We start from the raw sequence: 576,716 nt of genomic DNA on the forward strand, positions 1-576,716 counted from the left end.
GCCTGCACGTTGCATCAGGCAACCATGAGCGAGAGCGTTAGTTTCTTTGTCGCCTCAAGGTCAAGCGTGGCCCCTTCTAAGAGGCGCTGGCGGGTGTGGTCAGACCCTATGCCCATAACGAACGCATCTCTCATCAGCAGGTTCGAATATTCAGTGGCCGAAACGGCCTGGCAGTCACAGTCTCTCACCAGGGCGTGCAGGGCACACCAGAAATCTTCCACAGACTCACCGGGAAGTTGGTGCCGTGTGGGCAGGAGGTGCCTGGCATAGATCTTGTTGGTCTGCTGAGCGTAGATCTCCTTCAGTAGCGCCGTGGACTCTGCATAAATCGGCGCATCCTGGATGAGGGCAAAAGCATTGGAGCTCAGCCGCGTGTACAGAATCTGGAGCTTCTGTGCTTCTGGGATTGGGTCTGGCGCAGACCCGATGTAAGCTTCAAAGCAAGCTAGCTAATGTTCAAAGTCCTTTTTGGCGTTGTCTGCTTGAGGATGCAGCTGCAGGCGATCCGGCTTGATGCAGAGGTCCATCTCTGAAAAATCTCTGTGTAATAAGTTGATGCACTATCAATTATGACGAGACGAGGGTAGAATGTAATCGAGGCTTTCTTAGATACAGATGTGTGGCCGCCTACAGCAGCTGATGAAATGGCTGCAGCTCAGAGAGCACACATATTTATACTCCGCCTACTGGGCGGAGCCAGCAGGCAGGGATCTACCCCCGTACCTGTAGTACAGGGGCCTTACCGTAAAACCCATATATACAATATAATACAACAGTGGTGACTACCACAGGAACGGTGAGTGAACGGAGGGTCAGTAAATCCACTGCAGTAAAGGCAAGTGCTGGCCTCGGTTCGGACTCCAGGAACTGACTTGAGTGAATTCTGGCCGTTGATTCCATCTTGATTAATCATGTCATGTTTGGCTGCCGTTTGTTAATTTTCTGTTCTGTGGGAGTCTGCCAGTTCTTTTCTCAGGAAGCAGAGTGGCATCAAACCTCACTTACCCATCAAGTTGTACATGGCTGGAATAATCGGGCCTGTGATGGACTGTTGCACTGGCACGCAGCTTACAGGCATAAACTACATGTGACCGGTCCTGAACCCTCTCTGACAACAGGCTTGCATGTTAAAGGTTAATGGGAAGCTGAAGTTGTCACCGGGACAATAAATAATGGTATCTAGGTATTAACCTCTGCAGAATGAAGTGTTGGAGGAAGACTGGGGTGCGGAGGAGTAAACAGCAGTAGTCAGATGCTTTTATCTCCTGCTGATTGCCACCCACCGTCCATCCCCCCCTCCTCCCCCCACCTCTGCTGATGAGTCAGTAATCCTCTACATTGAACACCAATTGGATGAAACGCGGAGGGGTGGCAAGGGCACAGAATGTTCTCCGGGTGTGAAACTTTAATACCCACCAGCAAGAGTGGTTCAGTAGCACCAGGACTGACTGAGCTGCAATAGATTATCTATCACAGTAAAAGTCTTGCAGCTTGCAATCTTGTTGTATTGATTTCTTCCAGTCAACCACGGGAAATTTGAATATCTTTAAAAGTCATCGGTTTTTTACAGTGATCGTAACAACATGGACATGGAGAGCCTCAGTATCTGAGGACTATCTGTGAATGGTACGGAACATTGTGCAATTATCTGCCAACATCTCCACTTAACAGTGTTATCGACACCTTCCATCACTTTGCTGATGATCAAGAGGAGACTGATGGGGGTGGCAATTGGCCGGGTTGGGTTTGTCCTGCTTTCGATGGACAGGACCTACCCGGAAAATTTTGGAGTAGATGCCAGTGCTGTAGCTGTAATAAAACAGCTTGGCTAGAGATGTGGCTAGTTCGGAAGCATAAGTCATCAGTATTACTGCTGGAATGTTGTCAGGACCCAAAACCTCTGCAGTATCCAGTACTTTCAGCTGCTTCTTGATGTCAAGTGGATTGAATAGAATTGGCTGAATACTGATGTGTGTGATACTGGAGATCTCAGGAGGAGAGCGAGATGGATCATCTACTTGGCACTTCTGACTGAAGATTGGCGCAAATGCTTCAACCTGATCTTTTGCACTGATGTTCTGGGCTCCCCCCTCACTGAGGAGGGGGATATTTGTGGAGCCGCCTCCTCCTGTTAGCTTAATTGTCCACCATCATTCATGACCAGATTAGGCACGACTGCAGACCTTAGATCTGATCCCTTGCATGTCCGCCCACCCACCGCATTTCATTGATTTCCTACAGCAGACAGACACTCTAGCAAAAGCCACTGGATTTTTACAACTGTCTTTCCCAGAGAAAAGGGTTTTACCAGCCAGGAAAAAAACTACAGCCTCCAGGTGCAATCCCTGAATCTTTAGTGGCCTTCATATTTTGAAAATCTGTACTTTAACTTGGCCATTGATACTTTTCTGTAAGCTTGGGATTTGAGTGTGTCTATGTGTGTCAGTGGATAATAAGACACATTTGTTCATTTTTACCTGGATGGGTTTTAGTAAAATATGTGTTTAAGTCAAGAATGTCATGGACATATTGTTAGAAAAAAAATCTAGACATGGCCAATGATATATGGGATTTCCTCGCATCATTAATGTACAGACCTGGGTTCAAATTCTCTGATGGAAGGTAAATAAAATGTCATCTTTTTGCGGGGAATTAAAACAAAGAACAATACGGCACAGGAACAGGCCCTTCGGCCCTCCAAGCCTCTACCGGTCAAGATACCAACCTTTGCCAGAACCCTCAGCACTTCCTTGTGCTGTATCCCTCTATACCCATCCTATCCATGTGTTTGTCAAGATGCTTTTTGAACGCCGTTAATATATTTGCTTCCACAACCTCACCTGGCAACGTGTTCCTGGCATTCACCACCCTCTGCGTAAGAAACCTGCCTCACACATCTCCTCTAAACGATGCCCCACAAACCTTAAACCAATGCCCCCTGGTGACTGACCCCTCCGCCCTGGGAAAGAGTGCCTGCCCATCTACTCTATCCATGCCCCTCATGATCTTGTAGACCTCTATCAGGTCACCCCTCAACCTCCACCTTTCTCACAAAAACAGTCCGAGTCTATTCAGCCTCTCCACATAGCTAACACCCTCCAGACCAGGCAAAATCCTAGTAAACCTCCTCTGCACTCTCTCCAAAGCCTCCACATCCTTCTGGTAGTGTGGCGACCAGAATTGTGCGCAATATTCCAAGTACAACCTTACTAAGGTTCTATACAACTGTAACATGACTTGCCAATTTTTATACTCTATGTCCTGTCCAATGAAGGAAAGCATCCCGTTTGATTTCTTGACTACCTTGTCCACAGGTGTTTCCACCTTTAAAGATCTGTGGACCCGCATGCCCAGATCTCTCTGACTTTCTATATTTCTAAGAGTTTTGCCATTTATGGTATATTTCCCCTCTATGTTAAACCTACCAAACAAAATGCATTAACTCACATCTGTCTGGATTAAACTCCATTTGCCATTTCTCTGCCCAAGTCTCCAACCTATCTATGTCCTGCTTTATCCTTTGAGAATCCACAACACTGTCCTTCTGTGACCGAGCCAGTTCTGTATCCATCTTACCCAGTCACCTCTAATCCTGTGTGACTTCACCATTTGTACCAGTAATTCTATGTGAGCCCTTGGTGCCAGTTTTCCTTTGGTGTTGGGGGAGAATCAGATTCTGTCAGAAAAAATTCCTGAATTTTGCACAAATATAGAATATCTTTACTGTTATGCAGGTGCATCACGGGTGGCACGGTGGCACAGTGGTTAGCACTGCTACATCACAGCACCAGAGACCTGGGTTCAATTCCCGCCTTGAGTGACTGCGTGCAGTTTGCACATTCTCCCCGTGTCTGCGTGGGTTTCCTCCGGGTGCTCCAATTTCCTCCCACAGTTCAAGAATGTGCAGGTTAGGTGGACTGGCCATGCTAAGTTGCCCCTTAGTGTCCAGGGAAGGCAGGTTAGGTTACAGGGATGGAACGGGGGAATGGGCCTGGATAGGGTGCTCTTTCAGAGCGTGAGTGCAGACTCGATGGGCTGTATAACCATCTTCTGCCCTGTAAGAATTCTAAGTTTGAATTACAACAATACTAAACCTTTTTTCTAATCTTTTCTGTTATACAAAGCTGACACCCTTAGCAGATGGTTCACTGTGCGGAGTTTTAACTCATTGTATGAGATGAAGCAACAATAATGTCTAGAATGATGTGGAGATGCCAGCGTGAGCACAGTAAGAAGTCTCACAACACGAGGTTAAAGTCAAAGAACAAAGAACAAAGAAAATTACAGCACAGGAACAGGCCCTTCGGCCCTCCCAGCCTGCGCCGATCCAGATCCTTTATCTAAACCTGTTGCCTATTTTCCAAGGTCTACTTCTCTCTGTTCCCAGCCCGTTCATATATCTGTCTAGATGCATCTTAAATGATGCTATCGTGCCCGCCTCTACCACCTCCGCTGGCAAAGCATTCCAGGCACCCACCATCCTCTGCGTAAAAAACTTTCCACGCACATCTCCCTTAAACTTTCCCCCTCTCACCTTGAAATCGTGACCCCTTGTAATTGACACCCCCACTCTTGGAAAAAGCTTGTTGCTATCCACCCTGTCCATACCTCTCATAATTTTGTAGACCTCAATCAGGTCATCCCTCAATCTCCGTCTTTCCAATGAAAACAATCCTAATCTACTCAACCTTTCTTCATAGCTAGCACCCTCCATACCAGGCAACATCCTGGTGAACCTCCTCTGCACCCTCTCTAAAACATCCACATCCTTCTGGTAATGTGGCAACCAGAACTGCACGCAGTATTCCAAATGTGGCCTAACCAAAGTCCTATACAACTGTAACATGACCTGCTGACTCTTGTACTCAATACCCCATCCGATGAAGGCAAGCATGCTGTATGCCTTCTTGACCACTCTATCGACCTGCGTTGCCACCTTCAGGGTACAATGGACCTGAACTCCCAGATCTCTCTGGACATCAATCTTCCCCAGGACTCTTCCATTGACCATATAGTCCGCTCTTGAATTGGATCTTCCAAAATTCATCACCTCGCATTTGCCTGGATTGAACTCCATTTGCCATTTCTCTGCCCAACTCTCCAATCTATCTATATTTAGCTGTATTCTCTGACAATCCCCCTCGCTATCTGCAACTCCACCAATCTTAGTATCATCTGCAAACTTGCTAATCAGACCACCTATACCTTCGTCCAGATCATTTATGTATATCACAAACAACAGTGGTCCGATCCAGATCACGGATCCCTGTGGGACACCACTAGTCACCTTTCTCCATTTTGAGACACACCCTTCCACCACTACTCTCTGTCTCTTGTTGCCCAGCCAGTTCTTTATCCATCTAGCTAGTACACCCTGAACCCCATGCGACTTCACTTTTTCCATCAAACTGCCATGGGAAACGTTATCAAATGCCTTACTGAAGTCCATGTATATGACATCTACAGCCCTTCCCTCATCAATTAACTTTGTCGCTTCCTCAAAGAATTCTATTAGGTTTGTAAGACATGCCCTTCCCTGCACAAAACCACGCTGCCTATCACTGATAAGTCTATTTTCTTCCAAATGTGAATAGATCCTATCCCTCAGTATCTTCTCCAACAGTTTGCTTACCACTGACGTCAAGCTCACAGGTCTATAATTCTCTGGATTATCCCTGCTACCCTTCTTAAACAAAGGGACAACATTAGCAATTCTCCAGTCCTCCAGGATCTCACCCATGCTCAAGGATGCTGCAAAGATATCTGTTAAGGCCCCAGCTATTTCGTCCCTCGCTTCCCTCAGCAACCTGGGATAGATCCCATCCGGAGCTGGGGACTTGTCCACCTTAATGCCTTTTAGAATACCCAAAACTTCCCCCTTCCTTATTCCGATTTGACCTAGATTATTTAAACATCCATCCCTAACCTGAACATCCACCATGTCCCTCTCCATGGTGAATACAGATGCAAAGTACTCATTAAGAATCTCACCCATTTCCTTTGACTCCACGCATAAATTCCCTCTTTTGTCTTTGAGTGGGCCAATACTTTCTCTAGTTACCCTCTTGCTCCTTATATACGAATAAAAGGCTTTGGGATTTTGAAATGAAATGAAAATCGCTTAATGTCACAAATATGCTTCAAATGAAGTTACTGTGAAAAGCCCCTAGTCGCCACATTCCGGTGCCTGTTTGGGGAGGCTGGTACAGGAATTGAACCATACTGCTGGCCTGCTTTGGTCTGCTTTAAAAGCCAGCTCTTTAGCCCTGTGCTAATCCTTAACCCTGTTAGCTGAAGATATTTCATGACCCCTTTTGGCCCTCTTTATTGCGCGTTTGAGATTTGTCCTACTTTCCCGATATTCCTCCAAAGCTTCATCAGTTTTAAGTCGCCTAGATCTTAAGTATGCTTCCTTTTTCATCTTAGCTAGTCTCACAATTCCACCCGTCATTCATGGTTCCCTAACCTTGCCATTTCTATCCCTCATTTTCACAGGGACTTGTCTGTCCTGCACTCTAATCAACCTTTCCTTAAAAGACTCCCACATTTCAAATGTGGATTTACCCTTAAACAGCTGCTCCCAATCCACATTCCCTAGCTCCTGCCGAATTTTATTATACTTGGCCTTTCCCCAATTTAGCACTCTTCCTTTAGGACCACTCTCGTCTTTGTCCATGAGTATTCTAAAACTTACGGAATTGTGATCGCTATTCCCAAAGTAATCACCGACTGAAACTTCAACCACCTGGCCGGGATCATTCCCCAATACCAGGTCCAGTATGGCCCCTTCCCAAGTTGGACTATTTACATACTGCTCTAAAAAACTCTCCTGGATGCTCTTTACAAATTCTGCTCCATCTACGCCTCCAACACTACATGAGTCCCATTCAATGTTGGGGAAGTTAAAATCTCCCATCACGACCACCCTATTGCTCTTACATATTTGTACCTCTACTTCACGCTCGCTTTTGGGAAGCCTGTAGTAAAGTCCCAACAATGTTACTGCACCCTTCCTATTTCTTAGCTCTACCCATATTGCCTCAGTGCTCGAATCCTCCATAGTGCCCTCCTTAATCACAGCTGTGATATCATCTCTGACCAGTAATGCAACTTCTCCATCCCTTTTACCTCCCTCTCTATCCCTCCTGAAGCATTTATACCCTGGGATATTTAGTTGCCAATCTTGCCCTTCCCTCAACCAAGTCTCAGTAATACCAATAACATCATATTCCCAGGTACTAATCCAAGCCCTAAGTTCATCTGCCTTACCTGATACACTTCTCGCATTAAAACAAATGCACCTCAGACCACTAGTCCCTTTACGGTCATCATCTGTTCCCTGTCTACTCTTCCCCTTAGTCACAATGAGTTTATTATCTAGTACCTTACTGGCTTTAGTTGCTGCCTCTTTACTGACCTCTAACTTCCTAATATGGTTCCCATCCCCCTGCCACACTAGTTTAAAACCTCCCCAACAGTGTTAGCAAAAGCACCCCCTAGGACATTGGTTCCAGTCCTGCCCAGGTGTAGACCATGCAATTTGTAATGGCCGCACCGCCCCCAGAACCGGTTCCAATGTCCCAAAAATCTGAACCCCTCCCTCCTGTACCATCTCTCAAGCCATGTATTCATTCTGACTATTCTTGAATTTCTACTCTGACTGTCTCGTGGCATTGGTAGCAATCCTGAGATTACTACCTTTAAGGTCCTCCTTTTTAACTTATCTCCTAACTCCCTAAATTCTGATTGTAGGACCTCATCCCGTTTTTTACCTATATCGTTGGTCCCTATATGCACCACGACAACTGGCTGTTCACCCTCCCCCTTCAGTATGTCCTGCAGCAGATCTGAGACATCCCTGACCTGAGCACCCGGGAGGCAACATACCATTCGGGAGTCTCGTTTTTGACCACAGAAAAGCATGTCTACTCCCCTTAGCCCAACAGGTTTGTTTCAAATCACTAGGTTTTGGAGCACTGCTCCTTCCTCAGTTGAATGAAGAGGTAGGTTCCAGAAACGTATATATAGACAAAGTTAAAGATGCAAGACGATACTTTGAATGCGAGCATTTGCAGATAATTAAGTCTTTACAGATCCAGAGAGAGGGGTAACCCCAGGTTAAAGAGGTGTGGATTGCCTCAGGCGAGGACAGTTGGTAGGATTTCACAAGCCCAGGCCAGATGGTGGGGGGTGAATGTAATGCGACATGAATCCCAGGTCCCAGTTGAGGCCGTACTCATGTGTGCGGAACTTGGCTATAAGTTTCTGCTCATTGATTCTGTGTTGTCACACGTCCTGAAGGCTGTCTTGGAGAATGCTTGCCTGAAGATTAGAGGCTGAATGCCCTTGACTGCTGAAGTGTTCCCCAACTGGAAGGGAACATCCCTGCCTGCCGATTGTCGCACAATGTCCGTTCATCCGTTGTCGCAGTTTCTGCATGGTCTCGCCAATGTACCACGCTTCGGGACATCCTTTCCTGCAGCGTATGAGGTAGACAATGTTGGACGAGTCGCACAAGTATGTACCATGAACCCGGTGGGTGGTGTTCTCACGTGTAATGGTGGTACCCATGATGATGATCTGGCACATCTTGCAGAGATTGTCATGGCAGGGTTGTGTGGTGTCATGGTTGCTGTTCTGTAGAGAGGATTACCCCTGTCTCTGGATCTGTAAAGACTTAATTACCTGCAAATGGTCTCATTCAAAGTATCGTCTTGCATCTTTGACTTTGTCTATATATACGTTTCTGGAACCTACCCCTTCATTCACCTGAGGAAGGAGAGTGCTCCGAAAGCTAGTGATTTGAAACAAACCTTTTGGAATTTAACCTGGTGTTCGAAGACTTCTTACAATGTCTAGACTGATCTTTAATAATGCACTATAGTTATTGGCCTTGATCTGTTCATCAATACGGATAACAAGCGGAATCTTCCATTCTCATTTTGAGTTCAGTGAGGGAAGTTGGAATGTTTTCCGCTGGGGGTTGGGATGGCTGACCATGTGCAATCTTGCGCAGTTCAGCTCATCATTTAGTCACCCAGGTAGAATACAGTGAATCCCGTTGCGGGGATCATGCAGGAAGTCATCCTCCCTGTTGTTACCTCATGGGATCGTTTCCCTTCCCCATTTTGTCTGCCTCCTGTGTCCACCCTTGGCGCAACTTGTGCCACCATCACCCGATGTGAGTCAAGGTGTGAGCGCTACCCAAGAATAGTCCACTCACCTCAAAGTTGTGGAATAATTCAAGCTCACCAGGTGCACACCACTTGTGTGTAGTCATAAATGTGAACGTTCTAATTTCCCCCATGCTGGAAAATTCATTCTGGCAATGTGGCCTTTTAATGACATGTTAATGCATGCAAAGAGGTTGGTGTTCAGGAAGCTCGGTGCACCTTTAAATCTCCAAGAACAGAATTCCTACTGTTCATCCCATTGTCGGTAAACGGATTTTTGGCCTAACAAATTAATTTCATTGTTTTACACCATTGGCCGGACAGGAAGATTCCGCCCAACAATTCTTTCCATAATTGTAAAATATTTAGAAACATTTTACTCAGAGTTATGACGTGAAATTATTACCACAAGACGAATATTAAATCTATTTCTGTGTATGAAGTACTATCTCCAGATGTCTGACTTTGTTACAAATGCAAACAACTTTTAAAAAATAAAATGGAGAAAACAATCCCTTCGTTATCTCTGGTGTGATGATATGTGTAAAGCAAGTCTGTACATAATGTTATGCACGACCTCCGACCACTGGGTGGCAGTGTAAACCCACCACGTGACTCTGTTGCTGGGGAGTTGGGAGTAGGTCGTGCTAGGGGTTAGACATATTGTGCAGTAGCTCTACAATAGTTAATCAGTGTTAGTATTTTATTATTTTATTTGTTTTGGTTATCTTTATCATGCAGTTGTTTCATAATAAATCATTTAAACTAGATGTTCTGTAGTTCATCATTCACTTTGGCCAGTTTACAGAAGATGGCATCTGGAACCTGAAAGGTGCTGATGGCTGATTGGCCTGACCAGTTGAAATGGAATTTCATCATCTGGATTCTCGCAAGGAGTACATAAACGGTGGTTTAAACTGGAACCGGGCCAGTTAGCAGCCAAGCATCACATTGCTGTCCTAGACTCCAGATTGCCTGTGAGCCACATCGAACAACTTATCTTCCTTATTTTCCTTTCCTACTTCAGGTCCAGCTGTTACCATTTACTATTTGTCTGACTGGGCTCCCGAACCTCTGTCTCTGCTGCCGTGGAACACAACAAGAAGCGCAAGGCTGATGCAGACATTGATCCTCACCTTGCACTGAAGAAGCTTTTTACTCAGTGTTCCCATGGCAGCCTGGCTAAAGCAGAAACTCAGTGGTGGTGGGGGGGGGGGGGGGGGGGGGGGGGGGCGTAGTTTTGACTTTGGGCGATATCGGATTAGCTATCCATTATACACCTCCTCTAATTTTTATTTCCCGCTACTTCCATTATTCCAATCTGTTTGGAACCACGGGAAATGTATTACTTCCAAACGACAACAACGAAAATTTGATAGAAACACACCAATAACGTCCCCCCTGCTTCTCTCCTTTGCAGCTGCAATCAATTGTTGCCGCTGTCGTATTCTCAACAGCGGGGCGGCCAGATTTATTCATGCCAATATCTGCTAAAATAAGCAGCCACATGTGATCTGCACTTCTTTGTTAGAGGAAAGGCACCGACAGACCCAAATTGGGCTTTATATTCAGATATTTAAAGCCAGTTTTGAGGAGGTTTTATCCCTTTATTTTAATGCTGCATGGTTGAAAATGAGCTTGATTTTCTTTGCGGAAGCAGGTTAGGGCAGTGACAGCTGACAATAAGTCGGAGGAGGGCAAGAGTTTTAATTACAAAATGAAAATAATCAATTGATGAGATTAAAAGTTGCAAAACTGCAAGCGCTGCGAATTGGAAATGAAACAAAAAATGTTAAATACGCAATAAGGTCTGAAATGATACATAGATACATAGATGATAGGAGCAGGAGGAGGCCTTTTGGTCCTTCGAGACTGCTCCGCCATTCATCACGATCATGGCTGATCATCCAACTCAATAGGCTAATCCTGCTTTCCCCCATAGCCTTTGATCCCATTCTCCCCAAGTGCTATATCTAGCCGCCTCCTGGATATATTCAATGATTTAGCATCATTTACTTCCTTTGGTGATGAATTCCACAGGCCCACCACTCTTTGTGTGACAAAATGTCTCCTCATCTCTGTCCAAAATGGTTTACCCTGAATCCTCAGGCTGTAACCCCTGGTTCTGGACACACACATCATTGGTAACATCTTCCCTGCATCTACCCTGTTTAGTCCTGTTAGAATTTTATAAGTCTCTATGAGATTCTCCCCCTCATTCTTCTGAACTCCAGCGAGAACAATCCTAACCTAGTCAATCTCTCCTCATATGACAGTCCCGCCATCCCTGGAATCAGTCTGGTAAACCTTTGCTCCACTCCGTCGAGAGCAAGAACATCCTTCCTCGGAGAAGGAGACCAAAACTGCACACAATACTCCAAGTGTGGCCTCACCAAGGTACTGTACAATTGCAGCAACACATCCCTGCCTCTATTCTCAAAACCTCTTGCAATGAAGGCCAACATACCATTAGCCTTCTTTACCACCTGCTGCACCTGCATGCTTACCTTCAGCGAATGGTGCACAAGGACACCCAGGTCCCGCAGCACACTCCCCTCTCCCAATTTACAACCATTCAGGTAGTAATCAGCCTTCCTGTTTTTGCTTCCAAAATGAATAACCTCACACTTATCCAAATTATACTGCATCTGCCATTGGTTTGCCCACTCGCCCAACCTGTCCAGATCTTGCTGTAGGATCCCTGCATCCTCGTCACAATTCACCCTCCCACCTAATTTGGTATCATCTGCAAACTTTGAGATGTTACATTTTGTTCCCTCATCCAAATCATTAATATATATTGTGAATAGCTGGGGGTCCCAGCATCGATCCCTGTGGTACCCCACTGGTTACTGCCTGCCAATTTGAAAAGGGCCCATTAATCCCTACTCTTTGTTTCCTCTCTGCCAACCAGTTTTCTAGCCACCTCAATACATTTCCCTCAATCCCATGCGCTTTAATTTTGCACAATAATCTCTTATGTGGGACTTTGTCAAATGCCTTCTGAAAGTCCAAATATACCACATGGACTGGCTCCCCCTTGTCGACTGTACTGGTTACCTCTTCAAAGAATTCCAACAGATTTGTCAAGCATGATTTTCCCTTCATAAATCCATGATGTGGAGGTGCCGGCGTTGGACTGGGGTGAGCACAGTAAGAAGTCTTACAACACCAGGTTAAAGTCCAACAGGTTTGTTTCAAACACGAGCTTTCGGAGCGCAGCTCCTTCCTCAGGATTCACCTGAGTGAATCCTGAGGAAGGAGCTGCGCTCCGAAAGCTCGTGTTTGAAACAAACCTGTTGGACTTTAACCTGGTGTTGTAAGACCTCTTACTGTGTTCATAATTCCATGCTGACTCTGACTGATCCTGCCACTGCTTTCTAAATGTTCCGCTATAAAGTCCTTGATAATGGATTCAAGAATTTTTCCCACTACTGATGTTAGGCTTACTGGTCTATAATTCCCTGCTTTCTCTCTACCTCACGTCACTGTGAGGAGTGACGTGAGCTACTCTCCAATCTGCAGGGACTGTTCCAGAGTCTATAGAATCCCAGAAGATGACCACCGATGCATCCACTATTAAGGAGCCACCTCCTTAAGCACTCTGGGATGCAGATTCTCAGGCCCTGGGATATATCCGCCTTCAATCACATCAGTTTTTTCAGCACCATTTCTCTGCCTTCCTGTTTTTGCTTCAGGACTGAGCTAAAGGTACTAACAATGGATAGGTTTACCAGCATAGGTTTTGAAGACCAGTGGAGATTGATGTAGGATGATCGACATATGATCATTTACCAGGGGCGGGATTCTCCATCAGCCAAAGCCACAATCGGGAAACGTGATTGGACGGAGAATTGGTTCCGTCGCCGAAAGCGCAGCGGGTGCCAATTTCACGCCAAATCGTGGCATGGTAGCACAGTGGGTAGCACTGTTGCTTCACAGCTTCAGGTTCCAGGTTTGATTGTGGCTTGGGTTACTGTCTGTGCAGAGTCTGCACATTCTCCCCATGTCTGTGTTAATGCAAGCCTACTTGTGACAATAAAGATTATTATTATTATTCTCCATTGCTTCGACAGCGTCAATGCATTTTACTCTGCATGTTCAGTAAACACCGTTTGAAAATCATTAGCAAGCCTGACCCGATATTCTCCAAGGCCTCAGCGATTCTCCGCCTCCGATGGGCCGAATTCCCGACGCGCAGTTTACTTATAGATTTAAAATCTTGAAACCGGCGTCGCGGCTGATGAGGGAGAGGAGGCAGAAAATGGAGAGGCATGAATGTGGGCTGCTGGGCAGACACTGGCTGGTCTGGCTGGGGTGGGGTGGACCCTGCGAGGGGGGATGACAGGGGAATGGATCGTGTGGCCACGGTGATCCCTTACGGGACTGCTGGTATCCAGGCATAGACCGCCATTGGTGCAGCCTGCAAGGCATCCCACTGACCACCCACCTTGGCCCCTGGTTCTGCAGAGTGACACCGGCTGTATGGGTGCCCCCACCCCACTGCCATCTCGCACCCCATCCCCGCCCTCCACCCTACCCTCCACCATACCACCCGTCAGCCGCCACCCGCCGATAGGGCATCACGCAGCCCATTGTGGGAAATTCCCACAGTAAGCCCTGCAGGTTGCTGCGAAGGGACTGCAGAGCGTACCACTGACAGGCAGCACCAGCCAATAATACCCCTGGCAGCAGGGGCAGATGCAAGGCCAGAGTCCCCATGGTGCTGGGCACCGATGGCACCAGGGGTGCGGGGATGCGGGGAGAGACAGGTGGAGGCAAATCTTGCAGTGCCAACTGGGGGCACCATGCCGCCCGGAGCACTTGGTTGGGGACGGGGGTATGCACCATGCTAACATGTCGGCCTTTCACCCCCTGCAGACAATGGATATTGTAAATCAACCAGCAATGGTGGCCTTCCTGCTAATCACCGCAGCCCTGGGGAATGTCTTGCGGCTTTGTTGTGCCGAACTAGTTTGAAACTTAGATCAAACCAACCTACTCCCAATCATTCTAGTGCACTCCAAATGCCGATCCAATAACCGCTTGAAAGTTCCTAAAGTGTCCGACTCCACTACCATAGCTGGGAGTGCGTTCCACGCCCCAACCACTCTCTGAGTAAAGAACCTACCTCTGACATGCCTCCTATATCGTCCACCATGAACCTTACAGTTATGCCCCCTTGTAACAACTACATCCACCCAACAAAAAAGTTGCTGAACGTCCACTCTATCTATCCCTCTCATCAGCTTATACATCTCAATTAAGTCACCTCTCGTCCTCCTTCGCTCCAATGAGAAAAGCACTAGGTCCCTCAACCTTTCCTCATAAGACCTACCCTCCAATCCAGGCAGCATCCTGGTAAATCTCCTTTGCACCCTTTCCAATGCTTCCACATCCTTCCTATAATGAGGTGACCAGAACTGCACACAATACTCCAAATGCGGTCTAACCAAGGTCTTGTACAGTTGCAGCATAACCTCACAGCTCTTAAACGCAATCCCCCTGTTAATAAATGCTGACAAACTATAGGCTTTCTTCACGGCTCTATCCACTTGGGTAGCAATTTTCAGAGATCTATGGACATGAACTCCGAGATCTCTCTGCTCCTCCACATTCTTCAGAATTCTGCCGTTAACCCTGTAATCAGCATTCAAATTTGTCCCGTGCCAGCCTCTCCGAACAGGCGCCAGAATGTGGCGACTAGGGGCTTTTCACGGTAATTTCATTTGAATCCTACTTGTAACAATAAGCAATTTTCATTTAATTTCAAAATAAATCACCTCACACTTATCAGGGTTAAACTCCATCTGCCACTTTTCAGCCCAGCTCTGCATCCTATCAATGTCTCTTTGCAGCCGACAACGGCCCTCCACCTCATCCACTACTCTACCAATCTTGGTGTCATCAGCCAGTTTTGCTGTCATGGAACTCCACAAATCCTGCCTCGGCGTCAACACTTGCTCTCAGGAATGGAGAATCCAGCCACAATTTTTTTTTTTTTAATTTAGAGTTTTCTCCCCCAGTCCATAAATGAAGTGGATTGGCCATGGTAAATTGCCCCTTAGTGTCTAAAAGGTTAGGTTGGGGTTACGGAGATAGGGTGGGGGCATGGGCCTAGGCAGGTGCTCTTTCAGAAGGTCGGTGCAGACTTGATGGGCCAAATGGCTTCCTTCTGCACTGCAAGGAATTTAGGATTCTGAGATTGTGACCTCAGCTCCATGTTCCTGTCTGACCCCCATAACCCCTGTCAATCAAAAATCGATCTGCCTTTAATATACTCAATGACCTCGGGGCAAGAGAATTCCACAGACTAATGCCCCCTGAGCGGAGAGAAAACTGCCTTTATTTATCTTCCTCATCACTTGCTGCAACTGCATATCAATATTCTGTTGTGATTTATGTACCAGGATGCCTAGATTGCTCAGTCCCACAGAGTTCTGCAATCTCTCTCCATTCAAGTAGTAAAATGCTTTCCTATTCTTGCCAAACAAGTTCACATTTTCCTGCATTATACATCATCTGCAAATTTAATTTTTTTTAACTTCCTACTACTATCGGCAATAGTCAAGGGAACAGTTTTAGTCGTAAAAGCAGAAGATGATGGAAATACTCGGCATGTCACTGTGGAGAGAGAAATTTAGTTAACCTTTCGGATCAATTACCTTTCATCAGAACTGGGAAAAGTTAGAAATATCATGGGCGGGTTTCTCCGCTGCCTGACGCCGATATCGTAATCGGCAATCGGGCGGCGAATCCCTTCTGATGCCCAAATCGGGGGTGCCGCCAGTTCCACACCGGTTTTCAAGTTTCCACCCCCTCCGAAATGGCTTTGCACACCGCACGCCGTTGGAACGGCATTGGCACGTCATCGGAAGGCCCTCCCCTGATGCTTCGCCCCTGATTGGCTGAGTTCCAGACCATGCGGTTGATATGTGGTCTGAGCAGTCGGAAATCCAGCTTGGAGGCCACGGACTGTGTCCAGCGCTGCCACATTCGGGCGGGAGCTGTGCAGCTGGCCGGGAGGGCTTCCCCAAGGGCTGGTCAGGTCTGCAGGCGGCTGGTACCATGTTGTACGGCGCGACTGCTGCAGGTCGTCGCCATGAGCATGCGCGGCCACTGACCCTGCCATTCTCCGGCCATTTTTGGCATGGGAGCCGGGGGTTTTACCCGGCGCCGCTGCTCGTCCCTCACCGGTCCCGGGATCGGCTGCGGTTTGTGGTTTCGTAAAATGCCCAGGAATTCTCCGTTTCAGCCGGCACTTAGCTGCTGAAACAGAGAACCCAGCCCAATAAGTTTGGAGTAAGTGTAATGGGAAGCTGGGTGAACATCTGTGATAGAGTAAAAGGCAGGAGAGGTTAAATGACAAAATAATTGGTGGTGCAAGGTGGGAGGGAGTGATAATGGGGCAAGTAAAGGAAGAACAGTGTCTCAGGTGTGAATGACAGCTCCGTCTAAAAGCAAAAACAAAGGAAAACTGAGAGGGTCACAAAAGGTTACAGTCTGAAATTGCTGAATTCAGTACTGAGTCAGGAAGGCTGTAAAAGTGCCTGATCAAAAGCTGAGAAGATGTTCTTCAAACTTGTGATGAGCTTCTGCAGGAGGTAATAAACCAAGAGATCAGCATGAGAGCAAGGTGGCGAATTAAAATGACAGATGGCCGGAAGCTAAGGGTCCTGCTTGCAGACTGAATGGAAGTGTTCTGCATCATAGTCACCCAATCTGCACTTGGTCCCCCCAATGTCAAGTAGACTGCATTGTGGGCAGTGAAGACAGTATATTGAATTGAAAGAAGAACGCGTAAAATGCCCTTTCATTTGGAAGATGTTTGGGGCCTTGGATGGTGGGAAGAGACATGAGAGGAGGTAAAAGGGCAGCATCTCCTGTGTTTTAATGGAATGGTCCCAAGGGAAGGGGAGAAGGTGTTGGGGTGATTGAGAAATGGTCCCTTCAGAGCGCTGAAAGGCAAGAACATGGGGAGACATGCTTACTCGTGGAATTGTACTGCAGGTGTTAGAAATGGCGGAGGATGATCTGTTGAATTGGTTGGGTGAACAGTGAGGAAAAGGAGAACCCTACCATGGTTCTGGGAAGGAGGGGAAGGGGTGAGAGCAGAATTCAGTAAATAGGATGGAATGGTCAAGGTCCCTGTCAATCACGGCAGTGGTAATGCCAGAAGCGTTGGCGTGAACGGTTATATCATCAAAACAGATGCTATGGAGATGGTGAAACTTGGAGAGTAGAATGGAGTTTTTACAGTGAGCAGGATTAGGGAAATGTAGTTGAGAAAACTCTGAGAGTCGGTGGGCTTATAGTGAATATGCACATCCTCACAAATTAAGACAGCGAAGACATGGAAAGGAAGAGTTGGAGATGAACCATGTGAAGATTACAGTAGAATAGAAATTGGAAGCAAAGTTTTTAAGAAATATATTTTTATTGAACATTTTTTGATAAGTACAAGACAATAAAACAGGAAAACAAACCAAAAATGATAACATCTACAACCCCCCGAAACCTAACCCCCAACAGCTGACGGTGACAAGCTCTTTATTTATTGTTTTTCATAACTTTAGAGTACGCAATTCCTTTCTTTCCAATTTAGCGTGGCCAATCCACCTACCCTGTACATCTTTGGGCTGTGGGGGCGAGACCTACGCAGACACAGGGAGAATGTGCAAACTTCACACAGACAATGTCCCGGGGCTGGGATCGAACCCGGGTCCTCGGCGGCGTGAAGCTGCGGTGCTAACCATTGTGCCACCGTGCCGTGTCAAGCTCTTTAAAGCGTAAAAATAAACAGCTGTCATCTTTTGTAGAGCCGCTCAGTTGCACCCCTCATGGTGTACTTGATTTTCTCAAGATCGTTTCTTAGGCTCGAGAAAATTAAGTTCGCCCTTAGAGGATCAATGTTAGGGTTCGCCCGGAGGTGGCAATTGTTTATCGACATCGTTGGGGAAAACTACACTGTTAGCAGATACAATAGGAGGATGGGGGGGGGGGTTAGGGAACAGCAGTTGGGGGGAGGGGTGGGGGGACTGCGGGGGATGGGTAGGGTGAGTCGGTGTAATTTAGTTTAGGCAGGATCAGCGAGAGGAGGTGGTGGGACTGGAGAATTGTGTTTTTAAGCCATGTTGGCTGGGTTTGGTTGTTGCTTGGGAGGGTGTTATTTACTGAGTTATGTTTACATATGCAATTGTTGTTATAAAACTATAAATGCCTTAATAAAATCTTTTTTTAAAATTCTCAATGTGTAGAAATTCCATAAGATCCCCCAGCCATAGTGAGGTATTGGGTGGAGAAGCTGACCTCCACTCCAACAGAACCAGTTTGCGAGCGATCTGTGAGGCAAAGGCTAAGAGATCCGCCCCGCACCCATCTGCAGCTCCGGCAGGTCTGACACCCCAAATATGGCCCCTGAGGGATTGGGTTCCAATTCACTTTGTAAAATTGCTGACATCTCAAAAGCTCAGGACATGCCCAGAACATAAGGACATGGTTTGACAGACCCCTCCCACAATGCTTACACTTATCCTCCACTCCCTCAAACAAACGACCCATCCTAGACCTTGTTAGATGTGCCCGGTGTACCATCTTTAACTGCTCCGGTCTCGCGCATAAGTGAAGTGCCATTCACCCTTCGCAGGGTTTCACACTACACCCCCTCCTCCAATTCCACCCCAACTCCTCCTCCCACTTGGCCTTAATCGCCACCAGGGATGCAGTATCCTCCGCCAGGATCCTCCCATAAATCCCCAAAGTACTTCCCTCCTCCGTTTCCAACAGCGACAATGGCGGCACTACCGGCTAAGATGGGAAGACCTTCCTCGCAAAGTCGTGAACCTGCAGATACCTAGACTTACCTGACTATGAGAGCCCAAACTTCTCTGACAGCTCCTCTAAACTCACAAGCCGCCCCTCCAAAAACAGATCCCTCCTTCCTTCCACCCTCGTGTCCTCCCAGCCTCTAAACCTGGCAGCTAATCTTGCCAGCTCAAACATATGGGGCGAAATTCTCCCAAAGGGAGACAAACAGCCGACGCCAGAGTGAAACCCGGAGTTTCCATGGAGAAAACAGAAGCGAGGTGTCCCTAATACCCTCAGCCCCCATCCCCTACATGAACCTGCCTCCATCTTAACCCAAACTGTCTCCTGATCCCGGCACCTAAAATTAGAAGCAAAGTTAATGATATTTTTTCCTTTGGAGTGGAAATAGGAAATGGCACCATTGCAAACATCAATGCACCAGGATGAGAAATAAAGAGGTGATGGTGTGGCCCATGTACAATTTAAACAAATAATATTCTCATATCTCCCCCGCCCCTCCCGATAAAGCAGGCTTAGCTAAGACACATGGGAATTCTCTGAGTCGGTCAGTTCCTGGTTCATATTGATATTTTAGGAGTAACTTTTAATTTCAGCCACATTAATTGTATAAAGGTTAAGTAATTAAACTTAATGGACTTTAGAAATTGCCTGACTGTATAAGAACGGCTAAAGTGGCAGCAGTTCATAGGGTGCCATACGTAGTCCTAAAGTCAGAGTTGGGTGGATATAAACCATAAAAACGTCAAGTGGCCTTCATTTAGCTGGGAACCTCAGTCCATAAGTCTGAGGAGAATTGCCCTGACTTAATTAGAAATTTAACTTCTTCACGCAGACCTAGGGGTGGATTTTGAAGGTAACTATGTTGAATGTAAATATCTATTGGATATCTCAACTTACCTCTGTTGTCATACAGATGAGTGATTCAGAATTGAGCCTTAGTTGGAATGTTTTCCTCGAGGCCTTTGGGGTTGGAGCTGCAGAAACCCAGGCGATTGGGTGTAAGCCCTGAGTTGAGCAGGCAGAGAAAGAGAAAGCCTGCTAAGAGCTGAAAAATAACCATAGACTTGAACCAGATATAAAAGATATCTCTGAGGTGGAAGCACAGAGCAAGAGCTAAAGCCCAGCTTGAGCTGGGTTTTCCACAATTGTGAGGTGCTTAAGGAGCGGTGGGGATCGTTTGATGGAAAACTTCCAAAAGCGTTCATACATTGGAAGGTAACAGCAATACAGAGAATTCCTGAGAGCTGTGGCACCTTGGCTTGGTCCAAGGAAAATGGATAATTTTCAAGAATCCAAGAAGCAGTCAAAGACTTTCTACTAGGGGGCGGGGGGCTGGGGGGGGTGGGGTGGATTGTCATAAGAAAAAATGGGGAGATTCAATTGAGAAATTTAGTCTAACATATATGTGATTGTGTTTTATTATGCCTTTCGATGTAAAATATAAGTGTTGACCTTGAAACATTCTCCCCATGTCTGCGTGGGTTTCACCCCCACAACCCAAAGATGTGCTGGCTAGGTGGATTGGCCACGCTAAATTGCCCCTTAATTGGAAAAGAAAAATAATTGGCTACTCTAAACTTATTTTTAAAAAGTATTGACCTTAAGACAATGTTTCTTAATTTTTCTTTACTTGTTTTTTGCATAGTCAAATTCATTTGTTTTAAATCATGTATTCTTGTAGCATAATTTCTTTCACTTGACACTGGGTGTTCAAATTTCTCTTTAACTATTAACAGTCTCAACAGGGATCATAACAGGACCCATGGGAAATACTTCTCATTTGGAGCAAGTGAGAGGAGTTGCAGAAGAAGCTGTTCAATATGAGAACGTGTTCGTTCACATGGTGGAGGGAAATTGTGAATGTGATTAGGCCTCAGTTCACAGAAGAAGCAGAGAGCTTTCAGCCCACCCTGATGGGGGATGAAAGTGTAGAGATATTCGACATTCCTGGTGAAGAGGAAATGAAAGATAGAAAAAGAAAATGAAACAAAAATCAGTGATAGAAAAGATAGATTTAGAATCCTTTGATGACCGATCCTTAGTTACCAAGATTCATGGTGGCACAGTGGTTAGCACTTTGCTTCACAGGGCCAGGGTCCCAGGTTCGATTCCCGCTTGGATCACTGTCTGTGCGGAGTCTGCACATTCTCCCCCTCTGCACGTTCTCCTCCAGGTGCTCCGGTTTCCTCCCGCAAGTCCTGAAAGACATGCTTGTTAGGTGAATTGGACATTCTGAATTCTCCCTCTGTGTACCCGAACAGGCGCCGGAATGTGGTGACTAGGGGATTTTCAGAGTAACTTCACTGTAGTGTTAATGTAAGCCTACTTGTGACAATAATAAAGATTATTATTATTATTATTAAGCTGTCAAACACTGGGGCGATTAACTGATCTATGGCAGGAAATATTCGGACTGGGCAATAAAGTTTGGTTAAGGTTGCAAAACGCTCACTGCAATCCAGATATTTCACAAAGGAATTTTAGGAAGAAATCATTCAAGTGAGAAATGTGGTGTTATTTGTTTTACTGGTGACATTGTCCTATTAGTGACCTCATATTACCATTTCTGAACGCTTGCTAAAAAGGACAATGTAAGTCATGGACATAATGCACTGGAGCACTGTTGCTCCAAGGCATCATTGAAATAAAGCAAGCCAGACAATGTCAATTTATCATCTCCCCGGAGATATATATGCATTTTACGGCTGATTGCTTAGTAGCAGCTCTGCCCACCAGCAACACACATCAGCCAAACTATTGGCAGCACACTCACACTTTTCATTAAATGTGTGGTCAAACTCTCTGTTGGCAGAATTTTTAAAAATAAATTTAGAGTACCCAATTCTTTTTATCCAATTAAGGGACAATTTAGTGTGGCAAATCCACCTACACTGCACATCTCTGGATTGTTGGGGTGAAACCCTCGCAAACATGGGGAGAATATGCAAACTCCACATGGACAGTGACCCAGAACCGGGATCAAACCCGGATCCTCCGCACCGTAAGCAGCTGTGCTAACCACTGCCCCTCTGTGCCACCTGTCTGTTGGTAGAGCTAATTCATAAAAACTAACTGATGTTGACAACATTCACCTAATTGAGGAAAACTAATAACTTTTGAACCTAGAGGTAGTTATTTAAGGACCTAATAATTCAATAGAGGCTGAGGTACATATCCTCAATGTGACTTTTCTTATTCGTTCATGGGATGTGGGCGTCGCTGGCTGAGCCGGCATTTATTGCCCATCCCTGAGGGCATTTAAGAGTCAACCACATTGCTGTGGATCTGGAGTCACATGTAGGCCAGATGAGGCAAGGACGACAGATTTCTTTCCCTAAAGGACATTGCTGTGTTTTGCGTTGTAACCATTGTAATGATCGACACAGAACATCAAGTTGTTTAACTAGAAAGATGATTTATTATTGTGGAAAGATAACTAACGAGCTATAATGCAGACGATGGCTACTAAATCAATTCAGTGGATTCTCATGGAGCTATTCTAAGTGCAATTATCCTCTTATACAACTTACTACCAATTGGCGGATGTCTTGAGTCATGTGATAGATCTCTATTGCCACCTGCTGGTAAGCGGTCATACCGATTACTATGTGCATTGATAGACAACTATTACATTGATGTGTACATGCATATCACTACATCCCCCTTCCTTTGGAAGTATTAATTATTAATACTTACGAATGTGACTGTTCTTTACATAACATGATATGCATGATAACTTTAAGTATGTATTGTACACAGTTTATTACAAGTTCAGTCTGTCAGGTTTACGACATAACCTGGTTGATCTCCTGAGTGATGGCTGGCTCGGTGATCATGTTCCACTTTCATTTGTTGTTGGTGTTCCTGCTTGTTCCATATTCACTGCTATGGATGCTTCTCTGATCGCTGTCTTTGTTTGCTCAACTTTTGAACTTGAGGGATATCGCCTAATGAAGTGACTCGTTCTGCCACACTTGTAGCAGACCTTTCATGTGCGGGACATTGCCTGGGCAAATGTCGATTGCTGCAGTGCGGGCACAAAATGGCGGATCCGGTCAGCTGCGCAAAGTGACCGGACGCACTGTGACCAAGTTTCCTTTTTGACAGCGTCACAGTGCTTATGGAGCTGGCGGCTTCTTCTATATTGGTGCCAAAATATTGCAGGTTGAGCATATTAATCTGCTGTGAAGCTAGCTCACTTGCATGGCAGACATTGATGGCATTTTCTAGTTTCAAATCCTCTTCCCTCAATAACCTCTAACATTCGATATGCCGAACACTATCTGGTCACGGATCATCGACGAGTTTAGAGTACTAAAATTGCATGGCTGCGCCTTGAACCGCAAGTCGGTTACAAAAGAATCAACAGATTTGCCTGCTTTTTGGGTATGCGTACAAAATATGTAACGTTGAAATATTTCATTTTCTTCGGAGAGCAATGCCGATCAATATACTGTATTACTACATTGAAGCTTTTGCTTATGCCTTCGCTGTCGAAGGCGAAGGTATTGTATATTTCTATTGCTTGAGGACCTGCTACCATGAGCAACATTGCAATATACTTCTTGTCAGGCTGTGCCTGCAGGCCAAGGACTGCAAAATAGAGGCTAAATTGTTGCTTGAACACATGCCAATTTTCATCTACGTTACCCGAGACTTGAAGCTGGTGGGGTGCCTTCAAACGTTCCATCTTTAACTTCACTGTTTTTCTGTGCATGGGGTTCCAGATGGCCGTAGTTCACCAGGTCGGCGGAAGAATATTCTCTTTTTTTTTTCTTCAGCGAATATCATCCTGTCTTCTCCATTGTTATCTCCATTGTTCTGCACACCTGGTACCATGTTGTGTTCTGCGTTAAAACCATTGTAATAATTTACACAGAACATCTAGTTGTTTACTAGAAAGATGACTTATTAACAAAAATGTGGAAAGATAACTAATGAACTGTAATACAGACGATAGCCACTAAATTAATTCAGTGAATTGTCCTGGAGCTACTCTAAGTGTGACTATCCTCTTGTACTTCTTGTACAAACTGGCGGGTGTCTCAAGTCACGTGATAGATCTCTATCGCCACCCGCTGGTCGGAAGTCACACAAATAGCTATGTGCACTGACACACAGCTATATGCATTGATGTGCACATGCATCTCACCACAGACATTAGTGAACCAGGTGGGGTTTTACAACAATCGACAATGGTTTCATAGTCACCTTTAGACTTTTAATTGCAGGTTTATTTTTATTGAATTCAAATTTCACCATCTGCCATGGCGGGATTTAAACTCAGGTGCTCGGAGCATGGCTCTGGGTCTCTGGGTTATTAGTCAGTGACACTACCTCAATGCCGCAGCACGTACTAAAGCATGTTTACAATGTTACCAATTGTTGCAATCATAGAAAATCTTCCAAAAGCCATTTCCAATGTTGTTAAACAATTGCCAACTGCATCAATTCTTACTTACTCTATTGGCATGATATTCCTGATCAATAATCAGTGGGAGAGAAATCATTGATCCACTGGGAATTTTGTGCTAGCTCATGTATCATTTTCATCTGCCTCAGCTTTCAGAATATCATTTGTATTGTAACCACTTTTGTATTGTAGGTAGATCCTCGGGATCTGATGCACTGGCATAATTAAAAGTATACTTTATTTTAAATGTGAGGAAATCATTCAAACTATTGGAATTACTGAAATCACTCAGTTCTTTCCTTTTCAGTCAATCGTGTTTATTACAATTTAAGATGAATGGAACAGGTTTTATAATGCACTGTGCACACACAGAGACCCATTCAACAAGATTAGTATATTATCTCAAAGTTCGATGTCGAGCTGCATGCAATGGCCACGCAGGCAGAGTGGGCAGTAATGTGAGTACATGGTGAAGTAGCAGTAAGCCTCACTACCCAGCTTTGCACACATTTTCTTCAATGTAAGAAATTGTACTACTCCTGAGTTTATTTCTAAAAAGAATAAGTTGCATTCTCTTCCAAGATCCCGCCTGAAATCAGTTACAATAGCAGGGGAAAATGGGGGGGAAATTGGGTAATATTCCATGTGGTGTGTTAAAGTGGCTTCTGCCCAAAGCCTTTATTTTACCCCAGACAACATCAGAGGTTACAGGACTATGACAAGCCACAATACATAGGAGGCAGCAAAACACAAAGGCATTTCTCCAAACATGCCCCTTTCCATTAAAAGGAAATGAAATGCATTGCATGCACTATCATTCAGAGTTGCAAGTCACTCACACGCACTGTCTATAAGGAAAATAGTTGTGTATGAACAGAAAACGGTTAACTTCAGCCTGCCTCACTTCTGTCCGTCTCCACACATGCAGTGCACATATAATCTTTAACGTTTTCTGATTTCTTAATGGTACAGGACAGGTTGTTTTTGGTTGTTTGTCTGGTGTCTGCAGGTTCCTGGGATGATGTTGCCACTCTGGGGAATGTTGTTGCCGTGGCGAGTGATATTGCTGATTAGGTTTATTTATTGGGGAACGGTTGACATCTGGGACTAATGGTCAATCTGTTCTTTATTCAGTTGGCAAAATCAACATTTCCTCATCAGCTGTGTGCTGTGAAGGGGCAGGTTCTCCATTACACATATGTGTCTGGTTCTGGTCTTTCACTTTCACTGGTTATGATCGAGACGACAATTGCTTTACACAGATTACAAGTTGCCAAGTGGGCTAACCTTTGTTGAGTGCGTTGAATGTTTGCATACGGACTGGCCCCCAACACTCACCTCTGGCAATGATTTGGCGGCTTCATCAAAGTGAAATTTGGCTTTCTGTCATTTCACTTTGATTTTGTCTCACAATCTTGTTACTAATTCTGGCTTCAGTAGTTTTTTTTAGCTATTAGCAGAGTAGTTAGGATACGGCGTGACTTTATTCGCTGGACTGGACTAACTTCAAGAGGTCTATTCCAAGCTTCATCTAAGGTTTATTTGGGATGTCATGAGTCATAGGCAGACCTTTAGATGTTTAGCTTGATGTTCACTACAAGCACTGGACTGGTTGATACGTTCCTTAATTTCATTGTTCATGTTTGGCCAGTAAATGGGGGAACTTCTCTTGCCTTCCTCAGACTAAATACGATACCTGATGGCGTGCATGGATGTGCTTCAGCATCTTTTAAGGATGATGACTCTAGTTCCATTGTACAAGATGCCAGCTTGGGCAATCACATCATCTCTGGATGCCCAATGCTTTCTTATAGCAACATGTGTGCCCGTGATGTTTTCCGGCCATCCATTCACCATCACTTCCTGTAGCTCTTGGAGAGTGACATCCCGTTTGCATAATTCGCTTGACCTGAGCAAGAGACCTATCTGTCAGATTTATTGACCACTATGGCGGGACCCGCCACGGGATATTTGGCGGCCCAACCATAGGTCCTTTTCACTTTCGGTGGGACCAGATGATCCCAGTGGCGGGCAAGGCTGGAAAATCCTGTCCAATGTCTCCGTTGGGTTGATGACTTCCAGAGCACGTCGTGCTGGCATTCTCATTGAATCTGAAAGATTTCACACTCTTGTACTCGCATGAGCAGCTTCCTTCAAAGGAAGTGTGGCTCTTGACAGCATGTCAGTGATGTGCGTCTGATTGTCCTGCTTGTACTTCACTTCCAAATGATATCACAGCAAATGACAGAACATTCTTCGCAGGAGCTTTGGAGCAGATAGAAGCAATTTGAGAAAGTTGCTTTGAAATGGCCCGTGGTCAAACTCTACCGTCACTTTCTTCTCCAAACAGGTACTGAATAAAATGCTCACAAGCAAATACAATAACCAGACACTCTTTCTCAACCAGTGTGTAATGTCATTCAGTTTGAGGTAATGCTCTGAATGCAAACATCACTGGTTGCCCTTGCGCATAAGCGTTGCTTCAAGTTCTGTTTCACTGGCATGTCACTGCAGTGTGACTTCCTTATTGTAGTACCTCATAGTACCTCAGCACTGGCATTGTCATCACTAGATGTTTGATGTGAGTGAAAGCTGCTTGTTCCGTGATCCAGTACCATTGAACAACCTTTGCAGTGAGCTTGAGGCAGGGTCCACCCTCTGACGACAAATTGGACATGAACTTGGCTAGTTATTTGCAAATCCTAACAATTGTTTGAACAGCCTTCACATTTCGTTACACCACATACCTTATGACAATCAGGGCAAAGTCCTTCGCTGTCAGGCTGTGACCTAGATACTTGAATTCAGTCACCTTCAGTTGCTTTTTCTTGACCACCTTCAAATTCATCTGTCAAACTCGATCTAGCAGTATCACTAGATTCTGATCATGGTCTGCAGTGTCTCTTCCATTGGGAAGATCATGCACATTCGCTTTCACTCCTGGAAGATTACTGACTATCTCATGTTGTCTGTATTGATGATCTTCCAGAGCAGTGGGAATACCAAACGGCATGCACAGCTATCTGGACCTCACAAAAGGCATCCAGGCTGTTGTCAGAAATCTGCTGCTTTCACCCAGCTTCATTGCCAATATCCATCATTCACACCTCGGGTGGTAAAAGACATTTGCTTTGGCAAATTGCAGCACAATTCCTTCAATGATTGGCATGGGGTGGTGAGGTCTATTCAAAGCTGATTGAGGCCTTTTGGATCTATGCACAATCTCAGCTTCCCAGGTTTTTTCGCTCCCCCCATGTCGCTAATCCAGTCTGTAGGAATTGTCACTTTCTTGATTACTCCCTTCTTTTCAAACACCACTTTCTTGGGCGGGATTCTCCGACCCTCCTCCGGGTCGGAGAATCGCCTGGGCCTCGTCAATCCCGCCCCCGCCGTGTCCCGAATTCTCCGGCACCGGAGATTCGGCGGGGGCGGGAATTGCTCCGCACTAGTCGGCGCCCCCCCTCCTCCCCCCCCCCCCCCCCCCCCCCCCCGGAGATTCTCCGGCCTGCGATGGGCCGAAGTCCCGCTGCTGTCAAGCCTCTCCTGCCAGCGTGGATAAAACCACCTACCTTACTGGCGGGAGCAGGCGGTGAGGGTGGGCTCCGGGGTCCTGGGGGGCGCGGGGCGAACTGGCCCCGGGGGGTGCCCCCACGGTGGCCTGGCCCGCGATCGGGGCCCACCGATCGCCGGGCGGGCCTGTGCCGTGGGGGCACTCTTTCCCTTCCGCCTTCACCGTAGTCATTACCATGGCGGAGGCGGAAGTGACCCCCTCCCCTGCGCATGCGCGGGGATGATGTCAGCAACCGCTGACGCTCCGGCGCATGCGCGGACTTCCGCTGGCCGTCGAAGTCCCTTCGGCCCCGGCTGGCGTGGCACCAAAGGCCTTCCACGCTAGCCGGTGGAGCGGCAACCACTCCGGCGCAAGCCTAGCCCCTCAATATTAGGGCTTGGCCCCTAAAGGTGCGGAGACTTCCGCATCTTTGGGGCGGCCCGGCGCCGGAGTGGTTCATGCCACTCCATCCCGCCGGGATCCCCCACCCCGCCGGGTAGGGGAGAATCCCACCCCTTGTCTTTCAGGTTGGGTTGGAGGGCAGCTGGAACTCTCCCTGGAAGATGTTGAGTTGACCTCACACTCTCATCTACTTCAAGATGATGTTCACCAGGAAGACATCCAAGACTTCTGAAAACATCTCAGTAATTTGTCAGGATCTGTTCAGCGTGGTGCCATGTGAAACATTGTAAACCTCTTCTGGTACATGAAGGGTTACTAGTCCAAGCTTTTGACTTGTATTAGTTGAGATGAGAAGATTTTGCTTAGTATCTACTATCTGGAACTATAGATCTTTCTTCCCACTGCACTGGGCTCTCGGCTCAGTTTGACCTCTTGGGATGAGCATTTTCCCATCGCAGCCTCAATTTTACCTTCAGCTTCATTTTCAGGTCACCACCTGGAGCAACGTCAGACAGTCTGTGAAGCTCATGGTGTTGTACATAGCGCTGGTGTCTCCCTGACATTCCATATGAACCCGATGCTCTCCTTCTGCAGTATTTGGTCCAATAGTAACAAATCATTTTTTTACTTTGACATTTGATGGTGCCAAGCTGTTCTAGGGTGTAGAGTGATTTGTCACGACCATCATCTGATATCTCTCTAACAATCATCCTTGCTTTTCTTCTTTCCACTTGCGTGCAAAGTGATTCAGCTTCTCACAGTGAGAGCACTGCTCTCCCCTGACTGGATATTCTGCCTTTCCTTTTGTATGTTGTTCTGCACAATATTCACATCCAGTACTCTGGCCTTGATATTTCCTCTGACCTTTCTGTAAATAGTTTGCCCCATTGTCTTGCTCTTGGTGTGTTGGCATGGTGAACAGCCTCGTCAGTTCTCCTATCAACTCTGCAGCTGGTAATCACTTCAGAGCCTCTGTACACATAAATGTGCTCTCACGGTAGGATCTCTTTCTAGGACCATCCCAGCTCAGATCGGATCACCCTTCAGTTGTCAAAACACATAAGATTCAACTTGATAGGGCAGCACGGTGGTGCAGTGGTTAGCACTGCTGCCTCATGATGCTGAGGACTCGGGTTCGATCCCAGCCCTGGGTCACTGTCCGTGTGGAGTTTTCACATTCTCCCCATGTCTGCGTGGGTCTCACCCCCACAACCCAAAAAGATGTGCAGGGTAGGCGGATTGGCCACGCTAAATTGACCCTTAATTGGAAACAAAAAGAATTGGGCACTCTAAATTCATATTAAAAAAAGATTCAACTTGACATCTCAGAATAGTCACATACAGATCAATACCTCCCCTCTACCTGAACACTGTTGTTGAACCCATAGCATTCATGAATAAGATTTGCAGAATGTTCAAAGTGAGTCTTCAACGCTTCCAAAATTTCACACAAGACTGGCTTGTCTACTTCTCAATAAGGTATAGGATGCAGTATAGTTTGTAGCACTCTTTCTCCAACTTTCCCTGTTATTTGTTGAGTTTTCCTGTTTAAATCTGCAGCAATTTCATAATTCTGCCATTGTGACCGAAAGATTTTCCAATGAACTTTTAAGTCTCTCTTGGAGCAGGCACTGGGTTATTCAAAGCCTTGCTGACTCACCCAGCAGTCAATGTCCCGTACAAAGTTACGGTGTGAGTTTTAATTATTCTCTGCAATTCATTACAGTGGCTGACTCTCTTACAGCTATCAAATGACACTTAATTTCAACTACACACTCCTAATGCCATGTTCCAAGTGGTGTTTAAAAAGCCTTTGTTTTACTCCAGGTGACCGCAGTCAGAAGACAGCAATGTGCAAAGGCATTTCTCCAACAACGTAATGTGGCTGATTGCTTTACCAACTGAGTTTGCGGCTCCCTCCACTCTTCCCTACCAGGACCATTGCATTCTGCTTCTCATTTACCTGATGAATGTAAATTTCCGTGTGGGGTGAAATCAGATTCCAGTAGATTTCCCTTCTGATCACTAGCATTAACAACACTCCCTGGGGCCTGTTGCACGTTTTACTTGAGTGTAATTTGCGTTTATTGGAGTGTATTAACACGCCTCCGTTTAAAGGCCGTGTGCTTAACACTGCTAGGCTCTATGTATGTATTTTCAGCTCGGGAGTCGCCAGTTGCCGTATCTAGACAACTCACAAATATTCCAAGGTCAGGTTCAAAGTAATAAAACGATACACCGATTAGTAAGTTCCAAACGATCAATATTTATTATACAAATATAATAAATACGCATGCACACGCTAAGGGACTAAGCTATAACTAAACTAAGCGATCAGAATACTTAACTAAACAGGAACAGGCAAGGTCAGGGAGCGAGGCCTTCGTTCCGACCTTGGTCTGCAACCTTCAGAGAGCGTGCTGGTCGCTGGGGGTCTAGTGGGCCTGGTTCGCGTAGCGAGCGTCGTATGGTCACTTACGGTTCGGCGGCTGGTGCTCAACGGCTGGAGTCAGGATACAAGTTGAAGTTCTGGGTCGAGGTCAAAGCCAGAGCAACAGTAGAGCCGGAGCAAGTAAACAGAACGGACCATGTGTGGGGGTCTATCTTTTATAGGGGTCCCCAATGTCCGTGCCTTTTCGGGGCGGGCTTTACCTTCACGTATCGATTGGATCAACTCCCAATCGATATCTTTCAAATCCCCCAATGTGAGGGTCTCTCCTCGATGGAGGGGGCGGTCTCTATGGTCTTTTGAGATAGATACTTCTGGCGCCGCTCTGTCTGGACATCCACTTAAAGTATCTATTCAAACCTAAATGTTGCCATTGTGTGTGCCTAGATCTGGATTGCCTCATTAGTATGCAAAGCGTTTTGCCATTAACACCTTTGGTTTGAGATCTTCCACCTGGCCAGAAACTAGTTTTGCTGCTTGCAAAATGCTAATTAGTCTTTGCAGACTGCTGTCTTGGCTAAACTGCGTTTTCCCTGCAGTCTTAGCAATTCTCCATCTTGTTAGCCCAGTGTCCATTTTAGGTGGCTACAGGCCACCTTGACAGCTGCCATGAGGAGTGTGATGGACCCTATAAGGTGACAATAGTGGTAGAAATCCCATGGAGGATGGGTAGTGACCTCCTCTTTATCTATTCCAGCCTGAGTGCTTAACTGTTGAATATACAGTCTTAGCCTTCAGTAGGAGCTGTATTCGAATCTTTGGCTGGTCTCTATCCCTTTAACGTGACTCCTGGCTCATTTGGTGATGCACAATCAATGGACACGAAACGTAGATAAAGTCCGAACGATAGGCTTTAATACACAAGAAGTGGACCCGGCAGCAGACGTACAGAAGAATGGCAGACTGCCGGGGACCACGGGTTCTTATACCCCGCCTCATAGGCGGAGCTACCTACATCTCAGCCAATCGGCTGAGAGGCACATGACATACCTGGGCCAATGGGCAGCGAGTCCTCTGCACCAATCGCAGCTCACACTCCCAGGTACCATAAAACCCCTAGTCATACTACCACATTCACCCCCTATTGAGAAAGGAACCGGGGGAGGGTGTACGGGGAACGCAGACATAGAGATGGGGGGGGGGGTTGCGGGGGAGTGTGTGTCCCGTGAGTACGTGAGAGACTGGTAGTATGACTAGAGATGTTAGGTCGTACCATTGCATTGATGGCTGCCCACCGGCCCGCAACTATTTACAAAATACAGAACAGTAAATATGTACAGTTTGGGAAAAATGGGGGGGGAGGGGAAAAAATGGAGAACAATCAAAAATGGAGTCCATCAGCAGGTCACATGGATTCGATCAGCCGATCGGGTGCCTTGGGTGTCCTGTGCGACCTGCGTAGCTGTGCCAGTGACGTTGGAGCGGTGGTCATCCGTGACTCCGGGAGCGATGATCCTGTTCTTGCGTCCGTACCCTTAGTCGGAGCTAGCGGGGGCCAGGCCGGGGGAGGGTCATCCTGTCCACTGGGCAGCGTGTTTGTAGGTGTCGGTGGGGCCAGGGAGGGGGCGCCTGCCGGGGTTGGGGGGGGGGGTTGGGGGTTGGGGGTGCTGGCGGCGGGGGGGGGGGGGGGGTTGGCCGGGATCCAGCGGGTGCCAGGCCCCGAAGGGAGACCGTGTCCTGTCGGCCGTCGGGATACTCCACATATGCGTACTGCGGGTTCGCGTGGAGCAGCTGGACTCTCTCGACCAACGGGTCCAACTTGTGCACCCGCACCTGTTTCCGGAGCAGGATAGGCCTGGGGGTAGCCAGCCAGGTCGGGAGCGGGGTCCCTGAGGAAGACTTCCTGGGAACAACAAGAAGGCGTTCGTGAGGCATTTGGTTAGTTGAGGTACAGAGAAGTGACCGATAGAATGGAGGGCGTCTGGGAGGACCTCTTGCCAGTGGGAGACTGGGAGATTTCTGGATCACAGGGCCAGCAGGACAGTCTTCCAGACCGTACCGTTCTCCCTCTCGACCGGTCCGTTACCCCGGGGGTTGTAACTGGTTTTCCTGCTGGAGGCGATGCCCCTGCTGATCAGGAATTGACGCAGCTCGTCACTCATAACGAATGTAAGCGGGGGATCCGAACAAGGAGATAATGGTGTGTAGGGCTTTAATGATGGTGGTTGTGGTCATGTCAGGGCAGGGGATGGTGCAGGGGAAGCGGGAATACTCGTCAATCACATTGAGGAAGTATGTGTTGCGGTTGTTGGAGGGGAGGGGACCTTTGAAGTCCATGCTGAGACATTCAAAGGGGGGGAAGTCTTTATGAGATGCGCTTGTTCGGGGCGGTAGAAGTGCGGTTTGCACTCCGCGCAGATGTGGCATTCCCTGGTCACTGTCCTGACCTCCTCGATGGAGTAGGGCAGGTTGCGGGTCTTTATAAAGTGGAAAAAGCGGGTGACCCCCGGGTGGCAGAGGTCTGCGTGGAGGGTTCGGAGGCGGTCCACTTGTGCGTTGGCACAGGTGCCGCGGGACAGGGCATCGGGAGCTTCCCAGAATGATACAAGATGTCGTAGTTGTAGGTGGACAGTTCTATCCTCCACCGCAAGATGTTGTCGTTCTTTATCATGCCCCTCTGTGCGTTGTCGAACATGAAGGCCACTGACCGTTGGTCTGTGAGGAGGCTGAACCTCCTGCCGGCCAGATAGTGCGTCCAATGTCGCACAGCTTCAACTATGGCCTGTGCTTCCTTCTCGACCAAAGAGTGGCGGATTTCGGAAGCGTGGAGGGTACGGGAGAAGAAGGCCACGAGTCTGCCCGTTTGATTGAGGGTGGCTGCCAGAGCTACATCGGACGCGTCGCTCTCGACCTCGAAGGGGAGGGACTCGTCGATAGTGCGCATCGTGGCCTTTGCAATGTCTCCTTTGATGCGGCCAAAGGCCTGGCGGGCCTCCATCGACAGGGGGAACGTGGCTGATTGGATGAGTGGACGGGCTTTGTCAGCGCAATTGGGGACCAATTACCTGCGTAACTGGCCGTAATATGAAAAGAAGCCCAAACAGCGCTTGAGGGCTTTGAGGGAGTGGGGGAGGGGAAGCTCCATCAGGGGGCGTATGCGTTCGGGGTCAGGGCCTATCACTCCGTTACGCACTACGCAGCCGAGGATGGCTAGACGGTCGGTACTAAACACGCATTTGCCCTTGTTGTAGGTCAGATTAAGGAGTTTTGCGGTTCGGAGGAATTTTCGGAGGTTGGTGTCGTGGTCCTGCTGATCGTGGCCGCAGATGGTGACGTTATCGAGATACGGGAGAGGTTGCCCGTAAACCGTATTGGTCGACCATTCGGTCCATCTCCCGTTGGAAGACCGAGACCCCGTTTGTGACACCGAAGGGAATCCTTAAAAAGTGGTAGAGGCGCCCATCTGCCTCAAACGCAGTGTACTTTCGGTCACTCACGCGGATGGGTAGCTGGTGATAGGCGGACCTGAGGTCCACCGTGGAGAAGACCTTGTACTGCGCGATCCTGTTGACCAGGTCGGAGATACATGGGAGAGGATACGCGTCCAGCTGCGTAAACCTGTTGATGGTCTGACTGTAGTCTATGTCAATCCTATTTTTCTCCCCAGTCTTTACCACCAGCACTTGTGCTCGCCAGGGGCTGTTGCTAGCCTCGATGACCCCTTCCTTCAGAAGCCGTTGGACCTCGGACCTGATGAAGGTCCAGTCTTGGGCACTGTACCGTCTGCTCCTGGTGGCGACGGGTTTGCAATCCGGGGTGAGGTTTGCAAACAAGGACGGGGGATCGACCTTGAGGGTCGCGAGGCTGCAGACAGTAAGGGGGGGCATAGGGCCGCCGAATTTGAATGTTAAGCTCTGGAGGTTGCACTGGAAATCTAACCCCAGAAGTGCTGCCACGCAGAGGTTAGGAAGGCCGAAGAGCTTGTAATTTTTAAACTCCCTCCCCTGGACCGTGAGAACCGCTATGCACCACCCTGTGATCTGGACCGAGTGCGAACCGGAGGCCAGAGCGATTTTTTGTTTGACTGGGTAAACAGGAAGAGCGCAGCGTCTTACCGTGACGGGGTGGACAAAACTCTCTGTGCTCCCGGAGTCCAGCAGGCAGCTTGTCTCGTGGCCGTTGAGGAGGATCTTCGTGGTTGCTGTGGATAGAGTGCGAGGCCACGACTGGTCCAATGTGACTGAGGCGAGTCATGGCAGAAACTCCGAGTTTTCATTAGGCAGAGAATAGTCACCTGCGGGGTCCTCGGTGCCGATCCAAGATGGCGGCGCCCGTCAGCCGCACATGGTGGGGGGGTGGACAAAATGGCGGCGCCAGTTCCCCGCACGTGGAGTCGGGGGCCTAAAATGGCGGTGCCTGGGGATCGCACGTGGCGTCGGGGTCCCAAAATGGCAGCGCCCGGGGATCGTACGTGGTGGTGGGGGCAGCACAGGGCCCCTGAGGCGAGCGGGGGGGAGGACCCGCGGTCACTGCTTGGGAACACAGCGATCGGTTTAGATTGGCAGATGGCCACAAAGTGGCCCTTCTTGCCACAGCCCTTGCAGGTTGCGGAGCGGGCCGGGTAGCGCTGGCGGGGGTGCTTTGCCTGGCCTCAAAAATAGCAGCGGGGCTCCGTGGGTTTATCGGGGCTCCCTGCGGCGCAGGCCTGGGGGATCCGAGTCTGTGGGGGTGAGAGAGGTCGCGTTCCATGCTGCCCAGGGGGCCGTTGCGCGGTCGGGGGCGTACGTGCGAGCATTCTGATTAGCAACGTCTAGGGAGGAGGCGAGGGCCCGTGCCTCCATGAGGCTTAAAGTCTCTCTCTCTAAAAGTCTTTGGCGGATCTGCGAGGACTGCATACCTGCAATGAAAGTGTCTCTGATCAGAAGTTCGGTATGCTCGGCAGCAGAAACCTGTAGGCAGCCACAGTTCCTCCCCAGCATGAAGAGGGCACGGTAAAATTCGTCCAGAGACTCACCAGGTAGTTGCTACCTCGTGGCCAGTAAGTGCCGAGCGTAGACTTGGTTCACCGGCCGTATGAAATGTCCTTTAAGTAAGTCCATGGCTGCGTCGTAGTCTGTCGTGTCCTCAATGAGTGTGTACACGGCGGTGCCGACGCATGAGTGGAGGATGTGCAATTTCTGTTCCCTCGTCGGGACGTTTTCGGCTGTACTCAGGTAGCTATTGAAGCAAGCCAGCCAGTGTTTAAATGCTGCTGTTGTATTTGCTGCGTGCGGGCTGAGTCAAAGACACTCCAGCTTGATGCGAAGCTCCATCCTTTAAAATCTTGTGTATTAAATTGATGCACAATCAATGGACACGAAACGTAGATAAAGTCCGAACGATAGGCTTTAATACACAAGAAGTGGACCCGGCAGCAGACATACAGAAGAATGGCAGACTGCCGGGGACCACGGGTTCTTATACCCCGCCTCGTAGGCGGAGCGACCTACCTCTCAGCCAATCGGCTGAAAGGCACATGACATACCTGGGCCAATGGGCAGCGAGTCCTCTGCACCAATGGCAGCTCACACTCCCAGGTACCGTAATACCCCTAGTCATACTACCACATTTGGTATAGTACTGAGATTTGTGTTATAGCATCACCTGAGAATGTTTGCCCTTGCAGCACTGGGTTATGTCAGATTTATCAATATACATGAAAATATTAAAGGCGAGTTCAATGAGATACCATGAGCGGGAGCGCGGTCGGACAGCCTTGCTGCGCTGAAAAGCAGCTCGCCATGGTGCAATCTGGCCGCTAGAAGCCGGGAGACTTCTGCTCCCAGGATCTACCCGGCTCGCAATGCCTTGCGAGACATTGTGATATGAATCCTGCCTATTGTGGGCAGGATTACATTTTGGCAAATCTGCATATTAGAGCGGGACAGCTAGTCTCACTGTAATTTGCAATTCTCCAAGGCATCCGAGGCATTGGGATCTATCCCCTTCTCTCAGAGACCTCAGGCGAGTGCCGATCAGTACTGGTCTCCACAGTACGAGAAGGGTGTCAGTCAAATTTCTTGTTGCCACTCTTGCAGTTGCTGGACTATGTTCTGCAATTTCTGTAGTGGAAGTAATACAAATATTATTCTATTAATATTGTGTTTTTCCGGTGCTGTTCAAGCCTATTTAATTCCTAAAATATGGAGCAAGAAAAGGCCTTCGGCTTATCAAGCCAGTCACCTCCACATGTATCATTTTGTCCTATCAAGAACGCCAGCCAACACGCTCCATTTCCTGAAAGAGATACATAGTGAGAGAGGAAATTAACACATGTGCTCTTCCAAGACCATAAAGAACCGTGACATTTCTTCTTGCCCCAAGGTGTGACTCGGTGTAGGTGATGTGACCATCAATTCACAAGACACGTGGTTGGAAGTGAACAGTGGTTTTAATAGTCTTACAACAGAGCCTGCCTGCGCCGAGATGAACTGGCAGGCAGGCTCACGACTGCAAAGCTTTATCCTTCCGGTTAGTGGGAGGAGCCATGGGCGGAACAATGGGCGGAGTCAAGGGTGGAGCCCAGTACAAACTCCTCATCTCCCCCTATGGGCAGAACCGCGCAACTGCCCGTATACCGAGCTTACAATAACACAACACATACAATATAACACAGTGTGAATTACTAGATTGTGATTTACCACAGTAGGGTTTCAATGAAGGACCTTCCCAAAATTCAGCAAACAGTTCCTTATAAGCTGTATATAACTTCAGGAAGAAAGTTATTTCTAATACTTATTCTGTTCGTTATAGACAGTCTTTAATTGTTGATTTTCTGAACATATTCATCTCAATAATGTGGATAACAATTGTTTTGTTCAATTGAGTTTGTGAAAAAAAAAAATCTCTGGCACCTTGGATTCATTTTACTTTGTAAAATTGTGAAATGAATTGCTATACTTTGCAAAGTAATTGACCATGAAATGTTAGGTTGTGACTAAATTTAATGAGTTCATTTTGCAGCTCTTTTCTTCCCCCCTCCCCCCAAGTTCTATATGACCATTAATATTGCATTCGCAAGAAAAGGATCTGTTGTGTGCTGCCTTCTCACCTTTCTTGTTAATGCTTTTATAGCGTCGGGAATGCTCTGTCGGGTGATGCGGTTTTCGCCCTGCTTTGTACTTTGACCAGTGTCATCTGAAATAAAACTTTCTCTGTAAATAAAAACACAATCCAAAATATTTTCTCAGCATTTCTGCAGCACAATGGGATTCGATGATGTAATGCCCGTGAATTTGGGCGGCACGGTGGCACAGTGATTAGCACTGCTGCCTTACAGCTCCAGGGTCCCAGGTTCAATTCTGACCGTGGGTTAGTGTCTGTGTGGAGTTTGCATATTCTCCCCATCTCTGCGTGGGTTTCCTCTGGGTGCCCAGGTTTCCTCCCATAGTCCAAAAATGTACAGGCAATGTGCAGTGGGTTTATTGGGGAAGTGGGGAATTGGGCCTAGGTAGCGTGCTCTATCGGAGCAAGGGCCAGTGCAGACTCGATGGGCCAAATGGCCTCCTTCTGCACTGTAGGGATTCCATGATTCTATGACCACACATATGTTATTTGCATCTCATTATTAAAATTTGAAATTTAAATTGTGGTTTTTATCCCGTAAATTGTCAGAACCTTAATAGAATGCATACCTCTTCAAACCGTGGACATTCATGAACTTGGTTCGGGTGAAACTAAAGCGCTGGTACATAACTACTTTCAAACACTGGAACATACACAACTACAGTTAATGCTATTCAACCTCTAAATGATAGGTCTGATTGGCATGTTTATGTTCTGAACCATCATTTATCACTGCGTTAAACACCATCAAAAAAATATGGACTAGCAATAACACTTGAAATAACACAAGTGTTATCTTCTGAAAGGTGTTAAGTGAATCCTGCTAGTGTTCTGGATGAATTAGTTATAGCACATTGATCCTACCAACCCTTTTGCCTCTGTGTATTATACATAAACACAGCAAAATTAGTGTTTTTATGACCACTTTTCAGGATGAGGTTCTGATATGATTTACCTGCAATCAGAGTCTTCATTTTGTCACTCAATCATGGTTATGGATCATTTGTTTAAATGAAACAATGTGAATTTAGCTTAAGTGTAACCCAAAGCATCCATTACAAATCCATTACTGTAAATCTTAATAGATAAAAATAGAGCTGCTGACAAACTGCTTAATAATGCACAGTAGATCAAATAAAACCAATAAAGGTTTAAAACTAGATGCAGAATTGATCATCCCTGCTAAGCAATTTAAATATGCAAAATCCTGGCACGATGACCCGATTTGAATCACCTCTAGAAAACAAGATCAAATAGGTAAATACCAGACACTTCAGCCGTTAAAAGTATCACTGTGTAAATTTGAAAAACGGCAATAAAAACATTTTTTAAAAATAGCTAGGCAAACATCACACTACATTTGACCAGTGATAATGTGCAACGTGTGACTATTGAATAAAACGCTGGATTAAAATTTTGTGGAATGGCACTTCTGGGCAAAAATAACAACTTGCACTTTTTAAATGTAAACCTTTGCAGGATGTGGGCATTATTGACTACGGCAGCATTTGTTGCCCATCCCTAATTGCCCTTGCAAAGGAGGCAGTGAGTTGCCTTCATGAACTGCTGCAGCCCATGTGGTGTACATACGCCCACAATGTTCTGAAGAATGGAGTTTCAGTATTCTGTCCCATTGACAGTGAAGGAACGGTGATATAGTTCCAACCACGGTGGTGTGTAGTTTGGAAGGGAACTTGCAGTTGGTGATGTTCCCATGCCTCTGCTGCTGTTGTGTAGCCTCTTATATAGTGGGCTGGATTCTCCCAAATTGCGGCTATGTCCCCACGCCGGCATAAAAACATTGGTGTTGCACTCCCACGTTTCCTCAAAAAAAGATAAACCGATTCAATGCCCTGCAAGGGGCTAGCATGGACCTGGAGTGATTCACTTAGCTTTAGCTGCGGATACGGGCGGCCGCACTTCCGGTCTGGAGTCCGCGCATGCCACGCGTGTTTCCCGAATGGCAATGGGTGGTTAGAACCATGCTGTCGGGAACTCGGCCGGCTGGGAGCGGAGAATCCCTGGACGGGTCTCTGGCAATGGCCCCCCCAGCCGTGCGGAGTAATTCGCGGAAAGGCCAATTCTCGGTTCCTGGAGATTCACCGGAGCGGCGCCAGGCCCGATTTCAGCGCAAAAGTTGATTCTCCGACCCTGCACCGAAATCGCGTTTGGTGCGGAGGTGGAGAATCAGCTTTTGCACGGAAATTGGGCCCGGTGCCTTTCCGGCGAGTCTCCGGGACCTGAGAATCGGCCTTTCCGCGAATTACTCCACACGGCTGGGGGGCCATTGCCAGAGGCCCGCCCAGCGATTCTCCGCTCCCAGCCGGCCGAGTTCCCGACGGCGTGGTTCTAACAGCCTATTCCCTTTCGGGAACCACACGTGGCAGCTGCGGACTCAGTGGGCGGGGGAATCGAGCACCGGGGAGGGCCTTACAGGCAGCTGGGGGACATATTGGGCCAGTCCGATGCAAGGACGCACAGCCAATTAGGGGGTGGGGGGTACCTACATTTTGGAGCTGTTTCCGCGGTCCGAGTCCGTCATGGCGCTCGGCACGGCCACTGGAAGCCGCCGCCCTGTGCATGCGCGGACACCAGACCGGAGGTGCGGGGGCCATCCACAGCTAAAGCTGCGTGAATCACTCCAGGACCCTGCTAGCCCCCCCGCAGGGCATTGAATCGGTTTATCTTATTTTGAGGGAACTTGGGAGTGTAACGCCAGCGTTTTTACACCGACGTGGGGACATAGCCCCATTTTGGGAGAATCCAGCCCCCTATTCTAGGATACTTTACAGGATAATTTGACACTGGACATGTTAGGGTAGGTGACCAAAAATTTGATCCAAGCGTTGTTTTTTAATAAGTATCTGAAAGGAGGCGAGAGAAGTAGAGAGGTGAAGAGGTTTTGGGAGGGAATTCGAACGTTTAGGACCCAGTCAGCTAAAGGCATGGTGAAGCGATTAAACTCTGGAAGGAACAAGAGACCAGGATCGTATGAACATAGCGAGCTTGGATGGTTCTACGACCAGAGAAGCTCACAGGGTTAGGAAGAGGCAAGTTATGCAGAGTTTGAAAAGAAGGAAGAGAATTTTAACATTGAAGTATGGCTGGACTTGGGGCCAATGTAGGTCAGCGAGCACTGAAACAATGGAACTTTGTGCACACCATATCCTAAAGTTCACCGAGGGTGTCGGTAGGAGGTTAGCCAGGAGAACATTGCAATGGTTGTTGAGGGATAACAAAGGTGCTGACAAAGTTTTCAAAAATATACTTGATGTTATATTGAACAATCCTTCAGTAGTGAATTTGTGCTAAAACGTGCTGCAGAACTGCTTGGAATACACCTCAGTGACCATGGGGTGAGGTAAAAGTGGCACATCTGCATTGAAATTGAGGGTGCTGAATGTAGAATTGAATAAGTTAGTTAACACTTCCATTAAAAAGAAAAGGGCTAAACTATTTGTGCAGGTCTGACATTTTTTAAAAATCCCTACAGTTTCACCTGAGTAGATTATAAATGACGTTAGCCTTTTTCTTTTTTATATATTCGGGGAAGTGGGTGTGTGCATTCTGCGAAATCATGGCCACTCATTAATGTTGCAGATTCCTGTGCCATCAATTTTCGTTTCTTCCTTTCTCCCTTCCTTTCCTCTCTTCCTTTCTTCCCTCCCTCCCTCTTTGCCCCCTGCACGTTCTCTGGCACGCAACCCTCTTCCCCCCCCAACTTAAGGGGAGGCCTCCCTCCCTCAATGCAGAAGGGTTTTCCCCCTCACGCTGCCCCATGCCCCCTGACCTCTGCCAGGGGGCACGGGGGCACAGCCTTGGCACTCAAACCTGGGGGCTGTGGTGATATGCATCACTGTACATAGAACATAGAACACTACAGCGCAGTACGGGCCCTTCGGCCCTCGATGTTGCGCCGACCTGTGAAACCATCTGAAGCCTATCTGACCTACACTATTCCATATTCATCCATATGTCTATCCAGTGACCACTTAAATACCCTTAAAGTTGGCGAGTCTACTACTATTGCAGGCAGGGCGTTCCACACCCCTACTACTCTCTGAGTAAAGAAACTGCCTCTGACATCTGTCCTATATCTCTCACCCCTCAATTTAAAGCTATGTCCCCTCGTGTTGGTCATCACCATCCGAGGAAAAAGACTCTCACTGTCCACCCTATCTAACCCTCTGACTATCTTATATGTCTCTATTAAGTCACCTCTCAGCCTTCTCCTCTCTAACGAAAACAACCTCAATTCCCTGAGCCTTTCCTCGTAAGACCTTCCCTCCATACCAGGCAACATCCTAGTAAATCTCCTCTGAACCCTTTCCAAAGCTTCCACATCCTTCCTATAATGTGGTGACCAGAACTGCACGCAGTACTCCAGGTGTGGCCGCACCAGAGTTATGTACAGCTGCAGCATGACCTTGTGGTTCCGAAACTCAATCCCCCTGCTTATAAAGGCTAGCACACCATATGCCTTCTTAACAGCCCTATTAACCTGGGTGGCAACTTTCAGGGATTTATGTACCTGGATGCCGAGATCTCTCTGTTCATCTACACTACCAAGAATCTTGCCATTAGCCCAGTACTCTGCATTCCTGTTACTCCTTCCAAAGTGAACCACCTCACACTTTTCCGCATTAAACTCCATCTGCCACCTCTCAGCCCAGCTCTGCAGCTTATCTATGTCCCTCTGTATCCTATAACATCCTTCAGCACTATCCACAACTCCACCGACCTTCGTGTCATCTGCAAATTTACTAACCCATCCTTCTACACCCTCTTCCAGGTCATTTATAAAAATGACAAACAGCAGTGGCCCCAAAACAGATCCTTGCGGTACACCACTAGTAACTGAACTCCAGGATGAACATTTGCCATCAACCACCACCCTCTGTCTTCTTTCAGCTAGCCAATTACTGATCCAAACCGCTAAATCACCTTCAATTCCATACTTCCTTATTTTCTGCAATAGCCTACCGTGGGGAACCTTATCAAACGCCTTACTAAAATCCATATACACCACATCAACAGCTTTACCCTGATCCACCTGTTTGGTCACCTTCTCAAAAAACTCAATAAGGTTTGTGAGACATGACCTACCCCTCACAAAACCGTGTTGAGTATCGCTAATCAACTTGTTCTTTTCAAGATGATTATAAACCCTATCTCTTATAACCTTTTCCAACATTTTACCCACAACCGAAGTAAGGCTCACAGGTCTATAATTACCAGGGTTGTCTCTACTCCCCTTCTTGAACAAGGGGACAACATTTGCTATCCTCCAGTCTTCCGGCACTATTCCTGTCGACAAAGACGACATAAAGATCAAGGACAAAGGCTCAGCAATCTCCTCCCTGGCTTCCCAGAGAATCCTAGGATAAATCCCATCTGGCCCAGGGGACTTATCTATTTTGACATTTTCTAAAATTGCTAACACCTCCTCCTTTTGAACCTCAATTCCATCTAGCCTGGTCGACTGAACCTGAGTGTTCTCCTCGACAACATTGTCTTTCTCCAGTGTAAACACTGACGAAAAATATCCATTTAATGCTTCCCCTATCTCCTCTGATTCCACACACAACTTTCCACTACTATCCTTGATTGGCCCTAATCTTACTCGAGTCATTCTTTTGTTCCTGATATACCTATAGAAAGCCTTAGGGTTTTCCTTGATCCTATCCGCCAACGACTTTTCGTGTCCTCTCCTCGCTCTTCTTAACTCTCCCTTTAGGTCCTTCCTGGCTAACTTGTAACTCTCAAGTGCCCTAACTGAGCCTTCATGTCTCATCCTAACATAAGCCTTCTTCTTCCTCTTGACAAGTGCTTCAACTTCCTTAGTAAACCACGGCTCCCTTGCTCGACAACTTCCTCCCTGCCTGACTGGTACATACTTATCAAGGACACGCAGTAGCTGTTCCTTGAAAAAGCTCCACATTTCGATTGTACCCATCCCCTGCAGTTTCCTTCCCCATCCTATACCTCCTAAATCTTGCCGAATAGCATCATAATTGCCTTTCCCCCAGCTATAATTCTTGCCTTGCGGTATATACCTATCCCTGCCCATTGCTAAAGTAAACATAACCGAGTTGTGATCACTATCACCAAAGTGCTCACCTACATCTAAATCTAACACCTGGCCGGGTTCATTACCCAGTACCAAATCCAATGTGGCCTCGCCCCTTGTTGGCCTGTCTACATACTGTGTCAGAAAACCCTCCTGCACACACTGCACAAAAACTGACCCATCTATAGTACTCGAACTATAGTATTTCCAGTCAATATTTGGAAAGTTAAAGTCCCCCATAACAACTACCCTGTTACTCTCGCTCCTGTCAAGAATCATCTTTGCAATCCTTTCCTCTACATCTCTGGGACTATTCGGAGGTCTATAGACAACTCCCAACAGGGTGACCTCTCCTCTACTGTTCCTAACCTCGGCCCATACTGCCTCAGTAGACGAGTCCTCAAGCGTCCTTTCTACCGCCGTAATACTTTCCTTGATTAACAATGCCACACCCCCCCCTCTTTTACCATCTTCTCTGTTCTTACAGAAACATCTAAATCCTGGAACCTGCAACAACCATTCCTGTCCCTGCTCTACCCATGTCTCCGAAATCGCCACAACATCGAGATCCCAGGTACCAACCCATGCTGCAAGCTCACCCACCTTATTCCGGATGCTCCTGGCGTTGAAGTAGACACACTTCAAACCAGCGTCCTGCTTGCCGGTGCCCTCTTTCGAACTTTTAACCCTATCCCTGACCTCACTACTCTCAACATCCTGTACACTGGGACTACAATTTAGGTTCCCATCCCCCTGCTGAATTAGTTTAAACCCCCCCGAAGAGCACTAGCAAATCTCCCTCCCAGGATATTGGTACCCCTCTGGTTCAGGTGAAGACCATCCTGTTTGTAGAGGTCCCACCTACCCCAGAATGAGCCCCAATTATCCAGGAAACCAAAACCCTCCCTCCTGCACCATCCCTGTAGCCACGTGTTCAACTCCTCTCTCTCCTTATTTCTTACTTCGCTAGCACGTGGCACGGGTAACAACCCAGAGATAACAACTCTGTTTGTTCTAGCTCTCAGCTTCCACCCTAGCTCCCTGAATTTCTGTCTCAAATCCCCATCTCTCTTCCTACCTATGTCGTTGGTACCTATGTGGACCACGACTTGGGGCTGCTCCCCCTCCCCCTTAAGGATCCCAAAAACACGATCAGAGACATCACGAACCCTGGCACCTGGGAGGCAACACACCAACCGTGAGTCTCTTTCGTTCCCACAGAACCTCCTGTCTGTTCCTCTAACTATGGAGTCCCCAATGACAAGTGCTCTGTTCCTCTTCTCCCTTCCCTTCTGAGCAACAGGGACAGACTCTGTGCCAGAGACCTGCGCCCTATTGCTTACCCCTGGTAAGTCGTCCCCCTCAACAGTATCCAAAACGGTATACTTGTTATAGAGGGGAACGACCACAGGGGATCCCTGCACTGCCTGCCGGTTCCCTCTGCCTCCCCTGACGGTAACCCATCTACTTTCTTCTTTTACCTGAGGTGTGACTACCTCCCTATAACTCCTCTCAATAACCTCCTCCGCCTCCCGAATGATCCGAAGTTCATCCAGCTCCAGCTCCAGGTCCCTAATGCGGCTCTCGAGGAGCTGGAGTTGGGTGCACTTCCCGCAGATGTAGTCAGAAGGGACACGAGAGGTGACCCTTTCCTCCCACATTCTGCAGGAGGAACATTCAACTGCCCTAGCCTCCATTCCCACTGAACTAACTTCCCAACTACTGAAAAATAAAAAACTTATTAGTTTAGCAATCCAACGGACAGAGCTTTTTTTTTGGTTAGAGGAGGAGGATGGGTGGGAGACACTACATAAGTAGTGTTTCGGGTAAAGCTGTCACTCGAGAACAGCCCCTTCACAAACCACCTTCAACTTACGCTGACCGCACTGCACGTATGCAAATCTCCCCGGAACAGCCAATCAGAAGCTCTGCTCTGCTGCCCTCTGCTGGATGCTCACCTTCCGTCGAACTCCTCGGGTCACTGATGCAGGTGCACCTTCAACTTACGCTGACCGCACTGCACGTATGCAAATCTCCCCGGAACAGCCAATCAGAAGCTCTGCTCTGCTGCCCTCTGCTGGATGCTCACCTTCCGTCGAACTCCTCGGGTCACTGATGCAGGTGCACCTTCAACTTACGCTGACCGCACTGCACGTATGCAAATCTCCCCGGAACAGCCAATCAGAAGCTCTGCTCTGCTGCCCTCTGCTGGATGCTCACCTTCCGTCGAACTCCTCGGGTCACTGATGCAGGTGCACCTTCAACTTACGCTGACCGCACTGCACGTATGCACTGTAGATACACAAGGGGTTAATGTAAGTACACGTAGACTAGCTAGACACTAAAGGGAGCACCAGAGACATGACACACAGACACTCAACCAATAGGTCAGTAAGATAGGACACGACCAATGGGCATTCACGATACACACAGAGGTGACACTACCACAGGGGGGCATTACACCAACCCATATATATAAAGGACACAGCACACATGATCTGGTTCTTTCCAGTGGAGACACTCAGTGAGTACAGACACAGGGTTGATTCAACATCACACCCACCACGTGGATTGTAGCAGACTGGTTTGTCAGTCTGAGTAGCTATAGAAGGATTAACAGTAGAGGCGAGTCCGAGTAGGAGAATTGTAAATAGTTTAATAAACGTGTTGAAGTTATCTCCACGACTGAACCTTCCTTTGTCAGAGTGAACATCAAGGAAGCAGCTTATGCTACGCCAAGAGCATAACAAGACAGGGGCTTCAGGCACCTCCGCACCTCTTGCATGATCATCATGAATCAAATCAAATTAAATCAAATGTGGCATGGTCATGGTCCGCGGGGGAGGGGCGGGGGAGGAGTAAACACCACACGGGGATGGAAGGTGTGGCACAAAGCCGTTTAATTATATTTAAATTAATGGAAATCAGGCTCACTCCCTTTCTGGGCATGAACCAGATCACATCACCGGTGGGGGGGTGGAGAAGATCTTATTCTGAGATATCAAATCCTATTATGGCCCTTTTGCGAGCGTTAGCGAACATAACGGGATTTGTGAGCAGGTCGAATGGGCCTGAAAAATCACGTCATTTGTTCAGCTCAAGATTTTGAAAAATGAGTGGGTTAAAGGGCTGATATTGAAGGTCATTTATTAGCATGCAGAGAATAATTTTTCGCTATTTTCATAATTTTGTTAGAAAAAATGTAGTGCTGTTTTCTGGTATGATAAAATCAAAGGGAAGCCGGTGAGCACACAACTAGTATTGCTGATAATATCCAAACACAACTAAAAAAACGATTGCGGAGCGAGCTGTATTGGCTATAAGAGTCAGGAATTCTTGTAGCCACAGTTTCATTTTCAGGAAAAAAAAGGTCCCTGGTTATATTTGCAAGAATCGCTTTTGTTTTACAAAACATCTTGTGTACAAGTTTCTCTCATTTGCTAGTCCATTAGTTGCAACTCACTCTATCATTGATTTTTCACACATGCAATCATTTTAATTTCACTGCTGTGAAGTTTCAATCTCTGTCCTTATTTTCCTTGGCATATTTTGCGAATGTTGTAAAATTGGGCATGAGCGGAAATAGTCACAACTTGGGAAAAGGCAAATGAATTTGCCTTTACTTTGATAAACGAGTGATGGAACCCAATCAATAAACCTTTCAGAGTCTCCAAACAGCCACCTTTTGTGTCAGTCCTGTCTCAGTTGTTTATGTTCTCACTTCTCTTGTGGATTCAAATCCCACTCCAGGGCTCTAGCGCAAAAATCGCGATTGATACTTCAGTGCGTTACTGAGGGTGAGCTGTACTGTTGGGGGGGGGGGGGGGGGGGGCGGAGTGCTGTGATTCAGATCGAATGTCAAAACCAACGTCTCTCCTGCTCAGATGGGCATAAAAGATGCACAGCATTGTTTTGAAGATTAGCGAAGTCTCCTTGTTGCCCTGCCCAATATTTATCTAAATCGACATCCCAAAAACAGATTATCTGGTCAATATCACAATGCTGTGTGAGAGCTTGCTGTGCACATTGGCTATCCATGTTTGTTACATGACAACACTGACTACGCTTGAAAAGTACTTCCTTGGCTGTGAAGCACTGTGAGACATTCAGTGATCTTGAGAGGGGGCTATATAGCCGCAAGCCACTTTTTCCTTCTAGTTTCATAAACTCAAACTGCTTCGCTGTGGGCCATCAAGAATCAGACTGAATAAATAGAAAATTGTTTGACAGATGAAAAATTGCAGCTGTCGAATCAAAGGCCTGGATTATCATCCTCGAGGCGGGTAGGGAGAGTTGGTAAAATTCCAAGTCTGGTGTACCTGCCTCAGACAAAAGTGTCTGGAAGGGCAAAATCTTCATTGCTGGGGGCCAGGTGTGGGCTGGAGTTAGGTAAGTCAACCCAGGAAATTGATTAGTCAACCACAGGGGCTCCAGGTGCCGAGCGGGCTATTTAAAAGGGCCATCTTGGTGCCTTTCAACTTTGTGCCAGTGAAATAAAAACACAAAGGCCCTCAAGCCCTCACCCTGCACACCCCATTCACCCTCCAAACACTCTCTATGCCAGTTCATACCATGTACTATGTCCCCTCCTGGCCCCATGCAAAGTTCTGCCCTTCCACCCCTCCGCCCCCCCCCCCCCAGCCTCCTCATGCACCTTATGCCAAGATCCGGCACTTCCATGTCTATTGACATTTTCTAGAACCAATGAGTACAATAGTGTGTAGTGGCAAGTGTGAAAATTAGAGCTTTGAAAAAATGTATCTGTTGATTACTTTCTCCCATGCTTGAAAAAATATTTTGGATTGCAAGCGAATAAAAGTGTCAATTATCCAAGCCCGTTAAAGTTTCAAAAGCCACAAACCCTCGAAACCACTTAACTTGAGTCAACAAACATTGTGAAATTGACCGCAGAGATCAGAAAACCTGAACTTTCGATCAAACAGTGTTTCCTCTGGGGAGCAGTTGTTTGAGGATTATAATAACTGTCTGGATTTTAACCAGACATTCATAATTAGGCTTGGTTGTGAACTCAGACGGTTATGAGAATACAAGAATACCTGCGTCCATGAAAATTATGGAGGAATATCTCTGCAATGGAGCTGGCCAGGTTGGAAATGTCAGATGAGGGCTTTTGAAAGGAACCAGCTTGCAACCTTTAAAGGCACTCTTGAAAACTGGACAGCTCAGGAATGGAACCAAGGCTCCCAAATCAACCCAATGCAATGAAAATCCGGACCAAAATGCCCAAAGTTCTTCATGGGAATGATAATACAAATACATCTTTCATATGATCATTCAACACACTCGAACAATTATGAACACAGAAGAAAATGACTGTGCCGTGACCTAATTCCCCCAGTGGAGAATCATTAGGCAGGAGTAATGTCAACTGGAATTAGCTTGTCAACTATCTGAGATTTAGTTGTGAATCATTAGGGGTGGAATCTTGTTTAGGGAATGGGGACCTCAGTTGTTGGCTGGAAAGCTGATTAAAGGTCGTTGTCTCTTATTTTCAGGAAGGCCTGCTGCATCCTGTGTCACTCATGCACATAACGGGTCAGCAGCGGTCCTTTCCCTGGGATCAAGAAGCCCCCCCCCCCCCAGGGATGGAGGTCCTGTCAGCCAAAAACTGCTGAATAATCAGAATAATCTATAAGGGAATATATATTTTAAAATATAAGACTCTGAGTTGGCAAGAATGTATTACAGAGCTTATTTCACTCATAAGACCTCATCTATCACTTAATAACCCACTGAGGATGAGACAGATGAGACAGGTGCTGGCTTCACATCCCATAATTTATGCCTTCCTTGCTTCAAGAAAGACAGCTTTTAACCAATCGGGCCTTTGTTTGTATTTGCTGAGCTGAATACAAATTGTTGTCCCTGGAGAGGAAAATTAAAACTGAGAATGACGTCTTGGCCATCTGTGCTGTTCACTCTATTGCGGTTCGATGTTGAATATGTATAAAGATGAATCAGTGTGAATCCGCCCTTATCTGACTCTATAAATGTGGGAGATCTGAATAAATAATAAAACTGACCTTGTTATATTAATGTGTCAAACGTTGAATGACTGATGGGGTGATTTGTCTGCATAAATATGCATAATGGTCACCAACCAAGGCTAGATTGCTCTATTCTTCTTAGGCTGTCTCTCGGGATTGAGGATGACTTGCTTCCACTCTGTTTCGATGGATTCTGAGATGGCTACTAAGTCTATTGTGCAATCTGCAGACTCTGCCACTTGCAAGCTAGGTGGTTCTTGAAGAGCTGTATAGAAGTGTTGTTTGGAGGTTTGTATGCTCCCTTGGTGCCTCAATTTTGCCTCTGCTGGTTCCCAGTGCCTTCCCAATGAGCCTTCTCCATTTTTGGGGGAGTGTTCACAAGGCAGGGTCTTCCATGAGTTGACAGGAATGAACTCTTCAGGAATACTTTGAGGACCTCCCAAAAGTGTTTGCACCGTCCTCCTGGGATTCACCTGCCGCGACTGAGTTCTAAGTAGACCAGTTTCTTTGGGAATCTGGTGTCAGGCATCCGAACCACAAAATTGCAGGAGGAGGCTATTCAGCTCACTGTGGCTGTGTTGTCCCTCTGAATGAGCATTTCACTTTGTTCCATTCCCCCGCCTTCATCCTGTACCCTACACATTTTTGCTTTTTGAATAATTCAATACCCTCTTGAATGCCTCAGTGAAACCTGCTTCCACCAGACATCCATTGCAGATCCTAAACATGTCCTACATGACCTCCGGTGATGGGGATGTGCTGAGCAGTCACTCATCACATGGCTCTCCTCCAGAATACAATAAAATAGGGACCTTTGGACGAATTTAGCCCAAATAGTCGAATTCATTCTACCCCTATGGGGAAGAAGCTGGAAACTCAGGGGAAGATGATCCAGGAACTTCAAAATGTGGTGACGGACCAGAGCAACAGGATTGTTGGTCTGGAGGCCGAAATAAAAAGGTTGGTGGTGTCCCAGGGGAGCTTGAAGGGGAAAGGCGAGGATCAGGAGAACCGGTCTTGGTGCCAAAACATCCGAATCATGGACCTGCCAAAGGGGAACGAGGGCCTCATGGTGCGAACGATGACCATGGCCATTTTGGATGGCCCCCTAACAAAGGGAAACCCCGGAGTGCAGGGGCGCATCCACCAGGTAAGTATGGTTGATCCCGCAGGAAGGGGGAACAAAAACCCCCACCAGGATTATCACCTGGAATGTTAGGGTAAACATGTACGTGCCCAACTGGGACAACACGGATTTTATAAAGAAGACCATGGCGGAAATCCTCCACATAGACACACACCGACTGATCGTGGGAGAGAGGAAACTTTAACTGCGTGCAGGACCCATTGATGGACCAATCAAAAAGACAGGCATGGCTAGTGAACTGGGGACGTTTATGAAACAGATGAGAGCAATGGGCCCGGGTGAGAAGGAATTCTTGTTCTTCTCACCAGTACACAAGGTCTACACCCGTATTGACTTTTTTGTAGTGGGAAAATCGGTACTTCCAGAAATAGTCTGAGTGAAATACTCCTCTCTAATTATCTCCGTCCACGCTCCACATTACATGGTTGTGAGGTTGGAGACAGGCCGTGCCCAACGCCCCACATGGAGGCTGGACACGGACGTCTTGGCCGACAAGGTCTTCTGCCAGAAAACATCACAGGCCATAGGAGATTATGTTCCGAACAACTGGAAGGAGGATGTTTCACGTTCCGCGTTCTGGGAGGCACTGAAGGCTGTGATAGTGGGAGCAGTTATTGCCTACAAGGCCGCAGAGACAGGGAAGAGAGGGTGGCCAGGCAACAACTGATTGACTCCATCCTGGAGGTTGACAGAAAGTACTCCAAGGCCCCTACCGTAGAACATCTGGCGGAGAGGAAAAGCTACAAAACCTGCTACAGGACTTTAATCTGCTATCCACCAGGAAGGCAGTGCACCAACTCCACCAGAAACAGGGACCTTTTATGAACATGGAGAGAAGGCTGGCCACCTACTGGCTCACCAGGTGAGAAAACAGGCAGCCTCAAGGGTCATAGCTCAAGGAAAGGACAGCAGAGGCGGACTGGTAGACGAACCAAAATAGGTCAACAAAGCATTTGAGCCTTCTACTGGGGACTGTACACCTTCGAGCCCCCCAATGGGGAATCGGGGATGAAACGGTTCCTCAATGGACTGGACATGCCAGTCGTGGGGGACGATAGACACCAATAGGACTGGGAGAGGCCATGGAGGTTATCAACTTCATGTAGGTGGGGAAGGTGCTGGGACCCAGCGGATTCCCAGCGGACTTCTACAGAAAATTAGCACCGGCTCGCGCCCCTTATCTGCGGGAGATATCCGCAGACTCGTTATCAAGGGGCACCCTGCCTCCAACGCTAACTCAGGCCACTATATCGCTTATACCCAAAAATGACAAAGACTCAACAGAATACGGATCATACAGACCAATGTTGCTGCTCAACATAGACGTGAAAATATTTGTGAAAATTCTGGCCAAGAAACTGAAGAACTGCATACCGGAGGTGGTCACAGAGGACCACTGGCAAGAGAACACCAGAGGTGATCATCTCCCTGGACACAGAAAAGGCCTTCAACAGAGTTGAATGGAAATACCTCACTGAGGTACTGGGGCGGTGTGGGCTAGGAGCGGGATTCACCGCCTGGGTGAGACTCCTGTACAACGCCCCCAAGGTGAGAGTTCGGACCAAGGCCACCAGCTCCGAATATTTCCAGTTGCACAGAGGAACCAGGCAGGGTTGCCCACTGTCCCCAGTCCTGTTCGCCTTGGCAATTGGACCTCTGCCGATCGCCCTGCGAGAGACGGGAAGAGCATCCGGAGAGGAGGCAGAGAGCACAGAGTTTCACTCTATTCGGATTACCTGCTCCTCACGGTAGCACAGTAGTTAGCACTGTTACTTCACAGGTCTGGGGTCCCAAGTTTGATTCTCGCTTGGGTCACTGACTGTGCGGAGTCTGCACATTCTCCCCATGTCTGCGTGGGTTTCTGCCGGGTGCTCTGGTTTCCTCCCATAAGTCCCGAAAGACATGATTGTTAGGTGAATTCTCCCTCAGTGTATCTGAACAGGCGCCGGAATGTGGCGACCAGGGGCTTTTCACAGTAACTTCATTGCAGTCTTCATTTAAGCCTACGTGTGACAATTTTTTTTTTAAAATTTAGATTACCCAATTATTTTTTCCAATTAAGGGGCAATTTAGCGTGTCCAATCCACCTACTCTGCACATTTTTGGGTTGTGGGGGCGAAACCCACGCACACACGGGGAGAATGTGCAAACTCCACACGGACAGTGACCCAGAGCCGGGATCGAACCTGGGACCTCAGCGCCGTGAGGCAGTTGTGCTAACCACTAGGCCACCGTGCTGCCCTAGCCTACGTGTGACAATAATAAAGATCATTATTATCATTATTTCTCGGACCCGCAGAATGGCATGAGAGAAATGATGAAGCTCCTGGAAGAGTTTGGGTCCTTCTCAGGCTACAGACTCAACCTGGGCAAAAGTGACGTTTCCCAGGTGAACCCAAATGGGGGAGGGACAGAGCGGCAGGTCTCGCATTTAAAAGAGCCCAAAACAAATTCCGCTACTTGGGGTTCCAGATAGCCCACAATTGGACACAGATCCGCAAGTGGAATCTGCCTAGTCTGGCGGAATAGGGTAAAAAGGACCTACAGAGATGGGATCCACTGTCCCTGGTGGGGAAGGTGCAGATGTTCAAGATGAACGTGATGCCCAGGTTCCTATTCCTGTTTAGAGCCACACCAATCTACCTCCCCAAGGCCCTTTTCCAAAGAACAGATAAAATTATTATGGCGTTTGTATGGGGGGGAGGGGGGGGGGGGGGGGGGGGGGTGGGAGGGGGGGAAGAGTCCAAGAATCCCTAAGACAATACTGCAGAGGAGAAGCATGGGTGGCCTGGCCCTCATGAACGCGCAATACTATCACTGGACAGCCACAGTCAAGAGAATGAGGGGATGGGTAGGGAAACCGAACACAGAATGGGTGAGGATGGAGGAGTCCTCCTGCACGGATATGACCCTCCGAGACCTCATTATAACAAGCACTCCCATCCCCGCCGGACAAACACACATCCAGCCCAGTGGATGGATCCTTCTCGAGCTACAGACTCGCAACACGAAGTACCTGGAACCAGATGAGACAACACTCGGTTAAACCAAGGTGTCCACCATGGCCCCCATCTGCAACAACCGTAGGTTCCCACCAGCCATGCTGGATGCCACCTTTAAGAGGTGGAGACAGGACGGGTCAGGGACTTTTATATGGGGGACAGACTTGTGACCTTAGAAGAGCTGATGGAGAGACTGGGGGCAGGATTTTCCAATTCTGCGGTGTACTCCTTGAGTACGTCGTTTTTGAGCGGGGGGGAGCATCGGAAAAACGGCATTGCCCCTGATTTCGGCGTAAAAATGGATTCTCCGGCTGATCCCTGAACACGATATCGGCATCGCCGATTGGAGAACCCGCCCTGGAACTACCGAACGGACAGGAGCTCCGACAATTACAAGTCAAAAACTTTCTCCGCAAGGCGATGACGAGGTACCCTAGGGCCCAGAGCGACACAATGTTGAAGGAGCTACTGGACGTGGACAGTATGGAAAAAGAGAACTGCGGGGACATATCCGGACGAGTTTTAGAAAGGGCGAGATCACCATTGGATGGAGTAAGGCAGAAATGGAAGGAAGACGTAGGGATGGACATAGGGTGAGGACTCTGGAACGGGACAACTCCACCGCCCCCTGCGCAAGGCTCAGCCTAATGCAGCTCAAAGTGGTGCACAGAAAACACCTGACCAGAACCCGAATGAGCAGGGCAGCACGGTAGCATGGTGGTTAGCATAAATGCTTCACAGCTCCAGGGTCCCAGGTTCGATTCCCGGCTGGGTCACTGTCTGTGTGGAGTCTGCACGTCCTCCCCGTGTGTGCGTGGGTTTCCTCCGGGTGCTCCGGTTTCCTCCCACAGTCCAAAGATGTGCGGGCTAGGTGGATTGGCCATGCTAAATTGCCCGTAGTGTCCTAAAATGTAAGGTTAGGGGGGGGGGGGGTTGTTGGGTTACTGATATAGGGTGGATACGTGGGTTTGAGTAGGGTGATCATGGCTTGGCACAACATCGAGGGCCGAAGGGCCTGTTCTGTGCTGTACTGTTCTATGTTCTATGTTCTTCCCAGAGGTGGAGGATAAGTGTGACCAACCACACCCACATGTTCTATGCATGTCCCAAACTTGCTGGGTTCTGGTTGAGACAATGTCCAGGGTTGTGGGGGTGAGGGTGGAGATGTGCCTGAGGGTAGCAGTCTTCGGGGTATCGGACGAAGCAGAACTTCATATCGGGAAGAGGGCTAATGCCCTTGCCTTTGCTTCTCTAATCGCCTGCTGGAGAATCCTGCTCGGCTGGCCATCAGCAGCACCACCCACATCTGCAGACTGGCTGGCAGACCTATTGCAATTTCTCCACCATCCAAGGGTGGGACGAAGGCTTTCACAAAGCATGAGGACCATTTATCAGCCTGTGCCAGGACCAGTTAGAAGCCAATAGCGGATAGAAAGAGGGTGGGGGAACGCATGGGAACCACTAGGGCCACAGAAAGCAGACAGGAACAGGGGCAAGGGAAGGAGACAACGGAGTAGGTACCCAGGGAGAGAACGACACGGGAGTCAGAAGGCCCCCCACTCACAAAGCTGCAAGACCAAAATGAGCAACAAATAAACCATCTCTGGTGGAGGAAAAGGCCTAAGATAGGGCCCGAAAACAATAGAAAAAGGGAGGGGAGAGCCGGGGGGAGAACAAGGGGGGGGGGGGGGGGGGGGGGGGGGGGAGAGAGGGAGTGCCAAAAAGGAACATGTAAACTGTAAATAATAAGTTTTAGTCATCTCCGAGCAGTGTAAAAACGTAAAGTTCAATAAAAATATTTCTTAAAAAAATATTTCCGACATGAGAAAATTTCTCCTCACGTTTCCATTGTTTCTTTGCCGATTAGCTTCAATCTGCGCCTCTTGTTTTTGATTCTCTATCAGTGGGAACACATTTTCCCTATCAATTCTGTTCAGACCCGTCATAATCTTGAATACCTTGATCAAATCATCACTCAATCTTCTCTTCTCCAAGAAAATAGTCCCTACTTCTCCAATCTATCTGTCTTTTCAAAAATATTTTATTCAGGCATTTTCATAAAAAACAATCCGAAGCAGAAGCAAAATTATGCTACTTTATAAATAACCAAAACCCACTCCCCCCCCCCCACTCTCACTCTTGCCCCCTCTTCCCATCCTATCCCCATTTTAATCCCCCCGCCCCATTTGCTGCCCCCTCAATCCTCCTTAAAGAAGCCAATGAATGGCTTCCACCTCTGAGTGAACCCATCAACCGACCCCCTCAGGACGAACTTGACCTCCTCCAGCCTCAGGAAATCCACCAGGTCATTCACCCACACCCCCGCTTTCGGCGGCTCAGAGTCCCTCCATCCAAGTAAGATCTGCCTCCGGGCTATCTGGGAGGCAAAGGCCAAGACATCGGCCTCTCTCTCCCCATGGGTTCACAGGTCTTCAGACACCCCAAATATTGCTACCTCTGGACTCGGGGTCACATTTACACCCGGCACCTTGGACATTATGTCCGCAAACCCCTACCAGAACCCTTCAGCTTCGGACATGCCTAAAACATGTGGACGTGATTCGCGGACCTCCCCGTGCACCGCCCACACCTGTCATCTACCCCCACAAAAAGCCTACTCAGCCGCGCTGCCGTCACATGTGCCCTGTGATGTACTTTAAATAGGATTAGGCTTTGCCTCACACACAACGAGGATGCATTTACCCTCTGCAGGGCCTCAACACTCGTCCTGCCCTCCATCTCCCCTCCCAGCTCCTCCTTGCATTTCCCCCTCTTTATATCCCCCACCGGGACCCCCCTCCCAATCCATCAACTCCTTGTAGACCTCAGATATCTTCCCCTCCCCTATCTCCGCCTTCGACGGCACCTTGTCTTGCAACCCAAAGGACGGTAACCCAAGGAAGGACGATCCGTCTCTCTTCACACAATCCCAAACCTGCAGGTACCTGAAACTGTTCCCCCGGGGCAGCTCGTAATCTTCATCCAGGTCCTCCAATTGCATGAAATGGCCCCATACAAACAGATCCCTGAATCGCTCAATCCCTGCTTCCCGTCACCCCCCAAACCTCGCATCCAGCCCTCCTGGTGCAAACCTATGATTATCACAAATCGGCGCCCTCACCGAGGCGTTCTCCAGTTCCAAATGCTGCTTCCACTGCCCCCACACCCTCAAGGTGAATTTAAATACATGAAAATTCCTCACCCTCAGCCTCCCAAACCTCACACGTGACCAGCCTAGTCGGATACTCCCACCCCATTCCCCTGTGGATCCACCATAACCCTCTTTGGGCTAGCCTCCAGCCCGTGTCACACGGCCCTCCCCGCCCACCCTCGGGTGTCCACCGTCATCACTCCCTTTCCAGATGCACCACAGCAGCCACACCTTTGTCAGCACTCCCCCTCCCCCTCAACAAAATAACAATCCCATCCCTCTGCCCTACGCCTACCTCCTGACAATCCTCCACTGCACTCCCGTTAACTAGCCCGCCCAGCTAGCATGGTGGCTCATATCCAAGGCCCACAAACCCATTAAAACCCCCAATTCCCCTCCCCCCATCCACGCTCCCCCAAAAAAGAGAAAAGGTGCACTCACCTTTGATATTCCCCCCCATGATGGTATCTACCCTCCAAACACCCATCAAAACCAAACAAACATTTCAAGGGGAAATTTAAAGAATAAAGGGAATCTCCTCACAAACTCTTTCAAAGTTCAATGTCTTCCTTCTCCTGCCAGTCCAGTATTCCTCATAAACTCCATCGCCTTCTCTCGCGAGCCAAAATAGCACTCACGCTTCTGGAAGGGAGGTGGGCAGGGTACAGCAACCTGAATTTTACCCCCTTCTTGTTGAGGGCAGCCTTGGCCCAATTAAACCCAGCCTCCTCTTTGCCAGTTCTGCACTCAGGTCTTGGTACACCTGTAGCTCGCTCCCTTTCCAGGTGCACTTCCTCGTCTGCCTCGCCCACCAAAGAATCTTGGGCTAAATTCTCCAGTCGCCGATGCTGAAAACGTGTTCGGCGATTGACCGGAGAATCAAAGTTCATGCCCAAATCAGGGGTGGCGCTGTTGCAATGCTCCGCCCCCTCCAAAGTGGCGTACTTGCCACATATCGACAGCCTCAAGACATTGCCTGAGGCCCACCCACTGATGCTCCGCCCCCGACTGGCCGAGTTCCCGACAGCGTCGGTCACGTGTGGTCTCATCCGTCGGAAACTTAGCGTGGCGGCTGCGTACTCAGTCCAGCTCCGGCACAGTCGGTGGAGGGCCAATCCGCGGGCGGGGTGGGGGCTTTATTCAGGGCTGGGGCACTGTGGAGGGGTGGTCAGGGGCATGTAAGCCAGCATGTAAGCCCGCACTATTTTGCGGGCTGGGTCCGCGAGCAGCTTCCGCCATGTAGTGCGGCGCGGCTGCTCCAGGCTGCTGCCGTGAGCATGCGTGGCCATGGACCCGGCAATTCTCCGGGCCATATCGGCAGCTAGAGCAGCTGCCGGCATCCTAGCCCCCAGCAAAACAGGGAATCGGTGGCCGTTATACGTTATTTTCCATTCCCACGCCGGTGTGGGGACATAGACCCAGAATCGGAGAATCCAGCCCCTTCCTTCTCTTTGTCCAGAAAGCGGTGCAACCGACCATCATCGCCCTTGGTGGCTCGCCCGCTTACAACCTCTGCATCAGCTCCCTGTGCGCTCGGTCGACCTCCAGGGGCCGGTCAAAGGACCCGTCCCCCATCAACTGCTCCAACATTTTGGCCACATACGTACCGGCCTCCGCCTCTTCGATGCCTTTGGGCATCCCCACAATCCTCAAATTTTGCCTTCTGGAGCGGTTCTCCAGATCCTCCATCTTCTCCTTCAGCCTCTTCTGGGTCTCCCGCGTCACCCTCACCTCAGCCACCAACGAGGTGTGCTACGCCTCCTGCTCCCCTACCACCTCCTCCACTTTCTGGATCGCCCGGCTCTGGGACTCCAGCCTCTACTCCACTCTTTCGATACCTGCTCTAACCGGCTCCACCACTTTCGCCAGGATCTCCAGGGCCTCCTTCCTCTGCTGGCTGAACTTGGCATTCAGAAATTCCATCCACTGCTCCGTTGACCACTGTGCAGGCAGAACAGGCCCTTTGCCCTCCACCATCTTCACCTGCGGTGCACCACGAATACTCACCTATTCCAACAGCTCCTTTCTTCTCGACCCACTCCTAGTTCGTGGATCAATCCACCCGCCACACCAGAGGAATTCCGCCTTCTCCTGGCACTCCTACACCTCTTTCCACCCAAAATGTTGTCCTTCAGATGGGGGAAAGGACTGAAAAATGCCACCTTGAGCGGGAGCTACCAAATCTGTGACAGCGCACCCCATGAACGCCCCTGGAACTCCCAATTTATCTTTCTAACTGAAATTCCTCAACCATGGAACCACTTCTGTGAAATTTTTTGCATTCTCTCTGATATCTGCACACCTTTCCAAAAGTGTGGCCCCCAGAATGGGTCCCAATACTCCAGTTGAGGACATAACATTTTTTTATAAAATTTAGAATACCTCCTTGCTTTATTTATAAAACCTACAATAATGTATGCTTTATGAGACTCTCCCTCAACCTGTCCTGCCACATTCAATGACTTAAACACATATACAGCCAAGTCCCTTTGCACCTGCAACCACTTTGAAATTGCGTTCTTTATTTTATATTACCTCTCTGCATTCTTCCTATCAAAATGAATCGCTTCTCTGCATTGAATTCATCTGTCACTTTTCTGCCCATTCCACCAACCTGCCTATGTTCTTTTTGAAGTTTTACCCTACCCACTTCACAGCTCATAACACTGACCCCTGGGGAACTCCATTCCCAACCTGCTTCAAGCCCAAAAAACATCCATTAACCTCTCCCCTCTCTTTCCTGTCACTCAGCCAATTTCGTGTCCATGTTGCTCCTGTCCCTATTATTCCTTGAGCTACAATGTTTCTCATGAGGGTTGTAACATTTGCAACTCTCCAGTCCTCTGGCAGCATGTGCCAACAATACAGAGCAGTGTATGTAGCTCTGAAAACCAGAAAAATGTGGCCGCAATATCTGAATACATTTCAAAACTGCCCATACAAATGTGTTAAATATATAACCATCTCCATGATGTTTCAATAATCTATAAAACTTAAAACCCTCTGGATTTAGTACATTCCATGTACTTTCAGTCAGTGTTTTGTTTGTTTAGTCATAAAGCTAATTTGAAGCCATGTCTTGAAGCCAGCACTCAGTCAGTCACATGCCTTCCTTCACCCAGCAACCCGCCCAATGTGAGATTTTCACACCTCTGCCAACAAGTTAAGAAAAATCCTACCTCCGCTCCTGACTTCACGATAGATTAGAGGATAAGACTATTTTCTATTTGGATGCTGACAATTGTCATTGACTTTGGTGACCTTTGGTGTTTTGATAACCTGAAAATATTGTTTTCCTGTCTCTTAAGATTGCAAAAGATAGGGCAGCACGGTGGCCTAGTGATTAGCACAACCGCCTCACGGCACTGAGGTCCCAGGTTCGATCCCGGCTCTGGGTCACTGTCCGTGTGGAGTTTGCACATTCTCCCCGTGTCTGCGTGGGTTTTGCCCCCATAACCCAAAAATGTGCAGAGTAGGTGGATTGGCCACACTAAATTGCCCCTTAATTGGAAAAAATAATTGGGTAATCTAAATTTAGAAAAAAAAAGATTGCAAAAGATATTGGGCTGGGTTCTCCGCAGCCCCATGCCGAAATCGCTGCCAGTGCGGGGGCGGAGAATCCACTTTCACGCCGTAATCAGGCCCGGCGCTGGTCCAGTGATTCTCCGAGCCCTGAAAATCAGCGTGACCACGGAGTATGCCATGCGACTGGGGGCCCCATTGCCAGAGGCCCGCCTAGCAAACATCCGCTACTGACCCGCCGAGTTCCCGGCGTGGAACTGACCACCTATTGCTGGTCGGGATGCTGGCGGACTCAGTCCGCGGCCGCCCTGGTCGGGGGCGGGGGAATCAGAGGCCAAGGGGGGGCAGGGGATTAGATCTGCGCGGTTTCAGGCTCGGGCGCGCAGCCGATCGGGGGCGTTCTCCTTTCTCTGTGTAGCTCCGTGGTCCGAGTCTGCTATGGAGCTCGGTGTGGCCGCTGGAGGCCGCTGGCGTGCGCATGCGTGGACTCCGAACCGGAAGTGCGGGAATCTGTATCCGCAGCTAAAACTGTGAGATTTACTCCGGGTCCCTGCTAGCCCCCTGCAGGGCATTGAATTCATTCAACTTTTTTTATAGGAACTTCTTGAGTAACACTCCACCGTTTTTACACTGGCATGGGGACATAGTCTCATTTTGGGAGAATCCAGCCCATTGTTTCACTTGAAAAGATCACACAACATGAACATTTAAAAAAAAAATTTAGAGTATCCAGTTATTTTTTTTCTAATTAAGGGTCAATTTTAGCATGGCCAATCCACCGAGCCTGCACATCTTTTGGATGGTGGGGGTGAAACCCAAGCAAACACAGGGAGAACGTGCAAACTCCATACAGACAGTGATCCAGAGCCGGGATCAAACCTGGGTCCTCGGCGCCGTGAGGCAGCAGGGCTAACCACTGTGCCACCTTGCCATTCACAACATGCAAAATTGATCATGCTGCTCTTTCCATACAATGCAATCTAGCATGAAATTAAAGTGCCGCCTTTGAAAATAAACATGTGAAGTATTTAAACTCAGCCTCATCACCAAATGTTTTCTTTCCTCACAGTACCACAGGGTAGATTTTAATTAGTGGCCGCCCAGTGTCGTGATAGTGACCACCTGGTTCCTGATCTATTTTGAGGACTAGGCCTCGCTCCATACAGTTGGCAGGCTGCAGGCAACCTCACTGCTTCTGGCCAGCTCCAGGCTTGTGCAACATTGAGCAGCCAGGGACTAGCATATAGGTAAGTGGGTGGGGCTGGATATATGTTTGCCAACGTTGGGGAAAATGGGTGTGGCAGAGGTTCATTTTTTTGTGGAGCACAGAGCAGAGATACTGTTGCTCATGGGCCCATAGGAATAATAAGAAATGCTCATTTTTGACTCCCGTTTGGTTGAAATGTCAGGTGAAACTGTGCAGTGTGATCAAGAGAAAGAGAAATAGACCCTTCAGCACCTTGAGCCTGTGCAAACAGAACATTTTAGAAATCGAAAATTATTTTCATTTCTCTAAAAAATCTGAATGCTTCCTTAATTTTGATTGCCATTTTCCAATGCAGGATCTGTGTTAAATGTGAATTAGTTTCCTCTGCCCTCTGACCAACCTAGATTTTACAAGATGATGAGTGTGCAGTACTGTTGTTCAATCCCCTTTGCATGAAGTGGTTATAGCTGATAGCATTAGAAATTTCCCTTGTGGCCCCTTGATCTTGTTGCTGTGTACCCCCTCACTAATCCATCTGCATTGTCCATCTGTCAATGTTACCATCAGATAAGTCGAAAGCAACATCCTGAAGTATTGTCATATGGTGCAGAATAAAGAAGTAACAGTTGTATTATGGCCTACGATGATCAAGTCTGAGCATTTTATTTTCAAAATCCCCAACAGAAGCATAGTTGTTCCACTCTTGTACAAGGGTTTTGAGTACTGATGACCACTTTAGTTTATTTGTTCTATTACTAGAAAAAAAATTGTATTAACTGTGTACAGCTTCACCTTTCTCCACAGTGGAAAAAATTGTTGCAAAGGTTATTCTCGACACGATTGTCACTCAGCTAACACAATCACAGTGCAGCTTTCGTGCTGGATGAGGAATTTTCTTTTTTTTAAATTTTCCAATTAAGGGGCAATTTAGCGTGGCCAATCCACCTACCCTGCACATCTTTGGGTTATGGGGGTGAGACCCACGCAGACACGAGAAGAATGTGCAAACTCCACACAGACAGTGACCCGGGACCAGGGTCAAACCTGGGTCCTCGCCCCCGTGAGGCAACAGTGCTAACCACTGGCCAACATGCCGCCCTGGATGAGGAATTTTCAACAAGATCTTGTAGTGTGTCAAATTCAAGATTAGTCATGTGAACAGAAAGAAGATGCCTACATGGCATTCATTGACCTGGCCAAAACCTTTGATACAGTAAACCATGAAGACCTGAGGAAGACAGTGTACAAATATGGCTGCCCAGAAAAGGTGGTCAGCGTCATACATTCATTTTTTGATGGCATGATGGGCATTCTGTTGGAGAATGGTGCCTCATCAGATGCTTTTCCTGACATCCAATGGCACCAAGAAAGGTTGAGTGATGGCTCCAGTTCTGTTGCCATTTATTTTTCAGCTATTTTATTATATGCATTCAAAGACCTCAACATGGGAGTATACATTCAGATCAGGCAATGTCTTCAATCTGAATATGCTCAGGTTTTGCATAAAGATCACAGACCATTTTCTAAGTGAACTCTTGTTTGCTGTTACTGTTATCGTACATTACCTAATCCGGAGAATATCCAACTGTGCGTTGACTGTTTTGTCTGGCAACATTACGATGATTCTGAAAAAGTCAGAGATAGTGTACCAACCAGTCCCAGGCCTCCATCTCCAAGAGCTCATAATCACAATCAGCAATTCATCCCTCAACTCAATTGAGAATTTCTGCCAACTGGTGAGTATCCTTGTGGTATTTTTCAAAGGTAGGCTTGCAGGCCACAAAGGTACAAACAAACAAGAGCTTTATTGGAAAGGTGTTTGCTCAACAGGCTGCTAGGATAGACTGCCCGTTTGGTCGCGCAAACAGCCGATGACATAATCAATACATCACATGATCGGACTCTTAAAACGATATTGTTCCAACTAGGAACAAACATGAGTCCACAATAATGGTCTTCAACAATACCACATTGAATGATGAAATTGCCCATTGCCTGGCAATCGCAAGTTTAGCATTCAGAAGGCTCATGTATCAATTTTGGAGAAAGCACAGTTTATTTTAAAACAAAGATCAAAATCTCCCAGCTAGTGGTTCTCACATCACTTCTCTATGGGTGTGAGACATGGATAACCTACCAATGTCACACCAAACAACAAAAGGCACATCACCGTTGCTGGTTAGGATTTACGTGCAACATCAAGCGGCAGGACTAATTCCTTAAACAGAATTCCTGCAAGAAGCTGCATGCCTGAACAAAGAACAAAAAACAAAAAAAAGTACAGCACAGGAACAGGCCCTTCGGCCCTCAAAGCTTGTGCCGACCATGCTGCCCGTCTAAACTAAAATCTTCTGCACTTCCGGGGTCCATATCCCTCTATTCCCATCCTATTCATGTATTTGTCAAGATGCCCCTTAAACGACACTATCGTCCCTGCTTCTACCACCTCCTCCGGCAGCGAGTTGAAGGCACCCACTACCCTCTTGTAAAAAAACTTGCCTCGTACATCTCCTCTAAACCTTGCCCCTCGCACCTTAAACCTATGCCCTCTAGTAAATTACCCCTCTACCCTGGGAAAAAGTCTCTGACTATCCACTCTGTCCATGCCCCTCACAATTTTGTAGACTGCTATTAGGTCGCCCCTCAACCTCCGTTGTTCCAGTGAGAACAAACCAAGTTTATTCAACCTCTCCTCATATCTAATGCCCTCCATACCAGGCAACATCCTGGTAAATCTCTTCTGCACCCTCTCTAAAGCCTCCACATCCTTCTGGTAGTGTGGCGACCAGAATACTATACTCCAAGTGTGGCCTAACTAAGGTTCAATACAGCTGCAACATGACTTGCCAATTTTTATACTCAATGCCCCGGCCAATGAAGGCAAGCATGCCGTATGCCTTCTTGACTACCTTCTCCACCTCTGTTGCCCCTTTCAGTGACCTGTGGACCTATACACCGAGATCTCTCTGACTGTCAATACTCTTGAGGGTTCTGACATTCACTGTATATTCCCTACCTGCATTATACCTTCCAAAATGCATTATCTCACATTTGTCCGGATTAAACTCCATCTGCCATCTCTCCGCCCAAGTCTCCAAACGATCTAAATCCTGCTGTGTCCTCTGACAGTCCTCATCGCTATCCGCAATTCACCAATATTTGTTCGTCTGCAAACTTACTAATCAGACCAGTTACATTTTCCTCCAAATCATTTATATATACTATGAACAGCAAAGGTTCCAGCACTGATCCCTGCGCAACACCAGTAGTCACAGCCCTCCAATCAGAAAAGCACCCTTCCATTGCTACTCTCTGCCTTCTATGACCTAGCCAGTTCTGTATCCACCTTGCCAGCTTACTCCTGATCCCGTGTGACTTCACCTTGGTTTCGCGAGCCTGCTCATCAGAGATCAGCTTTGCTGGGATGGCCGTTTGATCACATGGAGGATTCCCACATACCAATGGTGGTATTCTACAATCAGCTGAGCATGGGAACCGACACCACAAGATGTTTCTAACATAATTATAAAGGCATTCGAAATGCCAATATCAGGATATCTAAGTTGGATCCCACTACTTGGGAGAAAGCAACCCTGAACAGATCCAAATGGAGCCATCAAGCAATTTGAATATTTTGAGGATGACAGAGTCAAATCCCTACATGACAAGCAAACACTGCAAGGCCAATGAATTCATCCACTCCTCTAACTTCACATGCAATATTTCCAATTGGATCGAAATATCATGAGTTGGTTTAACATTACAAATGAAATTACATCAACTGAGAAGGTGAACAACTAGGCCGCAATTTTTCCATCCCTTCCTGCAGGCTGAAACGTCCGGTCACGCCGATAGCAAACCATATGGCACGTTCCCTGGCAGCAGAGGGTGCGTGGCACACAAAACCATGTCAACATCGATAGGACCGGAAGATCTTGCTGCCGGACAATGGCAGACCGGCTCCACAATTGGAAAATATGCTGCAGGTGGGCAGGAAAATGCCCATCCTAGTCTCCGTGCCAACACTCACCTGGGAAGTGACAGGAAAATCCATCACCATTTACACCATGGAACACAAACATTTCTGCTTCCACAGTACCAGCAACAAACTTGTGAAGTAGAGTTAAATAATGCTGCCTTCCTGGCATCTGCCATATTATAACTGATCTGACACTTTGAGATCCTGAAATTCTGAGGTTATGATAAAGTGAAAACGTGTGATGTGCGCAACTCACTTCACCCTGCTGTATATTTGTTCAACAGAGTTACTGATATAAATCTTCTAACCCAAGGGAGGTGGGTTGGATTTTTGCCAGCAGCTGGATTAACCTGATTTTGTTCATTCATATTATGTCAAATCCAGGAGATCTTTTGGAGATAATAGCTGTGTGCGCAGTTAGACCCTGTTTTCTGAGTGTCTGATTGGAAACTTAACATAGGCACTGGTTCACTTGAAACCCCATAGCATTGACAGTGTGATATTGCAGTTAAGCCAATTGCTTTGCAAGTCCAGCTCCGAAGTGATAGAATAGCAACTGCAGCAAGAATTCTAATGGAAAAGGAGCAGTGTGAGAATTGTAGGTTGATCCTTTTGCCCATCGGCTATGCACCACTCAATTTTCTTTTAAAACTCCTGCCAAGCCTCATACTGGTAAGTATTAAAGAGCTGTGGGTATGGCAAAGGAAACTGACACATACTTCTGTAATAATATTTTTGTCATCACATACCACCTGCATGTTGCCAAATTTCAAGCTTTCCTTGATCTGGCAGATATATGGGGATTCTCCACAGATGTTAGCCGATGAAAGGAGGGGTGGCTATGCTGGTACAGCTCCTGGAGACAAAACATTGGAACAGCAGGGATATCACAATGACAAAGAATGTTTCCTTTATTTTCTATTGCTATCACGAGGCTATTAAGAATCTAATATTTTGAAAAGGAGAGAAAAGGTGCTTACTTAAAAAATGCAGTATTGGAAACTGGCCTGTCTGTGCTTGCTCCAGCAATGGTCCGAAATATACCTACAAGGTCGTGGGTGATCGTAAGTGTTACTGATTTAATTGGTGCAAACATGACCGACAGATCCTCTTTTAACTCACTGTACAGTGTTCACTGTTTGGTTGAAACCTCTAAGGATAATGAGTGAAGGACCAATCAATAAAACAAATGCAATGCTTTCAAATCCTGAGGGGAGTTTCTCTTTCTGTATGTTTGTCCTGCCAATAGCTATTAGCTGTGCTGATATTAGCATGAAAAAAGTTAACCACTGCATAATGGAATCAATACTGATCCAGGCATTAGGCATTTCTTTTGTCATCTGTCTTGTGCCAACATGCTTGATTTCTGTTTGGATCATTAGATTACATTTTCTGACAAATGACTTTGGACTGCCAAGCACTCTGCTAAATAAAAAGTGAGAGGGCATAATTATTTTGTTTTTACACTTTTTTTTAATATGATCATAGAACGTGGGCATCACTGAAGGCCAAGATTTATTGGCAATCGCTAATTGCCACTGAGAAGGTAGTGGTGAGCTGCCTTATTATTGCTGCAGTCCATGTGGTGTAGGTACTCCATTTGTGCTGTAAGGCAGTGTTCTTCAAACTTTTTTTCTGGGGACCCATTTTTACCAACCGGCCAACCTTCGGAACCCAACCCGGCCAACCTTCGCAACCCATGCCGGCCGACCTGAGCGACCCACGCCGGCCGACCTGCGCGACCCACCGTTTTCTCTTACCTTGTTTGCTGTTGACAAAAATGGAGGAAATGGCTTTGGGTCCCTTTGGCCCTCGTACACACTCCTCCAATGGAACCTGTTGGATGAAGGTGAAGCCTTCCAGTGTCGGAAAGTATGGAGTCTCCATCTGTCCAAAGTTCTGCATTTTTTTCCTGTAAAATTTTATCAAATAAAACCCCCTGAACCTGTAAAAAAAATAAAAATAAAATGAGTAAAATAAATGAAAAAATGAATAAAAACCACTACAGAACTTGTAAAACAAAAAGCTGCAACCGTTTAAAAAAATAGCGGCCGCACTGCGCAATGCGGCTAAATTTTTTTTAACATGCTCGCGGCCGCTTGCAGCCGGCGTTATGGAAAGCCAGCTGCTGCGCGGGGGTTTGCGCGATCGGGAGCGCCGCGGACAACGGCTCGGCGACCCTCCCGACATCCACCCGCGACCCACCCGCGGGTCGCGCCCCCGACTTTGAAGAACACTGCTGTAAGGGAGGGAGTTCCAGCAATAGTGAAGGAATGGTGATATATTTCCAGGTCAGGATGGTTTGTGACTTTCAGGCTAATGCAGAGTCAGTGGGGATGCCATGTGTCGACAGCCCTTGTCCTTCTCAGTGATAGCGGTCGTGGGTTTGGAAGCTGCTGTCGAAGGAGATTTGGTGAGCTGCTAGAAATGGTATACACTGCAGCTACAGTACACTAGTGGCGGGGGAAATAAATTGGAAATTGGGGACCAATCAAGCCAGCTGCTTTGTGCTGCATGGTATTGAGCATCTGGGATTCCTTTTAGAGCTGCACATACCCGGGAGAGTGGAGAGTATTTCATCACTGGCTTGTGGGAGTGCGTTATATGTTGCAGAACTTCCATCTCTGACCTGCTCTAGAAGTGGCAGTATTTATTTGGCTTGATCTGATAAGTTTTTGGTCAACTCGAAGAAGGTTGACTGTCTTTTAAAGTTTAATCACCAAAATTGGCATATGGGTGAGTAATGAAGTTCTGTGGGATGTCACTGTGTGTTCCTTGCTGTTTGAACTGTTACACAAATGGTGCGGCAGAGAATACTTCCAGCAATATTGCGAAATCTATTGACATCAAGTTCAGATAATAAATGTGAGGGAGGTGTTGCTAAGTTCCATGAAAGGGCACATTATATGTAGTCTGATGGGAATAGCAGGTGCGATAAACCAAATGAGCTGTCAATAAGACTTTAAGCTAACAAGTGGGATGAGTGCTCAGTAAAGGATAGTTGTAACATGGGTAACAAAAAAGATATAGAGCAGAGTTCACAGGTCACAAACAGGTAGATACCTCAGGCAAAGGGAATACAAAAGCAACTGAAGTAATTAAACCGAAGAATAGCAAAAAGAAACAAATTATAAGGTGCGAGAAAGGCAGCATCAGGGCAGAAGGACAGGTTGGGGTCCCTTGCAGAAATAATGTTTTATATACTATCACATAAAACAAAGAACAAAGAAAAGTGCAGCACAGGAACAGGCCCTTCGGCCCTCCAAGCCTGCGCCGACCATGCTGCCCGTCTAAACTAAAATCTTCTGCACTTCCAGGGTCCATATCCCTCTATTCCCATCCTATTCATGTATTTGTCAAGATGCCCCTTAAACGTCACTATCGTCCCTGCTTCCACCACCTCCTCCGGCAGCGAGTTCTAGGCACCCACTACCCTCTGTGTAAAAAACTTGCCTCGTACATCTCCTCTAAACCTTGCCCCTCACACCTTAAAACTATGCCCCGTAGTAAATGACCCCTCTACCCTGGGAAAAAGTCTTTGACTATCCACTCTGTCTCTGCCCCTCATAATGTTGTAGACCTCTATCAGGTTGCCCCTCAACCTCCGTCGTTCCAGTGAGAACAGTTTATTCAACCTCTCCTCATAGCTAATGCCCTCCATACCAAACAACATCCTGGTAAATCTCTTCTGCACCCTCTCTAAAGCCTCCACATCCTTCTGGTAGTGTAGCGACCAGAATTGAACACAATACTCTAAGTGTGGCCTAACTAAGGTTCTATACAGCTGCAACATGACTTGCCAATTTTTATACTCAATGCCCCGGCCAATGATGGCAAGCATGCCGTATGCCTTCTTGACTACCTTCTCCACTTGTGTTGTCCCTTTCAATGACATGTGGACCTGTACACCTAGATCTCTCTGACTGTCAATACTCTTGAGGGCTCTACCATTCACTGTATATTCCCTACCTGTATTAGACCTTCCAAAATGTATTACCTCACATTTGTCCGGATTAAACTCCATCTGCCATCTCTCTGCTCAAGTCTCCAAATGATCTAAATCCTGCTGTATCCTCCGACAGTCCTCATCGCTATCCGCAATTCCACCAACCTTTATGTCGTCTGCAAACTTACTGATCAGACATATAAGACATAGATTGAGTGATTTTAGAGGCTTGAGTACAACTTAAAGGATATGATGTGATGCTCATCCCTGAGACATGGCTGTAAGTTGCTTGTAATTGGGTGTTAGCTATTCCAGGTTTATAAGGTCTTTAGAAAGGATAATAGAAATGAGAAGATTTGTGGGCAGCATGGTAGCATGGTGGTTAGCATCAATGCTTCACAGCTCCAGGGTCCCCGGTTCGATTCCCGGCTGGGTCACTGTCTGTGTGGAGTCTGCACGTCCTCCCCGTGTGTGCGTGGGTTTCCTCCGGGTCCTCCGGTTTCCTCCCACAGTCCAAAGATGTGCAGGTTAGGTGGATTGGCCAGGTTAAATTGCCCTTAGTGTCCTAAAAAAAATAATGTTAATGGGGTTGTTGGGTTACTGGTATAGGGTGGATACGTGGGTTTGAGTAGGGTGATCATTGCTCGGCACAACATTGAGGGCTGAAGGGCCTGTTCTGTGCTGTACTGTTCTAATTCTAAAAAAAGATGATAGGTAGCCTTACTGATTAGAGAAATATTATAACATTGCCAAGAAGCTATTATAAATAATGGAAAGCAATCATTGAATACTCTATGGTGAAAATTGTGGAATAAGAGGGAACTTAGAACTACAATAGCTTTTTATAGATCTCCTCATGGCAGCAAAGAGGTGGCAGAATATATGAATTCAGAGCTTAAAGAGGCTTGTAGCAACAACAATGTTATTTTCATTGGAGACTTTTAGTGTTAAATACATGGGGAGCGCAGAGTTGCTCATGTCAGAAAGTAAGTGAATTCCTTGAGTGCATTCTTGACAATTTTCTGGAGTAATACGTTCTAGAACTAACAAGAGACCAGGCCATACTAGATCCATAGTTAGTTAATAATCTGACAGAAAGGGACATATTTATCTAATGGTGATTACAAAACGATCAAATTCAATGTTGGTGAGTGAGATTCTAGATTTAGGCATGGAGCAGACATTCAGCACAACAAACTGAGCAAAACTGTTATAAAATTTAATTTCAGATGGGCAGCGGGAGATGTTCATAAAAGCATTTAGCTTAATACAGAATCGTTATATACCCTGAAGGATAAAGAATGTGTCTCAATAAATTAAACAGGTTGACAAAATAGGTAAACAATAACTAAAGAAAAGAGGGTATAAAAGTGCAAAGAATAATGGCGATCAGGGAATTGGGAGAAATGTAAAGAACAGCAGAGGAAGACAAAAAGATAGTAAGAGCTACAAAGTAATATGAAAGAGACTTGAGAGGAATATCAAGATTGATACAACTTTTGCCATTATAATAGAAGAGAAAGTTGAATCAAAGGTACTGCAGGCTGGTTAAAAATAGGGGTCTAATATTGAAAATGTAAATACGGAAACGGCAGACCTGCTGAACAATTACTTTGTGTCAGTATTCACAGTAGAGGAGGAAGATAATGGGCAGAATCCAACGGCCACACTGCGTTGGAAAAGCAGCTCAGCCCGCGGCACAGCATGGCCTTTGAAAGCCAGGACACCCCGCTCCGGGGATCTATCTGACTCGCAATGCCTCTTGAGATTCAATGCAATCTCGCGAGATTTTGCTATGTGAATCCTGCTCACAATGGGCGGGATCACGTTTTAGCAAATCTGCATATTAGAGCGAGGCAGTAAACCTCACTCTAATGTGCAGATTCCCGAGGTAGCAGAGGTTTTGGGATTCGACCCCTTTGCCTCAGAGGCATTGGGCGAGTGCCGTTCAGCACTGATCCCCACAAACGTGGACCAGACGGAACGGCACTCGTGGGAGTCTCCCAGGGGATTGGAGACCCCCAGCTGCATGCCCTTTGGGCAGAGTGGTTCCCTGGCACTACTGGTGCCACTGGGTGTCATGGCTGTGACACTTGGGTGCCACCCTGGCACTGCCAAGGTGCCCAGTGGCACTACCAGCTGGCATGGGCAGTGCCAGGTTGGCAATGCCAAGGTGCCATGATGGCATTTTAGCATGCGCAATCGGGCCAGGGTTGCCAGGCGTGGGTGTTGAGGGTGTTGCGGGGTGGGTGGGTTGGGGAATCCTCTTGTTACGCTCGCCTAGAGGGGGGGGGGTGGGGCGGGGATTGTTTCGGGGGCCTCGGAGATCAGGACGTCATTTAACAATGGCACCCTGAACTCTTGCTACAACGGGGAGTTCCGGCGAGGGAGCTCCCCACTGTACAAAACAAAACAAATTCAGGCCCCTTAATCAACGCAGATCATGTTGAATAACCACGTGTTTCTTGGCACTGTGCGTGCTGCGAAACACACGGCTAAACGCGCTCCCTCGGGGACTTTGTTGCCTTTTGGGGGAATCGCGCCCAATGTACCTGACATTCCAGGGAAATTAACATTGAATCAAAGACTGGAACTCACTAAAGTTTAAGTTAGCAAGGAATAGAAAGAATAATAGGACTGAAGGCTCACACATCCCAGGACCTAATAATTCCACCCCTTAAAAGAAAAAGATGAGATCGGAGAGATGAAGGATATGTTTCTGGGAGGGTGGTTTGCGAGCTTGGAGGAGTTGAGTGAGAGATTTGGACTGGCACAGGAGGAAAGGTTCTCGCACATGCAGGTGCTGGACTTTGCGAGAAAGGTTATTCCATCCTTTCCGATAGAGCCTACCTCCTCGTTGTTGGAGGAGGTGCTGTCAGCGACATTCATATTCCATGAAATAATTTTTTAAAACGGGGTCGGTAGCATTACTGCTCCATTAACACCAACAATGCAACCAGCAACCGGCTTTGTGTGTAATGTCACAGGGGATAGATTCCGTCGATTCCTGTCATTTGCCATTTTGTATTGGAACGGTGCAGCATGCTGCGTATGACTATCAGTCCCCTATGTGATGGAGCAACAGAGGACTAGTAGTAACAAATTAAAAATAATTTTATGGACAGCACAGTAACATCTTCCTCCAGGCCCCACAGAAGTATGAGCTGTTGACGCTCTGGGCATTCCCTCTCTGCTTTTTGCAACTGTGACCACAATCCCACCCCAACTCCCAACAGCTTAGCTTATTGAAACTGAGGGAGCCTCAACACTGGCCTGCTCCAGCTCTGCAAACTACAATGTGGTACCCATTTGTCACTCCACAAGTCACTTACCCGAAGCAGATGAGGCTAGAGTCACAAAGCCTTGGCTTACTCTTCAATCAGCAGGCAACCAGAAAGTCTGCGACATCAGTTGGTTGCCCAAAAATCAAAATTGAACCCTGTGGTTTGGAATGAATTCAAACAGATAATTAATTAAATAGTACAGGGTTGATTTTTTATTTTACAGCCAAGCCACTTAGCTCCAGTAGCTACTCAACATTAATAATTCTTGGTGCGTATCTGTCTATCTGTCTGTATATCCAAATACAATGTGCAATGTAAACTCTTTTTGAAACACCAAGTATATTCTTGAGCCTGCAATGCGCGTTATCTCTTTAGAATAAATATTTGCAAATGCTCAGCTTGCAAGCCAAATCAAATATTTACTTGGCAAATGACTCTTCCTTTCCCCTCCCAGCCAATTGATAAATATTAAGTCACATTCTGTCTTATGCCTTTCTGCCCGTTCTCAGTGACCTTTCATTTTAGCCATTGTTTATCATTTTGCAACGCTTGTAAGATCAGGAATAAATAAAGCTTTGTATGGTGTAAGTTACAAAGAAGTTGTTGGTGAATACAGGACTGTGCTTTCAAGGTTAACATTTTCCATTTCTTTATCTGTAATCTCCGAGTAAACCATGAATCAATTTCTATGTAGTACTGTCATTGAACTGCACACTGATCGCAGACATTGAGTCTAATGTGCAGCCGAACTGGAATGTAGCTTGGAAAATCATCTCAGCCAAAGTAAAGAAGGCACTGAAAATACACTAATGCTACTGAGATCATACACATCTAAGATTGTATAAGGTATATTCCAGAAATTTAGTCAAGTAAAGAGGGAAATTGGAATATGACAGGTATTTTTCAGAAGAAAATGCAATAAACATGTTTAAAGAGAGTGAGAAAGAGAACCCTCCAAGATATAAAATTGGATCTTTAATGATAAATCAAATATTAATTAGGGCAGCACAGCAGCAGAGCGGTTAGCTCTGTTGCCTTGTAGCGCCAGAGATCCCGGTTCAATTCTGGCCTTGTGTGACTGTGTGAGGTTTGCAAATTCTCCCCGTGTCGGCGTGGGTTTCCTCCAGGTGCTTCGGTTTCCTCCCACAGGCCAAAGAAGTGCAGATTAGGTGGATTGGCCGTGCTAAATCGGCCCTTCATGTCCAAAGATGTGAGGAACAGGTGGGGTTGTGAGGTTACAGGGTTAGGGCAGGGCAGTGGGCCTAGATAGGATGCTCTTTCAGAGGGTTGGTGCAGACCTGATGGGCTGAATGGCCTCCTTCTGCAATAACTCTCAGTCACACCTCTAATTGACAGAAAGGTCTAAAAAGGACTAAGATGTGCCTGAAAAATATTCCTTGATTTATCCCCACTGTCATAACAACAAAAGTTTACTTGTAAATGTATCCAAAAAGTGGGGAAAATGAAAATGAGGGGATTGGAGGCCTACACCTCTGGTAAGGCTGGTAACGTGGAACATCAGGGACCTGAATGGGCCGGTTAAAATGTTGCGGGTGTTCACGCACCTCAAGGGGGCAGAGGGAGCATCGGGTTTTGCTCTATGCCGATCACCTCTTGCAGTATGTTTTGGATCCATTGGAGAGTATGGGAAGGATTATGGGCCTGCTGGGGAGGTTTGGAGAGTTCTTGGGATACAAACTGAATGTCGGGAAAAGTGAGGTTTTCCAGTGAGGGCTAATTTAGGGGGGATGCCATTTACGGTAGCGAGGGATAGGTTTAGGTATTTAGAGATTTAGGTAGCGAAGGAATGGACAGGCTCCATAAGTGGAACTTAACTGTTATGGGCCAGGGTTTAGAAAACTCCAAAGTATATCATGGAGTTCACCTGACCCAAGACTTTTAATAGATTTTGGTTACGGGGAGCACAAGGGTCCACTCCCCAGGTGTTATGCAACAGAGACCTTCAGTATTTTTAAAACAAAACAATGTTTATTCTATGAACACAGTTAAAATGTTATAAATACACAGTAAACATCTTATCAACTACCAACACACATAACTCCACAGATACAGTACTTTATAGGTAACCCTTAATACCTTTTCTTAGAATCATCCATAAGTTAAACCCTTTTTAACAAAGACAGCAGGTTTAAATTATCTACGGAAACAGGTATTACTTTGAAATCAAGTGAGCTGAAGATGTTCTTTAGCTTGTCGAGAGAAAAATCATTACACATAGATATTTTTCATAGAATTTACAGTGCAGAAGGAGGCCATTCGGCCCATCAAGTCTGCGCCGGCTCTTGAAAAGAACACCCTACCCAAGCCCACACCCCCCACCCCATCCCCATAACCCAGTAACCCCACCCAACACTAAGGGCAATTTTGCATGGCCAATCCACCTAACTTGCACGTCTTTGGACTGTGGGTGGAAACCGGAGCACCCGGAGGAAACCCACGCACACACAGGGAGAACGTGCAGACTCCGCACAGACAGTAACCCAATGCCGGAATCAAACCTGGGACCTGGAGCTGTGAAGCAATTGCGCTAACCACCGTGCTACCGTGCTGCCATCGACTTGCTTTGAATACAGCTCTTCAACTCTGAAAACTAAACCAAAAGCACAGTCACAACGCAGCTTTACAGCTCAAAATGAAAGTGAAAGACAGAAAGACAGCCCAGCTCCTCCGACACACTGACATCACTGCAGCTATTTGATAAACACCCATTTCTTAAAGGTACATCCACCTGACACCTCCCCCCCCCCAAGAAAAAAAAATAAACCATCAACTTCAATATGGTTTCATTTTTCACCTTTTCACTTTCCTTTAAGAAATACTGACAGTAAAATACTTTTTCGTTTCACAAAACAAAACACGCAATCAGGTATAACAACATAGTCCATTTTAGTTCTTCTTCCTCCAGCTGGAATCCCTCTTTACATAGAATTTACAGTGCAGAAGGAGGCCATTCAGCCCATCGAGTCTGCACCGGCTCTTGGAAAGAGCACCCTACCCAAGGTCAACACCTCCACCCTATCCCCATAACCCAGTAACCCCACCCAACACTAAGGGCAATTTTGGACACTAAGGGCAATTTATCATGGCCAATCCACTTAACCTGCACATCTTTGGACTGTGGGAGGAAACCGGAGCACCCGGAGGAAACCCACGCACACACGGGGAGGATGTGCACAGACAGTGACCCAAGCCGGAATCGAACCTGGGACCCTGGAGCTGTGAAGCGATTGTGCTATCCACAATGCTACCGTGCTGCCTTGACTGACAGTCTCTTTGGACAAGCAGGTTTCTGCAGAATCCATCTATTTCTCTACGCCTCGGCATTTCTCTTTAAGGTCAGATTAGTTCAACCGATCACAGAGCCCCTTGTAATTCTCCAACACAGGAGCATTGATTAAGACAACATTCAGGCCTAAAATTCCTGTTGATACTCCGCTGTCCACTTAAATTTGCTACACTTCCTTAGCAAGTCCGTCAGTTGCGCAACCACACTGCTAAAGTTCGGTACAAATTTCCGATAAAATACACTCATGCCAAGAAATCGCATTATTTCTCTTCATGTCAAGGGTATTGGAAACGCCCCAATAACTTTTGTTTTCACATCCCCTGGGACCATTCGACCCTGTCCGATTGTATGGCCAAGGAAAGTGACTTGGGCTTTTCCAAATTCACTTTTGGCTAGGTTTGGCCCAAGCCCGCCTCCTGAAGTCGATCGAATAACTCCATCAGATGCTTCAAATGTTCTTTCCATGTCTGGCTAAAAGTTACCAGATTGTCGATGTATACTGCACAATTGGGTAATCCTGAAACAACTTTGTTAGTTAACCATTGAAATGTGGCTGGGGCATTTTTTATGCCAAATGGCATAACTTTGAATTGGTATATGCCATCTAGAATCACAAAAGTGATAAAGGTACCTGCCATAACCTTCAAGTAAATCCAGTTTGGAAATATAAGCTAATTGTCCCACTTTCTCAATGCAATCCTCCAAGCGTGGGATACGATAAGAGTCCGTTCTTGTAACTGAATTAACCTTACTATAGTCCACACACAACCATTAGGTACCGTCTGGTTTTGGTACCATCACTATGGGTAAGCTCCATTGGCTGCAACCCACTTCAATTATACCATTTCTTTGTTAACCTGTGCCAATTTTAAATCGTTAAGTCTATAAGGATGTTGTTTAATTGGAACAGCATTACCCACATCTACATCATGTATAGCCATTTTAATACTTCCCAACTTATCTCCACAAACTTGCCCATGCGATATCAATAACTCTTTCAGGTCAGTTTGGTTTTCCTCTGGAAGGTAACTCAACAATTTATCCCAATTTTTAAGAACATCCTCGTTTTCCAATTTAATTTGAGGAATGTCAAATTCAAAGTCATCTGGATTCGGTTCTTCATTTTGAGTTAGAAACATTAAATCCTTCTCCAAAAGTATAATTTATCTGAGAGCTTCATACGTTTGGTCTATTTTCAAAGCCCTTATCCACAAATCAAAATTATTCTGTTTTATCCTTTCAATCTACATGTATGTTTGACCAGGTTCTTTCCTTAAAATTCTAAACCTTTGTCCGTAGGCTTCAGGCACTAGCTCATATTCACCGAAGATAGATTTTTCACCTCCTCATACGTCCCAGATACCTCCTCTGATAGTGATGCAAACACTTCACTAGCTCTCCCTACCAACTTTGTTTGAAGCAGTAATACCCACATGTCCTGTGGCCATTTCATTTGTTTAGCTACCTTCTCAAATGAAATGAAAAAAACTTCTACCTCCTTCTCATCAAACCTTGGCAATCCGTTGACATTTTAAAATAGATCCCCACCAAGCCTTCGACTACGACGCTCAAGCTCATTATCCTCATCACTATCCTCAAACTTACGTTTCCCTTTACATCTGCCAATTTTAACTGACTGTCATGTTTCATGGCCATTTTCCGACGTTCAAACTCTCTCTTTTTTTCCCTTTCCTCTCTAACTCTTCCCATTCCTCTCTCTTTCTCTCTCTTTTTATTTTTACTCTCTATCTCTTTCTTTCCCTTTTTCTTTGTCCCTCATTGCGTATTCAAGCTGCTTTAATTCTTTCTCATGTTTCAGTTGTTTAATCTGTAACTGAATTTTTGCCAATTCTAATGCGTCAGACTGTATCTCAGGCAATTTTATATGCTCAGCTACTGTCGTAAATACCTCGTCTTTTCGTATGCTGTCAGGTAACGTTAAGTGCAATGTCTTTGCCAAATCTAAAAGACTTTATTTAGTCTCAGTTCGTAAGGTACTGCGTGTGACCTTCTCCGTCCCAAAAACGTCTGAGCCTCTGAAAGAGCCATTGTCCACAACACACTCCCTACTTAAACTGGAATACCACAACTGAAAAGCAAACACAAATATGCTCACCCTTCACAGTCTTTAATTTCACTAAGACAACCCAATCACGAAAGATAGACTTATATCCCGGATGAGTCCCCTTATTATTATGGGCCAGGATTTAGAAAACTCCAAAGTATATCATGGAGTTCACCTGACCCACGACTTTTAATAAATTTTGGTTACGCGGAGCACAAGGGTCCACTCTTCAGGTATTATGCAACAGAGACCTTCAGTATTTTAAAAACAAAGCAATGTTTATTCTATGAATCCAGTTAACATTTTATAAACACACAGTAAACATCTTATCAACTACCAACACACGTAACCCCACAGATAAAATATTCTATAGGTAACCCTTTCCTAGCAACATCCATAAGTAAAACCCTTTTTTACAAAGACAGCAGGTTTAGATTATCTACAGGAACAGATATTACTTTGAAATCAAGTGAGCTGAAAACATTCTTTAGCTTGTAGAGAGAAAGATCATTACTCATCTGCTTGCTTTAAATACAACTCTCCAACTCTGAAAACACAACCAAAAACAGAGCCACAAAGCAGCTTTTCAGCTCAAAACAAAAGTGAAAGACAGAAAGACAGCCCAGCTCCATCCACACACTGACATCACTGCAGCTATTTGATAAACACCTGTTTCTTAAAGACACATCCACCTGACATAATGAAGCTGATGGAGGGGCCAGGGAGGATCCTAAGAGGTGGGATACACTGCACTTAATGTTGGCAGGGAGGGTCCAAGTGGTGAAAATGAATATTCTGCCGAGGCTATTGTTTATTTTTCAGGCTCTCCTGATCTTTATACTAAAGGCCTTTTGTTCGGAAAGTCGACACAATCATTTCGGACTTTGTATGGGCGGGGAAGGTGCCGAGGGTGGGGAAGACCCTGTTACAGAGGCAGAGGCAGCAAGGGGGGGGGGGGTTGACATTGCGAAACGTGCTTCATTATTATTGGGCGCGAATGTGGACAAGCTGCGGCGGTGTGGTGGGAAAGAAAAGGGATAGAGTGGGTTAGGTTGGAGGAGGAATCTTGTAAAGGGTCTAGTTTGAGAGCTATGGTAACAGCAGCATTGCCAATGACTCCGAGTAGGTGCTCAGGGAGCCCGGAGGTGCAGTCCATGGTGAACATATGGGGCGGGATTCTCCCCTACCCGGCGGGGCAGGGGGTCACGGCGTAGCGGAGTGGCGCCAACCACTCCGGCGTTGGGCCACTCCAAAGGTGGGGAATTCTCATTGAGGGGCTAGGGCCGCGCCGGAGCGGTTGGCACCATGCCGACTGGTGCCAAAACCGGCAACAACGGCCTTTGACACCCGCTGCCCGGCACCGGGGCTGGCCGAAAGGCCTTCGCCGGTTCGCGCATGCACCGGTGCGTCATCTGCCGCTGACGTCACCACTGGCGCATGCGCAGTAGGGGGGTTCTCTTCCGCCTCCGTCATGGTGGAGGCAGTGGCGGCGGCGGAAGAAAAAGAGTGCCCCCACGGCACTGGCCCGCCCGCCGATCGGTGGGCACCGATCGCGGGCCAGACCACCCTGGGGGCAGCCCCCGGGGTCCGATCGCCCCGCACCCCCCCCCCCCCCCAGGACCCCGGGGGCCCGCTCGCGCTACCGATCCCGCCGCCACCAGAGGTGATTCAAACCACGGCAGCGGGAGAGGCCTCCCAGCGGCTGGACTTCGGCCCATCGTGGGCTCGCCGATCGGTGGGGCGTGATTCCCGCCCCCGCCAATTCGCGGGTGGCGGAGAATTTCTGCCACGGCGGGGCGGGATTTTCGGCAGTCCCGGGAAATTCTCCGACCCTGCGGGGGGTTGGAGCATTTTGCCCCCGGAATCAGTTGCGGAGCATTTTAGGATGGAAGGGATTAAAGTTAACGTTGCTGTAAGAGAATTATGGGTTTGAGCCGGGGCGGATGGATAGTGTGCGCAGGAGTTAGAGGGAAGTGGAGCTGGTCAAGGTGAGGGATTTATATTTGGAGGAAGGGTTCTCCAGTCTGGAGGAGCTAAGGGGGAGGGTAGAGCTGCCGAGGGGAAGTGAGTTCAGGTATCTGCAGGTTAGGGACTTTGCATAAAGGTTGGAAGGGGGTTCCTTAGGTTGCCGGGAACACCTTGCTGGAGCAACTGCTACTTCCGGATGTGGAAGGGGAGGGAAGAATTGGGGATATATACAAGTGACTGGGGGAGCAGGTGGTGAAGATCAAGGAGAAATGGGAAGCAGAGTTGGGAGGGGAAATCAATTGGGGAGTATGGAGTGAGGCACTGCGTCGGGTAAACAGGACCTCCTCTGGTGCAAGGATGAGCCTGATACAGGTTAAGGTGGTGCACAGGGTGTACATGACTCAGGCGAGAAAGAGTGGGTTCTTTCAGGGTTGTAGCAGGTGAGTGTGAGAGGTGTGGCGGGAGCCAGCGAATCCTGCGCACATGTTTTGGGGTTGCGAAAAATTGGGGAGATTCTGGGCAGGAGTGTTCCAGTTCTTAGCCAGGATAATGCAGGAGGAGGTGGTCCCAGACCCTTTGGTGGTTATATTTGTGGTTTCAGAGAAGCCGGACCTCATGGAGAGGAAGAAGGCCGATGTTTTGGCCTTCGCCTCTCTGCACGGCGGCGAATTGTAATGGAGTGGTGGTCAGCATTGCCACCGGGGGTAGCAGCTTGGTTGGGTGACCTGTATGACTTCCTGCGATTAGAGAACATAAAATATTAGTTAAGGGGTTTGAGAAAAGGTGGGGGATGTTTGTGACCGTGTTTGAGGAGCTGTTCGTCGTGGGGTGGGGGGGGGGAAGGGAAAAAGTCTGTACAGACTGTATAGTTGATTGCTGGGAAGTATGTTTCCCGGGGTGTTTATTTGTATTTGCTGTAACCTGTTTTGATACATGTTTGTAATATCCAGCTATTGAATTACTATACAAATTCAAGACTTTGTTTTGCATTTTTGGATATGTTTACTTTTTCTAAAAATATATTTTTAGAAAAAGTAAACATATCCAAAAATGCAAAACAAAGTCTTGAATTTGTATAGTAATTCAATAGCTGGATATTTTAATAATTATAATTAGTATTCATGTGTCCCTATTGTAACTATTCTTATATTGTGGGATTTTGTAATTTAATTAATTCTTTTAGTAGGTGTATTGTAACACCAGAAACTTATCTCAATATATTTTATTCCCGATAGGTAATACAATGTTTGTTTAATGTAAGCAACCTCACAAGCCATCCTATTCAGGTGACTGTAGAGCTAACTGCAAATTTAATTTAGGTGGCTGCGATATATTTTAACTTGTTGTAGTGTGCATCGCAGGCTATATCATTGATTATATTGAGGTCCTGGATAATTATAGAATGTCTATTCCTTTCCACTATTGAAAACGATATCATAGCTCATGATCTTTCATGGGATCTTTCACATCCATCTCACAGAGGAGCGAGAGTTTTCTCATCTGAAATTTTTAATACTGCAGTAAAATGGCAGCCCAGAACCGTGCTGAAGTCTGCAGAGTGGGGTTTGAACCCATGACCTTCTAACTCAGATATGGGAATGTAGTCACTGAGACAAGGCTGACAGAAATAAAGTAAGATCTAAGTTAAGTTTAATACTTGAAATGTTATGTTTTATGAGCCTGGTACAGCAGTCAGTGCATTCAATAATTGGAGGCCAGAAATCTGGGTCAATTACTTCATTTGAAATGTGCTTTAAATTGTGGTACTGTAGTTGAGGACGTCATATTTTTATCTCCGACTGTGTAGCAATATGAGAAGAAGTTCGACAGTAGATTTAAAAAAATAAATTTAGAGTATCCAATTCTTTTTTTCCAATTGAGGGGCAATTTTGCGTGGCCAATCCACCTACCCTGCACATCTTTGGGTTGTGGGTGTGAGACCCACGCAGACACGGGGAGAATGTGCAAACTCCACATGGACAGTGACCCAGAGCCGGGATCAAACCTGGGTCCTCAGTGCCGTAAGGCAGCAGTGCTAACCACTGCGCCGCCGTGCCGCCTACAGTAGATTTTTTAATTTCCGAATCTGTTAATTTCCTGAGAAAATGACCATTTTTCGAGCAGCATATTTATTCAATACTTGTAATGCTATCTGACATTGATGGATGTCTTTTGAGGGAGTAAAACTGGTGGTCTTCGACTGTTGCCGACTCTCATGCCTGATTGAGATTGTGAGATAGAGCCATAATTTAACAAAGATTTGGCAACAGACCACCACAATAGCCCACAATGTTTGTCACAACCATCTGTATACAGCAGATGGAATGCTCGGTACACCTACAGCTTAAGTTATGACAAGCCTATGCCCCACTGCATTTTGAGTGTAATTGAACGTCTAAGACCCATATTTAGGGCTATTTTTGAACTGTCAGCTTTTTGAGGCTGTTAGTTTTTTTTCATAGCTATTGGTTAGCTTTTGTGAGCTCCAGATCTGTGCATTTTACATATAGAGACAGGCAAGTACTTCTCTCCTCCTTTAAGCTGCTTTTTGATGTTGCGAAGAATTTGTTGGCACAACAGAGCAATGTTAAACTTTTTGGGCTTGACCAGATAATTTTCTTGTGCTCAGATGAAAGGCCAATCCCAAGAGCACACCCTCCCTAAGTACAGACGTGTCACTTTATCTGCACAATATTACTATTGTAGCGTTGCTCAGGGTCAACCAGAAACTCCATTGCTGTAATTAGCTTATGGAATTGATATATTTTCTTAGACCTTGGACAACGGAAGAAGAGTCACACTATCAGACCATGCAGTTCAGGTTAGAATGTACCGAATAGGAAGTAACAGTTAAGCAATAGTAGAAAATCGTCCAGCAAGATTAATTTGATTGTAAAATTTGAAAGTCATTCCTGAAAAAGAGAACAATAAACCTTGCGGACTCTCATAAAATCAAATCTGATCGCTTCTCGGCCTTTTGGCTCAGATCAAGTGTAGTAGCCTTTTGGCTCAGATCTGGTATGTCTCTCTTGAGGGGACCATGAATTGGATTTAATTTGAATTTGAATTGGTTTTTGGAGCAGGCAAGGAGCTGGATTAGGGGTTCGCCCCTGACCACACTCTGAGCCCTGGCTTTGTAACTCAGAAAAAGTCATAAAAAAAAAAAAATGTGGAATAGCATCCATACAGCAGCCTAAATATGTGAGGAATAATCCACCTCCGCCTTGTCGCCAGGCAAGTCTCCGTCTTAATGTGCCTCAAAGAATGAAGTGGAGATGCCGGCATTGGACTGGGGTGAGCACAGTAAGATGTCTTACAACACCAGGTTAAAGTCCAACAGGTTTGTTTCAAACACGAGCTTTCGGTGCACTGCTCCTTCCTCAGGTGAATTTTAACCTTGTGTTGTAAGACTTCTTACTGTGCTCGAAGAATGAAGGAATTGAAAGGAGGTTGTCGCCTTGACCCTCAGAATTGAAAGCTCCTGGTTACCGGAGCTTTGAGTAGACTTCAAATGGTCAGAGGGCCCTCTTCCCTCAGTAACTTGCCTACAATCTTCCATCAACCTTTGCTACAAATAATTGACAGAGACAAAGGAAATTAAAAATGTGTTTTGCACAATCTAATATAGTTGTCACTCACATAGGTTCAAAGATAGAGGGCTGCTCTCCCAAGCTGACAGCCTGCCAGTTTCAATAGATTGCGGACGACACAAATATTTATTAATATGGGCTTCTGCTAAGATTGACACTAATGGCTTTGTAATTAAAAAGTACTAATATCATAAGATCATCTGCTACTATTACAATAATCTGTAATCACTTCGCCTTTGGAACCAGCATTCCCCACATTGCAAATTCTCGTCACGCATAAATGTTAATTCTACCTAACCCTAAAAACACATTTAAATTTGACAACTGTCTCATACATGAGTATTAAAATCTTATACAACAAAATCTTGCCTTGTATTGTTGCTATTAATGTAACAAAAGTGTTCCAAAGCTCTCTTTTTCTTATTCATGGGATGTGAGCATTGTTGGCTAGGCCTGCATTTGTTATCAATTGAATCACTTGCTAGGCCACTTCAGAGAGGCTAGTTAAGAATCTACCATATTGTTGTGGGTCTGGAGTCACATGTAGGCCAGACTGGGTAAGGATGGCAGATTTCCTTCTGTCGATGGATCATTACAATGGTTTCACAGTCACCGTTCGACTTTTATTATTGAATTCAAATTTCACTATATGCCGTGGTGGGATTTGTGTCAGATCATTACCCTGGCTCCCTGGATTACTAGTCCAGTGGCAATACCACTACCTCATCACCTACTGGACAAAGATGCAATCAGAGAAAAAAGCATTGTGAGGAGAAGGGTATATTGGGAGGGGTGACCAAAATCTTAGTTAAAGAGGTGATTTTTTTATGAAGGATCTTTTTGGAGGAGAGTGAGTTGGAGAGACAGAGGGTTTAGGAAGGGAATTCAGGAGCTTAGGGCGGCACGGCAGCACAGTGGATAGCACTGTGGCTTCACAGCGCCAGGGTCTCAGGATCAATGCCCTGTTGGGTCACTGTCTGTGCGGAGTCTGCACGTTCTCCTCGTGTCTGCGTGGGTGTCTTCCGGGTGCTCCGGATTCCTCCCACAGTCCAAAGATGTGCAGGTTAGGTGGATTGGCCATGATAAATTGTCCTGAGTGTCCAAAAAAGTTTAGGAGGAGTTATTGGGTTACGGGGACAGAGTGGAAGTGAGGAGTTAAGTGGGTCGGTGCAGATTCAATGGGCCAAATGTCCTCCTTGTGCACTGTATGTTCTATGATACTAAGTGACTGAAAGCATGGCTAGCAATGGGAGGCCAAAGGAAAAAGATTACAGTCAAAGAAACAAAGCTGGACCGGAAATTCCCAACCAAGGTCAATGGGCCTTTGACTGGTCGGGCAAATTCCAGTCCTGCTCACGATGTTTCCCGCTGTGGCTGATGTTGGAAAATCTCAGCCAAAGAGTTCAGAGGCGATTTAGAGTTACAGGAAGATTATAGAGATAGGGAGAGCAAAGCCACAAAATAATTTAAACACAAGGATGAGAATTGGGCGAATAGGAGCCAATGTAAGTCAGCAAGGAGAGTGGTGATGTGGTAGGAGGACATAGTGATGGATAGGTTAGAGGCACAGGTTTGGATGAGCTGGTGAATAGGAAGTCAGCAAAGTGAGCTTTGCAATGATAAAGCCTGGTTGTAATGAGGGTAGCAGATGGACTGATGCGGGGACAGATTTGGGTGATGGAGGTAGACCCATCTGGACGGCAGCTAGTCCCTAGGATTAGGCCACCTTCTGACAGTCTGTCTCCTCGGGGATTCCTACCTCCACTGATGTACCACTGCACCTGTGTGGTGCACACCAGATAGTGCCCCAGGAGCCTCTTCACTGACATGACCAACTGAGGTGAGGGGATGGTGTGGGGTGATGTAGGGGAGGTGAGGTGGGGGCCATGCCACGCATGCCATAGGGACACCACAACTCAGCGGGGGCTCACCTTTGCCCGATGCTGACCTCCGCCTCGGCGACTGCCCTCTCCCCAGGCCCACCGACCAGGTCTAGTGCCCACTGCTCCACGGCGGTGAGGGTCCGCAGGTCTGGCGGCCCCCCTCCGGTCTTCTCTCTCTCTCTGCGGTTATGCACCGCCTCCTCCTGGGGGGGGGGGTTAAGACAGAAAGCGCAGTGTTAGGCAGTCGGACGTGTGCAGCACAGGGGCTGAGCACCTGGTGGCCTTTGTAGCCAGGGCAACCGGCTATGGCAAGCGATATGGGTGCTGGTTTGTGGTTTAGGGTGGAGTGCGAGCAGACTGTTGGTGGGTGGGGTTCTGTTACCCTCTGGTTTGGGAAGGGGGCTATGGGTGTGCAGCTTGGGAGTTGCTGCCAGGGGCACTGTGCTATCTACTCTCCTAGGCCGCCCTGAGGCGGTCGTGCAATATCTTCTGGCATTACTGTCCGGTCCTGCTGGTGGGGCCCACGGCCCTCAAGGCCTCTACCACCTGCATCCTAGCCCGGTGCACAGCGGTGGGTGGCAGCCTCCTTCCCACCCCAGGGAACTGGGTAACCTGCCTCTCCTCCACAGCGCCCAGCAGGGTCTCAAGCTCCGCATCTACCTCTCAAGTGGCAATCCTGACTCCGGCAAATCGGACACCATTTTTCATTGGAATCAATCAGGTTCCACGTGGCTTTGGTGCTAGCCCATTAACGGACCCTGAATTGTTTCGGGGGCGGCGCCAATTTAGTTGTTGTGGAAGTCCACCGATTCAGTCCTGGTGTCAACACTTAGTTTCTGAAACGGAGAATCCTGCCCAAAGTGCTTTCAGCTTGTGGGTTTACCATCTGTGAGAATATTTGACATGATTGGCTGCGCATCCTGCTTGCTGAATTTTCTTCTCTTTTTGTCTAACCTGATCTAACTAGTTCTTTTAAAGCCAACAAGCCTGGTACCATCTTTTATTACGCTCCTGTATTATCTTTTATTACACTTCTCTGTATGTCTTGATATACCACGGTGTGTAATATGTGTTACTCAAACCTTGGTTACTGATGAGGTCTTCCGAATCTCGATGAAGAAGACTCAAACTCGTCCAGTAGTAACAAAAGGTTTATTGAGTAACTATAACAATAATTGCATGAGTTCTTTACTTTAACATTGATACTAGTGATAAGGTTGGCAAGATCTAACTACAGTAACTACACTAACCATCTGAGCTAATCTGATACTCCTGCCCTTGTCACAGTCCATCCAAAAGAGAGAGAGATGTGGTTGCCGTTATACCCCTGTTGGTCTGGCCCTCTCATGATCATGTGGTGATACTTATGTACATGCACATACAGAGATCACTACATCTGACACCATTGCTGCTGGTTTCCTGGTAATCCCCCCTGAATTGGCGCCAGATTTGAACTGCCATTGGGAAAGAGGACATTTACACCAGAAATTGCAGCTTTGTTTAAGGTAAGGGGCAAGTACCATTGCCACCAACTGCAAAATATAGCTCATTTTGTTCAGTGGACTAGTGCTGCACTCTTACCCCAAATGTGAGAGAATCTGGAGAAATAATTAATTCTGTTTGCACAGTAAACAGTTTAGAGAATTTCTCGGATGATCCTCAATGTTTGAAAAGAGGTGGTACATTCTTTAAGGTTTTAATAGCTTTTGCCTCAGATGGGGACAGATCGTAATTGTTGGGGACAATTGCGTCCTAAAATTCTCAGACAACGATCTCTTTATTTGTGCCATGGGTATCCTCAGTGCAGATCACAATGCATGGTCGGAAAACGTGGAAACAGCACAGCAGAATGAGGAGGGACCTTCCAGTGCTGAACACACGTCAACAACTTCAGCAAAGCCAGATTCTCTTCAAGGACATCAAATTAATTTGGAAGCACAGTAGGTTAGAATCTAGACACTCCTAACACTGGCTTTTCTAAGTAGGCCGGCAGGGAGAACTGGCTATTCTTCCGCCCGTGTTCTTCTTCAATGGTGAATTTAAAAATTGAAATATCACCATTTTTGCGAAGGTGGAGGAATATTTTCACATTTACCGTTTGCTGTGCCACTATACTCCTCAAAGACTCCATCCTGTGAGAAATCAGTGTCGCCAGTGCCACAATTGAATTTAGAATTTGTTGTTTAGTTTGCCAATGCAGTCCTACATTTTCTTTTAAAGTGTAGAATGGGGGAAGGGAGGGATATGAGAACACAGACACTTTCTCTTGTTTGCACAGAGACAGCCGGCTCCCTGGAGACTCAGCAGTAACCAAACAGCTGATTTTAAATTGATTTGTCTGTTGCAGGTGCCACACGGAAAAATAGCTCCAGCTTCTCTCATGTAAATTTTTGATTTAATATTTTGATTCTCTTCTGCTAACGCAGTGACCAGGGGCGAAATTCTCCGCGGACCGTCGTGACGCCGATTTCCGGCGAGCAAAAGTGGTGCAGATGACTCCGGTGTCGGGGCCTTCTTTTAGGCCGCTAATCTCCGTTCCCGGAGGGGCCAGCATCGGACCGACGCGATACGCGTCATTTTAATGCGCTGCAGAAGTGGCGCGTTGAGAGAGAGAGGACGGGTACCGGCGCGGGGAGAGGAGGAGGAAGGAAGGTGGGGGGAGGAGGAGGAAGGAAGGTGGGGGGGAGGAGGAGGAAGGAAGGTGGGGGGGGAGGAGGAGGAAGGAAGGTGGGGGGGAGGAGGAGGAGGAAGGAAGGTGGGGGGGGAGGAGGAGGAAGGAAGGTGGGGGGGAGGAGGAGGAGGAAGGAAGGTGGGGGGGGAGGAGGAGGAAGGAAGGTGGGGGGGGAGGAGGAGGAGTAAGGAAGGTGGGGGGGAGGAGGAGGAGGAAGGAAGGTGGGGGGAGGAGGAGGAGGAAGGAAGGTGGGGGGGAGGAGGAGGAAGGAAGGTGGGGGGGAGGAGGAGGAAGGAAGGTGGGGGGAGGAGGAGGAAGGAAGGTGGGGGGAGGAGGAGGAAGGAAGGTGGGGGGGAGGAAGGAAGGTGGGGGGAGGAAGGAAGGTGGGGGGGAGGAAGGAAGGGGGGGGGAGGAAGGAAGGTGGGGGGAGGAAGGAAGGTGGGGGGAGGAAGGAAGGTGGGGGAAGAAGGAAGGGGGGGGAGGAAGGAAGGGGGGGGAGGAGGAAGGAAGGTGGGGGGAGGAAGGAAGGTGGGGGGAAGGAAGGAAGTTGGGGGGGAGGAAGGAAGGTGGGGGAGGAAGGAAGGTGGGGGGGAGGAAGGAAGGTGGGGGGAGGAAGGAAGGTGGGGGGGAGGAAGGAAGGTGGGGGAGGAAGGAAGGGGGGGAGGAGGAAGGAAGGGGGAGGAGGAAGGAAGGGGGGAGGAGGAAGGAAGGGGGGAGGAGGAAGGAAGGGGGGAGGAGGAAGGAAGGGGGGAGGAGGAGAGAGGGGGGGGTGTGGGTACCGGCCTTCAGAGGGAGGGAGGGGGGGTGTGGGTACCGGCCTTCAGAGGGAGGGGGGTATGGGTACCGGCCTTCAGAGGGAGGGCGGGGGGGGGTGTGGGTACCGGCCCTTCAGAGGGAGGGGGGTGTGGGTACCGGCCTTCAGAGGAGGGGGGTGTGGGTACCGGCCTTCAGAGGGAGGGGGGTGTGGGTACCGGCCTTCAGAGGGAGGGAGGGGAGGGGTGTGGGTTACCGGCCTTCAGAGGGAGGGGGGTGTGGGTACCGGCCTTCAGAGGGAAGGGGGGTGTGTGGGTACCGGCCTTCAGAGGGAGGGGGAGGGGGGTGTGGGTGAGGGGGGTGTGGGTGGTGGTGAGGGGGGTAGGGGTGGTGAGGAGGGGGGGTAGGGGTGGTGAGGAGGAGGGGTAGGGGTGGTGGGGTGGGGGGCAGCGGCGTGCAGAGGGGGGCGACGGTGCGTTGACGCCGCCCCCACCACCCCTACCCCCCTCCAACGCCCCCCCCCCCCTCTCTCTCTCAACGCCGGTACCCCCCCCCCCCTCTCTCTCAACGCCGGTACCCCCCGCCCTCTCTCTCAACGCCGGTACCCCCCCCTCTCTCTCCCAACGCCGGTACCCCCCCCCACGCCGGGACCCCCCCCACGCCGGGACACCCCCCACGCCGGGACCCCCCCCCCAACGCCGGGACCCCCCCCCCCCAACGCCGGGACTCTCTCTCTCCTCCCTCCCCCCCCACCCCACCCCACCCCACAAACGCCGGTACTGTCCTCCTCCCCCCCCGCACTCGAAGGTACTTTGTTACGGGTCACGTCGGCGGGACTTCGGCCCATCCGGGCCGGAGATTTGGTGAAACTAAAATTATAATGAAATCCCGCCGGCGCCAGCTGTTTTCAGAGGCTGCCGGCGGGATTTGCACAACGCCGGTTTTTGGCCGGTCGGAGATTTAAAAACCCGGCGGGAGCGGGAATAACGCCGCCGCCGGCCGATTCTCCGACCCTGCGTGGAGTCGGAGAATTTCGCCCCATGTTTGTGTAAAATATTTTTTTCACTTTTGATAGCTTAGTCCCCCAATAAATGTTATGTTTTGATTCTTCCTGACCGATATTCTCACAATGAGGAATAACTTGGGCGGGATTCACCGTTCCCCAATACCGATTAAGTAATCGCCGATCGGGCAGAGAATCCCTTTTTATGCCGAAATTGGGGGCGGCGCCTGTTTGACGCAGGTTTTTGTATGCTCCGCCCCCTCCGAAATGGCATAATCGTGTCATGCGCCGCACGCCATTGGAATGGCCTCAGAGCTTCACCTGAAGGCCCTCCCCCGATGCTCCGCCCCGATGAGCCGAGTTCCCGACCATGCGGTTGACTTGTGTTCTCAGCGGTCGGGTGTCCAGCGTGGCGGCTGTAGACTATGTCCAGCGCCACCACAGTTGGGTGAGGGAGCCGTGTTGCTGGGCGGGTGCGGGGTTAGGGATTTCCGCGAGGGCTGGGGGAACTGGTGGGGGGTGGCCAGGGGTGACTATCTGACAGGTCGTGTCCGCGCACGGCCAGCGCCACGTTTTACGGCGCGACCGCTGCAGGTTGTCGCCGTGCCCATGTGCGGCTACGGACCCGGCCATTCTCCAGCTGTTTTTATCGTGGGAGTCAGGTGTCTTATGTGGTGCGGCGGCTAGCGCCTTGCCGGATCGGTGAGGGGGAACCGCAGATTTTTTGACATAATATGCCACAGATGCTGCGCACTTAGGCTCAAAAATGTTGAATCCAGCCCTTTGCATCAGTGCACTTTTTCTTTTACCTTTTTTTCCTTTTACTTTTCGAGCCTTTCCTCACACTGATGTTATTCTACTTGGGATTTTTAATGTATATGCTTCTGGATGTAGCATCACTGGCAAGTTGAACATTTTCTATCTCCGTTGTCCTTGACAAGTTAAGTAATGGTGGGCTACATTCTTGAACTGCTGAAGTTCATGTGGTGAAAATATATGTAATGCTGTTCGGAAGGAAATTCCAGAATGTCTGACTCAGGGACTGGGAAACAATGGTGATTTTACAAGGTAAGGTGTGCAGCCCTTATACACTATCAATAACTATTTTTGGATAAAACACCAAAACATGAATGAATAAGGCACACACAGCTAATCATTTTCTCTGCCAGTCAAACCAAATCTACTTCATATTCTAATGACATTATTTTATTTAAGATAAAAGCAAAATTAAAGTCCCAAAATGAAAATGATACTTCAATTTTTATTTTGAAGAGGTGGAGTATCAAGCATTTAAAAAATATTTGTATTTGAAAAGCTGTAACCTAAACTTTTAGGCATAGCAAGTTTAGCCTTATTTTACTACATTTAAGCGATAAGATGGGCTGATTGTCCAACTCTCACATGACGGCCTGCGACATGGCACAGGTACTCACAATCCCTACTCAGTGCATTCACGATCTCAGTTATACCAATTGTGTCCAGAGTTAATATTGAGCTTTAGATTTAATTAATAATCTTCATTACTGTCACAAGTAGGCTTACATTAACACTGAAATGAAGTTACTGTGAAAAGCCCCTCGTCGCCACATTCCGGCACATGTTCGTGTACACTGAGGGAGAATTCAGAATATCCAAATTACCTAACAACACGTCTTTCGGGACTTGTGGGAGGAAACCAGAGCACCCGGAGGCAACCCACACAGTCACAGGGGAGAACATGCAGACTCTGCACAGACAGTGACCCAAGCCGGGAATTGAACCTGGGACTCTGGCGCTGTGAAGCAACAGTGCTAACCATTGTGCTACCGTGTACATGCTGTCCAGATTTCTGTTCGGATCACAGTTTAAAGTACTTTTGATCATCTCACACAAAAGAGTTGCCTTCAATTCAAAAGATTTTTTGTAGCCCATTTTTGATTTATTTTCTGTTGGCTCCCTGGTTCCCTCGTCTATGGATGGAGGAGATAATTTTAACTTTTATCGCTTCCAATGAACTTTTCCCATCCCTGGAGTTTGGTATCCGTTTTTTACCTTTCCTGATGGCTATTTTTTAAATTGGAAACTTTGGAAAGGATTTGTTTTGGATTGGATTTGGATTTGTTTTATGCTCATGTATACTGAGGCAGTGAAAAGCATTGTTCTGGGTACAGTCCAGACAGATCATTCCATACATGAAAAAAAAATAGGACATACATAAATACACAATGTAAATACATAGACTCAGGCATCGGGTGAAGCATACGGAGTGCAGTACTACTCAATAGGGAAGATGTGTGAAGAGATCAGATCAGTCCATAAGAGCGTCATTCAGGAGTTTGGTAACATCGGGGAAGAAGCTGTTTTTGAATCTGTTACTGCGTGTTTTCAGACTTTTGTATGTCCTGCCCAATGAGAGAGGTTGGAAGAAAGAATAACCCAGGTGGGAGGGGTCTTTGATTACGCTGCCCGTTTCCCAAGGCAGCAGGAGGTGATTCAATGGATGAAAAATGAAAATCGCTTATTGGCACAAGTAGGCTTCAAATGAAGTTACTGTGAAAAGCCCCTAGTCGCCACATTCCGGCGCCTGTTCGGGGCGGCTGGTACAGGAATTGCGTGATGGACTGAGTTGTGTTCACAACTCTGTAGTTTCTTACGGTCTTGGGCCGAGCAGTTGCCATTCCAGGCTGTGATGCAGCCGGATAGGATGCTTTCTGTGGTGCATCTATAATAGTTGGTAAGAGCCAATGTGGACATGCCGAATTTCCTTAGTTTCCTGAGGAGGTACTTTTAGAATGATGCAATTGCTCAACCCTTCTAGAGTTTATCTTTGCACTTCCTTATATAAAGCACTTCATTTTAAGGATTTTTTAAAAATGTCTAAAATTTGCCTTGTGAAAAGCAAAGAAACATCAAAATCCATAATGTTTTTTTGTAGTTTACTTGATAATCAAATGACCAAACAATGAGTGTTTTTTAAAATGATACTAAACCAAATGTCAGCCTCAGGAGGGTCACTCTCTAAACGTTCATTTTAACAGTAGAAATTTGTTTGATGTGAGACAGCTATGTTGATGGAGGATTAAAAAGTCAGAAGACAATTTGTGTCAGTCTCAAACATTTCCTTGCAATAGTGACACAGGCAGGCACCTCTGACATACACAACTTACAATATTTGATTAATGGCTTAACTCGAGGTAGGGAAAGTCTGGGGATATGGCCCCTTGTGAACAATTAAAAGTTGTTTAAAATGCACTGAAGAAATCTTATTTGATCAGTGTTAGCGGGGAAGCATGAGCGACATCTGTGACAAATCCTTTGGGGCAGGGACTTCTCTTTTTAAATTGTCCTACTCAATACCATAACCATTGCATGTTTTGAGAATATGGAAGTGCCATGCATAATTGCTGCCACTTTTCCACGCATTGTCATTCTATACAAAGCACTGGCATAACTTTTCTTGATCACAACAGCAGGCAGATTTTTCTCACCTTCAAAAGTAGATTTTTTTTTGAGTTTTCGATAATGAAAGGCGGGCTCTATAGAGTCTGTTTTTTTCTTCATAATGGCACTCATGGTGAGCGAGGACACTTCAGGCACCAGCTGTGCTGTTAGCCATTTTGGTGAGGGCTTTAGCACAGGTGTATGTAGCATCCTCGGCACGTATGCAGACGAGGCAGAGCATGGCATCCATCGATGTGCAATGCTGATTTGAAGGCAGGGCAGCCATTTTGGAGCACTACACTCCAACTAATGCTCTCTTGAAACCTTGCACAATTGAACATGTGTTCAGCAGCAGGAAGGATAACCCCCTTCTCCAGTTCCATTTAAAGAGATCATCAACTACCTACAGGTTCCATGGGATTATATAGGATACAAAGATACGTAGCACAGAAAGAGGCCATTCAATTCAACCAATCCATGCTGGTGTTTATACTCCACTCAAGCCTCCTCCCATCTTTCCTCATCGAAATCTACATTCATAACTATGTATTCCTTTCTTTTTTTTAAAATAATTTTTATTCAAATTTTCACAAAAAAGAAAACAGTAACAGAAAATTCTAAGAACAAAAAGAACAAACCCCCCCCCCCCCCCCCCCCTCCCCTCCCCGTGTATACAAAAGAGAAAAAATAAATAAACGCCCGTCGTAGGCAAAGATTCAACCCAAAACAAAAAACAAAGGGACAACCCCCCCCCCGGGTTGCTGCTGCTGCTGGCCTTTTGATTTTACCGTTCTGCCAGGAGACCTAGGAATGGTTGCCATCTCCTGAAAAACCCCTGCACTGACTTAGGGCAAATTTTATCCTCTCCAATTTAATAAACCCCGCCATATCGTTGACCCAGGCCTCCACGCTTGGGGGCCTCGCATCCTTCCACTGAAGAAGAATCCTCCGCCGGGCTACTAGGGACGCAAAGGCCAGAACACCGGCCTCTTTCTCCTCCTGCACTCCCGGCTCCACTGCAACCCCAAATATTGCGAGTCCCCAGCCTGGATTGACCCGGATCCTACCACCCATGATACCATCCTTGCTACACCCTTCCAAAATTCCCCCAGCACTGGGCATGCCCAGAACATGTGGACATGGTTTGCTGGGCCCCCAGAGCACCTAATACACCTGTCCTCACTCCCAAAAAACCGGCTCATCCTTGTCCCGGTCATATGAGCCCAATGCAGCACCTTAAACTGTATGAGGCTAAGCCTTACACAAGAAGAGGAGGAGTTCACCCTTTCCAGGCCACCCGCCCGCGTCCCCTCCTCAATCTCCTCACCCAGCTCCTCCTCCTATTTACCTTTCAGTTCCTCCACCGAGGCCTCGTCTACCTCCTGCATCACCTAGTACGCTTCCGAGATCCTCCCTTCTCCAACCCACACCCCCGAGAACACCCTGTCCTGAACCCCACGTGGCGGCAGCAGGGGGAACCCCGCCACCTGCCCCCTGACAAACGCCCTTACTTGCATGTACCTAAAGGTGTTCCCCGGGGGTAGCCCAAACTTCCCTTCCAGCTCACCCAGGCTCGCGAACTTCCCGTCTATGAACAGGTCCCCCAGCCTCCTGACACCTGCCGTGTGCCAACTCAGGAACCCACCATCAATTCTCCCCGGAACAAACCATTGGTTCCCCCGTATCGGGGACCCCACCTCCCCCCTGTGCTGCCTCCATTGCCCCCAAATCTTGAAGGTAGCTGCCACCACCGGGCTCGTGGTACACCTCGTTGGAGGGAGCAGCAGCGGCGCCGTTACCAGCGCCTCCAGTCTCGTGCCCACACAGGATGCCATCTCCATCCTCTTCCATGCTGCCCCCTCCCCGTCCATTACCCACTTACGCACCATCGCTGCATTGGCAGCGCAATAATACCCACAGAGGTTGGGCAACGCAAGCGCCCCCCCCCCCCCCCCCCCCATCCCTGCCCCGTTCCAAGAACACCCGTCTCACCCTTGGAGTCCCGTGTGCCCACACAAACCCCGTAATGCTCCTGTTAACCCGCCTAAAAAAGGCCTACGGGATAAGGATGGGGAGGCACTGGAACAGGAACAGAAACCTCGGGAGCACTGTCATCTTGACTGACTGCACCCTACCCGCCAGAGACAGCGGCAGCATGTCCCACCTCTTAAACTCCTCCTCCATTTGCTCCACCAGCCTTGTGAGGTTAAGCTTTTGCAAGGCCCCCCAGCTCCTGGCCACCTGAACCTCCAAGTACCTGAAGCTCCTCTCCGCCCTTTTCAGCGGGAGCCTCCCAATCCCCTCCCTCCTGGTCGCCCCGGGTGTACCACAAACAGCTCGCTTTTCCCAAAGTTAAGCTTATACCCTGAGATACCCCCAAATTCCCAGAGAAGGGGCAGCAGGGTAGCATGGTGGTTAGCATAAATGCTTCACAGCTCCAGGGTCCCAGGTTCGATTCCCGGCTGGGTCACTGTCTGTGTGGAGTCTGCACGTCCTCCCCCTGTGTGCGTGGGTTTCCTCCGGGTGCTCCGGTTTCCTCCCACAGTCCAAAGATGTGCGGGTTAGGTGGATTGGCCATGCTAAATTGCCCGTAGTGTCCTAATAAAAGTAAGGTTAAGGGGGGGGGTTGTTGGGTTACGGGTATAGGGTGGATACGTGGGTTTGAGTAGGGTGACCATGGCTCGGCACAACATTGAGGGCCGAAGGGCCTGTTCTGTGCTGTACTGTTCTATGTTCTATGTTCTATCCCCATCACCACCGGCATTCCCTCCACCGGGTCCGCCACATACAACAAAAGGTCGTCCACGTAGAGCGACACTCGGTGCTCCTCCCCACCCCGGACCAGCAACCTCCAATCCCCCGACTCCCTCAGCGCCATAGCCAGGGGTTCAATTGCCTGCGCAAAAAGTAGGGGGGACAGGGGACACCCCGCCTCGTCCCTCGCTATAATCGGAAATTCTCCGACCTCCTCTTATTCATGGCCCTATTCGCCATCGGGGCCTCATACAACAGCCTCACCCAATTGACAACCCCCTCCCCAAACCCGAACCTTTCCAGCGCCTCCCACAAGTACCCCCACTCGACCCTATCAAAGGCCTTCTCCGCATCTAGTGCCACCACTATCTCCGCCTCCCCTTCTACCGCCGGCATCATTATAGCGTTCAAGAGCCTCCGTATATTAGTGTTCAGCTGCCTCCCCTTCACAAACCCCGTTTGATCCTCGTGGATAACCTGCGGCACACAGTCCTCTATCCTCGTGGCTAAGATCTTTGCCAACAACTTGGCGTCCACATTCAAGAGTGAGATCGGCCTGTATGACCCACACTGCAGGGGATCCTGTCTCACTTAAGAATCAAGGAGATCAGCGCCCGAGACATCGTCGGGGGCAAAGCCCCCCCCTCCCCCCCTTGCCTCGTTAAAGGTCCTAACCAACAGGGGGCCCAGTAGGTCTGCATACGTCTTGTAAAATTCAACCGGGAACCCATCCGGCCCCGGCGCCTTCCCCACTGCATGTTCCCTATCCCTTTGACCAGCTCCTCAAGCTCAACTGGCGCCCCCAGACCCTCCACCCGTCCCTCCTCCACCCTTGGAAATCTCAGCCGGTCCAAAAAGTGCCCCATTCCCCCCTCCTCCGCCGGAGGTTCGGACCGATATAGTCTCTCATGAAAGTCCCTGAAGACCCCATTAATGTCTACCCCGCTCCGCACCACATTTCATCTCCGATCCTTAACACCACCAATCTCCCTGGCCGCATCCCGCTTACGGAACTGGTGTGCCAGCATCCTGCTCGTCTTCTCCCCATACTCGTACACCGCACCCTGAACCTTTCTCTATTGATCCTCCGCCTTTCTGGTGGTCAACAAATCGAACTCAGCACGAAGGCTGCGCCGCTCCCTTAGCAACCCCTCCTCCGGGGCCTCCGCGTACCTCCTGTCCACCCTCACCATCTCCCCCACCAATCTCTCCCTTTTTCTCTGCTCCCCTCTCTCCCTGTGGGCCCGAATGGAGATCAACTCCCCCCGAACCACCGCCTTCAGCGCCTCCCAGACCGTCCCCACTCGGACCTCCCCATTATCGTTGGCCTCTAGATATCTCTCGATACATCCTCGAACCCGCCCCCTCACATCCTCGTTCGCCAGCAGCCCCACCTCCAAGCGCCACAACGGGTGCTGATCCCTCTCCTCCCCCAGCTCGAGGTCCACCCAATGCGGGGCCTGGTCAGAAATGGCTATCGCCGAGTACTCAGCGTCTACTACCCTCGCAATCAGCGCCCTACTCAAAACGAAAAAATCGATCCGGGAGTAGGCCTTATGCCCATGGGAGAAGTACGAAAATTCCCTGGCCCTCGGCCTCGCGACCTCCATGGATCCACCCCTTCCATCTGGTCCATAAACCCCCTCAACACCTTAGCCACCGCAGGCCTCCTACCCGTCCTGGAACTGGATCGATCCAGTGGCGGATCCAGCACCGTGTTGAAATCCCCCCCCCATTATCAGGCCCCCCGCCTCCAAATCTGGAATCCGGCCCAACATACGCCGCATGAAACCCGCATCATCCCAATTTGGGGCCGATACATTGACCAGCACCACCCGCTCCCCTTGTAGCTTGCCGCTCACCATCACGTACCTCCCGCCGCGGTCTGCCACCACACTTCACGCCTCAAATGACACCCTCTTCCCCACCAGGATCGCCACATCCCGTTTTTTTGCATCCAGCCCCGAATGAAACACATGGCCTACCCAGCCCTTCCTCAACCTAACCTGATCCGCCACCTTCAGGTGCGCCTCCTGAAGCATAGCCACGTCCGCCTTCAGACCCCTCAGGTGCGCGAACACCCGGGACCGTTTGACCGGCCCATTCAGTCCTCTCACATTCCAGGTGATCAGCCGGATCGGAGGGCCACCTGCCCCCCTCCCCGTCGACTAGCCATCACCCTTCCGTAATCTGCCACGTGCCCGCGCCCCCCGCTCAGCCCGTTCCCCACAGCGACAGACTCCCATCCCGACCCCATCTGCACGCTCCAGCTCCTTCTTGCCATTCCAGCAGCAACCCGGTATCCCCCCCCTCTCCCCCCCTCCCCCCCACCCAAACCTATCCACCCCCCTCCCCCCCAAGCTAGGGCCCCCCCAGCTGCGTAACTCCAGTCATTGTACTTCCGTAAATCAGCTGACTCCTGCTGACCCCGGCTGCTCCCGCCACCCCAATTACCCTCCCCAGTGTCACACACCCATTCCCCCAATGCCGACCCCCCCCCCCCTGCTTCTCCAGCGCGGGACAAAAGCCCGCGCCCCCATTCCAAGCCCCGCCCCCCCGACCCAAAACGCGGGAAGACAGGCACATGACCCAACAGGGCCGCGAACCCCACCCAACCCGGAACCAGTGAAATAATAAAAATCCCAACATGATATGATAAAACACCAAAGTAAACAGATAACAGTCCCGAAAAGCAGAAAAGAAAAAACAGAACAGCAAAAAAACATCGTCCAATAGAACCAAAAAAAGTGAAAGGATATCAAGGAGGACAAAGCCTCCGGGCTGCGTACAACGTTCCCCAGCCCCCAGTCTTCAGTTCAAGTCCAGCTTCTCTGCCTCACCACACCCTTCTGATGCAGCTCCCAAATACCAGCCCCACTCCATACCCCCAACCCGACATAGAATACAACAAACCCCCCCTCAACCCTCCCCGCAAGATACAAAACTCAAACAATGCCCCACAGCAAAAAAAACCAGAACAACACCCCCATAAATAACCATATCAAAATTGCAAAAGTGTAGAAAAAGAGAACACAGCAACAGCAGAAACCATCAATAAAGTATTACAACCGACCCCACAACACCCAACCCCTAGTTCAAGTCCAGTTTCTCCGTCCGCACGAAGGCCCACGCCTCCTCCGGGGAATCAAAATAATAATGCTGGTCCGAATAAGTTACCCACAGGCGCGCAGGCTGCAACATTCCGAACTTTATCTTCTTCTTGTAAAGCACCTCTTTCGTCCGATTAAACCCGGACCGCCGCTTAGCCACCTCCGCGCTCCAATCCTGGTAGATCCCTACTACCCCATTCTCCCAGTTGCTGCTCTTCACCTTCTTGGCCCAGCGCAGCACACACTCCCGATCACTGAACCGGTGGAACCACACCAGCACCGCACGCGGGGGTTCATTCTCCTTAGGCCTCCTGGCGAGTACCCTGTGGGCTCCCTCCAGCTCCAGGGGCAGATGGAAAGACCCGGCCCCCACTAGCGAGTTCAGCATCGTAGCCACGTAGGTTGTCAGATCCAACCCCTCCTGCCCCTCCGCAAGGCCCAAGATCCTCAGATTTTTCCGCCTCATGCGGTGATCAAGCTCCTCGAAGCGGTCCTGCCACTTCTTGTGGAATGCCTCGTGCCCCTCCACCTTACTCATGAGGACCACGGCCTCCTCCTCTCGTTCAGTGGCCTGCGTCTGCAACGCCTTGATGGCAGCACCCTGGGTCGTCTGAATCTCACAGAGCCTTTTGTTTGTTTCCTGCAGAGAGCTCAGTACCTCAGCTTTGAAATCTGCAAAACAGCGCATGAGAGCAGCTTGTTGCTCCTGGGCCCACTGCTTCCACTCCTCTGGAGCTCCGCCGGCCGCCATCTTGGATTCCTTCCCCCGTTTTTTCTGGGGAGCTGCTGCCGTTTTTTCCCCCTTTCCACTCCGAGTTCGAGTCATGAACTGCGGAGAAAGTCGATCAGCACACCTTCTCCCACCGGGAGACGTCGAAAAATTTCCGTTTTGGGCTCTAAAAAGAGCCGAAAAGTCCGTTTGAAACGGGAGCTCCCAAATGTGCGGCTTCCTACGTCATCACAGCCACCGGAAGTGCTTCTGAGTCATAAGTGATGTCACTATTATTCCTACCAAAATTTACCATCTCACATTTATCTGTGTTGAATTTCATTTGCCAATTATTTACCCATTCTACCAGTTTATTAATGTTGTGCTGGAATTTGTCAGTCGTCCTCAGTATTGAGTATCACCTCCGCCGGTTCCCCCAATTTGGCATCATCAGCAAGTTTAAAAATTGTGTCTGTTGATTTAGTTCTATTGGTCCTTGTGTCATTGATGGTTTCCAGGCTTGTTTAAAGTTTACAGGGAGTTGGGTGGCACATGCTGTAGGACTCCATCCTGACTTCAGGATTCTGCACAGCCACTTGCCCCCAGATGTGTTTGCAGTGGTATGCTAAAGCACAACAATGACAATTCTTTAAATATTGCTGCAATGGAAGCTGAGACATTGGCTTTCTGGGAAGCCATGCAATGCACCAAACATTTCATTGTGCCTACCTGTCAACTAGCTTTTGTGGGCTGATCCATCAAAGTCTTTACCTGAGTCCTCCCTCTGTGGCAGAAATGTGGATGACCCCTCCCTGTGGGAGTGAGGCTTGTATCAGTGCTAACTTTATGAGGGTGAAGTGAAGCTATAAATGTGAGGTTCAGACATGATTGACAGAGATTGTTTTGATTTGATTTGATTTATTATTGTCACATGTATTAGTACACAGTGAAAATTATTGTTTCTTGCATGCTGTACAAACAATGCACACCGTACATAGGGAAGGAAGGAGAGACTGCAGAATATAATGTTACAGTTATAGCACGGTGTAGAGAAAAGATCATATGAGGTAGGTCCATTCAAAAGTCTGATGGCAGTAGGGAAGAAGCTGTTCTTGAGTCGGTTGGTACGTGACCTCAAACTTTGGTATCTTTTTCCTGACGGAAGAAGGTGGAAGAGAGTATGTCCGGGGTGCGTGGGGTCCTTAATTATGCTGGCTGCCTTTCTGAGGCAGCGGGAATTATAGATAGAGTCAATGGATGGGAGGCTGGTTTGCGTGATGGACTGGGCTACATTCACGACCTTTTGTAGTTTCCTGCGGTCTTGGGCAGAGCAGGCTCCATACCAAGCTGTGATACAACCAGAAAGAATGCTTTCTATGGTGCATCTGTAGAAGTTGACGAGGGTCATAGCTGACATGCCAAATTTCCTTAGTCTTCTGAGAAAGTAGTCATTGGTGGCTTTCTTAACTATAGTGTCGGCATGGAGGGACCAGGACAGGCTGTTGGTGATCTGTACACCTAAAAACCTGAAGCTCTCGACCCTTTATACTTTGTTCCCATTGATGTAGACAGGGGCATGTTCTCCACTACGCTTCGTGAAGTCGATGACAATCTCCTTCATTTTGTTGACATTGAGGGAGAGATTATTGTCGTCGCACCAGTTCACCAGATTCTCTATCTCATTCCTGTATTCTGTCTCGTCATTGTTTGAAATCCAACCCACTACGGTGGTGTTATCAGCAAAACTTGAAAATCGAGTTGGAGGGGAATTTGGCCAAACACATAGGTGTATGAGGAGTATAGTAGGTGGCTGAGGACACAGCCTTGTGTGGCACCGGTGTTGAGGATGATCGTGGAGGAGGTGCTGTTGCCTATCCTTACTGATGGGTTAGAAAGTTCAGGATCCAGTCGCAGAGGGAGGCGCGGATGCCAAGGCCACAGAGTTTGGAGATGAGTTTCGTAGGAATGATGGTGTTGAAGGCTGAGCTGTAGTCGATAAATAGGAGTCTGACGTAGGTGTCTTTGTTATCTAGGTGTTCCAGAGTAGAGTGCAGGGCCATGGAGATAGCGTCTGCAGCGGTAGGCGAACTGTAGTGGATCAAGGCAATCTGGGTGGCTGGAGTTGATTTGTGCCATGACTAACCTTTCGAAGCACTTTATAATGATGGATGTCAGAGTCACTGGACGATGGAGTGATGGGATGTGGTGCATTTGGCAGTGGATAAAGTTGGTGACGCAGCTGGTAGGGTTTGGCAATTGAAGATCAATCCACTGACGGTGACGGCTTGTGCAAGATAATTGAACTTCTTTTGGCATCCACATTATGAAGACTCAAGTACTGTCATTTACAGCCACGGCCATCTGCACCCACTGCTCCTGCAAAGTTTGTCTGGAGGACCTCCTCCTCTCTGCCTCTTCCACCAAGGGTCCCAGTGCAGCATCAGAATATATTGGGAGCACTGCTGTGCCATTCTTATATCCTTTCTCGCTCAAAGTCAGTCATGGAAAGAGTTCCAGCAGCTGTAGCAGTCAGAATGCATCTCCCCTTTAAAAGGTGCAAATTGGCTTTAACTCATGTCAACTTCTGCTGATTTTATGCCTCCTCCATGCAGAAACTCAACGGTGCACTGAGGGGCGTTGACAGGGTGGGTGTGGAGAGGATGTTTCCTCTTGTTGGAAAATCTAGTACGGGGGGGTCAGTGTTTAAAAATAAAGGGTCTTATTTAAGACAGAGATATGGGGCGGGATTCTCCGACCCCCTTGCCGGGTCGAAGAATCGTCTGGGGCCGGCATCAATCCCGCCCCTGCCCCCGCCGTGTCCCGAATTCTGTGCCAGTAGAGATTTGGCGGGGGTGGGAATCGCACCGCGTCGGTCGGTGGGCCACCCCTGGCGATTCTCCGGCCTGCGATGGGCTGAAGTCCCGCTGCTGTCAACCCTCTCCCGCCGGCGTGGATTAAACCACCTACCTTACCGGCGGGATTGGCGGCGCGGGCAGGCTCCGGGGGAGGGCGCGGGGTGATCTGACCCCGGGGGGTGCCACCACTGTGGCCTGGCCCGCGATTAGTGCCTACCGATCGGCGGGCGGGCCTGTGCCGTGGGGGCACTCTTTTTCTTCCGCCTTCGCCATGGTCTTCACCATGGCGGAGGCGGAAGAGACCCCCTCCCCTGCACATGCCCGGGGATGACGTCAGCAGCCACTGACATTCCAGCGCATGCTCGGACTTACGCCGACCGGCGAAGTCCTTTCGGCACCGGCTGGCGTGGCGCCAAAGGCCGTTCACGCCAGCCGGCAGAGCGGGAACCACTCCGGCACGGGCCTAGCCCCTCAATGTGAGGGCTTGGCCCCTAAAGATGCGGAGACTTCCGCACCTTTGGGGTGGCCCGACGCCGGAGTGGTTCACGCCACTCCATCACGTCCGGACCCCCCACCCCGCCGGGTAGGGGAGAATCCCGGCAAAGATTTTTTTTCACTGAGGATCACCTTAGGAACTCTCTTCTTCAAAAGCCAGTGGAAGCAGAGTCTTTGAATATTTTTAAAGCAGGGCTAGATAGATTCTTGATAAGCAAGGGCGGGGGGGGGGGGGAAGGTTAATAATCTTTTTTATTGTCAAGTAGGCTTACATTAACAGTGCAATGAAGTTACTGTGAAAAGCTCCTAGTCACCACATTCCGGCACCTATTCGGGTACACAGAGAGAATTCAGAATGTCCAATTCACCTAACAGCATGTCTTTCGGGACTTGTGGTGGGAGGAAACCGGAGCACCCGGAGGAAACTCACACGGTCACAGGGAGAATGAATAGACTCCGTACAGACAGTGACCCAAGCCGGGAAACGAGCTGGGGCTCTGGCGCTGTGAAGCAATACTGCTAGGTTATGGGGGGTAAGGAGGAATGCGGGGGGTTGAGGTTACAATCTGATCAGCCATAATCTTGTTGAATGGAGGAGCAGGCTCGAGGGGCCAAGTGGCCTACTCCTGCCCCTAATTCGGATGTTCATATGTACTGCTGACAACATGTTATAATCACTTAATTTAGCAGGAAGGCCAAAATTTGCATTTTGTTTGCATCAGGGGCAATGTCTATGAGTTAATCAGGCCCTGTCAGATTTTGCATCCTCAGTTTTCAGGCTTTTAACGTTCAGTTATAGTTAATTCATGAAAGCAATTTCCTGTTAATTATAACCCAAGAAATATTGGAATGAAAATCTGAATCCCAGAGCTCCCATTCTTAGGTCGGTTTATACATTGGCACAAGTTAATCCTACTGGTAACAACAGCAATGATGAGCTATTAGTCCATTAGTGAAAAGTGTGGCACTCTAGCCCATGAGTGAAGACAGCGTTACCAAAACTGTATCTCAATGATTTCTTCAAATCAAAGGTGAAAAGTCGTCTGCCTCTATTCCTTTCACCTTCCTTCACCAGCCCACAAATCTGAGAATGGTCTATTTCTGTGCTGCAAACTGCTAAATGTTGCATTAAATAATATATCACCCCCAGGATGGGTCAGAGATACACAAAGGGTCTTTGTGAGGTTTGAGATTTTCAGCTTGAAAATATAGACAATTAAAAAGTATTGATCTTCGATGGAGCTGACCTATCAGAGTAAATAAAGGAAGTGAAACAGAGAGTTGATGCTAAAGCTGAATCTGGTTCACATCAACTTTCATCAATTCAAATCAGCCTTCGCGAAACAAGAAGGAGGCATTAGACTCATAGATACCTACAGTGCAGAAGGAGGCCATTCTGCCCATCGAGTCTGCACCAACCCTCTGAAAGAGCACTCCACCTAAGCCGCACCCTATCTCCATAACCCCATCTAACCTGTGGATACTAAAGGGCAATTGATCATGGCTAATCCACCTAACCTGCACATCTTTGGACTGCAGGAGGAAACTGGAGCACTCGGAGGAAACCCAGGCAGACACAGGGAGAATGTGAAAACTCCACATAGTAACCCAAGGCCAGAATTGAACCCAGGTCCCTGGTGCTGTGAGGCATCATTGCTAACCACTGTGCCACCCCAAATATTTATATTAGGAGCAGAAAGTAAGCGCAGACAACGGACCTTTCGGAGTATGGGAGAGAGGGCCGGACGCAGAGACGCCCTTGTGGCCTCTGTTGCAAAGCTCCCCAAACAAGGGCTTCTCTTGAGCAAACGATGCCCTCTCACTGGTTGGGAGTCGACGTTGCAGGTTACAGATTGAATGCAGCCTCACAATCTAGAAAAAAAAAGCTGAAAACCCGATCAAAAAGGAGTCACGACACCCCCCTTGGGCATGCCTAGATTTAGCCAGTGCCTGTTTCCAGCTGCGGTTAACACGATGCTGGCCCCTCAGGCCGCAGCCTTGTGTTTTATGAAGTGGGGGTGGCCACCGTGCACAATGCGGTCAGCAGACTGAAACTTTTTTTTTCTGTGCAGTTCCAGCCTCGGTGCCAGAGGCGACCTCTTAAAAAGGCGTCTTTGACCAATCAGTGCGGCAGATGCCGTTTTGACGCGCTTGTATTGAGTTGAGGGGCTCTGCCTGCCTGTCCCTCCCCGGCAGGATTTCCTGCTTTGTCAGTGACATGTCGATTTCAAGGCAACTCGCCCTGAGCTGCTCCCGCGCTCTCTGATCCTCGCTGCCCAGCACCTAGAAACTTTCACCACGCTGGCACCCAACCGGGCTCCTCCGGCCAAAAAGTTGCCCACGTCCTTTTCACAGCTGAACTCCAGTGCAGTACAACTTTTCTCTCTCGTCCCGCTCGCCCCAGCCTGACAGGCCTCCCGGTAAGTACACTTTTTAAATCAAGAACATTCAGAGAACACCTCGATCAGATGTTTATAAAGCGGGGGAGCCTCACTTCCATAACAATCGGCTCGACATGTTTTACTTCCGTCGTTTGTTCGATGTCGGATCCTCCATCGCAGTTTAAAGGAAGCAGCAATAATTTCTCTTGTTTGTGTGTGTGTGTGTGTGTGTGTGTGTATAAGATGGTCGAAGAATTGCAGACGTGTTTTGATCACTTGAGCTGGGCATTTGCTGTGACAATTCTGTGGCTTTGCAACTCCACCCAACTGTAGCACGGGAGTGATTATAAGAGACTGTTAAAGGGCCCCGGTGAATGTATCAGTTTATTCCTTACAAAACATTTGTTTCTTTGTTTTGTGAGATTGATTCATTCAAGGAAGAGAATGCAGCACAAGATTCCCAAAGGGTTTGACATGGATTCCTTATAAATCGTTAGATTTCAGTATTTCACAATATTGATGTGGGAAATCCCGGTTCGGGGAATGGGGTTAAGATATTGTGATGTTTCCCAATAAGTTACAATTGCCTGCACTATTGAGAGGAAGCTGGGCATTTCCTCGGCTACCACCTGGATAATCTTTTTGAGCACGCATTTCCTTTCTGCATTTCCTGAAGCTCCTGCTTCGTGTCCTGAGGCGGCGTTTTATGTGTGTCTGGAGGGAAAGTGTTCCCAAGCTATTCGGCCGTGCAGTGCATCACAGAATAGTTTCACTCAGCTTTCTCGCTCAGAATGCACACGTATCTACACTCTGCAGCAGGGCCAGTGGATAGAAATTAGTACTGGGATTGCTGAATGATTTTTCTGTTCCATATCTAAGGGGTGCTGAGGTCAATTTTAACACTCCCAACTGCTACTTTGCTCACCCCATACAAGAACACAACTATTCGGAGCAGCAGCAGGCCATTCGGCCCCTCGAGCCGAAGATTATGGCTGAGACCCAATTAAATAAACCTACCTTTGTCCCATATCCTTTGACAAATAATAGTCTATCTATCTCAGTTTTAAAATTAACCATTGATTTCGCATCAATTACCATTTGTAGAGAATTCCAAACTACTTCCACCCTTCGTATGTTTTATAATTTCACTGGTGAATAGTCTAATATTTAAATTGTGGTCGTAAGTTTTCTTGTTCCGAACTAGCAGAAATGGTTTCTCGCAATCAACATGATGACCCTTAATATTTTGAAAGCTTTGATGGGTGGCACGGTGGTTAGCACTGCTGTCTCACAGCGCCAGGGACCCGGGTTCAATTCCGGCCTCTGGTGAATGTGTAGTGTTTGCACTTTCTCCCCGTGTCTGCGTGGGTTTCCTCCGGGAGCCGGCGGTTTCCTCCCTGAGTCTAAAGATGTGCAGGTTAGATGGGTTGGCCATGCAAAATTGCCCTTAAAGTCTAAAGATGTGCAGGTTAGGTAGCGTTACAGGTAGGGTAGGGGAGTGAGCCTAGGTAGGATGCTCTTTTGGAGGGTCGGTGCAGACCCGTTGGGCCAAATGGCCTCCAACGGACTGTGTGGAATCAATGAATTCAAAGATGTATGACCAAATCACCCTTAACTGTTTGAATTGCGGGGAATAACATCTTGATTTAAAAAAAATACTCCTCTGGTAGCTTACCCTTGGAGTTCAGGAATTATTCAGATACACCAAGTCTGCACTCCCTCCAAGGCCAATATATGCATCCTAAAGTGTGGTGTCCAGACTTTCTCGCAGTACTCCAGGTGCGCTCTAACCAGGGCTTTGTATAATTGAAGCAAGATTTCTACCATTTGTACTCTGTTTCTCTAGATATAAAAGCCATAATTCCATTAGCCATGTTGACTATTTCCTGTACCTGATCAAGCCATTTTAATGATCTATATATCAAGACCCCCAAGTTTCTTAAGACCTCACTGATTCTAGCTTTTACATCATTTAGCAAACACTCTGTTCTATCTTTTTAGGTCCAGAATTGATAATCTTGCATTTGCCTACATTAAAATCCATTTGCCACAGTTCACTTAGTCTATCAATATCTGTATTGTTTTTGCTTCGAATGTCTTTGTTCAAATGCAAATTTGGATATGTGGTTTTCTACCCTGTCCTCTAAGTCGTCAATGGAATCAAGTTGTCTTCATGAGAACATAGTCCTCGTCGACAATTTATCAGATGACAGTCATCTTTTAAGACTCGTAACAGACAAAGTGACTCTTCAGATCCTTTTTCTAAGTTTGCAAACACTGGATATGTATGAGGATCCCATCCCATGGTCTCAACGTGATGTTGTGATGCATGGATTTGAAATGAATTGAATGGAAATCATTATTAGCACTTGAGTAGTTTGAACTGCTGCTCAACAATTTTTAATTTGTTGTTTTTTAATAAGAACACACAAGAACTCTGCCATTCAATCTGATTGTGGTCCCAACTCCAGTTTCCTGTCTGACTCCCATTACCCTTGATTCCCTTGTTAATCAAAAATCTATCTAACTCAGCCTGGAATATATTCACTGACCTCGGCTGCATAGACTTAACGACTCTCTGAGACAAAGAAGTTTGTCTCATCCCAGTCTTAAATGGGAGATCCCTCATTTTTAACCTGTGTCCCCTAGTTCTAGGCTCTCCCACAGGGGGAAACATCCCCTCAGCCTCCACCTTGTCAAGTCCCCTATGTTTCAATAAGATCCTTCTTATTCTTCTGAACCCCAATGGGTTTAGGTCCAACCTTTCCTCATAAGATAACCACTTAATCCAAGAAAACAGTCAAGCAAACCGTCTCTGATTGCAGTGATTCCTTGGGTAAGGAGACCGAAACAGTACACGGTACTCTAGACACAGTTTAACGAAGGCTTTGTACAGTTGTGGCAACACTTCCCTATTTTTATTTTTCACTTCCCTTTCAATAAACACCAACATTCCATTTGCCTCAATAAACACCAACATTCCATTTGCCTTCCTAATCACTTGCCGTATCTGCATACTAACTTTCTGCAGTAAAGGCGGAACGGTAGCACTGTGGTTAGCACTGCTGCCAAACAGCACCAGGGATCCGGGTTCAATTCCAACCTTGGGTGACTGTGTGGAGTTTGCACGTTTTCCCTGTGTTTTTTCTTTAAGGGGAAATTTATCATGGCCAATCCACCTAACCTCCACATCGTTGGCTTGTGAGGGTGAGACCCACGCAGGTATGGGGAGAATGTGTAAACTCCACTCAGACAGTGACCCGGGGCCAGGATCGAACCCGGATCCTCAGTGCCGTAGGCAGCAGTGCTAACCACTGTGCCACCCCAGTTCTCCCTGTGTCTGCGTGGGTTTATTCCGGCTGTTGCAATTTCCCTCCCACAGTCCAAAGATGTGCAGGTTAGGTGGATTGGCCATGCTAAATTGCCCTTAGTGTCCAAAAGGTTAGGTGGGATTACGGAGATAGGGTGGAGAATTGGGCCTGGGCGGGGTGCTGTTTCGGAGCGTCGGTGCAGACTCGATAGGTGGAATGGCCACCTTCTGCACTGTAAGGACTTTATGATGTACCAGGACACCCTCTGTACCATAGAATTCTACAGTATCTCTCATTTAAATAATATGCTGCTTTTCTCTTTGTTCTGTCAAAGTGGACAAGACCACATTTTTTCCACATTCTACTCCATCTGCCACTTTCCTGCCTGCTCAGGTAACCTCCTGCCCGCTCACGTAACCTATCTAAATTTCTTTGTGGACTCTTTGTGTCCCCAGTGTTTTCATACAGAATTTCTGCAGAATTGCGCTTTCAAACTGGTGTGGATTTTCTTCCAGCTAACGATTACTTTGGCGATCATCAGAATATTGAGCAATGGCATCACTGCTGATGTAACCTAAACTCCAGCTGCGCAGGAACATGATCGCTATCTTTGTGAAAAATGCAGCTGTTGACAATGTGTCATTGATCTATTTTCTGGAAGTTTATCACACATTTTTTTGTTTTCATTTCTCCTTTCCTGTGCCACTCACTATTGAAGAAAAGGTAGTCAGCACTTGGCAATGTCAATTTGCAACTTTCTCTCAAGAATTGTGCAAGGGCGCATGGTGGTTTGTTTTAAGACATTATTTAATTTTTGTCACCTGATAGAACAGGGTATATTGGAAATCATATGCATGGACCATTGTGAGAATGAATCTACATGGTGCAAACTGACACAGCTCGTTAGTTCAAATAAACTGTTCTCCAAATACAACATCCTCATGCTGAAATTCTTGATTCCGTGAACGATTACATACATGTTTTTGTAGGAACATTTCTTGTACCTCATTTGGGACAGGCTAAGAGAGCGACCAGCTTCTTACCCGCGCAAATAACCGATGACATCATGTGATGGTCTCTTAAAGTGCCCCTGTTTCACTGCAAGGCTAATTGTGACGAAACACTAGAAATACCATGAATACGCAACATTTCCTTCCCCCTTTAAATCAAAAGTCCCTGACACAATAAACAATATATTAAGAATCAATCAACAAGTCAATATATCAGACGCTCTGAAGACCGTTGTTCTCTGTAGTTGTTGGTGAACCTCAGTGTCTGCTTTTTAGTGTTTGCTGCAACTTCTGGTGTCTTTGGCTTGGTTTGGGTGTCGTCCATGGTCATCTTAACAGGAGTCCACTTAATGTTGTAATGGTGACTTGGTGTCTGGTGCTCATCTGAAGTACTGCTTTCCCCAATTGGTTTGATTAGTGTCAGTACTCTGGAAGGTCCAGGTCGTCTCTTGGCCAAGCTTGATTTGCACTCTCTGTCGGTTCTGCCTCTGGCAGATTAGTTCTTGTCGCCAATAGTGCACCTGCATGTCTCCTCCTCCATATTGTCTCACCTCAGGTTTGTATAGTAGGAGACCGGTCTGTCTGTTTTAAAATGGTTGCAGATATCCACTTTTCACTTGTGGTATATTTCCTTGTCAGAGCCTCATGACGCTGGCGAAAAACATGACATTTTGCTTTGCTTTCCTGCCATATGATCTGATGCTGCTGCTTTTTCTTGACAATTTGTTTTGCTTTGGTAGCAAAATTTAAGGGTTGGCACAGTGGCTAGCACCGCCGCCTCACAGCTCAAGGGACCTGGGTTCAATTCCAGCCTCAGGTGACTGTGTGGAGTTTGCAAATTCTCCCCATGTGGCGTGGGTTTCCTCTGGGTGCTCCGGTTTCCTCCCACAGTCCAAAGATGTGCAGGTTAGGTGGATTGGCCATGCTAAATTGCCTGTAGTTCCAAAAGGTGAGGTGGGGTTGTGGGGTCGCAGGGATAGGTTGGGGGAGTGGGCTTTAGTGGGGTTCTCGTTCCAAGGGTCGGTGTCGACTCAATGGGCCGAATGGCCTCTTTCTGCACTGTATGGATTCTATGAAATTGAATGCTGTGCAAAGCTGATGTCTAACCATTAGCCACGGTAGAGAAAATTGGATTGTTGATTGTGCAGTATTCCTGTGCGTGAGCAGGAATTGGCTCAAGCATTTAGCCAATGAAACGTATTCTCTAATTACCTTCAAAGAATGTTTCATTGTGTGTACAAAACGTTCTGCCAGCCCATTTCTGGCAGGATGATAAGGAGCGGATCGGATGTGTTGAATTCCGTTCTCCTTCAAGTAGTGTACAAACTCTTGAAATATGAACTGCGGCCCATTATCACTCACAAATTATTCAGAGTAACCGAATCTGCTGAAGATTTCACCCAATCTCTCTATTGTTTTCTCCGCTGATATTTATAATGGCAACTTCAGGCCACTTTGAGTGAGCATCGACTAGAATGAGAACCATGCATCTTTCAAACAGTCAGGCTTAATCAACATGTACCAGTGCCAGGCCTCCTCTGGCCATTCACACGAGTGTAATGGGGATAATAGCTGCAGATTACGCACTTTTGCGCAAGACGAACACATTCCCGCCTTCTCCTTGATTTTGGCCCTGGCCACCAAAAATAGCTCCTGGCTATCTCCTTCATCCTTTCAATACCATAGTGGCCTTTGTGTAATTTATTTAATACACATTTTCTTAGTAGTGGTGGGATGATGACTCTCATTCCCCAGAGGAGACAACCTGCCTATACGGATAATTCAAGTCTTCGAGTGGAATATGGCTTTAACTCCGGGTTTGTTCCTGAAGTCTTTCCTCAAAGCACCATGTCCATGAGCCCTGACAGTAGTGGATCATTTCTGGTATGCTTCTTAACTTGACCTGCGGTAACAGGAGTGTTATCTACTTATTGATGAGGGTTTCCTGAGCCTCGAGGAGCTGGAGGAGGAGTTTGAGTTGCCAGAGGGGAATGGGTTCCGGTATCTGCAGGTGAGGGATTTTGTGCAGAGGTAGGTTTCGACCTTCCCGCACCTGCTGCTCCGGGGCCTGCAGGATAAGGTGGTGTCGAGAACAGGAGTAGGAGGGGAAGGTCTCAGTGGAGCTGATGAAGTGGGAAGGTGCCCCGATAGGGGAGATGAAGTGAAAGTGGGAAGAGGAGCTAGATGGGGCGTTGGAGGCCGGGTTATGGGCGGAGGCCCTGAGGAGAGTTAATGCAATCTCGTTGTGGGCGAGGCTCAGCCTGATACAGTTTAAGGTGGCCCACAGGGCGGACATGGCTGTGGCCCAGATGAGAAAGTTCTTTGAGGAGGTGGAAGATAGGTGTGGGCGCTGTGCGGGGGTGGGGGGCGGGGGTCCTGCGAACCATGTCCATATGTTTTGGGATGTCCGAGGTTGAGGAGTTTCTTGCAGGGATTTGCTGATATCAGGTCAGAGGTCTTACAAGTGAGGGTGGTGCCGAGTCCAGAGGTGGCGATGTCTGGTGTGTCGGAAGACCCGGGAGCCCAGGGAGTGAGAGAGGCCGATGTCCTGGCCTTTGCCTCCCTGGTGGCCCGGAGACGGATCTTACGAGGTTGGAGGGACCTGGACCCCCCGAAGCCGGGGGTATGGGTTAGCGACATGGCGGGATTTCTCAGACTTGAGAAAATTAAATTCACCTTGAGGGGATCGCTGCAGGGTTTGCCCAGAGATGGCAGCCGTTCATCGACTTCTATGAAAAAAACTAAGCTGTCAGCAGGAGGGAAGGGAGGGGATGGGGAGGGGGGGGGGGAAGGGGGGAAGGGGAGGCATGGGAGGAACGAGTAAGGGCAGGAGAACCAATGGAGGGGTGGCTAGGGAAGGTGGCACCGTTTGTGTAAGCTATTTTGGCTGGGGTTTGTGCTGGGTGGTGTGGGGGGGGGGGGAATTTGTTGATTATATTGTTGTTGTGTTTTTGTTTTTGTTGAAAATTGTTAAAATTATAAATGCCTCAATAAAAATATTTTCTAAAAAAAAGGAGTGTCATCTACTTGCTCGAAGTAGAAATTTTTTCCACGCAAACTACTTATCAATAAACTATTTGGTAAAGGTAGCTGGTTAAAGCTAGCCGGGAGACTCCATCTGCTTTCCCATGAAGCATTAGCTGACGATACTTCGTTGTGTATGTGTGTGTCCACCTCTGCATTCTGCTCGCTGCCATTGATGGAATCTTGGTATGAGGCTCAATAATAGTTAGTGGACGATGGTCATCGAGAATTCATTAAGCTGGAGAAGGTCAAATTTGCCCTGAGGGGGTCGGTACAAGGGTTCTTTAGGCGGTGGCAGCCTTTCCTCGACTTTCTGGCTCAAAGATAGGGAACTAGGTCAGCAGCAGCAGCAACCCGGGGGGGTGGGGAGGTGGGGTTTCAGGGGGGGCATTGTTTATGTTAATTTAATTTATTGTTAATTTATCTTGTTGTTTATTGGGTTTGGGGGGTGGGGGGGTTTGCTATATGCGTTGTTATGGGTGCCGGGGGGTGTTTATTATTGTTATTATTATTGTTCTGTTGTTATACTTTTTTCAAAAATCTCAATAAAAATTATTTAAAAAAAAAAATAATAAAGTAAATTTCCTCCCATACAGGAATTGGCAAACATTATTCCGAGGACTCTTTTCTCTATCTGCGCATAATTACTTTGGGCCTTATTCAAGGTCCTGGACGCGAAGGCTATCAGCGTCCCTTCACCTCTGGGCATCATGTGGGAAACCACTGCCGTAACCCCATAGGGTGATGTGTCACAAACCAGTTGCAGGGGTAAATTTGGAGCATAATGTGACAGGACTTCTGAGTTGAGTAGTGCCTATTTGGCTTGCACAAATACTCTCTCACATTGATCCACCCAAATCCACTTTTTATTTTGACACCGTATATTGTGTAAGGGTTTTAGAATTAGATTAGGGACAAACCTTCTGTAGTAATTTAGTGAACCTAAGAAAGATTGAAGTTGGTTCACATTCTGAGGTGCAGGTGCTTCTGGCTTTGAACTTCGAAGATGACGTTTGGCAGTTCCTTGGCATTGATGATATGTCCCAGGTGTTCGATTGAAGATATGAAAATTTCACATTTGTCTTTTCGAACTCTTCATCCATAATCTTCTAATTGCTGGAGTTTGGCATCTAGGTTGAGGAAGCTGTTCTTCCTCATTCTTTCCAGCAACCAAGATGTCATCTAAGTATCACTGAACTTCACCTAATCCACTTCAGATTTGGTTCATAGCTCGTTGGAACAACACTGGTGCAGAAAGATGCCAAGTGATAGTCTTTTATATTGAAATAACCTTTTGTGTCTCACAATCGTCAAGAACTGTAGCAAATCTTGATCCACGTTCATTTGAAGATATGCTTAACTGAGGTCCACATTACTGAAGTGTTTGCCTCCAACCAGTCCAACAAATAGGTCAATTAATCAGGGGTAGGGCAAAGTGCTTGGCACTCAGTATAGGATTAACAGCGACTTTAAAATCGCCACAAAACGGGCAGCATGGTGGCGCAGTGGTTAGCACTTCTGCCTCACGGTGCCGAGGACCCGGGTTCGATCCCGGCCCCGGTTCGCTGTCCATGTGGAGTTTGCACATTCTCCCCATGTCTTCATGGGTCTCACCCCCACAACCCAAAGATGTGCAGGATGGGTGGATTGGCCATGCTAAATTACCCCTTCATTGGAAAAATCAAAACAAAATAAATAAATAAAATTGCCGCAAATGCATACTGATCCGTCTTTTTTAATCACGAGTATGATTGGCCGAGTCTATTCACTCACGTTAACAGGTTCAAGGACTCTAGTTTTGACCAGCCATTCTACCTCTACCTCTGATTGCGTACGGCACTAACCTAGCCTTTAAGCATCTCACCTGCGTTTCCTCCTTGATCTTCAGCTTTACTGAGAAATCTTTCATGCTTCCCAGTTCACCGCTGAAGAAAATGTCATGTTTCTTCAAGATTTTGGGTCGACCTGATACAGAATCTGTCATGAGATTTATCTCGGCCCATTTAATGTGGTCTTTTCCAGCCAAGTTCTTCAAGATAGTTCTGGATAAATTCCTCTGACTATGAACATAGAACATAGAACATACAGTGCAGAAGGAGGCCATTCGGCCCATCGAGTCTGCACCGACCCACTTAAGCCCTCACTTCCACCCTATCCCTGGGACCCTCGCGCTGTGAAGTCACAGTGCTAGCCACTTGTGCTACCCAAGAGCAATCTGCTGTCTGTCCATCTAATTGTACTGTTACATCAATACGGCCCCGCAGCAGAAGCATTTCACCAGTATACGGTTTTAATATTATCTTTGAGGGTTTCCGAGCAATATGTCAGAGCTTTTCCTGATAAACAGTTTCTGGGTACCAACGAGACGGCAGCCCCAGTGCCCTCCTCGATCTTCACCTGCAGACCAGTAATGGAGTGTCACAGTAACGGTTTGTTTCACCAGCTGTTAATGACGGTTCATCTTAAGACTGTGAATCGAGTTTCTTCTCACTTCCTTTTTGTACCATGTGGACGCTTGTTCCTTTATTCAGTTTCTCATTTGATTTATTTGGCTCCTACTTTTTCGCATATTTTGCCTGAAGCTTATTTCTTTTTCCAACAAGCTCGCTCAATGTGACCCTTTCTGCCACAATTCCTGCACATGATGCCTTTGCACCAACAATCTGCTGCTCAGTGCCCCTGTTCGGGTTTCGGCTGACATCTCGTGAATTCTTGCGCTCGAACTTAACTGTTGAGCTTCTTTGGCTGATAATTCCATGGATAAAGAACTTCCAAAGCTTTCTTTAATGTTAGCTTGCTTTCAGTTAACAGCCGCTTTCGAACAGCCTTGCTCCTTGAACAACAGACTAATCTATTTCTGATGGTATCTTTTAACATCTCCCTGAGTTTGCAGTGTTCAGCCAGTCTTTACAGGGTAGCTACGAACTGTGTCATTGATTCACCTTCTTGGTTGCACTTATGAAACCGAAACCTTTCTGCAATGACTTAACGGTTTTAGTGAATAGTGACTCTGCAAAATTCCCACTATTTCTACTTTCGATTTTGTGCTGGCTTTTCCGGTTGTCCCAAACTCCTCAGGAGGTTAAATGTTTTCCCCCCATTATGTCCAGGAAAGTTGGGACTTTTATATCTCCTGATATCTTGTTTACTTGAACAAAATAGTCAAATCTCCCCCAAGAACACTGAATGCCGCCAGGTCCCGCCGGTAAGGGACCTACTCTAATTTACGCAAATGACGGGCGGAGCTTTGGCCCATCGCGGGCCTGAGAATTCGGGGAGCCCCGGGGCCCATTAAGTCACGCCGTCCCCGCCATTCTCCGAGGCAGGCGGCACGACTCACGCCGGGCCGATTTTTGGGGTGGCGGGAGAATTTGGAGGACGGCGGGTTTGGGATTCACGGCGGGCGGGAGGGGGGAGGGGGGGGGGGGTGGGTCGGAGAATCCCGCCCAATGTCTTTGCATCCTGATTTTTGCATTGCCACGATTAACAAAGCTATACCTCAAGAAAGTGGGCGGGATTCTCTGCTGGCGGGATGCTCCGTTTTGCAGTGTGGGGCTGCCCCACAATGGGGCACCCCATTGACCGGCCGGCATAACGGAGAATCCCGCCGGCGGGTTGAGGCAGAAATGTGGTGCGGCGGGGCCGAGAAGCCTGCCGATCATCGTTATATTGCTTTGTTCCCAATTTTTTTCTTTTCTTTGACTGTTCACCAGAGGCCCTGGAGCTCTATGCAGAGCTAACACCAGCACTACTTTGTCCATTCGTGGACTCTCCTGTGAAGCTCTCTCCAGCAGATTCAGTGTGAGATCCTGGCCTGTTTGTGTCTCTGGATCTCTCTTCCTTAAAACAAAATGATCCATCTTCAGTTCTTCACAGCTTTGCTTTTAGCTAGAAATTGGAGGAATCACACCTCCATGATTTTGCTTCAAAAGCACGGACATACAGGGCGTGTGATGTCAGTGTAAGTGTCGGGCGTATGACCTGGCCTCTGCTGCCGGTTTTGGCTGGAAGACTGCATCGTTCCATTTAAAAGCCGGTTGCAGCCGACATTTTCAATTTAAAAGCCGGCCGCTGGCGTTGGGCGCTTCTCCTGCAATCGGGAATGCCGCGACTGATTGCCTCGTGGCCTTCCCAATACCTGCCTGCGACCCACCCGTGGGTTAAGACCCACCGTTTGAAAAACCCTGTCTTAAAGTGCCCCTGTTCCACTGCTAGGCTGCTGAAACATTAGAAATACCGTGAAATTACAACACATAACCACTGCTAGAACTCATTTTTCTACTGATCTTTACTGTTTTCAGTTCTTCACCTATAATTTAGGAACATTTTCCAGTATAGGCTCTCACTGATGCCATGTTATATGATAGAATCTTTTGACCTTAAGCTTAAGAAGTTGATCTGAATGCTTCACCATGCTGATGACAACTCCAAGTGATAAATCTCACTTCATGAAAGGAAAGCCTGGTGGCAGTATTTTCTGTTGCGAGCACTCCAGCTCTGAGAAATAAAATATTAATAGAACAATGGATGTGTTGTACTACATATCTCGTTATTACATGACATTCCTACCCGGCTTGAAGTCAACCTTTCATCTGTCCAGTTCTCCAGAGTTCCTGCAGTGATGTAGGTTACAGTGACTGCCTATTGAGCTTCAAAGTGGCTCCATTGACCTGAATAGAAGCTGGCATTTGGACGGGCACAATGGCTGATCTTCGGTTGCCTAACCCCAGGCACCCCTCCAGTGGTTGAGCGTAAACTCCTCCAGTGGCTAAATATGGCAAAATATTCACCATATACTCGCCCTCGTTTGGTATTTGCATTTTGTATTTACATTTTTACCCCGGAGAAGCCAGATGTCCCTAAAGGTAGTGGAGCTACTCTGTGGCGTGTGTGCAAAGCTCCGGTGAAGATATTTATTCGAGAGACACTGGTGGGGTGGGTAGCATAGAATGGGGGAAGCAGAGTTCCAGTTCTACCCTCCAGGAGCTATGACATATGATCATATGAAAACAATGGTCTGTTGGACATAAATGAATGCAGGCATTTGGTTTGAGAGGTTTTGATCAGAAAGTACCCTGTCCCAGCTTCTGCCACTGCAAGGCTTTCCTTCATCTTCAATTATGGTTGTTTATTTGATTACAGTTTATGTTTTAGAAATACAGACAAGTAATATTATTATCAATCTTTCTGCTTTATTTTTACAAGCTTGTTAACAACATGAGTTCATCTGATCTGAAAATACTGCATTTTTATTTGGTGATATGCATGTTGTTTGAATCTGTAAAACACAGAAAGCGGCAGAGAGCAACATTTCTAGACTTTTGACACCACAAAAAAGAGGTCATCCTGGAGAACTGCCACTGAGATTAAGGAGCGAATTTGACCGAAATGCCTTTTCATGACAGTGCTGGAATTCTTTGACACAGGAAGTCGAGATGGAGCCAGCTACATCTTTTAGGGGAAGAAGAGACAATCATTTAAAGGAGAGGCAGTGCATGACTGCGGAGGGAGAAAGGTGGTGACTTTACATACAGCACAGAAACAGGCCTTTTTGTCCAGGCAGTCAATGCTGGCGATTATGCTAGGCTCAGGCCTACTCCCATATTTTTTCAACTAACTATCAGCTTAACCCTCTTCCCTTCTCACTCATACACTTATCCAGCTTCCCCTTAAATGCATTTATGCTACTCGCTTCGACCGCTCCCTGTGATCATGAGTTCCAAATTCTCATCACTCTCTGGCAAAGAAGTTAAATTCCCTATTTGATTTCTTAGTGCCTATCTTACATTGGATGGCCTCTAATTTTGTGTGGTCCCCCCCCCCTCACACACACACACACACAAAGGGAAACATGGTGCATAACTGGGATTGGTAGCATCTGTTGTTTGGGTGCAACCTGTGCAATTTGGGGGTAAAAATGGCGACCGTGTCTGGCATATGCTTAGGGCAGGGGTTTTCAAACACCGGGTTGGGACCTGCGGATGGGTCACGGGCAGGTTTCAAGAGGGCAGCGACACTCCCGATCGCGAGAGGAACGCCCAACAGCTGCGGCCGGCTTTTCAAAATGCCGGCTGCAAAGGACTTTTGAGATTGCCGGCCTTTCCACGCATGCGTGCCGGATCAAGCCGTACGTAGGCCTGGAGCCCAGCGGGGTGGGCCCCCCTGACATCAGTGCGCTGTCTAGGGCCAGTTTGTTTCAGCAAACAATGGAGTCCTCCCACCGGAAAAAGCGACAGAGCAGGTCACGCTCCCCGTTCTCTGACGCCACGTGTTCTGGGCGCGAGAGAGATTCCTCCATTTTGTAGCTGCCAGCAGTGCTGGTGCGAACACCTGCCAATCCATGAAGGATAAGCTGCAAACAGGAACAAAGCAGCATAAAGAAAATTACTTAAGGTATGAGTTATTAATTGTGCCACTGTGAATCAGGGTTCAAAGTTCATGTGTGTTATATGCAGCAATTCACTGGCAAATTAAAGTTTAAAACCCTCAATACTTCAAAGACATTTGAAGACTAAGCATGGCGAGTTTGAGGACAAACCTCTTGATTTTTTTCAACGGATGCGATGACATCTTTAATCATCAGCGGAAGTCATTATCAGAAATGTAACGTTGAATGACAAAGCAAGTGAGATCGTGAGGTCCAAGCAGGCTTACCTGTCACATTAAAGGTAAGTGAAAATGGTGGGTCGCGAAGGACGTGTTGACTTCTATCTTTATTAATAACCACAGTGAGCGAGTGTGCTCCGTTTATTGGACAAATGACCACACAAATATTTAGTATATTCACAGTTTATTATTGAACATAGGATTCGTTCTATACTTAATAAAGCACACAATACTACACATTAGACTATAGCTATCAGTTTAAACGACCTTTACTTAACTTCCAAGTGACCGGCTCTGTGCAGAGGAGATAAGGCCTTTATCTGGTTCCTCACGTGGAGGTTGGCTGGTTCGTCTAGGCTGAGTGTCGTCTTCAGGTGGAGGTCGCGGGTCCTTGAACTTGGCTGGTCGACGTGCTGCAGTTGGTAGACGAAAGCCGGTCCCAAAAGAGGCAGAATGTTGATTGCGCAAGTCTGCTTATCCTCCGATCCTTCACGTTCTTTTGGGCGGTCCCAGGTAGGGAGTCAATGGATTGATAGGATTTCGATCACCCTAATCGCTCCTGGCCAATTAGGGGTGGGTACCTTGATGCCTGGGTGGGTCCTAGTCAGTCATGGCCATTATTGTCCAAGGCACGAAGGCACTCCCAAATAAGGCAAACAGATGGCCCCAGGTCTGCCACTTATGTTAAGTTTCAATCTGGAGCCCATTGTCCTGGGAAGGCCTGTGAGTGACCTGTGTCCACCTGTGTGTGGAGGTTGACTAAGGAAGGGAGGAAGTGTGGAGGAATGGCTGAGCAAAGGTGGAAGGAAAAGTGTAGGCTGTGCAGCTGCCTATGACATATCGGCAGGCTCAGCTACATCCAGCTTGCCCCTCCCACGAGAATTGGTGAAATTCTTGCAGGTGCATATATAATGAGCAAAGCAGTGCAACCTGAATACCACAGTGAAAATCACTCCCATTACCAGGTCCACCACTGAACCTTCAGTACTTCACCCTCCTCAGTGACCTGCACAGTCCTGGATTGGTCCTCAGGTGGGAGCTGGCTGTTGGTGTGCAGCAGTCGTCCATTACAGCAACCACAATGCCATGTGACCATTCTGTTAAGGGTACGCAGCTCCTCGTGTATTCTGTGGATGTCAGTGCTCATACTGGGGGAAGCTTGCACACTTTCCTGGCCAAGATGCTGCTCTTGAATCTACCCAGAGTGTTGTTGCCTGTGTCCCTCCACAAGATTGGCCAATCTCTCATGGACAGAGCTCATCTGGTTGATCATCCAGGACAATATGAAGCTCATGATGATGATGGACTTCTCCAACCACAGTCCCAAATCTCCTATTGCCTCAGGAAACTCTCCCAGATATCCTGATTGTCCAAATACCGTTCCCCAAAAGGTGACTTCTGAGGTACCATTCCTGCTCACTGCAGCATCATTGTGACTTTCTTCCCTCCTCTGAGGGGGACTGCGCACAGATATATCTGATACTGATACATCCTCCTGCATACCGGTAGGGTAATTTCACCCTGTGCCACCAACTCTACATGCACGCTACATCCCTCCAAAGTGCTTGTATCTGAATTTGGTGTGGGTGTGGGCAGGAATGGTGTAATGCTGCCTCCCTGGGACATCTCTTACTCCTCCTGATGCCCCAGGGATTATATGAACTTGTGGTGCACGAGTACTGCAGGGATCTGTGTGAGACATAGATTTAGATATTTTAGCATAGTCCTCCTGGTGAAAACATGCTCTGCTGCTCGCCACTGCCTTAAACATGCGCCTGCCTCCCACATGACACAACTCCATCGTTACACTCTCTCCCAAGCCACTGTTCCATTGTGCTTATCGAAGTGGCAGCATGACCTCCACCATGTGCCAAGACAATCTCAACACCTATTTTATCACCAACTGCTGGAGATTCGCCAGCACCAACACCCAGCAGCTCCAGCATCCACATACAGGCAGTCTCTAGGGCCATCTGCTCCATGGGCACAAGGGCCTCAGGTAGGCTCTCCTACGCCCAGTTTGGGGGTCACCTCTCTCACGTTCTCTCCCCATTTGCTCCGCAAAGACAAGGTGAAATCATGTCACCCTGATACTTAGCGCATGCAGACATATTACTCTTCAATGTATCTGTGCATCATACTGTGTAATCACATCTGCTTTGCGTGCAGCTAAACGAGGGGCTTACACAGTCCCCTGCTTCAACGTCGAGTATTGTATGTGTTGCACCTTATCTGCAACATGCAGATGTGACCCTTAGACCTTGGTGTCTATAAGCCAAGCTGTACACCTTACCAGAAGGCCAAAGGCCACTGAAACTTTTGCGGCACTGAATCCATAATCTTCTGCGGTCGCTAGTGGTGATCATTGCCACTGCAATCTGTACCCAAGCCTTCTTGCTTGTGGCAGATGGTTTTTGATGGACAGCTAGGCAATTGATGTCCCTTCGCCTTTGGACTTCCACTACCAGGATATCCAGGTCCCGGTCGGAAAGATGTAGGTCAGCTAGCTCCATCTCTTTAAATGCACTCGATCTGTGTGACTTACAATTAATCAATAAATTAATTAATAACAATGTACAATGAAAAAGGTCATGAGCCAAGTCAAAATACATTGCTATTAATCAAAGTGCGTTTACGTGCACTGACCATATACATCATCTAATTTACTGAATACTCTGAACAGTATGTGGTTGAGAGAGGGTTCAACACATATGCTTGGTGCTGTGTACGTTGTTGGCGCCACTCCAAGGTGCCATGCTGTGCTCAAGGAAAAGCACGGTAGCATTGTGGATAGCACAATTGCTTCACAGCTCCAGGGTCCCAGGTTCGATTCCCGGCTTGGGTCACTGTCTGTGTGGAGTCTGCACATCCTCCCCGTGTGTGCGTGGGTTTCCTCCGGGTGCTCTGGTTTCCTCCCACAGTCCAAAGATGTGCAGGTTAGGTGGATTGGCCATGATAAATTGCCCTTAGTGTCCAAAATTGCCCTTAGTATTGGGTGGGGTTACTGGGTTATGGGGATAGGTTGTTGACCTCGGGTAGGGTGCTCTTTCCAAGAGCCGGTGCAGACTCGATGGGCCGAGTGGCCTCCTTCTGCACTGTAAATTCTATGATAAAAGGGACTGCCCAACTGGTTTACTCCATCTTATTCACTGTTATGCCATGACACTATGAAAATGTGAGGGACCTGTTTAAGGGTCCAAAGTGTGAGTGCATCCAGAGAGAAGAGTGGCAATAGGACAAGTGAATGGTATAACGAGCATGGCACTTCATTCATCCACTGTGTTTAGCCAGCTTACTAAATAACTGCATATGATCTTCAAGTTGTGATGGCAAGTCAGTGCCATCTCCATGGCAGTGTCTTGGGAATCCACTCATGGTTTAGTTCAGCACACTTTTCATTCGGAAGCAGCAATGACCAGTTTTCCCATGGGGAAATGACAAGTTTTCCCATCGGGAAAGCCCATGATGGGCCATCTGTTCTCGAATTATCTAACAGTTGAACAACATTTACGGCTTTGACACTCGACGAACCCATTCCACAATGGCTCTGCCAGGGCTCCAGACATGTTATATTCACTAGTACTGACAACTCCGAGGAGGCTCTTCCTGTCTCCACTTCTGGGATTGCCCACCCAGACTCCTATTTCAGCCGCTTCCCAGCTGACCAAAAATCTGGCCAAACCTTTTCAAAATCGGGTTCTTTGAGCCAGGAAATCTCCTGTCTCTGTAACTGACCTGGGGACGGAAAGCTGGGCCAGAGTGTGCTACAGAGACAGATGTGTGGAGGTGTCGGTTCCAAAATCCAGGAAAATCTGAAATCTGGAATGGTCACCTCCCTAGGGTGTCAAATTGGGGACACTGGACCTGTGTTTGCTAAAAGGATGACAATAGAAAATAATTAAAACTTGGCATTTTGAATGCCCTTTTTGTTCATCAGACTTTAGACATTATGGGGGCGATTCTCTGAGCCCTGCGCCAGGCCGGAGAATCCGCGCCACGACGCCGATGCGCGATTCTCCGAGATGCGGAGAATCGGCGCCATTTGCACCGCCATGTTTGACGCGGCGCCACCACGGGTCGCTGGAATCGGTGGGGCCGCCGATTCTCCGGCCCGGATGGGCTGAGCGGTTGCGCGGATCTGACAGTCCCGTTGGCGCCGTTCACCCCTGGTTGCTGCCGGCGGGAACTCTGCATGAATGGTCAGGGGGCAGCCTGTGGGGGGGGGGGGGGGGGGGGAGAGATGGGGGGGGGGAGGGAGGGGGGGGGGAGATGGGGGGGGGATGAGGGGAAGGGGGGGGGGAGATGGGGGGGGGGCTCCTTCACCGGGGGGGGGGGGTGGCTCCGATAGGGTCTGGCCCGCGATCGGGGTCAACCAATCGGTGCCCCCCCCCCCTCCATCCGGGGCCTTCTTTCTGGCGCGGCCGGCCCCTGAACACCGACGCCATGTTGACTCGGGGCCGGCCCGCTAAAGACGTTCCCCGCGCATGTGCAGGTTGGTGCGGCGCCCATTTGGCGGCACCAGGAAAGGAGGCTGGAGCGGCGTGAACTGCTCCAGCGCCGTGCAATTGGTCGTACCTGGGCCCGGTTCGCGCCGTTGTGAAACGCGATGGCGTTCACGACGGCGCGAACATTTGGGCTCCATATTGGAGAATCGCCCCCCATGTCCTCTACTGTATTTCAGAAATGTACACTTAAACAGTCAATATGCAACTGATTGGCTCAAAGTTTGTATTCATAAATCAATAGCAAAGCAGAATTGAATAGGTCTGCAACAATCAAACAAAATAACATTTTATTGCCTCGGATAAAATTTTAAGGACTTTGAAAACTGTCAGGGGAAATCAATTAATCAATCAATCATTCAAGGGAAGAAGATTGCTCATACTGACTTTTGAAAATGTTTTCCTGCAGCCAACATATATGTCGGTAAAAATACAAGTTGTAAAATAGTATAAAACTTTCCTCTGAAATTGTCCAACTTCTGTCAGGAATGTGGTTTCTTCCATCTCCCAGGGCCTAATCTGTTCAGAGGTCAACACCTGTGCATCTTGTCTGGCTGAGTTCTTCCTGGCCAGACCCACCTCCTGGACTGCTTTCATGTCCCAGGTTACCCCTGGTGTACTCTTTCTTTCCTAGTCACATTGGCTCCCCAACCCCCATTTTAAACACACAGCAACTTGATTCTTATAATATATTAGAGTGAATGTTGCTGTCAACAGCAAAACACATAATGCTGGTTGGTTAATTACCTTGGAGAAAGCTACCCTTTAAGATCAGTGATCTTTGTGTCGTGGGACCTCCCCTTTCCTGATGTCAGTTTAAATCTGGCGCCAAGTCAAGAGAATCTACAGGCACTCAGCAAAAGGTTATGTGGCCAATTATATTGAAGTATTCTCACAGAAAGCAAACCAGGAAATAAAAAAAACACTAACTCTTCACCATGGAATTAAGGTAGAAGTTTAAAAGCATAAACAAAATCTTGATATTCAGAGTTAACGGTTCAAGTCCATATGACTCTGTCGGGACTCAAAACGTTGGGCACGATTTAACCAAAAATGTTCTATATCCGGTTTTGAACGGGTTTAGCGGGGTGTTTCTTGACGCCTGTAGCCCCAAGAAAAATCCCGCTATTCAACAGCACTTGGCTTTGTTTTTTGGCCTCGGCGAGGAACTCCCAGTTGAAGCCGCCAGTGCAGGAAGGCTACTCGCGGATCGGGGCACCATTTTTAAAGGCATCCCCGATCTTTCAACTCCCACCGTAGTCTTTGGACTCCTCCCATTTCACCTGACCTACCACTTACCCCTCACCCCACCTGTGAGGCACCCCTGGCCCGAACACTGGCACAAGCAACCTGGCACCCAGGCACCTTGGCACTGCTAGCCTGGCAGGCTGGCAGTGCTCTGCCAGGGTGCCCAGAGGGCAGTGTCAAGGTGCCAGACTGGCAAGTGCCAAAATGCCCAGGTGCCACCCTGGAACCTCCAATGGCCTGGGAGACCGCTTTAGGTGCTGTTACAACTGTTACAACATGTTTGTGTGGACCAATACTAAATGTGCCCTGGTGAGGTCTCCCAGGCGCAACTGGTGAATCCCAGGCCACAGGTGAATCCAGCGAACGCATAATTCACCCAGTGAGGGCAAGATCCAAATCACGACGTCTTGCTTTGCGAGATGTTTTGAGCGTTGCAAATCTCGCAAGAGGCCTCTCGTGAGATTCAGTGGCCTCATCCTGACACCAAGTTGGGTGAAACGAGGTCACTGAATCACGCCTGTTAACTCTGTTACTTCCTCCACAGATGCTGCCAGACCTTCTGAACTTTTCCAGCATTTTATGTTTTTATTTTTTTTACATTTTTATTCAAGGCATTTTCATATATATGCACAAAATATCAGATGACAACACGTCAACTCAATAAACAACCACAACCCTCCTGACACCAACACCTTGCCAAGTCCAGCCATACCTCATTTCACCCCTTTACCCCACCCCCCCGTTGCTGACCCCCCAATCCTCCTAAAAGAAATCGATGAACATTTTCCATTTCTGGGTGAACCCTCTACCGATCCCCGAAGGGCGAACATGACCTTCTCCAACCTTGGGAATTCTGCCAGGTCACTCACCCTAACTCCCGCTCTCGGCTCCGAGTCTTGCCACCCCAGCACACTCCGTCTGCGGGCTATCAAGGGGGTCAAGGCCAAGATGTCAGCCTCTCTCACCCCTGCACTCCTGGGTCTTCCAACACCCCGCATAGCGCCACCTCTGGACTTGGAATCACCCCCACACCCAACACCTCGGACATCACAGCCGAAAACCCTGCCAGAATCCCCTCAGTCAAGGACATGTGCAGAACATGTGGATGTGATTCGCGGGCCCCCCTGCTCACTGCCCACACCTTTCCGCTACCTCCGCAAAGAACCAACTCATCGTTGCCACTGTCATATGACCCCTATGCGTCACCTTAAACTGGATGAGGCTCAACCTCGCACACGACAAAATGGGTTCACCCTCCACCCACGTCGTAGGCCCCACCTCCTCTCCCTGCTCCTCCTCCCACGTCCGCTTAATATCCCCCAATGGGGCTCCCACCCACTCCATCAATTCCTTATAGATATCCGACACCTTCCCCTCCCTATTTCGTCCTTCGACTACTTGTCCTGCAACCCCGGGCGGCAGCCCCGGAAAGGACGGCACCTCTCTCCACATGAAATCCTGAACTTGCAGATACCTAAAGCCATTCCCCTGGACAACTCATACACTTCCTCCAAGTATGCCAGCCCCGCAAATGTATCCCCTATAAATAAGTCCCCGAAGGGTTCAATCACCACCTTCCATCACCACCTGATCCTCGCATCCAGCCTCGCTGGCGCAAAGCTATGGTTGTCACAGATTGGTGCCCACACCAACGCATTCTCTAACCCCAAATGCTGCCTACACTGCCCCCACACCCTTAAGGCCGTCACCCCCACTGGCCTCGCGGAGTACATGGCTGGTGAGAACGGTAAAGGTAGCAACAGCAATGCCCTCAAACCCGTTTCCCTACACGATGATGCCTCCAGCCCCCTCCCCACCACCACCAATCCGACATGTCCTCCACAGCTCACTTTTGCATCAGCGCAATATTCGCCGCCCAGTAATTTATCACGTTTGGCAACACCAGCCAACTCCCCACCCCCTCTTCCCCCTCCCCAGCCCCTGTTCCAGAAAAGCCTGCCACCGGTGGGGCCGTCCCACCCACATAAACCTGCAAATCAGCTTATTGACTTTCCTAAAGAACAAATTGGGGACAAAGATCGGGAGGTTTTTAAACATGTGAATAGATACCTAGGCAGCACTGTCATTTTCACTGTCCCAGTGCACCCAACCAGCCAACGACAGCTGCAACACGTTCCACCTCTTAAAATCTGCCTTCATTCCCGCCACCAATCGAGCCAAGTTCGCGTGTTCTCAGACTTTTGTATCTCCTGCCCGTTGGAAGAGTGAGTAAGCCGGGTGGGAGGGGTCTTATATTATGAAGTGGGTTGGCAGCAAGGACGGAAGGGGTGGCTTTCAACAGACCCACTTCCCAATGCCAGCACCCTCAATATGACACAGTGCCATTGAACAAAGGTTTGATGGTTGTGCTCCCCGAATGGGTTAATATCAGTGGCAGCAGGATGAGACCTTTTCGTGAGCATCAATTGTACAATCACGGGCCGCAATCAATGTTGGGGCAAGAGGGCCTTCCACAGGCATTCCACCAAGGATTTAATGGAGGTGGAGATGGGAATGTGGTGTGGTCCTCACCTGCCACCCTCTTGCTTGATTAAATACACCTCCACCAGCAAACCTGCCTTGGTGGAGGGCAGACATTTCCACTCTCTGTTTCTGTCTAGTTCCTCCGTTTCTGTCTGGTACCTCCTTGTGTCTGTATCTGTGCCTTCATCCTCTGTCTTCTCTGCTTGTAGCTTTCCTTTGTGTCTGGTAGGATGGCACCCATATATTAATGCCCCTTCTGTTGGTAATGCTTCTAGGTCAAGGTTGGCCAGGTCACATGCTCCAGTATTTCTGATTATCCAAGAAAATTGCAATTGATCCTTTCACAATTGATGCAAACTGTTGTCCTTTTCAAACATTCTGAAAAAAAGAAATGCAGATTCTACAGACATTTTAAAGAAATTGATAATGTTACTTACTGTACTGCTTCCGGGTCAAAGATCATCACGCTAGCTTCTCAGCGTTGGGTTTCATGTAGCTCTGTCACAATACCTCAGTAGCATTTTATGTTTTCTGTGAACCGGGTTGTGGATTAATTTCCTGCAAGAGATTGCATTTCTTTTACAAAGTATATCCCTAAATCGGGCAGTTCAGTTCTTTAACTGCTCAAAGTGTTACATAATCTAAATGTGAAACACGATTGTTACAATCTCCCTGGAAAACCCGTAAACCAAAAGATCCAAAATTCCCAAATGGCCTCCGAAGAAGGAATAAACAACAAGATTTCACTTTTTGCAACTTTTACTTCAGCATGAATCTGAATCAACGTTAAATTAAACATGAATTAAAAGACAAACAATACTTCAAATAAAAAAGTAAATTTCACTTGAAATACTGGATACAACAAAGATAGATCTTATGCGACCACAAGCGTTTGTGTCATTTCCCAGAAAAATATGGCACTATGTTCCTATACAATTCCACTATATACTGTTCTTTTATTCATACAGGATAGGTCAGGGTCCTATCTGACAACAGCTTTCGCCTTTGTGTTTCAAAAGTACGATTATCATCAGCGAGACACACTTCAATGAACCCTGGCTACCTCGGGTCATGACAGTCCTGATGGTGTAGCTTTCCAGAATTCTTATTGAACTGATCAACCCGTAACATCCTGCTTCATGGTTTGGGCACTTCTGGGAAATTACCCAGCAGCTATTCACACCGCTGTCCAGGCTTTAGACTTTTTAGCTAGTTTCCACAATACCTTCCAGATTGCCTGTCTCCTTTCTGCCAAACAGGAAAAACTGCCCTCTTCCTGAAGTTTGTTTCTTCCCTCACAGAAACTCTGTGTTCCTCTTTCTGGATAGAATCATGAGCCTCTCAGTCACTGGTGAGAGAGCCGGTGAGACCCCTGTGTCACCTCTTTTCAGGAGGACCCGCCACATCTTGTGCCATTCAGGCACTTGACGGGCCAGCAGAGAGCCTTTCTCCAGGATCAAGGACCCCCCCGGTGGTGAAACTCCCACTGGCTGAGATCAGCCAGCCTAACAGAAGCCAGCAGTTTTTTTGTATTCAGCAGTGAGGGGGTGGATATTGGTGGTACTACATCCACCTGAGGCCTCAGTTAGAGGAGGGACCCAGGCACGGGTGAGTAATGGTGGGGTCACAGGGTGGTAGTAGGGGGTAAGTGGGAGAGGTGGGTTGGCAGCAAGGACAGGGGAGTGGCTTTCAGCGGGCCCGCTTTCAATGCCAGCACCCTTGATCAGACACTGAGTGCCTTTGAGCAAGGGTTTGATGGTTGTGCTCCCCGAATGGGTCAGTACCAGCGGTAGCAGGATGAGACCTTTAAGTGGACATCAATTGCCCAATTACAGGCCTCAATTGATGTTCGGACAGAATCTCCTTCCATAGTATATCTGCCAAGGTCACAGTTTAGGAAAGATGTGAAGTTCATTAAGGGGGCGTAGAGGAGATTTACAAGAATGGTTCCAGGGTTGAGGAATTTTAGCTGCAAGGCTAGGTTGGTGAAGCTGGAACAGTTAGCATTGCTGCTTCACAGCGCAAGAGACCGGGATTCAATTCCGACCTCGGGTAGTGTCTCTGTGGATTTTGCGCATTCTCCCTGTGTCTGCATGGGTTTCCTCTGCGTGCTCTGGTTTCCTCGCACAGTCCAAATACCAGGTTATGTGGATTGGTAATGCTAAATTGCACCTAGGTGGGGTTACGGGGATAGGGCGGTGGATTGAGCCTAAGTAGGCTGCTCTTTCGGAGAGTCGGTGCATACTAGTTAGGCCGAATGGCCTCCTTCTGCACTTAGGGAATTTTGTGATTCTTGGAGCAAAGGACATTGAAGGACGATTTGATAGAGGGCGATTTGATAGAGGGCGATTTGATAGAGGTGTACAAGATTATGACAGGTTTAGATAAGATAGACAAAAGAGAAGCTGTTCCCATTAAGCTTATGGTTTAAGGTCCTCTAAATATTGTGCAGAGTCAGTATCTGAGATGGTGGCTGTGAGAGCGAGTAGTGTTCATCATTGTCTTCATGCCCTTTCATCTCTTACTTTCCCACCACTGTCTGACCAGGCTGCAGCTTTTTGTTGTCTAAATGAAAAGAAGCAGAAGGAGAGAGGGGTTAGCAAGAGTGCCTGTTTACAGCTTCTGCAGCATGCAAGTCACAAGAGATTGTGGGCTGAGGGTGAACTGGGATGTGAGACAGAGGATTAGGAACGAGCATACCATCATTTTTGATGCGCTCAGTCATGACGCTGACCACAGCCTAGACAATGGGATGTGGACATACAGCTGTGACTTTGGTTATTCATCATTTTGTCTTCCAAGAGGGAGGGAAGCATACCAATGAGTGTTCTGCAAACTGCTTGGGTGATTTAGATGTCCCAAAGCACTTTACAGCCAATGAAGTCCTGCTTTGAAATGCAGTCACTGTGTTAATGCAAGAAACTGGCAGTCAACCTGCTCACACCAAGCTCCCACAAACAGCAATGTGATCATCTGTGTTAGTGATGTTGATTGAGGATTAACTGTTGGCCGGGGCATTGGGGATAATTCCTGTGCGCTTCTTCAGAATTTTATTCTGTGGTTGTGAGCCAGTTTCTTGAACTGCTGCCCTCCACGTGGTGTAGGCACAGTTACTACACAGCTGTATGGAAGGGAGTTCCAGGGTTTTGACCCAGTGACAGCAAAATAGATGCAAGTGAGGATGGTGTGTGGCTTGGAGGGATGTTATGTATCTGGGAGTACATTCTTGCAGGTTCTGGGACACGTGGTGTGTAATGATGTCTCCACCTTGATTGTATGAGCAACACCCTTAATAAATTTCTCATCGTGGTTTACAAGAATACAGAGTGTGGACACCTTCACCCTTTTCTCTTTGCGGCAACAAAGAAATATAACAGAAGAGAAAACTGGCGCCAAGGTTCGAGGCAGAAAAATTGCTGGAAAGAACATTTTCGTTGACTAATTGTGGGACGGCATCGGGGGCAACGGAAGATTCTCGGGACCGGTCTCGCACACGCACAGACGTCGGGTGAAGTACGGCCGCCGATGTGAAAGCTTACCTCAACAGCAACTGTGAGTAAGAAGAGCGACAGTCTGGGAAGGCTTGCTTGCGTGGAAGTGAGAGGGGCTTGGGCTGCGGGGAACAGGGATTTTGAAGTCTGCTGACTCTGCACAGACCACTACTCGATAGAAAAGCCGTGCAAAAAGGGGAAATAAGTCCTAGTTGCTTGTTCAAGGGATTTTTGTGCCATTCTTAACAACACAGTCAGAAGGGAGAAAGTGTGGACCCGGGATCCAAACATGGCAGGAAACACTGGCACCATGGACACATTTAATGAATATTATGAAACATGGAATTCATATGAAGAAAGAATTAGAATTAGAACAGTACAGCACAGAACAGGCCCTTCGGCCCTCAATGTTGTGCCGAGCAATGATCACCCTACTCAAGCCCACGTACCAGTAACCCAACAACCCCCATTAACATTATTTTTTAGGACACTAAGGGCAATTTAGCCTGGCCAATCCAGGGAGGAAACCGGAGCACCCGGAGGAAACCCACGCACACACGGGGAGGATGTGCAGACTCCGCACAGACAGTGCCCCAGCCGGGAATCGAACCTGGGACCCTGGAGCTGTGAAGCATTGATGCTAACTACCGTGCTGCCCAAAGATTCCAATTGTTTTTAGTAGCTAATCAGAGGACCTAAAGATCCCAATATTTCTCAGCTCAGTTGGCCATAAAACATTTATACTGCTACAGAATCTTGTTTACCCAGCAAAACCCGTAGAAAAATCCTTCCGTGAATTAATGAAAATTTTAGAGTAACATTTCTCTCCTAAACCGTTATTGATTGCAGAAATGTTCTGATGCCACCGCTGTAGTTAGGAAGAAGGTGAAGCCATTTTACAGTTTATCGCGCCTTGAAGAAGACTAACTAGATATTGCGAATTTGGTACAACACTTGATACTCTTTGAGACAAGCTAGTTTGTGGGTTAAGCAGTGAAGCTATTCAGAGGAAGCTGCTTACTTTGATGATTTAACTCTGAAAGCAGCTGTGGAAGTTGCCACATTTATGGAGCTTGCAACAAGAGAAGCTTTGCAGATTGGAGCTAGAGTGAAGATCCACAAAATGGATACCCTAAGGAACAGGGTTACAAAGGTGCAACCATGTCACTGTTGTCCACAGGTTGGACACTTAGCGGGGAATGCTGGAGTAAACCTACAAGAACTGTGGCAAGGATGACCTATTTGCCAAGGCAGGTTTGGCTCAGAAATCCTCTCCTACATCAAGAAGGTGCAAGAAGAAGGAAATGCAAGTTTACAAGAAGTTTACCCATGTAAATAATCTAGTCATGTGTACAAATTAGTGGACTCAGACAGCAAAACGGAGCTACTGCTGGAGCTTAAGCTAGGTGTCTTGACAATGCAGGGCGATCAACAACATTCGTGGGCGTATCCAAAATTTAAAGGTCATGAAATTAAAATGGAAATGAATATGGGCGCAGCAGTATCGCTAATACCTGAGACAATTTATCATCAAAGGCTGAGGTGTGTACCTTTAAAACCATCAAATGTGATCCTCAGGACATACACTGAAGATGTTGTACCATTTAAAGGGGTGCAATATGGTGAAAGTCGAAGCAAATGGACAGATGGCGAAGTTACCTCTTCACATTGCCCATGGAAACTTCCCAGCTCTATTTGGCAGAGCATGTTTGGCTAAGATTAGACTTAAATGTGAAAGTCACTCAATTAGTGGATTCAAGGAACAATTTCCAACAACTTCTGAAGAAGTATGAGAAGGTGTTTAAAGATTCACTAGTCTCTATGGCTGGAGTTCAGCTACACCTAAAATCGAGCCAGACAGCACACCCAAATGTCTCAAAGCTAGAACCGTACCACACACCAGCAGGCCTAACGTTGAAGTACTAGAAAGATTAGTAAGGACAGGAGACATTGAACCTGTTGCTACACCAATCATCCCCGTATTAAAACGGGATGTTCAGTGAAATTTTGTGGAGTTTTTAAACTATTATTAACCCAATTTTGTGCATAGATCATTGTTCACTGCTGCTAGGGCAGCACGGTGGGTTAGCACTGCGGCCTCACGGCGCTGAGGTCCCAGGTTCGATCCTGGCTCTGGGTCATTGTCCGTGTGGAGTTTGCACATTCTCCCCGTGTTTGCGTGGGTTTCGCCCCCAAATCCCAAAGATGTGTAGGGTAGGTGGATTGAACACGCTAAATTGCCCCTTAATTGGAAAAAATGAATTGGGTACTCTAAATTTATTTTAAAAAATAAAATAAGTTATTCACTGCTGTTGATTGAAGTTGTTTGCTGGACTTTCTGGAGGACAGAAATTCAGTAAAATTGATGTTTCACAGGCATATCTGCAGAGGAATGTGGCTGCAGAATCACCACTACTCACCATTGTGACAAACAAAGGTCTGTTTCATTACAGAAGACTTGCTTCTAGAATTATACATGTGCCTGCTCTTTTTCAAAGATCCAGGGATCAAATTCTACGTGGGCTGAATGGAGTGCAATGTTATTTAGATGACATACTCATCACTAGTTCAAATTAATAGGAACACTTGATGAATTTAAATGCTACCCTAGGGTGGAGCAGTGGTTAGCACTGCTGCCTCACAGTGCCGAGGACCCGGGTTTGGTCCCGGCCCTGGGTCACTGCCCGTGTGGAGTTTGCACATTCTCCCCATGTCTGCGTGGGTCTCGCAGATATGTGCAGGGTAGGTGGACTGGTCACAGAAAATTGCCCCTTAATTGAGAAAAAAAAAAGAAGCTACCCTGAAGCAGTTCGAGTCACAATCTGAGAGTTAAAAAGGAAAAGTGTGACATTTTTAAGTAATCCATAAATTGTCTTGGTGATACATCATCGACACAGACAGTTTACACAGAGAAAATGTCAGCAATCTGAGAAGCACCATGTCCTCAAAATGTGACACAATTAAGGCCGTTTTTAGGATTGATCAATTATTATGGTAAATTTGTGCGCAATATTGCAACACAATTGCTATGCGTCAAACAGGCTGGTCATAAGAATGTGAGAATGCAGACAATGAAGTGAAAGAAGCTTTACTGAACTCAGAGCTGTTGATTCATTATAATCCAAAAATGAAGTTGCAATTAGCTTGCGATGTCTCACCATATGGGGTTGGTGCAGACGTCTCACACATTCTGCCTTCAGGAGAGATACAGCCGATAGCATTTGCTTCACACACTCTTACTAGTGCAGAAATTAATTAGGCTCAGCTAGAAAAAGACGCTTTGAGCATCATTTTTGGTGTAAGAAGGTTACCCCTATAGATGTCATTTTGCTAATTTGATGATTCATCGACCCTTGACTACAACCTTCGGTCTGCATAAAGGTATACCTTCTTTGGCAGCCATTAGATTTCAAAGATCGTCATTGATATTGTCGGCGCACACTTAACGATATTCAGCAACATGCAAATGCTTTATCACGATTGCTGTTCCAAGTCAAGCATGATCCAGATCATGTAATTCATATTTTGTATTTGTCGCTCGTGAATAGTTTACCTATGACTTCTTCTCAAGTTCAAAGATCTACAAGAACCGATCTGGGAAGGGGAAGGTGAGGGATGTGGTCCAAAAAGGAACGCTGTTAGATGTACATAAGAAAAATCCAAACCTCAAGCCCTACATCGCACAGAGAATTGAGTTGACAGTGCAAAATGGAACTCTATTGTGCGGAATCAGTGTGATTTTTTCCCTCCGTGCTTGCGTAGTAGACTCCTTAACCAACTGCATGAGGGACATCCCCGGATGGTAAGGATGAAGGAATTAGTACACAGTTATTTTTGGTGGCCAAGATTAGGCGCTCAAATTGAAGATAAAGTTGGCCAATGCCAATATTGTGCAAAACTAAGGAAAATTCTGGCATTACAACCATTACATTGAATCCTACAGTGCAGATGGACGGCCCATCGAGTCTGCACTGACCCTCCAAAGGAGCACTGCACCCAGGTCCATGCCCTGCCCTGTCCCTGTAACCCCACCTAACGTTTTTTTTAACTCTAAATGGCAATTTAGCTTGACCAATATAACTGACTTGCACATCTTTGGATTGCGGGCGGTAACCAGAGGAAACTCACGCAAACACGGGGAGAAAGTGCAAACTCCACACAGACGGTCACCCAAGGTCAGAATTGAATGCGGGTCCTTGGCGTGTGATGCAGCAGTGTTAACCACTGTGCCACCCCATTGCATTACAGCCATTACATTGCTGGGAGGGACTGACACAGCCACAGCAGGGAATACACAACAATTCTGCTGGTCCACTGGAGGGCCACATGTTCTTGGTGATTGTGGACGTGCACTTGGAATGGCCAGAAGTCAAGATAATGAAGTCAACGATGACTGAGCAGACCATTGAAACATGAGATGGAATAGTGGCAAGATTTGGAACACCAGACACCGGAGCTGATTGTCAATGATAATGGTACACAGTTTACTTCGAAGGAGTTTGAGGACTACTGAAAGGGAACGGTATACACTGTGTATCAAATTAGCTCCATATCATCTAGTAACAAATGGATTGGCTGAACGTTCAAAGCATTGAAGGACCAGGGATCATTATCTAGAAGAGTAAACATATTTCTAATATCTTATGTGACCACGCAAAGTTCACCGGAAATGCTGTTAAGACAAAACTACAAACACAATTTGATTTGTTACCTCCACCTGATATTTCCGAGATTGTCAAACGACAACAACAAACACAGATTGCCAGGAGGTAGAAAATCTCTAAAAGGCGAGTATTCAACCAGGGAGAGAGAGACTGCTAGCTATGAGCCACACCACTAATGAGAAATGGGTACCAGCTAAGATCCCAGCAAAGACAGGTCCAATATCATACACCGTTCAGACGGATGATGAAAAAGTTTGGAAACATCATGCTGATTAGTTACTTGTTGCACAAAGTAAGTTTGCAGAAACTTTTCAAGAGGTTCTATCTTTAGAAGATCAGAGAGCTATACTTTGGAATGGAAACCAGAGACAGTGACAAATTCAGATTCTGTTTCTGAGGATTTTTCAATGCCTATAGTGACAGATATTGAAATAAATACTCAAGAAATACCATCTACAGGAAAGAATGAGGACACTGAGCTTGTAAGTAGCTGCGTTCAAGAACTTAAATTCTACACCATTGACACTGCCTTATTGAATTATATATGTGTAGAAATAACATATCAGGAGATCTGTTGTATAAATGTTGTCATTGCACTAATGACGTAAACAGAGAAGGAAGTTATGTATCTGGGATTGCTGGTTCTGCATCACGTGATGTGTAGTGATGTCAGCAGTGTTTACGCGGGCTTTGGGCTGATCACAATCTTCATTGTATGAGCAACATCTCTTAAATCTCTGTGTTTTATAAGAATTCAGAGTGTGGGAATCTCCATCCCTTTTCTCTTTGCGGCAATAAAGAAATATAACAGGGGAATTTGCAGACAGTGGTGTTTCTATGCATCTGCTGCCCTTGACCTTCTAGGTGACAGAGGCCATGGACTTAGAAGGTGCTGTCAATGGAGGCATCTTGTATAAGGTACACACTGCTGCTGCTGTGCGCTAATGTTGGCTAGGATGCCAACCAAGCAGGTTGCTTTGCTTTGGTTGGTGTTGAGCTTCTTGAGTGTTGTTGGGGCTGCACTCTTCCAGGCAAGTGGAGAGCATTCCATCTCACTCCTAACTTGTGCCTTGTAGGTGGTGGACAGGCTTTGGGGATTCAGAAGGTGAGTTATTCACCGCATGATTCCTAGCCTTTGACCTGCTCTTGTCACCACACTATTTATATGGCTGGTCCAGTTCTATTTCTGGTCAATGGTAAACCACAGGATGTTGATCGTGGGGATTCAGCAATGGGTAATATCATTAAATGTAAAGGGGAGATGGCTAGATTCTCTCTTATTAGAGGTGGTTATTGCCTGGCATTGTGTGGCACGAGTGTTACTTGTTGCATATCTGTCCAAACTTGAATGTTGTCTAGGTCTTGCTACATATGGTCATGGACTGCATCAATATCTGAGGAGTTGTGGACGGTAGCAAACACTTTGCAATCATCAGCAAATACCTCCACTTCTGACCTGATCTTGCGGGGAAAGTAACTGATGAAACAGCTGAAGATAGTTGGACCGAGGACACTACATTGTCCTGGGAGGACACTACCTTGTCCTGGGACTGAGATAATTGGCCACCAAAACCTCAACCAACTTTCCATGTGCGAAAGATGACTTTAAGCAGTGGAGAATTTTCCCCTCAACTCCCATTCATTTCAATTTTTCAGAGCTTCTTGTTTGCCACATTTAATCAAATGCTGCCTTGATGTCACGGGCAGTCACACTCGCCTCACCTGCCATGGGAGCCTTTATATCCACCTGAGATGGCAGATGAGGCCTTAGTTTTACCTTTCATCTGAAAGACAGCACTTCCAGAAGCGCACCACTGCCTCAATACTGCGCTGAGGTTGAGGTGCAGGCTGCACTGAGTGTCAGCCTAGATTGTTGCACTTGAATCCTGGAGCAGGATTTGAAGCCACTATCTCAGATACGAGAGTGCAACCAATTGTGATATGACTGGCGGCATGCTGGCACAGTGGTTAGCACTGTTGCTTCACAGCTCCAGGGTCCCAGGTTTGATTCCCGGCTTAGGTTGCTGTCTGTGTAGAGTCCGAACATTCTCCCCGCATCTGCATGGGCTTCCTCCAGGTGCTCCGGTTTCCTCCCAGAGTCCAAAGATGTGCAGGTTAGGTGGATTGGCCATGCTAAATTGCCCTTAGTGTCCAAAAGCGTTAGGTGGGGTTACTGGGTTACAGGGATGTGGTGGAGATGTGGACTTAAGTAGAGCACCCTTTCCAAGGCCCAGTGCAGACTCGATGGGCCGAATGGCCTCCTTCTGCACTGTAATTTCTATGACATGTCTGTCAATGTTGAATAGCTGACGGTGTGAGATACGTGTGAAACCTGCAGCAGCGCTGAGTATGTGATGGTTAAATGAAGCTGTGAATGTGAGGATTGAGCCATCATTGATGACACAGGGGGTAGGTGAGTGATTGGGGATGTGGGGCTTTGAGTAGTTCAGGAGGTTAATTGTGCGGTTTGTGGCAAATGGCATTTGAAGATGAATTCACTGACCTTGGCCATTTGCTGCTTGATTGCGACCATTGAACTCCACTGCCGTCTACTTGCAGTACCTTCTCACGGTTTATCTGGGAACCTCTTGAACCCCTGTGGATCGACAATCTCTCTCTTCCTCTCTATTTCCCCACCGGAGCCTCCAGCGCAGCATCAGAGAACCTTGATGCACTGTCACCCAACTTCCACATCATCACTCTTCTTTCTGCTTCTCTTACAACAACGGCTCCAAGAGTTGCTGTGGCCAGACGGCATCCCCCTCTTTAGGAGGTGCAGGCTGGCTTTATGTGATACTAATTTCTCACAATCTTGGCATTGTGAGTATGCAATCTATGCACCCCGTTTTGCGGAGCTGTTGAATTAACACCCATTTTACTTCTCACTAATCTGTAGCCATTTGTATCTCAAAGTCACAAAGTCAAATTGCTGTTCAATAAACATTTGGGAATTAATCGCAAGGTCAGTTAAGAGGACGGACGGTATCATTATCTGTTTTATTTCAGACTTATTGCATTTGTCGATTTCCTTCTCCTTCGTAAGGAATATTTTGTTGTGTATGGTCATACCAACACTTCTTTATGCAGCAGAATTATTACAATCAAGGCCACTTCCACAGAACTCAATTCTCTGCAAACAATTCTTGCGAAATGTTTGATCTATGTGATCTTTGCTTTTCAGCCCCAGCCTCAATTCCCACTCTTCAACTTCGGCTGTACCTGACACTGCAATGGTGTCAGTACCGATGGTTCTTGTTGTAAGTTCCATATGGTAGTTCTCTGACTCTGCACTCTCGCCGAATTACTTTGATCACCCTCAAGCACGTATTAGGAACTTGGGCAGTGGTTTCCCACCCAGTACTTAAATTGATCTGGAGAAAAATGAACATGGTGCACGGGAATTTCTGACATGCTCCCAGGAAAAAGAGGGCAGGGGAAGAATAAAGGGATGTGATAGGGTGAGTGCCAGTATGAATAAAGAGCCAAAAGGATGATGGCGCAAGGCAAAAGTGGGGTAATAATAGGGCATGCAAAGGAGAAAAAAAGGATGGAAAGTGGATGGAATTGGTTATAGCAGAATAACCGAGTGGGAGGGAAGCATGAAAGGTCTGGCAAAGAGAAGGTTCCCATTGCTGGCGAATGTGGCAGAGAAAGGGGTTAATTCATCCTCTCAGACTATCCTATCAGCCGGGTACCAAAATGGGATCCCCGCCCACAGCACAAGCCCATAATACTCCTCCACTGCCAGTGGCTCTATACAAAAGTTTCGTTCGAATCCTTATATAGAGGCATATTGCCAACAACATATTGATTAGTCATCAACAAGGAGTGATGTTTATTTTCTCTCATCTTCACCCGATTTGCTGTCTTCTCTCTGAGTGAGCAGCAAAGCTTCCGTTAATCGTGCTGCATTATCCATTGTCACATTTTCATTTACATACGGAGTGAGTGGGGAAAGAGTGGGGGAATACCCCTGCTCACCAGCTGTTAGATACACTGCAACCAAAAAATCTACATTGGCTTCTGGCTGACTATATGACTGACTATAATGAAATTAATTTATCTTTCCTACATTCAAGGTTGCTCTATGTCATTGCAAATAACGTTTGGTTTGTTTATTATTGTTACTGATGGATATTGAGGACTAGGGCTTTTTTACCATTTTGAACATGTAGTGCATCTTTCAAACACCAATGTTTGATGAAGAGAAGGGCTTCTTTTCATCCAGAGCAGCAACATCGCTTGAGCCCAACCTCTGAAAAGATGCTCCTGCACCAGCATGAGGTTTCATTTCCTGCTCCAGCTAGCCTCGTGACCCAACAAATGAGAACTATTTAACACTGATGTGTGGTGGTTTGCAGCTGATCGTGCTTGAGAGCATTAGCCCTCTGGAATCAGTATAGAGTTCATGCAAGGCCGTTGCAGACAACAAGGAAACAAAACTGCAAGCATATCAGTCTGAGGTTGGTTCAAAACAAGTCCGAGAGATTAAAAGGTTGAACCATTAAGCCTGAGCCATTCCTATCCCAAGAGAATCTTAGTTAATAGCAAAATAAATGTTCACAGTAAAAATATTATAGTGGAATATCAGGTGTTATGAATATGTAATTTCATGCATTATTTTTTAGGAATGTAACTTCTAATTTTGGGGAAATTACATTTGTAAATCTAAGGTAATTGAAACTCTGGAATTCAGAAGTTGCCAGATTACCTAAGGTGAGAGCTAGAAAATAGAAGGGGGACACATATTTTGCTGGGGAACTGAAGATAGTACATTTGAGATGAATTGTCCTGTCTTCATTAGAAGAGATGTGAATTATTCATGTAATTCCCCAGATCAAACAAAGGTTGAAAAGCATCTGGTAAACCAGGAAAGTCCTTAAAGTATCCATATACTTTTCTTGTCAAAGGATAGGTTTGGAAATTGTGGATGATTGCCTTGAACCTCGATCTGTGGCTCCCAGGGTTGCCACGTTACATTGGGTGTAGGTTTCAGGGCCATTTGTATTTGGTTTACCTGGGTGTTTTTTTCACATGTGCAGGGAGAGTGAGAAAGTTGTCAGCAGTGAGTGCTTGGAAGCAGTTGAGACCAGTTGCAAAGTCTATCAGAAACCAAGGCATTTGTGATCTTGGAGTTGATGAGCAAGAAAGTAGTGAGGCCCATGCTTTAGCTGGTGTTCTACAACTGTGGTGTGCTTGGAGAGAGTTGGAGAGTCACCTAGCTAGTGGAAGGATCCCAAAAAGCTCTCACACCTCAAAGAGTAACGGGAACACTGAAGAGTGGTGAGGAGGATGCTCAGAGACTTCAAGATGGTTTAGACAAGTTGAGTGAGGCAAATACATGGCAGATGCAGTATATATCTTTAGAGTTAGAAATCTACCGATTTCCTTCTTAAATGCAGTGGACAAACGTTAAGTTATCTACTTCGAAAGGAAAAACAGAATGGCAGAGTATCATTTAAATGGTGATAGTTTGGGAAATGTTGACATACAAAGGGACATGAGTGTCCTTGTATACCTGTCACTGAAAGCAAGCATGCAAGAACAGCAAGCAGTTGAGAAGGCAAATGGTATGTTGGCCTTCACTGCAAGACAACGTGAGTACATGGGCAAGGATGTCTTATTGCAGTTTTACAGGGCCTGGTGAGACCACACCAGGAGTATTATGTGTAGTTTTGGTCTCCTTACCATGGAGGGAGTGCAGCAAAGGTTCACCAGACGGACACCTGGTTTGGCAGGATTGTCATATGAAGAGAGATTGGGTCGACGAGGCCTGTATTCACTGCAGTTTAGAAGAATGAAAGAATATCTTATTGAAACGTATCAAACGCTGACGGGGCTGGACAGACTGGATGTAGGAATGTTGTTTCTTCTGGCTCAGGGGTCTAGAACAAGGGGTCATAATCTCAGGATACAGGGTAGGCTCTTTAGGACTGAGATGAGGAGAAATTGCTTCACTCAAGAATGTGAACCTGTGGAATTATCCACCACAGAACATTGTAGAAGCTAGATCACTGAATACATTTAAGAAGGAAATCGGTAGATTTCTAACTCTAAAGATGTCAAGCATTATGGGGAGTGCGCGGGAGTATGACTGAAAGATAGAGGATCAGCCATAATCATATTGAACTGGAGTAGGATCAGAGAGCTGAAGGGCCTACTCCTGCTCCTATTATCTTTGGTCAGAATCTTATGCCCAAAATTTGGGATGTGCCTTACCTGGAAATGCGTGAATTGCACAATAAGACATCGGACTGGGTCCTGGCATCATTGCGCATTCACATGATATTTCAGTCACCTTGCACAAGAGTTGGAAGGGGGCCTACCAACATTCAAGAAGCCAATTTAAATGAATAAATCATCAATTGACCGGAATTTTATATTACCTATCTTTTTATGGTTGCGGGTGGGCCGATTGGCAAGACAGCTTTTACATTTTTTTTTTAAATATAATTTTTATTGGAATTTTTTACAGAAAATATAAAACATAACGACAAACAATGAAATGCAACAAAATAACCCATAATAACTGTAACACCCCCAGACCGTATCGACGCATGTATCACGTCCCCCACCCCCCCCAACCCCAATGAACAACAAAAGAACTTTAAAATAAATTTAAATTAAATAAACAAACATAGTCATCGTCTGCGCCGCCCCCCCCCCCCGGGTTGCTGCTGCTACTGTCCCCGTACCCTATCGTTGAGCCAGAAAGTCGAGAAAAGGTTGCCACCGCCTAAAGAACCCATGTACCGACCCTCTCAGGGCGAATTTGACCTTCTCTAGCTTAATGAAACCCGCCATGTCATTGATCCAGGTCTCCACGCTTGGGGGCCTCGCGTCCTTCCATTGTAGCAAGATCCTTCGCCGGGCTACTGGGGACGCAAAGGCCAGCACACCGGCCTCTTTCGCCTCCTGCACTCCTGGCTCTACCCCAACCCCAAAGATCGCGAGTCCCCATCCTGGCTTGACCCTGGATCCCACCACCCTCGACACCGTCCTCGCCACCCCCTTCCAGAACTCCTCCAGTGCCGGGCATGCCCAGAACATATGGGCATGGTTCGCTGGACTCTCCGAGCACCTGACACACCTATCTTCACCCCCAATGAACCTACTCATCCTCGTCCCAGTCATGTGGGCCCGGTGCAGCACCTTGAATTGGATGAGGCTAAGCCGCGCACACGAGGAGGAAGAATTAACCCTCTCCAGGGCATCAGCCCATGTCCCGTCTTCGATCTGTTCCCCCAGTTCCCCCTCCCACTTAGCTTTCAGCTCCTCTACTGATGCCTCCTCCGCCTCCTGCATAACCTTGTAGATATCAGATATCTTCCCCTCTCCGACCCAGACCCCCGAAAGCACCCTGTCGCTCACCCCCCTCGCGGGAAGCGAAGGGAATCCCTCCACCTGCTGCCTAGCAAATGCCTTTACCTGCAGATACCTGAACATGTTCCCCGGGGGAGCCCAAATTTCTCCTCCAACTCCCCCAGGCTCGCAAACCTCCCATCAATAAACAGGTCCCTCAGCTGTCTGATGCCCGCTCTGTGCCAACCCTGAAATCCTCCATCAATGTTCTCCGGGACGAACCTATGGTTCCCCCTTAACAGAGCCTCCATCGAGCCCCCCACTTCTCCCCTATGTCGCCTCCACTGCCCCCAAATCTTGAGGGTAGCCGCCACCACCGGACTCGTGGTATACCTCGTAGGAGGGAGCGGCCACGGCGCCGTGACCAGGGCCCCCAGGCTTGTATCTCCACAGGACGCCCTCTCCATCCGTTTCCATGCTGCCCCCTCCCCCTCCATTACCCACTTGCGCACCATCGACATATTGGCCGCCCAATAATATCCCGAGATATTGGGTAATGCCAGCCCCCCCCCCCCCCCCATCTCTACCCTGCTCCAAGAAGACCCTCTTCACCCTCGGGGTCCCATGCACCCAAACAAAGCTCATGATGCTGCTAGTCACCCTTCTAAAAAAGGCCCTAGTGATAAAGATGGGCAAACACTGAAAAAGGAACAAGAACCTCGGGAGAACTGTCATTTTGACGGACTGCACTCTACCCACCAACGATAGCGGCACCATGTCCCACCTTTTAAATTCCTCCTCCATCTGCTCCACCAGCCTGGTAAAATTAAGCTTATGGAGAGTCCCCCAACTCCTGGCCACCTGCACCCCTAGGTATCTGAAACTCTTCACTGCCCTCTTAAATGGGAGTCTCCCAATTACCTCCTCCTGATCACCCGGGTGTACTACAAATACCTCGCTCTTGCCTAAATTTAACTTATAGCCCGAGAAGCCCCCAAATTCCGCTAACAGCTCCATCACCCCCGGCATTCCCCCTTCTGGATCCACCACATACAACAGCAGGTCGTTCGCATACAGCGATACACGATGTTCCTCCCCACCCCGCACCAGACCCCTCCATCTCCCTGACTCCCTCAACGCCATAGCCAAAGGTTCAATCGCCAGTGCAAAGAGCAAGGGGGACAGGGGGCACCCCTGCCTCGTCCCATGGTAGAGCCTAAAGTACTCCGATCTCCTTCCATTGGTAACTACACTTGCCATCAGAGCCGCGTAGAGCAGCCTCACCCATTTGATGAATCCCTCCCCGAATCCGAACCGCTCCAGCACGTCCCACAGGTACCCCCACTCAACTCTATCAAACGCTTTCTCCGCATCCAGCACCACCACTATCTCCGCCTCCCCCTCCACTGCCGGCATCATAATAACATTTAGCAGTCTCCGCACATTCGTGTTGAGCTGCCGTCCCTTGACAAATCCTGTCTGATCCTCGTGTATCACCCCTGGCACACAGTCCTCTATCCTGGTGGCCAGGATCTTCACCAGCAACTTAGTGTCAACATTGAGGAGCGAGATAGGCCTGTATGATCCACACTGCAAGGGGTCCTTATCCCGCTTCAGGATCAGAGAGATCAGTGCCCACGACATCGTCGGGGGCAAAGCCCCCCCTCCCATGCCTCATTGAAGGCTCGCACCATCAGCTTTTACATTTAAGCTACAACCTCAATCCAGGGTGGGATGAAAGTGCCGTTAATTGGCCAGCCACTGTGAAATCATGCTCCAGGGCCATTTGCAAGTGCCTGGTGGGAAAGAAACTCAGGGCTATGTTTCTCTGGATTAAAGTGAATTCCTGATTGCTGTGGCACGCCTTGCTTTGGTCCCAGAAGAAGTGAAGGAACCCTCAATATCTTTCAACCTATAAGGGGACTCTAGGTGAAATGAAAAAACAAACAGGAGGTGCCCTGTTGAGATTTCAAGGTTTCTAATTTAAGCATTCATGAAAAGTTACGTTAGTAGTACTTCTTTGTTTAACTCTTGTGCAGTAAATGTTTTGGTTTAAAATGTTAAACGTTGTGGCTTGATTCTCTTAATTTATTAACTGGTTGTTTCAATTTCTTTTTTTAAATTTAAAAAAAAAATAAATTTAGAGTACCCAATTAATTTTTTCCAATTAAGGGGCAATTTAGCGTGTTCAATCCACCTACCTTGCACATCTTTGGGTTGTGGGGCGAAACCCACCCAAACACGGGGAAAATGTGCAAACTCCACACGGACAGTGACCCAGAGCCGGGATCGAACCCGAGACCTCGGCGCCGTGAGACTGCAGTGCTACCACTGCGCCACCGTGCTGCCTCAATTTCTTTTTAAATGTTAATGGTCTCTCTTGAGATCATAACACAGATTTCTGTTGGGGAAGCCTTGAACCTACTAATATATTCATAGAGAGGGAAGCTGAGATCCCCATGGGTGTGCCCACTAAAGCTAGAATTAAAATTAGATATTGAAATGCAATAAACATCAGTTCTTGGATAGTGGCATGCTACGTAAGATAACAGCATAATAGATGTTATTTCACACAGTTGTGATTTTTAGTCAGGTACTTTGTGTTGACAGGTCAATCAATTGATATCATGTTACACTTTACTGACCTTTGGTTGTGGCAGCTGGGGACAGCTGGGTAGTTGAAAGAACCACTTAAGTGGTAGGGATCTGTAAATGGAGAAAGCAAAGATTACCCTCTGTTCTCACTTTAGTCTGTGATTGATTCTGTATTTTACAAGGCAAAAGGGAATATCTCTAAATACAGCTTAGCCCAAAAAGGAGGCCCAGCCAAAAGGCAAAGAAGCAATCTTTTCATGGCTAATTCTACCTTTCTCTTGCTCTATGTCTCTCTCTCTCTCATTCACAAACCCCCTCTATTCTAGTCCTCAGGCTTATTGAAAATACACTAACTATGTCTGGATAGACAAACAAATAACAGCTAAGCTGTTATTTGCTGAGTTTGGTATGACTTGCTTCATCGCTTCCCAGGTTTCACAAATACCTTTTTTGCATCAATCCTGTACCCGAGTCTCTAAAATTTCAGAAATGTGTTTCTGGAGGATTCCCACCTTCCATTTGTAGAATCTTGGACTTTCTCTGTGGAGGGATGTGAACAGTTTATCAGATGGTGCAGCAATGGTAGTAAATCAATGGGAAGGCCTATTGTCTTCTGACCAGCTCTGTAATAACACCATTTAAGTACTTACATGGTCTAAGGATTTACATAATCAAAGAATGAAAGCATCCAGCACAAAGTCATTTTACCTAATGGTAAGTAAAATGTGCATTGTATTCCAACATGTTGAGATTGTCACAGAATTGCTCTTCTTTCTGCACATTAGGATCGGTGTGATTCATTGAACCTATTGTGGGGGCCTGAAGCTCTATTGTTCAGTCAGGTTCAGTGAAAGAACAAGTCATTCCTTCATTACCTGAGCACTGCAGATGCTCTTTGCAGCGTACAAGTAAAACATAGATTAAAGGAGCTAATAAGCAATAATTAAATCAGTATAGACACTCTGCCTGAATATCTTGTGTCTTCATTTAAAAAAAAGACTATATTACATATTTATGGTGCAGGAACAGGCCCTGACAGATCTAAGCTGGTGTTTACGTGCAAGTGGGTTGCCTGCCACCTTACTTATTCTTACCTTATCAACGTTGATGCTAATCGCTTCAACCAGCCCATGTGCTTGTGTGTTCCACATTCACTTCAGAAATTTCTCTTGAATTACTTATTGGATTTATTAATTACTATCGTGGGCTAGATTCTCTGTTTGGGAAACAATGTTCTCCCACTGGAGCTGAATCGCTTCTGGTTTGTGCTGGGGCTAGGAGTGTCACCCAGAAGAGTTTCACTCCGCCTAGCATTTATGCATGGCAAGGAGCGCAAGGGATTTCTTTCTGAATCCTGCTATCGGGCCGCCATTGAGCGGGAAACCCGATGGCATGATCTGGCGGCTGGCCCCCTTCCCCATCCCACAAAGCAAATCCTGTTCCCGGGCCCCCACTGACAAGAAGTGGAATCCTCCCCCACCCCCACCACGGGAATTGCTGAGTCGTCCTACAGCAGGGTACTTGGGATGCATTCACACGCAAAGGGAAATGAAAATGTCAGTTGCAGCCTACTAAATTATATTTCTCTTTTATGTGAATGGAAACCTTGAAAATCAAAGGATCTGAAGGGGTTTAAAGCCTTGTGATGTGTTTTGACTTTCAATGAAGTAACAGCTGCTGCTTTCTAGACATATGTCTGAGGCAGTAGGTGTTAAAAGCAGCAATCTTTCACTGTTTCAGCCTGGTCTGCTTTTCAGGCAGTGGTGACTGTTGGGGTTGGGGTTCTCTGATGGGGGGATGGGGTCTCTGTTGGGGGGGGGTCTGATATGGGGGGGGGGGGGGGTTCTCTGATGGAGGGTCGCTGATATGTGGTGGGTCCCTGATGAAGAGTTCTCTGGTGGGGGAGGCCGGGGACATTTGGGGGAGGGAGGAATAGGGGTCCTCCGACGGACTTTGAGGGCACCTACCTTAAATTCATACCCTCTTGGCTCACCGTGAGATCCACCGTGTCAGGGCCACAATGGCAAATACTTGTACCAACCCATGCCCGCGTGAAACCCGGGCCAGAGTCCGGAGCATCACGGACCTGTGGAGATTCCGGTGTCTAGCCTACTAATAAGATGCAAATGGGTTCAAGTGACTGGAATATCAGAATGGATCGGTTCCCGACATGAGATTCTACCTGCATTTGGACCTCTGCTACTGGTGGCATGTGGCGGAGAAATCCCCCCCCCCCCCCCCCCCCCCCTTACATTTATCCCCCTATTTTCAAACGGCCACAGGTAAAAACATCTCTGCGTACCCAATTGATTCCTATTAAATTTTAAAAACCTCTATCAGGTCACTTTGGCCGAGAGCAAAGAGCTGCAGCATGTTTAGTGTTTTCTGAGAGTTCTAGTAGCATCCTTGCAAATAAATTTCCTCAACGTTTCAATATGCTTTACAGCGCTTGAAACATAGTCTAACTATATTAGCACCAGATTACTAAGAGTCTTCACTCTGATAAAATGTACATCAGTTTAATCCTTAGCATGTGAAAGTGTTACTCTCGCACAATTCACACTATGTTCCACCGGCAAGGAGATATTTGTATGCACAAAAATGCTCAGTTTATCACACAATAACTTTCTGTTGTGATATTTATATCTTGCTATTCACTTCATTGTCAGGGACATTTTTAAGATCGAAGAAACAATCACAAATCTATTTTTTCCCCCCTATAACATTATTCGCAGGTTCTACCCGACCTTCTCTTTAACTGAAAGGGCATACGGGAGACCTGCTCTCATGCCTCTGTTAGTCCTCGGAATTGTTGACAAGATGGCAATGTGAAAAGCCCATTGATGACTTCTTTCAATTTATCTTTTCTTCTTTGTAACAAGGCATAATGTTTTTTAAAAATGTTTTTATTGAGGTTTTTTAGCATATATACTGTACAGGCAGTAAGGGTAACTGTGGCGATTACAATGTACGTATCAAGTTCCCTTGTGTCGGCCCCCCACCCCCCACCCCCTTCACTTGTTGTTTCAGGGTCCTTTCCTGGGCCCTTCACTCAACACTGGGTACCTATCCATTATTTACAAGTGGGCGGTGCTTTGTGGAAGCCATCCTCTGACCCTCGGATGGTGAACTTGATCTTCTCTAGGTGGAGAAATTTGGATAGGTCAGCCAGCCAGTCTGCAGCTGTAGGTGGTGCTGCTGATCGCCAGCCCAGCAGGATTCTCCGGCAGGCCATTAGAGAAGCAAAGGCAAGGGCGTCAACCCACTTCCCCAAGAATAGATCTGGCTGGTCCGCTATCCCGTAGACTGCCACTTTTGGGCACAGCTCCACCCTCACCCCCACAACCTTGGACATTGCCTCGAAGAAGGCTGTCCAGAACCCGACAAGTTTGGGGCATGCCCTGAACATGTGAGCGTGGTTGGCCGGGCCTCTCTGGCATTGGTCACATTTGTCCTGCACCTCCGGAAGAACCTGCTCATTCAGATTCATTTCAAGAATTTCAAGTACCTTCCAATTTTTTCCCCCAATAGTGTCCCCACCCTATTTTCGTCCCTAGCTCTTCCATTTTTTCTGGGTTTCGTCCAGTTCTTGAAGCCCGTTCTTTCTATAATCGTCCGTACAGGTCCCCACAGTTTCCCCTCCCCAGTCTGTCTGCGTCCAGTAACTCCTCTAACATTGTGCTTCTCGGGATTCATGGGTATGTAATGGTCTCTTTGCGGAGAAAGTTTTTGATATGTAGATGTCGGAGTTAATTCCCGTTTGGTAGGTCCAGTCTTTCCGTCAGCTCCTCTAAGGTCACTGGTCTGCCCGTGTAAAAGCCCCTCATTGCCAGTGCCCCCCACCCCCGGTCCTATCTTCACCGCTTGAAGGTGGCATCGAGCCCCTCCCCCTCTCAGGTTCACCGGGAAAGCTTTGCTTTTGCCCAGGTTGAGTTTGTAGCCCGAGAGGCTCTGAACTCTCCCAGGAGCTTTATGATTTCCTTAATGCCGCTTTGCGGGCCGAGATGCCGAAGAGCAGGTCATCTGTATAGAGTGGGACTCTGTGTTCTCTGCCTCCTCTTTGGATTCTCTCCCAACCTCTTGCAGCAATCAGGGCGATCGGCAGGGTTTCAATTGCCAGGGAGAACAGAAGCCCTGTCTTGTGCCTCTGTGCAGCTGGAAGTATTCAGAGCTGGTGGTGTTGGTCCGTCTGCTCACCTTGGGGGCATTGTATACGAGTTTCACCCATGAGGTGAACCCTGTCCCTAGTCAAACCGCTCTAGTACCTCAATGAGGGGTTTCCACTTGACTCCTTCGAAGGCCTTTTCTGCGTCCAGGGAGACTGTCGCCTCTGATGTTTTCTCCCTGGGTGGGGTCATTGTCACGTTCAGCAGGTGTCTGATCTTAGCAGTTATCTATCTACCCTTAACAAAGCCCGTCTGGCCTTCTGTGATCACCTCTGCTACGCAGTTCTCCAGCCGCTTGGTCAGGACTTTTGTGAGTATTTTCGCATCCACCTTGAGCAGCGAAATGGATCTCTATGATACACACTCCATTGAGTCTTTGTCCTTTTTGGGTATCAGCAAGATGGTGGCCTGTGTTATCGTTGGAGGCAGGATGCCCCTCGCTAGCGAGTTTGTGAACATTTCCTGCAGTGCTGGGTCAGTGCCGCAGTGAATTATTTGTAGAAATCCGCCGGGAACCATGGAGGCCTGGCACCTTCCCCGCCTGCGTGGAGTTGATGCTGTCCATGACTTCTGCCAGGCCTAGTGGTGCTCCCAGCTCCCTCTATCTATTGTCCCCCACTACTGGCGTGTCCAGTGCATCGAGGAACCATTTCATCGCCGAGTCCCCGTCGGGGGGCTCGGAGCTGTGCAGTCCCTGGTAGAAGGTCTCGAATGCTTTGTTGACCTTTTTTTGGTTCCACTACCAGTCTGCCTCTGATATCCTTTACCTGGGCTATTTCTCTCTGCCTGCTTTCTCAACTGGTGAGCCAGTAAGCGGCCAGCCTTGTCTCCATGCTTGTAAAAGGTACCCTGTGTCTGGCAGAGTTGGTGCACTGCTTTCCTGGTGGATAACAGTTCAAAGTCCAATTGTAGCTTTAACCTGTCCACCAGAAGCTTTACAGTCGGGACTTGGAGTACCATCTGTCGACCTCCAGGATGGAGTCGATCAGTTGTTACCTAGCTACCCTCTCTTCCCTGTCTCTGTGACCCTTATCGGCGATAATTTCTTCCCGAATCACAGCCTTCAGTGCCTGCCAGAATGTGGAAGGTGAGACTTCCCCGTTCCGGTTGTTAGTAACGTCCTTGCCTATGTATGGCCTGTGAGATTTTCTGGCATAAGACCTTGTCGGCCAAGAGGCATTGGGCATGGCCTGTCTCCAACCTCACTCCATGTAGTGTGGAGAATATCGGAGATTACAATCGTGGAGTATTCCATCTGGCTATCTCTGGAGGCACCAATTTCCCACCACAAAAAAGTTGATGCGGATACACACCCTGTGTACTGATGAGAAAATCAGGAATTCCTTCTCAGCTGTGCATGAACTGCCATGGGTCCACTCTCACCTGCTCCATGAACGTTCCCAGTTCCTTAGCCATGTCTGCTGTTTTCCCTGCTTTGGGGTTTGACCTGTCTGTCAGTGGGTCCTGTGCACAGTCGAAGTCAACCCCCATGATGAGTTGGTGCCTGTCTATGTCGGGGATTTCTGCCATGGTCATTTTCATAAACCTCATGTCGTCCCAGTTCGGTGCGTAGACGTTCGCCAGGACTACCGGTGCTCCGTCCAGGACAACACTGACCATGACGACCACCCCAGGGTCCGTAACAGTCCTCGTCGCAGTGAACACCATCCTCTTACTTATCAGTATGGCTTACCCCCCCCCACCCCCTTGCCTTCGCCCTGTAACAGAAATGGTAGGCCTGTCCCACCCATCCCTACCTTACCCGCAGTCGGTCCTTCTCCCTCGGGTTTGTCTCTTGGAGGAATATTATGTCAGCTTTCATGCCTTTGAGGTGGGCCATTAAGTCCCTTGACATGCAGGTGACTATTCTTGTGGGGGGGGGGGTTGCTTATCTTGTGGCTGCGCCCCGGCACTCCAAGGTTTCCTTTGTTAGAGGGCCGTCCAAGATGGCCGCGGCTGCCGTTCTCACCATGAGGTGGGACCCCTGTGCTCCGGGGTTTTCCTTTTGTCCGGGGGCCACCCAACATGGCCGCCAACTGTGTGTACGGCATGTGGGTGAGCCCCTGTACTCCGGGTTTTCCTGTTGTTTAGGGACTCTCCAAAGTGGCTCCTTGCGGCGCCATCTTATTCCTGTTTTGGATATCGACCTGCTGAAGCCAGTCTAAAGCCCCCCCCCCCCTATCATTTTGTCCCCTCTGTTCCTGCGTCTTACCCACCCCCCCCCCCCGCCAGATGCTCTCCCCCCAGTGGGAGATGCGCCGCTGCCCCCCCCCCCCAATACTTCTTGGCGCTAGCTTCCCCATTAGTGTGGTGGCACCCCCTCCCAGGGTCAATCTGGCCCCAGCTATGCCCGCTTTGCTAGTGTTCCTTCACTCTCCTGCTCGCCCCCTCCTGCCTTCTGCTGCCCTCGCCCCCTCCTTCCTATGAGCTGGTTTCCCTGCCCATAACAAGGTGATGCAAACCCGTGCAAAATTGTCCATTTCTTCCTTTCATTTTCCCTGTGTCGTCCTCACTGCTGCCTCGCAATGCTGCCTGTCCAGACCATTCTTACAGACGAACTCATCCGCCTCTGCCGGGGCTGTAAAATAATGTTCTTTGCCCTGGTAAGTTACCCAGAGCCTGGCTGGGAATAACATCCTGAATCTGACCTTGCTCTTGTACAGGGCCGCCTTTGCATGGTTAAATTCGCCCTGCGCTTTGCCAGGCCTACCCCAATGTCCTGGTACACTATTATTTTATGTCCCTCCCAGTTGCCTGCCTTTGTCTTTCGAGCCCAGCAAAGTATCCTTTCTCGGTCCTGATATTTGTGCAACTGGGTATTATCACCTTCAGCTGCTCTCTGGCCCTGGGCTTTGTTCGCTGCGACCTGTGGGCCCTGTCAATCCCTGGCGGTTTGGGAAAGCTGCCCCTCCTAACCAGTCTGCCCAGCATTGGGCCACATAATTGGTTGGGTTCCTGCCCTCGACCCCCTCTGGCAGGCCCACTATCCGAATGTTCTGCCTCCTCGACCGATTCTCCTGGTCCTCGACCTTCCCATCCAGGCTCCCCTGGATCGCCACCAACCTCTTGATCTCGGCCTCCAGGGCGATGATTCTGGCGTGAACTGGGCGCCGCAGGATCCGCGCATGCGCAGTGGCTTCCTTCAACGCGCCGGCCCTGATGCAACATGGCACAGGACTACAGGGGACGGCGCGTAGGAAAGGGAGGCCACCAGCCAGAGAGGCCGGCCCGCCGATTGGTGGGCCCCAATCGCGGGCAGGCCACATCGGAGGCCCCCCCCCCCAGGTCAGACCCCCCTCCACCCCCACTGGCCGCCCTCCCGCACCGAGCCTTGCCGGCTGAGAGCAGGTGTAGACGGCGCCGGTGCGTCTCGCCGTTTTGACGCCGGCCGATCGGCCCATCCTGGGCCCGAAATCGGCTGGGGGGGGGGGGGGGGGGGGGCGGCGTGGGGGGGGGGGGGCGGGGGGGGGCGGGGGGGGGGGCCGTAGAGCAGCCCCTGACCAGCGGTGTACCAACCATGCTGGCGGCAATGGCACCGATTCTCCGCTCTGCGGAGAATCACATGCCAACGGTGGGCGGCGTGGCGCGATTCGCGCCGGTTGCGAGGATTCTCTGGCCCGGCCCCGAGGTGAGCGAAACCCGCCCCATGTTCTTCCTCCAGCAACCAGAAATTAATGAGAGCAGAAAACAATGGCTATTCATGTTCTCTTTCCTCTTCCTTCCTGAATAGAACACAACTGACACACCTTACAGCCAGTTGATTGAGCAGACCACACCTTGTACCAGTCAGTCAGCCTTCTGTTTCCCCTGAATATAACTTGTGAATAAAAAACAGAATTTAAATTGACGGAGTAGGGTCACATGGTCAGATGTAACCAAAGTTACCAGTTGAGACACCGTTTGACCCAATAGATTGAGGCCATGCACCGGTGGGCAGACACTGATTTACATGTTCTGTTGAATTCCATACCTGAGCGCTGTGAAGCAACAGTGTTAACCACTGCAAAGGGTAAGTCACCAAGAACTGTTCTTTCAGCTTAGCAGTGATCACTTAAAGAACAATATCGGCAGGAAATTCTCCGGTATCCGGCGGGACGGGCCATTCCGGCGCCCAAGAGTGGCGTGAACCACTCCGCACCTTCAGGGGCTAGACCGGCGCTGGAGTGGATGTCGCAAAGTCAACCAGCGCCGAAGGGCCTTCGCCGGCCAGCGTGAGTTGGCGCATGTGCAGGAACGCCAGCGTGTTCCCAGAACCGCTGGCGTGAATCCTGCGCATTCGCAGGGGGTTTCTTCTTGCCGCCGGCCATGGCGGAGCTTTACACAGGCCGGTGCGGAAGGAATAGAGTGCCCCCACGGCACAGGCCCGCCCGTAGATCGGTGGGCCCTGATCGCGGGCCAGCCCACCATGGCCCCCGCCCCCCCCCCCCCCCCCCGCGGGGCCGGATCCCCCCCGCGCCGCCCCAAGGACTCTGCAGGCTTCCCTCAGAGTCAGGTCCCACCGGTACAGACCTTGTGTAATTCACGCCGGCGACACTGGCCGAAAACGGACGGCCGCTCGGCCCATCGGGGACTGAAGAATCACTGGGGGCGGAGAGGGGGACCACTGCCTAAGGCCCCCGACCGGCGCGGCGTGATCTCCGCCCCCGCCAAAAAAACTGGCACCGGAGAATTCAGCAGCCGGCGTCGGAGCGGCGGGGCGGGATTCAGGCCGCACCCCCGCGATTCTCCGACCCAGCGTGTGGGGGGTGGGTGGAGAATCCTGCCCAAGGTAGCCAAAGAATAGCACATACGCTGGGGACAGGGGAAGGAAATAAGATGGGTGACGAATGTGAAGACAGAAAAAGCTACATCTGTAATAAAACAATCTGTTCCAGAATCCATGAGAAGCTCAATATATATTTACCTCTTTGTACAACAGTTGTTGGCTGTTGGAGAGCTATTGGCAATGTAATAAATGTAATCACAATCAGAACAATAAGGACAGTGGACACACAGTCAACAGCCATTGTTAAACATACAAGGCTTGGTCAGCTAATGATTTCAAACACTCGAGCACTGAAGTAGTTATATAAAATATTATTTAAAATGTATTAACTACAATAGGCATCAATAGATGTTGATTTCTAAAATTTGAATGTAATTTTAAAAATACATTTGGTATGCATCATGTGATTCTTGTCTTTACATTTTCTATTTGATTCGTAGATCTTCTAAAGAGGTTGCTAAGAGTGCCCTAATTCCCAGAAATGTCAGAATAGTTGTTTTTATATGTGTAACACATTGACTAGGTTGTTCACACGGACAATCTGATGCTGTTCTTTGTAAAAGCAGAGAAACATAATAATAACGGGCTGGATTCTACACAACCCCACGCCAAAATCAAGGCCGGCGCAGGGATGTAGAATCCACTAGCACGCCGTAATCGGGCCTGGCGCCGGTCCGCCGATTCTCCGGGCCTCCAAAATCTGCGTGACCGCGGAGTATGCCGCGCGGCCATTGCCAGAGGCCCGCCCAGTAATCTTCCACTCCCGACCGGCCAAGTTCCCAACGGCGTGGAACCAACCACCTATTGCCGATCGGGATACTGGTGTGGCTACTGCGGACTCACTCCGTGGCCGCCCTGGTCTGGGCGGGGGATCGGAGGCCGGGGGGGGGGGGGGGGGGGGGGGGGGGGGCATAATGGCAGCTGAGGATTAGATCTGTGGGGTTAGGTGCTCGGACGCGTGGCCGGTCGGGGGTGGGGGTCTAATTTCTTGGCGCGGCTCGGGGTCCGAGTCCACCGTGGAGCTCAGCGCGGCCATTGGATGCCGCCGGCGTGCGCATGCGCGGATTCCGAACCGGAAATGCGGGGGCCCGTATCCGTAGCTAAAGCTGCGAGATTCACTCCGGGTCCTTGCTAACCCCGTTCAGAGTATTGAATTAGTCCAACTTTTTTATAGGAATTTCGAGAGTAAAACTTCAGTTTTTACACCGGCGTAGGTGTACAGTCTCATTTCTGGAGAATCCAGCCCAATATCTTTTGGTAAGTAGGCTTACATTAACACTGCAATCAAGTTACTGTGAAAATTCCCTAGTCGCCACATTCCGGCATCTGTTCAGGTACACAGAGGGAGAATTCAGAATGTCCAGTTCACCTAACAGCACGTCTTTCGGGACTTGTGGGAGGAAACCGGAGCACCCGGAGGAAACCCACGCCTACACAGGGAGAACGTGTAGACTCCGCATAGACAGTGACCCAAGCGAGAATCGAACCCGGGACCCTGGTGCTGTGAAGCAACAGTGCTAACCACTGTGCGGTCCCTATTTTGTAATGATTTCAGTCCAGTCCTAAAACTGCATTTTAATGTTCATGCAGTTGGTATGAAGTAGTTGGATCAGCATCATTCTGTAGATATTCTGCGTAAGCTTCAGGGTAATTTCAAATTAGTTTCAGCTGCTTTCGTACATCTGTAACTGCAGAACACATTGTAGTACATGTTAATACCTATACAATAAATGGTTCCTTTACTGGAAAGATTTATAAGACTAAATAAAACTTCAGCTCTATTATTTTTTTTAATGATCTTAGTATATGCCCACTCATTTGGTAGTGTTTTAAATTAGTTTTATTAATGTCTTTGTTATATTCGTAAACTTTGGTGATTAAAAAGGGTCTCCAGTTTTAAACTTCCGGGGGCAGAGGTCTCAAATTGCAACAATTTCACTGTAGGAGTTGGGGGTGGTAGGTTTGAGAATGCAGAGAATTTGACAGGAATCCTAATAAAAAAGACCCTTTGATTAGATCAGAAAAGGCTTTTGTTCTCCCCGCTCGAACTTTGGATCTGGCAAACAAAAAGTCTGGCATGGTGAAAGTTGCACAATTGACAGACCTCCATTTTATTGAACTGTAACCCACTTTCATGCAGACTATCGGCAGGGACTAATGGCTTTCACATGCAGATTAAAACATTGAACTGTACTACGTAACTAATGCTGACATTCCAAACTCAGCACACATTGGCCTCAAATTTTTTGTTTGGTTGCTGTGTGGAGAATTGGAAACGAGGGCCGGAATCTTCCGGCCTGGAGTCCCTTTTGGTGGTGGGAGTGGAAGTGAGAGCGGTGGGGAGGGCAGGCGGCTGACCAATCACCATATTTCACTGTTCAGCCAATTACATATGCATCTCCAAGGAGCATGGTGAATCTCACAGCAGGGGTGGGCAGGAAGTTGGTGTCCTCTTCATGGGGTCGCAGGCCCAGGCACCATTTCTAAAGGGCACATGGACAGCCATTCGTTCACTGCAGAGAAGACAAGGTCTGGCTCCACGGGTTAGTGAAGCCTCATTGCAGAGTCTCCTCCAGGCTGTCCAGGGAAGGCAGGATATGCTGTCTCCCAGGGATGGCAGCAGGAGGCTCTCTCCTCTGACCATGTCCTCCATGGAAAGGGTGGTGGCCGTCTTGAAGACTCAGGTCCAGCAGAAAGCACAGTCGCTGTTGGATATGCGCATGGATCTGCACACCATCTCTTGCCATGAATGCAGTGCAGCAGCGGCTAGGCGAGAGGGGGCGAGGCACCTCAACCTCCCCCAGGTGCCCCTTTTCCTCATAGGTTTAGGGATGTGCCATCAAGCACCCAAAGGGAGGAGGAACACCAGCAAAACCCTGGGGGGGGGGCTTCATTCCAGGACCCTCCGACGGTGCCCTGCAGCTCAACTTCCCCCCCCCCCTCTGCCAGTGACCCCATTGCCTCCAGAAGGCCAGACTGAGGAGGGTGCACCTGCACCCAAGCAGGAGATCTTGAGAAAGTTAAGGCCCTCGAGGCCTTGTGCCATCAGAGGATGCTGGCCAAAGTCATCACTGTCAGTGGGGCACAGCAACCATCCGGCTGACTTCCCCTCAGATGTGGATGCCGGGGATCCACGTAGACGTAGTAATAGGGAAAGAGAGACAAAGAAGGTTTGAAGGCACCCAAATGGCATGAGTGTACAACCATACATACTTTTTACATTTGTAAATATACAGTAAGGGGAAATAAAATATAGGAAGATGTTCAAAGATTTACAACTATGGGCAGCAACATTAGAAGGACCACAGAAATTAATATTAGTTCACATGATTGCCAAAGTCTGAGAAGACAAAGTCCAGAGGGTTTTTCTTTTGGGGCAAAGTCAAGTCCAGATGAGCTCCTGGTTGAAGACAGCAACCTGAAAATCCTTGAAACAAAAGATACTGCAGCACTATGGACGCCCTGGGTTTCCACCGTTTGGCAGGCGATGAACACAGACTTTTAAAATCCAACAGGCTTTGAGCATGGTGGCCGGCTGCTTGGTTTCCTCGGAGATCTGCTGGAGTTCTGACCAGTTGATGTTAAATCCGCTGATTGTGCTGTGAGGCTCGGAATGAAATATTAAAATGATCCGAAAGGCTACAAGCATGGGGGTCACGTGACTGTGGCCTATTACCAAGTTAATTGCATCCTCACAAGCAGTTTCTGTGTTCTAGGTTAAAATCCATTGTTTCCCTTGGGAACAAAATGGTGGCTGTTGACACTCCTTCGGGTACAATGAGTTTTGATGTCTCTGTCTTTGTTATTGCCTCAGCTGGGGGAGTCAGTTCATCTGTTAATCGTTTAGTTTTGTCGTTATAATGTGGCCTTACAGCGAGTTGCGAGATTCCACAAAGATGGAGTGGAACTTTATTGTTTTTGTAGTCTCTGTTAACCTTCCAGAACAGATGGCCAATCCTGTGAGCCATTTTGTGGCTCAGCAGAAGTTCACTTTAGAATAGCAAAAAAAGTAAAGTTTTGACTCGTAGTTTTGGAATTCTTTCCATATCTTATTTATAAAGTTCATCCCACCATCCGGGAAACTGAATTTTGGCCTCACACTAAATGACGTTCCCCTGCCCACTGAGCTTCCAATTGCTGGTGGGCCCGGAAGATTCTGGCCAAGGAGTCGAAAGAGGCAGTCAACTAAAGGAAAATATTTCAAACCAACATGCAACTGGATATAAGTTTCCTCTCAAACATGTGAGAATCAGTACACGGGTTCATACAAATATTGAGATGAGATTAAAAATAAACAAATCGGAGCAAAACGCGCTGGAGGAAAATTCTGAAGAGATGTCAAATCTTACTTTGAAGAATGTCAAAATCTGGTTTGGGCCCATTGTAAGTGGAATTGAAAGGAAATTAATAAAGTCAGTACCTGCACTGCATCAGGTTTCTCATTTTGTATTTTCGGCAACTTTTGCTGTGTTGATGAGATTAGTTGTGAGAATGGTTACCAGTGCTAACCACCAGCTACTTTGAAGAAATGTCTTTATTCTGACTGTTTTGTTTCTTACTATTCAATAAGAGTGTTACATTCTAGTTGCCTTGCTTGATGTTGATTGGAGCGGACAAATTTGAGTAATTTAAATCAGGGGAATGCCCTCAGAGTACACTTGCTTCTTAACACATGGTTATCATTACGATCAAAGGCTTCCTTCTGTGGTCTCTGGTGATTATTTCTTGCATTGTCAGTACTTAATGGTTACTGAAGAAACAATGCGCTGTGATAGTCTGAAAATAGATCAATCACACTGACCTCTGCAGTACTTTCCCCTGGAGATGTCTTCTCCTTTAAAGAGCTCTATTTGCTAAATCATGTGAACTTTTGTTCACCCTTTGGTTTCACTTTGGTAAATGGAATTAGATTTTGCTTTGGAGAAATGGGATATTCCTTTTGCAAATCCCTTAGGTTTTCAGATCCTTGGTTGAAAAAGCTGCGTTTTTATTGAATGCTCCCCTCATAGTAACCAGGCATTTTCAGAAACCAATAAACAAATCTCTGTGCTAGTTGAAATTAAATTATAAACCACAATGGGCGCGATTCTCCCAAACAATATCTAAGTTAATGGTTTTTCAGGGGGTTTCCCACTGCTATTCAATGGCACTTAGTGGGCAGGATTCTCCGAGTCTGCGACACCGAAATCGTGTTCGACGACCGGAATCCACGTTGGCGCCGAAATCGGGGACGGCACCGCTTTGCGATGCTCCGCCCCCTCCAAAGCGGCTGTAGGCCGCCGCCATGCGGATGCGCAGCCATGGACCCGGCAATTCTCCGGCTGTATTGGCAGCTAGAGCCGGGTGCTCTACACTGCGTACCTACTAGCCCCCTACCAGATGGAGAATTGGTTGCCGTTTTGCTCCTATTTCTTTGGTCATAAAACGCCACTGTTCCCACGCCGGCATCAGGACATCGTCTCCAAATCGGAGAATCCGGCCCAATCACATTTTTGGGCCCCGGGGAGTTTCTCACCGATTTAGTCCACACTTATTTTAGCACTGGGGAGTTAAACCCCGAGATCAGGCCGCCATTTTGAAAGGGTGCCCCGATCTCTGAGTGAGCTTGTGTGTCCCACTCACCCCCCACCCATGGGCAATGTCATCCTCCATATATAAGGACAATACCCCACACCCCTCAAGTGAGGACACCCTGCCATGGGGTCCCTGGGTGTCTCCCCTCTTCAAGGCCCCCAAGTCCCTTTACAGCACCCCCTCCCTTCTAGGATGCCCACCCATCACCCACCCAACCACTCAGAGGCCTCTACTTACTTGCCCGTTCAACAGTAACATTATTAGATCTAATGTATTGCCTATTTTAAACCTCATCATTTCCAAATTGGAGGATATTTTCCAATCTAATTTTAGTGCTTTATTGGCAAGGCAACCGGTCACTTGAAAAATTTCAATTGCCATAAACAAAAATCTGAAGTTACTGTTTCCGGTCCAAACTCCAATCCCTAGCCACCCACTCCATTCTTCTTACAAAAGCAAAATAGTAGGGATAATGAAAATCTGAAACAAAAACTGAAGGTGCTGGAAAGCTTCGACAGAATCTGTGGAGAGAGAAAAAGAGTTCATCTACAGTTTGAAGACCTTCTGCTGAAATGTAATTGTACCATAATTGGGACAGTAGCAGCATGTAAATAGTTTCTGTTCAAAGTCCTATTATTCTCCTCTTCAACCATTGCAACCTTAATTGGGCGGCACAATAACAGAATGGTTAGCACCGCTGCCTCATAGCATCAGGAACCTGGGTTCAATTCATGTCTCGGATGTCTGTGTGTGGAGTTTGTACTTTCTCCCCGTGTGTGCGTGGGTTTCCTGCGGGTGCTCCGGCTTCCTCCCACAGTCCAAAGATGTGCAGGTTAGGCGGACTGGCCATGATAAATTGCCCCTCAGTGGCCAAAAAAGATGTGTAAGTTCGGTTAAGGGGTTATTGGGATAGGGCCGGGAGTGAGCTTGGGTGGAGTGCTCTTTCAGAGAGTTAGTGCAGACTCGATGGGCTGAGTGGCCTCCTTCTGCACTGTAGGGGTTCTATGAATGTTACCTCCTTCAGACAGGAGACCATAGTTGATGTACAAAGTTGCATCCTATGACCTGCATATGACCTTGATTACATTTTTGAGGTACAGATGAGCAGCTTATCTTGACAACTAAGGGCTGCAAGAAACCTTTAATTACATTTTACTTTTGTGAGCCTGGAGAATTACTTTTGCCCTCAGTTGATTTCTGTTGTCTCACATTCCACACCCCCTTCGTCCAAGAGAGCTGACCATCATTGCATTGAAGCTGGCATTTTGAACAAAATTAACAAAAGTACACTAATAAAACTATATTAAAATGTTTAGCACGTTTTGACCATTTGACTTGAGTACATGGTAGCTCAATTAAAATTTTTAACTGTGAGTTTGATAGATTTTGCTAGCCAAGTATATTAATGGATACGGAGGCAAGGCAAGTAAATGAAGTTAGGATACATGCCTAACTTCATTGTATGGCAGTACAAGCTGGAGAGGCTGAATAGAATACTTCTGTCCCTATGTTCTATGTTCCTAATGAAGTACTGAACTTGTGACACAATCAGATTGATTGCAAAATGAAATTGAATATCTCTGAATTTTAAAATATAAATTCAGAGTAACAATTCTCTTTTTCCCCAATTAAGGGGCAATTTAGCGTGGCCAATCCATCTACCCTGCACATCTTTGGGTTGTGGGGGTGAGACCCCCACAGGGGCTGGTTTAGCACAGTGGGCTTAGCACAGTGGGCTAAACAGCTGACTTGTAATACAGAACAAGACCAGCGTGGGTTCAATTCCCATACCGGCCTCCCCGAACAGGCGCCGGAATGATGCGACTAGGGGCTTTTCACAGTAACTTTATTAAAGCCTACTTGTGACAATAAATTATTATTATTATTACCCACGCAGACACGGAAAGAATGTGAAAACTCCACACGGACAGTGACCCGGAGTCGGGATCGAACCCGGGTCCTCAGCGCCGTGAGGCAGCAATGCTAACCACTGTGCCACCCAAATATCTCTGAATTAATATGATTGAGATTCCATTCGGCATTCTGGAACAAGATGTTGACATAGAGTAATTTCCTTGTCAGGTATATTAATATAGAGAAACCATAGATCTGTACTGTTGCTTGAAGTTATATTTTAATGTCTGTAGTACAACAGAGATGGAAACCACCCATTATGTGCTTTGTCTTTGGTTTTTATCAAATCGTTTCTGTGGGATTAATCAGTGACCATATTAAACTTTAGCTTTTGTTCATAGAGATTAAGCTGTTTAGGTTACAAAGGTATATTACATTTCAGAGCCAATAATAAAACTAGCACTTTTAAAAATAAATTCATTTTACGGAATGTAGATGTCGCTGGCTAGACCATTATTTTTATTGCCCATCCTACTTGCCCTTGAGAAGGTCGGGAGGTGAGCTGCCTTCTTGAACCGCTGCAGTCCCTGAGGTGTAGGTATACCCACAGTGCTGTTCGGGAGGGAGTGCCAGGATTTTGACCCAGTGACAGTGAAGGAACGCAAATCAAGATGGTGAGTGGCTTGGAGGGGAACCTCCAGGTGCTGGTTGTTATTAACCTTACAGAGAGGGACCAATTAGCTTCCCAGTAAGCCTCATGAATTCTGAGTTCCCCGATGAGAGACGGGGGCCCATCAGTGGGGTAATTAACTACAGACATAAAAGCTGGCCCAGATAGGAGCCTAGGCAGAATGGTCCTCACTAGGACCTGGATTGAGATCTGTAAATAGTTTGCTTTCACTATTTTTTTCCAATTAAGGGTCAATTTAGCGTGATCAATTCACCCAACCTGCACATCTATGGGTTATGGGGATGAAACCCATGCAGACACGGGGGAATGAGCAAACACCACATGGACAGTGACCCGGGGCTGGGATTGAACCCGGATCCTCAGCACTGTAGACAGCAGTGCTAACCACTGTGCCTCCGTGCCTCAATAGTTTGCTTTCACAATAAATCGTTTTCGTTTTACTCTGGTACCTCACTCCTCTGTGACCATTAAAGTAATTCCCAGGTATCTACTGCTCTTGTCCTTCTAGATGTTAGAGGTCGTGGATTTGGAAATTGTTGGCTGAGGAACCTTGGTGAGTCCTGCAGTGCATTTTGTAGATGGTACACACGGCCCCCACTCATTGTCAGTGGTGAAAGGAGTGAATGTTTGTGGAAGGTGTAGAAATCAAGCAAGCAGCTTTGACCTGGATGGTGTTCAGCTTCTTGAATGTAGTTGGAGCTGGATTCATCTGGGCAAGTGGAGAGTATTCCATTACACTCCAGACTAGTGCCTTGTAGATGGTGGACAGGTTTTGGGGAGTCAGAAGGTAAGTTACTCTCCACAGGATTCCTAACCTTTACCCTGCTCATGTAGCCACAGTATTTATATGGCTAGTCCAGTTCAGTTTATGGTCAATGGTAACCTCAGGATGCTGATAGTGGAGGATTCAGCAACGGTAAAGCCATTGAATGTCAAGGGGTGATGGTTAAGTCCTCTCATGTATTATGGGCCAGGGTTGAGAAAACCCCAACGTATATCATGGAGTTCACCTGACCCATGACTTTTAATAGATTTTGGTTATGGGGAGCACAAGGGTCCACTCTCCAGGTGTTATGCAGCAGAGACTTTAAAAGTATTTTTCAAACAAAACAATGTTTATTCAATGAACCCAGTTAACATTTTATAAACACACAGTAAAAATCTTATCAACTACCAACACGTGTAACCCCACAGATACAATACTCTATAGGTAGCCCTTAATACCTTTCCTAGCAACATCCATAAGTTAAACTTTTTAACAAAGTTAAACAAAGACAGCAGGTTTAAATTCTCTATAGAAACAGGGGTTACTTTGAAATCATCAAGTGAGCTGAAGGCATTCTTTAGCTTGCAGAGAGAGAAATCAGAACATCTTCTTGCTTTGACTGCAGCTCTCCAACACCACAAACAAAACCAAAAACAGAGCCACAAAGCAGCTTTTCAGTTCCATAAGTGAAAGACAGACAGACAGCACCGCTCCACCCACACATGACATCACTGCAGCTATTTGATAAATACCCATTTCTTAAAGGTACATTCACATGACACTTGTTTGAGATGGTCATTGCCTGGCACTTGTATGGTGCAAATGTTACTTGTCAGCCTGAGCTGGATTGTCCAGACCTTGCTGCATTTCGACATGGACTGCTTCAGTATCTTAGGAGTCACGGATGGTACTGAATATTGTGCAGTCATCAGGGAACAGCCTCACTCTAACTTTATGCTGGGGTGAAGGCCATCGATGAAGCAGCTGAAGATAGTTGGGCGTAGGATGCTACTCTGAGGAGCTCTTTCAGTGATGTCCTGGAGCTGAGATGATTGACCAAACACCACAACCATCTGTCTTCCTTTGTGCCAGGTATAACTCCAACCAGCGGAGATTCCCCCCTTGGCTCCCATTGACTCCAGTTTTGTTAGACCTCCTTGATGCTATACTCGGTCAAATGCTTTTGGGCATGTTATATTCTTGAGTTAGAAGGAAACTGCCAAAAAGGAGTATTGAATCAAATCTTCAAGATTTTTCTGGAGGGGTTACTGCTCAGTGGGTGCAGGGGTGAAGCTTGACAGTTATATGTGTGGGGGATTGGAGTGCTGGAGGGGATTATAAGTGCAAATCACCCTGGGTTACTAGAACACTTCTAAAAGTGAAATTCTCCATGGGTCGTTGGGAGAAGGTCAGAAATGAAACGAAATCTGATGACTGTTTTCAGCCCAAGTGCATTTCATTGAAAACGGTTTTGGCAATCCTTGTTCTTCAGTAAAATTGAGCTGTAGATTAGATAAAGATTAGAAAATCTTTGTTTTTGTTCCTGAGCGATTTCTGCAGGGCCATTTCAAGTTACACCAGTAAAGCAAACAAATCCTTCTCAGATTGTGATCCCTGCTGCTTTCCCCCAGTATAGATTAGTTAACGCTTACAAGATGTGGATTTTTTCCTCTTGTGAAGTTTGATCGTGTTTGTGAAGTACTAAGATATCTGATTTCAACAGCTTTTCCACAGTTCGATCTGTCAGGCATGAAAGTTAAGCTTGATGTACAGGAACCTCTACAGCTATTCCAAAAAAAGGCATTCTCTAAACAAAGGAAAAATCTAGTTGATTTCATTACCCACAGGCTCAAATTCCTTCCCTAACCTCTTGGTGTCTCCAGTTGTTTTATGCTGGGCTTTCTGTTCATCAGGACTTGCACAGCAGTTTAACTGCTGGGCCAACTAAGTCCCACTCAGATTCCAAATCATCAGCAAAAGCGAGGCAGCAGGTAGGATTTTTATCACGGGCAGCTCAGGGAAGTGCTTCTTTTTACGTTCTAAAGGTTTTCTGTGGACCAGGCAGAGCATGGTGCTTTTCATCCCCCGTTTCTGGCTTGTTGGAGGCTGTCTCCATGCTGGCCAGCATCGAGTGGGTGATAGCATGTTAATGAGACCCTGGAATCAACATTTCTGAGGTATCACATCCTGGTGGTTGGTGGATGATGGGGGAATGGCCACCTCTCCCCACCTCTCGATTTCTGCTCTGAATTGAGATCGGCGTGGACGTGAGATTCAACAAAAGATGACTTGTTGTCCATTTCTATCTGTATTATTGTGTTTGTGATGATTGGACTCGACTTTACCAGATTTTCTATGTGACACGCTTCTTGTTCACAAATTATTTTCTGTGATTATTTAATGTTCAATGCTTTGAAGTCAAACTAAAGAAACTCTAACTTACAACTGAAAGTAAATTGTCGTTCCCAGTTGGATATTTTTCTTCTTTCCTGGTGCAAGAGGCCATTACTGCAGGCAAGTCATTCAAACTTGTAAACTGAAACATGGCCTCGTAGAAAAGGAAAGTACATTTGTGTAGCACCTTTCTCAATGTCAGGGCACCCCAAAATGTTTCACCGCCTTGTACTTTTACTGATGTAGTGTGGGGAAAATGCGGCTGCATATCTGCGCAGTGCAAGATCCCAGAAACAGCCACGTGATAAATGACCAGATGATCTGCTTTCGTGCTATCAGTTGAAGCATAAATGTGGGCAACAGTCAGACTTGGATGATCGAATTCTGGCCACCAGGCTCCTGCTCCAATAAGTAAAAACCCACTGGAAAATATTGCAGTGATCTCTCAGTACTGAAGTCTAAACATTAGCGATGTGCTCAAACCTTTTGGAGTGGAGCTTGAACCCATAACCTTGGAAGCAGAAGCAAGAGTGCTTCCGCTTAGTCAAGGCTGAAACTCTGTGCTAAATATCTCGTATAATGTCGCATTCCTGGGGTGAACAATGAGCCACTTATGCTGCTAAATTCATGGAAATGGTGCAAAATATTTCATACTTGCTTGACCTCCCCAGCTGGACAAACAACAATAATAGGCCCTATAACAAAGGCAATAACCTGTGATTCAAGAAGTAAAGAGAGGAGCAACCATTACAGGGTTTACCTTTTATCGGTTTTTTTCATTCTCTGGAACAGGTTAAACAACACTCCATAACCTCAGCATTCTCATTAAGCCTGAATTTGTTTGGCTCATATCCTCTCCATCACAAAAATTGCCTACTTCCACCACTGTAATATTGCCTGCCACTACATCTGCCTTACTCCATCTGATGTTGAAACCCACTTTTCTGCCTTTTGTCACCTCTAGATTTGGCTTATCCCATTGACTTCTTGTCTCCCACCTTCCAAGAACTTCAGCTTTTGCAAAAGTGTGCTCCATATATCCTAACTTCCATAAAGTCCCTCTCACCCATCATTCTGATGCTAACCCCAAAGGACTTGGCTTTAGAATTCTTATGCTAGTGTTTCAACCCTTTCATATCTCCGTATCCTGAAAACAAAGCTATAAACGTCACAAGATTTAGTGTCCTTGGTCTGGGAAAGCAGAGATTGGCGAGGATCCCTTTACTTAACTGCTTTCCTGTGGCTGCTACTGGATGTATATATGTATGAATGTGGGGTGAGGTCACATTCCAATTGAAATGTTATAGATTCAATAGTCAGTCTGCCAACTGTTAGGACAGCCTGGACTAGTTTGCGGTCGATTCCAGCCCCACAGATCCTGGAGTCTCAACAAAAGTGAATTAACCAATAATTTGTATAAAGTTTCTGAGATCTTTGGCCCTTGAATTTGCAAGTGAAACACAACCCCTTTTTTAGGGAAGCACAAGTGGATAGCACTGTGGCTTCACAGCTCCAGGGTCCCAGGTTCGATTCCTCGCTGGGTCATTGTCTGTGCGGAGTCTACACGTTCTCCTGGGTTTCCTCCGGGTGCTCCGGTTTCCTCCCACAGTCCAAAGACGTGCAGGTTAGGTGGATTGGCCATGGAAAAATTGCCCTTAGTGACCAAAACAAAAAAGGTTAGGAGGGGTTATTGGGTTACGGGGATAGGGTGGAAGTGAGGGCTTAAGTGGCTCAGTGCAGATTCGATGGGCCGAATGGCCTCCTTCTGCACTGTATGTTCGGAAAAAAAAATGTTTATTTATAACAGGATTAAAGATAAGATATGTTATACTTATAATAAAATAACGGCCAGTTAATCTACTACTCCCCACTTTTACTGTCCTACCCTCTACAAAAACACAAGGCAGACACAAACAGAGGGGAAACAAAGGGTAAAAATAATAAGAGGATTAATATGAAATGGAAGATGAAGGTCCTTTCTAGGGATGTTGAAGGTGTTGCAACGCAGGCTGTTTAGCACAGGGCTAAATCACTGGCTTTGAAAGCAGACCAAGCAGCCAGCAGCACAGTTCGATTCCCGTAACAGCCTCCCTGAACAGGTGCTGGAATGTGGCAACTAGGGGCTTTTCACAGTAACTTCATTTGAATCCTACTCGTGACAATAAGCGATTTTCATTTCATTTCATTAGGACGCAGAGCGATTGTAACCACCAATTGGATTGCCAACAAGGATCTTCTGGCAGGAGCATTCAGTCAGAACCCTCAGGTTGTAGGGTTTCCTCTGGGGGAGGCACTTTAACTTTTATTATCCTGGGCCTTCACTCAAAAGAACAGCCTCCGGTCTGTGTAATTTTTATTTGTTTCCAACTCCACCAGAATGATCAACAGCCTTTCTGAGATAAGAACAGAATTCCTAAAAAAGAGTTTTTACACAACTGACCCTGCTTTCAACTGGTGGCTTATCTGCATTTCTTAAGATTTTCATTATCTCCCTTCAAACCCCTGAGATCTGTCTCAGCCTGAGTGTTACTCTTACTTGGTTTCCAGTCTCACTAGAATGTCCTCCAGCTTTACTGAGGAGAAAACAGAGTCTCCAATCCGGTGTCTGCCATTGCAGAATATTCCAGACCAGTCTGCATCAACCAGCTAAGCCCCGGCAATCTGAAACAGCTCATTGATCACAAGCCAAGTCCATGAAGATGTGTCATCATTGATGTCGGACCAAAGAGCACATCCTGCTGGAGGTTTTTTTGTTATAAATTAAAGGTGAAGTCCATCTTAAAGGCATAGGTCCCATTAACTGTCCAGGTATAAACATTGAAATGGCAGAATAACAGAAATTAAAAGGGAAAACCAGGGACGGACAGGAATTAACAGAGGATCCTTGCACAACACTGCCCTTGCTTATGGAAAATGCATCAGAAAGGAAAAAGCTGTACACCAGTGATGAATGCCTCATTTGTGTCCCTCATGTTATTTTAATGTTTGATTTTTTAAAAAAAACTATTTTTGCATTTGGTTATTATTAACCATGGCAATAAATTTACTTCTATGTTGGAAGGAGAGAAAATCGCTCTCATCAGTTCCATTATATTGCTACACCAAGATTTCCTTCCATTTTTATTAAGCTTCTCTGAAAGTTGTTTTGCTTAATTTCGTTGAACTTTTGGATAAATCAATAATGGCAACTGCAGACAAAGCTTGTTATTTAATGGAATCAGTGTTAGTTGTTGAAATTAAAGGAGCACTTCCCATCTGGTAAAAGAGTCCCGTAAAAGTGTCACCTGGTATCTAATCACAACTGTGTGCTGCTGTCATTTTAGTACTGATTACATCTGGTGCTAACATTTTCAGCTTTAAATAAAATGGCAATAAGAATGGTTGACAAAATCTTTCCGCTGTAAGGTTATGGTGGTGAAATATGAGCCGATTTCTTCCCTAACGTTCAGGACTGATGGCACCTGCACCGATAGAAATAACAAGCAATTATATATACTTACTTAAAAGAGAGTCTGGGAAGGCCACACAAAGATGTAGCAATCTGTTTGTGTCTCGACTTTGCACATGGGCGTGTGCTTGGGTGTTTTCTCAAAACAAAAGCTTTGCCATTCTCTGATATTTCTCATTTCTTGAAGATGATGATCCCTTTCTGGGGAATATTGTGGTGAACTCTGGTACTTCAGCTAAATGATTGTGCTTTGTTTGTGAATGCAAATGAAAACCAGACATGTGTCTGTCGGATATTCAGCTATGGAGAACAGGCACAGTCAAGGCTAATTAGCGTTAAATCTCGACTTTGTGGAATAGTGTAACAATGGGTGGTAGTGAATTTTAATGGAAATTTAAAAAAGAACAGGCGTGTAAAATGTGCTGCCGACTTGCTGACACCCGTTTTAAACTATTGGACAAAATCAAAATCTATTCCATACTGCCTTTATCCAGAGGGGATACACATGTCCTTCCAGCAGGAATGGCTGAACAACATTTCAGGAACAGGACCATTGCTGATTCCACCCCCACTCCCGGGATCTAACCGGCATTAGCCATTCGTTACTTTAATTAGTTAGCCATTGGGGAGCGGAATCTTTAATAATGAATTAAAATGCTAATTCCAGTACTGTTTACTTCCAATAACATAATTGCCTATTAATTTTAGTATATTTTCATTGCATGCCTTTCCATGCAAGCTGTTCAGCATCATCCGACCTCAGTTAATCAGGATAACAATTAGGGTTGGGGACCCTGATGGATTTTCCTTACTCCAGGCACCTTGTCATGTATAATGACAGGAGAGTGGTGCTTAAATTGAGATTGGCAATTTATTTAATTTAAAAATAAAAGTTAAATTAACAAAGAAGTGAAAATATGTCTGTCCTTGTTTTTATAATATACAAATAATATTATAGTAATAATAACTGAGTAAATGTATAATTGTATTTTAGAGTTTGTTTTGCAAATTGTAAGGTAAGCCTTTTTTTAAAAAAGGCTGATTGCCCAGGGAGATTAGGCTTTCCCTGCATCTGCCAGTTAAAATTGAAAACTACCTTACCTCTTATTTTCTGACAATGAATTGGAAGGAAGGTTCCTTTCTTATTTTTGCAGTGGCTCAAATGAGTGCGATAAACCATGTTTTGGGCTCCTGTTCATCCTTTACCCCAAAATGAATATGCTGATAGCTACTGTGGCTGTGCCATATTAAAGGACATTTCTTAGCTTCTATTTCATTGTGGCATTGAGATCCTATGGGTGGAATCTTTTGGGGCCACCAGTAGCGGGAAGCAGTGGATAGGGGAAACTTGATTTGACACGAGGCCAAAGACCAATATGCTGAAGTCGGGATGGACTGTAGGAATTCTGTTCTTGGCATTTTAAAGGCGGGTCGAGCTTCCCGACCAGCAATATCAGGAATACCTTTTGCATGCATTAGCTTAGCATGCCATGCATTCTCATTAAAAGATTGCGTTGCCGGAATTAACGGTGAATTGTCTCTGTGTTGGCCTCTTTGCGAGCATCTGTAAATGTCAGTCTGTGCTGGAGACTGGGCGGTCACAGTGTTAGGATGGCCAAGGAAGGGTTAGCTGGGAAGGGTGGGGCATTGACCAGGCAAAGGTGGAAGGGATAGTGCAGAATGTCCTTTAAATATTGTGCCTGGACCTTCAACGCCATGAAATAATGGTGGGGATGCCCACTTCCTGTCTGCCCCGTCATGAGAACGGTGGATGCATATGTAATGAGCTACACAACACAAGATTGCGCATGGTCAGTTGGCCTATCCCACACAGCAGAAATCACTCTCACTTCCACGCCCACCACCAAAACCAGAATGGAATATTCCAGCTTGTATTACTGCTAATGATGAGATTGTAATATAGGGTTGATGACCACTGAGTTTGTGCTACTTGTAAAATTACTAATCCTATTTAGAGTGTCATTGAGTAAACACAATTCAGTTCGCTGTGCCTTTAAACACAAGAGAAGCACAATTACAAAACAAAAAACTATTGTGTGTTTCATCTTTTAAGTCAAATAATCCAAATGTTATTGATTATGAAAGTAACATTGTGATTTAAAAATAAACATATCTTGGGTGCGATCTACCATCTGCGTTGCTCCAAACGCGTGCAGCAGTAGATGATGGGAGAGGCCTCCCTCAGGCTTCCTGACGACCCTAAAAGAGGGTGCCCGATAGGGGGCATTTGAAGACTTGAAAAGGGTCATTGGAAGGCCTCATTTGCAGGGGTGTTGGGTAGTGCACATGTGTGTGTGTGTGTGGGTGTGTGGGGGGGGGGGGGGGGGGTGACACTGCCCATGTATAGGGGACCCTCAAGCTCACTTAGAGATCGAGGACACAATTTAATGGTCACGCTGCACTTAAGTGAGAGTGCGACGAGGCTGTTAAATCACAGTAGAGGCCAGAACTGCGTTGGGCGCCGATTAGTACACCTTTTTAAGGTGAAGCTGGTGTAAGGGTCGTGTGGGGACCCGAGGAGGTGAGTAGCCATTGACGCTCCCGGGCAATGAGCCTGGGGGCACTGGGAATGCTGACCCAGTGCTCAGAGGTGGGTGGGGGAGCCCCTGGGGAGGGGGGTGGTCAGCATCTGTCAGGGTGGTCCGCCATTGGGGAGGGAATTGGTCGCCCATGACCTTGGCTGGGGGTGTGATGGAGTCATGCGCCGACCTCTACGGTGGTCACTGATCTGTCCTTGGCCACCCCTGTGACCTCCAGTGCCCTTTCCTCATAGAGGTGAGGACTCTGATGTCTGGCTCCCGCCTCCTATCTGGGCCCTCTCGCTTCAGTTGTGGGCCAGGTACACCTGAGGGTGCATCGTTCGCCTCGTGCATGGCTCATCGCAGGGGTGGGGGATTGCTCTGGGGTTGCGCAGGAGGAAGCTTGGGGCAGAGGGGAGAATGGGAGGAGGGGAATGGGTCGGCGTGGACGGCACTGCTGGACATGGGTGGGCCGGGGCACGGAATGGTGCTCGGCAGGGCCGTGTGCCAGGCATAATCCCTTTGGTTTGGGGGGTTGGGGGTCCATTGCCAGTCACCAGAGTGGCCCCTGGTTGTTGACCTTGTGGCACTGTCAAGTGCAGTCCCGGCGAATCAGCTGCTGGGACCATTATTTGCAGCGTGAAGCCCATGGGGCCTCGTTAAGTGAACCTTTAAACGTTTTGTAATGGTGACGGCCTCGCTGGGTCGAGGGCCGGGAAACACTCAGTGGTTCTCGATCACTACCACACTTGGAAACCTTTCCATTAAATCGCGCTCCAGGGCACCCTTTCAAAATGGTGGCCCAATCTCTGAGGAGGTCTGGACAGTGAGTTCAGCTCCCCAGTGAGTGAAAAAATTCGAGGTGTGGGCTATTACATAGAATTTACAGTGCAGAAGGAGGCCATTTGGCCCATCGAGTCTGCACTGGCCCTTGGAAAGAGCACCCTACTTAATCCCACACCTCCACCCTATCCCCATAACCTAGTAACCCCACATAACCATTTTCGATGCGAAGGGCAATTTAGCATGGGCAGTCCACCTAACCTGCACATCTTTGGACTGTGGGAGGAAACCGGAGCACCCGGAGGAAACCCACGCAGACATGGGGAGAAAGTGCAGACTCCGCAAAGACAGTGACCCAAGCCGGGAATCGGACCATGGACCCTGGAGCTGTGAAGCAACTGTGCTAAGCACTGAAAAAGTGGCTAAGTGGGGTTAGGTAACAGTGGGGAACTCGCTGACAGACACGGGGAAAATTCCCTGCCAAACCTGCCTGAAATGAAACTTGGAAACTTTTCTGTTAAATTGTGCCCTTTATTTCTAATCTGAGATAATTAACAAATTGTAGAAAGTGGAGAGATGTGTAATGCAGGTTGGCTGCAGCCCAGCACCAGTTTACAATCTCTAAATACTCCTTCACAGAATGTACCTGACAAAGCGTTACTACCCTATTTACCTGGCAGGATCAGAAACCTGATTTGTATAATCAAATATGTTCAAGAGTGAACCAAAGGGGTTTTGCATAATTCTCAAGCCGGGTGGCTAGCTGTGCTTGACACCAGCTGTATTCATAATAACTGATAATAATTGTCCTGCGTGGAATGAATGGTACAACATTGAACAGAGTAACACAGAGGATCCAGAACTGGAATGTATTCCCTTAATGATGGCTTTTGAGAAACTATAATGTGCTTGATTTGAAATCAAAAGATTGTATTGTGAAAATGGAAATGACAGAAACCCACTCTGTTCAACTAGCACAGGGTGGTGAAAAGCACTGTTTCAGCGAAAGGCTTTCAATATGTAACTTTGTGCTTCGAGAGATAGTGGGCTCATCAACCCTGTGAGTGAGGAATCTCCTCTTTCTATTAGATTCAGGTATCTAATTGCATAGCTGGATATTTCTTTGCACTGGATGGAAAATCTAGACTGTTCAAACAGCTTCTTTGTCGAAATTGCGATCAGGGTTTGATAACATCATCGGACACCTATCAACATCTTTAAAGATGGACCTTGCTGGCTTCAGATGTGTGGGGACATCTGTTCAACAACAACTGGTATTTCTAAGGCACCTGTAATGTATAAAAAGTCCCAAGACATCACAGGAGCATTATAAACCGTATTTGACAGAGTCGCATAAGGAAATATTGGTCAGAATTCCCCTCCCCCCGGTGTGTTCTGGCAGATATAGGGGAGGCATAAAATTGGGTATCATGTTGCGAGGGAGCACCGTGCCTACCAGCCTCTTCCAGAATTCTACCACCAGTAGGGTAGATGTCGGGTGGTCTGCTCACTTGCCCTTTCCTCACTTCAAGCCCTCAAGGGGCTGTTTAGCTCACAGGGCTAATCGCTGGCTTTGAAAGCAGACCAAGGCAAGCCAGCAGCACGGTTCGATTCCCGTAACAGCCTCCCCGAACAGGCGCCGGAATGTGGCGACTAGGGGCTTTTCACAGTAACTTCATTTGAAGCCTACTCGTGACAATAAGCGATTTTCATTCAAGTGGCTAGTTAATGGCTACCTAAGGGTCTCCTCCAGCTGCCAGTGATATTTTACCAGCGGTAGGTGGTGCCCGCACCATCTGACAAGACTGCCAGGTAAAATCTTTGTTTCATCCCCCTCCCTGGCTTCCTAATCATGACCCCTCACCCTCCTCACTGGGGCCTGCTTGACTGGTTGCAGCGGAGCCACACTGACTTACCTTTCAATCTGGCCTCCTCCGTGGCTCCATGTGGGGGACCGCTGCAGCTCCAGCAAAGATCAAGGCTCCCGGTGATGCTGCTGGGCCTAGAGAGCTGCTGGTCACCTGATTGGCCCGCAACTCCTGGAGTGGGAACATCCTTTCAGATTGGGATGGAAGCCATGGCCTTAAAATCTGGTTGTGGTTTCCTGGCCTAGCAGAGGCGGGATCAGCTTTTCAGCCAGAGGGGCAGGGTCATACAAAAATAGTGAGAGCTGAGACCGTGGAGGGATTTGATTGATTAGGAGCCAATGTAGATGCAGGGAAGATATTACCAATGATGGGTGTGTCCAGAACCAGGGGTCATAGTCTGAGGCTTCGGGGTAAACCATTTCGGACAGAAAAGAGGAGACATTTCTTTGCACAAAGAGTGGTGAGCCTGTGAAATTCATTTACCACAGAAGCAGTTGATGCTAAAACATTGAATATATTCAACAGGAGGCTAGATATAGCACTTGGGGAGAATGGGATCAAGGCTATGGGGAGAAAGCAGGATTGTACCATTGAGTTGGATGATCAGCCATGATCGTGATGAATGACGGAGCAGACTCGAAGGGCCAAAAGGCCTCCTGCTCTTATCTTCTATGGATCTATGTATCTATGTAGTTCAGTGAGCACAGGGTTGGTGAATGAACAGTATTTTCTGCGAGCCACAATAAGGGCAGCAGAGTTTTGGATGTGTCAGATGTATGGAGGATGGTATATGGGAGACCAACCAAGAGTGGGTGGGAATTGACAAGTAAAGAGGCAACAAAGGCATATAAACAAGAGCTTCGGGTCTCAGTAATGGCACAAATATGTGTTCAGATGCTCTTCTCGGGATCAAATATGACACCAAGGTTGCCAACAAGACGAGTGCATAGCTGGAGACAAGAGTTTGGAGCCAGGGCCAAAGCAATGGCTTTAGTCTTCCCAGTATTTAAATGGGGCCTGGTTTAGCTCAGTTGGTTGGATAGCTGGTTTGTGATACAGAGCGAGGCCAACAGTGCAAGTTATTCATGAAGGCTTTGCCTTCTCAACCTTGCTCCTCACCTGAGGTGTGGTGATCCTCAGGTTAAATCACCACCAGTCAGCTCTCCCCCTCAAAGGGGAAAGTAACTTATGGTCATCTGGGACAATGGCAACTTTTCATTTACTTTATTTATATGGAAGAACGTTCTCCTCTTCCAGGACTGGAGGTCAGATAAACAGTCTGATAATTTAGCAATAGTGGAGGAGTCAAGAGCGTTGGTGATGAGGTAGAGCTGGGTTTAGCCAGCGTATATGTGAAAACAAATGCTGTGCTTTCGGAAGATGTCAACGGGGCTGGCATGTAGAAGAGAAGTAGGAAGGGCCATTGATGGATCTTCAGGGTAACCACAGGTAATCATGCGGGAGGTGGGATTTTTGTGGTTGTATTTTCCCTTTCTTGATGTCAATTTGAATCTGGTTCCAATTTAAAAGAGTCTCCAGACATTCAGCAACAATTACGTCATCGAGCAGAGTTGGTAGCCAATCATGTTGCAGTAATCTCACCAACAGCAAAGTGTTAAATCTTTGAAAGCCATTTTGTGAAGAAGGAGACCAGGTGCTGGATTTTCACTTCCAAAGTGAACGTGCAGAATTGGGAACTTTTCTGGCTTGCTGCAGCAGCCTCAGGAAAAAGAGCCCTGAATAACATCATCTTTGTGCTGGGGGAGGTGGAGCAAGTCCATGCTGGAGTCAGGTCCACCATCCCAGAAACCTTTTTGGAGGCAGTCAGAGACTCTGGGCTGCCAAGTGCTGAGCAGGCTGATTAAAAGTCCTGCCTTGGTTCTTTGTGACTTCATCCCTGTTGTGTGGTTGAATATTAGGTTCTCTAGGTCTCTCCCTTCACACTCCCGCCTAATCCCCATTCGTGCTGACTTATGCCCCTCTACCCAACCCCATGGCCATCATTGCCTCAATGCCAACCTGTGCTCCTTCTGATCCCCAAGGTCCCTTGTAGCCCTATACCAACTTGGTGCCAGCCATGCCCCCACACGTCAGCCTTTGCCTTTCCACCCTCCATTTCCACCATGGGCAGACCTCAGGATCCATTCTCAGATGAAATAAAATAAAGTTCTAGATATCTGTTACAAACTTTAAAATATAAAGTTGATAAAAGTCGATTTAATACATTTAAATACACATAAATACTTAATCCCTTATAAAAACAAACATTTATCTTCATGGCCACATATTAAAGAAAGCAAATCCCATAATAACCTCTGAAGCTGTCAATCAAACTGTGATCTCAAAGCCGCCACCACTTTGAAAATAGGTTTTGAAAGCAGTAATGATAATCCTTAGGATTATGTCAATGGACAGCTATTGAAATAGACAGTACTGATTATTTTCAACGCAGCAGGCTGTTTTTTCCCCTAAATTTTAAGGGCAGGGATTTAAATAACTTGACTGCTCTACCGATATCTGCCTTGTGCAAGTGATCACGTCTGTTCTTAAAAAGCCACACACTGCAGGATATGGACCGCATTCTTGTGAAAATGAAAATGAATTCTGTTTGAACTCAGCACTGAGTTCAAATGGCCCTGTTGGGTGCGGGTGTCCCCTATTGTCATGTCCTGCCTCCTTTCTCTGACTCTCAAAAATACAATTAGTTGGAAATGGGGCTAGACTTCTGAATCCGGGGTCCTGGCGCCATTTTCGATTATGCATGGCGTCTGCATGACTCTTCAGAAACCTAGGCCCGGAAGTGATATTTGACTCCGGTTTAAATTTATTCACAAAGTGAAACAATACAAATGTCTACTCATACATAGATCTACAATCTACCCCTCAGTGTCAATAAGTATCTCTTTATACTCTTCTGAATGCAGATAATCAAAGATCAACCCCTTATAATGGTACTTTCATGTCATTTTGAGAAAAATACAAAACAATGAAATGCATCTAATCAAATTACAATAACATTTCCAGTGTGGATGATGCGCACCAGGCCGCTGAAGCTCTCATTGGTCATGGAAAGCCACAGGCATGCTGGTGAACACCACGTGCTCCCTCTCCAGGGAAAAATGTGTCGCTTTATAGCTTTTTGAACCATCAAAATAACAAATGAACAAATAACCATTGTTCATCCCATTAAAGGGTCACTGTAACTAAAACATAATTACAAAGGAAACTTACCAAATTCAGCAAATGACGTTTTGGGAGCTAACTATGCACTCCAGCCCCTCTGATGCCCACCAGTCACAGAAGGCCTCAAGTTTATGGTTACTATTGCCTCTTTATTCTCTTTTGAGTACAACAATTAAACAAGTTAACAAATTAACAACACCTTAAAGGAGTGTTGTAACAAAAATAATAAGTAACTAACCTGCCAGTAGTTCTTGATTTCTTGAGGCAGACACTCCAGTGTAATACTTTTGGATGAGATATTAAGCTGAGGCCCCATCTGCTTTCTGGGGTTTCAGTCCACTGCAACTGGTATTCCCAGGTGATCTCCCATCAAAACACTAGCTAGGCCCGAGTCTGCTTAGCTTCCTAGATCAGGCATTTTCATACTCCTATGGTTGTAGATTGTGTTGCTTTGTACTCTGTTATTGGTGGGGCACTGCAACAAATATCTAAATTAAAAAAGCAAACATACAAAATCAAACTAAAATATCATTCCCGGAGTGATGGTGTCTCTTTATATGCGCAAGTAATTATCCAATGAGTGACCCCCCCCCCCCCGCATATATTTAAGATTAATTTATACACGCACAAGCCAGGGAGTAAAATGTAATGATTAACTTTCATAAAAATCTTTATTGTCCCAAGTAGGCTTACATTAACACTGCAATGAAGTTACTGTGAAAAGCCCCTAGTCGCCACATTCCGGCGCCTGTTCGGGTACTTTTACTTCTAATTTAAAATTTTCAGGGAGGGAAATATATGATTGGGACATTCACATGGGATCAAGGTAGAAACTGAAATATCAAACTTAAAGAATATACACATACTTCTTTAAAAAAAAATTTATCACAATGAAGAAATTTGACATTACAAAAGTATAAAATTAGTTTTTTTTATGGCTCCTGAGGCTGTTCAGCAGGAGTTATGAACTCAAAATGCCATTAGACCCCAGATACACCTTATAGCAATAATAATAATCTTTATTATTGCCACAAGTAGGCTTACATTTACACTGCAATGAAGTTACTGTGAAAAGCCCCTAGTCGCCACACTCCGGTAGAATTCAGAAAGTCCAATTCACCTAACAGGCACGTCTTTTGGGGCTTCCCGGAGGAAACCCAGGCAGAGAAGGGGAGAACGTGCAGACTCCGCACAGACAGTGACCCAAGCGGGAATCAAACCTGGGCAACCGGAGCTGTGAAGCAACAGTGCTACCCTCTGTGCTCCCATGCAGCCCACCTTGGACTGGATTCTCCATTTGGGAGTCTTAAGGGTTCGATTTAACCACTGGGTTGCGCCCGGCATGCATCTGGGCAAGCCTAGTAAATAGCGAGAAAGACCAAAATCGCGATTCGCGTCGGGTGCAAATCAGTTTGCCATCTAACTGGCCCACTCCCAATGGCGAGTTCCGGATCACGCCCAAATATGGTGTGCATATCATTGACCCCCAATTAGCGCCATTTTCCATATCATTAGCGAGACTAAAGTCAACTGTAGTGGCTTCCTGGGAATGAACCGGCTCCCCTGTGAGAAATACCGTGGGCGTTATTTAGAACTCCTTTTTTTAAAAAGTGAAGCTGGCGCAATGGCTGCTGAGAGGAACTGAGGAGGTGAGTAGCCATTTCCATTTTCTGATGAGCTATTGCCCCAGTGCTCAGCTCCGGGGGTGGGGGGGGGGGGCCTTCAGGTGGGTCGGGGGTCTCCCACGAAGAGAGGAGGGTGAGGGTGATGTCTAGTTGAGGGGATTTTAGTCTGTGAAGCCATCAGTACCATCTTTAAATATTGAGGATAGCCATGACAGGGGCAACTACAGCTGCCTGTCTGTCCTACCAAAAACTTCCAGGACAAAGCCCTATTCTTGGTTATATGCTGAATGTCACTACAACTCCCTTTGACTGTGAGAAGCATTTGCTGCACAGTTGAAGGCTATTGCTAATAATGAATGGGCCTAGTTGGTTGTCGTTGCTTGATGCTCCTGCTGGTGGCTGCAAATGCCTGGAGGCTGCTGTTGCTGTTTCTTTCCTTTTCTGTAGCCGGAAAGAAGGACATTTTTTTCTAATTCCGGAATCCAGAAGGCAATCCGGTTTGAAGCAAGAAGGTACGGTGGGACCTGGTGCGTGATATTGATCTAAATGGGTCACCTGATGCTGCCATTGAAGAATTGCCGATTGCTGATGCTTTTGTTGCTGGTGTGGTGAGTGCTGCCTGCCACTGGCACGTCACCGCGGGTTAAACACACTGTAATGCAAGATGATCAACTGCACCTTGAGCACCAGTGGAATATGTGGATGCCAGGATTTGGTTCAGGTGAGATTGGTCCGTGTAGGAGGGCCTGCACTGCCGCGGCTCCTGGACAGAGAATGGCACTGAATACGTGGAACAAGTAACACATTAATGGATCGGTCATTTCTGCGACAAAGTTCTGGACATGATGGCACAATTTCAGGCTTATCCTCCGTTTCTGGTGAGGAAACTGCGAGGGGTGATACCGTGTGTTTGTTTTTTTGTGTAAAAATGAGCTGATATAGTTTTGTATTGGTACAAATATGGAATGGTGACATTTCCTTGTTGTTTCATGCTTAGTGAGATATGTGGAGTATTACTTGGTTGATTTTCCAACCTTTGTTACTGTTGACCGTTTAATAAACAAAATATTTTCAAGTTGATTCTCATGAGTACACGTGCCATGCCTTAGGAAATGATTATTACATCACATTTCAATCAAACTTTGAAGCCTGAAGTTTGCCTGACCTCCAGAAGTGTCAGTACCATAGAGACAGCAGTCAACAATCAAACACTGAGCTGGGCTTCAGCACTAGGGATATTCCCGCAACCAAAGGGTGAGTATGTGGATCAGGGGAGGGCACCTGAGCACAGTCTCCCGAATGTTCCCGGTAGGCCGTTGCCTGGCACTTGTGTGGCGCAAGTATTCCTTGCCACTTGTCAGCCTAAGCCTAAATATTGTCCAGGTCTTGTTGCTTTGGACATGAACTGCTTCATGGACATGGGCTGAGCAGTTGTGAATGGTGCAGTCATCAGTGAACATCTGCACTTCTGACCTTATGATGGAAGCAAGGTCATTGATGAAGCAGCTGGAGATAACTGGGCTGAGAACACTACCCTGAGGAACTCCTGGAGTGATGCCCAAGAACTGAGATCATTGATCTCCAATGACCACAACCATCTTCCTTTGTGCCAGGTATGACTCCAACTAGCAGAGAGTTTCCCCCCCCTGACTCCTATTGACTCCAATTTAGCTAGGGCTCCTGTCTGCCATACTCAGTCAAATGCTGCCTTGATGTCAAGGGCAGTCACTCTCTCCTCACCGTTATTGCCATCTGGGGGGAACATCATCAGCACAACCTATGGGGAAGCGTAGAATTATTGACAGCAACTTTCGGATTTCTACGTTAAACTGCACATATGTAGACTCCATATATTATTGTCAGTTTCGGAGGAGTAATGCTATCAAAGTCTGACAGTTTTGCTGTCATTACTAGTCGGAATCTAGGTGATACGAAATTCCAGGATGGGGGAATTGGACAATTTTCCAGTCAGGGTAGGGGAGATAGAAAGACTTCAGACGAGAACCCATGTACGTTTCATTTCCATCTTATTTGCCCTTTGTCGGTAATCTCAAATAAGTATCTTCTAGATTATATTCCCTCACAACCCAGCAACATTCTCGGGTACAGCCATAGGGCGACCCTAGACTACACCGAGAATTATATGCACCGCATTCCCATCGGGCTTGGTGCAACGCGTGCCTGTTGAGCACTTAAAGCCCTAAAGTGCTGAAGGGGGTGGAGGTAATTGATCTGAAAGAGATGAGTTACCTTCTGGGCCAGCCCACTTTCAGCAAAGTAATTGTTTGCGTACACTTGCCTCTTTCGAGATGAAGACTTGGAGCTCACTCACTTTGGTGTGGATGGGTATTGCTCTGACTTTCTGGTGGCAAAACAGGATGGGTACAGGTGCAGGAATATTGGAACCCTGGAATATCAACATGACTTAGTGCTGAGTTTTGTGGCTCACCTCGACTGAGTTTGAGTGACACAGCAGGATCCCACTACCTATTACATACGCAACCATTGAATGCTTTGCATTGGAGTTCATTATGAAGAAATCAAAACAAAATTAAAATGACATACTCTAAAGTGGAACCTATCACTTTAACAACCGTCTCAGCTTCCTGCGGCTTCGGAACTGAGAATTAAGGATTAAATCAAGAAGAGCTATCAGATTTATTGTGGTGACAATTGAATCATGCTTGCTTCAGCAACAAAGGAATAAAAGTGAATTGACCAATTCATTTCATTCTTTTAATATGCTGTGAGTTTGCACTGAATTTATACTGATGGTATATATTTAGTGCACACTCGATGTACGTCACTGACATGCAGACTGGTAATTCTGGATAACTGCCAACCTGGAAACAGTGGATTGACCACATATTTAAATTATGCCAACTTCACTAAAACAGCTGTTGTTCCACCAATGAGGGTGGATTTCCACGTGAATGTCTCTTGGTTGGCTGCCAGCACTGTGATATTAGGCCCATGGAAACTCCGGAAAAATGATGTAAGAGGTTTTTATGTCATTTTTCTGGGTTTTCCACAGCTTTTTCCATTAAGTTGCAACAAACAAGAGGGATACCCCTGTGGAAATTCTCTCTCTCTCACACACACACACACATGGCTAGATTTTGCCAGCTCTCTGGGAGCTGCTTAACGCTGAGGAGAGGTGGAAGGTGGAGTGCCCGTCATTGTCCCACTGCCATGCCAACAGCGGGGGAGGTGAAGGATGGCCCATCCCACTATCCAGAGGTCAATTGAGCTACTTAAATGGCCAATTAAGGATCTTTCCCACCACCACTGCCATTTTACCACCATTGGGTGAGCTCCCCACTGCATGAGGGGACTAGCAAGTGAACTTTGGTGGCCTCTCTGTGAGCTCTGGGTGCGGCAGTCTGTGGTAAACAGAGGAGGCCCCTGGCAGCAATGGCGTCCTGCGTCAACGGTGCAACCTGCCCTGATCAACCTCCATCATACCTCTGCATGCTTGACAGGTTCTGTGCACCAAGACCCCACTTCTTGGTTTGGTGGGTGCTCTCCTCACACGGCATCATCCTTCAGGTGCTATCACACCTCCAATTGGGGTGGATAGTCATCCTTTAAAGGGATCACAACCATGACGGCAGCCAATTATTAGTTGGTTGACCCTTGCAGCCCTTGACCCTGCAACTGGCAGGAGTGTGGAGTAGTCATCTTTGGCTTTCTGGAACTTTTCCCGGACCCTGGGAAGAATAAATTCCACCCATTCTCTCACAGACACACTCTCTATTCACACTCTTTCTCTCCCCCCCCCCCCCACTCTCTCGCATACACACTCTCACACACACTACACCCACTCTCTCACATACACACTCTCACACACACTCCACCCACTCTCTCACATACACACTCTCACATACAATACCCCCACTCTCACATACACACTCTCTATTCACACTCTCTTTCTCCCCCCCACCCCCACTCTCTCACATACACACTCTCACATACACTCCACCCACTCTCTCACATACACACTCACACACTACACCCACTCTCTCACATACACACTCTCACACACACTACACCCACTCTCTCACATACACACTCTCACACACACTACACCCACTCTCTCACATACACACTCTCACACACACTCCACCTACTCTCTCACATACACACTCTCACATACAATACCCCCACTCTCACATACACACTCTCTATTCACACTCTCTTTCTCCCCCCCACCCCCACTCTCTCACATACACACTCTCACATACACTCCACCCACTCTCTCACATACACACTCACACACTACACCCACTCTCTCACATACACACTCTCACACACACTACACCCACTCTCTCACATACACACTCACACACTACACCCACTCTCTCACATACACACTCTCACACACACTACACCCACTCTCTCACATACACACTCTCACATACAATCCCCCCACTCTCACATACACACTCTCACACACACTACACCCACTCTCTCGCATACACACTCTCACACACACTACACCCACTCTCTCACATACACACTCTCACACACACTCCACCCACTCTCTCACATACACACTCTCACACACACTCCACCCACTCTCTCACATACACACACTCCACCCACTCTCTCACATACACACTCTCACACACACTCCACCCACTCTCTCACATACACACTCTCACACACACTACACCCACTCTCTCACATACACACTCTCACATACAATCCCCCCACTCTCACATACACACTCTTACACACACTACACCCACTCTCTCGCATACACACTCTCACACACACTACACCCACTCTCTCACATACACACTCTCACACACACTCCACCCACTCTCTCACATACACACTCTCACACACACTCCACCCACTCTCTCACATACACACACTGCACCCACTCTCTCACATACACACTCTCACACACACTCCACCCACTCTCTCACATACACACTCTCACACACACTCCACCCACTCTCTCACATACACACTCTCACATACAATCCCCCCACTCTCACATACACACTCTCACACACACTCCACCCACTCTCTCGCATACACACTCTCACACACACTCCACCCACTCTCTCACATACACACTCTCACATACAATCCCCCCACTCTCACATACACACTCTCACACACACTCCACCCACTCTCTCACATACACACTCTCACACACACTCCACCCACTCTCTCACATACACACTCTCACATACAATCCCCCCACTCTCACATACACACTCTCACACACACTCCACCCACTCTCTCGCATACACACTCTCACACACACTCCACCCACTCTCTCACATACACACTCTCACATACAATCCCCCCACTCTCACATACACACTCTCACACACACTACACCCACTCTCTCGCATACACACTCTCACACACACTACACCCACTCTCTCTCATACACACTCTCACACACACTCCACCCACTCTCTCACATACACACTCTCACACACACTCCACCCACTCTCTCACATACACACTCTCACACACACTCCACCCACTCTCACATACACACTCTCACATACAATCCCCCCACTCTCACATACACACTCTCACACACACTCCACCCACTCTCTCACATACACACTCTCACACACACTCCACCCACTCTCTCACATACACACTCTCACACACACTCCACCCACTCTCTCACATACGCACTCTCACACACAATCACATTCACTTGAGCTATTCACACATGCTGGGCGGGATTCTCTCAACGGGAGACTAAGTGCCGACGCCGGAGTGAAAACCGGAGTGTTTCTCTCCGGCGTCGGAGGCCGCTCCTCGCCCCCTATTCTCCCACCCCCGGGAGGCTAGGAGCGGCGCCGCGTCATTTACGCGCACCGGGCCTTGGCGCCGGGTAAATGACGTCACCCGCGCATGCGCAGGTTGGCCGGCGCCAACCCGCGCATGCGCGGTTGCCGTCCACCCTGCGGGCAAGAAATAGAGGAGTGATCTTGCGGGGCTGCGGAGGAAAAGAGTGCGTCCTTCAGAGACGCCGGCCCGCCGATCGGTGGGCACCGATCGCGGGCCAGACCCCTTTTGAGCGCCCGCCCCCGGTGCTCGATCCTCAACACATGCCGCCCCCGCAGCGTTTGCGCGCTGTTCACGCTGGCAGCGACCAGGTGTCGTTGGCGTGAACACGTCGTATTGGGCAGGCCGCTCAGCCCATCCGGGCCGGAGAATCGCCGCTCTCCCCTTACAAACAGCGAGCGGCGATTCTCCGAGCGGCCTGCCGTAAATCTCGGCGCGCTGTTTTGCGGGGGGTGGGGGGGGGGGGGATCGCTTGCAGGGGGATCGCTTGCGGGGGGGGGGAAGAATCTCTTGCGGGGGGGGGGAGAGAATTGCTTGCGGGTGCCGGGGCGGCGTGGCGGGACTCGCCCGGCGCCCCCGCTATTTTCCCACTAGAGTGGGGGGGGGGGGAGAATTGCGCCCACTATTTCTTACTTTTGCACTCACACATTCACAACATAAGCAGATATCCATACATGCGCTCTCCATTAACACTTGATCACATCCAGACTATCAATACAGACACTTACACGCACGCTATCAGATTCCCATATTTAGTTTCTCAATTTACATATATCTTCCTCCTTTTCGCAATAGTACTGGAGTGGGCTGGGACCACACACTCCTGTAAGCAGACACACACTCACTCATGTTTACCTATAGGCCCCATTTTTTGTGTTCTGGCTCATATCCAGCCTTACATTCTACTCTTGATTCTTGCAAGAGTATTATGGAGGTTTGTCAAATGCTTTATGAAAGTCCAAATAAACTGTATTGCAGGTAATCATGAATCTACTTTATCTTTGACGTCCCCAAAAAGATTATAGATGCTGTCAAATTGCAAGAGAATCCTAGTTGGGGTTGAGTTGACTTTGTGTGATAGTCAGTAGCCTGGTTTATTTCCCTCATAATTTTTATTTCTATTGAGGACAATTTTAGTTTTGTTGCTTTTGCAATTTATACTTGGTTGATTGAAGTAACCCATTAATGCATTAGACCATTCTTAACTCTTCATATGTTATGCTGACTCTGTGATCCTAGCTAGGAATGCAGGAGGAGCCCAAATGTATTGTCATTACCCTTCTATCATTTAGGAAACCTACAGCAGATGATATTCGCATTACAGAAATCCGGCTCACTCCAGAACCCGAGTATGTATTCAGTATGCATTGGAATACATCCTGGGCGGCACGGTAGCACAGTGGGTAGCTTCACAGCTTCAGGGTCTCATGTTCGATTCCCGACTTTGGTCACTGTCTGTGCAGAGTCTGCACGTTTTCCCCGTGTCTGTGTGGGTTTCCTCCGGGTGCTCCGGTTTCCTCCCACAAATCCCAAAAGACGCGCTGTTAGGTGAATTGCATATTCTAAATTCTCCCTCAGTGTACCCAAACAGGCTGTGGCGACTAAGGGCTCTTCACAGTAACTTCATTGCAGTGTTAATGTAAGCCTACTTGTGACAATAAAGATTATTATTATTACATCAGTCATGGTGGACAGACAATTCTGCGCTTAAAGAAACATGTGACTTAGGTAATAAATTGTTACTCACCTTCGCACCCACTTTTTCCCCATTTGGCATATAAATAGTGGAAAGGATTAGTAGGCTGATTATCAACCTGTGAACCAAAATGAACACACCTTCCATGACCAACACCTTCTGGAGTACCACGTGAACCTGGAGCTTGTGGATCAGAGGTAGGAGAGCTACTCACTGAACCACAATATTTCCTTTATAGGATGGTAAAAGTTGTGGAAAATATAAATCTGAGTGTAGGATTAGGAGATTCAAGTTCAAACTAAGTAACAAGATGCAAATTTAGGACTGGTGTTAATAGCACAGTGGTTAGCACTGTTTCTTCACAGCGCCAGGGTCCCGGATTCGATTCCTGGCTTGGGTCACTGTCTGTGCGGAGCCTGCACATTCTCCCTGTATCTGCGTGGGTTTCCTCCGAGTGCTCCAGTTTCCTCCCATAAGTCCCGAAAAACATGGGGCGAGATTCTCCGCAAATGCGGAGAATCGCAAAGGCTGCCGTGGGACAAGCTGTGACCCACGGCAGCCTTCACGGTCACTTCCGGGGCCGATTCCCCCCCCCCCCCCCCGGGCGGGGCTAGGAGCGCGGCCCCGTGCATCACGGCGGCGCGGCCTTGACGACCGTCGTCAAGGCCGCACGTCAAGCGTCACGGCGGCTGGCACGGCCAATGACGTCAGCCGCGCATGCGCAGGTTGGACAACGCCAACCTGCGCATGCGCAGTTGCCGTCTTTCTCCTCAGCCGCCCGGCAAGATGTTGCGGCTTGATCTTGCCGGGCGGCGGAGGGGAAAGAGTGCGTCTGTTTTGGACGCTGGCCCGACGATCAGTGGGCACCGATCGCTGGCCTGTCCCCTCCCGAGCACAGTCGTGGTGCTCCCGTAACAATCATACCTCTAGATGCCCCAAACGAGCATCTGGTGCCCGTTTCACGACGGCAGTGAGCAGGTGTGTTTGCTGCCGTGGTGAAACGGGTGTGAAGGGCAGGCCGCTCGGCCCATCGGCCTCGGAGAATCGCCACTTGCCGTAAAAAAAGGCGAGCGGCAATTCGTGGCGTGGGTCGGGCGTGGGGGGAGAATAGCGGGAGCCTACTTGTGGCAATAATAAAGGGTATATAACACTTCGAATGAGTAGCGGAAGTGATCACCTGGAATTAATTAAGAAGCAATTGAATGCCACAAAGAGTTTCTTCCTCAATGAACTAAGGTGAACCAAGGTTGACCTTTGTCACCATATTTATCTCAAGTCAGAAAATGTATGGCACTTGTTGTTAATCCTGCCTACCATCTGTTTATTAAATCAAATCACACAATTTAATTTGTGTATTCCTTGCACATCCATTCATGTTTCTGTATTTGCAAACAGTCATGATACCCTCCTTGTTTTACATTACCTCTATTCTTCCTAAGTAAACAGCTCTGGAAAGTTCTAGGCGAACGACCACACAGAAGCAATGACTGTAAGAAAACTCAATATTTACAATTCCTACATCCCAAAGAGTCCCCGACGCCCGGCCCACACTCATACCCGGGTACTTATGATCTTACTGGATTAAATCAAAATAATAAAGGAAAAAAACTCCGGAACAAGTTAAAAGAGGCCGCTCCTGGTAGAGGCACTGCCCAAAAAAGAACAAAGAGCAACCCGGGGTATTGATGTCCCATGGGGCCTTTGGCCTAAGGGTGGAGTTCCGCCCCCTCATCGGGGGAGTTCATATTCAGGTGAGGCCACAGGGACTCTGATGTTGCAGACCCTGTGTCCTCCGGTCATAGAAACATAGACTCATAGAATTTATAATGCAGAAAGAGCCCATTCGGCCCATCGGCCCTTGGAAAGTGCACCCTACCTAAGCCCACGATGCCACCCGATCCCTGTAACCCACCTTACCTTTTGGACACTAAGGGGCAATTTATCATGGCCAATCCACCTAACCTGCACATCTTTGGACTGTGGGAGGAAACTAGAGCACCCAGAGGAAACCCACACAGATACGGGGAGAACGTGCAGACTCCGCACAGTCACCCAAGCCGGGAACTGAACCTGGGACCCTGGGGTAGAAAGTTGATTGGAGAGAAATACCAAGCAAACAGGAGATATTCTTTGGGACCATGGGGCTGAGTGAGGAGGGAGAAACTGTAGAAACGGGGAATCACAAGTAAGGCAGCTGGGGGAACTTAATGCAAGGTTGGGAACAGGAGAAGATAGTGACAGAGTCAGCTACGTGGATGCTCTATATCTTAAGAGTGAAATAAATTCAAAAGCTGTTTGGACTTGGTTTTGAATATTAGGATGCTGAAGCAAAGGGATTTGATAGATGCCCTGTCACACAGAAAGTCTTTGACTGCAGTATTATCTTCGAGTAGAAGATGGGGTTGGAGAAGGAGGTGGAGGTGAATGGCTGGACCAGTTTTATTCCACGTGTTAGGATGACGGCTTTCAGACTTAAAGGAGTGAAGCTGTGGACTTTATGGGGAAACAGCAAGTTTGGGAGATAGGTAGTGGTAAGAGTAAGTGCATCTAAAGGACAAGTGAGGAAACGTTTAAATAGGTGGACAACTGTAGAGGTACTGCGATTTGAAGACAGAGCTAAGAATATGAGAGTGAGTTAGTGACGAATGGAAAAGTTTTTCTCAAAATTACTATCAAAAAATGGGAATAATAAATCAACCGTTGGTAGCTACACTCGAGTTTGTCACTCGTTTGTCGGCTGGGCATTGGAAAAAATTAATTAAAAAAAATACCTGGTGCGATTCTACCACTACGGGGTCCTTGAACCGCCTTTATCCTACCTCAAAAGGCCAGGCATCCCCAGGCCAGATCTTTGGCATGGGCAAGATGCCACCTGGGCACCTTGGCACTGCCAGCCTGGCACCCTGGCAATGCTACCCTAGCAGTGTCAGAGTGGCACCTGGGTGGCACTGCCAGGATGTCCAGCTGCCAGGCTGGCAGTGCCAAGCTGCCATCAGCTGTTCCAGGGTACCACCCAGCCCAGAGGCCGCCACCTGTGGGCCTCCGATCGCCTGGGAGCCACCCGCCCCAAGTGCCGTTCCGGCTGGTCCACATTTGTGGGGGCCAGTGCCAAACAGCGGCCATTAAATCTCGTGAGGCATAACAAGCTGGGTAAATCTCGGATATGTACCGGCCGCGTTCTATCCCTGGACAGGCACTACGTGACCGTTGGATCGCACTCACTATCTTCCTGATCGTTGGTCTGAGGAAATCTGGTAAATTTACTTTGGTTTGATTGACATGTGTATTGGATTTGTGTTTTGGGACCAATGACTAAAGCAGTCCTTTAAGGTTAAGATTAAAGCAATTGAAGAAGAACAGGGATTCTAGCAGGTCCCCTTCAGTTAATGAAAACATAGTAACTGGTGCTTAACCTTATTGCTGTTGCTAGGGCTTTCTGCGTACAAGATGCCTGCCTACATAACATTGTCCTTGAAGCAATTTGGAACATTCTGAGAAAAATGATAAGGCTATATGATGCAAATCTTTTTTTTACTTAAGTTAAAATTGTCATTCCTTGGTTCTATCCTGTATTCATTCACTTTTTTTTCCCAGCCTAGCAAATCAGAATATTAAAAAAATGATGAAACCTATAAATATTGATTTTCAAGCAGACTTGAGTATACTCACACAGCAAGTTAGAATGCAGGAACAGCAAGCAATTAGGGAGGCATCTGATAAGTTGACCTTTATTGCTAAGGAATTGGAGTACAAGGATAAGGAAGTCCTGTTTTAGTCGGACCACACCTGGAATACCGTGCACAGTCTTGACCTCCAAAGAACAAAATACTTGCCTTGGAGGTGGTAGGTGGTAGGGATTGGTTCCTGAGATAAGAGAGCTGCCCAATGCTGAGAGTTAGAGTTAATTGGAACTCTATGCGGTTCAGATGAATGAGGGGCGATTCCACTAAAACATAGAAGATTCTGAAAGGGCTTGACAGGGTAGACACTTGGGAGGTTGTTTCCTCTAGGTGGAATCGAGAACACTGGGGCACCTAGTGACAATCAAGGCTTAGTTTGTAGCACTCTTGGCCGAGATTCTCCCCTACCCGGCGGGGCGGGGGGTCCCGGCACCTTTAGGGGCCAAGCCCTAACCTTGAGGGGCTAGGCCCGCGCCGGAGTGGTTGGCGCCCCGCTGGCCGGCGGGAAAGGCCTTTGGTGCCACGCCAGCCAGGGCCGAAGGGACTCCGCCAACAGGCGCGGCGCAATTCCCATCCCCGTCGAATCTCTGGTGCCGGATTCGGGAGACGGCGGGGGCGGCATTCACGACGCCCCCCGCCGATTCTCCAACCTGGGGAGGGAGGGGGGGCGCGCACCAACAGGCGCGGCGCAATTCCCATCCCCGCTGAATCTCTGGTGCCGGATTCGGGAGACGGCGGGGGCGGCATTCACGACGCCCCCCGCCGATTCTCCAACCTGGCCGGGGGGGGGGGGGGGGGGGGGGGGTCAGAGAATCCAGCCCATTATCTCTGAATCACAATGTCCAGGGCTTGGGAATAAAAATCTAATCTGACCAGTGCAGCAACTGAGGGAACACCCTACCCGGAGGTGCTGTTTATGGGTGCAGAATCAAGGCCCCATCGGCCTCCTCAGCTGGATGTAAAAGATCCTTTGCCGTTATTTTGAAGAAGAGCATGAAAGTTATCCGCAGCGGCCAATATTTATCTCTCGGTTAACATAAGAAAAAACAGATTGTCTAGTCATTATCACATTGCTGTTTATGGGAGATTGCTGACTGCAGACTGCCTGCTGCCTTTCCTATATTACGACAGTGACTACACTTCAAAAAGTATCTAATTGGTTGTAAAGCATTTTGAGATGTCTGGTGGTTGTGAAAACTGCGATATAAATGCCAGTCATTTTTTCTTTCACAGCCTCAGGATAAGGGGATGATTACTTAGGACTGAAATGAGGAGAAATGTCTTCACTCAAGGGAATGTGATTCTTTGAAATTGTCTATCCCACAGGATAGTGGATGCTCCATCATTGAATATATTTAAAGCTAAAAAAGACAAAAATTTGGCCTTTCAAGGAATTAAAAGATACAGGGAGTGGGCTGGAAAGTGGGATGGAGGCAGAAGATTAGTCAAGATCGTATTGAATGGCAGAGCAAGCGCGATCGAGGTGCACTCCTGCTCTGATTTCTTATGTTCTTAATCCCATTTCCAAACTATTCCTACTCAAATGATTCCCTCCTCCTCCATTTTTGCCAGTGAATTGCCACCTTTATAAGACTCTGTTCAGTAACTCATAACCAAAGGCTGTGAGTTTTCATGTACTGTATTCACTTTTGTTTTTATGAAACCAGCTATACTTGTCTTTGCAGGGTGGACAAAAATGTCTTTGTATTCCTTTTATTGTCACATATATTTACAAAAAAGCCTTTGCACAGAAGCATCTGAATACTGCTGCTGATGTCGTAAGTAACATGGGGGAAGTGGAGAATTATTTGCACTAATAATTGCATAGCTGCTTAACTGCTCAGTGAAGATAAAGGCACAATGACAGTGGCTTATCGGTTGCTGAGGCTGAAGCAGAAGAAATTCTCCTAAGCAATGGAACATGCTTAAACCCACCTGTCAACATTAAAAACAGCAATAACACAGACAAAAAGATCAAATGGGTATCAACATTGCTGGTGCTGACAGTTGTGAAAGTAAAACAAAAAACTATTGTTGAATCTGCCTCTTGCCATTCCCACTCCTCAGGCCATCTATAAGCAAATTTGTAAGGCTCTCTCATTATTCATTTATATTATGCATGCTGAACTATACACACTGTACATTCAGTTTTATAACTCTGAACAATATATAAAAAAAAAAGTGAAATCAATAACTAACAGGCTTGGCCATAACTATTTACCAATTTGTTTTCGCGGTCTACATCTTTGTTGCTAGTTCTCTTGAACAGCAGTTTTTCTTTTCTTTAATATGCCTTCCCGAGACAGCACATACCCTCTATTCTCCCCACCCCCATTCCATTGTATGCTCCCTGTATTGAAGGCCTCTCGCCGCCAAGGGGACAGGTTGGCTAACCTGTTGACAGTTAACAGCCAGGAGCCAAGTGTATGAGAGATGCACCTTTTAATTTCCCTTCCTTCAGAAGAAATGCCAAAACAGTTCTTGGCATTTCTTGTGAAGACTTGCTAAGGAATGGTATGGCACCAGAAACAGACGATCCAAAGGGCTGTTGCTCAAAAGCTGCTTAATTATTTCCATTTGAAAATATACTGCTGGGGATGTTTTTTTACTCGGAACATAGGAACAGGAGTAGGCCTTTCAAGACTGTACTGCCGTTCATTTAGATTAAGGCTGATCAGTTGTTCATCGCCGTTGCCTCGCTATTGTTCCATATCCCTTGATGCACTTACTGAGAAAGGTTTAAGATGGTTCAGAGTCATCTTTCAGGCTCTTTAAAGTGCAATGAGTGGAAGCCATCCAGGACAGCTCCTGTCAGTAACGTCAGAACAACCTAGAGAATGGAAATACAACACGACAGGTCTTGGTTTGATGCCACCTTTATTCGTTTTGTTTTTTAACACACAAAGGAGTAATTGAACAATTTTTCGACACCACTTAAAAAATAGGGGGAGGAAAGAACTTTGAATTTTCTCTTGTTCTCCCGATATTTAATTTAGGAATAATATTAATTAATAATATAAAGGGCAGCACGGTAGCACAAGTGGATAGCACTGTGGCTTCACAGTGCCAGGGTCCCAGGTTCGATTCCCCGCTGGGTCACTGTCTGTGTAGAGTCTGCACGTTCTCCCCGTGTCTGCGTGGGTTTCCTCCGGGTGCTCCGGTTTCCTCCCACAGTCCAAAGACGTGCAGGTTAGGTGGATTGGCCATGCTAAATCGTCCTTAGTGTCCAAAAAAAAGGTTAGGAGGGGTTATTGGGTTACGGGGATAGGGTGGAAGTGAGGGCTTAATGGGTCGGTGCAGACTTGATGGGCCGAATGGCCTCCTTCTGCACTGTATGATCTATGTTCTATGTAATATCAATTAATATTTCATTTATTAATATCATAATACATTAATATTAATACTATATATTAATATACATTAAGCTAACTATTGAGGCTCATTTCGGAGTTCCAGCATTGCAATGGAAAAACAGAAATTTCTCTGGTGATTTGGATGATAATGAAGGGAAAGCCAAGATAAAGTTGGCACATTCTAAGTTAAGCAGAGATGGAAAAGGAGGAGCAAAGTAATAATGATTGTCAGGCATGAGGCCAGCTCAAAAGAAGGGTGTGTAAATGAACATCTGGTCACCCAAGGGAGATGGAAGTCAGTTTGTATTAGCAAATTAGGATAAACATATCTACGTTACTTGGCAGCACAAGTCCCATTTTTTGTAAAACTATTTGCTAATACTGTCATTTGTGTAAAGTGTACTTTGTAGGTTTATTTTACAGTGGATGGGGCCACTACAGTCTCTTGGAAGTCGATAAGTTTCCCATGGCAGGTTGATGGAAAAAGTGAAGTCGTATGGGGTTCAGGGTGTACTAGCTAGATGGATGAAGAACTGGCTGGGCAACAGGAGACCGAGAGTAGTGGTGGAAGGGAGTGTCTCAAAATGGAGAAAGGTGACTAGTGGTGTTCCACAGGGATCCGTGCTCGGACCACTGTTGTTTGTGATATACATAAATGATCTGGACGAAGGTATTGGTGGTCTGATTAGCAAGTTTGCAGATGATACTAAGATTGGTGGAGTTGCAGATAGCGAGGAGGACTGTCAGAGAATACAGCAAAATATAGATAGATTGGAGAGTTGGGCAGAGAAATGGCAGATGGAGTTCAATCCAGGCAAATGCGAGGTGATGCATTTTGGAAGATCTAATTCAAGAGCGGACTATACGGTCAATGGAAGAGTCCTGGGGAAAATTAATGTACAGAGCGATCTGGGTGTTCAGGTCCATTGTACCCTGAAGGTGGCAACGCAGGTCGATAGAGTGGTCAAGAAGGCATACAGCATGCTTGCCTTCATCGGACGGGGTATTGAGTACAAGAGTCGGCAGGTCATATTACAGTTGTATAGGACTATGGTTAGGCCACATTTGGAATACTGCGTGTAGTTCTGGTCGCCACATGACCAGAAGGATGTGAATGCTTTCGAGAGGGTGCAGAGGAGGTTCACCAGGATGTTGCCTGGTATGGAGGGTGCTAGCTATGAAGAAAGGTTGAGTAGATTAGGATTGTTTTCGTTGGAAAGACGGAGGTTGAGGGGGGACCTGATTGAGGTCTACAAAATTATGAGAGGTATGGACAGGGTGGATAGCAACAAGCTTTTTCCAAGAGTGGGGGTGTCAATTACAAGGGGTCACGATTTCAAGGTGAGAGGGGGGAAAGTTTAAGGGAGATGTGCGTGGAAAGTTTTTTAAGCAGACGGTGGTGGGTGCCTGGAACGCTTTGCCAGCGGAGCTGGTAGAGGCGGGCACGATAGCATCATTTAAGATGCATCTAGACAGATATATGAATGGGCAGGGAACAGCGGGAAGTAGATCCTTGGAAAATAGGCGACAGATTTAGATAAAGGATCTGGATCGGTGCAGGTTGGGAGGGCCGAAGGGCCTGTTCCTGTGCTGTAATTTTCTTTGTTTATTCTTTGTTTGATCACTGCTGCTTTGGATGTATGCCAGAGCTGGACAGGTTGACACCCTCAAATTATTTGCTTTCTTTTCTGTCTCTGAAGAAGCCTTTCAGCCTTGTTCATCATCTCACCCATGGTAAATGTAACACATGGGGAATCACCGGATTGAAATTTGGGTCGTCAGTACTGACTATTACAAGGCACTATGCTAATTGACTACACACCTAAATTCGAACAAAATGATCCACTGGCCTTCTTACGAAGTGTGGAATGAATAAAAATAGAACATTACAATAATAAAGAATGAATGAAACTGTAGGTTTCGGATCAAATTCATGGAGCACGAAACCAGGGCCCGACGCAGCCGGTAGATCCCGGGAGTGGCCTCCTCTGGTATTCCCAGTGGCTTTTACACCTTGGGAGATCTAACCGGATCTTGTGAGACGTCACAATCTGGGTGGGACCTGGTCTCGCATGGCTAAGTGAGTTTAAGAACCCACTTAGCCGTGCTTGCACTGGATCTAACGGTCACCTGGCATTTACTGGCCTAGCTGAGGAAACCCCAGCCGGGCGCCATTCAGTACTAGTCCACACAAAGGTGGACCAGGCAGAATGGTACCTGGAGGGATTCCCAGGCACTCAGAGAACCCCAGGTGGTTGGCCTCCAGGCAGGGTGGCACCCTGGCACTGCTGGTGCCACCTGGGCATCTTGGCACTGGCATACTGGAAGTATCACCATGGTGCCAGCCTGGCACTGCCAGAGTGCCCAGGTTACACTGCTAGGCTGGCAGGGGCACTATCAGGGTGCCAGGTTGGTATTTTGCCGATGCCGGGATCGGCCAGGGGGTGCTCTGCCCATGTGGGGTGAATTGCGGGGGGGGGGAGCCTTAATGATGAGTTAGGGAGTTGGAGGCAGGGGATCATGGGGTTACATTGGGGGGGGGGGGGAGGGGGTCGAGAATTTAGGGTGCCATTCAAAAATGGCATCCTGGTCTTTCCTGCAAAGAGGAGTTCCGCTCGCCAGAGGGCCTTAGTGCAGGAGGTGATGCTGAGTGCGGCCTCTGGCGGGGGGGGGGGGGGGGGGGTCCCAGCCGGAATACTTAAAAAACAGTGCTGTTAGATAGCGGGGTAGCCCCAGGAATGACCCCGCTAATTCTGCCCAGAAAGGATTCTTTTTTTTTACTTCGATCGCCCCCATGATCTGGAATTGCAAAGAGCAGTTGAAAAAGTGGTGCGAGTCAAAGTAATATCAAGCAAAAGGGTTTCACCCAGGTGAAGGCAGCATTACACTAATGTATTTTATTTTTACAATCTACCGTAAATACTTATGCAAATTTATTCAAGAAGGATGTACATTTATAAAATGCCTTTTATGACTTCAGACCATTCCAAAGTGCTTCAAAGCCATTTACGTGCTACTGAAGTGTCGATTTAGAACATAGAACATAGAACAGCACAGCACAGAACAGGCCCTTCGGCCCTCAATGTTGTGCCGAGCCATGATCACACTACTCAACCCACGTATCCACCCTATACCCGTAACCCAAACCCCCCCCCCCCCCCTTAACCTTACTTTTATTAGGACACTACGGGCAATTTAGCATGGCCAATCCACCTAACCCGCACATCTTTGGACTGTGGGAGGAATTTCTAATGTAAGAAATGTGGCAGCCAAAACCAAAATATGAAATTCCTAACATGTGCCATGCATCAATTTTAACACATGCATATGGTCAGCTCGTGGACAGAAAAGAAAAGTTCATATTGCATTGGACATTAAAAGTCTAGCCATTTATCAATGGCACAGTTATGGGGGGCATGACAGGATACAGCTATTTATGAAATATGATCTGGAGCACAACAGAAGGTCTCTGCTGACCTGTCTGGACCACAAAATTGTGCCTTTAAGATTCTATGGCCCCTTTGAAAACCAATCTAGCAATGTGTTCCTATATTGCTATTTAGGCCACTCTTAGTGGTACCATTGTCAATCGGAACAAAAGGGTAGAATGTGGGACTCAGTAGTCATCCACAACAGATGATCATAACATTTCAAACTCTTCTCAGCTACTTTCTTCGATGCTTTCACAATCTTTACTGATCCCCTGATGTGCTGGTTCCTGATTTTGCCATTTCTCGTTCCTCCACACATTCATCTCAGCATCAGCATCTTATCACTGTTCCTCTCTCCTTGATGCTGCCCAAGTTTCTGCACTATATAGGAAGGCCAGTCTCATAACTGCCTTGTAGATTATTTGTTTCAGTTTCAGCCATACTTTTCAATCACATAACTTTGCACTGCTCTTCTTCCAGTTATTCCAATCAGAGCCAATCCAGTATTTAATTTCCATTTCAATACCTTCATCTTCTGCCACCACTGACCTCAAGAACTTGAAAATACTCATTTTCTTCAAATCTTCACTCATAATCTTTACACCTTTACTCTGATTCTCTTTCCGAGGCTCAAATTGATTGTCTATCAACTGGATCTTTGGTCTACTGATCTTCATACCCGGCCTTCCAGCACTTTTCTCCAGTTACTCGGTCATAGTGATTGCTGCCTGAAATTATAATTTCCAATATGGTAGTGGTCTTGTGTAGCTGCTGGTCTTGTGGAGTAGGTGACAGACTGGTCCAATTGCCTCTTTGACACAGTGCGCTCCCCTTATACAGTCTGCCCAGTCAGGTCCTCGATGACCTGTGATCCCTCTATGTATTTGCGTAGGTGGAGGGGAAGTGTAATATATGATGGGATCCGCCCCGCCTAAATGGTGCTTGACTCCCTTTGCTCTAAATCTGCTCGTCCTCCATAATGATGATGAGCCTGGGTGCGTGTGCCCATAGAGAATGTGGTACTTCTTACAATAGGAGCTGACTGAATATCTGCCAGTCGCGTGAACTGCTAGTAGCAGAGAAAAATAAATGCCAGGCGGAATAGAAAAACAATTGCTAATGAAACTCTCCACATTCTTTCACGTCAGAAGCACTTTGCTTCAACCTGTCTTCGCTGGCCCTAAATTACCCTGGCGTATTGTAAGTGTAATAGGAAATCTTGAGCTACAGCATTATTGGTCTTCCACATCATAACCTTAAATCCGGGCATTTGGGATTTGGTGAGCATTTCACAAAAAGGGTCAAAAAGAATAAGGGAGTACACAGGAGTGATTTTAAGGTGGAAAAACAGCAGAAAATGATTCTGTCTGATTTCCTTGTCACAAAAATATACTTACATTGGTTAGGCACTAAGAATACACTGAAATTGACAAGGAAATATACTGCCAAATTACTGCAGATAACACGATACTGAAATCATCAAAATTGGCCTAAGTTGAATGTGAACAGAGAAATTAGCAATAAACGGCATAATTCTGTCCTTGTTCTCAAGTAGGAAGATTAATTTGGCTTCTGTGGTAGAACAGGTTTAGCTTTTCCTCCAAACTTTGATGCCTATTTGCATTTACAGTCAGATTACTGAAGCCATTTATTATTCTCCCCCTGAAACAGCAAGGATCTTCTCATTTCATTTTAAAAACGTCATTCTTCTTCTGTGTCTTCTTGATTCTTTTCCCACACCCAGAGATGTATGAGGCAGATAAAGAACATACTTAAATCGGCTTCCATAGCTAGCTTTTCCTGGAATGAGTCGCTAGTCTGTCGCAAGAGGCTATAGCTTGAGGGGGCGCCACTCCACATCAAGCATGTCTTTCTAGGAGACTTACTGCCTGCCATAGGTATATTGGAAATATTTACATCAGTATGTTTGGCCATTTAGTCCTGGAGTGGTTCTCAAACCCAGAGCTTCTAGTTTACATAAATACGTAGATACATAGAAGATAGGAACAGGAGGAGGTCTTTTGGCCTTCAAGCCTGCTCTGCCATTCATCACGATCATGGCTGATCATCCAACTCAATAGCCTATTCCTGCTTTCTCATCATAGTCTTTGATCCCATTCTCCCCAAGTGCTATATCCAGCCGCCTCTTGAATATATTCAAAGTTTTAACATCAACTACTTCCTGTGGTAATAAATTCCACAGGCTCACCACTCTTTGTGTGAAGAAATGTCTCCTTCTATCTGTCCAAAATGGTTTACCCTGAATCCTCAGACTATGACCCCTGGTAAATCTTCCCTGCATCTACCCTGTCTAGTTCAGTTACAATTTTATAAGTCTCTATCAGATCCGCCCTTATTCCTCTGAACTCCGGCGAAAACAATCCCAACCTAGTCAATCTCTCCTCGTATGACAATCCCACCATCCCTGGAATCAGGTAAACCTTCGCTGCTCTCCCTCGAGAGCAAGAACATCCTTCCTCAGAGAAGGAGACCAAAATTGCACACAACACTCCCAAGTGGAGCCTCACCAAGGCCCTGCACAGTTGCAGGAACACATCCCTGCTTCTGTACTCGAAACCTCTCGCAATGAAGGCCAACATACCATTAGCCTTCTTTACTGCCTGATGCACTTGCATGCTTACCTTCAGCGAATGGTGCATAAGGACACCCAGGTCCCGCTGCACACTCCCCTCTCCCAATTTACAACCATTCAGGTAGTAATCAGCCTTCCTGTTTTTGCTTCCAAAATGAATAACTTCACACTTATCCAAATTATACTGCATCTGTCATTCATTTGCTCACTCGCCCAATCTGAACAGATCTTGCTGTAGGATCCCTGCATCCTAGTCGCAATTCACCCTCCCACTAATTTGGTATCATCTGCAAACTTTGAGATGTTACATTTTGTTCCCTCGTCCAAATCATTAATATATATTGTGAATAGCTGGGGTCCCAGCACCGATCCCTGTGGTACCCCACTAGTTACTGCCTGCCAATTTGAAAAGGACCAATTAATCCCTACTCTTTGTTTCCTCTCTGCCAACCAGTTTTCTAGTCACCTCAATACATTTCCCCCAATCCCATGCACTTTAATTTTGCACAATAATCTCTTATGTGGGACTTTGTCAAATGCCTTCTGAAAGTTCAAATCTACCACATGGACTGGCTCCCCCTTGTCAACTGTACTGGTTACCTCTTCAAAGAATTCCAACAGATTTGTCAAGCATGACTTCCCCTTACCAAATCCATGCTGACTCTGGCTGATCCTGCCACTGCTTTCTAAATGGTCCACTATAAAGTCCTTGATAATGGATTCAAGCATTTTCCCACTACCGATGTTAGGCTTACTGGTCTATAATTCCCTGCTTTCTCTCTACCTCCCTTTTTGAATATCGGAGTGACGTGAGCTACTCTCCAATCTGCAGGGACAGTTCCAGAGTCTATAGAATCCTGGAAGATGACCACCAATGCATCCACTATTTCCAGAGCCACCTCCTTAAGCACTTTGGGATGCAGATTCTCAGGCCCTGGGGATTTATCCGCCTTCAATCCCATCAATTTTCCCAGCACCATGTCTCTACTAATGTTGATCTCCCTCAGTTCTTCTAACTCACTAAAACTTTCATTCTCCAACATTTCTGGGATCTGATTTATGTCCTCATTTGTTATGACAGAACCAAAGTATATATTCAATTGCTTAGCTATTTCTTTGTCCCTTATTATGCATTCCCCTGTTTCTGTCTGTAGGGGGCCTACATTTCTCTTTACCACTCTCTTTCTCTTCACATATCTGTAGAAACTCTTAGTGTCAGTCTTTATGTTCCCTGCAAGCTTCCTCGTACGGTACTTTCCCCTACTTAATCAATTCCTTCGTCCTTCTTTGCTGAATTCTAAACTCTTTGCTGAATTCTAGAGTCAGGGATGCTACCCATTGTGCCACATTACCTCCCTCCATCTTGTGTGTCATGGTACAAAATTTAAAATGGCTCCTCAGAAAAATAAGAGGATCTGTTGTAACCGTGAATGGAGACATTCTGTTTATCTTTGGTAAACTATGCACATACAAAATTGGCACTTATACCTTAAAGATACTGCAACCTTCAGGCTTGTTGCCGCACACTGGGTGGAGGGAACAATTGCTGTGCTGGAACAAATAGGCCCAAGTTCCACCTGAAATTGGGCTTCAGTCCTTATTTACATTGGGCTGCAGACATCTGCTGGATGTCCCCAAGCAGCTTGCTGATAACGAGGACTTGGATTTCTGGGAGCTGTGTCGCCGACGGACCTTTCAGGTAAGTCGAGGGAAATGATCAGGAGTGGCCATGAGAAGACGGGAGGTAGTGATGGGCAAGGGGATGAACGGTGCCTGGCAGTTTGCTGTGATTTAAATATGACACCAGGAAAAGCACTCCTGCACCTCCGTCTCTACATTTCTACATACAATCAAGTATTTTTTTTAACTACGTTTTTGGTGGCAGCCTTCAAAGGGGACTGCTGGTTAAGCTGCATATAGACCTTAATTTTCCTGACCAAGTGCTTTCTGTGATCAATGCAGCTTCATTTTACAAAGCAGCACTCAAACAGATGCTAGACACCTTATTTGCATATGTAAAGAGCCTAATGACTGTTACACACCGTGACGACTCTTTTGAAACTATATCAATATGGCAAGTGGTGCATTTCTGGCACGGAATGTTGGATATTTTGGAGCCTGGCCCAGCATCATTGATTTTCTGGGCTATGAACTTTTAAAATGTGACTTTCAAATCTTTCAGTGTTCACACACAAACGATGAGTAGATTGTGATTTTAGCTGGCTGGAAAATGATACAAAATGTGCACTATAGAACATAAAACATATACTGTAGTGCAGAAGGAGGCCATTCGGCCCTTCGAGTCTGCACCGACCCATTTAAGCTTCCACCCCATCCCCATAACTCAATAACTTCAAACCTTTTTTGGTCACTAAGGGCAATTTATCATGGCCAAACCACCTAAACTGCACGTCTTGGGCTGTGGGAGGAAACCGGAGCACCTGGAGGAAATCCACGCACACACGGGGAGAACGTGCAAACTCCGCACAGACAGTGACCCAGCGGGGAATCGAACCTGGGACCCTGGCGCTGTGAAGCCACAGTGCTATCCACTTATGTTACCGTGCTGAAGCTATAGCTTCAGTATGCTGTTCCAAGTTGCTCTAAGCAGGCTCCTGTAGTGGAAGAGTGCCCTTAGGAAGACAATACAGTAATTCTGCATTGTTGCTACATTGACCTATTGTGACCTAAGTGCATCATTACATTTGGCGATGAGAATAAAATTATCATGACGTTGCCTCTGGCCCAACACCTGTGTGATTATCCTGCTTTACTGGAAGTCTGAAAAAAAAATACTCACCAGAATGCTTCCCTTTGGGCTAATAGACCCACTTGAGACATTGCTAGACCCTGAGTAATGTAGAATCAGAGAAGATGGACAGTTACAAGATGTGTGGGCAATGGTGCGAACATGGCAAAACCTCTGGGTCAGAATTCACATGAAGAGTGAGTGAAATGCAGAAACATATCTCCACTTACATTGTAGACTAGGAGGTGGTCGGGAAGGCTCTGTACATTTGAGAGACAGACTGACAGATGCAGAACAAAGCTGAATTGGCTTGCAGAGTCAAAAGTTTAGAAAGAAACACAGAGAAAAAAAGAAGAGAAAATAACCCTGTGAAGGAAGAGCTGTGGCTTTTAAGTTTTAAAAAATAACTTAAGTAAAAAAAAATAGAGTTGCCACAATGTTTTGTTTGAAGGAACACACAGAAAGCAGTGTTTTATGTAAAACAAATGCCCCAAGTGAGCGACAGCGAAGTGTCCCGAAGCACAGGAAAATCAAGGAACTGAAACTGACGACCTCCCAATGTGCAGGATCAGAGCGGAGCCTGCGGGGATTCTGTGGCAGCAGTCGCTGCATTGATGGGTTCAAGCAAAAGAAGAAAAGTTCTCAACCTTTTAAAAAAAAATAAGTTAGCAAGTTTAAAAAAAAAACGATTCCCGATCAGACCACACCGGGTCGCGGAGTGAAATGGACAAAAAAAATGACACCATCAGAGAAAAAAAAAGAAAGAAAAAGCAGACTTTCCAAATGGACAGAAGAAGAAAAAAACTCCAGAGATCATTGAAAGAGTTTTCCTTCAGTAAAAGTGGAAGTATTAATTCAAAACGGAGCAGCCAGGTTTGTGCTAAAACTCCAAAAGCATGAGAAAAATAGAGAGAAAGCCGACAGCTGCTGACAGCTGAGTGAAAAAAATGACAGTCTTAAAGTGGTAGGGCGGAATTCTCCGCTCCCCACGTGGCATGGGAGAATCGTGGGAGGGCCTCCCGACATTTTTTACGCACCCCTGGCGCCCCCAGCGATTTCCCCCCCCCCCCCCCCCCCCCCCCCCCCCCCCCCCGGGCTCGGAAAAATCACCGCTCACCATTGCTCACGGAGAACGGCGATTCTCCGAGTCTGATGGGCTGAGCGGCCGGCCCTTCATGCCCGTTTCACCACGGCAGCAACCACACCTGGTCGCTGCATTCGTGAAACGGGCGGCAGATGCCCGTTTGGGGCATCTAGGGGCCCGATTGCGACGGGAGCACCGCGACTGTGCTCGGGAGGGGACAGGCCCGCAATCGGTGCCCACCGATCGTCGGGCCAGCGTCCAAAACGGACGCACTCTTTCCCCTCCGCCGCCCAGCAAGATCAAGCCGCCACGTCTTGCCGGGTGGCTGAGGAGAAAGATGGCCACCGCACATGCGTGGGTTCGTGCCGTCTGCGTGATGAAGTCATCCGCGCATGCGCGGGTTGGAACCGGCAGCCCGGACATGCGCGGATGACTTCACATTCTCGGCGTGACGAGGTCGCTGCCGGGAAAGACGGAGGCCCGCTCGTAGCCCCCCGGGTGGGGGTGAATTAGGTGCGGGGTGCGGGCTCCGAGGCCGTCGTGAACCTCGGCTGAGTTCACGACGGCCTTCACGAATTCGGCCCCCTGCGGAGAATTCCGCCCGTAATACCCTTACAGAGATAATATAATTACAGTGGCAATGCATTTAAAAGTGGCAACCACAAGGAAGAACAGGTTATGGACAGGAAGATTGGAGAAGATCCTAGCTAGAGGGCAACTCTCAAAAATGGTCCATAAGCCACGAAGGCCTCAAGGAAGAGGATGTGGAAGACCTCAGAGGAGGCAATGAAGACCTCCCAGAAGAGGCAACACAGACCCCAGAAAGGAGGCAATAGAAGACCCCAGAAAGAGGGCAAAAGACAGACCCCAGATGGAACGCAACTCTCAAAATGATCCATAGGCAACAAAGACCTGAAATAGAAGACAACAAAGACCTTAAAGAGACGGCAACAGAAATTTCAAAGAGGAGACAATAGAAGACCCCAGAAAGTGGGAAGGAGGGCAACGGAAGACCCCACAAGAAGGGCAACGAGAGAATTGCAGAATGGAAACCGGTCAACACTTTGTCAAAGACAGACCTGACCAACAGTGAGAAGGGGTTGGCTGAAGTTAAGACAAGTAGGAATGAAGGTTCCATTTGTGAAATGTATATGTGGGTAACAACATGGAGGATTTCCCTCTGAAGAAACGCAGAAATTAAAGACTTCAAAAGAAACTAGGAACTATTGAACAGAGTAATCAGCATAAATATGAATCAGCAAAAAGAATTAAAAGCTCTACAGAATGAGAAATAACTGACAGCAAACTTGGAGAATAAAGAAGTTGCAAAAAGATTACAAGTTAAGGAGAATGAGAAATTAGGGCAGCACGGTAGCACATGTGGATAGCACTGTAGCTTCACAGCGCCAAGGTCCCAGGTTCGATTCCCTGCTGGGTCACTGCCTGTGCGGCGTCTGCACGTTCTCCCCGTGTGTGCGTGGGTTTCCTCCGGGTGCTCCGGTTTCCTCCCACAGTCCAAAGACGTGCAGTGTAGGTGGATTGGCCATGATAAATTGCCCTTAGTGACCAAAAAGGTTAGGAGGGGTTATTGGGTTGTGGGGATAGGGTAGAAGTGAGGGCTTAAGTGGGTCGGTGCAGACTTGATGGGCCGAATGGCCTCCTTCTGCACTGTATGTTCTAAAACATTTTTTTACCGAAAAGGTAAAAAGATTAAAATTGACATCGCCAATTCAGACACAGAAAGAACAAATTATGTGCTGAAATGGTCACACTAATAGAAAAGCACAGGAGCCAATATGATAAAATGGTCGATGCAAAAGATACTGCATTGTAATGCTGGAAAGAGAAGAAACTTTATCACACAACCTAAGTACCAAAAACAGAGTACCATGACCATTCCTTCACACGTGACAGATCAAGATTGTGAAAGAACTGACAGGACATAAGACTTTATTTGTATTTGTATTTTATTGTATTGTGATGATATGTGCCTGAATGCATTATAATGTGAGCTGCTCAACAGAGCAAGGGTCAATGAGGGATTTGAGAGTGGCACCGTCCACAGAATGATGTATGTCGTCACATGGACAGAGGACACACGAGACCTGAACTCGAAAAGTAGCATGCCTGCATGAAACAGCTCCTTGCAAGACCATATTTGGAATTGTACATAGCTAAAGTGTACCAAAAATGTGTTTATGTTTAAACATACAAATCTCAAGATCTCATTAATGAGCCATCACTGTTGCAACATAAAAAAAATCAAATATTAAATACATAATATGAAATGGTGTCATAATACGAAACTTGGGTAGTGGATCAAGTTGGATCCCGGAAGTATTGTCTCTAACACCGGACCCCTGTCATACCAAGTGGATACGGAGGGCCGGATTGTTCATAAACATGTGGATCACTTGAGAAGTGGAGAGTCGCTCCAACAGTCAGTGTTGCCATCAAGAAATGTTTTTGAACCCGTAAGTTACAAAATACCCAGTCGACATGTTATAGACATAACTGATGTCTCCGTGGAAGCAAGTAGTGATGAACTGCCTGTGCCAGAAGAGGTACCTATTATTGCAGTTCCTGTTAATGTGGATCCCATGGAAGCAACACGGTGGTTAGCATAAATGCTTCACAGCTCCAGGGTCCCAGGTTCGATTCCGGCTTGGGTCACTGTCTGTGCGGAGTCTGCACATCCTCCCTGTGTGTGCGTGGGTTTCCTCCGGGTGCTCCGGTTTCCTCCCACAGTCCAAAGATGTGCAAGTTAGGTGGATTGGCCATGATAAATTGCCCATAGTGTCCAAAAATGCCCTTAGTGTTGGCTGGGGTTACTGGGTTATGGGGATAGAGGGTGGAGGTGTTGACCTTGGGTAGGGTGCTCTTTCCAGGAGCCGGTGCAGACTTGATGGGCCGAATGGCCTCCTTCTGCACTGTAAATTCTATGCATCTCAAACTACAGAATTATGTTGCTCTACAAGAAACAGACAAACCTCTCAAAGAGTCAGTTTAAAATTGACCACGCATGCATCTAATGTTGAGTTACAATTTAGGATTGAGTAAATTAGTGATTGAAGATTGTATAAAGGAGTTAAAGGGAGAGAGATGTGATGATTGTCCCTTTAAAAGCAACACAGCAGAAAAGGATCACCTGGCTTGGGGGACCAATTGGGACTCAGAGTGGGGAATCACCCCAGAAGGTGGAGCCCTCGTAGGCAGGAGACATGCAGGGAGCTAGGTGCAGCCATGAGGCTGCTGATTTCTTATTGATATATCCTTTTGGATTCAAAAATGAAATCTGTGGAAGTGCATCTTTACACCTATCATTTGGGATGTGTGTTACTTCAAATATTTGGTGAATTTGAAGGGTGTTAGTAAAGCTTTTCATCCCTTTAAAGTATTTGTCCTCTTCTTGATGAGGTGTGGTTTGTTATCAGCCCACCTTAGAGGCATGACCTTGCACATTGGTGTTTGCATTCCCCACATTTCAAGCCAGTTATTTCTGAGCTTTCTGTATTCATAGATCCTTTATAATCTATTTGAAGATGTGTTACATATTCTGGTCTTTTAGACTATGTTCTCAACAGTAGATTCCACAATGGAAGAAATATTAATGGCACCAAGAAATGTATAATGATAAAATGTCATTAATTCTATCCAGTACATTTCCACCTTTCAAGGAATACACTGTCAGATTTCCATTTGATTTTGACCTTTAAAACCTGCCAAAGAACTCCAAAATAAAATGTCTTTCCAGCAAAACCTTGCAAACATTGCTCTTCTTAATGTTTGCCTAGTAGCAAAGCATATTAAAGCTAATGGAGTGTGTTGAAAAACTATCACCCTTGAAATGCTGAACTAGCAGTTAAGGAGCATATTGTGTTTTTCTTTGGAAGAGAAGTGATTAATTTCGGAGTGTTATCTTTAGTGCAATTTGGATGCAACTTAGCGAGGTTTGGTTTTGTCAGTGCAGCTGATCGTAATTACCTGATTTTTCTTGGTAAGAAATGTATTAACTAAATTTCTGGTAACAGGCTATGATGGGAAATGTTTTGCTGTGTTGCTTGCATTTGTCTAATAGATACAGTGATGTTATGTTCTTGAGACTTATTGAAGTGTTTGGTTGTAGGTTTTAAGGCTTCTGTCCATCATCTATACATACGAAAATATGAATTAGGAGCAGGAGGCGGCCATTTGGTCCCCTCGAGCCAACTCCATCATTTGATAAGATCATGGCTTATTGGATTGTGGACAATCATACTCGTTAGTGAGTGGTCACCGAGGAAGAAGACTCTTTGACTCCTTTGTTGGCCAAGAATCTATCTAACTCAGCCTTAAAACTATTCAGTGACACTGCCACCACGGCTCTCTGGGGAAAAGAATTCCACTGACTGAGAGAATACTTTTTCTCCTCTCAGTCTTAATTGGGAACCATCTTAATTTCAAACTGTGTCCCCCTGGTTCTAGTCCTTCCACAAGAGGAAACCTCCTAAGAATAATCTTTATTGTTGTCACAAGTAGGCTTACATTAACACTGCAATGAAGTTACTGTGAAAAGCCCCTCAACATTCACCCTGTCACGTCTCCTCAGAATCTTAGATGTTTCAATGAGATCATTCCTCATTTTTCAAAAGTCCAAAAGATACAGGCCTAACCTTTCGTCATAAGACAACCTCTTCATCAGGCAACTGAACCTTCTCTGCACTGTTTCCATTGCAATTATATCCTTTCTTAAATTAGGAAACCAAAACTGTACACATTTCTTCAGATGTGCTCTCACTAACACCCTGTATAACTATAGCAAAACATCCCTATGGTTACACTCCATTCCCCTTGCAATAAACAACAACATCCTATTCGCCTCCCTAATCACTTGCTGTATATGTATATTGACTTCTTGTGATTTATGTACCAGGATATTCAAATCCCCCCGTACTGCAGAATTCTGTAATCTTTCTCTATTTAAATAATAAGCGGTTTTCCTATTCTTCCCACCATATTGGACATTTTCCCACATTATACTCCATCTGCCAAATTTTTGTCAATAACTAAACCTATCTATATCTGTTTGCAGATTTCTTACATCCTCTTCACAACTTATTCCCCTACATAACTATGCAGATGCTGCAACGTTTGGTGGTAGGGTGAGCTGTGAGGAGGATGCAGAGATGCTTCAGTGGGATTTGGACAGGCTGAGTGAATGGGCATATGCATGGCAGATGCAGTATAATGTGGCTAAATGTGAGGTTTTCCATTTCGGTAGCAAAAATAGGAAGGCAGATTATTATTTGAATAGGTATAAATTGAGAGAGGTGGATAGTCAGCGAGACTTTGGTGTCCTTGTGCATCAGTCGCTGAAAGTAAACACACAGGTACAGCAGGCAGTAAAGAAGGCAAATGGCCTTCATTCCAACAGGATTTGAGCATAGGAATAGGAATGTTTTACTGCAATTGAATAGAGCTTTGGTGAGGCCACACCTGGAGTATTCTGTGCAGTTTTGGTGGCCTTGTAAACATAGACCTCCTATAGTTCAGAAGGAGGTCATTCGACCCATCGAGTCTGCAGAGACCCTCTGAAAGAGGCCCAGTCCCCGTAACCACATCTAACCTGGGGCAATTTAGCATGGCCAATCCACCTAACCTGAACTGTGGGAAACCTGTGCAGATACGGGTAGAAATTACAAACTCCCCGCAGATGGTCACCCAAGATCGGATTTGAACCTGGATCTCTGACGCTGTGAGGCAGCAGTGCTACCTCTGTGCCATCATGCCACCCGCATCTGAGGAAGATGTTCTTGCTATGGAGGAATGCAGCAAAGGTTTACCAGGCTAATTCCTAGGATAGCAAGACTGTCATATGAAGAGAGACTAATTTGGTTAGGATTATATCAATTGGAGTTTACAGTGAGTGGGGATCTCTTCAAAACTTATAAAATTCTAACAGGATTAGACAGGGTAGATTCAGAAAGAATTATCTCGATGGTGGGGGAGTCCAGAACTAGGATTCGCAGTTTGAGGATAAGGGGTAAACCTTTTAAGACTGAGATGAGCAGAAATTTATTCACCCAGAGAGTGGTGAATCTGTGGAATTCATTACCACAGAAAATAGTTGAGGCCAAAATGTTTTGTGATTTCAAGAAGGAATTAGATGTAACACTGAGGGCTAAAGAGATCAAGGGATATGGGGGGGAAGGCAGGTTCAGGGTACTGAATTTGATGATCAGCCATGATCATAATGAATGGCAAAGCAGCCTTGAAGGGCCGAATGGCCTCCTCCTGCTTTTATTTTTCATGTCTGTTTTGATGTATGTTTCTATGTGTCATCATCAAATTTAGAAACCAACATATTTGGTCCTTTCATTCAAATATAGATATAGACCCCAGTGGCACTCCACTAGTTATATCTTTTCAACCCTGAAAATTACCCATTTATCCATACTATCTGTTTCTTGTTGGCTAACCAATCCCGCATCCGTGCTAACATGTTACCAGTTACACCATGAGCTCTTATTTTATGTAATATCCTTTGTTGTGGCACCTTGTCAAATGCCTTCTGGAAATCCAAGTAAACTACATCTATGGGTTCTATTTAATCCTCCTTGCTTGATACTTCCTCAAGGAATTCTAATAAATTAGCCAAACATGATTTCCCTTTCGCAAAACCATGTTTACTTTGCCTGATTGCTTTAAGATTTTCAAAGTGCCCTGTTATAACCCCCTTAATAATAGATTTGAGCATTTTCCCCATGATGGATGTGCCGCTAACTGGCCTGTAGTTGCCTGCTTTGCGTCTCTGTCCTTTCGTGAATGCAGTAGTTACATTTGCTATTTTCCAATTTGACGGGATCTTTCAAGAATCCATGGGATTTTGGAAAATTTAAAAGCAATGCATTTACCATTTCAGCAGCCACTTCCTTTAAGACCCTAGGATGAAGTCCAGCGGGACCTTGGAACTTATGGGCAGCACGGTAGCATAGGTGGGCAGCACGGTAAAATAATGGTTAACACAGTTGCTTCACAGCTCCAGGGTCCAGGTTCGACGGTCCAGGTTCGACTCCCGGCTTGGATCACTGTCTGTGTGGAGTCTGCACGGTCTCCCCGTGTCTGTGTGGGTTTCATCCGGGTGCTCCGGTTTCCTCCCACAGTCCAAAGATGTGCGGGTTAGGTGGATTAGCCATGATAAATTGCCCCTTAGTGTCCAAAAAGGTTAAGTGGGGTTACTGGGTTGCGGGAGTAAGGTGGAGGTGTAGGCTTGAGGAGGATGCTCTTTCCGAGAGCCGGTGCAGACTTGATGGGCCGAATGGCCTCCTTCTGCACTGTAAATTCTATGATTCTATACAGTTCTCCCTGGTGATTGTAATTGTTTTAAGTTCCTCTCTCCCTTTCAGCTCTTGATTTACACATGCTTCTGTGATGTTATTTGTGTCCTTTATGGTGAATACAAACACAAAATACCAGTTCAATGCATCCATTTCATTATTTCCCATTATTAACTCTCCAGACTGACTCTCCAGAGGACCAATGTTCACTTCAGTTATTTTTTTCTTTTCAAAGTACCTATAAAAACTTTTACTGACTTTTTATATTTCTAGCTTGATTTCTCTCGTACTCAAAAATCTCCCTCTTCATTAATTAACTGCGATAAGCAATTAGAGTTTACAGGGCAAAAGGAGGCCATTCGGCCCATCGAGTCTACACTGGCCCTTGAAAGACAACCCTACTTAAGGCCATGCCTCCACCCTATCCCAGTAACCCCATCCGACCTTTGACGCTGATGGGTAATTTAGTGTAGCCAATTCACCTAACTTTGGGCTGTGGGAGGAAACCGGAGCAAACCCACGCAGACACGAGGAGACAGTGCAAACTCCACAGACAGTCACCCAAGGCCAGAATTGAACCTAGGTCCCTGGAGCTGTGAGGCAGCAGTGCTAACCACTGCACCACCATGTGATGAATTGTTCGAATGCTTCTGAGCGCCTCAGTGCCAACATTAGGGAGCAAATTTGGTAAAGAAATGAGTAATAAAGAACTTTGTGAACTTTCCATTACTGCTAGAATAGATCCCATCATTTTGGATAACTATTTCAAAATGAGTGTAGCTAGTGTCTGTACACACCAGACTGCAGGAAATAGTTGCAAAACTAAAATTACCCCAGCTTCATATTAGATTGAACAATCAGTTAGTTCCGTGGTTGGAAAGAAAACCTAGTACATGTTTTTCTTTGGGGTGAGAGTTGACTAATTTTTCTCATCCAGCTGCCATCAATGCATGAATCCATGTTTCATTCTCCTAGAAAGAATACACGAGTTGGAAAGTGCAACAATTTTATTACTATAGGGAAGAGCATGTAGACTGGAGCATTTAGAGCTTATAAAGAGTAAAGGTGTACTGATTATAGTTATGTGTCTGTGTGGAGTTTGCACATTCTCCCCGTGTCTATGTAGGTTTCCTCTGGGTGCTCCGGTTCCCTCTCTCACACAGTCCAAAGATGTGCAGGGTTAGGTGGATTGGCCATGCTAAATTGCACCTTAGTGTCCAAAAGGTTAGGTGGGGTTACAGGGTAATGGAGGTGCTCTTTCAAAGGGTTGTGCAGACTCGATGGGCCGAATGGCCTCCTTCTGCACTGGAGGGATGCTATGTAGGGATTCTATATTGCTAAAATAGAGAATGGTTACACCAAAGACAGAGATTTCATAGAATGTTTATAGAATTTACAGTGCAGAAGGAGGCCATTCGGCCCATCGAGTCTGCACCGGCTCTTGGAAAGACCACCCTACCTCCACCCTATCCCCATAACCCAGTAACCCCACCTAACACTAAGGGCAATTTGGACCCTAAGGGCAATTTAGCATGGCCAATCTACCTAACCTGCACATTTTTGGACTGTGGGAGGAAACCGGAGCACCCGGAGGAAACCCACGCGCACACGGGGAGAACGTGCAGACTCCACACAGACAGTGACCCAAGCCGGGAATTGAACCTGGGACCCTGGAGCTGTGAAGCATTTGTGCTAACCACTATGCTACCGTGCTGCCCTCTAATTGATTGAAACTTATACTTGAGGAAGAGATAATTTATGAAGGGATAAACTTTGTTCATAGAACCATACAATCCCTACAGTGCAGAAGGAGGCCATTCAGCTCATTGAGTGTGGACCAACCTTCCGAAAGTGTATCCCACCTAAGCTCACGTTCCCACCCTATCCACATATCCCAACCTATCCAAGTCCATATCCAAACATCATATCTTCACCACAAGTTTATAAGACACCTCTTGCTTTAACAGAGTGTCACTTCAATGTTCTACTTTATCAGAGAAAGAAATTACTCCGAAGAACCTCAATTACAAGTTAATCCTTCAATGGCATTGGTAATAATAATAATAGCTTGTTGTCACAAGTAGGCTTCAATGAAGTTACCGTGAAAGCCCCTAGTCGCCACATTCCAGCGCCTGTTCGGGGAGGCCGATACAGGAATTGAACCCGTGCTGCTGGCCTTGTTCTGCTTTACAAGTCAGCTGTTTAGCCCACTGTGTTAAACCAGCCCCTTGATAAGAAGGCAAGGCAAGATGATCAAGAGCCCTTGTTTTCTGATTGATGGCATCTGCCAAAATGTCACCAGTCTTCAGACCCTGACATGTCTATCTGCCAAGACCATGGCAAACATAGATCAGGAAAGGGGTAAACTGAGAAGTGTGACATCTGCTGCAAATATAACTGCAGCTAGCATGCAGCATAGGATGGTCACATGCAGCTGCGCCTTCTTGCATCTCTAGTTATTGAACCATGAGGATGGTACTATGGAATGGCAGAGGTCCAACTTCACACCCACTTCATGCAACAGCATCACCTCCACTTCAACAACCATGAAGTGTGGATTGCTTTACATTTGCATGTAGATTTGCATCTGTACCTTGGATTTCCTTTCATTTTTGTATGTTTTCTCTTGATTTCCTGCCCCAAGCTAATCCAGGAGATTTTAGAGTAAGCGGTCTACTTGATTTGAGTCTATCTAAATCTCACCAAATAGCCATTTGGCCATAACCATGCCATGATTGTTGGGCTGGCGTTGGTCACCCTGTTTCTGCTACGTTTTGCACTTCAGTTCTTTTGTCATCCTGGGAGCTCAACGAGTTGTCCTACTTTTCCTTCTTGTACAAATAAACACAGTCGGTACCTGAAGTATTTCATTTCTAATTGGGACTGCAGTTCTCTGTAGCTCAAGAAAGGAAATAGGTATAACCTTTGGAATTATAGGCCGGTTAGTCTCACTTCGGTCATAGGTAAATTATTGGAAGGGTCCTGAGGGATGGAATTTATGATCATTTGGAAAGATACAGCTTAATCCAGGATAGTCAGCACAAATAGTGAGGGGTAAGTCTTGCCTCAAGTTTGATTTGAGGAGGTAACTAAGTACATAGATGAAGGTAGAGCAGCTGATGTTGTATACATGGATTTTAGTAAAGTGTTTGATAAGGTGCCCCATGGTCTCCAAAAGTAAAGAGGCATGGCATAGAGGGAAATTTGGTCGATTGGATCAGTAACTGGCTATCACATAGAAGACTGCACCGGCTCTTGGTGGTAGATGGTAAATTTTCATCCTGGAGCCCAGTTACCAGCGGCGTACTACAGGGATCAGTGCTGGGTCCTCTGCTATTTGTGATTTTTATCAATGACTTGGATGATGGAGTTGAAGGTTGGGTTAGTGAATTTGCTGATGACACCAAGATTGGTGGAGTAGTGGATAATGTGGAGGGCTGTTGTAGGCTGCAAAGAGACATTGATAGGATGCAGAGCTGGGCTGAAAAGTGACAGATGGAGTTTAACCCTGATAAGTGTGAGGTGATTCATTTTGGTAGGACAAATTTGAATGCGGATTACAGGGTTAACGGCAGGATTCTGAAGAATGTGGAGGAGCAGGGAGATCTCGGAGTTCATGTCCATAGATCTCTGAAAGTTGCCACCCAAGTGGATAGAGCCGTGAAGAAAGCCTAAAGTGTTTTCGCATTTATTAACAGGGATTGTGTTTAAGAGCCTTGAGGTTATGCTGCAACTGTACAAGATCTTGGTTAGACCACATTTGGAGTATTCTGTGCAGTTCTGGTCACCTCATTATAGGATGGATGTGGAAGCATTGGAAAGGGTACAAAGGAGATTTACTCAGGATGCTGCCTGGATTGGAGGGTAGGTCTTATGAGGAAAGGTTGAGGGAGCTGGGGCTTTTCTCATTGGAGCAAAGGATGAGAGGTGACTTAATTGAGGTATTTAAGATGCTGAGAGGGATAGATAGTGTGGACGTTCAGCGACTTTTTTGTCAGGTGGATGTAGCAAAGGGGCATAACTATAAGGTTCCTGGTGGAAGATATAGGAGGCATGTCAGAGGTAGGTTCTTTACTCAGAAAGTAGTTTGGGTGTGGAACACACTCCCAGCTATGATAGTGGAGTCGGACACTTCGGAACTTTCAAGCGGTTATTGGATAGGCATATGGAGTGCACTGGAATGATTGATTTGATCTTAGTTTCAGACTAGAATCATAGAATTTACAGTGCAGAAGGAGGCCATTCGGCCCATCGAGTCTGCACCGGCTCCTGGAAAGAGCACCCTACCCAAGGCTAACACCTCCACCCTATCCCCATAACCCAGTCACCCCACCCAACACTAAGGGCAATTTATCATGGCCAATCCACCTAACCTGCACATCTTTGGACTGTGGGAGGAAACCGGAGCACCCGAAGGAAACCCACGCACACACTGGGAGGATGTGCAGACTCTGCACAGACAGTGACCCAAGCCGGAATTGAACCTGGGACCCTGGAGCTGTGAAGCGATTGTGCTATCCACAATGCTACCGTGCTGCCCTTGTTCCGCACAACATCGTGGGCCACAGGGCCTGTACTGTGCTGTACTGTTCTATGTTCTGAAAGAGAATTTTAGGCTAGAAACTTTGGAACTTCTTACTTTACCTCAGTATGTCCTTCCTCCTGCAGCCTTTTAAAACCCGAAAGCTAGATGCCACAATCACTATTTCCTGTTTTTCTTTCCCTTTACATTTTTCAGTGTTGATTTCTCAAATTTTAAAAAGGAAATCGAGACTTGGTGGAATATATTAGATCAGATGTTTGACATTTTAGATGACATCGCGGTAGTTTGGTAAATGTCTCCGAAATTCGCCCACGAACTGGTTTACCTTTTTTTTAAAAAAAAATCAATTAATATACTTAACGGGTGGGAGAGGATTCACAGGCTCATATGACTGACGAACTGAGCGTAATTTTTGTGGTTTGGCAACAGTTGAAGTTCAAGCGTTCACTTCGAAAACGAAATATGTACATCATATAATACAATTTACTTAATCGCTGCCTTGATTTAAAACGTTTTTGCAATTCCTTTTGTAAAAATAATCCCATGACGATTTTGACTGTGGGCTATTCCTAGGGCATTTATAATCATAAGAAACCAATTAATCAGTGTTGGGTGTGGATAATGTGTTTAACAAGTACCAAATCACCCTAATGTAAAAGTTAAATAAGGATGAACAGAGTTTCACGTATCGCAGCTGTTACATTGTGCTCTCTGTGGCTTTATTGACAGGCCTTTTTTTGTGGGGGGAGGGAAGGGACACTTTGAAACAGCGAATTCATTGTTATCGCTGGATCTGGCAGTACCAGCATAGCCCGGGGACCGAGGTTCAATAGAGAGAGAGTGAGAGCGGGAGCTCAAGCTTTTCCGTTAACACATTTAAATCTATGCTTCCATTGACCAACAAGCAGCAGGCGACAGTCACTGGCAGGGTAAGGGGCAGAACACCGACATCTGCCACGCCGATCGGGCACAAATGAGTTTAACACGGGGGTGGGGGGGGCTTTATTTCTCAGCTCGGAACTGATGGAGTTGACAGCTGCAGCCGCGCCCCTCGGCAGGCGCTGCCGCTAATGAGCTGCTGCCCGCCCCCCCCCGCGCGGCGACCACATTAACGGCTCGCTCGCGCGGGCGCGCTGCTGATGCTCATTATTTGAATTGTCTCGTTCCGCAGCTCCCCCTCCCTTCCAGACGCTCGCGCTTCACGCGGCGGCTCCGTCTGTTCTGTTTACATAACACCTTCAGACCCAGCAAAAAAAACAATAGGTGGGGGGTTGGGGGGGACTGATACATTGGATGACCTTTCTTCCAAAATTTACATCTCTAACCCGTGCATTTCTGAAGTAAATTCTGAATAGGCTGTGTGGCTGGACATTACGTGCGTGTAATCGAGCTGAATGGTGATGTGAGAGCTCTTTGTTGTTGTGCTAGTGGCCGCGGGTTTACCTCCCGGCTGTGCAGTTGTTGGTAGACTCCTCCCCCGGCCAGCTGACTAATCTGATTGTTGACGGTTTTCTCTCTCTCTCTCTCTCCCCCCCCCCCCCCCCCCCGTTCTTTCTCGATGCAGGAAACGTCGGGGGCGACTGGCAGCCAGGAACCCGGTGGAGGAGGACGACGACGACGTCGACGTCGGAGGACAGGGGACAACAGGGAGCACTCCGTCCGCCAGCGAGGGAATACAAATAAAAACACGTAGGACGGCGAAACTCATGGTGTGCCCGGGGATCCGGTCGGTTAGCACTGCTGAGCGGTGAACATCGGACACCCGAGCGCCACTCATGTTTTCACCAAGTCAGGAAGATCACAGCGCGCCCACCAAGGATCCCGTGAAGTACGGAGAACTCATCGTCCTGGGGTGGGTAAGAGAGTCCGGCGGCAGGGTGGTTTTGGTTAAAAGTAATGTTTGCATCTCTGTCTGCCCGCGTCCCCCCCCCCCCGGTGTTGGATATTCTTGTTCCTCTTTGACACTGGCTCACCCCCTCTCCCCTTCTGTGCTTGCCCTCCCCACCTTCAATCTGCATCTGCCCTCCCCACCTTCAATCTGCATCTGCCCTCCCCACCTTCAATCTGCATCTGCGTGTCAGTCCCTCACCCATGAAAAGTGCTCGCCCTCAGTTGTGCCCGTGCCACTGTGTGTCCTCTGTCTGCCTCTGTCAATGCTCTTCCTCACCGTGCCTGCCCTAATTCTCCAGTATCCTTCCTCTTTACCCCCCTTCTAATTTTCTTTTTGCGATTTCTCTGTCTGTTTTCTAAAAGTACCCTTTTCCTGACAGATTCGTGTCCACTTCTCTCAACCCCCAAAACTCTGAATGGGCCCTTTTTATCTTTGTGTGAATTGCCTATTTCTGAATAACTCTGTGTCAATGCAAGTGCCCCCATTCTTTTTTTGCCTGCAGGTGGGCTATTTTTTTGATGTCGTCTATGTTTATCAGTTTCTCCCAACCTGCTCCTTTGCCTATCCTGTTCAACTCTACCCCAATCTCTCCCCCCAGCCCCACCATCATATTTCCTTTAATTTCCCTTCGCTGAGCATGGTTTGCTTGTCCCTTGCTCGGGATTACTGCATACTCTCGCAGTTTAAGAGGGAATGTTGTTTCCTACTCCCTCTGCTGCTGCCATCCTCCTCTTTCCCTGGCCTCACTCTTCGTTACAAATCCCCTTCTTTCTTCCCCCCCCCCCCCCTTTTAATTTTGCACTGACCTTAATGTCTCTCTGTTTTCATGCTCTCTAGTAAATCTCTCCCTTTTTTTTAGGGCCCTTTTTTGCAGCCGCCTCCGTTCATATGGCTTTTGGTGTGGAAGCTATTGTTACATCTTTAAAGTAAATTTCCCTAACCAATTTATGGCCTCTTGGAGTGCAACTTTAGGATGTCACCCTCCAAATTGAGTTGGGGCAACTTATTGTGTGCTCCATGGTTAGGTCATGTTTCCCCAATCGCAGCCAAATGAGGTTTTTGAGGTGCCATGCCAGGTCCATATTCTATGAGGTTTTTGAGGTGCCATGCCAGGTCCATATTCTATGAGGTTTGTCTATATGTTTTTTTGGCCCGGGGGGGTGGGGGGTGGGGGGGGGGGGGGGGTTGCAGGTGATTGGAAATTGAAGTCTGGTTGGGATGTTGGGCTGCAGACTTGTAAGTGTGTTTTTGCCCAAGCTTTCCTCCCGATTTTAATCAGTGATATGGAGTTCAGAGGTGTTTGATTTATTTCCTGGAGCCATGTGGTGAGTTTGGTGGGTGTGGGCTCTTGCTCTCTGGATAGGGAGGCCAAAGTTATAGTTGATATGGGTTTCACATCGTGTTGCTGTGTACCGTTGAATGCAGGGAGGGTAATATTTGAGAGAACTGTTAACTACTGAACTGGAGTTGGATCCAGAGATTATCCTCATTATGTATCAATTTAGTTTGGTGTGACAACTTGAGAAGACCAGAGCTATGGCACAAGAATGAAGGATACCCAGCTTGTGTCAGCGAGCTTGTGGATGATGATCATTCGTGTCTTGGTCTTTTGGGCAGCCTTTCGGAGGTGATAAGTTAGGGAGTGGGCAAGGGTCACTTGAAGAAACGTGGGAGTCAGGTCATTCCTTCCTCAGAAGGTGAAATTTGTAGTATTGAAGGTGGAATGCAGAGATGATGGACTTGGCTGGGTTTGGAGGTAGTCTCCATTTGTAGAAAGATTGGCCAGAATTTTCCAGCCATTCTTGCTGGTGGGACCATTTTGTTCCTGCGGTGGGGGCGCAGAGAATTTGAAGCTCCACCAGCCAATGGCAGGCCGCTTCTGTGGAACATGTTGCGAAGGGTGCAAAAATTCATGTCCATTGACTGGAATTTTCAGTGGGACCAGAAATTGCTGCACAGAGTCTGTGGACTTTTGGTTGCTCTTCAAATCGTCTGGTCCTGCCTACAGAATTTTTGACCGGTCAGAGCATGGCTCCCATATCCTGGAAAAATTTTGTCTGAGTTGTCAAGAAAATAACATCAGCATAAATATATTTTTACGAGCAGGCGTGTTGCTTCTGTGGATGTTACAAAGTATCGGTGCCAGGCCACTGCCCTATGGAAGATTATTGTTGTGTTGCTGATCTTGTAGGCAGACTTTCATTACTCTTTATTCAGAAATGTCCTCAGCAGCTGGAGTAATTTAGCACATGACAGCAGGGGCAGTTTGAACAAGAGTCCATGTTTTCATACAATATCATAGGCTGAAGTAAAATCTATGAACATCTAGTCTTGAGGTTGTGATCCAAGCCTCAATGTTTGTGGTGAGAGCAAGGACTTGGCCACATCAACTGTGTGGGGGCCTAAAGCCAGACTGCTTTTGGAGGAGGGATGAGTTGATAATGAGGCTAATTTTTAAAAGAATGAGCCACTCCAGGAGCTTGTAGCTTTTACAGAGCAGTGAAATGGGTATGTAGCTCCCAGGGTCACCTGTTGCTTTATTTGTTTAAGCAAGGCTGCTACTGTCACTTCACAGCAGCTTTGGGGAATGTGGTCATTCTCTCCGCCATAGTTGACAGCAGTGCCAGCAGCCATAGTTTTGCCAGTGGGCCAAGATGGTGTAGAAAGCCTGGTGGGTTACCATCTTTCCTAGCAGCGCATCTTTTTTTTGGTTACTAGACCAGCATCCATGAGGATGAAGTCCATTAACCATGCAGAAGACACTGGACAAATCGCCATTGCTTCTTGAGTTTTTTCTTGCTCTCGTTTGTATTGTTTATCGAGGAATCCCTTTGCGTTTCCAGTGGTTTGGCAGCAACAGCATTAGTGCTTGCTTGAGGACCAGCCTCTGATGGGATTGATACTCAGAAGTTTCCCTACCAGGTTTCATGCCCGACAGCTTGAGTGCGTAAGTCCATGGATTCCATTCAGTCCAGGCAGCTTTGTTGTGTGGTTGACCAAAGATTCAAGTCTTGTTGTGGTTGCTCCAGGATCTCCAGTTTGTTAAAAGAGGATAAAAGCAAATTATTACGGATGATGGAATCTGAAACTAAAGAGAAAATGCTGGAAAATATGGGTTTCACCCCCACAACCCAAAGATGTGCAGGTTAGGTGGATTGGCCATGCTAAAATTGCTCTTAATTGGGGGAGAAAAAAAATTGGGTACTCTAAATTTATTTAAAAAAGGAAGGCAAGAAAGAAATGGTAAAAGATAGTTAAAATGAAATGGGATGAAAACAAATAGGGTGAGGTGGGGTGGAGCTAATCACCTGAAGTTGTTGAATTCAATGTTGAGACAATAAGGCTGAAGCGTGTCTAACCGGAAGATGAGATGTTGTTCCTCCAGTTTGCGTTGAGCTTCACTGGAACATTGCAGCAGGCCAAGGACAGGCATGGGAGCAGGGTCTTTTGTTAAAGTGGCAAGCAACAGGAAGGCCAGGGTCCTGAATGCACACAGACCGAAGGTGCTCAGCAAAGTGATCACCCAGTCTGCATTTGGTTTCTCCGATATAGAGGAGACCACATTGGGAGCAGCGAATGCAATAGACCAAATTGGAAGAGATGCAAGTGAAACACTGCTTAACCTGGAATGAGTGTTCTGGGCCTGGGATGTTAAGCATGGAAGAGGGTAAAGGTCATTACACCTTCTGCGATTGCATGGGAAGGTGCCATGGGTGATGAGAGAGGTAAATTAATTATTGTTGAAAGAGGGCTTTGCACTTGAGGCTCCAGCAGAAACATTTTGTATCTTTCTCGGGTTACTTTTTTTTTCCATTCACTTTGTCCATGACTGTCTTTTCCGGTTTGAGGTCTATTATCTGCCTTTATCCTGATCTGTTTGGAAATAGCTTCTTCAAGAAAAGTAACTTGAAAATATTAGTTTGGACATAGTAAACAATTGCATTGAAACAAATTTTCTGCGTGACTTTCAGGAGATGTGAAAATTCTACTGATTTTAAAGGATGCCTTCTGATTGCTTAGAACAATACACTTTTTTGTGATTAATCGTGTTACAATATCATAACATTTATCAGTACAGTATTTTCAAAATTTTAGGAGGAATGGTAATGGCAACATTGCAATAGCCTGGATTTCCCATTTAGTGGCGAGGCGATGGCTCTCATTGCTGATCTTGAAGAAAGCTGCCCTCAAAAGTCCAGCAATCTCTCTGGCAATAATTTTCTCTTTCCTGAGGTCGCTTTGATTCTTCGGTCCAGCAACAGAGATGTCATCAAGCATGCTAAGCAACCAATCTCAGTGCAGCAAACCAGGAAGGAAAAAGCACTGATTATCTTTCACTTTTTATTAATTTTGCAGACTTGTTTAAATTAATTTTACAGACATTGAAATAAATATTTTCAAATTATGGGGAACTTTTTAGTATGCTGATGTAATTGCCATTGTTTTTACAGCATAATTAATAGTTTGAAGATCAATTGAAGTGATTTCTGAAATTTTCATCTGTGGGGACTTGCTATGAAGGAATATAGAATCACTGGGCGCGATCCAATGGCCATGCTGCACCGGAAAAGTAGCTCGCCGCCGTGCAGCGTGGGCGATAAAAGCTGGGAGACCCCGCTCCTGGGATATACCCGACTCTCAACACACCATGAGGTCCAATGCAGTCTCGTGAGATGTTGTGATGTAAATCACGCCCATTGTAGGCAGGATCACGTTTTGGCAAATCAGCACATTAGAGCGAGACAGATAGCCTCACTCTACGTGCAGATTCCCGAGATACCTGAGGCTTTGGTATTCATTCCCTTTGCCTCAGAGGCCTCGAGCAAACGTCGTTCAGCACTGGTCCCCATAACCAGGCGGAGTGGCAGTCGGGTTCTCCCAGGGGATCAGAGGTCCCTTTGGCAAGGTTGGTGCTCTGGCACTGCCAAGATTCCAAACTGACATTTTTTGCGTGTCTGCTATCGGGCTGGCTGTTGTCGGGGTGGTTGGGGGGGGCTTCTGAATCGCTTCCAGGGATTCTGCGATTGGGTCGCCATTTAAAAATAGCGTTCTGATCTCTCGCTACAGTGGGGAGTTCTGGTGAGCAGAGCTCCACACTGCACCAAATGGGGCTATATCTGGCCTTGGCCGCAAGTTCCCCATTCAGGCCCCTTACACAGCGCGAGTCGTGTTGAAAAGCCATGTGTTTCTTGGCACCACGAGTGCTGGGAAACATGGGGCTAAATGCGCTCATTATGGGACTTTGTTCCCATTGGGTGAATCACGCCTGCTGACCGCAGCTTCTGGACTGCCATGTTTGATTGCGCATGTGAGTTTCACTGTTGTAATGACGGTAAAACAACAAAAGGTGCCAGTTCTGCTGTCTTACTTCAATTATCCATAAATAGACGGGGGTAAAATGCTACAAAGGGAGGGGAAAGGGCTCATGAAATGTGGTTACAATGAGAGGGCAGGCACTGGACCTGGTTCTGGGGAATGAGTTGGCCCAAGTGGATCAAATATCAGTGTTTGGGGGACAGTGATCATTGTTTCATATGGGTTAGGATGGGCATGGACAAGGAGCAATCCAGAGCAGCGATTTATTAATTGGAGAAAGCCAACTTTGGGATGAGAATGCATCTGAGTTGAGTGGGTTTTAGTCAGATGTTGGCAGAAAATGCATTAGAAGAGAGTGCCCTGGATAACTAGAGTGTTAGAGGTGAAGATGAAAAGGAAGAAGTGTGCATATGAGAGATATCAGGTCAAAAATATAAAAGAGAATCGGGCTGATTATAAAAGGATGAGACGGGAAATGAAAAAAAACTTGTAAGAAGCAAGGAGAGGCTGATAGCTAACATAAAAGGGAAGTCTAATCCTTCCATAAGCATGTATAAAAGATGGTAAAAGAGAGAACTGAGCTTGGGGATTCTTAAATAAAAAGGGGAAATGCACATGGAGGCAGGGGGTATAGTGGAGGTATTAGAGGAGTACTTTGCAGCAAGAAAAAAGATGGAACTCAGGCCATGGGAGAGAGAAATAACTGGTGCACTCAATTTACAATTAAGGAGGAGGTGTTCGCCTATCTTTACTTAAAACCGGGACCAGATGAAATGAATCCAAGGCTACTGAGGGGAGTGAGTGGAAATTGCAAAGGCACTAACGATAATCTTCCAGTTTTCCTTGGACATGCGATAGTGTCAGAGTACTCGGGTTGTGAATGTTGCATACTTGTTCCAAAATGGGTGCAAGGATGAAGCCGGCAACTACAGATCAACCAGTTTGACTTCAGCGGTAGGGGAACTTCTGGAAACATAGTTCGGGACAAAATCAATAATCAATTGGACAAGTGCACAATAATTAAGGAACGCCAGCATGGATTCATTAAGGGAAAATCATGTTTAACTTGGTGTCTTTTAAGAAGGTAACATTGAAAGTTGATGAGGGCAAAACTGTTGATGCGATATATATGGATTTTCAAAGGCATTGATACAGTGTCACCAACAGACTTGTGAACAAAATTCTAGCTTGTGGAGTAAACGGAAAGTAGGCACTTGGATAATTGCCTGAATGACAGGAAACAAAGTCGTGATAAATGGTTATTCTTTAGATTGGAGGAAGGTCTGTAGTGGCGTTCCCCAGGGCTTGGTGTTGGGGCCCTTGCTCTTCTTGATGTATATTAATGACCTAGACTGGTGTTCAGGGCATAGAATTTGCAGATGATACGAAGATTGCAAACATTGTCAACTGTGAGGATAGTCTTGAACTTCAAAAGGGCATAGGCATGTTGGTGGTTGGACAGCTAAGTGGCAGATGAAGTTCAATGCAGAGAAGTGATCGTCTTTGGCAGGAAGAATATAGAGTGACCATATGAAATAAAGGGAGAAACTCTAAGAGGTGCAGGAACAGAGGGATCTTGGTGTATATGTACGTAAATCATTGAAGGTGGCGGAGCATGTTGAGAGAGGGGCATGTTTAGAGAGCAGTTCAGAATAAGTTGAAGCATATAGTACCTTGGGCTTCATTCACAGCCGCATGAATACAGGAGTAAGGAACTTGTGTAAGTGACACCAATTCGGCCTCATTTGGAGAATGGGTTCAGTGGTGCCATATATGAGGAAGGATGTGAAGTGATTGGAGAGAGTACTGGGAAGATTCACAAGAATAATTCCAGGCTTAAAGAACTGTTACTATGACGGTAGATTGGAGAGGTTGGTGCTGTTTTCCTTGGAGAGATGAAGGCTGAGAGAAGATTTGATAGAAGTCTTTAAAATCCTGAGGGGTATGGACAAGGTAAGTAGTGATAAACTGTTCCCACTCTAGCATGAAGGACTAGAGTGCACAGATTCAAAATAATTGGCAAAGAAGTACAAATGATGCAAGGATCTTTGTTTTCACCCAGAGAGTGGTTGGAGACTCGAACGAACCTCCTGAGGTGAGGCAGGTTCAATAGAAATATTCAAAAGGGAATCAAATTGCTATCTGAAAAGAGAGAATGTGCAGGGATTTAAGGAAAAGCCAGGGGAGTGGAACTAGGTAGAATGATCTTTCAGAGAGCCAGTGCGGACTCTATGGACTGCACTGTACAGATTCTGTGATTTCAAATCCAAAATCTGTGCCAATATGGTCTTAGCATTCTACATATTCCAGGTTGATTATTAGATAATATTTAAAGTGCAATGGAAGCTTAATGTATCATAATCAACATTAAAAACAATCAATGCATTTAGGCCGTGTTCTTTTTTGCTTGTATTGTATTTTATTGAACAATGGCAAAGTTTTAACTTACAATTTGAATACCATAAAAAATGTTAAATGTAGATTTTCGGTTGGTAAATTGGGAAAAATGATCAGCTGCAGTTGTAATCATTGAATTGAGGGAATAAGAATAAGAGTTTCCTGTAATGTGCATTTACAGAACCTTGGGATTTCTTTATTCTTCCTCAGAACTAAGCAACTGAGTTTATTCTTCATAATTTATGGGAATCCCTAGCCCTTTCTAATTAACAGAGCATCATATTTCTGCAGTGTCCTTTTATGCGCACCAGCATAGGATTAACTACTGACAGTTTAATGGAAGAAGGTTAGTTCTAAATAGATCAAGCAGTAATTGGCTTTGCTGGCCTTTAATTATTTTGAGCAAGGCTGCAGTTGCAAGGTAATATAACTAATCAGATTCTCTGAATGTGATTGTTTTGCTTTCCAGAAAGAAAACGTTCAGTTTCTACACCATCTTTGTGTGGGGCGGAGACATGTTATCTACAGCTATATTGCCACACACTCTACATATTTTGTGTGACAACTTTTAGAGGGCATCTTTTTATAGACTTCATGTTTTAAATATTAAAACTCCAGTATTAAAGCCTCCACGAATTGCAGAGATTATTTATCACTTTTGAAAAGTGCTGTGGGTTGCACAGATTACATTTGAACTTGTTTTAACCTTTTTGTCGTTGACAATAGTAGTGAATTATCACATTAGTGCAGCGCTCTATTTGATTATGTTGCATGCCCAAGGGTTTCTTCATTAACACTTTCAATTATATTGTGTTCAGGAACAATGACATTTGTTTCCTGATGCAAGTTTATAATTGCATTAAATATAGTGAAACAGTAGTTACTATAAATAATTGGTGCAGAATTGATAATGGGCTGAATTTTTATGTAAAGTTAATGGCGAGAACTGTTGGCTGTTTGTGTGCAAATCAGACAGCAACACTGATGACTGCATGTGAGCAGTTAAACATAGAAATCTGGAAATTGTTGTTAGAGATGTAGTGCTTCCCCAAAAACTTCCAGAAAATGGTATCTTGCTGCCAGACTCACCATTCAAATACTTGATCTTTGATTATCTTTATTCTTCTTTTGTCACAAGTAGGCTTGCATTAACACTGCAATGAAGGAAATGTGTATATCCCCTAATTGCCACATTCTGGCACCTGTTCGGGTACACTGAGGGAGAATTCAGAATGTTCAAATTACCTAATAGCACATCTTTCGGGACTTGTGGGAGGAAACCGGAGCACCCTGTGAAACCCACACAGATACTGGGAGAACGTGCAGACTCTGCACAAACAGTGACCCAAGCCGGGAATCGAACCAGGGACCCTGGAGTTGTGAAGCAACATTGCTAACCACTGTGCTACCGTGCTGCCCCTTGGACATTGCCCATCGGACAGGTTGAAGTTGCTGTAACTACCATCATGTATGTGAACTAAATTAGCCAAAAAAGTTTATGACTTATTCATTCCAGTTTTAATACCTTTTTGACTGTGGTAAGTCTTAAATATTGTTTCTCATATACAACCTCTCCAATGCTGAAAATCAAGTAGTCTCAGCCCTCCAAATTTAATTATTGTTGTTTACAAGAAATAGCTTGTTTTAACTTTTTTTTTCTCCTGCTTTATTTCTGTCAAGACTTTTTTTAAATTTCACTTTCTGTGCCTAATTTGCTAATGAATTAAATAGTATAACTGACAGTTCATGTTGTGCTGCTCACTAACGAATCATTAATTGAATAGGTTAAGGAAATACTTGTGCTTGTATCTTTTACAACAGTCTCAGCTGCTCTGTAGAGGGTGCTATTTTTGGATGGTACATTCGATGAAATGGAATGAAAATCGCTTATTGTCACGAGTAGGCTTCAATGAAGTTACTGTGAAAAGCCCCTAGTCGCCACATTCCGGCGCCTGTCTGGGGAGGCTACGATGTAATTGTGTATTGTAGTTAGTGGGGGAATTAATCATACAATTGTATATTCCCTCCCACTATCAATGCATCTCTAATGTCCTCCCTCTCGTAACCCTTTCTTTCTCCTCTTTCTCCACCCCCCCGGGTCAAATGCAACTTTTAGGAATATCTTAGCCCTCCACAAGCAAGAAGAACTCCCTCTGCAAGACTTGGCTAACCTCATCTCAAATAAGTATCCAGTTTTGGTCTTCTCGCATGTTTGGTCTTAAATTATTCTCGAAGATTAGAGGAGGACAACTACAGTTATACCTAAAGGTCTGAAGGCTACAGAGGAAGGACTTGCCATGCAACCCCTGATCTGAACCCTCACTGCCCCTGAAGGACTTCCTTGTCACCCAGCAGGCTGGGCAAATGGAAAACTGATTTTCGTTCAGTGCGAATCCCCTTTTGTGACACTCCTGCAATCTCCTGACATAGTGGGACTTGCACTGGGCACAATGCTATGCATCGGTGAATTGAGTGAATGTTGTGTGCGAAACATAAGCAGCGTGTAATAGAGAAACAATTTCACGATAAACTGTTTAGATCTAAGCTCTGCTATCCTGCCACATCCACTGCGAATGGTGGTGGGCAATTAAACAACTCCTTGGAGGAGGAGAAGGATCCACAAATATCTCCATTGCATTTGCAATAGTCTTCAGCTAGAACTGCTGAATGAATGATCCATCTCTGCCTCGTCCAGAGGTCCCTAGCGTCGCAGGTGTCCGTCTTCAGTCAATTTGATTCATTCCTCATGATATCGAGAAATGGCTGAAGGCACTGGATAATGCAAAGTCAATAGTTTTGAAGACTTGTGCTCCAGAATTTGTCGCGCCCCTAGTCAAGCTGTTCCAGTACAGCTACAGTACTGGCAAAAACCTGGCAATGTGGAAAATTGGAAAACTGAAGATAAGAAACGGGACAAATCCAACCCGGCCAATTACCGCCCCATCGGTCTACTCTCGCATCAAAGTGTTGGAAAGGGTCATTAGCAAGGCTATCAAGTGGCACTTATTCAGCAATTACTTACTCACGGATGCTGAATTTAGATTCTGCCAGGGTCACTCTGCTCCTGACCTCATTCCAGTCTTGGTTCAAACATGGACAAAAGAGCTGAATGCCAGAGGTGAGATGAGACTCAACTTGACCACAGGACTACTTGCGTGCCAAACATCGTAAGCAGCGAGTAATAGAGAAACAATTTCACGATAAACTGTTTAGATCTAAGCTCTGCTATGCTGCCACATCCACTGTGAATGGTAGTGGGCAATTAAACAACTCCTTGGAGGAGGATGAGGATCCTTCATTTGACTTCGTATGGCACCCAGGAACTCTAGCAAGACTGGAGTCACTGGGAATCGGGGGGTCGGGGTGTGGGGAAAGCCTCTGTTGGTTGGAGTCATACCTGGCATAAAGGAAGATGGTTGTGGTGTTTGGAAGTCGATCATTTCAGCTCCAGCACATCACTGCAGGAGTTCCTTCAGGTAGTGTCCTCGGCCTTATCATCTTCAACTGCTTCATCAATGACCTCCCTTCCATCATAGGGCCAGAAGTGGGGATATATGCAGATGGCTGTGTGTTCCGTACCATTCGAGACTACTATTAATTAAGCAGTTCATGTCAAAGTGCAGCAAGACCGGGACAGGCTTGGGCTCACAAGTGGCAAGTAACATTGCACCATGCAAGTGCCAGGCAATGACCATCTCCAACAACAGAGGATGAAACTATCATCCCTTGACATTCAATGGCATTATCATTGCTGAATCCACCACTTTCAACATTCTGAGGGTTACCATTGACCAGAAACTGAACTGGACCAGCCATATAAATACTGTGGCTATTAGAGCAGGTCAAAGGCTAAGAATCCTGTGGTGAGTAACTGTTCTCTTAACCCTCCAAAACCTGTCTACCATCTACATAGCACAAGTTAGGGGTGTAATGGAATACTCTCCACTCGCCTGGATGAGTGCAGCTCCAACAACACTCGAAGCTTGACTCCAGGACGATACAGCCCATTTGATTGGTACCCCTTCCACAAACCTTTAATCTCTCCACTGCCACCGATGAATAGTGGCAACCTACTGTTTATATGTGGCTTGTTGTTGCATGGTCACTTGAGGATAGTCAGTGATATTGGCAACTTGATGGGCTTTCTCTCCGTCTAGATCAAACCTTTGTATAGTTCACAGCCATCTAATAAACCTCTTGATTGCATTCAACCTAGGTGCTTTAGCATTTCCATATTCTTATCTTGCAAATACGATACAAACAGAATAAAAAGACACTGGCGACGAGAAATCAAAGCTTTTGATGGTTGATGTTGAGGCAGATCTACAGTAGTAAGCCAGCGATTGATCCCGCATCTGATATTGGGCTAGTAAGTTTGTTGGGCATGAATTAAAAAGGTAAGATTCATATCTTAAATTTAAACCAGCACCCTGAGGAGAGCAAGCTGCAGAGCTCATCATGTGCAATAGAGTAAGACATGGGAGTAGGTAGAGAGAAAATCAAATTCTGGCATCGCAAGCTGCTACAATTTGCTTATTCAATGTTATTAATTAGACCATTCATATGAGGAAATTGATGAGTAGATTCAAATATCATTGAAAAATGTGGGGAAAGTTGAGTGCCATGGGCTCATTTGAGGAGTCTGAAAATTGAAATCCTATGCAGAAAGATTTCACTACTATATCCTAGCCAATAAGAATTAAGAAGATATGATGATCCCTGCTTTCTTTAATGAAAAAAAAATGAAAATCGCTTATTGTCACGAGTAGGCTTCAAATGAAGTTACTGTGAAAAGCCCCTAGTCGCCACATCCCGGCGCCTGTTCGGGGAGGCTGTTACGGGAATCGAACCGTGCTGCTGGCCTGCTTGGTCTGCTTTCAAAGCCAGCGATTTAGCACTGTGCTAAACAGTCCCTTTTAACACCATTTGCAGTAAAAGTTGTAATTTACTCTGAAGTCTGGTCCAGCCTGAGAAACCCAGTGACAAGACTTCTGCAGAATTGGTTGGAATATTAGAGGATCATTATTTACCTCAACTATTAATAATCGTGGAGCGGTTTTGCTTTCACCAAAGGAATCGGCTAGAAGGGAAGAATATTGTAGTTTGTTGCGACCCTAAAGCACCCTCATGGAGTATTGTGAATTTGGTGACATTCTGGAAGATCCAATTCGAGACTGCTTGATTTGTGGGTGGAGATTGCTAACAGAACAAAATTTAAGTCTGAGAACACCCTTGGATATAGCTGCTTTGAGATGGAGTTTGCTGATAAAGAGGCTTCTCTGCTTGGGGCACGCATGAGGATCCATCAACTGGCTGCTGCCCAGAGAAACTCTACCCAGCAACAGGTGTGACATCGCTGTGCACAAAGCTCCCTTGGCCGTTCTTAGTTGTAAAAGATAAAATTGAATTGGAGTGCTGTGTACAGCTTAGTTGATTCTGATTTACAGACCATCTTCCAAAAAATGCAGCAGTGTATTGAGGACACAGTGGGGTCCATGAAAGGAGCAAAAGTGTCATTAAAGATCAAGTAAAACAGCAGTGTATTGAGGACACAGTGGGGTCCATGAAAGGAGCAAAAGTGTCATTAAAGATCAAGTAAAACAACTAGCCTAAGAGCACTACCATACACCATATGTCCAAAAGTAGAATCTGAACTAATTGAACTTGTGGATACAGGAGGCTTAGAATCTGCCACTAAATGACTGGCAGCTCGACTATCCCTGTAATAAAGTAGGATAGAACTATTTGCATCTACGGAGATTTCAAAGCAACCATCAATGGATCTGTGTGTGGATCAATACCCTATACCAATGATTGAGCATTTGTTTGCCTGAGTAGCAGGGGAACAGATGTTCAGCAAGATCAACCTATCGTAGGCCTACCAGCAAATGAATGGTTTAGCCAAAGATTTGTACAATCCTTGAAGTATGCACTGAAAACCTCCCAAGGACCAAGGTTCATTATACCATTGCTTAAGCAATTTCTTGGCAACTTATTGTAACACACATGCGACCACTGAGTTCCCCAGCTTTACCACTGAAGAAGCTGAGAACTACATTTGACTCTCTCTTGTTGCAGGAGACGTCTAAGACAGCAGAACACAATCAGCAGTCACTGAGAAAAGGTAATTTGAGAAAGCACTTGTTTTAAACGAGGAAAGCAGTGTTGGCGGATGCCACGAGCACGAACTTGGTTCCTGTAACTATTTGGCTCAAACTAACCAATAGCCCTATGGCACATGAGGCGAATGGGATCAAGGGTTATGGGGAGAAAACAGGATTAGGCGAATGAGTTGGACAATCAGCCATGATCGTGACAATGGAGGAGCAGGCGCAAAGGGCTGATGCGTCGAATGGCCTCCTGCTCCTTTCTTCTATGTTTCTATACAGTACAAACTGAAAATGAGCTAGCATGAAGACGACCTGCAGATCAGGTTATTGACATGCATCAATATGCTGGTACCAAGAATGCCAGAACCACGTCCAGAGGAAATGCGATCTATACAACCAGATCGTGTGACTGCAACTTCTGGTCAATCCGCAGAAGCAGAGAAGAATTCTCTGCTGGTAACACCTTCTCGGGTAGAGACGTCCACTAGTGGTAAAGAACAACCAAATCCCATCCGTGCGCAGGCAATCAGTACGGAGTAGATGCCCACCAGATCATCTTCTCAATTAACTGTGTGCTACTGTGCAATGATTTAATGCCTGTCCTTTTTGTATATGTTTTGATGACTATAAAAATACTATAGTTATTTGTTGTTTTGGACCTTCGTATTAATGGGGCAGGGATGCTGTGTATTTTTGCCTGGTCACTTTAAGAATCACGTGATAGTCCGTGACATCATCGGCTACTTCACAGGCTTTCTTTCAGTCTAGTTCAAGCTTTTGTACAGTTCACAGTCATCTAATAAACCTTGGTTAATTATTGCGTTCAATCCATGTGCTTCAGCATTTCCATTCTTTTATCTTGCAAGTACAATACACAAAATTGTACCATTCACAAGATGCACAGCAGGAACTCAGCAATATTCCTTTCAAACCCACAACCACTACCATCTAGAAGGATGAGCAGCAAACAACCTGGGAACACAACCAGCTGGAAGTTCCCCTCCAAGTCACTCACCATCCTGATTTGGAAAGTTATTCCCCATTCCTTCACTACTAATGGGTCAAAAATCAAAATCCTGGAATTCCCTCCCTAAAACCCCCACTTCTGACCTCTTGACCAAGATACAGAAGTCTGAAGACTCGCACATCCAGATATTGGAACAGCTTCTTCCCCACAGCTACTAGACTCCTCAACGACTCTCCCTTGCACTGATATGTTCTCTGTAAGAACACTTATTCACAACGCCCTATGCTGCTCTTGTTTGACCCTTGTTCCGCACTGTAGCCAATCACAAATTTGTTAATGTACCATTTGTCATTGTACTCTGTCGATTTATTCTTTTGTCTACTATGTATGTACTGTGTACATTCCCTTGGCTGCAGAAAAATACTTTTCACTGTACTTCGGTACATGTGCTAATAACAATCAATCAATGGGGGAAGGTCGTTGATGAAGCAGCTGAAGATAGTTTGGCCTAAAAACTAAATCAAAACTGAGATGATTGGCTTCAACAATCGCAACTAGTTGTTTTGGATAATAGAGCAAGAAACAATTAATTTGTGTTTTCTTTTGTAAAATGACCTGCATTTTTCAGTGCTGCTTCTCCAAGTGTTTTATGTGGTGAGGCAAAGACATAGGGTTGTGGTATGTTGCATTTGCTTTATGCCAGTATGGACCAGGCTTGATGGACCAGATGGTGTTCACCTGCCAAACAGGCTGAGACTAAAGCACTGTCTTTGCAACCGAGTCATATTTGACTCTCAACTTCCGACCATGTTTTTGAATGATTACTCGTACTGCCTATTTCACCTCCACCTATTTCACTTCCACTTCAATCCCACCTGCTGAAATTCTCAATCATGTCTTTGTTGCCTCTAGGCTTAACTATTCCACTACACTCCTGGCTGGACTCCCATAATTCTAACTCTGAGGTCATCCAAACTCTGCTGCCCGTGTCTTAGCCTGCACCAAATCCAGCTCACCTATTACCCCTGCGTTCGCTGATTTACATTGACTCCCAGTCAAACTATATCTTGATTTTAAAATTCTCATGTTTTCAGGTTCCTCCACAGCCTGGTGTCTCCACATCTGTATAATCTCCAACCCCATAACCCTCCGATTTCTGGGCTATTGGGCAACTCTGATTTTAATTGTTCTACTGTTCTTTAGTTGCCGAGCCTCTGAGCTCTGGAATTCTCTCTCTTCACCTCTCTACCTCACTTTCCTCCTTTGAGGCCCTTTAAAACTTATCTTTCTGATACAGCTTTTGGTCATTTGGCCTAATGGACTGAATTTTATGATCATGATGGTTACCCAAACACTCTAATTGCATAAATGTCAGGTAGTTAATTCGAGAATTGTGCTTTCTGTTCCTTAAGGGTGGAGACCGCACATTCAAGAGCTGTGGCCTATTGATGGGCTAACAGCTGTTCCAGCCCCAACAGTATCACTAGGTGTGGTGGCCACTGCTGGTATTGAGGCCAGTCCCAAACAGAGAAGTTGAAGACCCCAATGAGTGATGGGGTGAGTGGGCACCATTTTGAGGGTGCGTCTTGTTGCAGAGGCTTTGGAAGGGCATACCCTTGCTCCTGGGGGCACCCTCTGTGGGTCACAGAATTTCCCATCAGTAGGGCCTGAATTCACAAATGGGCTGCAAGCTTATACTGGATGGTCTCCGTGTGGCATCCTACTAGCAGTGGCCATTAATTTGGGCATTTCACGCTCGTGTTCCATCTCGGTTTTACGGCACATGCACCCTAAATTCTGTGATGTGTCTCCTTACGTGGATTGTGTCATCTTTTGTTTTATAATGCTCCTGTGAAACCTATTGGGATTCTTTAATGCATTAAAGTGATATCTGTTGTTGTTCAGTATGAATGTGCGCAGCAAAGTCTATGTAGCCTCTGAGGTTTGCTAGCCCTCCTCCCTTTAGCCCTGATCATGTTGTATCATTCAGCTTGAAATTTGTAGCTCTAGAGGCTTGTTACTGATGTGTAAAATCAGCTTAGCAACTGGTATATCCAAAGGCAGTTCCTGCAATTAATGGGAAGGCAGATGCCCTGGTTTACCAGTTAAGTTTAAAGGGGATTTTTTTTTGTACTGTGTTCTCATTGGTGGATAGGTTCTAGGTCAAAACACCAACATTTATATGTACCTTGTGAATTAATGTAAATGTTTCAGCACTTTCCTGGCCAACCTCCCACTACCTTCTTTCCTTAAAACCTGGTCAAAAACTCTGCTGCTCTTGGTTTCACTCAAATTGAGTATTGTTCACACACAATTCTGTGCTCCTGAGAATTTTTAGGTTCTTGCTCTGGTGTTCCAAGTCTCTCTGGCTTACGTCCTTATCTTTGTTAGCTTCTCCATCTCTACAATGTTTTAAGAAATCTGCTTTTCCCCAACTCTAAACCCCTTACTTGTCTCTCACTTCCTTCACTTGCCATTCTCAGCTGACTTAAACTGTCTATGTTCTAGTCTGAGGAATCATTTCCCTAAACCTCTCCTCTAAAGTCCTCTTGTAACTTGTTTCTCACAACCTACCTCTTAACTAAGCTTTTGGCCATCTAGACTAATGTCTCCTCCTTTGAATTAATGTTAATTTTTGTCTGATGATGCTCCTGTGAAGCACCCATTCATAAGTGATTACGCCAATGCAACTTGTGGTCCTCAAGATATATAATGTGCACCTAAGTAAGCTATAAAAGTTAAAATGTTTCAACAGTCCAGTCCTAAAGGAACATGTTGTATGAATATACCCTAAATCTTCAGGGTATTCAATTTTCCTTTACAATTCCAATATTTGCCATGCAAGCCTCCAAATACCTTACAATGTCCGAATGTCTATTTGACTGTGATTTTCAAATCTCAATTGCCTTCAGTTCCATTCACAATCGGCTATTTTTGCAGAAACACTTGGCGGTCAACGCCAACTGCTTTCATTGGGACAGAAATATGGGAAATCTGAAATTAAAATAAAAAAACTGCTGGAAACATTCGGCAGGTCGGACAACATCTGTGGAGAAAGAAAAATAGTTACTGTTTCAGATGTTTACCCTTTGCCATAAAAGTTCTGATTAAGGGTTATATACTTGATATATTTATCTTTTTTCCGCAGGAAGGGAAAGGTGGGAAAGGGAATTCTTTCAGATCTTCAATATTGCATGTGACATGTTTATTAGCGCCCTCTTATGCCTGCACTCACAATTCAATAGAGATAGCATTCTTTCATTTGTATCGGGGCAGCAGGGTAGCATGGTGGTTAGCATAAATGCTTCACAGCTCCAGGGTCCCAGGTTCGATTCCCGGCTGGGTCACTGTCTGTGTGGAGTCTGCACGTCCTCCCCCTGTGTGCGTGGGTTTCCTCCGGGTGCTCCGGTTTCCTCCCACAGTCCAAAGATGTGCGGGTTAGGTGGATTGGCCATGCTAAATTGCCCGTAGTGTCCTAATAAATGTAAGGTTAAGGGGGGGGGGGGGTTGTTGGGTTACGGGTATAGGGTGGATATGTGGGTTTGAGTAGGGTGATCATGGCTCGGCACAACATTGAGGGCCGAAGGGCCTGTTCTGTGCTGTACTGTTCTATGTTCTATGTTCTATCATTTGTCTTTTCAACATTTAGCTCATATCTGCCACCTGCACTATTAATCAAATTAAAACTCTCTTAAAATTCCACATCTTTTCCTGTAACTTAAGAGATCTGAATTCTGGACCCTTTTTGGTTTTGAGTCGTCTTCAACTAATCTATGCACTTCTGACAGTAGGGAACTCAAAATTACATACACTATTGCAGAAAGCAACCTCACCAGTGTACAGGATCATGCTATGGAATGTAGGAACAGGAGTAGGCCATTTAACTCCTTGAGCCTGTCCTGCCATTTGGAGATTGTGGCTGATCTGTGACCTAACTCCATATACCTGCCTTTGGTCCATATCCCTTACATTTTTTGTTAAACAAAAATATTAACTATCTGATTTAAAATTAACAACTGATCTAACTTCAATTGGTGTTTGTGGGAGGAAATTCCAAACCTCTACCACCCTTTGAGTGAAGAAGTCTCCCTAACATCTCTCTTGAATGGTTTAGCCCTAATTTTAGACTATGCCCCTTAGTTTTAGAATCTCCAATCAATGGAAATAGTTATTTTTTTCTACACTCTTTTTCCTTGTTAATATCATGAATACTTTGATCAGATCACCCCATAACTGTCTAAATCCTAGCAAAAACAGATCTTATTTGAGTAATCTTTCCTCATAACTCAATCCCTGTAATTCCGGTATCATTTTTGTAAACCTGCGTTGCACTCCCTTCAAGGCCAAAATATCCTTCCTAAGATGTGGTGCCCAGAACTGCTCTCAGTACTCGCAAGTGGGGTCTAACCAGGGTTTTGTACAGCTGCAGCATAACCCCTGTGTCTTTATATTCCAAACCTCAAGGTATGAAGGCTAGCATTCCATTAGCCTTTTTGATTATTTCCTGCATTTTAAAGACCTATGCACCTGAACCCCCCTCTTTGCCATCCACTGTACCTAATCTCTCCATTTAGAAAGTACTCTGCTCTGTCCTTTTTTTGGTCCAAAATGGATAACCTCAAACTTGCTTACGTTGAATTCCATCTGCCACAATTTTGCCCATTTATCTAGTCTGTCAATGTCTCCTTGCAATATTATGCGATCATCTAGGCTGTCTACAATGCCACCTAACTTTGTATCATCCGCAAATTTGGATATGTGACTTTCATGTTTTGGATTGTAGTTAAATGCCCCTGAGATGTATCTTAATATTTGGTGTGCATTATTTTTAACAATTTCTCAGAGCAATTAATAATTATATTTAAATTTTTTTCCCTTTGTTCATTGTTTCTATTCTTTATTTGTGTAACCCATATTAAAGCAGCTATCACTTTTCAATGTCTCATTAGCGCATTAGGACTTTGCTAATATTTTACAAGGGATCCACTCCCATAAACATTTTTTAATGATCATTTCATGTAAAATTAAATAAGACTGTGGCTCTTGGGCTACTCTACCTGTTTATGGTCACTTACAGTAATATGATCATTTAAAACTCTCCCAAACTGCTCAAGTTCAATCAATGTCTTGTGGCGCTCAGGCGCATAAATATTGAAATAATATGACCTGGTACTCCAGCAATAAAAACCTGTTGTAGCAATAAAAACCCTATGCTGTATAAATTGGACACTGATTTTACACATATAAATGCATGTGTTTCTCTGATCACCTGATTTGCAAGGATGAACACTCTGGTGAGATACAAAGGAGATATTCAAAATTATAAGGGAGTTTTGGTAGAGCAAGTAGGGATAAACTGTTTTCTCTGGGTTGGTAACAAGAGGTCATAGATTTAAAATAACTGGCCATAGGACTAGAAGGGAAATTAGACTTACTTTCTGTGTTTCTTAATTTGATCGTAAACGGTGGTGGAAGCATGTTCTTTGTAGACGCAAAGAAAAAGAATCAGAGTGGCACACGTGGAGTTCCTATATGAGAATGAATGAAAATAGCTTATTGTCACAAGTAGGCTTCAAATGAAGTTACTGTGAAAAGCCCCTAGTCGCCACATTCCGGCGCCTGTTCGGGGAGGCTGGTACGGGAATTGAACCGTGCTGCTGGCCTGCCTTGGTCTGCTTTCAAAGCCAGCGATTTAGCCCTATGCAAGGGGTTTATTTTGCAAGATGCTGCATAAACAGGGTATAATGGTGAACTCCACAAAAGCCGGCAAAACGCTCTTTGACATCATTGCACAACACGTGACATGTAGCATTACACCAGCCAATGGTGTTACTCTGGTACATAACACCCCTCCCTCTTTACTATTTTAGTTACCGGCATTTTACTTAATCAAACACTAACTTCAACAGAGATCCACCTCATTGTGCCATAACTAATGTATTGTTACGGATACATATGTACATTAGTAAGACACAGCCTCTTGGGTGGATGTCTCCATGTTTTGACAGAACACAATGTTCAGTAACTTGGTTTTTAAGGGTACCAGGAGTGTCTTCCTGTACACCGGTCTGTTACTTCTGGCAAATCCAACCCAGGAACTCTCTCTGTTGTGTGGATGATTCTTATAACAGGTTCCATAATCATAGTTGTAGTCATCACTGTCCATGCTCCTGTGGTGTAAACATCTGGTACTTGTTCTGTACACTTGCTATGTGCAGACAATAATTGGTCAATGTGCCGACGCCAAATTCGTTCATCAGTTTGCACAGGATATAAAATTGGACTAGTTTTGGCTAGTACATTTGCTGAAGTCTAATTTTTCGCTTGAGGTGTAGTTTTGTGCAATAACACATTCCCCACAGTCAAAGACACTGCTTTTGGAATGTTGTTCCCTTCTAGCCACTTGCGTTTGATGTTGTTGCCTGACTATTGAAGTCTAGTTGAAGGGAGAGACAAAAGGTTGAACTGTGGGACATTTGGTGGTGGCATGTAGAGGGGAAGTCGCATGCTGGGTGGCTCCTGCTTGAGGCGTGCTTTTAGGAGTTTTAAAGTCCTGTCCTGGGGGCAATTTGCGAATGATTGTTTGAAAGAATTTGCAAGGAAGGCAAAGGATGTCAAAGGAAAAATAGCCATGAAGAAGGGAGGGAGCGAGTGTTCATGTCGAGTGAAGGGCCAGCCAGGGAGCTAGCAAGGTGGTGGAGGCTGGGCTGCCAGGTGGTTCTGCACTGTTCACAGCAGAGAGGATGACTGGGTGATGTCTTTGGAGCTGGAGAAACAGTTTACAAAGCACATGGAGGTGTTGAGGAAGGAGATGGCGGTGGCTTTGAAGATGTTAGTGGAGGAGGCAGTCACCCCAGTGAGAGTAGCTGTGGCAAAGACATCGGTCGAGGTAAAGGAGCAGGGCAAGAAGATGAAGGGAATGGAGGAGGCCATGTCACATCACAGCGATCAGCTCACCTTGATGGGGATGAGCTGCGGAGGGTGGTTGAGGCCAATAAGGGGTTTCGAGCAAAGCTTGAGGTAGCAAAATTTGAGGATTGTGGGCTTTCCCGAACAGGTAGAGGGCTCAAGGCTGACTAAGTACTTTGCCAAGATATTGACGGAGTTGATGGGGGTGGGTGAGGAGCCCTCACGGTACGAACTGGACCGAGTTCATCAGTCACTGAGGCCAAAGTCAAATGAGCCGCCAAGGGCAGTGATCATCTACTTTCACAAGTACCACATGAAGGAGAAGGTGTTGAACTGGATGAAGCAGAAGTGGGAGGTGTAATGGGCTAGTGCTGGAGTTTGCCTATACCAAGACTGGACTGTGGAGCTGGAAAAGAGGTGAGCGGCTTTCAGCTGAGTTACGACGGCACTATACATCCGCGGGTGCGATTTGGTGTGGTGTATCCAGCGAAACTGAGGGTGACCTACAACGCCAGAGATTTCTACTTCTAGGTGGCAGAGGCGTTCGTGGGGGAAGAAGACCTGGGACAGAAGTGACGACGAACTGAATAAGGGTTGTGGACTGCGAATGGGGAGTTGGGAGAGTGTGTAAATGTGTTATTGTTTGAACTACATTTTTCTTTATTTACTTCACGTGGAGAGTTTAATTTTTTTTGATTGTCATTCTTTGTTGCAACGGTTTTGTTATTTTATTGAGATGTTTGGGTTTGATTGTTTTCCTGGGACTGGGTGGGAGGGGAGGGAAAGCCTTGGGTGGGGGCCCCCCACGCTAGCTAACTTAAGTCGGCTAGTGAATGGAGTGAGGTGTGGGGAAGGACTGCAGATATTGGAGCCTGGCGAGTAGGTTTCGATGGGCTTAAGAGGTGTGAAACGGGGTGGGGGGGCGGTGTATTGATACTGGTGAGGATTTTTTGAGAGGAAATGCAGAGGGGGATTCCGAGAGGGGAGGGTTTTCAATGTTAACAATGGGTAGGGGCGGGTCAGGCTCATGGGGCAGGGCCCGTTGTTACGATGGTGGTGGATAAGAAAGGAGGGGGGCGGTGAGAGACCCCCGGTTAGGATAGTTACATGGAACGTGAGGGGGTTGGGTGGCCCAGTCAAGAGATCAAGGGTGCTGGCACATTTGAAAGGTTTGAAGGCCGATGTGGCATTGCTGCAGGAGACTCAGTTGAGGGTGAAGAATCAGGTAAGGCTTAGGAAGGGCTGGGTTAGCCAGTTGTTTCATTTGGGATTTGATGATGGCGCTCGAGGGGTAGTGATCCTGGTTAGCAAAAGAGTACGGTTCCAGATGGAGAAAGTGATTGTAGACCAGGGAGGCAGGTATGTGATAGTGACAGGGACGTTGGAGGGGAGGCTGGTTGCGCTGGTAAACGTGTATGGTCCAAACTGGGATGATGTAGGATTTGTGAAGGTGCGTGGGGCCATCCCCAACTTGGATTCATACGAATTGTTAGTGGGTGGAGACTGCAACTTGGTACTCGTATAGCCGATGAGCTTTGTGTTGAGGAATGTGCAGTGTTTCTGACTGTCATTAGAAAGCTATTGACATGTTTAGGTAGAGAGTCTTTATCCCTGAGCGATTGCACGAAAAGTTCAGCTAAGCCGTTGGTAGCTGGATGGTAGGGGGCATATCTAATATAACAGATGCTGCACCCTTCAGGTGGTCCTTGAATTCAACAGATGTGAACTGGTACCATTATTGCTTATGAGTTGTTCAGGTCACCCAACCTTGCAAATACCTCATCAAGCCTTTCTATGGCCTGTACCCTGTTTGTCAATTTAATGATGGCAACCTCGAGCCACTTTGAATGCGCATCCACCATGACCAAAAGCATATGTCCTTTGACTGGTCTTGTATAATCTACATGGATCCTTTGCCATGGCCTGGTCGGCCATTCCCTTGGATGCAACGTTATAGTGGAGGTACATTTCTCAATGTAGCGCAAGATTGGCATAACCCACCTTCACTCTTTGGGCATCCAAAATAGGTCACTCTTTGGGCATCCAAAATAGGTCACCAGAAGTAGCTTCTCACAAACTCTTTTATTCTAACTACACTGGGATCACCCTTGTGCAGCTGATTCTGGATTCTACTCCCTAAACCTAGCGGAATGATTACTCTGATATCCCTTAACAATACACCTTTTGTACTGTCAACTCAAAATACCTAGTAAAATGGGTTTAAGGTCTGGATTCCTTCTGTGCTCTTGAGTAAGAGTGCCTTTGTGAATCATGTCCATCACCTTCCCTATCATTGGATCTGTTCAGGTAAATTTACCTGAGAAGATGTTACCAGAACATTTCCACATGAGACAAATAAAATATGTCGTTGGAAGTGTTCATCAGGGGCGGCACAGTGGTTAACACTGCTACCTACGGCGCTGAGGAGTCTGATTCGATCTTGGCCCCGGGTCACTGTCCATGTGGAGTTTGCACGTTCTCCCCGTGTGTGCGTGGGTTTCACCCCATAACCCAAAGATGTGCAGGGTAGGTGGATTGACTAAGTTAAATTGCCCCTTAATTGGGAAAAAAAATAATTGGGTACTCCAGTGTTCATCGAATTCATGCTTGTCTTTCTGGTGTTCTTGATTTTGCAGCGGCAGCCTGGACAAAGTGTTCACGTTTGTGTGCTCTTCAGACCCAATAGTGTGCTGACGATGTCCAACCCCTTGTAATTGATTAGCAGCAAGCGAAGGGATCCCCTTATGAGGCACAAAAGTTAAGGGATGATGGCCAGTCAATAGAGTAAATTGACAGCCAAATAAATAATGGCAAAACCTTTGAATACCAAAAAATGCTGAGAGCTTAAGTTGAGCATAGTTGGACTCAGGACTGGTCATGTCCTGGAAGCAAATGCTCTTGGTCGCTCTCTGTCTGAAGGCATTATATACGAGACAACAGCTCCAATCCCATAGTGATGCATTGCAAGAAAGCTACAGCTTCAGTTTTGGGTTATAATGGATTAATAAGTCCCGATTTCCTGTAAAATTTGTTTAACATTTTGGTAATCATCTTCTCAATCTTCCATCCAGAGACAAACTTGCTTGTTACAAAGCAATGTATGTTAAATGCAGTACAAACTTCCCGTAGTATTTAATAATCAGAGAAACTACCTTAAAGGAGTCATGTTCTGGGGTCATGCAGCATCCAGGATATCTGACATCCTCTTGGGTTCTTTATGAAGACCGCCTTGGTCGATGATGTATCTAAGATAGTGAATAGAAGGTTTAAAAAATTTGCACTTCTCTCTTGACCCTGAAATTATGTAGTTTTAGCCTTGCAAGAGAAGTTTCTAGGTTCTTTATTTTTAAAAATATTTTTATTGTTTTTCACATTTTATTTTTGGTTTGAAAATTGAGTTACAGGTGTCATACCCACAAATTTTACAAAGGCAATCGGGGTGTGGTTATACAAGAGACAAAATTAAGAAGTTAACCGGTTAGGCTTGCTACACATTTTACATTTGTCTGCATCATCTCCCTTTGGTGGCTTGGTGGCTGTAGGCCTTGGCTGGTCTACCACTGCTGGCCTGCCTGTTTGCTGGTGCTAGCTTGTGTTTCTCCACTTGTTTGTACTCCCTCTGGTCCTCTTTTTGCTCTTGGGTCTATTCCCCCTGCAGCTGTTCCTCTTGTGTTCACAATCTTGTGGGTTTTTATCCCCCCACTTACCTTCCTTTGCTATCTGTGGCCTGTAAGTGTCATTCAACCCCCCCCCCCCCCCCCCCCCCCCCCCCGGGCCTTGCTCTGTTGGCTGTTGCTTACAAACATGTCCTGGGACAAGTTGTGAATCATTTCCATGTGTTGAGGAAGCCCTCTGACCCCCGGATGGCGAATTTGATTTTCTTCAGTTGGAGAAATTCTGACAGCCAGCCTGTAGCTTTGGGTGATGCTGCTGATTGCCAGTTGAGCAGAATGCTTTGGCAGGTAATTAGAGAGGCAAAGTCAAGGTTGTCGGTACCCCTCCCCATGAAGTGTTCTAGCTGGTCTCATACCCCAAAGGCTGCCACATTCGGGCTAGGCTCCACCCTCACCCCCACAACCTTGGACATTGCCTCAAAGAAGGCTGACCAGAATACAACAAGTCTGGGGCATGCCCAGGACATGTAGATGTCGTTGGCCGGGCCTCCTTGGTACCGTTCACATTTGTCCTTCACCTCCCAGATGAACCTGTTCATTTGGGTTCTGGTTAGTTATGCTCAGTGCACCACTTAGCTGCATTAGGCTTAGCCATGTGCATGTGGAGGTGGAGTTTGCCCTGTTCAGTACTTTGCCCCAGAGTCCCCACCCTAATCCTTTCCCTAGTTCGTCCTCCCATTTTTCCCGTGTCTCGTCCAGCTAGGAATGTGCCTCTTCTAACTTTCACCAATACAGGTCAGGCAGTTTCCCACATCCAACAGCTCCTCTATCATTTGAGTGTCCTGGCATTTGTGGATATGTTGTCGTATCCTTATGGAGGAAGTTTTTGATTTTGTAAGTGCTGTAGTTTGTTCCCTTTGGACCGTTGCACCCTCTCCAGCTCTTAACGCCGCTAGTTTGGCGTCAGTATAGAAATCCCTTTCAGTAGTACGGTAGCATGGTGGTTAGCATAAATGCTTCACAGCTCCAGGGTCCCAGGTTCGATTCCCGGCTGGGTCACTGTCTGTGCGGAGTCTGCACGTCCTCCCCGTGTGTGCGTGGGTTTCCTCCGGGTCCTCCGGTTTCCTCCCACAGTCCAAAGATGTGCGGGTCAGGTGGCTAGGCCATGCTAAATTGCCCGTAGTGTCCTAAAAAGTAAGGTTAAGGGGGGGGTTGTTGGGTTACAGGTATAGGGTGGATACGTGGGTTTGAGTAGGGTGATCATTGCTCGGCACAACATCGAGGGCCGAAGGGCCTGTTCTGTGCTGTACTGTTCTATGTTCTAGTCTGCCGTTGTCCCTAATCTGTGCTATTTCCCTCGTAGCTGCCTGCTTTCTTAGGTGGTGAGCCAGCAGGCGGCTTGCTTTGTCTCTGTGTTCATAGAAGGTCACCCATGTCTAGTGGAGCTGGTGTACTGCCTTCCTAGTGGAGAGCAGGTCAAAGTCTATTTGTAGCTTTTCCTCTCTGAAGCTCTGCGGTTGGGGCCTCGGAGTATTGCTGGTCCAGTATGGAGATGGCCAGTTGTTGCCTAGCAACGCTCTCCTGCCTGTCTCTACGTGCTTTATAGGTGACAATTTCACCCCTGATCACTGCCTTCAGCGCCTCCCAGAACTGGGAGGGTGAAACCTCCCCGTTCTGGTTGTTGGTAATCTTTCCGTCTCTGGCCTGTGACATTTTCTTGCAAAATGCCTTATTGGCAAGGAGGACATGCTCAACCTCCGTGGGAGGTATTGGACACGGCCGTCTCCAGCCCTTCGCCATGTAGTGTGGAGTGTGGTCAGAGAATATGATCGCGGTGTATTCCGCTCCCACTATCCCTGGAAGCACTGCTTTCTCCACTACCAACGTCGATGTGCGAGTACACCCAGTGTGCGTGGGAGAAGGAAAACTCCTCCTCTGGTTGTATGAACCTCCATGGGTCCACTGTGCCCCCATCTGCTCCATAAATGCGTTCAGTTCTTATTTGAGGGCTTCCCAGATTTGGGGTTTGATCTGACCATCCGTGGGTGGTTTTGATTTCCGTCCCTGTTCTGCCCCCTTCCTGCCGGATCCACCATACTTACCTTGAGGATGCGCCTTTTGCTCAGGGGTTTCCCTTTTGTTAGGGGGACATCCAAGATGGCCACAATCACCGTTCGCACCACGAGGTCGGGCCCCTGCGCTCTGGGGTTTCTCTTTGTCCAGGGGCTACCGAATATGGCTGCCAAATATCTATGCCATGTAGGTGAGCCCCTGCACTCCGGGTTTCCCTTTGTTTGGAACCCTCAAAAGTGCTATCTGCGGTGCAATTTTGTTCTTGATGCCACAAATGGCATGTTGTAGGTAGCCTAGAGCCTTTCTCCCTGCTCCCCCCCCTCTCCCCCCCCCCCCCCCCTCCCCCCCCCAACCCATGTCCCTCTGTTCAGCCTATGATTTTCTCTCCCCCACCTCTTCCACACCCCCCTTCCTATTGTTGTCTCCCCCTAGCTATCCCTCCTGGGGATGTGTTACCCCCCCCCCCCCCCCCCATCCAAATTCAGACCTTAGTTTTCCTGCTAGTGTGGTGGCCCCCTCCTAGGGTTGGTTTTAAGCCTACCCTTTGCCTGCTACATAGCTCCAACCCTCTTCTTCCTCCTCACCCTCTCCTGCGCTCTGCTGCTCTCGCCCCTTCCTGCATTTTGGCTTCCAGGTCCAGAGCGAGGCAGTGCAGTTCCGCACATTTTAGTTCTTCTGGGTGATCTTTTTACCGCTGCCTTTGTTGCTGTTTTCCCAGCCCGTTCTTCTGGAGGAATTTGTCTTCATCCAAAGGGGCCGTAAAGTAATGCTCACTGCCGTGGAAGATGACCCATAGTTTGGCTGGGTACAGCCCTGCCCTGGAAGATGACCTGTAGTTTGGCTGGGTACAGCGTCTCAAACTCGCCTTGCTTTTGTACAGGGCCACCTTAGCTCTGTTAAATGCTGCCCGGTGCTTGGCCATCTCTGCCCCAATGTCTTACTAAATCCTGATCTGATGTTTTTCCCAGTTGCAGGTCTTTGTTTCCGGGCCCAGCACAGGATTCTTTCCCAGTCCTGGTACTGGTGCATTTTTGCGATCATCGCCCTCTGCTGTTTTCTGACTTGGGTTTTGGCCATAGCAACCTGTGGGCTCTGTCTATTTTTGGCGGGTTGGGGAAGCTGTACCCTCCTACCACGTTTCCCAGAATCTGGGCACATAATCCGTGGGGTCCCTGCCTTCGGTTCTCTCTGGCAGGCCCACTATCCTTAGCTTCTGGAGCCGTGGCTGGTCTCTTGGTCTTCTATTTTCTCCTTTAAACTTCTTTGCATTGTCACCAACCTCGCTATCTCCATCTCTAGGGCAACTATCTGGTAGCTCTGGTCTGTTTAGGCTCTTTCCAATTCCTTGATGGCGTTCCCTGGGCCTCCAGTTACTTCTCTGCCCTGTCCAGGGCCACCTGCATGGTGGCCAGGGCCTCTGCGACCGCCCTCTGACCGCTGCTTTAATGTCAGCCTTTATCTCTTCCTTGAGCTCCCTTAGCCCAATGGTGAGAACTTCCTCTATCCAACCTCCGATGAGGGGGAGCCCCCGTGTGAGGCTTGTTGGTCCTTCTTGTTCTGGTGTGGCCGGCGTTTCTTCGCCTCGTGCGTCCACAGTCTTGTCCGCTCGTTTTTCTTAGCTTCTGCCGCTTTTTACCTCTGGAACTGCTGTTGCTCGGCATCGTTCCTTGTGATGCTGTTGGACAGGGTGAGGGGATGCTTTTTCCTCCTGTACTTCGGGCTATTTTGGGTAAAAGAGCCTAATTGTGGGTTCTTGGGAGGAGAGCCACCTTTTGTGAGTCCACTCAGCATGTCCCCATCATTGGAAGTCTCCCCTCTAGGTTCTTTACATGCTCTACATGATCACAATGTCATCCAGGTAGCACTGCATACTGATAGTCCACTCGATCCACTGTTTTTCTCTCTGTTGCAGAGTCGCAGCCCTGTAGGTTTGCGTTCCCCTGACTTGTTTCAGTGCCTCATTCGTAGCCCCCACAGCGCTACCCACCACAACGGTAACTGTACTGAATAAGTTGATCTTCTGATTGAAGTAAGCCCCCAGTAATTCACAGTTGTCTGATAGCTATTTTGGGGAAAAAAACTTTTACTTATGCAGCTATCGCGATCAACCGGATGATTCGCCAACGCCCTGCTACAAAACTGTACAGTGTCCAAGAATTTACGTTGAGAGTTGTTTTTACTAGCCACAACAATGATTTTGTTTTGGAAGTTGATATTTCTTCCCACGTCTCTCCCAATGGTGTATGGGCGTGGATCTCTCCGATGATTCCTCCTTTTGGCTCTCAAAATCGTCAATCTCCCGTTTTTTTTTGTTTATGGCCCAGATCTTGTCGCCAGTTTTTGTTTTGTAATGTTCTTCTTTGTAGCTGCAAGGAAAGAATCAGAGGTGGCACACGTCAAGTTCGTATAACATAGTGCAAGTGATTTATTACAAGGTGCTGCTCAAACAGGGTACAATAGTGAACTCCACAAAAGCCCGCAAAATGTTTCGAGGTCATTGCATAACTGCTGACATTATACAATCCAATGGTGCCACTCTGATGCATAACAAAACAAATTCCATAGGAAATTTTAAAAGGTGTTGGAACATATGCTTGAAGCGGACTTGCAAGATTATAGGGAATGTGCTATCTCAGGCACAGCAGGCCAAGTGACCACTTCCTCTGCGATAAGACTCTGACCTAGATTTTGTGGTCGTAATGAGAGTGAAACTGTGTGTTTGTAGTCATTACTCCTTTGAAATTGAAAGCAGCCTCTGGGGCTTGCAGGTATGCAGAAATGCCTGGAAGTCCAGAACTTTCTCTCCATGATCTTGCACTTCACCATAGAGTGTTCTGTTGAAGCTTCCACAGATGACAGCTCCTGAGAAATCACTGAACTGGCAGGAACTTTCCAGTATACACTGTAGTATCACTGTTTGGAAACTTTTGTTTAAAAAGAATCTTGTCAATGAGGTGTAAAACATGATATTTACTGTAACTACACAAATACCTCTCTGGTATGAAAATCTGTTGCATTTGTGTAATATTTTATGCATACTTTGCAATTTTGAAATCCATCATTTTTATTTCTTAAAGTTTATTTCTTAAGTTGAAAGATCAGAAATGAACTTTTATGTGCAAAAGTGAAGAAAGATCAGGGGCTGGATTCTCCCAAAATGAGACTATGTCCCCACGCTGGTGTCAAAATGCTGGTGTTTCACTCTTGAGTTTCCTATTAAAAAGATAAGCCAATTTACTCACCTGCAGGGTGCTTGCAGGGACCCAGTGATTCATGCAGCTTTAGCTGCGGATACGGGCCCCCGCACTTACGGTTTTGAGTCCGTGCAAAGCGGCAGCCTCCAGCGGCCATGCCGAGTGCCATGGCGGACTCGGACTGCAGAGACAGATGAAGAATGTAAGGCCTCCCCGATCGGCCATGTGCCCGAAGAACTGACCACACCGATCGGCCCCCCCACCAGGGCGGCCGCGGACTGAGTCAGCAGCTGCTGTGCACTTCCTGAATGGTGATAGGTTGTTAGAACCACGGCGTCGGGAACTCGGCTGGTCGGGAGCAGAGGATCGCTGGGCGGGTCTCTAGCAATGGCCCACCAGCCGCGCAGAATCGCCGGGCCTGGCTTCGGTGTGAAATTGGATTCTCTACCCCCACGCCAAATGTGATTTTGGCGCGGGACTGCGGAGAATTCAGCCCCAGTGCTTTTTACTTTCTGGTTTGCTGTCGTCTTCAGTGTGATTGGCTGCTATTCTCTTGATGACATCACTGTTGCTGGATGTCTGGAGCTTCCCTTGGCTTGCTGCCTAATTCAAATTGATGCAGATAATGGTGAAATCTATGCCAGATAAATTGCTCGATTTTTGTGGACAGCTTTCTTTCAGGTCAGCAGTGAACAACATTGCTGCTGACCACAGAATCTGGACCATTGATTCCAAGTAGTGGTTGGAGAGGCAGTCAATGAGCTGATGAAAGTGGAGAAGCATGTTAGCACAAAAATCAAACTTAATGGAAAGAATTCAAATAGAATAAACTTTTAAATCTTTTATTACAATTTAAGTGTAATGAAAACATAGGGCAGAGTCTTACAATCCCATTGTGGCAGGGCCAGGGCCCTAAGCTTTGGTGAGCCATTTAGAAATCCATTGACTTTGGTGGGATCTGAAAATTCCGCTGGTGGGGGCTTTAAAATTCCACCCATATATTCTAACCATTTCCAAGAAGTGACCACTGTAGGAATGTCTGTTATGGGAATGGCACTGTTTCGAGTAGAGAACCTCATTCCAAGTGAGTGAAGTACTGCTGGTGATAAAGGTAAATGATTCCTAATGACAGTGTTTGAGTTAGGTCTGATTTCCAGCTGTGACTGTATTTTCACCATTGCAGAACTATTTGGATCTCCATGCTGACACTGGGACATTTGCCACATTAACAGTGATTTATAAATGAAAGTTGCTGTTGTAACTATGCTAATGTGCAGAATTGTTCTTTTTGCAAGCATTGGGATCGTGACATGTGGGAGGTGAAGATCTAAGTTCTGTTGGTAATGTTTATTATGAGGTGACACCTAGGTCCAATAATGTAAGACTGTCTTTCAGATTCATTTACAGTATTGTTACTGCATAAGAAAATTTGGGTTTGAGTATCATACCAGGAATGAGAGCTCAAAGCCCAACATAACATTCCAGTGCAGTAATGGAGTGTGAGATGCATAAAACCAATAGACTATTTCAAATTGCCGGAGCTTAGCTGATACTCGATGCTGATTGGTCAGGTTTTTCTCTGGAGTGTTGCTTCCTCTGAGATTGTGTACCGTTTTAGTTTTATGATCAGAAGCTAGAGGGTTACAGCCCTGATCACTCTTTTTTGTTTCTTTCTCTCTCTCTATCTCTTATCTCTCTCACCTAATGGCATGTAAATGACCTTTCTCTCTATAGTCAGATTGAAGGAAGTTCAGTCCAGCTGCAGGCAGGATTAGGAACCCTCTTTAAAATCTTGTGTGGGGAAAGCTATCACAAGCTGAAACTGAGGAGAAAGTGAGACCGTGAGTCTTAAGAATCAAACCAGCCTGAAGCTATTCTTTTGAGTGAAGGCCCAGAGGAAACACTGCAGCCTGGTTCTGTCTGAAGGTTCCTGCCAGAAGACTTCTCATTAGCAATCCAACCAATGGTTTAATCACTCCGTGTCCTGGGAGGACAGCCTGCTGCTGTAACGACTTCAACATCTGACGCAAGCACCCTCATCTTCCATTTCATATTATTCCACTTATTAGTTTTACCCCTCCTCCTCTCTCTGCGTGAGTCTGTCTTTTGTGTTTTAAAAAAAATAAATGTAGAGTATCCAATTTTTTTCCAATTAAGAGGCAATTTAGTGTGGCCAATCCACCTACCCTGCACATATTTTGGGTTTTGGGGGCGAACACGGGGAGAATGTGCAAACTCCACACAGACAGTGACCTAGAGCCGGGATCGAACCTGAGACCTCAGCACCATGAGGCAACATTGCTACCCACTGTGCCACCGTCCTGTCTGTCTTTTGTGTGTTTGGGTAGAAGGTGGGACAGTAAAAGGGGGAGTAGTATGTAGCGAGTAGGAGTAGCATATCTTACCTCTATTTTTGTCAGAAATAATTGTTGTTTCACTTGCAAATCTGGTGCCTGTAAGCCATTGGAACAGTCAAGGACCAAAGATCTCAGAAACTTGATACAAATTATTGGTTAATTCATTTGTGTTGGGACTCCGGGGTCTGTGGGGCTGGAATCGACCATGCACTAGCCCAGGGTGTCATAACAATTCCCCGTTGAAGGCAATGAGTACTATTGGATGGGATATAAAAAACAGTGTTCCACCTGATCTGGGGGGTTTCTCACATGGAAAACTAAATTAAGATTACCTCCATGGTGTATGAAGGGTTGTTTTGTTCAGTCATTTAATCAAATCGCTTTCCATATTCTACATGCATCTTAAAAGCCCCACAGCATAACTTGAAGAACAGCATAATTTCTCCTGATATTCTACATATACCAGACTAATGTTTTTTGCTGTTCATGGGATCTGGCTGTGCACATGATAGCTGCTACCCACTTACTTTCATAGCTGTTAGAAATGTTTTCTTTGACATGCTTTTGAAAGAGATGATGAAGTGCAATATAAACACAAGCCTGTCTTTAAAAACCATATATGAACAATTTTCCTAATTATGAAGAAAAGTGCTAACTCTGATCCAATTAAAGTTTGAAACTCTTCTGACTATGGTTATAAAAGGCTAGCGAAATTAACACTAATTCGATCAGAAGGAAACTACTCAATTCTCTCAATTAAGCCTATTACAATGGTTTATTGAGGGAAGCCTGTTTAGTGAGAGCTAGTAGCAGAGCATTGCAGATACCTTTTAATTAAAAGTAAGAATTTGTGAACAGGCATTGCACTGTCAATTCAATTCAGAAATATTTTTGTTTGCATTGTTAGTACCATGTATTCACAAACTATTGACATTTCAAGGGCTGCCCAGTTTTACCAAAAATACATGCTTCATTTAAACAGCTGGGGAATGCTGATGCTGAAAATGCTATCAAGTACTAGTTTTTTCAGAAAATATAACCCCATTATTTGTCTGGTATTTCTCAATGTATAATTTATTCTCCAAAAATGATTCTTGACGAATACCTCACTCTTGCAGAATGCACTGTTTTTTCACAACAATTGAAAACTTACTAAATACAAGTCAAAATATCTACAGCATGCAGTGCTGCAACTCGCCAAGGCTCCTTTCATAGCACTTCTGACACACTCAACCTCCACTACGAAGAAGAGCATAGGCAGTTTGTGCATGGGAGCATCACCAACTGTATTTTCCCCTCCCAAGTCACAGACTTTCCTGACGTGGAAGTATATGGCTGACTCATTGTCACTGCATCAAAACCCTGAAACTGTCTACCTGATGGCAGTGTGGGTGTATCAACATCATGTGATCTGCAATGATTCAAGAAGGGAGGTCATCACCACCTTCTGAAGTGCAATTGGGGATGGACAATAAATGTCAGTGTGGCCCACATCCAATTAAAGAGTAAAAAGAAATTCCTGGTTCTTTCATACCAGTGTTAACATTTGTTTTGCAAATTAATTCTAGCCTCTAGATATGCCTGCACTGTCGTCTTTTTGCAGTGTTCTGAATCTGCGACCCTTAATTTCTGCCTGCTTCCTATCCAAGGATCAAATGAAATAATCCTGATTGGGATGTATGAACCATACGTATTGTGCATGCTGGCAACAAAATAGTTGACATTTTATGCAGAAATTGTTGGCAACACTCAGCATGTCAGGCAGCATCAGTGGGGAGCAATACCCCGAACTCCAAGGCATGTTTGGTGTGGTGGTGTCGGATGGAGTTATGGATGAGATGCAATTATAGGTTTCCCGAAATGTTCGAGAGGTTTCTAATGTGAAAAGTCAGATTGATGGTACAATCATGTGGCATAAAACTGCAGCTGAACTGGGTCTATGGGGTGGTGATGATAAGGTTGTTTGTGGGGTGGTGGAGAGCAATATGATTGTGGTGAAGGCATCGGGAGGTGCGAGGAAGGGAAAAGGGTGGTATTAGGTGGTGATGGTGTGTCTGATCACATGTAGGGGTGGGTGTGAATAAACAAATCATTAGTTGTGGGAAAGATTGACATGGGGGGAAAACACCTCCTGACTCTCAAAGTGCAGTAAACACTGAAGTTCCGAATTTTACTCATCTCGTATACTTTTAATATGGTAGCAGGGTCATTTGGACTTCAAGAGGTGGTCAGCCCTGCCCGTTTGTGAGTCACTCCAGGCCCAGTTAGTTGGTCAGGGTGACAAATCACAGCCAAGGATGGAAAGAGTAAATATTTGGTGGTGATGGCAGAAGAGCTAGATCCTTTGGGGACAATGGCTTCTTACAGGCAGAGAATCTAGAGAAAGTAACTTCCCAGTTACTTAGAGTGATCATTGAAATTGAATATGGCAGGCTCTGAAGAGCAATTGAAGGGGAAAGGGCAAGCCCATGAAATGTGGTGAAATGAACAGAGGAGGACCTGCCATGGAGCAGATCACTATTGCCTACCTCCTTTTAAAATGAAGGCATGTAGCCTTCTTAAAGGATTTTAGTGCAGACCCACCTCCTGTGACTGGACTACTCAACCTCCCTTCATCCAGCTTCATAAAACCAGGTGCTGTCTGATTTGCAGTTCCTGTTTCAGGTTCTGTAGTTTTAAAAAAATTTAGAGTACCCAATTCATTTTGCCAATTAAGGGGCAATTTAGCGTGGCCAATCCACCTACTCTGCACATCTTTAGGTTGTGGGGGCGAAATCCATGCAAACACAGGGAGAATGTACAAACTCAACACAGACAGTGACTCAGGGCCAGGGTCGAACCTGGGACCTCGGCGCTGTGAAGCAGAAGTGCTAACCAGATGGGGTTGCGGCTATGACTAGCTAAGCCGCACATTTGGAAGCTCCTGCAACAAAGGTGTTTTTGGGCCAATTGGAGGGCCCCAACGGCGCTGAAAAAACGAATCCCGGTGGGGGAAGGTCCCCTGAGGAGAACTAGACCGATTTTATGGTCGGTACCCGGAGCGGAGCGGCAAGAAAAACGGCAGCAGCTCCCCAAAAAAAGCGGGGGAAGAAAATCAAAATGGCGGCCGGCGGTGCACCGGAGGAGTGGAAGAAATGGGCGGAGGAGCAGCAGGCCGCTCTCCTCCGTTTTTTCACGGAGATGAAAGTGGAACTCTTAGAGTCCATGAACGCGACGGCCACCAGGTTGGTGGGAGCCCAGGCGATCCAAGAGGCGTCGATTAAAGATCTGCAGCAGGAGATGGCCGCGAGGGAGGAGGAGGCCACAGTCATCGGGGCAAAGGTGGAGGCGCACGAGGCACTCCACACGAAGTGGCAGAGCCGCTTCGAGGAGCTGGACACTCGGATGAGGAGGAAAAATTTGAGGATCCTGGGCCTGGAAGAAGGCCTGGAGGGGTCGGATCTCTCGGGATATGTGGCGGAGATGTTGAGCTCCCTGATGGGGGAAGGGGCCGGTCCGGCGCCCCTGGAATTGGAAGAGGCATACCGGGTCATGGCCAGGAGGCCTAGGGCAAACGAGCCCCCGAGGGCGGTGCTGGTGCGGTTCCAGCGGCTAAGTGATCGAGAGAAAGTCCTGAGGTGGGCTAAAAGGGAGAAAAGCAGCAAGTGGCAGAACTCGACGGTAAGGGTGTACCAGGACTGGAGTGCGGAGGTGGCAAAGCGGCGGGCCCGGTACAACCGGACAAAGGCGGTGCTACACGCGAAAAAGATCAAATTTGGAATGTTGCAACCGGCGCGCTTGTGGGTCACCTACAAGGACCAACATCATTATTTCGAGTCCCCAGAGGAGGCCTGGACCTTTGTACAAGAGGAAAAGTTGGACACGAACTAAAACCTGGGAGCACCGGCGGTCGTAGCCGCCGGGGGACTCTTGATTGTGCAAGTGGCCCTTTTCTTTTTCAGGCCAGGTCGGAACTGGGTAACAGTTTCGTGGAGTGTTTGGGGTGTTTTTTCTCGAACGGTTGACTTTTCTGAATATTTTGAAGGTTTCGAGTTGTTGGGTGTTTCTGTATATTTGTACTGTTGAAATCTCTATTGTGGGTCGTTGGCTTCTTATGGGGTGTTTTTTCCCGTTTCCAATTTCCCTTAGTTATTTACCCCTCCTACCCTTTTTCTTTGGGTGCTTGGGGGGGTTTTTTGGTTCTTTTTTTTCTTTTCGGGTTATGGTTATCTGCGGTTATTTATACTGTTTGATGGAGGGTGATGGTTGGGCACGCGGTTAGTTGATAGTTAGTTAATTATTTTGTTATTTAAGTATGTAGTTAAGTATTTATGTATTTAGTTACCATTGGGTATTTGTATTTATAGCATTAAGTTGGGGAGACGGGACGGGGGGGAGCGGGTTGATTATGCGGGTCTTTCTCGGGGGTTTAAGGGGATCTTTCACGGGCGCAGATGGGTGAACCGGGAGGAGTCGGAATGTGGCAGGAGCAGCCGGGTCAGCGGAGACCAGCTGACTCTCGGGAGTACGATGTGGGGTACATCGCGGCTAGGAGGGTCCTAGCCAGGGGGGGGGGGGGGGGGGGGGGGAGGGGGGGGGTGGGAAGGGGAGGGGACTGGGGGGGGGACACCGGGTTGCTGCTAGAAAGACCAGGGACGAGAAGGGGAGAGCCGGGGGGGGTGGGGGGGGGGGGGTGGGGGGGGGGGGGGGGGGGGGGGGGGGGGGGGGGGGTGGGGGCCATCGCTATGGGAAGCGGGTCAGAAAAGAAGGGATGACCCGGGGCGAGCAAGGGACAAGACATGGCTAATCGACAGGGAGTAGGGACGGGTCGCTCTGCGACCCGATTGATCACGTGGAACGTAAGGGGGCTGAATGGGCCGGTCAAAAGATCAAGGGTCTTCTCACACCTGAAGGGACTGAAGGCTGATGTAGCAATGCTGCAGGAGACTCATTTGAGGGTAGCAGATCAGGTCCGCCTGAGAAGGGGTTGGTGGGACAGGTGTTCCACTCAGGCTTGGATATCAAGAACCGGGGGGTGGCGATTTTGGTGGGAAAGAGAGTGTCGTTTGTGGCGGCAGAGGTGGTGGCAGACAAGGAGGGCAGGTACGTGATGGTGAGGGGTAGGCTGCAGGGAGAGAGTGTGGTACTGGTAAATGTGTATGCCCCGAACTGGGACGACGCGGGTTTTATGAGGCGCCTGCTGGGCCTCATCCCGGGACTGGAGGCAGGGGGCCTGATCATGGGAGGGGACTTTAATACGGTGTTAGACCCTGGGCTGGATAGATCGAGTTCCAGGACGAATAGGAGGCCGGCAGCGGCAGAGGTGTTAAGGGGGTTCATGGAGCAGATGGGAGGGGTAGACCCATGGAGATTTGGTAGGCCTAGGGTGAGGGAGTATTCTTTTTTCTCCCACGTCCACAGAGTGTACTCTAGGATCGATTTTTTCGTATTGAACAGGGGGCTGATACCGAGAGTGCAGGACACGGAGTACTCGGCCATTGCGATATCGGACCATGCACCACATTGGGTGGACGTGGACATGGGGGAGGCGCGGGACCAACGCCCGTTGTGGCGCCTGGATGTAGGGCTGTTGGCGGACGAAGAGGTGTGCAGAAGGGTGAGAACGGGCATTGAGAACTATCTGGGTACGAATGACACAGGTGAGGTGCAGGTGGGGACGGTCTGGGAGGCCTTGAAAGCAGTGATTAGAGGAGAGCTGATCTCCATAAGGGCACACAGAGAGAGGAAGGAGAGGCAGGAAAGGGAGAGGCTGGTGGGGGAGCTCCTAGAAGTAGATAGGAAATATGCGGCGGCGCCAGAGGAGGGGCTATTAAGGGAGCGGCGTAGCTTGCAGGCCAGGTTCGACCTACTGACCACTAGGAAGGCGGAAATGCAGTGGAGAAGGGCGCAGGGTGCGGCGTATGAGTACGGGGAAAAGGCGAGCAGGATGCTGGCACACCAGCTTCGTAAGCGAGATGCAGCCAGAGAGATTGGGGGAGTGAGAGAGAGGGGTGGGGATGTAGTGCAGAAGGGGCAAGAGGTGAATAGGGTCTTTAGGGACTTCTATAGGGAATTGTATAGGTCTGAACCGCCGAAGAGGAGAGGGGGAATGAAGAACTTTCTCGACAAATTGGGGTTCCCAAAGGTACAGGAGGAGCTGGTGGAAGGGTTGGGGGCGCCGATAGAGCTGCAGGAGCTAATTAAAGGGATAGGCCAGATGCAGGCGGGGAAGGCGCCGGGGCCGGATGGGTTCCCGGTGGAGTTTTACAGGAAATTTGTGGACTTGGTGGGTCCAGTGCTGGTGCGAGCCTTCAATGAGGCGCGCGAGGGGGGGGTTCTGCCTCCAACAATGTCGCAGGCCCTGATCTCCTTGATTTTGAAGCGGGACAAGGACCCGGTCCAGTGCGGGTCCTACAGGCCTATCTCCCTCTTAAATGTAGATGCCAAGCTGTTAGCAAAGGTCCTGGCAACCAGGATAGAGGACTGTGTGCCAGGGGTAGTCCATGAAGACCAGACGGGGTTCGTGAAGGGACGCCAACTTAACACAAATGTTCGGAGATTGTTAAATGTGATTATGATGCCAGCAGTGGAAGGGGAGGCGGAGATAGTGGTAGCGCTGGACGCGGAGAAGGCATTTGACAGGGTGGAGTGGGAATACTTGTGGGAGACGTTGGAAAGGTTTGGGTTTGGGGAGGGATTTATCAAGTGGGTAAAACTGCTCTATTCAGCTCCGATGGCAAGTGTGGTAACAAACGGGAGGAGGTCAGAATATTTTGGGCTCCATCGAGGTACCAGGCAGGGATGTCCCCTATCTCCCTTACTCTTTGCATTAGCGATTGAGCCGTTGGCGATGGCACTGAGGGGTTCAGGGGGGTGGAGAGGACTGACAAGGGGAGGGGAGGAACATCGGGTCTCGCTCTATGCGGATGATTTGTTGTTGTATGTGGCAGACCCGGAGGGGGGAATGCCGGAGGTAATGGGGATACTAGCGGAGTTCGGGGACTTTTCGGGATATAAATTAAATCTGGGGAAAAGTGAGGTCTTTGTAATACACCCGGGAGACCAAGGGGAGGGAATTGGGAGGCTCCCCTTCAAAAGAGCAGTTAAAAGTTTTAGGTATTTGGGGGTGCAGGTGGCAAAGAACTGGGGGACCCTACACAAGTTGAACTTTTCCAGACTGGTGGAGCAGATGGAGGAGGAGTTTAAGAGGTGGGACATGGTGCCGCTGTCGCTAGCAGGGAGGGTGCAGTCAGTTAAAATGACGGTCCTCCCGAGGTTCTTGTTTTTGTTCCAGTGTCTGCCCATCTTCCTCCCCAGGGCCTTTTTCAAGAAGGTAACGAGTAGTATCATGGGGTATGTGTGGGCACATGGCACCCCGAGAGTTAGAAGGGTCTTTTTGGAGCGGAGTAGGGATAGTGGAGGGCTGGCGTTACCCAACCTTTCAGGATATTACTGGGCGGCAAATACATCGATGGTACGAAAGTGGATGATGGAAGGGGAGGGGGCAGCCTGGAAGCGCATGGAGAGGGCGTCCTGCGGCAACATAAGCTTAGGGGCACTGGTAACGGCACCATGGCCGCTCTCTCCCACGAGGTATACCACGAGCCCGGTGGTGGCGGCCACCCTCAAGATCTGGGGGCAGTGGAGGCGACACAGGGGGGAAGTGGGAGGTCTGATAGGGGCACCACTAAGAGGGAACCACAGATTTGCGCCGGGAAACACAGGAGGGGGATTCCAGAGCTGGCAGAGGGCGGGTATTAGACAGCTGAGGGACTTGTTTATAGAGGGGAGGTTTGCGAGCCTGGGAGAGCTGGAGGAGAAATTTGGGCTCCCCCCGGGGAACACGTTCAGGTACCTCCAAGTGAAGGCATTTGCCAGACGACAGGTAGCGGGGTTCCCCGCGCTCCCCGACAGGGGGGTGAGTGATAGGGTGCTATCAGGGGTCTGGGTCGGGGAGGGGAAGATCTCGGACATCTATAAGATTATGCAGGAGGTGGAGGAGGTACCAGTAGAGGAGCTGAAAGATAAGTGGGAGTTAGAGCTGGGGGAACAGATAGAGGACGGGACATGGGCAGACGCCCTGGAGAGGGTTAACTCGTCGTCGTCATGTGCGCGACTAAGTCTCATTCAATTTAAGGTACTGCATAGAGCCCACATGACGGGGACAAGGATGAGTCGGTTTTTCGGGGGTGAAGACAGGTGTATTAGATGTTCGGGAAGCCCTGCGAATCATGCACATATGTTTTGGGCATGTCCGGCACTGGAGGAGTTCTGGAAGGGGGTGGCAGGGACGGTGTCGAGAGTGGTGGGGTCCAGGGTCAAGCCAGGATGGGGACTTGCGATCTTCGGGGTTGGGGTGGAACCGGGGGTACAGGAGGCGAGGGAGGCTGGAATATTAGCCTTTGCGTCCTTGGTGGCTCGGAGGAGGATCCTGATTCAGTGGAGGGACGAAAGGCCTCCGAGTGTTAACACCTGGTTAAACGACATGGCAAACTTTATCCAATTGGAAAGGATCAAATTCGCCCTGAGAGGGTCGGTGCAGGGTTTTCCAGGCGATGGCAACCCTTCCTAGACCTCTTGGATCAGAGATAGAAACTGAGGCCATGACAGCAGCAACCCGGGAGGGGAGGGGAGGGGGGGAGGGGGGGGGGGGGGGGGGGGGGGGGGGGGGGGGGGGGGGAAAACGACGAAGGAAGTACGGTAGCGGCGGTGGCACGGGCAAGGCCTGCCCGAGGACGCTGCTAGAATGATAAGTTGGTCTGACTGTCGGTTCGCCGGCGGGGGGGGGGGGGGGGGGGATGCGCGGGTAGGGGGGGGGGAGGGGGAGGGGGGGGGGGGGGGGGGGGGGGGGGGGGGGGGGGGGGGATTCTTTTTCTCTTTCTTGTTAAGTAGGGGGGTTGTGACTTTGTGTTGTTATAATTTAAATGTAAATGTAGGGGGGGTTAAAATGTTTGTATTTTGAAAAATTCAATAAAAATTATTTAAAAAAAAAAAAAAAAAAAAAAAAAGAAGTGCTAACCACTGTGCCACCGTGCTGCCCAGGTTTTGTAATTTTTAACCTTTAACCTGAACAAATTGAACCATTTTTGGGGAATAAAATCATGCTCAACACTACAGGCCAATTACTTTCCTTACATTTAATAATGTTTTTCTCTTCATAGATGCTGCATGACATGGTGCTCTTTTCCCCCAGCGTTTTCTGTTCCTCTTTTAGCTTCTGCGTGTGAAGTATGTTGATGTGTAATCACTGTAGTGATGTGAGCAGATTAAAGCTCTTGAGTTCTGCCGCATCCAGTTTATAAATTATGGTGGATACTTAACCAGGGGAGGAGGCTCCACAAATACCCTCCTCTTCAATAATGGGGAAGCCAAACGTGCCAGGGGAAAAAGTCGAGACTGAACCATTTGCAACAAACTTCAATCAAAAGTGCCGATTCGCTGATCGATTTTGGTCATTTCCTCTGGTCCCCAGCATCACTGAGGCCAGTCTTCAGTCAATTTGATTAATTCCGTGTGATATCAAGAAATGAAATGAAATGAAAATCGCTTATCGTCACGAGTAGGCTTCAATGAAGTTACTGTGAAAAGCCCCTAGTCGCCACATTCCGGCGCCTGTTACGGGAATCGAACCGTGCTGCTGGCCTGCCTTGGTCTGCTTTCAAAGCCAGCAATTTAGCGCAGTGTGCTAAACAGCCCCTTGTTTTGGATTGGATTGTAAATTGGATGTAGGAAAAGACTTTCCAGCCCTAGCAACATCTGGACAGTAGTACAGAAGACCTGGGGGGGGGGGGGGGGGGGGGGGGGGGGGTGTTATTCTTCATTGGTTAGAGGCATATCTTTTTTTTAAAATTTAGGGTACCCAATTATTTTTTCCAATTAAGGGGCAATTTAGCGTGGTCAATCCACCTACCCTGCACACCTTTGGGTTGTGGGGGTGAAACCCACGCAGACACGGGGAGAATGTGCAAACTCCACACGGACAGTGACCCAGGGCTGGGATTCAAACCCAGGTCCTCAGTGCTGTAGGCAGCAATACTAACCACTGCGCCACCGTGCTGCCCATTAGAGGCATATCTAACACAAAGGAAGATGGCTGTTGTTGGAGGCAAGTTGGGTGGAATTCTGTGAAAATGGGCTATGTCACCACGCACGCAAGAAAGCGGGTGCGAATCACTCTGGACTTTTTTTCTAGAAAGTCCAGAGCGATTCTTCGTTTCGAAGGGGGCTAGCAGGGCCCCGGAGTAGTCCACGCAGATCCGGCTGCCGATACGGGGCTCTGCAGTTCCGGCCACGGGTCCGCGCATGCCTGCGGCGGCCCCGCACAACATGGCAGACCCACACAGCAAGCTGGCCCCAACAATATAGCCCCCCCCAGATTGCGCGCGCCCGCTGATCGGTGGCCCCCCAATTGCGAGCCTGGCTGTCCTTGGCCCCCCCCCCCCCCCCCCCCCCCCCGGTGACATACCCCCATCAGAGCGGCTGCCGCCACTCTGAGCTCCCGCCGGGTGGAACCATGAGTGAACACGCCGGCGGGAACTTGCCCAGCTGCCGCCAGAGAATCGCCGTGGGGCCTCTTCAGTGGCCCCCGACCGGCTCCGCGTCGACCATGCTTGCGCGACTGGCGCCGATTCTCCGGTCCGTGGAGAAATGCGGGAAAGTGCCAGACCTAATCGCGGGTCTGACGCCCCATTCTCCGCCCCCGCGCTAAGTGCGATTTCGGCAAGGATGCTCTGAGAATCCTGCCCGTCATCTCTGCCTCAGGACATTGCTTCAGCAGTTCTTTAAGATAGTGTCCTAGACCTAACCAGCTTCAGCTTGTTCAAAATAAAGCTAGAAGTGGGGATGCTCAGTGACGAGATGTTCAATACCATTCACAACTCCTCAGGTGCTGAAGCAGTCTATGCCCACATACTGGACAATATTGTTGGCATGGGCTGAGTAACTAGCTAGTGTTATAATCGCCGAGACCAATAACTTAAAAACAAATCAAACTTCCAGTAGATAGCTGAAAGGATAATATTAAAAAAGACTTACCATAACTACTAGACTAAAAGCTCTATTGGAGTTTTTTTTTGTAGGCAATTTATACCTTGAACCACAGAACAGAATGTTCTCCTTTTACTTTTTATACAATTGAAAAATGCCCTTTATAAGAATACTTAAACTTTTTGCACGGTCCCTGAGGTAGTAATTTGATTTTTCCCAGATCCAGTCCAAAGTGATTCTTCCCTCCCAAGGATTTATTTATGTTTTTTCCTTTCCCAGCCTGAAAACCTTTACCCCAGAACTGTCCATTATGATGATTTTCATTCACATTCTCCTCGCACAAGCCAGTCAAATCTTGCCGCCTCATTTCAAATCCTCAGAATAGGTCTTTTTTTATTCGAGCATGAGCTCACACCTTCATTCCTGAATAGTGAACCATAGAGACTTTCAGTCTCTACCTTCTTCCTCTCACTGATTTTGGAAATCTAACTGTCTTGAGAGTTTGGGAGATATTTTAGAAACCCGTCTCCTCTCAAAGCCCGACTTCATGGCAGAGTGAATCACATGGGCATTGTATTGAGGTAGAAATGCTGATTAGCTATCCTTGAGAGTCCAACTCTCTTTTATCTTTGAAGAAAATGGGACTGTTTAAAGCCTGTTTACAACCTGATGTTCTCATCACCTTCTTGGGACTTTAGACCAGCAAGCTGACTACTATAAACACAGCTGATGTTGTAATTGTCTCCAAGCAACGCCTTACACCTTCTATCAAAAGTAACCTGGGTTTCCCTTAATCTTTTAACAGCTGCATCCCCCAGGCTTGCCGTCAGGTGGACCTCAGAACAGGTCTCACAACTCCCCCTCCCCATTCTACTTCAAATTAAAGACACAGTCCCAGGTTGTTCCAGTGAGAGAATAAGACGTTTGAAGGAGAGACGCTGCCATTATACTTTTATTTCCACTCTGGTTCCTTTATACGTTACAAAATCTTGACGGTTTCCCCATTTCACTTGCCCTGGGACCAAACCAAAGTGTGCCACTGCTTTCATTAATTCATTTTGATTTTGCCCCATGTTTCTGCTTGTCTCCAAGGTATAAGGTTTCTTAGGATCCTTCTATTAGCATCCAGTTAAGCGTTCTTCTATCTCTCCTTAAGCACCTCACAATTGTGAATTCCCCATTCAAGCATAGCTCACTACTTTCTTGCTTCGTGACTTCACATCAGAAAACACCCTCGATTTCTGATAGCCTCCTGATACTGGTCTTAAGCTCCTCGCAATCTCAAAGCTGGTTCTGGGCTGACTTTAGCTGTCTTTGTGAGAAATCACACCGATTTAAAAAAAAACAAAACTACTGTCACAATGTTGCACACCAGGGATTTCCAGATAGAAACTCAAATTAAGGGCTGCTAACTTCAAACTTGTCCTTTTGATTTGAAAGGTATATGGATACTTTAAGGCCTTCCCTTCTTTACTGGTTGCTTTCAAACCCTCCTTTGATCTAAGGAAATTAGATGAATATCTCAAAGGAGAAATTGCAATCATACCAGAATCATTAGCTCTGTAGTTAAATTAATAGTGAATAACTCATTGTTTATTGTTTGAATTGTAATTACCTTAGGTGTGTTAACCAATTTCTCATCCAGCCTTTTCCATTTAACTTGCATTTAAGCATTCAATTCCCAAAGCTAAAAATTATACACTTAACCCACATGAATCATTTTTCTAAAAATGATACCAAGGTGAAGTGGTTATTCTTTAGAGATGGCTTGTTGCGTTTCAGGGCATGATTTGTTCCTACATCTTTGAAACAAGCTTACTGATCAGAAACATTTATAATTGTAGATTATGGGTAAATTATTGCATATTTTAATAATAAAAATTTATTGCAACTTCTCTTTTGCTCACAGATACAATGGTTCTCTTCCAAATGGGGACAGAGGACGCAGGAAAAGCAGATTTGCTCTTTATAAACGATCCAAACCTAATGGAGTCAAGCCCAGTACAGTGCATGTTATTTCCACTCCCCAGGCTTCCAAGGTATGTTTATTGATTGGGAGAACATTTTATTTATCATCACAGTAGAGTTTGTACCACTTAAGCTTCCTTGTTGGCCTAATTTCTTCTCCCTCAATTATTTTCACTTTTGGCTTGCGTAAGTAGGGTGAACAGATTTGCAAAAGTCAAAACTGGGATAAGTCATGGGAAGGCAGGGCTCTGATGATTGACAAGTTGAAGTCTCGGGGAGGGCAGTTGAAGTTAGGAGGTCATAAGACATGTCAAAGGATATGTCCAGTCAGAGTTGGCAACCCTATTAAGACACCCAAATATTGAAAACAGCACGCGGGAACGACATACTCTTGTTTCAATGGCTGCTTTATTTTCTTTTTGAAAAAAACAAACTAAGCTTTGTTTGTCACAAAATCCCTGGCAAAGTCTGCTATTCCACTCTAATTTTACTGTACAATGCACAATAGCAAGACAATTCTCTATTTAGAAGCCTGTTTATTTTCATTTGTTCATTAATAGCTGACATTTTCAGCCTGAAACTGGACTTTAAACTATGTGGAAGATTTTGTTTGCACCCAGCGCCACAAGTATGAAACCTCAAAGGGAGGTTTGGTTGAACATGCCACAGCTCAACCGAACTTTCCTGCCACCTTCCTCTGTGCTGATTGATGGTTTATTGATAGATGCTGTCCAACTAGCACCTCAACTGCAGCTTGCAGATGGTGGAAACTGCTGTCAATCCTGTCACCCAGAGGCTGAATCCCTCCTGGCTCCCAGGTAACCATGGGGTTAATTTATAGAAGGTCATTATTCCATGTCTTTCTATAAGTTAACCCCAGTTCCTCTCTCTGGTTCTGTGCAGCTGGCCTTGATTCTCTTCAGCAGGCCTCCCCTGCAGCTGGTCTCTGTCTCTCTCCGGCTGGCTCACGCCAGCAAGCCTCCCCAGCTCTCTCCGGTGGGCCTCACCCACAGTTGACCTCCTGGCTCTCTCCAGCCAGCCTCACTCACAGCTGACCTGGCTCTCTCCAGTTGGCCTCACGGAGTCTCCGATTAGCTAATTGGTGTGTTCTAATGGAATGGCCACCAGTGCAGCAAAAAACTGTCAGATGCTGGGGAGAAAGTTATTTTCCTGTGAACACCGTTAGCAACCGGCATCTTTACACACCAGCTTAGTGGTTGGCGACAGGGTAGCATTCCGCTTCCTTAGATGCAAGAAGGTTTTTTGCATCTGCCATCAGTAAATTGAATGAGGACTGGCTTTGATGGGAGGGGTCTCGGGTAAACTGAAAACCTGAGCATTTGTGCAATTTGAAGAAAACGGTTGGGATACCACGACATTTAGTGAAAACCCGGGACTGTCCCGCCAAAACCGAAAGGTCTGGTTACTCTAGACATAGCATTTCTGCGATATTTTAAAATTATATTGTCTTGTGCTTGGGACTCCATAAGACAAATAAAATTTAATGATATACTTAATATGTTCGCCCAGTGAGTTTGCTGGACTCGACCAAGATTAATGCATCAATTTAATTTCCTGGGATTGTGAATGGAATTTTGAATGTAAAATTCTTCATTAATGTTGTTTTTTGAGAACATGAATAATCTGTTATGTTCCCGTGCAATGCTGACAGCTGAAAGTGAGGGAGGGTGGACAGCTTGTTGCAGACCTTTACCTATCTGCAACTGAATGCAGTTCAAGGATGCATAAAAGTGAAGCCAAAAAGTACTTTTCTGTCCATTTATTTGGGAAGCTAAGTGCCTTATTATATGTATGGTTAACGTAAATTAATCATCACCTTTACTTCAGTTTCTGCTTGATGTAATGTAACTTTTGAAACACTTAAGGTTAACGTTACTGTAGTTTCAAGTTGTCAGACTGAAGTAAGTGATTTGAGTTTTGGCAAATAATCTCTTTAACTATTTGATCTTCACAACAGTTCCATGTAGCTGCACCAATATCAAACCATCGTTTTAAACTTAATGAAAATACTTAAAATTTATCCTAATCCTAATCCTAAGGCCTGTGTTGGTGTTTTCGTGCTAAAAAGACTGGCAGGACATTGGGTTGTTTGTTAATATCAAACATTTCATTGACATTCCACGCTGGGGTACAGAGTCACTTGCAGTCGGGTTTGCATGAGTGTAACAAGTTGGTACTACAAAATGCCTCCAGAATACTTTTCAACTTTACAAAAGTTTTTATTGCAGCAGCAGCATTACAATGTTAACCTTAAAATTAGTGTTCAGCGTTGGTGGGCATGGATGTCCGTGTTCAATAAAACTGTTGGGCTACCAATGCTGACATGGCAAAACCTGTTCACTCTATGTCAATGTACGTTTTAGGGTTTCTGAGCAATGGGTTTCCAAGCACAGTTTCTGATAAAAATTAGACCATAAAGTCAGTTTGAATACTGGTCCTGCACCACTCCCTTCCAGAACATGATAGGGTCCCCCTTGTCCTCACTTTCCATTCCACTAGCTTCCGCATAGAAGACCCTATGCTATTTTTTGCCAACTCGAGCATGATGCTACCGCGAAACACATCTTTTTTTCCCCCCCCGCCACACCCATCGTCAGTTCCACACTGAGCCTGAGAAAACTTAAGCTACTGATAGAAGTGATACAAGAGATTCACAATTGAGTAGTGACTTTACCACCTCCTCCCTCACCCACATATTATATTTAATTCCTTATTAGTGACAACCTGCCCCTTTTTTAAGTGAAAGAGACACATTTAAGTTACAAATCCTGGGCAATTTTCTGTCATGTTTTTTCATTCAATAGAGATTTGATGGAAAGTGCTCACATTTATTTTACATGGGAACCTTAACAGTCTTAAACTTTCTTTCAAGGTATGAACACTTTGAATTAATGAGCATCCAGCTTTGGAATTAGCGTTAATTTGTTTGGTTTCCTTGTGATGTTTTGAAAGCCATTTTGAAAAAATGCATTTCGGGTATAGGACAGGGTTTTTTGTCAGGACCCTCATATCGGGATCAACTCTGCATTATGTGGGGAACTGTCGTCCAGCAGTGATGTCCATCTTTTTCTCCTCTCTCTCTATCTCTTTCCCTCCCCCCTGACTGAATTTGCCACTTTGTGTGCCTGGCACCCGATTAATGACAATGGGTGGACTCTTGAAGCCAAAAGGAAACCCTCCTGTGTGAAAAAACCATCTGTGTTTTCAGATGAGAGCATCTGAAGATGTGATAAAAATAGATTTCAGGTTACTATTCTAGAACTCCCCCCCCCCCCCCCCCCCCCCCCCCGCAGAGCCGCCTGAGACCACAGTGAGGGCCTCAAAAGACGATCTGTCATTGGCCCAATATCGGAGAGACCAAACTCAGACTGGGTGATCGCTTTGCTGAGTACCCTCGGTCTGTGCACGTTCAGGACCCTGACCTTCCCATTGCTTGCCGTTTTAACAAAATACCCTGATCCCATGTCCACATGTCTGTCCTTGGCCTGCTGCAATGTTCCAGTGAAGCTCAACGCAAACTGGAGGAACAACATCTCATCTTCCGGTTAGGCACACTACAGCCTTCCGGTCTCAACGTTAAATTCAATATGATTAGCTCTACCCCACCTCAACCCATCTGTTTTCATCCCATTTCATTTTAACTGCCTTTTATCATTTCTTTATTTCTTGTCTGTCTTAATATATATTTAACCCCCCCCCCCCCATCTTATCCACCTTTCCTTGTGCTTTATCCTCTTTGCTTCCCCCTTCCCCTCCCCCCACATCTACAGTTTACCCTCTGATGTTAGTTTCTCTGCTATTTGGCATTTCACATCTTTTGTTCTCTCTGGGGACTGCCATTAGCACTTTTTCACCTTGGTTTCTGTGGCCATTAGCACCTGGTTTCCCTGGGTTTCTGTGGCTATGATTCATCTTTCATTCTCACTCCATAGTATAAATATTTCCCACTTTCTCTGTTAGCTTTGACAAAGAGTCATCGGACTCAAGACATTAGCTCTTTTCTCTCCCTACAGATGCTGCCAGACCTGAGATTTTCCAGCATTTTCTCTTTCAAGTAAAAAACAACTATCCTTACAGATATTTGCCTCGTTTTGAAGTGAATATATTTTGGTATTCCACCTATTTTGTTGTCAATGAAACACTCTCCAGTTAATGAGGTGGCACTGATCTTGCACCTATGCCCTCCCTTCCAGAACATGATAGGATCCCCCTTGTCCTAACTTTCCATCCCACTAGCTTCCGCATTCAAAGGACGATCCTCTGCTATTTTCACCAACATAAGAATGATGCTACCACGAAACACCCCCCCCCCCCCCCCCCCCCCCCCCCCCACACACACCCTCTGTCAGCATTCAGCAGTGACTGCTCCCTCTGTGACACCATAGTCCACTCCTTCAGCACCTACCCTTCCAATTGCAGAAGGTGCAATACCTGCCCATTTACCTCCTCAAGGCCCCAAGCACTCCTTTCAGGTCAAGAAAAGCTTCACTTGCACTTCCCGTCAATCTGTTCCATTGTATTTGCTGCTCCCAATGCAGCCTCCTGTACAATACGAAGACTAAACACAGACTGGGTGATTGCTTTGTGTAACACCTTCGCTCAGTTCTCAAGCATGACCCCAACCTTCCTGCTGCTTCCCATTTTAACTTGACACCTTGCTGTCACACCCATATGTCCATCCTAGGCCTGCTGCAATGCTTCATGAAGCCGTTCGCAACCTGGAGGAGCAGAATAGAATCTGGTTGGGCACATTGCAGTCCTTGGGACTAGACGTTGAGTTTGGCAATATTGTGCTAATGTTTCTACAATTTGCACATCCTTTTCCATTCACACCTGGTTACAAAAGACATTTGAAGAGAGTACCTATTTTATGGGTCTGCAGATTACAAAGCTTCAAACACCTTTATTCTTACAGCACTTTAAGGCTAGTAGGAATCTATAGAGTAATACTGAAGATGGATTTTTGGGTCCATTTGCAATGATAAACTGATTTACTCACCAGTTTTACTTTGAGGAAAATATGGACCCAATGGCTTTTGCAGGAAAGGCTGAGAATATTTTCTGTGATTTTTATTCCACAATGTTCTGTTCCCTCCCATCATTTTGTTTTCATGGAATTAGCTACTTTCCCTCTGGTACTTTGGTCAAATGACCTTGGCAGTGAATGTCAGCAATTCAGTTGCAGGGATTATCATAGCTAGGTCTAATCCTATATTCGTCAGAGCAGTAGGGGAGTCCATGGCTGGGATTCAGAGAGTAGGAACCCTGTTAATTTCTTGCATTATTCCATGAGCATTGATTTTTTTTTTTTAAACACCCCATCCAGCTGAGATCAACTCAACCAGCATCTGGAATCAAATTTGGGATAATTTCTTTCATATTGGATCAGCTAATCATTGACATAAAGGACTAATATTTTATGAAAGTGCTGCCACATCATTTCCTCCTCCTACCTCCTAATTGTTGTACCAACCTGCACCAGGAGTTTACTGGTGGCAAAATATTCTTTAAAACATTCATTTTCTTTCTCTCCTATTTTTCCCGTTTTCCCCCCTCAAAAGGACAAAGCTTGATTAAATTGATTTTGTCTAAGGCACTGCCTATAAATGACAAGCTTGTTATTTTTTTGAACTGTGCCTGTTCAGCTTTCTGGAATTCTTCCTGCATTTTGTAATGTTATTGAGTATTTAAGGTTTGTTTTTAATCATCCTACTGATGCTGACACCCACTTTTAGCGATTACAATAATAGATCCATATGTGCCCATGAGAAATGTTGGCCAGGAAATGGCCTACTGATCCACCTGGCCTTCTCGTACAATTGTGGTGTCTTACGCTGGGAAGCCTGGCAGCAGCAAAAAATCAAGTATGAGCTGAATTCATATATTGGTCAATTGGAAGAAATAAATCTCGAAAATTCTCCTCTGACTACTATGGGCTATTGAAGATTAGTCCAGGGCAGACCCTAAGATATGGAGGTCCTTTGTATGAGGAGATTTCTGCTGCAGTCAGAAACTTCCTTAAAAGGCTCAGATTACGAAAATATATTTACAGGGTAACTGTTTTGCAGTGAGTCATGAAGAAACTATTGGAGACGAGGGGCTGGACTTTCATGTCCCGGTGGCGAGCAAGGAGGTGGGCAGATGTGAAATTTTGCGCCACAAGCTGGCATGCCAATTTGCTGGCGCCATTCTGTGCTTGCTGTATTTTTCCAGAGGTGGGATGGGGGTAGCAGGGCTACCCACACGAGTGGTAGTTGCTAATTAAGGCCCCTTTAAAGGCTTAATAAGGCTTATTTTCCAGTTGACTTCCAGGTCCCCTTGGAGGCAGCTTCCCGGTGGTAGAGTGTGGTCAGCACATTGGGTACGATTTTGAGGTCCTCACTGCCTGTGTTTTCCCCTCAACAATAATGGTCTGGCTGTTGAGTCTGAAGTTTAAAAAGTTGGGAGAGAGGGCACCTCCATCTTGCTCTGCTGAAAGGTCACAGACCTTGGGCGATCTACCGGCCATGTCATGGAATGGTGGGTGAAGCCTCCTGCAGGCTTCTCAGCAGCCACTAAGACTCACGGGATCTACTCCGTGCGTGTGGGGGAGGGGGTGGGAGGGAAAGAGAAGGCCAAGGTCACTTAGAGATCAAGGCAACCTTTCAAAATGGCGACCCGATCTGAGTTGAGCTCCCCAGCGATGTGAGCTAAACTGGTGAGAAACTTCCCAGGGCCAAAAAAGTGACTTAAGTGTTGTTAGCAGTGGGGAGCTCACCGGCAGAGGTGGTGGGAAGCTCCCAACCAAATCTGCCACAAATGACACATAGAAACTTGAATAGGTTGTGCTGTTGTCTAGAGGCTATAAGTTTGTCATTATTTTTCCAAATGTTTTAAAAGTAAGTTGATTTTTTTTAGTAGCTTCAAAAACATCAAATAGCTATAAGGAAACTTCCAGTGGCGGCCATGGAGTGAGCGGCCGCATATTTGGCTCCCGCTTAAGGCGGTATTTTTTGGTCTTTTCCCTGTCCGAAAGTCAAAGTTTTCCATAGCAAGAGGCGCAGGAGTACCTATAGAAGGTGTTAGTCCTCTGGTATGGTTGGTGGATGAATCCACAAACTAGGAGTGGAGCGAAAAGAAAGGAGCTGCTGGAACAGGAGCGTCTTCGTGATGTGCCACAGGAAAAGATAGCGGAAGGCAAGGGGGCTGTTCTACCCACCCGGTGGTCAATAGAGCAACAATTGGGGTTTTTGAATGCAAAGTTCAGCCAGCAGAGAAAAGAGGCCCTGGAAGACTGGGGAATCATTCCAGAAGACAGATTCTGAGGATCGTGGGTATGCCACAAGGCATCGAAGGTGTGGGAGCTGGCACATACGTGGCCAAAATGTTGGATCAGTTGATGGAGAGGGAGCAGGCCTTTGACCGGCTCCTGGAGGTCGACCGAGCGCACAGGGTGCTGATGAGACCGCAAGCGAATGAGCTGCCAAAGGCGATGGTGGTGCAGTTGTACCGCTTTCTGGATAAGGAAAAGATCCTCTGATGGGCAAGGCAGATGAGAAAGTGCACCTGAGAAGGGAGCGAGCTGCGGTTGTATCACGACTTTGGTGCAGAACTGAAGAGGAGGGCCGGGTTTAACCGGGTCAAGGCTGCTCTCCTCAAGAAGGGGGTGAAGTTTGGAGTGCTGTACCCAGCCCACCTCTGGGTGACTTTCCAAATACGTGAGTATTATTTTGGCAAGCCAGAGGAGGCAACAGAGTTCATGGGGGAACAATGGGCTGGCAGGAGAGTGAGGACATTGAACTTTGGAGGAGTTTGTGCAAGTGTTACTTTGTTTGTTCTCTGAAAACTGAAAACTTTTCCCTTTTGAAGTGTTTCTTTTGTTATGATGGCGGGGTTTTTGAAGGGCAGGACTTTTATGGGGCAACATCAAAGGTGAGTTCACATTTTGCTGCTTTTTATAGAACTGTGAACGGGGGGGGGTGGGTAGGGAGGTTGGAGGCCTTTGGGCAGGGGCCTCCATGCTAGCGGGGGTGCAGTGGGGGGTTGGCATGAGGTAGGCACAGGGGAGAGGGAAGGAAGGTTGCTGACAAGGGTGTGGTTGATGTGGCGCAGTTGGAAAAGGATTGATGAGGGTGGGCCTGGAGGGTCACGTAACATGGGCCAGGGACTGGCCCAAAAGGGGATATGGTTGATTGGCAGGGGCAGGAACCCCCTCGACCAGGCTGGTCACGTGGAACGCAAAGGGGTTGAATGGGCCAGTCAAACGGTCACGTGGGTTTGCGCATCCGAGTCTGAAGGCGAACATGGCCCTTTTGCAGGAAACACCCTTAAAGATAGGGGACCAGACAAGGTTGAGGAAAGGATGGGGCAGGCGTTCCATTTGGGACTGGATATGAAGATGGTCGGAGGGGTGGGTGGGGGGGGGGGGGGGGGGGGGGGGGGCAGTGCTGGTGAATAAGCGGATGGCGTTCGAGGTGGGGAATATTGTGGCAGACTCGGAGGGGGGTGTGACCCGTGGAGGTTTGGGAGGCCGAGGGTGAAGGAATTCTCGTACTACATCCATGTGCGCTTGGTGTACCCCTGGATCAACTTTTCTTTGTGCTGGGTAAGGCGTTGCTGGCAGGGTTGGTCGACTCGGAGTATTTGGCGATGCACTGCATTGGGTGGATTTGCGAGTGGGGGGAACAGTGCCAGCGCCCGCAGTGGAGGTTGGATGTGGGGTTGTTGCTAGATGAGGAGGTATGCGAGCAGGTGAGGGCTGCCAGGGTGAAATCTGCCACCCGAGGTCGTGTGGAGCTAATTGATGTGGGGGAGGTCACGGCCACCATAAGGAAGAGTATGAGTTGCCCAAGCGCAGCAGAGGAATACCTGCAGGTCCGGTATTTAGTCAGCAGAGAGGTGCTGTCTTTTCCTGCGCTACCGCCCCTGGGTTGCAGGATAAGGTACTGTTGAAGGAGGAGATGTGGTGGGGAAGGTGTCTGAGGTCTACAAGGGGCTGATGGATTGGGAGGAGGCCGGGGTGGGGTACATAAACTGTAGGTGGGAAGAGGAGGGAGGAGGCCAGGATGTGGGTTAAGGCCCTGCGGAGGTGAATGAGTCCTCGTGTGCGAGGCTAAGCCTTATTCGGGTTAAAGTAATTCATAGACACATATGACAGTAGCACGGATGAGTAGGTTTTTTGAGATGGTAGAGGATAGGTGTGGGCGGTGCACGGGGATGCCCGCAAATCATGTCCACATGTTTTGGTCATGTCCGAAGGTAAAGGGATTCTGGCAGGGGTTTGCAGACGTAATGTCCAAGGTGCTGGGGTTGAAGGTGGCCCCGAGTCCAAATATAGTAATATTTGGGGTGTCTGAAGACCTGGGAATCCATGGGGTGGGAGAGGCTGATGTCTTGGCCTTTGCCTCCCAGATAGCCCGGAGATGGATCTTACTTGGATGGAGGGACTCTGAGCCACTGAAAGCGGGGGTGTGGGTGAATGACCTGGTGGATTTCCTGAGGCTGGAGGAGGTCAAGTTCGTCCTGAGGGGGTCGGTTGATGGGTTCACTCAGAGGTGGAAGCCATTAATTGACTTCTTTAAGGAGGATTGAGGGGGCAGCAAATGGGACGGGGAGTTAAAATGGGAAGATAGGATGGGAGAAGGGGGGAGTGGGTGTTGGGTTATTCATAATGTATGATTTTTCTTCTGCTTTGGTTTGTTTTTATGAAAATGACTGCATAAAATACTTTTTTTTAAAAGAATAGCTGTAAGGCTTCAGTGGAGCAGATAATATGAAGTTCTGTGCTGCAACTTGTAGAGAGAAATAAACACATGGGGCCTTTACCATCTGTCATTTGGCACTGGAAGTAAATCTGGCATATGCTTGGGCAAGCTAAGGATTCAGATTCTGATATGTAATACTTTTGTGAGCCTATAAGATAATCTAGCTAAACTCCTTGCCTTTTCCTTTGAACCTGACCCAAACTTATGATTTTCAATGTAGTATTTGATCTGAAAGCTTAAATGAAAGTGAATGTTTTGCATTCCGAGTCTTGATGGATGCACTGTACAGATCGATTGCTATTTGCTTTGTTATCGTTCGTTGGGTGTTTAGAGGTGGTGAATACCTGGCAATTTCTAGTTCTAATAAAAGGCCCGAAATTTTATTTTGCTTTTCTTCATTGTAAAGAAACTTTCTTTAAATTCCGCCACCTTTTTCTTGACAAGTCATGATCCTTGCCATGCTTGCCTAACGGTGAATCCCACTCTGTGTATTTGACTGTGGATTGTGTTGTAGTGTACTGAAGACCATGAAAAACGCAATGTTTGTTTGTTTTATTCTTTCTATGACAGACAACTAATTTTTTGAAATCATTTACCATTCTTTGTAGTTCTGTTCAAGTCAATATGACCCTTCTACCGAACTGAAAAGGAACAGAAATATGATGAATTCTATACTTGGGACAGGAGGGTGGGGCAGAATGAAAAGTTGCAATTAAAGAGAGATTGACAAAGATGGCATGGATATGGGACAAATGGGCTATTAATGGTGCCAATAGGGCCTGACGATTGTTAATAGTAGAAAAGGTAGGATAGCCGAATGTGTCAATAGGAGAACAGAGATCGTGCTCAGTGGAAACAAAATAGAGCTAGGAACATTGACCATGTGGGGGAGCCATGATGTGGAGATGCCGGCATTGGACTGTATGAGCACAGTAAGAAGTCTTACAACACCAGGTTAAAGTCCAACAGGTTTGTTTCAAACACGAGCTATGTTGGTGGGGGAGGGGGGAGGGGGGGGGGGGGGGGGGGGGGGGGGGGGGGGGGTAGCGACCTTGGTTGTGGAAAAAGGCAGACATGTCCGAAGTGCTATTTTTGAAGGTGGCACCATTGGAACAGATGCAATGAAGGTGGAGAAACTAGAAGAATAGATAGACCATGTGAAAGTGAGGGGTGGAAATTCAAAGCAAAATCGATAGACCTCCGTGAACATGGGGTGACAGTGGTTAGCACTGTTGCATGAGCGCCAGGGACCCGGGTCTTTGTAGGTTTCCTCCGGGTGCTCTGGTTTCCTCCCACAGTTCAAAGATGTGCAGGTTAGATGGGCTTACGGAGGAGATAGGGCGGGATGTGTGCTGAGGTAGGGTACTCTTTCAGAGGGTCGGTGCAGACTATGTGGGCTGAATGGCCTCCTTTTGCACTATAGTGATTCTGTGACTCTATGATAAATTCTTCCAGGTCCAGACATATGGACTCGAAACATTAACTGTGTTTCTCCCACCAGATGCTGCCAGACCTGCTGAGTTTATCCAACATTTTCTGTTTTTATTTCAGATTTCCAGCATCTGCAGTAGTTTGTTTTTATTCTCTTCTTGTGCAGCATCATAACCCAAGTGACTTCTGGAATTGAGGGAATGAGCAACAATAGCACTAATTTGAGGAAAAAATTGAGGTGCACCTGTTTTGGGTGGGGGAGGGGGGGGGGGGGGTTGCGATTTACCTTATTTACCCAATTTTATATTGTGCAGCAGAACATAGCTTGCACTGCTGACTGCTTCGATGATCAACAGTGTGTGAAGCTAGGATATGTTCAGCTCCCTCTAAAATTAGGGAGCTACACTGACAGAAAGGAAGTTGCTGCCGAATGTTAGTCCTACAACTAGAAACAAAGAAAATGGAGTACCAGGGTAGAAAGAAGACACCCGGACGCAACATTGGAGACCTTCCTCAAGGTACTTGGGAGGAGAGAGATCTTGTGTTCGTGGCGAGCTAGGGGCCATCAAGGAATGACTTTTGAAAGTCTGGCTCAAGATCTGGCAGTAGTGCTGCAGTCATGTAGCACTGAATGCAACTTAAAGGGCATCTCCTGCCCAACACTCCATTAACTTTCCACGCTGCTCAATGCTCTATCATTCACCTGGCAGCAGCCTCCAGCTATTCAGCATGGCCATCACTCCACTTAAACACTGCAACACAATTACTGACATTTTTCCCTCAGGGCAAGGTCACACAAAATAGAAGGGAACAGAGCAAAACCAGAGGGGGACAAGAAAGCCTGCATCCCCTGAACCCTGTGGAAGGGGTGGTACTTTGCATCTTGGGCACGACTTCAATATAGCCCATTGCTCCTGGCACTATCAAGAACATTGAGGATGACACTATGGGTCGGATTTTCTGGCCCTTCCTGTCAGCAAGATATTCTGGTCCTGTTGAAATTCACCCCTTTGGCGGCTTATGGGGGGGGGGTGCTGAAAAATCCCAGCCTATGTTTCTATCGTATCCCTTCTCAACTTCCACCTTTCCTTCATCCTGCTATCTGACATGAAGTACAAGCTGCAGATGGTGTGACCTGTTGCTTTCTATCTTTCCCACCCTCACCGTGGCCCTCTCCTTCTTATTTTCTGCTTTCAGATACCCAAGAAATGCCGTTTGCCCAGATACAGCAACATGGAAGAAGAGTGAAGCCAGCCGCATATCACTCAATTGCTCTTACACTTGAGCCACCAGCTTACCATGTAAACTTTAAAGACTTGTATAGAGTTGGAGTCAGCACGTGGTGAGTCTCTGGGGCTGTTGCCTGGCCAAGGAGGAAGGATGGCTTATGTACCAGCTTACCAGAGGGTGAGGTTGCAGACCAGTTCTGCTAAGAATCTGAGATGAGGGCGTCAATGTGGCACCATACAGGAATACTTTGAACACGTGTACTATGATGTTTGGTGCATTGGCAGACTGCAAGACTGTCTTCGCTCAAATTTCTGGTGAGGCCAGAGATAGTTGTACCCAATGTTAAGCTGGAGAGAATTGAGATTTGTCAGAGGCCGTTGAACAACCAGTCTGACAATACAAAGATAGCAAAGGGATTGAGATAGGTGATGGAGACAAGGAAGTGGCTGGGTGTCGTCAGCAAATATTGTCAAGGGCAACATGTGGATGAAGCACAGGAGGATGCTAAGGAAGACTGTAGGTGTGAGAAAAGATGCTCTGGTGACTATTACCAGCAGGTGGGCTATCTTTGCTCTTGAGGCGAATACTGAAGTCATGGAATGGTTTTGGCGGATGATGTCTGTTCCAAGCTGCCTTCAGTCAAGAAAATATTTTTGAAGTCTTATCCCTATTATGTAAGCACTAGAATACCTGCTTTGCACACAGCAAGATTTCACAAACAGCAACGAAAAAATGACTGGTTAAAATGTGTTTTTCATATGGTGTTTGAAGAATGAATGCTGTTCAGGACATTGGAAGAGCACCTGCTCTTTGAAAAGTGGAATCCTTTATACTCCTGAACAGACAGATGTATCCTTAGGTTAACATTACATCTGAAATGTGTAATCCATTTTCATTATGGACTGAAATGGCAGTCTAAATTGTGTGCTTATTAGGGTGGCGCAGTGATTAGCACTGGGACTGCGGCACTGGAGACCCAGGTTCGATCCCGGCCCTGGGTGACTGTCCGTGTGGAGTTTGCACATTCTCCCTGTGACTGAATGGGTTTCACCCCAACAACCCAAAATATGTGCAGGTTAGATGGATTGCCCATGCTAAATTGCCCCTTAATTGGGAAAACAAAAATAATTGGGTACTCTAAATTTATTTTTTAAAAAGTGCAGATGTGGGACTTGAGCCCATGCTCACTTCACTTAGTGGCAAGAGAGTTATCATTGAGCCAAGCTGACGCATCAGATTTCCGAGCACCCAATTTTTTCTGATTCTCTCCTATATGCTGAAGATCTTTACGCATGCTTGGGAGAGGGAAGCTCCAGGGTGGGATGAACGAGGAGAAGCAAAATCAAATATAATACAATCCTAAAGGAGGTGCAAGGGCAGAGGGACTCGGAGGTATATGTGCAACAATCGTTGAAGGTAGCATAATCGATTGAGAAAGTGCTTAATATAGCATATGAGATCCAGGTCTTTTTAAATTGATGTATCGCGTACGAAAGCAAAAGCTATGATAAACCTGTATAAAACTGGTTCAATCTCAACTGAGTATTGTGCCCCCTTCTGGGCCTACACTTCAAAAGGATGTAAGCCATCAGAGAGGATGCAAAGAAGATTCACGAGAATGGTTCCAGGGATGGACTTCAGTTTGGTGGATAGATTGGAGAATAGAAGGTGTTCTTGGAGAAAAGAATATTAAAAGCAGATAAAAAGAATAGGTATCTGTCACCAGCACCCCCCCCCCCCCCCCCGCCCCCCCCCAAAAAAAATCCCATCTAGGCAGGGGTCCTTGAGCATCCCCCACCCCACCTCTAAGGGAACGCCACCCCTCAGCCAGATTCCTTGCATGGACAGCATAGCACCCAGGTATCTTCAGCCTGGCAGCGTGGCATCCTGGTAGTTCCCCAGTGGCAGGAAGTGCCAGGGTGCTACCATGCCCAAATCCTAATCACCCATGGGCCATCTGATGGACTGGGAGACTCCGCAACCCCCAACCCACCCCCAGGTGCTGTTGCACCTGGTCCACATTTGCGTGGACGAGTGCTAAACGGTGCCATGGCGAGGTCGCAAGGCGTCAGTTCCTAGACCTCGGGAGAATTTGGTGCAGGCATATTTAAAGGAACCTAATGACTCATTTAAATACGTCAAATACAAGTGCAGTGGACAACAGGGAACCGGTGGATATGGGTATCTGGATTTCCAGAAGGCATTCAACAAGGTGGCGCACACCAGGCTGTTGCATAAGATAAGCATCCATGGCATTACGGGTCATGTATTAGCATGAATGGAGGATTGGTTAATTAACAGAAAGCAAAGAGTGGGGATAAATGGGTGTTTTTCTGGTTGGCGATCAGTGGCTAGTGGTGTGCCTCAGGGATCAGTTTTGGGACCGCAATTGTTTGCAATTTAAATCGATGATTTTGAGATGGGGACCAAGTGTAATGTGTCAAAGTTCGTAGATGACACTAAGGTGAGTGAGTGATCTGCAGCGGGATATAAATAGTTTAATTTAAGTGAGTGGGCAAGGGTCTGGAAGATGGAGTACAATGTTGGTAAATGTGAGGTCAGCTAATTTGGTAGGAATAACAGCAAAATGGACTATTATTTAAATGGTAAAAAATTGCAGCATGCTCCTGTGCAGAGGGACCTCTGTGTCCTTGTGCATGAACCGCAAAAAGTTTGGTTGCTGGAGCAGCAGGTAATTAAGAAGGCAAATGGAGGTTTGTCCTTCAGCTAGAGGGATGGGGTTTAAAAACAGGGAAGTAATGTTACAGCTGTATAGGGTGCTGGTGAGGTCTCACCTGGAGTACTGCGTACAGGTTTGGTCTCTTTATTTGAGAAGGAATGTACTGGCACTGGAGGGGGTGCAGAGGAGATGCACTAGGTTGATTGCGGAGTCAAGAGGAATGGCTTATGAGGAGAGACTGAGTATACCGAGACTATACTCATTGGAAACAAAAAAATGAAGGGGGATCTGATAGAAACATAAAAAATTGTGAAGGGAATAGTTAAGGTATAAGCAGGGAGGTTGTTTCCACTGGCAGGTCAAACAAGAACTAGGGGGCATAGCCCTCAAAATAAGGGGGAGCAGATTTAGGACTGAGTTGAGGAGGAACATCTTCACCTAAAGGGTTGTAAATCTGTTGAATTCCCTGCCCTGTGAAGCAGTTGAGACTATCTCATTGGATGTTTTAAGGCAAAGATAGATAGATTTTTGAACAGTAAAGGAATTAAGGGTTATGGTGAGCGGGCAGGTAAGTGGAGCTGAGTCCACAAAAAGATCAGCCATGATCTTATTGAATGGCAGAGCAGGCTCGAGGGGCCAGATAGCCTAAGCCTGCTCCTAGTTCTTATGTTATGTTAATCTGATCTTGCCCAGCGAGGGCGAGATCATAGAATTTACAGTGCAGAAGGAGGCCATTCGGCCCTTCGAGTCTACACAGGCCCATGGAAAGATCACCCTATCTAAGCCCACACCTCCGCCCTATCCCCGTAACCCAACAACCCCATCTAATCTTTTTGGACACTTAAGGGCAATTTGGCATGGCCAATCCACCTAACCTGCACATCTTTGGACTGTGGGAGGAAACCGGAGCACCCAGAGGAAACCCACGCAGACACCAGGAAAACGTGCAGATTACGCGCAGACAGTGACCCAAGCCGGGAATCGAGCCTGAGACCCTGGAGCTGGAAGCAACTGTGATAACCTCTGTGCCACCGTGCTGCCAGGTTTCAACGTCTTATGAGGTCTCTTGTGAGATTTAATGGCCCTGACGCGGCACAGAGTCTGGTGCCACAAAGCCATTTGATCACACCCAATATTTCAGGTTGCTGACCTTCCATTAGAACTGGAACATTAATTTTCTCTCTCCACAGACTGAAATTCTTTTAAGTATTTCCGGCATTTTCTGTTTTTGTTAGATTTTCGGAATCTACAGTATTTTGCTTTTGTGTTAGATTAAAAGGAGTTGTGACCGAGGTCTTCAAAATCAATAGGTCTGGAGTGTGTAGGTATGGAGAAACTGTTCCTGTTGATGGAAGGATCAAAAAACCAGTCAGTGCACACCAATTGCAGGTGATTATAATAAAATCAATGCCAACGTGAGGAAAATTTTCAACTTCGATTCTGGATTGTGAGGAGTGGGAACCTGGTGAATTTTCCTTTTTTGCCCCCTGTACTGTTTAATCTGGGGACACGGGTGACTCTAGTATCTTTGTTTGCTGTCTCTATTCTGTATTCTTCAGTACTATTATAAGTGATACCCTTTTTTACTTTCTTGAGGCACAAAATTTTAAACAGTTTGGCGATGAAGCTTTGTTTTTTCTTTTTATTTGTTTATTTTGCGTTGATTAAAGCTGCTAGTTACTTTTTAAAAGTTTTTATTGGATTTCACATTTTTATGTTGCACATTCCAGTTCGTACTTTAAATTTACAAGTTTCATCTCCGCACATAGTATTAAGCATAAAAAAATGAAAAATTACAAGTGAGTGATAAGCCAAAAAAGAACGAGAAGAAGAAAACAAAAACTACACAAGCAAACAAGGGTCATTATATATACATACATACATGCTCCGCCCCTGTAGCTGTCGACTCCATTTGACCGCTCTGTTGGCCCGAGCATTATTGCCCAGGGTGTGCTCCCTCAGCTTTTCCTGCTTGCCCTCACCCCCACCCCCCATCCCCTTCCCTTCTCTCTCTCTCTCTCTCTCTCTTTCCCCCCCCCCCCCCCTTCCTTTTCAATTTGATCCGTGGCTTGTCTGTGCTCCCCGCCCCCCTTCCCATTACTGGTTTCTGGCTACGGACAGGTCTTGGAACAAGTTGGTGAATGGCTTCCACGCCCTCTTCCAACCCATGGATGGGGAATTTTATCTACTCCAGTTGGACAGTCGGTCGGCAGCTTTGGGTGGTGCTGTCGATCGCCAGCCGAGCAGGATTCTTCGATGGGTAATTAGGGAGGCAAAGGCTTGGGCATCAACCCCTCTCCCCATAAAGAGTTCTGGCTGCTCTGAGACCCCCAAGGCCACCCACCATTGGGCACGGCTCTACCCTCACAACCTTGGAGACATTGCCTCAAAGACATGGGGAGAACGTGCAAACTCCACATAGCCACTCACCCGAGGTCAGAAATGATCCTGGGTCCCTGGAGCTGTAAGGCAGCAGAGCTAACCACTAACTGCCAGGCCCCTCTCATGTTTTTTTTTCTTTGTAGGACACTTTGTAGGACGCCTTTAAGTCGAGCAGAGGAAGTGAGAACGTGCCAAAATAGTGCACAGTTATAAAGTTTGTATTTGGGCAAAGAACACAGACTTATGGCACCCAAGAGATTGGAGGGCTTTGTTTCAATTGGTTGGCTGGTGGCCAATGGATTGGCCTGGGATCGTATTCTGTCCGGCACCAACAGTAATTGGCTCTTGTCTGGTGAGGGTTTTCGGATAGACCCAAGGTAGAAATAATTGAAGCATTTAAATTTGAAAGAGGTGCCAGAAACACAGCCTGGATCGTGGCAAGAATCAGTGGAATTAGCCAAGTTCCAGTTACAAACAAATCAATTGGAGATGCAGCAAAAAGAAAGTGATAGAGCTTTTCAAATGGAAATTGAAATGAGAAAGTTGGAATGAGATAGGAAAATGCAAAAGAGAGAAAGTTTCAACTTAAAGCACTGGAAATTGAAAGGGAGCTGAAAAGAGTTTAAACCTAGAACAGAACCCAGTGAGGATATGCCTAAGTTTATACAGGCCCTACCAAAATTTGAAGAAAATGAAGTAGAGGCATTTTTCATACATTGAGAAAATAGCAACCCAATGGAGTGGCCGAAAGAAAAATGGACATTACCCATGCAAAGAGAATTGACTGGAAACACGGGTAGTTTATGCTTCCCTGTCAGAAGGGGTGTCTAAGGATTACAACGAGTTTTTTTTATTTTTTTAAAGGCTCTTTTAGGTGCATAAGAATTATTTCTGGAGACATAGGCAAAAGTTTTGTAATTTTAAGGAAACAGTTGGAACAGACTTGCGCTGAATTTGTAAGTGTTATGCAGAATCATTTTAATAGGTGGATATGAGCATTGGGAGTTGAAACTATAAGAGGCTCAGAGATAAATCATTCTCTTAGAAGAATTCAAGAACTCACTACCTTCTGTGGTGAGAGGCCATTGAAGGCAAAGGATTATGACTGCTAGACCAGCAGCAAAAATAGCTGACGTTTATGAGCTGATCCATAGTTCTGTCACCTCCATAATTTTGAAAAGGATAGAAAGTGGCAGAGTGAAAGGAAGGCAGGTAGCCAAATTAAGGAACGGAGAGCTAGGAATACTCAGATCTCCTCCGATAAGGACGGTACTGGTTGATGAATGGGATAAGTGGAGATTATTTTGCAGTTCCATTGTATAAAGTACAATTGGGAGTGTGATTTATTGTCAGATAGATCCAGTGGTTATTGTAGTAGTTCTGAAGTTACCAGTAAATGGGGTAGATTACTTTTGGGAAATGATTTGGCAGCAGTGGAGGTCATAGCTTCACCAATGAGAGGGTGCCAAAGAGATTTTCCAGGATGTTGCCTGGTATGGAGGGTATTAGCTATGATGAGAGGTTGAATAAACTCGGTTTGTTCTCACTGGAACGAGGGAGGTTGAGGGGACGACCTAATAGAGGTCTACAAAATTATGAGGGGCATGGACAGAGTGGATAGTCAGAGATTTTTTCCGAGGGTAGAGAGGGGTCAATTACTAGGGGACATAGGTTTAAGGTGCGAGAGGCAAGATTTAGAGGATATGTACGAGGCAAGTTTTTTACACAGGGTAGTGGGTGCCTGGAACTCAATGCCGGAGGAGGTGGTGGAAGCAGGGACAAAAGAAAAAAGAAAAGTACAGCACAAAAACAGGCTCTTCGGCCCTCTCAAGCCTGCGCCGACCATGCTTCCCATCTAAACTAAAATCTTCTACACTTCCGGGGTCCGTATCCCTCTATTCCCGTCCTATTCAGGTATTTGTCAAGATGCCCCTTAAACATCACTATCGTCCCTGCTTCCACCACCACCTCCGGCAGCGAGTTTCAGGCACCCATTACCCTCTGTGTCAAAAAAACGTCTCGCACATCTCCTCTAAACCCTGCCCCTAGCACCTTAACCTATCCTTCCTAGTAATTGACCTCTCGACCCTGGGAAAAAGTTTCTGACTATCCACTCTATGCCCCTCATAATTTTGTAGACCTCTATCAGGTCGCCCCTCAACCTTCTTTGTTCCAGTGAGAACAAACCAAGTTTATTCAACCTCTCCTCATAGCTAATGCCCTCCATACCAGGCAACATCCTGGTAAATCTCTTGTGCACCCTCTAAAGCCTCCACATCCTTCTGGTAGTTTGGCGACCAGAATTGAACAACATACTCCTAAGTGTGGCCTAACTAAGGTTATATACAATTGCAACATGACTTTCCAATTTTTATACTCAATGCCCTGGCCAATGAAGGCAAGCATGCCGTATGCCTTCTTGACTACCTTCTCCACCTGTGTTGCCCCTTTCAGTGACCTGTGGACCTGTACACCAAGATCTCTCTGACTGTCAATACTCTTGAGGGTTCTACCATTCACTGTATATTCCCTACCTGCATTAGACCTTCCAAAATGCATCACCTCACATTTGTCCGAATTCAACTCCATCTGCCATCTCGCTGCCCAAGTCTCCAAACGATTTAAATCCTGCTGTATCCTCTGACAGTCCTCATTGCTATCCGCAATTCCACCAACCTTTGTGTCGTCCGCGAACTTACTAATCAGACCAGTTACATTTTCCTCCAAATCATTTATATATACTACGAACAGCAAAGGTCCCAGCACTGATCCCTGCAGAACACCACTAGTCACAGCCCTCCAATCAGAAAATAACCCTTCCATTGCTACTCTCTGCCTTCTATGATCTAGCCAGTTCTGTATCCATCTTGCCAGCTCACCTCTGATCCCGTGTGATTTCACCTTTTGTGCCAGTCTGCCATGAGGGACCTTGTCAAAGGCCTTACTGAAGTCTATATAGACAACATCCACTCCCCTACCTGCATCAATCACCTTTGTGACCTCTTCGAAAAACTCTTATCAAGTTAGTGAAACATGACCTCCTCCTCACAAAACCATGCTGCCCCTCACTAATACGACCCCTTGCTTCAAAATGGGAGCAGATCCTGTCTCGAAGAATTCTCTCCAATAATTTCCCTACCATTGACGTAAGGCTCACCAGCCTGTACTTACGGGATTATCCTTGCTACCCTTCTTAAAGGAACAACATTGGCTATTCTCCAGTCCTCCGGGACATCACCTGAAGACAGTGAGGATCCAAAGATTTCTGTCAAGGCCTCAGCAATTTCCTCTCTTGCCTCCTTCAGTATTCTGGGATATATCCCATCAGGCCCTTATCCACCGTAATAGTTTCAAGACGCCCAACACCTTGTCTTTTTGGATCTCGATGTGACCGAGGCTATCTACACACCCTTCGCCAGACTCAACATCCACCAATTCCTTTTCTTTGGCGAATATTCGCCCATTTCCTCTGGCACCTCACATAGATTCCCTCCCCTGTCCTTCAGTGGGCCAACCCTTTCCCTGGCTACCTTCTTGCTTTTTATGTACGTGTAAAAAGCCTTGGGACTTTCTTTAACTTTATTTGCCAATGACTTTTCGTGACTCCTTTTAGCACTCCTGACTCCTTGCTTAAGTTCCTTCCTACTTTCCTTATATTCCACACAGGCTTCGTCTGTTCCCAGCCTTCTAGTCCTGACACATGCCTCCTTTTTCTTTTTGATGAGGCCTACAATATCCTTTGTTATCCAAGGATCGCGAAGTTTGCCATATTTATCCTCCTTCCTCACAGGAATATGCCGTCCTGAATTCCTTTCAACTGATATTTGAAAGCCTTCCACATGTCAGATGTTGATTTACCCTGAAACATCCGCCCCCAATCTATGTTCTTCAGTTCCCGCCTGATATTGTTATAATTAGCCTTCCCCCAATTTAGCACATTTGCCCAAGGACCACTCTTATCCTTGTCCACCAGCAATTTAAAACTTACTGAATTGTGGTCACTGTTCCCGAAATGCTCCCCTACTGAAACTTCTACACCTGGCTAGGCTCATTCCCCAATACCAGGTCCAGTACAGCCTCTTCCCTAGTTGGACTATCTACATATTTTTAAAGAATATTTTTTAAGAAGCCCTCCTGGATGCTCCTTACAGACTCTGCCCGGTCCAAGCCCCTCTCACTAAGTGAGTCCCAGTCAATATTGGGGAAGTTAAAGTCTCCCATCACAACAACCCTGTTGCTTTTACTCCTTTCCAAAATCTGTCTACCTATCTGCTCCTCTATCTCTTGCTGGCTGTTGGGTGGCCTGTAGTAAACCCCCAACATTGTGACTGCACCCTTGTTATTCCTGATCTCTACCCATATAGCCTCGCTGCCCTCTGAGGTGTCCTCCCACAATACAGCTGTGATATTCCCCCTAACCAGTAGCGCAACTCCTCCGCCCCTTTTACCTCCCCCTCTATCCCGCCTGAAACATCTAAATCCTGGAATGTTTAGCTGCCAATCCTGTCCTTCCCTCAACCAGGTCTTTGTAATGGCAACAACATCATAGTTCCAAGTACTAATCCAAGCTCTAAATTCATCTCCTTACCTGTTATACTTCTATGCATTAAAACATATGCACTTCAGGCCACCAGTCCTGCTGTTTTCTGCAACAGCTCCCTGTCTGCTCTTCCTCAGAGCCATACTGGCCCTATTCCCTAGTTCTCCCTCAATTTTTTCACCTTCTGACCTATTGCTCCGGTGCCTACCCCCCTGCCATACTAGTTTAAACCCTCCCGTGTGACACTAGCAAACCTCACGGCCAGGATATTTATGCCTCTTTAGTTTAGATGCAACCCGTCCTTCTTATACAGGTCACACCTGCCCCGGAAGAGCTCCCAGTGGTCCAGATAACTGAAACCCACCCTCCTACCCAGCTGTTTAGCCGTGTGTTTAGCTGCTCTATCTTCCTATTTCTAGCCTCACTGGCACGTGGCACAGGGAGTAATCCCAAGATTACAACCCTTGAGGTCCTGTCTTTTAACTTTCTGCCTAGCTCCCTGAACTCCTGCTGCTGGACCCCATCCCCCTTCCTGCCTGTGTCGTTAGTACCAATATGTACCACGACCTCTGCCTGTTTGCCCTCCCCCAGGATGCCTGCTACCCGTTCTGAGACATCCTGGACCCTGGCACCAGGGAGGCAACATACCATCCTGGAGTCTCTTTCACGTCCACAGAAGCATCTATCTGTGCCCCTGACTATAGAGTCCCCTATGACTATTGCTCTTTGCTGTTTGACCCTCCCTGCTGAACATCAGAGCCAGCCATGGTGCCACTGCTCTGGCTGCTGCTGTTTTCCCAGATAGGCTATTCCCCCCGACTGTATCCAAAGGGGTATACCTGTTCGAGAGCTGGACAACCTCAGGGGATTCCTGCACTGACTGCCTGCCTCTTCTAGTGGTTACCCATTTCTCTGCCTGCACTTTGGGTGTGACCGCATCTATATAACAACTATCTATGACGCTTTCCACCACCTGCATGCTCCTTAAGTGCATCCAACTGCTGCTCCAACCGAATCATGGGGTCTGTGATGAACTCCAGTTGGCTGCACTTTCTGCAGATGAAGCCATTTGGGACCCTCCCGGACCTGCCACATCTCGCAGTTAGAGCACTACACCCCTCTAATTGACATTGCATTAATTAATTAGTAAATTAAATTTTTTTAAATGTTTTAAAAAGTTACTGTTAACTATATGTTTCTGAGCACTAGATTTCTACTATAAATGTAAAAGCTAAATACAGTACTCTCCGATCTCTGGCTTAGATTTAGTGCAGATCCCTATCAACCAATTGGGTCACAGCTTTCCTGTGACGTCACTTTCAGTCCGTTCTACTCCCCCCCCCCCCCCCCTCCCCCCCCCCCCCCCCCCCCCCACACAGTCGGATCACTCAGAATAGCAGAATATCTATCACTTACCTGTTCAAGCAGCTCCCCGTTCTCTCTCTCTCGCTCCCGAAAATTAAGGCCGCTAGAACCTGGGGGTATCACCTACCTTCCCAGGGTGCTCCCTGGTTTTCTCTCTCCTTCCCAGCGTGCACTCTGGATCACTCCCGGCTGATTACCAGTAACAAAGGAAACAGAACCAAAAGGGAAACAGCACCTCCTCCCACTCCGCACCGAATTACCACACTGCCCAAATTACCAAGTTCCAATTCCCACTCTGGCTGTGTCTCCCTCACTTGATAGTGACGTTTAAGGGGCACCTTGACAAATACATGAATAAGGTGGGGATAGAGGGATAAGGACCCCGGAAGTGTAGAAGATTTTAGTTTAGACGGGCAGGAAGCATAGTCGGCGCAGGCTTGGAGGGCCGAAGAGCCTGTTCCTGTGCTGTACTTTTCTTTGTTTATTACAGAGAGTCAGAGGGAAGATAAGGAGACAGAACAGTTTCCAGATATTTATCTGTCATGTGTGGTGACCAGGGTAATGGCTAAACAAAGTTCACTGCCAGAGATTTAGATTATACCACAATCAGATGGTAGGATATCCAAAATTATCCTTGAGAATGATTATAATCGAAGGAAGTATTTGGTAGGACATTATTAATTGAAGCCCAGGAGGCAGATTGAGAGTTACATAGATTATCACAGTCCGCTCTCTCAGAAGTTGAGGCTGAAAGGGTTCCAGAGTGCTATTACATTAAAAGCATAAGGATGTCATATAATTCTGCTGCATAAGGATGTTGTCCAGTATTGGCTAATAATAATAACCATCACAATATTGTCACAAGTAGGCTTCAATGAAGTTACTGTGAAAAGCCCCTAGTCGCCACATTCCAGCGCCTATTCGGGGAGCCTGGCAAGGGAATTGAACCCGCGCTGCTGGCCTTGTTCTGCGTTACAAGCCAGCTGTTTAGCCCACTGTGCTAAACCAGCCCTTGCTGGTAAACTGCAACATGGGATTAAACCAGCACTTCAATACTCATACCAGTGTTCAAAGAACCATTTAGCTGGTATTGGTAGACTGTGTAAGATTGTTGCCTAAAATAAAGGCAAGGCATCAGTACAGTTTTATGGTCATGGACGTGACCACCTGGTTTCCCGAAGCTATATTTTCTGAGAACAATTACAACTAAGATAGTAATGGAAAAGTTGACAGTTTTTCACAAGCTATGGCCTACCTTTAGAAGTACCATCTGACCAGAGTTCTAACTTTGTCTAAGATTTTCCAGGACATAATTCGTAGTTTAGGTATTGAATAATTAAAATCAACTGCCTTTCACCCACAAACTCAGAGCTTTGAAGAGATATCATCAGCCTCTCAAAACCATGATTGGGGCCTATTGCCATGAATGTCCCATGTGATTGGGACAAGGGATTGCATTTTTTTGCGATTTGCCACCTAGGATTCTCTGAACGAATTTATTGGGTTTAGCTCGTTTGAATTAATAATTTTTTTAATAAATGTTTTTTATTGGGTTTTTGAACAAAGTACATTTACCGTTATGTACACAAAACAGAACATATCATAGAAGAGAAGGGAACACGCACAAAAACAAACAACAACATAAAAGTTAGAATAAAATAACTGGTAGGGTATTATGCGCTAGCTCAACAACAGCAGCTCTGTACAATGCAATATTGTTTTTAGTGCACAAGTCGGCACCTGTTTGTTTGGGGGGGGTACATATACATTTGGGCGCCGGAGAAACAATTACAGATACACGAATGGATCTGATGTTTGGTGTTGTCGCTTGCTTCTCCCGGACGGTTTTCGCTGCTGCTCGTAATAGCTAACAATAATAATAATAATAATCATCTCGCGGTCACCTCGACTTCAGCCGTTTGTCCCGTCTTTTGCCCAGATTTTTGTTCCTGTAGATGCCAAGTTTGTTGTTTTCCGTGCACTCTTTCTGGCTGTTATTCCCTTGCCCCCCCCCCTCTGGTTCCCCTCTATTGTTCCCTGTCTCCTCCCTCTTTCTCCTGTGGTTCGCCTGTCTTTTCTCTTAGGTTTAGCTGCTATTTCCCGCCCCCTCCCCTGGTCTATCCCTCCCTCCCCCGCCTCGGCTACTTTCTCCTGATTCTTGGCTACCTGGCTATTATTCTGCTTGTTCGTTGGCCACAAAAGGGTCCCGGAACAATTGGGTGAATGGCTCCCACGTTCTGTGGAAGCCGTCGTCTGACCCTTGGATGGCGAATTTGATTCTCCATTTGGAGAGATTCTGAGAGGTCGGACAGCCAGTCTGCAGCTTTAGGTGGTGCTGCTGACTACCAGCTGAACAGGATTCTACGGCGACCGATCAGGGAGGCAAAGGCAAGGGTGTCCGCCCTCCTCCCCAGGGATAGATCTGGCTGGTCTGATAACCCGAAGACCGCCACTTTCGGGCATGGCTCCACCCTCATCCCCACGACTTTGTACATTGCCTCGAAGAAAGCTGTCCAGTACCCCGCAAGTCTGGGGCAAGACCAGAAAATATGAGCGTGGTTGGCCGTGCCTCCGTGGCACCGTTCACATCTATCGTCCACCTCCAGGAAGAATCTACTCATACGAGTTCTTGTTAAGTGGGCTCTATATACCACTTTTAGTTGCGTCAGGCTGAGCCTTGTGGATGTGGAGTTGATCCTATGCAGTGCTTCGCTCCAGAGTCCTCACCCTATTTCAATCCGCAGTTCTTCCTCCCATTTCTTTCTTTTACGTCCAGTACGGTATTGGCCCTTTCTACCGGTCGGTCATACATGTCTCTACAGTTCCTTTTATCTACGATGCTTACATCCAGTAACTCTTCCAGTAATGTCTGTCGTGGCGGTTGTGGGTATGTCCTTGTCTTCTTTCGTAGGAAGTTTTTGAGTTGCAGGTACCGTAGTTCGTTCCGCCTAGCTAGCTGGAATTTCTCTCTCAGTTCTTCCATTGTTGCGATCCTGCCTTCCATGTATAGGTCCCTGACTGTCAGTGTCCCTCTGTCCTGTCCCCACTTTTTAAAGGTGGCGTCAGTCAGCGCTGGTGTGAACCTATGGTTGTTGCAGATGGGAGCCTTGTCCGACATTTGTAGCTGGAAGTATTCAGAGCTGTTGGTCCGAACGCTCCTCTTGGGGGCGTTGTACAAAAGTTTCACCCATGAAGTGAATCCTGTGCCTAGCCAAACTGCTCCAGCACCTCGGTGAGGAACTTCCATTCGACTCAGTCGGAGGCCTTTTCTGCGTCCAGGGAGATGATCACCTCTGGTGTTCGCTCCCCGAAAGGCGTCATTATTACAATCAGCAGCCGCCTGATGTTCGCAGTTAGCTGCTTGCCCTTGACAAAGCCCGCCTGGTCCTCTGTGACCACCTCTGATACGCAGGTCTCTAGTCTCTTGGCCAGGAGTTTTGCGAGTATCTTCGCGTCTACATTCAGTAGTGAGATGGGTCTATATCAGGGGTGGGCAAACTTTTCCGTGCAAGGGCCACATTCAGAAATTCACAATTTTAAAGGGCCGCATAGTATATTAAGTAAAATAATTACTTCACCCGGTTATGATTCTGGGCGCCTCATATAGAACATAGAACAGTACAGCACAGGACAGGCCCTTTGGCCCTCGACGTTGTGCCGAGCAATGATCACCCTACTCAAGTCAACGTATCCACCCTATACCAGTAAGTAACCCAACAGCCCCCCACATTAACCTTAAAAAACGGCCCGCGGGCCGTAGTTTGCCCACCCCTGGTCTATATGATCCACATTCCGTTGGGTCCTTGTATTTTTTTGGGTATCAACGATATAGTGGCCTGTGTTAGCGTAGGAGGCAGGGTGCCCCTCACTAGCGAATCTGCGAACATGTCCTGCAGGTGCGGGGCTAGGGCTGGTGCAAATTTCTCATTAGATGTCTGTAGTCCTGGGCCTTGGGTGAGTGCATTATCACCAGTAGCCATTGGCCACACTAGCGCTGATGGTAATGATGAGCTGTTGGTCTCTGACTGGCAGCTCTTGGTGGGCGGAACTTCTGAACTTCACCTCTAACATGGGGATGGCTCAATGGCAGCCAATTGAGTACCCGAAAGGCAGTTGATTCCATTGGTCCTTGCCCATGGAATTGACAGGGGTTCCCTGCTGGTTCTTTGACTGGTGAGCTTTCACAACTGAAACTTCCCGTCTTGACAGACTTTCCTTGGTTTAAAGTGTCCAGTGGCTCTGTGGTTTCGATGCATGATGGAATTAGGTCCACCAAACCCAGAAGCAGATCCTCGGTGGCTATGGGGATGGGCGAGTGTTGAGAAGCCCACCTCCGTCCTTTAGGACTATGTCCCAATTGCAATAAAAGTCAATAGGCCCTCTAACTCTTGCCTCTCCGACTTGCCCCACAGCCCCTCATACTCTCTCTAGCTCTTTTCCAAAGAACATTTCTTGATGGATGTTTTTTTGCCCCTCTCAGCAGTTCCATGCTTGTTGTTGTTATAATATGACTCGTTGATTGCATACTTGGTACATATTGGATGAAAGGGCATGGAATGGTATGAGTTGACATGGAGAGGATGAAGAGCCATGGGAAGTGGCTGGGAGCATTAGTTAGCAATGTGTTGGCATAGAGTATATGAGGGGCCAGAGGGTGCCCTTTTCTTGGCATGTATTGACACTGAGTTGGCATGGAGAATGTGAGGGACCATGGGGAGTGGCTGGTGATGGTGGGGGCATGGGTCTTTTGCACTTACCTTTCAAAAGCTTTGAATCAGGACTACGGTACACCGGTTCACGATTCCTCTGAGGCACTGTAAACCATGAGTCCTGGAGAAGTTGGTCTAACTCGTGAGAATTGAGGGGGTAAAGAGGTGAGGAGACTCCTACGCCCACAATGGAGTGGGACAAAGTTTTCCTGCAGTGATGAAAACTGCTGGTCCTGGGACAGAAATCCAGGAATTGGGTCTTGCTTGCTATTTTTAATGGCTCTGGAGTAGTCCCAACTCTGCATCTATCGAGGGTCTGTTAAGGCATTTGGCACTGCTCAGCATCCACCCTCGCTGCCACAATCTGCTCTTCCAAACTTCCCACACTTCATGCCGTCTTGTGTTTAAGCTTGCCCATCTCTATTCTATCTGACTCGCCCTTCCCATAGCTGACCCAACTCTGCTAGTAGATCAACACTCATTCCCTCTTTATATCTTCCTCCAGAATGCCTGTTCACTTGCAAACAAAGCCGTTGCCATTCAAGAACTTATTGTGGATGATTGTATCGACATCAAAGCTTTGACAGAAACCTGGTTGAGGGTTGATGAAGCCTCCCCACCTCTCTACATGTTCCATTACTTTTCCTGCCAAAATCATTACAATAGTGCTGTGGCTGTTATCACAAATCACATCTTGGTATATCCATCCTCCCTCACTACTTCTCTGGCACGTTTTGCTCCTTTTGAACAAATCATTTGTTCCACCTCCTCACCTCTCATTCAAAAGCCTTGTTCTTTACTTCCCACACAAGCACCTTAAAACATTTCTGGATTGGCCACTCTAAATTGCCCCTTAATTGGAAAAATGATTGGGTACACTAAATTTATATTTAAAAAAAAAGAAAAAAAAAACATTTCTCACTTGAGATCTTCCGGGCTTTCCACCTCCTCTCTACAATGAGTGCCAATGTGAAATTCCATGTCTACCCATCACCATTCTCACCTGTGGCAGGGGCTACAAATTAAGCCCTTTACAGTTTTAAAACGTCTTAAATATATAGGGCGTGATTTAATGGAGTCTGTTCTGGATGGGGGGGTGACCGTGCTATCTAACGGCACCCTATTTGTTTTCGTCCACAGTGGGGAATGTGAATGCTCCACCAAGGTCTCATTTGGTCGCATTTCCTGCACTGAGGAGCTCCGTTCTTCAGTACAGGAAGAGATCTCATGAGCAGCCCCCCCAACGATCCAACTCACTGTTGGGGAGGGGTGCCCTGCCCCCTGCTACTCGCCTCATATGGGCAGGGAACCACTGGGCCAATCCCTAGCATGGGCAAGATGCCATCTGGACACTGGCAGTGCCAGGCTGCCAGCGCCAAGGTCTTGGATGCCATCAGCGGTGCCATCTTGCCTGGAGGAAAAAAATGCCTGGGGCCTCGGACCACCTGGACGAACCCCCTCTCCCCACCAAGGTGCTGTTCTGCCTGGTCCCCTCTTGTGGGTACCTGTGCTGGGGCTTCCTCTGAGGCCAGTAGATTCTGGGGTCCGATTCGATCTGGCATGAGCAGAGTTCACTTAACTCCAAGTCTGGGTCCTGCCCATTGTGAGTGAGATCCAGATCGTGACGTCTCACAAGGCGTAACAACCATCAGGAATCCCAGAAGAGGTCTCTCACTGGCCGCGTCCTGTCTCGATTCTGGCGAGATGCAGCCGGTAAATCACGCCCATTGTTGGCCTATAGTCTGCAATATTTTTCTACTGGTCTAGATTTTTGAAAAATTGAAACTGCATTGAAAAAGTTGAAAATATTATGAGCCTCAGCAATGTGTATTTACATAAAGGATGATACTCACTCATGAATGTGTTTCACCAACAACGCCCCTCCTCCACCCCCAAAGCATTTTCCTTTATTTTTTTACTTTCTCTTGAGGCAGGACAAACATTTTATTATGGTTCTGGCAAGTTTCTGGTATCTTGCCCAGTTCTTCGCTTGCTATTCAGGATACTGTGTGTCTGCACTTATTAACTGCCAAAAGCACCAGACCCATGCTACAGATATTGAATGTGTTTTCTAATGGAGCGATTTCCTGATCCTAGTGACTTGATGTGTCATTCAATGTCTTTACTGAGCTATCAATGACCCCCTGACTTTATTCAAGAATCCATTTTAAACATGGTTAGGCTCCACTTTGGCAAACTCTGTGACTGAGGCAACAGGGAGTCTTGTGTTCAGAATATCAGCTTTGGTGAGCACTACATCTCTCCAACTTTTTTTGAAGCAAACTATTAAAGATAGAATAGTATCATAGTGATTTCACTGCCAATAATGGCATTTTTTTAAAATAGGGGATTTGCAATTTTTATAATAATAACAATAACAGCGACATAAACATGGTACAATACACATTTCCACCCCATCACAATCTTCACAAACCCCAACCATAAAACAACAGTCTGCCCCCCCCCCCCCCTTTGGCTTTCTGCTTCTGCTGACATTTTTATTTTCCCGAGAAAGTCGATGAACGGCTGCCACCTCCGGGTGAACCTTAACATTGACCCTTTTAAGGCAAACTTTATTTTCTCGAGACTGAGAAACCCCACCATGTCATTAACTCAGGTCTCTGCACTCGGGGGCTTTGAGGGCATCATAATAACAGCCGTTGATCATTGGCTGTGAGTTGTCTGCCTTTTACAAATCGCGTCTGTTGTTCACCTATCACCCTTGGGACACAATCCTCTGTCCTTGTGGCCAATATCTTAGCCAGCAGTTTGGCCTCCACATTCAGTAGAGAAATTGGCCTGTATGACCTGCATTGCTCCGGATCCTTCTCCCGTTTCAGAATCAATGAAATTGTGGCCTGCGACACTATTGGGGGGAGGTCTTCCTTCTCTCTTGCTTCATTAAATGTCCTCACCAGCAGTGGGCCCAATATCTCCGAAAACCTCTTGTAGAATTCCACCGGGTAGCCGTCTGGCCCTGGGCCTTGCCCGACTGCATGCACTCCAGCCCTTTCATTATTTACTCAATTTCAATTGGGATTCCCAGCCCTTCATCAGATCCTCATCCACCCTCTGGAACCTCAGTTGACCCAAAAACTGCCACATCCCCTCCACCCCAGCCGGGGGTTCCGACTCATATAATTTGCTGCAGAAGTCCTGAAACACCTCATTCGCCCCCACAGGGTCAAGGACCGTGATCCCACTGCTACTCTTTATTCTTCCTATCCCCCTGGCCGCCTCCCTTTTTCTGAGCTGGTGCGCTAACATTCTGCTTGCCTTTTCCCCATACTCATAGATCACCCCCCTTGCCTTCCTCAGCTGTTCCACTGTCTTCCCTGTAGTCAACAGCTCAAAGTCCACCTGTAATCTCAGCCGCTCCCTCAGTAGCCCCGTGTCCGGGGCCTCCGAGGATCTCCTGTCCACCTGGAGTATCTCCTCAACTAGCCTATCCGTCTCAGCCCGTTCCACCTTTTCCATTTGGGGCCGTATCGAGATTAATTCCCCTTTGACCACTGCCTTCAAAGCTTCCCAGACCGTTGCTGCAGAGACCTCGTCCGCATCATTTGTTTCCAGGTAATTCTGGATGGACTTGTTCACCCGCCCACAGACCGCTTCGTCTGCTAACAACCCCACATCCAGCCTCCATAGCGGGCGATGTCTTCTCTCCAAACTAACCCATAGATCCACCCAATGTGAGGCATGATCCGACACTGCGATTGCCAAGTACTCAGTATCCACCACCCCCGGTATTAAAGGCCTGCTCAGAACAAAAAAGTCGATCCGAGAGTATACCTTGTGGACATGTGTGAGAGAAAAAAACTCCTTCGCCCTTGGCCGTGCAAACCTCCATGGGCCCACTCTCCCCCCCCCCCCCCCCCCCCCCCCATCTGTTCCATCAACCCCTTCAATTCCTTTGCCGGGGCTGGCGCCCTCCCTGTCCTGGATTTTGACCGGTCCAATTCCGGATCAATTACTGTATTGAAGTCCCCTCCCATGATCAAGGTATGTGACTCTAAATCTGGGATCTTACCTAACACCCGCCTTATAAATTCCACATCGTCCCAATTCGGAGCATATACAATGACGAGTACTACTTCACCCCCTCCAGCTTCTCACTCACCAATGTACATGCCCCCCGTGTCTGACATGATTCTCCCTGTCTCGAATGCCACCCATTTATTAATCAAAATTGCTATCCCCCTGGTCTTTGAGTCCAGCCCTGAGTGGAATACTTGGCCAACCCACTCCTTTCTCAATCTAGTCTGGTCTGTAACCTTTCAGGTGTGTCTCTTGTAACATTGCCACGACCGCCTTCAGCCCCCTCAAATGCGCGAACACATGAGGCCTCTTGACCGGCCCGTTCAGCCCTCTAACGTTCCATGTAATCAGCCTGGTCGGGGGACTTCCTGCCCCCCCCCCCCCCCCCCCCCCCCCCAGCTGAATAGCCATCACCTTTTTTTAGGCCAGCCTCCAGCCCGCGTCCCCGGCCTCCTCAAGCCCACCCCCTCGGCATCCTCTGTCTCTGACCTTCCATTTGTTCCCTGGTAACAGTTCCTCCCCTGTCAGCAATGCAGCTCCCCCCCCCCCCTTCCCCCGGTAACAGAACCAGAAACCCAACCCCCCCCCCCCCATATCAAGCACAAACTTATCACTTGCTCGCCCCGCCACTGCGCTTCTATGAGTCAGCTGACTGAGCTGACCTGATAGCTCCCACCCAAGACACCAAACAGACTGTCACCCCATTGTTCTCTCACCTCTCTTTCCCCCCCCCCCTCCCAAACTTGGACATACATATTCAAAGCATCACATTCCCCAGTAAACAAACAGCAGAAAAAAACAGTGGAAAAACTACCACAGAAAAAACAACCACAAACCCCCCGCCCCTCCACCCAGCTCCCAGTAAGACAAATTTAACTTTAGCCATCGAAACAGCCCCTTATTGCACATAACACCACTTATTCAAACCAGCACAAAAGTGATTGTCAACAAATCGTCATTGCAGTAATCTCCCCAAGGATTCAGTGTCTTTAGTTCACAACTAGTCTTTTTTCCCTGATGAAAGTCAACATCGTCTGGTGCTGCGAAGTAAAATTCCTGGTCCTCATACGTGACCCACAGACGCGCTAGGTACAAAATCCTGAACCCCCCCCCCCCCCCTTCTTAAAGAGGGCTGATTTTACCCGATTATTCCCGGTTCGCTTCTTGGCCCAATCCGCGCCCAGGTCTTGATAAATGCGTAGTTCGCAATTCTCCCACCTGCTGCTCCGTTCTTTCTTGGCACACCACAGAACGTGTTTCTTGTCCAGGAATCGGTGCATACGTACCACCATCGCTCTCAGTGGTTTGTTTGCTTGGGGCTTCTTCACGAGGGCTCTGTGCGCTCTATCCACTTCCAGGGGCCAAGGGAATGCCTCGGCCCCCATCAACCTCTCCAGCATGTTCGTCACATAGGCCCTCGCATCCGATCCCTCACTGCCCTCAGGGAGGCTGACGATTCTCAGGTTCTGCCTCCTGGACCTGTTCTCCAAGTCCTCTAGCTTCTCCTGCATTCTTTTCTGGGGTCATTCATCATCTCCACCTTGGTCTCCAGCACAGTTAGGTATTCCTTGTGCTCGGACACCTTTTTTTCCACCTCCTGGATCGCACGTCTGTGGATTTCTTGATTCTGCCCCACCTGATCAATCGAAGCCTTGATTGGATCCAGCGTGTCCTTCTTAAGCTTGGTGAAGCAATCTTCAAAAAAATTTCACCAGCTGCTCCGTCGACCACTGTGCCATCACTCCGCGGCCCTGCTTCTCCGCCATGCTTTCCCGCGTTGCCAGCTCTGCTCGCGTCTTTCTTGTAGAATTTTGTCTTCTTACATGGCTACTTCTCGTCCAATTCTCCATAGACTGGAGCGGGATTTCTCCTCACCGTCTAACTCTCCATTGATTCATCCAATAAAATCCGGGAAAGAAACGGGAGAAAAAGGTCCAAAAGCCCATCACAGGCAGGAGCTTCAAATGTGCGACCTACTCCTCCATGGCCGTCACCGGAAGTCCCAATAATGGCATATTAAGATACAAATAAGACTCTTTAATTAACAGGTTCAAAGATCTCTGCCTGAAGCTTTCTGCTGGTTCTCTTGGATAGATTTTTTATTAGTACATTTTTTTTCCATGTTTATTTGGTTTGGCATACAAAGAATAAGATTTTTAAAGTCCCTTTGTCAACTGCATTTACTTTTCCAGATGATTATTGTTGGAAAACCTGTAGTATTCTTCATGTTTTGTTGAAAATGAAATTTGGGATTTAATGAAATGTATAAATTAATCTGGTAAATAAGTAATGTGGTAAGTAAGTAAGCTGTGTTTTTTTTTGTTTGGTTAAAATATTTTTTCTCGAGTATAATACCAATTACTAAAAAAACTATAAAGACATTCTGAAAAGTAAATATATCAGTGGGTTTTATCTGTCAGTTACTTGGAAGTAAATTAAGACATCCTATGCTTGAGTGCATAAATGCAATTTTGCAAGCAGAATTTAATCTTGCCAGATAGTCATAAGGTCTTTATCCGAAGAGAGCCATTTGGATTAGTATTATCTTGTTTTGCTTTCTTGTATTTAGCAGCTGTGCAGAAGCCGACATGTCTCCCTTGGGCATGGAGTGACCTGTTATTCAACCAGGTCTAGTGTATTAGTGCTAGCTGTTGCTGCCTCCCTGAAGAATGATCAGCAGGCTTTGTTTTTGAGGTGGGGACTGAAACACAAAATTGACGTGTAATAAGCACACAAGACACTTTCTTTGAATGTTTTAGGTAGCTTCATTATTTTTGTTTTTTGCTGAATTGTAAACTCAGCAACAAACTGTACAATAAATTACTTGGTCTGATGGCTTTAGCATGGTCCACATGATTATTTGCAATTAGTTTAAATGTTGTCATTTTAAAAAAGCTGTTTGAAAAGATTCAATTTGCAGTAATACATTTTTAAGGGTCTGGTTATCTCGAATTTTTACCTTTTGTAATAACATTTCAGTGGTTTTTGGATGGAAACAATAAGAGGATTGTGTTGTAGTTTTCCACCCATAGGTCTAAAGCACAGAAAAGGCCCTTTGGGCCAGCATGTCTGCCTGGACAAAAACAACCATCTAATCCCATTTTCTAGCACTTGGCCCATAGCCTTGTATGCATCCCAAGTGCACATCTAAATACTTCTTAAATGTGATGAGGTCCGTGCCTCCACCACCCTTTCAGGCGTTGAGTTCTCGGCTCCCACCACCCTTTGGGTGAAAAATAGTTTCTTCACCTCACCTCTAAACCTCCTGCTTCTTAACTTAAATTTATGCTCCCTGTTCACTGATCCCTCCTCCAAGTGGAAATGTTTCTCCTGTCTATCTATGTCCTTCATACTTTTATACATCTCAATCATGTCCCCCTCAGTCTCTGATTCAAGGAAATCAATCCCAGTCTATCAAATCCCTCTTCATCACTAAAACTCTCCAGTCTAGGCAACATGCTGGTAAATCTCCTCTGCATCCTTAAAGTGCTATTACATCCCTCCTATAATGTGGATTCCAGAATCGACCACTCTAGCTGTGGCCTATGTTACAACACCCAGGGCTAGTGTGTAGTCAAGTTCAGATCCACGTGCTCAGGAGCCACAACACAAGTGAATTAACCAATAATTCTCATAAAAATACCCAAAGTCTTATGTGAAGGGAAGAAAGAGTCTTTGTTTCAGATGATGGCCATTAGCACACTTTTCTTCACAGTAAGATTGCAGATTAAAGTCTTTGGTTTGCAGCCTATAAAGGTCATCTTGCAGATTTGTTCTGTATCTTAGAAAAGCATTACTCTCAGCCTTTCCTGGAGAGGCACCTTATTTCATATCATACTTTGCTTTTGTTTCGTGGTTTGTCCTGAGGTCTCTGTAGTTCCAGAAAAACAACACCCCGAAGCCTTCTGGAGCGAGAATCAGCCCTTGTGCCTTCTGAAGAGAGTCAGCCTTCACAGCATTTTTCTGGAGAGTCAACCGGAATCAAAACTGAAACCAACCTCAAATCCTGGGACTCTGAGAAACATTCCAGTGAGATCAAAACCAATCACCACCGGTTACTGAGCGGAGCCTTTTCGGCCCATTTATTGGCCACCAGTCAATCAATCCAATCTAGTCCCAACCCATCACTCTATCACTAATCGCCGGCTAGGTTGCAACTCTAGTTTAAACCAGCACAGCCTTCCAATTTTTCCTGCTTCAATTGAAAATGCAGGTTTCTACCCTTAAAGTGAGATGTCCAGTCATCATCCATGGATCAAAATTGTGACGACGAAAATGAAAGGGGAAATAAGGGAATAAACAGGAAGGACCCTTACAGCTAACCAACACTGTGTACATCTCCAGCATAACCTCCCTGCTCTTAAACTCTTTGCTGTGGCAAATAAAGTCAAGTATACTGTATGCCATCTTAACACTATATCCACGTGTTCTGTTATCCAGTTGTTAACAGATTTGTTATGTCCGTTTCCAGCAATTTTTTTTTTTTCCTTTAAGTCAAATTTTCTTTACCAATTAATGCCCATTTACCGGCTTCATCCCATCATTGCTCTGATTTAATGGGCAGTGGGAGAGCCCTACACCCAGTTTGTAGCCTGACAGGTTTAATCCTGCGGTTTGCTGGTCAAGAAAAGGTGGGGTTCCTCCTTCCCAGGTCTCCTGTGCCACTCAGAGCCCCTCCCCATGTTCATCCTGAACCCGCGACCTTGCCCAACATGCCCCCCACCATCTTGCTGGGGCCTGCCAACCTGGCTCTGGTGAGACTTGACTTACCTGGGTTTGGGGGTATCAATGGTTCCTCTTCCTGACAGTCCTGATATATGCATGTATTATTTTTGTATATGAAAATATTACTCATTGAGCAAATTGTAAATGCATATTTCAAGGGAAAACATTTGCAGGGTATGAGATTAATGTATTGCGTATTTTATGAGATTTAATCAGTTGTGTCCTGTAGGCCTTGACATATCAGAATGGTTGTTGCTGTTGATTTAAAAAAATAAAAATAATTTGTTCATGTTGAGGTTATCATTTTGCATTGCAATGCAAATGTAAATCAGCATTTTTATATGTAGAATGTTTTGCCTAAATAGAACTATTAAGAAAATCAGTCCCTTATTTTAAAAAAAAAAGCATGGTGCTTTTTTTCTTGGAGATTTTATCAGTAAAGTGGGAGATATACTATATGTATAAAATGTGAGTCAATCTACAAAAAGGATGAATAGAATTGAACTTGGTATTAATATATATTTGGTGGCTTTGTGTCATAGAATATAGGGCACAATATTCTCAAAATAAGACAAATAGCATGTCTTTTTCACATTGTTGAATTATGTGTCATATCTAAGATATTTATGCTCATTTTATAAAAGTTGAAAGCAGATGAGCTTGCTGGGTGAATAGCATCAGCTGTTGCACTAATTAATAGTATCATGCTCAAAAAAAACCCTTCAAACTCTGCACGGGTAGTATGGGTGCTCAAAAAATTTGGCAGTTCATTTCATGTAGATTTTTACGTTTGCAAAGAAATGTCTTTTCATGCTCAGAAAAGGTAAATTTGAATTAGTAGCCATACAATTGGATTTTTCTTTTGCCAATCTGTTTATTCTGCTTGTATATGTTTTCATTCATTCAGTTGTCAGCTTGACAAATGATGGTTAATTTCTAAGGTACTCCTTCATTTGCCTAATTTCCTATTAGCTTACTGTTTTATGTGATCATTTTTTGTCCTCTTTTGGTGCTCGATTTAACTTTATGCTTCATAATTGTGATTGGGGAAGTATCCTTTGTTGCAATGGGCTTAGGGCTCTGGTTAAATGGTAAACATGGTGCAGGATTCGATAACCCTGGTTCAAGAGCAACTGGATGAATCATAAAATCCCTATAGTGCAGAAGGAGGGCATTGAGTCTGCATCGACCCTTGGAACGAGCACCCTATCTAGACCCACACCCCAACCCTATCCCAGTAACCCAAACTAATATTTTGGATAATAAGAGGCAATTTAGCATGGCCAATCCACCGACCCTGCACATCTTTGGACTGTGGGAAGAAACCGGGGAACCTGGAGGAAACCCACGCAGACACAGGGAGAAATTATTAACTCCACAGTCACCCGAAGCCGGAATTGAACTTGGATCCCTCGCACTGTGAGGCAGCAGTGCTAACCACTATGCCGCCGTGTCACCCCAGTGTGTGTCGTCAACCAATACATTACACGTCTTGACTGCTATTTGACACCAAAATAAGATATGCAGTTGTAGAGGAGGTTCTTGCAGTCATGTGAGCTTGAGAGAAATCGTCAGACAATATCATTGAACTGAAAGTAGTCATTGAGATGGACCACAAATATTGGCCTTGTTACAGGATGAAAATACAGAATTCTGAGATGTTGCTTGCAACTAAAACTCTTCATTTCTGGGACAGTGCACGTGCAGCATGAGCTACAAATTACTGTGGAAGCATTGTCCAGGGCCACAATTGACCATGCTGCAACACAGGATGACAATCTGGTCATCGAGGTCGAGTTCTATTCCCGGTGGGAACACAATTGCTAGTGAGCTCCAAAAATCTGCAACAAATACACCCCAAAGCAGTTACAGGATGAAGATTGCATCCGCATCCATCAATACTGCACGAAAGGTTGGCCATAGCATCATCCTGGAAGAATGGTCATGAAAATATACTTTGAACAATGGGAGCACTCCACTATAATTCGTAACATGCTGATGTACGATGAACAGTTGGTAATTCCCTTTTCATGCTGACGAGAGATTCTGCAGCAAATCTGTTAAGGCTACATGGGCATCGCAAAGTTTAGAGCACGCTCCCAGTTTGCACTGTGGTGGCAGGGAATGTCAAGTGATCAAAGAGATTGTTTCATACTACAAGATGTGCATTTTGCACAAACCAGTCCAGAGAGAGTCCCGTATTCTCTCCCAGTTCCCTACCAAACAGCGGGAGCATCTGGGAATGCACCTATTTATATACAATGGCAAAACTTCCTCATCATTATTGACTGCTTCTCCAGAAGGAACGCGGTGTGAAGTGTTTACAGACAATGACCACGGAGTCAGTCATTAGGTAGTTGAAAGAAGATTTGGCATTCCGGACGAGATGATGCCTGACAATGGCCCACAATTTTTGCTGCAGACTATGAATTCCAACACCTCAGCAGTTCCCCAAGGTATCCCCAATCCAAAGGTGAAATAGCAAGGAGTGTTCGCACAATTGAAACCCTCTTGAAAAACAAGGATTTTCCAATGACATGTCCACTCTACTGCAATGTGGAGTGGGGGGAGGGGGGGCGGTGGGGATGGAGAGATGTGGTATTAGGTTTTCAGGGCTGAAAGGGTTAACATGTGGGACTGGAGAAACTGTATCACCCACATGACGCAAGAGAGTTACATGACCAGGCGACTAGTAGGAGAAAACTCATGACTTGGGCTGAGTGACACTTGTAGTCCTGGTATGCCTGTCAATAGTTAGTTTTTGCAATAAACCAGTTGGTTGGTTCAGTCTGTCTCAGCAATGGTTCCTTAGCCAGTCACAACCAACGTACAACAGAAGCTGCACTTGTACACAAGATTGTGGAGCTTTCCACAATTGAGTGAAGTGAGTGTTGAGTGATTCCTAAAATGTGCTTGCTAGCAGTCCTGGATTTAAAGTCTACTAATTTCAAGTATGGTTTTGCAATAGTTTAGAAACTCAAATAACACCAAGTAGTAAAGACTTTTCAAAATTGGGTCTTGTTTTCTTAGTCAAATTTTTTGCCAGTTCATTTATTTTGTGCTTTTAAATTTGCACAAAAGTATTTCAAGATTAGAAAAAGTAATTGAATTAATAACCATTGTAGTTTTGTTTCTCCCCAGTCTTATTTATTAGACTATCACTTTCACTTTTTAATGTTTCCAACATCACTCAATTCATTAATCTTTGTATTGGAGTTATTTTAGACCCTCCAACAGTATAAATTGGTTCTTCAGAATTCTAGTGCCTCTGAAAGCAGTTTGCTATTTGTTCACATTGAGCAGTATAATCAGACTAACTCGTATCAACTTTTTTTGTGATATTTAATAAAAGTTTATTTTGATACTTCATCTACTAAGCTACTATTGATGGCAGGTCTGACATCATCATAAAGGACACAACATTGTGCTCTTGCTTCTGGGAATCCAAGATCCACCAAAGAATCCCAAGATCCATTATTCTGCAGCAACCTCCATCTTTTGAAGCACCCATATTTTCTGGACAGTGAGACAGTTCAGCTTGTGCATAAAGACCAGTTTAAAAAAACTAATTGTGCTGTTTCATGCATATGTCTTCTCCAACATAGTTCACAATTCCTTGCTGCATTGTTTAAGAATAACATGTAGGCAAACAGTTTTATGCTCCCTGTTATGGGAGCGGCGTTTCCAGAACCCCAAAATGTATCATGGAGTTCAACCAACCTCTCCCTTGAATGTATTGTTGCTTTTGAAGCACACGGCTTGGTCTCCAGGTATGGTATTACAATTATGGACACATGGGTTTTTAAACGCAAAACAATGTTTATTCCATGATTTCAACTTAACCTTTTAAAATAAACATTGGATCCCTTAACACCCCTTACTTCAAAGATAACCCTGAAAATAATACAACACTCAAAATATTCCTTCAAACCTCCTAAAGACTTAACACCTTTAAACAGAAACACATCAGGTTAAAGACATTACTAATATGAGTTTAAATCACCCAAATGATTCAGAGCTAGTGTTTCATGGCAGAGATCACCGCAGATCCAGCTCACTGCAAACACAGGCCCACCCAAGCTCTTTTCCTCAAAACTGAAACTAAACACTGCAAAATGGCTGAGCTAAAACCCCAGCTGCACCCACACTCTGACATCACTTCAGTAATATGAGCTGCTCCATTTCTTAAAGGTACATTGCTTAAACATCCATTTCTTAAAGGTACTCTCACATGACACCCCAGTTGCTATAGAAATCGTCTTGCAATAAAAGTGACAGTTTCCAAAGCATGGGATCCTGATGACTTTTTAAGAATATAACATTAATCTGGAAGCGCATGAGCTGTCCTCAGCTGTCTATTTAATGCAGCAGACTCTTTTCCATTACTTGCATTTGTAAACTTGTTTGCTTTTATATCTTTTAACGCAGATATTGTTGTGGTTTGTGGATTATCTTCCTAATGTAGGAGTAGTACCTTGGTTTCCATTGTCCAAAATTTAAGGCAAGGCACCACTGTTACCATCATTGATATATTGCTAAATAAAGAGACATACTGTTGAAGCTTTCCATCTTTCTTTCAAGAAGACGAGCAAAAATGCCAAATTTCAATGAGCATCAATTTATATTGCAAGAAAAAGGTTTGGTTGGCAAGTCGACTTTGGCCATGGCATTGCCATGGCAAATGCACCAGGGAGCTATTGTTCCCCCACCGAACATTCCTGTATCTTTTCATATTTATAAGTAGCATGTGAAACGTTTATGGCATTTTGTCAGAAATTAGTTTCAATCTAACTTTAAAACTTACAGCGTGTTATACGTGGTGACATGCCAGTTACATGCAGCATTCATCACACCAGCAACAAAAGCACAGCAAGGGTAGCACCGTGGTTAGCACAGTTGCTTCGCAGCTCCAGGGTCCCAGGTTCGATTCCTGGCTTGGGTCACTATCTGTCCAGAGTCGGCACGTTCTTCCTGTGTGTGCGTGGGTTACCTCCAGGTGCTCTGGTTTTCTCCCACAGTCCAAAGATGTGCAGGTTAGGTGGGTTGGCAATGATAAATTGCCCCCTCGTGTCTAAAAAGGTTCGGTGTGGTTACTGGGAACGGGGATAAGGTGGAGACATGGGATTAAGTAGGGTGCTTCTTCCAAGGGCCGGTGCAGACTTGATGGGCTGAATGGCCTCCTTCTGCACTGTAAATTCTATGATTCAATCTACGAAAGCATTTCCTCAACATCTTCATCAGATTACTCATTTGGACCAAAGTCAGCACCAGGTTTCGCAGCGTCTTGCTTCAAACCTGAGTGCATTCTGCACTCTGATGCCTCTGAGCCAGGTTCCAGGTGTCTTGGAAAAAATTGTCCTTATTTCAGGCTACTGAAAAAGAAGGAAACAGTAACAGCAGCCTCCAGGCATTTGCAGCCATAAGCAACAGCAAGCAGCGCAAACAACCTGCAGTACTACTTGAGAATATTTTGTTTAGTAAATGGTCAACAGTAACAAAGATTTGAAAATCAACTACATAACATTCCACATATCACACTAACCATTAAACAACAAGGAAACGTCAGTGTTCCATATTGGTACAGATACAAAGCTATTCTTTGCACAAAAAAAACCCCAAATACACGGTATCGACCCTCGCTGGTTCCTTTACAGAAACAGCGGATAGGCCTGAGAATGTGTTATGGTGTCCAGACCTTTGTTGTAGAAATTGTCTGTCCATCAATATGTTACTTGTTCCACGTATCAGTACCATTCTCCATCCAGGGTCCTCAATTTTGCAGGCCCTCCCACACAGCTCGGCCCAATCTCACTGGAACCAAATCCTGCCATCCACATATTCCACTGGTGTTCAAAGTGCAGTTGAACATCCTCAACTTCCAACGTGTGTAAGCCACATCAGCAATCTGCGAAAGCATTTCTTCAACAACGTCATCAGGTGGCCCATTTGAATCAATGTTGTGCACCAGGTCCCTCAGTGGCTTCAAACCTGATAGCCTTCCAGACTCCTAAGTCCCCTGGAGCCCAGTGTTCTGGCTACAGAAAAGGATGGAAACAGCTGCAGCAGCCTCCAGGCATTTGCAGCAATAAGCAGCAAACATAACCTGCAGCTGTGAAGTGCTCTCATAACTAACAAGGCCAATTCTTCATTAGCAATAGCCACCAGCTGTGAAGCTAGAGGCTGCTCACAGTCAAAAGGATTTAAAGTGGCCTTCAACATTGAACCAAGAGCAAGGCTTTGGCTTGGAAGTGGTTGGTAGGACAGACAGGCAGCAACTGTAATTGCCCCTGTTATGGGTACCCACAACATTTAAAGCTGGCTTGAAGGCCTCACAGCCAAACCCCCCCCCCCACCCCCCTTCGTGGCCCAGGGGCGACTCCCGACCTGGAATACTTCAGCCCCCGACCAAGCCCAACTCCCTGAGGGTCCCTCCCCGAGCACTGGGGCACCAGTTCCAGTGCCCTTGAGCTGCATGCCGGAACATGGAAATGGCCACTCACCTCCATCTTTCCCCTCAGCAGCCATTTCATTGTGTCAGCTTCATGATTTTATAAAGGAGTATTAAATGAAGCTCGTGTAATTTCTCACTGGGTAGCCAGCTAATTCCTGGGAGGCCATTGAATTTGACTTCAATCTTGCCGATAAGATGGAAATGAATGCAAATGAGGGTTAATGATCTGCTCACCATATTTGGCTGTGAACCAGAACTTGCCGCTGGGAGCGGGGAACTTAAATAGCAAACTGATTTGCGCCCGGCCAAATCTCGATTTTGGTTTTCTCGCTATTTAACCAGCACACCCAAATCCACGCCGGGCGCAATGCAGTGGTTAAATCGCATCCTGTATGTTGCCAGTTGAATTAAATTCTCAATCATTTACATCCTATTTGAGTTTTTAAAAGTAGAGATTGGTGTTGTAGAGATTTTGCAGAATCGTGTATTTCTCAAATCCATTGCATGTTTACTTGTGTGTGGTGTTGGCAGGAGCTACTGGCAATGGGAAATAGGATTAAGGAGTTTCCTACTGACATTCAGATACAGCTTTTACCGTCTTTCAAATGAAGATGCCCTGTTTGCCATTTTTTAATACAATTTTGTACCTACGACTGCTAGTCACATGTAATACTGTAATAACAAACTTGTATCTGATATAAGCTGCATACACATTTTCATAGCAATTCTTTAAAAGGCTTCATTTGCCATAAGGGAAAAAAAAGATTTTCAAAATAGAAACCATTTGCTACGTACTCAGGTTAAAGTTTTTTAGTACTCGTACCTTTTTCTAATGTCTCAACTATATTCCCTTGTTGCTTCTCGGAGCTTATCTTATCCATGAGACCCACAGCTTGAGCACATGACCCCCTGCAAATGATCTGTAAATGGTTTCCTCTCCTCTGGTACTGTCCTCGTTACAAACTACTGTTCTACCTCCAACTTCCCTTTCTTCTCAAAAGTCCTTGCATTTGTTGCCGCCTTTTAAATCCTTGCCCATCTTTCTCAAAGGGCAGCATGGTGGCACAGTAGTTAGTACTGCTGCATTACTGCGCCAGAGACCAGCGTTCAATTCTGAGCTTGGGTGACTGTATGGAGTTTGCACGTTCTCCTGTGTCTGTGTGGGTTTCCTCGGGGTGCTCCGGTTTCCTCCCACAGGTTAGGCGGGGTTACGGGAATACAGCGGGAGATTGGGCCTAGGTAGATTTGGTCAGTGCAGACTCAATGGGTTGAATGGCCTTCATCTGCACTGAAGGGATTCTATGATCAAAGTCCACGTTTGTACCTCTCCGGTCATCTTTCTGCCCCAGCTGTAGCGTTGAAATCACTCTCGTGGGCAGCACTGTAGCACTGTGGCTTCACAGCGCCAGGTTCGATTCCTGGCTGGGTCACTGTCTGTGCGGAGTCTACACGTTCTCCCCGTAACTGGGTTTCCTCCCACTAGTCCCGAAAGAAGTGCTGATAGGTAATTTGGACATTCTGAATTCTCCCTCTGTGCACCCAAACAGGCGCCGGAGTGTGGCGACTGGGGCTTTTCACAGTAACTTCATTGCAATGTAAGTCTTGTGACAATAAAGATGATTATTATTATTATCATCATCAAAGTCACAAGTTACATCCTATGTGCGTGGACCATGAATCTGCCCTGCCATTCAATAGATCATGGCTGAACATTTAAAAAAAAATTTATTGAGACATATATAATTTTAACAAATATCGAGAGAAAAAAACAACAGAGCAAATAACACCCAGCCAACGTGGCTTACATACACAGTTCCCCTTTCTAACTAACTATTTCCCACCTCAACCATCCTCCCATCCCTCCCTCTTTCTCCTCCCCCTCCCCCCCCACCACACACACACCTTATATCTGCTGACAGCTTAATTTAAACCTCCGGGCAAACCCTAGCATAGACCCTCTCGGGGCGAACTTAATCTTCTCAAGCCTGAGCAACCCAGCCATGTCACTGACTCATGCCCCCTATTTCGGGGGTTCCGAGTCCCTCCACGCCAAAAAGAGTCTCTGAGCTACCAGGGAGGCAAAGGCCAAAACATCAGCCTCTCTCGCCCCCTGGACTCCTGGGTCTTCCGACACACCATAAATCGAGCTACCAGGGAGGCAAAGGCCAAAACATCAGCCTCTCACGCCCCCTGGACTCGGAGTTAACTGTGCCTTCAGTACTGTTGACGTGACATTGGCAAATCCCTGCCAAAATCCCCTAAGCTTCGAACGTACCCAAAACATGTAGATATGATTTGCGGGTCCGCCTGCACACCGCCCACACCTGTCCTCCACCCTTAAAAGAACCCGCTCATACGGGCCACAGTCATATGCGTCGTATGGACCACCTTGAATTGAATCGAGCTAAGCCTGGGTCCTGGGTTTGCAGTAAAAGCAGGTCCATGGGATGGAGGGTGATGACACCCTGCTCTGCGATGAGCTCTGGTGCTCCATATCGTTTGACAATGTCTGACCCATTCCCACAGTAGCACCTTCCACCTGGGTGATCCCTGCATGCGAGCTGGCCGGTCTATCACACGGTCCTGTTGGATCCCTGCAGTGGGTGTGCTGGGGACGGTCGGGGTGGGGGAGGGATGGAGGATGGGGAGGACGGTCCACCCATGGGGCCTGCACTGGTCGCCCACCCCCACACCCATCAGACAGAGCTCCGAGGCAGGTTTCAATGGTGTTAACAGGTATTTATTGTGGAGAAATATATACAATCTGTGCCCTAGCCCCAGAACTCAATTGTGCCCTGTACCCGTGCCAACTTAACTGGTATCTAACTTTATGGCTTTATGGGCCCTAACACTACGCCTAGGTGTGTGGTTCCCCAGATGGTACAGCAGCAGTGGAGGCAGCCTGCTGTGACTGGGCAGCATCAGCCTGGGTGGCACCCATGACCGGCACCAAACCCTGCTCCTGCATACGGATGGACCTCCACCTGCACCTGTAAGTGCTGGATGCCTGCCGTTATTGACTCTTGTAGTCCCTGGGTCTCTGACTACACCTGCACTGTGACTGGGACTGGATGTTCCAGGAGCCCGGCACTGATCTGCACAGCAGCTGGTTCCTGGGTCCGGCGTGCTCTCCGACCGTTCGTCTCCTCGGCTGCTCCTACCGCCACCTGCTCTACTAGATGCGACGTTTGGTGCGCACCAGATAGTGTCCCAGGAGCCTCTTCACTAACGTGCCCAACTGAGGTGATAGTCACTGGGATGCTAGAGTGTGTTGGTGACAGCATTGACGGAAGGTTGGTGTCCTCCGACCCGGGATCTGGGGTGTCCTGAGTCTTGGGCAGAGGGCTGGTGTTCGGGCTGCTTTCCCCGCCAGTGCTTGGTCGCCTGGGGGGGACCATGCAGACAAATCGGGTGAGTTCAGACTATATTAGGCTGCACCGGGGACGAGGCAGGGTTGCCCACTTTCCCCAGTGTTGTTTGCCCTGGCTGTAGAGCCACAGGGTCTCGCTTTACATGGATGATTTACTTCTATACATTTCAGACACGCTGAGGGGGATTGGAGAGATTGTGGGGATATTCAAGGAATTCAGTTGGTTTTCGGGGTATAAATTGAGTATGGGCAAGAGTGAGGTCTTTGCAATTTTGGCGAGGGGACAGAAGTGATTGTGGAGATGATGCTTCTGGTGGTAGAAGGGAGCTTTCTGTATTTAGGCATCCAGGTGGCATGGGAATGGGACCTGTTGCACAAGCTGAATTTGGGTCGGCTGGTAGAGCAGATGAGGGGGCCTTTCGGAGGTGGGATGCGCTCCCGCTGTTATTGGCGGGGCGGGTACAGACAGTGAAAATGACGTGCCTACCAAGGATTCTGTTTGTCTTTCAGAGCCTTCCAGTTTTTATCCCCAAGGCGTTCTTTAAAAAGGTGAATGCAGTGATCTCGGGATTTGTTTGGTTGGGTAAAACCCCGCGGGTGTAGGAGGTGCTGCTAAAGAGAAGGTGCGGGTGAGGCACTGGCTCTTTCGAATTTTACAAATTATTATTGGGCGGCGAATATAGCGGTGGTCAGGAAGTGGGTAGTGGGGGAGGGGTCAGTTTGGGAGCGGGTTTGGGGGCACTGTTAACAGTATCTCTGCCATTCTCGCTGGCCAGGTCCTCCACAAGCCCAGTAGTAGTGGCAGCCCTGAGGGTGTGGGGACAGTGTCGGCAGCACATGAGACTGGAAGGGGCGTCGGCACCGATATGTGGTAACCACCAGTTTGCTCCGGGGGGACTGGATGGGGGTTTCCGGAGGTGGCAGCGGGCAGAGATTGAGCGATTTGGAGATCTTTTATTGATTAGGGCTTCCCTAGCTTGGAGGAGAATTTTGAGTTGCCAAGTGGGAATGCATTCCGCTATCTGCAAGTGAGGGACTTTGTGCGAAGACAGGTTTCGACCTACCCGCACCTGCTGCACCGGGGGCTACAGGATAAGGTGGTGTCAAGAATAGGTGTTGGGGGGGGGGGGGGGGGGGGGGGGGGGGGGGGAGGTTTCAGAGATCTATAATAAACTTATCGAGTGGGAGGGTGCCCCAATAGGAGAGGCGAAGACAAAGCGGGAAGAAGAGCTGAGTGGGGAGTTGGAGGCCAGATTTAGGGGAAGAGTCCCTGAGGCGAGTCAATGCATCCTCGTCATGTACCAAGCTCAACCTGATGCAATTCAAGGTGGTCCACAGGGTGCACATGATGGTGGCCTGGATGAGCAGGTTCTTTGAGGGGGTGGAGGATAGGTGTGGGCGCTGTGCGGGGGTCCTGCGAACCATGTACATATGTTTTGGCCATGTCCGAGGCTGAGGGGTTTCTGGCAGGAGTTTGCTGACGTCACGTCAGCGGTATTAAAAGTGAGAGTGGTGCTGAGTCCAGAAGTTGCGATCTTTGGTGTGTCGGAAGACCCGGGAGCCCAGGAGGTGAGAGAGGCCGGCGTCCTTGCCTTTGCCTCCCTGGTGGCCCAGAGACGGATCCTATTAGGATGGAGGGACTCGGAGCCTCTAAAGTTGGGGGTATGGGTTAGCGACATGGCGGGGTTTCTCAGACTTGAGAAATTTAAATTTGCCTTGAGGGAAACGCTGCAGAGGTTTGCCCGGGTGGCAACCGTTCATCGACTTCTTCAAGAAAAATGAAACCGTTCGCAGTGGGGGGATAGGAGGCATGGGGGAGACGAGTAAGGTCAGGAAAACCAGTGGAAAGGGGGCTGGAGAAGGAGGTCCAGTTTGTGTAAGCCATGTTGGCTGGGGTTGTTACTGAAGAGGGGGGGGGGGGGGGGGGGGGCTGTTGGTTATATTGTTTTAGTTCTTGTTGAAACTCCGATGATAGGTTGGTTTTCAATGAAGAGATGCCAAACAAAAGCATCAATATTTTGAAGAACGTTGGAGGGGTAAGTGATGGATGAGTTGCTTTCAGAAATCAAGGGGTACCAAAGTAACTGAAAAGTGTTTCCTCTTACATTTGCATTTGTTCAATACACTGAATTTCGCAAATGGCATGCTATTACTAAGTTCATGCATTGTAATTTTTTTTATTTTTCCGTGCACACGATGGCTAGGCCAGCATTTGTTGCCCATCCTTAATTGCCCTTGAGAAAGCAGTGGTGAGTCCTAGATTGGGTCTCCCGCACAAGTGGGAACATCGCCCTTATGTTAACCCGATCAACCCCTTTAATATCTTTTTAAAAATCTCTATCAGATCACCCTCATTCTTGAGAGGAATGTGTAACAGCCTGCTTAATTTTTCTTGAAAACGCAACAGAGGAAACATAGAAATTAGGTGCAGAAGTAGACAATTCAACATTTCGAGCCTGCTCTGCCATTCAATCAGATCATGGCTGATCTCTTCCCGGCCTCAAATTCACCCCCTACCCCCATCTGTTCTCCATATCGCTTTAATCCATTTTTATCAGAAATATATCTATCTCCTCCTTGAGGAGATAGACTCCGATTCCTCCACACTATGGGGCAGCGAGTTTCACAAATTCACCATAGTAACAATAATAATAACCTCACAGATCTGCTTTTATCCGTTTGAATCTTTTTTGCAACTGCTTCAGTGCCTTTATATCATTTTATAATATGGAGGCCAGAACTATGCACAGTGCTGAAACCAAAGTTTTGATTAGTTCATGTGAGGATCACTATGGATTACAAGTCCAGTGATATTACCACTATGCCATAGCGTCTCCAATCTTGAGTGCATTTCATGGCAACTAGCGGCATTCTCACAAGATATTACCACATAAGTATAACCTTGAAATCAATTGTAATTCATTCATCTAGAACAACCCTCCGGATTCCCCCCCCCCCCCCCCCCCCCTGATGGGAATTGAACACGGGTCCCCAGAGTGTTACCCTGGGTCTTTGGATTACTAGTCCAGTAACAATATCCCTGTGCCACTGCCTCCCCTATGGAATCTTGAGGAAGGGTGTTGCGTGGAATTGGGAAGGGAGTGTGATAAATCATTCCAATTGCGTGAAAGTAAATTGGTGGATGGGACAATGCATGTACATTGCAATGTGTATAAAAAGATTAAGCTAGCATCTGATGTCTCTCCATCATGTGTTAGATAATTGGGAGGAGAGGCTGGTTGTATGAACCTCACACATACCCTTAGTGCCAGTAAGCACAATTAATCGGAAGCATTGTCTTTCATTTTGGAGTAAAAAGATTTCATAAATACTTATATGGTCATAGTTTCCCAATCAAAATAGCTATGAATCCAAAGTTACTGAAAGGTACAAATCGCTTTGTGATCTTCATGATCAGCACTTGGGGATAAATTTGACAAAAAGTATAGAGTGGATCTATCTTTGGTGGACAGGGTTGGATAAGAATATAGAGGACACAATGAAATAGTGTGAAACATGTCAGTATTTTTGACAACTCGTGAAAATTGGAAATCATTGAAGACAGAGATAGATAGGTTTTTGATAAATAAGGGGATATGGGATTATGGGGTGAAGGCAGGAGAATGGGGATGAGAAAAATATCAGCCATGATTGAATGCCGGACAGACTTGATGGGCCGAGTGGCCTAATTCTGCTCCTATGTCTTATGGTCTTATATAGTCTTATAACCTGAAAGTAAACTGTTCACTGCTCACACGGGATAGGTATAGACATTTTCTGTGATAACAGGTGATGAAACTGTTTTTACTCTATTTAAGGAGTAATAAAACAAAAATTAGCATAGGCCAATAACTCATTTGAACCACAAATCATGTTTCAACCAGTAAATCTGTTTGCTCAGTGACAAAAAGACCCCCTTGGTGGCATTGATATCTGCTTAACTTCATTTTGTCAACATGCTCAATTTAAAAAATATATATATAACAACACTTGCAGCACTAGTAAGCTAGTAACCTGAGGATTTCAGAAGTGGTGTACAGAGGATTACGGCTGTTATTTCACGCTGTAGGTCTCTTTACTCCTGTAAGCTAATTTTACCATGAAGGTTGAAAACTAATGTCTAACATTTTTATATTAATTGACCGTAATTCTTTTCATATTTAGGGGATAAAGTTTCTATCTGCTAATTTTAATAAAACATGAATTTAAAATTCATGCTAGCCTTTTAAAGGCAGGAATTTCAATGAACTGGATCACCACATTTTGTTATTATATGACTGAGCTGTGATATTGGAAAATAGACTGAATAATTCTAAATGTATCATATACAACTGGCAGCTACTGCAATTACATAGTGTGTGCAACCTAGAGTGCAAATCACATTGTAAATACCGTATAAACTCGCGTATCATTCGATCTCGCGTATCATGCGACCCCTAAATTTTCGTCCCCAAAACATGATTTTATGGTATACCTCATGTATCATGCGAGTCACTTTTTTGGAAATTAATTTTGGAAACTAAAACTTCCAAATGGTATCATTGTGTGTGGTTTCTGCAGAGTGGATTCTGCTGTGAAAGCTGTTCGCGATTCGAACAGCTTTCCAGCTGGCTTTACTAGCGTCGTTCAGCCACTTGCCGTTTCCATTCATAAAAACATGAATGGAAACGTCAAGTGGCTGAACATCTTCCCAGCAGAATGCTGTGGTCAAAATCTGAAGAGTAGTATTCTGATGGGAAGATGTTCAGCTACTTGACGTTTCCATTCATGTTTTTATGAATGGAAACGGCAAGTGGCTGAACGACGCTAGTAAAGCCAGCTGGAAAGCTGTTCGAATCGCGAACAGCTTTCACAGCAGAATCCACTCTTCCCATCTTCCCATCAGAATACTACTCTTCAGATTTTGACCACAGCGTTCTGATGGGAAGATGTTCAGCCACTTGACGTTTCCATTCATGTTTTTATGAATGGAAACGGCAAGTGGCTGAACGACGCTAGTAAAGCCAGCTGGAAAGCTGTTCAAATCGCGAACAGCTTTCACAGCAGAATCCACTCTTCCCATCTTCCCATCAGAATACTACTCTTCAGATTTTGACCACAGCGTTCTGATGGGAAGATGTTCAGCCACTTGACGTTTCCATTCATGTTTTTATGAATGGAAACGGCAAGTGGCTGAACGACGCTAGTAAAGCCAGCTGGATGCTATGTGACTTATCTTGGCCAGCATTTCACACCCGCGATTTTTGTACCTCGCGTATCATGCGACCCCCGAAATTTAGGCTTCAAATTAGTTGCTCAAAAGTCGCATGTTACGCAAGTATATACGGTATATGGCTTTTCCAGCACTTTGCTAATCCCAAATCTTTTTTTGCTATTGGGAAACATGAGGCATGGTCGGTAAAAATGGTTAATGGGAAAAAGCTCCATAATTAAAAACATTGAACCTGAAATGATTGAACTCGAGAGGAAATAACAAATAGATGCACAAATAGAATGATACAGCACCTATGGTGCACTTTGAAGGAGTAATTCAGTTAATCCCACTGCTGCTCTTTTACTGTAGCCCAGCATTTTTATTTTTTATGGATATACCAATTCCATTTTAAAAGTAACTATGGAATTTGCTTTCACCAACCTTCCTTGCAGTCCAGATCATAGCGGGCTGGATTTTCATCTTAAGGCAGATCGTGGAAGTCAGGCTAATTGCTGAGTTGGCCCACCTATTTTGGGAAAAAGTGCCAGGAATAATGATGTTTATCCTGGGTGCGGGTGCAGGTTGCAGTTCAGCCAACTAACCTGGCAAAAAGTTCAGTGACAGCCACATGGACTACTGGATATGGAGGTGGTCTGTAAAAGGCTGGCCTTGGTTTTGTTGGACTTTGTCCTAGTGAAAAGAGGCCCATCATCCCTCAACACTCACATCCCCTCAAGCTCCCACACGCTTCCCATGCCATCTCTTGCCCTACTTCCACCACCTCTGGTTCCTCATGCCCCATGCCAAGATATAGCACTTGCATGCCCATTCATCTACTGTACTCTGTATGTAATCAGTTAACCCTAAGGTAGCAGTAGGATGTGTAAGAAATAAGCCTTAAAACAGTCATTCATTGAAAGTTTCCCACTTTCTTTAAAGAAAGCATCTTTTTATAGCAGGCCAATAAAAATGGCATTTATCCAAACCCTTTAAAATATCAATAGCAGAATGTGCAAGCCCTTGAAACCTCTCTCTCTCTCCTGTGCAAGTAAACTCTGTGCAGTTGCCAACATAGATCAGAGAAGCAAGTCTGTAAATTATCAATGTGTTTTTGGTGCTCAGGTGTTTTAGTAGAATGACTGCCTGGGCTTTCAATCAAGAATGCATAACAAGGCTTGGCTGAGACCCCAGAAATCCATTAGCCCGTGGAAACACCCGAGTCCCAGGGAAAACATCTTTTATCGACAGCTCTGGCTTTCTGATCTATGTTGTCAATTGCATGGTGTTTGTTTCCACAAGGTGAGAGGTTTTAAGTGCTTAGAGTTTCTGCTATTATACTTCAAAGGGTCTGGGTGATTGATACATGTATTGGCCTGTAGTAGAAAGGGCTTTTTTTTAATAAAGTGGAAAGTTATCATTGATTTTGTTTGAAAGCTGTTTTCTTACACATCCTATTGTCACTCTAGAGTTCATTGATGCAATACAGATTATAGTGGGTGAACAAGCATGGAAGTGCCATAGTTTGACATGGGGGCTATGAGGAGTCATTGATGTTGGTTGGCAGCATACCTTGGCATGGAGCATGAGGGGGAACCTGTTGAACTTATCTGTCAAAAGGTTTGCTTCGAGGTTCTATGAACCACAACTCTTTGAAAACACTGACCCAATTCCAAAAACTTGTGGAGGACTGGGAAATGCCTATCCCCATAATGGAGCTAGAATGCAGAGTTCGGGCTTGCAATCCAAAGTATCCCACAACTTTAAAAGGCCTTGGTGAAAATTGCAAACCTTGTGGATAGTGTAGGGAATTCTGGAACTGCCATTTTTAAAGGTCCACTGAGCCTCCTTGTCTCTGTTAAAATCAATCCCAATATCTCACTGTGTTAAAACAATTATAAAGTGCAGAGTAAACAGAATTCCAAACAAAACTAAGACACAACATGTATATACGCCACAAAATGAAAAAAATGGCAATTTGGAGATTTTAATGGTCGTAAGTCACTTTGTGAATTTGCGTAGCTGACACAATCGAAAAAGACTGACTTTCATTTTGAGTCCATGTTGTGACATTTCATTTTGAGTCCATGTTAAGCTGATTTTAGTAAGAAGTCTTACAACACCAGGAGGAAGGAGCAGTGCTCCAAAAGCTAGTGATTCGAAACAAACCTGTTGGACTTTAACCTGGTGCTGTAAGACTTCTTGCTGTGCTCACCCCAGTCCAACGCCGGCATCTCCACATCAAAGCTGATTTTGGCCATCGCGGTAATAATTCCCCCCCCCTACCCACGCCGGGTGGGAGAATCGCGGGGGCGCCGGGCGAGTCCCGCCCCGGCACTCGCACGCGATTCTCCCACATCCCCCCCCCCCCAAACCGGCGCGGCGAGATTTACGGCTGGCTGCTCGGAGAATCGGCGCTCGCTGTTTGTAACGGGCAAGCGGCGATTCTCCAGCCCGGATGGGCCGAGCAGCCTGCCCAATATGGTCGCTGCCGGCGTGAACAGCGCGGGAACGCTGCGGGGGTGACCTGGGGGGAGGGGGGAATCAAGCACCGGGGGTGCACTCAAAAGAGGTCTGGCCCGCGATCGGTGCTCACCGATTGGCGGGCCGGCCTCCACCGCCCTGCAAGATCACTCCGACATTTCTTGCGGGGCGCCGGCAGGGAGGTCGGCAACCACTCATGCGCGGGTTGGCGCCGGCCAACCTGCGCATGCGCACCGCGTAATTTACGCGGCGTCGCTTTTACGCGGCGCCAAGGCCCGGCACGCGTAAATGACACGGCGCCGCTCCTAGCCCTCCGGGGGTGGGAGAATAGGGGGCGAGGAGCGACCTCCGACGCTGGAGTGAAACACTCCGGGTTTCACTCCAGCGTCGGCACTTAGTCTCTCGTTGGGAGAATCCCGGCCAGGATTTTAACATTTGGTTTTGCATTTCCCAAGATATGTAGGCCAGGGTGGGTAGATAGGAAAGTGAATCAGCCAGGCTTCTCACTTCTACCAACCAAAAATTTCTGTTGGAAGAGTAAATGTGGATGAGAATATAGCTAGTCTTCACTTCCTTTCTTTTCCCATTGATTGGCCAGTCGTCTGCTAATTTTTGTCTGGGTTAATAGATGAATAAACTCTCTCACTGAGATGTTGGAGATGCTTCTGGAGCAGAAGAAAATTGTTGTAAAGAAATTGTTGTAATGTGGAGGGATAGTTGTGATTGTCAATACTTCCAGGATGTATAGCAGTGTACCATGGATCTCTTAAACTGGTTGGAATTTGTATTATTTTTACAAAGTTTGTACATTTTAAAATAATTACTTTTTAAACAATTTGCAGTTAGTAACATTATAACTGCTCCTTTCTTGCACCATTGGGTTTAGACTCTGTAGAAACTATGACAGACTGTTATCATTACGCTGATGTACTTTTTGATTCATTTGACCGTTTTTAAAACCTTTATTTTCAACACAAAGAATAGCTTTTGCGTATCAAAGAATTGTCCCTGCCTTTTTGCCACATTGAATCAATTCTGCTATCTCATCCACCTTCAATACTATCCCCATAACGCTGTCTCATGGAAATAATCTCTACAGATAGGGTAATTTTGTTGGGCTCCCCTTGCTTTCTGCTGTTTTTGTTTCCTCTGCCACCTCCATCTGCCGCTGTCATCACGCTCAGCATGCATAAGGCTTTGCCCACCAAATAAATCAATCAGCAGATACACCCCTTAAAACATTTTTTGGAAAATATTTTTATTACAATTTTACATTTTTACACGTACATTCATTAAAGATAGATGCAAAGGTTACAGTTTACATGTTCCTTTACCACCCTCCTCCTCCCCCCACCCTTTGCACCGACCCCTCCCTCCCCGCTCTATTAGTTGGTGGTTTCGAACAGATCCTGGCACGGGGTGGTGAATGGTCCTCGCGCTTTGTGAAAGCCCTTTTCAGACCCTCTTATGGTGAACTTAATCTTTTCCCGGTGGAGAAATTCTAATAGGTCAGCTAGCCAGTCTGCAACAGTGGGTGGTGCTGCTGATGGTCAGCCAAGCAGCATTCTCCAGCAGGCGATTAGAGAAGCAAAGGCAAGGGCGTCAACTCTCTTTTCCCCGTATGTAGTTCTGGCTGGTCCGATACCCCGAAGACTGACGCTCTCAAGCTTGGCTCCACCCTCACCCCCACAACCTTGGACATTGCCTCGAAGAAGGTTGCTGAAAACCCGACAAGTCTGAGGCAGGCCCAGAACATGTGGACGTGATTGGTTAGGCCTCCCTGGCATCGTTCACGTTTATCCTCTACCTCCAGGAAGAACCTGCTCATTCAGGTTCTTGTCAGGTGTGCTCTGTGCACCACTTTTAGCTGCATGAGGCATAGCCGTGTGCAGGAGGAGGTGGAGTTGGTCCTGTTCAATGCTTAGCTCCAGAGTCCCCACCCTATTTCCGTCCCTAGAGCTTACTCCCATTTTTTCCTAGTTTTGTCCAGTGGGGAGCGTGTCCTTTCTGAAAATCATCCATCTATGTCCATGCAATTTCTCTTTCCCAGACTGTCCACGTCAGTAACTCCCCCAACATTGCGTCTCTCGAGGTCCTTGGGTATGTTGTCGTCTCCTTGCAGAGAAATTTTTTTGACTTGCAGATATAGGAGTCCCTGTCTGTTTGGTAGTTCCAGTCTCTGTCAGTTTCTCTGAGGTCGCTAGTCTGTCCCCCCGTGTAAACATTCCGATGTGTGTGTGTGTGTGTGTCCCAATCCTGTCTCTACCTCTTAAAGGTGGCGTCGAGTATGGCTGGCGGTCGTGGTGGATACCTCGGTCAGACCGAAGTGCTGCCTCATCTGGTTCCACGTTCTCAGGGTTGCTACCACCACTAGGCTAGTTCAGAGTTTTGCTGGTGGGGATGGGAATGACAAGGGCCTGGAGGGACGTTCCTGTACAGGAGGGCTCCTCCATTCTCACCTATTCCATATTTGGTTTCTTTACCCATCCCCTCGCCCTCGGCCATGGCTGCCCAGTGGTAATATTGGAAGTTCAGGAGGGCCAGGCCTCCCATACTTCTTTTCTTCTGTAGTATTATTTTGGGAATTCTTCATTTGTGTTGGTCCCCACACAAATGCCATAATCATTTTGTCTATTCCTTGGAAGAAGGCCTTGGGGATGTAGATCGGTATGGATCTGAACAGGAAGCGGAACCTGAGCAGTACGTTCACCTTCATCATCTGCACCCTCCCTGCCAGGGAAAGCAGGAATGCATCCCATCTCAGTAGGTCCTTCTGCCAGACTGGTCAGTTTCCCCTTGTGGACCCGTGTCCATTTATGGGCTATCAAAATCAAAATTTGCTTTGGGATATTTTAAATGGTAGACCATCTAGCTCTGCCCTACTCCTCTCGGATTCACCGGAAATTTGCTCTTGCCCAAGTTGAGTTTGTAGCCCGAGAAGGCTCCAAACTCTCCCAAGAGCTTCATGATTTCTTTCATGGTTGGAGATGTAGAGGAGCAGGCCTTCCACATAGAGTGAGACTCTGTGATCTGCCTGCTCTTTGGATTCCCCTCCAGCCTCCCGCGTCTCGCAGGACGATCGGCAGCACCTCAATTGCCAAGGCGAACGAGAGCGAGGACAGTGGGCATCCCTGCCTTCTGCCTCTGTGCAGTTGGAAGAATTCAGAGCTGGTGATGTTGGTCCAAACACCATGGAGGGGACATTGTATAGGAGTTTCACCCATGAGGTGAATGCTGTCACTAGTCCAAACTGCTCTAGTACCTCAATAAGATACTTCCACTCGACTCAGTCAAAGGCCTTCTCTGCGTCCAGGGAGACGATTACCTACTCTCTCCCCAGATGGGGTCAGTTTCATATTCGGGGGGGGGGGGGGGGGGGGGAAGAGGAGAGGGGAGGGAGCTGCCTGGGTCGATGGCCTCCCTCTCTCTGGGGTGGCTGGGGACCCCTCGCCTCATGGGTCCGCCGACCCGCTTGCCCGCTGCTCCTGTCCTTTTCTGCTGTTTCTGGCTACTCTGCGGCCTCTCAAGCTACTGCTTCTTCTGTCTTTGTAGGTGAGGGGATGAACAAGTCAGAATTTCTGGGCTAAATTCGGGCAAAAGTACCTATTTTGCTGTGTTCTGGAGGAAAACTACCTGATGTGCAACTACTCAGCACATCCCCATCACCGGAAGACACCCCCCCCCCCCCCTCACATAAAACTGACCAATCAAAACCACCTGGACAGACAAAAACGGACGGTTGTTATAAATTTTTATATGTTAGAACTTGCATCATACAATTTTATTTTAGTGTTGATTTACAAAATATCATTGGTTGGAGCTTATTATTGTTACACTGCTCATGCTGCTGAAAGCCAAGTTCAAAGAAAAATATTCATGTACTACTTTTATTTTCTATTTCATAGGCAGTCAATTGTAAAGGGCAACATAGCATCTCATATACACTATCCAGAAACCAGACTGTGGTGGTAGAGTATACTTATGATAAGGACACAGACATGTTTCAGGTGAGACCTATTTACTTGTTGTATTTAAATAGTCTACCCATTTCTTGGATTCTTAAAATATGCTACATTATTGTAAACTGCTTTCTGCAAATCAACAGGGGAAACGTCAGTGCAGTCCAATTCAGTGAGTTTTATTTAGACTTGGGTTATGTTGTGTAAATTCTGAGATGCAGTCAAAAGATTCCATTTCAGAAGCACATAAATTCATATACATTTGAAACAATTATACAAAACACCTTTTTGGTTAAAACAAAATATATTAAAGATCAGAAATTCAAGTTTCAATTAACAGTCGATGTTGATTTATTGAATCTCACATATTGCATCAGTGGGGAAATGCTGCAGTTGGTATCACTGTCCCGTACCAGCCTCCCCGGACAGGCGCTGGAATGTGGCGACTAGGGGCTTTTCACAGTAACTTCATTGAAGCCTACTCGTGACAATAAGCGATTTTCATTTTCATTTTCATTTCCTGGGTTTGAGGGGGAAAGAAGCAATAATTTATAATCCTCCAGATTGCCCTATGATGATCCCTACTGGGAAGTGCATAGCTATGTGTAGGCGGTGTTGAGCAGCCTGCCACTGTTGCTGTCTAGACTGAATTAAGTACTGGAGAGTTGGTAGTAACTATATCATAATGGCTAGTGCACACAACTATCTTCATGCAAGGATGCGCAGTGGGGAAAAAAGTAACCATATATTAACTTCACTGTCACCTTTTTAGTTTTTTATCCATTTGTGTTCCCACTAAGGATAGTGGCTCCTGCATGAGACAGATCCTTCCACATTCCTGTGCTTTTTTCCTGAAACTTGCTCCCAAAATTGCTTGATAACCCCTCTCTACTTGTCTTCTAAAGCATTCAAAAATGATCTCCTCAATCAGATCATGTATCTTTCATCCCTCTTCTAGCCCTCTAATTTTCTGTACTTCCCACTCGGTATCCTTCTCTTCCCTTGATAAGCACTTGGAGATTCATTCTTTTATGTTTGAGTCTTTTTGATATTTGGAACGCTAATGTTTAAAACGAAGGCTGTTGGGAAACTTGTAAAAAATTATAGATGGTCGATATTGGACTTTAATTGTTAATTACATCAGAAGATGCGACCTTTAATGGCAAAGATCGGTTGTCAATTCTGTAATGCTAGAAATCATTGTCGGTGATATTAGCACATTCATATGATATTCCTGAAAGTTCATTATGGTGGACTATTGATAGGCAAGTACCAACTATTAACTGCATGGCGAAGTGGGACTTAGAGCTAGATTTTGCCATTCTGACACAGGCCAAACTAATATTAGGCGCGGGAAAAGAGGCGGGTGTGGCCTGATTTTTAGATTCCCTCTCCCAATCCCATCATGTGACATTTTTAATCGCGTGGGATAAGGGTGTGGGTCGTGAACCTGCACGTAGCAATCCAGGCGCTGACTGCTCCATTGCTGGGGTGATGGCAGAGTAGGCTGGAGGACTTCGTACCAGAGGTGGTCGCAGAGGACCAGATGGGCTTTGTCAAAGATAGACAGCTAACTTCGAACATCAGGCACCTGCTGAACGTGATAATTACCCCATCCGGGGAGAGAAAACCAGAAGTGATCGTCACCCTGGACGCAGAAAAGGCCTTCGACAGAGTCGAGTGGCAGTACCTCATAGAAGTACTGGAGCGGTTCGGGCTCGGATCAGGGTTCACCTCCTGGGTGAAGCTCCTATACAACGCTCCCTTGGCGAGCGTACGGACAAACAACACCAACTCCAAGTACTTCCAGCTGCACAGGGGCACCAGGCAAGGATACCCGCTGTCCCCAATGCTACTCGTCTAGTGATCAAACCACTAGCGATCGTTCTCAGAACAACAAAAAACTGGAGGGGGATCCAAAGGGGAGGCAGAAAGCAGAGTCTCGCTCTATGCACCTCTACATCTCGGACCCACAAATCCACATGGACTGAATCATTGTGCTCCTGAAAGAGTTTGGTGCCTTCTCGGGCTACAAACTCAACATGAGCAAAAGCGAGATCTTTCCAGTGAACCCACAAGGGGGAGGGGCAGCACTAATGGGACTGGCGTTCAAACAAGCCTGACCCAAATTCTGCTATCTGGGGATCCAAATCGCACATGACTGGCTGGGGATGCACAAATGGAAGCTGACCAGTCTGTCAAAGGAAGTCAAAAAGGACCTGTAAAGATGGAACACACTCCCACTCTCCCTCGCGGGGAGAGTGCAGACGATCAAAATGAACATACTACCCAGGTACTTCTTCCTACTTGGATCTATCACAATCTATATCCCCAAGGCCTTTCTCAACTCGCTGGACAAACTAATCATGCCGTTTGTATGGGGGGGGGGAAAGAATGCTAGGATCCCAAAGAAGGTCCTGCAGAAAACAAAGTCCAGGGGAGGGCTAGCCCTCCAAATTTACAATTCTACCACTGGACGGCAACGGCAGAACGAGTAAGGGGATGGATCAAGAATGGAGCCAGAAGCCGAGTGGGTGTGCGAGGAGGAGGCTCCCTACAAGGGGATCAGGCTTTGGGCCCTCGTCACGTCGGCACTCTCATCAGCACCCAAAAGACACTCCAGCAGCCCAGTGGTGGTAACCACCCTCCAGACCTGGAACTACTACGGCAGCAATTCGGCCTGACCGAAATGTCAGTTAAAACCCCCATTTGCACAACCTTGGGTTCGCACCAGCGTTCACTGACGCCACCGTCAAAAAGTGGAGACAGGACGGTGGGACATTGACAGTCATGTGACTGACGGCAGGGTCACAACACTGGACGAACTGACAGAGAGATTTCAATTAGCCCGGGGCAACTAACTAAGGTACCTGCAGCTTAAAAACTTCCTATGGAAGTAGACAAGGACATACTTACAACCACCACAACAGACACTACTAGAATAGTTCCTTGATGCAAACATTCTAGGCAAAGGAAACTGCAGCACATGTACGAACGACTGGTAGAAGGGCTGACACCATACTGGATGCAACGAGGAAGAAATGGGAGGAAGACCTGGGGCTTGAAATAGGGTGGGGACTCGAGTGAAGCACTGCATAGGGTCAACCCCACCTCCACATGTGCAAGACTCAACCTAACGTAACTATAGGTGGGACATAGAGCCCATTTAACAAAAACCCAAATGTGTAGGTTCTTCCAGGAGGTGGAGGACAGATGTGAATGGTGCCAAGGGGGCCCGGCCAACCATGTCCACATGTTCTGGTCTTGCCCCAGACATGCTGGGTACTGGACAGCCTTTTTAATGTCCAAAGTGGTAGGGGTGACGGTGGAGCCGTGCCCGAAAGTGGCAGTCTTCGGGGTATCAGACTAGCCAGATCTCTTCATACGGAGGAGGGCAGAAGCCCTTCCTTTGCCTCCCTCATCGCCCGCCATACAATCCTTCTCGGCTGGCGGTCAGCAGTACCATCCAAAGATGCAGACTGGCTGTCCGACCTATCAGAATCTCACCAAATGAAGAAAATCTAATTCGCCATCCGAGGGTCGGGGATGGCTTCCACAGAACGTGGTAGCCATTCGCCCAACTGTTCCGGGACCTGTTTGTGGTCAACGAACAGGCTGATGAATAACCAAGCAGCCAAGAACCAGGGGAAAATAGCCAAAACATGAGAAAAGAAAAGGAAGGAGGGAACGACCTGGGGGTGTGGGGAGCAGTGCAGGAGGGTAGCTAAACTTACCAGTAAAGAAAGGGGATCTGCAGAGAGGGGGAAGTGGGGGGGGGGGCCGGGAGGAGGGAGGAGTGCAGGGGATGGGGCGGAAAGAAGGAAAGATAGGAGGGAAAGAACAATAGAGGGGTACCAGAGTGGGGGGGAAAGACGAGGGAACACGAACTGGAAGGAGAGCACAGGAAATGACTTGGATGAGGGAGTTGAAGGGTGGGTCAGTAAATTTGCAGATGATACGAAGATTGATGGAGCTGTGGATAGTGAGGAGGGCTATTGTCGGCTGCAAAGATACATAGATAGGATGCAGAGCTGGGCTGAAAAGTGGCAGATGGAGTTTAACCCTGACAAGTGTGAGGTTGTCCATTTTGGAAGGACAAATATGAATGCGGAATACAGGGTTAACGGTAGGGTTCTTGGCAAAGTAGAGGAGCAGAGAGATCTTGGGGTCTATGTTCATAGATCTTTGAAAGTTGCCACTCGAGTGGATAGAGCTGTGAAGAAGGCCTATGGTGTGCTAGCGTTCATTAGCAGAGGGATTGAATTTAAGAGCTGTGAGGTGATGATGCAGCTGTACAAAACCTTGGTAAGGCCACATTTGGAGTACTGTGTGCAGTTCTGGTCACCTCATTTTAGGAAGAATGTGGAATTTTTGGAAAAGGTGCAAAGGAGATTTACCAGGATGTTGCCTGGAATGGAGAGTAGGTCTTACAAGGAAAGGTTGAGGGTGCTAGGCCTTTTCTCAATAGAACGGAGAAGGATGAGGGGCGACTTGATAGAGGTTTATAAGATGATCGGGGGAATAGATAGAGTAGATAGTCAGATACTTTTTCCCCGGGTGGAACACACCATTACAAGGGGACGTAAATTTAAGGTAAATGGTGGAAGATATAAGGGGGATGTCAGAGGTAGGTTCTTTACCCAGAGAGTAGTGGGGGCATGGAATGCACTGCCTGTGGAAGTAGTTGAGTCGGAAACGTTAGGGACCTTCAAGCGGCTATCGGATAGGTACATGGATTATGGTAGTATAATGGAGTGTAGATTAATTTGTTCTTAAAGGCAGCACGGTAGCATTGTGGATAGCACAATTGCTTCACAGCTCCAGGGTCCCAGGTTCGATTTCGGCTTGGGTCACTGTCTGTGTGGAGTCTGCACATCCTCCCCGTGCGTGCGTGGGTTTCTTCCCACAGTCCAAAGATGTGCAGGTTGGGTGGATTGGCCATGATAAATTGCCCTTAGTGTCCAAAATTCTATGATCTATGATTAACCTACGACAAAAGTTCGGCACAACATCGTGGGCCGAAGGGCCTGTTCTGTGCTGTATTTCTCTATATTCTATGAAACGACAACGACCATGACAAGCACAGCAGCAGAGAATAAGAAAGTACAGGAGGAAGAAACGATGTACGCCCGAAACAGAGGCAAACGCACAACAATAACAGTGAAAACCGACCGGGAGAAGAAAACAACATCATGGGGTGCCACCCAGGCCCCCCCCCCCCCCCCCCCCCCCCCCCCCCCCCCCGATCCATTTGTGTATTACCAGTGTTGTATGTACTGTCTTTGTGTTGGGAAAATATATATATATATGTAAAAATGGAAGAACACACAAGGCTTGTATAAAGGTTTACTGTAAATGTCTCTCCAGTACCTCGATGTACATACACTTCCCCAGTTTTTCCCCTCACACCTTGTTTTTTTTTGTCTTTACTCATTAGATACGTGATTTTTCTAACTACATAGCGTTGTTAGGCGTAACTTGTATGTAATATCTTCTCTCTCAGTTATTTGCCTGTATTTTTTTTTGACTGTACACGTTTTAGAAACTTTTGACAAGTAAAAGTATTGCTGATTTCACATATCATAATGTAATACTGCATAAGTTAGTTAGAAAGGTAAATGACCATTAAATTGACCAGCACTGTGAAAATAGAAGTCTCCATATGCGTTGGATTAATTCATCCGGCGGATAAAGTGCTCTAATGCATTGTTCAGTATTGAGGTTCAGATGTTGCTGTGCCAATTGAATCCTGTACTTGATCTCTTCATTGATTGCCAGCTTTGGCATCTGTTCAACCTTTGAAGCAGTGGAACAAATGACCATCTGCCCACTATTTCAAAGGCTTTAATATATTCAGCACTGGAGATTTTGTGGCATAGTTGTGCAATGGACTCTCATAATAATTGCTTAGTTCCAATCTGACTAATGGGTTCAGCTAAACGAGATTGTTGATACACCTGACAAGGGGACTGTAAACTTTGTTTTAATGTGATAATTTAATGAGTTCTGTGATTCTGTTACTAGGATTGTTTTTTGAACTGGATTTTGAATGGCTGTATGTTGATTTGGTCAATTTTATGGCTACTTAATAAAATAAAGGTTTTTTCAAATGCCGTTTGAATCTCTGATTATGATTTTTTCAAATGGAGTTTGAATGATTGTGTGTTTGACAGTTTTATGAGCTCCTAAGAAGATGATAGATTTTTAAAAATGGAATTTGAATGGCATTTTATTTTGACAGTTTCATGGGCATGTCAAAGACTTTTATTACTGCAACATTATTATTGTGCTCATGAGGTCTGTCTGTGGTGGATACTGTATGTGTGGGCAATGGGTGGAGGTGTATGGAGGGGACAGAAAGGTGAGTGGGAAGTGACAGGATTCATGAGGCTATGGTGGCTGGATAGCGGGTGTGGGAAAGGGTGCCACCACTCTTGCAGAACTGGGCTGTTGCCCCAATGAATGGAGGCAGACCTTTTAATTTGCCCGTCAGAGCATCTGCCCGCCTCCATTTTTGTAGGCGATGTGGTTCACAACAGCTCAGAAGTATGGACCATGGGAGTTTTGGAATGGAGTTGGAAACCCTTTGACAGGCAAGTTCAAAATGTGTTTATAACTTCACATGTCACAGTGTATATAATGTAGGGTTTTATTCTTAATAGGTAAGTGACCATTACATTGACTGGCAATGTGAAAATGGAAAAGTGTTTGATGGATTAGATTACATTATCCAATAAATAAGGTCATCTTTTGGATTAAACAGTATTGATATTCAGATTTTACTATAATTTGTTTCGTGTGATTTAATCTCTTAATTGAATGGCAGTTTATACATTATCTCCCCTGTTTTTAAGCTTGAACAGCTTGTGGACCTCTTTGGTTGACAGCTCAGTCATCTGTTCCCCGGTTTTTAAGCTAGAAGGCTGAGGTCTTTCACTGACTTCGAAAGTTTTATTATGTTTAACCCTGGAAGCTTTATTTATGCAGCTGTGCAATGAAAGTCATTTATGAATGCTTGGCTGAGGTTCAGACCCCACTGATGGATTCAGCTCAGCATGAGTTCTTAACACAACTATCAAGGGGACTAGGTTTATTTATTCTGACAGTTTTAAAACCACTTGAGGATTATGTTTCTGAAGTCGGTTTTGAATGAGTGTTTATCTTGACATTCTCAAGAACATCAAAAGGCTTCCCAATGTTCTTTTAGGGTTCAAGACTTCTGTACATATGGGTATGGGATATCAAAGTGGGTGAGTGCGCATGGTGAGAGAATGATGAACGGTTATGGGGTTGCATGTGGGCATGCGGGTTTGTAAGGGTATGGGGGTGGGTGAGTGGGCATGGTGGTGAAGGTGTGAGGGGCATGTGGGGATAGGGGTAGGGAGCTAGAGGGCCTCGTACTCATCTACAGATCTGGACCAATGTCCTAGTGAATGGAAGTGGGCCTTCTAACATATCAGCCTTAGCAAACTCAACCTCCACTCTGCTATGGGAGGCAGCAACCTGAGCTCCAGCCCTTCCTCAACTCGAAGGTGGGAAATTATGTTGGGACGGGACGTCCATTCGAGGTTTGATTCTGACATGAGGAAATTATTCTGATTCCCAATTCCGACTTTGAAGAGGAAACTCTGGCTTTTTGAATTAAATGTTTGAATAAAACAATCTGAATCAAGGCTGTCACCCATAAAAGCCTTTACAAGGGTCACCAAATCTTTTTTTTCAGTGTTTTATTTATATTTTTAGCATTTTAACATTTTACAAAACTAAACAAAAACATATAAATGTTTTTGTTTAGTTTTGTAAAATGCTAAAAATGTATTGAAATACAATAAAACCTGCATCAACCCCCCCCCCCCCCCCCCCAACACGTTTGACTGTAACTAGCTCTCCGAATGCAAAATAAACAAACCCCATCTTATGTGGAACCCTTCATTTGTCCCCCTTTGGGCACATTAGATCCCCCAGCCACGCCGAGGCACAGAGTGGAGAAGTTGAGTTCCACAACAACAGAACCCGCTTGCGAGTGATCAACGAGGCAAAGGCTAAAACATCTGTCCCCGCACTTGCCTGGAACTCAGGCAGGTCCAACACCTCGAATATGGCCCCCAGAGGACCCGGCTCCAAATTCACATGCAGGATTGCCGACATGGTGCTGAAAAACAACCCCAAAATTTGTCCAACTTCGGGCATGAGCAGAACATGTGCACATGATTAGCCGGGCCCCTCCCGCAATCTATGCAAGTATCCTCTATGCCCTCAAACAGCTGGCTCATCCTTGACTTAGTCAACTGCGCCCTGAGCATCAACTTTAACTATATGAACCCCAGCCCTGCGCATGATGTTGAGGCATTCGCACCGCAGCGCTATCCCCAACTCCTCCTCCCACTTGGCCTTAACTCTCCTCCATAGACACCTAATCATCCAAAGTCCTCCCATAAATTGCCACGATGACCTCACCCTCCAACCCCATTACTGACAGCACCTCCTCCAACAACGAGGAGGCAGGTGCTAGCTAAAAAACCTTCCAGCAAAGTCTTGCACCTGGATACAGCGAAAGCCCTCCTCATGAGGATACCGAAACGTCCCCTCAACTCCTCCAAGCTTGCAAACTGCCCCTCCAAAAACAAATCCTTCATCTCCTTCACTCCTCTTTTTTTTCCCACCACCAAAACCTCGCATCCATACTCCCCGGCTCAAATCCATAATTCACCTGGATTGGTATCAGCTTCAATACCGCTCCCAACCCAAAGTGCTGCCAAAATTGCCTCCAAATCTTCAATGTGGGAACCACCACTGAATCTCCGAATCCCGACCTCCCACAAGAACCAGCCTCTATCCTCAGCCATAAAGCCTCCACGTCCCTACTCGAGCCCTACACCTTCACCACATTTGCTGCCCAGTAATAATACAAGGAGTTCAGAAGGCCAACCCCCCCCCCCCCCCCCCCGGCCAACCTGTCATCCCCTTAAAAAATGACTTTGGCAAAAATACTGGCAGGCAGTGAATTAAGACTAGAAGCCACAGCAAAATATTCATCTTAACTACCTGTAGCCGACCCATCAGCGACAATGGAAGACTATCCCACCTCAATAAATCTGCTTTCACTCTCCCAACCAGACTTTTAAAGTTCAGCTTGCAAAGCCATGCCCAATCCCAGGCTACCATCCCCAAATACCTGAAATAGGTTGTTGCCACCCGAAACGGCAACTCCCCCACTCAAACACCCACCCCTGGAGAAATCACCACAAAATACTTGCTGTTCCCCAAATTCAGCTTGCATCCCGAAAATGCCCCCAAGTCTCTTAAGCAGACACGTTATGTTCCCCACCGAAGAGCTCGAGTCCAAAATATAAAACAGCAGATCATCCGCATAGAGAGATACCCTGTGGCGCCGCCACCGCCGCTATCCCCTTCCATTAATCCAAACTCCTTAGTGCATTGGCCAAGGGCTCTATCGCCAGCGCAAACAGAAGGGGGACAATGGGGTATCCCTGCCTTGTTCCCCAATGTAGCGGAAAGTACCCTGAATTCATATAATTCGTTCACACACACGCCATGAGATCCTTGTATAACAATTTCACCCATGCCACAAACTTCGGCCCAATCTCAAACTTCTCCAACACTGCAAACCAATAACTCCATTCTGTATCCAACGCCACCACCACCTCTAACTCCCTTCTGCCAGAGAAAACACCAAATTCAGCAGTCGCCGCACATTCAACGACAACTGCCTATCCTTAACGAAACCCGTCTGATCCTCTCTCGGTAAGCACTCCCCCAACCTCAACCCCAACACCTTCACCAGTATCTTGCCATCCATGTTCAACACGGATATGGGCCTATATGACCCACACTGCACCGGATCCTTATCCTTTATAAGCAACAAGGAAATGGATGCCTGACCCAACATTTCTGGCAATGTTTCCTAGCCATCGAGTCCTCAAACATTTCTACCAACAACAGCACCAACTTATCCCTAAACATCAATGGAAAAATCATCCAGCCCCGGTACCTTATCCATCTGCATCTTCTCTACCGCTGCCTGCACTGCATCCACCACCAGTTCCTCCAATCCTACCCTCTCCTTCTCTCCTATCTCGGGGCACTCCAATCGTCCCAAAAACTCCCTCATATCCAACTCATCTTCTGGTGGCTCTGAAACCTCCCCATTACGGTTAAACCCCTAATAATCTTGGATTACCTTACCCATTTTAGTACAAAAATTCAGATCCGCCAACAATCCCACATCCAACCTCCATGCCGGCCTCTGGACTGACCCCTTCTCCAGGACCACATCCACCCCATGTGGAGCATGGTCCGAGATCGCAATTGCCGAATACTCTGCCGTCCTCACCCCGGCTAACAGCTTCTTTCCCATTGTAAGAAAAGGTGATCCTCGAGTACTCCCTGTACCATGGGTCCACCCCTCCCGTCTCCCTCATAAACCGAGCCAACGCTTTTGGCACCCCCCCCCACCCCAACTGATGGGGTCAGCGAATGCAGCTGGAGCCTGTCGCTAACGCACCAACACTGTTCCAGTCCCCCCCCCCCCCCCCCCCAGTATCAACTCGTGAGTATCCAAATTTGGAATGGCGACCAGCGTATTCTTCACACACCTAATGCCATCCCAATTTGGGACATGTACGCTAACCAGCACCAACCTCCCCTCCAATGCACCCATTACTATCACGTAACTACTCCGATCCGCCACCACTGTCTCCATCTGGAACCTCACCCTCTTACCCCCCCGCAGAATCGCCATAGCCACAGGCCCTGCTGTCAAAGCTTGAGTGAAACACCAAGTTCACCCAGTCCTTTCTCGGCCTCATCTGGTCCTTCACTCTCCAGTGGGTCTCCTGCAACAGCACCACATCAGCTTTCAGACTCTTCAAGTACGAGAAAACTCGCTCACTTCACCGGTCCCCCCTACCCACTCGCATTCCACATCACCACCCGGACCAGTGATCGTTGTTTCTCCCCCCCCTCCGCCCCTCCTATCGTCATATCTACTACTCCAGACCCAGCTCATCAAGCGGAACCCAGCTCTAACCCTAGTCTCTGTCAGCCCCCTGCCCTCCCCCTTCCCAGAATCCCCCCAACTATTTCCTCGCAAAAACACCTCACCCAGTAATATCCCCATACCCCCCACCACCATTTACACGTCCCATGCCCATCGAAACCAGTCCATATAGGATCCAATGACCATGGCCCCTCTCCCCACCTCGTTCACGTTCACTAGCCAACCTGCGTTTTGTAGCATGGTGGCCCCTGCCAGAACCCCATTCCCCACACAAAAACAAAAATAACACCCAATCCCCCGATGCCTAAACCTTCCAAACATCCCACCCCATAATCCCACAAACCCAACACATCCCAGCCAATCCCCAAACCCTCCCTTCCCCACTACCACACTAAAACAAACAACAATCCTCAAAAACAAGAAAAACGAAAGGGAAGATACATCAAAAGAAAAGAAAAAAGATCATGGTCAGCATCATCAAAGTCCAAACTCGTCTCTGTCCCAGTTCTTTAGCCTTCACGAACGCCTCCTCCGCCGTTTCAAAATAAAAGTTGTTTGAGTTGTGAGTCACCCTCTGCTTTGCCAGGTCGATTTCTCCAAACCTCAGAATGCAACTATACAGCACCGCTTTCAACTGGCCAAATGCTGCCCGCCTTCTCGACAGGTTTGCCATAAGATCTTGGTATATTCGAATATCAGCGCCTTCCAACTTCACCTCTCGATTCTGCTTCGCCCATTTCGAGACCTTCTCCTTCACTTGGTAGCTGTGGAAGCAGACTATCACAGCCCTCAGTCGTTCATTGGTGTTTGGCTTTAGCCAGAGCGACTGATGGCCCTGTCCAATTCTTAAATTGAAGGGTCCTCCTCCCTCTCCCTTCAACACCTCTCCTTGCTCCTGCACCTTTGTCAACGCCACCATTGTTGGGGCAAGAGTCTCATCTACCTATTCCTTGAGTGAGATCATCTCTTTCATTACGTGTGTCAAAGTGCTTGGAGCACAGCTGCTCAAACTCCCCCAACATCACTTAGTCAGATTTTCCACTGTAACAGGAGCAGCCCCTCCCGACGAACTAGCACAAGCCATCTTTCTTCCTGTTGGACTCGCAGCCACTCTCATCAACAGACTTTCGCTCGCCCCCTTCCTTCTTCTGGAACTTTGACATTTCACAACCTGTTCAGATCTTCCAAAACCTAATCATTCGAAAAAAATCCCCCAAAAACCGCGTATAAAGGGCCAAAAAAAACAGAAACAAAAGCAGGAGCCACACAACGAGCAACCTCCACTTGCATGTCGCCACCGGAAGTCCAGCTAACTGAATCTTAATGTTATTTAGTAAACCTTAAAGAGGTTATCATTGTTTTGCAATGAAAAATCTAGTTTAAGTTTCTTGCTAATAGATGTATTTGTGAGATACTAGGAAATAGCCTTCATTCCAATAATCTGTAATGCCATGTTTACATTATATTTTCCTTCTTTCACAGATTGGAAGGTCTACAGAGAATCCCATTGATTTTGTGGTGACGGACACCGTTTCTGGTAGTCAGAGTAACGATGAGATGCAAATCACTCAAAGCACCATCTCCAGATTTGCGTGCAGGATAGTTTGTGATAGAAATGCACCGTACACAGCGCAGATTTATGCTGCAGGATTTGATTCATCTAAAAACATATTTCTTGGGGTACGTATGGTACAGGATTATGGTGCATGGTTAATCGAAGAGCACATTTCTTGGAGCATTTGCAATACAAGTCTAGTCCAGCAAACTTCCCCTCTGAGAGCATGTCCCTAACCCGCTCCAGCCCCTCCTCCCTCTACTTCACCTACATCCTATCAATCCGGGGGGGATTGCTCCCTATCCCCCCGCCCTTGCAATCACTTGCCACTCAGCCGACGCCCGAACCAACAAAAATAACAACAGTGACAGCGGGCACCTCTGCCTCGTTCCCCTATGTAACCCAAAATATCCCGAACCCGTCTCATTTGTACGGACACTAGCCCCAGGGACACATATCAAAGTCAAACCCATGTCACAAACTTCGGCCCAAACCCACTCCTACCCAGAATTTCAAACAGATACCTCCACTCTACTGAATGAAAAGCCTTCTCTACATCCATGGATACAATAACTTCAAGTGCTCGCCGCCCCCCCCCCCCCCGCCCCCCCCCCCTGACGGAGTCATAATTACTTTCAGCAACTTGAAGGTTAAGAGGGTTATTGGGTTACAGGAATAGGGTGGAAGTGAGGACTTAAGTGGGTCGGTGCAGACTCGATGGGCCGAATGGCCTCCTTCTGCACTGTATGTTCTATGTTCTGACCTCTTAATGTTTCTGGAGAGCTGCCTACCTTTCACAAAGCCCATTTGATCCTCAAAGACCACCTCTGGCATATATCCCTCCAACCTACACGCCAATACTTTCGCAGGTACTCCTAGTGAGTATTGGACCCACGCTCCCGTGGTCCTTCCCCTTTTTTAGGATCAACGAGATCAACGTCTGTGATAACGTTGCTAACAACCCACCCTTCACCACCTCACTGAACATCCCCAACAAGTGGGGGGCCAACTCTGTCGCAAACCGCTTATAAAACTCTGTCAGAAAGCCGCCCGGCCCCAGAGCCTTCCCCGATTGCATCCTGCTGATACAATCTATCATGTCCTTTAGCCCCAACGGCTCCTCTAGTGCCTGTCTCTTCCCCTCCTCCAGCTCTGGGAACTCCCGACCAGTCCAGAAACTGCCCCATATCCCCCACCTCTCCAATCGGCTCAGCCGATACAACTTCTCGTACAACGCCCTGAACAGCTGACTTATCTTTTCCGGCACCGACACCAGCTCCCCCTTATCCGCCCGTACCTGCAAAATATCCATAGATTTCATAGAATTTACAGTGCAGAAGGAGGCCATTCAGCCCATCGAGTCTGCACCGGCTCTTGGAAAGAGCACCCTACCCAAGGTCAACAACTCCACCCTATCCCCATAACCCAGTAACCCCACCCAACACTAAGGGCAATTTTGGACACTAAGGGCAATTTATCATGGCCAATCCACCTAACCTGCACATCTTTGCACTGTGGGAGGAAACCGGAGCACCCGGAGGAAACCCACGCACACACGGGGAGGATGTGCAGACTCCGCACAGACAGTGACCCAAGCCGGAATCGAACCTGGGACCCTGGAGCTGTGAAGCGATTGTGCTATCCACAATGCTACCGTGCTGCCTGACACCACAACTGGTGGGCCAACATACAACTCGCCTCCCCAGCTTCACACTGCACCCCCCCCACGCCCTCTGCAGCTGACCCACTGCCCATTGTCAACCGATCAAACTGCCCTTCAATTTCTTCCTTTCCGCCAACAACTCCTTCATGGGAGCCGCCGAGTACCTTCTAACAACCTCAACTATCTCGACTAGTAACCACTAGTGCACCTGTCTCGAACTAAGCCTCACATCCAACCAGTGCAGTTCATAATCCGAGCCCCTACCAACCCCCTCAGCATTGGCCGAATTACATGAAAAAAATTAATCCGAGAGTAGATTCCGTACACATTCATGAAGAAGGAATACTCCCGGGTTTCCGAATCTCCACGGATCCACCATCCCCATTCTTTCCGTAAACCCTCTCAGGTCCTTCGCCATCCTCGACCTTCCCATCAACTCGGGACTTGACCTCTCCCAACTACAGCTCTGTAACACAATTAAAATCCCCTCCCATAATCAGCTGGTGAGAATCCAAGTCTGGAATCGTCCCCAGTAATCTCTTTACAAACGCAGCATCGTCCCAATTGATATGAATGTGCATCGTCCGAGTTCCTCTGAGGACTTCTCGGTCTGGAAGGGGAGGGGGGGTATGGGGTTACGCCCATGTGTGTGGGGAGGGGGTGACTATGTCTGTAAGTGGAGGGTGTGGGGGACTCTGCAGCTCACTTGGAGATCGGGGCACCCTTTCAAAATGGTGGCCCCCATTCAAAATGGTGGCCCCCATCTCTGAGGATCGGACTGGCCAGCGAATTCAGCTCCCCAGTGATAAATAATTCGAAATGTGGGCTAGCCTGAAGAAAAACTCCCCAGGGCCCAAAAAAGTGACTCCAGTGTGGTTAGAAAGTAGTGGGGAACTCACTGTCAGAGCTGGGGAGAAACTTCCAGCCAAACCCATCTGAAAGGACGTATTTTTAAAAAAGTACATATTGTAAATCTATATTTTTGGAACGAAATAGGAGAAGGCTGCTAAATGGAAAAATCCTGATGGCCACATGGATGGATTAACAACTAATGGAGTATTGGTAATGCATCCCAGGGGAGGTTTTACAGAAGAATCGAAGCCTGGGGTATGGCGGGAAATTTCTGTTTGCGGAGATGTGTACACTCTAAGGGAAACAAGATCAGCACAGCAAAGAGGAAAACTGGTAGGTAAACATGCTTGCCTAATTGTACCGTGTTTTGTATTCAGTTGTTAATCCATACCAAATCCATTAGAAATAAGCTATTCCATGTCACTTTAGTAAAAATTGTAAAGTTTGAAGATATCGCAATTTATTTTTTTTGCTATTAAAGCCAAGATGAAGAGACCAGGCAGATGACGCAGAAAGATAAAATGGCAACATACATAAAAGATCACGAATAGAAGAACACAAGAATTAGGAGTAGGAGTTTAGTCCCTCAAACCTGCCCTGCCATTTGATAATACGGCAGATTTGAATATGTGGCATTGACTCCACTTTCCTGTTTGCCTCCCCTATCCTTGACTCCATTGTTGATCACAATATATATCTACCTCAACCTTGAATATATTCAATGATCCAACCTCAACTGCTTTCAGGGGAAGGGAATTCTGTAGACTAACAATTCACTGAGTCAGGATGGAAGTGCCTTTAAAGGGTGCTGCCTGGGTGCTGTCAAAAGCCCACATACAGCATTCCCAACCTGGCTGGTTCTATTGCGGGGAGAGATATCGTCTACTCCTCTGCCATTTTCATGGTGTCAAGTCAGGTTTTTAAAGATATGTGTTTCACAGAGTAGTTGTGAACCCTGATCTGCATGAGGGAACCTTTTAAAAGGTAAATTCGAACAGTCCTCCTCGCACCCCTATGGCCCTGCGTAAACCCTGTACAAAGCTTTGCCCTTCAACTTGCCCCTTTTGACCCTTCATGGCCCGTCATGCAACCTTTTGCCAAACTCTGCCCTTCCTCCTCCTCCTCCCAATGTCCCTTAACCCCCTCACCCCCAAGCCACGGTGCACCCTTGCCCGTTTACCCACTACATACTTCTAAAACCAATGTAGAACGTGTAAACCGAAACACTTTAAAGAAAAGTAATTTATTCATAACTTCATCCATGTTTGGCAAATTTACCAGAAGCTAATAAAAGTGTCGATTGTCCTGACTCTTTAAAGTGTTAATTAGAAAAACCATAATACTTGAAACCACTTAAGATTGAGTAAACAAACATTGTGAAATTGACAGCAAAGGTCAGAGTGTCTGACTTGCCAATCAAGCAATGTTTTCTCTTGTTTCAACAAGCTTAATGATTGCTTTAACTCCAAGCCAAGGCTTAATATGTATGCTTGGCTGAGAGCATAGAGAATTTTAGAATTCTGCTGCTGCTCCAGAATAATCCTCTTTGTGGATAGTTTCTGCATCCAGCCGAAAAGAGCCTGGAACACCCTGTGGCTTTTGGCAGGGACTTTCCACTGCTATTTTCAACATCTGTGGTTGCTCATTTGTGAGATGTGCTTCAACCCAACTACCTGTTTTGGTGGCCCTACTGGAATATGCATACCTGCGCTACTGGAGAGTGTGCATAAGTTATTTGATGGCGCCTCTTCTAAGGAACATTCCTCCTGTTCCATATCAAAGTCTAAGGGACAGTTTGTAGGGCCTGTGAGAGATGAGAGAACTGACCAGGTGAGAGGCTTCCAAGTGATCGTTGTGCAGATCATTGTTTTTCAATGACCACTGACATCAAGCACATTTGAGTGAGTGTTGTATGCCATATGTGGCTGTGTGATATTTAATTCCATCACCATGTAGCCGGAAGACCCCTAACTCTACATTGCCAATGATTAGACATGCTAAAACCCAGCTAAAATTCAGTGTCAGCTTTTCCATAGCTGTCAAGGTGGGGATACTCGAGGGCCACCTCTGCCTCGCCCTAATATTCTGAACTCTCCAAGAAGAGAAAAAAAGAGACCCATTAATGTGAGCTGTGGAATATTTTGGGAGAATGGATCACAGATGTGTAGCATTGCAATAACACGACTGGGTGTCAGTGGTGCTTGGTGAGGTTGGGATGTGAAGAGGATTCTCGTAAGAGAGGGATTGACCCAGGTTGTTATCCCACCTAATTGATTGAAAAATGCACAAGTCAGATACAAATGCAGTGGCTGAGTTATAAAGCCACTGACAAATCATCTGTTGGCTTACGAGTCTGAAACTTAAAATTCACCTAATGTTCGTGAGTGAATGAAAAATTATGCAATTTCTCCGTATTGCACAAAAGTCCTACATTTTAACTTCTCCACGTCCCACTAGGCTATTATTAAGAGTGTTTAAGTTAACTTGTTAAAGCAATAACATGCCATATACAAGAAGGAGCTCACATTTATATAGTTATTATCCTCTAGACATCAAACATAATTAATTAGCTTTGAAATACTTTGGGGAATATTTAAAAAATAATTTATGGGATGTGGCATTCGCATTTATTGCCCATCCTTAATTGCCCTTAAGAACGTGGTGATGAACTGCTTTCTTGAATGGCTGCCTCCATGTAATGTAGGTACACCCACAATGCAGTTAAGGAGGGTTCCAGGATTTTGACCCAGTGACAAGTGAAGGAACTGCAAATCAGGATGGTGAGTGACTTGGCGGGGGACCTTCCAGGTGATGGTGATCCTATGTCCTTGTCCCTCTAAATGGTAGTGGTTGTGGATTGGAAGCTGCTGTTGAAGGAGCCATGATGAGCTCCTGCCGTACATCTTGTAGATGGTGTACATTGCTACTGCTGTGTATCGGTGGTGTAGGCAATACATGTTTGTGGAAAGGGTGCAAATCGCATGGGCTGCTTTGTCCTGGATAGTGTTAAACTTCTTGATGTTGGAGCTGAAATCATCCAGGCAAGTGGCAAATATTCCATCACACCGCTGATTTATGCCTTGTAGATGGTGGGCATGCTGTGGGAAGTCAGAAGGTGAATTACTTGCTGCAAGATTCCGAGCCTCTCACCTGCTCTTGTAGCCAGATTATTTATGTAGATGGTCTAGTTACGTTTATGGGTCAATGGTAACCCCCAGGATGTTGATAGTGGGGATTCAGCAAATTGAACATCAGGGGCGATGATTAGATTCTCTCTTGTTGGAAATGGTCAATGCCTAGCACTTGTGTAGCAGGGATGTTACTTGCCATTTGTCAGCCCAAGCCTGGATATTGTCCTGGTCTTGCTGCATTTGGACATGGACTGCTTCAGTGTCTGAAGAGTCACAAATGGTGCTAAATGTTGTGCATTCATCAGCGAACATCCCTACTTCTGATCTTATGATGGAAGGAAGGTCATTGATGAAACAGCTGAAGATGGTTGTAGGACACTACCCCGAGGAGCTCCTGCAGTGATGTCCTGGAACTGAAGTGATTGACCTCCAACGATCGCAACCATCTTACTTTGTGGACAGATACGACTCCAGCCAGTAGATTCCATTGACTTTAGTTTTGCTAGGGCTCCTTGATGCCATATTATATCAAATGCTGCCTTGATGTCAAGGGCAGTCACTCTCCCCCACTTCTGGAATTCAGCTCTTTTGTCTATGTTTTTACCGGGGCTGTAATGAGGTCAGGAGTTGAGTGACCCTGGCGGAACCCAAACTGAGTGTCAGTCAGCAGGTTACTGCGAAGTAAAGTGTTGCTTTATAGCCCTCCCATCACTTTACTGATAATTTATAGGCAAGTTCAGCAGCCAAATTGGCACAGCAAGGTCGCACATGAGAAGTAAGGAGAAGACCAATTCGTTTTTTTAATTAATTTTTGTGGTTTTCGTTCAGGGATTAATATTGCCCAAGACAATGTCCTTCTTCTAAAAAGTGCTGTGGAATCCTTTGAATTTACTGAACATGCAATTGGATCCTTGGATATGTTTCATCCAAAAGCTGATGGCCAGAATCTCCCAAATGGGGAGTTGTGAATGACTTCACTTAAGTCACTGAAGAGCCTTGGAATCCTGATGTGTGCATGTGCGGTATAAATGGGAATTTAAATTTCTGATTGCATGTTTTACCTGACCTGGATTATTGCAAGATTCCCCACGGTCGTGGGATCAATTGGCCATAGCCGCACAGACTTGAGCTGTTGGTGCTACACTTTCCTGTTTTTATCTCACAGATTTACTTCGAGCTTTTCAGCCTGCTCAGTAGCACCAAGTAAATCAACTCCAGCAACACAATAATCCGAGCAATGTTCACTCCCCTCCTGGTAATGTTCACGGTCCCCCTACCCCTTCTAGACAATGCTCAGCCCCCAACAATGTTCACCCCCTCCTGAATTGCTTTCGAGAAACCCAAAGTCCTGTATGGCCAATGTCAAAAGAGTTAGAGTGAGGTGGATGGAGTGAGGTGGGTTGGGTGGGGGTAAGCATCATCAGGAAGTGGGGGGTTGGTGGCAAGCATTGTTAAGGGATAAGGGAGAGTGGTGCACATTGTGGGGTGAAGGAGAGAGTGAACACTGCTGGGCCTACTGCTGGGATGAGAGCAGAGTTCAACATTGTCAGGGTGTGAAGGAGGGCGTGAGCATTGCATTGAGAGTGGGCAATGTCCAGGTTGACGGGTCCATTTAAAAACGGTGCGTGTCAGCAAGCTGACTTTTAAATGACACCTCTTCTGTTCATTGACAAAAAGGGTGTGTGGTTTTGCTGGAATTCAGTTTGTCACTTGGTCTCCTGACTCCAGCTAAAATAGTAAGTAGGCAGTTTAAATCTGCTCCTGCTCTATCGCTGACTGAAAAACCTGAGCTGACATCTCTGACAATGAAGCACTTCCTCAGTGCACCACTAAATTATCAGCTTAGGTTATGTTGCTTGTTCCAGAGTGGGGTGCTAACTCGCAAACATATGTCTGAATTTATCAGCACTGAACCAAGCTGACACTTAAAATTTCCTGTTCATCATTAAATATATTTGTGAGGAGAAATACCGTCCTTTGAACACTTTTCTCCAGGAATATATTCTTGTATCCATATACTTAATCATGCCTCTGCTGATCAGCAAAATATGATAAAATTGATAGACCTGCCTTTCCGCAACCAACCTGCCAGGACCAGCTGAAATAATTATTGGTGGCTAGCAGAATCTAGAATATCAACACATTTTCTGTTCTGTCTGATACTTCCAAGTACTGTTGAAAGATGGTGATAGGCTCAGGGCACTATTGATAATGGCCTCAAATTTGATTAAATAGTGCAGTACCTAGAAGAGGCCTTCTCTTTCTCCATGTTGGCCCAATCTTTGACCTACTGAAAAACCTGATTTGGGTAATCTCAAATAAAATTAGGCTGACATTTTCAGGGTTCTTCTGTCCATTATTGTCATATCCTGCTTCTATGGATTCTACAGGGGCAATCCTACTGCAACACTGTTAAGGTTATCCTTATTGGCATTGATGGGCTTTTAGTGGTCAGAATCCCACCCAGTGCCTCTTCTGCATCTTGATTTAGCCCCAGTACATTTTCATGGATCATACTGCATTCCCTTTCACTATCCCTTGAGAGACTTTGAGTTTAATTCTCCCCTGGGATGAATTCACCAGAGATGGTCAGGGTGGCAATTTCGAGCTTCATAGTGAAGGAAAATCCAGCTCCTTTTCTTTTAGCTGGTTGGATTTGCTAGTTCAGTTGGTTGGGACCAAAGTTTACTATCATGTGGTAGGTCTTTCATTATATTCCACAAACAACAATGCATTGAGCCTATAATGCAGAATGAAAGAAAGTTACTCACTTTATTGTCAACCATTAAGCCTACCCTTGCTATGCAATTTCTTTTCTCCTTGAATATATTAGCAACAACTTATTAATATGCCTGAAATCAGATCCATCTGTGCTTACCTGCTGCATTTAAAAATTTTTGTGATCCATTTATACAAGGACTATTGTAAGAGCTGCTTTTTGCATCTTGTTTTATGAAGGTCATCTGGAAATGTTATCCTCAGAGACCACCTTCTTAATGGCTTTACCAACATGTTTGATTGGCTTACCTATGGAACGACTTGGGCAAATTGTACTAAAGTCAGATTTTCCGTCTCGTCAGCCGACCAATAGGGTTTCCCATTGTGGGCAGCGCCATGCCATCAGGAAATCCCCGGGCTGCCAGCGCAACGGAGAATCCTGACACCAGAGAATCCAGCCCGCTATTCTTCCAGCCTGTCAGATAGTGCCCCCCTGTAACTCACTCGCCACCCCCGGGCCACTCCCCACCAGTCCCCCCAGCCCCCGCCAAAGCCCTCAATGCCAGCGTAACGCCCCCCCCCCCCCCCCCCCCCCCCCCCTTACTGTGGCGATCGTCTCTGAAATTTGAGAGGACACACGACCGATGCTGTCGGGAAGTTGGCCCATCAGGGGTGGAGCATCGGTGGAGGGCCTGAGGCTGTTATAATGGTGTGCGGCTTACTCCTTGAGTGCGCCGTTTTTCAGGGGGTGGCCCATCCAAAAAATGGCGCCGTCCCCAATTTCACCATAAAAACGGATTCTCCGGCCAATCACCGAACGCAATTTTGGCGTTGGCAATCGGAGAATCCTGCCCCAGGTCTTTTGGTGTTCAAGGGCTTCCCCCCTCTTCAACTCGTAAGCCACGGATCAGTCTTGAGCATTGAATGAAGGATACAGAATGAAGAAGAAATATTACAAACCTTATAGTATTTAATCCTTTGAAAATAAAATGTTTCCATGATGTGTAAAATAAAATTACATTAAAAATTGTAATGACATAAAATTGACAATATAAATGAGAAGAATTTAAATTGTAAATTAGCACTTCCATTTGAACAGGACATGTGCAAAATTTAAAATAACCCACTTGTACTGAGATCATTTGGGGTTCCGTCCAGTTACATTAGGAATAAACAATAAAAAGGCCTTCATTAAGAATGATACAGTATAGAAAATGGATGTTTGAACCATTGTACCCATGCTGGCTCTTTGGTAGAGTACAGAGTTAACCATATTGTATTTGCTCCTTGGGCCTGTGAAAGAAAAAAAAACCTTCAACTATTTATCTACTTCTCTTCTAAATGTTACTATTGAATCTGCTTTTATCACCCCTTCAGGCAGTGCATCCCAAATCAACTCTTTGTTTTTTAAAAATAAAAAGTTTTCTACTTTTGACAATTATCTTATTGCCACTTCTGCCTCTGGAAACCATTTCTCATGTATTCTATCAAAATGCTTCATGATTTTGAATAACTCTTAAATATCCCACTTACCTTCTTTGAAATAAGGAAAACAACTTAGGGGCTGGTTTAGCACAGGGCTAAAGAGCTGGCTTTTAAAGCAGACCTAGGCAGGCCAGCAGCGTGGGTTCAATTCCCATACCAGCCTCCCCAGACGGGCGCCGGAATGTGGCGACTAGGGGCTTTTCACAGTAACTTCATTTGAAGCCTACTTGTGACAATAAGCGATTTTCATTTCGTTTCAACTCCAGCTTACATAGAATGCACAGCACTGAAAAGGCCATTCAACCTAACAAGTCAAATGTAGACCAGGAAACCTCCAACTGATTACCATCAACTGCCCTCCCTCAGCTGATGAATCAGTTCTCCTCCATGTTCAGCACCACTTGGAAGAGGCATGAAGCATAGCAAGAGCACAGAATGTACCCTGGGTGGGGACTTCAATGTTTATCACCAAGAATAGCCCGGTAGTACCACAAGACTGAGTTAAGCCTGAAGCACATATCTGCTAAAGTGGGCCTGGAGCTGCGGGAGCAAACAAGAGGGAAAAACCTACCAGACCTCGTCCTCTTCAGTCCCCCTGTTGTAAATGCATCCGTTATGACAACATAGGTAGGAGTGAAAACTGCACTATTCTCATGAGATAAAGTTCTGTCTTAACATTGAGCATACCCTCCATCGTGTTCTGTGGCACTGCCACCATGTTAAATGGGATAGATTCAGAATGGATATAATAACACATCAGCTACAGCATAATTGTATTCAACCATGAGCTGTAACTTCATGACCCATCAAAATCCTCACTGCATCATTGCCATCACACCAGGAAACAGCAGGTTCAATGACGTGTGCTGAAGGGCATACCTCTTAATTTAAAAAAAACATTTCATTGAAGGCACTTTAAATATATACATCATCACAAAAATATAAAAGCCAACTGCGGCAACAGGTAACAAATCTCTGCACCTCACCCGACCAACACCCCCCCACTCAGCTCACTACAACCCCAGCACTCCACACCCTTTTCCAACTAAAATCCCTTCCAAAACCCTCTTAAGCTCGGACACAGCAAAAATATATGTAGATCGATCGCCGGACCTCCCGCACACTGCCCACACCTATCCTCCACCCATGGAAAGAACCGTCTCATCCTGGACACAGACTTGTGGGCTCCATGCATCACCTTAAATTGAATAAAATTTGCAGATAAAGAGGACGCATTCGCCCTTCGCAGAGCTTCACTCCACACTCTGGCCCCCAACGCCCCTCCCAACTCCTCCTCCCACATGAGCCTGACCTCCTCCACAGGAGCACTCTCCCTCTTAATCAGCTCCCCATACATGTCTAATTTCATCCTCAGACTGAAACTTATCCTGCAGCAGTGGGGGCAACAGCGTCGGAAACTATGGCACCTCCTTCCTATCAAAGTCACTGACCCGCAGGTAATGAATCTATTCACTTTGGTAACTGGTACATCCCCTCCAACTTCTCCAGGTCTGCAAACTTCTCTCCCACGAACAAATCCTTAAAGCATTCTATCCCCACCTGTCGCCACCCCCAAAACCTCACATCCAAACCTATGATTATTGCATATTGGCACCCACAGCGACATGCCTTCCAATCCAAAGTGCTACCAACACTGGTTCCAAACCCTCAGTGCTGATACCACCACTGGACTCGTGAAGTACTTGATTGGCAAGAATGGAAGGGGTGGCAACACCCGCAGTGCCCTCAAGTCGGCTCCCTTACATGAGGCTGCCTCCAAACCTACTGCTTCTCCACCGCCTATTTCCTAGCCATCGCAGTATTTGCTGCCCAGTAGTAATTCAACAAGCTCGGCAATGCTACTTTTCTCTCTCTCTCTCTCTTTCTCTCTTTCTCTCTTTCTCTCTCCTCTCTCTCTCTCTCTCTCTCTCTCTCTCTCTCTCTCTCTCTCTCTCTCTCTCTCTCTCTCTCTCTCTCCTCTCTCTCTCTCTCTTTCCCCCCCCCCCCCCCCCCCCCCCCCCCAAAACTGGGTCAATCCCTTTCCAAAAACACCCACACCCTCCCAATCCACCACACAAATTTCAAAATCATCCCATTAACTTCCCTAAAAAAGGACTTAGGAACAAAAAATCGGAAGGTTTTGGAAATGAACAGAAACTTAACAGCACCATCATCTTCACCGTCTGTACTGGACCCACCAAAGACAATGGCAGCACATCCCACCTCTTAAAGTCTGCCTTTATTCCCTCCACCAGCTGCAGCTGGGCCCAAATCCGCCCACCTTTATCCCAGGGTAGCGAAAACTTCCTCCCATCAACTGAAGTGACAATTCCCCTGCCTCGTCCTCCAGTGTAACCCAAAATAATCCGAGCTGACCTTGTTCGTCCAAACACTCGCCTTAGACGCTTTATACAACAGCCAAACCTAATTCACAAACCCCTGCCTGAACCTGAATCGCGCCAACACCTCAAACAAATAGGCCCAATCGAATTTCCATTTCCACCACCACTTCCACTTCTCGGCCCTCCAAGGGTATCATAATAACAGTAAGCAGCCTCCGTACATTCACCCACAGCTGCCGCGCCTTAGGAGCAGGCATACCTACAACTGAGGTGTCAATCTGGTGAAGCTACAACACAAGACCGTTAGTCAAATAATGGAAGCAGCAGGCAATAGACTGAGGTGAAGTGTTTCCACAAACAAAGGATCAGACCTGAGCTCTGTAGTCCTGCCACATCCAGTCACGAAAGTAAATAACTGTACTGCAGTATACGGGTTCAATCCCGGCCCTGGGTCACTGTCCGTGTGGAGTTTGCGCATTCTCGCCATGTCTCCGTGGGTTTCACCTCCACAACCCAAAGATGTGCAGGGTAGGTGGATTGGCCATGCTAAATTGCTCCTTAATTGGAAAAAAAAGAATTAGATACTCTAAATTAAAAAAGATGAATGTAAACAACTAACAGAAGGAGGAGACTCCACCAATATCCCCATCCTCAATGATTGGGGAGCCCAGTGCATCAGTGCAAAAGCCAAAGATGAAGCATTTGCAACCATCTTCATCCAGAAATGTTGTGGATGATCCATCTCAGCCTCCTGTAGAGGTCCACATCATCACTAATGCCACTCTTCAGCCCATTAGATTCACTCCCATGTGAGATCATAAAACGGCTGAAGGCACAGGATGCTGCAAAGGCCCTGACAGCATCCCAGCAAAGTACTGAAGACTTGTGCTCTAGAACTAACCGGACCCATAGCTAAGCTGTTCCAGTGTAGCTACAACACTAGCATTTATCTGACTTGTGGAAAATTGTATAGATTTGTCCTGTCCACAAAAAGCAGGACTAATCCAATCCTGCCCCATGAGCCCCTTCTCGATAATCAGCAAATTGTAGGAGGGTGTCATTGACAACAATAACAAGCGATACTTACGCAGAAATAACCTGCTCACTCACTGATGCTCTGTTTGGATTCCACCAGGGCTACTTGACCCCTGACTTCATGACCGCCTTGGTCCAATCAAGGTTGAAAGAGTTGCACCTAAGGGGGAAAGGTGAGAATGACTGCACTTTCCACCAAGGCAGCATCTGATCAAGTGTGGCATCAAGAACTGGCAAAATTGAAGTCAATGGGAATCAGGAACAACTCCCAAATGGTTAGAGTCACACATAGCTCAAACGAAGATAGTGGTAGTTATTGGAGGGCATTCATCTCAGTCCCAGGGCACTGCTGGAGGAGTTCCTTAGGGTAGTGTCCTAGACCCAATCATCTTTAACTGCTTCATCAATTACCTTCTCTCAATTGTAAGTTGGGACATTTGCTGATGATTCCACAATTCAGTTACATTTGCAACTCCTCAGAAACTGAAGCAGTCCGTGTCTATATGCAGTTAGCCCTTGCCAATTCAGGCTGGGGCTGATATGATTGCATAATTCAGTACCATGAGCAACTCCTCACAAATTGAAGTAGTCTTTGCCTATATGCATTAAGACCTGAACAATATTCATGTTTGGGCTGATGACTGGAAAGTTACATTTGTGCCACACAAATGCTAGGAAATGAACATCTTGAACAAGAGCGAATGTAATTATTTATTGGCATTACCATCACTGAATCCCCTATCTGGGGGTTACCATTGACCAGAAATTGAACTGGAATGAATACTGTGGCTACAAGAGCAGGTCAGATGCTGCGAGTTCAGAGGTGAATAACTAATTTCCTGACTCCATGTGGCAAGTCATCCACCTACAAGGCATAATTCAGGAGAGTGATGGATGGCTGGATTGCTGCAGCTCCAACCACTCTCAAAGAGCTTAACATCATCTAGGACAGATCTGTCCACTAAATCTGCAACCCATCCACCACTTAAGTATTCATCCTTTTCCCCATCAATACGCAGTGACAGCAGTGTGTACAAGATGCACTGCAGCAGCTTACTAAGGCTTCTTTAATAAGCACTTTCCAAATCTGCGACCCATACCAGGCGCATGGAAGCACCACCGGCAACAAGTACTCCTCAAGCCACACACCATTCTGATCTAGAAGTACATTATCGTTACTTCACTGTCACTGGATGAAAACCCTGGCACACCCTTCATAGCAGCACTGATGGTGTCTGTGCACCAGTTGGACTGCAGCGGTTCGAGAAGGTAGTTCAGCACTACCTTCTCGAGCAATTAAGGCAGGCAACAAATGTTCGCCTTGCCAGCGATGCCCAAATCTCATGAAAGAGCAAAAAAAACTGGCTGTGCTAGCATTTACACTGCAGGTCTCATCCCATTCCATTTACAGTAAGAAGTCTGACAACACCAGGTTAAAGTCCAACATGTTTGTTTCAAACACTAGCTTTCGGAGCAGTGTTCCGAAAGCTAGTGTTTGAAATAAACACATTGGACTTTAACCTGGTGTTGTAAGACTTCTTACTGTGCTCACCCCAGTCCAACGCCGGCATCTCCACATCATTCCATCTACCACATCTCCGCCTAAAGTTTCAGGAAAAATTTATCTCCTTGCCTCTTGTTTACTTGTCTAGTTTCTGTTTGAAATAATCAAAGCTCCATTTTATGTATTCATTCATGGGAAGTGAATGTCATTAGCGAGGCCAACATTTGTTATCCATTTCTAATTGCCATGGAGAAGGTCATGGTTAGCTGCCTTCTTGAAGTGCTGCAGTCCATGTGGGTGTAAGTACTTCCACAGTGCTTTTAGGTAGGGGGTTCTTAATCAGAACTGTGAGAGACTTGGGGAATTTGCAAGTGATGGTGTTACGTGCGCCTTATTCTCCTAGATGGTGGAGGCTGAGGTGTTGGGCGATGCTGTCAAAGAAGTCATGGTGAGTTTCTACAATGAATATTGACAGGTGATGTATGCTACAGTCTGTGTGCTGGTGGTACAGGTAACAAATGTTGTAAGGTAGTGGATGGGGATGCCAATCAAACAGGCTGCATTGTCCTGGGTAATTTTGTGCTTTTGAGTGTTGTTGGAGTTACAGTCATCTGGACAAATGGAAAGTATTTCTTCACATTCTTGTAAATAGGGCTTTGAGGAATCAGTAGGTGGACACTCACTACAAAATACTTAAGCCTTTGACCTGTTCTTGCAACCACAGTAGTGACCATTACAGTTAAGTTTGTGGCTAATGGTGATCCCCAGGATGTTGATGGTGAAGACTTTGACAATGCTAATGCTGTTGAATGTCAAGAGATGGTGACTATTATAGAATAATAGAATTATTACAGCACAGAAGTAGGCCATTCAGCCTGTCGTGCCTTGCTAGCAATCTGCAAGGGAAATTTCACTAGTCACATTCCTCTGCCTTTTCCCCAGAGCCCTCAACTTTTTTATCTTCAGATAATTCTCCCAAAAAACAGACTTATATTCATAATGCCATATCAAAAACAACTAATCCTTTAATAGCCTCTTTTCTGTCAATCAAACTGTGAACTTGGCATCCCCACTGAGATAATGGTAGGTTGTGGAAAGCATCCAAATATTCATAATGATAGCCATTAGAAAAATGTCAACCATCAACAACTTCCAGAAAAGGTTTTTCTTTACCTCTTACTGAGACAGGTAAGCTATTTTTTTTTTAATGGCTAGGTATTTAAATAACTTCACAACTGGACAATTCTAGATGCCTTATTTGGCCACCAAGAGTATTTATGGCTCCTCTAATAATGTGTAATTCCTGTGGGTTTAAATCCTTGCTTCATCATGAAGGCAGACTTGTCCCTTTCCCCCACTGATGAAAATAGGATCTGTCAGAAATGGGGGTCCCACCCATAGTTTTAAGGGTCCATGGCGTCTGTCCCCATGACTTTGCAAAAACCCAGCCCCAGATGTTTCTCATTCCACTCGTAGGTCCAATTCCTCCCTGCACCCAAAATCTCCCTGAATTGCCTATTCTGTTCCAGACTCAGCTACTTTCATTTTGCATGCTTAGAGCACAGTCCAGTACTCTAGACTTAGTAAAAGAATAGTCAAGGGCAAGTCGAGGATTGGGGAGGAATGCATATAATGAAAAGGTCTTTAGGGGTATAGCAAATGTGGGAGAAGAATTAATTGTGGCCATCTCTCCTCTTTTACCATCTGTAGTCTTTAGCAGGCAGCTGCTCTTATTAAACATCTCTCACCCCTGTTATGCTGCATTTGAATCCCATTGCAGCATTTACTTTTGTCCAGGCGTTTGTGGATTTGCGGATTATGCAAAAAACATTCAACTGAGTGAACTGTCAAAAGCTGTTCAAAGTGCAGTTGACTGGAGAGATAAAGAATGATTTTAGCTTTCAACATGGGACAGGCTACTACAATTGGTATTTGATTAAACTGAACCAGATGTTTTAGGAAGCACCGGATGAGACAAGGTGGTCTACAGAACCATTCCTCTTGTAAAATCTATGTGGAGGCCATAACGAAAGAAACACTAAATGAATTACAGAAAAGTAGCACAAGTAGAAGGTCAATTGGTGACTGTACTATAATTCAGATGGGCAGGCCCAAATCTCTAACACGGCAGAAGATCTACAAAGACTAATGGCTAGGATGGAATGAAAATTCATGTAAAAAAGACAAACAATATGAAGATCAGGACAAATATAGTCAGGAAAGCAGAGGTCAATTTAAATGGTTAACAGCTTAGAAACACTTGGAAACTTTTCCGTTAGATCGCGCCCTATATTTCTTTTCAGCTTCTTTATGTCCTTACACCTTTCATTCAACCTAACTTTGAGTCATCTGCAGCTTTTAATACATTACTTTTGGGTTCTTTGTCTAAGTCAGTGTTTTTCAAACTTTTTTGCCTGGGACCCACTTTTACTAACCAGCCATCCTTTGGGACCCACCCCTCTGCCTTCTCCCCATAATCCCTGATCCTCTTAATAATCAAGAACTTATTTAACTCTGTCTTAAAGACACTCAGTGCTAAACCAGAACATTTTCATTTTTTTAAAAATTGAGTATCCAATTATGTTTTTTCCAATTAAGGGGCAATTTAGCATGGCCGATCCACCTACCATACACATCTTTTGGGTTGTGGGGGTGAGACCCACACAGACACAGGGAGAATGTGCAAACTCCACACAGATAGTGACCCAGTGCGGGGATCGAACTTGGAGCCTCGGCACAGTGAGGCAGCAATGCTAATCACTGCTCCACCGTGCCGCCCACAGAACTATATAATTTAACATATTTTGCCTAGGAATATCAGAAAGTTTCAATACCTCTGAACAATAGCCATTGTAACTTTCCTATCCAGTAAAATGGGGTCTTGTTAAATGTAGTTTGATCAGATCTCTTTGAATTGGTTTGATTTTACGGTAACAAATTATATTCTGTAGGTGTACAAGATAAAAAAGGAAACATTTCAGTTGGCAGTAAATCACTTTACGTTTTCCCTGAAGTTGGTCAGTTTGGCAGAGGAGGAGGGAGAAAACACCAGATAGTGCTGAGGATACAGTAGATTTGGAACATGGTCCATGTAGAACATAGAACATAGAACAGTACAGCACAGAACAGGCCCTTCGGCCCTCGATGTTGTGCCGAGCAATGATCACCCTACTCAAACCCACGTATCCACCCTATACCCGTAACCCAACCTTACTTTTTTAGGACACTACGGGCAATTTAGCATGGCCAATCCACCTAACCCGCACATCTTTGGACTGTGGGAGGAAACCGGAGCACCCGGAGGAAACCCACGCACACACTGGGAGGACGTGCAGACTCCGCACAGACAGTGACCCAGCCGGGAATCGAACCTGGGACCCTGGAGCTGTGAAGCATTTATGCTAACCACCATGCTACCGTTTCTATTAAACCTGAAGTTACAGCTACTATTCATTATTAAATGAGTTTGTGATGTCAGCATTTCCATTGCCTTCAGGGCCAATTAGGACACCACCTCTTCCTAATTCGTACCAAAGAATGTTTTCTGTCTGGCGAATTATGATTGAAATTGATTATAATTACATTGAGGTTAATTTGCATTATCTATTTTGAAAATGGAATATTGGTTTTAAGAACATACCTCATCAAGATTGGAAATAATTCACAAAACTCAGGTCGAGTTCAGAGCAATTAAGTAATCTACTCCTGCCTTGGTCAATTTAATTTCTTTAATGGACAATATTAGAAAATATTGTGATATTCTGTGTGTTTACCTTGTAAGTAACTGCATAATTTCTAAACCTTTGGTGGCAAACTTTAAGTTTTTAAGTAATGAAGTGACAAAATGTGAAATTACCATCTATCTCTATGTTCTGAATGCTGTTTCTCCCTGCTCAAGTAATTTTCTCAAAAGCGTCCTCTTCTACTAAATATCCCTGTTGTTGCCCTTCTCAGTAAAATCCTCTAGCCTGCCATACTCCAAATCTTTTCAGTACTGCACTCCCGGAAATCCATTTAATTCCATTTTGAACCTGAGATATTTGGCAAATTAGATACATGTGCCAGAAGCTGGAAGCCCATGACTCATGCAAAATTGGACCTTAGGTATCATCAGTTACTTTGCATACCCCTCGGGCAAATCCTATATTGGGGGGCAAGATAATCAGGGCAAACTAGGTCTGGCTGGCAGCAGTTTATGGCAGTGTTGTGAAGCCACAAGGAGCACTCCAGATTCTCCACGCTTATGGGAAGGTATGTATAGATCAAACAAACCATTTGCTACCGTTTGATAGTGGCATTAATGGTGGTTGGTTAGGCTGCCGAAAATATGGACAATCTGAATATTCCACTATGACTAATTCAGGAAAAAGATCCTCAAAAGGGGTAATCTCTAAAGTGGTTCCTCAATCCCTATTAAAGTAGCCTCTGGTGATGCCTGCATATAACCTGACCCAAGTGTCCTTGGGATGTAAATACCGCTAGAAAGTTCGACTATTTATTTTTATATTTCTGGCTGACTTTCTCTTGTACTGTGATTTCTTCCTCATTAATCTTTGTCATTGTTTGCTGTTCTTTATATTTAGCCCAATCTTTTGTCCTGCCACTCACCTTTGAGGAATTGTGTGCTTTTTCTTTCAATTTGATACTACCTTTAACTTCCTTAGTTAGCCATGGGTGGTGCGTCCTTCCCTTCGAGTCTTTCTTTCTCACTGGAATGTATTCTGAAATATTCCTTTAAATGTCTGCCACTGCATCTCTACTGACCTATCCTTAAAATAATTTCCCAGTCCACTGCCTCTGTTTATTAAAATCCATGACTAGGCCTTGGACAGCATGGACCACTTTCCATAGCTTGTGAGTTGTCAACAAATCTAGACATCGATGATGAGATTCAACACTGCCTTCAATGTGCCAGCGCAGCCTTCGGTCGCCTGAGGAAGAGAGTGTTTGAAGATGAGGATCTAAGACCCGGCACCAAACTTAAATCTACAGAGCTGTCATGATACCCGCTCCCTTATTTGGATCAGAGACATGGGGCGGAATTCGCCGTCCCGCCAGCAGTGGGACTATCTGTCCCTCCAGTCAGCCAATGGGATTTCCCATTGTGGGCGGCTCCAAGCCGTCAGGAAATCCATGGGTGTGGGTGTGCTGCCGGCGCAGCGGAGAATCCAGCCCATGGCAATGTACAGCAAGCATTTTCAAATCCTGCAGTAGTACCGGTTCCACACAATGCTTTTTTTTCTTTATATAAATTTAGAGTACCCAATTAATTTTTTCCAACTGAGGGGCAATTTAGAGTGGCCAATCCACCTACTCTGCACATCTTTGGGTTGTGGGGGCAAAACCCACGCAGACACTGGGAGAATGTGCAAACTCTACACTGACTGTGACCCAGAGCCGGGATCGAACCTGGGACCTCGATGCAGTGAGGCAGCAGTGCTAACCACTGCACACAATCCTGCAAATGCAGTGGCAGGATGCGTGCACCAACGTCTGTGTTTTTTGCTCAGGCTAACAACCCTAGCAATGAAGCATTGGCCATGCTCGATCAGCTCTGCTGGGTGTGCCACATCATCTACATACCTGACATTAGACTCCTGAAACCAGCGTTCTACGGAGCTTCAACATGGCAAATGACCCCCCATAGGGCAGAGGAAATGCTGCAAGGACATTCTCAAAGCCTCCTTTAAAAAGTGCCACATCCCCATCGACACCTGAGAATCCCTTGCCCAAGACTACCTCAAGCGGAGGGAAAGCATCTGGAAAGGAGCTGAATACTTTGAGTTTCATCGCCAAGAGCAAACTGTAGCCAAGTGTCAACAGCAAAAGGAGGCAGCCTGGCCACCCCACCCACCCGCTCCTGCAACCGCCATCTGTCCCACCTGTAGGACAGAGACTAGTTCGCGCACTGGACTCTTCACCTGAAGACTCACTTTTTTTACTGTGGAGGCATTAGTCATCCTCGACTGCAAGGGACTGCCTAAGAAGAAGAATCTAATTTCCTAGTTCGCTTTATCCAGCTCTGTTTTCATGCCCTCCCAATTGCTCTTACTTAAGTTTGAAAACATTAATTTGAGATCCATCCCTCTCTCCCTCATCAAGACCCACTTCTCTCAGTTTAGCATCTCATCCAAAAGAGCATCTCCCACAGTACAGCACTTTTGAGTACTGCACTGGAGTGTCAGCCTGGATATTTGTACTCCAGCTTCTGCATTGGGACTTGAACCTAATATAGTTGGACTTTGAAATGAGAGTACTGCAAACTGAACCTCATCTGACATATCAGACATAGCACTGCAAACATTTTTGTCGCATTTTATACCTGAGAATTGGGGTCCAATTTCCTGGCTATTGTGTTGTTCATGTTGTACACATTCCAACTGGAAAACGTGTTTTCCAGGTAGGCTAGTGTCAAGTGATCCACCTATGAGGTTTTACAGGAGGCTACACAGTTGGATTAAAGTGCTATTCAAATGTATAGAAAGATTTTTTTTATCGGCACAAATTCAGTGCAGAGCAGAAGTCCTTTTAAAATGGTTTTTTAAAAAAGCATTCCAGTTGCTTGTTTCCTTTCCGAGAGCATTGACTGTTCAGTATATTCCTTAAGCACTGACAATTTGTGATTGTTTTATCAAATTGTGCATTCTCGATGTGTGGATATTTTGTTTAACTGCAGGGTACACCTAAATCGGTGCTGCCTTCTCATCAACTTATATTCAAGGACGGGGTCACGAGATACTAATTATAGTTTCTTTGTGGCTGCTAATTTACAATTGATTAATTGATTATTAGCTGTTGTGCAAAAAAGTAAAACATTAAGGGTGGAATTCTGGGCAGGTTGGTGGTCGGTAGGAGCCAAAAAGTCGACAACATGCCAGCATAAAATCACATTGCAATTCTCCAAATTGCCGAACAGTCATCCCTTTGGCGTGTGACACGAGCACAATTTACATTTGTATGTACCTCATAAGGGCACATTAAAAGAGCTGCCTTCCGGCATCTCGTCAGGTTTTCCAATCATGCCAATGTGAAATCAAGTGGGTGTCAAATCCGATTGATAGAGTGGTGTGCACAAGGCTGCTCTCAGTTCACCAGAGACTTTAAGGTGAGTGCAACAAAGGCTATCTGTTGTCATGCTGCACTGCTCCTGATGCGCGGAACATCGCTGCTGGGGCAGACTGGTTCCTGCCCTCCATCTCCATGCCGATCTGGTCCTCATGGGCAGGCACTCTTTCCCAGGGTAGAGGGGTCAATCACTAAGGGGCATAGGTTTAAGGTCTGTGGGGCGAAGTTGAGGAGATGTGCGAGGCAGTTCTTTTACACAGAGGGTGATGCGTGCCTGGAACGTGCTGCCAGGGGAGGTTGTGGAAGCACATACCTTAACGGTATTCAAAAGGCATCTTGTCAAATACATGGATAGGAGGGGTCTGGTATGGAGGGATACGGCACTAGGAGTGCTGAGGGTTTTGACCAAAGGGTGGTATCATGACCGGTACAAGCCTGTAGGGCCGAAGGACCTGTTCCTGTGCTTTATTGCTCTTTGTTCTCATGGACAGTACCGTGCTGCTGGACGTATCTCTGTTCAGTACCGTGCCTGAGGTTGGTGGGTACAGGGCCTCCTTACCCTCCGGGACCATTACAAATCGGATGGTCTACAACTGGGCAGGACTGGAACCAATGTCCTAGGGGGTGCTTTTGCTAACACTGTTTGGGAGGTTTTAAACTAATGTGGCAGGGGGATGGGAACCAGATTAGGAAGTTAGAGGTCAGTAAAGAGGCAGCAACTAAAGCCAGTAAGGTATTAGATAATAAACTCATTGTGACTCGGGAAGAGTAGACAGGGAAGAGATGATGAACGCAAAGGGACAGGTGGTCTGAGATGCATTTGTTTTAATGCGTGAAGTGTAGCAGGTAAAGCAGATTAATTTAGGGCTTGGATTAGTATCTGGGAATATGATATTACTTGGTTGAGGGAAGGGCAATATTGGCAACTATATATCCCAGTGTATAGATGCTTCAGGAGGGATATAGAGAGGGAGGTAAAAGGGGTGGAGGAGTTGCATTACTGGTCAGAGATTATATCACAGCTGTGATTAAGGAGAGCACTATGGAGGATTCGAGCACTGAGGCAATATGGGTAGAGCTAAGAAATAGGAAGGGTGCAGTAACATTGTTGGGTTGGGACTTTACTACAGGCCTCCCAAAAGCGAGCGTGAAGTAGAGGTACAAATATGTAGACAGATTATAGAAAAATGTCGGAGCAATAGGGTGTTTGTGATGGGAGATTTTAACTTCCCCAACATTGAATGGGACTCATGTAGTGTTGGAGGCGTAGATGGAGCAGAATTTGTAAGGAGCATCCAGGAGAGTTTTTTAGAGCAGTATGTAAATAGTCCAACTCTGGAAAGGGCCATACTGGACCTGGTATTGGGGAATGATCCCGGCCAGGTGGTTGAAGTTTCAGTCGGTGATTACTTTGGGAATAGCAATCACAATTCCGTAGGTTTTAGAATACTGATGGACAAAGACGAGTGTGGTCCTAAAGGAAGAGTGCTAAATTGGGGAAAGGCCAAGTATAACAAAATTTGGCAGGAGCTAGGGAATATGGATTGGGAGCAACTGTTTAAGGGTAAATCCACATTTGAAATGCGGGAGTCTTTTAAGGAAAGGTTGATTAGAGTGCAGGACAGACGGTCACTGCAATACAGGTCCAAAGTTCCATGGAGGCAAGTGAAGACTGGCGGGGGGGGGGGGGGGGGGGGGGGGGCTTGAGGTGGGGGAACTAGGGAAGCAATGTGGAAGGTTGGTCATGCAAGGAAGAGTGTGGGGGAAGATCAAGGGCTCATGATAGCAGGCAGAGTGGCAAGCAGATGGATGAAGAGGCCACACAATCGAAAGCAGAGGGAAGATCTAGGGGAAGAGAGCTGAAGCCTGACAAGGCTGCATGCAATGTAGATAAAGAAGAGGGTCAAATTGATAGCACATGTATTACTGGAAGGAGATTCATGCAGACTGCAGATTATGGGTTGGGGCCTGTTTGTGTAGCACATTAGGGAAGGTTTGCATAATTATTGAATAGGTCGGCGCTGCAGTGCTTTGCTGTTCTCCATAGACCTCTTTGGAAAGAGGAACTATGTCCAGGCTCTCTTTTGAGTTCAGTGGCTGGCAGACAGGAGTCTCAGTCAGAAGTGTGGGAGAACCCCTAAGCTGGGCTCTGGAACTTCTTCTTGCAATACATACTCACTTCTTGATGCTGCTACAGTGGACAGGGTCTAGGTCAATTACACAAGACACACACCCCATTGCTCTGGAAGTAACAACAAACCAGATTTCTAAATTTCCACTTTTAAAGGGATAGGCACAACTAAATAAACTCATGTCAAAATTGGAAAAGCTACAGAGTAAGACAGTAATGCAGCCTTATCGACTGAAGGCAAGAGTGAAGATGTCACAGCTGCATCAATTGTGCCAGCTCATCAGTGAAGGGCAGTTGCGTGTTAACAATTAAGGCCAAATGAATTCCATTCATTCACCATAAGCAAACGAGTAGTCATAGTTATGCCAAGTCAACAAGTGGAGAACAGAGCAATGGTGGTTCAATTATATAAATCACAAGTTTTCAACTCCCAAAGGCCTCCAGATGTTACATCAGAGGAATGAAATGCTGCTAACCGCTCATGTGTGTGCTGGAGGCCCAGGGTAAGGTTGCAAGAGGAGCAATGCCATCTAAGGTGCGAAAGCCTAGCTGCCCAACTTCTCCCATAGGTCTGTTGTTCACAGCTTTGTACTCTGCACCCTTTCACAATTATGGTCTTCAATATCTCTTTCCAAAGAGGAATCAAAACTGAGAATGGGTCCAGTGATCCAGGGAGCTTTTAGGCAAATGCTCATTTGAGGAAGGAGGGAAAGGCATCTGCATGCACTGCATGGGGGACAAAGCTACGGGGAGCGTGAACATCATCAGGAGGCTGAGGAGCCGAGAGCAAGATTGTGGAGACGACTGGCAGCAGCAAAGGTCTATTGTCCATGAGTCACCTTTCTACGAATAAATGGGAGGCAGTGCAGGACTAGGCTGCAATTGTCCAGCGATCTGGTCCGCCGCATATTCCAAGAAGGCCTGGTGCCAAATGGGTTTGGAGCCTTTCCCCTGCCCAGAAGCTGATGATAAAACTCAATTTATTTCCCTCTTGGCCTTTCCAAGGAGAAACTGGGGTCTTGTGTGGCATTTCACAGTCAGCAACACATTTGTGCATTCAGGAGGTGACCAGTTCTGTTGACGAGGGCCATCATTATGTGAATTTTGTTCTGGGCGAGGATAGCCAGGCTCCAGGATTCACGGGCTTTGCAGTTATTTCTGGGTTCTCAAGAGTGCAGGGTGTTGGTGTTGTGAAAATCCCGTTGCGAGAGTAAGTATTGATATGTGTATTCCACAGCTGAATGTGTGAGATCCGTGAATAGAGTAGCTGCTTGAGTACACAGTACCATGGTGACAGTTTGATAGTGGAGGAAACTGCGAAAGGAGTTACCCTGGCGGAGTTGATGAGATTATTTATCCGCTTTATGTACTGGATCGCGCTTCACGGGCAGGTGGCAGCCACACTGCCCCTCTGGGCAACAGCCTCCCAGGCTGGGGAGGTGGGGTTCATGCGCTTTCTTTAGCTACTCCTTGGATAGCGCACACTCCCTGAATAATGGCCTAAAGGGCCTTGGCGGTGAAAACAGGTGCTGCCGCCTTCTTGAGCTACTTGAATTTTGATTCTTGATCCAGACATCCTAAATGGTCTGGTGAAGACAAGTGGTCTGGAAATAGTGCTACGAGTGTGTTGGATTGGTGTTTAAACCTTCAAACCTATCAGCTGAGATCAGGTGGACAAATCTGGTGCTGGCCCGGCGCGAGAGTCTGAGGGGAACTCACCTGTGCATAATTAATTAGTTTTCATGTACGAAATCTGGCATGGACTACAGCCTTTCAGGTAAGCAGAACACCTGCTTCCGGACCACCCGCCTCCGGATTTAGGGCACGATTTAGTGGCCTCGTTGCGCTCGAGTGGAAGCGTGACGAGGTCGGTGAATAGCGGGAGAGGCCTAAAACAAGAATTGCAACAGCCACCAAACTGTTTACATTGCAACCAGCCCACTTCTGTCGGCAAAATCACCACTTAAGATGTATTTCCATACAATTAACGAGAGCCATCCCATATCCAACGGCCTCTTGTGATTCAGCAGCCTCCTCAGCAAGTGGTCACGCTGGCGCTGAATAGTGCTCCTTTTTAAAAACGTGAACCTGCAGAAGGGTTGCTGTGGGGAGCCAAGGAGGTGAGTAGCCATCTTTGCTCACAGGCAAAGAGCCTGGGGACACCGGCTGTCGGAGGGGGGGGGGGGCGTCTGATTGACGAGGCCCCCCAAGAAATCCCCCCTCCCCCCAAATCCAAATGGGAGGGAGCCCACCCCACACCCCCAACACCCACACTGGGCAACCCACCCGGCCCGATTGCGCTCACGCAAACAATGCCAGTTTGGCACCCTGCCAGCTGGCAGTGCCAGGTTGGCATCCAGGTGGCACTGTCAGGGTGGCCAGGTGGCACAAGTATACCCGAAAGGCATGCAATTGGGGGTCTCCAAGGGGAACGGAGACGCCCACGAGTGGGGTTCCGTCTGGTCCCCGTTTGTGGGGACCAGGAGCAAACTGTGCTCACCCAAGGTCCCTGAGGCAAAGGGATTAAATCCCAAAGTCTCAGGTAATTTATGAATCTGGAAATTAGAGTAAGGCTTACTGCCTCGCTCAAATATGCAGATTTGCAAAAACCTGATCCTACCCATTGTGGGCGGGATTCCCCTTGCAACATCTCGCGAGATTGCGTTGAATCTCGCGAGGCGTTGTGAGCCGGGTAGATCACGTGAGTGGGGTGTCCCTGGTTTCACGGGCCACGCTGCGCCGTGGCGAGCTGCTTTCCCGTCACACGGTGGCCGGAAGATGGCGCCCTATGACTCTACTTTCAGTGCTTCGTATTACATCTGCTTTTTTGAAAATATATCCTTTACTTGGTGAGAGATATTTTTGTTTTTGTAGCTTTTTCTGTTCCTATAAAGACGTACTTCAGGTCTCCTTTTTCAACCTAATGATATATATCACTATTGTCCGAATGTAGTATCTTACAAATTGTAACTTTGACCTAGCCTGAAGCACCTTCAACTTGGAAAAGCTAGTGCCATCCAAGTTCTGTGTATCAGAATGAAGTGTTAATTTGCTTATTGACACATCAACGCACCCACACCTAGCCCGCAACATTTCCTTGGAACAGAACTAAAATAGAAGGTCCCAATGCGAGGGGAATTATGGCTTTGAAACAGTAGGATATACCTTACTGTGAAGTAATTAATACTAAAAATGATTCCTATAGCTTTCTTTGTCTTTTGAAGTTATTTAACATATTGTTTAGCCAATGTCACTGCAAAATTCAGGGATTTTTTTCATTCAAAAGAATGTGGCAGATATTCAAAAAGGGTGTTTATGGACTAGCTTCTATAGTAGTTTCTGCTGAAAAGTATTCCTTCAGTAGCAAAATTCCATATTTTGAAGTATAAAAACATTTAATTAAATAAGTTACAATGTGCAATGTATTGCAAGGATATGCAACAGATAATTGTTTTTTTAATATTGGTTCCCAATGTGGCAGCATTTATTACCCATTCCTAATAACTATGAGAAAGTGGTAGAAAAACTGCGATAATAATAATCTTTATTGTCACAAGTAGGCTTACATAAACACTGCAAAGAAGTTACTGTGAAAAGCCCCTAGTCGCCACATTCCGGCATCTGTTCAGGTACACAGAGGGAGAATTCAGAATATCCATATTACCTAACAGTCTTTCGGGACTTATGGGAGGAAACCAGAGCACCTGGAGGAAACCCACGCAGACACGAAGCGAACGTGCACACTCCACACAGAAAGTGACCCAAGCCGGGAATTGAACATGGGACCCTGGCGCTATGAAGCAACAGTTTTAACCACTGTGCCACCATGACACCCACTCTATTTTCATGCTGCTGGCCCTCCCACAATGGTGTTAAATAGGGATTTTTAAGATTTTGAATCTCTTCGCGATGAACCTCTTTACCTTTGTGACACTGGGAATTTACTCTCACACAATTTTGAATGCCTCTTATCAAATCGCCTCTCAATCTTTTCTTCACTGCCCAGCTCACATTGTCCAAAGATTGAAAGTTTATCATTGTGAACTTTATTTTTTTTCTGTTTATTTTAAATTGGCGAGGGGCCGAGAGCTGATAATACGTAGAATTCACTATAAGGAATTACTGAGCTTTATTTTTTTTTAGCTATCATGATTAATCCTGGATACGTCAGATCCTTTTTATTGTCTGTTTCAGTGGCCCTTTCCAGTAGTTCCCTCTGTTGTAGTCACAGCACCAACAGTGGAACAAAATAACACTAATAGTGAGAGCCGAGTTAGTGTTGAAATGCTATTCAGTCATAGGAACATCACAAACTTGCTCAAATTCTGACTTCCACTGGTGTCCAATTTATGGCTGAATGCCACCTCATAGTAATAAAGAGTAACATCAATATCTAATTCCCTGAGGCCAATTATATTATTCCTGTCTCCATACCTACTCAGCACAAATTGGTCATTGAAACTTGGGCCCTTTCTAGTCTGTGCAGTTCAGTTCTAAATTTAGCTTTCCTTTTATCATTGGGAGGCATTAAAATGAGATTTATATTTGTATTATTTTCACTACTGTGTCACAAGGTACGAAAGATGTATGGGAGGAACATTTTTACATGTATGTTGCATTTTTAATTATTTCCTTAGGTGGACAATGAATCCAATGTTCTTCAGGATGGCTCACTTGTTGATCTTTGTGGGGCAACACTTCTGTGGAGAACAGCAGATGGTTTGTTCCATACTCCAACCCAAAAGCACATTGAGGCCCTTCGTCAGGAGATAAATGCTGCTAGACCGCAGTGTCCAGTTGGACTTAACACCTTGGCATTTCCCAGCATCAATCGCAAGGACATAGTGGAAGAGAAACAGCCCTGGGCTTACCTCAGCTGTGGCCATGTCCATGGTTACCACAACTGGGGACATCGCAGTGACACAGAAGCCAATGAGCGAGAATGTCCTATGTGCAGAACTGTTGGCCCATATGTGCCCCTTTGGCTAGGTTGTGAGGCAGGATTTTATGTGGACGCAGGTCCTTCTACACATACATTTAGCCCATGTGGACATGTGTGCTCTGAGAAAACAGCAAAATACTGGTCACAAATTCCATTACCACATGGTACTCATGCATTCCATGCAGCGTGTCCTTTCTGTGCTATACAACTTAATGGAGAGCAAGGCATCATTAAACTAATTTTCCAGGGACCAATTGACTGACGAAGACTTGAAGGAGGGCAAAAAGGACAAAAACCTATTTTGGGACATACTGTGAAAATAATCTGCCACTGTAGCTGGATGCCCACTGTTGCTGAATGATTGACATCATTTTTGGAAGAATTGGGAGGGTGAGCAGGTTGGTGTGGGACAGAGTTACTTGTGTGTGGATGATAATTCATGTTTTACGGGTGCAGTATTTGGAGGAGCCATTCGTAAAAGCTACAACTAAAAAAATAAAAGTTATCCTATTGTCCTAACCTATTTTGCTACAGTGTGCCCTTTGTATAGTTTTATAATTTATATGATTTTAATATATTGTACATATACTTGAATGCCCTGTCCAGATAAAGCTGTAAATCATTTTATGGCTATTGTGTAACCTTAGCAGTAAAGTATTTACTTATTTAGACTTGCTATCTTTTAGTAAGAGTGTATAGCAATGATCTGCTCATTCACTGTATTTTGGTTTCATTTCTCAGGTGTGGAGGTAAATGATTAGCTAAATTCTGCACCAGAGATCAGTGGCAAGGTGGATATTTTTCAAAATACTGAAGTATTCTTTAAAAGCTTAACAAATCTTTTGCAAAGGCTTTTCTGAAATTCAATGCAATATTGTATTTTGAAATTATTCTAATTTTTGAATGATGAAATGAGCTGTAATGCTCTTAACATCTCCCCGCCCCCACCCCTTTATACTGTGTGAAGAAAAGTTGTTAGAATTTAACTAAAACTGAATTAAGGATATTAGTTTTAGTGTTGTATAACAATTGTTTCTCCATTCGAGTTTCATCTTCAGTGTGCCATTAAATACTATTTTAAAGTATCAATATTTGGTGCCGGATTCTAGTCTGTTGGCTCTAAGTTTGTGTACTGTTCAGTTCTGCTGTATAGTGCTCAGTTCTGCTGTATAGTGTATCACCTAAATTGTTTCAAGTCCATTTAAAATATAAATTCCTGTAACAACGCACATGCGCTTTTGCTGATCATCATTGTATAAGCAAGCAGTATGAATATCAGCAGTAACAGAGCTGTGGGCACACCTTCTGGCAAAGTATGGTAGACTGGAATATTTGAACATTTAAAAGACCAACTATAATTTAAAATAGTTTAACAGCTGACCTATTTATAATGCAAATGTAAGATCTTTAGATCACTTATTTTCAAAATGTTTCCTAATAGTTTTCCAGGGTCATTTTGTAATTTTTTGAGGGGGCATGTAAGTTCAGATGCAACTTGCTTTTAATTATCTCCTTTTGAATGAAATAATCATAGTAAACAGCAGAGGTATTGATCCAGAATTCAAAGTATCTGCATTACTCTTTCTCTCATCATTTATTTTGGCTTGACTTTTGGGGAATCCCAGAATCATCATAAACTATTGCCTGAAAAAAACGTTTTTTTAGAACAAGCTAAGTCTTGAAACAGAATGTACACCCATTTTAATTTATAAAACTTTTGATGTGTATGATGCTTACAGCTATTATTGAGGTCTAGATACAGATTTGCATATTTGGTTTGTTGCCTATGATTGTACTGTTTCATTTGCTTATTGTGTGCAGAATAATTTTCAGGCTTAACTGTTACCATGCGCTTCGTATCATGGCATTATCCATATTTCAATGCATTTTCTTGATTCTCAGTGTGGATTAAAAGTCAAATGGCAAGATTTTACCCTTTTATATTCATGTAGTTTAATCTTCTATTACAACTGGTACCTTTCACTGCAAGTGAAAATATTTTCTTGAAAATTCAATTAAGATTAATATATTTACTCTCCATGTTATATTTTTAACACTTGATTGTATTTAATTTAGCTGTTATCCTTGTTAAAAGGAAATACACAAGATAATAAAAGGCTTGACCTATATTTATTTCCAATATGCATATAGAAAGATTAACTCCACTATTACTAATGAAGTATTAGAGTGAAGTGTTGAGCACTCAACAGTACCATGGCAAATCTTGCTTGCAAAATTACATCAAATGAAGTATTACATAATTAAGCTACATACAAAATGGGGGAAGTCTCTTAATTTTTCATCAATATTATGCATAAATGTCAACCTTGTCACATGACTTGGAGCTAACTCCATTTGTTGTAACCACTTTGCTAATTTAAAAATCGCAATTAACGTCAGTGAAAAGATGGCCTTTTTGATAATTTTCAGCACTTGTCACACCAGTGTTAATTTCTATACATACAGAATGAAAGGCTTTCTGATTAAATATTCAGGATTTTGACTGTGTGTGTGTATGTGTGTGTGTGCGTGCGCGCGTGCATTCAGATTTCTCTAGTTTAAAATTCAGTAGCTTTACTTCAGTTTGGTTTGGAAAGAATTTTGCTGGTGCCTAAGATGCAAACTGATTTCTTGTGATGTCTTATTACAAGCTAATAAAGGCTTTTCCAGAAATAGTTATGCATTGGATATATTTTAGTTTGTGTGTTGAATTTTTGTGTTTCATCTGTTCAATATAACATTGGTACATTGCAACAAATAAGATCATGCAAGAGGTACAAGGACTACAAGAATGTGTTCCCTATTATTCACAAGGCACATCCAAACCCTTAATTTTCTTAGAAAGAAGTGAAATGCTTATTTTGCCAATGTTTTACACACACACTGACTAAACTGATGCCTCTTTCCTACATTTTTGATCATCAAAAGTAAAACATGTGAAGGTAATGATGCTCATCATGCATCTTTCCAGTTTTACTTTCATTTTCTTCCGTGATAAAGATTATTGGGTAACTGATCTGATACAATTGGCTTTATGCCATTACCAAATATAATAATAATCTTTATTATTGTCATAAGTAGGCTTACATTAACACTGCAATGAAGTTACTGTGTCGCCACACTCCGGCTCCTGTTCGAGTACACTGAGGGAGAATTCAGAATGTCCAATTCACCTAACAGCACTTCCTTCGGGACTTGTGGGAGGAAACTGGAGCACCCGGAGGAAACCCACGCAGACACTGGGAGAACGTGCAGACTCCACACAGGCAGTGACCCAAGCTGGGAATCGAACCCGGGACCCTGGTGCTGTGAAGCAACGGTGCTCACCACTGTGCTACCATGCAAATTGCAGTCTTAAAAATCTTTTCTTTGAATTATGCATAGTAACATCCTTAAAAATAAAATTGGCCATGTGTATAGCCAATGGACTTGAACCAAAAGTGATTGTGTTCTATGTCCCACTAATGTTCTCCCATTTCTTGTTAATGCTGTAAAATTCACTCCCACGATCCAATGGTTTGCACTTCTATGTTGAAATCTTTCAGCGCTGGTAGATCTCCTTTATTTCCCCCTCTACTGCTTATTCAGTTCACAAATTGAACTCGGGTATCCCCCAACAGAATTGTTGGCCAGGCCTTTTCCCCTGAGGTGCTTCGCTGGTCTCCGAGGCACTGACTCGGGTCGTGAATTCTGCGATGGTTGTTCCCAGGGCTTTCGCTCCTGAGGCATCAGTCTCCCATATTTTTATACCAATTTCTACAGCTTTCTCGAATGTATGATGACGTGTGTGCATGACCCTCATGTATTTAAGGTAGATTTCCCGATGTCTGGTAAACAAGACACCTCTGCTAATGTTCCTTATGCAGCTTTCATCTTCATGTCCTATGCAACCACAATAGTCAGGTGACCCTCTTGCCTAGGGTATACAAATGTCTCTGGCTGTCTAGCTTTCAGGTCTCTTCCTCCTCTTTGCTACAAAGTTGCTATCTTTAGCTTATGACCTTCCTTGTTGTTCACCATGGTAGGTCTTGTGTTTGGACACCTGTGGTTTACGTCATTGTGCACTATTTATTTGTCTGAATATTTCTTGACCAAATTTCTTATAATGCAATCTGCTTCAGCTACACCTTTGCATAGAAAATCCTTCATTTTGTTCAATGAATATATTCAGCTTATTCCCAAAATGTTCTGCGATTCTTGGGTCGACTCTCTTCCATTGTGCAGATTTCAAGGGATTATAGTTTGGAACTTGCTGACTTTGTTTTGGTGCATAAAAATAACCTTCAGCCGACGAAAACAAATTTATTCCCACTGAAACAACAACTTAAAAAATTTGTTTTTTAAAGTAATTTCTAAGACTTTGGCACCAAGTTTAAAAAATGCAGAAGGAAATGTAGTCAACATAAAATTAAGTGGGTGTTTGGCCAGCTTATGTATTATAATCAAAGAAATTGGGCACGATTCAACTGAAAAATTTCAACGGGCGTGATTCTCCATCTTCGTTGGCTCTCGGTCGAGTGAAACAAGGCCAGTGAATAGCGGGAGAGGCGAAAACAGGAACCACACCAGGTGCCAAACATTTTGCGATGCAATCGGTCGCTCCTCGAGTCAACGTCAGGATTTTGCTGTAGCATAGCAAGAAGCCAACTCTCACCACTTAAGCCCTATTTCCATACAATTAATGGGAGCCATCCCATATCCAACGGCTGCTTCCCCAGTAAGTAATCAAGCTGGCGCCACTTAGTACTCCTTTTGAAAAACGTGAACCTGGCAGAAGGACTTCTGTGGGGAGCCGAGGAGATGAGTAGCCATCTTTGCTGACAAACAAAGAGCCAGGGGAAGCTGGGCATGTCACCCTAGTGCTCGGTTGGGGGTGGGGGACCCTCGTAGTGATGGGAATGTGGGAGGGAGAGGCAACAACTTGCGGCACCACCATGCCAACTGCTGGATCGTGTGTTCCTATTTTGGAGGCAACCCTTGTTCCTGCCTATCTGCCCCACCGACCAAACATAACCCTCGCCAAGGCCTCTGGGCTGTGCGGCTGAAGGCTATTGCTAATAGGGAATTGGCAATCATTAAGTGAGCACTTCACAGAGCCCAAGTGGATTTTTGTGGCCAAGTAGCATGTGGGAGTCATTGCCTGGCATCCCAATCAAACCGTGATGCATGAACACTGTGCTTGAACACTGAGGGAGCAATACCCCACACGCAGCAACCAACATCTGACCACCCAGAGGATGGGACACAGCTCCAGGGACATGTGCATGGCTGGAGAGTGGGTGAGTGCTACAGGAGGGGGGATGCCAGGAGAGATAGACATCTGTCACTGCCAGGGTGTCCAGGTGGCAGTGCCAGTCTGGGGCAGTGGCAGGGTGTCACTGCCAGGGTGCCCAGTTGGCAGTGTTAAGGTGCCGGAGTGCCAGGCTGGCACTGCCCTGACCACCCATGGGTCTCCACTGGACTGGGGGGCCCACCCAGGTGCCATTATGACTGGCCCACGTTTGTGTGGGCCGGTTATAAACAGTACCATAGCAAGATCTCCCAGGTGCGGCCAGTGAATCCGGGTCCCTGGGAAAATCTGGGTAATGCATATTTAAATTAGCCTAATGGATTATTTAAATATGCATACCAGAATCTCACTCAGTGAAAGCAAATCCAGATTGCGATATCTTGTGAGATTCTATTGAATCTCAGAGACGTTTCGACCGTTGCAAATTTTGTGAGAGGCCTCTCATGGAACACTAAGTTGGACTCGACAAGGCCATTGAATTGCACCCATTATCTTCCACTGTTCAGTGTAAAATGCAAATATTTACCCCGATTGCAGACATTTTGGGTCGCTTAAGGGTTACAAGGTAGCAAGGAATGAGCTAAAGGAAGGGTTTAGGAGAGCTAGGAGAGGGGATGAGAAGTCCTTGGCGGGTCGGATCAAGGAAAACCCCAAGGAAATAAAAGAATGACCAGGGTGAGGTTAGGGCCAGTCAAGGACAGTAGTGGGAACTTGTGCATGGAATCAGAAGAGATAGGAGAGACGTTGAATTAATACTTTTCTTCAGTGTTCACCAAGGAGAGGGGCTGTTTTTTTGAGGATGAGAGTGTGATGCAGGCGGGTAGGCTGGAGGAAGTAGATGTTCTGAGGGAAGATGTATTAGCAGTTTTGAAAAACCTGATGGTCGACAAGTCCTCTGGGCCAGATGGGATATATCCTATGATTCTTTGGGAGGCAAGGGATGAGATTGCAGAGCCTTTGGCTTTGATCTTTGGATCCTCACTGTCCACGGGGATAGTGCCAGAGGACTGGAGAGTAGCGAATGTTGTTCCTCTGTTCAAGAAAGAGAATAGGAATGACCCTGGTAATTATAGGCTGGTTAGTCTTACTTCGGTGGTCGGTAAGTTAATGGAAACGGTCCTGAGGGATAGGATTAATGACCATTTGGAAAGATGCAGCTTAATCTGGGATAGTCAACACGGATTCGTGAGGGGCAAGTCTTGCCTCACAAATTTGATTGAATTCTTTGAGGAGGTAACTAAGTGTGTCGAGCAGTTGATGTCGTATACATGGATTTCAGTAAGGCGTTTGATATGATTCCCCATAGTCGGCTCATTAAGAAAGTAAGGAGGTGTAGGATATAGGGAAATTTGGCCAATTGGATAAGTAACTGGCTATCACATAGAAGACAGAGGGTGGTGGTGGATGGAAAATTTTCAGACTGGAGACCAGTTACCAGCGGTGTACCACAGGGATCAGTGCTGGGTCCTCTGTTATTTGTGATTTTTATAAATGAAATGGAGGAGGGGGCTGAAGGGTGGGTTAGTAAATTTGCTGATAACACCAAGATTGGTGGAGTAGTGGATGAGGTGGAAGGCTGTTGTAGGCTGCAAAGAGACATTGATAGGATGCAGAGCTGGGCCGAAAATGGCAGATGGAGGAAAATGGCAAAAGGGGGAATAACTGTAAGGTTCAGGGTGGGAGATATAGGAGGGATGTCCGAGGTAGGTTCCTTAGTCAGAGAGTGGTTAGGGTGTGGAATGGACTGCCTGCTGTGATGGTGGGGCCGGCCACTTTAGGAACTTTCAAGCGGTTATTGGATAGGCACACCAGAATGACAGGGAGTGGGATAGCTTGATCTTGGTTTCGAACAAAGCCTGGCACAACATCGAGGGCCGAAAGGCTTGTTCTGTGCTGTACTGTTCTATTTTGTTACCATATTTCAGAATCCAAATTTCAATGACATTTCATCATACATGAGGGCTGGGATTCTCCCGTCTAGGGACTAAGTTCCTACGCCAGCGGGAGAACCAGCGCAAGCCACTCTGGCACCAACAGCCCCCGAAAGTATGGAATTCTCCCCTGCATGCGCAGACCAGCCCCTGTATTTTGGTGTGAGCGCGTGGGCGTTCTCTGCGCCAGCCATGGCGGAGCCCTACAGGGGCCGGTGCGGAAGGAAGAAGTGCCCCACAGAACAGACCCCCCGCAGATCGGTGGGTCCCGATTGCGGACCTGGCCACCGTGGCCCCACCCCCCGAGTCGGATCCCCCCCCCCTAAAAGACCACCCCCGGCGACTTACCTGCCAGGTCCTGCTGGTACGTGAGTTGAGTGATTCATGCCAGCGGGACTGGCCAAAAGCGGACGGCCGCTCGACCCATCGGCGCCTGGAGAATTGCTGGGGGGGCTGCTGCCCATGGTCCCCGACCGGCGTGCCATGAATTTACCCGATAAACAGCGCCACAGAATACAGCAGCGGGGCGGGATTCGCACCCCCCCCCCCCCCCCCCCCCCCCCCCCCCCGGCGATTTTCCGACTTGGCAGGGGCTTGGAGAATCCCGCCCGGGATTTCTGATCAAGTTATCTTTACCATATCTAGACCAGAAATAATATAAGACATATCCATAAATGGAGATTATTTATTTATTTATAATCAATATTCCAGCATTCTCCACCAATTTGAAATGCAAACGTATGTCTTCAATGATGAAAGTCGTAATGGAAGCTTATCCTTGACTCAATGCCAGCAAAAGTGCAGCAAAGTGGGACTTATGATTTTAGGATGCACCTGTGTTTGTGGCCTTTTTTTTTGTTTGAATTTTTCAGACTGGTTCCTTGGCCTCCACTGGGAAATGTGAGAGGAGGGACAGATTTGGACCACTAACCCACCAGCAAGATTCACATCTTGCTAAACCCATCCATCTGGAAGGAAGAGGACACAAAGGATTGTCAATTGTAATGAAATCAAGAGTTCTGCTGTCTACAGGCTTTTGTTGGATAAAGCATTTGAGAAAAATAAAATCTTGGAACAGTGAGGGTCTTATCTATGCACAATAAATTGCATTAGCCTTTTGGCTGTTTAAACGTTCAAGCAATGCTGAATGAACATACAGGGATGAACGAATATCCATGTGAAATTAAATTAAATGAAATGAAAATCGCTAATAGTCACAAGTAGGCTCGTGACAGAACTGCTACAGGCAACTGCACAGAAGGGGTTTTGTTACCAATTTGATACCCACTATTGCATGGTCAGATTATTATGAGAAAGATATATGAAGCTGATTAAAGCTATAAGTAACAGTTCTGCTCCATCATGTAACTCTGCATCAGTGACATACATAATAAACATCAGCATTTGATACCGATGATCAGGATTTCCTTTGGTCTTGAGGATTTGTAGAACAAAATAAGTGCTGCTACTAACTCTGGAAATTCACCCCAGAACAACCTACACTTTTCTAGTGTCCATGCATGAGGTCCCATGTTGGATCCATTTGGCAACCAATGGCAAATGCTCACAAATTCTTGAAATGAAATGAAAATGAAAATCGCTTATTGTCACAAGTAGGCTTCAAATGAAGTTACTGTGAAAAGCCCCTAGTCGCCACATTCCAGCGCTTGTTTGGGGAGGCTGGTACGGGAATTGCTGCTGGCCTGCCTTGGTCTGCTTTAAAAGCCAGTAATTTAGCCCTGTGCTAAATCAGCCCCGTAATGAACAACAATCATTGTTGATGACAGAAATGATGCAAAATATGATAAATATAATTTTTCATTCTCTACCTGTGCTACCTTCTGTTATATTACATTGTGTAATATGTTGTTTCTCATTTGCTTTCTGCCAGAATGGTCATATGTATGATGTTCAGTAAGTCTTCAAATAAAGCAAATACAGTTTATTGAGTAACGATTATAAATTAACTATGAGTTTGTTCACTCTTCAATAACTAAAACTGTAGATTAGATTAACAAGATTAAATATATCTAATAACGATTAACTGCACCTGCACACTAAGCTATCTCTAACTCTTCTAGTCCCTCCTAACACGAAGAGGCGGGAACTCTCTCTGAGTTTATCTTTTATACCCATATCTGGTGGTGCCATCTAGTGGTTATCTAGCACTTGCTTATGGATTTTAACCCTTTGCATAGACTCAGATATGCAGATCACTACATCTTCAAGCAGAAATCTCTGAAACCAGATTCTGATGTACTTTCTCTGTCCCCCACCCGTGTTGCACTGCTTCTTTGGCATAACTCCAGCTGAAAATCTAGGCTGATAACTGATTTGGGAACATCGCGTTTGTGATATTCCCTTTTGTGGTGGTACACCCAGGGTTGTAGGAAGCTCAGTGCCGGTAGCACCGATATCCTATATCAACGCACTATCGTTTCCCATGAAAATCAGTCTCAACTGCAGCAACAATCGGGCACCTCTTTCACCAAGTGGAATGGAATTTTATTTAGATGAATCCAGCTGATGCCGTTCTATTTACTAGTTGGTACGAAGTGAAATGCTTCACGTGGCTACTGTGCATCAGATTTACAATGGACAATGTGGTACAACCTACAATGGAAAACGTGGTACAACCATAGTTGCTGCAAAGTGACTCTTGGCTTGTGAAATACTTTGGAGTATCCTGAGGATGCAAAAGCCACAATGTAAATTCAAGCTAATTATTTATTTCTCTTCACTGTGATGTCAGACAAATTGTAAGGCTGGCTTTCTACCATTATCCCTGGTAGGAGGGGGACAGTCTCGGCATAAATACTGGGGAATACAAAGTATAGGATACCAGTGTTGAGAAACATATTTGGATGTTCCTAGTGCCTGCGTTAATTATTTCTTTTGCTGTTCCTATTCTCTGTGGGTCAGATATAAAATATACTCTTACTACACTGACACATCACAGCTGGGCTCAACCCCCCCCCCCCCCCCCCCCCCTCACACACAGAGACTTTCCTGCTCTCAGTTTTCATACTTTCCTTTTGATCTGAGTATATTTCATATTACAAATAATTAGAAATGTCTGATATTCATAATAGGTATGAAAAGTGCAAAATGATTTCACTCCCAAAGCTGCTTTTGCTTATTTTGATGAGAATGGAAATTTGCCACATGTTCTTTTTCAATAAAATTCCTTTTGACATAGAAGTACGCTATCAGATATGAGCCCAAACTCAAAAATACAGACAGCAATAAATTATTTTAATTCATCGTGTCATTTTCTGGTGACAAAAGTTGGACTGATATCACGGAGTAGTTAACTTAGTGCAACAATCTGCAACACTCAGCGAAGAGTTGTAAAATTCATTATTGGTGTTTTGTTACTCTGTCAAGGGAGCGTTTATGGTTACAAATTCATAGGCGTTTTGAGCAGAATCACAGAATTGTTACAGTGTAGCAGGAGGCAATTTTGTCCATTGTGTCTGCACCAGCTCTCCTGAGCAAATCTTCTGCCATTTCGCAGCCTTCTCCCCGTAACTGCACATTCTTCCTTTTCAGATAATTCCCTTTTGATAGCTTCGATTGAACCTGCCTTCACCACTCCACCATTCCCTATCTGAGCCACTTGCTGCTTGGAAACATTTTTCCTCATGTCGTTTTTTGCTTTGTTGTGACTGGTCCCCAGGCGGGGTTTGTTGTGATTTAGGATAGATTGGTTATAATTCGGATGAGATACCCAGAAATTGTTATGATCTTGGGTGAGGAGTGATGAACTGGCTCCCCTTCTTTATTCAATGCCCTCCACTGGTCACAAGGTTAATTTACAAACGATCCTTTCCCTCGTGAATACCTTTTTCCAGTCCAAATGTATTTCTGTTTTAAAAGGAGCCAATTTAACCAAGCTTTCTTCAGCTAATGAAAGAAAGAGTTTGTTGGTTTACTAAAACATGAGAAGAAAATAAAATGCACAACGCAATCACACCCATAAACAGATGAGAAATTAATCAAAATTTAAAGATAAACAGCTGGGCGAGAATTTCCTCCCTTTCCATGATCTGTTATGTAGCAGTGGAGAGCGGCTCGCCCATGACCGGCGGTAGTCTTCTGGTCCTGCGATTTTCAATGACGTTTTCCTTAAACTCCTGCCCGTAGGAATCAGGCTTTAGATTCTCTGTGAGGAGTAGATGGTGAAACTCTGCAGCTGTCAAGTTGGGTGATTTCAGTAGCGCTGACTTCGGCAGTTAAGCAGTTAGCTTAGAGATCCTTGGTTCTGCTGATTAGCAGAAAGGAGTTGGCCTGTTTCCTTTTCAACTCTGGCTTTTCTGACTTGCTTCCAGAAATCTGACAGAGGAAGACGTCTTTACCTGTATGTGCAAGGATGCCAAGTGGATGTTCTTCAGCTGTGACCTTCATAGCACACACTAGCACAATAGAACCAGAACACTAGAGTAGCACACAGAGACCCCTTTTGTGTATTCCCTGGAAGGGAAAACACAAACATGGTCTTTTGCCCAGAAACTACTTTCTTTCAACTCACATTATGTCTGGGACATAACTCACAGGAGATTTCATAGAATTTACAATGCAGCAGGAGGCCATTCGGCCCATCGAGTCTGCACCGGCTCTTGGAAAGAGCACCCAACCCAAGGTCAACACCTCCACCCTATCCCCATAACCCAGTTACCCCACCCAACACTAAGGGCAATTTTGGACACTAAGGGCAATTTTTCATGGCCAATCCACCTAACCTGCACATCTTTGGACTGTGGGAGGAAACTAGAGCACCCGGAGGAAACCCACGCACACACGGGGAGGACATGCAGACTCCGCACAGACAGTGACCCAAGCCGGAATCGAACCTGGGACCCTGGAGCTGTGAAGCCATTGTGCTATCCACAATGCTACCGTGCTGATGAGATGGTAACCAGCCTCCATTATCTCTGCAGGAGATTACAGTTCAATTTTTGCATTGCATCTCTTCCTTTGCAGTGTCTCTATCTGAAAAAGGTGCTACATTCTGTTCTCTTTCGACTAACTGGTCAAGTGTCACCACATTGGAATTTTGCAGCCAATGGTTGCTTTACAGTCACAGCCAGTTTTTGCTTGTATATCCTTTTTTTAAAAACACATCTTACTCAAATGTTCGATATGTCCGGAAGTAACTGAGGACTATGATCTGTTGTCCTGAAAGCATTTTTTGTTAATTACTATAAATCCGTGCCCTCTTTTTCTCAATCATTTTACAAGTGGGAACATTTTCTTCCTTTCCGCTTTGTCCAGATTGATTTTGAAGGCCTCTATCAAATCATCTCTCCACCTTCTCTTCAAGAAAAACAGTCCCAACTTCTCAAGTCTACCTTCATTCCTGAAGTTTCCCATCCCTGGAACGATTTTTGTGAATCTTTTCTGCACTCCCTCCAATGCCTTCACAACTTTCCTAAATGGTGGCACCCAGAACTGGATGCAGTCCACCAGCTGAAGACAAATGAGTGTCTTATATATGTTCAACATCACCTCCTTGTTCTTGTACCCTGTGCACCTGTTAGTAAAACCTCACCCTCAGCATTTACCGCTGGGACCTGCCAAGAATGCTCTGACTGATTTTCTGAATATATGCTGGCAGTAAGAAATCCTGCCTGCCAGCAATGCATTTTGTTACAAATGGTTTTCCATTCATTGATGTCAATGGACCAAAACGTGTCACCACATTTTCACACATGTACACAGATAATTACTCCTTTATATTCTGCCCAATAAAAGATTGATATGTTTGATAGTACAGAGCTTGAGTATTGCACAAACCTTCTCATTTTGCACTTACCAAGACTTTCGCAAAAATACAATGCGAGGAAAATAAACAAATTATTGGTTGGTAAGTGGACTCTAGAGGTGTTGCCGCGGAGAATACACCAGTTGATGGTGACAGTTAACTGCAGAAGTATTGTTTGATATTTAAACCAGGCTGTTTGACTTTGGGCAAGGCATTACCCTGAGGAATGGCTGTCAGTTATTTTGTTTAGCTGAAAGAGGCACAATGTGTGTACATGCTCTTTCTGTCTGCAAAAAACTGGGCCTTGTGTATTAATGTATGCAGCTTTTAGTATAGGGAAATGCAAACCAAGCAATCTTAAATTGATTATCAGCATAATAATTAGTGCCCTGGGGATTATTTAACAAATGTTGTCCAATTGCAGAATCATATCTAATATTGCACACTGTGATTAGGGTTTTGCAAACACAGGCTAGTTGGGTATGATCTGTGTCTTACCTGTTCTGAACGACAGAAGGGACATGCTGTTTGATATAATTAACCAGTCTTTGGGATGTACTGCCTAAGACCTAGCATCACACGGGCGCTGAAATCCATACACCATATTACTTATTTGTTTGATGGTCAGAAGTCCTTTTGGCTTGAAGCTGCATCTTGTTAGGCAGCTTACCACCACCTTCTCGAGGGCAATTAGGGATGGGCAATAAATGCTAACCTGGCCAGTGAGACCCACATCCCATACATTAATATTTTTAAACTTGTGTTGCTACTGCATAATAGAAGCTAGATTAATTTTCTGCTCAACCTTTTGAGATACCTTGCCCTTTCAGGATAACCTGGGGTAGACTGGATTCTTTTCAGGCTAAAGGTGATGGACTTAAGTTTCTGCATGAGTTGGGGTGAGAAACAGTGTGAAATGATCTGACCAAGATAGCCTTTGATGTGCCCTATTTCAGCATCAAGCTTGCATGTGAGCAAATGACTTGGGCCCTATTCATGAGATTGCCAATAAGGCCAGTCTTATAATATGTGGAACTGTAAGAATCCCAACACACATATCAACCCTTACATTGTATTCTTGTGAATGTCCCGATGGAAAACTTTGAGGAAACAAATCTCTTTTTTGAGATTGATATGTGGCTGGCCACATTGGGCTGGGTTCCCTGTTTGAGAGACTAAGTACTGACGCGGGAACTGAATGGCGGGTCTTCCACGGCTCCGATGGAAGTGAAACTGCTGGAGCCATTCAGGATATGCTAATGGACCAACACGTCCGCCACATGGAACTAGGTCAATTCTGTTGCTCGTTGTGTTCTCTCTTTAATTGGCTCTGTTTATGGCGGTTAATATGGTCGCCTTCCTTAATTCTAATTACGTTTGCTCAAGAGTCACCAGGTATCTTTCGATACCGCCACAAGGTTCAAACCCGAATACTGATCAAAGACTCCATACACCAGTTAGTAAGTTCGAAATCAAGGCTCATTTATTTACACACATAGTTAATTATACTCATGCACAAACTCTACCAACTAAACTATCACTACTACTAAAGCCTATACTTAGCTTCGGGCGCCCACTCAGTCAGAGGAACAATGGCCGTTGTCCGGTTCTGAGGCTGCTGGGGTCGAGCTGGTATGGAATAGTAGCTAGGAGCGTCTATCTTGTAGCGTGCAATGACTTTGAACTTACTTGTTCTGGTGCAGCTGCTAGGCAGGCCTCTCATCGCTGAGAGCCAAGGCCAAGAAGAACGATTCTCTCTTGGGGGCTTCTTATACCCAAAGGGGGCTTTGTGTGCTTTTGGGCGGTCCTTGAACTTGGTCCCAATTAATTGGACCATATACTGATCATTGGTATTGATTTCCTCCAATAAAGGGGTGGCTGCCCTGATTGCTGGGCGGGCCCTAGGTGGCCGTTGGCCTGCTTTGTTCTAGTCTCCTCTGTCGCCGGGGTATCTGCTTTAGTATCGTTTACCTAAATGTTTCTCTTTTGTCCCCGGAGATGGCTCATTAGTATGGTAATAGTTTTGCAGTATCGGTCTTGTCTGGGAGCTGCGAACTCCAATCAACAAACAAACCTTGCACCTGCTTGCTTTCTCAGCATTGTCCATTTTCCCCTTCATTCTCTGCAAGTGTCCATTTTGTAATCGGGACGTGGCCACCCCAGGTGGCTACAATTCCAACAGACTCATCGTCAGATTGGCACTGGAGAGTCTGACAAGCCGGAGCTGCGTATAAGCACTCCACATCTCGCACACTCTCATTCCAGTCAAGAAGATGCCATCCTGGAGACCGGCCCCGAGATTCGTAAATGCAGAGCTGGAGATATTGCTGGATGCCGTGGAGGAGAGCCAGGGCACCCTGTTCCCCAGGATGGGAAGGAGGCTGCCACCCGCCGCAGATGGCAGAGGCGTGAGCGTTGTGGGCCCCACGGCAAGGACCAGGCAACAGTGCTGGAAAAGGCTGCACGACCTCCTCAGGGCAGTCCGGGCGAGTCACCACCTCTGTACCCCGATACCATCCCCGTCCCACACACACCCACCCACCCCTCGCCCCCCCAACCCCCAATGCGGCCCCCACCAGGTGGACCGATAGGCAGCGTGGGTCTAGGCTGGGCAACCCCCAGGCCAGAAATGGTCAGCCACCAACTCTGTGCGCCTAGCACCAGACCCCGTACGCACCCCACCCTACAACCCCACCCCCCCAAAGGGCGATAGCACCCCACCCGCCGTAGGCCCCCTCAAATACCACCCTGCACCGCATGTCAAGTCAACACCCGTACTGCCTACCATGCCCAACACAGACAGGCCACCAGCTACGGACCCCCTCCACTGCCCAATTCCAAGTGTCTCACATTGTGCATTATCTGTCCACCCAGGAGAAGGCGGCCCACAGCCGCAGCAATCGGGATAACCTGCGGACCCTCACTGTCATAAAGCAGAGGCCGTTGGACCTGGTCAGTGGGGTAGGAGAGCAGGCAGTCACCAAAGTGGAGTTGGCATGGGACAACAAAGCGGGCCTCCAATGCATTGCGATGTCCCCTGCGGTTCCAGATCCAACGTTCAGCTGCAGTGAGCAGTGGCACGCCCAGTCCAGATGGTCCATGTACGACAGGCATTGTCGGTATACACGAGTCTGATGTGATGCCTCCGTCCCATCTCCTTCTTGGCCTGCTGGACGGCCTATCGCCGGTTGACACCGTCTCCTCTGATACAGGCTGCTGTTCTACAGGGGCCTCCCCGAGCAGCTCCTGCTTGTGCAGCCTCAGCGCATCTGCCAGGGCTTCAGCAGCCAGGCAGATGCCAACCACATCCGGCTGTAGACCAAAATCCATTTTCATCAGGAGATAAAGGAGCAGAAATGTTAACAAGATGGGTACTCCTGTGCCCACCCAGGTCCAATAGGCTGCAAGGTCGCCCTGGCCTGCACTGCAGCCTCTGCCCTGCATGTCCCCCCTCCCCTCTCCTGATCCTAGTCCAACACCCCACCCTTCCCTATCCATGCCAGCCGTTGCTCCCGACACTGCACACCACTCAACTGGCTTCGCTAATGCCTGTTAGTGGGGGACCTCATGCATTGCCACCCATCTCTACCAGCATCACGCTCTTCTCCGTTCCCTCCTGTGTGGTCTACCATGGGTGCCCTACTTGGTTGGGCCACGTCAACCCCGCCAGAAGGGTGCCACGTGGTTGCTGGGGTGCACTGTGTGCCACCAATTGGCGCCATGCATGGTGGCATGCATGAAGGCAGGGACCGTGGATGGGGCTGGATGAGGGGCGCAGTGGGCTGGCAGGGCTTGGTGGTGGTTCCCCCCCCACAGTGTGGTGCTCCTCAGATGGGTGCACTGAGGATGCACTCGGGTGAGCCACTGTCTGCACTGGGCCACACATTGGGGGCGATTCTCCGATATGGAGCCCCAAGTGTTCACGCCATTGTGAACCCGTCTCGTTGTACAACGGCATGAACGGGGCCCTGGTACGACCGATTCTGGCCCTCACAGGGGGCCAGCACGGCGCTGGAGCGGTTCACGCCACTCCAGCCTCCTTTTGCGGCGCCAAATGGGTGCCGTGCCAACCTGCGCATGCACAGTTGGGCCGCGCCAACCTGCGCGTGCGCGGGGGACTTCTTTAGCGCGCCTGCCCCGACCAACATGGCGCGGTGTTCATGGGCCGGCCGCACCATAAAGTAGGCCTGGGGGGGGGGGGGGGGGGGGGGAGGGGTGGCTGGCCCGCCAATCGGTGGGCCCCGATCGCGGGCCAGACCCAATCGGAGGACCCCCCCCCCGATGAAGGAGCCCCCCTCCCACAGGCCGCTCCCCCGACCGTTCCCGCAGAGTTCCCGCTGGCAGCGACCAGGGGTGAATGGTGCCGGCCGGACTCTGTCATATCGGCGAGGCTGCTTGGCCCATCCGGGCCGGAGAATCAGCGGTCCCACCGATTCCAGCGGCCCGCGGCCAGCGGCGCGCCAGACACGCCGGCGCAAATGACGCCGATTCTCCGCACCTCGGAGAATCGCGCGCCGGCGTCGTGGCATGGTTACAGCGATTCTCCGGCCGGTGAGGGGCTCCGAGAATCGCCCCCATTCTGTCAATGGGTTAGGTGGTGTCTGTGGGGTTTGTAATGATATGTATACATGTAGATAACGAAAGGATTAATTATAATATCTAGCTGTAACACTACACTAGAGGGCACCACCTGATCCCACTATAAGTATTGGCTCCCAGAGGATCTTGGTCTCTTTCAACCCAGGAGTGACTAGACAGCAGTAGTGCATGAGAGATAGATCACAGCATAGTTAGCATGTGTAACCAAAGTGAAAATGCTGGAAAATCTCAGCAGCTCTGGCAGCATCTGTAGGGAGAGAAAAGGGCTAACGTTTCGAGTCCATGATGTGGAGATGCCGGCGTTGGACTGGGGTGAGCACAGTAAGAAGTCGTACAACACCAGGTTAGAATCCAACATGTTTGTTTCAAACACTAACTTTCGGAGCACTGCTCCTTCACCTGAGGAAGGAGCAGTGCTCTGAAAGCTAGTGTTTGAAACAAACATGTTGGACTTTAACCTGGTGTTTCGAGTCCAGATGACCCTTTGTCAAAGCACCTGTCAGAGAGAAGAGCAGTACTTCTTCAGGGTAGGCATTCCTGTAAGAGAATTCCTGTCAGTTAATACATTAAGATTTGATGACTTGATTACTAATGATTGTTCTGGAGAGTGTCAAACTCAATTAATCATTACTTAATAAATTAATTTGCTTTAAGTTGAAGACTTGTGTTTTCTTCAGGATCACACCATCAGACCTTCTGGATATACAGCAACTAGTAATGATAGATATTACTGAACCCAGGGTAACAGGGTTCCTTTGGGATGGCCGGGGCACCCAGTCGGGCAGTGGCACTCTGCACATTTACGGGACACGGTGGGCAGTCTGTAGAGTGCGTAGCCAGATGGCTGTCTTGCATGCCGCAGCTTTGGTGGTTCATTCTCGGTCACCCCAATCCCAAGGGAACAACCCAGGCCCAGGCCCCCCCCCCCCCCCCCCCCCCCCCCCCCCCCCACGTCAGCGACACAACTGGCAGCCCACGGTTGTGCCTTTGGAAATTTTTCTGACCTCCGCCCTCTCCCTCAGCAGCCACAGGTCCGGTTCCCATTTTAAATGCCGTAGGTGAACCTCGCCAACGTCACTTCATCTGGCAGAGGCGGAGTATCGCAGGAAGCCGCAAACTGCTGAGCCAGGCCCGTTAATGATATGCTAACAGCTGTTACTGTACAATTTACATGCTCACACTGGCGCGAGATGTGGGACATATTCACGCAGCTTTCGAGGCGCTGGAGCTTGGCTTTCGGCCCAGCAACGGGCTCGAACCTCGATACTCAGCTGACGTGAGACTCTCCGCCCAATCGCAAGTCCGACATCGCTGGACGTAGAATCCCGCCTATTGAATTTGAGTTCATTTTTTCAATTGTGGAGTGTAATGATGCATTGGTTTGCGGATTTTGCTGGTTAGTTCTGGATGTGCCATTATACTAAATTCTTCCCCAGTTGATGAAGTAATACTGGTGTATGATTGCACATTGTTGGCTTGTAAAGGAGTATACCCATCACTGAATACAAAATTGTGACTTCAGACTCTATTCTCTGTCTTGAACTCATATTAGCTTCGTAAGGAGCTGCAGGGGTACTGACTTCGTAGAGGTGTCATCCTTCAGATGCGACATTAAACTAGGGCCCCTGAGCACGGTTCATCTAAAAGGGGACAAAGTCCTATATCGAGCACCTTTAGCCGCATGTTTCCGGCGCTCACGTAGCTATACAATCACATTAAATAAGGTGCCTCAGTGGGGTACACGTGGCCAAGGCCGCACATAGTCCCATTTTCAACACCAAGGAGCTCCGCTCGTCAGAATTCATCAGTGAAGCGAGAGATATGGATGCCATTTTTAAATGGCGCCCCAATCTCCAAAGCCCTCGATGCTACCTCTGACCCTCCCCAAGCCCCAACGCACTAAGCCCCCCCCTCATACCCCCCCATAACCCCAACAACTGCACGGGGCACCCCCAGCCCAATTGCCAGCACAGATGCCACCATGGCGGTGCCAACCTGGCAGTGCCCCTTCCAGCTAGCAGTCCCGCCTAGGTACCTTGTCAGTGCCAGGTTGGCATCCAGGTAGCACTGCCAGGGTTTGTAGGTGGCACCAGAAGTGCCAGGGTACCACGCTGCCCTAAGGGCATGCACCTGGGGGCCTCCAGTCCCCTGGGAGACCCAAGTGCCGTTCCATCTGGTTCCCATTTGTGGATGAATAACAAGTATTTATGAATCAAGTAGAATATATTAAGCAAGATTTTACATATACTTAGCACGAAGACTACATAGAGGTTTCTCATCTCTCAAGATCCTGGGAAATCTTGGTGTTGCCAGCACAGACAATATCCCATTTCTTTCCTTTGTCCCTGAGGGAAGTGCATTCAGTTGTAAAAGCTCACTGAATGCATGGATCGGTTCGAGCAGCAGCTGGAAACAATGAAAAGCACACAATTAGCTGAAATTGTTATAGATTTTTCAAAAATGTAATTTATTACAAACATGTATCAAAACAGGTTAGAGCGAATAAACACCTCGAGAAACATACTACCCAACAATCAACTATACAGTCTGTACCGATTTGTCTCCTTTTTCACCCCACTCCCCGTGATGAACAACCCCTCAAACACGGCCATAAACATCCCCCACCTTTCCTCAAACTCCCCTGAAGAGCCCCTTAACTCGTACTTTATCTTCTCTAATCGGAAGAAGTACAGGTCACCCAACCAAGCCACTACCCCTCCAGTGGCGATGCCGACCGCCACTCCAGCAAAATTCGTCGCCGTGCAATCAGAGAGGCGAAGGCCAAGACATCGGCCTTTCTCCTCCCCATGAGCTCCAGCTTTTCAGAAACCCCAAATATCGCCACCAAAGGGTCCGGGTGAAATTGTTATAGATAATAGCTACAGAGATGTGGTCACACCCAAGGTACAGGAAGGTGGATGGGTGACCGCCAAACGGGGTAGGAGCCAGTGCTGGGATCCCCTATGGCTGTGCCCTTATCTAACAAGTGTGCCGTTGATAAGCGGACGGTCCATCCGGGGACAGCAGCAGCAGTGGCCAGAGCAAAGGCACCATGACCAGCCCTCTTGCACAGGCTGGGGGTACAAAGCGTAGCAAAGCAATAGTGGTATAGGTTTCAGGGGCACAGATGTGGCAGCGAAAGGGACTCCAGGATGGTAGTTTGCCTCCCTGGTGCCAGCGTCCTGGATGTCTCTGAGTGGGTACAAAGCATCCTAAAATGGGAGGGAAATCAGACAGGGGTCATTGTCCACATTGGCACCAATGACATAGATAGAAAGAGTAGCGAGGTCCTGCAATGTCAATTTAGGGAGTTAGGTGGAAGATTAAAAAGCAGGACCTCTAGGGTAGTAATCTCATAATTACTCCCTGTGCCACGTGCCAGCGAGGCTAGCAACAGAAAGTGCAGCTGCACACGTGGCTAAAGAACTGGTGCAGGAGGGAGGGCTTCAGTTTTTTGGATCATTAGGATGTTTTCCAGGGAAGGTGGGGCCTGTACAAGAAGGGCAGGTTACACTTGAACTTGAGGGACACCAATATCCTGGCATCAGAAGTTTGCTAGTATGGTTCAGGTGGGTTTAAACTAATGTGGCAGGGGGGTGGGAATCAGAACAGTAAGCCAGCAAATGTAGAGACTGGGGATGAGCATGGTACCAGTGCCAGACTGGCTAAGAGGAAGGGTAGACTAGGGGAGGTCGAACTCAGTGGGCTTGAAGGTCTGGAATGTATCTGCTTCAATGCACAGAATATAACAGGTAAGACAGATGAACTTAGAGCCTTGTTTCATGCGCGGAACGTGGATGTGGTTCCGGTAACGGACAAAGGACTGGCAGCTAAATATTCTGGGATATAGGTGTTTTAGGTGAGACAGAGGGGAAGGTAAAAGAGGTGGGGAAGTTGCAATACTGCTAAGAGAACATATTACAGCTATACAGAGGGGGAACACCTTGGAAGAATCAAATAATGAAACACTGTAGGTAGATCTCAGGAACTGGAAGGGGGCAGTCATTCTGTTGGGGGTGTACTACAAGGCTCCCAACAGCCTACAGGATGTTTATGAACAGATATGTAAGCAGATTCTGGATAGATGTAGAAATAATAGGGTTGTTGTAGTGGGAGACTTTCATTTTCTTCAACTCGACTGGAAATCCCTTCGGGCTAGGGGACCGAATGGTGAGGAATTTATTAAGTGTGTCCAGGAGGTTTTTTGGATCAATATGTGGATAATCCGACTAGAGAGGAGGCTATACTGGACCTAGTACTCGGGAACGAGCCTGGCCAGGTCGTAGGTGAGATCCGTAATGAGTATTTTACATCGGTATTCACAAAGGAGAGGGACACGTTGATTGGTGGTGTCTCAGAGGGATGTATAAACACTTTAGAAAAAGTCGTTATCACGAGGGAGGAGGTGTTAGGTGTGTTAAAAAACATTAAGGTAGACAAATCCCCAGGGCCAGATGGCATCTATCCCAAACTTACTGAGGGAAACAAGAGATAAAATCGCTGGGCCTCTAACAGAAATCTTTGTTTCCTCGCTGCCCACAGGTAAGTTCCCAGAGGATTGGAGGGTAGCCAATGTTGTCCCGTTATTTAAGAAGTGCAGCACAGATAACCCAGGTCGTAGACTCCATGGGCGGGATTCTCCGTGGCCCGACACCGAAATCAGGGCAGGGGCCGGTTTGACGCTGGGTGGTGATTCTCCGCCTCCTCCAAATCGGCGTCATCGGGACGCAAGCCACACGCAATCACAACACCGTTGACGCATCATCAGCAGACCCACCCATAAATGCTCCATCTCTTTTGGGCCGAGTTCCTGATGGCATGGGCCACGTGTGGTCCCAGCAGTCGGGAGCCTGGCGTGCCGGCCGAGGACAGTGTCCAGCGCTGCTACACTTGGCTGAGATCCATGCCACTGGTCGGGGGCTTCTGCTACAACTGGGGGGAATGGTGGGGATGGTCAGAAGGTGGGCTGTGGGGTTGGGGTGGGCGGGTATAAATGTCTACAAAACCTTAAAACGCTTGTTCAAAATGTTGCCTTTTATGTTCTATCTAAATCAATTGACAAATGCCTGCCATCAATGGGCATTCCCAAGCTGGCCACATCATAAGGGGTCGGGACTGCACTCCTCCTGCGTCGCGTGGGAGTCTGCGCAGACCGGGGCGCTGGAGACCCAAGGCTGCCGCAGAGGAAGAAAGGTTCGTCGCATCATCGGAGCACAGGTATATGCGCAGATTTCTCTTTAAGATCAGCGGCCCGTGGCTTCCCGCCGCTAGCCGGAAGTTACAGGCCAATGTTTAGCCATTCATTCAAACTGATTTAGAAACAAGCACGTAATGGAATTGTGGCCATTATGACAGCTTCAGGTCAAAACTCAAAAAGCTTTGGCATAGAGCAATAAAACAACTTTGTTTCTTAACAAACAACTGTTTTACGGTTTTCCAACTACCTTGACAGTTAATTGCCCAACAGAAATTCCATCTAACCATTTTAGAGTGGCTAATTTAAAAGTTAATGAACATGACTTCTGGTGGCGGCCATGGAGTGAGTGGTCGCACATTTGGTAGCTCCCGTTCAAGGTAGAATTTTTTGATCCTTTCCCCATCTGAGGGGTGGAAGTTTGGATGGAAAGAGGTGTAGGAGTGCCAGGAGAAGGTGTAATTCCTCTGGTGTGGCTGTTGGTTGGATCCATGAACTAGGAGTGGATCGAGAAGAGGGAGTTGTTGGAGCAGGAGAGTCTCCGAGGTGCACCACAGGCTAAGATGGCGGAGGGCAAATTGCCTGTTCTGCTCGCCCAGTGGTTAACAGAGCAGCTGGTGGGCTTTTCTAATGTTAAGTTCTGCCAGCAGCGAAGGGAAGCCCTGGAGGACCTGGCCAAGTTGGTAAAGCCGTGCAAAGCAAGGATTGATCGAGTGGAGCAGAGGCTTGAGTTCCAGGGCCGGGAGATCCAGAAGGTGGAGGAGGCAGTGGAGGAGCACGAGGAACAGCTCGCTTCATTGGTGACCGAGGTGGGGATTGTGCGGGAGACCCAAAAGAGGCTGAAGGAGGAGATGGAGGATCTGGAGAACCGCTCCAGAAGACAAAATCTGTGGAATGTGGGGCATTGAAGGAGCGGAGGCCAGCATGTATATGGCCAAAATGCTAGAAAAGCTGATGGGGGAGGAGGCCTTTGACCAGCCTCTGAAGGTCACCCGAGTGCCCAGGGCATTGATGAGGAGGCCACAGCCATGTGGGCAATGGTGGTGAGGTTGAACCGCTTCTTGGACAAAGGGAAGATTCTTCGGTGGGCGAGGCAGATGAGGAAGTGCACAAGTGCACCTGGGAAGCGAGCGAGCTGCGGGTGTACCAAGACCTGGATGCAGAACTGGCTAAGAGGAGGACTGTGTTTAATTGGGTCAAGGCTGCCCTCTTCATGAATGGGATTAGGTTTGGGGTGCTGTATCCGACCCACCTCTGGGTGACTAGGTACGCTAGAGGAGGTGATGGAGTTTCTGAGGGACAATGGTCTTGGCAGGAGAAGGAGGACACTGAACCTTTGAGGAGGTGTGAGGAGATGTTTTCTTTTGGTTGTCCTTGGAAAACTTTTTCCCCTTTGAAATGTTTTGTTGGGTTTGGTGGCGGAGTGCCTGGGGAGCATCAAGGGTGAGTGCACCTTCTTTTCTGTTTCATTATTTTGTGAGGCAGCGTAGACAAGGGGGGAGGAGGATCATGGGAGTTAGGAGGTTTGAAGGCCTGCAGTGGAGGCTCGGTATAGGGCTGTTGGTGGATTAGGAGGCGTGCAAGCTGCCATTCGGGGGTACGTGGAGCTGAATGACATGGGGGAGGTCCCGGCCGCCACACTGTGGGAGGCGCACAAGGCGGTGGTTAGGGTGGAGTTTATCTCGATTCGCGCACCTAGGAAGAAGGCGGAATGGGCAGAGATGGCAATGCTGGTGGAAGAGATTCTGAGGGTGGACAGGAGGTATTCGGGGCCATGGAGGCAGGGTTGTTGAGGGAGAGGCAGAGGCTCCAGATGGAGTTTGGATTGGTGTTCACAGGGAAGGTGGGAAGGCAGTTGCGGAGGACCAGGGAATCAATATACAAATATAGGGAGAAGGTAAGCAGGATGTTGGCCCACCAGCTTAGGAAGCAGGAGCTAGCGAGGGAGATTGGCAGAGTGAAGGATGGGACGGGAAGGATGATGTTGGACCCGGTGGGGTGAATGGGACGTTTGAGGAATTTAACAGGAGGTTGTATGAGTCGGAGCCCCCAGCCAGAGGGGAGGCAATGTGATGGTTCCTAGATGGGTTGGTTGAGGAGTTGGTGCAAGTATTGGGGGCTCCTATGGGTTGAGAGAGGTGATGGAGAGTATTGGGGCAATGCAGACAGGGAAGACCCCGGGTCCAGATGGGTTCCTGGTGTTTGGGGGGGACCTGGGGCCAGTGCTGGTGAGGCCATACAATAAAGCTAGGGAGAGGGGGGCATCTCCCTCCTAAACTGTCGCAGGCATCCATCTCCCTGATACTGAAAAAAGATAAGGATGTGGAGCAGTGTGGATCATACCGCCTGCTATCGTTGCTGTATGTGGATGTTAAGTTGTTGCCAAAGGTGTTGGCTTCGCGAATTGAGGATTGTGTGCTGGGATGATAAGTGAGGATCAATCGGGGTTTGTGAAAGGGAGACAGCTGTTGGCAAATGTGAGGAGTTTGCTTCACATGATTATGATGATCCCAGAGGGGCAGGAAGTGGAAGTGGGCGCGGAGACGCTTTCGATTGAGTGGAGTGGGAGTACCTGTGGGAGGTGCCGGGGCAGTTCGGGGTCGAGTGCGGGTTTGCGGACTGGGTCCGGTTGCTGTATAGGGCGCCGGTCTCAAATGTATGGATGAACCTGGTGAGCTCGGGATATTTTGGGCTGCACCGTGGGATGAGGCAGGGCTACCGGCTCTCCCTGGTGCTTTTTACCTTGGCTGTAGAGCCATTGGCAATGGTGCTTAGAGCATCGAGGCACTGGAGATTGTGCAGGGGGGCATCAAGCACAAGGTTTCGCTATACGCGGAAGATTTGCTATGTATTTCAGACCATTTGGGGGTCATTGGCAGCATTATGGAAATTTTGGTTCTCCGGGTACAAGTTGAACATGGGGAGGAACGAGGTGTTCCCGACTGAGACCAGAGGCCAGAAGAGGAACCTGGGGGAGTTCAAGATAGTGAGGGAAAGCTTTAAATACTCGTGCATTCAAGTGATGTGGGGTTGAGCGCAGCTACATAATTTATATTTGGCTCGGATGGTGGAGCAGATGAAGGGGGAGTTTAAGAGGTGGAATGTGCTGCCACTGCCATTGGTGGAGACAGTGAAGATGACAGTGCTGTCAAGGTTCCTGTTCATATTTCACAACCTCCCAATCTTTGTCTGAAGTCATTTTTTAAAATGGCTAATGTGCGGATCTCTGGGTATGTGTGGGCGGGGAAAACCCCATGGGTCAAAAGGGCTTTTTTGGAGCGGGGGCAGGGGGGGCTGGCATTGCTGAATATAATGGATTACTAGTGGGCGGCAAGTATCGCTATGGTCAGGAAATAAGTAGTGGGGAGGGATCAGAATGGGGGTGGATGGAGGCGACTTCTTGTAGGAGAACGAGCTTGAGTGCATTGCTAACAGTGCCTCTGCCGTTCTTGCCGGCCAAGTGCTCCGTGAGCCCAGTGCTGGTGTGGACCTTGAGGGTGCAGGGGCAGTGGAGGCAGCATTTGAGACTGGCGCCAATCTGTGATAATCATAGGTTTGCGGCGGGGGGGGGGGGGGGGGGGGGGGGGGGGGGGTTGCTGGATGCGAGGTTTCAGGGGTGGCGGCAGGCAGGGATTGAGCGATTTGGGGATCTGTTTGTAGGAGGCAATTTTGCGAAAGTAGAGGACCTGGAGGAGTATGACCTGCCCAGGGGAACAGATTCAGGAACTAGCAGCTTCAGGATTATGTGAGGAGAGAGGTGCCGTCCTTTCTTGGGTTGCCGCCCTTGGGTCTGCAAGATAAGGTGTTGCCGAGGGAGAGGAGGGTGTCCGAGGTCTTTAAGGAGTTGATGGATTGGGACGGGGCACAGATGGGGGACATTAAGTAGAAGTGGGAGGAGGAACTGGAGTGGAGGTAGATGCTGGGGCATGGGAGGAGGCCCTGCACAGGGTGAATGCATCCTTGTCTTATGCGAGGTTCAGTCTTATTCAGTTTAAAGTAATTAACACGGTACATATGACAGCTGCGCGGATGAGTAGGTTCTTTGAGGGGATAGAGGACGCGTGGGCGGTGCACGGGGAGGCCCGTGAATCATGTCCACATGTTTTGGGCATGTCCGAAGCTGAAGGGGTTTTGGTAGGGGTTCGCGGACATAATGTCCGAAGTGTTGGGGTGAAGGTGGCCCTGAGTCCAGATAGCAATATTTGGGGTGTCGGAAGACCCGGGAATCCATGGGGGGAGAGAGGCCGATGTCTTGGGCTTTGCCTCCCAGATAGCCCGGAGACAGATTTTGCTTGGATGGAGGGACTCAGAGCTGCCGAAAGCGGGGATGTGGGTGAGCGACCTGGTGGATTTCCTGAGGCTAGAGGAGGTCCAGTTCGTCTTGAGGGGTCGGTCGATGGGTTAATTCGGAGGTGGAATCCATTCATTGACTTCTTTAAGGAGGATTGAGGTGTCAGCAGAGGGGGATGGGGAGTTAAGAGGGTTAAAATGGGGAACGCTGGATGGGAGGAGTGGGTAAGGCAGGGAGGGGGAGTTGGTGTTGGTTATTTATTACGTTGTATAATTTCACTTCTGCTTCCCGTGTTCTGTTTGTTGTTTGTTTATGCAAACGCCCGAATAAAATATGAAAAAGGTTAATAAACATTAGACCACCCTTAGAAATATTATCTATTAGCAAAATCTTACAAAGGAAGACTTAGATGCAACATGAACTGTAAGGAAGGTAGTGATGGACTTCAAGAGGATATAGGCAGGCTGGTGGAATGGGAAGCTATGTGGCAGATGGCACCTAATGTTGGGAAGTGTGAAGTGATTCATTTTGCTCAGAAAAACAAGGCGAGATGAGAGAAAATAAAGGGACAATTCTAAAGGGAATGCAGGAGCAGAGAGACCTGGGTGTACATGCATGAATCATGAAAGGTGGTGGGACAGGTTGGGAAAGCAGTTAATAAAGTATACTGAATCCTAGGTTTTATAAATTGGGGCACAGAGCACACAAGCAAATAAGTTATGAACCTTCATAAAACACTGGTTCAGTCTCAATGGGAAGGATGTGAAGGATTTAGAAAGGGTGCAGAAAAGTTTTGCAAGAATGCTTTCAAAGATGAGTTGATAGATTGCTGAGGGTGAGGCTGTTCTCCTCGGGAAAGAGAAGGGTTGTTAGATGTATTCAAAATCATGAGGGGTCTGGGCAGAATAAGTGAGGAGATATTATTCCCATCGGCAGAGGATTGAGAACCTTCCGTTGATTAACAAAATTTCCTGAGATGACTTGAGGGGAGACCTAATTACATAACCCGTGGTTTGGATCTGGAATGCACTGAGAGTGTGGTGGAGACAGTCACAATTGCAGTTCTCATAAAGGAACTGGATAATTATCTGAAGAGGAAAGATTTTGCAAGGCTACAGGGAAAAGGTGGTGGAATGGGACGAGCTGAGTTGCTGTTGCAGAGAGCCAACACGGAGACAATATGCTGAATGGCCTCCTGTTCTGTAACCATTCTATCATTCTATCATAGATACATTCAAAGAACTTGATAGACACATGAAGAAAAAAGAAGCTAAAGGTTACCCTGATACTGTGATCAAGAAAGATATGAGGAGGTGTATGTGGAACATGAACACCAACATAGATGAGGTGAGCCAAATGGCCTGTGTGGTAACTTGACCACAAAAAAGTAGTCAAGGCACGTTAATTTAATGTATAAAAATAATGACGTTTAAAATACAACATGGACTCAAAAACAGGAGTAGCCAGCAGTAAGAGAATAGAATTAGAACTCACGACAATTAAATATGGGTATACACAGGTAACAACAACTAATGACATCACCGCACTTACTGATGACATCAGCAATGGATTTAAATAAGAAGATGTATAATAATAACACTATAACAGCCTGCTTCTGTGCTGTAACTTTCATGTAATGCTGCCAGCAGGGACTACAAACTCTAGACCATATTTGACATCCTCAGGCCACCATAGCCAAGGAATTGATGTTCAGTAGGCAAGGTATCAGTAGGATAATGACGCTTCTTTAAATCTCGGTAACCTTGAGTTTCAAAGGTCCAGAAATGCTTGTTTATTGGAAAGCTGATAGAGATGTTCAAAATCATGAATGGGCTGGACAGAGTGGATAGAGAGAAATTGTTCCTGCTCGTCAAAGGATCAAGAACAGCAGGGTAGCATGGTGGTTAGCATAAATGCTTCACAGCTCCAGGGTCCCAGGTTCGATTCCCGGCTGGGTCACTGTCTGTGTGGAGTCTGCACGTTCTCCCCCTGTGTGCGTGGGTTTCCTCCGGGTGCTCCGGTTTCCTCCCACAGTCCAAAGATGTGCGGGTTAGGTGGATTGGCCGTGATAAATTGCCCGTAGTGTCCTAATAAAAGTAAGGTTAAGGGGGGGGGGGGTTGTTGGGTTACGGGTATAGGGTGGATACGTGGGTTTGAGTAGGGTGATCATGGCTCGGCACAACATTGAGGGCCGAAGGGCCTGTTCTGTGCTATACTGTTCTATGACTCTCTATAACGAAAGGGCACAGATTTAAGGTGATTTGAAAAAGAAGCAACAGTAATGTGAGAAAAACCTTTTTCACACAAGTGGTTCAGGTTTTGAATGCACTGCCTGAAAGTGTGATGGGGGTGGTTTCAATCGAGGCATTCAGATAATTACTTGAATAGAAACAGTGTGCAGGATTACAGGGAAAAGGCAACGCACTAAGTCATAATGGTCATTTGGAAAGCCAATGCTGACACGATGGACCAAATGGCCTCTGTGCTGTAACAATTCTGTGATTCTTCATGCAAGGAGTTGTGAGGTCTGTTTGGTTTTAGGTTGACTCAGAGACATTCAGCAGCAGTGTAAGGCTTGGGTCTGGCCTTTCCTCTGCCACCTCTTAATCTTCCCAGGCTCTGGATTCACACTCATACCATGAACTCCAAACATTCCGGTCAACTCATACCATCCGGTCTGAACTCAAACCCCAGGAACTCGTCAAATTGTGCCTCACATCACAAGGCAGGTGGAAACCACTGAATATGGTCCCTATGCCAGCCACTCCTGCATCACGCATCACACAGTCCCATGTGATTGCAACAGAACATTAGAAAGTTCTGATTGATTAACTTTGAAAAGTTTAATTTCAGACACAAATTAGGTTTCTTAAATAACGCTAGCGAGGTCAATGGAAAGAAAAATCAAGAGGGACATATAACGGATGACCAATCAGCAAAAGAGAGTTTACCATCCAGCAGTGAATATTAAAACATTTAAATAGGAAATGGCAGAGCGATGCTCAGGTGCACACTGGCAGCACCACACCCCTGCAAGGAGCAGTATTCAAGAAATTGATTTCATACTCACTTGAAATGAAAATCGCTTACTGTCACAAGTAGGCTTCAAATGAAGTTACTGTGAAAAACCCCTAGTCGCCACATTCCGGCGCCTGTTCGGGGAGGCAGCCTCACTTTTGTAACGCTACTTGTGAATGCCATTGTATGTTAGGAGCTTTCAATCTGAAAATGAGCTTGATAATAAGTTTACCAGTGTGCATTTTCATTTTCATATATTGCCAGGATATGTGCTATGATTTTCTTACCCTAATAAGTATCCCCAAACACATTAATGTATCATATTATGCAAATCATAAAATAAATGATTAATGTTGTGCATGCCACAAATTACATACTGTCTTCAATTTCCACAGCTCCAGCACCTTACCACCTCCCTCTCCTGAACAAATCAACTATCGCTTCCTAAGATGAAAAGGTTTCCTTAAGGCCTGAGGGTTTCATCGTGTTAGAAAATGCTCAGTGGTATAGAGTTGTGAAATTATACTTTGAGACAGAATGGATACTGTTTCTATAGTAACTCAGACACAATGATTCAACTGTTGTCTCTTTTTCTTGAGAATATCTTATACCTGATCATTCTTTCTGGACAATTTACACAATATTAATGATTTATGTTGACTTTTTTACAGTTCTAGAGTATGGGAGGATACCTTGCAGCTCCTCTGATCATAGATGTTTCATATTGCAGAATTTTCCCAGAATCCCTTGTTTGTGTTATAACCGCTTAACACATTTTCCATTTGGTGATCCATTTGTATACAGACGAAATGCTAAGCTGCCATAGCTGAACGTAATCCTCTCATTATCTAATATTCAGACACATTTATTTGTTTGAAGCCTCTCCATAGCAACCAGGAACAAGAACCCAAGCTGGTCTACCTTATTTCCAGGATTAAAATATTCAGATCTGTTTCAATAAATAAGATTAACTAACTCAACATCAAATTGTCTAGTTAATATGACAAAGTAACGCACCTTGTGGATCCTTTACTCACTAAGCCATTAGCAGAACCAGATCTTTCTCTTTTAAACTGCTGAAAGAACCCTAATCCGTTTTCACAAAAGCACCGTTGCAAAAAAAAACAGACTTAATAATAAATGGATGAATAGATGTGGCGGGATTGTGAGAGGAAAAAATTGTCACAAACCTAAAGGCTCGGATTTTAATCCTCTCCCTGCTCACAAGGTGAGAATGGTGCAAGCAACGAGTTTGAATCTGAAGAGTTTGAAGAGGAATTTGAAAAGTGCAATATCCCAGCTGGCTGCAATTTCTGTAACAGCAAATCAGCCCATCAACGAGGCTCCTGCCAATACTTAACATTAAAGTCTTATGGCAAAATGATGTTATCAGTGCCACAATGTAAGATTAACTTCAAAGGAGGGAGAGTCTCACATCATGTGCAGTGCGACAACCGAACCACGGCAAGATGAGTGGACGAACCACAAGAGGCCAAGGTAAGTGAGGATATTGCCTCTGTTTAAACTCCGTGGCTGCACAAAAGGGAGCAGGGATGCTACTTCAGGCCCCATCAGGAGTCCAAGGACTAGACATTTTCCTCACGACACTGAGCAAACCTGTGTTGAGGCCGAATCTTGATGCATGCAGGTCCAGAATTTCAATGTTGCCAGATCATTCTGGCTGCCCATTTTACCTGAGTCAGGAAGCATGACAACCACACTTTAACTTCCTGCGGGAAAGCAGCAGATTTCTCTTCCCATGGCATTTTCCTCAATCTGCGTGGGCTCCTGAAGGCTATGGGAACCCTGCTAGATAAGTCAGTTTGTGAACTTTGGGGTACGCCTGTGGAATCGTGAACTTTTTAAGAAGTAAGTTTAAAAGGCCTTGCCAATAATCCCTCACACCTCCATGCGCTCTCCATGCCCTCATATCAGGTCACCTCAAATATCTATGCTCCCTTTACCCCTTACATATTCTCATGCCCTCTCCACCACATGCCCATTTCATGCCCCTTCCATTATCCTCATGCCCTTTTCTTGCCCCCTTGCATCCTCCATACTTACTCTTCCAGTGTCTGCTATGCACCTAATCAATGAACCATATAACAACACAGTTATGTGTTTGAAATGCCCCTGAAACTATCAAAGGAAACAAGCAGACATTGGAAAACCATTTCAAAGAAGGAAACATTATTACAGCCTCATAAAATTCACAATCAAACAAAGCTAATACTCCATCTTCACAACTGAATAAACATTTCCTATGGGGTTGGGTCCATTAGTCAGCACTGGAGCTCAGCCAAACATTCATGATGGGACTATCTGGAAAAACAGATGTGTGCTCATCTGTTCTTATATTAATGAAGTTGTTAGATGGCCTCTTGAAGATTGAGATGAGGAGAGGGTCAATAATATTTGACCTCCTCTCCTTGGAGGACCAGTGCATGTTGGGTCATTGAATACATGATTTTTGTTTGATAAGGGAGTAAAGGGCCAGTGGGGGGAAGGCAGGAAAGTGAATTATGGCCATGATCTTATTGACTGGCAGAGCAGGCTTGAGGGGATGAATGGTCTAAACCTGCTTCTACTTCTTAAGTTCTTATGGAAGCTTGGCTGGGAACCCAAGACTGCTTACAGGGTCTGAATGCATTTTTTCTTCTTCGCTCATGGGATGTGGGTGGCATTGTGTAACAGTCAACCACATTGCTGTGGATCTGGAGTCACATGGTGAGGACAACAGATTTCCTTCCGTAAAGAGCATTAGTGAACCAGATGGCTTTTCACGACAATCAACAATGGTTACCTTTAGATTTTAGACTTCTAATTTTTTATTGAATTCAAATTTTCACCATCTGCCATGACGGGATTCGAATCCGGGTCCTCAGAGGCTCTCTGGATTACTAGTCCAGCGACAATACCACTGTGTCACCGCCTCCCCATCTTGAATAGAAGGACTGCTAGGTTTGTTTGATACTTTTATGTGGTTGAGATAAGTTTCTCTTTGAAGTGTTTTCTTGATACCTATTTGTTTATTGGGACAAGATTATGAGGAATAAGGCTTTTTATCAGTGGCACTATGGATGGCTGTGTTTGGTTGACACTTTTATGAGATTGTGAGAAGGACAGTTTTTTTCTTTTCTTTAATTTCTTTTCCCAATTAAGGGGCAATTTAGCGTGGCCAATCCAGCTACTCTGCACATCGTTTTGGGTTGTGGAGGATGAGACGCAAGCAGACACGGGGAGAATGCGCAACCACAATGTGGTTGACTCAGTGACCTGGGGCCAGGATCAAACCCGGGTCCTCAGTGCCGTGAGGCAGCAGTGCTAACCAAGCATCACCGTGCTGCCTCAGAGCAGTTTTTATCAAAGGAGATTTTTAAAGTCTGTTTGCTTATTTCATCAGTTTCAAACGCATTTCAAAGATTTGCCAATGTAATTGTTGATTTTGCTCATAGTGGATACCAGAAGGACCAACATTGGGTTCTCATTACCAAATCCCTAGGAACAGCATTTGAGGCAACGTTGGAGTTAAAAATTCCTTACATTCTTTGCGCAAGTCGAGAAGACACAGCCGGAGTGAGGCACAACCAGAGTGGAAGTTGGAAGTTGGTAATTTGGTGCAGTGAGGTAATTTGGTGCAGAGTGGGAGAAGATGCTTTTTCTCTACTGTTTTGTTCTCTCTCTTTCTTCTGGCCTGTAACTTTTAATCTGCAGGGAGAGAACCAGAGAGCATCTGAGACCCTGGGTGAGTTCTCCCAGTTAGCCAGAGAAGACACAGCCAGAGTGAGGCACGACCAAGAGGGAGTATTGGAATTTGAAGCTAGGTGGGAATTAAAAGCTGGGTGGGGAGGAGGTGCTGGTAAGCGACTGGTAAGTAGTTTTTCTTTTCATTGTCTAATTTATTTATTTTTCTTTCGTTTTTTGAAATTGTAGCTGTATAGGTTTACCTAAGGTTTAAGACATGGCAGGAGATCCCAGACCCGTGTCATGCTCCTCGTGTGCGATGTGGGAGCTCAGGGACACGTCCACTGTCCCTGGCTCTTTCACGTGCAAGAAGTGTGTTCAGTTGCAGCTCCTATTAGATCGCTTGACGGCTCTGGAGCTGCGGATGGACTCACTTTGGAGCATCTGCGATGCTGAGGAGGTCATAGATAGCACGTTTAGCGAGTTGGTCACACCGCAGGTGAAAGTTACTGAGGGAGATAGAAAATGGGTGACCAAAATACAGAGCAAGAGTAGGAAGGCAGTGCAGGTGTCCGCTGCGGTCATCTCCCTGCAAAACAGATATACCGCTTTGGATACTGTTGAGGGAGATGGCTCACCAGGGAAAGGCAGCAGTAGCATGGTTCATGGCACCGTGGCTGGCTCTGCTGCGCAGCAGGGCAGGAAGGACGGTAGAAAGAGGAAAAATCGACCGTGGATATCTAAGGAAATAAGGGAGAGTATCAAATTGAAGGAAAAAGCATACAAAATGGCAAAGATTAGTGGGAGACTAGAGGACTGGGAAATCTTTAGGGGGCAACAGAAAGCTACTAAAAAAGCTATAAAGAAGAGTAAGATAGAGTATGAGAGTAAACTTGCTCAGAATATAAAAACAGACCGTAAATGTTTCTACAAATATATAAAACAAAAAACAGTGGCTAAGATAAATATTGGTCCTTTAGAGAGGATGAGTAGGGAGTTTTAATAATGGGAGAGGAAGAAATGGCTGAGGAACTGAACAGGTTTTTTGGGTCGGTCTTCACAGTCGAAGACACAAATAACATGCCAGTGACTGATAGAAATGAGGCTATGGCAGGTGAGGACCTTGAGAGGATTGTTATCACTAAGGAGGTAGTGATGGGCAAGCTAATGGGGCTAAAGGTAAACAAGTCACCAGGCCCTGATGGAATGCATCCCAGAGTGCTGAAAGAGATGGCTATGGACATTGAAAATGCACTAGTGATAATTTACCAAAATTCACTAGACTCTGAGGTGGTCCCGGTGGATTGAAAATTAGCAAACGTGACACCACTGTTTAAAAAAGGAGGTAGGCAGAGAGCGGGTAATTATAGGCCAGTGAGCTTAACCTCGGTAGTAAGGAAGATGCTGGAATCTATCATCAAGGAAGAAATAGCGAGGCATCGGGATAGAAATTGCCCCATTGGGCAGACGCAGCATGGGTTTGTAAAGGGCAGGTCATGCCTAACTAATTTAGTGGAATTTTTTGAGGACATTACCAGTGCAGTAGATAACGGGGAGCCAATGGATGTGGTATATCTGGATTCCCAGAAAGCTTTTGACAAGGTGCCACACAAAAGGTTGCTGCATAAGATAAAGATGCATGTCATTAAGGGTAAAGTAGTAGCATGGATAGAGGATTGGTTAATTAATAGAAAACAAAGGGATTAATGGGTGTTTCTCTGGTTGGCAATCAGTAGCTAGTGGTGTCCCTCAGGGATCCGTGTTGGGCCCACAATTGTTCACAATTTACATTGATGATTTGGAGTTGGGAGACCAAGTGCAATGTGTCCAAGTTTGCAGATTACACTAAGATGAGTGGTAAAGCGAAAAGTGCAGAGGATACTGGAAGTCTGCAGAGGGATTTGGATAGGTTAAGTGAATAGGCTAGGGTCTGGCAGATGGAATACAATGTTGACAAATGTGAGGTTATCCATTTTGGTAGGAATAACAGCAAACGGGATTATTATTTAAACAATAAAATATTAAAGCATGCGCTGCTGCAGAGAGACCTGGGTGTGCTAGTGCATGAGTCACAGAAAGTTGGTTTACAGGTGCAACAGGTGATTAAGAAGGCAAATGGAATTTTGTCCTTCATTGCTAGAGGGATGGAGTTTAAGACTAGGGAGGTTATGCTGCAATTGTATAAGGTGTTAGTGAGGCCACGCCTGGAGTATTGTGCTCAGTTTTGGTCTCCTTACTTGAGAAAGGATGTACTGGCACTGGAGGGTGTGCAGAGGAGATTTACTAAATTAATCCCAAAGCTGAAGGGGTTGGATTACGAGGAGAGGTTGAGTAGACTGGGACTGTACTCGTTGGACTTTAGCAGGATGAGTGGGGATCTTATAGAAACATATAAAATTATGAAGGGAATAGATAGGATAGATGCGGGCAGGTTGTTTCCACTGGCAGGTGAAAGCAGAACTAGGAGGCATAGCCTCAAAATAAGGGGAAGTAGATTTAGGACTGGGTTTAGGAGGAGCTTCTTCACCCAAAGGGTTGTGAATCTATGGAATTCCTTGCCCGAGTGAAGCAGTTGAGGCTCCTTCATTAAATGTTTTTAAGGTAAAGATAGATAGTTTTTTGAAGAATAAAGGGATTAAAGGTTATGGTGTTCGGGCTGGAAAGTGGAGCTGAGTCCACAAAAGATCAGCCATGATCTTATTGAATGGTGGAGCAGGCACGAGGGGCCAGATGGTCTACTCCTGCTCCTAGTTCTTATGTTCTTATGTTCTTATTCCCTTGTAAGATTCCCATGTCAAGAGGAGGCAAACAAAAGCATATCAATCTTACGCCCTTTAAAGTGTTATTATTCTGGTATGTTATTGTACATTGACATTTTCAATGAGAATTGATTTTGGCAGCTGTAGAATTTGTACTCATTTACTTTTGCTTGGTACTTCTATTGTTAAAATTATGTTCACCTGAATGCTGTATTTTGCCTTGTTTGTTTCCATTCTTAGTTTCTTAGGCTGCCTTATTGTTACAACATCTGATTTTCCTGCTGTTTGTCTGGATCAATTCTCCTACTGGTTTGTTACAAAGCAGCAAAGATTTCCACAGCTGCTATCTTTACTGGTGGCGTTAAGGAATTGGCTAAACTATTTATATGAAAGAGTGTTATGAGAAATACATCAAAATAAGATGTAAAATCATGCTTTTTGTATGAAAAATTGTGCAGTTTCATGAATGAATAGATGAAATACTAAAGAGACTACAGAGTTGGCCTCTTTCACTCTCCATAGATGCTGCCAGGTCTGCTGAGCATTTACCAAAACTTTGGGCTAGGATTCCCCGATTCTGAGGCTATGTCCTCGTGCTGGCGTGGGAATGGTGTCGTTTTACCCCCGAAAATACGGTGCAAAACAGCCACCGATCCTCCGTTTGGCTGGGGGCTGGCTTGTCAGCAGTGTAGAGCACCCGGCTCTAGCTGCCAAAATGGCCCGTCGAATTGCTGGGTCCGTGTCCATGCCCGTGCATGCAGCATGACACCGGCCGCACGCGGTCCCGGCCTGCAGAATAGTGCCCCCTCTTTGGCCGGCTCGCAAATCCAGGACCAGCCCCCAGAAGTGCCCCCAGCCCCTGACAAAGTCCCCCCCCCTGCCCACAGATCGGCCCTCCCCCAGCTGTGGCGGCGCTGGACGGAGTCCACAGCCGCCACACCGAGTTCCTGACGGAAGTTTGCACACGCGACCAATGCCATTGGGAACTCGGCTGGTTGGAGGCGGAGCATCAGGAACTGGGCCTCAGGCAACTTCCTGAGGCTGTCAATACACCGCTTTGGAGGCGAACGCGGCGCAGCCCCCAATTTGGTCAGAAATGGGTATTCTCCGGCCAATCGCTGAACGCGATTTTGGCACCGCCGACTGGAGAATCCCACCCTTTGTGTTTATTCCAGATTTCCAGCATCTGCAATATTTTGGCCCAGAATTTTCATCTCCCAACCAACTCCCCACCCCTGACCTCCTGACCCCCTTCTAACTACCTTCCTTCAAGAAGGAATTAGATATAACTCTTGGGGCTAAAGGGATCAAGCGATATGGAGGCACGGCAGGATCAGGGTAGTGAACTTTATGATCAGCCATGATCATAATGAATTATGGAGCAGGCTCGAAGGACCTCCTCCTGCTGCTTCTATTTTCTACGTTTCTCTACTACCTCTCAACTCCCCCCCGACCCGATTTAACTAGCCACAACACCTGACCAGAACTCCGCCCTAACCTGACTGCACCCCCAGCCCACCTACCCACTTCACCCACCTGCCACCCTACCTTTCGACCCGCCTGACACCCTACCACCTCATCCAACTATCACTCCACCTACATGCCATCCACCCTATCTACATGCCATACTATCAATTCACACGTGCACCATATTCACTTACCTCACCCACCTACCCACTTACACACTCCTGCATTCATTCACACATTCACTCACTAATACACTGAAAAACTTTGGGACCATTAAACACTCAACAGAACTGCTCTCTCTATGGATTCCCGACTGGGGGGAGGGGAGATTCTTCTGCACCATGGATCGGGTATTTGACCTGAAAAATCATCGGACAAAACAGTTCCGATGCTGAGCAAAAGATTTGAGTCCAATGCATTCCCACTGGTACCAGCTGCCCACAGCCATCGAGTATTGGGGGGTGCTAATTGGATAAGGGCAAGACTTCTGCCATTCGACAGATCTCGGTCAATCCAATTGGCCCAGCAGCACCAGATTTGAATAGTGACAACTGCTGGGACGACACGGAGGTGGCGAGGAGACCATGTTGTCCATTTTATCAGGCTTCCTGCATTCAAACCTGCTGATAGGGAACTGTAAAACTTTCCCATAGTGTTGAACACTATTTAAAGACTGATTTTATTCCTATTGAGTGAAAATGCTGATTGTCTAAAATATATTATATGTTTGAAGTCTCTCTGTTCCAAAGGAAGTTGTAGAATTCCTACATAGGGCATGATTCTACGAAAAGATTTATTAGGGTGTGATTCTCCGGCCTCATTACGCTCTTGCTTGAGCGAAATGAAGCCAGAGAACGGGAGAGGCCGCAAATTAGGACCGCTCCTGGCCGCAAACAGTTTGCGATGCAATCGGCCCATTCCTGTAGGTGAAATCGGGATCTCGCCGTAGCATGGCAAGAAACTAATTATCACCACTTAAGCCCTATCTCCACACAATTAACAGGAACCACCCCATATCCAACGGCCTCCCATTCTTCAACGACTTCCCAGCAGGTGGTCACACTCTCGCTGATTAATACTCCTTTGTAAAAATGTGTCCTGTCCTGCAGCCTCTGGCTGGTCCTCTAGGTTCTCCCTGGGATCGTCCTCCAGCACCTGCTGGTCCTGGGATGCTCCTTGAAGAGGCCAGAGTTGACCAACTGCCCTAGGATGTAGCTGTCATGGACACTTCCCACCTCTTTCCCCTGCCGATCAGCCGTATCCCTTTTTGGGCCAACCCCCGGGCCAAAGTACATGGCCCTCCTGGTCCGCCCTCGGATGTCCACTGTCATTGATCCCTTCCGAACTGCGTCACACTGACCACACTCATGGCAGAAACCCTCCCCCTCATCCTCCCCCACCCTCGAAGCGACTCATTCCACATCTGTCCCCCCCCCCCGATATCTTCCTCTTCACAACCCCCCCACATCCCTCCCGTTAACTAGCCCACCCAGCTCGCATGGTGGCCCCCACTCAAGGCCTCCAACCACCCTTCCTTTCTCCAGTTCCCCTAACCCCCCGACCAACCCAACCATCAACCCCTGAAGAGTAACAAAAGGCACACACACTCACCCGTGAGAACCTGCCCCAGAAAACCCGCCACCAACCAAACATTTTAGAAAGCACACAAAATTCTTCCAAAGTTCAATGTCCTCACACTCCTCCCAGTTCATTTTCCGTCATAAATTCCATCGCCTCCTCTGGTGTGTCGAAATAGAGCTCTTGTTTCTTAAAAGTCACCCATAGACAGGCTGGTACTATTATATTACTGGGTCTAGTAATATGTATCATTACTAGTTGCTGTTGATGTACATGGTCTGATGATGTGATCCTGAAGAAACCACGAATCTTCAACTTAAAGCAAACTAATTCATTGAAGTAATGATTGATTATATCTGAGTTTGACACTCTACAGAACTATCTCTCAAAATCGAGTAATTAAATATGATTGTATTAACTGATTCACAACTATAAATACTAACTATACTAGAGCTATCTATTATACACTACTGCTTACTAAACACTCCTGGGTTGAAAGAGACCAAGATCCTCTGGGAGCCGATACTTATAGCTAGATCTAGTGGTGCCCTCTAGTGTTACAGTTAAATGTTATAATTAACCCTTTAGTTATATCCACATATACATATCATTACATCCTCCCTTTCTTTTACATTTCTTTGTTGTTTTAACAAAGGAAAAATGTATAACAATATTAAACCAAACAAAATGTCATGTATAACATTGTGCAGAACAAAATGAGTGACAAATTCACAAATTGACTGTGAAGCATTTACAAGTTCAGTCCATTAGGTTTCTTTAGTCTGCTCATAGAGTTTCTTAGTGAACGAGGTGGTGATTCTGAATTCTTGACAGTTCTTTGCATGTCAGTGGTACTTTGATTATTGGTTAGCATATCTTGAAAGATAGTTTCATTGAGTTGTAGATCTGGAAAAAATTTCTGTGGTTGAATCTTCTTGACTTGTCTATGATTTCTATGTACGGTGTTACCTCCAGTTGTTTTGATTATGTATGATCTGGTTGCTGCTTTTCTGATAATTGTTGCAGGAGCAGACCAACCTCCATCAGGGATTTGGATCCTATGGTATCACCTGGAGTCCAGAATATTAGCATGCATGTCATAATATAATCTTTTTTTTTATATTTAAATAATTTTTATTGGAATTTTTTACAGAAAATATAAAAATATAACAACAAGTATAGCAACAAGCAGTAATATGCAACTAACAGCCCCATAACACCCACAATTCCCCCCATACCGTAACATCACATGTATCACACTCCCCCACCCTCCCCAACAAGAGAACTTAACCATAAATTAAAATTAAATAAATCAAATTTAAATAAAATAAGCAAACATAATCAACGTTCCCCGCCTTCCCCCCCCCCCCCCCCCCCCCCCCCGGGGTTGCTGCTGGTACTGTCCCAGTACCCTATCGTTGAGCCAGAAAGTCGAGGAAAGGTTGCCACCGTTTAAAGAACCCTTGCACCGATCCTCTCAGGGCGAATTTAACCTTCTCAAGCTTAATGAAACCCGCCATGTCATTGATCCAGGTCTCCACGCTTGGGGGCCTCGCGTCCTTCCACTGTAGCAAAATCCTTCGCCGGGCTACTAGGGACGCAAAGGCCAGCACACCGGCCTCTTTCGCCTCCTGCACTCCCGGCTCTACCCCAACCCCAAAGATCGCGAGTCCCCATCCTGGCTTGACCCTGGATCCTACCACCCTTGACACCGTCCTCACCACCCCCTTCCAGAACTCCTCCAATGCCGGGCATGCCCAGAACATATGGGCATGGTTCTCTGGACTCCCCGAGCACCTGACACACCTATCTTCACCCCCAAAGAACCTACTCATCCTTGTCCCAGTCATGTGGGCCCTATAGAGCACCTTGAATTGGATGAGGCTAAGCCGCGCACACGAGGAGGAAGAATTTACCCTCTCCAGGGCATCAGCCCATGTCCCGTCTTCGGTCTGTTCTCCCAGTTCCCCCTCCCACTTCGTTTTCAGCTCCTCTACTGACGCCTCTTCCACCTCCTGCATAAGCTTGTTGATATCGGATATCTTCCCCTCCCCGACCCAGACCCCCGGGAGCACCCTGTCACTCACCCCCCTCACGGGGAGCGCAGGGAATCCCTCCACCTGCCGTCTAGCAAATGCCTTTACCTGCAGATATCTAAACATGTTTCCCGGCGGGAGCCCAAATTTCTCCTCCAACTCCCCCAGGCTCGCAAACCTTCCGTCGATAAACAGGTCCCTCAGCTGTCTAATGCCCGCTCTATACCATCCCCGAAATCCCCCATCCATGTTCCCCGGGACGAACCTGTGGTTCCCCCTTAACGGAGCCTCCATCGAGCCCCCCACTTCTCCCCTATGTCGCCTCCACTGCCCCCAAATCTTGAGGGTAGCCGCCACCACCGGACTCGTGGTATACCTCATGGGAGGGAGCGGCCACGGCGCCGTTACCAGGGTCCCCAGGCTTGTATCCCCACAGGACGCTCGCTCCATCCATTTCCATGCTGCCCCCTCCCCTTCCATCACCCACTTACGCACCATCGACACGTTGGCCGCCCAGTAGTACCCCGAGAGGTTGGGCAACGCCAGCCCCCCCATCTCTACTCCGCTCCAAGAAGACCCTCTTCACCCTCGGGGTGCCATGCGCCCAAACAAATCCCATGATGCTGCTGGTCACCCTTTTAAAAAAGGCCCTAGAGATAAAGATGGGCAAGTACTGGAAGAGGAACAAGAACCTCGGGAGAACCGTCATTTTGACGGATTGCACTCTGCCTGCCAGCGATAGCGGCACCATGTCCCACCATTTAAATTCCTCCTCCATCTGTTCCACTAGTCTGGTGAAGTTAAGCTTATGGAGAGCCCCCCAACTCCTGGCCACCTGCACCCCTAGGTACCTGAAACTCTTCACTGCCCTCCTGAAGGGGAGCCTCCCAATTCCCTCCTCCTGATCTCCCGATCATAATATAATCTTTGACGATCATGTAGCTGTTGACTTTTTTGTAGCACTGGAAGATTATCAGGATTTGGAAATTGCAATGCAGGAACGTTGGTCTCAGGTCTCTATTCATAAGCATCTATGCTGGTGACAGACCTGTTGATAATTAGAACATAGAACATAGAACAGTACAGCACAGAACAGGCCCTTCGGCCCTCGATGTTGTGCCGAGCAATGATCACCCTACTCAAACCCATGTATCCACCCTATACCCGTAACCCAACAACGCCCCCGAACCTTACTTTTTAGGACACTACGGGCAATTTAGCATGGCCAATCCACCTAACCCACACATCTTTGGACTGTGGGAGGAAACCGGAGCACCCGGAGGAAACCCACGCACACAGGGGGAGGACGTCCAGACTCCGCACAGACAGTGACCCAGCCGGGAATCGAACCTGGGACCCTGGAGCTGTGAAGCATTTATGCTAACCACCATGCTACCGTGCTGCTCCCCGATGTTATGGTTTTAAAATTGTAGTCTTGCAAACTCTGCCCAGTCATTGCTATCGAAACACGGTCCATTATCTGTCATGACAGTGGTTGGTATTCCATGCCAGGGAAATGTTTCTTTGCTTGCTTTTATCACAGACTTGGAGGTCAGATCAGATAGCTTCAATACCTCTGGATAGTTCGAGTAATAGTCGATGATGAACTCGTAGTCACGACCATTGGAATGCCTACTTTGGCCCAAGGAGAGGTTTCCAACTCATGTTGCTGTAAAGCCTCCTAGCACTGCGCAGGCTGGAACTTTTGACACGTCTCACATCCCAAAACTATGTCAGTTTTGTCCCAGTTTATGCCTGGCCAGTAGATAGCTTGTCTAGCCCGTCGCTTACACTTTTCAATCCCAAGATGTCCCTCATGAATTTAACTGAGTATCATGGGCCTGAGACGCAGTAGAATGACTATCCTGTCAAGTCTCAGAAGTAGACCATTTATCACCATCAAGTCTGCTTGAACATTGTAAAAGTGGGGACATTGCCATTTCGGACACCCATTATTGATGTGATGAATGACACGTTGTAGCAATGCATCCTTTTTAGTCTCCTCTCTTATGAACTTGATTTTTCAGCAGATGCTGGAAGTTTATCTGCGCACATCTGTACCTGAGATTCAATATGTTGAATTAATTCCAGTGGTTCACTTTGCGAAGTGATAGAGTGTGATAATGCATCTGCTATAATCAGATCCTTTCCAGGTGTGTAGATGAGGTCAAAATCATATCTTCGGAGTTTCATTAGAATTCTTTGGAGTCATGGAGTCATGTCGTTGAGATCCTTCTGAGTAATATACACCAATGGTGTGTGGTCAGTCTCCACAGTGAAAGTGGGTAGTCCATACATGTAGTCATGGAATTTTAATATTCCGGTTAGTAGACACAAAAATTCTTTTTCGATTTGGGCGCAGTGACATTCAATTGATGTCATCCCTCTTGATGCATATGCGACTGGAACCCAAGATGAGCTGGGTCCTTCTGCAACAACACTACTCCTATTCCGTCCTGACTTGCGTCAGTCGATATCTTTGTCTCCCTACTTGGATCGAAGAATCCTAAAATCAGTGCAGTGGTGAGCTGTGATTTCAAGTCAAGCCACCCTTGTTGATGATCCTTTGTCCATTCAAACGAGGTTTGTTTCTTAATCAGGTTTCTCAGAGCTGTTGTTCGATTGGACAAATTAGGGATGAATTTGACTGGGAAGTTGACAACGTCAAGAAAACAAAGAACTGTTTTTTTTGTCCTCAGGGATTTTCTTTCCCTGAATGGCTGCGATTTTGTCAGTGTCAGGTCGCGCACCTTTTTCAGAAATTTGGTCTCCTAGGAACTTGAGCGTAGAAGGGCCAAAACTACATTTTGATTACAGCTTGAGGCCATACTCATGTATGCGTTGAAAGACTTGCCTCAGTCTCGAGTCGTGTTCTTCTGGCGTTGATGACCATGTGATGATGTCATCTATGTAGACACGAACACCTTCTATTCTCTCAGTCATCTGTTCCATGATGCGGTGGAATATTTCAGATGCAGAGATAATTCCAAAAGGCATCCTGTTATAGCAAAATCTGTAAAAAGGTGTATTAAAGGTGCAGAGCTTTCTGCTCGAGTCTTCCAATTGAATTTGCCAGAAACCTTGCGATGCATCTAACTTGGTGAAGATGCGAGCATTCGTCATTTCGCTGGTGATTTCCTCTCTTTTCGGGATGGGATAGTGTTCCCTCATGATGTTCTCATTGAGATCCTTGGGATTGATACATATCCGCAGATCACTAGATCACCTGTTTTTTTCACACAAACCATTGAACTGACCCAGTCAGTCGGTTCAGTGACTGTTGATATTATACCTTGTTGTTGTAGCCTTTCTAATTCCAACTTCAACCTTTCTCTTAGTGGAACAGGAAGTCTCCTTGGTGGATGCACTACAGGTTTAGCATCTGATCGAAATAAAATCTTGTACTTAAATGGTAGCATGCCCATGCCTTTGAATACATCTGGATATTGATCAAGGACTCTTCGGATATCACTTTGTAGATCAGGATCAGACGAAGTTGCAGAACAAATCAGCTGTATTAGACATAGCTCCTTACAGGCTTGTGCACCTAAGAGTGATGATTTATCTGACTTGACAATCTTAAATCTTAGTTTTGTTTCAATATTCTTGGAATCAACTAAATAGCATGATCCCATTGACGAGATAGCATTGCCATTAGAGTCTGTTAGTTTACAGGCAGCTGAAAGAATTTTTGGAGTTCGCTTGAGCCTTGAGAGGTTGAGCTTGGATAACAAGCTAGCTGACGCACCTGTGTCCTGTTTAAAATTGATTGGGCACAAGTCCATTCAGTATCTGAAGTAATGGAATTAATTGAAAAAAAATGAAAATGAAAATCGCTTATTGCCACGAGTAGGCTTCAAATGAAGTTACTGTGAAAAGCCCCTAGTCGCCACATTCCGGCGCCTGTTCAGGGAGGCTGTTACGGGAATCGAACCATGCTGCTGGCTTGCCTTGGTCTGCTTTCAAAGCCAGTGATTAGCCCTGTGAGCTAAACACAGGTAGGCAAAGTTACTTCAGTGGAGTTTTCATATTTTTTTATGATCCCGACAAAGAATGTATTTTCCAAGGAGTAACTTTCTGTATCTGTCGAAAAATCTTGCTCTAACTCTTCTTCTTTTGATTGTACACTTCGAACATTAATCTACCTTGAAATTGGTTTGGAAGATTTAAATGCGAGTGGGGATCTGCACTATGCAGCATAACGATTGAATCTGCCACATTGTGAGCATTATTTTCCTCTGGCAGGGCATTTTTTTCTGAAAGTGGGAGGTTCCACACATTGAGCACATCATCGCGAAGCACAACACTTCTTTCGTGTATGCGCAGATCGTTTTTCTGCTGTCTCGCTTTTCTGAGCAAAGTGCTAATGTGCGGGGCTAGAATGCATGCATGCAAGATGGCTGCTGCTCGAAACGTGCATCTTCATCTGCGTCACTGCCTTTACACATACTGCCTTGTGGGGAATTCTTGCGCCCTTTTCACGGAGAAAATATTCTTGGTACTGATTTTCTGATTGTTGATGAACCGTACACATTTCAATTGCGAATTCTAGTCAATTTCTTTTGCCTTAGTAATCTTTCCCTTAAATGTTCATCAGTAATGCCAAACGCGATTTGGTCATGAATCATCGAATCATTAAGTGCTGAAATGTTGCAGGATTGTGCTAGTAGCCTGAGATCTGTTACAAAGCTGTTAAAGGATTCATCTTTTCCTTGCAATCTCTTCTTAAATAAGTAGCACTCAAACATTTCATTGGTTTGAATCTTACAATGGCTATCAAATTTTTCAAGGATTACTTCAAACTTTGTTTTGTCTTGACCTGCAGTGTTTTGAAATTAATTGTAGATCTCTATTGTGTGTGGGACAGACATCGTTAGTAACAGAGCTATTTTACGAGCATCTAAGGCATTATTTAAGTCAGAAGCTTTTAAGTAAAGCTGAAATTGTTGTTTAAACAAACGCCAATTTACATTTAAGTTACCAGTGATCCAGAGGTGTCAGGGAGCTTGTGTTCTATCCATCGAGCTGGGTATCATCGAAGTTTTTTGGAAGGTGATGCATCCGTTGCCGAATAGCTGCAAAAACAATTTCCCTTTTCTATCTTTACTATTCTATGGTAGGTAGTTTACTGTAGCCAATCCTGGTACCATGTTATATTACTGGGTCTAGTACAGTGTTCTTCAAACACGGGGGCGCGACCCGCGGGTGGGTCACGGGTGGGTGTCGGGAGGGTCACAGAACCATTGGCCATGGCGCTCCCGATCGCGCAAATCCCCGACTGCAAGCGGCCATTAAAATGGCCGCGAACATGAAAAAAAATTCGGCGGCATTGCACATGCGCGCCCCTCTGTGCACACGCGCCGATGATCGTGTGCACATGCGCAGTGCGGCCGCTATTTTTTTAGGTAGGGGTCTCAGTGTGAGGGTCTCTCCCTCCCTCCCCAGTGGAAGCGCGCTGTTGGCGGGGTTTGTTTAAAGTGGTGAAGCTGCAGCGGGCTGTGTGAGGCGGGGTTTGGAGCGGGGAAGCGGCCTGGGGAGCGGGGCCGGGGCTCCGGCTACAGTTTGTGGTGAGCGAAGCCTCGGTGCTGAATTGTTTTGGGTTTGTCCCGGGCCCGGGGCCGCCTCATCCCGGGGCCGCCTAATCCCGCGGCTGCGCTGCTGAGCGACAGGCGGCCCTGCTGCTCCCGCACCCCCACCCCAAACACACCGGCCTCTCGGCGGGGCTGCTCCCCCTCTCTGCCCGGATCAGCCGCCCGGCCCGGATGGAATTAAGGACCTCCCCCCAGCCACAGTGTGCCCTCTCCCCCCCCACCCCCAGTGTGCCCCCCACCCCCAGTGTGCCCCTTCGCACCCCCCGATCCTGCCCTCTTCCCCCCACCCCCAGTGTGACCCCCGCCCCCAGTGTGCCCCCTCCTCTCGGCCTCCATCCTGTCCTCTCCCCCCACCCCTAACCTGCCCTGTCCCCCACCCCCAGTGTGCCCCCTCCCCCAGTGTGCCCCCTCCCCCAGTGTGCCCTGTCCCCCACCCACTCCCATCCTGCACTCTCCCCCATCCCCATCCTGCCCTCTTCCTCCCCATCCCCAGTGTGCCCCCTCCTCCAGTGTGCCCTTCTCGGCCTCCATCCTGCCCTCTCCCCCCACCCCTAACCTGCCCTCTCCCCCCCATCCCCAGTGTGCCCACTATCCCCACCCCCAGTGTGCCCCCTCCTCCAGTGTGCCCCTCTCGGCCTCCATCCTGCCCTCTCCCCCCATCCCCATCCTGCCCTCTCCCCCCCATCCCCAGTGTGCCCCCTATGCCCACCCCCAGTGTGCCCCCTCCCCCAGTGTGCCCTGGCACCCTCACTCCCATTCTGCGCTCTCCCCATCCCCATCCTGCCCTCTCCCCCCCATCCCCAGTGTGCCCTCTCCCCCCCCCCCGAGTGTGTGCCCTCCCCCCGGGATGCCCATTCCGGTGCCCGGTTCCCTCCCACTCTCTGTGACTCCGGCCCCTCCCACGCTGCTATTTTTTAAACGGTCGCAGCTTTTTTATTTTACAAGTTCGAGAGGGGGGGTTTATTCATTTTATTCATTTATTTTATTCATTTAATTGTTATTTTTTAAATTTATTTTATTCATTTTATTTTTCATTTTTCTTTACACGTTCGGAGTGGGGGGGGGGTTTATTTGATAAAATGTTAAAGGAAAAAAATGCAGAACTTTGGACAGATGGAGCCTCCATACATTCTGACACTGGAAGCCTTCACCTTCATCCAACAGGTTCCATTGGAGGAGTGTGTATGAGGGCCAAAGGGACCCAAAACCATTTCCTCCATTTTTATCAGCAGCAAACAAGGTAAGAGAAAATGGTGGGTCGCTCAGGTCGCCCGGCATGGGTCGCTCAGGTCGGCCGGCGTGGGTCGCTCAGGTCGGCCGGCGTGGGTCGCTCAGGTCGGCCGGCGTGGGTCGCTCAGGTCGGCCGGCTTGGGTCGCTCAGGTCGGCCGGCGTGGGTCGCTCATGTCGGCCGGCGTGGGTCGCTCAGGTCCGGGGCTCAGTCGGCCGGTGGGTCGCTCAGGTCGGCCGGCGTGGGTCGCTCAGGTCGGCCGGCGTGGGTCGCTCAGGTCGGCCGGCTTGGGTCGCTCAGGTCGGCCGGCGTGGGTCGCTCATGTCGGCCGGCGTGGGTCGCTCAGGTCGGCCGGCGTGGGTCGCTCAGGTCGGCCAGCGTGGGTCGCTCAGGTCGGCCGGCGTGGGTCGCTCAGGTCGGCCGGCGTGGGTCGCTCAGGTCGGCCGGCGTGGGTCGCTCAGGTCGGCCGGCGTGGGTCGCTCAGGTAGGCCGGCGTGGGTCGCTCAGGTCAACCGGCGTGGGTCGCTCACTTGTACAATGAACAATAAAATACCCTCAACACTACCAGTATGATGCCTCTAGTTCATTGTTCCACGATGTGGACCATCTACCAATCCCATTCCCCGTCCCCCCAGACATTTTTTAAAAATAAATTTAGAATACTCAATTCATTTTTTCCAATTAAGGGGCAATTTAGTGTGGTCAATACACCTACCCTGTACATCTTTGGGTTGTGGGGGCGAAATACACACAAACAGGGGGAGAATGTGCAAACTCCACACGGACAGAGACCCAGAGCCAGAATCGAACCTGGGACCTCGGCGCCGTGAGGCAGCAGGGCTAACCCACTGCGCCACTGTGCTGCCCTCCCCCAGACATGCCCCCCGCCCCGCCCACCATCCGGCACGCCCTGCCCATGCACACCCGGTCGTGGACACGTGCCCGGGGCAGGTTGGCAGCTGCATCTGTGGTGCTGCCTCCCTCAGTGTTCAAGCACAGTGCCCATGCATCAAGGTGTGATTGGGATGCTAGGTAATATGCCCCACATGCTACATGGCCCACCCACCCACAGGAATCCACTTTGAATGTGAGAAGTGCTCACTTAACCATGATTGCCAATTCCTATTAGCAATAGCCTTCTGCCGCATGGCCAGAGGCCTCCACGGTCAGTTGGAGTTGTGGGTAGTCAGTGGGACAGTCAGGCAGGAGCTGGGTTGCTCCAGGAGGGGAACACATGGTCCAGGTGTTGGTATGGCGGACCCGTGCACATCCACCACCCCCTCCACTGCCCCACAGGCCCCCCTCCCAGCCCGACACCCCCAGACCCCTACCGACTACACCCCCCCCCCCCCCCCCCGGTTGTCGTCCCCCCCCCCCCCCCCCAAAGCACAGGATACATAAATGGTAAAGCAAAAAGATTAATCAAAGATGGCCACCAAGCCAAATAAAAGAAGACTGGACAAAGAAAATTCTACAGACACCTTCAGCGAACTACCCCCTACTCCTCTCCCTCTCCCCCCCAAACCATCTTCATTGTATGCAATCTACACCCAAACACAAATACAAATAGGATCGAGGCAAACAGAAACTTGCCCTCATACTAAAGCTTTTGTTGAACAAAATCAAACCAAACAAGAACTCTAAGCTCATTATCTGAAAAAAACTATTAATATGAGCTGCAACAAACCCTCTAAAACAGCTCCTGATAGCTAACTCCTTAGTTAGCAAGGAGACTCCCAAGTAGGGAAAGAGAAAAATAGATACAAACAACAAATTACCGAAACCTTGCACACTGAAAAGAAGCTATTTATTAATACAACAAACAGAACCCCACTTTGTGTAAAACCCCAATTTTAATCAAGAACTATTGGAACTCAACCCCAAGAAGAACAAGAAACGCGAACAAACACTAAACCCCAACAATGCGACAATACAACATGCCCATCGCCAGAGCCAATAAACCATTACAACGCGCCCAACTTGTGTCTTTTAACAAAACAGTTTGCCTCTCCCAGCAATTCAAAGAAGTATTCTTTTCCCTCAAATGTTACTCTGAGACGAGCCGGATAGACTTACCCAAACCGGATTCCACTTTTATACAGGACGGCCTTGACTCCATTGAAAGCGGCCCTTTTCTTTGCTAACTCCGCACCCATCTCTGGACAAAACATGATGGAGGGGCCTCCTCACTTAAAATCATGGTGTTCCTTTGCCCATCGTAAAACTCTCTCTTCTTAAAGCTGTAGAATCTCATTATCACCATATGCGATCAGCCCTCAGGACGAGGCTTCGGCCTAACGGATTTAGGCAGGGATGTGAATTCACCCTCACCCACCATTTTGCAGAACATGCCAAGAAGTATTCCGTGGGAGTAGGGACTTCAGTCCCCTCCGGCAACCCTACAATCCAGATATTTTGCCTCTTGCACTTGTTTTCTCGGTCATTCATCTTGGCTCTCAGTAGTCAATTTGTTTCGGTCACCGAAGACAGTTTGGATCCCAGCACAGCAATCTGGTTGCTGTGATCCGATAAGGCCACCTCCATATTTTGTATTGGAGCTCCCTGGATTTCAGCAGTCTGATTCGTTTTCCCCATAGCTGCTTGAATGGGGGGCCAAGGCCTCTTCAATTGATTTTTTTGAGGTAATTTGATACAATTCGTTGGTGCTTTTCAAATTCTTTCGCCAAGGTATTAGAAAGAAACTAGGCTGTTAGTGTGGACGGACAACCAGGAACTTACTCCAACATTATACTTCACGTTGAGATCCGAGAGGCCTCAGTCTCCGTCGACGAGTTTAGGCCACCGGAAGATGAAGAACATTTTCACTTGAGCATTAACATTCGATGAAAATCATCAAGAAAACTAGGTACTTGGTAAGTTTTACTCAGAAGATAAATACTCACTGGGAATGGAATCAAAGCCCTCTTGAACACACTGAAGTTAATATCGCAAATCAATTTTACCTAATGATCCTGTTAAACATGTTTTCATTAACCAGCATAAACAATGCTTAAATATTTAAATTAATCTACTGATTAAAAATGGAAGAAACTTCATGCTTGTGAGAAGCCACAATTTAATCCTCATTAACCTCCGAATTTAAGGAATTTCCCCGTTAGAACATAGAGTGCAGTAGGAGGCCTTTCGGCCCATCGAGTCTGCACTGACCCACTTAAGCCCTCACTTCCACCCTATCCCCGGAACCCAATAACCTCTCCTAACCTTTTTGGTCACTAAGGGCAATTTAGCATGGCCAATCCACCTAACCTGCGTGTCTTTGGACTGTGGGAGGAATATATGTTGTCATCTTATGCTCAGACCTGTGGTTAATTAACAGTTGATCTGAATCCCAGAGCCGAATGCACAGAGGGCTTAAATTGGTTTGTGATGTGTTGGATAATATGGTAATGTTGCTGGAGTAATGCCTGATAGCAGCTGTGAACCTGCAATTAGGTTGACAGTATATTGTTCTGGAGCACTGAATGTATGGGCTATTAATCATTTTAAAATATTGAAGATTGTTGTCACTGGCTATATACCATATGACCCAACCAGATCAGAATATATAAATTCATCTATGCTTTGTATGAACAAGAGAAAGGTGACTATTGTAGCCTAAGAATGACACTAGAAATGCATGATACAGCGAGGGCAAAATTAAACTTTCACAGAGCATAGAACAGGCACTAAAGGAATGGCCAGCCAATTCTCTTCCTGCGTGATTTTCTCTTCCCATTGGGAGTGAATATGATTAATGTGGTGATTTGCCTGTAAACATTATTGTATATAGCTGGTGGTGTGACCTCCAACCAGCAGATGGCGGTGCAAATTCACTATGCGGTCTAAACAATCTTGCATATAGTTGGTAGTGTGACCTCCAACCAGCAGGTGGCAGTACAGATCCACCTTGCGGTCTTGAAACAGTGGTCATGTGACAAGGCACTCAGATGTAAGTCAGGACAGATCTGGTGATCCTTAGAAGGTTGTACGAAGGTTGTATATGAGGACAGTCGTGCGCAGGAGTAGTTCCAGGGGAGTATAAAGAAACTCCATGATAACCTGCTCTGTATCAGATCGTTACCTTACCACGCGTGTATTAATAAAATCCTGGTTTGGACAAATCACCAGCACTTCTGTGGATTCCTTGCTAGTATTGTTGCCCTAGTTTTTAGCCTGGAGTTGGGTTGTGTACAGGCGGGGGACTGTTGGGAGGTCAGGATTCTTGAAAAAACAGGTTCCATGAATCTCCTGCAGTCTTTAACAGTAGGGCTACTTTAAAACTTTTCTGTCAAGTTTCCACCTGCAGGCAAGCTGATTGACAGGCTGGAGGCCTCTGGGATGGAAAGCCTGCATCACAAAGCCACAGGTGTACCAGGTGGGAGTAGTGGGGAGTGGGTCAAGGAAGCACTATTGATCCAGCTGACACAATGGCAGTTCTGCAAAGGCATTTACCATTTGGGTTCAGCCCTTCTGACCTGCACCTGCCAGGTCTCCCAAGACCTGGGCAACCCAGCCTAACTGAGTTAAAAACAAAATGAGTTCAAATGATGGCAAATGATCCTATTATAATATTTAAATAACCAACCCACTTCCCCAAGTGGATTAGTTACCCCTATGTTGCCCTGCCTTCTTTTATGGCAGAAATGGACAGGCTCGAGGGGGAGTTCCTCTTACAGATTTTTGCATGTCAACCTCTCACACAACCACAGCACATTGGTTTGTGATAGTTAAGATTCAACCCATCGCTTCTGGACATGTTTGTGAATTGCTGGCGTAGCGACAAAGAGGAGGATATAATATTAGACTTGCTAAAGAACACAAATAAAACTTTTAACTTTGGAATGCAAGCTTTGCGGAAGAGAAGGAGGAATTAACAACGTATATTTATTTAGCACCTTTAATGAAAAAAATGTCCCAAGGCGCTTCTCATCAGCATTATAAAACAAATGGCTGACACTGAGTCACATAAAGAGATATTACGGCTGATGACAAAAAACTTGGTCCAAGAGGTAGGTTTTAAGAAGGAGGGAAGCAAGGTGGAAAGGTGTAGGGTGGGAATTCCAGATCTTGGAGCCCAGGCATCTAAAGGCACGACCACCCATGGTGGAACAATTACAATTGGGAATGCACAAGAGGCCAGCAGTAGAGGAGTACAGGCATCTTGGATGGTTGTGGGCTTGAAGGAGATAGGGAAGAGGAGGTCGTGGAAGGATTTGAAAACAAGGATGAGAATTTTTAAATCAAGGAGTTGCTTACATAGGAGCCAATATAGTTCAGCAAGCACACCAGTGGCAGATGAACTGGACATGTTGTTGTTAAGATATGAACAGCAGCATATTGGATGACCTCATGTTTACAGAGGGTAGAATGTGGGCAGCCAGCAGTTCTGACAAATGCTGCTCAGGAATTTCCTTTAACAATTTGGTTCTTCAGGTGCCACATATGAATGCTTGCATTAGTAAATCCTGTCTGCTAGCAATGCTTCACATTCCAATAGGCTATGCTGCTCCCCAAATCCATGCAGTGAGCTCTCACCGTTCAAAGATATCTAAACTGGGATTCACAGTGACAGGGTCCCAGGTTCGATTCCTGGTTTGGGTCACCGTCTGTGTGGAGTCTGCACTTTCTCTCCGTGTCTGCCTGGGTCTCCTCCGGGTGCTCCGGTTTCCTCCCACGTGTCCCAAAAGACGTGCTGTTAGGTAATGTGGACATTCTGAATTCTCCCTCTGTGTACCCAAACAAGTGCCGGCATGTGGCGACTAGGGGCTTTTCACAGTAACTTCATTGCAGTGTTAATGTAAGCGTACTGTGACAATAAAGATTATTATTATTATATCTATTATGAATGAAGGAATTTCATTGATGGAAGCCTATCCAAAATGAATAGTCTATTCCTGTTGTGACTAGGTAATTGCTTCCTGAGAGTACCGCAGTAGACAAAATGGGAGGACGTAATGGGATAGCCAGGAATGCATCGGAATAGTCAAGTGCAGAGGAAATGAAGGTATGGATAAATGTTTCAGCAGTAGATTTGCTCAGACAAGGGTGAAGTGGAACAATTTTAAGGTGGTGGAAATAGGTGGTGTTAGCGATGGTGTGAACATGTGACACCAAGCTTGCAACAGACTGACTTAATCACAGATTAGTGCCAGAGTGGGGGATTGAGCTGGTAGCTAGGGAATTGTGTTTGGAGTGCGGAGTGCAAACAGTGGCTTGAAATCTTCGCAATATTTACTTGGAGGAAATCTCTACTCACCCAGCACTAGGTGTTGGATAAGCAACAATCGAGGAGTCATTAATTCATTCACAATTAATTAGCATGAGCAATTTTATAGTGTAGGTACAGGGACTAAATAAAATATATTCAGTGACACACTACAGAACTGTGGAACAAAAATTTTGCAATAGAGAAAAATAGTAGAGGAGAAAGAAAAATAACTTACAAACAAGAAAGTACTACTGGGGAAATTCAAACACATGTTTGCGTCAAGGATAGAATTTAAAGATATTGAGCACTGTGGGAGGCGGTGGAAGAATTGACGAGTCTTGTTAGCCTGGGCAAAATAGAAAATGAGATTTCAACAAACATAAAACAATATGAAAGGTGACTAAATATATTCAATGGAACAGTGGGACCTGGAGCTCAAGAATGACAGATGTCCTGGAGTATGAAGACTGCAATTTCCACACAAGATTAGAATTTATAAGCAAGAGGAAGGAGATCTTGAAGTGCAAAGTAAATGGGAGAATTCTACAAGAAACCATACAGATTGATACCCAATGGATGGAACTGATCTTTACCAGATATGTATATTGCTGCGGCAATTGGATTTATTGAGGGTGGATTATTCATTGATATGATTTCATTATTTATTCCTATACTGTGTAATAGGTTAAGCTGGATATATTGGGCTTTTCCTTTTATTATCTGGATGAATAATCAAGGTATTCCTATGTTTTCTGAAAATTGATTATTCCATATCACCCTGTCCCACCCTTGTTTTTGCCTCCCTCTCCAAGAAGATAACATTATGAACATAAAAAAATAATTACTTCACAGGGTATGGGCATCGCTGGCAAGAGCAATATGTGTTGCAAATCCTTATCTGCCCTTGAGAAGGTGGTGGTGAGTCGTCTTCTTGAACTGCTGCAGTCCATCTGATACAGTGTCATTCGGAAGGGACAGTAAGAAGTCTTACACCACCAGGTTAAAGTGAACAGGTTTGTTTTGAATCACTAGTTTCAGAGCAAAGCTCCTTCCTCAGGTGAAGGAGCAGTGCTCCGAAAGCTAGTGTTTGAAACAAATCTGGTTGACTTTAACCTGGTGTTGTAAGACTTCTTACTGTGCTCACCGCAGTCCAACGCCGGCATCTCCCACATTCGGAAGGAAGTTCCAAGATTTTGATCCACCAACAGTGCAGGAACGATGAAGTAGTTCCAAGTCAGTTTGGTGGGTGGCTCGCAGGGAACTTGCAGACGGCGCTGTTCCTGTACGTCAGTGTTTTTCAAACATTTCTTCCTGGGACCCACTTTTGCCAACCAGCTGACCTTCAGGACCCACGCTGACGGACCTTTGGGACCCACACTGGCCGACCATCGCACCCCATACTTGCCGACTGTTGCAACAAATGTTACATTTTCTTACCTTTAATGCAAAAGTGGAGCCAGTCAGGGCTCTAATGAGGAAGGGGGGGGGGGGGGGGCTGATAGGAGTCTCTGTAATGGGCGGGCCTCTGGTGGGGGTCTCTGTTACGCGGGGGTCTCTGGTGGGGGGTCTCTGAAATGGGGTATCTCTTGTGGGGGTACCCTCTTATGGTGGAACCTGGTAGGGGTCTCTTATGGGGGGTCTCTGGTGGGAAGGCTGGTCACCCTCATACATGGGGGGGGGCAAGCAAATCCCATGGTGGAGGGGGTGGAATTGCATTGTGCAGGGGGGTGGACCTCGCCACCGGACATTGCTATCGGGCTGCCCGTTAAAAATGGTGGCCCGATAGCAGGGTTCGTGAGGGAATCCCTCACAATCCCTGCCATGCATTTATTTGCATGGCAAGAGGTAATGAATCGCCTCTGGATTCTCACTCACAGCACGAGTGAAAATCAGAGGAGATTCATCTCCGGCGGGAGAACGTAGACTCCCAAACGGAGAATTCAGCCCCAGATTTTCAACCCAACGCCATCACGCTGAGATCTGGGGGTGCGGCCTGCCCAATTTACAGTCATAAAATCCAGCCTGAAGTTATGGAGGCTGGACTGAAGGTAAGTCTAGGGCTTGGCTGGCAGAGCCCAGTGAGAAGGTTGAGGGGGTGTAATGGCTGGGATTGAGAGGTCAGGAGGGGGAGTATAATCTTGGGTCATTTCCTCCAGTGGGCATAGGCAACACACAAGAGAGCTCCATCCCTTTGCCCAACACCAGCCCACCCTGTGTTGCCATACTTGTTGCGACGTACCTCTGGGGTGCTGGCCTCCCTTTCAATTTGTCAAGGGTGCAATTTAGGGGAACCCCAACAATACTCAGTCCCAGGATAACTCAGAGCCAAGAGCTAGCTTAAATCTATAAAATTTACTTACCACGGGAAAATGTATCTGACACATTAAAATTCCCGACACATTTTAACTAAATCAGGAATCAGAAAAAGCGAAATAACAGACAACACTAGAAACACTGAGCAGGTCTATCAGCTTCTCTGAGGAGATAAATAGAATAGACATTTCATGAGAACTGAAAGATGTTAAAGATGAACGGCTTTTAATCAAATACAGAGGCAGGGAAAATGATCGGGTTGGGTCTGCGCAGATAAAGGGCAAGGTCTGTAAGAGGATGAAGGGCAGGAATGGTTAAATGACAAAATGGATGATGGTGAAAGCAAAAGGATGCGATATTGAGATGAGTAAAGAGAGAAACGAAATAAATCTTTCGTCCTTACGTAGCCTGGCCAACTTGTGACTCTAGACACACGGCAATATGGTTAACTCTTAGTGCTCTCTGAAATGGCCTACCAAGCCACTCAGTTGTATCAAACTACTAGGACATCAATAAGGAATAAAACTGGGGTGACCACCTGGCATCAACCTAGTCCTAGGTACTGGAAAGACAACGGCCAACGCAGCACTGTCAACCCTGCAAAGTCCTCCTTACTAACATCTTGGGGCTTGTGCCAAAATCGGGAGAGCTGTCTCACAGACTAGTCAAGTAACAGCCTGACATAGTCATTCTCACAAAATCATATCTTACAATGTTCTCGACGCCATCATCACCATCCCTGGGTATGTCTTGTCCCATTGGCAGGGCAGATCCAGCAGAAGTGGTGGCACAGTGGTATACAGTCGGGCGGGTGTTTCCCTGCGAGTCCTTAACATTGACTCTGGACCCCATGCAGTCTCATAGCATCAGGTCGAACATGGGCAAGGAAATCTCCTATCGACCCTCCCCGCCATCGCCAGCTGATAAATCAGGCCACCTCCATATTGAACATCACTTGGAGGAAGCACTGAGGGTGGCAAAGGTGCCAGAATGTACTCTAAGTAGGAGACTTCAATGTCCATCGCCAAGGTTGCCTTGGTCACACCACTACTGACCAAGCTGGAGAAGTCCTGGGCCTGCAGCAAGTGGTGAGGGAACAAATAAGAGGAAAAAACATACTAGAATTAATCCTCACCAACTTGCCCACCACAAATGCATCTGTCCATAACGGTAGGAGTGACCACTGCACAGTCCTTGTGGAGACAAAGTCCCATTTTCACATTGAGCATGCCTTCCATCATGTTGTGTGGTACTGACACCATGCTAAATGGGATAGATTTCAAACAAATCTAGCAACTCAGGACTGGGCAAACATGAGGCAATGTGGGCCATCAGCAACAGCAGAATTGTGCTCAACCACAATCTGCAACGTCATGACCCAGCACCCCCCCCCCCCCCCCAACTCTACCATTACCACAAAGCCAAGGGATCAACCCTGCTCGATGAGGAGTGCAGAAGGGCATGCCAAGAGGAGAACCAGGCACTCCTAAAAATGAGGTTACAACACAGAACTACTTGTGTGCCAAACAGCATAAGTAGCAAGTGATAGACAGAGCTAAGCGACTCCACAAACAACAGATCATATCTAAGCTCTGCAGTCCTGCCACGTTCAGCTGTGAATAGAACCATAGAAAAGATACAGCATAGAAGGGGACCATTTGGCCCATCTTCCCCATGTCGACCCAAAGACACCTAGGTGTCCTTTCTAATCCCGTCTTCCTGCACACAGCCCATATCTCTGCAGCTTACAGCATTTAAGATGCAGATCCAAGTTCTTTTTAGAATAGTTTAGGGTCTCTGCCTCCACCATCACCTCAGGCAGTGAATTCCAGACACCCACCACCCTCTGCGTAAAAATGTTTTTCCTCATGTCCCCTCTAATCCTTCTGCCACTTCGATTGAATCAATGACCTCTAGTTTTTGAACTCTCTGCCAAGGGAAACGAGTTCCTCCTGTCTACTCTCCCTCTAACCTTCACAATTTTGTATACCTTAATCATGTCACTCCCTCAGCCTTCTCTGTTCTAGGTAAACCCTCTCCAATCTGTCCCCATAGCTACAATTCTCCAGCCCTGGCAGCATTCTACTAAACCTTCTCTGCATTCTCTCCAGAGTTAATACATCACTCCTGCAATATGGTGACCAGAACTGCACACAATACACCATCCTGACTTGGAAATATATCGCCGTTCCTTCACTGTCGCTGGGTCAAGTCCCTGAAACTCCCTAACAGCACAGTGGGTGTACCTACACCACGTGGACTGCAGCGGTTTAAGAAGGCAGCTCACTATCACTTTCTCAAGGGAAATTAGGGATGGACAATAAATGCTGGACGAGCTAGCGACACCCACAACCCATGACTGAATAGAAATAATGTTGTAATTACCAGGTAATTATATGCAAATACATTTCCATTTGATACTGTATATTAAAATCAACCATTAAAATAGTATTTAAACAGAAACCACTACATTAGAAAACTTTAAGAATTCAGTATTATATAATCTATAATATGAAATACTTTTAACATGTCCAAATCCCTAAACCAATCAGGATATGGGATCATTGGTACAGTTCTAATGCTCTAGAAATTGGAAAAGTAGAATATTTTGTCTAACAAAAAAAACCAGTGAACTTTAGTTAACTTTAAATGGGTGCACATTATAGATTCAGTACGTCTTGACCTTCAATATCTTTATCACCTATGAAGCATCTAATACAATGAAACAAGCAAAAATGCAAATTTTAAGATTAATACAAATGCAATATTTCATGAAATAACGTTTAGTACGAGACAGCTCAATCAAATTAAAATACACCAAGATACAGATTGCATAGAGCAAGAAAAAAAAAGGCACATAAATAAATTTGGCAGGCTGCCAAAATCTGTTCTTCCAACCACAGAAAATGCTTACCTTGCTATAAATAAACCAAGTGTGAAAATTGTATTACGGATGTTGAGAGTTAATCTCATTGCTGTAATCCATAAAACATTTTGGGAGACAGCAGTTTCTGAGGCTTTGCTGATTAGTATGAAGAATTCAGCATGAGTAATTCCAAATTTAACGTGTAGTTGGTGATATGTTAGGCTGCAGAGAATGTATAAGGCAAACGTTTTTTTAAAAGTATTTTATTCAGTTTTACAATACAAAACAACCCCGAACACCCCCCCCCCCCCCACCAACAGCTCCCCCAAACCCTCACCTCCCTCAACAGTCAACGGCAACCAACTTCCGAAAGTGCATGATGAACAAACCCCAATTGTAGAACCTCTCCTTCAATCCCCTCAGCTCAAACGTCACCTTGTCCAGGGTCAGAAATTCCAGCAGCTCCCCCCCCCGCCATGCCGAGGCACAGGGTGGCGAAGCTGACCGCCACCTCAACAAGACCCACCTGCGAGCAATCAGCGAGGCGCTAATTAAAACGTCTGCCCCACACCCACCTGCAGCTCCAGCCGGTCCGACACCCTGAATTTGGCTTCTAGGGGACCGGGCTCCACCTCCACATGCAGAACCCCCAAAATGGTGCTGACCAACGTCCTCCAAAACTTCTCCAGCTTCGGGCAGTACGAAAACATATGTACATGTTTCCCACTCTGCTCACAGACACTCCTCCGCCGCTTCAAACAGCGGCTCATCCTAGACTTTGTAAGGTGTGCCCTGTACACTACCTTCAGCTGAATCAGCCCCAACCTCGCACATGAAGTCAGGTATTCACCCTCCACAGCACCTTGCACTACAGACCCTCTTCCAGGGCAGCCCTGAGCTCTTCCTCCCACTCCGCCTTAACCCCTTCCATGGACACCCCAACCTCCTCCAAAATCCTCCCGTAAATCGCCGAGGCGACCCCCCCTCTTCAACCCCCCCCCCCCCCCCTCCACTGACAGCACCTTGTATAAGGCAAACCTGACTGAGACAATGCTCTTACGTTGTAACTGTTAGAAAAATCAGAGAATTAAGCTTCTGAGGACTATTTTTGCAACTGTTCTAATTGCCTGAATGGCAATTGCACCTCTGTTGCTAAATGAAAATTGATTTTTAACTGATTCTCTGAAAGGGTAGGCATTTTATTTTTCAAATAGCAAGCGATGAAAGGTATGATGTGGAATGCTGTGTTCAGGCAATGATGAATTTTTAATCATAAGAACAACTATAGCACATCTTTAGCCTCAGGAGACAAGAGTAAAATCACCAACCACTTGTTCCTTCCAAAATATTATGGAACAAATGAGCACGAGATTGCGGCAATGTTACCCTGCTAGGTGACTGCTGATATTGGATGCTGAGTCAAGTTACATCTGCAGCTACCAGAGGCACATATCTCGACTTATCAAACGAAACATGCACAAGAAAAAGTTCCCATTTATGGTCAATTATCTGCAGTAATTAGTTTTTAATTTAGCCATTTATCAAACTTAAAGGTTTTATGCTTACCCAATAAACCAATAATTGGTCATGGAACAAAGAAGGGTAATATTATTTTTGATCATATAATCACATATGTGCAGAAGGAGGCCATTCGGCCCATTGAGTCTGCACCGACCCTCTGAAAGAACCCCCCGCCCCCTATTCCTATAACCCAGTAACCCCACATAAACTTTTGGACACTGAGGGGCAATTTAGCATGGCCAATCCACCTAACCTGCACATCTTTGGTCTGTGGGAGGAAACTGGAGCACCCTGTAGGAAACCCACGCAGACATGGGGCGAAAGTGCAAACTCCACACCGACGGTCCCCTAGAAGCCATATTCGGGGTGTCAGACTGGCCGGATCTGCAGACGGGTGTGGGGCAGATGTTTTAATCTTCGCCTCGCTGATTCTGACTCGAGGTCAGAATCGAACCCAGGCCCTTGGCGCTGTGTGTCAGCCGTGCTAACCGCTGTGCCACTGTGTAACATGTAGTGGAACAGACTGCAGTCCAGTTATTGGGTTGAATTAACACAATTATGCATGTTGTAGCAGTGATTCTCCCAAGAGTTGCATTTGATTTGTCACACTGCTTGTCTGACACGAGCAGAAATTTCCTCCAATTAAATATTGGGACAACCCTGAAAAACTCCCTTCACAAGCACACTGATTCCATCGGCCTTCCTGTCCATTGCCTGAGGCTTGAAGAGGGTGGAGTTGATACTGCATCTGGATGTGAGTTCAGAGACAGTGGGGGGAGGGAGTCATTAGGTTGGTGGGTGGGAGTGGGTTGGATACACTGCCACCTCCTTGCCTCTCCCGAAGAAGTTGGAGTGGGAAGACCCAAGGATGGCCTTCCTGCCCAGATGCAAATTGGGGAATTGGTACACACTTAAGGGCCTCATCCTGTCATTGCTGATATTCAACCAGTGATAGGCAAGGACCTCACCATGTGAGAGGACCATCAAGCAAACCAGGCATGGGGGAGAGAAGGGGTTCCTCCTTCATGCAAAGGTGCTGTTGAAGGAATGTAGCACCAGGTTGGGAGGAGCCCACTGTAAATCAACCCCTGCTCCTTTTTCCAATCTCCCTCCATCTAGACTGTTTGATACCTTGGCATCCTATTTGATCCTGAGAGTATTCTCTTATCCTCTTCATCACCTAGACTGTTTACTGCCACCTTAATAACATTGCCTGTCTCTGTTGTAATACGCCTTTAAGGAATATCAGCATGGCATCACTAGAAGGGAATGTGTCCAGGCTTCGGCTGACAAGTGGTAAGTTACATTCGTGCCACACAAATGCCAGGCAATGACCATCTCCTACAAGAGAGGATCTAACCATCACCCCTTGACATTCAATGACATTACCATTGCTGAATCCCTCACAATCAACATCCTGGGGGTTACCATTGATCAGAAACTGGACTGGACTAGCCACATTAATACTGTGTCTACCAGGGCAGGTCAAAGGCTAGGAATCCTACAGCAAGTAACTCATCTCCTGACCCCCACCCCAAGTCAGGAGTGTAATGGAATACTCTCCACTTGCCTGGGTGAGTGCAGCTCCGACAACACTCAAGAAGTTCAACACCATCCAGGACAAAGCAGCCTGCTTGATTGCTCCCCCTTCCACAACATTCAAACCCTCCACCACTGACGAACGGTGGCAGCCGTGTGCACCATCTACAAGATGCACTGCAGAAACTCGCCAAGGTTCCTTAGACAGCACCTTCCAAACACACAACCACCACCTGGTGGTTCCCCTCCAAGTCGTTCCCTGCCCTGACTTGGAAATATCGGTATTCCTTCACTGTCACTGGGACAAAATCCTGGAACTCCATCCCTAACAACACAGTGGGTGCGCCTACACCTGAAGGACTGCAGCAATTCAAGAAGGCAACTCACCACCACCTTCTGAAGGGCAACTAGGGGTGGGCAATAAATGCTGGCTTAACCAGCGATTCCCAAACACGCAAATTAATTTTAAAAAAGGAAAACATTAACACACAAAGGAATGTGTTACAAACAATTTAGACCTATACTTTAAATAGAAAATGTCCCAGTTTGACACAGTTACTTTCTGATTGTTAATTTCTATTCAGTCGAGTTGGTAAACTTTAGATAATACTTGATTATAATGCTGAATTCTGACCTGGGGTAATAATAATAATCTTTATTTTTGTCACAAGTAGGCTTACATTAACACTGCAACAAAGTTACTGTGAAAATCCCCTAGTTGCCACACTCTGGCGCCTGTTCAGGTGCACTGGGGGATAATTCAGAATGTCCAATTCTCCTAACAGCACGTCTTTTGGGAGGAAACCGGAGCACCCGGAGGAAACCCATGGAGACACGGGGAGACCGTACAGACTTCGCACAGACAGTGACCCAAGCAGGAATCGAACCTGGGTCCGTGGCGCTGTGAAGCTACAGTGCTAACCACTGTGCTACCTTGCCGCTGGTAAGAGTATATGTTACCTATTTTATTGTTTTTGTTAATCTCGTCAATAGTGCAGCACATTTGTTTATGCAGCTTTAAAAAAAAATGTATCCCAGCCATTTGCTTTGCAGCCAGATTTGTTCTTTGCTCCAGCTATGGCTGTGAGGCAGCGCACACTGTCTCATGCTGCCTATCTTTTGGCAAGTAACAAGCAATGGTGTTTTGCCAATTTAAAAATTCTTCAGTAATGTACCCTATGTGCTGCAGGAAAGGCAGCGTCCCCAGATGCCATTAACACTCACGTGCTACATTCAAACACCAGCAATGCAGGAACTCCTGCAGAGAATGGATAATCTAAAATAAACTCCATTATACCATGCAGACAGATGTTGGGTCACAGTTTCAGGAAAGGATGCTCTGGCCTTTTATTACTCAAATTATAATCAGACAAGATCCCTCCCGAATTAACCTGATTGCATGAATTTTTTGCCTTTTTTTTAACTACTTCATTACTTTATATTTTTTAGAATAGCAGTCCAATTGACAAGTTTTGGATGTACTTTGACAGTGTTTTTGATAATTAGGTGGATTGGCCATGCTAAATTGTCCCTTAGTGTCCAAAGATGTGCAGGTTAGGTGGGATTACGGGGATAGGGTGGGGGAGTGGGCCTAGGTAGAGTGCTCTTTCAGAGGGGCGGTGGAAACTTGATGGGCCAAATGGTCTCCTTCTGCACTGTAGAGATTTGATGGAACTCATGCACTCCACAGTGTTGATTAGAGTTTCTGGTTTGATTTTCACAACACTGATCCCCCTTCTTCTCTCAGTCTCTGTAAATCTGCTGCTATGAGACAATGGTGGGGGGTGGGAGGGGGCTTTGAAATTTCCACCCTTGTTTTTGGCGGGCGGGAAAGCAGGCGAAAGTCCCCAAATGGCTTTTATGCTGATGGGATTTCCACTTGCCATTGTCTGTGCTTCCCCCGCCCTCCGCCAATGACATAATGGGGTTCCCAACCTTTCATGATCATTACCATTCATTTAAATATCATTAGTGGGCTTCCCCACTTTCTTATTCCCCCATGTTGGGATCTTCCCCTGCCTCCGCCGGTGTGATGTCACATTGGTGGGGTTTACAACTGTTGCTCTTTTTAACTGGATATTGATATGACAGTTTTAATGATGATATTGCTTTTCAGAGTCGACAGGTATCAAATGATACCATCACAAGGTTTTACCGGATATCGATTGAAGACCAAACAACCAGTTAGTTCAAGTCCAATGATAGTTTATTTACACACAAAAATTACTTCGACATGCAACATAAAACACTACAAGCTAAATTACACCTAACACTACAACAGCCTGTACTTAACTTCAGGCACCCGGCTTTATGCAGAGGAACAAGGCCTTTGTTTGGATCTTGCGTAGCTGGGTCTGGAGAAATGACTTTGTTTCTGCTGGGCTTATCCGTCTGGTAGCGATTGTTGGTCTTGAACTTGTCTTGTGGACGTGATGCTACACTTAGTTTTAGGCGCAGGTCGGGGCCAAGAGAGATTGAGCGCTGGGGCCAGGAGAGACTGAACACATGGCAGTGTCTCTCTTTATCCTTCTGGGATTTTGGGCTCTTTTGGGCGGTCCTTAGCTTTGGACCCAATAATTTGACAGGCTTCAATCACTGCCTTCGATTTTGGCCTTGATGGTGGGACGTGTCCTAAGCGGTCATTGACCGTGGCTTTTTGGGCTCCCTGAGCAAGGGAGTGGCACCGATGAGTCTGTTTCTGTATCTGTTACCTGAGTACAGGTCTTTTGTTCTGGGGAAATGGGCCATTAGAATGCAAAGTAGCTGGGGGTTTCGATAGCGTCTAGTTATCTGAGTTGCCAATATACATAAGCTCTGCACGTCTGAGTCCTGGGTTGACCATATTTCCCATGGTCGTTTGCAGGTGGCCATATTTCCCAGGATCCTTTGTAAGTGGCCATCCCAGATGGCTACACAACAGGTCCTAACAATCGGGGACCCAGCAAACGGTCCCCACAGGTAAGTACAGCCCCTGGGGGTGGGGAGAGGATCATCCCTGACAGGTTTCCGTTGGGAAGTATGGGCTGAGGGAATATGTTGGAGAAGGGTGGGCCCCGTCCGAGGGTGTGAGGTGTTCTCAGATCCATGGGGAGGGAGACCTCCGTGGGATATTTGTGTTTCTTTTTGTATTTTTATTATTTTCAGATTGGGATGTCCTTTAAAAATGGGTGGCTGATCTGTCAGGGGCAGTGGTTGCTGGTGGGGCGGGCTGCCAGTGTGACGTCATGGTTCCCACTCCTTTTGTTTTTTCAAAGTGCTGTAAAATTTGGCGGGTAAAGTCTTGCAAGGTAGCTGGTGGCCTGCTCCTTCCCCACCCACCCCCATGGACCTGGGGGTGCAGGCGACTCGGGACTTGGTCCGGCTCCGTAGATTGAATTTTACGAACCTGGTGGGCAGGATCAAGGCAGAGTTGTTGAAGTGGGACAACTATCATTGGCAGGCCGGGTGCAGGCAGTAAAGATGAATATCTTACCACGGTTTTAATTTTTATTCCAGTACTTACCAGGATTTTTGCCACAGCCGCTTTTTATGGGGTTGATCATGTTGTTTGTATGGGCGGGGAAGGTGGCGAGGATTCGGAATTCAATGCTTCAGAGAGGGCGAGGGTGGGGGAGGGGGGGGGGTGGTGGGGGGGGGGGGGGGGGGGTTTGTCTCTTCTGAATTTTGTGTATTGCTATTGGATGGCGAATGTCGAGATGGTGCGGGGACTGGGGTGTGGAGCCGGAGGCGGATTGGGTGGGGGGGGGTGGATATGGCCAGGGGCACAGAGCAGCCGACTTACCCTGGCCTCCCTGAGGAGGTGGTGGTGTTTCTTCCAGCACTGCTGGCCAACCCGAGCGACGTTGCCCACGGCGCTGACCGCCTCGCCCACCTGTGCTCAGGTGCGGCGCCTGCTGGCCATCCACCCCGGGCGGGGTGTAGGGTCATCTTTTCCTCCTCCACGGCATCCAGGAGGGTGTGTAGCTCAGTGTCTCTCAACCGTGGCACTGCTCTCCTTCCAGCCATCGTGCTGGCTGGGGCAGTGTTTGTGTGTCGAAGGACCGTTTAAGTGTGGCTGCGGCGTGTGAGCCTCATGTGCGCCAATCACGGACCCGGCGAATCCGGCACCATTTTCCATGGAATTGATTGCATTCCACGTGGCAATGGTGCTAGCCCATTTAAAGTAGCTGAATTGGTGCAGGTGTTGCGCTGTTTTTTCTGTCATAGAACTCCACAGTTCCCACACCGGTGTCGGCCCTTAGGCGCAAAATCGGGGAATCCAGCCCAAGTTCTCTGGGTGCAGTTCTCCCAATGGGAGTCTAAGTGCTGACGCCGGAGTGTTTCACTCGTCGGAGCCTGCTCCAAGTCCACCATTCTCCCACCCCCGGGGGACTAGGAGCGGCATTGCGTCATTTACGAGCGCTGGGTCTTGGCGCCGTGTAAAAAGTGGCACCGCTTAAATGATGTCACCCATGTATGCGCGGGTTGGCCGGCGCCAATCCGTGCATGCGCGGTTGCCGTCCTTCCCGAGTCCGCAACGGGAGTCTAAGTGCTGACGCCGAAGTGTTTCACTCCGGCGTAGGAGCCTGCTCCCAGTCCACTATTCTCCCATCCCTGGGGGGCTAGGAGCGGCATTGCGTCATTTACGAGCGCTGGGCCTTGTCGCCGCGTAAAAAGTGGCACCGCTTAAATGATGTCACCCGTGCATGCGCGGGTTGGCCGGCGCCAATCCGTGCATGCGCGGTTGACGTCCTCCCCGAGTCCGCCCCGCAAGAGGATGGCGGATGGGGTGCGGCGGAGGAAAGGAGGTCCTCCCTTAGAGAGGCCGGCCTGCCGATTGGTTGGCACCGATCGTGGGCCAGACCCCATCTGACGCCCCCACCCCAGTGCAGGAACCCCCCTCCCCCAGCGTTCCCGCGCTGTTCCCGCCGGCAGCGACCAGGTGTGGACGGCGCCGGCGGGAACCTGTCGTGTTGGGGTGGCCGCTCGGCCCATCCGGGCCAGAGAATCGCCGTTTGCAAACGGCGAGCGGCAATTTTCCGAGCGATCAGCCGTGATTCTCGCCGCGCTGGTTTGGGGGGGGGGGGTTGGGAGAATCACGTGCGGGTGCTGGGGTGGCGCGAATTGCGTGGTGCCCCCGCGATTCTCCCACCCGCCGTGGGGGGTGGGGGGCGGTAGAATTCCGCTCTCTTTCTCTTAAGTTTGGAAATCTGCACCATACATAACTATGGTTCACAGGATAGTAGTTAATGCTATCAGTATAAGTGATAGATTATTGATTCATTGATGCCTTGATTTATTCATGGTTTTAGGTGCTAATTGAATGCATAGCTAAAGAGTGAAATTATTAAAGACGCCTTGACTGTAAAAATAGACATGATGTGGAGATGCCGGCGTTGGACTGGGGTGAGCACAGTAAGAAGTCTTACAACACCAGGTTAAAGTCCAACAGGTTTGTTTCAAACACGAGCTTTCGGAGCACGGCTCCTTCTTCAGGTGATTCACCTGAAGAAGGAGCCGTGCTCCGAAAGCTCGTGTTTGAAACAAACCTGTTGGACTTTAACCTGGTGTTGTAAGACTTCTTACTGTAAAAATAGAGTCATTATTTTAGATAATGAATTAACTATTGAACTGTAGTGTCTTGTCTGTAGAAACGTAGATTTCAGTTTCAGCAAATGTTTCACATAATGAATAGACTGTTGTATTTCAGTGCATTTAGCAATAAGAATGTATCAACTAATTAGTTACAGTAAGGTCCATGGCCAGGAGTGACGTGAGAAACCTATTCTCATGATGCTGCCCATGTAGACACTGAATTAACCCTGATGGACATTAGTCAATCTTAAGTAATGGGTTTGATTATAAGTCACCCTCTAAATAACAGACATCTATTTAAACAAATCAGGAGCTCTCAGCTGAGAATTAGAAACAAATGAGAGTAAATGAGGGATTAGACAATTGATAAGGATTCCCTTGAAGTAAGACCGCATGGCTGAGATTTGCCTCCTGAGTTCCTGCCTTCCTGAATTCTTGAATTATTCTATTTGTTTATTTTTAAAATGATTTCTTTATACTTTTATGTTTAATGATTCTGTTTGCCATGTATTTGTCCAACTCATGTATTGTTTGATATTTTGTTTCGATGTCTTGATTTAGTTCGTATACAAGTGTATTAAAGTGAGTAATTAGCAATAAATTTGTATTTTCAACACCTCCAATCAACTGGACAATCAGGTCTTATTAGAAGGTGAAACAAGAGTTCCTACAATAAGGATAAGTATAGCTGACATAAGGCAGCAACATGTCAGCCCAAGGGTGGCCTCATTATTAGAATACTTTGCTTTTTTTCTCTTCTGGTCCTGCTTCAGGCTTGGCTGATCTGTTCTTTTTCTGGAGATGTCAAAAATCAAAGCTTGATTTATGAATTAATTCAAAATCATCTGCCATTTCTGATGCCAGTCTAACAGTTTTAACCATTTACTCTTCCACATGGGTTCTCACTACTGCAGGAAGTGAATCTTTAAATTCCTCTAGAATAATAATTTCCCTAAGTGCTTCATACGTTGGGTCTATTTTTTATTCCCTTATCCACCTAACAAAATTATTTTGTTTGATTCTTTCAAATTCTATATGCATCTGACCTGGTTCTTTCCTTATATATCTACATTTCTGTCTATTCGCTTCTGCCACTAGTCCACATGCATTTCAAATGGATTTTCTCACCTCATCATAATCCCAATACCTCCTCTGATAATGATGCAAACACTTCACTAACTCTACCTACTAGTTTTGATTGAACCAACAAATATCCACATGGTTTTTGTTCAATTCAATTGTTTAGCTATTTTCTCAAACGCAATTTTTAAAAATGCTTCTGCATCTTTCTCATCAAACCTTGATTGCTTGAACATTTTTAAACATATTCCCACTAGGATTTGGGCTGGGAAAGTTTACTCTTCTCTCTTGTCTTTCCCTAACTTCTTCTTTTTAGAAAATGTTTTATTGAGGCATTTATAATTTTAACATTTTAAACAACAGAGAGATCCAACACACGCAAAACCTCAACAATAACATACCCAACTCCTCCCAGCCCTAAACCTTAACTACCCATACATTAGATTCCCTGCCCTTATTCATCACTTCCATGCCTTCCCCCGCCCATCCTGCTGACGGTCAATTCTCCTTCAAGAAGTCGATGAATGGCTGCCACCTCCGAGCGAACCCCTGTAATGAACTCCGTAAGGCTAACTGAATTTTCTCTAGCCTAAGAAACCCTGCGATGCTACTGACCCAAACCCCCGGCTTTGGAGGCTCTGAGTCCCTCCATCCCAGCAAAATCCGTCTCCAGGCCACCGGGGAGGCAAAAGCCAAAAGGTCGGCCTCTCTCCTCCTTGGTCTCCCGGATCGTCTGACACTCCAAATATTGCCATCTCTTCCAGGACCTCTGACATGACATCTGAGAATCCCTGCCAAAATCCCCTCAGCCTCGGACACGGCCAAAGCATATGTACATGGTTCACAGGACTTCCCCCACACCACCCACACCTGTCCTCCATCATCCTCAAAAAATCTACTCATCCGGGCCACAGTAGTATGAGCCTTGTGGACCACCTTGAATTAGATCAGGCTAAGACTGGCACACGGCGAGGATGCATTGACTCTCCTCAGGGTCTTCTCCCATAACCCGACTTCCAACTCCCCTCTCAGCTCTTCCTCCCACTTCCTCTTCACCTCCCAATTGGGACCCCTTCCCACTCCATCAGTTCCTGGTATATTTCCAAGACCCCCCCCCCCCTCCCCCCCTCCCCAACCCCTGTTTTTGACATCACCTTATCCTGTAGTGGCCTTAGTGGGAGGCAAGGGAAGCTCAGGACCTGCCTCCAATCAAAATCCCATCCCTACAGGCACCGGAACCCGTTCCCACTCAACACTCAAACTCCTCCTCTAGCTCCTCCAGGCTAGGGAAACCCTCTTCGATGAAGAAATCCCCAAATCTCTCAATCCCTGCACGCTGCCACCTCCTGAAGCCCCTGTCCAGCCACCCCTGGAGCGAACCAGTGATTATTACAGATCGGTGACCACACTGATGCCCCCTCCAGTCTCATGTGCTGCCTCCATTGCCCCCACACTCTTAGGGCTGCCACTACCACTGGGCTTGTGGAGTACCGAGCCGGCGAGAACAGCAGAGGTGCCATTAACAAAGCCTTCAGACTCGTGCCCTTGCAAGATGCCGCCTCCACTCGCTCCCACACCGATCCCTCCCCACTACCCATTTCCTAATCATCGATATATTAGCCGCCCAGTAATAATTAATAAAGTTCGGGAGGGCCAGGCTCCCCTCCCCCCTGCCCGCGTTCCAGAAGGACCTTCTTCACCCTTCTTCCTAAATGCCTTGGGGATTAAGATTGGAAGACACTGAAACACGAACAGCAATCTCGGGAGGACTGTCATTTTCAGTCTGTACCCTCCCCGCCAATGACAGCGGGAGCACGTCCCACCTATGGAAGTTCCTTTGCATTTGCTCAATCAACCTGCCCAAATTTAGTTTATGAAGCTGACCCCAGACCTTGCCACTTGAATCCCCAGGTACCTAAAACTCCCTCCCACCATGTTGAACGGCATCTGACTCAGTCTCCTCTCCTGCCACCTTGCCTGGATCGCAAAAACTTTACTCTTGCCTGTATTAAGTTTGTAACCTGAGAACCGCCCAAATCCCTCCAGTATCCCCATAATTCTGTCCTTCCCTAACTTCTTCCTTTAACGCCAACCTTTTAAGCTGATATTCGCTTTCTCTCTCTCCTTTTCCCTTTCTTCCCTTGCTAATCTTCCCATTTCCACATCAAGTTTCCTCATTTCAATTTTCTTTTGAAACGCTCTTGCTCGCTCTCTTTGCTGCATTTCTAATTGTTTCATTTGTAGCTGGATTTTAGCTAATTCCACTGATTCTTGCCACAAATCGGGTTGTGTTTCTGGCATCTCCTTTAAATGCTGAGCGATCGCCCCAGCAAAAATCAATGATTCTCTCATTTTATAATCACAGCAAAAATACAAACTTTAAAATATGAAAATTGCTCACATTCGTCACACAGGCCCTGTTCAAGGGAGTGTCATGTAGATTGAACATTTTGCCTGCTCGTCTATGTCGTGTTAGGTACACTGGTATAACACTGGCTGCAACAGGGTGCCGCTTAGATCAGAAAGATACTCTAGGCCTTGAAGTTAGTTCAATCAGGTTTATTGAACTAATAGCACAATTAGCACAGTTCTCTGTGAGTTCGACTCTCTGCTAACTTAAGTGTGGTTACACTGTCTGACTGAACCAGACTAGCTCTTAGCCATGTGGTGGAGGTGTGAGATTGTAACAACACCCTTGACTGACTCTCTAGATGTTCATCAGTGGGAAGAGGTGGAGTGTGAGTGCTTTGTGTCTTTTATAGTCAGATCCCACCCCTGAGTGTCCTGCCTGCTTATTGGTCATGTCCTGTTCTCTGTGTCCATTAGCTGCTTGTCTGTGCCTGCCTGTATATCATTATGTGTGTGTCTGCATATCATGACCGTCTACAAGACTGTTGGCCTTTGGGTGTAGTGTACCAGAGCTTTTGAGGAATGGCCTGACAGCTTTGTTTTTCTTTTTTTTTCAATTTAGAGTGCCCAATTCATCTCTTTTCAATTAAGTGGCAATTTAGCGTGGCCAATCCACCTACCCCGCACATCTTTAGGTTGTGGGGGCGAAACCCACGCAAACATGGGGAGAATGTGCAAACTCCACACAGACAGTAACCCAGAGTCGGGATCGAACCTGGGACCTCGGCGCCGTGAGGCAGCAGGGTTAACCCACTGCGCCACCGTGCTGCCCACAGCTTTGTTTTTCTGACCTCGAATGGAGGAGCGACTTATGTTTTCTGGGTTTATCCTTGTGATTTGTAAATGCTGTTTGTTTCCAGAACACTGGGTCCTGGCTGTATTCTCTTTTTCAACTTTTGCTATTTGTCCAGATTAATGAGGTCAGCCTTTTCCATAACACTCACAGCGTTGTCTCAGGGCCACGTGTGGATAGCAATTCTTCTGGATAGGAAGAAGGAGTCTTGAAAAGGTGTAGTACCATCGTCAACCCAGCTGTGGATTGCTGGGATCTCCCTTTTTTAGGTATCATTGACAACCCATCACAGTAAATTACCTGATGGTATTCTGTAAGTGGGCTGAAGGGCACTTGTTTAGTTCCCTCCTCTGGATCATCATTGTCACGATGGGAGGATGTTCTAAATCCATATAATGGAATCAGAGAATCCCCACAGTGCAGAAGGCGGCCATTTTGCCCATCAGGTCTGCACCGATCCTCTGAAAGAGCACCCCACCTAGGCCCACTCCCCCGCCCGATCCCCATAACCTCACCTAACCTACACATCTTTGGACACTAAGGGGGCAATTTAACTAGGCCAATCCACCTAACCTGCCCATCTTTGGACAGGGAGGAAACCGAAGCACTGGGGAGAACATGTAAACTCCACTGACAGTCACTCGAGGCCAGATTTGAACCCGGGTCCCTGGAGCTGTGAGCCAGCAGTGCTAACCACTGTGCCACTGTGCTGCCAGTGCCGGGGATAGAAACTTGAAAACAAGTGATGATCATTCAAGAATCATTCAAGAGTTTTATCATACTCGATCTGAGAGCCTCTATGTTTCATCAGAGGCCACCTCAGTACTGATCTTAATCACAGTATAGATTTCAGTAGTATGCTGTCCTGAAGGATTCCTGCCTGAATGAGATATTGATGACCCTTTTTTGTTGTTCAGCATTAGTGAAGTTTGTAAGAATGAAACTGAATAGGCACAAGCCTTTTTTCTTTGTAAGAAGCAGCAGCTGCCACTTTAGGTGAGAGGATGACGGTGATTCCATACATCAGTGTTTTACACACTTTTTTTCCCCGGGATCCAATTTTACCAACCGGCCGACCTCTGCAATCCACGCGGACCAACCTTTGCGACCCAAATAGCGGTCGACACTCGTGACCCTCCATTATTGCTTACCCTTAATATGACAGGTGAGCCTGCTTGGTCCTCATGCTTTCACTTGCTTTGTCAGTCAATGTTACATTAAGGGCTTCAACTGACAATTTGAGTTGTGCTGCATCCTTTGAAAAAAATCAAGAGGTTTGTCTTTGAACTCGCCATAAGTTTTCAAATGCCTGTGAAGTTTTGAGGGTTTTAAACTTTCATTTGCCAATACTTCCCTGCATATAACACACTTAGGCTTTGCATCCTGATTTGGATTGCCACAATTAATAAAGCCGTACCCCAAGAAATCATCTTTAAACTGCTTTGTTCCTGATTTCAGCTTCATCTTAATGGGTTATTCACCAGAAACCCTGGACTTGCACTAACACTGCTTTGTCCTCATGTGGACTCTCTTGAGCAGCTCACACCGCCACTGTTTTGTCCTGCTGTGGACTCTCCTACGCAGCTCTCTCTGGCAGATTTAGCTGTGAGATCCTGGCCTGTTTGTGTTTCTGGCCCTCTCTTCCTTATTATGAAATGATCCATTTTAAATTCTTCAGTCCTGTTGCTTGTTGCCAGTGATAAAATGGAGGAATCTCTTTTCATTGATTTTGGGCCCCTACCTCAGTGTATGGGACATGTGGCCTGCTCTCTGCGCCACTTCTGGCAGGAGGACTCCATCAATTTAAAAAACATTCCGTTCCTGGGACAGCGCACTGACGTCTGGAGGAGGCGGTCTTCCCCACTGGGCTCCGGGCCTGTGTACTGCTACATCCGGCTGAGGGGGCATGCATGCGCGGGATGGCGGGAATTCTTGAAAGCCGGTCGCGGCCGGCATTTTTAAAAGCTGTTCATGGCTGTTGGGCACTTCTTCCGATGATTGGAACACACACCGTAACTCTCCCAAGTTTAAAAATTACTGTTGTAGATGATAACCACCGCTACCACTGTGCACCAGTGGCAAAGGGAATGACTGTTTAAGTTGGTTTGTTGGTTCCTGATTAAATGGGCTGATTTTCCCCCAACTGTATTGAGCTTCTTGAGTGTTCCAGGAGTTGCAATCATCCAGGCAAGTGGGGAGTATTCCATCAAACTCCTGACTTGTGCCTTGCAGATGGTGGACAGGCTTCTGGGAATCAGGAGGTAAGTTACTCACCACAGAACCAATCTCTGGCTTGCTTGTGTATATGGCTATACACAATATACACAATAACTCATGAGGTCAGAGGAAACGCAGACCGAGGAGCTGAAACATAAATGGGAGGAGGTGTGATGCAACAGAGATCTAAAGTATTTTTAAACAAAACAATGTTTATTCTATGAATCTAGTTAACATTTTATAAACACACAGTAAACATCTTATCAACTACCAACACTGATACAACCCCCCCCCCAAGATACAGTAGTCTATAGGTAACCCTTAGTAACTTTCCTAACAACATCCATAAGTCAAAGACCCTTTTTTTACTAAAACATTTTATTGAGGTATTTGTGATTTTGTAACAACAGAAGAAACAGAGTACATACAAATATAAACATAGTGCAAAGGCCGTCTTCCTCCCTCACAGGTCCCTCCTTTCTTACACACTAATCTAAGCTAACCCCCCCCCCCCCCCCCCACCCTCTCTGTTGACGGTTAATTTTCTCTAAAGAAGTCGACAAACGGCTGCCACCTCCGGACGAACCCTGACATTGACCCTCTCAGGGCGAACTCGATTTTCTCCAGAAAGCTAGTCATGTCAGTTAGCCAGGTTTCTGACTTCAGGGGTTTTAAGTCCCTCCAACCTAATAGTATACATCTCCGGGCTAGCAGGGAGGCAAAGGCCAGACGTCTGCCTCTTTCTCCTCCTGGACACCCGGATCCTCCGACACTCTGAAAATCGCCACCTCTGGATTCAGTGCCAGCCTTGTTTTTAACACCTTGGACATGACATCCGCAAACCCCTGCCCGAATCCCCTAAGCTTCAGGCATGCCCAGAATATTTGAACATGGTTGGCTGGTCCTCCTGCACACTTTGCACACCTGTCTTCTATCCCAAATAACCTGCTCATCCGTGCCGCTGTCATGTGAACGACCTTAAATTGTATCAGGCTGAGCCTGGCGCACGATGTGGACGCATTGACTCTACTCAACGCATCCGCCCCTAGACCATCCTCTATCTCTCCTCCTAACTCCTCTTCCCATTTGTGCTTCAGCTCCTTGGTCTGCGTTTCCTCTGACCTCTTGAGTTATTTATAGATGTCCGAAACCCTCCCCTCTCCAACCAAACTCTGGAAACTACCCTGTCCTGTATCCCCCTTGGTGTTAGGAGCGGGAAGGTTGAGACATGCCTGCGTAGGAAGTCCTGCGCCTGCAGGTACTAAACTCATTCCCTCCCATCAATTCAAAGTTCTTCCCTAACTCCCTCAGGCTGGGAAATTTCCCCTCTATGAATAGATCTCCCATCCTCTTGATTCCTGCTCTTTGCTATCTCCGAAGCCCTCCATCCAGCCTCTCAGAGCAAACCGATGATTATTGCAGATTGGAAACCAAACCGATGCTCCCTCTGCTCCCACATGTCTCCTCCATTGCCCCCAGACTCTCAGGACCACCACCACCACGGGGCTGGTGGAGTACCGTGCTGTTACCAGTGCCCCCAGACTCGTTCCCTTACATGGTGCCGCCTCTACTCGCTTCCACAGACCCCCCCCCCCCCCCCCCCCCCCGCCGCCCCCACTCCACCACTACCCACTTCCTAATCATGGCTATATTTGCCGCACAATAGTAATTGCTACAGTTCAACAGTGCCAACCCGCCCTCCCTCCCGGCTATGCTCCAGCGTCGCCTTTTTTATTCCCCGTCCATACAAAGCCAGAGATCACCTTGTTTACCCGTTTTAAAAAGGCCATTGGAATAAAGATGGGGAGACACTGAAATCAAACAGGAATCTCGGGAGGCCCGTCATTTTCACTGTCTGTACCCTCCCAGCCAGTGATAGCGGGAACATGTCCCACGTTCGTAAGTCTTCCTTCATTTGGTCCACCAGTTGGGTCAAAATTAGGTGATGTTGCCGTTCCCATTCCCATGCCACCTGAATGCCTAGATACCGAAAGCTTCCCCCTACCATTCGAAGCGGCAACTCCCCCAGTCACCTCTCCTGCCCTCTCGCCTGGATTGCGAACATCTCACTTTTCCCCTTGTTCAATATATAACCCGAAAACCGGCCAAATTTCCCCAGAATCCTCGTAATTTCCCCCATCTCCTCTAGTGGGTCATAAACATATAAGAGCAGGTCATCTGCATATAGCGAGACTCTGTGTTCCACCCCGCCCCGAACCAGCCTCTTCCAGCCCCTTGAGGCTCTCAGCACAATTGTCAGCGGCTCTACGGCCAACGCAAACAGCAGTGGGGAGAAGGGGCATCCCTGCCTTGTGCAGCCTAAAATAGCTCGATGTCAACCTGTTCATCCGTACACTCGCCACAGGCGCCTGATACAGCAGCCTGACCCAGTCGATGAAGCCCCATCCAAACCCAAACTGCCCCATCACCTCCAACAGATAGGTCCAATCCACCCGATCAAATGCCTTCTCTGCGTCCATTGCGACCACTACCTCTACGTCCCTGCTCTCTGGGGGCATCATGATCACATTCAACAGTCTTCTAACGTTGGACGCCAACTGCCTGCCCTTAACAAATCCCGTCTGGTCCTCCCCAATCACATCTGGAACTCAGTCTTCGATCCTTGAGGACAAGATTTTGGCCAATAGTTTGACGTCAACATTTAATAAGGAGATCGATCTGTAGGACCCGCATCGCTCGGGTCCTTCTCAGCTTCAAGATCAGTGAGATCGTAGCCTGTGACATAGTCGGGGGAAGCGCCTCTCGCTCCCTTGCTGCATTAAATGTCCTCATCAGCAGAGACCCCAACATCCCAGAGAACTTTTTGTAAAACTCCACTGAGTACCGTCCGGTCTCGGGGCTTTACCCGACTGCATGGCCTTCAACCCTTCTGCCATTTCTTTAATCCCGATCGGGGCCCCCAGCCCTTCTACCAGCCCTTCCTCCACCCTCTGGAACCTCAGCCCCCTAAGAATTGCCTCATCCCTTCCAGCCCAGCTGGGAGTTCTGACTCATATAGCCTGCTATTAAACTCCTTGAACGCCCTGTTAAACCCTGCTGAATCTCCGACCAAGTTTCCGTCTCTGACCTTCACTTTCCCAATCTCCCTGGCTGCCTCCCTCTTTTTGAACTGCTGCGCAAGCAGTCTGCTGGCCTTCTCTCCTTACTCATATATCGCACCCCTCGCCTTCCTCAGCTGCTCCACCCCCTCCCTATAGTTAGCAAGCCAAAATCCGCCTGTAGCCTCCGTCGTTCCCTTAAAAGCCCTGCCTCTGGGGTCTCCGCATATCTCCTGTCGACCTGAAGTATCTCCCCTATCAGTCGATCCGTCTCTGCTCTAGCTCCCTTCTCCCTGTGGGCTCCCCTCTGACCACTGCCTTCAGCGCCTCCCAGACCATTGCTGTCGAGACTTCCCCGTGTCATTAACTTCCAGATACTTTTGGATACATTTCCTCACCCGCCCGCACACCTCCTCATCCGCTAACAGTCCGACATCCGATCTCCAATGCGGGTGCTGGCCACACTCGTTGCTCACCTGCAAGTCCACCCAGTGCAGGGGATGATCCGAGACTGGGATCACTGAGTACTGTGTCCACTACCCCTGTCAGTAAAACCACGTTGAAAGACCCTTTTTAACAAAGACATTTGCATTCCTTACAGAAACAGGTATTACTTTGAAATCATCAAGTGATCTGGAGACATTTTTTAGCAGGCAGAGAGAGAGAGAGCCCAAAATACACCTCCTTGGTTTGAGTGCAGCTGTCCAACTGAAAACAAAACTAAAACTCAGAGCCACAAACAGCTTCCAGCTCAAAATGAAAGTGAAAAGCAGTGCCAGAGTCCAGCTCCACCCACACACTCACACCGCTGCAGCCACTTGAGAAGACAAACATTTTTTAAAGTGACATTTCCATGACACTAGTTTAAGCATTTCTCATTCACTTGGAGATCAAGGTAAATGTTTCTTTTATTTCTGATGAATTTCCAACTTAAAATATTTTATGAAATGAAAAATGAAATGAAAATCGCTTATTGCCACAAGTAGGCTTCAAATGAAGTTACTGTGAAAAGCCCCTAGTCGCCACATTCCGGCGCCTGTTCGGGGAGGCTGGTACGGGAATTCAACCGTGCTGCTGTAACAATAATTGAAATTTAAAACTGGATTCTCCATTAGAAATAAGATTGTATTTTCTCTCTTTTCCTGGCACCTATTTAACCTTGCAGCTGACTGTTTCCACCAGATTTTGTATTGCATGTTTGGATCACATGTACCCCTGCATGTGGGTTTCCTGTGGGGTGGATACAATGGGAAACCCCATTGGCCAGTAGCGGGAATGGAGAATCTCGCTGCCAGCGATGGCGCACCACCTAGAAACACGTGACTGGGGAAAATTCACCTCATTGTCTCACATTGTTTTCTGTATCATTAACTTGAGAACCCAACTCTATATTCCATAAGGTGGGGAAGTGCATAATGAAGAATTTTACCTGACCCCTAATAATATTTGGGACATTACAATCTGGTTTTAATTTAATAACAAGGCTATCTGGAGGATGGTAATAATTTCAACTGTCTCCTTTGCTTTGCAGAGAGATAGATCAATCCTTTCAGACCTGTCTTTCTCAACCAGATGTAGAGTGGAGTTATCTCAAAGGTATTTCTAATTTGGGATTATGCCAAAAAGGAACTAAGATACACCTCAGTTGGCATTCAATGAAATTTGATGCAGAAACCTACATTTTTATCTAAATAAATATTTTAGATTGAATATAGAAGGATGTTTTCCTGGCGGTGGTAATAAGATCCATATTTAAGTCTCTAGAAAGTGCCCTTGTAGAGTACATATGACAAATTCCCTCAACAGAACACTGAGGTTTAGAAATTTATCAAATTCATACAGAGGTTAGGCCCTGACAAAATGGCGGACACAGTCAAAATCGGACAAGTCAGGGCAGCACGGTGGCCTAGTGGTTAGCACAACCGCCTCACGGCGCTGAGGTCCCAGGTTCGATCCCGGCTCTGGGTCACTGTCCGTGTGGAGTTTGCACATTCTCCCCGTGTCTGCGTGGGTTTCGCCCCCACAACCCAAAAATGTGCAGAGTAGGTGGATTGGCCACGCTAAATTGCCCCTTAATTGGAAAAAATAATTGGGTAATCTAAATTTAAAAAAAATAAAAATCGGACAAGTCATTGAATTAGACAATTCAGATACTTGCTGTCCAAAGGCAGACCCTTGGTTTATTGTGTGCTGACCATTCATGCTGAGCTGTTTTCTTAGCTGTTCTTGTCAGTGGTGGTTTGCCGTTGTCTTCCATTCCCAAGGGCAGGTGAAGAGGCAGACTCCAATTCCACCTCAGAACAGGAATTAAACCTGTGAAGTTGGCATTATTTTGAACTACATGCTGGCTAACTGAGCTAACCAGCCCCCTATACTTGCTTTATGGGCAGCGCGGTAGCACAGTGGTTAACACTGTGGCTTCACAGCACCAGGTTCGATTCCCGGCTGCGTCACTGTCTGCGGAGTCTGCACGTTCTCCCGGTGTCTGCGTGGGTTTCCCCCTGGTGCTCCGGTTTCCTGCCACGAGTCCCGTTAGGTGAATTGGATATTCTGAATCCTCCCTCTGTGTACCCAAACAGGTGCCGGAATGTTGTGACTAGGGGCTTTTCACAGTAACTTCATTGCAGTGTTAATGTAAGCCTACTTGTGACAATAAAGATTATTATTTATTAGGGACCAAAACCCTATCCCAAGACCTCAAGCAGACCGAGTAATGCTCTTTGAAATCAAAGGTTTGGATGACAAGGCAGCATTTAGAACCCATGACACATCTGACATTATTCCCCAGAACCGGGGAATACAGAATATCCAATGGGATGTAGGCACAGAAACTCGAAATCCACAAAATGCCTTAATTTTAAGATGCACACCTGCATAATTGGGAATTAATGACTGGTGCCGGACAAGGTGGAGGAAACCATGGGCCAAGAACGGGACCCCCTGGAGCAGCATATGCTTTGGGGGGCTATGCTCCCGGGCTAAGGTGGCAAGACTTTGACAAAATAAATGACCGGAGGCTTAGTGAAGACTTTAGGCAACTTAGAAGAAAAAGACATTTGGACTCGAAGCATTACATTAGAAATCTCCTGCCGGGCAGCACGGTGGCACAGTGGTTAGCATTGCTGCCTACGGCGCTGAGGACCTGGGTTAGAATCCCGGCCCTGGGCCACTGTCTGTGTGGAGTTTGCACATTCTCCCCGTGTCTGCGTGGGTTTCACCCCCACAACCCAAAAATGTGCAGGATAGGTAGATTGGCCACTCTAAATTGCCCCTTAATTGGAAAAAATAATTGGGTACTCTAAATTTATATTTAAAAAAAGAAATCTCCTGCCGAGACTGGAGTACCCATATTGAAGACAACTCCTACAAATGATGTCAAGCACAAACTTTGTTCAGCCCAAAGAGGCATCTGTGTGCAAATAATAGAACGTTTGTTTTCTCTTTTCTCTGAAAGTTGTTTTCAGTGAAGGTGCTGAGGTAATATTTGTCCACAAGTGTTGCAGTCAGGGCAGAAGCCAGCTTAAACTGTGCTCCTGTTATCCCTTGATTGAATAGTCACTTGATCATCGTGTAACAGACGCTCAAGTGGGAGATTGGTCAGGAGCTCACTGCTAACAGTGGGCTTTTGCCTGGCTTAAGTAGGCCATTGATCTTTGCTCAGGATTGTCCTTCTGGGATTTAGCCTTCATGGGGGAGGAGTGAAACCGAAAGGCAGATACAAGCTCGTGGACCACGATTCTTCACAGATTCAGGGTATGTATTGGTAAAGCCAGCAATAGTACTCAGTTTCATATTGTGCAGCATATGCTGTGCTTTGCAAAGTTTCGTTGGCAAAAGCCCATGTGTTCAGCCACTAACTTAGCACAGGCATAATACTGTCAAGCAGGCCATCTCCCTCTCAAAAGCAGGATGTTTGCCCATGAGTTCCATGGCCTTTTCCTCACAGTACATGAGGAGTTTCAAGGTGGTGATGGTCCCATTTAGTGGACTCACTCTGACAGGGATTGTGTGCCATTGACTCCTGCAAAGTGTTGAACACTTGAGGACAAAGCTAGTGTGTCCCAAGTAACATGGAAGAGCTGATATTGGAAATGTAGGTGTATGAGGCTGTTAAAATAGAGCGAGAGGCTTTCAGGTTAAATCATTTCTATCAGGAGATCTGGGTCTCTCCACTCGTGTATGCAGCATGATAGCACAGTGGTTAGCATAGTTGTTTCACTCCGCCAGGGTCCCAGGTTCGATTCTCGGCTTGGGTCACTGTCTGTGTGGAGTCTGCACGTTCTCACCGTGTCTGCGTGGGTTTCCTCCGGGTCCTCTGGTTTCCTCCCACAGTCCAAAGATGTGCAGGTTAGGTGGATTGGCCATGATAAATTGCCCCTTAGTTTCCAAAAAGGTTAGGTGCGGTTACAGGGATAGGGTGGAGGCATTGGCTTGGGTGCTCTTTCCAAAAGCCGGTGCAGATTCGATGGGCCGAATGGCCTCCTTCTGCACTGTAAATTCTATGATTACATGATGCCAAGTTTGATCCTCCTCAACCAGACTGCATTATAAACAGTTAACTGTACAAGTATTGTTTTTAGGCGAAGGCTGTGCTGGTATCAGAATTGGCCAAAGCACAACTGGAGAGAGTATCTGATGTGTTTCCTTTCCGGCAAAATTGTTACATTCTTTTTGCACTCTGTGCAATTCTAGCATTGGGAGAGCTGTGCCAATGCTGCTTCCTCCCAGGTGGCACAGTGACATTCCTGGTTAGCTTGGCACGGACACTCAAGTCTGTGCCTTTGGACCAGTTCCGACGAGGGCTTGAACGGCAAGATAAGTTATAACTTGCCTCCACTGAAGCTCTCCTGAAGCTGTTGCTGTATTTGACATCTTAGTGCATGTGACATTGCTGGAGGTATATTCATGCAACATATAATCGAAAGGTTAATGAGACACGCAGTGCAGTTACCTATGGGTCAGGTGAGTGAGGTGAGCACTGGCCCTTCCTCATGTCATTGTACCCCAGTATGCTGTTGATAGGTTCAGGTTGAGCTGTGATTTGAAAGGCTACACCTCAGTTTCCACACACTCCAGCAGGTTACACCCATGTTACACTGCATTATCCCTCATGGGTATAAAACTGAGCCGTCCAAGTAAATTATTATGTAAGCACCACTTTAGACCTGTGGGAGACACAAATGATTTTTCACTGGTGTGACAGTGCAACAAGAAATTCATTGGTAAATCAATTGGTTCCTGATAAAACGTCTCCGTTAACTAGCGTTAACTGGGGGTGGGCGAGTCATGCAGTGTGATGATGTATAAATGCGCTGTGGAACGAAGGGATTCATGGAAGTGTTAATGATTCCATAAAACTTTGGGTGTTTGCCAAGTGGTGCATTCCCCCTTTTCTTCCTTTCGGAGGGCTGGAGAAAAGAAATTGCATTCTTTCTGCGCATCCAACTTTTGTTTATGGGACCAATGAAAATTGGCTCCCTCGAACTGTCAAAGGCACTGCATTGTGTGCCACATTGTGAATTATTTAGTGAAATTTTTACATGTGTGCCATCGATGGCTCACTTTCAGTGTAAAACTGCAATCTGTTAGCAGCAGACTATAAGAATGTAACAAGCGCAGCTTAAAAGACAGGCAGTTCTGCACCTCCTTCAGATGCGGCAAGGTAGCGCAATGGTTAGCACTGTTGCTTCACAGCGCCAGTGTCCCAGGTTCGAGTCCCAGCTTGGGTCACTGTCTGTGCGGAGTCTGCACGTTCTCCCCGTGTCTGCGGGGGTTGCCTCCGGGTGCTCCGGTTTCCTCCCACAAGTCCCGAAAGACATGCTGTTAGGCATTCTGAATTCGCCCTCTGTGTACCCGAACAGGCGCCGGAATATGGCGACTAGGGAATTTTCACAGTAACTTCATTGCAGTGTTAATGTAAGCCTACCTGTGACAATAAAGATTATTATTATATCTTGCGGCAGTCTGTTGCACTGTTATTAGCAGAATTACATGCTGCAATATTTAGTGGGACAGTTAATAATTCAAACCTTGGGCATGACTAACTTGCTTACTGGCTTCTTACTGAAATGACATATCCAATATAATATGTAGCAGATTGCAGAATGTAACTTTGGCCAGCCCTGATAAGACAACACAGCTGCTGATTACTGCACACCCTGGACCTGTTGCTGACGTCACTAACATGATTTGGTCCAAATTAGTTTTGCTGAATATGCAATGTGAGAATTTTGGAAGGGGCAATGACAGGAGTCCACTCTGAGTTGTAGAGAAAAGCAAAACTTATGTTATTTAACATGTTAACTATTATGTACAGCTCCAGTAGTTCCCTACTGCGTCTTCTTTAGTCGGTGCTTGACTGGCGACTCTATTTATTCAAAGGCACATAAACTATGTTAAGAGTCCCCCGTCCCTTTATCAGGGAGTTCGTATTTTGCAAGCTCCACAGAGTAGTCAATCATCCCCACCTCATGAGACCCATGCGGGTTATAACAGAGGAGCTAAACTTTACTGGGGTGGGTTTGAATCTTAATATTAAAAGCTTTTGCAATGCCTGACCCTTTGTCTCATTAGTTATGTATTAAACATTAATCTTCAAATGTAGAGCTCTGTTGTAACTTAGCTCTTTTTGCTATTGCGTAATGTGTTTACAACAACATATTCATAAAGCTGCAACAATCTGTGAATTCATGACTCAAGAGTCATAGCTCAAATCAGTTTCTGCTTACGAGCACTCGAGTTTTCCCGACAGAGAAGTTTGCCATTTTTGAGAAGCTGGTTTGAGGCGGGACATCTCCTATTCCAATTAAAAGTACTCTGGGTTGATGAAGGACTGACAGCAAGCTGGACTATAAATCAAATCTGTAAAAATGACGTTCATTAGTTCCAGCTGAGTGCATTCAGGCTTCTTCGGAAGTGATAATGTGTTTGAACTAATCCTGTGACATTAGTTATAATCACAAAGGCCTGAAAATGTCCTTCAAATACAGTGTTAAAGAAGTTCCGTGCTGTGCATTTTTTTAATCCATTAAATTCAGAGACTTCTCCCTGACTATTGGTATGTTGTCTATTTATAAAAGAAGCACAGCCAATGGCTTAATTTGCCAGCAATTAAGTCATAGGTGTGCTATGTACATTTGATTCAACAATTGTATAAATATCATAACACTGAAGATTTATTTTTAAAGATGAAAGAGCTTAGAAATATCAGATCTCTCAGTGAATTGAGTATATTGTCAGTAGTGTACATTTTTAAAATATATTTTTAATGTTGGTACAAAGCGGGACCTGGAACAGTCCAGGGATGTAGCCCAAATGTGACCACAGTTGCTTTACTGTCTGACTCTATGCCATGTCATCACATCAGTAGAAGAGGCATCTGCTTTGTATGAAGTATAAATGGACATTTCCAAAGGAATCTTTGGCATGTCTCCAAAGGGTAAGATCATACCCAAGGAAAGAAAATAGCTTTTGAGGGAATGTGAGTGAAATTAGACTCTTGGTTGACACAGGGACTGCTGTCAGCTCTCTCCCAGTGACATTAAAAGAGCCCGAGATGATTGAGTCATCAAATTTCCTGCTCTGCGATCATCAGCAACAAAGTGCCTCACTTCTTGTTTTCCTTGATGGTCCACTGAGGTCCACTTTACTTCTTGATTGTCTTCTATGGCCCTGTGGAATGGGACATCTCAGCCAAGAGACCGTACCTTACCACTGCATTGTGCATACACAATGCAAGCCAGTGTTTGAATGCTTTGAACCATCCAATGCGGCCTTTGATGTTTTATGATATTACAGATGCTTCTGTTGTGGGGGCTTCCTAGATAGTTTCCCAGACATTGAGTACATGTGTTGCCAGCAAGGTCACAGCTGACACTTGGCGTGTCAGCTGATTGCACCCACGTGGCAGTGAGGAAACTGCAGTTGACCTCAGCATTTCTGGGCTCAGCAATCATTTTTAAAATTTAGTGTACCCAATTAATTTTTTCCAATTAAGGGGCAATTTAGCGCGACCAATCCACCTCCCGTGCACATCTTTGGGTTGTGGGGGTGAAACACATGCAAACACGGGGAGAATGTGCAAACTTCACACGGACAGTGACCCAGAGCCGGGATCGAACCTGGGATCTTGGTGCCGTGAGGCAGAGTTTTAGCCACTGCTCCACCGTGCTGCCCTACTGGGCTCAGGAATGATGATTGCTATTTAGTTCACCTGGCTAAAAAAAAAGTTTGGTTTTTGGATGTCAGCTCAGGACAGGACCAGGTTTGCCGCTAATACCACTCACAGTCAGATAGTCTGCCAACCACCACTTTCAGTGTTCATATATGAAGAATGATCAATTGGGTGAGACAGTTACCCCATGAGGATGACGAAGTTCAGGTCAGGAGGGGTGAAATTATTTCTGAAGAACCTGCTTCTGACCATTCAAATGAGTGAAAGCTGGTGATTTTATACTGAAGCTGTGAGAAAGATACTTTTCTCAAGATAAAAAACACTGATTGACAAGTGATTTGCAGAACTGTACTAAAGTTTCCATCGTTTAACCCAAACAACCTGTCCATTATAACCTACACTAGAGATTGAATCAAGGGACTGGGACCAACAGCTAAAAACAGAACATTGCACTTAATATGACCTGGTGCTGAATCATGAGGTCACTTGATTCACATGCTCATGGTGACTGCTTCAAGCACCATTATAAGCCTCTGCCCACCTGTCACAGATGTGTTTGCAATCAAATTGCAGATTCAGACAGAACATGCAGTCCAAGTTTGATTGGCCTGCCCACTCAACCAACTGCTGCTTAAATTCAGGTAGCAATTATTTGTCACTTGTGTCTGGAAATAAAAATGGTAAATCAAAACTTATGTCTTGAGAGGTCAGGAAATATGGCCTGCTAGGCATACAGCCAAATTTTTTAAAAATGGTACAACTGGCAGGGATTTGTCTGTTAGTGGAAGGGAAACTGCTGTATCTTTTCTTGGCTTGGAGCGCTGTTCACCTGACGGATGTAAAATCAGAGGAGGTCGCTGGTGCATTGATGTTTTCCCCATTGACCCGAGTTGCATTTGGCTGCCATTGTAACAAAGACTATGAAAATTCATCTCACAGCTTAATTGATTTCCACAGACCGCAGCACTTCCCTGCAGATCAGGCAGATTGAATCCCTGGTCTGTGTGAATTTAGGTGAGTTCAGGAATGGCAGTGGTAGGAATGCTGGAATTGGCAAACTTGTCTTCAGCTTATAGACAGGGAAAATTAATCAAGGGCTATTCTAGCTACTGAGGCGGGTAACTTGAGTTGGGAAATTTCCCAGCTCGCTGCACTTACCTCAGTACAGAGGCCACCGAATGGCAGTATCTTTGCTCCGGAGGATCGAATGTGGGATGAGGTCGGGTCCACCATCGCTGGAAGCAGATTGGAGGCAGCCAAAGGGGCAGCTGAATGCTGAAGCTTGAAGGTTAAAAGGCCCACCTCAGTTCTCTCGGGTTTCGTTGAGTGGTTTGCTTATATTTTAGGCACTCTAGCCCTCACCCTTCTTATCCAGTTAGCCCTCTCATCCACTTGCCACTCCATCTCCATTCCTCATGACAATTGATTTGCCAACCTATACCGAATTCCAACTCATGTCAACCTACCCACTACTCTTGGCCCTTATATGTTCCATGCTAACTCATCCAATATTCACTGTATGCAAACCTAAGGAGCCATGTTGAGATGAAAGAAAATAAAGTTCTAAAAAATGTAATGAAACCTTCACTATATTAAAAAATCGCATTCACGGAAATCTATTAAAACCTTTTAAATCTTATGTGCATAATCTCTTATGGAATAAATTCTCTTCATTACCCTACATCAAATATGGCTAATGTTTTAATAGTCTCTTTAAGCTGTTGATGAAACTGTGGTCTCGGAACCCCCTTGAAGAGATAATTATAGCTTTTGGAATTAAGCAAAGCACAAGAGCCCTTAGGGGAATGTTAACAACAGCTACTGAGACTGCTGGAACAGCTCACTGAAAATGGTAACCTGTTTCCTCCCCCACCCCCATTTTTTAAAGGGCTGGGTATTTAAATTTCTTCACATTATGGCAGTTATACAGACCTTATCTGCCCTTCAGGAGCCTTTCCGTCTATTCAATAAATCTGTGACTCCCACACTGTGAGCTCTTGCAACAGCAAAAATGGGGTTTCCTTGAATTTAGCGGCCAGTTCAAATGGCTCGCCTCTATTTGGGTTTCGCTCATATGTGAACCATGCAATATCCCTATTCCCCTCTCAGCAAACATTGGATCTGTCGGAAATGGGAATGGTAGGCCCACGTCCGGGTCCTGACTGTCATTTAGGAAGCTCCGCTGAGTGTCCATGACTGCGAAAATCTGGGCCATGGTTCCTCCTGCTGATTATTATTTCAGGACCCTTGCAAGAATTGCTTGTGTGTGGATGAGGATTACATCTAGTTTGGCTTTGATGTCCAAGGTGGTGAAGTGGCCTGTTGGCACTTCCCATTAAGGCTCGTACCTGAATGATAGTCGCTGGGTGAAGTATGGAAGGTGGCTAGCGCCTTCAATCAGCAAGGAAAGGAAGGAAACTGATAAAGAGAAACAGATATATGAAACTGAAAGAAGTGGAGCTAAAAAAAAGAAGTTAAGGAAAGTATTTGATATTCACTAAACGACCTTCGATGTAATGCTTCTAATAGTGTAGCATTCTACCAATACTGTACTGGGTGCCGGTTTTATTCAATATCTCTATCTGTCTGTCTCTATCTTTGGGTGGCCCCTCCTCATCATATGGGTTAAGGGAGACCATAAAACCTGTTGACAGGCAGAAAGATGGTTATGACCATGGAGGGAAGGTTCCCATCATGTGTAGCACGTTGTTAATCAGACTGTAAATCCTTCCGCCACTTCACACTATTTCCCGAGGGAGGAACATGAAATATGGAAACAGCAACAGACATAATTTTCCACGCAGCAAACTCCAGGTGTCAGCTGAGGCTGTGTGAGAGGCACACTACCAAAGGGCAAATATTTGAGAGCCATGCCCAACCGTGGTATTTTCATTCATCTCCTAATGAACTGTCATCGCAAGATTGACAGGTGTCGGCCTGCCCTATCAGCCAGACAGAAATGTACAGCAAGGGTGATGATATTGGAACCAGAAAAAAGTAATCCATTCAAAATGATCAGGCAGCCATGGGGATAAAAACAAAACCATTATTATTCAGAAGGGAGCATGAAGCTTCAAGTCGAATGAGGAAAATGACTCGAATTCTTTCCTGACTCCCGGCATATTATACTGAAGTTACCTCAGTACATTTCCCCAACAGCAGCCTGCTTCAGCAGCAGTGCAGTTCTCGCCAGAGGCTCCAAGAACCAAGAAAATGACACTCTGCCAAGTAAGTATAGGATTAAAAATGTGAGCAAAGAACTGTTCTAGGTTCTGTCAAATCCCTACTGTATAAAAGAGTAGGAAGCACGAAGGAAGTTAATTCACACTTAGTTCACGTTTACTGAAAGGGGCATGTGATCAAAGGTTGCGATGATGAAAATGTCACTTTGCGAGGCACATTGTGGGACTCGGAATACTATTTGACGGAATTTTAATTCCTCCTTTCACCTTGGGAGCGGGCTGGCAGGGCAGAATTTGGGGAGGAGGCAGGAGGCGGAGTGTACACCAATAATTCCTTCGCCAACCCTGATGGACTCAACGATTTGGAACTCAACCTATGCATATTAGAATGCAATTGAAGTGCTCTCCCACTAATTGGCTGATGAGAATCTAGAACAGGGGTGGGCAAACTACGGCCCGCGGGCCGCATGCGGCCCGCCAAAGGTCTTTATGCGGCCCACCAAGTCATTTAAAAGAAAAAATAAATTTTTTTTAAAAAAATTTTTTAATTATTTTTTTTAAGGTTAATGGGGGGGGGGGGGGGGGGGGGGGGGGGGGGGGGGGGGGGGGGGGGGGGGGGGGCGCTGTTGGGTTACTTACTGGTATAGGGTGGATACGTTGACTTGAGTAGGGTGATCATTGCTGGGCACAACGTCGAGGGCCGAAGTGCCTGTTCTGTGCTGTTTTATGTTCTACATGAGGCGCCCAGAATCATAACCGGGTGAAGTAATTATTTTACTTAATATACTATGCGGCCCTTTAAAATTGTGAATTTCTGAATGTGGCCCTTGCACGGAAAAGTTTGCCCACCCCTGATCTAGAACATGGATAGAAGCCAGCATCTTAGTAAAGAATGTTGTGCCATCTCAGTTCGGTGCATACACATTGACCAACACGGCCAACAGGCCCACCAATGACCCATTGATGATTACGTACCTCCCACCTGGGTCTGCTAATATATTAACCGCAGTAAAAGACACCCTCTTATTAATCAACATAAGGTACAATCAAACCCGAATGATATATCTGCCCCATCCAGCCCTCCGCAAACTTGTTTGATCCTTGATTCTGAAATGGATATCCTGCAGTAAAACCACATCAAAAACTTCTCAGATAGGCAAACACCCGGAACCTTTTGACTGGGCCTTTTAACCCCCTTACGTTCCAAGTTATCAACTGAATAGGTGGCCTCTGACTGCCCCCTGTCCCAGCCCAGGATCATCCATATCCACCCTGTGAGGCAATCCAGCAGTGCCTCAACATTGGCCGGCTCTGGGCCCACTCAAGATGGCCACCATACACCCGGTAAAACCATTACAGAGACAAAGAAACTGTCAACGTCAGCAACCTACCCCTCCCCCCTCCACCCCCTCCCCAGCCCCACCCCGATTATAAAACAAGCAGCCAGCAAAGGAGAAAGAAACCCTCCCCCATCCCAAACAAAACAGAAACAAAACCTGCACTAATGGTAACAAGCTGTAGAAATCCCCCCTTCTCTGTTCTCATTAACTAGATTTACAGCAGCAGGCTGACTCCCACACAGGGTAAAAATCAAAGACAACCAAATAATATATCAGCTGCCCATACTAAACTTTAATACAGAACAGCAGAGGAAAATAAACACCCAACCTCCATCCCACAAAGAACCCAAACACTAAACATAGGCCCCAACTTCACCCAGAATAAATGCCCAACAGCAAGGCCCCTTAACAACCCATGCACCCCTCATTTGTACAAAAATCCCACAATAAATACAAATGCAGATGAACTGAAGAGTGAACAAATAACAAACCGCTTAGTCCTTGAGTACACCGCCATGGCCAGAGAAACCCGCCCTTAGAATTTTTTCTGGCGTAGGAACTAAAGACACCGGCAAGACGGGCTCTTCATAAATCGGGTTGCCCTTTCTGAAGGGCAGCCAGATCTCAACGTTCGCCCCCATCCATGGATATCATGACCCCCCGCAGACATGGGCAACACCTTCAACCCTCGACCCCGGAGGATCAATCTCTCTCCCCCCCCCCCCCCACCACTAAATGTTTGCGCCATCCTCCCCACACAACCCAGGCATGGGGGTGACCTGGCTCCATCCCCATCCATCTCCATCGCATCGGGGCATTGCTACCCCCCCCCCCTCCCAAGTAAGCAACCCCACTATGAGATCGCTGAGGTCCGCCCCACTTATAAGGACAGACATGGGCAGATATGGGGAGCACCGTAGACCACGTTCTATGTGAAACCCGCCTGTACTCCATCCTTCCACTGGTCCTGTGGGTCCTCCCTGGGCTTGTCCTCCAGCCACTCCTGGACCGGCACCTTCACGTCCTCCTCTTCCTTGGAGGTGGCCACATATTCCTCCCCCTCCTCCTCCAACACGTCACCCTGCTGCTGTGCCAGGTTGTGAAGGACCCAGCAGACCACCACAACGGGGGGGGGGGGGGGGGGGGGGGGGGACACACGCTGCAGTGTGTGTACTGCAGTGCACCACTTGAGCAGTCGAGGCATCAGAACCGCATTTTGGTGAGTCCGATGCACCATTCAATGACAGCTTGGATGGCCACATGGGCCTCTTTGTGCTGAGTCTCCGCAATGGTCACTGGCCTCCGTATGAGTGTCATCAGCCAGGTCCTCAGCAGGTACCCGTCATCCCGCAAGAGCCAACTGGCCATCCTGGGGTGGTCCTCGAAGAGACCAGCGATGTGCAACTGTCCCAGGATATAGCTGTTGTGCACACTCCCTGGTAAGCGTACACACACCTACATGATCCTGATGTAGTGGTCACACATGACCTGGACGTTCCGGAAGTGGAACCCCTTTCTGTTAACATAGGACAGTCCCAGACAGCCCAGTGCACACAAGGCAACATGCACGACATCAGTAGCCCCTGCACCTGGGGCATCCCGGCGATGGCGGAGAATCCTGCTGCCCGAGCATCTTGTTGGGCTTGGTCGATGTCAAAGTTTATATAGTCCACTGCCCAGGCAAATAGGGCACCCGTGACCTCACAGAGGCACCTGTGAATTGTAGCTTGTGAGATGCCACACAAGTCTCTGCTCGAGCCCTGGAATGATCCTATGGGGTAGAAGGTCAGGGCTGTAATGACCTTGACGGCCACCAGGAGCAGGTATCCCCCTCCTCCTTGTGTTACCAGGTCCGCTAGGACGTGGCTCAGGTGCCGCACCGTTTTCTTGTTATTGGAGTTTCCTGTGGCACACGCGGTCTGCCATCTGCTCGAAAGACCAGTGATGCAGGGACACCTTAGGTTGTCGCATTCCTCTCACGCTGGGTCCCTCCCTGGCTTGATGAATGGCTGGCTCCTCGGTTGTGGGGCCGGGCAGCACATGGGCTGCCACGTAGTGCCTCTGTTGATACCGCTGCCTCCTGCAGCGTCTGGCTGATGGCTGCCAGCAGCACCACAAGGGCAAGTTCTGCGGGGTCCAATATCGTCCATCTCGTGTAATATCTGTAGGAATTGGAGAGGGTGTGAGACTAACAACCAGTGGTGTCTTCCACCCTCAGACCCTCTATTCCCCCATTGCTCCCCCTTCCTTGCCCATTCTCCCATTGCTCCCCCTTCCCCGCCCATTCCCCCATTGCTTCTTGTCACCTCCCCCCCACATCCAAATCACCCTGCCCACACACCCCTGGCTGCAGGGGCCCTGATCACCGGACCCCAACCCTTGTACTCCAGAAGCTCGCACGTAACGTTACCTGGTCTGGCGCTGGTCCCCTTCCACCATCTTGTCGCTGGAATGTCCCTGGTTCTGGGATCCAGCCGCTGGATGTTTGTGTGTTGGCCGCTGTGTCCTGGGTGTTGCGTACCACAGTGTTCAAGCATCACGGTCTGATTGGAATGCTGGGAAATAACCCTCACTTGCTACATGGCACACCTATCCACGGGGATCCACTTGGGATGTGTGAAGTGTTCACTTAATTGCGATTGCCAATTCTCAATTAGTCATGGCCTTCAGCCACGTGGCCAGAGGCCTCTGCGGCCATTGGGAGTAATGGGTGGCCAGTGGGGCAGGCGGGCAGGGGTTGCCCCCAGAATGGAACACATGGTCCAGATGTTGGCATGGTGGACTCGTTGGTGCTGCGACATGCCACTCCCACCTGCTTTGCAACCACCCTCCGCCGATGGTGGAGGATGACTTCCCCACCCACTTCTCAGCACCGGGGCAGCAATCCCAGTGCCCCCGGGCTCTTTGCCTGTGAACAACGATGGCTACTCACCTCCTTGGCTCCCCACAGCAGCCCTTCCACCAGCTTCACATTTTAAAAAGGAGCACTAATCGGCGCCCGCGTGACCACTTTGCTGGGAGGCCATTAGATCACAGAGGGGGGCCGTTAGATGGGGGGGGGGTCACTCCCGTTAATTGTATGGAGATTGGGCTGAAGTGGTGATGATTGGTTTCTTGCCAAGCTAAGACGAGAACCCAATTTCGCCAATGGGAGCGGGCCAGTTTGATAGCAACCAGTTCGGCGCCTGGCACAGTTCTCGATTCTGGCCTCCCCCATGATTTAATAGCCTTGTCGCGCTCTCACTTAAGCACAACACGACCCTTAAATCACACCCATAGGGCAAAATTCTCCGCCCCCCACGACGGGTGGGAGAATAGCGGGAGGGCCTTCCCGACATTTTTGCCGCCCTCCCGTTATTCTCCCCCCCCCCCCCGCCGAAGTCCCGACCCGAATCGCTGCCGCCGTTTTTTACGGCCGGCAGCGATTCTCAGCTGTTAGATGGGCCGAAGTCCCAGCCCTTTCCGCCGTTTTTACGAATGGCAAACACACCTGGTCTTGCCGTTCGTAAAAACGGCGTGACTAACTCGCTATTAATAACCATGGCACCAATTGGCACGGCCGTGGTACGGCCGTGCCAAGGGTGCCATGGGCCCGCGATCGGTGCCCACCGATCGCGGGCAGCGGGCCCGATGCCCGCGCACTACTTGGCCTTCCGCCGCCCCACAGTATCCATTCGCGGGGCGGCTGAGGGGCAACCCGGCCCGTGCATGCGCGGGTTTCGCGCAAAAACGCGATGACGTCACCCGCGCATGCGCGGGTTGGAGTCTTCCAAACTGCGCATGCGCGGCTGACGTCATATGACGCGTCAGCCGGCGCTAACTCCGGCAAGCGGGCTTAACGATTTTCGTTAAGCCCGTCTTGCCGGAGCCTACGGCGTCGGGCTGCTAGCCCCGACCGGGGACCAGAATCGGTCCCCGGTCGGGAAGGGGCGCGCTGCCGTAAAACCCGCCCGGGTTTGACGCCAGCCTTACGATTTCTCCCGTTTTGGGAGAATCGCGCCCATAGTGTTTGAACCATCTGAGCACTACATATCCAAACTCAACTGAAGACGTTAACAATCCAATTAAATATTAACTGATAATAATAATCTTTATTGTCCCAAGTAGGCTTACATTAACACTGCAATGAAGTTACTGTGAAAATCCCCTAGTCGCCACATTCCGATGCCTGTTCGGGTACACAGAGGGAGAACTCAGAATGTCCAAATTACCTAAAAGCATGGGCGCGATTCTCCACCCCCCACGCGGGTGGGAGAATAGCGGGAGGGCCTCCCGATATTTTTCACGCCCTCCTGCTTTTCTCCCCCTGCCACGCCCGACCCACGCCACGAATCGGCGCTCGCCGTTTTTTATGGCGAGCGCCGATTCTCCGAGGCCGATGGGCCGAGCGGCTGGGCCTTCACGCCCTTTTCAACACGGCAGCAAACACACCTGCTCGCTGCCGTTGTGAAACGGGCGCCAGATGCCCGTTTGGGGCATCTAGGGGCCCGATAGGCACGGCAGTACAACGGCCGTGCCAAGGGGGGCATAGGCCAGCGATCGGTGGGCACCGAACGTTGGCCGTGCATCCGTAACGGACGCACTCTTTTCCCTCCGCCGGCCCACAAGATCAAGCCGCCACGTCTTGCGGGGCGGCTGAGGGAAAAGACGCCAACTGCGCATGCGCGGGTTGGCGTTGTCCAACCTGCGCACGCGCGGCTGACGTTGTCGGCCGTGTCAGCCGGCGTGACGCTTGACGTGCGGCCTTGACGACCGTTGTCAAGGCCGCGCCGCCGTGAAGCATGGGGCCGCGCTCCTAGCCCCGCCCAGGGGGGAGAATCGGCCCCGGAAGTGGGCCTGAAGGCTGCCGTGGGTCACGGCCTGTCCCACGGCAGCCTTTACGATTCTCCCCATTTGCGGAGAATCTCGCCCCATGTCTTGCAGGACTTGTGGGAGGAAACCGGTGCACCCGGAGGAAACCCACGCAGACACAGGAAGAACGTGCAGACTCCTCACAGACAGTGATCCAAGCCGGGAATCGAACCTGATCCTGGCGCTGTGAAGCAACAGTGCTAACCACTGTGCTACCGTGCCAAACATACACCTTCAGACAGTTTTCCATTGCTGATTCATTCATTGCAATTGTTACGATGCTTGAGAAGGATAAGAAAATCAAGGTACTTCCACTCAAACTGCAGAGTTTGAAAACGGAAGAGAGTAGTATTAAAGGAATTTGTCTTTAATGTACTCGGGTGATTGAGGATTGCTTACCAATTGAAGTACTTCAATTGAGATCTTAGTTTTTAGTTGACCTGTCTGTCCTCAGCACAGCATAAGTGATAATCCATTGTATAGTTTAATTATAGGGCCAACGCGTATCCATTAAACAGCAATCCTTTCAAAATCTATTTCATTACTCTGAGATAGCTAAAGACTAATAACATAAGATAGTTTTTTGCCAGAATAATGAAAGATAAAAACACTTTGCAAGTGTTTCCTATCATTACCCTGTACTGAAACCTTGGGAGCGTTTCACATTGGAATGATGCAATGTTATCAATCTGGTTTAGGATACAGAGGAGACTCGAGAAGTTCTCACTTCGCATGACAATTGCGTTAATGCCCATGGTTTCCCAAGCTGCAAATCAAATGCAAAAACGCTGGGATTTGTTAAGACCATCCATCAAGAAGGCACTTTCCAAATGGATTTTCTGAGCTGCTAGTCTTTATGAGGCCTGGAACATCTGGTTGGCAGCTCGCCAAGCACCACTTGGAAATCCTTCGGCATCAGGGCAGTCTTAAAGCACTCCCCCCTGTGGAGCTGTTCACAAGTGGCTCAAACCCGGAAGACGTGTTCACGTCACATGGATGGGCAGCCTGCAGAGAGCAGCTGAGTTCCGGGGAGATTTAAGGGCTGTATTTGACGCACCCCCAGTGCCCGCGTTTTGAGCTATCCTGACTTCATCCCCATAAGATGGGAAGGGAGGGTGGCGTGGGTGGGTGCAGAAATCGACAGCTTTCCCACTATACTTCAATAAATAATCAAGGGTCAGTTAGGCTTGTTACCAATTGAGCCTGATAATATGCTGCCCACGCCGTATAATGGTTAGTGTGGGCAGTCGGTTGGGAATAGGCAGACCAATTAATTTTACAAAGTTCTTCAAATGGCGAGACAGAAGGAAAAGATCAAACTCCGGGGACTGCCCTTTGCCGACTGGGGAACGTTGGCCAGCAGTATCAGAGAGTGGCACCTCATCGCCCGGGGGGGGGGGGGGGGGGAAATCCCACTTGGTCCTTGTTTCCTCCACCTGCAGTGCCTTACCGTTGCAGTTGGGTGAGCCATCCGCATCCCCCCCCCCCCATATTAGTCAGCCCCTGGAGCAGACACAAGTCACTCATTTAAGTTACTGGGCGTAATCCAGCAGACGCAAGTTAAAGTCCGCTGAACAGAGCGAATAGCGGGGTGTCTCTCGGCAGCTGCAGCTGCCCCAGCGAGGGCGAGATCCAGATAGTGAGTGAGTGGGGAGACCCGCCATTGGCCCTCTTTGGGGCTTGCCCACGATTCACCCATTGCACCCAGATCAACGCTGGGGGCAACGGGGGGTCACTGAATCATGCACACTGCGTGTGCACAGCTATCATTATGCAAAAAGCTTTAAGTGCCCATGCACTTAAACAAACCGCTCACACATTCCAAATAACATAGAAGGTATGTTGGTCTGAAGTGTGGAGCAACATCTGTTTTGGAGCTGTTCAACTGGCTCCCCTCCAGGCACTGTCACAAGAACTTTCACTGAAAGTGACAATTACCATTAAATGTAGAAGGGATGTGCTCAAAGTGATGGCAATAACGAGGAGAGAAAAAGCAAATCTTAATCAACTACATTTTTTTTTTAGCAGTTTGGAGAAGCTGTGTGACTTTAATTGTGGTTAGAATTGGAGAGCGTGAAAATAAATCAATGTGCAGAGATTCAGGGTGAGAACAGACCGTGAATAAAAATCCCTGATATACTGCACACTTTAATTGTCTTTAATTTTTTGAATACTCAACAGGCAGCCAGAGAGCAGATATGGGTAAGTCTGACAGTGTTGGAGCTGTGGGATTCATAGAATCCCTGCAGTGCAGAAGGAGGCCATTCAGCCCATCGAGTCTGCACCGACCCTCTGAAAGAACACTTCACCCAAGCCCACTTCCCCACTCTATCCAATAACCCCTTAATCTAACCCACACATCTTTGTGACACTAAGGGGCAACTTATCATGGCCACTCCAACTAACCTGCACATCTTTGGACAGTGTGAGGAAACCGGAGCACCCGGAGGAAACCCATGCAGACACGGGGAGAAAGTGCAAACTCCACACAGTCCCCCAAGGCTGGACTTGAACCAGGCCTGGCACATGGGCACATAGTGAAGGGGGAGTATGAAGGTGGGTATAGAGGGTGGGAGAGTGATGGGGGGCCTGAAGTGGGTGCATAGGGTGGGCATAAAAAGGGGGAGCCTGAAAGTGGGGGGCTGAAAAGGAGGATGTCCTTAAGGATGTGACGGCCCTCTGCAACCCCAATGGAGTATGCTCACTTGGGAGGGGAAGCGATGCCCTGATGTGACGAGGATGGAGCCGGGTCACCCTCATGCCTGGGTGGTGTGGGGAAGGTGACACAAACATTTCGTAATGTGGGGTGGTTGCTCCAGCAGGATCTAGTGTTAGGGGTGTTGCCCGGGGGATCATGATCGAGGCCTTGTAGAGGCTGTGGACATCGTAAGGTGATCAGAATTGGGCATTGCAGGGATGGGAGATTGAACATCATTGGACGGGCATACATCATTATCTGATGGGGTTAGCCAATCACAAGGGTCCAATTAATCTCCCTTTGAGAAAGACAAGTGGCACCATGTGTCGCATTTGAGCGTGATACATTACTGGAAAGAATATTCCACTGACTTCAGTTTATTAGTAGATTAGATTTAGATTTATTGTCACGTGTACTGAGGTACAGTGAAAAGTATTGTTCTGCGTACAGTCCAGGCAGATCGCTCCATCCATGAAAAACATAGGACATTCGATAGATACACAATGTAACTACATAGACATTTCATGCAACACACAGGGCAATTGATATGTATTCACACCCCACAAATGTAGAACTTCCTCGAACATTCATTTACATCATGAAGACCTTTGACCCACTTACCAGAGAAGCTACTGAGTAAGTTTGTCCCAGTAAGGCCACCATCATTATCAGTTAACCATAACTTGTGAATGACTCATAAATTGTTGCTGATAATGGAGTTGGGTGTGTTCTTCTGTGACAAGTAGTTCATATTTACCCTGAGCTTCTTTAGGTTGTTTAGTGCAGCTATGCGGGACAATGCCACATACAGGGAGTTGATAGACAATGATGGATCAATGGAACAATAGCAGTGTTAAGGGTCAAAACAAAGATAAGGTAAAAAAAAGCTTTTACAAAACTTACCTAGAGCATAATTTTGATCCAATCACTTGTCATCAATTGGTCATCAGTTTACACAAGACTGCATTAGGTCAAGTTAACATAAAATTCAAAACACTGTTATCACAGATAGTTTAATGTATCCAGGCAGCCAATCTGGTCATGATTTACATTTGGACCAGAAATAAAATAAACGATTGCACCAAATAACAGGTTCGTCATTACTTTTGCAAATGATAGAGGTTGAAATTGGGACACCAATGGACAGCTTGAAGCGCAGTTGTATTCAATTCAGATACAACATCTGGACTTGATATCATTTGGCACATGAACTGGTTAGACAGATTCCACCAATGGCATAAATGATGTTTCATGAGAAATAGCCACGAATGAACACTGACAGTGTTTGGACGTGAATACATTTATAGTCACAGTATTGCAGGCATAGAAACATTGAGTCTGCACCAAACGCCTGAAAAAGCAAACTAGCTCGGCCCACTCCCCTGCCCTATCCCCGTAACCCCACCTACCCTACAGATGCTTGGACACTAAGGGCCAATTTAGCATGGTTAATCCGCTCACTCAATTTGTCCAAATCATCCAGACCCTTTAAAGCAGGGGTGGGTAAACTTTTCCGTGCAAGGGCCACATTCAGAAATTCACAATTTTAAAGGGCCGCATAGTATATTAAGTAAAATAATTAATATTTAAAATAGCCAAAATAAAAGGTTTTTAAAGGAAAAAAAAGCAATTAATTTTTATTAATTAATATTTTAAAGTAGAAACTTTACATGAAACACATTTATTTGAAAAACAAAGTAACTCAATTCAAAGAAAAAAAAGCAATTAATTTTTATTAATTAATATTTTAAAGTAGAAACTTCACATGAAACACATGTTGTGCCGAGCAATGATCACCCCTACTCAAGTCAACGTATCCACCCTATACCAGTAACCCCCCATTAACCTTAAAATTAAAAAAAAAAAAATCTTTTTTAAATTAAAAAATTTTTTTTTTTTATGACTTGATCTTGGTGGGCCGCATAAAGACCTTTGGCGGGCCGCATGCGGCCCGCGGGCCGTAGTTTGCCCACCCCAGCTTTAAAGTATCAATAAAAGAAATCGCAAGATTTTGAAGCCATTTAACTGTATATCGATAAGCATGAGCTCTCTGATCACGGCTGTCAATTTCACAGAGCTTCAATCAAACAATGTTTTCTTTGGGTCTCAAGTGTTTTAACAAGGGTAATGGATTTCTGGGCCGTCAGATAAGCCTCATTATGTATGCAGGTAAAGCGGATGTATTTTTCACTGATAAAGGTAATGGGTGGGATTCTCCATCCCGCCACGTCAGTTTTCTGGTGCGGTATGCCTCACCGGCAGCGTGATCCTCCGTCCCGGTCGCCGGCCATTGTGGTTTCCCATTGCGGGCAGCCCCACGCCATCCGGAACTCCCCGGGCATGGGTGCGCTGTCAACACAACAGAGAATACCGCCAGCGGAGAATCCAGCCCAATAAATTGTCTTTACTAAGGGGGGGTAAAAAAGAGAAATTATAGCTCTTGTTTTACAGTCCCAATGAAATTAGTACTGGGGTTGCTACAAGTGGAGGGAATTTACATACAAGCTCAGCTGTTTCTTGTGTGGTATGAACAAGTGCAGTAACAGGCTTTGATGCGCCTTTAGAGATAATTATTTATATCTGGGATATGCACAATATGACAAGCCTGTCGATAGATTCTTGACTAACAAAGGAGTGGACTGTGACTCAAATCACCCATCATATTATTGAACGGCAGAGCAGACATGAAGGGCTGATTGGCCTAATTCTGCTTCTACTTCGTATGTTATTGCCCATCCCGAATTCCCTTCAGGAGTCCTGTTGAGCTGCCATCTTGTACCACTGCAAGGTACACTGAGAGTTAGGTAGAAAATGTCAGTGTTTTGACCCAGTGAAGGAGCAGTGATATATTTTCAAGTCAGGATAGGTGGCGGTGTTCACACATTCCTGTCCTCCTCAATGATCAAGGTCATGGGTTTGAAAGATGCTGCCAAAGAAATGGGCCTGTAACTATAATTGTAGGATTATGGAACTACCTTCACGACCTATAAATCCTACAAATCGTTCTACCACTCCACACTGGTCCCAAAGGGAAGAATGTGAAGATATAAAAACAACTTGAAAACATTCTTATTTGGCATTGACCAGCTGGGCCACTTCCTTCTCTCTCCTCTTTATTGCCATCTATTTTCCCCTCACTTCCTCCTCTCCTCCCCTACCATTTCCTTCCCTCGCTCCCCTGTATCGCCTTTGTCCACGTTTTGATGCTAGTGGAATGGATTCTGGCCACTGCTTTAACACTCGCAGGAGCTCAGGTTTACTGTATTGAACAATCGCAATACATCTGATTTAAACAGGAGCCTGGTGTTCACCAAGTTTTGTCTGTTAACACTGAGCTAGAATGGACCCCCAAATGTGACTCTGTGTGAAATGTTGACAATTGATCTTTATGCAGGGTTAGCAGTGCAGACAACAGTGATTAAGTGCAGTGTGTTTTTAGTGGGGCTGAAATAGAATAGAGAAGATAACAGGAACGTTAAAATAATGTCCCAAGTACTTTTAAGATGAAAATCTGACATAAACGATTGTCACCTTCCTAGCATCTCGCCATCTTCCACATCTCCTTTCTTCTCTGCCGAGGCTGCAGAATAATCCTCTTAGTCTTCTGGCTGATTATAATGCTCTTCCCGAAATGTGAAGTTATGCAGCACAAAGCAAAAGCAGATAGTTTTTAAGATGCCCTCAGGCTGCAGAACATAATCGTATCTATTCAGGTGGTAGAATCTCCATTGAATAGAACAAAAGCAGGAGCTGTGCCACACATTCCGTCTGTTTCTGTTTGTAGGTAAATCACTATTGTTAATGGCTAATGGCAGTCATAGTCCATTACACAATTCCTTCTCCTCTGTCTACTCTTTTGAAATAATGGTCAGGATTTTATGGGACCATGTGGGGGGGGGGGGGGGGGGGGGGGGGGGGGGGGGGGGGGTGGCATGCCCTTTGCCTTCCTGTCATGGCTGGCAATTGACCAACAGTGGGGAAGGGGACAGATGGCCCTCCTGCCCTGATACCAATTGACACCATTAAATGGCTAATTAAGGGCCACTTGATGCCACCATTGGTGGTTCACCAGTGGTGATGCTGTCGGGGATAAAGGGAGTACTTTGTCACGTGGGGAGATTGCCTGATTGTGTCTTGGTGGACTCAATGTGGGTAGAGGGGGGACCACTTGATCAGGAGTCCTGTGGTCCACAGGGAGACCTCTCCAGCATCAAGTCCACCCTCTCATAGCACCACCACTTGCCCCCCCCCCTCCCAAATTGAGCTCCAGATGGTGCTCAGTGGTGAGAAAACCCTGGACATTTACTGCGGGATTTTGCAATCTCCATGTCAATCCTCAAATGCCACTGGTCCGTCCAGGCGAAAACGTTGTTAAGCTTTCTATCAGAGAATCCGTTTGCCACTTTTGCCTCATGCCTTGGTGTCTTAATCAACTATAATTATCTCTCACTGAGAGATGTTCCAGCAGCGACCCCTGGGAATCCCACTCAATACCCTTCCACCCCCTCACATTTCAACTTAGCTCCGATCACAACTCTGCTCTACTGCCTCCCCTTGGGCCAGGTTTGATATTATTCAACCTGACTTTCTTCATTTCTGGTGACTTTGAATATTTTTATTTAAATAATGAAGACTGAAAACTGATTAAGTGAATTTATTTGGTGAGACATCCATGTCTATTTTAGTATACAGAGGGAAAACATGTTTAAAATGTTGGTAACTAGTGCTAATCCTGTCAGAATGCCAATTTGTAACATATCAAATTTCCCAGGTCATTGTTAGGAATTGAACCAGATACAGACAAGGGTAAATGTGAAAAGCACATTTGTGACCGATGAGGAAATCACCTGTATGCAACATTTGAAGGGAAATGTCAGAATAGGGATTGGGTGTGAGGGGTGCCTCATGGCTGGTGGTGGGGAAGCAAAATACTGAAAGCCTATTGAATGGACCAAAATAAATCTTGAGCCATTCGAAGCATTAATCAATGCTGAAGAGAATGGAATGTGGCATAGATTCATAGAATCCTTACAGTGGCGAAGGAGGCCATTTGGCCAATCGAGTCTGCACCAACCTTTCAACAGAGCACTTTACTCAAGCCCACACCACTACCCTATCCCCGTAACCCCACCTAACCTTTTGGACACTATAAGGCAATTTAACGTGGTCAATTCACCTAACCTGCATATCTTTAGACTATGGGATCCCCCGGAGGAAACCTACGTAGACACGGAGAGAATGTGCAAACTCCACACAGTCACCCAATGCCGGAATTCAACCTGGGTCCCTGGTGCTGTGAGGCAGCAGTGCTAACCACTGTGCCACGATGCCGCCACCAGCAATAGGCAGCGTAAAACACAATGCTAGCAGGGGGAAAGCAGTGAGCTCTCACAGGTTACGAGCCCCATTTCAGCATAGTTCACTTTGTCACGCACCACCAGCATGAAACCGCACACGACAATCTATGTCAGGCAAAAAGAAATGGACAGAACAACCTCTTACAATTTTGTGGTCACAACCTACTGGCTCTATCACTTGCTGCGCCAGCATTATTGTGCATGTTAGCAGCAGGCGTCCCACAATCAGCTGCGTGTGTGACTCTGCTGAGCGAAAACATGTAAACACAGTTCTTCACAATCACTGCCATATAGGTACACCAGTGTCAGCAAATATAGGCAACTTTGGGGGTGCTAGCTGTTAAATGTCCTGGCATACCTCCCTTCAAAGTATAATCTGATGCCCTGGTTGGTATGTTTCTGAAGATCATCTTGAGGCCCACATGTACAATTTATTTGAACTGTCGAAGCATTCACCTGCATTTATCATCCACCAACACAAGATATGATGAGCTCTGTGTACAGATACAGGTGTGTGATGGACAGTCACAGAGCACTTTCATGCACCCTGACTTAACTGACGTTCCTTCATTACCTCAGATAGAGGAATTTTAAAATCTATTTATACCAGTTATCATGCTGACGGAGGGTTGGAAATAATTAACTCAGAGGCTCATAAGCACCTAAATGCCAGCAGACATAAATAGAAATATTATTTCTAAAAACAGGTCTGAAATGACTTTAAAATTGCTGAAAGACACATCTTTTTTACCCTTTAAATGAACTTGTGCGGCTAAGTGGAATGCCAGTTACACTGAACCTTTCACTCGGTATTAAGGCAGCTTGAAAGGTGAAACATTTTTTGGAGACATCCAAACAGTATTCCTGTGGCATTTATGTACTGACCCAAATATAGGGTCAGCAATGATTGCCATTCATTCCGTTTACCGCTGCTCACTAAATGTGTGAGATTTTACACAGCAACTTACTGTCATGAGAGCCTGACACTGTGTGAATAAAGCAAGGAGCAGCATGTATCCGCAGCCAATCAGGTTAAAGAATCTTTACTAAGGCACCTGTTGGGATGGTGTGTGTCTGTTAATAAGCCTTTGTAATCTTCTGTATGTTAACAGCAAGCCTTTATTATCTACATGTGACAATATATATATACACTGTGAAGGGTACACGCATGTCTAGGTCTTAACACTTCTCTGCCTAACATCACATTGACTCTAGGCCTGGTCATGAGCCTTCTTAGATCACTGTGTGGACGGTAGTCCACACTAGCCCTGTACGTGCCAGATCCTTATACTACACCTCGCCTCCTCCCACCGAGTCTTTATCCCTTCAATAAGGAGTTACACTAGCTTACTTCATATCTTTTTTTAAAAATAGTATTTTATTGAAGGTTTCATATTTAATAAACATGAACTAAACTACAACGCACCGATGAAAATTTTGCAAACATGGTATAATTGTCGCGTTAACACAAGAAATTAAAGATATAGGACTTCCGGTGGCGATCATAGAGTGGTCGCACATTTGGTGGCTCCCGCTCGTGGTGGACATTTTGGACCTTTTCCCCTGATTTACAGTGGATCTGATCGATAAAACAAGGTGCTGGGGAAGTAGAAGAGGCGGGTACCCCACCAGTGTGCGGATTCGTGGACCAAAGTGGTCTGAAAAAAAGAGAGCGTTGGTCGAAAACGGGAGTGGAGCCTGCGACACAGGGTAGTAAGGTGGAAGGTCAGGGACCGATACTGCCAGCCCAGTGGTCGACGGATCAACTTGCGGCCTTTCTCCATGAGAAATTTTCTCATCAGAGAAAGAAATATTTGGAAGATCTGGCCAGGTTGGTGTATTCGATAAAGGCAGGAATCGATCGCATGGAGCAGAAATTGGAAGCCCAGGGTCAGGCGATCTAGAAGATGGAAGAGGCGGTGGCTGAGCACGATGATCGGCTAGCCGCAATAGCGGTGGAAATGGGGCAATGAAGGACCATCAGAAGAGGCTGCAGGACAAAGTGGTGGATCTGGAGAATGGATCGTGCAGACAGAATCTGAGGATTGTTGGCCTGCCGGAGGGCAACAAGGGAACGGACGCTGGTGCATATGTGGAATGTATGTTCGAGAAATTGCTAGGAGAAGGGGCGTTTGCTTTGCCCTTGGAGGTGGAAGGGAGCACAGAGTGCTTATGAGAAAGCCCCTGATGAATGAGTCGCCGATGGCGATGGTGATGCAAATCCACCGGTTCCTGGACAAGGAACAGATCTTGAGGTGGGCCAGGCAGACGAGGCGCTGCTTATGGGAAGGCAGCGAGCTGTGTGTCTACCAGGACCTGGGTGCGGAGCTGGCCAAGAGGAGGGCAAAGTTCAACAAAGCAAAATCGGCCCTTTTTAAGGGGGTGAAGTTCGGCATGCTGTACCCAGCATGTTTGTGGGTCACATATGAGGGCAGGAACTTTACTTTGGATCACCAGAAGAGGCGATGAACTTTATCAGGGTCAAGGGGTGGCAGGAGGTGGAGGACATTGAACTTGGGGACGAGTAGTTATGTTTTAGAACATTTGTTAACCTTTTCTTCTGGTTTTGTATGCATTGTTTTGCACTAGGTTTGGGGCCATTGCTCAGTTTTGTATATGGGTTGACTTTGTCTTAATGGGGGATGGTGGGTGGAATATTCTTCTTTGTGTTTGTTAGGGATTGTAATGTTTGCATATGTGTGTAAATTGGTCGAGCGGGGGGGGGGGGGGGGGGGAGTCTTTCCCCTGGTGTCTCTTGACCTTGTATATAGCACTTGTGCATAGGTGGTGTTTGAAATGTAATAAGGGGGGAGGGATGTGGCAACACAGCCCACGTAATCGACTCAGGGCCAATTGCGCGGGAGTGCACGAACCCCGACCTTTAGCGAGTAAGCGCTGGGCCCAAGGAGCAGGGCCCCAGGCAGAGTGGACCCGGGAGGCGGAGAGTCAAGGCCTAACCTTAAGTGTTCTCTGGATACCTGTCTTTGTCTACCAATAAAGCCGCTTTGTTGTTCCTTGAAGCCTCAGTGTATTGTCTCGAGCCACCACACTCTCTCATCTGATTAATTGTCCCCTGCCACAAAACACGCCATGGGGGAGGGCACAAGATTCTGCCCAATAATTTGGCAGTGAAATGTTATAACTGGCAGATGCTGGTGAGAGGTGGCACTGTACCCTCTATTCGAACATTTTATCTTCTACTCCCTGAGCTGGCAGACCTGCTGCACTTTCCCAGCATTTCTGCTTTAATGCCCAATCTGGTCTACAGGCTTCTTTGTATTTTCCATCTCCAGCATCATCTGTTCTTTTTCCTTGAGGGCTCCTCTTACTGCCATAGCAATTCATCAACGCTTAATTTCTCTCATGCTTCATTCCATTGCCCGACTGAAATGATCTATTATATCATAGAACAATCTATTTATATTTCATCTCCCTTTTCTTCTCTGCAGTTTTTCCTTCTCCATTCTTCCTTTTATCTCCTTCTAATAATTGAAATTGGCTTATTTACCTTTCAAATTTTCAGATCTGAAGAAGGGCCACACCTAAAATGTGAACTTGCCAACTGTCTCCACAACTGCAGACTGAGCCGTTTTCTGTTTCTGCAGATAAAGTCAGCACCCACTTCACCCACCAGGCCCTCTCGGCCTTGATCAGAGGGGTGCGGGCACACAAGCATCTCTGTATCCCAGGGATGCAGACTCACTCATTTTCTGTTTCTCTTGTTCCCTGTCTCATACATAAACTGTTGAGTTGAATTTTCCCAGGATCCGAAGTTGAAAACCCGCTGGCGTACAAATAGTTTATAATTCTCCCGATGGCGGGTTAATGGCAGGTCGGTCATCTCGCCGACCAGTGATGTGAATGCCATTTGCATTGATTTTCACCCCGCGAATGCTCATTAAAACAGCTGCCCGCCGACATCTCGTCATGCCTTCCAATCTTTGCCAATGAAGTCAATGCCTCCATTATCCCTGATAAAGGGGTACTCTGAACTCAGTGGCTTCACATCACAGTCGCTGCATCTCAAGAGTAGCACCTAGTAACGTAGATTGTGTGAGTGCAGGCAAGGGTGAAGGAAGGACAGTTACATCATATATGGCGTTCCATCAATGAAGATCAGTCAAATGTTCACCAGAACTGGCATTCATTACGGGCCAACGGACATCGATTCATTGAGCGTGAGCACCTGATTGGTCATTACTATGCCACATCAGAGATTGGGGCGCAGAGCTACTTTGGGTCACTTGTCGCATTTACACCTTCTCATACCACGCAGGGTTCCCGACGTCACATTTCTGGGATGCCATCTTGGCCACCTCAATGTGTGTGCCAGCATCTCAGGGGCAAGGGTGCATCAGCTGCCATGTAAGTAGGGCAGGAAAAGCTATGAGCCTTACATTTCAGTCAGTTTTCATATTCAAAGCTTCACTTCCTTGACCCTTTAATCATTCTTGTCTCCGATATTTCATTTTAGAGAGAATGCAAAGGGATAAAAGGATCCAGGGCTCAATTCTGCCGTTGTCAAGATCCTAATGCAATGGAGGAGGTGAAGGAGGGAGAGGCAATGCAGAGTGCAGCTCCATCAGGAGGCCTCACCTGAGGAACATGGTCAAGGGGAGCCAGAGAATCAATAGGAGGGTAAATCCCCAGACAATAGAGGCGACACATCAGACCTGGGGCTTATCGTAGAAGCGTTTCCTATCTATAAATAAATGAGGCAATGCTGGGCATTGTCGACGCTTGTACCAAGGGAGTTGAAGGATGACTTAGCCTGGTGGAGTGAATGGCATCATTCATCCTGTTCCTGCATTGGATGGCACTTTGGGCATAGCTGCCAGCCATGCTGATCTGCTCTGTGACGGCCTCCAGGCCAGAGACATGAGGCCGGTATGCCTCCTGGAGCTATCCCTGGGATACAGAACATGCCTCTGTGCCCACACTCCTCTTATCAAGGCCACGAGGGCCTGGTGAGTAAAGCGGGAGCGGGCTGCCTTTATCTTGAGTCTTTCAGACCCTTCTTCTTGTGGCCTCTGTGAACCTGTTCTGAAGACAGATGGACTGGAGAGAGTGTGATGTATGTGTTGGACTGGTATTTAAACATGGTGCCTGGACCTTCGACTCTGCCAGCTGATGGTGGGCAGACAAATTAACTCCCAATCCACCAGGTGATTTGACCTGTGCATAATTAATGAGATTCTAAACATGGAATTGAGCCCATGTTCCCGCCAGACCACCCCCACCACATTTAGTCTCATAAATAGAAAATGTCATCATTATGTTTGTATTTCAGATCATTTTGATTAATTCACACACCAAAGCTTTCTCCACTCTTTATTTCTAAAACTATGCTCTGAAGAGAGAACTCCAGTAACCATGCGTCATGTGAAATACAAACAGAGAAGGCTGGAAACACGCAGCAGGTCTGAATCATCTGTGAAGAAAGGCAGGAGGTTAGATTAACACACCAGCTATGACTATCCAACATAATAGTCGTTCTTCCCCTTTTCAAAGGTGTCACAGTGGAGGCAGCTGAATGTGGGCTGCTCTGCATTTGCTTTCGGCTTTTTATCTGAACTTGACTCACCGCGCCATACAAAATTCACAGACTCGGATGCTGATCCCGATGGTGTAGCTTCAACAGAAGAGAGGTCAACAAAAGGGAATGAAAGAGAGGTTGCACAAGCTACCTATTCAGAGAGGCAAGTCATCAGCTTACGATTCAGAGCTAGGTGGGAAGTCAAGCTGTGTTGATGACACAAAGGCTGCAAAGAGAGAAATGCGGGTTAAATGAATGGGCAAGATTATAGATGGAGTATAATGTGGAGTGGGTGGTTATTCACTTTGGCAGAAAGAAGTGTCATCTGCAAATTTAGCTCCCATGCCTTCCCTCCCCTCATCAAAGTCGTTGATGTAAATTTTAAAATGTTGAGGCCCCAGCACAGACCCCTATGGGACTCCACTCATCACATCATGCCAATCAGACAAAGGCCCATTTATGCATACTCTCTGTTTTCTGCCGGCCAGCCAATCTTCAATCCAGGCTAATCTGGTACCCACTGCGCCCTTAGCTTTTATCTTCACAACCTTTGATGTGGGCGCCTTGTCAAATGCCTTCTGGAAATCATTTTTTCAATTAAGAATGAAGCAATACTGGCGTTTTAAGAGACTCAATCATGAGATACAGGATTAGTTTTTAGTTTCTCGCTTATTAATGCGAATAACTAAGTCACTCTACAATTGCAGAGAACAGCCATTTTGGTTTAGAATCAGGTTATAGGTCGATGTATGCTGCCTCAAGATATGGCCCAATCCCCAGAAAAGTAACTGAAACTGTACCTATCTGATGTCATGTTGTTCGCACCGCCCCCCCCCACCCCCCACCCCCCGATATTAGTCTGCCCATGGTCTCAGCCCAGATTCCAGAACCTTGTTCTGTTTCAGTACCCTCTAGCTCCATCCACTGATTTAAGCAATAAGTATAGTAAATATAAATCAGTGAACAAATTAACATGATCAAAGCCAGATTGATCAAACCACTGAAAATTACAATCTCAAGCTTCCTTACCGAAAGACAGGCAACGTTCACCATGGTATTGACTTTGGAAAAACCTACTTCTAACAACTGGTAAATGCAAATCTGGAGAGCAATTGATAATGGAGCAGATGTCACTATTGCAAAATAGAATGGTGCGTGACATAAATGTTCAAGGTCACAGTGACTTTGACACCTACAGGCAATGTGTCAATGCGGGAATTGCAGTTAGTGCTGAACCCAGTGAGTCTATGACTCCTGGTAAGTGGGGTCTCCTCTCATGCTCCTCAGTGAAATGTTGTGCCCATACGTTTTGTGTGGGGTAAGGCCTCCTGCAAATTTCTCTCTGTCTGTTCCTGGTCTCTGCAATTGCAGATTCCTGGACTTTAGCGTGACGCTCTACATCTCCTCCTTCTCTTCCGATAACCACAGTGAAAGTGCATATATTGAAACACATGGCAGAAGCCCCTGGCTAAAAACCATCTGCCTACTCAACAAATTTGCAAATGATTAATGCCAGTTCCAGCAGTTAAAACTCTGCAAAAAGCTCAAAAGTAACATGCTAGCAGTCCAATTGAACTAAGAAATTTACTTGAGAGCAGTTTGTATAAATGGATATAAAAGTCAGACATGAAAATATCTGTTAAATATCATTAGAAATAGCTTCGGTTGTTCATGTCCATGATTTCTGTAACTGCTTTAGAATTCACAAGTAGGCATCCAGCAAGGTCCTAAAGCTCGTGCAGGAGACTAATAAGTAGCTGTGATTTGTGGCCGCTGATTTTAGACTTGTGCATTGCATGTCTAAAAGAAGCCACAGTTCAAATTGGTGATGGACGAATATTTCACAGTTTAAAAAAATAATTTGTGGATGATGGCGTCACTGGCTACACCAGCAGTTATTGCCCTTGAGAAAGTGCTGGTGAGTTGCCTTCTTGAAACACTGCAGTCCATGTTGTGCAGGTACACCCACAGTGCTGTTAGGAAGGGAATTCCAGTTTTAGGCCCAGCGATAGAAAAGGAACAGCGATATATTTCCAAGCCAGGTGGATACAATTGTGACTGGACCCTCCGTACCTTAAAGTTCATGTTTTGGAGGTAGAATGGGTGTCCTTGAGTTAGAACGTACCCATTTTTTTTGTTTTAGGCACAGTGTACAATATAGAGGTTTAAACAATGTGGCTATGCTAATATACTGTACTGTATTTATGATGCTAATTTTATATCACTTTCCTTCAAAGCATATTTATATTTAGTTAGACTGAATGAAAACACAGTAAAGATTAAAAAGTAGGGCAGCATGTTGGCGCAGTGGTTAGCACCGTTGCCTCACAGTGCCGAGGTCCCAGGTTCGATCCCGGCTCTGGGTCACTGTCCGTGTGGAGTTTGCACTTTCTCCCCGTGTTTGCGTGGGTTTCGCCCCCACAACCCAAAAAGATGTGCAAGGTAGGTGAGTTGGCCACGCAAAATTACCCCTTAATTGGAAAAAATGAAGTGAGTACTCTAGATTAAAAAAAGATTAAAAAGTAATTTTGTTTCGTTGTGTCATTGCTTCTGTAATACAACATATCTCTCCAACTTACATACGTTCACTGAATATTAAGAGATGAGAAAATAGAAGGCTGCACCAGCTCATCAATCACGGCACTGTAAAATGAACAGGTCAACTCAAAGCATAAAATTATGATCCAAATAACTTATGGCCAACAGGGTTGGTTTATATTGGAAGAGTTTCTTATTGTAACTCTGTGAGAGGCTAAGATGCAGAAAAAAAGCTGCACATAAAGTATGTTATCAGCAATAGAGCAATCTTACCCTCACTGCTTGCTAAAGAAATACACAGATTACTGTTCATTTGGTGGCAATCCAAAGCAGTTACCATGGCAACACAAAACTATAACATTCTGGGCCATTTATTAAAAAGGTCAGTGATCTGCAGTGTTTGTAAAATGACTGAAACATTTGTACAATATGCATGATTCTAGATATTTGTATGCATGTCAGTTCTCAATAGGGTCAACTAACAGTCGTTACTTGTTATCTGTAGTCTGACAAGTTACTGGGAAAAAAATCCATCAATATTACAGCATAGTTTTGAGCACATTTTTCAAAATGGACATCCAGGCAAAAGGCAACAGTTCCAGGAAGAGATGCAGCAGTTAAAACAGTTCATTTATTTTAATATTCTTAAAAGTATTGTTTCACAGTAAAACAGCAGAAGCAAAGGAGTTAATGCCTGGTAGCATCTTTGTGAATTTAATCCTTACCTTCAAGTAAGGAGGTGGTGCTAGAAAATAAAGCCTGTGACTAAAAGACACATAGATAGAATAGAACAGTACAGCACAGAACAGGCCCTTCGGCCCTCGATGTTGTGCCGAGCAATGATCACCCTACTCAAACCCACGTATCCACCCTATACCCATAACCCAACAGCCCCTCCTTAACCTTACTTTTTAGGACACTACGGGCAATTTAGCATGGCCAATCCACCTAGCCCGCACATCTTTGGACTGTGGGAGGAAACCGGAGCACCCGGAGGAAACCCACGCACACACGGGGAGGACGTGCAGACTCCGCACAGACAGTGACCCAGCCGGGAATTGAACCTGGGACCCTGGAGCTGTGAAGCATTTGTGCTAACCACCATGCTACCGTGCTGCCCAGATTTAACCTTTGTTTATTATATATCCATGCTCATTTACAAATGCTTGCTTTCTGTGTTAATAAATAGTTCCAAAGGTGTGTGGCAATGTTGAACATTGTTTCCAAAGCAGGATTTGGGCCAAGACATAATGCTTCTTTATCAACATTTTGAATAAGATTGGCAGCATCTGTGGAGAGAGAAACACAGTGAACGTTTCAAGCCCATATGGCTCCTCTTCAGAGCTGAAGAGGGGTCAAAATGTGGTGGATGACGTAGTTGGAGAGGGGGGTACAGAAGGTGGAGCCAAATAGAGGTGAGGGATAGGTTGGAGTTAAGGAGACATTGACAAAGATGTCATGCACAAAAGACAAAGGGCGTGTAAACGGTAGCATTAAAGACTAAAGAAAGCACTTATGGCGACATAAAAGTACGATAGCAGAATGTGTCAATAGGAGAACAAAGGTCAATGCTCAGTAAAAGCAAAACTAAAGAACAAGTGACAGAAGGCCCTGTGGGACAAACAAAGAAAATATAAAACAACCTTTGTCAATCTGCCTCCAAAATAAAATTATAAATGAAATCCACCTGTTAAAGAATATGATGTTCAAGCTGCATCAAATTTATCTCTCTGCAGGTTAGCACAAGTTCTAAATCTGACCAGAACATTCGTACCTGAGCACTTTTACAGTACTGCATAAAATGTCAGAAGAATCTGCTTCTCCTACAATCTTTTTGATAGACAAGAGGAGAGTCACAGAATAAATACTGCATTGCCCCACCAGACACTAGATCAACACACAAAGGTAGTTTCACAGTTCCCATGGAAACCAATAACATTTAAAAAAGAATTTCCTGGTGACTAACTCAAATGATCACATGACAAGAATTCACATATTAAAACTTTACTGTAACAAATAGACTAAAATCAGGAGGCAATTAATACACAAAATTAGAGGAAAGGTATCCCTTAACTTCTTAATGCAACCTAAAACCCCACATCATATTTACACATTACATCACATTGTCAGCAGAAATGTAACCTTGTAGATTCAAGCCCCAATCCTTTCTGGTGTTTCAGCAGGCTCTCTTCTCCCTACCATGTCAGTGTGAGTCTTCCTATGTCCTTTTTAAATAGATGTCCCTTCACACAATCATCTGAGCATAATCAAATGGGTTTCCAGCCTAAAGATCCACTTTGGTGACTCTTTTGTTCTTAAGTTTTCAAAGTTCCTGTCTATTCCATCTTCTTTCCGAACAGAAAACCGACTCTTACAAATATTCTCCTCTCACAGCTGTACCTTCCCTTCTTTGCATGCACAACAGCATTTCTCCCTCTTTCTCCCTCTCTCTCTCCTCACAGTCTAGCAGCAGTAAGACCGGCTGACCCTTTTTGTCTCAAGTGGTTAAGCTTGCAACTGACCTTTTGACCTCGTCACCCTGTCCCCATGGCAACCAGGCCACTTGGATTTATGTTGAGCAGAGTGCAGCTCAATTTCACAATATTTCTTTCCCCATCCATTCCAGGGCATTCTGTTTTACCGTAAATTAAAAGTGACAGTTTAAAACATAACCATCTTTTGAAATCTAGCAAAATAACGGTACACTCACACATTTCTATTGGTCGGAGAATGGCAAGAGCAGACCACTACGTGTATAACAGAATGTTTAGAGAGGAACATAAAAATATGCGGTTAGAATAATTTAGGAATTGGTAAATTTTACAAATTGTTTCTGTGATGTAGAATGTTGTATTTTGCTCATAATCTGGACTTTGGCCAAATTTCTACCAGGTGAAATCAGCCAACTGACTTGAACATTAGCAGGCAAGAAGCCTGCATGAATTAGGTTTCAAATATAAGCAAATAATACTGGCTAGATCTCATCCTGTGTTTGAGTAAGACCAAACCAGGCACTTAATAAAACAAGTTAAATGACACTCATTTCACACTCATATATAATTAAAAGGTCTTCACATGGTTTCTCTCAGTATGAATACTTAATAATGTTAGCACCAGGTCAGAAAGCTTGGAAGCTGGAAGTATGAAGGGGGAAATCTAACCATATATCAGGAAGTGCAAATTGTCGGAAGAGCTTCCCAAAATATATAAGTAATATCCCAGTTTTGGATAGATTTGGTTTTGCGAGGAGTTAAGACTAGTTGAATGAATAAAAAGTTATACCTGAAACATACTTTTTTTTATCTTTATCAATGCTTACTGATCTGGCATGTGTTGCAATATGTGGAATTCTCCCAAAAAATTCCAAATTGTGATCTCAAGCAGGAAGCGCAGTTCGATTCCCATTGGATGGATCAGCACGGTCCGGATTGCAATCCACCCATACTTAGGAATGTTTTTGGAGTGGGACCACTGGTGGACTTACACTTTATAGGGTCCCACGCTCACCTCAATTTCTGGGTCGCTCCCAATTATATCACCCCCCAAAGATGTCACACCCCTCCTGGCTCTGCCCAGCCTTGCCCCACAGAACCCAGAGGAACACGTTACAAAAATACATAAATGGATTGCCGCGTAACTGCTTTAGTGCTTTTTAACTTTTAAAAACATGCCTTCCACTTTTGACGTCTTCGGGTTTTCTCCCTTTCCAGCTTTGCCCCCCTCTCCAGCTTTGACCCCCCCACCTTTGCCCCCTCCCAGCTTTGCCCCCTCCCAGCTTTGCCCCCTCCCAGTTTTCCCCCCTCTCCAGCTTTGCCCCCCCTCTAGCTTTCCCCCTCTCCAGCTTTGCCCCCCTCCAGCTTTGCCCCTCTCCAGCTTTGCCCCCCTCTCCATCTTTGCCCCCTCCCAGCTTTGCCCCCTCCCAGCTTTGCCCCCTCCCAGTTTTCCCCCCTCTCCAGCTTGGCCCCCCTCTAGCTTTCCCCCCTCTCCAGCTTTGCCCCCCCTCCAGCTTTGCCCCTCTCCAGCTTTGCCCCCCTCTCCATCTTTGCCCCCTCCCAGCTTTGCCCCTCCAGCTTTGCCCCCTCCAGCTTTGATCCCCCTCTCCAGCTTTGCCTCCTCTCCAGCTTTGCCCCCTCCCTGCTTTGCCCTCTCCAGCTTTGCCCCCCTCCAGCTTTGCCCCCCTCTCCAGCTTTGCCCCCCTCTCCAGCTTTACCCCCTCTCCAGCTTTGCCCCCCTCTCCAGCTTTGCCCCCCTCCAGCTTTGCCCCCTCCAGCTTTGCCCCTCTCCAGCTTTGCCCCCCTCCAGCTTTGACCCCCTCTCCAGCTTTGCCCCCCCTCCAGCTTTGCCCCCCTCCAGCTTTGACCCCTCCGAGCTTTGCCCCCTCTCCAGCTTTGCCCCCCCCTCTCCAGCTTTGCCCCCCCTCCAGCTTTGACCCCTCCCAGCTTTGCCCCCTCTCCAGCTTTGGCCCCTTTTCAGCTTTGCCCCCCCTCTCCAGCTTTGCCCCCCTCTCCAGCTTTGCCCCCCCTCCAGTTTTGACCCCTCCCAGCTTTGCCCCCTCTCCAGCTTTGGCCCCTTTTCAGCTTTGCCCCCCCCCTCCAGCTTTGCCCCCCTCTCCAGCTTTGCCCCCTCCAGCTTTGACCCCTCCCAGCTTTGGCCCCCTCTCCAGCTTTGACTGCCTCCAGCTTTGACCCCTCCCAGCTTTGACCCCTCCCAGCTTTGCCCCTCTCTCCAGCTTTGCCCCCTCCAGCTTTGCCCCCTCCAGCTTTGACCCCCTCTCCAGCTTTGCCCCCCTCCTCTCCAGCTTTGAATGCCTCCAGCTTTGCCCCCTCTCCAGCTTTGCCCCCCTCCAGCTTTTCCCTCTCTCCAGCTTTGCCCCTCTCCAGCTTTGCCCCCTCCAGCTTTGACCCCCTCTCCAGCTTTGCCCCCCTCTCCAGCTTTGAATGCCTCCAGCTTTGCCCCCTCTCCAGCTTTGCCCCCCTCCAGCTTTTCCCTCTCTCCAGCTTTGCCCCCCCTGCAGCTTTTCCCCCCTCTCCAGCTTTGCCCCCTCCAGCTTTGACCCCCTCTCCAGCTTTGACCCCCTCTCCAGCTTTGCCCCCCTCTCCAGCTTTGCCCCCTCCAGCTTTGCCTCCACCTCTCCAGCTTTGCCCCCTCCAGCTTTGCCCCCCCCCTCTCCAGCTTTGCCCCCCTTCTCCAGCTTTGCCCCCACCTCTCCAGCTTTGCCCCCTTCCAGCTTTGCCCCCTCCCAGCTTTGCCCCCCTCTCCAGCTTTGCCCCCCCTCCAGCTCTGCCTCCCCTCTCCAGCTTTGCCCCCCTCTCCAGCTTTGCCCCCTCCAGCTTTGCCCCCTCCCAGTTTTGCCCCCTCTCCAGCTTTGCCCCCCCCTCCAGCTCTGCCTCCCCTCTCCAGATTTTCCCCCCTCTCCAGCTTTGCCCCTCTCTCCAGCTTTGCCCCCCTCCAGCTTTGCCCCCTCTCCAGCTTTGTCAGCCTCCAGCTTTGACCCCCTCTCCAGCTTTGCCTCCCCCTCTCCAGCTTTGACCCCCCTCTCCAGCTTTGCCCCCCCTCTCCAGCTTTGCCCCCCTCCAGCTTTGCCCCCCCTCCAGCTTTGCCCCCCTCCAGCTTTGACCCCTCCCAGCTTTGCCCCCCTCTCCAGCTTTGCCCCCCCTCTCCAGCTTTGACTGCCTCCAGCTTTGACCCCTCCCAGCTTTGCCCCTCTCTCCAGCTTTGCCCTCCTCCAGCTTAGCCCCGCCTCTCCAGCTTTGACTGCCTCCAGCTTTGACCCCCTCTCCAGCTTTGCCCCCCCTCTCCAGCTTTGCCCCCCCCTCCAGCTTTGCCCCCCTCTCCAGCTTTGCCCCCCCCTCCAGCTTTGCCCCCCTCTCCAGCTTTGGCCCCTTTTCAGCTTTGCCCCCCCTCTCCAGCTTTGACTGCCTCCAGCTTTGACCCCTCCCAGCTTTTCCCCTCTCTCCAGCTTTGCCCCCCTCCAGCTTTGCCCCCCTCTCCAGCTTTGACTGCCACCAGCTTTGCCCCCCCTCTCCAGCTTTGCCCCCCCCATCCAGCTTTACCCCCCTCTCCAGCTTTGCCCCCCCCCTCTCCAGCTTTGCCCCCCTCTCCAGCTTTGGCCCCTTTTCAGCTTTGCCCCCCCTCTCCAGCTTTGACCGTTCCCAGCTTTGCCCCCTCTCCAGCTTTGCCCCCTTCTCCAGGTTTTACACCTCCAGCTTTGCCCCCCTCCAGCTTTGGCCCCTTTTCAGCTTTGCCCCTTTTTGCTTTACCCTTTGCCAATTTGGCTTCTCTCCAGCTTTGCCTTCTCCCAGCTTTGCCCCCTCACTCCCAGTTGTGTCCCCTCTCCCAATTTCATCCTCATCACAGATTTTCCCCATCCCAGTTTTGTCCCCTCCCCCAGTTTTGCTACCCCGCTTCCAGTTTTTGCCCCACCTCGCACTGCACTTTGATGACTTTGCCTCACTGCTGGCTGCCTGGCGATGGCCTGCCCAGCAGCCCTCCTCAGCCCTTGCCTGATGCTGAGTCACCTCTGCTCTCCTCGATAACCTTGTCTTGCTGCTGGCTCAGGCTGACTGGCTATGGCCTTGCCTGCACAGCCCCAGCCTGGAGGTCAAGTCATCCTGCTCCCCTTGACGATCTAGCATTATTGTCAGCTCAGGCTACCTGGCTCTGGCCTCGCCTGTCCAGCTCTCCTCAGCTCTGGCCTCGGAGTCGAGTTGAGTCTCTCCCATCGAAGACTGGCGCCTCGCTGCTGGTTCAGGCTGACTGGCTATGACCTTGCCTGCCCAGCCCTCCTCGGTCCTGAGCTGGGGGTCGAATTATCTGCTCAACAACCGGCCCCTCAAACCGCCCCTCGCTGATGACCTTGCCTCCCTGCTGGCTGATTGGCTATGGCCTGCCCTCCTAAGCTCTGGGTCGAGATTCAGGAACCTGCTGCATTTCTGCAAAAACACAGAAGGGGCGTGTAGAATCATACAATGCAGAGGGAGGCCATGCGGCCCATTGAGTCAGCACCAACCCTCTGAAAGACCACCTCACCGAGACCTCCTCCTCCACCCTATCCACGTCACCCCATCTAACCTGCACATCTTTGGATACTAAGGGACAATTGATCTCCGCCTATCCCCATCTAACCTGCACATCTTTGGATACTAAGGGACAATTGTTCATGGCCAATCCACCCAACCTGCCCATCGTTGAACTGTGCGAGGAAACCTGAACACTGGGAGAAAATCCACACAGCCTCAGGGAGAAAGTGCAAACTTCACACAGACAGTGACCCAAGGCCGGAATTGAACGTGGGTCTGTGGCTCTGAGAGACAGCATTGCAAACCACTGCGTTACTGCGCCGCCCCAGTGGATTCAGTTGACTTACGTTTAAATCCGCTGAGTGTCACATTTAGTGGGATGTTTTGCAGCGGCATCAATGCCAAGAAACATCCCACTATCCAAAGGCACTTTCCTGATTATTCTTGGCCTTGGGGAGAATCCCTCCGCTGAGGCTGCGCTTGGAGGGGTTTCCTGCTGGCGGGCTGAAGCTCTCCAGCAGGAAAGGCTCCTCACAAGTCGGGCACCATTTTGTCTGGCAGCCCCCCCCCCTTTCACCCACCTCCCCTCTTTTCCGACCCCCCCCCCCCACCACCCTCCAAACCTTGGGGAGGACCCCGGGTAACCCCCGACAGCCCCTTCTACTTGGCAAGGCTCCCCGGTTCTGATCTTGGTGCAGTACTAACCTGGCACTTGGGCACAATGGCACTGCCAGTCTGGCATCCTAACAGTGTCCTGGCAGCCTGGCAGTGCCACATGGGCAGTGCCACATTGGCATTGCTAGGGTGACCAGGTGGCAGTGCCAAGGTGCCCAGGTGCCAGTGGGAGTGCCAGGGTACCACCATGCCTCGTGTCTGACCAGCCAGGGGTCTCAAATCGCCCGGGGTAACACCCCCCCCCCCCCCCCCCCCCCCCCCCGGGCCAGGTGCTATTACGACTGGTCCACATTTGTGGAAACCATAACGATACGGCACCCTGGCGAGTTCTCCCAGGTGCGACGGGTGAGTACCGGGCATCGGGTGAATCCAGCTTCCGGGTATTGATATTAGACTAATTTAAGTATGCAGACCTGGCTCTCTCCCAGCAAGGGCAAGCTCTAGATCGTTTCGAATAGAGCAAGTCGGGTGACTCACAATCGGCCTGACGCCTGGCACGGAGCCCTATTCTGTTCCTTGCCCCCTGGCTCTGCAGACGCTGACATTATTCAATCTATTATGTGGCACCTTACTGGAGGCCTTTTGGAAATCTAGATCTATTAAATGTAAGATGCATATTGACTGGAATTCTCAGGTTGCTGCGATTCACTTTTCCCCCTGGCAATGCATCCCTGCCTACGCGTTTCCCAGCTGAAGATTCTCTGATAAGCACAGCAGTTTATTGGACAGTGATATAAGTTTTGTTAAATCTGTCTGATCCCAACATCAAGCACTTGCATTAAAGGAAACATTCAAATGGGGTTCCTCAGGGGCGGTTGTAACGTTTATTACAGCATTACGGTACACTTGTCTACCCTTTCTGTTACCTTCAAAAGTAGTTCAGTGAGGTTCGTCAAGCAGAACTTTTCATTTTGAAATCTATTCATTATTATATTGTTTTTTCGATACTTTTCTATTTAAGCATTTAGTCGGGATTCCATTATTTAGCCTATTAAACTGCCTGGTCTATAGGTCCCTGGACATGTTCTATTTTTCTTCTCAATCCTCATTATTTTCTAATCCTTAAATCTCATTGGATATGAAGAATGTTTACTCAGTTCATGTGCTCTGTCCCCCTTGCTCTGCCATTATCAGCAACTTTGTGGACAATTTGTCTTGAACTGAAAGCAGTAGGGACACGTTTAATTAATGGCAGACACTGTTAGTTGCCCTGTAACAGCAACGTCTAGCTTATTTTTAAAAGAACAATTCAATGTATAAAGGTTTGATTGGTTGTGGAATGTTGTATGAATGTTAAAATGTTGTATTTAAATATATCATCATGGACTATCATAGAATCATAGAATTTACAGTGCAGAAGGAGGCCATTTGGCCCATCAGGTCTGCACTGGCCCCTGGAAAGAGCACCCCATCCAAGCCCACACCTTCACCTCATCCTGGTAACCCAGTAACCCCAACCAATGTTTTTGGACACGAAGGGCAACTTAAGATGGCCAATCCACCTAACCAGCACATCTTTGGACTGTGGGAAGAAACCGGAGCACCCGGAGGAAACCCACGCAGACACAGGGAGAACGTGCAGACTCCTCACAGACAGTGACCCACGACGGGAATCGAACCTGGGACCCTGGCGCTGTGAAGCAACTGTGGATTTGCGTTTTATTTTACAAAATTTAAATTAACTATTTATCCCAACCCCTCTAATGTTGGTGTTGCCCTTTGCATAAACAGTCCCATCCTGATCCCATGTGCCCAGTAAATACCCCTTTGTTCCCTTCTCCTTCAACCATCAATCTAACGCATTCTTAAATTTTGACATGTTCCTAACTTCAATGTCTAATGCCAGAATCTCAATACTTTGTCCAGGGAACATTCCTGCAGCTTCCTGGCCTGAACCCTTTACGTAAAATTTTAAAAAGAGGTCCATTCTAACAGAATGGGGACGACTATTTTGTTGCATTTCTCTGAGACAGGTACATTGATTTGGACACTTGCGGTATTTTGGCAGTTCACAGCTAATGACACACATGCAATTCCATTCAGGGAGCAGGTTAGTAATGCTCCATGAACTGTGCGTTTGTGATAGTGATTGACATTTAATCATCTCCCGTGAAGTATCGTTTTATTTAACATATTGCTTAGATTAGGCGTGACCTCAATGCATAACCCAAAAGATTTCACCCTTTTTGTGGTTGTAATAGATTAACTGGGAACAAAGCCACAGCAAAACCTAAAATAACTGCTGGGAGTATAGCAGAGAGACATTAAATGGTGTTTAAATCATAGTCCCATCCGAGTAGGATATGTAAATCCCTTTGAGTTATTTGATGCAGATATATTTTAGAATTAATTTCAGCCATCCTTGGCTTAATGATCCATCAGAGAGCCTGCTGAGAAGTATGAAAGAGGACGAAACATATTCAATTCTCACTTTCTTCCTATATTGCAAGATTGGAACTTAATTTGATTGGTATCGTCCCCACAAAAGACTGTTCTCTCCTGTGCATGCTCACAAAACAAATCTGCCTTGCGTCTGCTAGACTGTGGGGTGAGTTTGCTGTCAAGAGAAGAGAGAGCCACACAGAAGTTGTTAACACACTGGCATTTGGCAATCCTGCGGCCCTCTCATTAATGTCTGTTTTTTCACTGTCACACACATTAATTACTCCTTTTTTTAAGCCATGCTCAGGATGGTAACACCCACCAGGGAAAATTAACTGAAATCATCATGCAGCCCTTAGTCATAAATGTTACAAATCAAGAGTCGGCCAGCTGCCGCGAATATAGCTTGTATGTCATTAGGTGTGGGTGGAAATGGCTCATCTGACTTGTATCAAATTTACATGTATGACTATAATGGGAATGTGCGACCTCAACTTCAATTGTTCCCCTCCAGAAGTGACGGATGGCCATGCTCTCAATGGGTAGACAGGCAAAATGCTTCCACTTGTGGAAATAACCAAAATTGGAAGTCAGAAATATAAATTACTCACAAATAAATCAGGGATTCAGTTGAAACTTCTTTAGCCAGAGAGTGGCTATAAAGTGGAACCTGCTACTTCGTGGAGCCATTGCAATGATCAGCTTAGATACATTTAAGGGGAAGCTTGATGAAGACATGAGGGAGAAAGAAAAATAAAAATATGTTGATATTTTCATTTTTTATAGCGTGAGGTAATATAAGTTGGGAAGAGACTTCTGTGGAGCCTAAACTCTGAGATAGATCTGTCAGACTCAATGGCCTGGTTCTGTGCTGCATATTTGATGGAATATTACATAAACAAACCTCCAGGACATTCAGATATTCCAGTTGTTTTCTAAGGCACAGCGTAGTGCAAATAATGCCTTTGTACACCGCTTGCCCAGGAAAATCAGTCCTGTTGTGCTGTTGTGGATCTGGTGCAGTCTATTTTCTACTTTGAACAATAGGCTAATCAGTAGGGTAGGATGGTAGGTGTTTCAAATGTAGCATTATAATTTGTATGGTTCCAGAATGCATCCTGAAGATATTGATTGAGAAATACAGGAACTATTCATTTCAGCTGCTTTGTATCAGTACTGTGATTCTTGATAGAAGGCAACTTCAGACTGGACACATTTTATCAGGACCATGCGGAGTAATGATAGGTTTTTCTTGTCTTTTGTCAATGAGAGCAAATGAATACTAATTAGTTAGACAGCTAAGCAAGCAAATTATTGTGACCATCGCTAATGGTAATTTAAACAACTGTAAAAGACTCTCAAAGACACATGCCACATGCTCCTCCATTTAATAGAGTTACTTAAAATATGCGGTGTCGTTTGTAATTCTGAGGCATGGTGGCACAATAATTAGCACTGTTGCCTCACTGAGACCTGAGTTCAATTCCGGCCTTGCGTGACTGCGTGGAGTTTGCACTTTCTCCACGTGTCTGCAAGGGCTTCCTCGGGATGCTCCAGTTTCCTCCCACAGTCCAAAGATGTGTAGGTTAGGTGGTATAGGGTGGGGGAGTGGGGCAAGGTGGAGTGCTCTTTCAGAGGGTTGGTGCAGACTGAATGGGCCGAATGGCCTCCTTCTGCACTGTAGGCCAGCATTTCTTACCATCGCTAATTGCCCTTAAGAAGGTGTTGGTGAGTCATCTGGTAGGATAGAACTGAATGGCTTGTTATTTCAGAGGGCAATTTAGAGGCAAACATTGCTGCTGGTCTGGAGTCACATAAACGTCAGGCTGGGTAAGGATAGCAGCTTTCCTTCCCTAAAGTACCTTAAGAAAGGAAAAGGAAAATGAATAGGGGTAGACAACTAGGCACCTTGAACCAGCTCCATCATTCAATAAGATCATCATTCATCATTTAGCTCAGCTACACCTCCCTATAAAATCCCCCTTAACCCGCTTAACTATCCAAAAACCTGCTGATTTCTGTCTTGTATATACTCATGAACTGAATTTCCACTGCTCTGATGGAGATCATTGTGAATACTTTGATTTCAACATATTTTGGATATTGAAGGATTTAAGGGATATGAGAATAGTGTGGGCAGGTGAGGTAGAAGACCAGCATTTGTCTTACTGAATTAAAGAGCAGTCACATGGCATATTCCTGCTCCTATTTATTTTGTTCCGAATGCTTTTTAAGAAGACATTTCTCCTCACCACTGTTGCAAATGACCAACCCCTTATTCTGATCCTGTGCGCCTAGTTCTAGAATCCCAGCCCAGGAAAATATCCTTGCAGTATCCAGCCTTCAAGCCCCTTAAAAATCTGTTTCAATGGGATCACTGTAATAAGGTTGAGTGTTCCCTCAAAAGAGACTTGTATGGTTGAATAATAACTTCATTATTAACACATAGCTATATATATGGTCCTGGCTAGTTTCTGTCTATATGCTAACTTCTGTTGTATGATATTGCATGTGTTTGCATGCCATTGTAATGTAAAGGTACCCAGTAGAGCAAGGCTAATGTGGAACTGGAGAATAGCACTGCCCATGGTATGATGTATGGAGTCACATGGTAAACGATTGAGAGAACATTCAAGAAGTAGCCTGTCTGGGAGAACCAGCACCATGCATGACATTAATTGGGATCTGTACATAGTTAAAGATTAACAATAAATGGTTCATGTTGAAACATACAATTCTCAAGATCTCATCATTGAGACATCACAGGTAACACCACCATGCAACATAGTGATCAGTGGTGGTATTATAACATGGTGACAGCGATGGGATAAAAGATGAACATAAAACAGAATCCCAAGATATGAACAACTAAGTGCAGCCAAAGTGTACCCATAATGGCATGTGTAGTACAGTGGTTAGTATTGTTGCTTCACAGCGCCAGGGTCCCAGGTTTGGTTCCCGGCTTGGGTCACTGACTGTGCAGAGTCTGCCTGTTCTCCCGATGTCTGTGTGGGTTTCCTCCAGGTGCTCCAGTTTCCTCCCACAAGTCCCGAAAGATGTGCTGTTGGGTAATTTGGACATTCTAAATTCCCCTTCCGTGTACCCAAACAGGCGACTCGGGGCTTTTCACAGTAACTTCATTGCACTGTAAGCCTACTTGTGACAATAAAGATTACGATTATGTGCCTAACAGGAAAAAATGAAGAAGCAGTTCAAGAAGCTTCAACACCGACTTGGAAGTTAAGGAATCCATGAGAGTGAGTGAAGACCATTGCAAACCCCCCAAGTGATACAGAATAAAAACAAAAGCCTGGTTGGAGCACAAAGATGGGTGAGTAGAACTTCGGGGGAAAAGAAGCAAAGACATTGAGCGACACATGGTTAAAAAAAACCTGGTCAGACCATAAAAACAGTTGAGCAGAACGACAAAATAAAATCTCAAATCTTGAATGACGTAGAATGACATTAAAAAACTTAGTCAGATCACAAAGGCATGTGAGCAAAAATTCAAAAATTGTAGTACCTTGACTGATGCAGTGTCAAAGAACCTGGTCAGTTCACAAGAGGGTGAGAAAAGTCACCAAAACAAAGTTCCACTTGCATTGCAGAATAGGTGGCAGTCCCAGAGGTTCAGCAGATTGCAGCAGCTGATGCTACAAAATGTCGACAACTTCAAAAATAGAATTAAAGAGAGAGACCTGAAAAGCACAGTTAAAAAAGAGAAGAAAGCCTCAGAGAGTAGAGAAAGGGGAAACTTTTTTAGAGAACTTTAAAGGCAGAAATCGCTGCAGTGACATTTTTTTTTCCAAAAGGCAAATCTCTAAAAGTTCAAAATCCTTAACAAAAAAACAAAGCAGCTGACTGCTGAAGAGTCTGCCAAATCAGAAAAGCAAGGGATGTTCACAGAAAGAAAACCTGCAGAGTTAAAAAAAAAAAAGAATTAACTTGCAATCAGTTTTCATAGCCCAGCGAAGAAATTGGGACAGTCATTTTTTTAAAGCTTAAACTAAGGGGCCCATGAATGGAGGGATCCCCAAAAAAGCATGGGGAAATCAAATTCAAAGAAACCAATAGGCTGAACACTACCTGCATGAAAAATGATAACTGCATTGATAGTGTTAAAGGAACAATTACATTTAGAGTTGTAAACTACGAAAAAAAAATGGCCGTGTACAGAAAATTACCAGAGCCAGGCACATTTTGGATACAAAAATGGCTAAACCAGGCAAAAGAGTGGGAAAATTGGAGAAACTTTTAGTTTCCAGGAAAGTTACAGGATTAAATAAGGAATCAGAAGTGGCAGCACGGTGGCGCAAGTGGTTAGCACGGTTGCCTCACAGCGCCGAGGTCCCAGGTTCTATCCCAGCCCTGGGTCACTGTCCCTGTGGAGTTTGCACATTCTCCCTGTGTCTGCGTGGGTTTCGACCCCACAACCCAAAAATGTGCAGGGTAGGTGGATTGGCCATGCTAAATTGCCACTTAATTGGAAAAAATGAATTGGATACTCTAAATTAAGAAAAATAAGGAATCGGAAGAAGTACAAGGTGACAAGTTTTATTCGTCTTTAGTTCATTTACGAGGGAAGTACAACATTTGACCAAACTCGGCAACATTTGTTGAGATATTAAAAGGTTTTGACAGGTATTTCAGACTCCAGGGGCGCGATTCTCCGCAAATGCGGAGAGTCGTAAAGGCTGCCATGAAACTGGCCGTGTTTCACGGCAGCCTCCGCGCCCCCTCCCGGGACACGATTCTCCCCCCCGGTCGGGGCTAGCAGCGCGGCCCCGCGAAGCACGGCATTGCAGGCTTAGCGACCGTCGCTAAGCCCGCCGCCAAGCGTCACGGTGGCTGACGCGCACGATGACGTCAGCCGCGCATGCGCGGATTGGACTGCTCCAACCCGCGCATGCGCAGATGACGTCATCACGCATATGCGTCAAACCCACGCATGCGTGGGCCGTCATGCCCCTCAGCCGCCCCGCGGACTGATCCTGCGGGGCGGCGGAGGAACAAAGAGTGTGCGAGTTTCGGGCTCGTTGCCTGCGATCGGTGCCCACCAATCACGGGCCCATGCCACCCTTGGCACGGCCGTGGGGGGGGAGAATAGCGGGAGGTCGGGAAAAATTTCGGGAAGGCACTCCCGCTATTCTCCGACCCGTCGTGGGCAGTGGAGAATCGCGCCCCAGGTTCTGGAAGGGCAGATTCTAGAAGAAGGTCTAGCACACTCTCAATAAAGCGTCAAGGCAACAAGAGATTGTAGAGACAGGGCGACTCCCAATAAAGTGCCGAGGGCAACAAAACACCTGAGAGCGAGGATGACAGAAGGTTCCAGAGTGAGGGAGGCAAATTCAAATAAAGCGCAAGACAGTTACCGACCATGTCAGTGCAATGAAATACACGAGCTGCAGAATTTAGTGCAGAAGAAAGAAATAGCTGAGAAGCAGCCAAAAGGCTCAGACATAGAGCTCTTTGAAAATACTGACATTGCATCGACACCATGACAGCGGATGGCAGTATGGAGTGAGCAATGGTTGTGAAAGAAGGAAAGCCAACTGAGATAATTCAACAGAAGGAAAATGTGGTAAAAGCCATATGAAGCTGTTCTTTAGGAAAACGTTCGCATCAGAGCTGAACTGGAAGAGTGGAAGTGCAAAATTCAAGCTGAGTATATACCCTTGTAAACTAAAGTCTTCAATTAACTGAGCTGTTCAAGATCTGAACAAACAGTAATGACACAAAGGTATCAGGAGGAAATAACGAATGCCAATTCCACAGTTAGCAAATAACAACGGGAGTTTGGAAAACACAACCAGGTGTGCAGCCAAGCAAAACAGCAGGAAGAAAAAGCACACAAAGAAGTTGTGACCTGAAAAAAGTCACCAGGTGGTACACTGGTTAGCACTGCTGTCTCACAGCACCATAGGACCGGGTTCAATTCCGACCTTGGGTGACTGTCTGTGCAGCGTTTGCACTTTCTCCCCGTGTCTGTGTGGGTTTCCACCCACAGTCCAAAGATGTGCAGGTTAGGTGAATTGGCTATGACTTCCATAGACCACAATCAGTAAGGATAAACAGCAACATCTCCTCCACAATAATCCTCAATACCGGGGTCCCGCAAGGCTGTGTAATTAGCCCCCTCCTCTACTCCCTATACAAACATGACTGAGGGCAGAATTTGGCTCAACTCCTTCTACATGTTTGCCAATGACATGACTGTGGTAGGTCGGATCTCAAAGAATGATGAGTCAGAATACAGTAGGGAGACAGAGAACCTAGTGGAGTGGTGTAATGACAACAATCTCTCCCTCAACGTCAGCAATACTAAGGAGCTGGTCATTGAGTTCAGGAAGGGAAGTAACGTACACACCCCTATCTGCATCACTGGGGCCGAGGTGGAGATGGTTGACAGCTTCCAATTCCTCGGTGTGCACATCACCAACAATCTGTCCTGGTCCACCAAGGTCGATGCTACCACCAGGAAAGTACAACAGCGCTTATACTTCCTCAGGAAACTAAGGAAATCGGCATGTCCACATCGACTCTTACCAACTTTTACAGGTGCACCATAGAAAGCATTCTATCTGACTGCATCACAGCCTGGCATGGCAACTGCTCGGCCCAGGACCGTAAGAAACTGGAGAGCCGTGATCTCAGTCCATTCCATCAAGTGAAATCACCTCCCATCCATTGACTCTGTCTACACCTCCTGCTGCCTTGGGAAAGCGGGCAGCATAAACACCGAGACAGAGCACTAGACCACAGAAAATCAAGAAGAGTGAAGGGCACTGAATGGGCACTAGGGGCTTCCCTATCTGTAGCCAGGGGAATTAAAATGTCAAATGTTCACTATTAAATCATGTGAAACCTGATACATGTGAACCCTCTGTCACATTAATCTTCACAGCGGGCCTGCCTGCACCCCACCTCCTGTTGCCCTTCGCTCCCCCCACCTCCCGCACCCAAGTACAGTGGTCCGAGGTCAAACACCCCCGATGCAGACTCCGTTGAGATGATGGGGGTGAGTGCGCTGTCAGCAGAAAGGCAGCAGTCAGACTTTGGCATAAACTGAGGAGCACCAGAGCTTTCCTCACAGCGAGTTGTCATGACTTGTCTGCCTTGTATAGTGACCCCTGACAGTGCTGACAGAGGCCCATCACCTTGGAGTGATGTTGCACAGATCCTTGGAGGGTGGAACAGGATGGTCGGGGAGAGGGATGGTGTGCTTGGGGGTGTGTGGAATTGGGGCGGGAGGAGGGATTGGCTGTTAAGGAGGGAATTGGGGAGGAGGAGCAGGGGGTTGGGCAAGAGGAGGGAAGAAGGGAAATGGGGGGGGTTGATGGTGAAGGAGGGAAATGGGGGGGGGGAGGGCAGATTTGGAGGACTTGTGGGAGGAAACCGGAGCACCTGGAGGAAACCCACGCTGACACGGGGAGAACGTGCAGACTCCGCACAGACCCAAGCTGGGAATCGAACCTGGGACCCTGGAGTTGTGAGGCAACTGTGCTAACCACTGTGCTAACGTGTTACCCAGTGGGAGGAGCCAGGTCTGTCTGAAGAGTCAGTAGGTCCAAGAACTCTAATCTGAACACAAATGTTTCAGTTTGGTCCTGAAAGGTTCTCTCTCCAAAGATGCTGCACAGAGAAAAACAAGTAAAACCCTGGTTGTTAACTTTATTCATGAGTGGTATTTAACATATATTGGTTTGCTTAATTGGAATAAAGTGGCAGGTTTAGAAGTAAGGTTTCTTATTTTATTTAAGAACTGTTATAACTGTTAACTGTAAAGCCATTTCTTTGCTGCTAATGTGGTTAATTCTGTGATTAAATTAAAGTTTGTTTTAACATAAAAGCTAGCCATTGATCAGTGTTATCACTCCTGTGGTGCAGTATCATTTCCTCACAGTTTTATAAATTTAAAATAGTTGGGTTCTCGTTCGGGATCCTAACATATTTTATACTGGGGTGAAGGAGCTCTTTCTGTGCTGTACGTTTTTCCCCACCACTGAATGTTTGTGGCGGTAATATTTGTTTGTCTGTCTGACTTGGAACAACACATCTTAAAATGAATGGACAGTTTTCAGCAAAACATGGTACACAGAAAGGGTATGGCCCAAGGAAGAACAGAGTAGCATTTGGGAAAGGCGTTGTTCCGGATTTTCAATTTTTTTAAAGATCCATTAACATTGGGATATAGGGTTAATTGACTTTTTGTTTAAGAATGTTGTGGGCTGTTTAGTTTGGAATGTTGTTGATTGTTTTTGAATGTTGTGGGTCATCTGAGCTGCTGTGGTGGAATTTGCCACAGCTGTCAAAATGTGAGCAGAGTTTTCGGAGCACATTGTTGGATGTGGATTGACCCTTGAAGCCTCGTCAGTGAGATGGAAGCTCTTAACAAAAACATTTTTTTTTTTCCAGATTTGTAGTTACAGAGCATCAACTGGGCGGGGAAAGGCCTCAAGGAAGAGGTGGATAAATGTAATAAAGAAACAGGAGTGGTTAAATCCATTTAATTGTTTCCTTGTTACCTCTGCCATCACTGGTTGCAGGAGGTTATGTTTTCCTCCACGTTTGTTAGTCCCTTTGTAAAGAACACATCTCAAAACCTAATGGACCGATTTCAATGAAGCTTTATATGATAGGGTATGGCTCTTGGAAGGATTGATTAGGTTTTGGCAAATTTTTCAGATCTAGAACAATATTCTGGATTTTTTTTAAAGGATCTATTGGCAGAGGGAAAAAAGACAACATGATATTTCTTCAACAATTTATTGTAAACAGTGGCTACAAATTTTCTGAAGTGAGCAAATTTCACCAGCAAATTTGTTAATTTTAGTGGTAAATGCTTCTGATCCAGATCATTTCCAGATCCTAAGATTATTTATATACATGTAGTTAATAACATTGCGTCAATACAGCATAGCGGAGGTATGTGCTCTGCTGAGTGTCCTCTCAATTGTATATGCTGTGATCAATGGATTCATAGAATCATAAGATTTACAGTGCAGAAGGAGGCCATTCAGCCCATTGAGTCTGCACTGGCCTTTGGAAAGCGCACCCTACTTAAGCCCATGCCTCCACCCTATCCCCGTAACCCAGTAACCCCATCTAACCTTTTTGGACACTAAGGGCAACTTATCATGGCCAATCCACCTAACCTGCACGTCTTTGGACTGTAGGAGGAAACTGGAGTACCCGGAGGAAACCCACGCAGACATGGGGAGAACGCGCAGACTCCGCACAGACAGTGACTTAAGCCGGGAATCGAACCTGGGACCACGGAGCTGTGAAGCAACAGTGCTAGCCACTATGCTACCGTACTGCCCGTAATGTAGAAATTAAATCTCCCCATCGGGGAATTGAATCCTGGTCTCCTGCATGATAGGCAGGATACTAACCACTATACTAACGAGCAACGTCGCATTGTTTCTGTGCTATACATCACATGCTGTGATCGATGGACTGTTTCTTTGCCGTGTAATTTTTCAGATGGTAGAGTTTCCTGCCTGCCCCCTCCATCCAACAAGTCAGAGGGGAATGCACACTCCCTGATACCGGCTGCCTCGCAGCCATTTGACATTGGTTGAAGACAGGACTTCTGACCCTCACTCAGGAGGAAGTCCCATCTCAGAGAGCTGCCAGCCAATCTGATCAGCTGGCAGCTCTGTAGTCCCAGCAGCACCAGTGGTCTGAACTGGGTCTATAAGCATTCAATGCCCCGGGGCCCAGAACCAGGGAAGCCTGGGTGTCTCATGGTGGGGAGGGAAGGTACAGCCTGGGGAGGTGGGGAGAGAGGGATGGTGACTTGATGGAAAGGGCAGGACCTTGTGGGGGAGGGATGGAGGGGGCACCCAATGTGAAAAGGAAGCCACGAAGAGAAAGGTGCCTCTTCCTTCCTGCCTAAGGCTCGAACAAGGCGAACTGCAGAGTTTTACCCTGCGCCTGAACCCCTCCTCAGAATTGTAGCTGGGTGTGAAACGACTTTTGTAGCCACTAATTGCCCATTAAAAAAAACTGAATTGAGGCAAGGACTGGGGGTGGTCAGGCGGCTGGGAAGTGGGAAGGCTGTCTGGGAATTTCACGGGCACCCCCTCCTTCGACTGCAAACCCCCAAGTGCGGGACCCGTAAATTCTGCCAGGATTTTCTTTTTGATGACTGTTCCTGTAAACTACTAGAATGTGTGTTACAATCTGCTGAGCCAAAGACATTAACAGTCATCTGTGGCTTTGTTCCCATTGACCAAAAGGGAGTTAATATGCTCATGTCAATTAATCGCAGAGTCATTGATATCGTTCTGCCGCATAATGTCATCAATAGCAAGTTAAACAATGTTTTAATTACCATCGATGGCAAATTGTGCAATGTAGTTTGGGGGAAAAAGTCCCAGCCATTTTACAACCTGTGAATAGCGATTGGCCCAAGGTAATTATGTGAGACAGCGTTTATTCGGTGAATTCTGAATACACAGTGAATGATATAACTATGTTTGATTTTAAACAGTTTAGCCTGAGACCAGCAGAGGGTTGAGGCTGAATTTTTGCCTCGGAGGTAGGAACAGGAATTGGGTTTGTTATCGAGTCAGAAACCTGCCTCTGATTGTCCAAAGGGAGAAATCTGGTGATCGTTCGAAAACCTTGCCCTTCACCAGAAGGAAATGAGATGTCACAGGAGAACCAGAGGCAGCACAGGCCCTCGCTTCAGTGATGCTATCTTGGATCCAATGCTCGAAGTCTTGAGAGAGAGGAGGGAGGTTCTCTTCACAGAGAGTGGCAGGAGGAGGCCTTCTCATTGCATAATAAGGTTGTCTCTCTCTGTTCACCATCATCTCCCTTCGCCTCGTTTACCTCCTCCGCACTCAGCTCCTGCACCTCCCCCTCCCAGGATGACCCTTCTCCTTCCAGAACCTCAGGGTTCACACGTCTCTGGAGGGCCATGCTATGGGCAGAGGAGCAGACCACCACAATGGCCGATTCCTTGCAACAGGGTATTGGAGGACACCACCTGAATGATCCAAGCAGTACATCTTTAGAAATTCAATGGCCTCTCAGTCGCTGTTCTAATGAATTGAGGTCTTGCTTCAATTGGTTAGCCTGCACCTGGAGTAGTGTGTGCAGTTTTGGTCCCCGTTCAATTCTCCATTTTTGGGACAAAGTCCCCATGCCGTCGTGAAAACTGTGGTCTTTTACGCCAGGGAAACTGGCGTCAAAAAGCCACAGATTCACCGTTTTACCGGGGGCTAGCGGGCAGCCATTGTATAGCTCGCAGCTCTAGCTGCCGATATGAGGCCCCCAACACTTCTGGGTCCTGGGCTGCGCGTGCGCACGGTGGCGGCGTCCAGCGGCCGTGCCGTGCTCCATGGCGAACTCAGCCTGCGGACCTGGACTGGCAAAGTAGTGCCCCGCATCGGCTGCTCGCGCGTCCCTGACTGCGCACACATTGTCCCCAGCCCCGAATGAAGCCCGCGCCTGTCCTCCAATCAGCACTGCCCCAACTGTGGCGGCCCCAGGCTGAGTCTGCAGCCGCCATGCGAGGATCCGGGGCGGTGGGACTATGAGAGGTCCACGCCAACGGGGATTCGGCCAGTTGGCAACGGAGCATCGCGGAGCAGGCCACAGGCAATGGCCTGAGGTGGTGGATACTCGACGTGGCATACTCATGTATGGGGGGGGGAAGGGAATCGGTGCCACTTCTGATTTTGGCACCAAAACAAATTCTTCGTTCCGTCGCCGAACGCAATTCTGCTGCGGCATTCTCCCCTACCCGGCGTGACGGAGGGTCCCGGAGTAGGGGAGTGGCGCCAACCACTCAGGGGTCGCGCCTCCCCAAAGGTGGGGAATTCACCCCACATTTGGGGGCCAGCCCCGCGCCGGAGTGGTTGCCACCAGAAGACCGGCGCAAAAAACCGGCGCCCCCGGCAGCGGGGCTGGCCGAAAGGCTTTCGCCGGTCCGCGCATGCGCTGGCAGTGATGTCAGTGGCAGCTGGCCGCTGACGTCACTGCCGGCGCATGCGCGATGTGGGGTTCTCTTCCGCTTCCGCCATGGCGGAGGCCGTGACGGCCGCGGAAGAAAATAGAGCAGCCAGGGCACTGTCCCGGAGTCTGAGCGGGGATCCCCGATCGCGGGCCAGGCCACCGTGGGGGCACCCCCCGGAGTTCGATCGCCCCCCGCCCCCCCAGGACCCCGGGGGCCTGCTCGCGTCGCTGAGCCCGCCGTTCCAGAGGTGGTTTTAACCTCGGCGGCGGGAGAGGTCTCCCAGCGGCGGGACTTCGGCCCATCCGGGCCGGAGAATCGCCGCAGGGACCTCTCCGATCGGAGTGGCGAGATTCCTGCCCCCGCCACTTCCCGGATGGCGGAGAATCTCTGCCACGGCGGGGACGGGATTTTAGGTGCGCCCAGGCGATTCTCCGACCCTGCTGGGGGTTGGAGAATTTCGCCCCTGGCGTCAGGGAGCGGAGAATCCAGCCCACTATTTTTGGGACCATTCCCACCTTTGATCCCAAAGTCGGTGTGGCGGGGTGCCGGCGGAGGGGGGGGGGGGGGCATGTGGGGCGGGGGGGGGGGGGGGGGGGGGGGGGCAAGTAAGAGAAATTTCAACCCTTGGTTGAATCAGTAACTCTGTGGTAGTTCTTTGCGACTTCAGGAATGAATGACACAACTTAACCCTGGAGCTTTATTTTTAGACTAATTGCAATCTAAAGGACTTGTGGTGATGCTCATTCTTCATTAATGAGGAGTGGAAAAGTGAACTGGAAGATGGTGTTGTCAACTGCCGCAGCCATTTGGAAATAAAAGCCAAACATAGTGATTCTGCTGTGACTCCGCTTTCTGCACAATTGACAAGGTCACAGGAATCCTGACTAATGCTTATCACAACACTGCAAGCAGGCGAAAAAGTGATTTACTGGAGTTTGTGCACCAAAGACTCACTTCACCTGCCACATAAGCCACAATGTTGTCTTTTCTCTTGTCCTGTATATTTCTGTGTAGAAATAATCATCCGAATGTCAGCAGAAGCCTAGGGGTTTGTGTACAACTTCCCACACTGATGAATGTGAGCGAGCTTGCATAGCTTAAGCAGACAAAGATCCATATTTTGAATGTTGCAATATTCTCAGCGAATAACAGGTCTGGGTAATTGCAAAAGTATTGTACTCTTACATTTGACATTTCTGTGTGTTTATCAATACTGATGTATTCTCACACCATTATCACAAATCTTGAAAATTAAATCATCTGAAGAAAATACTGAAAACTATTTAAATTTATTTCCTTCCAGCTGGGAAGCACTTTTCACGCTTCAATTAACACTATACTGAACTTAAAATCTCAGAGAATTTACAGTGCAGAAGGAGACCATTAGGCCCATTGAGTCTGCACTGGCCCTTGGAAAGAGCACCCTACCCAAGCCCACACCTCCACCCTATCCCCGTAACCCAGTAACTCCACCTAACCTTTTTGGACACTCAGGGCAATTTATCTTGACCAATCCAGCTAACCTGCACATCTTTGGACTGTGGGAGGAAACCAGAGCACCCGGAGGAAACCCACACACACACGGGGAGAACATGCAGACTCCACGCAGACAGTGACCCAAGCCAGGAATCGAACCTGGGACCCTGGAGCTGTGAAGCAACTGTGCTAACCGCTGTGCCACCGTGTTGGCCCCTCGTCGAATTTTAGGTCTGTGCAGAAATACTAGCGAAGTTACACAAGACAATAACTTAAAAAGTTTCAACTGGGGTGGTCTGATCTTTTTTTAAGTAAAGGCCAGTGACTTCCCAACCTTAGTGTTGAGAATTCACAGCCTGACTTGGCTGCCATTTGCTTTCAGCCCTGGTCAGCTGGTCTTTCAGCTGGGCTGCTGTTCAAAAGGAGAGAAGTCCGCCAGGCAGAACTGAGGGCAAATCTCTAAATGGAGCCTCACTGGTACAGGAGCTGCCCCTGTCAGGCCATTGCCAAATAATGTTGGCAGCAGATGTGGAGAAACACGGGTTGTTCCAGTCTCATCACTGAATAAAGAAATGTAATGATTAGAGACAGCAGCAGAGGGATATCTTGGGAAAATATAATGAGAACAGAGGCACATCTTTCAGGGACTGAAGATGGGAATTTGAACATTTAATTTGTAATGGTAGTTCATTATCCACCTCATTTATAAATCATTATACATAATTGATATTGTATGATGTATGCCTGTATGCTGTATGTCCGCTGAGATATTAAGATCTGAGCATAAAGTCCTTGATGTTAATAGTTCCTTTGACTGAGGCAGATTTCTTTCTTTTCATCTGTAAGTAAATCAGATCGTTCACTCATCTGTTTCCATTCACTTCTTTATACTGATTAATTCACTGAGATTTGCATTTTGTCGGCCTATTGAGTGGTGTATCCTCTGGAGACTTTTCATGTAGACTATCTCACCATCACAATTCTGTCTGCCATCTTTTCACCACAACCTTGGGATTCCAGACCTACTTGCCATTTAATAACTACCCAACGATATTATCTGCTGACATTTAACAAGTGCTGACTCATGCCAGTGCTGCCTTTTTGTTTTTCTCACAAGACATGCTCACCATTACATCTGCGATCTCAACGATTCTACAGCGACCCACCCAGATGAGAAACAGTTTTGTTTGAATCTGCTGAGTTTTAGTGTTGTATAAAATTCACATGCTGCTGATCAAAAGTTCATCCTCTTTTATCTAGAGTCACACATTTTTTGGCTGAACATCGCTGTCCATTAGTCATTTGTGTGCTGTTGAATTTAGTCAGCTTTTTTGTTTAATTCGCTTTATGCTGCATTGAAAGACGCCGTGACTAAAATTAACCCCTCACATACAGTGTCAGTCTCCACATTGACATATCTAGTGAGATGAAATAGAAAAATAATTCAGTTAGAAAACCTATTGATCCTAATTGAGATCAAGTCTATTCTGATAAACACCCCATATCAAGTCCTATTGATGTTGGTCTTATCTCTTCTTTTACTCAATCATTGGAATTGGGCATCGCTGGCAGGGCCAGAATGCACTGCCCATCCCCAATTTCCCTCGAGAAGGTAGTGGTGAGCCACTTTCTTGATTCTTTGGCGCCCATGTGGTGCAGGTGCACTCATAATGCTGCCAGGGAGGGAGTTCCAGGATTTTCAGCCAATGATAATGAAAAAATGACTACCCATTCCTAATTCAGGTTGGTGTGTAACTTGACGTGCAGCTTGCAGGTAGTGGTGTCTCCATGCGCCTGCCACCTTGTTATTCGAGGTGGTAGAGCTCATGGGTTTGGAAGGCGCCTGAAAATACGTCTTGTTGAGTTGCTGTAGTGGCTGATATTGCTATTGTTATACTTTTCAGTCACTAAGTCATATCTTGCCTGGAGTATCAGATAAATAAATGCTAAAGTTCTCACCATATTTAAAGGAAAATACAGCATGCTCTGTTGAAATATAATCATTAATGCAATGAGAGATACTTGTACAGTCATCTCTTGTTAGTCTGTTATATGTTTTCCAAATGTTGGTTGTGGTTAGTTTGGGTGCAGACAATTTTGTCGATGACCTTCTCATGAATCATAAATCTCAACAAAGTTGACCTCCTCTCGGTGTCCTTGAATGCACCAATCCTTCCAGCTGCCAAGTCAGGCTCAGTCACGATGCACCAACGCTCAGTGTCCTCTTCATATTTGGGCTTGACTTTCTACACTGCGCATTAAAATCCTATTTTGCGCCTCCACCATGTTGTCCTTCCCTCCCACCACTCCTGCTTCTGTAACGGAAGTCCAAAGATCTGCGAGTTAGGTGGATTGACCTTGATAAATTGCCCCTTAGTGTCCAGGAATGTGCAGATGAGGTTATGGGATTACGGGGATAGGACGAGGTGGACATGGATAGAGTGCTCATCTGAAGGGTCAGTGTATACTCAATGGGCCGAATGGCTTTCTTCTGCACTGTAGTGATTCTATAATTCTTATCCATGCTTCCCTCACTTCTGGTCTTGCACTCTCTAATGCCTGCGACCTGACCTCCCACTTCAATCTTCACAAGCATGAACTCATCTAAAGTGCTGTAGCTCTTGTACTCACCTGTACTCACATTCACACTCCTATCACTCCATTATCTCCACACTCAGCCTGCCGATTTTAATGTTCCTGTCCTCGTTTTAAAATCTGCCCAGACCACACCGTGCCCTGTGAACGTGTTTAAAGCCCCATTGTAAACCTTAAAGCTTCAGATGACAATGAGCGGTTTACACATTCACCCAAACCTCCTGCAGCGTGGTGCTTTTGAACCATTTCACTGAACCTCAAATATGAACTCCCACAAATGGTTTGTTCTTGCGTCACAAATGAAACAATATGAGATGCGTAAGCAGGCTATCAATTGTTTCCGTAAATCACAGGAAGACCTGTCCATTGCCCTTAGAGAAAATCAATGTCAGTTCTCCTTGTACACACCCACAAAAAAACGATTCATTTTAAATTGATCCTTTCAAAATGATTACAGGTTAGGCTTCAAATCGATTACAGCAAACTGACTTCAGCCGCGCATGCATGTAATTTCAAGGGGCAGGCACTGATGTACTTCAGTTCGAAACTTTTTCTCCGTGTGGCACCTATGAATGTCATTATCTGTGCAGTGGCTGCTGTAAAAATGAAAATTAAATGGCCATTGGCAGAATGGCAAAGGGATTGCTTCATTTAGTTTTCGGCTCATTATTGAAGCTGATCGATCTGAGATCAGCTTCATTTGATTTATCAGTAATGGCCCCATGCGTGAATTCATCTCCAAGGTTTGGAATGAGAATGGGTATCCATGTTTGTGGCTGAAGATTTCAGCCTCCCCCGAAGGTCGGAACGTGCCAGCCACGAGTGATGCCATCCATTAATTTCCCCTTTAGCAGACTGGATGAATTCAAAGGCTGTTGACTTCTCTGCAACTAGAAAAGTTACAGGTGATTTTCAGCTTGAACCGACCATCAATTCACTCGAGACATGAGTAGAAGTAAACCGTGGCTTTAATCAACTTAGAACAGTGCCTGCCTGCAACTGATCCAATACTGAGAACCGCCTACAGGTCGACTGCTCTTTATACCTCCTTTCAAGGGGAGGAGCCATGGGCGGAGCCCATACATGCCCCAACATGTTCCCCTATGGATAATGTCATACAATGGCCCATAGGAGAAGCCCACAAGGGCAACAGCACAGATACAAATACAAGGGCAACAGCATAGCACAGATACAAATACACTGGTGGATTATTGGTATAATACATTCACCACACAGCTCAACTCACAGTATGTTTTCCACAGTACCATATGGATTCTGGAAAGCTTTGATATTTGTAATCCAGTTGGACTGAAACAATTTATGGATGCAAGCATGTGTAATGTAATAGTTTGTGATGCAGCGTTTGCAACCAAGGTCCAACATTACTGCTTAAATCTCAACTCTTCTTAAAGCCAGGCTGCAGTGTCCAGTCAAGACTGGTGAGCTATGGTCATGGAACTCATTAGAAATCTGCCACAGCACAATACAGCCGATGACAAGAATCTATCGATGAGGAAATAAATCTACGGGGGCGATTGTCAGCCCGCGTTCGCTGTTTGCAAGAACGGCAACGTGGGCACATAATACGGTGAGGATTGGGAAACGTGATTCTTCGGCGAGATTGTGTTTCCCGATTTCCCAGGCCTCTCGCCAGTGACGTAAAGAGGATGCTGCCACGGAAGGTCGGGAACCTCATTTACATACATTAACGAGTCCTCCTGCCGGAACTCACACCCCCATCACTGAATATTCATTATGTGGAGATGCTGCCGTTGGATTGGGGTGAGCACAGTAAGAAGTCTTACAACACCAGGTTAAAGTCCAACATATTTGTTTCAAACACTAGCTTTCGGAGCACTGCTCCTTCCTCTCCTTCCTTTCCTCAGGTGAACCTGAGGAAGGAGCAGTGTTCCGAAAGCTAGTGTTTGAAACAAACCTGTTGGACTTTAACCTGGTGTTGTAAGACTTCTTACTGAATATTCATTGACCGCCGGCCTGACGTCACGGCGGTGTGATTTACAACAATTGTATAAAAACAAGAACCTGCCGACCTCATCTCCGAAAGGGCATATCGGAGGTTGAGCGCTCAGGTTGGCATCGGTTGGCATCACCCTCCAGGGTGCCAATTCCAGAGGGGGCACCAGAGAAAGCGCAGGGGACCCTGATAAGTGAAACTCAGGGCCGGGATGGGGGGTGGGTTACGCCTCGACATCCTGGGAGGTGGGGTCACTCACAGGCCTCAGTGGCCCTTCATGATAGTGAGCCTCTGGGTATTAAAGGGGTCTGGTTTCCAGCATTGCTGCCTGTGGTGATATCACCACTGAGGGATTGCCTTTCCAGTGTGGCAGCTCCAAACTAGGGGGGAGGGGGGAGGGCTGAGCAGGTGAATCAATAGGGTCAGCTTTTGGCAGCACGGTGGCGCAATGGTAGCACTGCTGCCTCACGGTGCCGAAGTCCCAGGTTCGATCCTGGCTCTGGGTCGCTGTCCGTGTGGAGTCTGCACATTATTCCCGTGTTTTTGTGGGTTTCGCACCCACAACCCAAAGATGTGCAGGGTAGGTGGATTGACCACGCTGAATTGCCCCTTAATTGGAAAAAAATGAATTGGATACTCTAAATTTAAAACAAACAAAAAAAATAGGGTCAGCTTTTAAACTAATTCAATAAACGTCAAATATAAGCTACAAATTGTTTATTCTTATGTCAAAATTGAAACAATATGAGATGCATTTGCAGGCTATCAATTGTTTCCATTAATCACAGGAAGACCTGTCCATTGTCCTCAGAGAAAATCAATGTCAGTTTTTTTATTTGTTCAATGAGATGAAGGCATCACTGGCTGCGCCTGCATTTATTTCCCATCCCTTAGGGAATTTAAGAGTCAACCACTTTGCTGTGGACCTGGAGTCACATGTAGGCCAGGTAAGCATTGCAGATTTCCTTCCCTAAAAGAATGGGTTTTACGACAATCGTTTCACAGTGTTATGGGCCAGGGTTTAGAAAACTCCGAAGTATATTATAGTTCACCTGACCTATAATTGTTTGTTGAGTTTGGCTAGGATGAGTGGAAGAGGGTGCCTTTCAGGTGTTATTCAACAGACTTCTTAGGCGCTTTTACTAAAACAAAAACAAGCTTTATTCTAAGAACTTAATTAACACTTGTATAAACACACACAGCAACACTTTTTATCAACAACAAACAAAGACCCCACACAGCTACAGTAATCTATGTATAACCCTTAATGAATTCCTTCCTAACTGTTCCAATTCAATATGAAAAATCCAAGTAAAACCAGAAATCCCTTTTCAAAGGTGTGGCCCTGCACACAGCATTGTTACTGGTATAAGATTTGGTATTGAGACTCTGTTCCCCTTTTCAAACAGCAGGGTTGAATTCCTGCCAGAAAGTAATTATCTCTTTTAAGTTACCAAGATAGAGAGACACTTCTTTCAACCTGTGCAGTTCAAACCAGTCCAAATTCAAAGCAAAAGTAAGTACTCACAGTGCCACAGCCCAGTTCCGCCCACACAATGACATCACTGAAGCCATGTGATAAGGCAAAAACATTTCTTAAAGGGACTCTCTCATGACAATGGTCATCATTAGATTTTCAGTTCCAGATTTTTATTGAATTCAAATTTCTTCAAATGCCCTGGTGGGATTCGAACCCAGGTCCCCAGAGCATTACCCGGGGTCTCTGGATTACAAGTCCAGTGACAATACCACTATCCCACCACCACCCCGATCCATTGAATGAACTCAACTTCCCTCACTCTTTACCCTTGGTTGAGTCACGTGGCCCGCTGAGGCTCTCAAGGCTCGAAGCAGTTCCTTCAGGTGGAGTTGAGAGGGACAACTGTGGGGAAGTGGCTTTAGTGTGACAGGGGAGGGAGTGAGGCTTTGTGGAAAGGTGCTCATCTAGAGGGAAGCACATGGGTGGATGTACCAGATGCTGAGAGGGTTGATGGTCAGGGCATTGTCAGGAATCCTCATCGCTCACTTTGATGCTCACTCCCTTTCAGATTTTAATTCTGGAGAATCATGGAAATAGTCGAGCTGGCAATTCTTTTTTTGTTACCGAGCAATGGCAGCAAAATTGAGGTGCCGCTGCATGCGGCGAGAACCAGCGTCCTGCAGACGAAGGGGAGGCAGGGCCCATTGATATTCCGGGAACAGGGCCACACAGCAGACAGTACCAGCCACAGTCTACTGCTGTAAAACGGCCAACCTTCAGTTTCAAAAGGTCCTTTGCCGGAGACAAGTGCGTTTGTCCCAGGCGATGGTGGACCACCTGTGCCAGGTGATGCAAGAGTTGGCACCACATGGACTAGAAGGTCACCCAGTGTCTGTGGTCCTTAAAGTTACTGTTGCGCTGAGCTTCTATGCCAGATGCTCCTTTCAGGGCTGCACAGGTGACCTGTGGGGCATGTCCCCATCTCCTGCACACAAGTGCATAATGGAGGTCACAGATCCACTATTTACGAGAGCCTACATGTACGTCACCATGGACCGGGACCGGCGAGCCTAGACGCCAGGGCCATGAGCTTCACCCCCAATCCAAGCATGCCCCAGATGCACTATGTCATCAACTGCACCCATGTGGCTCTGTGTTCCCCATGGCAACATGGTGTACCATTTGTGAAGCACAAGTACCACTCCCTTATATCCAGGTCTACTATTACTCCACTATGCGCATCATGCAGGTGTGTGCCCATTTCCAGGGGAATGTCCATTACAGCTGCATCTTGGGACGCTCGCAGATCCCAGCCATTTTTTGAGGTAGAGCAGCAGTTGGAGGGATAGCTCCTCCCGGACTAAGGGTACCAAATCAGGAGTTGGATGATGATTCCAGTGTGGAGGCCTCAATCACCCGCTGAGACTCATTGTAACGGGATTCATGCATCAATGCGTGCACGATGCAGTTCCGGTGCCTCGACTGGTCATGGTTAGTCCTCCAGTACAGCCCCCAGAAGGTGTCCCGCATCATAGTGGCCTCCTGTGCTCTTCACAACCTGGCACAGCAGAGGGAAGAGCAGTTGGACTGGGAGGAGAACAGGGAGCACCAAATCTCCTCTGATGAGGAGGAGGTCGAAGAGGGTATCGAGGGGTGACCTGTGGAGGAGGTGGAGGAAGGACCTCACATGATGGCCAGGGCCCATATGATTTGCAGGGCTGGGGATGCCTTCATAGTCTCTCGCTTTGGGGACGACCAGGACTAGGGTGTGAATTCCTCTCCCACTATGGGGTCTGATATCCACTCACTACTGTGGTGCCTGTGGCAGCTCATTGTGATGGTGGCTACATTCATGGTCAGTGACTTACATTCACCCATTCTTTTTGAATCAGGGAACTATCCATTTTGTTTTTAAGTAGTTTGTATTTGGTGATAGAATTGTTGGCGTACAAAGTCCAGTAAGTGATATTGAGAGATAAATGTAAATTATAAATGAGATCAGATGGATGTAATGTGTTGTGAATTAAGCTTGGAACTTCCAGTTAAGTTAAAAATAATTAAGAATTTTGATGATCCAATTGAAATTTGTCCATAATTCAGCTAAAAAACAATTAGTAATTTAGCTAAAAGATAATTAGATTATATAATTAGATAATTAGATTATAATTATAATAAAGACACGGGGAGTCCACACGAGTAAAATAAGAAACAAAGTTTAATTTACACAAACGATGTGAACACAACCTGGTGGATTCTTACGGGGTTCTGTTTGTGATCGGTGCCTTACTGGCTAACCTTTATACATTGGTTAATTAAGATACCCTGCCCCTAGTGGGGAGCTCAGGGAAGGTGAGCTATCCCACCCCATAGGTTCTGTGCGGGGTTTAGCACAGGGCTAAATCGCTGGCTTTTAAAGCAGACCAAGGCAGGCCAGCAGCGCGGTTCAATTCCCGTACCAGCCTCCCCGAACAGGCGCCGGAATGTGGCGACTAGGGGCTTTTCACGGTAACTTCATTGAAGCCTACTCGTGACAATAAGCGATTTTCATTTTTCACGTACACTTTAAATTCATCTGATGCACTTTACAGAGATTAAGCATTGTATATTTTTCACTCTCACATTACGCCTTATGTTCTCATCATTGACCAGTCCTACATGCTTCAGCTGGATGGTTAACCTCTGACAAGGAGGGTGAACAAGTTGTTTGTATATCTTTAAGACAATTTGTTTTCTTTTCTCTCAGATTTTTATCACCACATTCCATTAACACTTCTTGAACGTTCTGATTAGAAATGTCAGGTTTTGTTATGGGAATGCAACAATGCCCTAATTGGATAAACTGCAGATCCACTGACTTTCCAAAAACAATTGCTTTATCATGTTCCATGCCCAGTCCAGTTACTTGCTCAGCAGTAAGGATATCTCACTAGAGAGCACATCAGTATTAATAAAAAGGCACACTGCCGCTATTGTGCATGACTTCACCTTTTTGTTAGTGACCTTAATGTGTTGCCATCTCCGAACCTCATACTCCCTGACCTTCCTTTGATTCATACTATTGAGAAAAACGCGAATAACATTTCAACATATCCGTTCCACACAATTTGACGTGCAGCCACTATCCAACGCAGCACAATTAAATAAATCTGCAACAAATACATTCAGTACCGAACTAAAGCTTCTCGTGACAAGTAGAATTACTTCAAAATCATGATCATCATCTCCAGCTTCCGAATATGTATCATGAGTCACTTTGTAAAGCCTGTGCTTCCGCAATGGGTAGTCCATTGCCTGACGATATTTGAGTCACAACCGAAACACCTGTTAATTGTTCCCCCTTCAAACCTGGGATCAATTTGTCAGTTATGCTACTCCAATCTTATCATCTGCTGTGATATTTAGATCTGTTAAAAGTGCTTTCTTCCTCATTCTTTCTATCTGTATCTGTCTTGTATTGACACCTGTATCTGAATGGTCTCGAAAGGCCACAATCATTGACTCCTTCATCCTTTGTGACATTGCAGAATATCCTCATTTGCACCATAAAACCTGCTGGAAATAATTGCGTCTCCAGGAACGTGTTCTGAAAGCAGCATGCATCTATTCAGAAAGAGTGAACGGGATTCGCCGTTCCCCAAATCCGATATCTTAATCGGCGATTGGGCAGAGAATCCCTTCCGATGGTGAAATTGAGGCCGACGCTGGATTGATGCCGATTTTCTGTCCTCCAGCCCCTCCGAAATGGCGTTATCGCGTCGCACGCTGTTGGAACGGTGCTGGCGCGTCTCCTGGAGGCCCTCCCCCGATGCTCCTGTCCCTGATGGGCCTAGTTCCCGACCGCATAGGGGGACATGTAGTCTCAATGGTCGGGAAGCCCCCCCCCGGCCAGCAGCACTACTCCCGGCCGACTGTGGCGGTGCTGGACACAGTCCACAATCGCCACGCCATTGCAGGAAACGTATTAAATTGAAGTAATACTAAATCTCTCTTTATATGTACTCAATCAATGCTCTCCAGCTGTATTTCTTTAGTATGCAATTAACATATCATTAACAATGGTGATTCAGTGGATGGAAATCAGTCATCTGAACTAAGAGGCTCTAGTCATGGATCTGTTTACTAATTCCTTTGATGTACATGTCGGGTCATCAGATGATGAGGCTGAGCTGATTAGAGCTAGTTTCAAATGGACACTATACTCTGAATTTTCCAGTGCTACTGACTTTCAGGAACAGTGGGACAGAATTTCCCGTCCAAATTATGATAAGCCTAGCTGATGTAGCAATGCTGCAGGAGACTCACTTGAGGGTAAAGGACCAGGTCAGACTTAAAAAGGGCTGGGTTAGCCAAGTGTTTCACTCTGGATTTGACGGAAGGGCTCGAGGGGTAGCGGTAATGGTCAGTAAAAGAGTACGCTTCCAGATGGAGAAGATGGTGGCAGATCAGGGGGGTAGATATGTGATTGTGATAGGGGTGCTGGAGGGGAGATTAGTTGCGCTGTTAAGTGTATACAGCCCCAATTGGGATGATGTGGGATTCGCAAAGAAGGTGTTTGGGGCCATCCCCGACTTGGACACACAAACTGATTGTGGGGGGGGGGACTGGAACTTGGTGCAGGAGCCAAGGTTAGACAGGTCACGGCCGCGGTCGCTGGTCCCATCAGGGGGGGTGAAGGCGTTGGCTGAGCTAATGGTGTAAATGGGAGGGGTGGACCCTTGGAGGTTTCTGCACCCAAAGGAACGGGAGTTCTCGTTTTTCTCAGCAGTCCATAAGGTATACTTGCGGATCGACTTTTTCGTGGTGGGAAAGGCTTTGCTGGCTGGGGTTAAGGGGTCGGAATACTCGGCAATTGCAGTGTCAGATCACGCTCTGCCTTGGGTGGATATGGTGCTGGAGAAGGGGGTAGCACAGAGGCCAGGGTGGAAATTAGATGTGGGACTTTTGGGGGACCAAGGGTTCTGTGACAAAATTGAAAAGTGATTTGGAATTTGTAGGTTTCAACTGTACGGGTGAGGTGTCGAAGGCAGTTGTCTGGGGGGCTCTAAAGGCGGTGGTGAGGGGTGAGGTGATTTTGTTTAAGGTCAGGGTGGACAAACAGGAGAGGTTGGAGTGGCAGAGGGTAATAGACGAGATGTTGGAGGTAGATAGGAGTTATGCAGAAGATGGGGACCCAGCGAAGCTGGAAAAGAGGAAGGAACTACAGGCGAGCTTCAACCGACTGACTAGCAGGAAGGCGGTGCGCCAACTGAGACGAACAAAGGGTGCAGTTTATGAACATGGAGATAAGGCTGAGTATGTTAGCAGGTCAGCTCCGGAGGGAGGCAGTGGTAAGAGAAATTGTTCAGGTGAAGGATAGGGCAGGGAAGTTGGTGGTGGCTCCGGATCTGATTAACAAGGTTTTTGAGGAACTTTATGAGAGGTTGTACAGGTCAGAGCCACCTGGGGGAGACCGTGAGATGCACAAATTTCTAGATGGGTTGGAGGTTAGGGGAGGGGGGGGACAGTGTTGCTCGTTTTACTGGAGTGTATTAACACGCCTCCGTTTAAAGGCCGCGTGCTTAACACTGCTATGGCTCTGTGTATGTAATTATGCTCAGGAGTCGCCAGGTGCCGTATTTAGACACCTCACAAGTATATCAAGGTCAGGTTCAAAGTAATAAATCTGTATACCGATTAGTAAGTCCAAACGATTGATATTTATTATGACAAATATAATAAATACACATGCATACGCTAAAGAGACTAACTTACTTCTAATACTAAACAACTAAAATACTTATCTAGACAGGAACAGGCAAGGTCAGGGAGAAAGGCCTTCGTCCCGTTCTTGGTCTGCAACTCTCAGGTATTTAAAGTTGTCAGGGTCTAGCAAAGTCTGGATCACGTAGCGATCGTTGTGGTGGCACTTACAGTTCGATGGCTGATGGCTCAACGGCTGGTGATGGAACTGGAGTCAGGATGCGATGTATCAGCAGATGAAAACAGCAGAGAGCCGGAGCCAAAAACAGACCGAACCATGTGCGGGGTCTACTTTCATAGGTCCCCCAAAGTCCGTGCCCCTTCGGGGCGGTCTTTTACCTGCCATGTATCGATTGGGCCTTTTCCCAATCAATATCTTCCAAACCCCCCCAATCTGAGGGTCGCTTCTCGATGGGTGGGGCGGTACCTATGGTTCTTTATGTTGGATACTATGGTGCCGTTCTGTCTGGGCGTCTACTCAAAAGTATCCATTCATACTTAAATGTTTCTATTGTGTGGGGTCTGGATCTGGATCAGCTCATTACTATGTAGATCTTGTTGCCATTTACACCTTTGGCTGACACTCTGCACCTGGCCACAAACTGGTTTCTGTACGTGCAGAATGCTAATTGTCCTTCTGCAAACTGCTTGTCCTTGCTAAGACTGTTTTCTCCCTGCAGCCTTAGCAGTTCTCCATTTTGTAGCCCAGTGTCCATCTTGGGTGGCTACAACAGGGCTACATTAGAAGGAGCGATAGTGGAGCAGAAGATAAAGGATGCGATTGGGAGGATGCAGTCGGGGAAGGTGGCAGGGCCGGATGGGTTTCCGGTGGAATATTATAAAAAATTCAAGGATAAGCTGGCACCCCTGATGGTGGGGATGTTTGAAGAGGTGATAGGGAAGGGAGTGCTGCCGCAAACCTTGGGGCAGGCATCGATTTCACTGTTGCTAAAAAAAGATAACGATCCGACGGAGTGTGGGTAGTATAGGCCCATATCACTTCTAAATGTGGACGCAAAAGATTTGGCGAAAGTACTGGCGGGTAGGCTGGAGGAGTGCCTCCCAAAGGTGATAGGTGAAGATCAGACATGGTTCGTGAGAGGGAGGCAGCTCTTTCCAAACGTTAGAAGGATATTGAACGTCGTTATGGCACCGGCAGAGGGGAAGGAAACAGAGGCTGGTTGTGGCACTGAACGCTGAGAAGGCGTTTGACCGGGTAGAATGGGGGTACTTGATGGCAGTTCTGGAGCGGATTGGGATTGGACCAAGATTTGTGTACTGGGTAAAGCTACTATATAAGGAGCTGAGGGCGAGTGTCCACACAAACAACATCAGCTCGAGATACTTTTCTCCCCACCGTGGGACTAGACAGGGATGTCCTATGTCCCCCCTGCTGTTTGCACTTGTGATTGAGCCGTTGGCCATCGCATTAAGAAGTTCGGGGATATGGAAAGGAATAGTGCGGGGGGGGGGGGGGGGGGGATAGAGCATAGGGTGTCCTTATATGCCGACAACTTGCTGTGCTGTTGTACGTGTCAGAACCAAGTGTGTCGATAGGGGGAATATTGGAGCTACTGCGAGTATTTGGGTCGTTCCCGGGGTACAAGCTGAACCTGGACAAGAGTGAGTATTTTGTGGTGTCTCGGCCGGGGGTGGGGGCAGGGGTGGGTGGGCTGCCATTCCGTAGGGCAGGGACTCACTTTAGATATTTGTGGGTGCAGGTTGCCCGGGAGTGGGGGGGGGGGGGGGGGGGCTCCGCAGGTACAACATTTCTAGTTTGGTGGGGAGAGTGAAAGCTGATCTGGCACGGTGGGATGGTCTCCCTCTGTCAGGATTGAAGGAGCTGGAAGCGAAGTATGGGCTGGAGCAGGGGGAAATATTTAGATACATGCAGGTTCGAGATTTTGCCAGAAAGGAGATACAGAGTTTCCCGGTGAAGCCGGTCTCCACATTGCTGGAGGAGGTGATGACGACAAGGGGGCTGGAGAAGGGGGTAGTGTCAGCGGTTTACGGTGTTATTTTGGAAGAGGAGAAGGCACCACTGGAAGGGATCAAAGCAAAGTGGGAGGAAGAGTTGGGAGAGGAAAATGGAGGAAGGGTTCTGGTGTGAGGTGTTCCGGAGAATGAATGCCTCCGCCTCATGTGCGAGGTTGGGGCTGATACAGCTGAAGGTGGTACATAGAGCATACCTCACAAGGGCGAGGATGAGCCGATTCTTTGAAGGAGTAGAAGATGTGTGCGAACATTATGGGTGGGCCCCTGCTAATCACGTTCATATGTTTTGGTCCTGTCCAAAGCTAGAGGATTACTGGAAGGGGGGTTTTCGGGTAATTTCTAAAGTGGTGCAAGTGAAACTGGACCCGGGCCCCCGGGAGGCCATATTTGGGGTATCGGACCAGCCAGGGCTGGAAACGGGTGTGGAGGCAGATGTTGTAGCCTTTGCCTCGTTAATCGCCCGAAGGCGGATCCTGATAGGTTGGAGAGCAACCTTTCCACCCTGTGCCCTGGCATGACGGGGGCCTTTTGGAATTCTTGACTCTTGAGAAGGTTAAGTTTGAACTGAGGGGAAAGATAGAGGGGTTCTACAATTCATGGGCATTATTCATTATGCACTTTCAAGAACTGGATAACATCGAACATTAGTTGGGGGGGGTGGGTGGGAGGGTTGGGGGGGAGGGGGGCTGTGTGTGTTAATGGTGAATATGGGTGATCCCTAATTCCTTTTCGTCATTTGTTTGTGTGAACATGCGGGCTAATGCTTGGGGTTTGGTGGGAGGATGGGATTGTTGTTATTGATATGGGGATTGACATATTTGTTACTGATTATTGTTTATTGTTGGTGGGTGTAAAGTTGGGAGAAAATGTGAGAAAGGAGGAGAATAAAAATATTTAAAAAAAAATTATGATAAGGCTGATGTCACTCGCTGTTATTTATCAGTAAATGTAACAGTAACTTCAGGCAAAGAGGAGATGATTGGTTAAATGAAAACATCCAAATATTGCTGTCCAAGTTGTACCACAATGCTTTAGCTTTGCAAAATTGCATCTTAGTTTCTGCCTCATCATTGAAATGATTTGAATGTTGTTTTTGCATGGTGGATACCAGCTAAACCTGCCACAGATATTTATAATAATAATATTCTTTATTAGTGTCACATGTAGGCTTACATTAACAATGCAATGAAGTTACTGTGAAAATCTCCTTGTCGCCACACAGCGGGGTCTGTTCGGGTACACCGAGGGCCAATTCAGAATGTCCAATTCACCTAACAGCACGTCTTTTGGGACTTGTGGGAGGAAACTGGAGCACCCGGAGGAAACCCACGCAGACACAGACCTGGCGTTGTGAAGTGCACTGTGCTCCCGTGAGACCCCCTTTAGGGCTAATAATTAGCACAGAAATCCATCTGATCATTGGAATTACTGCCAATTTATGGCACTGAATATTATCTATTATATGTGAAGTCGCATTCATTTAGGTTTCAAGATTCCTCAGGGGGATATAAAAAAATTCAGCTTTTCCTTTCTATCTATCTTAATCCAATCTTCCATTCCCTCTCTTATTCCTGTTTGTTATGTACCAGGGAATACATTCCTGCTGGTTGTGTGTCATGTGATGTGTGTCGTGACAGCTTTGAGCAGATTGCCATCTTGATTGTATGAGCAAGACCTCTTAATAAACCTCACAAGGTGTTTTCCAAGAATACAGAGTGGGGGCACCTTCACACATATAACAGAGATATAACAGAAGAGAAAACTGGCGACGAGGATTGAGGCAGAAAAATCACTGGAAAGAAGATTTCATTGACTAACTGTGGGAGCCATGGAAGATTATCAAGACTGGACTCGCACTACAGGGAAATGTGAAAGTGTAAAGTAATAGCTAATCAGATACCAGAGGACCTAAATGTCACAACATTTCTCAGCTCAGTTGGCTGTAAAACATTAATGCTGCTGCAAAACTTTGTTCACCCAGCAAAACCAGGAGACAAGTCCTTTAATGAATTAATGAAAATCCAGGAGGGCCATTTCTATCCTAAACCATTATTGATGGCAGAACAGTTTTGGTTCCATCGCCATAGACAGGACAGGAAGAAAGTGAAAGTATTTTACCACCTGTAGCATCTTTACAAAGCTCAGCTAGATATTGGGAATTTGGTCCAACACTCGATGATACCCTTTGAGATGGGTTGGTTTGTGGACTCTGCAGTGCAGCTATTCAGAAGAAGCTGCTTACGGTAAGTGATTTAACTCTAAACATTGCTGTGGAAGTTGCCACACCGATAGAGCTTGCAATGAGAGAAGCTTCACAGATAGAGTCTGCTGCGAAGACATACAAAATTGATACCTCAATAAGCAAAGCTGCAAAGGTCACCATTGGACACAGGTTGGACACTCAGTAGGGAATGCTGGAGTAAAACAAATAAATGCAAGAACTGTGGCTAGAAGGGCATGTTGGGCTCAGACCCCTTCTCCATACATCAAGAAGGTGCAAGAAGAAAACAACAGTCAAACAATCTAGTCGTGTTGACAAAATTGTGGATGAAACTCAAGGGGCGGGATCCTCCGTCGGCTGACGCTGGACTTGGGAAACGTGATTGGGTGGCGAATCGGTTCCGATACCGAAGTTGCGGCGAGCGCCGATTTCACACCAAATCACAATTCTCCACTGCCCCGACAGAGTCGTCAATACATTCCGGAATGCATGTACAGTAAACACCCTTGGCATATTGGGTCGGGAATAGGTTCCAGTGCCAAAATCGCAGCGGGCGCTGATTTGACGCCAAATTGCGATTCACCGTCACCTTGACAACAGCGTCAATGCGTACTTGAACGCACGTACAGTAAACACCATTTGCATATTGTTAGCGGACCCAACCCGGTATTCTCTGGGGCCTTGACAGTTCCCCTCCTCTGATGGGCCAAGTTCCTGACGGGGCGGTTCACTTGTGCTTTCAAAAATTGTGAAATCGGTGTGGTGGCTGATGAAGGAGAGAGAGAGAAGATAGGTCACAGAGAGGAGCGACTGCGGGCTGCCGGGCTAGCTGGGGTGGAGGGTGTAGTGATCATAGAATCATAGAATTTACAGTGCAGAAGGAGGCCATTCGGCCCATCGAGTCTGCTCCGGCCCTTACAAAGAGCACCCTGCTGATGCCCACGTATCTACCCTATCCCCGTAACCCAGTAACCCCAACTCAACAGTTTTTGGACACTAAGGGCAATTTAGCATGGCCAATCCACCTAACCCGCACACCTTTGGACCGTGAGAGAAACCGGAGCACCCGGAGAAAACCCACACGGACATGGGGAGAACGTGCAGACTCCATACAGACAGTGACCCAAGCCGGGAATCGAACCTGCAACCCTGGAGCTGTGAAGCAACTGTGCTAACCACCATGCTACCGTGCTGCCCAAGTATTTCTGTGTAAAAGATATGGTCAAAGGCACAAATTAAGGCAGCGTTTAGCATATGGCAAGTTTTGTCCCAGGTGCAGTTTCTTTAGGCACTGCTGGCCTGACCAGATGGTGTTGCTGATGGCGCTGACTGCCTCTGCCGCCTGTGCCCAGGCACGACAAACAGTGGCAGCTGGTAGCCTCCTTCCTGGGCTGGGATAAAGGTTCATCCTCCACGGCGTCCAGGAGGGTCTCCAGCTCGGCGTCGATGAAACAGGGTGCCACACTCCTTGCTGCCACCTTGTTGGCTGGAATGTTGTGTGTGGGGGATGAAGTGTGTATATGCAGCTGAAGCCTGTCAACCACTAAGTGTTAATCATGAAACCGTTGAATCCGGCACCGTTTCTCATTAGAATGGATTGTGTTCCACGTGGTGCCGGTGTTAGCCCCTTAACAGTAGAGGAATCTGTCCAGGTGTGGCACTAGTTTTACTGTCGTTCAGGTCCACAAATTCTGCATTGGCGTCAACACTTAGTCTCAGGAATGGAGAATCCAGCTGTCTATCTTTAGAAGATCCAGAGCGCTTGGAATGGCGATCAGAGAATTCAGATTCTGTTTCTGAGGACTTTTCAATGCCTATAGTGACCAATACTGAAAGAACTACTCAAGAAATATCATCTCCAGGAAGTGATGAGGACACTCCTGAGGTCGCAAGTAGCCAAGTTCAAGAACGACGAATTCTGCCAAAATGAACAGGTGTTCACCGCAAAAACTGCCTTATTGAATTGTATATATGTTTCATAATAATACAGAAGGAGATCTGTTGTGCAAATGTTATTGGTTGTCATTGTACTAATGAAGTAAAGGGGGAGGGGTGGTATGGATTTGGGAATACATTACTGCTGGTTGTGATGAAATGCATGAGCAGTCATGTATATCGTGATAGAGAAGACCTCCAACCAGCAGGTGGCAGTAGAGAACAACCACGTGACACTGTTACCTTGGGGAATCTAGGGATAGTCTTCGCAGTGGATAGTCACAATTTGGAGTAGCTCTTGGTTAATTTATAATAGTTAGTAGTTTTTGATAATATTCTTATGGTTATCTGACCCACGCTATTATTGAACAATAAAACTTTAACTAGTCTAGAACTAGACATTCTTTAGTGCTTTTATTCCAACTGGCCAAGCACCAGAACGTAACTCTGGTGATGCATCACCTAATGTGCAGTGACGTAGCAGAGTGTTTGCACAGACTTTGGTTAGATCACCATTTTGACTGTATGAGCCTGAGCGGATAACCTGTTTATTCCGCAGCCAGAAACCTTGGGCGGGATTCTCCGATTGCCGACGCCAAAATCGAGTTCGGCGATTGGCCGGAGAATCCATTTTTACACCAAAATCGGGGGCCACCTCAAAAACGACGTAAACGCTGAATACGCCACACGCCATTGGGACGGCCTCAGGACATCACCTGAGGCCCTCCCCCGATGTTCCGCCCCTGATGAGCTGACTTCCCGACGGCGGCGTTCATGTGTCCTCTCAGTTTTCAGGGATCTCGCGTGGTGGCTGTGGACTGTGTCCAGCATCGCCATAGTTGGGGGGGGGGGGGGGGTGTAGCTGGAGGGGGCTTCGGCGGGGGCTGGGGGGACAGGTGGGGGGTGGTCAGGGGGTGGCGGGGGGGAGTTACAGGGGGCGCTATCTGGCATGCTGTGTTGTACGGCGTGGTCTCCGCAGGTCTCTGCCATGCGCATGGGCGGCCATGGACTCAGCCATTCTCCGTCTGTATCTGCAGGTAAAGTCGGGGGCTTTCTGTGGCGTGGATCCTCGCATTGGTGCGGGGGCATCGCTGGTTTTTTTGGTCATAAGGCCAGAAGCTTCCTCCGGACATAGTGGTAGATTTGGAGAATCCAGCCCCTTCTTTCTTTCACTCTTACATTATCAACTTGCACAGCCAACAATTTTGTGAACAATTTTGAGCTGACAACTGCAGGAGCAAAATTACCTGTTGCCGCCGCACAATTCTGGTTAAGGGAGTGGAGTCCTGTGCCTTCCCAAGTGGTGAATTTGCTGGAGGGGGAAATTTAATTAGATAGGAGGGTGGTAGGTGCAGAGCCCACCACCTTCACGCTTCATCCTGATTAAGTACGGGGCGGGAAAACCTATGGATATCCCTCGCTCAAAGGCATTCCGTGACTGACTGAGGGACCCGACATGGGAAGGGATGCTGAGAGCCACCCTGTGCTTGCTGCCCATCTCCCTTCCCCCACCCCTCCCCCGCGACTCCTATCATGTGACATTTCTCTCGCTATCTCTCACCTGTGGCTTGGGGCCTAGCGACAATCCTAGGACTCGGGTGTCATATCGGAAGCAACCACCACCTCCCTGGTGGTACTTCTCTTCAATAGAGTTGTTGGCCCTCTGAGTTATTTTAAACCCCTAATGGGTGGGCCTACCAATGCTTTGGCCAGGGTATCTGAAAGACTCAGAGAACTTAAAAGGGGCTCAGTAAGCTGAATAAATGTTGGATTGGTTTGGACCTTTTCAATATGAAAACATTTCCTCAGCATACTGCAGAACCTTAAAGCAGAAGCTCGCTCTTATTCCACAGTAATTCTGGCAATATTTTAAATCAATTACGTAATCCTGATAGTATATTTACCTTAATGATTTTTATAGAACCTGATCGTGTGTTTGATAAACAGGAATTCGCTAAACCCTGATAGAGATTGCAGCATTAAAGAATGAGTTCCACCGTAAAATTGGAATAACTCGGTGGCACTTTCATTTCCACCTGCATAAATATCTTCTAGCCCACCCAAAATGAAACCTCTAAATTTTTCTTTCTAATGGCAACACTTCCCTTTTATCCAGAGTTACCTTACAGTTAGACAACTTGACATATTGCCATGCACTGTTAAAATCATAAGGAGTGCAATATACAGCAGCAAGAGGCACAATATCCTCTGTTACTGCTATCCCAATACTCCACATACTTGCTCTTCCGATGTTGGGCACCGCCAGTCTTATACCTGTTGTGATTAATGTTGTGCAAACTACAACAATACGCCAATCACAACATATGTAAAATAAATTGTGCTTATTCCTGAACAAAATGACTAAAGGTGCTGTTATCAGTACCAGTGCGGAGAGGGGAAGGAAGCAGACGGACATTGAAAAAGTAGATGTTGTTCTTAACGTCATAATGATGTCGGCGGTGGACGGGGAGGCGGAGATAGTGGCATCGATGGATGCGGAGAAAGCTTTTGACAGGGTGGAGTGGAGCTACCTATGGGAGGTGTTGAGGAGATTTGGGTATGGTGAAGGATTCATTAGGTGGATGAGGCTGTTGTATAGTGCTCTGGTGGCGAGCGTGGTGACTAATGGGAGGAGATCGGAGGACCTTCGGTTGTCCCGGGGGACGAGGCAGGAGTGCCCCTTGTCTTCCCTGCTCTTTGCATTGGCGATCGAACCCCTGGCCATGGCACTGAGGGGGAGGGGGGGGGGGGGGGGGGGGGGGGAGCACCGGCTGTCACTGTACGCGGACGATTTACTGCTGTACATTGCGGATCCGGCGGGGGGGATGCCAGAGGTGATGAGGATCCTGGGGGAGTTCGGAGACTTCTTTGGCTATAAGCTCAATGGCTGTTTGTGGTTCATATGGGGGACCAGGAGAGAGAGATAGGGGAGCTCCCGCTGAAAAGGGCAGAGAGGAGCTTCAGATACCTGGGAGTCCAGATAGCCAGGAGCTGGGGGGCCCTGCATAGGTTAAACTTCACGAGGCTGGTGGAGCAGATGGAGGAGGAGTTTAGAGGTGGGATGTGTTGCCACTCTCCCTAGTGGGCAGGGTCCAGTCGGTTAAGATGACGGTGCTCCCGAGGTTTTTGTTTCTCTTTCAGTGTTTACCCATTATGATTCTGAAGGCTTTCTTTAGGAGGGTTAGCGGAGTTTGTGTGGGCACAGAAGACCCCGAGGGTGAGGAGGGTATTCTTGGAGAGAGGCAGGGAGGTGGGTGGATTGGCGCTGCCCAACCTGTGTGGGTACTACTGGGCTGTGAACGTGGCAATTATTCGTAGGTGGGTGATGGAGGGGGAGGGAGCCGCATGGAAGAGGATGGAGGCGGCGTCCTGTGTGGGCACGAGTTTAGAGGCGCTGGTGACGGCCCAGTTGCCGCTTCCCCCGGCAAGGTACTCTTCGAGGCCGGTAGTGGTGGCTACCCTCAAAATCTGGGGGCAGTGGAGGAGGCATAGGGGGGAAGTGAAGGCCTCGGTTTGGTCCCCGATACGGGGGAACCACCGGTTTGTACCAGGGAGGATAGATGGAGGGTTTCTGAGTTGGCACAGGGCAGGTATCAGGCGGATGGGGGACCTCTTCCTAGACGGGAAGTTTGCAACCTTAGAGGAGTTGGAGGGGAAGTGGGGTCTACCCCGAGGGAATTCCTATAATTACATGCAGATTAGGGCGTTTGTTAGGCGGCAGGTAGCGGAATATCCGCTATTGCCGCCAAGGGGGGTTCAGGACAGGGTGCTCTTGGGGACGTGGGTCGGCGAGGGTAGGATTTCTGCAATTTATCAGGTGATGCAGGAGGGGGAGGAGGCGTCGGTGGAGGAGCTGAAAGCGAAGTGGGAGGAGGAGTTGGGGGAGGAGATTGACGAGGGGAGGTGGGCGGATGCCCTGGGGAGGGTGAATTCCTCCTCTTCTTGCGCACGGCTGCAGAGGGCGCATATGACTGAGACCAGGCTGAGCCGGTTCTTTGCGGGTGAGGACAGGTGTGGCAGGTGTTCGGGGAGCCCAGCGAATCACACCCACATGTTCTGGGCGTGTCCGACATTGGAGGGTTTCTGGAAGGGGGTGGCGGGGACCTTGTCCAGGGTTGTTGGCTCCAGGGTGGAACCGGGCTGGGGGCTCGCTATTTTTGGGGTAGCATCGGAGCCGGGAGTGCAGGAGGCGGGAGAGGCCGGTATTCTGGCCTTTGCGTCTCTAGTAGCCCGGCGAAGGATCCTTTTGCAGTGGAGGGACGCGAAGCCCCCGAGCCCGGAATCCTGGATCAACGACATGGCCGGGTTCATTAAACTGGAAAGGGTCAAGTTTGCCCTGAGGGGGTCAGTGCAAGGGTTCTTCCGGCGGTGGCAGCCTTTTCCTGATTTCCTGGCGGAGCATTAGAGGGTGGTCAACTTCAGCAGCAACCCGGGGTGGGGGGGGGCAGGTTTGGGGGGGGTGGGGGGACTATGGATTCGTTATGGGGGTTTGTTCTTATGGTTCTATGTTTATTACTCTTTCTTGTTGTTAATTTATTGTTTTTGTATTGGGGGGAGGGGTTATTGTTTTTCTCTTTTCATTGTTGGGGTAAAATTTGTTGTTGGAAAATTTGAATAAAAATTATTTTAAAAAAAAGAAAAAGTAGATGTTGGATTGAGAGGGGAATGTTACAGAGGTAGAGGGGCTAGAAGTGTTATTAAACATGAGGCACAAACTTGGATGTTGATGCTCTAGGACATGGGAGCCAAAGACTGGGAGAAGGGTGGTAAGGATAATATGCAGAACATGGGGCGGGACTCTCCCCTAACCGGCGGGGCGGGATGTACCGGCTCAGAGGAGTGGCGTGAACCACTCTGGCGTTGGGGTGCCCGAAGGTGCGGAATCCTCCGCACCTTCAGGGGCTAGGCCGGCGCCGGTGGGGTTGGCGCAGCGCCAGCCGGCGGCGAAGGGTTTGTCACCACGCCAACCGACGCAGTAGGGCCTCCGGCAGCCGGATCAAGTTGCCGCATGAATGGAAGCGCCAGCATGTGCTGGCATCATCCCAGCGCATGCGCAGGGGGAGTTCTTCTCTGCGCCGGCCATGGCGGACCGTTACACCGGCTGGCGCGGAGGGAAAGAGTGCCCCCACGGCACAGGCCCGCCCGCGGATCGGTGGGCCCCGATCGTAGGTCAGGGCCCCATGGGCCAGATCCCCCCGCATCCCCACAAGTATTCCGCAGGCCGCCCGCAGAGCCAGGTCCCGCAGACAGACCTTCTGTATTTCATGCCGGCGGAACCTGGCCAAAAATGGACATCCACTTGGCTAACAGCCACCGACCGGCACGGTGCGATTCCCGCCCACACGAAAATCCGGCGCCGGAGAATCCGTCAGCCGGCGTCGGGGCGGGATTCATGCTGCTCCTCGCCGATCTCCGGCCTGGTGGGGGGATCGGAGAATGCCGCCCAAGGTGAGAAAAATCTGAGTTTTGGATGACCCTGACTTTGTGGAAAGTCAAACTTGGAAGGAGGGCATTGGAAAAGTTGGAAATGACAAAGGTCTGTGGAATTCATTGCCACAGAGGGCGGTGGAGGCCGGGACATTGAGTGTCTTTAAGACAGAAATTGATAAATTCTTGATTTCTCGAGGAATTAAGGGCTATGGGGAGACAGCGGGTAAATGGAGTTGAAATCAACCATGATTGAATGGTGGAGTGGACTCGATGGGCCGAATGGCCTTACTTCCGCTCCTATGTCTTATGGTCTTATGGTCTTAAGGTAATGATGACTTTCCAAGTGAAGTGAGAGTGAGTTTCTTACAGGGAAGTAAGCAATCTTGGTGACATTGAATATTAGATTTGGAGCTCATTCCAGAGTTAGACAAGGCACTATTGGGCTGAGTTCAAATGGCTATCTTGGCAGAGGGATAGAATTGGGTCTTGTATATAGGCTTTGACAGTTGAGAAACAGAATGGCCACTCACACTACTCCTTTTACTCATTTGTATGTGGTAGCATTTCAGCATTCAAATAAAAAGCTTACAAATCAAAAGTTTTCTTTTCACGAAAAACGTGAGAAAGCTTATTTTGCTCCAGGGTTACACATCCATTTATGAAACGACAGTACAATGGCATTTTAACTCTGATTTTGTTGATAGGGAATAGATCCTCTGCTGTCTGATGCCGGCAGAGTGATTCACGATTGGGCAGAGAATGTTATGTCGGGCAAAAACTGGGTAGATGCTGACCCCGTTGAGATAGTCCACAAATCTGTGATTTGCATCAATTTGACTGCAATTAACGTGCTGGACACCAGATGCTTCACTCCCTCCGTGATGCTCCACCCCTCCCAGGCGGGAGTCACGTGGGCGTGTATTAGTGCAAGCATTTACGAGTGGGGCACGGACGCCATGGATATTGAGGGGGAGCAAGATTGTGAGAAAACTTGCTGGGGATGGCTTCCTTGATCTCAGGAAGTAGCGGAGAATGACTGGAAACCCTGATACCCCAGCAATGTTATTAAGCAGATGGGGGTGGTCATATTCAATCGCCGACCCACCAGATGTTGGCACTCTGCAGTGCACTCCTCAGAAGCGCAGCCCGACAGCAGAGGAAGCAGGGGATTAGCAGAGCTCTCCCCAAACAAAGAACATATGCATCATGGCCGTTGGAAACCGCCCTGTCAGTCTGTCCCTCTCAGAGCAGAAGCCTCACCAGTGACACTATCAGCTCGCCCACCCCTGAGGACCACAAGCTGTCTCCAAGGACTGCCTGCCAACCGTGCCCCTGATCCTATCCATCCTTCCCCCAAGCATGAAACCTGACCAGCTCTCTGTCACAAGCTGTGTGTTAAACCCTGGCTCCACATAACACTGCAGCTAAGCTCCCAGCACGCGCATGCATCCCACGCTCGCCCCTGTCGTGTTAGGTACACTCTAACACTGGCTGCAACAGGATGCAGCTTAGATCAGAAAGATACTCTAGGCCTTGAAGTTAGTTCAATCAGGTTTATTGAACTAATAGCACAGTTAGCACAGTTCTCTGTGAGTTTGACTTTCTGCTAACTTAAGTGTGGTTACTCTGTCTGACTGAACCAGACTAGCTCTTAGCCACGTGGTGGAGGTGTGAGATTGTAACAACACCCTTGACTGACTCTCTCGATGTTCATCAGTGGAAAGAGGCGGAGTGTGAGTGCCTCGTGTCTTTTATAGTCAGATCCCACCCCTGAGTGTCCTGCCTGCTTATTGGTCATGTCCATTAGCTGCTTGTCTGTATATCATTATGTGTGTGTGTGTGTGTGCAATCATGACAGCCCCCATCTGTAGAACCTGCCTGCCCACCAGCCTCTTAGTGTGGAGGTGACTGGCAGCACAAGTTTGCACCCTGCTGGTGGGATAACATATGGCTAACCCAGTGAGACCCGGTAATAGAGTGTTTAGCACAGTTGCTTCACAGCTCCAGGGTCCCAGGTTCGATTCCCCGCTGGGTCACTGTCTGTGCGGAGTCTGCACGTTCTCCCTATGTCTGTGTGGGTTTCCTGCGGGTGCTCCGGTTTCCTCCCACAAGTCCCGAAAGTTAAGTCCAAGGTAATTTGGGCATTCTGAATTCTCCATCTGTGCACCCCAACAGGTGCTGGAATGTGGTGACCAGGGGCTTTTCACAGTATCTTCATTGCGGTGTTAATGTAAGCCTACTTGTGACAATAAAGATTATTATAATAAAGATTATTATTATTACTGAGAAGAACACGACAAGGGGCCACAGAGCTTATCGCTAACCTGGGTTGCAGCAGCCACCGCTACCCCTGTTGGGTGGTGAGGATAGACGTTCCCCACATCACAGGCCAGGTGCTATCATTGATGGGGACGGGGGATCAGTACCATAAGACCATAAGACCATAAGACATAAGTACGGACGACATCATATCAAATAGCCGGGGAAGGGAGGGAGGGACATGTTGAGGGTAGCGCAGCAGTACAACTCAGGGTGACCATGTAACCTGGTGGCATTGGATGGTCAAAGGAACCCTCACCTTGCCAACACTCTTTGTTTCTCCCTCCTCCACCCGCAGAGACAGCATTTCAGACTGCAACCAGCTAAGCTTGCTATTTACCTGGCTGCTGTTGCCGTTGTGGATTTACAGAGGCTCGAGCACGGGGGCCAGCCCAGGGAGGATCCTTCACAAGAGGAGCCTGGTTCAGAAGAGCAGCGACCAGCCTATGAGGTTCAAAGCCAGCCATCGAACAGACCGAGGCCACGTGTACACCATTGGCACCTGTCCTTCCAGAGGTGTGCCAATGCTGACTCCGGCTCACCAAGGAGGCTGTGCGCCACCTGTACCAGATGGTGGTGACCCTGGCGCCGCAATGGTATGGAGGAGGATAGCGACTCCCTGTGGTCATCAAGGTGATGGTATCCCTGAACTTTTATGCCTCTGGCTTATTCCAGGGCTCGAGTGGATCCTGTCTGGGATCTCGCAAATGTCTACATGCAGGTGCATCCGCGCTGTAATGGATGCCTTTGAGTGAGGGGTTGGCTTTTTGGCGATAAGGCTTCCTCACTGATATTATGGCTAATGATGCCTGCGCGAAGACCCCAGACTGTGGTGGGGAACCGTTATAACAACTCTCATTCAGTGACCAGGATCATCATTGAATGGAGCACTGTCATGCTCAAGACGTACTTCCAATGCCTGGACCACTCTGGTGGGGCTCTCTAATATAGCCCCCAGAGGGTCTCTCGTATTGTGGAGGCCTGCTGCGTCCTGCACAATATCACGCAGCAGTGGTGCGACATGCTGGAGGAGGAGGAAGAACAGCAGGTCTCATCTGATGAGGAGGACGAGGGTGGTATCCAGGAGGAATGGGGCGTGAAGCCTGAGCTGACATGGCATGCTGCCCAACGTGTGATCCAGGGCCGCCGCACATGGAACAATCTCAGCACCTCCCGATTTCCCAACTCGGAGACCTGACCATCGGCAGCTCTGCTGCCCTGTCCCACTTCTCCCCCCACCCCCCACCCCCACCTATTTTGTTCCCCCCTCTAACGCACGCAGAATCCCCCTGCCCTCTCCCTCAGTCCTGCCACCCCTTCCCTCTCCCTCAGTCCTTCACTTCACCTACCTCCTAGCCTCCCACTCCTCCCCATGACCACAGCTCCCCTTTCCCCCTCCTAAGGTCATACCCGAATCAGCACCCGAATCCGAATGTGCTGGCCCTGGGCAGGCAATTTCAGCCAGTATAGTCCAAGGGATGGAGGATGGTGACGACTCGCTGTGAGATGAGCTCTGGTATTCCTCATTGTTTGAAACTGTCTGACACCTGCCTTAGGATCACAATTCACTGCCTGCCCAGCTGATCTCTGATAAACCCTTCTCACAGGCCATGTAACTTGGAGGGGGTGTGGAGGTAGCGGGTGATGGTGAATGGTTAATGCTCACTCACTGGGGAAGCTGTTATACACGGCGGGCTCACACTCCTGGCCCCATGCCCTGCCACGTCTCGGTGAGGGTGTCACCATATGGAGCGTTCATGTGTCATGGCTGCCCTGCCTCACCCCAACCACGCAGGTGTACAACACCCAGTCCCAGCCCATCCTTCACACCGTCAGACCGAGGTTAGAGGCAGTTCGGACTGGTGGTGCTTAATGGTGATTATGTACAATGGTGTGCCCTGACCCTAACTATCTCCTATCTACTACACCTGTGCCAACTGAAGTCTCATCTATCTCCCTTATCTTATGTGGCCGACGGCTCTTTCTAGGTATTACCCCAGTTAGCTCATCAGAAGTGGAGGCGGCCTGCTGCTTGTCTCGCCCTCTGCCCTGTGATGCCCTTGGCAGTCGGCCCCTGGAGGGCTAGGCCGAGATAGACCTGGCCGACTTTCGGGTGTCAATGGTGATTAGGTGTCATCCTGTTCTGCCCGCTGCCCATGAGGTCACCAAAATCAGGTGGGGAGGGATTCAGAAGGGCTGAGGTGTTTCGGCAACCCCGCTGCAGGAGTTGCTGGCATTGGCCCCATCACATCCTTCCCCCTCGGGATGCACGCTGGGCCCTGGGCTACTTCATTTTTTAAAGTTCATTTACGGGATGTGGGCGTCGCTGGTTAGGCCAGCATTTATTGCCCATCCCAAGTTGCCTTTCAGAAGATGGTGGTGAGATGCGTTCTTGAACCGCTGCAATACATGAGGTGTAGGTACACCCAGTATGCTGTTAGGGAGGGAGTTCCAGGATGTTGCCCCAGTAACAGTGAAGGAACGGTGATGTATTTCCAAGTCAAGATGGTGAGTGACTTGGAGGGGAACCTCCAGGTGGTGGGGTTCCCAGGTATCTGCTGCTCTTTTCTTTCCAGATGGTAATGGTTGTGGGTTTAGAAGGTTTTGTCTAAGGAACCTTGATGAGTTACTGAAGTACATCTTAAAGATGGTACATACGGCTGCCACTGTTCACCAGTGGTGGAGGGTTTGAATATTTGTGGAAGGGGGAGCAATCAAGTGGGCTGCTTTGTCCTGGATGGTATCGAGCTTCTTCGGTGTTGTTGGAGCTGCACTCATCCAGGCAAGTGGAGAGTATTCCATTACACTCCTGACTTGTGCCTTGTAGATGATGGACAGGCTTTGGTGGGGTTAGGATGTGAGTTACTCAACCTTGGATTGCTAGCCTTTGACCTGTCCTGGTAGCCACAGTATTAATATGGCTAGTCCAATCCAGGTGATTGTAGGGGATTCAGCGATGGTAATCCCATTAAATGTTAAGGGCAGTGGTTAGATCCTCTCTTGTAAGAGATGGTCATTACATGGCACTTCTGTGGCGTGAGTGTAACTTGCCACTTGTCAACCCGAGCCTGGATATTGTCCAGATCTTGCTGCATTTGGACATGGACAGCTTCAGTATCTGAGGAGTTGCAAATGGTGCTGAACATTGTGCAGTCATCCACAAATGTCCCTACTTCTGACCTTATGATGGAAGGGAGGTCATTGATGAAGCAACTGAAGATGGCTGGGCTTAGGACACCACCCTGACGGTCTCCTTCAGTGATGTCCTGGAGCTGAGATGATTGACCTCCAACCACCAAAACCACCTTCCTTTGTGCCAGGTATGACTCCAACCAACGGAGAGTTTCCCCCCTGATTCCCATTGACTCTAGTTGAGCTAGGGCTCCTTGATGCCATACTCGGTCCAATGCTGCCTTGATGTCCAGGGCACTCACTCTCACCTCAGGGGAGGGAGATGAGGCCGGAGTGAGTTCCTGAGGCGGCAATGTTACCTACCACTGCCAGTCCTGGAGGCCCAGCATCGTCTGAGCCATGGTGTCAAAGTCCTCAGCCATGGTGATACTGGAACATGTCCCTCGCTGAGTGAAATGTGTATTATGGGCCAGGGATTAGAGATCACCAAAGTATATCATGGAGTTCACGTGATCCACAACTTTTAATAGATTTTGGTTATGGGGAGCGCACGGCCCACTTTAGGGTGACAGCAGAACTAGGGGACATAGCCTCAAAATAAGGGGAAGTAGATTTAGGACTGAGTTTAGGAGGAACTTCTTCACCCAAAGGGTTGTGAATCTATGGAATTCCTTGCCCAGTGAAGCAGTTGAGGCTCCTTCATTACATGTTTTTAAGGTAAAGATAGTTTTTTGAAGAATAAAGGGATTAAGGGTTATGGTGTTCGGGTCGGAAAGTGGAGCTGAGTCCACAAAAGATCAACCATAATCTAATTGAATGGCGGAGCAGGCTCGAGGGGCCAGATGGCCTACTCCTGCTCCTAGTTCTTATGTTCTTATGTTTACAAGTGTGATGCAACAGAGATCTAAAGTATTTTTAAAACAAAACAATGTTTATTCTATGAATCCAGTTAACATTTTATAAACCCACAGTAAACATCTTACCAACTACCAACAGTGATAACCCCCAAAAAAGATACAGTACTCTATAGGTAACCCTTAGTAACTTTCTTAACAACATCCATAAATCAACACACTTTTTAACAAAGACAGTATGTTTGAATTCTCTACAGAGAACAGTTATCACTTTTGAATTACCAAGTGATCTAAACACCCTGTTTAACATACAGAGAGAGACCAGTATACATCTGCTCGGTTTGAATGCAGCTCTCCAACTGAAAGTGAAACTAAAACACAGAGCCAAAAAGAGATTCCAGCTCAAAACGAAAGTAAAAAAGCAGAAGCACATTCCAGCTCCACCCACACATGGACTCTCACTTGACACGTGTCCCTCAGTGCCTCAGTCATGTGCATCTGTGACTGTGACATGTCCCTCTGCAGCTGGCCAAGTTCAGTCAGTCTGTGCCCAACTAATGCTCTCGATGACCTCATCATGACCCTTTATGAATGGACCAATCTCTGGAGCGTTGCAGTAATGTCCATCTGTGCCCAGGACATGTCCGCCTGTGATTGGGTTCTCCTGTCCTACACCTCAGCCATGTACGGGACAGTGTGGCCCAAGCCTTGGACGTCCTGACGCATGGCCCTGACGTCTTGTCCCAGGCCATCAACCATGGTCACCACCGTTTCCGTGTTGGCCTGAGTGCCACACATTGTTGGCAACATTTTCTGACTCTAGAGGTGGCTGGACTCTTCCAGCTATACCTGAAGGCGCTGGGAAGTTGCTGACAGCCCCCCTCCTGCAAACCCTAGCTGTGCTTCTCCATCTGCACCAGTGGTGGGATCTTATTTTTCAGAAGCACGACATCTGTTTGAGCTACAACTGCTTTCTTGGATCGGGAAACACTCCGGCGGTCTGGTCCCTCAGGAATCCCTATCTCCAGCTCATGTGCTGCAGCATGTTGTGGTGCTCACTGGAGGGTGACCCAGGAGATTGATTGCTAACATTACCCGCCGAGGTGATAGTCTCTGCGACGGTGGAAGTCTCTGGTGAAAGCAGTGCTGAGAATTCGGTGCCTTCCCTGGAATGGTGCTCTGGGGCAGGCTGAGGATCTGGCGGGGGGGGGGGGGGGGGGGGCAGCAGCCCCAGACGGCCCGGCCTCTCCTGATAGTGATCCTGCCAGACAAAAGACATGGGGTGAGATCTTGGGAAGGACAGGTCTATGGGAGAGGGATGACTCACTTGCTATAGAGACACCTGCGTTGCATTGGGCTCTCACTTGTTTGTCACATGCCAACCTCCATTGCAACCATTGCCCTCTCTTCAACCTTCCCGCGAGGTACAGGGCCCTCTCCTCAGAGGGGTGTGGGCCTGAATGTTTGGGATTCCCACTCCTGTCTTCTGGCACTCACGATGATTATGGGCCTCCTTATCCTTGGGCACACAGAAAGAACATAGTGAGAAGCTGGGAGGCGAGTTCTATGGCGATCTGGTGGCATGTGTATGCAAGGCTCCTGGCCAAAGAGGGCAATACATGTGTTGGGTTTTGTGGAGGGCGGGTAGTAAGGGAGATGCAGGCAGGTGGGGTGTTGTTGGCCTCTCGGGGATTGGGGGCCGATGTGAGGAGTGAGGGACGGGAGTGATGCCAGGGGCACCCGAGTGGCCCGAAGGAGTTTGCTCATTTTCGTCCTGCATTGTGTGCCCGTCCCCCTGGTGAGGCTGCCAACACTGACAGCCACTGCCACCTCTTCCCTGTGTTGAGAAAGGCGGACCTGAGCTTCCAGCCCACCCTGTGGAAGAGGGTGTCCCTCTCCCTCCTCACTGGCACACAGCCATCGGTCAATCTGGGACTCCCAGGATCGGGTGGGGTGTGGGGGGAGGGGAGGGGGGGTGGGCTGCAGGGCAGGTCTTTGCACACCCATCTTCTTGGCCGGAATGACAGCCTGTGGTGAGTGGAGTGCGTTGATGGAACCATCAATTCACCAGACACGTGTTTCCGGCATGAATCTAGGCTTTAGTCGACTTACTTCAGAGCCAGCCTGTTACCCGTTGATGAACTCTTAGTGAACTCAGGCTGACTCTGGACAAGGGTATTTATACAGCTGCACTAGGGGGAGGAGTCATGGGCGGAGCCAAGGGTGGAGCCCAGTACAAGTTCCTGAGTACTCCCAGAGCTACTCCCCCTAGTGGTAGGATAGCGCTACTGCGCTTACAAAGACAGTGTGAATTATCATATATACATATATATATTACATTCACCACATGCGTATAAGCCACTCCAACTTGTGAGGGACTTTAATATGAATCCCGGCCTCAGTGAATCCGACACCAGCGGGCGTGCACATGGACTGTTTGCTGGCCCAGTTTCATGATTAAATTGTAGCTGCACGGTTCTCCCAGTGGGTGCGAATTCCCCGCAATTCAGTTCCGCCGGGAGAAGCTAGTCCCCCAAACGGAGAATCCAGCCCCCGGTCACTAAATAAAACAAAACAGACAGTCACCATTATTTCCAAAAAATAAGAATGTCGAATTAGCTCATTTTTAAATAGTTTTTTCTTGTCCTCTTGTTTGAACACTTTCATCGACAGAACATGATACTTCTTGTATGTGTTTTGTAAGTGAAGAATGTCTTGAAAGTGGAAAAGTCTCATTACTTTAAAGGTTAGTCCAGCCACGTCTTCAATAAGACAGCTGGTGAGTCACATGGACAATTAGCTTTTGTGGGTTAAAGTGGAAAATGGAACTATTCATTCATGCACTATGCATTAGCTAGCTATGTGCAGTGAGTAGTAAATCCTCCATGGCTGAAAAACGCAGAGGATTCGGTGCTCAGTGCTGACACTGCAGAGAGCAGCCCACAAAGTTCTTGCATTATTTCTCTGCTTTTATATTCTTAGATTCTACTTTGACAGTAACCCATATGTTTTTTTGACCACTTTATCAACTTACCATGGCACCTTTAGCATTTGTGTATATGGACACTAAGGTCTCTCTGCTCATCTATACTTTTACGAATTCTGTTAGTTATGGTTCACTATCTCACATATTAGTTCTTCCAAAGTGCTTCACATCACAATCATAGAATCATAGAATTTACAGTGCAGAAGGAGGCCATTCCACCCATCGAGTCTGCACCGGCTCTTTGAAAGAGCACCCGACCCAAGCCCACACCTCCACCCTCTCCCCATAACCCAGTAACCCCACCCAACACCAAGGGGAATTTTGGACACTAAGGGCAATTTATCATGGCCAATCCACCTAACCTGCACATCTTTGGACTGTGGGAGGAAACCGGAGCACCCGGAGGAAACCCACGCAGTTACGGGGAGAACGTGCAGACTCCGCACAGACAGTGACCCAAGCCGGGAATCGAACCTGGGACCCTGGAGCTGTGAAACAATTGTGCTAACCACTATGCTACCGTGCAAAACAATACAATGTTTTGTACACCATGCGTCAGCCCATTTCACCAAATTGTCTGCGCCGAAGCCTGTAACTGATTTCATTGCCTTCTATTAATTTTCCAAGTTTTGTAAGATCTACAAACTTCATAATGATTCCCTATGATTTGGGTCCAGTACAATCATTAAAATTTTAAAGAGTAATGGAACCCAGACTGACCCTTGGGGAACACCACTGCAAATCACCTCCCAGTCTGAAATACATCCACCCACCACTGTCTTTCCCCTCCTGTCACTGAGCCAATCTTTCATCCATCTTATCACTTTCCTCTCGATTCCATTGGTTTTCTTAAAAAACTTCCATTGGTTTCCTTACAAAACTTCCTGTGTTGCACTTTGCCAAATGACTTTCAAGCATTTTCTACATTATCTTAATCAACTATCTCTTCAAAATAGTCAATTAAGTTAGCCAGGCACAATTTGCCTTGAGCAAATGATGCCCAATTGTGTCTACTTGTTTGGGGGCAGGATGGATGGGGGCAGGGGCACAGTGGGCAGGCAGAGCTTGGTGACAGCCGGTGGTCTTGCGGGGTGGGCTGGCTGAGGGTCTCACTGGCGGGACATCTGCCCTGCAAGGGGCAGTGTGCCAAGGAGGGTGCCGAAGGCCAGGGTGCATCTGTCCACCGGCCGGTGGGGAGGGGGAGAGGGGGTGGGGGGGGGGGGGGGGGGGGGTGTTGGGGGGGGTACCCATATGGCCGGAGGCACTCTACACATTTACGGGACACAGTGGGCAGTCAGTGGGATGCACAACCAGCTGGCTGCCTTGCAGGCCGCGGCAATGGTGGTCCATGCCTTGGCAGCCTGATCCCGGGGGGACACCCCAACCTCACGTTTCATCGCCTGGTCACCAGCACCGCTCCTCCGGCCCTGGCAGACACCCCCGTAGCCCCCTCCGGCCAGCGGAACAACTAGCAGCCCACTGTTGCACTTTTGGTAACTTGGCTTAACTCCTCTCACTCCCTCATCTCCTGTTTGCCGATTTTAAATACCACACGTAAACTGCGCCATCGGCACTTCCACCTGGCGGAGGTGGAGCATCGCGGGAGACCGGAGAATACTGGATCAGACCTGTTAATGATATGCTGACGGCGTTATTGTACAATTTGCATGCCCACGCCGGTGTGCGATGTGGAACGCATTCACGTTGCTAGCGAGGGACTGGAGCATGGTGTTCTGTGGGGCGCCTGACGCCGACCTTGATTTTTGGCTGTTGCGCGATTCTACGCCGAATTGCGATTCAGTCCCCGCTGGAATCATGTTTGCACTTTTAACAAATCCATGCTGCCCATTCTTGATAAACCCATGCATTGCTAAAGGCTCACTAATTCTATCTTGACATATGGATTTCAACAGACAGTCCTGCACCTGAAGCAGAGAAAATGATGACCATGCAGAATGTGGGAAGGAGATCATGCTTAGATTAAAGAGAATGAGGAGCTAAAGGAGACTGGAAGATTCACCTTACTTAACTAGGGAGAAGGATTCTCCAGTGTAACTCTCACAGTGAAGGTCAGTTCCAGGATTAGGAGTTATCTGGATGAGAAAGGACACAGGGAGCAGGCCTTTGGGAGTGGAGAATAATTTTGAACAAGTTCCAGGAGAACACAGTGGGCCGGATTCTCAGGTTTTGAGGCTCTGCCCAGACCATGTGTCCAGTTTTACAACGAAAAGTCGGCGGCGCCCCTGCACCAATGCTTCTCCCGAGGTGGGGGGGGGGGCTAGCAGCCGAGCCATATAAAGCCCCCGGCTTTACCTGCAGATACGGATAGAGAATTGCTGGATCCGTGGCCGCGAATGTGCACATGATGACCTGCGGCGGCTGTGACGTACAACATGGCACCGGCCTGCCAGGTAGTGCCCCCCCGTTACCCTCCTTGCCACCCTCAGACCATCCCCCACCAATCCACCCAGCCCCCGTTGAAGACCCCTGGCCAGCGGAATGGCCCCCCCGACTGTGGCGGCACTGGATGCAGTCCGCAGCCACCACACAAGGCCCCCGCAAACTGTGAGCATATGCGACCAACACTGTCGGAAAGTCGGCCCATTGGGGGGCAGAGCCTCAGGTGACGATGAGATGTTCCTCCAGTTTGTTCCGTTGCTTGCCATTTTAACACAAAACCCTGCTCCCATGCCCACATGTCTGTCCTTGGCTGCTGCAATGTTCCAGTGAAGCTCAACGCAAACTGGAGGAACATCTCATCTTCCGGTTAGGCATGCTACAGCCTTCCGGCTCAACATCGAATTCAATAACTTTAGATGATAAGTTCTACCCCACCTTGACCCCTTTATTTTCATCCCATTTCATTTTAACTGTCTTTTGCCATTTCTTTCTTTCTTGTCTTTCTTTATGTATATTCCCCCCTCCCCCCACCCCATCTTATCCCCCCATTTCCTTACTTTTTATCCTCTTTGCTTCCCCCTTTCCCTCCCGCCACATCTACATCTGTCACAGTTTACCTTCTGATGTTAGTTTCTCTGCTGTTTGGCCTTTTACACCGTTTGTTCTCCCTGGGGATTGTCATTAGCACTCTTTCCCCTTGGTATCTGTGGCTATTAGCACCCCGTTTCCCTGGGTTCCAATGGGTATGACTCAACTTCCGTTCTCTCAGCCCACAGTATAAATATTTCCCACTTTGTCTTTAGCTTTGACAAAGAGTCATTGGACTGGAAACGTTAGATCTTTTCTCTCCCTACAGATGCTACCAGACCTGCTGAGATTTTCCAGCATTTTCTCTCGAGAAATTCAAATATCTTTTTGAAAAGTTGACAGTCTCAATGGGAATTGTAACGTGTTAAAAATCCCAACTGGTTCACTTAATCTTTACGGAAAGAAACCGGCCGTCTCTACGGCATGGTGGCACAGTGGTTAGCACTACTGTCTCACAGCACTTGGGACCCGCGTTTGAGTCCCACCTTGGGTGTATGTTGGAGTTTGCATATCCTCCCCGTGTCTGCGTGGATTTTCTCCGGGTGCTCCGGTTTCCTCCCACCGTCCAAAGACGTGCAGGTTAGCTGGATTGGCCATGCTAATCTGCCCCTTAGTGTCCAAAGATGAGGTGGGATTATAGCGATAGGGTGGGGGAGTGGGCCTGGGTGGGGTGTGCTTTCGGAGGTCGATGCAGACTCGATGGGTCGAAAGGCCTCCTTCTGCACCGTAGGTATCCTACGATACCTCATAAGAACATAAGAACATAAGAACTAGGAGCAGGAGTAGGCCATCTGGCCCCTCGAGCCTGCTCCGCCATTCAATTAGATCATGGCTGATCTTTTGTGGACTCAGCTCCACTTTCCGGCCCGAACACCATAACCCTTAATCCCTTTATTCTTCAAAAAACTATCTATCTTTACCTTAAAAACATGCAATGAAGGAGCCTCAACTGCTTCACTGGGCAAGGAATTCCATAGATTCACAACCCTTTGGGTGAAGAAGTTCCTCCTAAACTCAGTCCTAAATCTACTTCCCCTTATTTTGAGGCTATGCCCCCTAGTTCTGCTGTCACCCACCAGTGGAAACAACCTGCCCGCATCTATCCTATCTATTCCCTTCATAATTTTAAATGTTTCTATAAGATCCCCCCTCATCCTTCTAAATTCCAACGAGTACAGTCCTAGTCTACTCAACCTCTCCTCATAATCCAACCCCTTCAGCTCTGGGATTAACCTAGTGAATCTCCTCTGCACACCCTCCAGCGCCAGTACGTCCTTTCTCAAGTAAGGAGACCAAAACTGAACACAATACTCCAGGTGTGGTCGCACTAACACCTTATACAATTGCAACATAACCTCCCTAGTCTTAAACTCCATCCCTCTAGCAATGAAGGACAAAATTCCATTTGCCTTCTTAATCACCTGTTGCACTTGTAAACCAACCTTCTGTGACTCATGCACTAGCACACCCAAGTCTCTCTGAACAGCGGCATGCTTTAATATTTTATCGTTTAAATAATAATCCCGTTTGCTGTTATTCCTACCAAAATGGATAACCTCACATTTGTCAACATTGTATTCCATCTGCCAGACCCGAGCCCATTCACTTAACCTATCCAAATCCCTCTGCAGACTTCCAGTATCCTCTGCACTTTTCGCTTTACCACTCATCTTAGTGTCATCTGCAAACTTGGACACATTGCCCTTGGTCCCCAACTCCAAATCATCAATGTAAATTGTGAACAATTGTGGGCCCAACACGGATCCCTGAGGGACACTACTAGCTACTGATTGCCAACCAGAAAAACACCCATTTATCTCAACTCTTTGCTTTCTATTAATTACCCAATCCTCTATCCATGCTACTACTTTACCCTTAATGCCATGCATCTTTATCTTATGCAGCAACCTTTTGTGTGGCACCTTGTCAAAGGCTTTCTGGAAATCCAGATATACCACATCCATCGGCTCCCCGTTATCTACTGCACTGGTAATGTCCTCAAAAAATTCCACTAAATTAGTTAGGCATGACCTGCCTTTAACGAACCCATGCTGCGTCTGCCCAATGGGACAATTTCTATCCAGATGCCTCGCAATTTCTTCCTTGATGATAGATTCCAGCATCTTCCCTATTACCGAAGTTAAACTCACTGGCCTATAATTTCCTGCTTTCTGCCTACCTCCTTTTTTAAACAGTGGCGTCACGTTTGCTAATTTCCAATCCACCGGGACCACCCCAGAGTCTAGTGAATTTTGGTAAATTATCACTAGTGCATCTGCAATTTCCCTAGCCATCTCTTTTAGCACTCTGGGATGCATTCCATCAGGGCCAGGAGACTTGTCTACCTTTAGCCCCATTAGCTTGCCCATCACTCCCTCCTTAGTGATAACAATCCTCTCAAGGTCCTCACCTGTCATAGCCTCATTTCTATCAGTCGCTGGCATGTTATTTGTGTCTTCCACTGTGAAGACCGACCCAAAAAACCTGTTCAGTTCCTCAGCCATTTCCTCATTTCCCATTATTAAAACTCCCTTCTCATCCTCTAAAGGACCAATATTTACCTTAGCCACTCGTTTTTGTCTTATATATTTGTAAAAACGTTTACTGTCTGTTTTTATATTCTGAGCAAGTTTACTCTCATACTCTATCTTACTCTTCTTTATAGCTTTTTTAGTAGCTTTCTGTTGCCCCCTAAAGATTTCCCAGTCCTCTAATCTCCCAGCAATCTTTGCCACTTTATATGCTTTTTCCTTCAATTTGATACTCTCCCTTATTTCCTTAGATATCCACGGTCGATTTTCCCTCTTTCTTCCGTCCTTCCTTTTTGTTGGTATAAACCTTTGCTGAGCACTGTGAAAAATCGCTTGGAAGGTTCTCCACTGTTCCTCAACTGTTCCACCATAAAGTCTTAGCTCCCAGTCTACCTTAGCTAGTTCTTCTCTCATCCCCTTGTAACCTCCTTTGTTTAAACACAAAACACTAGTATTTGATTTTACTTTCTCACCCTCCATCTGTATTTTAAATTCCGCCATATTGTGATCGCTCCTTCCGAGAGGATCCCTAACTATGAGATCATGAATCAATCCTGTCTCATTACACAGGACAAGATCTAGGACCGCTTGTTCCCTCGTAGGTTCCATTACATACTGTTCTAGGAAACTATCGCGGATACATTCTATAAACTCCTCCTCACGGTTGCCTTGACCAACCTGGTTATACCAATCGACATGTAGATTAAAATCCCCCATGATAACTGCTGTACCATTTCTACATGCATCAGTTATTTCTTTGTTTATTGCCTGCCCCACCATCTCGTTACTCATCTGGCCTATATGTGACTCTAGACCTACGTGGTGCTCTCCGACATGGCTCATCAAGCCATTCAGTTGTATGGGTGATAACTGCCAGTCTTACCACTTCCCAAGAACAAACGACTGCAGAACAAAAGCTGCTGTCTTTTGGGTGACATAGCAGATTGAGGCTGGCTTAGGTAGACCTAAAAGATTCTGTGGCGCTATTTGTAGAAGAGCCCAAGAATTCTTCCCTGTGCTCTGGCTAATTAACCAACTTTGTTAAAATAGGTTATTTGGTCATGGTCACAATGTTGTATGTGGGCCCGAGCTGTGTGCAAATTGATTGCTGCTTTTTTAGATTGCAACAATAGCTCCACTTATAAAGTACTTTGCTAGTTGTAAAGTGCTTCGGGATATACTGTAGTTGTGTGTTCTTCTTTTACACTCAACTACTATAGCTTGTTGTTAATGTATATCATTATGGACATTTAATTATATGAAACTTCCTTGCTTTAGGTTGACTGCTATCTATAGTGATCCATAATTATATTACAAATGTATATAATAAATTAATTCTTCACCCAGTCCCTGAAACTTAAAGTAATTACCTACATGAGTGATGTACCGATGTGGTTATGACAAAATTGGATGCCAAAGTTAGTCCCTCAAGCAGCATTGCAAAAACATATTCTCAGGTCATTATCACATTGTGAGACTATGTGTCCAAATTGGCTGCCTTGGTTTCCTACATTGCAGTGGCTCATAGATGCCTGTGGCTTCTGCAACCACTTGAAGTTGTTGATATATTGAATCAGAAGCAAACATTTTTTAGTTTTGAGACAGATTTTAGGAAACATTTTACAACTGAACGACTACATTAACTTATTGCAATGTATTTCATCTTCCACCACCATTCCCATGAAAGTTCCCCATCTCATTCAAGACACAGTTAAGAAGCCTGCTTTTAATGTGAATGTTTTTTTTCTTGTTTTTACAGTTATTTAGGTCAGGTGACTGGGACCTTGTGAAAATCATTCCATTGTGCGCTAACTCTCATTTTCACAACAAATGAATAAAACTATTGATGGCCGCGGTCTGCTCATGGCATCATTAGAATAATCAATTTTAAATCTTGTTTATCTCAAAAATAGCCCCCTTGCTTTTTATAATGTTGTGATGTTGTTCCGAGGAAATTTGCAGTTCACTTTTTTGGTTCAATGTCAAATCATCAAACTGAACAATCTGAATAAAGAGATTGGACATCTTCATGAATCAAGTAAAAGGTGTTTTGACAACTAGCAGGATTTGGGGGGATTTATTTTGTCTGTTATTATGGGTGGGGCAAGGTGGTGGAATAACTATTCCCCTTTTATTCTCACCTCTTGATTGTTTGCAAGAAGATGTATGTTTTTAAGGGAGTTCTTCAAACCCTTTAACTGTTGGGACTTTAAAGGACAGGCACAAACAGGCTTTCTGGTGGATTTAAATCAAAAGAAAGAACACATGTTTATTTACACAACATCCCAAAGTTTTAAGGCAATTAAAATATTCAGTCCCTCAACCATACAGACTCATACATACACACAAGCAAAGATGAATTATACAGATGAAGCATGCACTTAGGTTATTAACAGAGTAAGAAGAAACAAATGACATGGTTTTAAGTTAGTCCTTTATGTTGGAAAGTGTTGCAGGCCTGATGAGCTCCTTCGTCTGGTTCTTTGAAGATAAATGGAGGTTGAAAGTCCCTGGGTTTTCACACCAAGTGATGGCTGAGTTTCTGTAGAACAGTGATATGCTTGTGCAAGTTCAAGCAAATTAGCTCCTCTTTCCCTGCCTGAGTTGACTGGTTGTCAGGCAGGGTTCTGCACTTCTTTCTGAATGGTTGTTCCACTTTGTACTGTTTGTTCAAGACCCACCCGTTCCTGGCTGGTCCTTGGAATAATAAGATGTGTTATCTCAAGTCCGTTTCATTTATGTGACCACATGATCAATACCTTTATTATCCACACAAATAATAAATTGATTTCTTCATACCTGTTTTTGTTCAGTTTCAGTGTTTGCAGACACTGAGTCTGGGATCATTGTATTTGAGTTTCTGTCGATACCCAAACAACAGGAGCCGTAATAGGAGCAAAAATGTCCATTGTCTCCAAAGGTTCACAGACATACGACGTGAGCATCACATTATTCATTCAGCGGATGTGGGCATTGGTGACAAGACCAATATATGTTGTCAACAAGAACAAAAAGAACAAAGAACAAAGAAAATTACAGCACAGGAACAGGCCCTTCTGCCTGCACCGATCCAGATACTTTATCTAAACCTGTTGCCTATTTTCCAAGGATCGACTTCCCTCTGTTCCCCACCCGTTCATATATCTGTCCAGATGCATCTTAAATGATGCTATTGTGCCCACCTCTACCACCTCCGCTGGCAAAGCGTTCCAGGCACCCACCACCCTCTGCGTCAAAAACTTTCCACGTACATCTCCCTTAAACTTTCCCCCTCTCACCTTGAAATCGTGACCCCTTGTAATTGACACCCCCCACTCTTGGAAAAACTTGTTGCTATCCACCCTGTCCATACCTCTCATAATTTTGTAGACCTCAATCAGATCCCCCCTCAACCTCCGTCTTTCCAACAAAAACAATCCTAATCTACTCAGTCCATCCCTAACTGCCCTTGGTGATGTGGTAGTAAGACATCTTCTTGAACTGCTGCAGTCCATGTTGTAGAGGTATACCCACTGGTCTTTAGCTCAGGAATTCCAGGAATTTGACCCAGCAGGGATGAGGGAACAATGATTAATTAATAATAATAATCTTTATTGTCACAAGTTGCCTTACATTAACACTGCAATAGAGTTACTGTAAAAAGCCCCCAGTCGCCACATTCCGGCACCTGCTCGCATACACGGAGGGAGAATTCAGAATGTCCAAATTACCTAACAGCATGTCTTTCAGGACTTGTGGGAGGAAACCGGAGCACCCGGAGGAAACTCACGCACACACGGGGGAACGTGCAGATTCCACACAGACAGTGACCCAAGCCCGGAATTGAACCTGGGACCCTGGAGCTGTGAAGCAACAGTGCTACCCACAGTGCTACTGTGTGTGGCTTGAAGGAGAGCACGAAGATGGTGTTCCCAGGCACATGCTCCCATTGTCATTCTAGGTGATAGAATTTGCAGATTTAGCAATTGCTTTTGAAGAATCCTTGCTAATATGCTGTTGTGCATCTTGTAGGAGGTATGCACTGCAGTTAACTTACATCAGCGATGGAGAGAGTGAATGTCTAAGGTGATGGATGAGATGGCAATTACTTCTTTTAGAACCCTGTAAATGAATTGCAGCCCCTTTATATGAATTTATAGTAAATGCTGTTACATTCACCTTAATTTGTCTCCTTACAAAAATACTTTGTGGATTCATGGCAGCCCAGATGTGCTAATTCTCACATTTAGCCTGGTATAAAAAAAGAAAATGACAATAACTGGGCTGGTCAAGGCTAGCAGTACGACATGTCTAATTCATCCTTAATAACGTTCCGTGTCTGAGCACTCAGCTCCATGGACATTGAAACCCTGCAGTGCCCTCTGATGGAGTTTTATATTATTTCATCTGTTATACTGTATCACAAGAAAAAATGCAAATACTAAATGTGTATGTTAAATATTCACCTATCCTCAACTACCATCTGCATTTGTTCATTTGAAATTACCGGTAACGGTCCTTGCTGTATATCTAGGCAGCACCTAAAGGAAAACACTTATCTTTGAACCGGTTTATTGGGGTTAGAGTCCTTGGACTCCCTGCCCTTTGATTTATTTTATATAGCTTCTTTAATATTTTGGCTGTGCCAGTGAATAGGTGGATTACTCACTACAGTGGGAAGGTAATCTTCCCTGGCATTGCTACAAGCTGCTCATCTCCCAAGTCCCATCACAGGTTTGTTAGGGAGCAGTTATCAGATAAATGTGCCTGCCCTGCCAGCCTGGAGGTAGCTTCACGGGGGCAAGACATTTCTATAGCAAATAAAGGGCAGATAACTGTAAGAAAGAGAAATAATCCCTGTAATCTTTGTTTAAGGAGAAAGCACCGAGAAGATTTGCTAGCTGACGAAACCTTTTATGTTTCGGGATTGAGGAAACTTGCGGAGGCTCGGGACATATCCTTCCATAATTCTACAATTATCTGTTTCAGGTATTCTGCTCAGCTATACTCTAAAAGCAGACTAAAAGCAGAAATGGCTCAAGGGAGAAACATCAGTTGTAAAGAATACTAATGATATCTTTAGCGAGTAAAACAAAAAGTATTTATCCCATCAGCCCACATGTTTTATATGCTGCCTCTTTGCTTCAGGGTTCAGTCAGGTAATGAAGCTCCTCTTACATACACAGACTGAGGCATATTTGCCGGGTTTAGCACTGAATAGGATCATGCATGGGTCATACCTCATACACCACACGTACATGTGCCATATGCAAAGTTATTTGTGATTAAATATTACACAAATACTTCTGAATAAATGTCATTCGTTCACATTCAACTGTTCTCATATCGGGCGGGATTCTCCGACCCCCCGCCGGGTCGGAGAATTGCCCGGGACCGGCGTCAATCCCGCCCCCGCCATGTCCCGAATTCTCCACCACCCGAGATTTGGCGGGGGTGGGAATCTCGCCGTGCCGGTCGGCGGGCCCCTCCATGGCGATTCTCCGGCCCACGGTGGGCCTAAGTCCCGCCGCTGACAAGCCTCTCCTGCCGGCGGGAATCAAAACACCTACCTGACTGGCGGGATTGGCGGCGCGGACGGGCACCAGGGTCCTGGGGGGGGGGGAGGGGGGGCACAGGGCGATCTGACCCCAGGGGGTGCACCCATGGTGGCCTGGCCCGCAATCAGGGCCCACCGATTGGCGGGCGGGCCTTTGCCGTGGGGGAACTCTTTTTCTTCCGCCTTCGCCATGGTCTTCACCGCTGATGCTCCGGCGCATGCGCGGACTTACGCCAGCCGGCGAAATCCTTTCGGCCCCGGCTGGCGTGGCGCCAAAGGCTGTTCACGCTGGAGTTGTTGGAAACTTGCCTTCAAACTGATGATGAAACACCGAGGTGTATCATTTTTCTGTAGAATGGTTGCACTGTGTACTTCCAATTAGACCTCGAGATCTTGGCAAAATGAGGGATTCATTTCGGCACTGAGGTTGCTAGTTATCTGAGGGAGAAGACTGCTGATTGTGCCAGTGCATTCTATTGTACCGGAGAGAATTGAGATACAACAGGGGAGCCAAAGGCCTGGCACCCAAAGCAGGGCAGACCCCTTACTTCATCAGTGCTGACCTGGTTCCAATGCTGGAGTCTGTGTGGGAGAGAAAGAAGGTCCTCTTCGCAGATGTTGGTGGCCGAAGACCACATTGTCGTGCAGCTGTCATCCTTTTCTGTTTCGCATCATTTTCTTCTGCCTCCAATTCCTCCACCTCTCTTACCTACTTCCCCTTCCCTGATGAACTGTGTTTTTCCAGGGTCGCACTGTCTTCAAGGTCCACATCTCTTTGGAGGGCCATCGTATGGAGAGTATAGTAGGTCACCACAAAGACCAAGACTCTTGCAGGGAGGTATTAGAGGGCATAGCCTGACCAGGCCAGAGCACAGGATTCACATCTTCAGAAGCTGGATGGCTTGTTCAGTAGTTGCTCTACAGTGAATAACTGGTATTGCCCTACAGTGAATAGCTGGTATTGCCCTACAGTGAATAGCTGGTATTGCCCTACAGTGAATAGCTGGTATTGCCCTACAGTGAATAACTGGTATTGGGTGTATCACCTCTGTGCCTCTGCCCGGAGAGGGAGTAGCTATCCACTCCCATTGAGGTGTAGTAACCACCTCTCCAAGGGATGTCCCTTGTTCCCAAGGATCTGTTCACATGCTTTGAAGGTTATTGGAGATATTGGTGTGTTTTCATAATGATATAATGCCACAAATCAGTCCTAAGGGATTTGTTAAATGCATTATATGTTCATATGTTAAGACTAGTCACTTGAGAACAGATATACATTGATATAAAGCTTGAAGACATCAGCAGCAGAACTGTGTGCACTGTGCTTTGCTCCAGGCCAAAGTGATACTGAGACTGAATCACATGACACACTTCCATTCTAGCAATGTCATGCTGCTAGCCCTTCAAGGCACATTACAACATACCCTTTCTTTTGAAAGATACTCTCCCCCTTCCAAAGAAGTATAATTTCACACGTATGTTCCTGTTTAAATTCCATTACCTCGATGTATAGGACTGGTGAATTTATTGTCCATGCTTCATCTGAGGTGTCAGTGTGCAGCATTGAATTCTTCCCGTGCCAACTCCTGTACAAAAGCTGGTCCTCCCCGCCACAACAGCAAACTTCCTTCCTGCAAACACACACCCTCCCACACGCTCCTCATCAAAGGGGGCTCACAATATTCACCACAACTGACCAGATTCAATGGGTGAATCGAACAAAGTAGTGGCCATGACAATACATGGTTCACAAAACTATCCTTCCTTCAAATGAAGAGTATTAATGCCACACAGCATTATAACAAGCATCTATGTTATTCCATTTGAATAATTAAGACCTTTCCTCATACGCTCTCTACTCTTCTATGTGTTGCCACCCCTGTGGTTTCAGCAGGTCGGCTGCTCACTCAGTTCACTGAAAGACATATGTTCGTGCTGGAACTGTGAAATAGGGATCCAGGTTAGCATAGTGGAAATCATGACATTTCATGTATTGATTTTTAAAAGGTGGAAAGGCCAGCTTTTGTTGCTCTTCCCTAATTGCCCTTGTTGACGTACGTTCAGCATGAGTGGCAGCTCAGCGTCAAGTGGCAGGGTGATATCTAATGTTCTCACCAGGTTCTCACCAGAATAACTACACCTCTCTATTAGCGGCTGCAATCCTCTCAGTCTCCAGAGTTCTCATCTCCATCAATGGCAGTGTGGCCGTGGCAGCATCTCTATCCCCTAGTTCTCTGCCTCTTCCTGGAGTTGTGCCTTCCCTTGTCCTGAAATGAGCAAAGGCGGATTAGGAGTCAGAGAGACACAGAGGTCTACAGCACAGGATGGCCCTTTGGCCCATTGCGTCAAAAACAACCACCCAAGGAGTGTAAGGAGTTCACTGATTGTTGCAGGTGGAAGGTAGACGTTTGAAGAGGATGACTGCGAGGAATGGAGCACGAGGGCAATAGTTGTGACTGAGTGTGCGTATGGTCGGCTGAGGTGGAGTCTTGAGGAAGAATCTAGAGAGGAAGGGGGTCTATGTAACTGCAGGCCTGACGGTCAGGAGAGTGTTAAGCAGGGAGGTGAGAGACTGATGGCTGCCAACTCAGAGTTGCAGGACGCGCGACTGCTGAACTAATCTGGTGAGAAAGAGTTGCTGAAGTTGGGAAATTATTTATATAACCAACTATGGCCCTGACTTGATCATCCTCTGCAAGCTGATGGCAGTGGGTGGCAGCGTCTGTGCTTGGCAGAGAATTGCCACTTTCACTTTGGGTGTACCGTGGTGTGGAGCTGTGGGGATTCCTTTGTGTGGCCGTGCTGTGAAAATGCAGCTGCCATTTGCATTGCCAAAACAGCTCATCTAACTGTGCAAGGGAGGACTTACTGCACCAAGAATTTAAGGAGCCATTCCATCACTGCAGGCTTTCCCCCTTTAGCAGTCAGAGAGCAAGAAAATATGTAGGTTAGTGGAGGCAAAGCTTCGCTAAACAGAAATGGAGGAGAATTATTCTGCTGGGCAAGATACTTGAAATGGAGCACTTACTTTGTTTCAATTTTTCTGTTTCATTTTCTCAAGCAAATGGTGTGTTTCCATAAACAGACTATAATCTCTTACAAACAGAAACCCGCATCCTTAATCTTTCTGACATTTGAGTTAGCATAGTTCAGGTTTAACATTTAAGCCTGATTGTAATAAATTGCTTACTGCAAAATGCATATGAGGCTTATTTTAAAAATATCTGTACAGGTTAAAAGGACTGTCCATAATTATTTACAAAGAAAATAATTTCAGTCCTGAATCTAAAACTATTCAATATCAGAATCTAAATCTGTCAACATGTTTCAGTGATTTTTTGTTATGATGTGGAGATGCCGGCGTTGGACTGGGGTGAGCACAGTAAGAAGTCTTACAACACCAGGTTAGAGTCCAACAGGTTTGTTTCAAACACGAGCTTTCGGAGCACGGCTCCTTCACCTGAAGAAGGAGCCGTGCTCCGAAAGCTCGTGTTTGAAACAAACCTGTTGGACTCTAACCTGGTGTTGTAAGACTTCTTACTGATTTTTTGTTGACAGAGCCTATTGTTCAATTTTGAGTAAAATCCCTGTAAAAAGTTAAGTAACCCAAACAATTACTATCACAATTTAAATCATCATGGGTGGGATTTAAATCATCATGGGTGGGATTCCCCCCCCCTCCCCCTCCCCCCCTCCCCCTCCCCCCTCCCCCCTCCTCCCCCTCCCCCCCCCCCCCCCCCCCCTCCCCCCTCCCCCTCACACGCACACATAATGGCAGATGGTGGATCTGGAATTAAAAGTCTAGGGATGGCCATGAAACCATTGTCGATCGTCGCAAAATCCCACCTGGTTCACTCATGTTGCTCAGGGAAGGAAATCTGCCAACCTTACCTGGTCTGGCCTACACGTGACTCCAGACGCACAGCAATGTGGTTGACTCTTAAATGCCCTCAGGGATGGGCAATAAATGCCGGCTCAGCCAGCGGCGCCCACATCCCATGACAACGTTGTTTAAAAATCCCTCCGGCGGCAACGACTGGAAATCTTCGGTCTGTATCTTCATAAATTCACTTATTTTATTCATTCGTAAAGGGACATGTTGGTAAGCCCAGCATTTATGGCCAATCCTTAATTATCTCTGAGAAGGTGGTTGCCTTCCTGGTAACTGAGTGGTTGCTGGGCCAGTTCAGAGTCAACCACATTGCTGGGGGTCTGGAACCCACATCGGCCAGAGCAGGAAAGGACAGCCAATTTCTTTCCCTCTGGAGTATCAGTGCACCAGATGGGTTTCGATAACAAACTAATAGTTTAATGGTCACCGCTACTGAACCTCGTTTTTCATTCCCGATTTGTTCAACTAATGAATTTAAATTTCCCAGCTGCAGTGATGGGATATGAAGTCATGTCTCCAGATCATTAGTGTAGAATTCTGGGTAACTGCTAGGGTGCCAAGGTGGCAATGCCAAGGTTCCAGGCTGGCAGTGTTAGAGTGCCCAGGTGGCATTAGGGGTGCTAGGGTACCATCAAGCCCACAGCCCGACCACCCAGGTGCCCCGATCCTCTGCAAGGCCCCCAAGTGCCGGTTTACCTCATTCCCATTTTGTGGAGACCAGTACTAACTGGCATTTGCTCGGGGTCTCTGAGGCGAAGGGATTCGATCCCAATGCCTTGGGTAGATCAGGCAAGTGCATATTAAAATGCAACTAACTGCTCACTTTAATATGCCGATTTGCCAAATACGGAAACTGCCCATTGTGAGTGGGATCCTGATCGTGACACCTCGTGAGACCCCGTTAGATCTCGCGAGGCGTGGCGAGCCGGGTAAATCCCGGAAGAGGCATCACCCGGGGTAGTCAAACAAATAATTTGAAGCACAAAATGTTGTGAAATGTTTACTATTTTGCGGCTACTTTAACTGCTGCTCTGATATCATTGCAGAACACAAAGCTACATGTTTAAGGCAGGAGTACTGATAACATGTTTGTGGAGGTTTTATTCTATCCACCCTGTTAGTAAATATCCAACGATATTAAAATAATGCATTATTATTAATATTTGAGCAATTTGGAAATATTTCAGAGCTTTTCATTAAAAATATACTTTGCATTGTAATCATTCTTTTTAACTGAGATAGAATCTGTATATGTGATTCTAAGTTTACTGGTTTGGCTATAATGGCCCCCAGGTAGAGGCACTGATGTTGTGGAATGGACAGCACACAGGACAATCATTCATTTAGATTGAATTTCAATTTGGAATGTTTAAGAAATAGTTAAGAAATAATCTCCTGACTGAGATGGCACTTAATGATCCGAAAGCATTTCGAAATCTGTTTTATTTTCATTTTATTCCCTTGATGGTTCACTGTGGGCACTTCTTCAGTTGCTTTATGTTGTACATTGCATTATAGATTTATAATTGTTTTGTTGTTTAGTCAAGTACAGAACTGTATTCTACCTTATATCCATTCTAAGTCACTTTTGGTATTCTCCCTTTTAGAGTTCTGTGATTCCCCTGGTCTTCAATCGCAGGTTGACTATATTTGCCAGATGGGAACATTATAATATCCAAGGATAAGGCAGACTCAAATGATCATTTGCCTTTCAAGTTTTATTTTCATTGAACATCATCTACTCCTATCTGATGCCAAAAGCCTTGCGGAGACTGAATATTGATCGAGTCGGGTTTACATTTCAGGGATTCCTTTAGATGGCCTGCCTTCTCTCATTCATATAAAGAATGGCCAAGGTTTTAGTTCGAGAGAATATCCGCTCTATTGATCTTGGTTATCTTGCGGTTTGCTTTGAAATTTACCTCACCATCGATTTTTAACTCAGCTGTTCAACCAAATGAAGTTGTCAACAACTTGTGCCCCTGGAAAAAATATTCAGAGCTCCTAACCTTCAATTTGCCGAAGCCTCATATTTTCTGATTTTCTTCAAAGGTCAGCTGCCGAGTTTTGAAGGTTCTTTGGTGCATAAAATGTATGGTTCATTGACCCCTTCCTGGAAAAGAGTGCTATCCTCGACAAATTCCGAATCATTCTTGTTACCTTGTCACTTGTCATTAAACCTGGTTACAGAGTCAAAGGCTATTTAAAAGGGCATTGTGGAATATCTATGCTGAGTGTATTTACCAACATATCTGGTTCCACAGGATTTGGGCCTGATGCAGTTTTGAACTAGGATCCTGTACAGGGCCAGATCAACACCACCTGGAAATCTTGCAATCCTGATTTGGGAAGTGGGCGGAGCAAAGCCCAAGTACAAAAGATCAAAGATAGGTCTGATTTACCTTTACAATTTTGCTAAGGTGTGCATTGCATTTTGATCAGTTGAGAGTGAATATCTTAGACATTCAGTGCGCTGTTTGGGTTTAGAGCTAATTGCTGGAGAAAAAGGCAGCAATGAGATAAGATTGGAGGTAGAGTTTGCAGCTGCAAATACGTAGTGATAATTGGAGTAACGGATAAAGCACAAGGTATAATTAAAAGAGTAACAGGAAAAAAGAAGAGAGAAAGCAGGGAATATCAAAGCAAAAGACTAACAGAGAAAAAAAGACAGGGAAAAGGTAGCAACACAGGGACATAGTAGCAAATAGGGTGTGGCGAACGTATTGCTACTACAATTCACCACTGTATTGTATTGTATTATGTTGATGCCCTTGTGGGCTCCGCCTGTGGCTCCGCCCTCTCGGGGGTGGTATATAGATCTGCAGCCTGTAGGCGGCACTCAGTACAGAGCAGTTGCAGGCAGGCACAGATCTAGCTTATTAAAACCACTGTTCACTTCTACTAATCGTCTCGTGTGAATTGATGGTCGCATCATAGGGCCACACAGATAAAGGAGAGAGTAGCAGTGATTGAACAACAGAAAGGAGAGAATAACATGAAGCCCCTCATTGACCTCATAAACATGAGGATTGAGGTAGAGACCCCATAGGAAGTAAGTAATAGAAAGAATGAGTTAGGTAATCCTTGTTTGAGTACAATTCAGCATGGGTGCTATTGTGTATCCATGTTTGCTCCCCGTTGGAACAAGGTCACTTTGAGACTTCAATCATGTGACATACTAATGACATCATTGGCAGTTCAGGCAGGCTTACAGTCTATCTACACGAGCAGTCTGTGTGACAACAACTTTCCAATAAAGTTTTTGTTGGTTTTGTATCTTAGAGGGGCCATTTTTAAAATACCACAAAGAAGACTGGTAATGAGGGGGGTCAGAATCCACAATGCAAACTCCTGAAAAAGAGCTGCAGAAATCTGGCGAGTAAAAAAAATCATATATCCACGCTTCAGTCATCCAAAAAGGTTTAAGCCAATAAAAACATTGTAATACCAAAACCGGCAATGGAGTGGTGCCCAATAATAGCAGCAGCCATCGAAGGAACCGAAGTTTAAACAGAATTCGGAAGAAACAACATCAGAAAGAAGTTGTTACGTGCACTGCCCGGAACATTCTGGAACAGTGCCCCCTCTACTGTGAGTAGCAAGTAAAATAACATTAATTACCGTGGGGGCCTCACGGTAGCATGGTGGTTAGCATCAATGCTTCACAGCTCCAGTGGTCCCAGGTTCGATTCCCGGCTGGGTCACTGTCTGTGTGGAGTCTGCATGTCCTCCCCGTGTGTGCGTGGGTTTCCTCCGGGTGCTCCGGTTTCCTCCCACAGTCCAAAGATGTGCGGGTTAGGTGGATTGGCCATGCTAAATTGCCCGTAGTGTAAGGTTAATGGGGGGATTGTTGGGTTACGGGTATACGGGTTACGTGGGTTTAAGTAGGGTGATCATTGCTCGGCACAACCTCGAGGGCCGAAGGGCCTGTTCTGTGCTGTACTGTTCTATGTTCTATGTTCTAATTGAGAGCAGGGGAAAGGAACAGGCTGAGCTCAGGATTACCTTGTTTGAAAACAAAACGCGAGGTAGCGCAAAATAATTTGTGGCAAATTTGTGCTTATGCAAGCCCTTCCCTTTGTAAAAATGGTGGGAGTTTATGACACCATGGGACTGTATGATAAAAGCATCGATGCTGGTGCTCAAACACTGAAATATTCGAATACTTTGTCCAGGCGAACAAAATTTCAATAGTTCCGACTTTCCTCAGCACGATGGAGGGGGCAAACCTTCAACCTCCTGCGAAGTCTGGTGCAATCAGAGAACACAGGCTCGAAACCTTATGGTGAGATTGTGGAGATGTTACAGGGCCACTTCTCACCTGAACCGTTGGTCATTGCCGAGCGGTTCAGATTCGATAACCCAAAAGGAAACAAGGTTCCCTAGTGAGCGCATTTAGCTGCGTGTTTTCTGGCACTCACAGTGCCAAGAAACACATGGCTGTTCAACGCGACTTATGTTGAATAAGGGGCCTGAACGGGGAATGGATGGCCAAGGCCGCACATAGCCTGTTTTTACAGTGGAGAGCTCTGCTTGCCGGAACTCCCCATTTTTAAATGGCGTCCCGATATCCGAGGCCCACTAAACAATCCCAAACCTCTCCCCCAGCCCGAACACAATATGGGAGGGGACCAGCCCCCTCACCCCCCCTAACACCCACCCACGCAGGGCAACTCCAACCCGATCACTCGCACATACAAAATGCCAACCTGGCACCAGGTAAATGTAGGTGGTCTCACTGTGGGGATAAGAGTTGAAGCCCGGAGGGGTATGGAGTGGTGATGGTGGTGAGAGGGCAGAGGATGAGGGAGCACCCATGAGGGCAGATCTTAAGTGGGTTACCCGATGTGGAAAGGGGACCCTTGAGGGCGGCACCCCCCTTTTCCATACTGAGGCTCCCCAAGCAGGGTGACCTGTTGGGTTATACCCAATCCCCACTCCTTCTGTCAGTTTCAAACTTGAGGCCAGGAGGGAAATGGCCCTTATGTCACCAAGAATTGGTCACTCATGGACCTTAATTGCAGTGAGGATGGGCGGACCATCCTGTTTTCCCTAACCCCCCCGTAAAATTGTGACCAGGTCAGGTGTGGGCGGTCAGGCAACAGAAAGGCCACCTGGGGAATTTAATGGGCCCATCCGTTTGCACATCCGCTGGTGGGAGACGGCAATATTCTACACTGTAGCTTATCCTGCCCCCAGGTCCACAATCACCCCTGGCTTCGCTGACATATATTGGTTCCTTATCCCTCAGTGCCTTCAATTTAAAATACCCATCCTCATGTTTAAATCATTTTATGACCTCAGCTATCCTCTTTCTGCTGTATCCTCCACTCACAACATTCCTATCATTGGCACACATGCATTGAACTTCCCCCTAGGCTCCACCCATTAGAATTCACTCCTCAATCTCTTCAACTCTCTCTTTTAAGCCCTTCTTTAAAGCTTACCTTATTCCACATTAAAGGTACTGTATAATAGAGTGTTGTTGGAGTAAAGTTCGATAGAAATTGTCAGCAACATTCTGAGCTTTGCAGAAACCTGCTGTTGTGTAACCATACTGAAGATCTGAAGTCTGCATACCACCATCTCCCAATCTGCCCGGAGGACCGCCGCTACACGGCGTTCGAGGCCGATGGCCGCCTCTTCCATTTCCTCCGGGTTCCCTTCGTCGTCAATAACGGGGTTTCGGTGTTCCAACGAGCAATGGACCGAATGGTAGACCAGTACGGGCTGCGGGCCACTTTTCCGTATCTGGATAATGTTACCATCTGCGGCCATGACCAGCAGGACCACGACGTCAACCTCCACCGTTTTCTCCAGACGGCCCAAAAATTAAACCTTACATACAACAAGGAGAAATATATGTTCCGCACAAACAGACTAGCCATCCCCGGCTACGTCGTGGAAAACGGAGTCCTGGGCCCAGACCCGGACTGCATGGGCCCCCTCTTAGAACTCCCCCTCCCCCATGGCCCCAAGGTCCTCAAACGGTGCTTGGGGCTCTTTTCGTACTACGCCCAGCGGGTCCCCCAATATGCGGACAAAGCCCGCCCACTCCTCAAGGCCACACTATTTCCCCTGTCTGCTGAGGCGCGCCAAGCCTTCAGCTGCATCAGGGACGACATCGTCAAAGCAGCCATGCGGGCGGTGGATGAATCCACTCCCTTTCAGTTGAGAGCAACGCCTCAGAGGTAGTGCTAGCAGCCACTTTAAACTAAGCAGGGCGGCCCGTTGCATTTTTCTCCCGTACCCTATCCGCTTCAGAACTCCGACACTCCTCAGTCGAGAAGGAAGCACAAGCCATCGTGGAGACTGTCCGACACTGGAGGCACTACCTCGCAGGTAGGAGGTTCACCCTCATTACCGACCAACGGTCGGTCGCCTTCATGTTCGACAACTCGCAAAGGGGCAAAATTAAAAATGACAAAATCCTTCGGTGGATGATTGAACTCTCCACCTACAATTATGATATCAAATATCGACGGGGGAAGCTCAACGAGCCCTCGGATGCCCTATCCCGCGGGACATGCGCCAGCGCGCAAATCAACTGCCTAAAAGCCTTCCACGATGACCTCTGCCACCCAGGGGTCACCCGGCTCGCCCACTACATCAGAGCCCGAAACCTGCCTTTCTCCAACGAGGAGGTAAAAGCGGTCACCAGGGATTGCCCGATCTGTGCGGAGTGCAAACTGCACTTCTATAGACCAGACAGGGCCCACCTGGTCAAGGCTTCTAAGCCCTTTGAACGCCTTGCGATCGATTTCAAAGGGCCACTCCCTCCACTAACAAAAACATTTACTTCCTTAACATTATTGACGAGTTCTCCCGATTCCCCTTCGCCATCCCATGCCCCGATGTGACCTCCCACACAGTCATTAGGGCCCTGCATAGTGTCTTCACCCTGTTCGGTTTTCCCAGCTACGTGCACAGTGACCAGGGTACATCCTTTATGAGTGACGAGCTGCGTCAGTACCTGCTCGACAAGGGCATCGCCTCGAGCAGGACTACCAGTTACAACCCCAGGGGGAACGGACAGGTGGAGAGGGAGAACGCGACGGTCTGGAAGACCGTCCGACTGACTCTCAGGTCCAGAAAGCTCCAAGTTTCCCAATGGCAGGAAGTCCTCCCTGACACGCTCCACGCAATCAGATCCCTCCTCTGTACAGCTACCAACCAAACCCCTCACGAGCGGCTCTTCATTTTTTCCAGGGGCACTACCACAGGGGTCTCACTTCCGGCGTGGCTGAGGACGCCAGGCCCGGTTCTCCTAAGGAAGCATGTCAGGGCGCACAAAACCAACCCCATTGTTGAAAAGGTGCGCCTGCTTCATTCCAACCCACAGTACGCATTTGTTGAGTTCCCGGACGGTTGCCAGGACACAGTATCCCTCCGGGACCTGGCACCCGCTGGATCCAGCCCCCCATCTACCCCCACCGAGGAACTCCTTTCCCCGTTCCCTCTGCAGCCACCCCCTTGCGCCCCCGATTCTGCGAGCTCACCCCACCAGTCCCGAGCGCCAGCACCAGCCTGCCCCCGCGCCCCCAGTCTCCATTCGACCAGGAGGTGTATGAGGCTCGGACAAGACTTGCCATGGAGCCGGCAACCATACCCCAGACCTCGACACCCGCCCAGCCACCGCAAGAGGCGGCAACCCCGGTGCTCCGCAGATCAAAACGGACAATTCGTCCACCGGACAGACTGACACTTTGAGCCATCACCCCTGCCGGACTTGATTTTTTAACAGGGGGTGAATGTGGTGAATGTGATTCACACTATATATAGTTGCCAATATCACTCCATGAATATATGTTCGTTATCTACCCGTTGTAAGATCAATGCTGTATAAAGTTGCCAATATACCTCCGTGTATATATGTTCACTATCCACCATTGTAAGTGCAGTTGCACTATCCGACCACCAGGGGGTGTTGCTCTGGGAGTACGCGAGAGTTTGTACTGGGCTCCTCCCTTGACTCTGCCCAGGCCTCCTCCCCCTCCTCCGATGTATAAAGATCAGTGCCTTAGAGCCAGCCTGCCAGTTCATGGAGTTCAACGACAAATAGGCTGGCTCTGTTGTAAGTGTATTAAAGCCTCTGTTCAGATCCAACTACACGTGTTCGCTGAATTGATGGTTCCATCAGACTTGAAATCACAGGCAAATATGTCTTAGTATTTGCATCGCTGTACCTTTGAAATTTCAAAGGCATTAAAATGGAAACCCCAATCTGTCTGAAAAGCCTCACCAGGAACAATTACCTTGAAGAAGTATGAAAGGGGGTTATCTATCGCCTACCCTATTAACAAAGCATCCTGACAATCACCTCAATACTCAACTGGGTGGAGACTAACCGTAGAGTTCCTACAGTGCTGAAGGAGCCCATTTGACCCATCAAGTTTTGCACCCATCCTCTGAAAGAGCACCCCACCGAGGCTCATGCTCCCACCGTATCCCCATAACCCCACCTAACCCTACCTCCCATAGCGGCTGGTTTAGCACACTGGGCTAAATCGCTGGCTTTTAAAGCAGGCCAGCAGCACGGTTCAATTCCCGTACCAGCCTCCCCGAACAGGCGCCAGAATGTGGCGACTAGGGGCTTTTCACAGTAACTTCATTGAAGCCTACTCGTGACAATAAGCGATTTTCATTTCATTTCATTTCACTTGCACATCTAAAGGGCAATTGAGCATGGCCAATCCGCTTAGCTTGCACATCTTTGGACTGCGGGAGGAAACTGGAGCACCCGGAGGAAACTCACGCAGACACGGGGAGAAAGTGCAAACTACACACAGTCACCAAGGGCCAGAATTAAACCCAGGTCCCTGACACTGTGAGACAGCAGTGTTAACCACTGTGCCACCATAATCACTTGGATATGGGACTCTGGCTATGAAAAGAACGTTCCCAGACATCACCTACTCATGTAAACAATGCAAGTGGAATCCACTGGCCATAACCACAGTCATAGGCAGTTGGAGAGAGAGGGTCATGTGACAAGTCAGCTAAACATTTCTATTTTGTTTTCTGCAGACCCAAGACAAGCAAATGAGAGGCTGAAGAACCAAGAAGCAGATGGTCCGCTCTCCCCATCCAACCTCTCTTTCCAACTTGCAAGCATTGAATCCTGTTTGCTGCTTTGTGTCACAGGCAGAGGATAAAGAATCAACCCTGGATGAAGAGATAAATCGAACGTCAATACCTTCACCACCTCGACACCAAAACCCAGAAAGGCCACTGAGTTCAGCCTGAAGCAGGCCCAGTCACCAACCTTCAAGAACCGTGTACTCATTTAACTTTAAATTTTGTCTATACTCCCACTCTGTAATCTATTTGCATGTGTGTGAACTCTGTGTATGTGTATGTGTAATTTAAGTACAATACAGAAAATGCTATTCCCTTTTCAAAAATCTCAAGGAAACCTATTTGTGTTTGCCTTTTATAGTCACAGCATGAAAACAGTTAACAACTCGTTGAACAATGCCAATGGTTTCATGATCATCATTATATTTTCAATTCCAGATTTTTATTAAATTCAAATTTCATTAACTGCCATAGTGGGATTTGAACCTGGGACCCCAGATCATTCCCTGGGTCTCTTGATTATTAGCCTCGTGATAATACGGCATTCTCCATTGCCCGACACCGAAATCGGGAACGCCGATCAGGTGGTGAATGGCTCCTGATGCCGAAATCATGGCAGATGTCTGTTTGATGCCGGGATGCTCCATCCCCTCCAAATTAGTGTGAACAAGACACGCGTCGCGCGCAGTCGTCAGACCGTTTGATTAGAATTATCAGGCCCATGCGCGATGCTCTGCTCCGATGGGCCGGGTTCCTGATGGCATGGGCCAGGTGTGGTCTCAGCTGTCCTGAGCCTGGCATGGCAGCTGCGGAGAGAGATATAGGGCGCCCCATCCAGCTCCAGGGGTCGAGGGAACACCCCCGTCCCCATCAGCGTCTCCAGCATTTTGGACACAAATGCTCCCGCATCCGACCCCTCCACACCTTCGGGGAGGCCCACAACTCTCCAGATCTGCCTCCTGGGCCTGTTTTCTAGGTCCTCCAGCTTCTCCTGCCACTTCTTGTGGAGGTCATCCTGTGTCTCCTCCTTAAGGGCCAACTTGTCCTCATGGTCGGATAGCTTTTTCTCCATCTCCTTTACCGCTTTCCCTTGTGTTGCCTGAGTTGCGATCATTTGGTCCATTGATCGAGGCCAGCATGTCCTTTTTAAGATCAGCAAAGCAGCCCCTAAGGAACTCCTGTTGTTCCTGTGCCCACTGCGCCCACGCTCCCTGATCTATACTGGATGCCATGTTGTGCCTCGGCACCCGCTCCGCACGCTTCTGTCTGTCGGGACTTAAACGCTTCACTCGGCCACTCCTGGTCCAGCTATCCATCCAACAGAGAGGGAATCCTTTTTGGCAATGATCACTTCACCAATCTGCCCCAAAAAGTCAGTGAAAACTCCTGAAAAAAGTCTGAGACTTCGTTCCAGGTGGGAGCTACCGAATGAGCGACCTACTCCTCCATGGCCTCCACCGGAAGTGGCATCCTATCCCTCCTCACCTAGTCATAATGCCTGGCTTTAAAAAAATCTGCTCTTTCTTGTCATGGGGAAATTCACCAATTTGTTTGCTCAGGAAACAATGCAGCCGTCTTTGCTTTACTTCCTTATTCATTGCAGAATAACTGATGCTACAAACATTCCCATGGGCCCCTGGAAAGCAAACAAGCTGGAGGCTGTTGTGTCCTGGTTGCGAGTTACAGTGCCATCCTGCCCTAGAACATATCTATTGATGCTCCCATGGCAAGCAACACATCTTGGTTATTGCCTCAAAAGATATTGGGCGGATTTTCCTTTGGCTGATGCTGGAATCAGGAAATGGGCGAAATTCTCCGACCCCCCACAGGGTCGGAGAATTGCCCACGGCCGCCGAAAATCCCGCCCCCCGCTGTGGCAGAAATTCTCCGCCACCCGGGAATTGGATGGGGCGGGAAACACCACCCGCCGATCGAGGAAGCCCCCTGCGGCGATTCTCCGGCCCGTGATGGGCCGAAGTCCCACCGCTGGGAGGCCTCTCCCGCCGCCGTGGTTTGAACCACCTCTGGTGGTGGCGGGATCGGCGGCGCGAGCGAGCCCCCGGGGTCCTGGGGGGGGGGCGCGGGGCGATTGGACCCCTGGGGGTGCCCCCACGGTGGCCAGGCCCGCAATCGGGGCCCACCGATCAGCGGGCGGGCAAGTGCCATGGGGGCACTCTTTTTCTTCCGCCGCCGCCACGGCCTCCACCATGGCGGAGGCGGAAGAGAATCCCCCAGCGCGGATGCGCCGGTGGTGACGTCAGCTGCATCTGACGTACCGGCGCATGCGTGAACCGGCGAAGGCCTTTCGGCCAGCCCCAGCGCCGGGCACCGGGCGTCAAAGGCTGCTGGAGCCGGTTTGGGCGCCAGTCGATGTGGTGCAAACCGCTCCGGCACGGGCCTAGCCCCTCAATGTGACGGCTTGGCACCTAAAGGTGCGGAGAATTCCACACCTTTGGGGAGGCCCGATGCCGGAGTGGTTGGCGCCACTCCGCTACGCCGGGACCCCCCGCCCCCCGGGTAGGGGAGAATCCCGCCCATGATTCGGTGGAAAATCGGTCCGACGCTGAAATCATAGCGGGCGCCAATTTCACGCAAAATTGCAATTCTCCGTTGCCTCAACAGCGGCATCAATGTGTTCCGGAACGTTTGTACAGTAAACACCATTGGCATATCATTAGCGGACCCAACCCGGTATTCTCCGATTCCACGATTCTGCGCCTCGACTGGGAATATTCCAGACAGCGCGGTTCACTTGTGCTTTTAAAAATCACAAAACCGGTGCCGAGGCTGATGAGGGAGAGAGAGAGGAGGTAGGACATGGAGAGGTGCAACTGTGGGCTGCTGGGCCAGACACGGCCTGGCTGGTTGGGGGAGCCTCACCAGGGCCCGGGGCGGAGGGGGTGGTGGTGTCGGGGGAATGGGCCGTGTTGCCAGGGTGACCCTCTATGGCACTGGGGCAATATCCAGGCACGGACTGCCATTACCGCGGCCTGAAAGGCAGCCACCCTGCCATGCACCCTACTGACCACCTACCTTGGTCCTGGTTCTGCAGAGTGACACCGGCCATATGGGTGCCCCTGCACACCACACCCCCTCACCCAGCCGCCATCCACTGGCGAGGCATCAAGCAGCCCATCCAAGGTCAACGCCCACTCGAGCCCCTATGGGGGAACTGGATGGGTGTTGCAAATCGAACCGCTGGCATGGGCAGCACCAGCTAATGTTACCCTAGCAGCAGGGACGGATGCTAGGGCCAAAGCCTCTCATGGTGCCGGGCACCGAGGGGACAGGGGTGTGGGGATGCGGGGGGACATGTGGGGGCAGAGCCCGCAGTGTCAATCGGGGCCACCGTGTAGCCCATTGGACCTGGATCGGCATGGGGCTATGCACCATGCTAACATGTTTGTGGCTCGAGGAGGAGACAGGTACAACAGCAGAGCAGGAGGCAGCTGGTGAGGATGCTGAGCTGGCTGCCCAACAGGACGAGGAGGAGGGGGAAGAGAAGGAGGAGGAGGTGCAATGGAGGCGCAGCAATGATGCAACGTGCTGGAAGAGGAGGATGAAGGCCTGGCCTCCTTCGACGAGGAGGATCCAGGGGAGGGCGAGGATGGGCAGGACATAGGACATGGAGTGGGGGCGGACACTTCATCCCACCACCCCCCCCCCCCCCCCCCCCCACCCCAGCCATCCACACCCCTCCCAACCCTGACCGCCAGCAACCCCATTCTTGATTCACTACGGGTATGGTCCATGGAATGAGGATGATGACAACCTGCTGTGCAATCAGCTCTGGTGCTCCGCATCGTTTGACAACGTCTGACTCCTGCCCACGGTTGCACTTCCCACCGTCCACCATGGCAATCCCTGCATGCGAGCTGGCCATTCCATCACATGATGCCATTGAATCCCTGAGGTGGCAGTGGTGGGTGCAATCGAGGGGGTGGGTGGGGAGCCTGGGACAGTCAAGGGGGTGGGTGGGGAGCCCAGCCCACCCCAGCCCCCCAGCCCAAGCCCACCCTACCCCCCAGCCCATCACACGCACCCATCAGACAGAGCAGCAAGGCAGGTTGTAACAGTGTGAACAGGTGTTTAATGTGAACAAATATATACAGATACCCCTTTTTTTTAAGAAAATATTTTATTGAGACATTTATAATTTAAACAATTTTAAACAGCAGGGGCTAGCCTCTATGATTCTGTCCCCATGCCAGCGTGGGAACGGTGGATTTTTACGCCAGAAAAAATGGCGCAAAACGGCTACCGATTCCCTGTTTGGCTTGCGGCTAGCAGTATGGCGGCATAGAGCACCCGGCTCTAGCTGCCGATGTGGCCCGGAGAATTGCCGGGATCCCGTGCTACATGGCGGAAGCCGCTCGCGGACCCTGCCAGTGAAATAGCCCCCCCTTCGGCCGGCTCACACGCCCCGGACCTCCCATCCACAGTGCCCCCAGCCCCTAATAAAGACCCCCTGCCCGCGGATCGGCCCTCCCTGACTGTGGCTGCGCTGGACTCAGTCCGCAGCCGCCACGCCGAGTTCCCGATGGATGAGACCGCCTGTGACTGACTCCGTCGGGAACTCGGCCGGTCGGGGGCGGAGCATCAGGGGGATGGGCCTCAGGCCATGTCCTGAGGCCGTCGATACGTGGCCATACTCCTAGAGTACGCCACTTTGTAGGGGGCGGAGCGTCGTGAAAGCGGCGCCGCTCCCGATTATGTCCGAAACTTGGATTCTCCGGCCGGACAATCCAGCCCCAGGTTTCAACAAGAACAAAACAATATAACCAACACACCCCCAGTAACAAACTACAGCCAACATCCTACACAGATAGTACCACCTTCGCCAGCCCCCCTTCCACTTTCTCCTCCCTCCCCCTGCTGACAGCCTAAATTTCTGGAAGGGGTCGATGAACGGCTGCCACCTCCGGGCAAACTCCTGCAGCGATCCACTCAAGGCAAACTTGATTTTCTGAAATCTGAGGAACCCCACTATGTTGCTAACCCATACCTCCATCTCCGGGGCACCAGGGAGGCAAAGGCCGGGACATCGGCCTCGCTCACCCCGTGGGCTCCCGGAGCTTCTGACACACCAAAGATCGCCACCTCTGGACTCGGTACCACCCTCACTTTTAATACTACTGAATACTACTAATGACGTCAGCAAACTCCTGCCAGAAACCCCTCAACCTTGGACATGCCCAAAACATATGGACATGGTTCGCAGGACTCCCCCGACTTACACCTACTCTCCACCCCCTCAAAGAACCTGCTCATCCGGCCCACAGTCATGTCCGCCCTGTGGGCCACCTTAAACTGTATCAGGCTGAGCCTGGCGCACGACAAGGATGAATTAACTCTCCTCAGGGCCTTCTCCCATAATCCGGCCTCCAATTACCCCCCCCCCCCCCCCCCCAGCTCCTCTTCCCACTTTCTCTTCACCTCCCCAATTGGGGCCCCCTTCCACTCCATCAGCTCCTTATAGATCTCCGAGACCTTCCCCTTTCCTACTCCTGTTCTCGACACCACCTTATCCTGCAGGCCCCGGAGCGGCAGGTGCGGGAAGGTCGAAACCTACCTCCGCACAAAATCCCTCACTTGCAGATACCGGAACCCATTCCTATCTGGCAATTCAAACTCCTCCTCCAACTCGTCCAAGCTTGTGAAGCCCTCATCAATAAAAAGATCTCCAAATGTCTCAATCCCCGCCTGCTGCCACCTCCTGAACCCCCCACCCCCCACCCAGCTGCACCGGAGCTAACCAGTGGTTATCACATATCGGTGTCTACACCGATGCCCCCTCCAACCCCATATGCAGCCTCCACTCTCCGTACACCCTCAGGGCTTGTGGAGTACCAGGCCGGCGAGAATGGCAGAGATGCCATTAACAGTGCCTCCACCCGCTCCCACATCGACTCCTTCCCCGCTACCCACTTCCTGACCATCGCAATATTTGCCGCCCAATAATAATTGATAAAATTGGACAAGCCAGTACACCCACCTGCCCCCCTCGCAACGCACCCACTCATGCCCTGACCTTTACTAAACTGTGCCCTGAACCCGTGCCAACTTAACTGGTGTCTATCTTTCTGATCTTGCAGGCCCTAAGGCTACGTTTAGGTGGGTCCCCAGCCAATACATCAGGTGTCGAGGTGGCCTACTGTAATTCCCTCCCTGCCAGCTGAGCCCCAATGGCAGCCATCTTCTGGGGCGCTGGGCCTGGATGGGCCCAGCTGGTGCTCAGGTGTCCTAGGTGGCATGGTATCACCCTGTTCTGCCCGCTGTTCATGTGATGCTCCATGGACAGGACAGCGTGGGTGGGGGGGGAGGGGGGGGGGGGGGGGGGGGGATTCCCGGGTGCTGTGGTGTTCCGGCACCTCCCTTGCGGGAGTCACCGGCATGGTCCCCATCCTCTCCTCCTCCCACAGGGTGCACGAAGGTCCCCGGGCTAATGCACGTGACAGAGGTATGGGCGGATCTAATCACTGAGGCACCCCTGCCACCTTGCGCTGCCAGTCCTGGAGGCCCGTTCTCATCTCGACCAGGGTCTGCACACTCGCGACCATGGAGCACAGGGAGCGAACCTTCTCCATCCGGGACTGCACCACATCACTTTGTGACTATGCCACCACCGTTTGGGTCTGTGTCAGTGACTTCCCCATCTCCCACTGATACTGGACCACCTCCCTCTGGGTCGGCACCACATTGGACAGCCCCTGGGCAATGCCGCCGGCATTCTCAGCCATGGTCTCTGTGATTGGGGCATGCTCAGAAGCGGCACTGCAATGTCCAGGTGCCTTGGCCACAGAATGCCCCAGGCCTTGGACATGCTGATCCATAGTCTAAACCCTTGCCCCCAAGGCCTACACTGGAGATTTTACCCATGCCTGGGTGACACACATGGTCGGCACCACCTCCTGCTCCTGCATGCGATTGGACTCCTCCAACTGCACCTGCAGGCAGTGGATGCTCGACGACAACCCCTCATGTAGTCTCCGGCCCTGTGACTGCATCTCCAAGATAGATGGGACCATCCATTCCAGAAGCCCAAAACTCATTTGGCTGGTAGCTAGTCTCTGGTGTTGGCCAGAAATTTAGGCCCTTGCCTGCCTCTCCTCTATGGCTTCCAGTGGATCTTCAGCTTGACATCCGTGAAACTTGGGGCCGCGTGTCTTGTCGCCATCTTGTTGCCTGGGATGGTGTATGTGGGGAGTGTCATGTGTCTTTGTGGTTGCAGCTTGTCAGCCTCCTGAGAGTCAATCGCTAATCCGGCAAATCCTGCACCATTCCTAATTGGAATCGAATGTGTCCCACGTGGCACTGGTGCTAGCCCATTGCCAGTCACTGAATCGGTCCAGTGCGACACCGGTTTTGCTGTTGTGGAAGTCCGTGAATCCTGCCCCGGCGTCAACACTTGTCTCAGGAATGGAGAATTCAGCCGACTTATTTTCCATGAGGCCCAGATACTTCTCCCAGTTATAGATTTTACAGACCCTGGGAGATATCACCTCAAAGCTGCTTTCTATCTTTCTCTCCGAATGACCCCACGTTACCTGAGGACTGTGGTGAATGTAATTCACACTGTAATACATATTATACCATGTCACTGTAAGCTCGACATATGAGCAGTTGCGTTGCCCTACCACTAAGGGGAGTAGCACTGGGAGTTTGTACAGGGCTCCACCCTTGGCCCCGGCCACGACTCGACCCCCTGGACTGCTGTATAAAAGATTGATGCCGAGAGCCAGCCAACCAGTTCATCCAGAGTTCATCGTGCTACAGGCTGGCTCTGTTGTAAGTAGATTAAAACCACTGTTCATATCTTAAAGCACGTGTCTCGTGAATTGATGGTCCCATCAAGGACCAATGGTCAAGGAATCCACTTTGAATGAACTGACTGACCTGGAGGTGTCTCTCACGGTCTTTTGTACAACTATCTGAACTTGGGCTTGAACCCATGACATTCTAATTTAGAGGTGAGAGTAGTATAATTGACCCATGCTGACAGGATATGTTAGGAGTATAACGTTCCTTAGATTTATTCTCAGGATAGGGGTATTGCAAGCAAGGCCAGCGTTTATGTACATCTTTAGTTGCCCTTGATAAGGTGGTGATGGGTCACCTTCTTCATAACATAAATGCAATCATAGAATTTACAGTGCAGAAGGAGGCCATTCAGCCCATTGAGTCTGCACCGGCCCTTGGAAAGAGCACCCTACCCAAGCACACACCTCCAACCCATCCCCGTAACCCAGTCACCCCACCTAACTTTTTTTTTGGACACTGGTGGCAACTTATCATGGCCAATCCACCTAACCTGCACATCTTTGGACTGTGGGAGGAAACCGGAGCAGCCGGAGGAAACCCACGCAGACACAGGGAGAACGTGCAGACTCCGCACAGCATTGACCCAAGTGGGAATCGAACCTGGGACCCTGAGGCTGTGAAGAAACTATGCTAACCACTGTGTTACCGTGCTGCTCTTCTTAAACTACTGCAGTCGGTGTGAAGGTGCTCCTGCAATGTTGCAAGGAATTCTTTGTTGCCCTTTGGTACATCTTGGCAGCTTACTTGGTTACTTCAGAGAGAGCCTCAGTCAACCACATTGGTGTGAAACTAGTCACACATAAGCTAGACTGGCTAAAAACTCAAGATCTTTTTCCTGAAAAGATATTAGTGCGTCAGTTGGTTCATTAATTCCCACAGCTTCATGGTCACATTTAGTGGTATCATGGATTTGAGCATTTGGGAATCTCAGTGATCAGTCCAGCAGTCCGATGTGGATTGAGCAAATGATCAAAACGGTACCAAGCAAAGAATGCCTCAGTCCGCTTTATGGGTAATTTGTCGGCGAAGATAAATGCAAATTCAAATCTCGCATCTTTGTTGCTTGCTCCTGGTCATTCCCAGGTATTCTTCATTAATTGCGATGAAACAGAATCATAGAAACATCAACGTATTTATCCAATCGGCAGGGCGGGATTCTCCTGTCCCCCAGCCGCGTGATTCTGGGCCGCGCACCGTTCGCTGGCGGCGGGATTCTATCTTCCCGCTGCTTGTCGATGGGATTTTCCACTGAAAGTTCCCCGCGCCACCGCGAAACCCGCTGGCGGGAATGCACTGGCACCGGGAAAAGTGAATCCCGACGACTGGAGAATTCGGGAAACAGTTGTCCCACGAGTGCAATGCATTTTTTAATGTCAGTGATAAACCTTGTACAATCACATTTAACGTAATTTATGTTCCCTTAAAAACAGCTGCTGGTATTATAAAGTTCCTGCACCTGTGTCTATACACAGTTCAATGATACATGAGTGAACTGTCAGCGGGACATGCTTAACAGCAGGGTTTTAGCACAAGACGCAATTAGTATGTCAGTAGATGCCACGTGTTTGTTAATTGCTGAGGCCCTAGCTGTATTTGAGATGTCTGTCAGATATAGAGAGGATGCAGCTACCCATTGCTGGTTAAATTTAAAGTTTTGTGGGAACAGGCTTTTCCTCAGCAATGTTGGAATAATTCAGTGCAGTCCCCTGTATGTATTTTCCATACCCAAACGGAGATAGAGGAGTGAAAAAAATGTTCTTCTACAAAGAAATAAGAGACCGACATTATTTGCGTGAAGCCTCGCAGATTATTATTGTCTGGTCTTTTGCAAATCAAATTGATCCTGTCCCACAATTTTGGGAATAATATTTGAGCAAGCAACTTTAACATGGTATTAAAACCATCATAATTGCTGTTTAAGATGATGCCTCAGGCTCGAGGTAGCTTTAACAGTTGCTGAACATCTTTCAATTGTCTTTCACTTCTGCTCCTCTTTGGTCCCACAGAATTCATTTCAGACGTAAGGCGGGATTTACCGGCTGTTTACGCCAGCAGGAAATGCCGGCCCCATGCCGGCGCACGGGTTCCTTGGCGACGAGGTAGATCCTGCTGGCGGGCCCCCTCCCCTGTGAAAAAACACACGCCAGGGTGGTCAGTGAAACCCACCCTTCATTTTTAGGAGCCCTTTCAACTTCCACCCATAAAGTTGGGCAAAGCAAACATGGCACATTGTCCACCCAGTTGAGTCCCAAAAGGGCAATCAGGGGTCTAGGTGTGTCGTAGGACACTGATTTGCATATTCAAAAGGTGTACCTCCTGAAATTGACAGGTGTTCGATTTCAGGTGGTGGGCGTGCCACCACTATGAATTGGATGGGAAATGCGGCACTGCTATCTTCATGCCTCTATGGCCCCGTTTACATTAGATAACCTAAATTAAAATCTACCAATGTGTCCTAAACGCCGGTGCACAGTATTGGTCTCCTTACTTGTGGAAGAATGTAAATGCGTTAGAAGCAGTTCAGAGAAGTTTTACTAGATCATTAGCAGGAACTGGCGAGCTGTCTTATGAGGAAAGGTTGGATAGGCTCGGCCTGTATCCACTGGAGTTTGGAAGAGTAAAAAGCGACTTGATTGAAACTCTCAAGATCCCGAGCAGTCTTGACATGGTGGATGTGGGAGGATGTTTCCTCTTGTGGGAGAATCTGGAACTAGAGGTCTCTGTTTAAAATAAGGGGCGGAATTCTCCGCAAGGCCCGACGCCGTCGTGAAACCCGGAGAGGTTCACGACGGCGCCGGAGGCCACTCCTGGCCCCCTATTCTAGCCCCCCCCCCCCCAGGGAGGGCTAGGAGGGCCGTGCCATAAATCTCGGCCGCGGAGCCTTGTTGCTGGCGTCACGACGGCTGACGGCTCAAACCCGCGCATGCGCGGTTACCGTCTTCCCCTCCGCTGCCCCGCAAGACGTGGCGACTTGATCTTGCGGGGCGGCGGAGGGGAAAGAGTGCGTCCCTTTGAGACGCCGGCCCGACGATCGTTGGGCACCGATCGCGGGCCAGTCCCCTCCCGAGCATGGTCGTGGTGCTCACTCCCCTCCCCACCCCCCACAAGCCACAAAACAGCTGTTGGCACCATGTTCACGCCGGCAGCGACCAGGTGTGGTTGCCGCCGGCGTGAACCGGTCGGGAACAGCAGGCCACTCGGCCCATCCGGGTCGGAGTATTCCAAAGCGGCGTATCCCAAAATGCAACACGCCATTTTGGGGGGGTGGGAGCAGCGCGGGGGGTGCTAGAGCGGCCCTCCCGCGATTCTCCCACCCAGAGTGAGAGCGGAGAATCGCGCCCCCGGGGTCAGCCATTCAGACACTGATAAAGGAGGGTTTTTTCTTTCAGAGGACTGAGTCTTTGAAACTCCCTTCCCAAAATGGCAGTGGAAGCAAAGTCTTTGAATATTTCTAAGGTAGAGGCAGATGAATTCTTGCTAAACAAGGGCAGGAAAGATTATGAGGGTAGGCGGGAGGTTACAATCAGGTTAGCCACGCTCTTATGAATGGCAGAGGAGCTGAGTGGCCTACTCCCGGTACAAGCTGGAAGATATTACAAAATTTAAACCTATATTTTTAAAAGCAGACACCAAAAGCTGTTTTAAGATGGCTGTGGCATATCATGTGACGTGGCAGTATCCAGCTCCGGATAATTCTAAATTCGAGAAAGCGCCTGACTAAAATGTGGATCATCACAGCCACTTGTGAAATTCACACATCCTTTTGTTAAGAATGGGCCATCAGCTGAAAGGATCCTATCATTCCCGCTGATTCCTCTTCCTGCTTCACCATGGAAATTACAGACATTGAAACTCAGATGGGTGGTGGATGAATACAATACGGATTTCATTGACCTTTCCTTGTATTGTGATGGCTCCTCGTTCCAAACACTATGGGCGGAATTCCACCCCCCCCCAAAAAAAACGGCAGAGTGTCATTTTTGGCGGGAAAATCGGTGAGGTTCCCTCCGATCCCGGAGGAGCAATCCAGATCACGATATAGAACATAGAACAGTACAGCACAGAACAGGCCCTTCGGCCCTCGATGTTGTGCCGAGGAATGATCACCCTACTTAAACCCACATACCCGTAACCCAACAATCCCCCCATTAACCTTACACTACGGGCAATTTAGCATGGCCAATCCACCTAACCCGCACATCTTTGGACTGTGGGAGGAAACCGGAGCACCCGGAGGAAACCCACGCACACACGGGGAGGACGTGCAGACTCCACACAGACAGTGACCCAGCCGGGAATCGAACCTGGGACCCTGGAGCTGTGAAGCATTGATGCTAACCACCATGCTACCGTGAGGCCCCCTTTAGACAATTTGAAAATGTATTTTTTCCCCACGTGAGAAAGGTTGTGCCCGAGGTGCAGGGAGTCTGATTTGCCTGCCCCCAGGGGGCACCTGAGCACTTCAATCAAGAGGGCCCTGCATTTAAACAGCTCCACAGCACTTGACCTGATTCAAGCCAGGAGGATGGCATCAAGGAAACCAGCTCCTAGATTTATGGATGGCATGGAGGACAGACAGGCAAAAATATACCCATAGAGTTGGCAGGACGCCCTCCAGCAAGGTGGAGATGGTGGCACTGGTCAGTGCCAGGAGCTTGACCAAGAGAACAGGTGTACAGTGCAGAAAAAAGATGAACGACCTACCCTGATCAGCCAGGGTAAGTGCTCCCTGTCTCCTTTTGGCACGTCATGCTTCCGGCGCCCCTGGAATGTCACCTGAAACCCACAAGCCGCCACCTCAGAGGTTCCCATCATCCGACCTCCCAGTATCATCCTCAAAACCCAGCAATTCTCACTAGAACCCCTTCCTGTTTAGGTACAGTGCCCACATATGCTGTTGTCATTGACCTCTGACCTGCAAGGTGTCCGGCTTACATTATACCCTTTTGTGTCCCTGCAGGAGAAGATAGCTCACAACCAGAGAGAGAGAGAGAGAGAAAACAGGTGATGGAATGCCCGAGCTGAGGACCCTGGCTCCATTCGAGGAGAGGGCCATGGGGCTCACAGGGGAGGAGCAGGAACGGGCCTGCACTGAGAGTGAGGTTGGCCTAAGAGAGAAAAGTGAGGAGCAATTCTACCTTCATCCAGATGATCAGTGCTTTGTTTCCAAACTCTTGACCAGGCTGTGTACTAAAGCCATGTGCTTTGCTTTGCAGGAATATCAACAGAAGAGTCTGGCCCATCAACCTGTCGTGCCTCACTGCCCACCCTCAACACCACCACAGAGGAAAGCTTGGAGCAGGACAAAGATGAAGCGACATAGCTATCACACGTTGCATCCAATATCTCAGTGGCACACATACCTAGGGGCAGCAGGGTAGCATGGTGGTTAGCATAAATGCTTCACAGCTCCAGGGTCCCAGGTTCGATTCCCGGCTGGGTCACTGTCTGTGTGGAGTCTGCACATCCTCCCCCTGTGTGCGTGGGTTTCCTCCGGGTGCTCCGGTTTCCTCCCACAGTCCAAAAATGTGCGGGTTAGGTGGATTGGTCATGCTAAATTGCCCGTAGTGTTCTAATAAAAAAAGTAAGGTTAAGGGGGGGGGGGGGTTGTTGGGTTACGGGTATAGGGTGGATACGTGGGTTTGAGTAGGGTGATCATGGCTCGGCACAACATTGAGGGCCGAAGGGCCTGTTCTGTGCTGTACTGTTCTATGTTCTATACCTCATTGGGTGAACTTAGCAGGCAGGCTTCTGGGTCACTTTCTAATGAGCATCACACTGCTTCTGATGAACATCACATGGCCTAGTCCCAGCAGGGATCCGAGAGTCGGAGATTACCGTAAATCGTCATCACCCTCCTGCATTTTCTGATCAGCAAACACATGGCTTCCCCAGGCCCAGCACCCTGATGACTATAGTTTACTGCAACCCTCTTCGGTGGTTGTGAAGGGGTTAGTATGGTATGGCGGGGGCTTCTTGAGCTGCCGCAAAAACTGTTCCTATAGTATGAACCGGGAAGCAATGATGGCAGCCCTGGTCCTTCTGCCCAGACATACCCTTGCCCCGGTCTGTCCTCCACCCTCTGTCTCAACTTGAGCCTCTTCCTCCACTCCCTCCTGGTCTTCTCCTCATCCGAGGAGAGGTTCTGCTCTTCCAGGTCTTCATCAGTAAGGTGGTCACTTTGCGGCACCAAAGCACAGCAAACCACCACGACGCGGGATGAAGTCCAAAGCCTTGTATAGAATGCATCTTGACCTCACAGGTGCATTTATGACCAGGTGACTGCAAAATACCACACTGGCCACCCATGGAGCCCTGGAATGATCAGTTGCATAAGAGCTAAGAGCTGCCGTGACTTACATGGCCACAGGGTGGCAGGTTCCCTCTGCCTCCGCGTGGCAACAGATTAGGCAGAATGTGACACATGCCCCGCAATATCTCCCTGGTGAGGCGGAGTCTCTTGTGACACATGTTGAACGACAGCTCCATGAAGGACACACAGGCCCTATATACCCTCGGTCTCCTTCTTCGCCTCTGTGCCCCCTGTTTGGCTGCTGCTGCCTCTGGCCCTTGAGCCTGTCCTGTGGCCCCCTGGTCTCCTGGCACTGAGCATTCTTTGGGTGCTGTCATTCATTGCTACTGGAGTCTGTGCTCCTCTAGCGCTGTATTAGCAGTTTGGCAGCCCCACTGGCTCCATGCCGATCTCAATCGGTAAACTGCGAGGAATGAGAGGGAGAGAGAGAGAGAGAGATAGTCAGGGAGGTGTTGCAGTGATATGCCATCAATAAACACACGACGAGTGGTGAACATAACTGAGGCTTTAATACATTAAACAGAAAGCCTCCTGGCCTCAGATCCCGAACTGTATCAGAGGCGGAGACCAGCCACCTTTATACTGGCTCGAGGGGAGGCAGAGCCATCGGCAGTGGTTTACCACCTTAAACATAATACAGTGGCCATTACCACAATACAGGTATTATACGTCACAGTGGTTTCCACGCAGCCACTTAACTTCAATAGCTCCCCTCATCCATTGTCTTCCTGGTTGTGCAGCAGCCAGTCCTACACCTCATCCGGAGGCTACCACTCACTCACATTTCAGATTCCCCTCCCTCTCCATTGCTTGATGGGCCCTGGTCAATGGCCTCACTCCCTCAGAATCAGCTCTGGCCTCGCGTGCGTTTGCCCCTCACTTGACCTCTACATTATTAGTGGTTCTGACAGGAGGTTTCAATGGTCGTCCGTCCCTCATCGACAGGGTCAAATGGATGGTTCTATCCTTCCTGAGGGCTAATGGATCCTGAATGGCAGGCAGTGGGGTCAGGCACTTATATGGACACAGTGCCTCTTGATCTCGTGCACCCAAGTTTTTATCCTTGAACCATAGAACCATAGAAATATAGAAAATAGAAGCAGGAATAGGCCATTCGGCCCTTCGAGCCTGCTCCACCATTCATTATAATCATGGCTGATCAAGTTCATTACCCTGATCCCACCTTCCCCCCATATCCCTTGATCCCTTTAGCCCCAAGAGCTATATCTAATTCCTTCTTGAAATTACACAATGTTTTGGCCTCAACTACTTTCTGTGGTAGCGAATTCCACAGATTCACCACTCTCTGGGTGGAGACATTTCTCCGCATCTCAGTCCTAAAAGGTTTACCCCTTGTCCTTAAATTATGACACCCTAGTTCTGGACTCCCCCACCATTGGGAACATTCTTTCTGAATCTACCTTGTATAACCCTGTTAGAATTTTGTAAGTTTCTATGAGATCCCCTCTCACTCTTCTAAATTCCAATGAATATAATCCCAACCGATTTACTGTCTCCTCAAATGACAGTCCCGCCATCCCAGGAATCAGCCTGGTAAACCTTCGCTGCACTCCCTCCACAGCAAGAACATCCTTCCTCAGATAAGGACTAAATCTGCACACAATTCTCCAGGTGTGTCCTCATCAAGCCCTATACAACACAGACAACTGTTGGTCAAGTCTTGACCAAGTACCCCAGAGAGTCTCAGAATGTGTGTTTAAAGCCCTCTTCAAACCTAGTGTAGTGAGTTGATTTAATCAGCAAGTAAATATTGGAAGATAAGCATGGGTTTAAGCAGTTTTCAAAATGCTCAGGAACAATTGTTTGCTCCTGTTGTTAGGGGAGATGGTTAAATGATGCATTAACTACCAAAACAGCATGCAACTCATTTAATGAGTGCTGGCAGGTAATTATTAGACCATTAACAACACTCTGGGTAGCTGTTCCTAATTCTGGCTTCCGGTTGTTTACCGAGATGGGGCTTTGTACTAAACGTGGGCTAAACTGTCGTTGCAGCATATGGCCCCATCATGGTTACTTCTTTACCACTTTGGCTCCTAATATTTGCTCAGAATTACCTCCATGGTGCCAAAGTTTATTACCTTGGATATGGAAACTATTTGAGGTCTCTGAAAATGCCTGCAACCTGTCTTGTTTTGACTTACTAAGCCAAGACTTCTCCTTTGAATGCCTACTTATTCCGTCTTTCTGTGGTGTGGAGATGCCGGCGTTGGACTGGGGTGAGCACAGTAAGACGTCTTACAACACCAGGTTAAATTCCAACCTGGTGTTGGAGAGCACATACCTCTCCATTCACCTGAGGAAGGAGCAGTGCTCCGAAAGCTCGTGCTTGAAACAAACCTGTTGGACTTTAACCTGGTGTTGTAAGACTTCTTACTGTCCTTCTGTGGGATTGCTCTTTCTCTGGGCCTATTTAGAATGGGACATCTTGCGAATGTGCTACCATCCTGTTCTATGCACCATTTGTATCTTACTGTTAGGATCATAGACAATTTTGCCAAAGTGACACCTTTGAGCAACATTCATGTGTTTCGATGAATTTATCTGTCTTGTGAGTATAGTTGGAAGCTAATTGCATTTCATAACTTCCCCTCAATTTGTGTGCGTTGAACTTGCAATGCATCTTTGAGGGGATTGGTCCCTGAATTGTTCCTGGGCCCCAGTTCCAAGCTTTGGTGCTGGGCCTGCTGTTTGGCAACAGGTTAACTCAGCTCTTTAGCTGCTACCTTGAGTGTAATTTGATATTGCCACAGAATAGCAAGATGATTAGGCTGTTCTACTTGGAAACCACTTGTGTTGAATTCATTATTGTCCTGACTGCTGAGCCATCTCACTCTCGCTGACAAATAACCTGATTCTGCAAAAGCCTTTCCACATTAAATTCAATAGGAATATGACTCTCACTATCCAGTTTATTTTTATTTATGATACCTGCGGCACATGATGCATTATAAATTATCTGTAAATCAGAATGGCATCTTGCAGAATCATCCAGGCTGATGAATAACAGTTTTGTGGAACTATCTGCTGTACGTGAATCAGTGTCAAAGGGAAGATTTGCGAAAACATTTTCCTGTTGCCCCTTAGGGAATGCCACGAAATGACGAAGCCTGCACCTGAATTATACCGGCATCAATGTGATGTGGCAGCGCATAGTGCTTAACTCAGCAGTTCCTGGAACTAATGGCAAGCAGCTGGAAACCTGAACTGAAAATGGGTTGATTTGAATCTGTTAGCTTTCAATTCACTTTGCTGATGGATCTTCCCCATCTGCATTCAGGCCATGATTTTAACTAGACCCAGTAACGTTAATATCGTTGTGCAGCCAAACTAAAAAAAGAAAAGAAAGAAGAAGAAATAAAGACACAAACGGGGTCCACAGACCGTAAGAGAAAATGTAACTACGAAACAAAATCATGCGGGGCAGACTGTTAGTTAAGCCTCCCCGATACAGACCCTAAGTACAGCTACGGGGGCCCCCTGTTTGCGAGTGCCTGGTGGTCGTCCACCACTGCCATATAGCTTCACTCCCATCTTCACTGCCTCCAGGTAGTAAAACACACCGGGAGTCAGCCGGGTGTGCGTTTTGTTCTTGGCGTTGTGGTCACCCCCCTGTGTGTCCTCACCCGTTATCTCTTCTGGTTCCCCTTCCCTGCTTGCCCTGTGTTTCTTCTGGCATCCCACCCTCACTCCTCCTACCCCCACCCCCTCCCCCCCTTTCTTCTATTCTCCATTTTGTTCCTCCCCCCTTCCCCGCCCCCCTTTGCTTATTGGTTGCTGGTCACGAACAGGTCTTGGAACAGGATGGCAAATAGCCTCCACATGTTGTGGATCCCTGAATGCTGTATTTTATTTTCTCCAATTTGAGAAACTCTGCTGGATTGGACAGCCAGTCTACGGCATTGGGTGGCGCTGCCGATTGCCAGCTGAGGAGGAGTCTTCACCGGACGATAAGGGAGACTAAGGCGTCTGCCCCTCTCCCCATAAAGAGTTCTGGCTGCTCTGAAACCCCGAAAACCACTACTAGCGGGCACGACTCCACCCTCACCTCCACCCTCACCTTCACCCTCACCTCCACAACCTTCGACGTAGCCTCGAAGAAGGCTGTCCAATACCTGACAAGTCTGGGACAGGACCAGAACATTTTGGTGTGGTTGGCCGGATCTCCCTGGCACCATTTGCATTTGTCCGCCACCTTCGGGAAGGACCCACTCATTCATGCTCTGGTTAAGTGTGCCCTCTCTAGCACCTTTAGCTGTGTTAGGCTCAGCCCTGTGCGTAAGGTCGTAGAGTCCGCCCTATGGATTGCTTTGATCCAGAGTCCTCCCCCTATCTCTATACCTTACTCTTCCTTTCACTTCTCCTGTGTCTCGTCAATAGGTGAACATACCTCTCTAGTGATCGTCCGTGCATGTCAGTTACCGTCCCGTAGTTTGCCCGCACACAGGAGTCTGTCCAATAGGGCGTGTCCTGGTAGCTGGGGGAACTTCACCGCTTTTCGGAGGACATTTCTGATTTTCATGCATCATTGTTGGTTTCCATTCAGTGCTGGAACTTCTCCGTGAGTTCCCCCAGGGTCGCTACTCTGCCACCCTGTATAGGTCCCCTACTGTCAGTACCTCTTTGTTCTGTCTCCACCTTTTAAAGAAAGTGTCCATGGTCACAGGCGTGAATTATGGTTTTTAGAGATAGGGGCCATGATCGATATCGAGGTCAGACCGAAGTGGTGTTGCAGTTGGTTCCATGTTCCCAACGGGGCTACTACCACTGGGCTTCTTGTGTATTTGGCTGGGGGCAATGGGAGTAGGGTCATGGCCAGTGCTCGGAGGGATGTTCCCGTGCAGCAATTCTCCTCTATTTTTACCCACTCCACTCCAGGCTCCTTTACCCATCCCTGGATGAATGGCACTTATGACGTTGATAAATTGACACACTGTTTTGACTAAATGTCACTATGCCGGCGAGCAAGTTCAAAAATTCATATGTGCACATTGATGTCCTGCACCTCCTCTCTCCCTGACTTAAGACGCTCAGTTGCTGTTTCGACACATTTCGACTTGCTGTATCTTTGTGTTTCCAAGCTTTTAAAAAAGTCATATTTTATATTAGTGTATTGCTATATTGCTTTTTTATAATTGATTGAGTGCAAAATTCTGGGTTATTTTGGTAAAGATAGCATAACAGACCTTGGCTCAGGAACCGATCCCTGATTTATAATATTGTTCTTTCTGGGAAGATCTGTTTTGACTGACCACGTTTCGACTTAAACGGGGCGAAATTCTCCGCGGACTGTCGTGACGCCGATTTCCGGCGAGCAAAAGCGGTGCAGATGACTCCGGCGTCGGGGCCTTCTTTTAGGCCGCTAATCTCCGTTCCCGGAGGGGCCAGCATCGGACCGACACCATACGCGTCATTTTAATAAATAAATTTAATAAATCAAATTGAACTAACTTCAAGGTCTGGAGTATATTTCAGTTATAGCTGCATCCAGTTGCAGCCCGTGTTATCTCAGTGTGCTTAACACGACAGAATCCATCTCTAATTTGTCCAGGGGCTTAATGCCAGGCTGGAACCCAATCTGCCCAGTGTGGAACGGCTGGCCAATTCCATCTAGTGACCTTTGGAGACCATATCATATAGCAACTGAGGTCACAGCATCCACTGCAGTTAAAGCAGCTTCTATGAAACAACAAACAGCTTGTGCAGAATAGTTTCTTTTGCACTACCTACCAGCATAGTCCATAGAATGACAATGAGTTACAGAGGAAGCTCAGGCAGCATCCATGATGGCTTTAGACTCTTTGGTTGATAGGAAGTGTCCACCAGCAGATCAGTGGGCAGGCTGAACCCAAGACAATGGAATGGGAATTATGGAGGAAGAACCACCTGGCATCTCTGTGGATGGCATAATTCCTGCTCCCTCTCCCATCATTCCACCAGTCTCCTGTCAGCCGGGCAGCCCAGACTGCTCGGGGCCATTTTGAGATGGTGCACCATGACCCACAGCTGCTAATGGGGGAGGACATCTGAACTTCCCTCTTCACATTCTCAACCACCATCCACTTTGTGTGCTGCCGCCTCTCAATTTGCATATTCAGAGTAGGCAAAGCGCTTGTGGATAGTTACAAACCCACGGTGAATAGTTTATCATCTGAAAATCTGGTGGTTGAGTCATGTTTTCATTGTTTGTTTTGCTCTGGATTAAAAGTGATAATGGTAATGGGGTGGAATTAATGGCTGTTTTCATCGTGATCTTCATGTGGGGGTGTTAAGCAGGCCTGGGTTTAGATTTTACTTCAGTGGGATTTAGTTTGCCTGCTTAACTTGACCATTTTTCGAGGCTGTCTTCTTCAACAGGCTGGCAAGGTCTGGCCATCATTTTGTATCAACACCTTGGGCGGGATTCTCCAATCCGGCAGCTGTGTTTTCCTAGATGGCGCCCCTCGCTGGCAGCAGGATTCTCCGTTGCCGCCACTTGCCAATGGGATTTTCCATTGGGGCCACCCCACGCTGCTGGGAAATCTGTGGGCGTGGATGTGTATCGGTGCAACGGAGAATCGAACCAGCGGAGAATCCTGTCCCTTAATAAAAGAGACCGTTTTGTGATTTAAACACCAGCTGTCAAATTAGGCAATATCTTAGCACACTAACCACTAGAATGATAAAGTAGGCACCCACCAGCAACAGATGATTATTAGTAGTACCTCAAATACTCTATAACTGAAGGTAAGCAATCAGAGCCAACACGGTGGCGCAGCGGTTAGCACTCCTGCCTCATGGCGCTGAGGACCCGGGTTCAATCGCAGCCCCAGGTCACTGTTCATGTGGAGTTTGCACGTT

The 576,716-nt window shown here is 47.1% G+C and overlaps 1 protein-coding gene and 1 non-coding gene across 9 annotated transcripts; both read left to right on the forward strand.

Moving 5' to 3' along the window:
• The first annotated feature begins 83,476 nt into the window (after nt 1-83,476).
• On the forward strand, nt 83,477-83,668 carry LOC119962553. The gene has a single exon (XR_005459912.1). It is a non-coding gene; the product is annotated as a U2 spliceosomal RNA (small nuclear RNA).
• A 22,242-nt stretch (nt 83,669-105,910) lies between these two features.
• Nucleotides 105,911-366,502, forward strand: LOC119954352 (E3 ubiquitin-protein ligase pellino homolog 2). Of its 8 annotated transcripts, none has more exons than XM_038779530.1 (8): nt 105,912-106,178; nt 217,869-218,156; nt 264,007-264,136; nt 322,331-322,432; nt 334,887-335,084; nt 337,619-337,807; nt 350,093-350,137; nt 363,523-366,502. In XM_038779530.1, exons 2-8 carry the CDS (start codon nt 218,080-218,082, stop codon nt 364,087-364,089), a joined length of 1,308 nt encoding a protein of 435 aa, XP_038635458.1. In that variant the 5' UTR covers nt 105,912-106,178; nt 217,869-218,079; the 3' UTR covers nt 364,090-366,502. The 8 variants fall into 8 exon arrangements, with proteins under 8 accessions (XP_038635500.1, XP_038635458.1, XP_038635484.1 ...); XM_038779547.1 differs by lacking the exon at nt 105,912-106,178 and adding an exon at nt 217,137-217,233; XM_038779538.1 differs by lacking the exon at nt 105,912-106,178 and adding an exon at nt 217,570-217,706.
• The last annotated feature ends 210,214 nt before the right edge of the window (nt 366,503-576,716 follow it).

This window comes from Scyliorhinus canicula, chromosome 2, assembly GCF_902713615.1.
Source record: "Scyliorhinus canicula chromosome 2, sScyCan1.1, whole genome shotgun sequence".
In the NCBI taxonomy this organism is placed as follows: Eukaryota; Metazoa; Chordata; class Chondrichthyes; order Carcharhiniformes; family Scyliorhinidae; genus Scyliorhinus; species Scyliorhinus canicula.

Coding starts and splice junctions, on each gene's coding strand:
- LOC119954352 (XM_038779530.1), top strand. CDS start 218,080: ATGTTTTCACCAAGTCAGGAAGATCACAGCGCGCCCACCAAGGATCCC. Junction 322,433..334,886: donor AGGACACAGACATGTTTCAG/GTGAGACCTATT, acceptor CTTCTTTCACAG/ATTGGAAGGTCTACAGAGAA. Junction 335,085..337,618: donor CTAAAAACATATTTCTTGGG/GTACGTATGGTA, acceptor GGAACGAAATAG/GAGAAGGCTGCTAAATGGAA.